The sequence below is a fragment of the Balaenoptera borealis genome (genome assembly GCF_965194805.1).
Source record: "Balaenoptera borealis genome assembly, chromosome: 5".
Taxonomy (NCBI): Eukaryota; Metazoa; Chordata; class Mammalia; order Artiodactyla; family Balaenopteridae; genus Balaenoptera; species Balaenoptera borealis.
In genome coordinates, this window is record NC_138862.1 from 94,304,978 (window position 1) to 94,871,089 (window position 566,112).

The 566,112-nt window shown below is 39.5% G+C and overlaps 2 protein-coding genes across 5 annotated transcripts; one reads left to right on the forward strand and one right to left on the reverse strand.

Moving 5' to 3' along the window:
* The first annotated feature begins 21,469 nt into the window (after window positions 1-21,469).
* On the forward strand, window positions 21,470-31,543 carry GHSR (growth hormone secretagogue receptor). The gene is made up of 2 exons (XM_082394183.1): window positions 21,470-22,660; window positions 24,846-31,543. Exons 1-2 carry the CDS (start codon window positions 21,865-21,867, stop codon window positions 25,148-25,150), a joined length of 1,101 nt encoding a protein of 366 aa, XP_082250309.1. The 5' UTR covers window positions 21,470-21,864; the 3' UTR covers window positions 25,151-31,543.
* Window positions 31,544-90,257: 58,714 nt separating this feature from the next.
* On the reverse strand, window positions 90,258-441,083 carry FNDC3B (fibronectin type III domain containing 3B). Of its 4 annotated transcripts, XM_082393896.1 has the most exons (27): window positions 440,885-441,081; window positions 391,315-391,455; window positions 374,444-374,582; window positions 336,859-336,934; window positions 254,561-254,637; window positions 234,549-234,792; window positions 231,099-231,386; window positions 195,340-195,398; window positions 187,294-187,445; window positions 182,729-182,788; window positions 167,797-167,935; window positions 164,704-164,757; window positions 151,718-151,842; window positions 150,267-150,441; window positions 148,326-148,412; window positions 146,992-147,130; window positions 145,092-145,163; window positions 142,881-142,999; window positions 140,859-140,964; window positions 139,787-139,959; window positions 137,474-137,587; window positions 137,005-137,154; window positions 131,005-131,285; window positions 118,332-118,544; window positions 106,474-106,640; window positions 103,790-103,917; window positions 90,258-93,790 (listed from the first exon to the last, which is right to left on the reverse strand). In XM_082393896.1, the coding sequence occupies exons 3-27, from the start codon at window positions 374,552-374,554 to the stop codon at window positions 93,479-93,481; spliced, it is 3,621 nt and encodes a 1,206-aa protein (XP_082250022.1). In that variant the 5' UTR covers window positions 374,555-374,582; window positions 391,315-391,455; window positions 440,885-441,081; the 3' UTR covers window positions 90,258-93,478. The 4 variants fall into 4 exon arrangements, with proteins under 4 accessions (XP_082250022.1, XP_082250024.1, XP_082250021.1 ...); XM_082393898.1 differs by lacking the exon at window positions 391,315-391,455 and having other exon boundaries at window positions 440,885-441,083; XM_082393895.1 differs by lacking the exons at window positions 391,315-391,455; window positions 440,885-441,081 and adding an exon at window positions 439,979-440,261.
* Window positions 441,084-566,112: the final 125,029 nt, after the last annotated feature.

Here is a 566,112-nt window from a genome sequence, read left to right on the forward strand (position 1 = left end):
CAGAAGACCACAGAGAGGATGAGGTTACTGCAGAGAGCCCCTGCCAGGGCAGTGCCCAATGGAGCCATGAGAGTGTGGCTGTTCCCATGACCGCCGATGAGCAGAGCCACTGGTATGCAATTCCAGACAGGGAGAGCTGCAAGCATGCAAATCAGGCCAGTGAGAATTGCCCCCCGGACGGCCCCCAGCAGAGCTGTGGGGCAGGGATGCCCCAGTGTGCACAAAAGGTCATTCCCATATCCCAGGGGCTCTGGCAGGCAGAGTATCGGGTGAAAGATTATTCTCAAGCCTTAAGATTTGATGGTTTGCCTCGTTGGGTTTGGACTTGCTTGGGACCTGCCACCCCCTTCTTTCCTATTTCTCCATTTAGGACTGGGAGAGTTTACCCTATTGCCTCTCCTGCCATTGTATTTTGGAAGCACATAACTTGTTTTATTTCATGGGTTCACAGCTGGAGAGCAATTTACCTCAGAATGAATCGTACCTTGAGTCTCATGCACATCTGATTCAGGGGATATGTATATGAGACTTTAAACTTGGACTTTTGAGTTAATGTTAGAAGACATTAAGACTTTGGGGACTGTTGAGATGGAATGAGCATATTTTGCAAGCACAATGGACATGAATTTTGGGGAGCCAGATACATAATGCTGTGGTCTGAATGTTTATTTCCCTCCAAAATTCATATGTTGAAATCCTAATGCCTTATGTGATGGTATTAGAGCTGGGGCTTTTGGAAAGTGATTAGGTCACGATGGGTCCACCCTCATGAATGAGATTAATGTCCTTATAAAAAAAAGCCTGAGATAGGTACCTTATCCCTTCTGTCATGTGAGGATACAACGAGAAGTCTGCCACCCAGAAGAGGGTCCCCACATGACCATGCTGGCACCCTGATCTTAACTTCTAGCCTCCAGAACTGTGAGAAATTAATTTCTTTTGTTTATAAACGACCCAGTCTGTGGCATTTTGTTATAGCAGACCAGATGGACTAAGACATTCTCCAGTCAGAAAACAAAAAGTGGTTGAATGAATTAAAAAATAAATCCAGCAATATGCTCTCTACATGGGACTCACTTTAGATTTAAAGATATACGTAGGCTGAAAGTGAAGGAACGGAAAAAGATATCCTATGCAAATGCTGACCAAAAACAGCAGGGTTGGCTACACTTATATTAGGCAAAATAGACTTTAAGTCAAAAACTGTCTCTAGAGACAAAGAAGGTCATTATACAATGATAGAAGTTCAATTTAACAGGAAGACATAGCAATTATAGGTACATATCCAACATCAGAACACCTAAATGTATAAAGCAAATACCAACAGATCTGAAGGGGGAAATTGACAACAATACCATAATAGTAGAGACGTCAATATCCCACTTACAATAATGGACAGAACACCTAGACAGAAAATCAATAAAGAAACAACTGACTTTGTTGTTTGTCAAAACACTGATGAAGGAAATTGAAGATGATACAAAGAAATGGAAAGTTGTCCCGTGTTCTTGGATTGGAGAATTAATATTGATAAAATGTCCATACTACCCAAAGCAATCTATAGATTTAATGCAATCCCTATCAAAATACCCATGACATTTTTCACAGAACTAGAACAAATAATCCTAAAATGTAAATGTCCACAAAAGACCCCAAATTGCCAAAAAGATCTTGAGAAAAAGAAGAAAGCTGTCAGTATCACACTCCTGACTTTAGACTCTACTACAAAGCCACAAATCAAAACAGTATGGTACTGGCACAAAAGCAGAAACATAGATCAATGGAACAGAATAGAGAGCCCAGAAAAAAACCCACACATCTATGGGCAATTAATATATAATAAAGGAGGCAAGAATATATAACAGAGAAAAGACAGTCTCTTCAATAAAAGGTGCTGGGAAAATTGGACATCTACATATAAAAGAACAAAATTAGAGTATTTCCTCATACCATATACAAAAGTAAACTCAAAATGGATTAAAGACCTAAATGTAAGACCTGAAACCATAAAACTCCTAGAGGAGAACATAGGCAGAACACTCTTTGACAAAAATCACAGCAATATTTTTTTGGATCTGTCTCTTAAGGCAAAGAAACAAAAGCAAAAATAAACAAATGGAACCTAATTCAATTTAAAAGCTTTTGCACAGCAAAGGAAACCATGATGAAACGAAAAGACAGCCTACTGAATGGGAGAAAATATTTGCAAATGATATGACCAAAAAAGGGTTAATATCCAAAATTATATAAACAACTCATACAACTCAATATTTTTAAAAAACCAAACAACCTGGTTAAAAATGGGCAGAAGACCTGAATAGATGTTTTTCCAAAGAAGATATACAGATGGCCAACAGGTACATGGGAAAATGTTCAACATTGCTAATCATCAGACATGCAAATCAAAACCACAATGAGATAGCACCTCACACCTGTCAATGCTTCTATTCAACATAGTACAGGAAGTCCTATCCAGAGCAATTAAACAAGAAAAAGAAACATTAAAAAGCATCCAAACTGGAAAGGAAGAAGTAAAATTTTCTCTGTTTGCAGATGACATGGTCATATACGTAGAAAATCCTAAATACTCAACCACAACAAAACTTTTAGAACTAATAAATGAGTTCAGCAAATTTGCAGAATACAAAATCAACATACAAAAGTAAGTCACATTTCTATACAAAACAACAAACTATCCAAAGAGGAAATTTAGAAAACAATTACATTCGCAATAGTAACAAAAAGAATAAAATACTTAGGAATTAACTTAACCAAAGAGGTGAAAGATTTAATATTGTTAAAATGTCACTTTTATGCTAAGTGATCTACAGGTTCAGTGTAATCTCTATCAAAATCCTAATATTTTTTACAGAAATAGAAAAATATTTTTTAAATTTTATGCAGAACCATAAAAGACCCTGAAGAGCCAAAGCAATCTTGAGCAAGAAGATGCTGGAGGCATCACACTTCCTGATTTCAAAATATATTACAATAATCAAGAACAGTGTGGTACTGGCATAAGGATAGACAAGTGGACCAATAGAATAAAACTGAGAGTCCAGTAATAAATGCATACATCTTTGTCCAGTTGATTTTTGACAAGGGTGCCAGTGCCCTTCAATGGGGGAAAGAATAACCTCTTTAATAAATGGTACTAGAACAACTGAATATCCATATGCAAAAGGATGAACCTGGACTTCTACCTTACCCCATATAAAAAATTAACTCAAAAATGATTACAGACCTAAGTATAAGACCAAAAACTATAAAATTCTAGAAAACATAGAGGTAAATCTTCTCTTGTATTTGTATTTGGCAATGGATTTCAGATATGACACCAAAAGTAAGAGCAACAGAAGAAAAAAATAGACAAACTGGACTTCATCAAATTAAAAACTTTTGTAAATAAAAACATTATCGGGCTTCCCTGGTGGCACAGTGGTTGAGAATCTGCCTGCTAATGCAGGGGACACGGGTTCGAGCCCTGGTCTGGGAAGATCCCACATGCCACGGAGCATCTAGGCCCATGAGCCACAATTACTGAGCCTGCGCGTCTGGAGCCTGTGCTCCGCAACAAGAGAGGCCGCGATAATGAGAGGCCCGCGCACCGCGATGAAGAGTTGCCCCCACTTGCCGCAACTAGAGAAAGTCCTCGCACAGAAACGAAGACCCAATACAGCCATAAATAAATAAATAAATACATAAATAAACCCAAAGTTTAAAAAAAAAAAAAAGCTAAACTTTAAAAAAAAAAAAAAGAACATCATTAAGAAAGTGAAAAGCCAACCCATAGAATGTGAGAAAATATTTGCAAATCACATATCTGATAGGGGGCTTACAGCCGGACCACTTAAAGAACTCTTACAACTTAACAACAAAAAGACAAACAACACAATTAAAAATTGGACAAAGATCAAAACCACAATGAGACATCAATGTATACCCATTAGGATGGCTACTATTAAAAAACAACAACAGATAATAACAAGTGTTGGTGAGGATATGGTTGTGTTGGTGGTTTCTCAGAAAGTTAAACATAAAATTACCATATTACCCAGCAATTCCACACCTAAGTGTATTTCCAGGAGAAATGAAAACAGATACTTAAACGAACACTTGGACGTGAATGTTCATAGAAGCACTGTTTACAATAGATCAAAGGAAGAAAAAAATCCAGAAATACATTTTTATTTAGATAATGAATAAACAAAATATGATATATACATACAATGAAATGTTACTCAGCCAGATATATATTGTTTAAGGTGCATATGTATGAATCCATAAAGAAAATTACCAGTATGAAAAAGACATAATTTCAGAGTGAAGGGAGGGGATGGAAGTGCGGAGGATCTCAAGGGAGCATCAGAGGTGACAGTAATGCTCTGTTTCTTAATCTCGACGTGGGTTCACTGTGTTGGTTCTCTTTAGCATAATTTTTCATACCTTATGCATACATTACTAATATTTTATAATTTAAATATAATTTACCTGAATGGTGTTGGCAATCATGCCAAACCAGAGATTTGGGAGGAGAATACACTACTCTTTGATCCACCAATGTGTTTTTAAAAAACACACTTTATTGGGTCTTTTGAATTGCAAAAACAAAAAAAACCATGTTGGTTGTGATGAGTGAAACATAGAAATGTGTGAAGGAGAACTTAAAAATCTTCCCTCTCTCCTCCCACCATGAAGATTCCAATGATAAAATGATGTGTCCTTTTACATCTTTCTGCTGACACAAGCATATGTAGTCAATATTCCAGCTTTATTAATTTTTTCTTTTATTTTATAAATGGGAATATATATATATAATTATATATATATGCATACGTGTGTGTGTGTGTATAAAACTCAGCGACTCATTGATTTAACAGTATTTGGACCCCTTTCTATGTAAAAACATTCAGGTCTAGTTGATTCTTCTTAAATACTGCATAATACCTCATTGAATGACTAGATCCTAATTTAGTTCACCATCAGTTTGTTCCCAGTTGTTTGTCACTACACCTAATGGTACAATGAACTTCTTTGTCCTTGGTCCTTATATTCTGGGTCCTAGGCCGATGTAACATTTTAGATGTTAAAAATAACTGTCTGATTACTTTCTTAATCTTTTGCTGCAGTTCGCAGTCTGGGCAGCAGGAACGAGAATGCTCTCTTCCCCACGTCATCATTAGAAGGGGATATTTACTACTTCTCCTCTTGTTTGCCGACCTGGTGAGTGAAAACTATCTAATTTGTGTGTAAAGCACCAACACTCTTTACTATGGTCAGCGAAGCTCAGCTCATGGCTTATCAGTACTTCCTGGGGAGCATTTAGAAATGCTGATGCCTGGGCTTCACCACAGACCTACTGAATCAGCATCTTTGGAGAGGAGCCCAGGAATCTTTTTGTATTTGTGTTTTAATTTCCCCAAGTGACTCTGATATAGCTGGGCACATATCCATCGACAGGCAATTGGAAATCATGAATAGAGCCTCTCTCTAGAATTGAGAAACCTAAACTTCAAAAGCTGCAATTTATTAGTTAAGTGTTTAAGAAAACAATGTACCCAGGTAATCATTATGGTTAGAAATTCAAAAATTCAATTTACATACAACATTTTAATTCCATGAATTGTTTAAAACAAGGGATACCTACATGTACCTTTCTTTGCTTTAGAGATTAAAGCCCAAGATAGGAGGCAGCTATGAAGTGGATATTTTAGAATGACAATTTCCTGGCCAACTGTGAATCCCTTCTTAAAGAGCATGAATACTGAATGTCTGATCTTTTTGAAAATGAAATAAAATTAGGGGCGTTCTGGCCCATCATTGCTGGACTCTGTCTCATGAAACGTCCTCACTAGAAGAATAGAGAAAAAAAACCCTGCTGCTTCAGTTTTTATTAGGATGTATCTGGGCAGAGCAAGGCAAGGGATTGTTAAAGACAGTGACTCTGAAGGAGAGGCCAGCACAGGTGTTTGAGAGGTGCCTTGAGGGACTAGAGCAGCAAAGGCGGAGTCATTCTCTCCTCTCTCCTTGAGACCAGAAAGGGGCTGCCTTATTACCACATACCGGGAGCAGCCACCAGGTGGCGAGGTTCTCTTATTTTCCTCAAAGCCCAAAGTGTTTAAAGGTGGGAGAGAATAAATGACTTCGAATTCTCAACTTGGATAAAACCAAAAGTGAAGGGGTCAAGGATGCAAATGGCAGACTCTCAGGGTCTCAGATAAGAGCACCCACCTTGCAGGGAGAGTTGTGAGGAAATGCTTAATACATGTGAAGTGCTGAGACCCTGCCTAGCTGGTTTTAAGGACTCAGTAAGCTCCTTTTAAAATGTGAAAAGTTAAAGAAAACCTCTAGTATTATAACCTCATTTTAATTGTTTTTATGCTGAGTTCCGTTTCAGTTTCCTGTTTATTCTTAACATCCTCTACAAAGTCATATCTATGTCAAAATTTAAAATGACCTAGTTAAAATAGATATGTAACTAGAAAACAAGGTTCAAATACTTCCTCTTTTGAGTGAAAATCAATGTACAAAACCCCCAAATTCATGAAATGGATAAATTCAAGAGATTGCAAAATAGTCTTTATTTTAAAAAGAGATCCATCACAAACTTCCTTAAAAGATAAGTTTCCTTTCTACCTTGAGAATTTGATTCAATTTCTAAATTTAGTTTGCTCCTGACTGCTCTGTGAACTGAAGGTATCCTCAGAATAAATTGTGAAGTTGATCATTTGCCTTCTGCATCCTTTGCTTCCCCTTTTGTAGATTTTCTCCTTTCCCGTAAGCTTCCCATGCTTCTGTCTCCCGATTCCCTCAGGAGAGGTGCAGACAGTGAATGAAGATTGGGAGGAAATACAGTACAAAAGCCCTGGAGGAAATACAGTACAAAAGCCCTGGAGGAAATACAGTACAAAAGCAAAAGCTGTTTGCACTTGGGCAGCCTTCTCAATGGGGGCAGCTTTCACTCTAGGGAGATAATAATAATGTGGAAGAGGAAGAGGAACCATTTATTGAACATTTTCTCTATTCTGGGTACTCTTGTTTGCATGTTCACTTATTTCCCACAGAAACCTTGTGATGGAAGGATGGGGATAATTATCCATTTACATATGAAGAAACTGAGGGCACAGGACTAGTACGTGGAAGAGCCAAGTCTTGACCTTAGGTTGGTCTAATTCCGCAGCTCAAGTGTTGAACTGCCACTGGGCTGGAATATGTTAGAACAGAAGCAAGGGGTTAGGTGAAGATGAGCATTTCAATGTAATTCTGGGAAACAAACAAAAAGCAGTGTTAGCAAAGCTCCACCAACTTGTCAATGAGCATAACCTACTTCTGTGACACTTGCCCCCAATCAAAAACAAAGTCCTTTAATATTATCTCTTAGAAAATAGGTTGTTTAGTGCAATGTGCTAGCATATACATTGGCATCAGATAGATCTGATTTTCCATATTCTTTATACTAATGAGATAATAATTATTTTTACTATTCTTTGTGACAATGCAATATGAAGTCATAATCACCACATTCTAGGGACTCTAAAATGTGTCCAAACAAAAAAGAATAAAAGCAAGTAATTGACATATACAGCATTAGGGAAGAGGCTCTGTAACAAACTGAAAACATTTCCTGCTGGTAAAGATGGGACAATAAGAACAAAACTGCTTTATCGAAAACTGGTTCTCATATTTTGCTTTGACAGTTAAGGAATGCTGAATTAAGTAACAACAAATCACCTGAAAATGTGAGTGAAGCAATGACAAAAAATTATCTCATAATAAATTTTCTAAATTTATTAAGAGACTTCATTATTTTAATATAATCTCTGGTGCAAATTTTAAAGTGATTGATTTAACAGCCTGTACTCTAAAGTATATACAACTGTGGATTTGTCCTGGAAGTATAAAACATTCTGGCTTATTTATTAGGCTGGCCTAATATTTTATTTAATTAATTAATTAATTTATTTATGGCTGGGTTGGGTCTTCATTGCAGTGCGTGGGCTTCTCATTGCGGTGGCTTCTCCTGTTGTGGAGCACGGGCTATAGGCGCTTGGGCTTCAGTTGTGGTGTGCAGGCTAGATAGTTGTGGCGCACGGGCTTTGTTGTTCTGCAGCATGTGGGATCTTCCCGGACCAGGGCTCGAACACATGTCCCCTGCTTTGGCAGGTGGATTCTTAACCACTGCGCCACCAGGGAAGTCCCTAGCCTAATATTTTAATATAAGTCTGCAGCCATACAGTCTTCATAGATTCCCTAAAATCACTTGCCAGTGCATCTCTCAGAGAGAGATCAGTGCAGAAGAAACATCATGCTCTTCCTTCTTAAACTGTTTAGGCAAGTGGAAGAAACCAGATGAAATCTGCCCAAAGCAACTTTTTAGTGAGTGTTCCAGTTGGTGTGTTTTCAGTAGCTTTTAACAGAAGATCAACTCAGTTGGCACCAATAGCACAAAAAGCCTGAGGTAGGGTGATTCCAGGCGTGGTTAAGTCAGTGGCTCATTGCCATCACTGAGGAGCCAGGTCTCTTCATTCTTCTGCTGTGCTTTGCTCATCATGTTGACTTTTGACCACGGGCTTGCAGGATGACTGTAGCAGGTTTAAGGAAGTACTTCACAACATTAAAGGCTCCCTTGTATCCCTTTTTAAGAATAAGAAAAACTCTTCCACACTCACTGTTCAGAATTATAAACATGCCCATTCCTAAATCATCCGCTGGCAAGGAAAATGGGATTTCCATGATTGGCTGAGATAAATTAAGATTATCCTCCCAGAGGTGGGGAAAGGTCCAGCCTTTTCTAAAGTATGCAGTCTCCCGACAACTGAACAATGTCAAGGTTTTGATCTCAGGGAGGGTGAGTGTGTGGAACTGCTGCAAAGTAAGTGGTCGACAGTGTCTGCAATGTTGAGTCAGGAAGACCCTAGAAGGAATGGCTCCCAAAGCAGGGCTGGGACCTTCAAGGTATTTGCCGTGTGGAAAGAGAATACATACTGAAGAATAACTGGATAATATTATCCCTTTTTTTTCTGATTTGATATGGCAGTCTCAATCCCTGATGACTTTCAGGGAAAGAGAAAATATTGTGATTATGCCTTTTAAAAGAGACAAGAAATTCCCTACATGGAGGAGTCCATGGTTCAGTATTACATTTGTAACTAAAAGAAATTTGGGGGGAAAGGGGAACAGAATTGAATCTTTTAGTTCAATTTACAGAAACCCATGTGTGACAGACCTACGCAATAGGAAACTTCATCTTTCATCACAGGAAGTCCAGAGGTAAGGAAGGCTCCAGGGTCAGCTGATCTGGCTCTTTCCACCTCTTGGCCCTGTCTTCCCCAGTGTTGGCTTCATCCTCAGGTTGGTGGTTGGAGTGATTCCAGGTGTCACAGCTAGTCAAGATAAAGTCCAAAAGGGGCAGAATGACCGCTGCCCATGAGGAACGGGAAGACTTTCCCCAGATGCCCCTCAGCATACTTCCTCTCCCGTTTCACTGGCCAGAGTTAGGTCACATGTGCATTCCTGAGTCCATTACTGCTTGGAGAGCTGACTAAATAAACATCTAGGCTGTGAGAATTCCAACTGCAAGTTGGTTTTCACTGTAATTGGAATAATCAATATCCCTTACCTCTATAACTCTAATTAATCTAATTAATCTACATCAGCGGTCAGCAAACTAATCGGCCCACCACATATTTAAAGTTTTTTTTTTTTCACACACACACACTGTATTTTATTTTTACAAGAGATAAATAGACTGACACCAAGCATTGTACATGGATGACCACAACAAAAGCAACAATGATTGCAATTACCAAACATGAAACATACTCATACTATGTCATAATATTGACATTCAGTCCAGTAATCCTCCACTGTAACAGCTCCTTTACTTTGCAGTGAAAATCGATTTGTATATTCTTTGCCTCTGAGTCCTTGTGGGATTTTTTTTTTTTTAATTCAGACAGAAAGTCACAAAAATTATACTCATCCTCATCAGTTCACTCAGTCCCATGTAATTAATTTTTTTTTCATCTTGATCTTTTGTTAGCACTTTTATGAGTTCATCAGTTTTTCATTAGAGTTCTGAAAATGCTTATTCATTCAGTTCAGCAGTACAGTCAGTTACCAGAAACCTGTACTTGTCAGAGTCTTTTCCATGACTTTCTTGAGGATGAAACCCTTTTATAGGAACATATTTGCAAAATCATCAGAGTACACCCAGAACTGTCTGTAAATGACAAAAGACTTAAAAATGACCACGGTTAAAGATTTGATGAAAGTTCATAATAATGCAGTAGACAAGAAAATTAGTTATTTCTGAGATATACATTTTAAAGTAATAACTAGGATTATTACTTATAACATTATACCAGAACATATATAAAGTTTTAAAGTTTTATTGGAACACAGCCCCATCCATTGTTTTCAATGTATTGTTGACGGCTGCTTTTATGCCACAATGACATTTTAGTTGTGACAGAGACCGTATGACTTACAAAGCCTAAAATATTTTCTATGTGATTCTTTGCAGAAGAAGTTTGCCTACCCTGATCTAAAGTTAACTGCAGTACTTTCTTTTATTTGCTTTATCCTACCTTCTGGAAGTGGCAACTTTTAATTTTATTATTCTAGGAAGGAGTGTGTGATGGTTAATTTTATGTCAACTTGACTGGCTATGGAGTGCCCAGATTAAACACTATTTCTGAGGGTGTCTGTGATGGTGTTCCCACATGAGCTTAGCATTTGTATTGGTGGTATCAGTAAAGAAGATTGCCCTCCCCAATGTTGGTGGGCATCATCCAATCCATTGAGGGAGGGTGTGAACAGAACAAAAGGCAGAGGAAGGGGGAATTTACCCCCTTTTCCTGCCTCACTGTTGAGCTGGGACATCTCATCTCATCCTTTCCTTCCACTCAAACTGAGGTTCATACCACTGATGCCCCTGGTTCCCAGGTCTTCAGACTCAGACTGAATTATACCACTGACTTTCCTGGGTCTCCAGCTTGCAGATGGCAGACTGTGGGACTTCTCAGCCTCCATAATTACACAAGCCACTTCCTCATAATAAGTCTCTCTCTCTCTCTCTCATTTATATATACTGTACCTATCTATCTATTTGTCTATCTATCTATCCCTATCGGTTCTGTTTCTCTGAAGAACCCTATTACGGAGTGAAACCTGTGTTCATCTTATCCGTAGTTGTATGATTAGATATATTTTATCGATTTCCTTTGTGAGTTTTTAAATTGAAGACACCTAGTCTACATAAGATACCTACATAAAGTCAAGTCAATGACTCTCCCAACAGGTTTATGCTGTTTATACAGGATCCAGTCAGTGGTGTGCTGGACCCAGTTTGTACTGACTTGTAAGAGCTATTCGCTAGCATGGCTTTCAAACTCTGCCTTCAGCGACCTTGGTGGTGTAAAATTGACCATGGTGGGGAGTAGGTACACCACAGAAATTGGCAGACACTTAAATTGAGATTGTTCGTTGTTGTTGTTGTTTTTTTTCCTGAAGATCTGGTTGTTAAATATTTACCAGCACACTACGGCTCCAGCCATTATACACACCTATCTCTGCTCTATAACTGCGTAACAGAGAATGCCAATGGTGATCGGGGCTTTACCAATACATTCAGTTTCAAATGAATTTGTAATCTGAAATAGTCAGTTAAATCCCTCTTGCAATGAAGTAATGTAGCCTGTGTTTTAAGTGTTACATAGCTTTTGATTTGTATATGTTTTTTTCTAAGTAAATATTTCTCTTAGATAAAACACACAGATGAAATAAATGAAAGCAAAATATCTTCCCCTTAAACTATCTGAAACTACAAGCATATTTATATTTTATAATTTATGTAAACCATCTGTGTGTGAATAAAGCAGAATATAGCTATCAGTGTACAAGGATCAAGTGTTCTGAATTCTCACTTTGTTCTGGAGTGAGTGTAGTGTTCACTGGGATCCGAAGGGAAGCCCTAGGTTTGGAGAGACTTGCCTTAATGAAAAGTGCACTCATTCATTTAAACAAGCATTTATTAAGCATCTATTAAATCCCAGGCAACAATGACTTCCAAAAGACCTGGGCCCTGCTCACATAAGCCTTACAATCTAATGAGGAAGATAAATGTTAAACAAATAATCACATAAATGAGTACAAAATTAACAGTGGAACAGTAGGAAAGAAATGTAAATCTTTGTAAGCGTGGGGAACTGACCCATCTGGGTTGCAGAGAGTAAGAGGGAAAGAGTTCCAAGTTGAAATCTATATTCCAGGGAAATCTACTGGGTTGGCCAAAAAGTTCGCTTGGGTTTTTGGAAAAACCTGAATGAGCTTTTTGGCCAACCTAATATTTTCCAAGAGATCCTGGAAAAACTTGCCAGCCATTGTGGGCTCAAGAACAATGGGGGACCATTTGAAGCGTTTTAAGCACAGCAGTGTCAGGATTAAATATGTATTTTGGAAAGATCTCTGGCTGCAGAGGGCACAGGGATCTTGGCATGGGAAGAATAAGCAGAGGGAGAGCAGTCCTTTGGCTATCACAGCAGTTCTGGTGGGGATTAGGGAGGCTCGGACCAGGGCATTAATGGAGGATGTGGTGAGAAGTGGCTGAAACACATCTGAACTCACTGAGCTCCCCACGAAACACTTCAGCTGCCTTCAAGGAGCTTATAATGTAGTTGAAGAGGCAACTCATGGGTATAAAGTCACAGAAACAGTGTATAATTAGGAAGTAAACTGAGGAGATCAACTGAGGGACATAGGAATTGAGAGCAAGAAATGGGCCAGGACTCCAATGGTTAGGATTTGGAGAGAGAGAGGCCAGAGGAAAAAGGTGGCAAGAGGCAGGGCAGTGACGGGAGGAGCAGAGATGGCACAAAGGGATGAAGAACAAATTTTGCTGGATATGCAGGGTAAGGCCAAATTATGAGAACTTGAGAAGGTCAGAGTTTGAAAGACTTGATGTGAGATGAGAATGAGCCACTAAAATTATTTTACATAAGAAGGATACCAAACGAAAGTAAGCTTTAAAGAAGTTTAGTTTTACCAAATTCTTGTGGTTAATGAGACTGAGAAGAACTTGCTGCCTGCGTGGTTGTTGAGTGGGGGACTGGACTTAGCTGTTGACAATTAAGAAAGGAGGTGAGGCCTAGAGGAAAACATGGGCAGAACACTCTTTGACGTAAATCGCAGAAATATTTCTTTGGATCTGTCTCCTATAGTAAAGAAAGTAAAAGCAAATATAAACAAATGAGACCTAATTAAACTTAAAGCTTTTGCACAGCAAAGGAAACCATCGACAAAATGAAAAGACAACCCACAGAATGGGAGAAAATATTTGCAAATGACATGACCGAAAAGGGATTAATATCCAACATATATCAACAGCTCATGCAACTCAACATCAAAAAAAACAAGCAACCCAGTTGAAAAATGGGCAGAAGAACTGAATAAGCATTTTTCCAAAGAGGAAATGCAGATGGCCAACAGGCACATGAAAAGATGCTCAGCATCGCTAATCATCAGGGAAATGCAAATCAAAACCACAATGAGGTATCACCTCACACCTGTCAGAATGGCTATCATGAAAAAGAATACAAGAAACAAATGTTGGAGAGGATGTGGAGAAAAGGGAACCCTTGTACACTGTTGGTGGGAATGTAAATTGGTGCAGCCACTGTGGAAAACAGTATGGATGTTTCCCAAAAAACTAAAAATAGAACTATCATATGACTCAGCAATTCCACTCCAGGGTATCTAACTGAAATAAAACGAAAATACTAACTCAAAAAGATACAGGCACCCCAAAGTTTATAGCAGCATTACTTACAATTGCCAAGATATGGAAGAAATGTAAGTGTTCATCAACAGATGAATGGATAAAGATGTGGTATATATATACAATGGAATACTACTCACCCGTAAAAAAGAATGAAATTTTCCCATTTGCTGCAACATGGATGGCCTAGGGGAGCATTATGCTAAGTGAAATAAATCAGAGAAAGATAAATACTGTATGATATCACTTATTTGTAGAATCTAAAAAATACAGCAAACTAGTGAATATAAGAAGAAAGAAGCAGACTCACAGATACAGAGAACAAACTAGTGGTCACCAGGAGGGTGGGGGGGGGCAGTATAGGGGTGGGAGAGTGGGAGGTTCAAACTATTAGGTGTAAGATAGGCTCAAGGATGTATTGTACCACCCCAGGGAATATAGCCAATATTTTGTAATAACTGTAAAGGGAAAGTAACCTTTAAAAATTGTATTAAAATTAAAAAATAAAGAATGGAGATGCGGGACAGATATTAGGATCATTCAGTGGGTTGGAGATGATGAATTTGCTTTAGACATAAAATGAGCTTGAAATGGTGATGAGCTCTCCAGTAATAAATGTCCAGTAGGCAATACAGACTGGGTGGTTTTATTTGTATTCTTCTGCACTTCTTACAATCCCAGGTTGTCTTTCCCCATTAGCGTTCTCAAAAAGAATGTTCCATGATTTGTACAAAGGAAAAGTTCTCCTTTCTAAAGCACTTGGCAAGACTTTACAAAATGAAATATTTTGATACATTATCTTAATTGCATATTAAATAATATCTTGCCATAATAAAATTGAATTGCCCAAACGGTCATAGATTTTTCTGTATTCTTTACCAGTTTTAATAAGTAATTATGGATTTTTAGGAAATTAGAACCAGAGGTAGACTCCTGTTTTAGTGAGCTTCGTGAGATAAATAATTTATAGTGCTTAACTTCCATTAAAAATTTTTTTAAATTTATTTATTTATTTTTGGCTGCATTGGGTCTTCGTTGTGGTGTGCGGGCTTCTCCTTGCAGTGGCTTCTCTTGTCGCAGAGCACGGGCTCTAGGCACGTGGGCTTCAGTAGTTGTGGCACACGGGTTCAGTAGTTGTGGTTTATGGGCTTAGTTGCTCCGCGGCATGTGGGATCTTACCGGACCAGGCCTCAAACCCATGTCCCCTGCATTGGCAGGTGGATTCTTAACCACTGTGCCACCAGGGAAGTCCCTCCATTAAAATTAATATACACTGCAATCTATAGCAAAACAGGTTCAGGATATACTCATGTCTCATTTACAAATCTTCTCTAGTTTATTAATAACCCACATTTTCATCAGAGATTAAAGTCCTCTTTATCCCTCCATCCTCCTACCCCTCAACACTCCTAAAGTAAACTACCACCTAAATACTAATAGAGTATTTTTTAGAAAATTTAGAATTTCAAAGGTCCAAACACACTACAAATAACAAACAACAACAAAAAAATGTCTTTGCTTCAGAGATTAGCTTCAGAGAGAACAACAACTGTTGAAGGCATCTGCTAAGTGGGATTTTTAATTTAATGGAATGTGTTTTAACTCTATCAGTAAAGCACAATTGCTGTGCACCATCTGTTGAAGCTTTGAAACTGCCTTGGATGTTACAATCATATCCATTAAAATGGGATACTACTTTTTACTAACTTTTCTTCTTCCTATTTATTTTCCAATGCTTTCAGAATCATTAGAAGATGAATTGACAAGAAAACAAACAAACAATCTCAAGAGTCAAAAGGACAACTCAACAGCAAAAAAAAAACCCACCAAAAAAACCCAAAAAAACTGATTTTTAAATGGGCAAAGGACTTGAATAGACATTTCTCCAAAGAATATATACAAATGGCCAATAACCATGTGAAAAGGTACTCAGCATCACTAATCATTAGGGACATGCAAATCAAAACCACAATGATATACCACTGCACACCCATTACGATGACTATTACAAAACAGAAGAACAAACAACAGGGAAAAAAACAGAGGATAGGGGGCTCCCCTGGTGGCACAGTGGTTGAGAGTCTGCCTGCTAATGCAGGGGACACGGGTTCGAGCCCTGGTCTGGGAGGATCCCACATGCCGCGGAGCAACTAGGCCCGTGAGCCACAACTGCTGAGCCTGCGCGTCTGGAGCCTGTGCTCCGCAACAAGAGAGGCCACGATGGTGAGAGGCCCGCGCACCGCGATGAAGAGTGGCCCCCGCTCGCCACAACTGGAGAAAGCCCTTGCACAGAAACGAAGACCCAGTGCAGACAAAAATTAATTAATTAATTAATTAATTAATTAATTTTAAAAAAAAACAGAGGATAGGTGTTGGCAAGGATGTAAAGAAATTGGAACCCTGTGCACTGCTGGTGGGAATGTAAATGGTGCAGCTGCTGTGGAAAACCATATGGCAGTTTCTCAAAAAATTAAATATAGAATTACCATATGACCCAGCAATTCCAATTCTGGGTATATACATAAAAGAATTGAAAGCAGGGACACAAACAGATGTTTGTGTACCAATGTTCATAGCAGCATTATTCACAATAGCCAAAAGGTGGAAGTAACTCGTGTCTATTGACTGATGAACAGATAAGCAAAGTGTGGTCTATATACATACAATGAAATATTACTCAGCCTTAAAAAGGAAGAAACTTCTGGCACATGCTACAACATAGACGAATCTTGAGGACATTATGCTAAATGAAATAAACCAGTCATAAAAGAACAAATACTGATATGGGATAGCTACAGTAGTCAAATTCATAGAGACAGAAAGTAGATGGTGGTTGCCAGGGCTGGGAAGAGGACATTCTTCTTTTATTAAACTGTAATTTTATTTTTATGTTATTCTGTAATATACCTGTAGGCACATAAAATGCAGCATTATTTATAACAGTAAAAGATTATTAAACATACAAAGAAATAAAAACAGTAAAACATTGGTTGAATAAAACTAAGGTACATCTCTAAAACTATATAACTTTCTCAAGATGGAGTACTACAGAAACATTTAAGAAAAGAATATTGATATAAGAGAATTCCAGGATACAGTGTTACATTAAAAAATCAAGATAGTGAACAGTGTATATAGTATATTACCCTTTATGTAGGCTGCGCGCACACACACACACACACACACACACACACACGTATTTACAGAAACACACACAGGATAGGGAAACCAGAGGCTAAATTTTTTTTTAATGATGTCATTTGAGGAATATAAAAAAGGTGTAACATTTTCCTGAATATTCTTTGGTTTCTCATTTTAAATTTAAGACCATACTTTGTTTTAAAGTTTTAACTGTCAAATCACATGAATGATTTATATATTCAAAAATAAAATTTAAATTTTAAAATAATTCCTAAAATCTAAGGTAACTGAAACAAATCTAACCATATCAAATTAGTAACATAACCACACATAAAAAAGCATTATTTCAATTAATTTTAGAACACATAGTTGTACACACTTAGTGGGGTATATTTTAAGGACAAAGAGAATGGCAAGAAAATCTCAAGCTTTACTTGTCAGGTTTACTATTAATGGTAATGCCATTATTAGTTTGAAATTATTTAATGCATATTACAACATAAATAATTATCTTTATGTTGTTAGAAGCCAGGATGTTCAGCAGGAATGTAAAATCAAGTACAGGGACTTCCCTGGTGACACAGTGGTTAAGAATCCACCTGCCAATGCAGGGGACATGGGTTTGATCCCTGGTTCGGAAAGATCCCACATGCCGTGGAGCAACTAAGCCCGTGCACCACAACTACTGAGCCTGCGGTCTAGAGCTTGCAAGCCGCAACTACTGAGGCCACGTGCCACAACTACTGAAACCCATGTGCGTAGAGCCCGTGCTCTGCAACAAGAGAAGCCACTGTGGTGAGAACCCATGCACTGCAATGAAGAGTAGCCCCCGCTCACTGCAACTGGAGAAAGCCCGGGTGCAGCAATGAAGACCCAATGCAACCACAAATAAATAAATAAAATAAATTTCTAAAAAAAAAAAAAAAAAGAAATTTAAAAAGGAATAAATAAATAAATAAATCAAATCAAGTACATTAAGTAAATAATTGGAAGTTGAATTGAAATACCTCTATAAACTTATGACTTCTAATTTTTTGTATGGGAATAATTTCAAACAAAGAAAAGTTGCAAGAATAGTACAAAGGAAATTGTTCTACCTCTTTCTTAGATTCATTCATTATTAATATTTTGCCCCATTTGCTTTGTCGTTGGCTCTGTTTATCTACACACACATAATTATTTTTCTGAAACAGATGCATAAATCATGATTAAGTGTGTATTTTTAAGAATAATATTTTCTTTCACACAGTTATCAACTGCAGTAAACTTAACATTGATTCAATACTTCTATCTAATCTACCATCCATATTCTAAGTTTGTCACTTAACCCAATATTGTCCTTTATAGAAGTCTTTTTCCTCCAGTTTAGGATCCAGTCTAGGACTAGGAATTACAGTTAGCTGTTACATCTCTTTGGTTTCCTTTAGTCTGGAACATTTTCCCAGTCTTTGTCTTATATAGCATCGACATTTTGGGGAAGAATTTTAAAAATAGAATGTTCCTCATTTTGAGTCTGTCTGATGTTTCCTGCAATTAGATTGAGGTTTTGCATTCCTAGCTGGAATAACATGTAAATAAGTGACTTTGTGTCCTTCCCAGAGTATCACACTGGTGATGTTAATTTTGATCATTTGCTAAGGGTGTGTCTGATTTATCTACTGTATCATCATCATTATCTCATGACTTTTTCAAAAAACATATACCCTAGCTCTGTCCACTGACAGGGTCTAGTCCATAATACTACAGGGGCAATAAACACCCCTACTTCCCAAATTTAAGTTTCTAAATGCCATTCCCCACTATAAGGTACCAGGGATTATTGGAGAAATGGCTGCTCCCAGGTATAGAGTAGGGAACTTCCAAGGTGAGCAAGGGGTATATTACGCTGCCACAAATTCTGGCAAGGAAGTTCTCAAAATCTAAGCAAGTCTGGGTCTTCCCTGGTGGTGCAGTGGTTAAGACTCCACGCTCCCAGTGCAGGGGGCCTGGGTTTGATCCCTGGCCAGGGAACTAGATCCCAAATGCATGCTGCAACTAAGAGTTCACATGCCACAACTAAGGAGCCAGCAAGCCGCAACAAAGAAGCCCTCCTGCTGCAACTAAGGAGCCCATGTGCTGCAACTAAGACCCGGCACAACCAAAAAAAAAAAAAAAAAATCTAAGTAAGTCATGTCAAAAGACTCTGGAGCCAGCTTGGAGGGGATCTCATTGGACAAAGATAGGATAATTTAAGCATCAAAAAGAAAAAATAACCATAATTTTGGTTGGTACTCATTGAATATATAAAAATCCATGAATCCATAATAATACTCCTCTTACCATTCATAGGACAAGGCATGCTGGGCTTTTATGCTCCAGTGTGGTTTTGTGCCCATCTGAACAGCTTAGCATGTTCTGCTTCACCTTTTGGAACTCAACTTTGAAGATCCAACTCAGGTGGCAGAACCTCTATGCAATTCATTGTTTCTCCATATTTCAACAGAGCTCATTGTACATGCCTCTTTAAATGCACGTATCAAACTGTACTGGAATTGCAATACAGGACCTTTCTGACTTTTATTTATTTTGTTATTCCCAGTGCCTAACACATACTAATAGACAGTTTTATATATTTTTATAATATTATGGGTTGTAAATGAATGAATCAATATCAATACTATCCCCTGTTTTTTCTTCATGACACAATACAGATTTGTCTTTATTTTGGAAAATAATTGAATGCAGTTAAATATCTGGCTATTTTAGCCAACATGCCAACTTTTTATCATGATAGATTTTTTAGAAGATTTTTCCCATTTATCAGCTTTAGCTTATCGCTAAATCTTATTTATTGCTTTAGCACTCAGTAGACTAGAAATATGTCCCACAATATTTTCCTGATTCTTATCCTTAAACAATAGCTTCCTACGGTATTTTTATTTATCCCAGTCTGTTTTCTCCCCCTAGAGACTTGTCTGCACACATAAATCTATTGATAATGTAGGGTGGGAAGTGTTAAAGTCAAATAATTGATTTAAAAAAAAACTTGTTAGCGACTGGTGGCTTGACTTAGTTGTAATCTTTTTTTTTAAAGTAGTTGAAACAGATTTTTGGTACACTTTCTGTCACACAGCCCTGGTAACCTCTGTAGCGTGTTTTCCAGTAAGTTGCCTGTATTAAACTTCCTCATTCAGTCTCCCACTATGTGTGGAATCTTTCATGCACGTGTGCATATATTCATCCTTAGGTTTTTGTGGACTTCTAAGCATTAACAATTTAGTTGGCAGAGGTGACATAAACCGTCTGGCAAAGGCATGTGTCCCGGGCTCCCTCGTGGAGAGGGACCGTGGTGCTGAGGCACGAACTGAAAAAGGTGCGGGCGTGCAGCCTCAGCTAGGGAGAGCTGCGGGGCGAGGTAGAAAGGGCCGGTCGCTGGCCGCGGTGCTGAACGCGCTCCCGGGCTGCCCCCAGGGTGGCCCGCGGGAAGAGGCCCGGCGGGTTGGTGAGTGTGTTAGCGGGTAACCGCGAGTCTCGCGCCTTCGGTTGTCGATTCCTGGCTCCGGGCAGGGGATGCACAGGCCGTGTCCAGGAGAGTCACCTCGCGAGCGTAGGGGCAGCCTCCGACCCATTCCCTCAATAGCCCCTCAATAGCAACCCCAATAACAGCAACGCCGCCTATATTTATTTCTGGAGCTCCAACTCTGTCCCCAGCATTTGGCATCCCTTCCCAGGGGTCATCACAACATCCTCGAAATTTAAAACAAAAAGGTTGATGACTTGCCCAAGTGAACACAGCTACCCAAAGGCTGATCTCTCTCGTCCATGCCTCAGAAAATGTTTACTGTGCGCCCTCGACGTGCTAGCCTTACAGCCTCTGCTGCTCCCCCTTTGACAGCTACCCCCCCACCACGCCCCGCCGTGCTAACACGCCCCTTAGCCCTTCCTCTTCCCCCGAGGTTTGCAGCAGGCAAAAGTAATCTCCTACACAACATATCCCCATATCACCGCCGAGCTGGGGAACTGTACAAAGGGCTGGAAAACCGAACACGATTTATTCACACATCTTGCCCCTTCGCTCTCAGTAGTCCACCGGGTGGGATAGCCAAGTCTAGCTCTTGAGCCTCCAACTCGCTGTGTGACCTTGGACAAGTGGCCACACCTCTCTGAACCTGCTTCTCCTCGCTATACGGCGAGGAGGGTCTAGGACTGCGTCAGGCTCTTCCCAGGGGCGCACTGGTCTCCCTTCAGGTCGGAACACTCCCTACCTCCCTTTTTCAAGCCCGGTTGTGCACGCTCACTTCTCCCCACCAGGTCCGTAGCCAACTCTAGCCCTTGTTGAGGAAGAACTCAGGTCCCGGGAACTGAAGGTGTTCTCCCCACCGTGCCCGGCCCCATCCCCGGGTGTGATATGCCCTTCTGGGCCACCCTAGCCAGGCAGCACCCAAGGCTAGGGAGAGGCTCCTCGCGCTCCAGCTTCGCAGTGCCGGGTCTCCTCTGTGCCCACGCGCCGGGACGCTTTGGGAAGTGCGAGATGCATCTGGAGACAGAACGCAAAGGCGAGGCAGGGCTGGCGGGGCTGCCCCGGTGACAGGTACTTGTGTGGAGGCCGGCCAAAGGCTGGGCTGGGAGAGAAGGACTTTGGGGGAGAGCACGGGGGAAAGGGGAGGTGCCAGAAAGAGCGGTGGGTCAACTCGGTCCATCTCTCCACCAGTGTGTGTGTGTGTGTGTGTGTGTGTGTCTTCCCGCCTCCCTCACTTCCCCTCCTCCCCGCCCAGGCTCTCAGTCTCACCTTTTCCCTCGGCCGCTGCCTCTCCCCTCTCTTTCCTCTCCAAGCATCCTCCCTGAGAGCCCGCGCCTGCTCTTCCCTCGCACTCTCTTGCGCCTAAGGAGAGCTTCTCCGGGACCGGCGCCTGATCCAGCCTCTCAGTGCAGCCGCATCCCAAAGCCAGTTAAGCAGGGCCGGCAGCATGTGGAACGCGACGCCGAGCGAGGAGCCGGGGCCCAACCTCACGCTGCCAGACCTGGGCTGGGACGCTGCCCCTGACAACGACTCGCTGGTCGACGAGCTGCTGCCGCTCTTCCCCGCGCCGCTGCTGGCGGGCGTCACAGCCACCTGCGTGGCGCTCTTCGTGGTGGGCATCGCGGGCAACCTGCTCACCATGCTGGTGGTGTCGCGCTTCCGCGAGCTGCGTACCACCACCAACCTCTACCTGTCCAGCATGGCCTTCTCCGACCTACTCATCTTCCTCTGCATGCCCCTCGACCTCGTCCGCCTCTGGCATTACCGGCCCTGGAACTTGGGTGACCTGCTCTGCAAACTCTTCCAGTTCGTCAGCGAGAGCTGCACCTACGCCACGGTGCTCACCATCACCGCGCTGAGCGTCGAACGCTACTTCGCCATCTGCTTCCCGCTGCGGGCCAAGGTGGTGGTCACCAAGGGCCGGGTGAAGCTGGTCATCCTGGTCATCTGGGCCGTGGCCTTCTGCAGCGCCGGGCCCATCTTCGTGCTGGTCGGGGTGGAGCATGAGAACGGCACCGACCCTCGGGACACCAACGAGTGCCGCGCCACGGAGTTCGCGGTGCGCTCGGGACTGCTCACCGTCATGGTGTGGGTGTCCAGCGTCTTCTTCTTCCTCCCTGTTTTCTGCCTTACTGTGCTCTACAGCCTCATCGGCAGGAAGCTGTGGAGGAGGAGACGCGGCGAGGCAGCGGTGGGAGCCTCGCTCAGGGACCAGAACCACAAACAAACCGTGAAGATGCTGGGTGGGTCTCGGTGCGCCCTCGAGCTCTCTCTCCCGGGTCCCCTCCTCTTCCCCTGCCTTCCCCCTTCTTCCTGAGTCTGCCTTTCTCCCCAGTTTCTCTAGGTCTCTGTTTCCCTGTAAGTTTCTCAATTATTCTCTCCTTTTTCCGTCTTGAGCTCTGTCTTTGGTCTCTAGTTTCACTGTCTTGTCTCTCTCTCTATTTTTGTTTGTTTTTTGTTTTACATTTTTGCTCTATCTCTCTATATATCTATGTTTTGCTCTCTCCCTTCCTTTCTCCCTTCCTCCTCCCGCCCCTTGACTATCTCTTTGGTCTCTTTCTATCTCTTTGTGTCTCTTTCTCCGGATCTCACCTTTCTCTCTTTCATGGAAAATTGTCCCACCTTTGTATTTCTCTAAAATGTGTTTTATATTGGCCCAGAAACTTTGCTTCAGAACGAGATCTTTCATTAAAGAGTATATTGTGGTGTTAAAATGTGTTAAGGGTGATGTTAAGCTTCCTGCCTCAATTTGTAGATATCTAAGTTGCATTAAGAAAAGCAGGTGTTAAGGGTGAAAAAGAGCAGGCATTGATTCTAGAAAGTATTCATTGGTAAATGTAACCAAAGATGTGATCATCGTGGATAATTCTATCAGAGAAGATTCATTTTTCTTTCAACATTGTGATTTGCTTTCTGACTTGCATTTTTTTTTTCCCAGATAATTGCATCAATTCTGTTTACCCTGATGCTGTTTATACGGCTTTGTAAGGAAGTCAGTGACAAATCAGTGCTGGGGTCTCTGTTTTCATGATTACTTTTCTCTCCAAGTAGGATAGGCTAGATAAGCTAGGATAGGCAGGCTTCCAAAATGAGAAAAGGAGAATTTGTGGGAGCTGACAGAACTTACTATCCCTCCCCAAATGGTCCTTCAGAGAACATCTGGGTGCAGTGTCACACTGGAGTATGCTGAATCGTTATTGCATAAATTCAACTTCTTTAAGTATATGTGTTTGGTACAAGTGAAGTAATACAAAGTGTGTTCACATCCAAGCAAAATATTAATTCTCCTTGCTTTTTTCAAAACCAGAATCTGCACATTTTATTATTTGGACATTGTAGTCAACAGTTTGTACTTATCTGCATATATAGTACTTCTTAGAAGTTATTCTAGGATGATTTTGATTTGTAATTTTACAATTCTTGAAATCCTGTATATTAAAGTGATAGAGTTTATTTAAAGAATGTCAAGTTTTTAAAATTTTTTAGACCAGTGATTCTCACAATATGACTAATAGATTGTAAACCTGCTAGTGCCCCCCAGGGTACTCTAATATTCGTGTTGCTGCTGGGGCAGTCAGTTGCTACTATGCAAATTAGTTTTGAGAATACGTTTAATAATTTCCTCTAATTTTATTTTTAAGCTGTTTATTATCCTCACTGGTGACTCTCTTTTGCCTTGACAGTTGGAAGGGAATCACTAATGTGGTACAAGTACTAAAATATTATTTTCTGTTATTTTTCCTCTGATTTCTGAATTTTAAAAACTTAATCTAAAAATGCAGAGGTCTTGAAGAAAGCAACCTTACATGGGCAAAATTAAGGCCTGGATGGATGATAATTAATGTTAGTTGGTTTTATGGCCTTTTCTACCTTATTTATGTCTATTTTAGGTGGAAAAGCTCATTCATCTCAGTGATTCTCAATCCTGACTGCATATTCAGTCTTCTGTAAAACTTTAAAAAGAAAAAAGAGAACAGGTGTCCTGGTCTCCTTCCTAGAGATTTTAATTTAGTGAGTCTGTATTATATCCAAGGAATCTGTGCCCCAGGAAACTCTGATACCTAACTATGGTTGAGTAAAACTATGTTGTCTCATATAGGTTTGATCTAACACATATAAAATTGTGGCCTATTGTGACTAGATTGTCTAGTTACTTGAGTCAATATGTCAACTCAAGCACAAAATCACTCAAATCGTTGTTAATTAGAAATGACTGGGAAGCTCAGTAAAAATGGTTGAATTGTTGATCCAGACAGACTCAATCTTGGTTAAAATATAGGAAAGAGCAGAAAATGATATTTCTCTGAAGTCAGTGGTCATACCGCACATAATCAAAACAAAACCATGCCTTCAAAATTGATTGTGATTTGCTATATTTCTTGAACTTTGCTATATTTCTTGACATTCTCTTTCTCGTTGTCCTTTCAGCTGTAGTGGTTTTTGCTTTCATCCTCTGCTGGCTGCCCTTCCATGTAGGGCGATATTTATTTTCCAAATCCTTCGAGCCTGGCTCCTTGGAGATTGCTCAGATCAGCCAATACTGCAACCTCGTCTCCTTTGTCCTCTTCTACCTCAGCGCCGCCATCAACCCCATTCTGTACAACATCATGTCCAAGAAGTACCGGGTGGCAGTGTTCAAACTTCTGGGATTTGAACCCTTCTCCCAGAGGAAGCTCTCCACTCTGAAGGATGAAAGTTCTAGGGCCTGGACAGAATCTAGTATTAATACATGACCAAGCACATTGCTCAGCAAAGTCATTGCTTATTATTCTAAACCGGAAGCCATAGCACAGCAGAACTTGGGAGGAAGTTGAAGGTTAATTTTGGAATTAGGGACACATAGGTCTGGAAACAATTGGGGGGAAAGAAAAGACAGAATTTGTAATGTGTGAGCAGTTTGATTTGATTGCACACTCATCAGTGCTCTCATACACGATTTCTGCATATTCACTGCCTATGATTTTTGCATTCTGCTGTTGGTGCTAGCAAGGGCTCTGCAATTCAGAGAAGGGAAGTGGTGTAGAGAGGGCAATTAGGTCACTTCTTACTAGACAAATTCTAACTCTGATTTCTGTTTCATAATGATAAAATTTTTTTGATTAAAAGAATGACATTAAAATAAAAAATTTAAAACATGACTTTCAAAAACTAGCAATTTTCATAGAGTACCAGATCAGTGCTGTCCAGGAGAAATATAGTACAAGGTACTTAAGTAATTAATATAAAAATTATTAATGAGAATTTTACATTCTTTTTTTATACAAAGTTTTTGAAATCTGGTTTGTCTCAGATTTTCAGCTCATCTTAATTTGGACATTGAGCGTTCATCAGTAATACTTGATTTATTGCGATTCCATAAATTTTGCAGAAGAAAAAGTAGATTCAGTAACCTAAGCTGTCCAAACACACTTAAAAGTTTTCTAATAAATAAAACAACTGTGAGTTCTTAACTTTAAAATTAATTGAAATTAAAAATTCACTTCTTCAAGTTGTACTAGTCGCATTTCAAGTGTTCAATAGCCAACTGTAGCTAGTGGTTACCATATTGGACAATGCAGCTCTAGAGTATACGTAAAATTATTGTTAATCTTAAAAAAAATTTAAAAATAAATACTCATTCCCTGAAATCTTTTTATAGTGACATTAGCATAGCAGAGTGTTAGAGTGATTAATTCTAAAAATTACACCTAAATGCCCTATAATTTCTGGTTGGAAGAAAATGGATATGAACTATAATATGTATGCATTTTTAATTAGGTTGGATTACATGTGTTAATATTCAGGAAATGAGGCTATAAAAATTATAGAAAATCACAAATTACTTATTTGGCTTATCAAAAATACTTAAGCCAGTCATAAGTCTTTGATTTGCAAATAAAGAAATAATTTATAACTTACCCTGGAAAGCTTACAGAAACTTAGTGAACATAGTAATTTTTCAAATGATGAAAAATTCAGAATCCCTTCAATGCTACTGTTTGTTGACATTCAAAACTTTAAAAAATCTTACAGCCATTTTTTCAAAATGCCTATGCCATGTCCCATCTCCAAATTAGTCATGCTATTTACATCCCACTGCTTATCTGATAGATATGTTTACTTGGATTTCCAGTCTGCCTCGTAATCATAATTATGAATGATTAGACACCTTCAACTAAATATTGTACATTTTGGTTATAAATCTAAAACTTTCATTTATATTCACATTACTCCTTTATAGTCAACTCTTTACATATTAAATATAATCAAAAATGATTTTTTTTGTACTTCCTTGTAATAATAAGTCATATAAGCAATTCCTTCATGAAATTATTGGTCCACCTATGGAACCGATTGAACTAGTTAGGGAAATTATTGCCATGATTGATTTTCCCCTGCCAAAAGTAAAGATTATTATGCAGAAATAATTGATTGACTATTCATTTTTAAAAAATGAAAACATAATCATAATTAGAATAATTTCTGCAGAGAAATACTTCTAAAATCCTTCCTGACACTAAAACTGTAGTATCAATTTAGTCTAAATGCAGAACTTCAGCAAACTGATTATTCAGTTAATTCTTGGGAGTGCATAAATATTTCTTTAAAAATACTGATTCATTTAAGCCCATTGAATACTAATTAGGTCATTCAGCCTTATTGTCCTAAATAGGCCCCAGTAAATCTCAAAGACATAATTTAATTTCCTGAAACCTTAGAGTTTTTGTCTACAAATACATCCTATTTGAGAGGAAACAAGCAAAAAAGGCTTGACTTCCGTCACATAGTCGATTGATTTGGAGAAAAACAAATCTAACTTTTAATTATTTAATGCGCCCACCCACCAATTTCTTGTGGGTTCATGTCCACGGTCTCAGCATAACTCACTCAAAGGGAATAGTTTCCATAGCACGGACCACCATTGTCCTTCACTGGATCTCAGAGAATAGGTTTAGAGAAAGGGATCTTTGACTGCACTCTTATACGATTGCCTTTTTATTGTTTGTAACTCCTTCGTTTCATCCTGCTCCATAAATTGTATAAAGCTCAGGGAAAAGAGGAACTTGTATGAGGAAAAATATTCCTAAAAGTCTATCATTTCACATTTAGTATGTGCCTGTTGTGTTCTAAGCTCTAGAGAGTCATAAGCCCAGGATTTTATCCTTAATGAGTTCATGACCACTTGCATGTTATGTCATAGTATATGCACTGTAGTATATGTATATGTCATAGTACTAATATCTTTAAATTATGAAGTAAACATCTCCAGTTGACACTGTGCTGTGCATCTCCCTGTATTGTTGTGTATTTGACTCAAAATAAATTCAAAATGGACTGTTCTTACACAAACCAGTCAAATTTGTAGATGTAGCTAATATGTCTGCCAGTGCATTCTTCATCAATGTAAGAAAAGTAAAGAAATTGGTTTCAGTTATAATCTGTGTTTCCATTTTTCTGGTTATCTGGAAGTGAGGTTTCTATCACCACACCTCACACTGTGTCACAAAATCAAGGGTTGGATTATTTTCATTATAGGAAGTGACTGTTGTATGAGAAAGAACTTTCGAATAATTGCTTTTAGGAAAACATCCATTGCCGTGAATTATTTAAAATTGTAAGTTTTGTGGCAATGAGAATGAGAAACACTTCTAATGTCTGGACAGACCTTGGAACCCATTTCTTTATAATCAACTTTTTATTGCAATGAAGGTTGTTGTGATGGGATTTGACTTGAATTTCCAGCTTTTTCACTCTAATGCTTTTATTAAGAACCTGAAATCATTACAATTTACAATTGCTAGTCCAACGTTGACAATTTTAGCTATAATTTATTTTGCTGTTTTTCATTTATTGATGTACTTGAATTCAAGATTTTTAAAAAAACTGTGAGACTTTTTGCAAGACTGGTGCCTGAAAATACTCCCATCTTTTAAAAAAGTGTGTACATCTTTAAAATGTGACATACATGTATACATATATCAAAATTTCTTATCACAGTGTCTAAGTGAATAGAATAAAGCATTCTGCTTTCAGAAGCACTGTAGTTAGTGTAAATAATGCCATTAAAAGATAAAGACACTGTCATTCATGATTCATTATCTAATGATCCTCCTATGATTTCTTTACAATTTAAATTACAACACTATCCAGGATATATACGATTGGAACTTAACTAGATGATTAGTGACCAATGTTAATTTGATGAATTGATAACACAAATATTTTTTATCCAGAGAGTAAACTCCATGTCAAAACCAACAGAAAGCAATGTGCTGGTGGCAAACGCTAACTGCTCTAAGTTCATGTCACTTATTTATTCACGTTAAGTGAATTCAGTCATGTTAATTCTTGACAATAATCTGTTTGAAGGAGGTGATGGGGAGGGTTTGGATGAGGATCATCCTTAAAAAAAAAAAAAAAAAAGCTGCCATGCCTATGCCCCTCCCAATTGCCTGGTTATTTGCTGGAATTCCAATTAATAATTTATGCTGTGACACATATCCTCAAAGGACTACCGACTACCCTCAGAACTGGCAAACCATTAAGACCCGCAAAAAGCATGCCTCATGTAAACAGAAAATTCTACCAAAATGTTTACAGATATTCTTTCCAGAAGAGCTATTCTGCCTCCCAGTCCCAGAGAAAGTGTTTGGGAAGAATAGTTTGAAAGACTTTCTGTGATTTAAACATCTCAAACCTAAACATTTCTCTGGCTCAAGTAACAAAAACATTTATATTTTTCACTTTTAGCTCTGTAGATTTAGGACACTAAGGAGCCCTTGCTCGTATAAATATATTCAAACAGCATAATCTCCTGGTTCACTGATACCTGCTGTATTCTAGGTCTGTGCAGAATCTACAACTTGGTCGATTTATGTTGTTTCAATATGTTCTAAATGTCATTAATGATACTTCGTTTTTGTGATTCTTTTTATTTAAGGTTTTTGTGAATGTTAAAGAGTTTACTAGAGCTCTCCATGTACCTGTCTTATGAAATTAGGCATTGGTTTTCCTTCCTTCGGGTGTCCTTAACCAAACAATTGCTTAATAAATATCTTTTGAAAGACTACAGCTAATTTCTTCGACTTACAGGGATAAATCTTGGTGTCTGGGTTATTTTACCTCTGCTCTCCTAGATTCAGTCCTATTTTGTCCTTTTACTTTCTGAAATATGTATTTTGCAACTCTGAGGAGGTGTTTGTTGTAGTGAGTTTTATTTCTCCAGGGGCTCCAACAGTTAATAATGAGGTAAGAGAATCCTGTAAGTATGAAGAAGACTTGGGGACCCTGTGAGGCACTGTGACCCCCGTGCTCCCCCAGCTCTCTGTCACTTACAGCCTGTTACCCCCAGATCCAAGGGTATTTTAGCCCCCATGGTGTTATGCTAACGTGTGACCCAGAGATTCCTGTTCATCTTGCACTCAGCAGCCACTCACTGAATGTTGGCTGGACAAATGAAAGTTTAAAGACCAGATTATGTGTCACCTGGTCATTAGCTTCCAGACATATTGATTCCAGGTGCCAATAAAATTTACGACTAAAAATTAGAAGACCAATAAAGGTGGCCAACTTTTATTTGCTAATGAAAAGACTTTAGAATACCCTACTACCCATTGTTACCATCATTTCCATTTTAAAAGCACATTAAACTAAAAAGTAAAAAGGACATAATCTCAGAATAAGGAACCATCACAGTGTGAAAATTCAATATGTTCAACATCCCACAAAAGTATATATGTATGCTGTTCTTATGAGTTAATTATGATTTGGAAGCAGTATCTTAAAATGTAGAAGTAGTACTTGGCAATAATTAGTAACACGCTCAAGTAATCCAAAGAAGCAAATCATGGGATTTGTTTTTATTGATGTGCTAAGGCTTTTCCCAGTATCTTCTAATCTCCTCTGTCTACCTCTCCTTCAATTCAGTGCCATTCAGTGCCTGTCACGTTCTTTCAGGCCCTCTCTGTGGCAGACCCTGGGCCTGACTCTAAGGTGGAAGAGGAGAGACCAGCAGGCCTGCCCAGGACTTGGTAGGTCTCACATTCTGGGGTCAATCTACAAATGCTGGCTGCTTCTTGCTTCCCCAATCATAACTCAACATCAGTTTCTGATTTCATAGCCAGCTTTTTCAAGGGGCCATCAAATTAATTAGAAAGCAATACACATCTCCTGAAGAACAGTTTGACACTATGTATCAAATGCGTACAAACTTTGCATACCATTTGATCCAGTAATTTCATACCAAGACGTAATTATGGAGGCCCACAAAGATTTGTATGTAATAGTGTTCATTACGTCTTATTTATAATTGTGAAAACCTGAAAAACCTAACTGTTGGAGAATAGGGAATCTGTAAAGTAAATTCCAGAAATGATAACAGTTAGTTTGCATATAAGCAGCACTGCAGTAAGGGCTTTCAATTCCTTTTCTCATATAATCGTGCCAACATACCTAGGAGGAGGGTCTGTTGTTCTCCCTGTGGGGTAGAGGGGTAACTGACACCAGAGTTTTGTCACATGGTCAGGAAACGGCAGAGCTAGAATTAGATCCCAGACCACGTTAGGTGTTAGTGCTCTCATTTCCACTATTCTAGGGCATTATGCACTATTGTGGGAGAATTTTAATAATGTGGGAAAATGTTTACCCAATATTAGTAAGTGAAAAAGCATATTGTCCCATCTTGAAAAAAAAAAATGCATGTTCACAGAGCAAGAAAACTGAAAAGATACAGCATACTAAAGTCCTAACGGTATTTCTCTGGTTCATGGAACTATTTTATTCCTATTTTCCTGTGGTTTCCAATATTTCTACAAAGAATGTGTATTACTCTTGTAATAATGGCAAATGGTAAACTGAGTTACTATAATTCAGAGACTGGCTTCCTTCTCAGCCCTGCTCTGGGTTTCACCCTCTGCTCTTTGCCTCCATCAGCTTGGGTTTGCCCGGCTTCTGTGCGGAGCTCCAGCCTCAGGGCGAAGTCTTCTCACCCAGCACTAACTCTGACCCCTGGACCTGTGCAGCTCCTCATTGGGACACCTGCTCTTCCACAGGGGTAAGTTTCAGAGAAGTGGTGGGAGAGGGAAGCCAGCCCACATTGGGCTTGCATTCCAGTCCTGCCCTTGGAGCTGTGTGGCCCCGGGCAAGTTCTTTCCCCTCCCTCCCATGGAAACTACCAGAAGCTGGTAAATGCTCACGAAATGGCCACTATTATCATTGGTCACTTGGCAAAGCATGAGACAACCCCTATTTAGGCCTCCCTCCCTAGGTGCTCTGCGGCCTAGAACCCTTCTCCTGACTTCTCTATCTGCCCTGGCCCCAGCCAGGTAGAGGTCTCCCAGCAACTTCATGGATCATTTACAGAAATTAGAGAGGCTGGTAAAACAGCTGCAACTTTAGCAACACTGGATAATGGCTGTGGCCAGGGTGTTGACAAGGTTCTGTCAGGTTTTTCAATATGCAGCAGACATATTTTGGAGTGACCCCTTGGACCCTCTCCTGGGGGACATTTGCACCTCTGTTTGGAGAATGAAAAAATAATTTCAGCTCAGTCAACAGGAGGCAATATAGATGGGGCAAGAGCTTCTGGTTTCCTGAAAGGAGGGCTCTAGTCATGGCCACATGTTCAGTACCTAGGCCTGCTTAGCTACATCAGAATCTTTACTGAACAAGGTTTTTCTTTCAAAATTTATCCTCCAGGAACAAAGCACACAAGGTGGTGTAGCAAGGCTTGGAGCCCAAACGTTCCAGGATTTACTCGTGGCTTCATCACCAACCAGCCGTGTGACACTGGGCAATCACTTAGCATTAACCTCTCTGGGTCCCATCACCATGATCCTCATTCAACCCATGACCCTCACAGCAGCCACTTTTCAGAAAATGTCCTCCTTCTCTGCTTCACAGTCCGGATGGTGAGCGACGTAGAGAAACATCTCATAGTGCCAAGCGCTCGGTGCCTCCAAACCTTCAAGGTGAGCAAACTCTCCTAATCCATCAGCACTCCGCGGTGGCGTGTCAGAAGTCGGCTCGTTTATTCTCTACAGAACCTATTTCAGACCCTCTCTGTTCTCCTCAAACTATGCCAGCTCCTCAGCAGACACCCTAGCATGTGGTTTCAGAAAGGAAATAAGAAGCCATTCGGCAGGAACTGCCTTAGCTCGTTGTCACCACGTGGAAAAGATCACATGGAGGGACCCGTGCTCTTTGCCCCTCCTCTGTGTCACAGTGGGAGCAGCGCCCTCCTAAACAAAGCCCTTTTCTCCTCTGTACCCCCTCTCTCCTGAAGCTTCATCCCTCCCCTCTCTGCTGGCATCTACCATCAGCACTTAAGCAAGCTCTGGACCTTCTGTCATAAAAAGTCTTCACTTAACTCCTGCTATGGTCCATATTGTGTTCCCCTCAAATCTGTATGTAGAATCTCTAACCCCCAACATGATGGTGTTTGGAGATGGGGCCCAGATGATGGCATTAGTGCCCATATAAGAAGAGACACCAGAGAGCTTGTTCTCTCTCTCTCTCTCCCCACCACGTGAGGACACAGAAAGAAGAAAGCCTCCTACAAGCCAGGAAGAGAGGTCTTACCAGAAACCAACTATGCTGGCACCTTGATCTTGGACTTCCAGCTTCCAGAACTGTGAGAAATAAATTTCTGTGGTTTAAGCGCCCCCAGTCTATGGTATTTGGTTACCCAGGGCAAGCAGACTACCACCACCATGCAATGCCCTCCAGCTGCCACCCTAGCTCTCTCCTCCCCTTTACAGCCAAACCTGTTGAAATGTGCATTCTCCACTTTCTCTCATTCCACACATTTATTGACCCACTCACATCAGAGGGTGATACTAGTCCTGAAAAAAAGAAAATTTCAGTAGGGTCACACAGGCCAACACTGTGCCAGGACCGACTTGGTCTGTCCAATGGGGAAAACAAATGTGGAACAAATAGCTCCCTAATAACTGCTTAACCCTAATTGAGTTGTGTGCTCTGGTGGGGAAGTGCCGGGATGGGAGTTGCTGTGCAAGCCCCCTACATTCACCCAGCCTGGTCTGGGGCACGAGACTAATGAGGGCATCCTGGGGTAATGACGTTTCTACCATAATATGGAGGATAAATGGGAGCTGATCAGGTTGCTAGAGGGGAGAGTATAACTCCAAGCATAAAAATAGTATGGAAATGGTCCGAGTTGGGAAGGAGTATGTCAGATCTGAGGAGGTGAGAGGTCACAGGACTGGAGCGTCATGGGCGAGGGAAAGAGTGGCCTAGGGTGGACACTGCCCAAGAGATACGGCTTCAAAGGCCATGCCAGGGAATTGATAGTTATTCTAAGAGCAATGTAGAACAAGTGAAGGGTTTGGAGTGAGAGAGTGGTGGGTAGCATTTGCATTTAAAGAAGACCACTTGTCTCCTGGTGGAGTGGGGTTGGAGAGGAAGGAGTGAATATCAGGAAACTTTTCCCAAAGGGAGAAAAGTCTTTGAGACAATGTGCAGTATTTTTTCCACACATGTTGAGATCAAAGTGTGGATCAGTGCAACCAATGCAGTGGCCTGTGCTTGCCTACGCAAGGCCTCAGTGTAACAAGTGAAAGGTCCTAGCATTGCTGAAGACAAACTATCAGAAAGAAGCTTCCTCTTGACCTCAGGGCCGTGGGTCTGTCTTGCGTTGGCATGGATGAGTCGCTGGTTTCCTGAGCCATCCATATTCTGTCCCCACTGAGGCAGCTACCCTGGGAAACATCACAGCAGATGGTGGTGCGCAGATTGGAATGGGGAAATGGAAGCATTTTCACTTTGTTTTCAAGGCCTCTGTCAACCAGCAAGTGAACGTCAAGCCCCTAGAGCCTTAGCTGTCTCGAAATCCTCCATCAATTAGGAGCCCCAAAGAAGATGTAGGAATATCTTGTTTATTCATGGAGAGTATTTTCTTTTCCTTCCTTCCTTTCTTCCTTTCTTGTTTCTTCCTTTCTTGTTTTTCTTTCCTTCCTTCCTTTCTCTCTCTCTCTCCTTCTTTCTTTCTTTCTCTCTTTCTTTCTTTCTTTCTTTCTTTCTCTCTTTCTTTCTTTCTTTCTTTCTTCCTTTTCTTTCTTTATTTCTTCCTTTCTTTGTAGCATAGCCTGAGTCTTTGTAGAAAAGATTCAGTCTATGGGCTGGTGCTAAATCACACACTATTCATCCTTTACCCCTTCATCTCAATGAGCAAGGACTACCCATTTCCTGAAGAATGAAGTCTAGATTTTTATGCTGGGTTTCAAGGCTCTGCCAGTCAGATCTGCTCAGCTGTCTTTTGCATCTTCATTGCTGCCCTGCGTGCCCCTAAACTCCAGCAATCTGAACTATTATTTTGGTCCCTGCTTGGGCTCTGCATTTCCTTGTTTCTGTCCTTTCATTCAACAAATAGTTATGGAGCACCTACTATGTACCTAGATAATAGTGATAAAGTAGTGAAGAAAACAAGGTTCCTGCTTCACAGAGTTCACATTCTGGTGAGAGAGATAGGTCATAAATATCATTTGATCATCTTTATTTTTCTGTATGTCTGAGAAAAAGATTTAATTCACCGTAAGTTGTACCATTTGAGAAACCATGACAGTGAACATTTGTGACCATTTTTCTAGACATTTCTCTCTCTATATTATACACGCACCTCCCCTGCCACACACACACACACACACACACACACACACTTTTTCATCAATAGGATAAACTATACTTTGTTTACAACTCAAGAAATTATTAAGGAAATCTTTCCATGCCACTGAGTACTAATAGGGATCGTCATATCTGTATAGTATTCTATTAATTGTATTGACTATAATTTACTTAACCTTCTCTAATGGCATTTATGTTATTTTCCTTCCTTCTCTATTTTTCCGGCCTGAAATGCTCTTTCATTCATTAACAGATATTCACATGACTCAAACTCTCAGTTACTTCAGCCATCTGCCCAAATATCAGAAAAGCTTCCCTGGGTAGCCTACGTAAGAGACTACCTCTCCCTGTCCCTCTGTTTTATTTTCCTTCAAAGCACAGACCTGAAGGAACTGAGGGACCAAGCCATATGACTATTTGCTAATGAATGAAAAGGCATTTCAGACTGGAAAAATATAAACGAACACGACTCCCTGTCCCCAGTAGGATAATGTCTGAGTCCTCAATAAAGTGTAGTCTCCCATGACCTGAAGACCTCTGAATCAATTCTTGTGCTCATTTTCTCCACTCCAGCCTCCTGTTCGGCATCTTCAAAATGGAATGCTGGTAATTACTCTATGAAGCATCTCCCTCTTTCCTCATTGCCTTGCTAGGCTCTGCCTTCCAGGAACTTTAATACCAAGTAGAATGGCATAAGCACCATTCATCCATTCAGTGTTTGCTGAATGTTTACTTATTCTTTAAGACACATGTCAGGTATTACTTCCCGGTCTCCATCACAGACACCACCTCCCCAGCACCAGTAAAGGGCACTTCTCAAGGCCACTAGAGTACAAGGGTCCTTGACCATTCCTCTCTCGTTCTATTTATCTCACAGAGGTAAATATCTGTTCACATGTCTGGCTCCACCACTAGAATGTAAACCCACACGATCAGGAGTTTTCCTCCCTAATTTTTCTCTGTACTTAAAACAGTGCTTGACATAAGCAAACCTCTCCATATGTATTTGTGGAACGATTGAGGGAACAATACTAAAGAAACCATAATTTTTAAATTGTGCAGTAGTGCTAGAAATCTCTCTGTTGAGGTCTGTGTAGCACAATCTTACACAAGGCTGACTGACTTGTGATGGCTTGTCATGACTATTATATACTCCAAATCTCATAGAGAAACGAGTCTCTTGTTTCATCTCTTAATTAAAAAAACTGAGCATTGCTACCTACGTCATCCTTTTCACAGGGCCTTCACACTCCCTCTCTCATCTGTCCCACAATGACCCTGCCAACTAGGATTCCTCCTCAGAATGAGCATGAAGCCCAGCACAGCTCTACAAGGTGATGTGACTTGCTGAGGGTGATGTATGTTGGTTACAGAGGAATCAGAATTAGAATCTGGGATTAGTGCATGATTGTTTTGAAAGATGCCCGTCATCTAGGGATCAGTTTTATTGACTTTGAAGGCTCAGCAGGGTACTCAGGAAGAAAAGATCTAGGCTCTACCTCTCAGGGGCAAAATCCAAGAAGAAAAGAGCCAGAGGCAAGGAGAGAGTTGATGTCACTCTGCCATACCATCATCTTCTCTTGATCCCCTGTAACCCCTCTTCTGTCCACCAGGAAGGAATAGGAAGAGACTTCGATTATGCAGTGATGTGTTTCAATTCAAATGCCCTCAAATTCATCAATGTTCATGGATACTTCAGTCCAAAACCCTGGGTTAAGTGCTGTGGGGAACCAAAAGATGAGTGGGGCATCCACTGCCATAGTGGATAATTGTAGGAACAAAAAGAATTCCTATGTAAGCAGTATTCATACATTCATATATAAACTTACTTACTGAAAACATATTTACTAAATGCCCACTGTGTTCCAGGCAAGGTACTAGGTGTTAGGAACACCGTGGTGAAAAGACAAGGTTTATGCTCTTGTGGTACTTCCATTTTACTGAAGAAGAATCAGGATAGATAAACATTTATCTGCCTTAAGGAATTTGCCCAAATAACAGCCAGTGATTCAAGCTTCAGCAGGGTGACTCTAGATCCTTGTTCTTAGTCAGCATCCTATTCTACCTAAAACCCCAAATTCCTGAAACAAAATAGGAAACCTCGTGTATGGTCAGGTCATTCACAGTGGTTGTTCCCCTGTTTTCTGTATACCCCCTGCTCAACCAGGCCCTGCTTCACTCACAGGACTAGCCAATTCTCTTAATTATAGGGCTTAATCAGTAACTGCCTGCGTGCTTGCCCCCTGCCCCAGCGCCTGGTTTCCCTGGTAACTGATGAGCCCACCTGACGTCAATTCCGCCTATAAATGGTAGCCTCCTTCTCCCCCGGGCAGGGGGGATTGTTGCTGCCATGACCTGCCTGCTGCCGGCCATCCATGGTGGGGGTGTCGCTCCAGGACCTTTTGCTTCAGACGTGTAATAGCCCCTGTCCAGTATAAACCGTTGATGTCTCTGTCGCTGTATGTGGGCTCTTTATTTAGTGTCGAAGCTGAGCAACTACAAGGTTTGCAGGCGTGCGGTGGGCAGCCCAACAACTGAGCCAGCCAGGGGGGCGAGGAACCTCCCGTGAGCACAGAAATGTCAGGAAATGAGGTCGGGGAATGGACGGTTGCAGAGGTGATCCTGGGGTGCCCGCCCACCAGCCTGTGAGGCCCTGTGGCAGCTGTCTACCACGACAGATGTCTTTCTCTTCCATTACAGTGACGGTATCCTGTTAACCTCAGCGTCTCTTTCCACCTTAAAAGTAGCAGCCCCGCGCTCGTGGCTCATCTAACTGCACGGGGATGGCGGGTGAATGCAGACAGAACACAAGGACCTGGATTATCTACAAAATGCCAGCATACCCCCGAGCCACCCCCGCCCAACGACTACAGGCACAGGCTTTAGGGATGTTAACTGAGGGACAGGATTGGGAACTGGGGTGGCCAGTTACCCAGAGGGTCTGGCTGGGCCCGTGGCAACGGCGTAATCATAAGGGTGCCCTTGGGCTTCTGGTCCCACCTGAGGAAGGAGGCAGAGCCCTGATACAGTGTGATGGAACAGCAGCGACATGTGTCTACAATGCCGCACAACAGGCGGAGGGCGATACCAAAAGGCCTACCCGAGTCAGGGAGCAATGCGAAACACCACTCTTCGGGGTCTAGAACAGCTGTGTGTGTGACCTACGGGACCCACGGACGTCGATAGTGACCAAGGAACCCACGTTACTGGCCGTGAAGTTCAGGAAAGGGCCGATGCAGATGAAACGTGCTGGCATTTCCACGTGCCGTACAGGCCCACTGCTGCCGGGCTAATGCAGAGGATGAGTGAGCTGCGTCAGCAACAGGTGAGACGGGAAACCCGCTCTCGACGTGCGGACACACCCCAGGAGCCATGGGCCCAGTGCCCACGCCACGTGAACCCAGAGGCCGCGAGGCCGCGACATCCGAGTTCAGCTGTTGACCACCAAGGGGTGTTGCCAGCTATCGGCCAGGACGATAAGTCGCTTTCGCCCTGGCCACGGCATCTACCCCCAGGGAACACATTATACAACTGGCCCTGAGACTGGCAGGTAAGTCCCCGGGGGTTTGGGTTTGCTGCCTCGTGGGGAATAGGATTAGAAAGGGATTTACAGATCTCACCTGTCTCCTGCCCGGCCCCACCTTAGACCACTGAGGTAATTAATCCAGGCCCTGACTGAAGGAAGGCACCAGCGTATTCACCCCGTGGGCCCCTCCAGGACTCGGCACTGGCTGTAGGGACTGAGGGTGGAGAGGCGGGATGGTACTGCCCCCCAGGACAGGAGCCACAGGCAGGCGTGGCACCATCTCAGGATGCTGTTACTGCTTGTATTTTGTTTAATGGTCGTGATCTTCCCCGCACTGTGCCTGTTATGAACATCTCACATTTTGTCCCTAATCTCAGTGGAGGGAATCTGTTCACGAACTGGGTGACAATGGTGGCCTCGCTGGAGTCTGATTGCTGGGTCTATAGCAGGATGCCATTGTCATTCTCCTCTGGACTTTCATGAAAAACTGACCTTATAAGCAGCTGGCTCCAAAGTTTGCCCACTTTTTGGACTCCTGATACTCCTTAGCTGCTATTGCCTGTATCGCGTTTGTGATATTTGTTTGCAGTGCCCTCTCTGTACCTGACCCCAGGCATATCACGGAGGAGAGGTGGACCAAGATTGTAAGGGTGGTGCAGGGTCTGTAGGGGTGGAGGGTATGGTCAGGCCACTCAAGATGGCTGTTCTCTTGCTCTCCGCCCATCCCCTGCTCGACCAGGCCTTGCTTCACTCACATGACTATCCAATCCTCTTAATTACTGGGCTTCATCAGTAACTGCCTGTGTGCTTGCCCCCTGCCCAAGCCCCTGGTTTCCCTGGCAACTGATGAGCGCACCTGACATCAATTCCCCCTATAAATGGTAGCCTCTTTCTCCACCACGTAGCAAAGACTGCTGCTGTGGCCTGCCTGCTGCCGGCCATCCACAGTGGGAGTGTTTCTCCAGGAACTTTTGCTTCAGACATGTAAGTTCCCTTGTCCAATAAACCACTGATGTCCCTGTTGCTGTATCTGGGCTCTTTCTTCAGTCTCGAGACTGGGCAGCTACAGGGTTTGCAGACCTCTGTAGGGTGCGGCCCAACACCTGGTATGCAGGACCCAGGAACATCTTTGCAGAATTGGAAGCAAAACAAGACTGACTTTGTCATATTCAAAATAGCTAAATTGGAACTTACCTCCAGAATTCCCATCATTTGTTATAGCCTGTCCCCAAATCTCCAGGAGGCAAAGTAATAAACATAAAGCTAATAAAACATGAGACATGGAATGGTGTGGGACTGTTCCCCAAGACCTACTCTGCTTATGATTATCAAATGATGTATGCTTGCTGTTTCCCAATAATATCTCACTACTCTTAACAGCCTTTTTAGAAGTCTGCCGTTATCTTAGCAGGGGCAGGGGACAAATCAAAGCAGAAAAAAGGAGGATGTGGGAATGTGACGAAGAACTGGATGCTACTTCTGACACTGAAGCCATTATCCTGGTCTCAGGTGGCTCATGTGGGCTCCAGACCTTCAACTCTCCTGGTGTAGTTCATGCACGAGGGAGAACACAGCATCACTCTCAGGTGAGGCTCCCACTGAGAATGACCAACCTTGGTTGATGAGAAAGGCATCTTCTATGAAGGAGTGCCAGTGGCTCCTGTCAACATTAGGGGCATAGCTCTGGAATATTAGAGAAGAAATCTAGCGATGGAACAGTAATGAAGTAGGGAAGGGAGTGAAGTGTTTGAGCAAAAGATTCTGTTCCCTTTGAACATGAAGACAAGCTGCCCATGTAGACCCTGGAAACAAGGGAGTACTGGGAGGGAGGTACTGAACAAATGACACTTAAAAAGGCACTGTTGACTCAAGGAGAGTCTTGTTTCTAAGTTCAGTAGTAACAACTCAGCCCTTTAAAATTCAAGAGGAAAACAGATACGGGCACAGGCCCCATGATCTTGGTGTGGCTTAGATTTCAATTCAGGCAGGATTTGTGACTTCACTGGGTGGTGCTAATGAAACACAGGGCATGTTGACTCATTTCTGCTTGACATTTAATTTGCTGCATGATTTCTAGCATGTTCTATCTGATACAGGTGTTTTCAGGATGGATAGATCATTCAAAAAGATGCCTTATTTTTTAAAGAGGTGGTAATACTAAAAAGAAAGCAAAAAAGGGTAAGATCTAAGTGCTGTACAAGTTTAAACTTTCAACCCTATCTAATTCATGATTCTTTCAATCGTAATAGGTCATTTATGGACTGTCTACTGTGGTTTTGGCCTCAAGTTTAATATGCCTGGCAGAAGTCCAGAGGGGAAAGATGAAGACTCAGGTAATTCTGATTAATATGTGTAAAAGGAAGACATAGTCATCTTAAAGCCTAAAAAATGGAAAGCTTTTTGACTTGCCAAAGCATAAAAATAATAGGATGTGATTGACTGAATTGAAGATTTACTTGGCAATAATGTGGTAAAAGTTTTAATAACCATTGCTGTGTTTTAAAAGTGGTGGGCAATGACACATTATATCGTATAAACTTGCTAGGAAGTGGAGGAGAAAACGGAGGTAAGAACGCATCTATCTAAGAAGTAGCTCAAATGTTTGTCCGGCATATGCTCTGAAAGAGAACCTGTGCTAGAGATGGGAGATAAACAAAGAAGAGTATCAAGAAGGAAGCCGGCAAGAGCTGGGCTCCAGAGCCAGGCAGGCAGGCTTGCAGGTAATTCCTAGCTTTGTTGCTCCGTGATGTTGAGGCTATTTTGACTACAGTTGCTGCATAACAAATTACCCTAGAACTTGTAAAGTGAAAACCATTTCATTTTTGCTCCTGATCTTATGGGGCAGAACTTCAGGAAGGGCTGCGCTGGGTAGTTCTTGCTTGGGGTCTCATGAGGCTGCAGTTAGACGTTGGCTAGATCTGCCATCATCTGAAAGCTCGAGGTTGAGCCACATATGGGAGCAAGATGGGGGCTGTCGGTTGGGAGTTCAGCCATGTTCAGGTGATGCTCCAGCATAGCAGCCTTTGGGATGGCAAACTTCTTACCTGTTGGTTGTTCTTTGCCAGAGCAAGTGCTCTAATGGAAGCTGGTGGTAGATGCATGGCATTTATAATGAAGCCTTGGAAGTCAGTCATTTCAGTCATACTCTGTTGGTGGAAGCAGTCACAACCCCAGGGGTAGGGGGAATTAGACTCTGCCCTTTGACTGGAGTGGCAAGGCCACATTTTAGAGGATGGGCGATATGGTTGTAGCCATCTTTCTAAAAATCTGCCACAGTGGCCTTGAGAAAAATAACCTCTAAACTTAGTTTACCTGTCTGTAAAGTGAAAATAACAATATTTTATGAAAGATTATGATAACTAAGATCATCTATACCATTTTTCTAGATTCCACATATATGCGTTAATATACGATATTTGTTTTTCTCTTTCTGACTTACTTCACTCTGTATAAAACAGGTAACTAATGAGAACCTACTGTATAGCTCAGGGAACTCTACTCAGTGCTCTGTGGTGACCTAAATGGGAAGGAAATCCAAAAAAAGGGGATATATGTATACATATAGCTGATTCACTTTGCTGTACCATAGAAACTAACACAACACTGTAAAGCAACTATACTCCAATAAAAATTAATTTTAAAAAAGATTATAACTAAAAGAATAATGCTTATAAGAGACTTAGCCTGGTGCTGGAAACCCAGTGAATCTTTCATCAATGTTTGCTGTTAACAGTCCTGGAACTCAGGGTGCTTACTCTAGCTCCCACTTTTACAAGACTAGGGTACAAAATCATGCCATATATCTTTGTAATCTTCAAATTATAAGTACTTCTAACTCTCTTCTTACATATCCTTGAGGAGATTCTTTTCTCCTCCCTAGGGTCTGACCTCCTGTGACAATATCAAAATACTCATTAAGTCCTGGTCATTCACTTTCTTGACACTGCTCCTTGGGTCTCATCTTTGCCAGAGAAGTTTACTTACTGTGGTAGGCATTCCCACAAAGGCTGCTCAGCCTCTTCTGCTCTAAACCCTGTCTTCTCTGCCCAAGATCCAAACTATTCCTCCAGGCCTTTCACTCCCTGAAGAGAATTCATTGCCTCACTAAGAGTAGAGGTCCCTCCAAATAGGAGTTTTCTCATCACCATCTCCTCCACTTCCACATGTAGCCCCACCTGCACCCATCCTTTTCTTCTCACCTTAGGTCTCAAAATATAGACACACATCTCTGGTTTCTAAGGCTGAGTACCTCAGTCTTGCAGTCTGTTCCCATCCTTTCTCTCTTCTATGGAACATCGCTACACTGACGGCGCCTTCTCTTATAGCTTCAACTGCCTCCTTGAGATTGTCACCTTCCCTTGAGTCTGTCAAATGCCAAAGCCTTTCCAAGTTTCTAAAGCAAAATCAACCAGCTATACCCTTTCTTCAGTCTTGCTTCCTGTCAAGCTGCTGTACTCTCCTCTCCTTCACCACCGGCCTCACTGCCTCCAAGTCCTCGTCACCATTCATTCTTTACTCCCTGTAATCTGTCTCCTGCTCTGTCTTTCTAGAAGCTGTTCTTGCAAAGGACTCTTGGGGCTTCCTGATTTAAGCTGCTGTTTTGAGGTGGCTTGTTGGACAATAGTAGTTAACTAACACAGTGATCAATCCAGAATCTTGACCCACGTGATGCTTGCAAAGCCCAGTCCTTCCACATCAGGTCATGGAGAGTAAGGCTAATGCATTCTTGTGGGGACTTTGACTTTCAAGTGAAGGAGTCATAGGAAATATTTAGAATTTTTTTTTTTGCCTTTTTAAATCTGAAAGTCTTACATTAAGGAGTATTGTATATAGAGGGAATGGGGGACAGAGTTTTAAAGGAATCACTTAGGAAGCTTTTTCAAAACATGTGCCTGTCTTCTACTTTCTCACAGCTCTTTTGTAATTTGCTCCCTGGCATAAAGGTAGTTGGGGATGTTTGGCGTCTGTTTCTACATCCTTGTTGAGATCCAGACCAACACATTCTTTCACAGGGAGAAACTGAGGCCTAGAGTAGCCAAATGACTTCCTTAAAGTGTCAAACATGCTAAAATGCCAGGAATTTTGTACTCAGTTTTTAGGTACATATGGGTTTATTTTTATGTGTTTTTTTAAAAAAATGATTGGATACATGTTTATAGCAAGTCAAGCCATACAGAGGTCTATTTAAAAAAAAAAAATTCTCAACCTCCTTTTCTACTTTATTACTGAGGTAATTAATTGTAACAGTTTGTTAAATCTTCCATACTTCTTTATGCTAACATTTATTTTATCTTATCAGTGATATATTTCCAGGTAAGTAAAAATGGTCTAATTTTTCCCATTTTTAAATTGATAGTTGATATATCGTAAAAGGTACCACTTTAAAGTATACAATTCAGTGGTTAACATAACATATTGAACAAGGTTATGCAACCATCATCATTACCTAATTTAGAACATTTTCATCACCCCAAAAGGAGACTGACCCATTAGTAGTCACTTCTTAGTCTTCTCTTCAGTCCTGGTAACTACTAATCTTCTTTGTCTTTATAGATTGCCCATTCTAGACATTTCATATAAATGGAATCATACAATATGTAGCCTCCTGTGCCTGGATTCTTTCACTCAGCATAATGTTTTCAAGCCTCATCTTTGTAGCATGTATCAGTACATTTTATGGCCAAATACTTTCATCATAAGGATAAGCCACATTTGTTTACCCATTCATCAGTTGGACATCTGGCTATTATGAATAATAGTTCTATGAGCATTTGTGTATACAAGTCTTGTGTGTACACAAGTCTTAACTATTATTTCTCTTGGGTATGTGTACCTAGGAGTAGAATTGCTGGGTCATATGGTAATTTCATGTTTAACTTTCTGAAGAATTGTCAAACTGTGTTTCAAAGCACCTACACCATTTTACATTCCCAGCAGTGTATGAGGGTTCCAATTTCTCCATATCCGTGACCATATTTGTTGTCATCTTGATTATAACTGTTCCAGTGTGTGTAGTGTGATATTTCATTATGGTTTTGATTTACGCTTCCCAAATGAGTAATGATGTCTAGTGTCTTTTCATGTGCTTACTGGCCACTTGCACATTTTCTTTGGAGAAATGTCTATTCAATTTTTTTTATTCTGATTTTTAAAAAATTTTTAAATTTTATTTTGGCAACGTTGGGTCTTTGTTGCTGCGCGCAGGCTTTCTCTAGTTGCGGCGAGCGGGGGTTACTCTTCGTTGCAGTGCGCGGGCTTCTCATTGCAGTGGCTTCTTGTTGCAGAGCACGGGCTCTAGGCGCAGGGGCTTCAGTAGTTGTGGCTCATGGGCCCTAGAGCGCAGGCTCAGTAGTTGTGGCATATGGGCTTAGTTGCTCTGTGGCATGTGGGATCTTCCTGGACCAGGGCTCGAACCCATGTCCCCTGCATTGGCAGGTGGATGCTTAACCACTGTGCCACCAGGGAAGCCCTAGTCTGATTTTATTTTTGAATTGCAATAGTTCTTTGTATATTCTGGAAACAAGTCCCTGATTGAATATATAATTTGCAAATGTTTTCTCCCATTCTTTTTACATTCTTGATAGTGTCCTTGATGCACACAAGGCTCAAAATTTTAATAAACTCTCATTTATCATATGTGTATGTTTGTCATATCTAAGAAATTGTTGCTTAATCCAAGGTCATGAAACTTGTACGTTCTAGACATTTTGTAGCATTAGTTCTTACACTTGGTCATTCCATTTTGAGTTTATTTTTCTACGTGGTATAAAGTAAGGGTTTAGATTTATTCTTTTGCATATGGATTTTCATTTATCCCAGCATCATTTGTCAAGACTGTCCTTTCTCCATTAAATGGTCTTAACACCCTTCCTGAAAATCAATTGACCGTAGTTCTATGGGTTTATTTCTGGACTCTTCAATTCTATCACATGTATCTGTGTTTATCCTTATGTTATTACCAGATTATCTTGATTATTATAGCTTTGTAATAAGTTCTGAAATTGGGAAGTGTGAGACCACCAACTTTTGTTCTTTTTCAAGATTGTTTTGGCTAATCTGAACTTCCTGAACTTCCACAGGGATTTTAAACTCAGATTGTCAATTTCATTAATGCATCTGGAGTTTCGATGAAGATTGTGTTGAATCTGTAGGTCAATTTGTGAGGTTTTGGCACCTCAATTTTGAGACTTTCAATCCATGAACATGAGATATCCTTCCGTTTGTTTAGGTCTTTACTTTCTTTTAATGATGTTTTCTGGTTTCCGGTGTACAAGTCTTGTACTCTTTCATTAAACTTATTCCTAAGAATTCTTGGTACTGTCATAAGTAGAATTATCAATTTTATTTCTTTGGATGGTTCATTACTAGTATATAGACATACAATTGACTGTAACTGTATCCTGCAGTCTTGCTGAACTAGTTTATTAGCATTTAATTTTTTGCTTGGATTGTTTAGCATTTCAATATATAAGATAAATGACAACTGCAAATAGGGTTTTATTTCTTTGCAATTTGGATTCTTTTATTTTTTCTTTAATAATTCTAGTTAAAACCTTCAGTACAGTGTTAAAGATGTAACAAGAGTGAACATTCCTGATTTGTTCCTGATCTTTAGGGGATCCTGATCTTTAGCTTTCAGTTTTTCACCATTAAGTATGAAGTTTACTGTAGGTTTTTCATAGATCCTCTCTATCAGGTTGAAGAAGTCCCTGTCTATGCCTGTTTTGAGTCTTTCTATGATGAAAGACTGGATTTTTGTCTAGTACTTTATGTGTCTATTGAGATCATATTTGTCATTTATTTTATTAATATGGTGTATTAGATTAATTTATCATATGTTGAACCCCCTTTGTATTCCTCTGAAATCATTTGTCAATGTTTATATTCATTTTTATGTTACTGGATTCTATTTGCCAGTACTTTATACATTTTTTGCAACTATAGTCATAAGGAATATTGATCTTATGATAACTCATTTTTAATACACCTAAGAACAATGCATTCATATTATGGACTATGTATTGAGAAATACTTAAATTGCTTTTTCTCTCTAATAAGCAATGCTAAAATAAACATCCTTTCACCTACTTACATACAAATTCATTTTATTTCTGTACACTTCTAAATATAAGTCTGCTTAGTCGAAGTGTATGTTCATTTTAAATTTTAATAAATATTTCCAAAAATGCAGCAACCTACATATTCCCAGAGATGTGATTATAATATACTTTCTCCAGTATAAGATACTGATATTTTAAATTTTTGCCAAAGGGTCAAATATTTCTCATTACTTCAATTTTCCTAATATGTGCCAAAGTTGAACATTGTTCCCTAAGATAGTTGCAATTTACATTTCTTCTCTAAACTGCTCATTGATTTCCTTTGTCCATTTTTAATTGGGTTTTTGTTCTTATTAATGTATAGGAGCTTTTGCATATTTAGGATTTTTAACCTTTTGTCAGTGGTGTTTGCAGTTTTCTATATTTTTAATTAGTTCATATGTCAACTTTTTACTTGCTAGCTTTTTAGGTTTCGTTTTACCCATACCACCTCACCCTTCCCAAAGTTATACAAATATTGTCTATACTCTTTAAAAAAAAAATACTGTATTCACTTTCTATTGCTGCTATAACAAACGACCACAGTCCCTCTCTCATCCATATAGATGCTTAGAAGGTGCTTGTGAAAATCTGCTTTGACAGAGGGAAAGAAAATCCCAGGGCTTGATTGTGAAGGACTTGACATTGCTGCAAGATGGAAGACCTTAGGAAGGGCAGGCACATGGGTGAACAGGTCCATTTCTTGAAGATCAGGGCTTCTCTGGGAAAACCTAGCAAGAACTTGTGTGATGCTTCAGCAAACTCCCTTGGCCTTCCAACACTAGGGACTTCAGAATCTTCAGAACTCATCCCTGCATTTCCTTTCCCTTTACATGCTAAGTTTCACATTTTTACTCTTTTCTTTACTATTTCTTTACTGAAGTATAGTTGACTTACAATATTGTTTCACATGTACAGCAGAGTGATTCAGTTATTTATATTTCAGGTTATTTTCAATTATAGGTTATTGTAAGACATATAGTTCCCTGTGATGTATAGTAAATCCTTGTTGCTTATATATTCCATGTATAATAGTTTGTATCTGTTAATCTCATGCTCCTAGTTTATCCCTCCCCACCCTCCCTTTCCCCTTTGATAACCATAAGTTTGTTTTCTATGTCTGAGTGATTCTGTTTTGTATACAGGTTTATTAGTATCTTTTAGATTCTACATATAAGTGATACTATGAAGTTTGTTTGACTCACTAAGTATAATATTTTCTAGGTCAATCCATGTTGCTGCAAATGGCAGTATTTCATTCTTTTTTATGGCTGAGTAATACTCCATTGTTTATATACTGCATCTTAAGCCAGTAATCTGTTGATGGGCACTTGCATTGTTTCCACGTATTGGCTATTATAAATAGTGCTACTATGAGCATTGGGGTGCATGTGTCTTTTTGAATTAGAGTTTTCATCTTTTCTGGATATATGCCCAGGACTGGGATTGCTGGATCATATGATAGCACTGTTTTTAATTTTTTAAGGGACCTCCATACTGTTTTCCATAGTGGCTGCACAAATCTACACTACAATGAACAGTATAGAAGGGTTCCTTTTTTTCTACACCCTCTCCAACATTTATTATTTGTAGACTTCTTGATAATGGCCATACTGACCGGTGTGAGTTGATACCTCATTGTGATTTTGATTTGCATTTCTCTAGTAATTACCGATGTTGAACACATTTTCATGTGCCTGTTGGCCATCTGTATGTCTTCTCTGAAGAAATGTCTGCTTAGGTCTTCTCATTTTTTTATCGGGTTTTTCCAATACTGAGTTGTATGAGCTGTTTGTATACTTTGGATATTAACCACGTGTCCGTCGCATTGTTGGCAAATATTTTCTCCCATTCCATAGGTTTTCTTTTCATTTTGTTTATGGTTTCCTTTGCTGTGCAACAGCTTTTAAGTTTGATTAGATCCCATTTGTTTTTTGCATTTTTTGCTTTTGCCTTGAGACTGATCTAAGAAAATATTGTTACAACTTAAGTCAGAATGTTTTGCTTATGTTCTCTTCTAGGAGTTTTATGGCGTTATGTTTTATGTTTAAGTCTTTAAGCCAATTTGAGTTTATTTTTGTGTATGGTGTGAGAGAGTATTCTAACTTCACTGATTTACATGCAGCTGCCAACACTTCCTGAAGAGACTCTCTCTCTTCTCCATTGTATTTTCTTCCTTCCTTTGACAAAGATTAACTGACCATAGGTGTTTGGGTTTATTTCTGGGCTCTGTATTCTGTTCCACTGATCCATATGTCTGTTTGGGGGCCAATAAGACACTGTTTTCATTACTGTAGCTTAGTAGTATAGTCTGAAGTCTGGGAGGGTTATGCTTCCTGCTTTGTTCTTTTCCTCAGGATTTCTTTTGCAGTTGTGTGTCTTCTGTGGTTCCATGTAAATTTTCGGATTATTTGTTCTAGTTCTATGAAATGTTATGGGTATTTTAGTAGGGATCACATTATATTTGTAGATTGCTCTAGGTAGTATGGCCATTTTAACAATATTAACTCTTCTAATCCAAGAGCACAGGATATGTTTCCATTTCTTTGAATCATCTTCTATTTCCTTTATCAATGTTCTATAGTTCTCAGCGTATAAGTCTTTCACCTCTTTGGTTAAGTTTATTTGTATGTACTTTTTTTTCAGTTTTGATTTTTTAACTTTTTTATTGGAGTATAGTTGATTTACAGTGTGTTTCTGGTGTACAGCAAAGTGATTCAGTTATACATAGATATATATTTTTTTCATATTCTTTTCCATTATGGTTTATTACAGGATATTGAATATAGTTCCCTGTACTATACAGTAGGACATTGCCTATTTTTTTTTAATTAATTAATTAATTTATTTATGGCTGTGTTGGGTCTTAGTTTCTGTGCGAGGGCTTTCTCCAGTTGCGGCGAGCGGGGGCCACTCTTCATTGCAGTGCGCGGGCCTCTCACCATCGCGGCCTCTCTTGTTGCGGAGCACAGCTTCCAGACGTGCAGGCTCAGTAGTTGTGGCTCACGGGCCCAGTTGCTCCGCGGCATGCGGGATCCTCCCAGACCAGGGTCCGAACCCGTGTCCCCTACATTGGCAGGCAGACTCTCAACCACTGCGCCACCAGGGAAGCCCCCATTGCTTATTTTATATATAGTAGTTTGTATCTGCTAATCGCAAACTCCTAATTATCCCTCCCCCACCCCATTTTCCCTTTGGTAGCCATGAATTTGTTTTGTATGTCTGTGAGTCTGTTTCTGTTCTGTAAATAAGTTCATTTGTATCATATTTTAGATTCCACATATAAGTGATATCCTATGGTATTTGTCTTTTTATGACTTCACTTAGTATGATCATCTCTAGGTCCATCCATGTTGCTGCAAATGGCATTATTTCATTCTTTTTTATGGCTGAGTAGTATTCCTTTGTGTATATATACCACATCTTCTTTATCCATTCATCTGTCTATGGACATGGTTGCTTCCATGTTTTGGCTTTTGTAAATAATGTTGCTATGAACATTGGTGTGCATGTATCTTTTCAAATTAAAGTCTTCTCTGGATATATGCCCAGGAGTAGGATTGTTTTCTAGGAACCTCCATACTGTTTTCCATAGTGACTGCACCAATTTACATTCCCATGAACAATGTAGGAAGGTTCCCTTTTTCTTCACACCCTCTCCAGCATTTATTTGTAGACATTTTAATGATGGCCATTCTGACCAGTGTGAGGTGACACTTCATTGTAGTTTTTTAAAAAATTTTTATTGGAGTATAGTTGATTTGCAATGTTGTGTTAGTTTCAGATGTACAGCAAAGTGAATCAATTATACGTATATCCATTTTTGTTTTAGATTCTTTTCCCTTATAGACCACTACAGAGTATTGAGTAGAGTTCCCTGTGCTTTACAGCAGGTTCTTATTAGTTATTTATTTTATATAGAGTAGTGTGTTTATGTCAATCCCAATCTCCCAGTTTATTCCTCCCCCCACCCCATCCCCTGGTAACCATAAGTTTGTTTTCTACATCCGTGACTCTACTTCTGTTTTGTAAGTAAGTTCATTTGTACCCTTCTTTTTAGATTCCACATATAAGTGATATCATATGATATTTGTCTTTTTCTGTCTGACTTACTTCACTCAGTATGGCAATCTCTAGTTCCATCCATGTTGCTGCAAATGGCATTATTTTTTTTATGGCTGAGTAATATTCCATTGTATATATATACCACATTTTCTTTATCCATTCCTCTGTTGATGGACATTTAGGTTGCTTCCATGTCCTGGCTATTGTAAATAGTGCTGCAATGAACATTGGGGTGCAGGTATCCTTTCAAATTATGGTTTTCTCCAGATATATGCCCAGGAGTGTGATTATTGGATCATATGGCAACTCTATTTTAAGTTTTTTAAGGAACCTCCATACTGTTTTCCATAGTGGCTGCACCAGTTTACATTCCCATGAACAATGTAGGAAGGTTCCATTTTCTCCACACCCTCTCCAGCATTTATTGTTTATAGAATTTTTGATGATGGTCATTCTGACCTGTGTGAGAATGTAGTTTTGATTTGCATATCTCTAATAATTAGTGATATTAAACATCTTTTCATGTTCCTCTTGGCCATCTGTATGTCTTCTTTGGAGAAATGTCTATTTAGATCTTCTGCCCATTTTTGGATTGGGTTCTTTGTTTTTTTTGATATTGAGCTGCATGAGTTCTTTGTATATTTTGGAGATTAATCTCTTGTCGGTTGCTTCGTTCACAAATAATTTCTCCCATTTTGAGGGTTGTCTTTTTGTCTTGTTTATAGTTTCCTTTGCTGTGCAAAAGATTTTAAGTTTAATTAGATCCCATTTGTTTATTTTTGTTTTTATTTTTATTACTCCAGGAGGTGGATCGAAAAAGATCTTGCTGTGATTTATGTCAAAGAGTGTTCGGCCTATGTTTTCCTCTAAGAGTTTTATAGTGTCTGGTCTTACATTCAGGTCTTTACTCATTGTAGTTTTGATTTGCATTTCTCTAATTAACAATGTTGAGCATCTTTTCATTGCCTGTTGGCCATCTGTATCTTCTCTGGAGAAATGTCTATTTAGGTCTTCTGCCCAGTTTTTTGATTAGGTTGTCTTTTTGTTATTGAGTTGTATGAGCTGTTTGTATATGTTGGAAATTAAGCCATTTAAACAATGTTAATTCTTCCAGTCAAGAGCATGAGTTCATTTCTTTGAATCATCTTCAACTTCCTTTATCAATGTTTTATAGTTCTCAGCATATAAAACTTTCACCTCCTTGGTCAGGTTTACTTCTAAGAATTTTATTTTATTTTTTGATGCGATTTTAAAGGGATTGTTTGTTTGCATTCCCTTTCTAATATTTCATTGTTAGTGTAAAGAAATGCAACAGATTTCTATATGTGTAATCTTGTATCCCACTACCTTGTTGAATTTGTTTATCAGTCTGGTAGGTTTTGTGTGGAGTCTTTAGGATTTTCTATATAGAGTATCATATCATCTGTGTATAATGACAATTTTACATCTTTTTTTCCAATTAGGATACTTTTATTTCTTTTTCTTGTGTGATTGCTGTGGTTAGGACTTCCAATAATATGTTGATTAGAAGTGGTGAGAGTGAGCATACTTGTCTTGTTCCATATTTTAGTGGGAAGGCTTTCAACTTTTTTTTTTAAATAAATTTATTTATTTTATTTTTATTTTCGGCTGCATCGGGTCTTTGTTGCTGCTCGTGGACTTTCTCTAGCTGTGGTGAGCAGGGGCTATTCTTCACTGTGGTGCATGGGCTTCTCATTTTGGTGGCTTCTCTTGTTGCAGAGCACAGGCTCTAGGACCATGGGCTTCAGTAGTTGTGGCTCATGGGCTTAGTTGCTCCACGGCATGTGGGATCTTCCTGGACCAGGGCTTGAACCCGTGTCCCTGGCAGTGGCAGGTAGATTCTTAACCACTGAGCCACCAGGGAAGCCCAAGGCTTTCAGGTTTTCACCACTGAGTGTTAGATTGGCTGTGGGTTTGTCATAAATAGCTTTTATGTTAAGAAGTGTTCCATCTGCACCCACTTTGGTAAGGGTTTTTATCATAAATGGATGTTGAATTTTTTCTGCATCTGTTGAGATCATGTGGTTTTTGTCTTGTCTTTAGCTGATGTGGTGTAGCATGTTGATTTTTTGCATATTTTGAACCATGCTTGTGAACCTGGGATGAATCCAACTTGGTTGTGGTGTATGATCTTCTTTATGTGGTGCTAGATTCGATTTGTTAATATTTTATTGAATTTTTGCATCTATGTTCATCAAAGATATTGGCCTGTAATTTTCTTTTCTGGTAGTGTCTTTGTCTAGTTTTGGTATCGGAGTGATGGTGGCTTCCTAGAATGACTTTGGGAGTGTTCCCTCCTCTTCACTCTTTTGGAAGAGTTTGAGAAGGATCAGTATAAGTTCTTCTTTGTATGTTTGGTAGAATTCCCCAGTGAAGCCATCTAGTCCTGGACTTTTGTTTGCAGGGAGGTTTTTAAATTAAAGATTCTATTTCACTTCTAATGATCAGTCTATTCAAGTTATCTATTTCTTGATTCAGTTTTGGTGGGCTGTATATTTCTAGAAACTTGTCCATTTCTTCTAGGTTGTCCAATTTGTTGGCATATAATTATTAGTAGTGTTCTCTTATAACTGGTACCACAGAAATACAAAAACAATTTCTCCTCTTCCACTCCCTTTATTTGGGTCCTCTCTCTTCTTGTTGGTGAGCCTGGCCAGAGGTCTGTCTATTTTATTTACCTTCTCAAAGAACCAGCTCATGGTTTTTGACTATTTTTTAACCTCTTTTGTATTTCCTCTCTGATCTTTATTTCCTTCTTTCTGCTGACTTTAGGTTTTGCTTGTTATTTTTCTAATTATTTGAGGTGGTAAGTTAGGTTGTTTAATATTTTTCTTGTTTTTTTTTTTTTTTTGAGGAAGGCCTGTATCTCTATGAACTTCTAAGGACTGTTTTTGCTACATCCCATAGATTTTGTATGGTTGTTTTGTTGCATTTCATAGATTTTGTATGGTTATGTGTTCATTGTCATTTGTCTCAAAGTATTTTTAAATTTCTTCTTTGATTTCATTGTTGACACACTGGTTTTTTAGTAGCATATTTTTTAGTCTCTGTAATCATTTTTTCTCATTTCTCTTTCTGTGGTTATTTTCCTAGTTTCATGTCATTGTGGTCTGAAAAGGTGCTTGAAGTAATTTCTATCCTCTAAAATTTGAGGCTTGTTTTGTGCCCTAGTATGTGGTCTAGCCTATAGAATGTTCCACGTGCACTTAAAGAATGCATATTTGGGTTTTTTTGGATGTAATGTCCTGAAAATATCAATTAAATCTAACTGTTCTGTTGTGTCATTCAGGATCTCTGTTGCCTTACTGATTTTTCTTTTTTCTGTCCAGAAGATCTATCCATTGATGTGATTAGTGTTAAAGTCTCCTACTATTATTGTATTCCTGTCAATTTCTCCTTTTATGTCTGTTAGTACTTGTTTTATGTATTTAGGTGCTCCTATATTTGGTGCATAACGTTAACAAGTATAATATCCTCTTGTATTGTGTAATATGCTCTTGTATTAATCCTTCTATCATTATATAGTGTCCTTTTTTTGTCTTTATTTATGGCCTTCATTTTAAAGTTTATTTTGTCTGAGTATTGCTACCCCCACCTTCTTTCTGTTTATATTTTCTTTCCCATCCCCTCACTTTCAATCTATGTGTGTCCTTTATTTTATGGCAAGTCTCTTGTAGGCAGCATATTGTAGGCTCTTACAGAGTGGCAGATTGGATAATAAAATCTTTTGAATTTAGTCCATTGACATTTAATGTAATTATTAATATGTATTTATTGCCATTTTAAACTTTGTTTTCCCATTGATTTTATATTTCTTTGTTTCTTTTTTTTTTTTTTTACTTTCATGGTTTGATGGTTTTCTTTTGTACTATACTTGTGTTCTTTTTGTTTTCTGTGAGTCTATTGTATGTTTTTGATTTGTGGTTATCCTGCTTTTCAAGTGTGTTAACCCACTATGTATTTTTTGACCTGACACTAAACGGGACTTTTTTGACTTTCTCTTTCTGGTATTTCATTGTTAGTGTAAAGAAATGCAACCGATTTCTGTATATTAATCTTGTATCCTGCTACCTTGCTGAATTCACTTATTAGTCCTAATAGTTTTTATGTGGAGACTTTAAAGTTCTCTAGAGTGTCATGTCATCTGCAGATAGTAACAGTTTTACCTCTTCCTTCTGATTTGGAGGTCTTTTACTTTTTCTTGTCTGACTTTTGTATCTATATTAAAGATACTGGCCTGTAATCTTTTTTGTAGTGTCTTTATCTGGTTTTGGCATCAGGGTGATGGTGGCTTCATAGAATAAATTTCAGAGTGTTCCCTCCTTTCAATTCTTGAATAGTTTGAGAAAGATAGGTATAAGTTCTTTGTATGTTTGGAATTCCCCAGTGAAGCCACCTGGTCCTAGACTTTCGTTTGCAGGGAATTTGCTTATTAGATTTGATTTCACTTCAAATGATCAGTCTGTTCAAGTTATCTGTTTCTTCTTGACTCAGCTTTTGTAGCCTGTTTCTAGAAATTTGTCCATTTCTTCTACATTGTTCAATTTGTTGCCATGTAACTGCTCATAGTAATCTCTTATTTTTGATATTTCTGTTGCATCAATTATTTCTCCTTTAATTTCTTTTGTTTATTTGGGTCTTCTTTTCTTGGTGAGCCTGGCTAGAGGTTTGTCATTTTTCTTTCTTTCTTTTTTGTTTGTTTTTCTTTCTTTTTTAATCTGTTCAAGAAACGAGGTCTTGGTTTTATTGATCTGTCTCTGTTCTCTCTTTTATTTCCTCTTTGATCTTTATTTCCTTTCCTCTGCTGACAGGGTTTTGTTTTCTTCTAGGTGGTAGGTTAGGTTGTTTTGAAATTTTTCTTCTTTCTTGGGGAAGGGCTGTATGGCTGTGAACTTCCCTCTTAGAACTGCTTTTGTAGCATCCAATAGATTTGGTATGGTAGTGTTTTTATTGTCATTTGTCTCGGTATCTTCCGATTTTCTCTTTGATTTAATCATTGACCCACTGTTGTTGTTGTTGTTGTTGTTGTTGTTGTTTTTCAGTAGAATGTTTAGTCTCCAACTGTTCATTCTTTTCCCGTTTTTCTTTCTATGGTTGATTTCTAATTTCATACTGTCGTGGTCAAAACATGTTTGAAATAATTTCTATTCTCAAATTTCTTGAGGCTTGTTTTGTGATCTATTATGTGGTCTACCCTAGAGAATGTTCCATGTGCACTAGAAAAGAATGTATATTCTGGTTTTAGATGTACTGTCCTGTAGATGGCCATTAAATTCAACTGGTCTATTGTGTCATTTAGGACCTCTGTTGCTTTACTTTCTGTTCGATGATGTGTCCTCTGATGTCAGTGGAATATTAAAGCCTCCTATTATATCTCTGTCAATTTGTTAGTATTTGTTTTATATTTAGGTGCTCCTAAATTGGATGCATATATGTTAATGAGTATATTTTCATCTTGTATTAATCCCTTTATCACTATATAATGAATAATGTCCTTCTTTGTCTCTATGGCCTCTCTTTTAAAGTATTTTGTCTGAGGATCATGTTCTCTTTTTCAGTGAAGATGTTTTGTTTTCTCAAGTCTCTACTTGATTAGATGAGATGGAATTAAGAAGGGAGACCTGACCACAGGCCCCTGATTACATGTATTTTCTCCTGTCTCATTTTCAGTTTAGTTTACTTCAAGCATAGAATGTTAAGAAAATACATCTTAGTAGAATTTGGCCAAGATGGCAGAATAGAAAGACCCTGAGCTCACCTCCTCTCACAAGCACACCAAAATCACAACTAAAATCACAGCTATCTGCAGAATAACCATAGATGAAAAAGACCCGGACCTACAAGCAAAGATCTTCTATGACTAAAGACATAAGGAACCACAATGAGATGGCTAGGAGGGGTGGATTTGCGAAATAGTCAAGTCCTATACCCCTGGGGTAAGTGACACACACTGGAAAATAATTACATTGTAGTGGTTCTTTCACAGGAAATGTCTGAGCCCAATTTTGGGCTCCCCAGCCCAGAGGCCCTGCACCAGGAAGATGAGCACCTAGAGCATTTGGCTTTGAAGGCCAGCAGGAATTAAATTTGGGAGAAACAAAACCACAAACCTGTAGTCTCCAGACAAATCTTGCCCACCAGCAGGTCAGACCCTGCCCCAGAACCAGCTGGGCCCTAGCCCTGCCAACTAGCAGGCCATCACAAGTTTTGGGACACCCAAGATGACATACCCAACTGTGTCAGGAACTATCCCCAGTCCACAAGCAATCTGACACCAGCTCTGGGACCCTTGAGCCTTGCAACCAGACTCCAGGATCCATCTCTGCCTACTGGTAGTCCAGCACTAACCCCAGGACCTGGCTTCACTCACCAATGGGCAGATAACAGCCCTGGAGTCTTCTGGACCCTGACTCTGCCCACCAGTGAGCCAGTACTAGTCCCAGGGTCCCCTGGGGCTCTGCAGTCAGCCAACTTGTGACCTGGCCCTGCCAACCAGCAGCCACAGCCATTTCACAAGGAAAGGCCTAGCAACCAACTGGACTGGGGACCAACCACACCTACCAGACTACCCACTTAATCTGCCACAATAGAAGGACCCATGCAGCCCTCATGGGGGAAACCCTAGAGCATATAGAGGGGAGTACACTGCTAGGACATATGGGATGTTTCCTATAGAGAGGAAATTCTCTAAGCTTGGTAAATGTAACTAGCCTATTAGACACATAAAAATACGAATAGCAACTTATGTAAAACAAGGTGAAAGAGGAACATGTTCCAGACAAAGGAATAAGAGAAAACCCCAGAAGAAATAAATGAAGTATAGATAGGCAATCCACCTGAGGAAGAGTTCAGGGTAGTGACTGATGATATATAAAGATGATCAAAGAACTGGGGAGAAGAATGGATATACAGAGCAGGATGTACAGAGCAAGAAGTTAGAAGTCTTTAAAAAAGAGTTAGAAAATATAAAGAACAGTAGATGAAGAATACAATAACTTAAAGGAAAAATGCATCAGAAGGCATCAACTGTAGAGGAAAAGATTCAGAAGAATGGATCTGTGAACTGGAAGACAGTAGTGGAAATCACTGATATTGAACAGGAAGAAAAAAGTGAAAATGAGGACAGTTAGGAGGCCTCTGGGACAACACCAAGAGCACTAATATTTACATTATAGGGAGAAGAGAAAGGGGCTGAGAACATATTTGAAGACGTAATAGCTGAAAATGTCCCTAACCTGGGAGAGGAAACAGTCACCCAAGTCCAGGAAGTGTGGAAGCTCCCATAGAGGATCAACCCAAAGAGGACCACATCAAGACACACTACCTTTAATTTTTTGCCATTTTAATCACAAAGAATATTTTTAAAATTTTTATTTTATATTGGAGCATAGTTGATTAAAAATGTTGTGTTAGTAAAGTGATTCAGTTATACATATACATGTATCCTTTATTAAAAGCAGCAAGGGAAAAGCAACAAGTAACATACAAGGGAACTTCCATAAGCCTATCAGCTGACTTTTCAGCAGAAATTCTGCAGGCCAGAAGGGAATAGCACAATATATATGCACCCAATATAGGAGCACTTAAAAACATAAAGCAAATATTAAGTAATAAGTGGAGAAATCAATAGTAACACAATAATAATGGGGTGTTACAGAAAATCAATAAGGAAACATGGGTCTTAAATGACACATTAGACCAATGGACTTAATTGATATATATACAACATTCCATCCAAAAGCAGCAGAAATCTGTTGTATTTCTATACATTAACAATGAACTATCAGTGAAATTAAGGGAACCATCGCATTTATCATCACATCAGAAAGAATAAAATATCTAGGAATAAACCTACCTAAGGAGGTAAAATATCTATACACAAATTATAAGACCCTGATGAAAGAATTGAAGATGGCACAAAAAGATGGAAAGATATACTGTGTTCTTGGATTGGAAAAAGTAATATTGTTAACATGACCATACTACTCCAGGCAATCTACAGATTCTGTGCAATCCCTATCAAAATACCAATGACATTTTTCACAGAACTAGAATAAATACTTTTAAAATCTGTATGGTGACTGACACAAAAGACCCTGAATAGCCAAAACAATCTTAAGAAGAACAGAGATAAAGGAACCATGCACCCTGACTTCAGACTGTACTACAAAGCTACAGTAATCAAAACAGAATGCTACTGGCACAAAAACAGACACATAGAACAATGGAACATAATAGAGAGCCCAGAACTAAACCCACACACTTATGATCAATTAATCTATGACAAAGGAGGCAAGAATGTACAATGGACAAGAGACAGTCTTTTCAATAAGTGGTGCTGGGAAAGCTGAACATCTACATGTAAAAGAGTGAAATTAGAATATTCTCTAACACCATATATAAAAATAAGCTCAAAATGGATTGAAGATCTAAATATAAGACCAGATACCATAAACCTCCAAAGGAAAACAGGCAGAAAACACTCTTTGACAGAAATTGTAGAAATATTGTTTTTGCTCTGTCTCCTAAAGCAAAGGAAATAAAAGCAAAAATTAACAAATGGGACCTAATTAAACTTAAAAGCTTTTGCACAGTAAAGGAAACCACTGACAAAATGAAAAGACAACCTACTGAATGGGAAAAAATATTTGCAAATAATGACCAACAAAGGGTTAATATCCAAAATATATAAACAGCTCATGTAACTCAACATCAAAAAAAAAAAAAAAAAAAAAGACAACCCAACTTAAAAATGGGCAGAACTAAATAGATATTTTTCCAAAGAGGAAATGCAGATAGTCAACAGAGACACGAAAAGATGCTCAACATTGCCAATCATCAGGGAAATGCAAATCAAAACCACAATGAATATCACCTCACACCTGTCAGAATGGCTATCATCAAAAAGACCACAAATAACATGTTGGTAAGGATGTGGAGAAAAGGGACTCCTCATACACTGTTGATGGGAATGTAAATTGGTGCAGTCACTGTGGACACAGTATGGAGGTTTCTCAAAAGACTAAAATTAGAAATACCATAAGACCCAGCAATTCCAATCCTGGATATATATCCCCCCCAAAACCCAGAAACACTAATTTGAAAAGATACATGCACCCCAATGTTTATAGCAACATTATTTACAATTGCCAAAATGTAAAAGCAACCTAAGTATCCATCAGTAGATGGATAAAGAAGACGTGGTATGTGTGTATATATATATACGTATGTGTATATATATGTGTGTACATATATATGTGTATATATAATGGAATACTACTCAGCCATAGAAAAGAATGGAATTTTGCCATTTGCAGCAACATAGATGGACTTGGAGGGTGTCATGCTAAGTGAAATAAGTAAGACAGAGACAGACAAATACTGTATGATATCATTTATACATGGAATCTGAAAAATAAAACTAGTGAATACAACAAAAAAGTAGACTTGGATATAGAGAACAAACTAGTGGCTACTACTGGGGAGAGGCAAGAGGGGAGGGGCAATTTAGGGGTGTAGGGCATTAAGAGGTACAAAGTAATAGGTATAAAGTAAGCTACAAGGAAATACTGTACAACATGGGGAATATAGCCAATATTTTACAATAAGTACAAATGGAGTATAACCTTTAAAAATTGTGAATCACTATATTGTACATCTGTAACTTACATAATATTGTACATCACCTATACTTCGATTAAAAAAGACATGTTAAAAGTCTACTTTGTCTGATACGAGTATTGCTATCCCTGTTTTCTTGTCATTTTCATTTGCATTAAATATATTTTTCCAACCCTTTACTTTCAGTCTGTGTGTGTTTTTTGCCTGAGGTGAGTCTCTTGTAGGCAGCATACTGTAGGTTCTTTTTTTAAATCTAATCTGCCACTGTCTTCTGATCGGAGCATTTAGTCCATTGACATTTAAAGTAATTATCGATAGGTACATATTTATTGCCATTTTAAATCTTGTTTTCCAGTTTTTGCAGTTCTTCTTTGTTCATTTCTTTTTGTGTGTGTGTGTGGTTTGATGGTTTTCTTTTGTAGTATGCTTGAGTTACTTTCTTTTTGGTTTTTGTGAATCTATTATATGTTTCTGTTTTGTGGTTACCCTGGTTTTCAAGTATGTTGACCCATAGCTATAGCTACTTGCTTAAACTGATAGTCATACAAGTTCAAACACATTCTAAAAGATCTGCATTTTAACACTCCCCTTCCTCACATTTGTGATTTTGATGTCCTGTTTTACATCTTCATGTTAATCCTTTTGCTGTTAATTGTAGTCATAATCACTTTTATAAAATTTGATTGTTTTTAGTCTATGTAGTTGTTTATTTAAGTGATCTTCAATCCTTTTGTATATTTGCCTCTCCTACTGTGATTTGCCCTCTCCTATAGATTCTTGCTTCTTTTCTATTTAGAGAAAACCTTTCAATATTTCTTTTAGGGTAGGTTTAGTATTGCTGAATTCTTTTAGTTTTTGCTTGTCTGAAAAATTCTTTATCTCTCCTTCTATTCTTAATGATAGTCTTGCTGGGTAGAGTATCCTATGTTGCAGGTTTTTCCCTTTCAGGACTTTGAATATATCTTGTCACTCCCTTCTGGCCCTCAAAGTTTCTGCAGAAAAATTAGCTGATAGCCTTATGGGGGTTCCCTTTTAACTGACATTTTGCTTTTCTCTTGTTGCCTTTAGAATCCTCCCCTTAACTTTTGTCATTTAAATTGTGATATGGCTTGGTGTGGGTCTGTTTGGGTTTATCTTGTTTGGGACCCTCTGTGCTTCCTGTACCTGGATATCTGTTTCCTTCTTTAGATTTGAGAAGTTTTCAGCCATAATTTCTTCAGATACATTTTCAATCCCTTTCTATCTTCTCCTCCTGGAACCCCTATTACATATAGGTTGGCATGCTTTATATTATCCCATAAATCTCATATGTTGCTTTCATTTTTTTTTTTTTTATTTGTCTGTCTGCTGTTCTGATTGGGTGACTTCCAGTATTCTTTCTTCTAGATCATTCATTCATTCTTCTGTGTCTTTTAGTCTGCTATTCATTGCTTCTAGATTGGTTTTTATCTTGGCAATTGAATTGTCTAATTTTGTTTGGTTCATCTTTATAGTTTCTCGCTCCTTGTTACAGTGAACTTCATTTCTGCTGATAATCTTTCTTAATTCCTTTAGCATTTTTATTATCTCCTTTTGGACTTGGAGTCTAGTAGGCTGATGAGGCCTGATCATCATTTGTTCTTTCAGGGGATTTCTCTTGTTCTTTTAGTTGGGAGTAGTTCCTCTGCTTTTTATTTTACCTAACTTTCTTTGTCTCTATGAATTTAGGAGAAACAGTTACCTACTGTGGTCTTGAAGGTTTTTGTTTTATTTTGTTTTTTTGTTTTTCTTTAGTGTGGGAGCATCCCTCTGTAGACTGTTGTCCGATATTTTTAGTGTGAGGGCTTGATTTGGTATGGATCCAGCCACATCTTTCCTTAGAGTGTGCTCGCCATTATCCCCTTGATGGGGAGTGTGAGTGGTGGTATACTGTCCAGAGCCTGTGCTGGATGTGGGGTGGGGCCTCCTCTTTGCTCCAAGGCTGTCTGTCACTGCCCTGTCAGGGGCGGGGTCTCCTCCCCAGATGTTGGAGTAGAAGCCCTGAGGGTCGGGTTTGATCAGGCTCTGTTGCCCTTGAGTGCATGCCTTGCCCCAGAGTTGGCGTTCACTAAAGCAAGTGAGGCTCGTGTGGTCACAGTGAACCTATGCATCAGCTGTGTAGGTGTCTGCAGTTCCTCCCAGAAGCAGCCCAAAGTCGCATCACTTTCTCCATTTTGTTCAACCGAGACTTAGTGCTAGGCTCTGGTGTGGAGTAGGCGGGGTTTGGTGGGCTGTGGCTACAGGAATGGAGATGGCTGTGCTGCCACCTGGGACCTGGGCTGCCTCTGTGGTAGACCTCTCCCAGGATCTGTCTGCCCCAGATGTGGTGTAAAGTGGGTGGAGCTGGAGCACCCCCACTGGGAAATGAACAGTCATGTATTCCTGCCCAGGGCCTGCCCACCCAAGACTCAGCACCCAGTGCCTGCCTGTTCCTGTGGTGCCACCTGGTGTGCACCGACAGTGAGCACTGCAGCCACACCTGTGCCACGCACACATGGACAATGGGCTCCACGGCTTGGCCCAGATCACACCCCAGGTGCCCTGTCTGTCTCTGCGCAGCTAGACCAGATCTGTGCCATGATCTCACGCCATGCTGCAGTGTGGAGTGAAGGGGTCCTGGGTGTTTGCCCCTTCCGATTGGGAAGTTTGGCAAGTCAGCAGCCAGCCGTTGGTGCATGTCTCTCTCCATCCCGATGTTAGGAAGCCCACACAGGCATGCTTCTCCAGCTCCTCTATCTGTTCCAGAAGATTTCTCAGCAGGCAAGGGGGCTTCCCCAGGGTGAAGGTCTGCCCACGTGGACCTTCTCTTCCTTACAGATCACTCCCAGGGGCAGAGTCCCATCCTGATGACTTTTTTTTTCCCCATCCTACTCTGGTAATATAGAGATCTTTCTTGCAGCTTTGGCTGTGTAGGAGATCTCTTGCCAGTTTCTAGTTGGTTTTCTGTGAGAATTGTTCCACATGTAGATGCATTTTTGATGTGTTTGTGGGGGGAGGTGAGCTTCACATCCTCCTCTGCTGTCTTGATCTCCCTCCCTGTATCGCTTTCAATTTCCTAACTGCTGTGTGGTAGCATCTGAAATAAGCTTTGTAGAAATGTAGTGTGTTCCCTGAGCAGTGAGAGTACTGGTGTTGGCTGGGCATTCTTCCTGACTGGCAGTTTTGCAATCCAAATTGCAGATGTTTACAGTTGGCTTGGTGCCAATTTTCTCAAAGTCTGAGGTTGTACATGTGTGGAGGACCTTGCAAGGGGACCTCGTCCCCTGATTATATCAGTCAAGGAATTGTAGTTTGGGCAGAAGCCCACCTACCTCAGAAGAGTCCAGTCTTCATAGAATCATAAAGTTAAGGACTTTAGATTATGTAGTTCAAAATTTGCCTTACATTGGAGGAAACCAAAGCTCAGAACCCAGAGTTTTTACTCCTTGTTTCAGAGGAGTCTCAGTCTGTCTTTTAGAAGTACGATCACCCCTTAGTCAAATATCTGACTCTTGGTTGAGTACCCCTGGTGCCTTTCATCTGGAGGGGAGAGGATGGCAGTGAAGGGATGGACTCAAGCCTGAAGGTCAAAACTACAGCTGCTTCTCCTTTAATACTTTTTTAAACCTTGTTTTAACACCACATTATTTATGAGATTGAAGTTCAATGCTGGTACCTTTGTTGTTCACATCAGTTAAAATTAACCACAAGAGGAGAGGTCCTGAAGGGTTCTGGCAGGCAGCATGGCACAGGGTTAGAGTATACTGGCCTCAGAAATTATTTAGAGCCAGGCTTGAATCCTCCATCAACACTTATATGCTCAAATTACTTGAGCACCCTGTGCTTCAAGGGGAGATAGCTATAATTGCCTCAAAGGGTTGTTATGAAGCATAAATGAGATGATGCATGTCAAGTGCTCACCAATTAGTGCTCCAATTCAGCATCATTTTGTTAAATAAAAAAATATAGGTTTCCTAAGTTCAGCATGTATAACTTGAAAAGTAAAAACAAAATGAAAACACACAAAGGAAAAGGCCAAATCTGAATAAATTCCCAGCACAGAAATCTTTGAGGTTGTGCATTTGGTACATTGTGTATCCTAATTTATTTATTGTATTTATTTTTATTTTTTTATTGAAGTATAGTTGATTTACAACGTTGTGATATTTCTGCTGTACAGCAAAGTGATTCAGTTATACATATACACATTCTTTTTCATATTCTTTTCCATTATGGTTTATCACAGGATATTGAATATAATTCCCTGTGCTATACAGTAGGACCTTGTTGTTTACCTATTCTTCTTTTGTTTTTTAAATTATTAGCACCTTTAATTTTTATTTATTTATTTATTTATTTATTTATTTTGGCTGTGTTGGGTCTTCGTTTCTGTGCAAGGGCTTCCTCTAGCTGGGGCAAGCGGGGGCCACTCTTCATCACGGTGCATGGGCTTCTCACTATCGCGGCCTCTCTTGTTGTGGAGCACAGGCTCCAGACGTGCAGGCTCAGTAGTTGTGGCTCACAGGCCTAATTGTTCCGCGGCATGTGGGATCTTCCCAGACCAGGGCTTGAACCCGTGTCCCCTGCATTAGCAGGCAGATTCTCAACCACTGCGCCACCAGGGAAGCCCTACCTATTCTATATATACCAGTTTGCATCTGCTAATCCCAAACTCTCAATCCATCCCTCTCCCGCCCCCCTCCCCCTTGGCAACCACCAGTCTATTCTCTATGTCTGTGATTCTGTTTCTGTTTCATAGATAGGTTCATTTGTGTCATATTTTGGATTCCACTGTAAGTGATATCATATGGTATTTGTCTTTCTCTTTCTGACTTACTTAACTTAGTGTGATAATTTCTGGTTGTATCCATGTTGTTGCAAATGGCATTATTTCATTCTTTGTTTATGGCTGAGTAATATTTCATTGTATATATGTACCACATCTTTATCCATTCCTCTCTTGATGGACATTTAGATTGTTTCCATGTCTTGGCTATTGTGAATAGTGCTGTGATGAACATACGGGTGCATGTGCCTTTTTGAATTATAGTTTTGTCTGGACATATGCCCAGGAGTGGGATTGCTGGAGCATATGGTAATTCTGTTTTTAGTTTTCTGAGGAACCTCCATACTGTTTTCCACAGTGGCTGTACCAACTTATATTCCCACCAGTAGTGTAGGAGTGTTCCCTTTTCTCCACACCCTCTCCAGCATTTGTTATTTCTAGCCTTTTTAATGATGGCCATTCTGACTGGTGTGAGGTGGTACCTCATTGTAGTTTTGATTTGCATTTTTCTAATAATTAGCGATGTTGAGCATCTTTTCATGTGCCTATTGGCCATTTGTATTTCTTCCTTGGAGAAATGTCTCTTTAGGTCTTCTGCCCATTTTTTTGATTGGGCTGTTTGTTTTTTTGTTGTTGTTGAGTTGTATGAGCTGTTTGTATATTTTGGAAATTAAGCCCTTGCTTGTTGCATTGTTTGCAAGTATTTTCTCCCATTTGTAGGCTGTCTTTTCTTATGGTTTCCTTTGCTGTGCAAAAGCTTGTAAGTTTGTTTAGGTCCCATTGGCTTAATTTTGTTTTTATTTCTATTGCCTTGGAAGACTGACCTAAGAAAACATTGGTAAAATTTATGTCAGAGAATGTTTTGCCTATGTTCTCTTCTAGGAGTTTTATGGTGTCATGTCTTATGTTTAAGTCCTTAAGTCATTTTGAGTTTATTTTTGTGTATGGTGAGAGGGTGTGTTCTAACTTCACTGATTTACATGCAGCTGTCCAACTTTCCCAACACCACTTGCTGAAGAGACTGCCTTTTTCCCTTTGTATATTCTTACCTCTTTTTTTCAAAGATTAATTGATTGTAGGTGTGTGGGTTTATTTCAGGCTCTCTATTCTGTTCCATTGATCCATATGACTGTTTTTGTGCCAATACCATGCCGTTTTGATTACTGTAGCTTTGTAGTATTGTATGAAGTCTGGGAAGGTTAAGCCTCCTGCTTTGTTTTTTTTCCTCAGGATTGCCTGGGAAATTTTGGGTCTTTTACGGTTCCATATGAATTTTAGGATTATTTGTTCTAGTTATGTGAAAAATGTCATGGTCATTTGATAGGGATTACGTTAAACCTGTAGATTGTTTGGGGTACTATGGCCATTTTAACAATATTAATTCTTCCAATCCAACAGCATGAGATATATTTCCATTTCTTTGAATCATCTTCAGTTTCCTTTATTAATGTTTTATAGTTCTCTTTCACTTCCTTGGTGAGGTTTATTCCTAAGTATTTTATTTTCTGGGTTGCTTTTCCTTTATGACATTTCATTTTTGGTGTAAAGAAATTCAACCAGTTTCTGTATGTTAATCTTGTATCCTACTACCTTGCTGAATTTATCAGTTCTAGTAGTGTTTGTGTGGAGTTTTTAGGGTTTTCTATATGTAGTATCATGTTATCTGCATATAATGACAATTTTACCTCTTGCCTTCCAATTTGGATATAACTTATTTCTTTTTCTTCTGTGATTGCTGTGGCTAGGACTGCCAATACTGTGTTGAATAGAAGTCATGGGAGTTGGCATCTTTGTCTTGTTCCAGATTTTAGCAGTGAGTATTATATTGGCTGTGGGTTTGTCATAAATAGCTTTTACTATTTTGAGATATGTTCCCTCTATACCCACTTTGGTAAGAGTTTTTATCATGGATGTATGCTGAATTTTATCAAAGGCTTTTTCTGCATCTACTGAGATGATCATGTGGTTTTTGTCTTTTGTTTATGTGGTGTATCACATTGATTGATTTGCATATGTTGAATCATCCTTGTGAACTTGGGATGAATCCCACTTGTTCATGGTGTATGATCTTTTTTATGTGCTGTTGGATTTGGTTTCTTAATATTTTGTTGAGAATTTTTGCATCTATATTCATCAAAGATATTGGCCTGTAATTTTCTTTTTTGGTGGTATCTTTGGTTTCGGTATCAGGGTGATGGTGGCTTCATAGAATGTCCTTGGGTGTGTTCTTTCCTCTTCAATTTTTTGGAAGAGTTTGAGAAGGATTGGTATAAGTTCTTCTTTGTATGTTTGGTAGAATTTGCCTGTGAAGCTATCTGGTCCTGGATTTTTGTTTGTAGGGAGTTTTTTTTTTTTGTTTTTTTTTTTCAACATCTTTATTGAAGTATAATTGCCTTACAATGGTGTGTTAGCTTCTGCTTTATAACAAAGTGAATCAGTTATACATATACAATATGTTCCCATTTCTCTTCCCTCTTGCATCTCCCTCCCTCCCATCCTCCCCATCCCACCCCTCTAGGTGGTCACAAAGCACCGAGCTGATCTCCCTGTGCTATGCGGCTGCTTCCCACTAGTTATCTATTTTACATTTGGTAGTGTATATATGTCCATGACACTCTCTTACCCTGTCACATCTCACCCCACCCCCTCCCCATATCCTCAAGTCCATTCTCTAGTAGGTCTGTGTCTTTATTCCCGTCTTGCCACTAGGTTCTTCATGGCCTTTTTTTTTTTTTTTTCCTTAGATTCCGTATATATGTGTTAGCATACTGTATTTGTTTTTCTCTTTCTGACTTACTTCACTCTGTATGACAGACTCTAACTCCATCCACCTCATTACAAATACCTCCATTTCATTTCTTTTTATGGCTGAGTAATATTCCATTGTATATATGTGCCACATCTTCTTTATCCATTCATCTGTCGATGGACATTTAGGTTGCTTCCATGTCCTGGCTATTGGAAATAGAGCTGCAATGAACATTTTGATACATGACTCTTTTTGACCTATGGTTTTCTCAGGGTATATGCCCAGTAGTGGGATTGCTGGGTCGTATGGTAGTTCTATTTGTAGTTTTTTAAGGAACCTCCATACTGTTCTCCATAGTGGCTGTATCAATTTACATTCCCACCAACAGTGCAAGAGTGTTCCCTTTCCTCCACACCCTCTCCAGCATTTATTGTTGCTAGATTTTTTGATGATGGCCATTCTGACCAGTGTGAGATGATATCTCATTGTAGTTTTGATTTGCATTTCTCTAATGATTAATGATGTTGAGCATCCTTTCATGTGTCTGTAGGCCATCTGTATATCTTCTTTGGAGAAATGTCTGTTTAGGTCTTCTGCCCATTTTTGGATTGGGTTGTTCGTTTTTTTGTTATTGAGCTGCATGAGCTGCTTGTAAATCTTGGAGATTAATCCTTTGTCAGTTGCTTCATTTGCAAATATTTTCTCCCATTCTGATGGTTGTCTTTTGGTCTTGTTTATGGTTTCCTTTGCTGTGCAAAAGCTTTTAAGTTTCATTAGGTCCCATTTGTTTATTTGTGTTCTTATTTCCATTTCTCTGGGAGCTGGGTCAAAAAGAATCTTGCTGTGATGTATGTCATAGAGTGTTCTGCCTATGTTTTCCTCTAAGAGTTTGATAGTGTCTGCCCTTACACTTAGGTCTTTAATCCATTTTGAGTTTATTTTTGTGCATGGTGTCAGGGAGTGTTCTAATTTCATACTTTTACATGTACCTGTCCAATTTTCCCAGCACCACTTATTGAAGAGGCTGTCTTTTCTCCACTGTATATGCTTGCCTCCTTTATCAAAGATAAGGTGACCATATGTGTGTGGGTTTATCTCTGGGCTTTCTATCCTGTTCCATTGATCTATATTTCTGTTTTTGTGCCAGTACCAAACTGTCTTGATTACTGAAGCTTTGTAATATAGTCTGAAGTCAGGGAGCCTGATTCCCCCAGCTCCATTTTTCGTTCTCAAGATTGCTTTGGCTATTCGGGGTCTTTTGTGTTTCCATACAAATTGTGAAATTTTTTGTTCTAGTTCTGTGAAAAATGCCAGTGGTAGTTTGATAGGGATTGCATTGAATCTGTAGATTGCTTTGGGTAGTAGAGTCATTTTCACATTGTTGATTCTTCCAATCCAGGAACATGGTATATCTCTCCATCTATTTGTATCATCTTTAATTTCTTTCATCAGTGTCTTATAATTTTCTGCATACAGGTCTTTTGTCTCCTTAGGTAGGTTTATTCCTAGATATTTTATTCTTTTTGTTGCAATGGTAAACGGGAGTGTTTTCTTAATTTCACTTTCAGATTTTTTGTCATTAGTGTATAGAAATGCAAGAGATTTCTGTGCATTAATTTTGTATCCTGCTACTTTACCAAATTCATTGATTAGCTCTAGGAGTTTTCTGGTAGCATCTTTAGGATTCTCTATGTATAGTATCATGTCATCTGCAAATAGTGACAGCTTTACTTCTTCTTTTCCGATTTGGATTCCCTTTATTTCTTTGTCTTCTCTGATTGCTGTGGCTAACACTTCCAAAACTATGTTGAATAATAGTGGTGAGAGTGGGCAACCTTGTCTTGTTCCTGATCTTAGTGGAAATGGTTTCAGTTTTTCACTATTGAGGACAATGTTGGCTGTGGCTTTGTCATATATGGCCTTTATTATGTTGAGGAAAGTTCCCTCTATGCCTACTTTCTGCAGGGCTTTTATCATAAATGGGTGCTGAATTTTGTCAAAAGCTTTCTCTGCATCTATTGAGATGATCATATGGTTTTTCTCCTTCAGTTTGTTAATATGGTGTATCACATTGATTGATTTGCGTATGTTGAAGAATCCTTGCATTCCTGGGATAAACCCCACTTGATCATGGTGTATGATCCTTTTAATGTGCTGTTGGATTCTGTTTGCTAGTATTTTGTTGAGGATTTTTGCATCTATGTTCATCAGTGATATTGGCCTGTAGTTTTCTTTCTTTGTGAAATCTTCGTCTGGTTTTGGTATCAGGGTGATGGTGGCCTCGTAGAATGAGTTTGGGAGTGTTCCTCCCTCTGCAATATTTTGGAAGAGTTTGAGAAGGATAGGTGTTAGCTCTTCTCTAAATGTTTGATAGAATTCGCCTGTGAAGCCATCTGGTCCTGGGCTTTTGTTTGTTGGAAGGTTTTAAATCACAGTTTCAATTTCAGTACTTGTGATTGGTCTGTTCATATTTTCTATTTCTTCCTGGTTCAGTCCCGGCAGTTTGTGCATTTCTAAGAATCTGTCCATTTCTTCCAGGTTGTCCATTTTATTGGCATAGAGTTGCTTGTAGTAATCTCTCATGATCTTTTGTATTTCTGCAGTCTCAGTGGTTACTTCTCCTTTTTCATTTCTAATTCTATTGATTTGACTCTTCTCCCTTTTTCTCTTGATGAGTCTGGCTAATGGTTTATCAATTTTGTTTATCTTCTCAGAGAACCAGCTTTTAGTTTCATTGATTTTTGCTATTGTTTCCTTCATTTCTTTTTCATTTATTTCTGACCTAATCTTTATGATTTCTTTCCTTCTGCTGGCTTTGGGGTTTTTTTGTTCTTCTTTCTCTAATTGCTTTAGGTGCAAGGTTAGGTTGTTTATTCGAGATGTTTCCTGTTTCTTGAGGTAGGCTTGTATTGCTATAAACTTCCCTCTTAGCACTGCTTTTGCTGCGTCCCATAGGTTTTGGGTCGTCGTATCTCCATTGTCATTTGTTTCTAGGTATTTTTTGATTTCCCCTTTGATTTCTTTAGTGATCACTTCGTTATTAAGTAGTGTATTGTGTAGCCTCCATGTGTTTGTATTTTTTACAGATCTTTTCCTGTAATTGATATCTAGTCTCATAGCATTGTGGTCGGAAAAGATACTTGATACGATTTCAGTTTTATTAAATTTACCAAGGCTTGATTTGTGACCCAAGAGATGATCTATCCTGGAGAATGTTCCATGAGCACTTGAGAAAAATGTGTATTCTGTTGTTTTTGGGTGGAATGTCCTATAAATATCAATTAAGTCCATCTTGTTTAATGTATCATTTAAAGCTTGTGTTTCCTTATTTATTTTCATTTTGGATGATCTGTCCATTGGTGAAAGTGGGGTGTTAAAGTCCCCTACTACGATTGTGTTATTGTCTATTTCCCCTTTTATGGCTGTTAGTATTTGCCTTATGTATTGAGGTGCTCCTATGTTGGGTGCATAAATATTTACAATTGTTATACCTTCCTCTTGGATCGATCCCTTGATCATTATATAGTGTCCTTCTTTGTCTCTTGTAATAGTCTTTATTTTAAAGTCTATTTTGTCTGATATGAGAATTGTTACTCCAGCTTTCTTTTGATTTCCATTTGCATGGAATATCTTTTTCCATCCCCTCACTTTCAGTCTGTATGTGTCTCTAGGTCTGAAGTGGGTCTCTTGTAGACAGCATATATATGGGTCTTGTTTTTGTATCCATTCAGCCAGCCTGTGTCTTTTGGTGGGAGCATTTAATCCATTTACATTCAAGGTAATTATCGATATGTATGTTCCTATTCCCATTTTCTTAAATGTTTTGGGTTTGTTATTGTAGGTGTTTTCCTTCTCTTGTGTTTCTTGCCTAGAGAAGTTCCTTTAACATTTGTTGTAAAGCTGGTTTGGTGGTGCTGAACTCTCTCAGCTTTTGCTTGTCTGTAAAGGTTTTAATTTCTCCATCGAATCTGAATGAGATCCTTGCTGGGTAGAGTAATCTTGGTTGTAGGTTTTTCTCCTTCATCACTTTAAGTATATCCTGCCACTCCCTTCTGGCTTGCAGAGTTTCTGCTGAAAGATCAGAAATTAACCTTATGGGGATTCCCTTGTGTGTTATTTGTTGTTTTTCCCTTGCTGCCTTTAATATGTTTTCCTTATATTTAATTTTTGACAGTTTGATTAATATGTGTCTTGGCGTGTTTCTCCTTGGGTTTATCCTGTATGGGACTCTCTGTGCTTCCAGGACTTGATTAACTATTTCCTTTCCCATATTAGGGAAGTTTTCAACTATAATCTCTTCAAATATTTTCTCAGTCCCTTTCTTTTTCTCTTCTTCTTCTGGGACCCCTGTAATTCGAATGTTGGTGCGTTTAATGTTGTCCCAGAGGTCTCTGAGACTGTCCTCAGTTCTTTTCATTCTTTTTTCTTTATCCTGCTCTGCAGTAGTTATTTCCACCATTTTATCTTCCAGGTCACTTATACTTTCTTCTGCCTCAGTTATTCTGCTATTGATCCCATCTAGAGTATTTTTAATTTCGTTTATTGTGTTTTTCATCATTGCTTGGTTCCTCTTTAGTTCTTCTACGTCCTTGTTAAATGTTTCTTGCATTTTGTCTATTCTATTTCCAAGATTTTGGATCATCCTTACTATCATTATTCTGAATTCTTTTTCAGGTAGACTACCTATTTCCTCTTCATTTGTTAAGTCTGGTGTGTTTTGACTCTGCTCCTTCATCTGCTGTGTGTTTTTCTGTCATCTCATTTTGCTTATCTTACTGTGTTTGGTGTCTCCTTTTCACAGGCTGCAGGTTCGTAGTTCCCGTTGTTTTTGGTATCTGTCCCCAGTGGCTAAGGTTGGTTCAGTGGGTTGTGTAGGCTTCCTGGTGGAGGGAACTAGTGCCTGAGTTCTGGTGGATGAGGCTGGATCTTGTCTTTCTGGTGGGCAGGTCCACGTCTGGTGGTGTATTTTGGGGTGTCTGTGGCCTTATTATGATTTTAGGCAGCCTCTCTGCTAATGGATGGGGCTGTGTTCCTGTCTTGCTAGTTGTTTGGCATAGGGTGTTCAGCACTGTAGCTTGCTGGTCATTGAGTGATGCTGGGTCTTGATGTTGAGATGGAGATCTCTGAGAGATTTTTGCCGTTTGGTATTACATGGAGCTGGGAGGTCTCTTGTGGACCAGTATCCTGAAGTTGGCTCTCCCACCTCAGAGGTACGGCCCTGATGCCTGGCTGGAGCACCAAGAGCCTTTCGTCCACACGGCTCAGAGTAAAAGGGAGAAAAAATAGAAAGAAAGAAAGAAAGAGGCTATAATATAGTGAAGTAAAATAAAGCTATTATAAAGCAAAGCTATACAGACAAAATCTCACCCAGAAGCATATACATATACTCTCACAAAAAAAGGAAAAGGGGAAAAATTAATATATCCTGCTCCCAAAGTCCACCTCCTGAATTTGGGATGATTCGTTGTCTATTCAGGTATTCAACAGATGCAGGCACATCAAGTTGTTTGTGGAGTTTTAATCTGCTGCTTCTGAGGCTGCTGGGAGAGATTTCCCCTTCTCTTCTCTGTTTGCACAGCTCCTGGGGATCAGCTTTGGATTTGGACCCGCCTCTGAGTGTAGGTCGCCTGAGGGCGTCTGTTCCCCGCCCAGACAGGACGGGGTTAAAGGAGCAGCTGCTTGGGGGCTCTGGCTCACTCAGGCCGGGGGAGGGAGCGGTACGGAGGAGGCGGGGCGAGCCTGCGGCGTCAGAGGCCGGCGTGACGTTGCACCAGCCTGAGGTGTGCCGTGCGTGCTCCCAGGGAAGTTGTCCCTGGATCACGGGACCCTGGCAGTGGCGGGCTGCACAGGCTCCCGGGAGGGGCGGTGTGGAGAGTGACCTGTGCTCGCACACAGGATTTTTGGAGGTGGCAGCAGCAGCCCCAGCGTCTCACGCCCGTCTCTGGGGTCCGCGCTGATAGCCGCGGCTCGCGCCCGTCTCTGGAGTTCGTTTAGGCGGCGCTCTGAATCCCCTCTCCTTGCGCACTGCGAAACAAAGAGGCAAGAAAACGTCTCTTGACTCTTCAGCAGCTGCAGACTTTTTCCCGGTCTCCCTCTCAGCCAGCTGTGGTGCGCTAACCCCTTCAGGGCTGTGTTCACGATGCCAGCCCCAGTCCTCTCCCTGCGATCCGACCAAAGCTGAGCCTCAGCTCCCAGCCCCGCCCACCCCGGCTGGGGAGCAGACAAGCCTCTTGGGCTGGTGAGCGCTGCTCGGCACCGAGCCTCTGTGCGGGAATCTCTCCGTTTTTTCCTCTGCGCCCCTGTTGCTGTGGGATCTGCGCTGATAGCCGCGGCTCGCGCCCGTCTCTGAAGTTCGTTTAGGCGACGCTCTGAATCCCCTCTCCTCGCGCACCAGGAAACAAAGAGGGAAGAAAAAGTCTCTTGCCTCTTCGGCAGCTGCAGACTTTTTCCCGGACTCCCTCCCGGCTAGCTGTGGTGCACTAACCCCTTCAGGCTGTGTTCACGCCGCCAACCCCAGTCCTCTCCCTGCGATCCGACCGAAGCCCGAGCCTCAGCTCCCAACCCCGCCCGCCCCGGCGGGTGAGCAGACAAGCCTCTCGGGCTGGTGAGTGCTGGTCGGCGCCGAGCCTCCGTGAGGGAACCTCTCCGCTTTGCCCTCCGTACCCCTGTGGCTGTGCTCTCCTCCGTGGTTCCGAAGCTTCCCCCCTCTGCCACCCACAGTCTCTGCCTGCGAAGGAGCTTCCTAGTGTGTGGAAACCTTTCCTCCTTCACAGCTCCCTCCCACTGGTGCAGGTGCCGTCCCTATTCTTTTGTCTCTGTTATTTCTTTTTTCTTTTGCCCTACCCAAGTACGGGGGGAGTTTCTTGCCTTTTGGGAGGTCTGACGTTTTCTGCCAGCGTTCAGTGGGTGTTCTGTAGGAGCAGTTCCACATGTAGCTGTATTTCTACTGTATCTGTGGGAAGGAAGGTGATCTCCGCGTCTTACTCTTCCGCCATCTTCTCCTATCCCGGGAGTTTTTAAATTACAGATTCTATTTCACTTCAAATGATTGGTCTGTTCAAGTTATCTATTTCTTCTTGATTCAGTTTTGGTGGGCTGTGTGTTTCTAGAAACTTGTCCATTTCTTCTAGGTTGTTGAATTTGTTGGCATATAATTGTTCATAGTAGTCCCTTACAGTTTTTTTTGTATTTCTGCGGTATCAGTTGTTATGTCTCCTTTTTCACTTCTTATTTTGTTTATTTGTGTTCTCTCTTTTCTTCTTGGTGAGCTTGGCCAGAGATTTGTAAATCTCGTTTATCCTTTCAAAGAACCAGCTCTTGGTTTTATTGATTTTCTCTATTATTTTTTTAATCTCTGATTTATTTATTTCCTCTCTGATCTTTATGATTTCCTTCCTTCTGCTGACTTTAGGTTTTGTTTGTTCTTCTTTTTCTAATTCTTTTAAGTGGTAAGTTATGTTGTTTATTTGAGATTTTTCTTGTTTTTTGAGGAAGGCTTGTATTGCTGTGAACTTCCCTCTAAGGACTGCTTTTGCTGCATCCCATAGATTTTGTATGGTTGTGTTTTCATTGTCATTTTTCTCAAAGTATTTTTAAATTTCCTTTTTGATTTCATCGTTGACCCATTGGTTTTTTTACTAGCATGTTGTTTAGTTTCTATGTAATCATTTTTTTCTCATTTTTCTTTCTGTGGTGGATTTCTAGTTTCATACTGTTGTGGTCAGAAAAGATGCTTGAAATAACTTCTATCCTCTTAAATTTGTTAAGGCTTGTTTTGTGCCCTAGTATGTGGTCAATCCTAGGTAATGTTCCATATGCACTTGAAAAGAATGTGTATTCTGATTTTTTTGGATGTAATGTCCTGAAAATATCAATTAAGTCTAACTGTTCTATTGCATCATTTTGTATCTCTGTAGCCTTATTGATTCTTTTTTTTTTTTTTTTTTAGTTTCAAACTTCATTTCCATTTAATTTAAACTAGAATTATAAACAAATACAGCTAGCTGCAAATTTATCTACTTTCCTTTGAAAATGCAGTTTTTATTAATATTTGCATACTTCGTAAAAAGTGTGGTAGGAAGAAATACTACAATAACAATTTTGCATTATGCTAACTGGAGATAGTGACTTAGGAGAGCAAAGTATTTTTTTTTAATCAGTCATCAATTTTATACACATCAGTGTATACATGTCAATCCCAATCACCCAATTCAGCACAACACCATCCCCATCCCACCGTGGTTTTCCCCCCTTGGTGTCCATATGTTTGTTCTCTACATCTGTGTCTCAACTTCTGCCCTGCAAACCGGATCATCTGTACCATTTTTCTAGGTTCCACGTACATGCATTAATATACGATATTTGTTTTTCTCTTTCTGACTTACTTCACTCTGTATGACAGTCTCTAGATCCATCCACGTCTCAACAAATGACTCAATTTCGTTCCTTTTTATGGCTGAGTAATATTCCATTGTATATATGTACCACTTCTTCTTTATCCATTCGTCTGTCGATGGGCATTTAGGTTGCTTCCATGACCTGGCTATTGTAAATAGTGCTGTAATGAATATTGGGGTGCATGTGTCTTTTTGAACTATGGTTTTCTCTGGGTATATGCCCAGTAGTGGGATTGCTGGATCATATGGTAATTCTATTTTTAGTTTTTTAAGGAACCTCCATATTGTTCTCCATAGTGGCTGTATCCATTTACATTCCCACCAACAGTGCAAGAGGGTTCCCTTTTCTCCACACCCTCTCCAGCATTTGTTGTTTGTAGATTTTCTGATGATGCCCATTCTAACTGGTGTGAGGTGATACCTCATTGTAGTTTTGATTTGCATTTCTCTAATAATTAGTGATGTTGAGCATCTTTTCATGTGCTTCTTGGCCATCTGTATGTCTTCTTTGGAGAAATGTCTATTTAGGTCTTCTGCCCATTTTTGGATTGGGGTGTTTGTTTCTTTAATATTGAGCTGAATGAGCTGTTTATATATTTTGGAGATTAATCCTTTGTCCGTTGATTCGTTTGCAAATATTTTCTCCCATTCTGAGGGTTGTCTTTTCGTCTTGTTTATGGTTTCCTTTGCTGTGCAAAAGCTTTGAAGTTTCATTAGGTCCCATTTGTTTATTTTTGTTTTTATTTCCATTACTCTAGGAGGTGGATCAAAAAAGATCTTGCTGTGATTTATGTCAAAGAGTGTTCTTCCTATGTTTTCCTCTAAGAGTTTTATAGTGTCCGGTCTTACATTTAGGTCCCTAATCCATTTTGAGTTTATTTTTGTGTATGGTGCTAGGGACTATTCTAATTTCATTCTTTTACATGCAGCTGTCCAGTTTTCCCAGCACCACTTATTGAAGAGACTGTCTTTTCTCCATTATATATCTTTACCTCCTTTGTCATAGATTAGTTGACTATAGGTGCGTGGGTTTATCTCTGGGCTTTCTATCTTGTTCCATTGATCTATGTTTCTGTTTTTGTGCCAGTACCATATTGTCTTGATTACTGTAGCTTTGTAGTATAGTCTGAAGTCAGGGAGTCTGATTCCTCCAGCTTCGTTTTTTTCCCTCAAGACTGCTTTGGCTATTCGGGGTCTTTTGTGTCTCCATACAAATTTTAAGATGATTTGTTCTAGCTCCGTAAAAAATGCCATTGGTAATTTGATAGGGATTGCATTGAAACTGTAGATTGCTTTGGGTAGTATAGTCATTTTCACAATATTGATTCTTCCAATCCAAGAACATGGTATATCTCTCCATCTGTTGGTATCATCTTTAATTTCTTTCATCAGTGTCTTATAGTTTTCTGCATACAGGTCTTTTGTCTCCTTAGGTAGGTTTATTCCTAGGTATTTTATTCTTTTTGTTGCAATGGTAAATGGGAGTGTTTACATAATTTCTCTTTCAGATTTTTCATCATTAGTGTATAGGAATGCAAGAGATTTCTGTGTATTAATTTTGTATCCTGCAACTTTACCAAATTCATTGATTAGCTCTAGTAGTTTTCTGGTGGCATTTTAAGGATTCTCTATGTATAGTATCATGTCATCTGCAAACAGTGACAGCTTTACTTCTTCTTTTCCAGTTTGTATTCCTTTTATTTCTTTTTCTTCTCTGATTGCTGTGGCTAGGACTTCCAAAACTATGTTGAATAATAGTGGTGAAAGTGGACATCCTTGTCTCGTTCCTGATCTTAGAGGAAATGCTTTCAGTTTTTCACCATTGAGAATGATGTTTGCTGTGGGTTTGTCATATATGGCTTTTATTATGTTGAGGTAGGTTCCCTCTACGCCCCCTTTCTGGAGAGTTTTTATCATAAATGGGTGTTGAATTTTGTCAAAAGCTTTTTCTGCATCTATTGAGATGATCATATGATTTTTATCCTTCAATTTGTTAATATGGTGTATCACATTGATTGATTTGCGTATATTGAAGAATCCTTGCATCCCTGGGATAAATCCCACTTGATTGTGGTGTATGATCCTTTTAATGTGTTGTTGGATTCTGTTTGCTAGTATTTTGTTGAGGATTTTTGCATCTATATTCATCAGTGATATTGGTCTGTAATTTTCTTTTTTTGTGGTATCTTTGTCTGGTTTTGGTATCAGGGTGATGGTGGCCTCATAGAATGAGTTTGGGAGTGTTCCTTCCTCTGCAATTTTTTGGAAGAGTTTGAGAAGGATGGGTGTTAGCTCTTCTCTAAATGTTTGATAGAATTCAACTGTGAAGCCATCTGGTCCTGGACTTTTGTTTGTTGGAAGATTTTTAATCACAATTTCAATTTCATTACTTGTGATTGGTCTGTTCATATTTTCTGTTTCTTCCTGGTTCAGTCTTGGAAGGTTATACGTTTCTAAGAATTTGTCCATTTCTTCCAGGTTGTCCATTTTATTGGCATAGAGTTGCTTGTAGTAGTCTCTTAGGATGCTTTGTATTTCTGCGGTGTCTGTTGTAACTTCTCCTTTTTCATTTCTAATTTTATTGATTTGAGTCCTCTCCCTCTTTTTCTTGATGAGTCTGGCTAATGGCTTATCAATTTTCTTTACCTTCTCAAAGAACCAGCTTTTAGTTTTATTGATCTTTGCTATTGTTTCCTTCATTTCTTTTTCATTTGTTTCCAATCTGATCTTTATGATTTCTTTCCTTCTGCTAACTTTGGGTTTTGTTTGTTCTTCTTTCTCTAGTTCCTTTAGGGTGTAAGGTTAGATTGTTTACTTGAGATTTTTCTTGTTTCTTTAGGTAGGCTTGTATAGCTATAAACTTCCCTCTTAGAACTGATTTTGCTGCATCCCATAGGTTTTGGATCGTTGTGTTTTCATTGTCATTTATCTCTAAGTATTTTTTGACTTCCTCTTTGATTTCTTCAGTGATCTCTTGGTTATTTAGTAACATATTGTTTAGCTTCCACGTGTTTGTGCTTTTCACGTTTTTTTTCCTTGTAATTCATTTCTAATCTCATAGCGTTGTGGTCAGAAAAGATGTTTGATATGAGTTCAATTTTCTTAAATTTACTGAGGCTTGATTTGTGACCCAAGATGTGATCTATCCTGGAGAATGTTCCGTGCGCACTTGAGAAGAAAGTGTAATTTGCTGTTTTTGGATGGAATGTCCTATAAATATCAACTAAATCTATCTGGTCTATTGTGTCATTTAAAACTTCTGTTTCCTTATTTATTTTCATTTTGGATGATCTGTCCATTGGTGTAAGTGAGGTGTTAAAGTCCCCCACTATTATTGTGTTACTGTCAATTTCCTCTTTTATAGCTGTTAGCAGTTGCCTTATGTATTGAGGTGCTCCTATGTTGGGTGCATATATATTTATAATTGTTATATCTTCTTCTTGGATTGATCCCTTGATCATTATGTAGTGTCCTTCCTTGTCTCTTGTAACATTCTTTATTTTAAAGTCTAATTTATCTGATATGAATATAGCTACTCCAGCTTTCTTTTGATTTCCGTTTGCTTGGAATATCTTTTTCCATCCCCTCACTTTGAGTCTGTATGTGTCCCTAGGTCTGAAGTGGGTCTCTTGTAGACAGCATATATATGGGTCTTGTTTTTGTATCCTTTCAGCAAGCCTGTGTCTTTTGGTTGGAGCATTTAATCTGTTCACATTTAAGGTAATTATCAATATGTATGTTCCTATTACCATTTTCTTAATTGTTTTGGGTTTGTTTTTGTAGGTCCTCTTCTTCTCTTGTGTTTCCCACTTAGAGAAGTACCCTTAGCATTTGCTGTAGAGGTGGTATGGTGGTGCTGAATTCTCTTAGCTTTTGCTTGTCTGTAAAGCTTTTGATTTCTCCGTTTTATCTGAATGAGATCCTTGCCGGCTAGAGTAATCTTGGTTGTAGGTTCTTCCCTTTCATCACTTTAAGTATATCATGCCACTCCCTTCTGGCTTGTAGAGTTTCTGCTGAGAAATCATCTGTTAACCTTATGGGAGTTCCCTTGTATGTTATTTGTCATTTTTCCCTTGCTGCTTTCAATAATTTTTCCTTGTCTTTAATTATTGCCAATTTGATTACTATGTGTTTCGGCGTGTTTCTCCTTGGGTTTATCCTGTATGGGTCTCTCTGCACTTCCTGGACTTGGGTGGCTATTTCCTTTCCCATGTTAGGGAAGTTTTCGACTATAATCTCTTCAAATATTTTCTCTGGTCCTTCTGGGACCCGTATAATGCGAATGTTGTTGTGTTTAGTGTTGTCCCAGAGGTCTCTTAGGCTGTCTTCATTGCTTTTCATTCTTTTATCTTTAGTCTGTTCCGTGGCAGTGAAGTCCACCATTCTGTCTTCCAGGTCACTTATCCATTCTTCTGCCTCAGTTATTCTGCTATTGTTTCCTTCTAGTGTAGTTTTCTTTTCAGTTATTGTATTGTTCATCTCTGCTTGTTTGTTCTTTAATTCTTCTAGTTCTTTGTTAAACATTTCTTGCATCTTCTCGATCTTTGCCTCCATTCTTATTCTGAGGTCCTGGATCATCTTCACTATCATTATTCTGAATTCTTTTTCTGGAAGGTTGCCTATCTCCACTTCATTTAGTTGCTTTTCTGGGGTTTTATCTTGTTCCCTCATCTGGTGAATAGCCCTCTGCCTTTTCATCTTGTCTATCTTTCTGTCGCCTTATTGATTCTTTATCTGGAAGATCTGTCCGTTGATGTGAGTGGGGTGTTAAAGTCTCCTACTGTTATTGTATCCCTGTATATTTCTCCATTTATGTCTGTTAGTATTTGTTTTATGTATTTGGGTGCTCCTATATTAGGTGCATGTATGTTGGTGAGTGTAAAATCCTCTTCTTGTTTTGATCCTTTTATCATTATATAGTGTCCTTCTTTATCTTTCTTTATAGCCTTTGTTTTAAAGTCTATTTTGTCTGATATGAGTATCATGACCCCCGCTTTCTTGTCATTTCCATTTGCATGAACTATCTTTTTCCATGCCCTCACTTTCAATCTGTGTGTCCTTTGCCCTAAAGCGTGTCTTTTGTAGACAGCATATTGTAGGCTCTTGTTTTTTTAATCCAATCTGCCACTCCGTGTCTTTTGATTGGAGCATTTATTCCATTGACATTTAAGGTAATTATTGATAGATATGTATTTATTGCCATCTTCAACCTTGCTTTCCCATTGATTTTATATTTCTTCTTTGTCCCTTTCATTTTGTTTTTCCTTTTGTGGCTTGATGATTTTCTTTTGTATTATACCTATGTTCTCTTCTTTTTGGTTTCTGTGACTCTATTGTATGTTTTTGATTTGTGGTTACTCTGTTTTTGAAGTTTGTTAACCCCCTCCTATATCTATTTACCTTAGACTGGTAGTCATATAGCCTCAAACACATTCTAGGAAAAACAAAAACAAAAACAAAAACAAAAAACTACATTTTTTTACTCTCCTCCCCCACATTTTATGATTTTGATGTCATCTTTTACATCTTCAGGTTCATCCTTCTGCTGTTCATTGCGGCTATCATCACTTTCACAGAAAATTTTTTGATTTAAAAAATCTGTGTACTGGCTTATTTAAGTGATTTCCAATTGTGATTTTCTCTTTCCTATAGATTCTTACTTCTTTTCTCTTTGGAGAAGAGTTTTTAATATTTCCTTTAGGATAGGTTTAGTATTGCTGTATTCATTTAGTTTTTGCTTGTCTGAGAAATTTTTTTTATCTCTCCTTCTATCCTAAGTGATAATCTTGCTGGGTAGAGTATCCTAGGTTGCAGATTTTTCCCTTTCAGGACTTTGAATATATCTTGCCACTCCCTTCTGGCCTGCAGTGTTTCTGTAGAGAAATCAGCTGATAGCTTTATGGGGGTTCCCTTGTAATTAACTGTGTTTTTCTCTTGCTACCTTTAAAATCCTCTCTTTATATTAACTTTTGCCATTTTTATTATAATATGTTTTGTTGTAGGTCTGTTTTGGGTTTATCTTGTTTGGGACCCTCTATGCTTCCTGTACCTGGATATCTGTTTCCTTTTTTAGGTTTGGGAAATTTTCAGCTATAATTTCTTAAGATACATTTTGGATCCTTTTTTCTCTTTCTTCCCCTTCTGGAATTGCTATTATGTGTAGGTTGGCATGCTTTATATTATCCCATAGGTGTCTTATATTGCTTTCATTTTTTTTTTAATTTGGCTTTCTGTCTGCTGTCCTGATTGGGTGATTTCCATTATTCTATCTTCCAGGTCACTTATTTGTTCTTCAGCATTATTCATTTTGCTATTCATTGCCTTTAGCTCAGCTTTCATCTCTGCAAATGAGTTTTCTAATTTTTCTTGGTTCCTCTTTATAGTTTCTAGTTCCTTTTTACAGTACTCTGCATTTCTGTTGATAGCCTTTCTTAATTCCTTCAGTATTCTCATTATCTCCTTTTTGAATTTGTTGTCTATTAGACTGAAGAGGTCTGCTTCATTGTCAGTTCTTTCAGGGGAGTGCTCTTGGTCTTTTAACTGGGAGTGGTTCCTCTGTTTCTTCATTTTACTTATATTTCTCTTACTCTGTGAATTTAGGAGAAAGATTTATCTACTGTGGTCTTGGAGGGCTATTTATATGTGGGGTCATCCCTGTGTAGCTTGTGTGAGTTCAATATATTTGATGTGAGGGCTGTTTTTAGTATGGATGCCTGTCACCTCTTTCCTCAGTGTGCGCTGGTCATTATCCCCTTGATAAGGGGTGTGCAGATGCGGTGGCTGGTGCCCAGTCTTGGGGTTCTTGGCAGTGGCAGGCAGCTCAGGCATGCCCCCGGGACACGCTATGCATGTGGACATGGCTTGCAACCACTCCTGAAGTCTGGGAGGGAGGTGGCAGGGGCCTGTGACCACTCCTGGCATCCAGGGGGGCAGTGTCAGTGGCCTGAGACTGCTCCCGGGGTTTGGGAGGGAGGTGGCAGGGGTCTGCCATTGCCCCTGGAGCCTGTGCAACCAGAGTCCTCCTCTCTGTGAGTGCACGCACAGGGAAAAAGGCTACAATCCAGGTCCCGCCACTCCCCTCGGGCACCCCCCCAAACAATGGCGCCTGGCCTCTAAGGTGTCCCAAGCTTCCTCTATGTACACCCCCTCCTGAAGTCGCACTGAATTCCAGCCCCCCGCATCTGTCTCCACACAGCCACCCCCAGCCCTCTCCTTGGTTCTGATCTCCGAAGCCTGAGTTCCAGCACCCAGCCCCTGCCAGCACTGGTGGACACGTGCATCAGCCTGGGGAGTGCAGGGTGGCGGCACTGACTGTGCAGTTCTCCCTCTGCTCTGGCTGCCACAAATCGGCTTCTGTGCTTTCCTTTGAGGCTCTGAAGCTACCCCTCTGTCCTGGCTGATCTCCCCGCCAGTGAGGGGGCTTCCCAGGGTGCAGGAACCTTTCCTCTTTCACAGCTTCCTCCCGGGGGTGCGGGTCCCATCCCGATTTCTCTCGCCTTTTTTTTTTCTTGTTTCCTACCCAGTTATGTGGATATTTTCTTGCCCTTTACGTAGTCTGAGGTCTTCTGCCAGAGTTCAGTAGGTATTCTGTGAGAATTGTTCCACATGTAGATGTATTTTTGTTGTGTTTGTGGGAGGCGGTGAGCTTCACGTCCTACTATTCTGCCATCTTGATCACTCTCTTGTATATAATAATTTAAATAAACCCATTTTGCAATACAAGATAGGTCTTACATGCTTTCTATCCTAGTTGGGAACCTTCCGGTCTCTGGTGTCAGAAACCCAAGTCCAAGTAGCTTAAACACAAAGGGGCATAAGGAAACCGGGGAAGAGGTCTCAGAGAAACTAAGGACAGAATAAATGAGGCCTTAACTAGGGATCTCCTATCACATCTTTGCCCCTCTTTTTTGCTTCTCTTTTCCTGCCAGCATATTTTCTCTTACCGACCACTGGCTTGCTCTACACCAAGAAAACCAGTTGCTCAAAATTTTCAAGGTTTTCATCTTGCAGTTCTGGCATTAGAGCAAGACTAACTTGATTCTTAATCCCAAATGGTTAGGGACCCATTCCTAGAATAATGTCCTTAAGTCTGGGCAAGGGATTTTTTGAAAAACACAACAACTTGTGGAGAACCAAGTGGATGGAGTTGGAGGTGCGACAGGATGCCCCTAGCTCACTGCCCAGAGGAGGGGGTGGCAGACAACTCAATAGAGACCCATTATTTTTTCCTTCTCTCCCACATGACTATTGCAAAACCAAAATCTATTATATCTTGTCTCAGGCTCTGCAAAAATAACATTATTGAACCTTCAGGGTTCGGGCAAAAGCACCGTCACCTTAGAAAAGCTAATTCTTACTGCGAACGTGGCGCTGCAAGTGGCGCGGAGCGTGCAGGCCGCGGTCTGTAGGCTGCGGGCCATCTCTGTGCCCAATGAGCCCCTGACCGCTGCGGCCCTGGGGACTGTGGGCGGGCGCCCTCCGGGCTTGGCGCACCGGCCCTGCTCTGGTGTCGATGCATAAATTCACAGACAAACATGAATGGGTACCAACAGAAAACAGTGTTGGAACAGTGGGAATCAGAAATTTTTCACAGGAAGCTTTGGGAGTTGTTGTTTACTGTAGTCTGCCTGAAGTTGAGACAAAATTGAAGAAACAAGAGGAATTTGGTGCTTTGGAAAGTGTGAAAGCTAGTAGTGAACCCTATTCTCCTCTATCAGAAGTAACTGAAATTAATGAACTAGATGAACTAGATGAACTAATGAGTGAAGAAGCATATGAGAAATACATAAAATCTATTGAGGAGTGAAAATGGAACCCCTAAATAAACTAGTTTGAAACAACTTAATCTAGCATAGTTGTCTTAAATTAGTGGTGGATAGATTTTTAAAAGGCAATTTTTAGCGAAAGAAACTACTTGCAACAATGTTTCCTGAAGAAAATACCCCTTAACCTCCTAATGACTTCAGATAAACACTATGCATCTTTTTCACAACACCCTATGATTTTTAGGCTAGTCTCCAGTTACAATATTCAGAATTCCTGAAATTATCTGTGGTAAAACTAGTTATAAAAATTATGTAATTCAAGGATAACATTGCTATCTTAAGCCTTATATGATATTGTAACTTGCTCACAGCCATCCCCGGATTTGGGTCAAAATACTCAACGATCTTCCCACTGGAAATAACTGGCAGTGGAGAAAAGTTTGTTAGTTGTAGAGTGTCCAATGAAGAACATTACTATCTTAATTTTGCAATATACTGTGTTTGCAGGTGCTATTTTCATACAGTGAAGCAACAGCTTTGCAGGAAAATAAGAAACAGTTTAATAATAAAATATTCAACTTCTTAATTAAAAAAAAAAAGGAAAGCTAATTCTTAGTCTTGTGAATATTCCTAAGTATCAAATGTGAAGATATGCCCAGTAAGACAGGAAGGTATAAGCAGGTTATTGAGGCTGGTAGGGATCAGCGATATGAACTTTCTAGTTCAGTTCAATTTCCAACTCCATGTGGATTGTGATTTTTATTCCCATTTCTTTTCCCCTAAAATAACTCTTTTTACCTGAGGAAAAAAAGAATATATTTGCAGCCGCTAACTTAAAACATGTGTTGTGTTGCATAGACCCATTTGTATTTTTAGGAGGCAGGGTTCCACAGTGCATTGTTCTCAAACTTTAGTCATTTGCTTATCAGCCCTATGATTTCTGCCATATCTGAGTAGCACCTGCACTATTTACTTGTTCTGTTTCTTTTGTAAACTTAAATATCCACTTTAATCTTATGTTTCTCTTTGATATGCTAGTTACAATTTTCCCTAGCCCAGATGACAAAAACTACATAATTTAAAAGGTGTTGACAGTAACCACTTAGCTATCTTCTATGCCTCCTCACTTTGGGAAACAATTATAGTGGAAAATCATAAGCATTCAATGGCTCATGACTGCAAGAAATTGTGTTCATCCAAATTGAACACATTTCTCTTATAACTTGTTCAGATAGAAAACAAAATCTGTACCTTTGTCCTAGGGGAAAAAATTAAGGAGCATCTTTATTTATCCTTTGGCTCAGAAAAGGGGGAGGAATTTTATTTCTTCTGTATGGTTTTGTTTACCATAAAACTAATTTTTATTACACAATACATAAATTCATCTTTCATCTAAAAGGCAAACATATTACAGTTAAGACTAAAATTCTCTTTGATCATCACCTCCCCACTCCTCACTAGGGTTAATCCAAGTTATGAATTCAGATTGTATCCTTCCAGACTTCTTTCTTTGCATCTGGCCACTAGAATATCTGTTGTGTTTAATGGTCAGTTAAAGAATGCTCACAGATTTCCTTAAATGCCTTGAGCCAGTCAGTCTCTCTTGACAAAGTCAAGGGGCTCTGTATGCTGGAGCGCACCTTCAATGCACAGGGAATTTACAATTCTGCCTTAACCTTCGCTCCCTGGCTGCACAAGGCCTGAAGATCAGTCAGAAGTGAAATCGGGGCCTTCTCAGGTCTTTGCTGAGCGTGCACACAGCCCTGCACATGCACGTGGCCTTCTAGACCCCAAGAACTATGTTGCAAGCTTTTAAAAGCCCCCGAGGACATCTCATTCCCCAGATCTTGCAGTTTTGGGCCAGCTCTTGTTTACCCCCGCTGGTATTGCAGCCTCAAGCAGCTGCAGGGTTAAACAATTGCACTGACTATCTTTCAACAAATGCCCTGGGTATAAGGCTTTCCCACAGAGCGAGCTCTGAGGCAGGTTAAGTACAACCACCCTGCCAGTGGGGCTTTTCCAGAGAGCCTGTGAGACGGGTTAGATGGTGACAATGCGCTGGGATGAGCCATTTTGAGGTGCTCCAAACCCAGTGTGCCCCCTCTAGTGGTCGCAGGGCTGCTGTTTTTCAAGACTAGTGTGGAGCTGGGGTGGGGTAGGGTGTAGGGTGTAGACTGAGTTAAAATACCACAAAAGCTGCAGTTCTTACCAAGGTTCAGATTGTTATAAGCATTTGGTTAATTTCTGGAGCTCTGAAAAAAGTTTTCAGAACGTTCGGGACAATTTTATTTTGCCAGTATTTTTGTTGCTTCTGTGGAAGAGCAGATGTACAGACACCCTCACTCCATCATTCTTGGAAGTCCCGCCCCCCGTTTTCTCACTGTTGATGGAAACAAGGCCAAGAATTTTTCTTCTGTTAGACGAGACATCATCATCCATATTCATGTCTGGGATTTGGTGGGAAATGTGGTCAGGTGCAGAGCAAATGCCAACCAACAAGGACAGCTACTATTCACCCCTGTCCATAAGCACGATTCCAGAACAAGACCTAGAGTTGCTGGGTCTCTCAAACTTCAGTGGAATCTGGAATCCCAGTATTTTGTGGGAAATTGCCACATTTTAATTTATTGACTATAATTTTTAAAAAATCAAAATACTGCACCCAAAATAACACACCGTGGCAAAAGACTACAGTTTGGAGCAGCGAGTATCTTATGGCTCTCATCCCTGCTATGTGAACTTTTCCGACCAAATCAGTCAACTGAATTCCACAAACCTTTTTTTAGCTTCTATTACGTGCCAGAGAATATGCTGTGTGCTGCAGAGCTGAATGAGACATGCTGCCCTGAGTACATGTTCCCTTCCCCCAGCTTTTGAGGCACTTAGAGTCTAGCAGTGGAGGTGGGAACTTTTTTTAAGTTACCACCCTGAATAAAGGGTACCAGTACCGGTACACAGATTTAATTGTTAGTTTAATTAGCCCAAGGCAAAGTGTTTAAAAGGGTCATTCTGTCTTCTCTCTGTAGAGGGAAGTGTGTGCGAGTGTGTGTGCGTGTGCTCGCCCACCATGACTGGGGGGTAGGGAAGGGATAAAATGAAAGCTGCATAAATCCTTCTGAGGCAAAGCTGTGAGGGCTCCAATTTCTAAAAATGGCTTCATGATACTTTACCCTTGACTGAGAGTAAGCAGGTGGGAAACCTTTCTCTTTCAAAATCTTGACATACCTGCCTGACGGATTCCTTGTTTCCAGTGTTGCTACTGAGAAGCACACATCTACTCTGACATCTAGCCCTTCCATGTGACCGGTTTTTCAGCGTGTTGGGGAGCTTCTCTTGGTCCCACTGTTTGGAAATTTCAAGATGGTGTGCCTTGACAGAGGCTCTAGTCCCATCCGCTGTGGTGAGCTCCCTCGTGCCCTTTCACTCTGGAAACTCAGATGTTTGAAGACTTCATCCCCTACACTTTCTATTCTTTCTGAAGTCCCTATTATTTAGATATTGAATGTCCTGGTCTGATCCTGATCTTATCTTTCCATTTTTTTGCTCTATTTTTAGGTTAGTCTCAATTCCAGCTTCCAACCCTTCTGCTGAGTTTCTAATTTCCAAGAACGTTTCCAGGTTCTTCACGTGTCCCTCTTCCACAGCATCTTACCCTTAGTCTACAGATGACTGTTTTCTTCTCATCTCTCTGGGGATAGGGTCATTTTCTGAAGGTTCTTCTCCCTTAGCCTCTGATTCTTCCAAGTTGTTGGCTTTGGACTTTTCATTCATGTTAGCAGCTTTCATCAGATGTCAGGTTACCTTTGGCTAAGCTGGAGGACTAAAAAGCTGATAGAGGATTGTTGACCAGGAGTTTCACCTTAGGACAGTGGTTCTCGATCTTGGCTGTACAGTGGAATCACCTGGGGATCTTTAAAAAACGTTGATACTCCAGAAATATTCGTTTTATTGGTGTAGGGTCTGAACATAGGGATTTTGAAAAGCTTCCCAGTGGTGTTACTGTGTAGCCAAGGCTGAGAAGGATCACCAAAGGGTGCTCTGGCTGAACCACTTCATCTTCCGGTAAGACTAACATTCTCTAAGTCCAGGTCTCTAAGGTCTCTAAGTCCAAGTCTATTTTACCTTCTCCTGTGGATAAACTTTTGGTTTCTGCAAGGGTGGAGGAGCAGTTGTCCAGCTGAAAGAAAGTAGGGAGGGATTTTATAGATGTAATAGCACTTTTAACAGCTTTCTACCAATACTATTTTAGGTTCCTCTCCCTCTTCACCCTCCCTTTAAAGGGACACGCTTCTGTCCGTTTTAGAGCCTGCAGTGTATTCTGCATATAAATTGAGTTGGTGCTCATTTTCTCCCCCACTAAATGAGAATTCAGCTTTCTTCAGTCAGGTTTCCAAAATTCTGGTGCTAACAATTCTCATTCTTCTGTGTTGAGAGCAGTTATGACTTTAAAAAAAAATCCTTTACTGTATTTTCAGGAGTGGAGTGTCAGGAGCATGCAAAATTTGATGTGTTCAACTTGTCACTTTTACCCAAAAGAATGATTATCGGTATTCTTTATGAGAAAGAAAGCTTTTCGTTATAAACGATCGGTTCCCCCATTCATTTTTCCCTCAGGGGAAAAAAAAGATAGTGGGGATTCCTAGCAAAACAATCTAAACATCAGGGTGAAACCATGACTGTAGTAGGAACACTACACTTTATTGCCATTGTTGTTGTTGAATGAGACCCGGAGGAGGGAAGGAGGTCAAAACTGTGCGAGTCTGTCATGGAGAAGGTGCACCCCAGGTGTTAAGTGAAAAGAGCTAGGCCTGGTTTCCTAAGTCTGGCATATAGATAAAATGTTAAAAAAGACACACTCTTTATCCCCACAGACTCTGACAAAGAACAGACAGCACATGGGCCTTTACGGTCCGCAATCCCATGTTAGTTGGCCCATTTAGGGAGATCTGGATTTGTAGCTGCTGCTGCTCTTTTTTTTTTTAAATTGGCGTGTAGTTGCTTTACTTCTGAAACATCAGCCTACATGGTTGTGGGTGGCAGCCGCCCCTTTAGATGGTACAGCCAGCACCGTGCGCTATGCCACTTGCCTGGCCTATGAACGCATTTGAATTTACAACTTCTGGGGTGTGGTTTAAGTTTTTAAAAAGTAACAACAACAAAAGCAATCCTATTCATGGCAGAAGAACCCTACTTAAGTCAGAAAGAATTAAAACATTTATTGGGCATAAATATATTACATATACACTACAGATACAGTTAGGTATTACATATAGCATAGTATTTGCAAAATCTATACATTAAAATTGATATGGCAGTTTTAATACAATGTATATGAAATAGTCTAAAATTTACAGGAAAACATATGATTATTTTTTTTTTTCTCCTAAAGTTGAAAAGCTTGGAATGTATGTCCAACAGTGAGGTAAAACATTTTGTCTTTCAATTTAAAGAATTGTGCAAGGATAACATTCAAACACATTCAGTTAGGGCACTTTTCAATTTTGACAGGAATACTGAATTACTGTAGCCAACAAAACACGGTTAGAAAATGCCAACATTTCAAGTTGATAAGAACAAGGCAGGTAATATGCAAAAAATCTTTTTAAAAAGTTGTTTTCTTTTTAAACAATTTCTTTGAGGACAAAGGGCATTTTGCTTCACATGACTGGAATTTCTTGTGTCAGGGAGGAGTTTGACATATAGAGCATCAGAAAGCCACTCACTCGTTCCTACATATTGCAAAAGGGCAAAGAGAGAAGGTTAACATAACACTTTATTTTATTGTTCATGTGTAATGGCAATATATATATAGTTATATATCAATATCACATATACATATTTGTGATAGAAAACAGTGCCAGATAGTGTAATAACTTTTTGACTGAAGGGATTATAATGACACCGAATAACGGAGAGCAATAAAATAAAGTGCCGTCAGCTAGTGTTTCACACACAACAGCTTTCTGGTGGTTAAACAGATAGATAGTATGAAAATCTCAAAGATCAAATATTCATAGCAATTTTGGCTTAAAGTATTATTTCATTAAAAAAATTCCAACCAATTCAGAGAATTTCTTTATAGCAGCAGTTCTGAAGTGTTTCCAAAAAAGGGACTTTTTTTTTTTTCTCCTGAAGACAGGGTTCTCGTACTCAGTTGAATCTTCATTGCTTATGAAATGCCTTTTCCCCAAAACACCTGCATGAGATTGTTTCAGAAAATGCAGATGCAGTGTTACAGTGGATCATAATACACATTTAAATAGAGGGATGAGTTTTGGAAGGCCAGAACTTTGGCAAAAAAATTTCACCTTGATGCCAGCAGTTTGCAAGGCTAATAATTAAACTAATTATTCTAGTCAATAACAAAATACAGAACTTTCTAGTAGTACTTATTACATCAACGTAGGCACACAGAATAATTCATTGATCTTAGCACTTTCTTTCAAGAGATGATTATGTTTTTCTTGGGTACATGTAAACGTTTCAGTCGCTGACAATGGATTTTTTTTGGCATTTAATGCACTAGATGCTCTTTATCTTTAAAAACACAAGAAAATGTCAGAAGAATGACAATACTACAGATGTTGCCAAGGAACGAGACTGACCTAAAATTACAAAAGTATAAAACACAAAAAAATAACATGCTACAAGGGAAAATTAGTACATAAGTACATTTAAAAAATTTTACAATAAATAAAGATTGCACTGTAATTGGCATTTAAAGTACTGTATGCAGAATATAGTATAAATAAACCAAAAACAAAATAATGTTGGTTTCCCCATGACTTTGGTATGGGAATATTATAAGCTAGTACAGGATACTGCATTTTAAGACAACACAGACCAAGCACAAAATAGCTATGATCAAGAAAAACCAAGTAGCAAAAATATACAAAAACAGAAGCAGGGGGATACACTGTGTCTGTTGCACCCTTTTGGAATATATTTGCACCTCCAACTCTTAAATGTCCCTGAGGTACGTGAACATTATGGACTTCATATAAATAATCCAATGACTTTGGGTTAAAATTGATTATCTCATGACTCAGAATAAACATGCAAGAGTAACACTTTGCACTCCAATAGCACCTATAGATCAAGGATCTCAAAGCACTTACGAACATTAGAATCCCCATTTTATTTTTTATTTTTAATGCATGGGAAAACTGAGGCACAGAGAGGTAAAGTGACGTGTTCAGATCACGCAGCAAGTTAGTGACAGATCCAGGGAGATAATCTAGGCTCCTTGACCCCCCAAACACCCTGTGCTTATTACCACCAAATACCATTCCCTCTCCACACATGGCCAGGTCAACCCCACAAAAATAGGAACTACAAATTTAGATGACTCTTTTGGGCTTTATCAATTTTCACCTGCTGTTAGATTAGTATTATGTGCACTGAATTAAGCTACTGAAATTCAATCACTTCATTGATACTTCATTGAATAGCCTAAAGGCAAATCTTCCAAAAATAATGAGCTGATGTGTAAGAAGATTGATCACAATTAGTGTAAGTCATGGACAATGGGCAGAGGCACTAAACTGTCACCAGTTCTCGTCATATAATTCTGGTCAAACATAACAGAATATAATAACTCTAGTGATTAGATCAGAAGTAGTTATATACAAAGACAGACAAACAAGTTAAAGCAGCTTTTAAAATAGCTGAACAAGGAAACAACTAACTATTGCACAATGCCCTCGAAAAGTTACTGCTATGAATTGATGTGGTAAAATCTACAATGCTCCATAATTTATAGATGCATTTTGGTTACTTGATTTCTTAGACAGGCAGCTCATAGTGTTAAAATCATAAGAAATACAGATTATTAAAACATTTTAAAGTACACATTTTGATCTCAATGAGCTAAACACAGTTAAATAACTGAGTGACAAAATGGTTGTTTAGGGCAGCCTTATCTGAGTGAACACATCTTCTGTGTGTGGTTGCTGTGTGGTGATACTCTGACAACACTGAAATCCTAGCCCTGTAACTACACACACTGTGATTCATGTTCACAGGTACAGATGATCAAGACATAAGAAGTGACAGGTGAATATAAATTACTAAATGGTGACATGGAAAAAAAAAATCAAAGGCTTGCAAAAGACATCAGTGAAAACAGAATAGAGGCAAATCTGAAAATTTTAAAAGAAAACGTAAGCTAGCTTTTGGTATCTGGTTTGCTTCTTTTTTTTTTTTTTCTTTTTTTTTAAATCCAGTTTAACCTCTTCCTAGTTTTGCATTTCAAAAAGGTGCACCAAAACACTGATATTTTTTTCCTAGCTAAATCTGTAAAACAAGTATATAAATCAAAGAACAAAAGGGCTTAAAAAGGGGAGTATCTGAATAAATGTGTGTATTAAAATGTGTAGCATTAATTAAATTCATACCTCTAGTTTTGTTGGGTTTGTTTACTTCATTAAGAAGTACTGTAATATAAAGGCAAATAAAATGGACAAAGTTGCAAAGCCAACCACAATGAGGGCTGCAAACTGTTCATCAGTAGGCATCATGCTCTTCATTTTGGGATCATCTAAGCTCCCCATGTCCCCTGTAAGCATGACCTCACTTCGTTGTAGTACAAAAGCCGCAGAGGGGCTGAAAGCTCCGCTTAGCTCCTGAGAGGTGTCTAAACAGCGACGACACGCACACACGCGGAACCTGTAGTCTGTGTTGGTCTGGAGGCCTGAGATTTGGAATGTGGCTTCTTCTCCCTTGTACACCTTCAAGAAAAAGAAAAGTCCTGGTCAATAAATTTATAACAACATTGTGGTCCCTAAAGTAATAACTGTATAACATTGGGGGCCTTGTAGACCTGGCGTGGTTTATGCGAACTCTGCAACAACAAAAAGTACATGGAGAGGCATTTGTCCCCGTCTATATTTCATCTGTAAAGTATTCTGACCCACTCTGAATAAAATAAAATAAATTCAGTGACTCTGCTATTGACAGGAGATCAGGCACTGACCAGAAATGCAGCTGATACAAGTAATGATGATGCATCTAGCTAAATTTTAATAATTTAGGCTATAAATCAGCAGACGACTTAATTCATACAAAGGGCTCTCTGATCTTGCTGCAAAGAATTAATATTTTTTAATGCAGACAATTAAAAACAAATTATAGAAATAAAGTGCAAAGTCTCAGTTGAATGATTCTTTGACTACTGACTACACCATCTAACACTACTCCATCAAGATAGCCCACCTCCACCCCTAAGAGGTAAACACTATTCTGACTTCTCATTCTGTAATTTGTTTTGCCTACTCTAGAAGTTCATGCAAATGCAATCAAACACTACGCACTCTCTTGTGCCTACGAGATTCATCCGTGTAATCGATTCAGTAGTTGTTCCTTTTACTGAAGAATAAGTACTCTATCATAGGCCTATACTTTGATGTATCCATTTGCTTTTTGACAAGTATTTGCACTGTTTCCAGTTTGGAGTTTTTATATAGGAAGAGTACTGTGAACATTTTTGTACAGATCTTGAGGACTTAAGTTTCTCTTTTTCTTGCGTGAATACCTAGGAGCAGAAGGGCTGGGTATAAGTCTACATCTAACTGCATGAGGAAGCTGTCCCAAGCACATCCCTCTGCACTCCTGCCAGCTAAGCATGAGAGTTCCAGTTGTTCCACACCCTCATCAACATTTGTTACTGTCAGTCATTCAAATGGGTGAGTATGGTACCTCAGCTGCACCTCCCTGATGCCTGAGAGTGTTTCCCCCCTTTTCATGTGCTCATTTGGTCACTCACATACCTTCCTTTATGGGGAGTGCGTTCAACTGTCTTGCCTGTTTTCAGTTTGTTTGCTTTTGTTTGTGGTGGCTCTTTAATGTGGATGTAAGTCCTCTGTCGGGATGTGTTGTGAATGTTCTCTCCCAGTTTTGTGTCCTGTCTAATCATTTCTTAAGATATTTAGTGATGCAGTCCTATTTATCACAAATTAATATTTAATTAATTTAATGGTCTGTCTTAAGTGTTTCCTGTCTGTTTGACCGACCGGTCCTTTTTCCATTAAGAATCTAGGATATTTTCTTCCCCTTTGTTAACACTGACATAATCACCATGAGGCTTACTGCTATGAGGACTTGCAATCTACCAGTTTACTTAGAGATTATCAACCTCGGAGTTGACTGAAGAAAACAGGTATCTTTGAGGGAGGGTGGTAGAGGGAGATCTCACGTGGTTCTTCAATCAAAGTGGTACTGATCCTCGAAACACTCAGAGGAAATGATAACCACCTTAAAATTACATAAAAATCCACGTCTTATATGAAATAGAGATAGGAAAAAACTAGCTGGAACTCAACCAAATCAGTAAAGAGATTTGGCTGATGAAATAAACACGAAAGTAAAATTAACTGAACACTTTGTAGCTGAGTGGCACCGAGTTAGCCTCTGTAAAGCGTTTAAAACATGCCCGGTACATGGGTAAGTGCAGAGAAAAAGTTAGCTATTATTACTACTACTACTATTTAGAACTTAAAAGCAACTCCAAATATATTCTTAAAATACAGTGATTAAAAGTGGACAGGGGGGGCTTCCCTGGTGGCGCAGTGGTTGAGAATCCGCCTGCCAATGCAGGGCACACAGGTTCGAGCCCTGGTCTGGGAAGATCCCACATGCCGCGGAGCAACTAGGCCCGTGAGCCACAACTACTGAGCCTGCGCGTCTGGAGCCTGTGCTCCGCAACAAGAGAGGCCGCGATAGTGAGAGGCCCGCGCACCGCGATGAAGAGTGGCCCCCACTTGCCGCAACTAGAGAAAGCCCTCGCACAGAAGTGAAGACCCAACACAGCCATAAATAAATAAATAAATAAATAAATAATTAAAAAAAAAAAAAGGGAAATGAGACTTTAAAAAAAAAAAAAAGTGGACAGGGGCATTTTCAACCTACTGACAGGCCACCTTAAGTAAAGCTGTGAATTTTGCCCATTAATACAAATTCCCTAGAAAACAGAGTATTTCCAACAATTTCAACTTTGTCTGAAATACTCTCCAGCTAAAGAGAGTTAGTGGGAATCTACAAACATTCAGTGTTTCTAAAGCCTGGCACGTAAACTTCTACAAGAAGCAGGACGTGGTACCAGAGAACCTAAGTGCACTGGCCACTCACTTAGTGTTGAGCAAACTGAAAGACAGCAAGAGGATCACAGTTTAGAAAAGGGACCGGACTTCCAGCGTTCACCTGATATTCAGCCTTTTTAAGATTTTTCCTCCCCCATTTTCAAACTTTAGAAGTAGACTTTAAGAGTCTTACTGTACTTTTGTTTAGTGATTAAGCCCCAGAAAACCAATTCTGTTTCTCATATTTTCCTTTATAAGATTTGAAGCACGTTCCTCCTGGTGAGTTACTCTGTTTCTTTAAAGATTGTGGCATGTGTCTTAGCAACTGGGGTTACAGACAGAACTGGGCCGGAGCAACCAAGAACAAAAGAGCTGTAAGAAAACCCCCAGCGATCCTGAGAGGCCACTCCTTTCTCATAGGTCACTGTTCCAACGATGTGTTAGTTAAATGGATATTTTAAGATGAGCTCGTTGTCATGGTGACTGCCCCAAGCCATTCAGGAGTTCAGACTACACCATGAGAGCACTGTCTATGAATTATCTCCCAACATGTGGGTGGTCTCAGGAAAACAATAGTGTACACTTTTTTTTTCTTTAAAGAGAACTTTTCATTGTGAATGTTCTTAATTTCCCAAATTTAGATGCTCAAGTTGGTATTTTCCAAGACAAGTCTTTTCTTCGAAACTGTTGGGACCATTCACGAAGGGAATGACTTGCAACCTTTGGGACCAGCATACTACCAATCCCTTTGCCATCTGAGCTTTGGGTTCCTATCTGCAATGGCCCAGGTATACAATCTGTTCCGTCTCTATGGTGGTGATAAGTTAATGTCAGGCTGTTTATGGAGTTGGAGAAAAGCTGCCATCTAAGACTTAGCTGCAAGGTTTCTTGATACACCTCTTTCATCAATTCTTTTGGAGGCCTCACCTCCTGAATGTTTACCCTTATCGAAGGGTGAAATATTGTAGCTGCTGGAGCTCTTCTGTGCAACCCCGGGGAACTGGGTCTAATCTGCTTGGCCACTGGGAGGCACTGGGCAGATTCTTCTCAAGTGCAGGACCAGGAACTGGCATCAGGATTCCAGGTCTAAGTCCTTGCTCTGGCCCTTTCTAGGTCTGTCACCTCGGGCAAGTAACAGCTTTGAACCTTATTTTTTTTCATCTTTAACATGGGGACAGTTACAGTACCTAACTTAACCCCAAGGGGGATTGAGTATTAAATGAGAAACTATGTGAAAAATGCTTTGTGAAAGGAATATACTGGAGATAAGTCATCTTTATCAAATTTAATCCTCCTGATTACTCTGGCAGGTGAGTATTACTCTCATTTTAGAGATGATAAAACTGAGGATCAGAAAGCTGTTCATTTCTCAAGGTCTCAGGTGAGTAAGGGTAGTGGTAGACCCCAGACGAGATCCCACATCTAACTCAAACACCCCTGGCTCACCACTGGAACTGCTCCAGCTCCACTGGTTCCACGTCTTTGGTGGAACCCATCCTCCCCACCTCAGTCCTCATCGAATGACTATGGTGTGATACCAGGTCCACTTCTCTTGACCTTCTGACTTTGTCTTCCCAGGGAGTCCCACAGCCTCCCTGGTGTTTCCATGGAACACTTCCAGATCACCCCACCCTGAGTCCCACTGCCCCAGAAGGAAAGCACTGCCTTTCCTATATGATGTATGGAAAGCAGCTCCCCAGCCCAGTCTGTGCCAAGGAAAGGCCTGGGCAGCATTTCTGTGACGTGGCCTCTTAATTTATGCCAAACAATGACCTCATGGCTGAAAATCACTTAATAACCTATCCCTACAGATGTTTGAGAGACTTTTGGAAAGTAGATATAAATGTTCATTTATATCTAGTATTAAATGATTTCTATGGTTTCCAGAATTTGCATGGCTAGCTCCTTCTAAGAAAGTTGGCTCAGAAGTATATTTAATTTCCCAGAAACCCAATTCATGGAATCTTGAACATAGACTTTATATATTAATTTTGATGGTACGTCCCAACTCTAACTCCTTAAAGAAGATCCCTAAAAATGTATTGATATTTTGAAAGCAAAGGAGTGCTACTTTTCTCATAACCATTAAGCAAAAAGCTTAGTGAAGGAAAAATGAATATCTAATGGAAGGGAACTTCCTCAATGACAAGTCCAATTGAAAGTTGGGCTATAATTTGTAAATATGTTTTTCTTTTAGCTATTCTTATTGTTTTAATTAGAAGAGCTCCCCCTTTTCACAAGCACTGTCAACACAATGTTAACATTATCTTTAAAAGTATATATATGATAAATATATTGAGTATGGGACTGTGTTCTGTTATCTCCAGAGCAACCAGCACAATGGCTATTAACAAAGCAGATGCTCAGTGAATGTTCTCTCTCTAATTAGAACCCGTAAATACTTGAGAGTAGATACGCTTATACCACACTGTTTGAAAAGAGAGGAAAATTACCAGAAGCAAGTACATGTGAACATTAAGTATCAGAACCCGCACACAAACCACAGAGTTTAGAACAGGTGCAGCCATGATTATACAAAATGGAATCGTTAACGAGGATTGAGTTGTTTTCAGTGTATTGACAGTAGTCAACAATGCTTATTAAGCCTTTTGGATCTTAGTTAAGGAAAAATTAAAACAATCCCGATACTCCATTTCCTGAGGATTCTGGTTCCTGAGGTTTGCGATAACTGATTTGTTTTTGTGGACATAATCACAGCCACGCGATCGCAAAATCAGTAAGGTCATCAGGCCTGCAGCACAGCTGAGGTGACTTTTCATGGGACTGTGCCTCTCGCCATGGCAGGGCGGCAGGCCGTGCCTCTTATCCCTTTGTTTTCATTCATTTTGACAGGGGCACCATTACAGGCTCTTCCTCCTGCCTCAACCCAATTTAAAAGGCATAGTTCCATTTAAGATTATCTTTATTGAAGTAACCAATCATAATATCACAGTAAGTATACAAACAATATTATTTTTACAAAGACTATTTCTGTCCTTGATTTGATGTGCAATATATTTTAAAGTAATTCTGACATGTTTGTTCCAAATGAGAGGATTTAAAGTAATACCCAGATAATCGAAATGAAGAATCAGTGACCCTTAATTCAGAGTAACATGCTGTGTAGTTGAAACCTTTGAAATAGAGAGCCTTTGGGGGAGGTTGCTGGAGGCTGGGATCTGGGCCAACGCCTGCACCTCTTTACTAATGCCATCCTTCTCCCAGGAACTGGAGAGGGAGACACAACTGCCCAGCATTGCCATCTACACAGCGCCCTCTCATGACTGAACAGATCTGACGCTCACAGTAACCCTGAGGCAGAGAATTAGCATCTCCACTTTGACACAACAGCTGAGGCTCAGAGAGGTGAATTAATTCCTCCAGTATCACATGACTACAGAAGGCAGATTTCACCTCCCTTGCCCCCCAGCTGCAGTGGGAATTCACTAACCTGCAGACTTCCTCTGTAGAGGGTGCAATGCTGGGCAGGAATTGTTGCTCCTGAGCCAAAGAGGACAGGCAAAGGTACTGTTACTGAACTGCTTCTCGGGGGCACGCTGTTTCCACCCCAACGGGCCCAGAAGCTCTGAGAGCACAGACTATGCTGTTCTGTTATACGCCAGGCAGCTCTCACAGTGCACAGCACCTAACAGTTTCTCAATGAACCAGGGGCCCTACACCTGAACGCCGTGAAACTGAATATAAATTTGTTTCATATGCAATTTAAAATGGATGTGTGCATGAATATTTTTCTGACAGAACGGGTCATATCCTTCATCAGATACTTAAACGCACCTATAAACCTAAAAAATTTAAGAATCAGCAAGACAAATGATAGCTTTTAAATATTCCCTCCTTGATCTATTCTTATTTTGCTTTGGATTTGACCCTTTATTTACACAAAGATGAAGAAAATGTGCAATAAGACAGTCACAGCCTATTTAACTTCGGTGTTAGGGAATTACATCACAAACTATTAAAAAAATATGTAGGCTCCAAGTCTTTAAAATAGTTCTCTCAACGTCAAGAGAAGATCTTTCTTCACAGTAACTTGTGTGATACCACAAAGAATCAATACACATCCCAATACTATATTCTAAAAATGATACAAAATAAAAATAAATTTATACAGAGATGCCGTCAAGTTAAAGGTGGAGCTCTATAAATTTTCAGAGGTTTCAAAGGTTTTCATAATGCAACAAATCTGAGCACCAACAATATTAATAATTTGTCACAAATTTTGACTTCCAATAGGTAATAATTTCTTGCAGTTTGTTACCCTTTTCTCATCTTCAGTGTTTATATTTAAATACTTTATGTAAAAATCATTGCTGTCTGAACAGGGGTATGAATGTGAATCATTTCGCTTTACATTCTTATGTATATATTAAACTGTTTATGTTCTGTCTTGTGAGGCAAAAAAAATCAGTCACCTGCCTATACATACAATTTTCATTCTTTTTAAGAATGCTTTACAATTAATACTGTTTCTTTGAAAAGAAGTTTTAAGTTTCTTGAAAAAAGCTTGTGCTTGAAAGGTTTTTTAAATGGCAGAAAAGCCAAATCAATATATGCATGCATTCTAATACAGAGTAAAACTTTAGGTGAGGACTTAATACTTTAAGTTAATAGACTGTCTCATAATTAGAACCAGATGCTCGCCCCACATCATGATAGCTCAACGAAAGAAAGCTAATTACAGAGTTAAAGTCAATGTTTCCAGCAAAATATCAGAAAAAGACTTGGCCCTTGCCATATGTCGCCTGTAAAACTGAGCTAGGGGAACAGAAGGACACTGTTCTATTATGGGTGATGTTTTTCACCTCAGTTACAAACATCACTTCTAAATCCCCCCTATGGTGAAGTTTACTGATTCTCACCACTGCAAGTATAAATCACCCTGTTCCTGTGAAACTGCCTCTTTCACACACACAAGAAACATTTACTGAGTGCCTAGCTATGTGCCAGTCCTGGGAAAATAAAAATGAATAACACAAGCCCACACATTAGTGGATCCTGCCTGATTAGCGCTGTAACTGAAGTATACACAGTGCTTCCTCTAAGCCCATAGCTCTGCCGTGGTGTATGCTCTGCACTGATGACCTCTCATTTTCTTTTGCTTTGCCTCTATGAATTCAAAGCCTGTTATCTCTGGACTATAATTATTTTAACCATTACTCTGCACACATAAGATAAATAGATTTCATTCCCTATCTCGTGTCCAGAACAACTGAATGAAGTACTCAAAACATCATGTTTAAGTTAATGTTTATTGAATAGGGAGAAGCAAAAAACTCAGTACAAATTGTCCCTGACTCAACTCTGGCTTTTCAAGTACCACTACCTGCCTTAATCATTTCTTGGTAAATGCAGGAAACACACGGTTACGAGAAGAATGCTAATTCCCCAGCTACTGAGCCCGCCCTGGTGTACTGTGTTTTCACCTACTTTCAACAAGAAACTCTTATTTATAGCTGTTTACAATAAGAAATATATTTTGAAGCATATATGTAATTGTGTATTAGTATTTGTATGTTCGTGAGACAAAATATATAACATTAAACAAATAGCAAGATTCAAAATAGCCAATCTGCCAGTGAAATCTAATTTATGAATGGATTAACCTATATTCTGGCAATGCCTAATGTACAGATATTGGGTAAACAATGCTTTTTCAATGTAAATCAACACTCAGTGTGCTTTGAGAAGCAGAACATTTTTTCCAAGAACAGGTTGGAAAAGCATGGTGGTGGAATAAAAGGTTTATAAAATACGACGATGAACACGCAATGAATGTACTGCTGGGAAGTGAATATTGTTAAGTGTCAAGTGATATGTTGTAAAATTTGGTAACATTTCATCTTTAGCCATTTGTTACATTGCTATGCGACAGGACAATGCTACTGGTGTTAAAGATGACTGAATCTAGCAGGGAAAATCCTCTGCTCTTCATGTGCGCTGAGACTCTGAAACCAGTAATATATTGGTGGTAAGGTGAAACAACTGCACACGTAAAATTACTGACTGTGAAGTGAAATATGCTGTATAAAACGAGATTGTAAGGTGAAAGGAAACAAGAGTGGTTTTGCTCTTATTTCAGAGGAATGATGGAAACTGGTGAAATCACCCAAAGTGTTAATCAATACTGGTGGTGCCTGTCATGTTTAAAACAAGTTTTTGCAAAATGTGCTTAAAGCAATTCATTCTTTTATCTGGCACTTCATATTAACAAAGTACAGTAAAATTTACTAAAATTTTCTTTGATTCTTTTTACTCATTTTTATTTACAAGTATTCTTTATTATTATAATACGAGGAATATTAACCAGCAAATTAACAAAAACTCTGAATCAAATTATTTTCTACTTGTTTTGTGTATCTGGAGCCTCAATAGTTGAATACAAAGAAGTGTTCGCAAATTATGTTAATGATTCGGAAGGCAGGTGGCATTTCTCTTCACCTTCTTGAGTTTGACATAAATGCACTCCCCTATTAAAAGTGCTGGTAAGGGGGGCTTCCCTGGTGGCACAGTGGTTGAGAATCTGCCTGCCAATGCAGGGGACACGGGTTCGAGCCCTGGTCTGGGAAGATCCCACATGCCACGGAGCAACTAGGCCCGTGAGCCACAACTACTGAGCCTGCACATCTGGAGCCTGTGCTCCGCAACAAGAGACGCCGCGACAGTGAGAGGCCCGCGCACCACGATGAAGAGTGGCCCCCGCTTGCCGCAACTAGAGAAAGCCCTCGCACAGAAACGAAGACCCAACACAGCCAAAAATAAATAAATAAATTAAAAAAAAAAAAAAAAGTGCTGGTAAGGAATGGGTCCTCAGCTTTTCTAATGGAGTAACAGTGTTATATTCTGATTTCACATAATTATTAAGCTCCTGGGAACGTTATGGAAAGCCACAGAGTATCTGAATCTTTCACATCCAGTGACAAGATAATGTGTGGCTTTGGAAGAATTAGGATCAAAAAGGGTGTCAAGAATGATAAACCCAAATTCTTTATCGGGTTATATTCCAATCACATTCTTTCTTGCATGGGTTTATCATGTGAACCGTACAGCCTTGCTACTCAAACCATGATCCATGGACCAGCAACATCAATGTCACCTGGGAGCTTGAACCTCGACCCCAGACCTACTGAATCGGAATCTGAATTTTTAACAGATTCTCAGGTGATCCTATGCACCTTAAAGGGTGACAAGTAGTGACCCAGAGCTTCTGAATCACAGGCCTCAAGGGCTGATAGGTCATTTTCCTTATCCTTCAATTATAACTTCCATAAAAAAGGCAAACAGACATGGGCTTTAGTAATTAGGTTGACACTACTTCCCTATAAAGTAAAACCACTGGCACTTTAGTTTTCAATACATACGAATATCAAATACAAATATAGAACTTAAAACCCTTCACAAGATTATGCTTGTGGAACTGAAAATTTAAGAATACCACCACATACAAAATAAAATGTAAGCCAGAGCTATTGTACCCTAAAGAATTAGGTAATGGGTACATGTGAGGCAGTTTCTATGACCGATTTTGAGAAAAATGTAGTTCACTGGCTACTAAATTATTCACCGCAAAGGCAGAGGCAAGGAGCCAGCCTGACCCTGAGAGGCCACACACGTGCCACGCACGCTGGTTCTTACCTGTTTGTACTCAGATTCTCTTCCAACCAATACCTGCAGAATGTAGTTGACAGGGTCGCCTTTCATGGGTGGTACCGTCTCCCATAAAATTTCACATGAATTTCCTTCTAACTGTGTTACTCGAGGTGCTGAAATACAAATCCACACATCCAAGCTCAAAATTCAAAGTATCATACGAATAGTCAACATTTTAGTAATATTAGTGAGAACCCAGAGAGAGAGAGAGAATGCTTGTGCCCGCCCTGAGAGGGGAGTTTATTTGCCCAGCCTCCTAGAAAACTAGCAGGGTACCCTTTACACAGAGAAGACATTCCGTGCCTAGCAAGCCATTGGCGAAGAACCCTTTGCTCACTATCCTATTAATAACTGTTTGGCCTGGGTTGCATTTTTGTTATTTTTTTGATGGCTAATGAGCACCTTCTATGATTAAGCCCTGTGTTAGGTTCTTTGGGGGATGCAAAAATAGGTACCATAAATACTGCTTTCAAGGAAATGAAGATCTAGTTGAGGGAAGGGGAGAGAAAGGTATGAAACAAGTACAAACCAACATAAATGTAAGGCAGATTAAAACGAGAGGTACAAACAAAATGTTGGGGAGTTCCAGGGGAAGGAAGTCACATCCGTGTGAGAGTCTAAGAAAGGTTTGAGGAGCAGGTGGCATTTGAGGTTAGCCTTTAAAAGTTATCTTACATTTATATTTGTTAGTTTATTTTTTACCTACTGGACTCATCATTCCAGATTAAAGTGAAATTATGTTAGTTTGCAGCAAAGCACTTACATGTTGTAGAATTTTAAAATTATTTTCTTACAGCTTATACTGTATCTCTACAGCTTAATTCAACATCTGATATTTTTCCATTTTGTAACTAGCATGTGTAACTGCTCTTGCTGAATGCCCTTATTTTTATTTTCTAATTACATGAATTCTTTAGAGGCAGTTGTTTCTACTTTCAATTCTGTACAATGCTGTTTCAGAAAAATAAAAGCTGTCTTAAAAAAAAGGTTTGTCTTAGTTGGCCAAAACTGCAATTTATGGAAAACTAAATAATCTCATCAGACTAAACAGTCCTCCGGCTAAGACAATCTCCTGAACCTAAGCGTGAGCGGAGAAGACCTGACGTGTGGCAGTGGAGGACACTGTCCTCCGGAAGAAAACGTACCACGACCTGCATGGGCTATCAGGTTGGTGGTGTGTTTTCCACAAAATGCATCTCCCCCAATAATCATTTCCAGAGGCAAAGGTAGTGCTGGGAAGACCCCTGAAGTTATTTAGCTAATTGGTAAACGTGGCAAACCTTCCTGTTACAACAACAAACCTATCAGCCACAGCGTGCTCAGGAATCTCCTCCGTTAGAGCCGAAAGGCGAAGCTACACCAAAGGGCCAGGGCATTTACCGCCCAAGTGACCCAGCAAGTGTACATCCATTTATACCAGTTATCTTCGTCACATGAAGAAGCCAGAGAGCTTCTGGACCGCTGAGGGGTAGGGGAGCAGGGGGAAGGTATTTACCATAAAGCGCCCTGAAAGGAACTATGGGAAACCTTCACAGAATGGAACCAGACCGTGGTCAGACCCTGACCCAGGCCCTGGAGGCCCCGCACCCTCCTGTAACGCACTCCGTGCCCTGGTGTAGCTGATGCAGCGCCTCTGTGCGGAAGCAGTGGGTCAAATGGCCTTTCTCCTGGGGCCAGACACAGACAGAACCTTCTTAACAAATTGTGCTCACTGCCTAGCCACCCAAATAATACAGCCAACCCTCACTTTACCCCATGTAAAACCTGGTTCAGGTGGGCTGCTTATCTGTCAGCCTCAGTCATTTCGGGCAGCAGCTGGATAAAGCAAAGACAGACAGCAGGGACCTTCACAAGAATCACACTACTCTGGGGAGGGGAGGGCGCAGGCTCAGGAGTCCATGAGGGGCTGGGACTGGGCCCAGCGCTAGGTGGGAAGGGCTGAGCCAGCTTTGCCCTGTTGCTGTCTGCCCGGCTTGGCCAGTCGGCTGTGCAGTGGCTGAAAATGGGAGATGAGGGCTCAGCAGAGCCGGTGGAGGGAGAGCCTTGGGGGAGTGGCTTTCACTCGCTCCCTGATCCCATGAAGGGGGCAGAGGGTAAACCAGTCATTCACAAACCTCAAGACAAATACTCCAGGAGGTGAGAACAGGCCACTGCTACAGCTTTGCAGTGAGAGCTGCGGGCTGGAGGAAAGGCTGTGGACGCTGCCTCCACCAGCCTCTCATCTACTGACGCACCACAGTCATCCAAAGACGCGTGCGGACCGCTGAAGAGAGACACTCAGGCCTCTCCTGGTAAACTGCCATGAGCGCTGCATCACCGGGAATTCACCCTCGTTCCCAACCCCACATCTGTCACTCAGCTCGGCTTCTTTTCTTTGTCCACCTATCCCCCGTGGGGAAGAGGCTGTCTCACCATTAAATTATTTGTGATAATAATTTACACATACTTGAGAAAAGGCATTACCGGTAAGCCCTCTCCCTTAAGGCCTCTCATTTCCCCTAGAGAACCCATTTCTCAACCTTCTCTTTCAGAAAGTTCTTTTGATTCTATCTTGCTGATATGAGAAATATTGAGAGCATCTTCAAGGTCAGAATCGAGCCTCCTCCTCTTAAATCCCAACATTTCCTCACTCTCACAGAAGAGCATGACTGAATACACGGTCCACAAACCTTTGATGCTGGGGGGCACACTCTTGGTTGTGCTGAAGGTGTAGGTTTCCGAGAAAGGCCCTTCCCCAGCCTCGCTGGCTGCCTGGATTCTGAAGGAGTAGCATGTGAATTCTGTCAGCCTCTGGACCTTATAGGTGTGGCTGGGTCCTCTGTAGATTGAAATAAACCTAGAGAAAGGAGCAGAATCCATTAGCCACTTGAACTTTTATTAGTGACAAGAAATTATGATACAAATGTGGAACAGATTAGACCAGCTTGGTAAATGCTTTCCATACCATCTGAATTAATAATCAACCAGTTGCTATGTTACTGTTAAGTTTAATGTCTAATATATGCTTACATAAAAGAAAAACACAAATTTAAGAACATATAAAGCTTAGAATGAGATTCCTTTAATTATGTTATAGATTCTAGAGACATCAGTTGTTCATGCTTTTGTTTACTGATAAAGAAATTTCAAATTTTTCATAATGGTAGTATCTATATAATCTGATATGTTACCTTACCTTCTACTATGTACTAGGCAATGACGTTAATGTTAATTGGGCACCGGAGAAATACAATGTCCTCTTTACCAGAATTTTCTAAATAACTGAGGTTTAGCTAGAAAATTCTTTAAATTTTAACCTTTATCTTTCCAAGAGCTTTCAAAGCCCCTTTCTCAAACTAGTAAGATGACATTTACGATTATAGATCTTTGAGAAAATATGTAAAAAGAAAAAGTATATTTTGCTCAGAATCATCCGTCAGGTTAATCAAGATAACAGAAAAACAGCACAGGTGGGCTGGACAGTTTAGACTGGCAGCTTCTGGATCCTTCTCCCTCCCATCAGGACTATTTTGTACTTCTCTGCTAAATAATATTTCCATGAGACACAGGCATAAGAGGCATGAGGATAAAAAAAACAGGCCTTACATTTTGAGTGTTTCCCCTCAGGTCTTGGAAAATTAATATTTTCACAGTGAAACGGGATTACTTAGAACTGCAATATAATGTTACCGTTTGTCTTTTTATAGTTAACTGTAAAATTTTGGAAATAATGTAACTTCCCATAAGTTATCCAGGATCTTTAGTAGATTCAGGATCTGAATCTGCTGGCCCGGGGACACTTTGAGAACTTCTATATGAGTTAATCCAACCACACTGCCTTGTTCCTACACAGGCCAACTGTTTCTCTTAGTTTCCGGTGCTTCGTCCCAGCATCTGAGGACAATCCGCTGTCTTCAAATACTGCTTGAAGTCAGGCAGTGATAGAATCACACACAATTCAAAATGTCTCTTAGGCTGATTTGGCCTAAGGGTAAGCAGAATTTATGCACTCACTTAGCAAACATTTTTTGAACATCTGCTGTGTGCTAGACTCTGCGTATTCAGAGATGAATTAGACCTAACCTGTGGGTTAGTTGGTCCTGTGTGTGGGCAGGGTTTTCTGAAGGAGAGCAGCAGCTTTTCCATGTGCTAGAGAACATTCCCTCCAGATGGATGGATGGATACAGAGATTAAACAGCTTTTTTACAAAACCTGTCAGAGTCAATACTTATCTTAAAGTACCCATGCATTAATCAGCCTTTGCGGGTGAGTTCCTGAGCCCCAGTCATTTCACCTATTTAATGTTCCTCTGCTTTGCTGTGTAAGGAAGCACCTTTTACTGAAGAATGAACATTTTTAATTTCAGGAAAAGACAGAGTCCAGGCTGAAACCCAAATACCATGGTAACCTACTTAGCACTGCTGACACATTACCGCCTTAATGAAGATACCCCTTGCTAATGCCAGAGGCTATTTATTAACTCAGCCTCACCCCGGCTAGAATCTCTAACCAGAGTAACTGCCCTTACTTATACCACAAAATGGAAGTCTTGGCTTAAGAAGTAAAAGTGTTACATCTTCATTACAAACTTGCAGTGAAGCCGGGTTTTTAAAGGAGTTTGGAGAGGAATACTAGCAATAGTACTGCTTCCTTGTCCGTGCCCTGCTCTGAGAAGAGTATTTCCTTTTGAAATAAGTTCACTATATCTATGTAGGCAGCAGCACTCACATTCACAAAGAAATTTACTGAAGCAGATTCAGTACTCCAATTTTGTAGTATAATCTAAACTGAGCAAATGGCATATTTTCAAATATTTCAATTTTCAAGTTCATCAAAACCTGCTGTTTTTGGAATAGCTATTTTGTTCCTTTTTCTTGGTTTCCTCTTGTACCACAGCATTTTATTAATCGTTTAAAGTTGCATTCCTATTTAGAAAAAGCACTGTGGAACAGGTGATTGAAAAACTTTACAATGTTGCCATTAGAGGTTTGTTTGCTTGGAGGGACAGTGCAATAAAGCTAGTGACAGAGCCCACCCCAGGTGTAAATGGGTTAATACAAGTGCTTAGAATCGTCTTGACATGTAATAATCACTCGATATGTGTTAGTTATAATCATTTCATAAGGCTGAGAAGACAGCTGACACTGAGGTCATTTTCTTTCCTCCCGGGGGGAGGGTCGGCCGCGTGGTGAGAGGTTGCCCTGCGCACACTGGCTGTTTACCCTCCCCCACGGGACCTGTCAGTGCAGTGCAGGCAAGAGCCCCTCCCTTGCAGGACTGGTGGGATTCAGTGTGAAAGCTCACGTAAAAGCCCCAGTTCCTACACAGAGTAGGCCTCAAATACGTATCTGTTGATCCTAAGCTGCTTTCTGTACATGCTGACAGTGACTTCTCTTTCAAACAATAAAGACCAACCAAAACGAAATAAAAGCACACAAGCCAACACAAAAAATATAATCCCTCTTTCACCCCAATTCTGTAATTATTTTCCACCACTCCAAGAGGCAGGAGAAGAAAGAACCTTCTTTCTTCGGTGCCAGTGATTTACAGCCAGTCGCATGACGGCCTCTCTGGGAGGCTCCATAGGTTAACACCCTGTGGCTAGAACCACTCGGGCAGGGATTAAAAATATTCATCAAATATTTGTTTTAAAAAGACCAACTTAATTTTAAAATTCATTAATAATAAGCCAGACGCCTTTGGTGATAGAATTAAACATGCTACACGCCCCAAGACACAATGATTGAAGACTCCACGTTTTAAAACCACCAAGGACTCAGAGCTTGGAGCAAGGCTTTGCCATGAAGAGGAGGAGAACAGTGGCCATCCAGCCGTCCCGACGGCTCTTCCCCCCCCTTACGTCATTCCCTCGACTGCTCAGTCCCACGGGGGTGGCCCAGGTGACAAGGGACGCACTACGTGGGGAGTCTGCGCTCCCCTGGGCCACCCCTTGTCTATGCTGCCTGGTAAACACTGGGCCACCCTTCACTTCTCCCCCTGCCTCCTCCACACTGTTGGTGTCAAGGGGTGGGGCATGGGGACTTGGACCCAGGAAGACTGGCCATGAATCTCAGCTCCGCCCGTGAGGCTGCCAAGTCGCTCGCCCCTGCTAATCATTTCTCCATCTGCAAAACAGGGACAGTATCCACTTCATAGATCGTTTTGATGAGCCAAATGCAGAAATGCGGGGAAAAAGCTTAGCACTGAGCCCGACACGTACTTAAGAGTTCAATACAGGGTACCCATGGCTCCAGACCCTGCACCATGAGCGCCACCAACCATCCTGATCAGGCCCAGGTGCCCTGAGGATCACTGTGGCTCTCAGCTCCCACCGCGCAGGCCTTTCTCCAGGCTGCTGGGGCCACAACCAGTTCACGCTCCAGCAGGAAGAGGTCCATCTGAATTCGTCCTGCCACATCTGTTATGGCCCGTGCTAGACATATAGCTCTCCCCCAAATAAGTTAATCTGATCTGGTGACCAAGGAGTGTACATGAAATGCTCACTGTTATTTTTATTACATGAATGCTCCTATGCTATAGAAACATAATGAAATTATATCAATATACAGGTATGGTTCCTAGAATGTAGTTCATGCTCAATAAAGTCGCTGAGTAATTTTAGTATCAGTTCAGGCTGAGGCATGGGTAGCCACAGGGACCCTCTGTGGTATCACAGCCCCTTACAGGTCTCCCTGGAGCCCTGGGCCCACACCGGCAGTGCCTCTGAGAGGCCTTGTACTCCACCCTCGACCCCTGCTGCCCATAGCCACGTACATCTGGAGGCATCAGCCCCATGACCTAGGGCTCTTGTGAAGGCCAAGTGAGAGGACAGGTGTGGAAACACCTTGGGGCTCCACTATGGTGCTGCCCCACTGGTGCAGGGGCTGAAGGTACAGCGGGTAATAATGATCATTGCAGACAGCAGACTTGAGTTTGAGTTCAGCTTCAACAGCCTGGTGGTCTTCACCTCTATAGCCAAGTAAGCTGTTTCCTCCTGTGTGAAATGGGCACGATACCAGTGCTGACGCCCTCAGAGAGCTGTTGTGAGGATTAAATGGGATAATGCAGAGAGAACCCATTACAAAATGCCTAGCACTTGTGAGTGCTAGATAAGTATTAGTGGTTATTGTTTATAATAACAAAGCACCAAGGTTCATGAATGATTTACCTCGTTTCTCAACACTGGAGAAACCTGAGGATGTCCCCGGACGGCATCCCTCTCACTTACATTCCCTTGGACTTTCCGGAGCTGGAGGGAAAGCTGTGCATGTGAATACCATCACCCTGTCCTGGAAAACCCAGGCGGAGAGCCGCTGTGGAAAACAGATGAAGATGGAGCAGCAGGGGCTATAGAAATGCTGGTCATTAACGGGAATTTGGGCCTTTTTACTTAGGGAGAGGAAAAACGGAGAGAAATGCTCTCATGTACTAAAACAAATGTTTACTTGCAAGGGGAAGCATAAACAAGGCGGAACATTCGGTGGGTCACTGAAAGTTTACGGTCTAAATGAATTCTTTATGGCTCTGCCCCCAACTGGCTTTAGCTTTGACTATAATGTCTTCTTGAAACTGAACACTTTGAAGGTAACAAAAACACGTGGGCTTTAATTTGGTAATTTGGCAGTGGTTTAAAAAAATATTTTACATATCTATGAATACAAAATGAATATGCTTATTCTGCTGCTTGCCTGTCAGAGTACTCCATGGTGGGTACAAAGAGGTACAAAGACCTTGACCACAATGCACAGTCTGTTACCTTCATGATGAGCAAGTTGATAACTCTCCAGGCTGTTTCTGGACACTTGGGATAATAACTGTCTTATTCACCTGGCAGGAATTTTTCTGAGAGCCAAATGAAAGGACCAAGTAAATTCTATGATTTGTCATTAAATATACACTAGGAAGGCAAAACAACAGATTTTTGACATTTTCAAGAAATTCTTTTACCCTCAGTATTTTAGGCTTTAATATTGTGAAAGATGACTTTTTTGCACTTAAGTGCAACTGAAGGAAGAAATTCAGACATGTTACATCTTTAAATGTTTTTTTAAATCATTTTAGGGGAAAATGATGATATACAAAGAATTAATTTTAAAAAGTTTCCTTAAAACAGTTTTGTTTCAGAAGAAACATCCAAGAATTCTCTGGATGGAGTATAATAAATTCACAGTAGAAAGTAAGAGCTAATGCTGAGGTTTGTATGTTTATTTCCTTGTTGCTATCTACCCACTGCAGGCTAACAGAAGCCCATTAATATTTACTCCTCAAAGTGATCTAACCTGCTGACCTAAAATGGCCTGTGGTCCACAAATGGCTGCAAATGGCACAGTTCAAAACATCACAAATTAACACTCTTAGTAAGCTCAGTGTGGCTATATTCCTTAGCAATGACATGTCATTGCCTTTATTTTTTCCTAGTTTCCCTGGGCTCCATGGATTGTGTGTGTGTGAATTTCCTACATGACTCAAGTGATGTTTGGGAATGGGGGATGTTCAAAACAGGAATGAATAGTATGTGCCCTCACTCCACAAAGAACACTGAGTCCCGCCATGTCTATGCAGAAGCAGATGGCAGCAGATGGTGTCACGTGGGGACACCTGAGGCAAAGGAGGTGCTTTTCCAAAACTGGTTCTGATGCTGCTGAAAGTCCCAGCTTGGAGACTGAATGCTCAAGTGTCAAGAGCGATTTCCAAAAGACCAATGAGAAAAGGAGTTAATTTCCTAACCCCCATGTCCCCAGCTCCACATGGGCCTTTGGCTTGTGAGTAATCAGGCTGCAAGATGCTTTGGTTATGATCCTTTTTATGCTCCTTTTCTAAGAAATAAAATGTCACTATAGCTACTGATGAAAATCTGTACACAGAATAAAATTCCTATTTTTGATTCTTTTTGTCTGCACTGCACTTATTGATATACATCAAAAAAGAAATTTATTTATATTCAAAGAAAGGATGACTAGACTCTCTAAAGACCACCTGAGAACCTTGAAACTTTCCATTCTTCTACTTGGCTTTCAAATACGTGCAGTGAATCTCATCTTTAGGCATATTCTTCGCAGAGTCTTCCAAATTTCTGTTAGCCTACTTTTATTTTAGTGGCCTTACCTCAATCTTACCTCATTTAGGAAAAATGGAGAGGAAAATGCTATCCATTTCCATTCTGTTACTTATTTATTTTTAAATAGAAGAAAAAACTGTAGTCTGAATTCTACTTCTGGTCTAATTAAGATCTCAGATAGTTCGTTTACCACTCCTCACCTTGGGCTGTCCTTAGAACATTTTAGCCTGAAACTGAATAAGCTAGCGATACTCTTTATTTTGCAGGATGAATCTTTATGCCCCTTTTTAAAAAAATAAAAATGCTTTTTTCCCATCAACCAGGGACTGAAGACAGGTATCACTAGCTTCATTTTGTAAAGGGAGAAACTAAGGCAAAAAGAAGTTAAGGGACATGCCTCTAGTCATCCAGAAACTCAGTAACAGATCTGGGATTACAACAGAGAATTAACACCCCTGTCGAGAAGCATAACTGCCTTCTGGTGACTGAAAGCAATATAAAAATGCCATTTATCCAACAAGGGTGGTCATGCGAATTGGGGACTGCTCCAGAGAAGCAAAGGAAGCTAATACCGAGGGTCTTTTGTGGGCCCTGAGGTAGTCGTGTTACATCTATTTCATTTAATTCAGCAGTATGCTCTGAGAAATAAAGCAGGAGTTTGTTCTATAACAGTCATCCATTAAGAAAGTTCACTCCTGTAGTGCTCATATACCCCGGCCACTTTTGTTAGTTGCCTGGTGTATAGTTTTTTAGGGTTTCTTTATGCAGATTCTTTTCCATCCCTCTCTAATAGCAAACAGGCAGTCATACTGTACACATTACAAAGCCCCTCCAATTTTGCTGGCTAAAGGTAAAAGTGTCACGGGCACAAGGGCTGAGTTAAAAGGAGAGCAAGTGGCAATTATCCATCCTATTAGAGCCCTCTACCCCATCCCCATTTTGCTGGAGCCTTGCTTTAAAATACATTGGCTCTCTGAATAACCTGAACAACAGATTAACCATAAATGTATTCCTGGAACTTAAGTTCCTCTTGCCTCAGTGCTGTGTACAATTATCAGGAACAGGGACCCACAGGGTCAGGACAAGAATCAGCATCAATTCAAATTCTGTTAGGGCAGCACAACATTTCATTTCAATAACACAGACAAATGCATCTTCAAAATCATCATTACACATTATAATCTTAAAATGCATGAGCTGATCTTTATTCTAATCCCTGTATTCGGTTAGCACAGCATTATGAAAATGTTTACTTTTGGGTATATATTTTTCTTGCATACATAGGAACCAAAGACATTTGGATCTATGCTAGATCTGTTAAGAATAATAGACTTATTCACTCTATAGCCAAACTAACATAATTTTTGTTTTTCTGTTGAAATTAAATAAAAACTCTTGTACTGTCTGCTCATTTTTTCACATTAATTTCTCAGCAAGATAAGCTCCTTATAGACAGGCAACATACTTCACAAGACCTAGCACACTGCGGTAATTTAAAAAAAAATTGACTGAACAATCATAATATAACTGCTACAGATAAACTCAGTCCTGCTTTGAGGTTGCTAAGTAAATATGTAGTCAGTGACCTTGGACTGGGAATCTTGTGGGTCAAAATCTTGAATACATGGGAAACAAATGTCCTGATCAAGGGGGAAAACTTTCTACACAGCAATTCCAGGTGATCGGGATGAATTCTAGGTTGACTTACCTTGCGGCAAGGATTTGGGCAAGGTGCTCTTCTGGTATCCCTTTTATTTACATGAAGTAGCCCCAAACTTAAGAAAAAAAAAAAAAATCCAAGTGTAAAAGTACCAGAATAGAAAGGCATTTACATGGAGAAAGACCCAGGGCATGTTTCTGTTCTCTGGAGATTGTATCCTCGGTTTCTGCCCAATCCTGAGTCCTTATCACTGGTCTCCATCCTAAGGCTCTCCAGCATGAGGTTATTAAGATTGATTCCCTTTTAAGACTCACCCAACTTGTTACCTTTTCTAATAAGCCTTCTCTGTTCAATTTTAAGCCTAAAGTACATGCCATTCTTCTACCTTTCCTCAACATTCTGTGCACGTGTCAATCTTTAAGCCCGCCACACCAGGTCTCTTCTACCTATCCCCGACCAGACTGTGATCTATTCAAGAACTAAATAATGTAGATAAAGCTCTCAATGCCTGGCACTTTGTAGGTGCTCAGTAAATGGTAGTGTCCTTTAGAAAGTTTGAAAATATATTTATGGCCAAACGGTATACTTAGAAATCTCTGGGTCATTTCAGATATTTTTGATTGTGAGGTATATAAATTAAACATAATAAACCAGCAGATCACAGATGCAAAACCTTAGCGGTTTTGCCCATTAAGTGGTCACTCTTAAGGAAAGTTAGTATCTTTCTTATTTTCTTATTTGTCAAAAGCAGAAATTAAACATGAAGAAAAAAAGAGATAACATTCTCTAATCATTTACAAAAGACATCTTTTTATATAGGATTTAGCTCACAAATAATCTACAAAGATTCACTGCTTTAAGGTGAAAAGGTGGCAAGGATCTCAGAGTTCAGCTTCTAGTTCAATCCCTTTGTATTTCATGGATGCGGAAAACGCAGGAGCAATAGTTTAGCAGCTGAAATCAACTCAACTCTTTAATCTGACAATTACCAAGCATGGAGTTATTCATTTTCATTGTGCTTCTGTTGCAAAGCATGTTTAAAGACTCAGATTTCTTGCATTGGCTGGCTAGGACAGCGACAAGACTCAAGACACCGCAGCCCTCCTTCCAAATGCCCACAGTGACTGGTGAGACAAGCGTACATGGCCAAAGAAATATTTTGAGGGCTGACAGCTAAGAAAGTACATTAAAACCACAATCAGACCTAACTCGGATTCTCACCTTGGCCACAGCAGTATATATAATATTTTTGCCACATCCATAATAGGAACTTATTAGTGCTTAATGAAATCAATACACACGCTAAAGAATGTGTACACTTTTCTCCAAAGCCACAACTAGAAACCACTCTAGCAACCACAAGTTCAATGAAAAAGACAGCTGTCACTTTGGAAGAAAACACTGGACAGGCCAGATCCAAGTCCTAAAGAACCTCCAGGGGACGAGAATTGACAAAGAGCTCGTTAAGAACAAGTATTATGATCTATCCAACTCAAAGTGTTTCTCCCTCATCTTCACTACTCAAGAGCCAAAGTTAAAAGGCTTGGATTCATGGGGCCATTCACTACAAGAGCTCAGTTTCAAGACACTAAGGAAGGTCATCTTCAAACTCAAATTAGGTCAATTGCATCCTTTTAAATCCCAGGAAAATAATTCCACAAATGGAATGAGAATTTATTATGCTCTATATTCCTATTACTTTAATAACTTCTGGGAGCATTGACAAATCTAATTTAGAAAAAGATAAATTTGGACTCTAGGTCATAAAATTAAGAAAAATACTGTTCCTAATGGTAAGTTTTCTTAAAATGCCATTTAAATTTAGGCAAGTCATTTATTTGATTAACAAGCCAGCCCCCTCCCCCTTTTTTTTCTTTTCTTTTTTTTTTTATGAGGAAGGAGCCTGTATTGATTACTAGACTCTGCACTATTTTCTGTCTGGCATATTTAAATGTCTCACAAGAGCATTCTTATTTGGACCAGCATTCTTATTTGCTCATGGAGATTTTGTCCTAAGCATCTGTTCAGTTCTCTGTACAAGGCAGAGTCCTGCCCGGCAGAGGGCAGGACTGCAGCACGTTGGGGATGGCAGGTGTGGTGCAGAGCTGTCATTCTTCCCATATTCTTGGAGGTAATAGTAGAGGCAGCTGCATGGGGAAGTCAGGAGGTGCTGGCTCTGATCCCAATTCTGCCACCAGGTTCAAAAATGTTCCTGGGATTCACTTCTTCTAAACAGTACAACTAGAAGGTATTTTCTAAGGAAGGATCTCCCTGCCAACAATGTAAGCCAAAAGCCCAGGAAAAAAGAGACTCATGTACAAATTTCCCCAAATGCTAGCTTTATATATTTATCATGATTTCTGTTAGTCCATAATTCCTGTTCTTGCCAGTAAGGTCAAGGAGTCTCCAACCAGTAAAATAATGAGTCCGTGAAAAATGCATCCAAAAGCACACAGCACAGTAAGATAAATGGTCTTGTCTGTGAATGAGTATGAATTTAATCTCTAATGAACCTCCCCAAGAGAAGCCTTACCTTCTCTGTCCTTTCTACACTAAGACTCATTTCCAAAAGGACGATCACTTTTTTTCTTCTAAGTCAAACTACTGTGTTTTCCAGGTCCTCCAATGTCAAGTTCAAATGTTATGTTTCAAAAAGCTGTTCCTGATCTTTGCAACCAACCAGTCTCTGCACTTTGTTCCCTATGTCTGCCCCCTTCAAACTCCCAGAGCGCTTTTCTCCAATGGCACTAGTGTTCTATGACTATCTGTAGGTTGATATTATGCTTCTGAAGGGGGAAGCAGGGCCTTGCTTTCATTCTTGAGCTTGGTGTCCCCGAGGACCCACCTCAAACAGTGCCTTCCACACAGCAGGACTCCACTGAGCTCACATGAATCCGAGTACTCGAGTACAGAGCAGAGGCAGAGGTTGGACGGGGTCTCTGTGCTAATGAGAACCAGGTCCCCATAGAAAAGAGCAGGATACTATGATGCATTAAGGGGAAATAACAGAAGTACTTCCACATACACTGGCTTGTGCCTTGGCAGGTATGCACAGGAAGGGGCAGCATGTCTGCTCCATCAGGCTGTCCTGGTTTTATGGTCAGCTCCTACCTCCTTCAGCCGATTCTCTCATTTGAACTTTTGGTAACAGAACTTTCTGTCATTAACTTTTGCTACGCATCTGAATTATTCCTAAATACAGTTCAGCTGCCCATCTTCTGATCGGCCATTTTCAGAGGAAATAAAGTTAGATTCAATAAATACTATGTGAAAGGCTGTATTTCATTTCTGTAGCCAAGAGTGTTCCTGAGCATGGAGTTTTATAAAGAAATCTCCTATTTGCTCTACTTAATTTGATATTATATTGCATTGCCCACAGTTACAGAGCACAATCCCCATCTGTACATCACCACAGCTATTTCAGACTGGTAAACATGTTTGTCCGGATGGTTACTGAATATTTAAAGAGGTTAACATCTTTTCCTGAGTCTTATTTCCCTCTGCACTCGTGACTAATATAACACTATTAAACGGCATGGACTTGAATTTGACCATTTTCTTTTTGGATAATTTCTCTCCATTTTCTGGCTTTATGAAAGAAAAAACACATATATTATCACATGTAGGGAAATCAGGATCACTAGAATGTTAATTTAGAAAATTCCAAATGGAGAATGGAGGGTGCAACTTTGGGTATAAAATGCAGGACCCAAATACCTAGGGAGTCTTTCAACAAGGAGGAAGAGTGCTTCAGAGGACAAATGAACAAGGAAGATTCCATCCCACAACCCAAAGCCATCGAATTTTTGGATGAAGCCTCAGACCCTCACCTCTTGTTTCTGTCCTCCAGCTGCAGTGTGTACACCGTGCCATCAGCCGCGTGCGTCCTGGCGTTACCGTCTCCCCATTTCAGCTTCAGGCTCTGGGGCCCGGCAGCGGCACATTCGAGCCTAGGAGGCAACGGTGGTAACGGCCGAGTTTTTGCTTTAATGAACTGACTAAATGGTCCAGCTCCAATTTCATTTATGGCCTGAATTCTGATCCTGGAAAAAGGAAAAAAAAAAATCACAAAGACTGTTGGTTTAAGAAGCAGTGATTCCTCATTTGAAATAAACATTGTGTGGTGTATTTCTTACTTGCCCCTATAAGCAGTGTCATGGAATAAAGGAAAACAAGTTAAAAATAATTCAAGACAAATAGAGAAATGGGCAGGTCGGAAGACAGATTATCCTCTCCATTCCAAAAAATAGCCCAAAAAACCACATTAGCAAGATATCCCTTAGTTCTTTAATTAAAAGAAAGAAAGAAAGAAAGAAAGAGAAAGAAAGAAAGAAAGAAAGAAAGAAAAAGAATGGCAGAAAAGGGAAGACATACTAAAGACTTTCATATTTTGTTCTAGCCACCCTTCAGCTGCCTCAAAGTCAGTTTTGGAAGTGAGCTATAAAGAATAAATGAAATAGGAAAACAAGAAAGTCTCCTTCAAAGTTCAAAACAAAGGATAACAGCTCTTCAACAGCACATTTTCCCCCCCTTTCTCCAGCCTCACCCAACAACCTCTGCTAGTCCTTAACCAGTGCCATGTGTGCAGGCACTGCTGGTAACAGAGTGTCATTCAGATGTGCAATTATCTTAACTGGATGTTTACTATGTGCAGTGTTATGGGTAATAAAGACATACTAACACTGCTCTCATGGTCTAGGAACTGAAAATCAAACAGTTAAAATGTATATAGAAAAAATTTCCTATTATCATTCCTATTTTTCTTGTTCCTCTACTTCCTTACTAGTTGACTGAAAAACTTCTCCGAGGTCATCACACAACACATTGATGGCACTGCTCCACCTTCATCCTCAACACTCCTTCCCGCAGTGACTGCATGTTATTGAAGCTTGTTTCCTCCTGGCACGGAGTGGCCTGCAGGCCCCTGCAGAGGCCTTTCTCCTCTGCTTCTTGGACCAAAGGTCTCACAGTAGCTCCCACCCCATCCTCTGCTCTTCCTCTCTTCTTCTGTACAATATGGACAGTCCTCTCAATACCCTCAGCATTCCACAGCTTCATCCACTTAAGATCTTCCCCAGGTCTGCCTCTCCTCCATCTCTTCATGCCTCATTACTAGGCCTCTAGTCGAAACTTTCACCCAGATCCCTTGCTAGGTACATAGGCATCTTACTGGGCTGAATGTGCAGTGTGGTGTCACTAGTTCTAAAAATTTCAACATTTAAACTTGATTAGAGTTTTAAACAGTCTTTCAAAACACATGATAATAAAAAATACAGTCAAAGAGAAATTCTCAGGAAACAGATCAGTTTAAAATATTCTTATAATTTAGTTTTATGTACTTCTCACTTACAGCAATTATTGCTTATACCTAAATAGAAAATATCATTTAGGTATTACAATACCTTAATCCATCATATGACCTCAAATTAACCTTAATTCTTCAAATTTAAAATTACATAGTTCAGCAAGTCAATCTAATGACACATCTGTAAGTTGTTAAGGAGAAAAAACAACAATAGATTAATTCCAGGTGAGGTGGAGTAAGCGCACTGCACCCTGTCTCTCCCACTGAATGCAGCTATTAAACCTGGACAAAATAAACAGAGCAGCTATGTAAGAAGTCCAAAAAGGAAATAGTAGCTGAAGGATCTGGGGAAGAATCTGAACTATCACCAAACCAGCAGTGAATTTACCATTTTTCCCCTTCATTACTCACTGGATTAGACTCAACGCAGCCTGAAATCCAGGAACAGACATTTGCATGGGCAGAGAGCGGCCTGGCTCAAAAGAAAGCAAAGAGTCTCTGAATGGTCAGAGTGAATGGGGGAAAATTCCCCCATTCCTCTTTTTTTTTTTTTCTTTTCTACACTGTCTCATTCTCCAATCCTTAGCCAGTTCCATCATATTAACAGCCTAAAGAAGAAAAACCACATGATCATACTCATTGATACAGAAAAAGCATCTAATGAAATCCAACATATATTCATAATAAAAATTCCCAGCAAATTAGGGATAGAAGGGAAATTTCTCAACCCAAAAGGGGCATCTATAGAAATACCTGCAGCTAACATTACACTTAATGGTGAAAGACTAAATGAAAGATCAGAACAAAGCAAGGATGTCTACTCTTACCACTCCTATTTAACGTCAGGTACCAGTCCCAGCCATTGGGGGGGGGGGGGGGCGGAAAAGGCACAGAGATAGGAAATAAAGAAATATACTGCAAGACACTGCTGAGACTATTGAAGACCACCTAAATAGTGAGAGATATACTGTGATCATGAATTGGAAGACTCTACACAGAAAAAATGTCAATTCTTCCAAAATTGGATCTATAGATACAATGCAATTCTAATAAAATTCCAGCAGGATTCTTCTTAGTAGATATAGATAAGTTGATTCTAAAAGTTACGTGGCAAAACAAAGGAACTTAAAATTGCTAACACAAATCTGAAAAATAAGAATAAAGTTGGAAGAATCACACTATCTGATTTAGAACTTACTATAAAGCTTACTATAAAGTAATCAAGATAGTGTGGTATCAGACAGACACAAAGACCAACAGAACCAACACATATATGGCCAACTGATTTTCAAAAATGTGCAGAATTAATTCAACGAAGAAAGAACAGTCTTCTAAGTGGTATTGGAACAACTGGATATCAAAAGGAAAAATAAATCTCAATCTACACCTCAGATCTTATTAAAAAGTTAACTCATGGATCACAGATCTAAGTGTAGAATGTAAAATATAAAACTCTTAAGAAGAAAACAGGAGGAAATATTTCGTACCTAGAATTAAAGACTTTTTAGATATGATGTGAAAAGAATGTATCCAGAATGTATCTAAGACCTTTCAAAACTCAGCAGCAAAACAACACAAAACCACCCAACTAATAAAAAAATGGGCAAAAGACTGGAACAAACATTCCACCAAAGAGGATATACACATGGCAAATATGCACACAAAAAGATGTTTAACATCATTAGCCACTAGGAAAATGCAAATTAAAACTACAATGGGGTAATACTATATCCCTATTAAAATGGCCAAAATAAAAAATGCTTATTAATACCATTCTGGCAAGTATAAGGAACAACTGAAACTCTCCTATTTTGCTGGTGAGAATGCAAAATGGTATAGTTACATTGCAAAACAATTTGCTTACAAAGTTTCTTATAAACTTTAACATACATTTATCATATGACCCAGCAATCACACTTCTTGGACTTTACTCTAGAGGAATTAAAGTTTACATTCACACAAAAACCTGCACATACACGTTTATACCAGCTCTATTCATAATCACCCAAAACTGGATGAATATCTGCCTCACAGTTTGGAATGTAGCAAACACTTATCGCTGATAAAGTACAGCAAAAGTTCCATTACAAAGAGCCTTACTTTTCCCAGATTCTATTAAACTAGGGCTACATCAGGTCTCTTGTAGATAATGCAATGTCAGTCTCTCAACATAGCATTGAAAGACTACAGTAAACTCTTCTTTGCTTCCCAGCATGAGTCTTGTAAAATAGCTGTATGGTATTAAGAGTTTTTTCCCTATGATTTGAAAGGTAAGAAATTTTTCTGCAACTGGAGAGGAAAAATCTTTTTAAAAAGGTGGCCATCATTGTGGTAGAAATTACTACCTTTTTTCCCTACTCAGGAAAAGGGAATTAAGCCAGACTTTAAGTCTCAGTCTTCTTTCAATGGTGTACAAATTTCCTCACCTACAAGGTTTATATCAATGTCTTTCCACTGTCCAGACTGCCATTCCTTCCCTTTATTCTGGGCAGAGGTATACCTAGAGCCCAGAGGCCAAGATGCTTCCTTCCATCTGCTTGCCCATATTCCTCCAGAGCCAAGCTCACCTGTATTCAAGGTGATCCTACTGTTTTGCTCCATGCAGCCTCAACGGCCCTTAGCTACATTAATAAGTAAAAGGAAGGGAGGTAATGGGTTGCTTCAGATTGTTGTTCTGCTCAAGACAAAAAATTATAAGAGATCTGAATCATTTATAAGAATTAGAAATAGTTTATAATACACAAGTATCAAGATGCAGAAAGAAATGTAGATTTAATATTTACTTTCTTTTGTAAATTCATTTTCTTCACAAGGCCTCCCCAGTATTTTGATAGGTACTAGGTTCCTAATATCTGTAGCTCTAGGGTTCTCTGACCTTTTAACTGGGAAGTATTTGGTAGGGCATATCGAATGTTAGCCATACATACATACACATACACACACACATACACACACCAAGAACAAGAATATCATGGTAGCATTTTAACTCTCTTTAGCGGTGAAGCCTTTCTGGCTACTCTGCTCATCACTTTGGTGACCTTGGGGAAAGTATCTTAACACCTTTAAGTAACAGTTTCCTCCTCTATGAAATCGGGTAGTAATATCTTCGCTGCATTTACAAATAGGATTACTTAATTAAGATAAGGAATATGGGAAGTACTTTCTATTTTTAATATTTTATACTTTGCCATACAATCAGAAAAGGATTCAAGGTGGCTAAAAGCACTTTGGTGAACTTTAAAGTGCTACTTTATAGAGTTACTATTTTTATGACTTCTTTTAAGACCGTATTCCTCCCTAGAGCACTGAAGAAAATGCGTTGGGCATCTATAGGAGGGGCACTGTACTGGGCACACAAACGTATATCTTCGTTTTAGTTGTATTACTACCACCACTTCACTTTATTACTTGAGGAATTTGCTGATACGATCTATGTTTTTCCCTCCTCTAAATTATGGTCAAGGACCCAGCAATAGCTAAAAGGACTGCCTTCTCAGAAGGTGAGATAACAGCTTAGAAACAGAAGAAAATGTTAATAACCACTGCAGCAAACAGCACTGAGAACTTGCTCTGTTCAAAGGACTATGCTATGGAGTAGGAACTAGTCCAGTTGTCCCTCAGTACCTGCAGAGGATTGTTCCCAGGACTCCTGTGGACACTAAAATCCATGGATGCTCAAGTCCCATATATAAAATGGCACAGTTCAGTCGGCCCTCTGGACCCGTGGATGCGGTGAGATGAGTGTTTTCTCTTCTATCTATCTATCTATCTATCTATCTATCTATCTATCTATCTATCTATCTATCTAATCTATCATCTATCTATCTAATCTATCATCTATCTATCTATCTAATCTATCTATCATCTATCTAATCTATCATCTATCTATCTATCTATCTATCTATCTATCTATCTATCTATCTATCTATCTAATCTATCATCTATCTATCTAATCTATCATCTATCTATCTATCTAATCTATCATCTATCTAATCTATCATCTATCTATCTATCTATCTATCTATCTATCTATCTATCTAGGCCACACCACGTGCCTCTCGGGATCTTAGTTCCCCGACCAGGGATTGATCCTATGCCCCCTGCAGTGGAAGTGCGGAGCCCTAACCACTGGACTGCCAGGGAAGTCCCTTCTCTTGCTTTTAGAGATGAGGAAACTGCAGTTAAACTCAGGTTAAATAACTCCATCTAACTGATACAGTGGCTACTAGATGCTGAAGTCTAGATTTGATACTGTCTCTAATTTCTACCCCAACCCCACGAGGAAGGAATTACTCTGTTTCACAAGTGCAGGAACTGAGGCCGGCTAGGTTCAGTCATTTGCACTAATCTTCACAGCGGATATAGGTCAGATCTGGGTGTGAACCTGGTCTTTCTAGGCTCAAAGTCTGTGCATTCTGACACACCATTCCCTCCAAGCATAACTTGAGCCAAACACAGCTTCTAATACAACCAAAAGATAATTTTAATTCAAACCACACTTTCAGTTCAACAACTGCCTTTTGCCAATGAAACAGACATTTAGAACAGTCAAATTTATTTGCACATTATTAAAACAACTTTTGGCCTTGGAATGAACTGCCTAGGTTTTAAAACACTTGCTTCAATTTATTCAAATAACAAAATGTGTTTCAGTAAAAATGCATGGAAAACATTTTTCCTTGTAGCTGATGTACTGAACTAATGTTAATCAGTTTTAATGATAAAGTAGCACTCAAAACTGAAATAGAACTGAGGAACTGATCAAATGAGGCCATGTCTTCTAAAAATATTAAGAACTCTTAGTCTAGGAGGCTGAGAAAACTGAACAAGGACTAAGGTAGTTAACATTTCTTTTGTCTTGGGATGAAAAATGCAGTGTGTGAAAATAATTTCCTAATCCCAGTGAGAGCTCACCCAGAACTGATAAAAAAAACAAACAAACTGGGGCTTCCCTGGTGGTGTAGTGGTTGAGAATCCGCCTGCCACTGCAGGGGACACAGGTTCAAGCCCTGGTCTGGGAAGATCCCACATGCCGCGAGGCAACTGGGCCCGTGAGCCACAACTACTGAGCCTGCGCGTCTGGAGCCTGTGCTCCGCAACAAGAGAGGCCGCGATAGTGAGAGGCCCGCGCACCGCGATGAAGAGTGGCCCCAGCTCTCCACAACTAGAGAAAGCCCTCGCACAGAAACAAACACCCAACACAGCCAAAAATAAATAAATAAATTTATAAAAAAACAAAAAAAAACCAAACAACAAACACTAACCTGAGGAACAATTCTAAAAATTCCCCTCAGAAAAAAATGATTTTCAAGTTTTATTAGTCTATCCCAAACCCAAACTTGAGACATTTTCTCTTTAACTGAAGTAACATGTTAATCTTGACATTTAGATAGGATCTGCATTTTTTTTTTTTTTAACATGCAATGTATATCATTTTCTGAAATCTTCAGCTCTGCAAAGTACAAGGGAAATGGAATTTTGCTTTCCAATTCAGGGAAATGACTTAACTCTGAGAAGCTTTATCTTGGCCGGACTAATGTGAAAAATCTCTTTAAGTATCTAGAAGTCTGCAATATCCATCAATACACTGATAATACTGATTAAATAAATTAAGAAGTATATTCTTTATAAATTTTGATTGAAAATCCACTATTAAAATATCTTCTAATTTTAGATGCCAAATACATTACTGCTTCAGAAGATCATAGCCTAACATAATGCACTTTACACACTCTCTCTCTCAAATGACACTATGTATGCTAAAAGAAGAATGACTTTGAAAACTGGGGAAGGTGACTTCTCAATCACAATTAGCCGTCCCAGTACTCGGGAGGCCTCGAGTGAGGGGACAGTGAGGACAGCACCCCCCTTCCTCCATGAAGAGTTGGGGTAAGAGAGGCCTAAGAAGCAAAAGGTGGGCTTTTTACCCCACCAATCTACCTAATCATCCAATTAAGAAGAGAAAAATATGAAGGAGTAGTATCATCTTCAGATAACTTCTGAGGAAATAATAAATAGTAGCTTAAATACAGAAAACCTCTTTAGGGGAAAAGACGTGTTCAGAGTAAAGTTACTCGGAGAAGGGTCCCTGGAAGGGTAACCTTAGCTAGCTCAGGGTCATCCCTCCCTTCAACCAAGCTACTTCTGACTGCTCCTCAGAGACCAGTGCCACATTCCGTCTCCAGGCACTTAGACTTGCTTTTCTTTGTGCCCTGTCTTGACAGGAAAGAAACCTTAAATGTCTCCTGTGGCTTAAAGGATAATGCCAGATTCCCACACACATTTCTACCTGTAATCTGGTCATAACCCACCTGCCAGCTCCTTTCTTCTCTACCCTACCAGGCATTAGCAACAGATAATTTATTGAGTGCTTACTTACCAGGTGTCAGGTCCCACAGAAGGTGCCTGAAGTCTAAAACATGACAACCCTATTATGTAAAGTAATTATCCCCATTTTACAGATCAGAAAACTGAGGTACAGAGAGCCTAAATAGCTTGCCAGAGGTCACAGAGGCACCAAGTGAGAGACTCAGGATTGATGTCAAGGCTATCTGACTCCAGTCCACTACTTTTGAACTACTTAGAACTTGTCTCTTTATAAAGCCCACTTCATCTTGTTAGAATGAAATGATTTATGATTCACTTCTTGACAGGTTTATGTAGTGCTTGACATATACTAAGGACTCAACAAATGTTATTTTCATCCCCATTTTACCTAGCAAAAACAGCACAGCAAACAAATCTACCTTAAGTTTTAGTTATTTGACAGCTCAATATGAGTCAGACATATAATGAGGTTGCCAAAAAAAGTAATCTTAGGCAACCTTACTAACTGCTCAATATGGAGAACAAGGAAGGTGACAGTCTTGCTCTGCTCTGAGCCAGCCAGACAGTTCCTGGAGGTCAGGGTACTACTCATTCAAGAGGCCATCAAGAAACAGAAATCACCCGATGAAGAGGATTGAGGGGGTTATAGAAAACCCATGCCAGTGAAGACAGATCTGAATGAAGTGAAGATGGTTAAGTAGGAGACAGCTGAAATAATAAGATAATGATGTCTAGGCCCTAGGAGTGGGGCTCAGACTTCTTTTGCAAAACCTCTCCAGGTGATTCCTAAATACATTAGCATTCCAGAATCATTGCTCTAGGGTAGAGTTCTCAAACTTTTAACATGCATCAGAATTTCCTGCAGGGCTAATTAAAGCAAGGAGTGCTGGGCCCCAACCCGAGGGTTTCTGATTTGCAGGCCTCCAGTAGGGCCTGATACATTGCATTTTAATAAGTTTCTAGGTCATGCTGATGCTGCTGGCCCAGGAACCATGCTGTGAATATCACTGCTCTAGGGGAGAGCCCTGGATCAACTGAGTAGATTTCAGCTATAGAGAGGTTTTGACAAAATATAAGGGAAACTCTGTAGAAACAGAGTTGTCCACGGCTGGAATGCACTGCCTGGCGAGTAGAAGCTGAAAGCACTGCTCCATCACTGGAGATGCGCACGCCAGGGTGCTGGGAGGGGGTGACACCAGGCAATCTTGTCTCAGCTCACAAAGCCTATGGGTCCCTGTGGCAGGAAGCATGCAAAGGAAAGCTACGTCTCTGTTTTCAATAACATTTTTTTCTCTGCAAACCAAAACACAAACTCAGTTCTAAGCTTAAAAGTAATGTCTTTAAAAATATCATTGTAATTCCAACCAAATTCCATACAGGGTGTCAGCAAGCCAGTGGATAGTTTGGCAAGCACCAGTGGAGAAGGGATGGATCCATTTTTCTGTCAGTAGGTTTGCTGGAGAGGTGCACATTTCTGTCCCAGCAAGACAGAGAAAGAATAAACTCCGTGTGAGAACAACGTGTAACTGCTAAAGGTTAAAAACAACAACAACAACAACAACAAAAAAAACCCAAAAGAAACAAGCCCCGTTGCCGCTTAAAATGTTTCATTCCACATTTTTATCTAGAACATCATGATCTGTTCACTTATATTTTAACCAATTTATGGGACAAAAAAAGGTGAGGTAAAAGTTGATTGGACTAAAATTATACCCTTAGTTCCCTGAAATACTCATTTTGTATTTCACCACAATTACTGCAATTGTGTTTTTGAAACATAAAAGAACAAGACTATGGGTTGACTGGAGTTCTACTATAGAGAATCCAATTAGGTACTATAGAAATAAAATTCCTTAAGTTGGACAAAGATGACCTTAAATATGAAACATCCAATTTATTTACTGATTGGCCAGCAAATACTCTGGCTAAATCTTTTTTTTTTTTTTTTTTTTTGCCAAGAACACAATATGACTTAGGGCCAAAGATCTGTCTTTTCTAAAGCTGTACATTTTTCATGCAATCTGTCTAAAATGGTGTCTTCCAAGCTACCCTGGAAGGTTAAGAGGTGACATCCTCCCAATGTGACTTTCCACGTTCAGCTCAATATAGCTAGCCTTGCATATTAACACTGAAATGAATTATTTATGCTACATCCATTAAATGCTTTTAAAATAGATTCTTGAGGTTTCACTATCCAAATCTAAGCTCTGTACATTACTAAACCATTTCATCTTCTCCAAAACAGAATTAATCTCTGAGGTACTTTTTAACATGTCTTTAATCAACCACTTATGTGGAAGATATTCTTGATAATTTCCACTGTAACTGGCATTTCATCAATAAGCAAAGATCCCCTACGTCAGTTCCTTCATTTGAGCTTTTGACCTCTAGATTTCTTTCTTGAAGTCATTCAACTATATGTTGACTAATAAACATCAGCGTTCCTCCAATATCAACCTTCTAAAACCCGTAAAGTTTTATAATCATTTAAGCCACCTTTAAGGTATGCATAATGGCAGGAAGAAGCAAAATTCTCAGCCTGACACCTTGCCCTAAAAGCCCTTTTGTGATTTCTGACCCGAATGTTCAGAGGACTGACCTGAGGATCTGAGTCCAGTCTGCGTAGACATGGGGTGGATCACACTGGACAAAAGACCTTTCAGTGAGCCCTGAGCCACTGGCTTCTTCATAGGTTTTCTGGCCTGAGGAATCCAAGTCAGGCAATGTTCTGGACATGCAGTCTCTTAGAAACAGCTAGGGGATGACATTCACTTGGTCATTTTCCCCCAGAGATACACCTCATGGTCAGGTCTCCTTAAAGCATCATCACTGGGGAATGTCCCTGAGGTCAAGTTCTGGGTTTAATTCATCTCTGGATTTCCTCAGCACCTGATTAGAGTGCTCTGGACACAATGGTCAGTCAGTATTTGGTTAGCAATCAAAGGTGGTGGCTGGTTTTCTGAGACTGGCTACAATGCTAAAAATGAAAAAATGCCCTTGGCCTGCCTCTTCATCTATATTAAGTCATACCGCCTTTATTCAGTTTCTAACTTGATTCCCACTTCAAACCATCCTGACCATTCTGAACCCTGGGTCTTCCTCTTTGAAATGCCAACAGGATTCTGTACAGTGTTATTTTCAGCCTGGGAGGTCACAAACATCTGCTATCTTAGGTTGCTGTTAAGTGTCCCCCAACTCCCTGAGTGCTCTGAGGGCAAGGATAGTGTTTATCACTATTTCATAGACCCTCAGTGCATAAGTACTGCGCCCCAGAGATTTCTTAAAAGAAGGAAAGACTAAACAAAAAACTGTCACTGTTTTGAAAAGCAAAATGAATACACTTATATGCATCATTCACAAAAGACTTGGTAAGAGAGGGAAAGTAGAAATAACATGCTTAGGCAGGATGGAACTTTAGTATCTTACAGCTGTTAAGCTGGTTTCTTTCTTCAGTTTCTGGGGATAAAAAAAGGTAGTCTATTAGATTATAACATTAGAAAACACTGCAGAAAAAAAATAAGTGAAATGATAAACCCTTTTCTAGCAGTGAGTTTACCTGCCTGCCCTTCATTCCCCCTGCCCTACCCCAAGAAGAACTAGTTTTCCAGGGTGAAGATCTTGGTGATGATGAAAATTACAATACATGTTTACTGTGCGCTTGCTATCTACTGCTGGGCTCTATACAAGCATTTAATATTTGTTTGCTTACTCCTTACAACATGCTTTTGAGGTAAGTAATCTTGTTCTCCTCACCCTGTGGAAGCAGCTGGGACACTGAGAGGTTAAGTAACTTGCCCAAAGACACAGCTAAGGACCTGTATCTGAATCTGTGCTCTACTTCACCTCCTTGAGAAGCCGTTTAATCTGACAAAGGGCACTGGACTAACCAGATGGTTCCTGCACTCCTCTAACACTAATCCTAAACTTCTGTTTTGGTCTCCCAGCTATGGCACCCTGGGGACAGAGTTAAATGACTTGAAATCTTAAGAGGCTATGTTGAGAAAAAGGTGTGTGAGAAGAGGAAGGTAAGGTGCTGGCTCCCTGACAGGAACTCTGGGGAAAAGGAAGAATGCAAGTGGTAACTGAGTTTTGCTGGGTGGAGTGTGATGTGATGTCTTTTCTCTGGCCCCTCGTGAAATCCTGGGTAAAAGCTCCATCACAAACGCTCTGTAACAGTGTGTCTGCTTTGGGGGATCAGAAGAATGGCAGAGCCCTGCTTCAGAGGTGGACCAAGTACATGCTGGGGACAGAAGGTGTCCACAGCGTGATGAGTCACAGTAAAAACACGAAGAAAAGTAGTTTATCAAAAAACCAACAAGGGGCTTCCCTGGTGGTGCAGTGGTTGAGAATCCGCCTGCCAATGCAGGGGACACGGGTTCGAGCCCTGGTCTGGGAAGATCCCACATGCCGCGGAGCAACTGGGCCCGTGAGCCACAACTACTGAGCCTGCGCGTCTGGAGCCTGTGCTCCGCAACAAGAGAGGCCGCGATAGTGGGAGGCACGTGCACCGCGATGAAGAGTGGCCCCCACTTGCCGCAACTAGAGGAAGCCCTCGCACAGAAACGAAGACCCAACACACCCAAAAATAAATAAATAAATAAGTAAATTTATTTAAAAAAAAAAAAACCAACAAGGAGGAATTGATTTGAAATGGTAGGTGAAATTCCCCCTCAAGGGTTAGGATTTGTATCAATTTATAACCGACTCATAAAGTAAAAAGTAGTACAAGTTTTTAAGCTATATTAGCATTTAGTACTCAAATATATTAAGAGTGACTAGAATTCACCCATTTGGCCTTTAGGACCTGAAGGGTCTGTAGCCCCAAGTGCTGAGGTGTCCATGCAGCTTTATTTCAACTTTCCTGCACTCACCGGTAGGTGGTTTCCGGAAGGAGATCTTTCATAACGTGGGTGGTGGTATTGCCCACGGTGATGCTAGTGTCCCCAAGATCAATATTATAAGCAAGGATTTCAGATCCATTATTGCACGGTTCTTCCCAGTTCAGTACAAGGCACACAGAAGGCGGATCAGGATAGGCATTGAGGGTCTCCTCCTCCAGGACACACAGAGTGGAGACAGGGTCAGGGGCAGATGCTGGTGTCTGGCAAAGGACAAGCTCACTGTACGGTCCTGCTCCAGCTTGATTAACAGCCTGAAAAACAGAATAGCGAGACAAAGTCCACATTACCCCATGAGCACATTCTAATGCCTCCACATTAGGCGTTAAATAAATCTAAAGTAACATACGATTACTGCTAGAAATGTAGGTAGAAATAAATCCTCCACAATGTTCATGTTAATACCACTTTCTAAAAAATACCAATCATATCTTCTCTGCTAATAAGAGAGAACATCGCCATCACCGTTTCTTATGAAAAATAGCTTTAAAATAACACTTTATATTTGCATAGCCCACTTCAGTTTATGTATTGTCTTATGCAATCTTCACAATAACCATCTGAGGTAGATAATATATGGCAGGTATTCTTATCTGCCTTTCACAGAGGAGGGAACTCAAAGTCAAATTAAGAACTCAGGCCCCAGATTTAGATGCCAAGCTGGGACCAAAATTCAGTAATCTGACTTTCAACTCAAGTGCTGCTCTGGAAGAGCTATAGGAATTTTAGAAAAGATACCTACTGTTTTCCATGTGAATGCTAAATTCATATCTGGAGTCATTGCTCAGCCCTCATCTGACTTTACCTGAGCGTCACCGCTGACAACTGATCACTCACTGCTTTCAAATCCTCACTCACTCGGTCTCTGGGACCGTCTTCTTGTTTCTATTTTGCTGCTGCCGCTGCTTCTCAATCACCTCTCCTGGCTGCTACTCATTACCGGGATCTTTCAGCACTGGAGGGCACCAGGCCTTGGGCCTTGCACACCTCTGTCATCTCTGCTTAAACTCCGGGATATCTCATCTTGTCGCAGGGAAATATAATGCCATTTATATCCTACTCCCAAATTTATTTGTGTAGCTCAGACCTCTGCCCTGAATGCGAGGCGAGTGTATTCAACTGCCTACTGAATAGTTCCACTTAAATGTCAAATAGGCATCTCAAACCTAAGTGTCTGTACAGCTCTAAGACTCCACCCCATCCCTGCTCGTCAAAAACCCCACTGTACCTCCTGTGGTTTTCCCCATCCTTCAGGCTGTTCAAGTCATATCTCTGAGTCAGTGCTGGACATCTTTCTTCCTCTCATACCCCTGCAAAAAGCATCAGCACATCCTTTCCCAACCTAGTCCAACTACACTCTTTCATATCTGGTTGCTGTAATGACCTCCTAACTGGTACCTGTGTCAGCCCTTGCCCCACAGTCTGTATTCACTGTCCCTTCAATGGCCTCTCACCGGATACAGAATAACCTCTGAAGTCCTCACAACTGCCTATAAGACCCTATCTAATCTGCTCACCGCCACCACCTTCCCAAAGAGCCCAGGACCACTCTGCCTTCATCGTCTACTACCCTCCCTCTCACTCCCTCTGCTCCAGCTACACTGGCCTCCTTGCTGTTCCACAGGGACACTAAATTTGCTCTCACCTCAGGGTCTTTGCAACTTGCTGCCCTTTCTGTCCACAGAGCTTTTCCCCAGACATCTACACAGCCCATTCAATCGTATTCTCAGGCTTCTCTCGAGTGTTGCCTTTTCAGGGAGACCTCTTTGAACACCATATTAAAACTTATAGTCACCCCTACCCCAACTCCCGTGACCCTCCTCATTTCTTATTTCTCTTCTCTGCTTTTATTTTCATCATAGCGTTTGTCACCAGAATAGTATATATTTCATTTAATTACTCCCTTGATTAGAATGTAAGTTCCACAAGGGCAAGGCTCTCGGGTTCACTGCTGTAGCCCTGGCAACTAGAACAGTACCTGACACAGAGTGTGTGATCAATAAATGTTATTAACAATATTTTTTTCCTTATAAGAACATTTGGGGACTTCCCTGGTGACGCAGTGGTTAAGAACCCGCCTGCCAATGAAGGGGACACGGGTTCGATCCCTGGTCCGGGAAGATCCCACATGCCATGGAGCAACTAAGTCTGTGAGCCACAACTACTGAGCCTGTGCTCTAAAGCCCGCGAGCCACAACTACTGAGCCCACGTGCCACAACTATTGAAGCCCGCGCGCCTAGAGCCCGAGCTCTGCAACAAGAGAAGCCACTGCACCACAACAAAGAGTAGCCCCCGCTCGCCCCACGCGCAGCAACAAAGACCCAACGCAGCCAAAAAAAAAAAAAAATTGGCAACCTCCTTACAAAAAAATGAAGGTGAAGTACTCTAAAATCTCGTTTACTTCATGGGAGAGCTGATGAGGACAAATTATAATACAAAAGGAAAGTAGTCTGATCTCTTAAATCAAAGGTTCACTATAATGCCTGTGTATCAGTTAATTTCAAAGAAGCAAGCTAAGAGCATTCATTTGCTATCAAATCACTTTTGAAACCTTTCTGTAATATTTTTTTACATCAAGTCCCATTTCATGACAACACCAACTTTCTTTCTGGTAAAATTTTTATGTCACAAATTAAGAGTACAGTAAGTCCCCTACATATGAATGAGTTCTGTTCCGAGAGTGCGTTCATAAGTCCAATTTGTTCGTAAGTCCAACAAAGTTAGCCTAGGTACCCAACTAACACAATTGGCTATATAGTACTGTACTGTAATAGCTTTATAATACTTTTCACACAAATAATACATAGAAAACAAACAAACACAAAAAATAAAGAAAACATTTTTAATCTTACAGTACAGTACCTTGAAAAGTACAGTAGTACAGTACAACAGCTGGCATACAGGGGCTGGCATCGAGTGAACAGGCAAGAGGAGTTACTGACTGGAGGAGGGAGAGGAGGTGGGAGATGGTAGAGCTGAAGGATCGTCAGCAACAGGAGACGGAGGGCAAGCTGCAATTTCACGTGAACTAACTTACGTGACTGGACATGGGAACGCACGTTCGCAACTTTGAAAGTTAGCAACTTGAAGTTTCGTATGTAGGGGACTTACTGTATATATTTAGAGATTTTATTTTTGGATACAAATTTATCACAGGGGCAGAAAAATAAGACACTGTGGAGCCAACTTTCATATCAACTAAGGCTTTAATCACCATGTAACAGAAGGAAAAGAACATGGCTTTTAGAGTTGGAGCTTTGTTCACATCTGGATTCCATTATTTACTAACTGTGTGATCTTAGGCAAATTAACATCTCTGTTTCCTCAGATGTAGAATGGGGATAGTAACATATAATTCATAGAGTTATTGTAAAGATTAAATTTGTTAACATGTCAAATCCTGGCAGAGTATATCAGGCCAGCTATCAGTGCTTCACTTCCCTCCTTCTCCCTGGGAAAATCAAGAACAAAATAGCAATAGCAATTTTCCTAAATCTTCCTAAACCTATTTTCTTAAAACAAAACAACAACGAAATACTTTATTTTGAACTAATTTTAGACTTACAGAAAAGTTGCAAAAATAGTGCAGAGAAATTTCCATATAATCTCTCACCTTGTTTCCCCTAATATTAATACCTTACATAAGTATAAAACAATGATCAAAACCAGAAGATTAACATTGGTACAACGGTATTAACGCTGTACAGACCTTATGTAGTTAGATTCAAATCTTACCAATTTCCGATAATGTTCTTTCTCTATTCCAGGATCCTGCCTAGTTTTGTTCTATGGAAAATGCTTTCTAGAGTTATACCACTTATTATATTACCAGTTTACAAAGGAAACAATTCAAAAGAATCTTAGTAAAATATAAGAGTATGTCTATAATATACAATATGCTTCATGTGAATAGAATTACTTGGGTACATGGTAATTAAAATATTCAAACAAGAAATGTTCCACCCAATTTTTATAAAACACAGTATAGGTATCACAGTGATTTAATTTTTAAGGCACCAAATAGTCAAAAGAATATTCATCTTTGGGCTTCCCTGGTGGCGCAGTGGTTGAGAATCTGCCTGCTAATGTAGCGGACACGGGTTAGAGCCCTGGTCTGGGAAGATCCCACATGCCGCAGAGCAACTAAGCCCATGTGCCACAATTACTGAGCCTGCGCGTCTGGAGCCTGTGCTCTGCAACAAGAGAGCCCGTGATAGTGAGAGGCCCGCGCACCGCGATGAAGAGTGGCCCCCACTTGCCGCAACTAGAGGAAGCCCTCGCACAGAAATGAAGACCCAATACAGCCCAATAAATTAAAAAAAAAAAAAAAAAAAAGAATATTCATCTTTAACCTGACTTTGTAGTAATGTCAAATGAAAATAATTCAGATTTGGTCTATAGGTATCAAGAAATCAATACAGGTTGGGGAGACCCCTTTCCTGGCAATACTTCTTTAGCATAGCAATGGCCTTGAAAGTGCTATCCCCTTCATAGGGTCTGACTCATTTTATGACAATTAAGTATAGACACTTGAAAATATTTACTATTGTTGACAGGGAGGCAAGATTATTATGCAGGCTCTATTCTTACCAATGTATCTTTTAAAATGCAGTTTGGGGAAGTTAATGCTAAGTGACAACATATACCCGGAAAGGAAGAAAAGGAAGTAGAATATTTTAAAGAGACACCAAAACTCGTAAAGCAGATTGAAGTTGTTTCCTGTGATGGCAGACAGTTTTTATTTATATGCTGCCTTGTTCTGAAAACAGGAGCGTAGCTCATAATTTAACCTCTTCCCAATGACTCAGCATCGCTGTTAGAAAGGTCAGATAACGTGCTATGACCCTGACTCACTGATGAATGGTTAATTACATCCCAGGCCCTCCGTTCTAGAAGGAAGGTGTGTATAATGAAAGAGTTTAGCCAGAAATGTTTATGACAAAACAGACTTCAGAATTCAACAGAACAGCTTCAGTTGATCTGGAAAGTTAACTTAAGAAGGGAATATTTTCTCCAAAGAGGCCCGAGGCCAGAGACACTGAGAGTAGATGGGCTTGTAATAAGCAATATGATCCATGACTTAAATCAGGTGGAAACCTAAATCTGGCATCTTTGCTTCTTTATCTATTTAAATCTAAACATGTATGAAGAAAGAATTCTTCAAGGTCAAGAACCACAACTGATTAATCTTTGTATCTCTCCTTTTGATCATCGGGATCATCCTTTGATTCTGGCACAAAGTGGTGCTCAAGAAATGTTACCGAACAAATGGAAAGAAATGAACAAAGAACCCTGTTTTCTCAGGACAATATGGTTTTTCAAAGGAAAAAAAAATATTTACCCAAATCAATAAAATGAAAGTAAACCCATGATTATTGTCACTCTTAGGGGTTAGGCTAGGAGCCAATTATTCTTCATGTTATTCTATTTGGACACCCAAGCGTAAGCTTACCGATAAACCAGCCTTGTTAATGGTCACTGGGAAGTGGGAGGTGGGTCCTAACGATTGAATGCAGACTGGTTCTAACTACCCTAGTGTTTGTTTTTGGCTCCATTTAACATCTGGAATGGGAAGTTTTAAGTGTTTTTTGCCTTTTGTCTAAGTGGCTTTCCCACCGAAATGTGCATCTCAGAAAATTCAGACAGAAGGCATCTTCCCTAAGGAGCTGTGCCACCTTTGCCTTGGACTCGGTCCTTTATTCAGTGAATTAACCAGCAAGCAAGATGCAAGCGTGGTGAGAAGTACAGTGGAGATGATTCTGGTTTTGTTCCTACTTTTTAGGACCTCTTAGAGAAGCAAAAATTAACTGTAAAATACCAAAACAATTACATTTATTTTTATTTAAAAGAACTCTTTTTTTCCATATCGCCCCTCCTGATGGCCTCCATCACGAACGTCTGAGTAAGTTTCCCAAAGAGTCTATCATGGAACACCAGTATTTGTGAGAAATGTCCGGACGGTGTCAGCCTACCTGTAACCTACAGCAATACTGCGCAGCAGGCAACAGATCCCTCATTTCAAAGCCGGCGTCTGTCCCATGATAAATGAGTTCTAAGGATTCTTCATCTTCTCCCCACTCCAACCTGTACTCTGAGATATCAGCACCAGAGCTTTCAGGACTCTGGAAAACAGAAATTTAAGTGGTTAATTTCACTGAGAGGAAAATCCTATGATGTTTGTGTTCAATTAACGAAACTGAGAAAGAGAGCAACATGCCTTAGGATATTTCAAATACATGAAAAGAAAAGCATGAAAAAGATACTCAATTTCCTCTCAATTCTGACAAGTGGTAAAATTTCCATAACTCTTGGCAAGCGCCAAGGCAGATGACTGTGTAAAACCTATATGTGAACTTAAGCTTTGTGGGTCCCTCATAACTTGCACTGGGGGGCAGATAAAGTAGAAGAAACAAACTGATGCAGAACACGTGCCTGACTTACCTCCCAACTCACTAGGACACATCCATCAGGCGTAAAAGAGATACAAGGTGCTTTGCACTGTCCAGGAGGCCCTGCGGCAGTGGTAATTTCTGAGACATCAGAATAGGGACCATACTGAAAGAGAAAGACACATGCGTGCTTGCAGGGGTGTGTGTGTGCGCGCGCGCGTGTGCATACAACACAAGCTTATAACCAAACAAGGGCTAGGCTAATGCCATCATCAATACAACTGATTAAAAGTATTACCTAATGGTGTTCACTTTCAGTTGAATATGTAGGTTTTCTTCTAACATACATTCCCTAAGTAGTAAATGTCTATTTTATATATATATATATATATTTATTTTTTTTAATTCAAAAGGATTAGAAAGTTGGTTTACTAAACATTTTTGCTGTGACCTAAGAAACAAAAAATGCTGACTTTTGCTACATCACAGCATTCTGCTTTAATTTCTCGGAAGGCTTCAAAGAAAACTAAGTCAGATGCACACTGAAGTTTAATTTTTAATGCATAAAAATCTTCGTGGAATTGTTGGTTATCAAATTTTGAGTATTTCTTCTAGTTACTGGTATTTTCCATTTGAAAACCAATGGCCCTGTTAATGTTTTCTCAGCACGTCTCCCACCATCTCAACTACTTTAAGGTTTACACTGCACTCCTCTCTTCCACCACCATCAGTGACCACACTGCTCAGAGCCAACCACCGCTACAGATTTAAAACACGTCGAGAGAACCATCACCACCATGTTAACAGTGGGATATGTGATACTTCAATGAGTTGGGGCAAAGAGTAAAGTAATTTTCAGGTTAATGAAGTATGTGACTATGTTTTTCAAAATGGAAAAAAAAGATTAAAAAAAAAACCTAAAAACCTTTCACATTTTCTAACAATATAACCTGCAAATATACTGGGGGTGGGGGAGAAGCTCTCTGAAGTGGACCACAGAAGGTGATTATGAGTCAAATATAAGGTTAACTTCCAATACAACAGAATTTAAAAACAAGGCTGAAGATACTTTCTTTATATGATAAATTAGTGAAAGGAGAGAGAAAGTAAAACTCAAGTCAGCCCAGTTGCACGTTTATCTTTATCATGGCAGAAATCCTCTGAAAAATTGATGGGGAGAAGCACCAGATCAACAGTAAAATCGGATTTCTTCTGCAGCATCAGTGATCATCACCATCCATCCTCTTTTTACTTATAAAAGTTTGGGTGCATAGGCTTTCTTATCTTCTCACCAATACATTTTTATTGTCTAGTTTTGTTTGCGTGTGTGTGTGTGTGTGTGTGTGTTTTAATTTAAATACCTGTATCTGAAATTCTTTCCTAATGGGCAATTAGAAGAAATCCAGCTCCTGTTAAAGGTCTGTGATCATACTTCAGACCAAATGTTTTCATAGTCAGCGTGGCTAACACGAAACGGACTAAAGACAAACATACTTTGCTTCTGAAAGGCGTGAACAGGACCACCGAGAACTAGAAGAGTCATTGTCAACTTCTTGTCACTGTCAGTGGGCTTTCTTACTTGTAAAAATCTCATCAATTAATTACATCTATTTATCTGCATGGAGTGCATCTATACACACCACTGGCACTCTGTGGGGCTTTAGCAGTGGTTTGCTCTACCCACACCCTTCTACCTTCTTTTATGTTTCTGCCCATCTTTGACACACCAAAAAGCCCTGTAGTTTCTGGGTCACTTCACTCTCATTATGAATTGCCCCCCAATCCATATCACTCTGCGATTAAAAAAAACAAAAACCAATCACCTTTGTGGATATAATATAGACATACTCTTCCAATCTCTAACAGCCCACCTCGACAACTTCAGATGGAGTAGTAAGAAGGACCAGAGTGTTCTACAGTTTTCACTTGAAATAAACAAAAAAAAAATATACTGGCCTCCCTAGCCTCTACCCCAGTCCAGTTTTAAAAACTGACCTAAGACATTGCTGGGTAATTTAGACAATATGATAAAGAAATATTATGTAGTCCTAGTTTCCCATAACTGATTTATACAGTCGATGAGAAAATAGGAAATTATTTTAAAAACTACCAAAAGCATCTAAAGGGTGATGTCGTTATTAACCTTGAACTCTACCTTAATAGAATGATATGAGGACAAAAGAAACAAAATTTCCAATGTTGGGTCTACATGAAATCAAAACAGTATATCTTCAGAAATTAGATTTTACATACACTTCTTTAATGGTTGTCAAGGTTGGACAGATACTGCTAAGGATTTTAGGAGGGTAGAAACGGAAGTGCCGGGACCCTACATTTCCGTTACGGTGTATAAGCGTGTACTCACCCCTCCATCATTCAGAGCTCTCACCCTGAAGCGATACATGGTTCCGGGAAGCAGGTTGCCAACGGTGCACTCAAGCTCGGGCCCGTGGTACACCTCCGAAGCTACATCCTCAGGTTCCGTCATCTCCACGCTGTACTCCGAGACCTCACAGCCACTTTCAGAGGCAGGAACATCTGGGAAAGGAGAATGTTTTTCATATCAGAACACTTTTGTGTTTCCAGTTGACCCTATCACACCTCACTTTCCACAAGGTTTGCAAAATATCATGTAGGTGGCCTGTCCTCGATATTTACAGAAGAACCCCATTCCAAAAAAAAGATATACAGAAGAAAGTTTCTGAATGACGTTACCCATACTTTCCAAAGCAAGTACGTTTAATGATATTAACAAAATTCCAAAACCGTAGAACTTTTAGGCAATTCCTTTCTATTCTAATGCCAGGTAAACACAAGAGATAGAGGGGAGAAAATCTTCTCCTTAACTTGAAACCAAAGGACACATTAAATCAAGTTAGAGGACCCAAAACCGGCACAATATTTTATTTTAGGCATAAGTGATGGGGAACAAGAGTCTGACAGCATTTTGCAGGTTTATATTTGCAGTTTTACAGGCTTGTAAATTGTTGACCCGACAGGAAATGCTAATACAGTTTGAGTCGATACAGTAAAACACCAGGACCCACACATAACAAGGCAGCAAAGATGAGGAGGAATTAGATGTTACCTGATGAACTATTTCTTGGTTTAACCTCTAAATTAAGCACAACTTTTATTTTATGAATAAAGCTGAAAAATTCCTGAAAAGACTGGCTGCTCTGAAACATCTTCTAGAAAAGTGCCCTCTGAGGGTAGAGGATGAACAGCACGTGTGGCACCATCAGGAATAGGAGGGTGAGTGACAACGCGGGGAGAATACAAACCCAAGCCCATGTACATTGAACAGAATATGGGCATTTTCAATAGAAACAAATATGGTTTTCAGAAGGAAGTCCTGGAACTTGATTACAAAGCATTAAGTCTTAAACTCAATCTCCACTTGTCCAAACTGGCAACGTGAAGACGTGTTCACTCACCCCACTCTAAGTGGACTTCTTTGTGTTTTGGTCTACCCAAAACCCTCGGTGGGCGACACTGACCTGGTGCAATGCTTAGTGTGCGAACAGGGAGACTTTCAGAACACTGCAGGAGAAATACAGGAGAGAATCATCTCTTAGTTACTTCGAATTTATTAGAGCTCTATATACCAAGCAAATTCCACCCCATACCTGCAAATGCTACCAAAGAGGGTTACACATTGAATGTTTACACTTTTTATGCAATAAGATCTTCGTCTCTGTGTGTGTGGTGTGTGTATGTGTTTGTTTTAAGTATGGACATATACCTCATACAGCACTGGTAAAAATAATTATTTCTGATGTCAGATTTGTAGGCTGACTTTCCGAGTGTTGTGTATCCTAAGCACACGGTTATTTTCCTTTAAACAAAAATTAGAGACCCTTCATGAGGACAGAAGAGAACACAAAACAACAGCTGGATGAAGTTTTTAAATGGTGCCATAAATGGCCAACCATCCACATACAGAGCAGAAAAGCAAATAAAGTCAATATTAATCAACTGAGTCTGACATTAACCAGCAGGTTCTGTTAATACTAAAATCAGCAGGCCTTCTTTTTTGCAGGATCTGGTTGCGTAAGGCTGGTGGTATGGAAGCTGACCCCTTTTTGAGACAGGAGGAACATGGTAGACCTATGCAGCTCAACCAAATTCAGCCTCCTTCCTGAGGAGACGAGGTGCAGAGGAGATGTACTTAAGCATTCAAGGAGCGCTGCCGCTTCTGTGTACCTTGGTGCAGCACCTCGCATGTAAGAGGAGCTCGCTGATCATCTGTAGCTTTGATGTGGACATCCCCACCCTGGAAGGCACTGCATAAACGTCGTCTAGGTGGACCTTTTTTTTTTTTTTTTTTACCTCAGAAGTCTGTCTATATGGACAGTCTAGATATCACAGTACCACTATCCTTGGTGGGAAAAGAAAATAAACACAAGATGACATCAGAGGTGGGCTGAGTGGCAAAATTCGGCACCTGATGGCAGGTGTTCTCTTGAAAAGTCAACCCAGTACAGGGTAACAGGGTCATAAGCCACCACTGCGCGTGCGCTCTCTCTCAATACTAATTGTTTCAAAACCACAATGTTAAATATCTCTACAATGGAAACATCTTTTACCATATTGCCTCCCACTCACTTTCTGAATGTTAACATCATTTAGATAATAACTATTGATATCTCATTTCTAGAGCACTTCATGTGTACTTGTTACGTTGTTTTGAGCCTATGAGAACACTGTGAGGTTGAAACCAAGTTTCCTGACGTGTTGAATGGTTGGTCTAAGGTCATATAAATTGTAGACAATGGTGGTGATCCTTTTGTGATGTATAAAAATATTGTCACTATGTCGTGGACCTGAAACTTATGTAATACTGTAAGTCAATTATACTTCAATTTAAAAAAAAAAAAAGGAGACAGCAAGAGAACTGCTGCTGCCTACAGATGTGTAGGTTGGGCACTGCGTAATCACAGGAGGTGCCTTTCAGCTCAGTCATCATAGATTTATGTGGCTTTTACAATAATTTTCCAGCAGATGGCAGTAAAGTATCTCAAGGAAGGTGTGTCTCTCATTTTCACAAAACTGCCAGATGTGGTAAAAGCAAAGCTGTGCTGGAGGCCATATCTTTTTTGCTCTAAATTCTACGCTTTTCTATCATTGCAATAGCTGAGGTTCACCCCCTTATTTATTGGCTAATGCAAATTGCAGACCACCCTCAATTTTCAACTGTCAGGTGATCATGCCAAAGTCTTCTGAGAAATTAAGTGAGGGATGTACTTGGAAAGCAGCACAATTCAGGTGAGAATCATTTGGGTCTCTCTTTTTATTCCCACTAAAACACAATTTGGAAAACTCTAAATTCATGATGTGATACCATGGCAGGCTGCATTACCAAGATACATTTTTAAACAGCAGTTTATTCTGATGTTATAGTTAGGTTGTCTGAGTGTGACCAAAGATGTTTACTTTTATACTGAAACAAAACCAACCTGACTGTGTCCACCAGTACTTATGCAGCATGCTCGGAGTTTGTACAAAGCGCCTGGTTTCAAGTGGGTGAACGTGTGCTCTGTAGCCGACCCACTGTAGGCCACTTCCCACTGACTTGCTGCAAAACAAGATCCGAGTATGAGATTCTGCCTTTTGTAAAAACGTAACAGTACCAACCATTCCTGATAAGAAACAGCTCTAAGTGGTTTCCATGAAAACCAGCATCTCCTATTCTTTTTTTTTTTTTTTCCTAAACAGCCACAGTGCTCTCTTTCCATCTCCTTTACGAAGTTAAATACTAAAATAACATGGAGTCATTTTTAATACTTAGTACTGCTGGCTAGGCTACTTAATATCACCATGATTACATTTGCTGACTGTGAGGTTGGGATGCTGGAAAGCACACGAAATCTGTAGTTTGCCCCGCAGCAGGAGCCAGCGGACGGTGTGGTGTTGAGCAAGCTAGGAAGTGGTAATGGTGTGAGAAGCCCCTGAGGCCAACTGGGCAGGGGGAAGGCTGCTCGGCCACAAGGTTCCTGGTCAGACCAGGTCACCACTGAAGAGTTTCTCCCGGCTCTTATCTGCCTGGAGGTCACAGTGAGTGATAATCCCCATATAGACCGAGTCCTTTGGGTAAAGGCCTGCTGTCTCCATGGAGCCCCACTTAAAAGACAAAAACACCTGAGGGAGTGACATTAAAAATGAAAACACTCAGTGTGGCCCAGGTTATCTGACCACTTCTCGGGAATAAAGCAAGCAAGCACAGCCACTGGAGGGCCCTGGGTGAAGCTGATGCCACCAGGTGAAGAGCACTGGGGATGCTCCGACTGACTGCCTGCCCGCCCCACAACTCGGGGATGTTTACCCTCCTCTGTTTTGCTCCCACTAACACAATGTTTCCAGCAGACTATTTTAAAGGAGGCTTTTACTCCATGCAGTTGTTTTAGGGAAAACACTTTTGCCCTGTTCCAAGATAGTTACTAACTTCCACAAATGCCCTCAGCTGCTTATTAGGTCAGATTTACAATGAAGCCACATGCACTAGGGCCATATGACAAGGGGGAATATTAAAGACAGTCATCCTGACACTACCGATCAAACAACCTGCACTGAAAAGGCAACTGGGAACAAGGACTACCGAGGAGATTCAATTAATCGTTAATGTCACGAACTGGCAAAGTTGTTAACTTTTAAGTACAGATGGCATCTACTTTTGATCTGTCACCAGTGGTCAAGAGAGCCACAAAAATTCAAAATATATTTAGGTTTTCATGATGAGCCACTGCACATCCCTGACTTCTCTCCTAGGTCAGATTTTTAGCATAGAATGTGATTTTATGTTAAGAACAGCTGTGCCCATCTCAAAGCATTTTCATGTTTTTCAAGCTTAAAATAGGGCCCAACTGACATGAGAAACAAAACACTCCAGGTGGCTATCGTGGCACAGAATAAAAAGCAAGCCACACACCCGCATTGCTTGTTTGTAAAAGTTGCTGTTAACTCTTTCCTTTTTTCCCATATGCATCACTTTTTTTTAAAAAAAATTTAAGTTACAGGGATTATTAGAGTGGTGAGATGGGTGTCATTTTTAAAGTTCGGATGATCATACTTTTTTCTATTAAAGCCTAATAAATTTTATCAGAAAGAAGATCTAAGAATGTTTTAAAAGACACTATAAAGGGAATCTCATCTCTAACACTGTCCCACTTTAATTCACCTCGTGTGACTAGTAATGAAGAAATAATCTGACTCAGAAATCACAACAAAAATGAAGACATTTTCTGAACGTGTTACAAAGTGTGACACTTGTCAGGAGCCCACAGCAATACTATATTTTGTCATCCTTTGTGCACCAAACTCATTTGCTGTCTCCAATTTATCCTTCCTGCTGATTGCTTCTGACACTTTCTCTGCTTATAAGAATTTCTAGAGAAAGCGTGCCAAGAGAGATGAAAAACACATTTATTCTATTAATTGGGACCTCTGGTTTAAAGAAATGACAGAAAATTTTAAAAACGACAAAAACATACATTTCAAGCAGACTCTGATCCCTGATGCTGTGTTTGAAAGAAAAAACTGTCAATATGTGATTAAGGCTTGTTTATTGTAGTACCTCTATCAACAGAATTAATGATTGCCCGCTATTATTATACAAATGTTTATCTTATTAGAAAACAGGACTTGAACAAAACAATTTCTACAAACTTCACCTTCAGAATTTCCATCAGTAATCTCCAGCAAGTACTTGAGTATTTCTGAACCACCGTTGTCCTTTGGAGGATCTGGAAAGTAAGCAAATGCCTTATTAGTTATAAAAGTATATTGATTTTTGTTAGTAAATATTATTAGAACACATAGAATCATATAATATACTGTCTAAATTCTGGATTCAACCAAAGGGCACAATAATTAATATATTATTTCACCCAACTCCTTTCTCGAAAAAAACAAAAGAAACAAAAACACTACAAAACCTTCTGATTATCAAAGTTCGTAGAGCTAGAAATGTCAAAAAGTTAGCATTTATTTAGTGAAACATGAACAAAACTCAAAATATGGATTGATTTTTCTAAGAGTTATGTTCATTTATTTATTTTGAGATTCTGAAGCCTGCTCTTCAATATCTGATGGTTTTTATATAAGACAAAATATACATATATTTCTTTTTAAAAATTACTTTATTCTTTTTTTTATTTCACTTATATCATCAGTGAGAGATGGAGAGGGAAGAAAAGGGAGGTGCAAAACTTATTGACAAAATAAATAAAAGATAAGAATATAACAAATCTGTTCCATCACAGTTTGCTACTAAGCAAACTTTGTATCCCACATGAACCTAATATAAAACCAGAGCTGTGGATCGATGAGAACCTGTACCAAAGAGCCGGTTTGAGGAGGAGGTTCCGGCCTGTAACTAGAGCCCCGTGCACCTTAGGTATCATATCTGTCTACTGCTAACTCGGTGCCTGCAAGAGTTTTCTTTTCTGAGCAGGAAAATACCTTTTTGCAAGACTACACAGAATTTGCCTCTACTATCAATTGGCCACCTCTGTATTTTAGATATACCCTCAGGTTACTCATATAGATTTAGAAACTTTAATTCCCGTCTCCTCTCACCTGTTATTTCCATTAATGTATGCAAACTTCGGTAATAGATATTTACAGAAATAATTAAAAAGTTAAATATAGCATATGGCTAATGAAAGTAAATACTCAGTGCTGACAGAACTTTCTAGGATATTCTGAGAAAAAAAGCTTTAGATCTGGCAAAAAGCACATCTAGATTTTTTGTTTCTCTTAATCGTATCCATCTTCTAGGGAATAATTCTGCCTCAAAATTACCACATAACTTGAAGCAGTTATATGTCTCAGTGGTTGGTCTCCAATAACAATTTAATAATATTTTAAATTCCCTTTACATTACTTGACTGCCAGGTAAAATCTTATTTTAGATTTCTATTTTTTTTTTTTTTTTTTTGCCTGTTTGGTAGTTACTATTATTATATGACATTAGTGATAATCATACATATTATGTTTCACATACAGCTGCAAATGTTTATCAACATTCTAATGGCATTCATTTCACTGAAATAATCCATGCAGCAGGTGAGCCACAAAATCCTCTACCAGATCCCCACAAACACCATATGATGAACTTCAATATGAAAACTTCCTGAAGTCCAAGACTTCCGATGACATACAAACAACAAAAACTAGTCTTCCTAATTCACTGTAACTTAAACATTCTGTAAAATTTAATATGACTTACCTAAATTTTGAAATTATATTAAATATTGGTACATTTTTAAGGGCAAGCTATTGAAGAATGAAATATATTCAGAGATTACCACATTCAAATCAATAATACGTTAAAACTATAGGAGAAAAAAATGTGTCTTACAGGAAAATCATAAAGTAAATGAAATGCTCTTACAACTGTCAATTTTACCAGTTTGTAGAATTCTCAGGATGTTTCTCATACATATATTCCAAACGTGTAAAACTCCCTCAAATAATATGATTTGTTTATTGGTGTGTCACTACTGAAATTAATCAAGTTTTTAAAAAACCTGTCAAAAAAGCAGCAGCAGCAACAGCAACATAACATACCCCATTTAACACTAAAACCATGAGATGTAACTGGTCCTTTAATGAGGGGTCTTGTAGGAGGTCCAGGCCTGTCAGGACTCGTCGTACAAACCAAAACTTCACTTGGGCAGCTTTTCCCTTCCATATTAGAAGCAGTCAGCTATAACACAACCGAGAAAACATTAATATGCTTTAGGTATCAGTTCTTAAACCAGTAGTGACTTTCAATATGGCAAGATCAAGGTATCCATAAACTCACATAGACACACTCACATATTCTCTTTCTCTCTCTCTCTCTCACAATCTCAAACTACTAATTTATAAGTGTTTCTTTAATGGAGTACTTATTTTCTATATAGTTTAGCTATTAACAATTAGAAATAAAACAACAAGGTAGGTTTTAGCCAAAGACATTTTTACCCTTTCAAGAAGACAAAACAAAACTAGTATGTCACCACCCAGTTCACAGTGTTTTGTGGAAGGAAACTATGGGGGAAAAGCAGATAAAAATAACCTTGCTTATTTAGGAGTAGGGCAATGCCACCTTGTGGAGAAATGCTAGCAGTATACCTATGATCTCACAGCCAGCATGGAGTAACAAGGAGTTTTAAAAATATCAAAAACTATCATTTTCCTTCAATAGTCACACCTGCCACTGGATAATCCGACAACTATTTACTAAGTGACTACTCCGTGTTAAGTAACATGATTTGGCTCACAAATTAAGAGAAGGAAAGGGGGAATCAGAAGACAACCACATCTCTCCAGAAGGCACACTGTCACACTAGAAAACACCGTGCTGTGCTAGAATCAACAAACAGTGGGCAGCACAGACGGCAGCCTGCTGTTCCCTTTTCTCCTAATGAGGTCGCAAAGAGTTCGCAAAGCTGTCTTCCGATTCACCGCATCGTCGCCCAACACGGAGCCCAAGTGGGGAGGGGGTGGGTAATAGAAGAGCAAAAGGAAAACGGCTGAGAAAAAGAAAATGGGCAAAAGAGCAAAGGGCAACGGAGAAAAGGGAAATCTGATTAAAAGAAGAAACTCCGAATAGAAAGGTGTGAAGTGCAGGTGAGAGACAGGTGCGCTGGGCACCTGGTTTGGGTCTTCCCAGGCAAGGGCATCTGGCCACGCTGTGATGCAATTTATTACAGCACATTACGGCAACAGGTTTCTTTCTCAAAAGTGGGTTTTAAAATTAAAGTTGGGTGTGTATTTCATAGATGTTACCTTAAAAGTGTAAAGTGCAGCGAACTTAAAAATCTTTTAACCTGTACAGTAGATTTAAAATGGTAAAGGGATGAAACATGAAACAGCTTCATTTTTAAGCAGTTCAGGTACCAAAATGACTGACTTACCCTGAACTTATACTGTGTGCTTCTTTTGAGATTTTTCACAGTACAGGTTAAATCCTCTCCAGTGTATTTTGGGTGGAAAAGGTTATCCTGAAAAGGCAAAGCCAGAAAGAAACATCAGTATCATAAAATCTGGGCATTAAATACCTCGTCTGTAGGATTTTTATATTGCCTCCTTCCATCATCACCAGTGGGCCAGAAGTCTGGCAGCTACACCAAAAAGAGGGCCAGAATCCCACGGTGCTTTAAGAAAAATTCAACTCTATCACATGATAATTTGTCCTGGATCTGGGTACTTTTATTGCAAGACTAACACTAATTTGAATGGGAACAATGCCCTCTCTTTGAGAGAGTGTAGATTTGCTTTGGAATAGACGTCACCATATACTTTTCTCACAGAGCAAACTTTTCTCGTTACTCAATAAGCATTTTAAACAATGAATTTAACCACCAAATTAACGAAGCTTATGTAGTTAAAAAAATTATCTAACAATGTTGTCATGAAAAAACGTTCTTGTACGGAGATCCTTACTGTCAAGCTGCAATGTGCTATGCAATCCACTGGCTGGGGTTTCTCACACAGTGTCCTCTTCTGGCCAAGGGGGAAAGCAGAGCTTGGATGGGGAAGATATAACCCTTCAACGGGATAAATATCCTACTGAAAGCTGACTGTACAGAATTCATTCAATAATATTCTCAGTCATGCACACATCCATCCGTCCACCCACCCATTCATCTTGGAGCACCTTCTATGCATCAGGCTCTCTTCCACGCTCTAGGGGTTTAGCACCGCCCAAGAACAGACTAAGTCTTGCCCATCAGAAACTGATATAATAGCCAGAGAAAGCAATTAACAAAAAAACCTACAGACAAATATGAAGCACGTTGTGTGGTGTTAAGTGCTATGAGACGAAAAATAAAGCCGGGTAAGAGGACAGAGTGGTGGAGCTAGGAAGCACTGCTTCCTACAGCTCTGCAGGCTCCTTAAGGCAGCCACATATGGCTCCTCCAATTTAAATGAAATACAATTAAAAATTCAGTTCCTTGGGCTTACAGCCACATTTCAAGGGCTCAGCAGCCACGTGTGGCTAGGCACTATCTTACTGGACAGCACACAATACAGAACATTTCCATCATCACAGAAAGTTCTCCTGGACAGTGCTGTTTTACAGGGTGGTCAGGAAAGGGTCATCCAAAGAGGTGACATGTGAGAAGGGACCTGAAGGAAATGAGGGAAGTAACTCAAAGATATCGGAAGGGGCGTGAGAGCCAGAGGGCACCGGAACTGCAAAGGTGGGGCGGGACGGCGCAGCTGGTACGCTCAGTGAGACTACAGTGGCAGGAACAAGGGCAGGAATGAAGACCCTGAATGTGGAGGACCTGGAAAGCACTGCAAGAGCACTGGTTTTTCCTCTGGAAGAGAAGGGAAGGCACTGAGATGGGAAGGCTTCTGAGCAGAGCACTGACATGACTGTATTTGTATTTAACAGGATCACTCTGGCTTCGTGTGGAGAACAGACTGTAGTGTAGTAAGGATGAAAGTAGGGAAAATACTTAAGAGGCCACTGCAATAACCCAGGGGCGAGATGACGGTGGTTCAAGAAGTGTAGTAGCTGTGCAGATGCTGAGAAACGGTCAGATTTCTGGATACCTTTTGAAGGGAGATTTAAAAGGATTTGCTGACTGACATATATAGACTGACATATATGAGGTCAAGGAAGAGCCCACGGGTTTCTGGCTTCCCCAGATGAAAGCATGGGGATGCCACCTACTTGGATGGGGAAGACTGGGAAGGCCAGGCTTCTGCTAGTGGCTACAGTGGTAGAAATTAAGAGCTTGGCTTCAAATTTAGGCAGCGAATCTAATTTCACCAGTGCATCCTGTAGTTATGATAAAACTGACTTTACAGAACACACACAAGGGTATAAAATGTGCCAGACTTACATTTTCGTCCTCCTGGATTTCCAAGGTGTAGGTGACTACTTCCTCAGGTGAACAGCCTTCTGGTTTATTCCACTGCAATGTGACCCATGTGACCCCAGCTCGAACAAGTCTTGGTGCAGAGGGCATCTGAGGAATGTTTCCTAATGTGTAGCACACCACCTCTTGGCTATACCCACTGGAGAGAAACAGACCCGGTGAGACACGTTTAGAAGCACGGGAGGAGTCTCGGCATTTCAAAAGAGCAGGGACAAGCCTACCTGCTGCGCAACTTGCTTGGGTGGGAAAGTGTGGGGCCTGACAGGTTCATTGAGCAAAGGAAGGCAAGGATCCTTTATGTGATATTCCCTACCACAACTTCAATTTGCCCCAATCCACCACCCCGCCCCCCGCCCCCTGCACTGTTCTGCTTAGGTCTGCTACTAGAAAAGCATGCCATGCTACAGGACAATAGATTTAAAAATTTATTTCCCCCCAAAAGCACCCAGCAGAAAGCACAGCACAGTGTGATGGTGACAAGCTATGAGCCACAGCTACCAAGGAGCCTTCAAATCAATGTGAGAGCAAATAACCGTCTATTGATAAAATAAATGTTTTACAAATACATATGGTGCTATTTTCCAAAAGTTTGTAGATGCTTCTAATTCATTTACAAATTCTTGAACTGTAGAAGCCTTTATCATTATGACTGTTCAACCAGTGCACTCTAAAAATACAATGGCTATCATGGGTAGGGAAGGAGGGCTGTAAACCTTGTGGTCTTAAGAAGTTCTTCAGGCTGGAAAAAAGGTTGGGACCAATGATGTGCTGAACCTTTAAGAAGATTTTCAACAAGCAGTGATGAAAGAAAAAGATTTTTTCCTTAATCAACAGTTACCCAAGAAGTGCAACTGAAATACGGTCTTTTCAAAGCACCTTTAATCCATTGATGCTTCACCATAAACCTGTTCTTGCCTTTCTCTAGCAGCCTGGAGGCAAGCCGTGTGTCCTACCCAGTCCAGATTTTCTCCAGTCCTGTGAGTATCTGCCCGGGCTTGACAACAATGGATGGCCCAGCAACTCTTTCTTTGTATCAGGAAACACTCAGACATAATTGAAAAAAGGCAACTGAATGAGTAGCTTGCTAAAGTGATGAAAGAAAAAGGCACAGAATCTGAAAAAAATAAAGCCCCCAGAGGATTCCTTTCAAAATCTGTAGTTACCTTCCTCCTGATTCTCAGAGACCCCTAGTGGGCCTTTGCATTACAGCCTGCAAGGCTGCAAAGAGGCCACACAGTGGCATTTATCACTTCAGAAGGGGCTTTCTAGCCTCTGATTAGGATTCCCTTTCAGAAAATCTCTAACTGGTTCGGTGTGGAGGCAGCAGGCGACCTTGCGCCTTTCGGCAACGTGACAGGAAGACTCAGAAACACCACACAGACGCTTAAAGGCACGAGGACCAGGAAACGCCATACCTGGTGCCAATGTCATTCCGAGCAGCCAGCCTGAATGTGTACCCCATTGCCGGACACAGCTTTGTCAATTTGCAGTGTTTTTGGCTCCCAAAGAAGCACTGTCTGAAACCACTGTTTCTTTTTCCCTAAAACAGTGAAACAATGCAAAGAAGTTTAAAAAAACATAATAAGAGAATGAAGGAGCATGTTGAACAACTGTTTAATTTCCTAGTTTGGATGAACAAAACCAAGAGAAGGAAAGTGCTCTACAATGAAATGCCGTCCCTAACACAAAGGCACTACAGAAAGTTGTGTCACTGAGATGGATAATGCACGGTCCTTGTGGTATTTCGTCAACAAAATAAAAAAGGCCCTTTCAGGCACAAGGCAGCGCTCAAGTTAAGGATCACAGTTTCTCAGATCTTCTTCCTCACTTGGTCAAACTGCCTGAGCTGACCCACAGGAGTGAGTCTGCAGCGTCACAGGATTGCTAACTCTGGAGCTGCACAGCCACCCCCAGATGGCCCGGCACCTGAGGACCAGTCTACGCAGCTCTGCAAGCCACAGAAAGTCCTCCCTGGTCTTCTCTCTCCTCTCCCGCCTCGTGGCGGCCCCCAAGCCCACACGTGCGCATTCTGGCTGGTGAGCTGTTTGTCTGCTCATCCCTAGATACTGAGCGCATGCCTTTGACTCATCCTGTCCACGTCTGGTCTCCTCAAGGCAGTGTTCTGGACAATCTGGGAGTTCTACCAAGGCTTGCAGAGTTGAACTGAATGTCTGACAAGCACTTTATCTATACGTATTACAGCCATTCTTAAGTTTCTTATGAGGCTGGAAACATGTTTTTAATGCATTCCTAGCCTTACACGATGCTTCAAATTCCTCGAAGGAAAAAGAAAACACTCCATTGGGTTCTCTTAATAGAAGTAAGAAAACAAAAACATAACTTAACTACGCTGTGCCATGCTCAGAGGCATGGAATACTCACATCGGCAGTTTTCTAGAATATTTCATACCCATAATCCACAGAATTTTATCTATGTTTATGCAAAAGAAAACCACATGCTAACAGTGGATGAATTAGCATTTTAATCAGACAGCTGGGCCCAGGACTTCCAGGAATGTTTGAAATTCTCAATTTATTACATAAAGAACAAAGAAAGCACATTTTTCTCCTAAGCAAATTTAAGCACTTCCTTCCTTAAAGCAGGCCTCCAAATGCTTACTACTGAAAGAAACATTCTAGGTGAAGTTTAGTTGAAAATAAATATACAACTAGCTTGAACAGATTAAAAACCACCATGCCACATTCATCCTCAAACTCTTCCCAACTCTCCCCTCACAAGCAAGGTGGTACCCTTTCCAAGGAAGGGAGTAGAAGCCCTAACAGTCCTTAAGATCCAAAGTTCATTTTATCAAGGGTTCAAAGGACATTCAGGTGCAACTATGGAAAATGGGGAGTGGGGTGGGCAGGCAGTCAAACATAATGTCTTTCAGCGGCTACTTTAGCAAAGTCACCCTGTGACTCGCAAATCACGCCCTTATGCTTACTTTAACCTTGAGTGTTAAGGTTGCTGCAGACAATTTATTCATAGAAAACCCATTTACGCATACATTTGCATAATTACATCCAGTGTCTGATTACACTCTATGCGCTGCACGCCCTGGTATGTAGTATCCATTTCAGGCAGTAGCGTGATCTACCTTCTTTCCTCCTCTATTTCTGAGCTCAGAGTAAACAGTGCAAGAAAGGCACATCCTGCTGCCACGGAAGCCTCATCCCTTCCAAACCCAATGTTGGCTCCCCTTCAATGCCTCATTTTTCCTATTTCTTTGTTTGGTCTCCTTTGCCCATTTCTCGTGCTTAGAACTACAACCAGTAAATAAAAGCAGTCTGTTCCTTACTAGGTTGATTTGCTTTACTTTGGTGAAAACCAGGCTGTGGTTTAAATGAGAAAAAAAGAGGGGGGAGGCATCAATGATGGAAACTAGACTTTTATTTTAACGGGCCAGGGCACTGGGGCTCACTAAAGAATGGGGACAGAGGCATTCTGTGACCTTCAAGATGTTTTCCTATATTGCTAACATTAAAAAAAATTTTTTTCTACTTCAGTATCAAGAACAATTACTAAATGAACTCCAACTGGCTTAGATAAATCATGCCAAATTTTCCATCTTAACACCTTCCAAGATATGCAACTATGTGCATGGACCTCAGGAACACAGAGAATGACCCAGAGTTGTCGGAACTACAGAATCAAGTTTTAGAAACAGTATTTGTAGAATCTGAAGGGGGTAAGAGTACAACTATTTCACAGAGTTAAAAAAGTAAAGCTTATTGGTGAATTTTTAGAAGTCACTGAGTATAAAACAAAAAAAGGGGGGTGGGAGTAGGTTAAAAAAATATTTCGGACATGAGAAGCTTCTGAATAAAAGAAAATACTCGTGTATGACATGGAGTTTAATATAAAAGGGATATAAAAGGGATTTAATATAAAAGAAAGAAATTAATATTCACAAGAGTCACTGCAGTGCAGAGGTAATCTACGGCTGAGAGGTTAGCAGGTGAAGATGGAGAACGCCAGTGTGGGATGGCTCCCGCGTCCCCCTGGTCGTCCGTGAAAGCCCATGCCAGGCTCTCAAATGGCTTCAGTCTTAGGCATTAGAGTAAGTACACGTTCAAAGGTACAGGCGATGTGAAGAATCTGTTTGTAAACCAAGCGTGATCCCAGGTTGCAAATAGCATTTATAAATAAAATATTATGCAGCTCTTCTTGTTGACAGAAATGGATAGGGTTTAAAAAAAAAAAAAAAGATAATGCTTCAGAAGATTAGAAGATTGAGAGAAATGGACAGGAGTGATAATGTGAATGTTTATCGCTATTTATCAGAAATTAAATATGTCCAAGCCACTACTGTCTGAAGCTTTACAAATGGTAAATCACAACTTCCATGTTTGGTAGGTAGCGTGGCATCAAATGATTTTGAGATATTATAATTTATGGCATGTTCCCTCTTTTAATAAAATCTAATTTAAAGTACACAGGATTACTGAGACATAACCGCTTTACTTGGAAAGCCAACTTACTTTTTAATAATTTAAAGTTAGCTTCATGCAAAATCTCCTACTAAAACATGGTCCTAATGGAAATGGATAATCTCTCTCGACACTTTGTAGGCCTACTGTCATCAGTAATCTGGTCAAACACAGGCAGCAGGGACACCTGTGGCCAAGGCCTCGTCCTGGTCAGCTACTGCTGCCAGGCTACTTGTGGGGTGCTACACAGAGCGGGGTTCAAAAGGTCTAGGAGTTGGCTGGTCTACAAGATCTGAGGTATGGTGCCCAGGAGCACCCTGACTCTGCATCCTGGGGGGTGACCGACGGGCAGCATGGGAGCAGTCGGGAGCAGAACCTCCCTAAGGTGAGCACTTGAGCTCCTGTTCTCCCGGGGAAGCAACAAAAACTTCACCCCAACTAGAGAAAGAGGTGAGAGGAGGCTGGAAGCCCACACCCTTGATCATCCTGGAGCAGCCCTAGCCACTGGACGACTGACCTCATTGGACATGAAGCCCCAGCGTGTTCTGGACTAACTTGCTACTGCCAGTGTCCACAAGCCAAAAAGGGCAGATTTTCAGGGTTCCCCGACTTGTTTCCATTTCATAATCTTGGGCACGCCCAAATGATTTTTTCTACCACACACACTGAGTTCATTCAAGGACAAGGTTAATCTTTACTAGAATGTGAAGAAATCTTGGAATACAAACCGACTGTGTGTTAACAGAGCTCAAGGTGCTCACTTTGGCAGGGAGTGAGGCATTACAAACCCAGCTGCTTCCTTTTTCAGCTGTGCCCCTCTTCTCGCTCAAATGAGTTCACAGTTCTCGCTGATCTGCCATCATCTTGCACCTAAGACCTAGCCTGAGAGCACCCATTCACCACCGTGGGCACTGAGACAAATGGAACTGTTTTCCACCCAGGGTCCAGGGTGCTTGTCCTCCGAGTCTGGTTAAAAGCGCTCGATTTGCCAGCAGCTGAATCATGTACACAGCGTATATCAGATTCCTTCCCCAGTCCTGAGGTCCCCTGCTTCGCCTCTATCACCTCTCTTACCACTGAACAAAAATACACTGCATATTATCTACATCCGGGACCCACTGGGTCAGCTTAACTTCCATCCCTCCAGGCAGCCCTCTCCCTGATGCCTCTGCAACTCTATTCACCACAGAGTTCACCAGGCCTAGTCTGGATGTGTCATTTATCCGATCCTTGGTGAACAAGTGCTTCTTTTCAGTTCTAGATTCACACAGTGAAGCGGGGGCACCACCTTCGGGGGCGAATCGCAGCCTTACCACACTCAGAAGGCTACACACTCCACCCACATCTGTCCCTGCTCCATCCTCATCCTCACTCCCTTTGTAGAAGGGTCATACATTTGGTTACCACTCCTAATAATAATCAGAGTCTGAATGTTCTTTTAGGTCCTACAAAGTTCCTGCTACACTCTGAAGAATGTCAGCTTTTTGCCAGACTGTGAAAGGACCCAACCTTAGAAAGGCAGGGGTGAGAGAAGGAAGCGTGGGGGAGTGTGTAAAATGCAACCCATGTGGCTACACAGCAGACAGTGACTCACCCTTGGAAACATTTTTCATGATGAGTTAATATAAACTTCAGGGACAAAGATACTCTCAAACATTATTTCACTCTTTAAAATGAAATTTGGGGATAAATGATAAATAAAAGGTTGAAAATACTTTAAGGAATATATTCTCTATTTTCTCATTTTATCTTCTGCCCTTTTACTACCTACTTGAATATTTTTCTTTCTCATCTAGTTTAAAATTTTAAATCAGCTCTTAAATAAGATTATAAATATATTAATTATCCCCTCAAAAAAGGGGGGAGGGAGCACTTTGCTGACCTCCTGTGAGTCACCCAAAGGAAGAGGACACATGTAGCGCAACAATGAGGCAGAGACATTAATTGGCAGGAAAGCAGTTTTTCTCATGGGTTCCCTTTCCTTATCACTGAGGGAACAGGCAGTAATCTCTCCCATCTGTTTAGTGAGAAGGGCCGGGTTTGTGCACCGCTGAGTCACACCCCGTCGGCTAGCGAGCCGCGCTGGCCACAGGGCCTGAGTCCCATCCTACCACTGCATCTCTGGGGCACATCTGTCTTCCTTCCCCTCTTCCCAGAACACTCAGAGGAGAGCAAGGGTAGGAAAAGAGTTATGTTGTACTTTCAAAGTCCATGCCCTTGCATATAACAGTCTTAGGGCATAGTACCTAAAACACTGTATGTGCTACACAAAGATAAAGGGAAAACGATGAATGGACTAGGAGAGTCAGGAGAACCTTTTATGTCACATGGTGACGATTCTAAAGATGTCCAAACATTCTTTGATTCTCCATCCAGTGAGGAGCAAAGCCTACGACCCTTTCCCTTGAATGTGCATGGGCTCGTGACTCTCTTGTAACTGACAGATGGAGTGGAAATGAAGTTGTGTGACTACCAGGGTGAGGTCTGAAAAGATGACGAAGTTTCTGTCTTTTCCCCGGAATGCTCACTTTTGCAATTCTGACTCCCCTGAGGCTGCCATGCTGTGAGGGAGCCTGAGACGAGGTCCCACCGAAGCCAGCGGTGACCACTAGATTTGTGAGTGAGGGCCCCACCAGAAGGTTCCAGCTCCCAGCCAACGAGCCCTCCCAGCTGAACCGCCAGAAATTGTGGAACACAGGCTAGCTACTCCTCCAGTGCCCTGTCCAAATTCCCAACCCAGAATCCATGAGATAAGAAAGTGACTGTTTTCAGGCATTAAGTTTTGAGGTAATTTGTTATGCAATATTACAGTCATCTATTTTGATGTCCATAGATGTCTATAATATGAAGTTTTTCAGTAAACTTTTATAAATTCCTCCTGTACTATAAACAGCCAGGAGGCAAGGGAGCAGAAGTGTGCATGCTCGTACTCAAAACCAATGTTTAAAGTATGCCTGGATAAAGGCTTCTATTTTCTACATGCACTTAGCACATGCTTTTTCCCTCAAAGCGTCCAACAAAGTAAGGCCTCTCTGAATAGATCTTAAAAATTATTTCTGTAGAAGCTAAAAATGTAACAAGATTCCTATATGATAAAGATCAACCAAAATTGTTAATCAATGGCAATGCAGTTACTTCATTTTACAGAGTGACATTTTAGAGAATTAAGATTTTTAATAATGCTAACCCCAAAGTTGTAGAGAACCCTGGGAATATTTTTAAATACAGACATGCAAAAGTCTTTGGGGCACAGTTTAGGTGTTCCATAGCCTAAAGCCTCAGGAGTGAGCAAATTAAATAACCTTTCAAAGAACCTTCGCATATAATCGTGTTTCTACCTCTGTTTGGTATCTGTTTATGACACATAATGGAATAAAGTTCCAGTGGACAAATCAATTTACAGATAGGTCTGCTTATTTGAAAAATGGAATCTAAGTATATAAAAAGTATTTATTTCATAACATGCCAACTAATTTTTAAAGTTAAAATATGTTTAAAAGTAGTTGTTAATTTGTAAAACTATGTAACTGAAAACAAACAAAAAAATTTTTTTCAAATCTGTTTTCCTTCTTTATAAACTTAGTATCTTCATAACGTTGTCCTCACCACTTGGGAAGATGAATCCTTAAAATGGGTTTGTTTCCTGCTAAGGAACTTAACACATCTATGGCCAATTCTATACATACAACTCACACATACTCCAACTAATTCAGGCCACAGTATTTTCTTGCCAGGAGTAATTCTGTAGACTGAGGTTGCTGTGGTTTCTCTGGCTGACATTTCCAATTCCCCTGGACTGCACTAACAATCTTGGAAGCTGGTATTTCCAACATTGGTACTACGAGATGAAGTTGGCTGATATTTTCAACTGCCTTCAGATTAATAGATTGGAAGTGATCCTTCCTGCTCCTCTTCCTGGCACAAGAAAATGAGAACGGCCAACACCAGGGTGCCCTGTGGTCATGGGACATGTACTCTTCCTGATGTTTTCTTGATCTATTGACCTCCTTCTCCTACAGGTTCTTTCACAGCCATGCCTGTTGCCTTCCCAAGCTGCTCTTACCATGTGTGATAACTGCCTGCTAAATAAATAACATGCATTTGGTTGTCAGCTGTCATGTGCTCGTGGCCCATGGCTGCTGGATCCAGACATGGCCGAGCGATTCTGGGCTAGGCACTCTCTGTAACAGCATAGTTCAACCTGTCAGAAACATCAACAATAAATCAAATAAAAAATAAGGCTGCACTGGCCAACTGAACTACTGCCAGGCTCGAAGATTTAGTCTGCTAGTACATCTATATTTAGAAGTTGTACCAGCGTTGGCCGACCCTAGGCAACATCAAAGATAAATGTTGGCTTGAGATATAAAAGCATGTATGTGTTCAGCATAGCCATATATAAGAAGGGGTTCAAAACAGGGAGGTGGGGACACTCCACATCTGGGTGGGTTCCAAAGTTCTTTGCACCAAACCTCACTCTCCCCTCAGTGATGCCTCTTTCATTTAACTGACCACTCTGGCACAGAGGAATTTTCAAAGGTAAGAAAAGGGGGTAGCGTAGTTTGTGGCTGCATGTTACTAAATAAATACTGCATGCATTTTATCCCCTGGCACACTAGTTTTTTATATTAGTGGGAGAGGCTTGGCTATCTGAAATAGCCAAGGATGTTCCTCTGGTTTAAAACAAACAAACATAATGTTCTTATATATCTCTCCATATACGGAGGTTCACCTGAGGTCGAGTGCTCTGATAGGATCAATGTGTTGAGACTATCCCAGTGAAGGGAAGGGGGTGATTTTAGAGCAGGCTGCCTATAGAAGGGATGAACCAAGGGACGGATGGGCTCAGTTCACCCACCTAGCCAAGGCCCAAGGCGGCCATCCTCTAGCTGGCAACCAACAAGCAGGACAAATGAGTTGATAAATTAGGCGCCAAGGACCAAGATGCGCATATGTAATATAGCCTCAGCTGGAAGCTCCCCACAAAGTCTGCTGCCCTAATACATAATAACCCCCATTTGTCATAACACACGACAAATGGTAAAAAGCACGGAGAATCTGCTTCCGGTGTGCAGATGTCTGGGGTCCCTAAAAGAGAGGGCTCCTTTTAACTCAGCTCTGTCTTTGATACCTGTGGACTTCTCTGAGTTATTAAATCCTTCCTTGCCTAGTTTCCTTCCATAGGGGCTAGAGTGGAGGAAGCTGCTCCCTGGGACCTCAGAAACCATCCTGTGACGTGGGGTGGTAAAGATCTGTGATGTGGCAAAACACTGTCGTTCTGCCAGGTCACTGATTTAGCCCTTATGTAAAATACGGCTTTTGATGGACAAATGACAGACGAACCTGGGACCCCACTCTCCAATCTCCAAGAGGGCACTCCCCGAGAATGGGCAAAGAGCTCGTGGGCCTGGGCAAGCGGCACCATCCCCTGACTTTCAACCAGGCATCGGCGAGGGGCTGGGGAGTAGGCACTGGCCTTCCCAGTCTTCTCCACTGAACAACAGGCTCTGCAGCCTCGGGCAGCAGGGCTCCTCAGAGACGGCGTCAGCTGCACTCTCGGCGAGGCTCTCCTCACCCGCTCCATGAGGCCAGGAAGTCACTCTGCTTGCCAATGCTACGGTTCTTCCAAGAAGGGCTGTCTAACCAGAAAAGCCACGTGCAAATTCACTCGTGCCAAGGAGCCTTTTGAAAGATTATCAATCTAACTAACGCCTAAGTGAAACAGGAATCTGATTAATAAAGCAGGAGCCAAGCACCTCCTACGGGGCAAGCTCTTTCCCTGCATGAGCTAGGCTGGCTGCTCCGGAACTAGATGCCCACAAAGTGACAGTCTGGGGCCTGCCGCCTACTCTAGGTTCCTGCAGTGGAGCTGCTGAGCCCAGGCCAGGCTGCCTGATGGTTCCCCACGGGCTTCTGGGCGCTACCTGCTGCCGGCCTTTTCTGTTCAAGTTCAAAACATACTCCCCTTGATTTCTGCAGTATTTATGTCATTCTTGGTCTGCTGTGCTCTACAGTTGTGTTCACTCATTAGTCACCGGGAAAGTCAAAGGTGACATCCCTTTTTGGGCTAGCTGAGTCACATGTGAGGGAGAGTCTCGGGAACTCCACTAGTCACATTCCCACAAAGCGATTTTTCTGGTTCTTTCGTATATTCCCAACATGTCATGTCTGGAAGCAAAGCTAATGGCAAATTAGCATCTATATATAGCACTAACATCCGTCTTTATTTAGTTCAAACCAGAGCTATTAACCTCAGGGCTCCTGCATAAGTTCCTGACAGAAAAATGTCATATTCCTTTCATACACTCCTTCTGTATTGTTGACTTTTCCTACCCCAGATCTTAACATCAATGTGCTTAGGTGGTCTGAAATACTCATTACACAGGATCTGTCATTGTCCAAGTTGTCTCATTCAATTTTAACCTACCTGTGAGATAACAGACGTTATTTTTCAAGTGGAGAAGCTGAGACTTGGGGGTTAAATTATTTGTTTGACTAGTTAGAGACAAAGCAGAAACAATCCAGTTCTCTTTGGGTGAACACCATGTCACTGAACACATCAGCATGAATCCACGCCACGTGTTCACAGTGAGATCTTAAGAGACCTGCGTTTGTGCTGAGGAACTAGCTGCTAATAGCACCAGTTAGCATTTCTGTAGAGCACGCGTTAAAACAATATCTAAGAGTAGAACTCACACTACCACTTATCTGAGTCACCCCAACAAAGGGACGTGGCCAGGAAAGCCCACACCTTTCCAAGTTATGAAAACTGATCTGTCTCAGGAGAAAACTGAAACTGATGGCTATAGCTGAAAAGCCAGTGACACCTGTGTGTTCCATTTTTAGTCGCTCATTACCATCTCGTAGTCACAGTTACTTCCTGCAGTGATGGAAAAATTAAGGGAGTGGCTAGGCACAATTACTCACGGAGAAAAGTAGGCATCCAGCCCTCTTGCAGAACTATTAGTGAGTTAATTCCCAAGTGAAGTCTGTGAACAGTGATGTGACATTATTGACAATGAATTTAGGAGAGAGGCTGTATCAGCTTCCCCCCCATGCTTCACGGTTCTGTTTTCTGTTCCCCATTAGGGCCACACCTGCCTTCAGAGACCAGCAGGCGGTTAGCTCTTGATTTTAAGGTCAAATCAGCACAGCATCCCCAGTCGTAGGAGAAATAAAGGCCAGGTACTCACTGGCCTCTCTGCTTCTGCTCCTTCATTCGTGAAGTTCTTTTTCTAGAAACTTGACAGTAGGACTTGAGGTCCTGTGCTCTTAGTTTACTAACACCTTCAGAATTTTACACTAATTATTTTATTGGAATGGTGATTAAAAATTTGAGCAAAAGAGGGACTGTCCTGGTGGTCCAGTGGTAAAGAATCCGCCGCCTTCCAATGCAGGCGACGCAGGTTCGACCCCTGGTCGGGGAACTAAGATCCCGCATGCCACAGGGTGACTAAGACCGCGCGCCACAACTACTGAGCCCGCGCCTCAACTAGAGAAAGCAAACCTGCACGCTACAACTAGAGAGAAGCCTGCACGCCACAACGAAGAGCCCGCGTGCCCAATGAAGATCCCGTGTACCGCAACTAAGACCTGACGCAGCCAAAAAAATAAAAAATAAATGAAATAAATGTTTTAAAAAAAATTGAGCAAAAGAATAAATTCTGGGAACTCTAGCCAGGGCTGATATAATAAAAATATGGGATGAGACATTCGTGGTGGCATGTATGTAGATGGGGTCACCTCACCCCAAGCTGTGATTCTCAGACCAGGTGCCACAGCAGGAATGGGGCAGGGTGAGACTCCTGAACAAAAGCTTCTTCGAGACTGAACAATACCTGCTTCCCTCTCAGGCGGGGATCTGCTCCTTTGTGCACCCACCCACCTTTCTGCCCTTTAAGCTTGTTTCTACAGCCCCCTGGGTGCCATAGAGGCCGTGAGGGCATGGCTGGGAGAGGCGAGCTCTGGCTTTGGAGAGGGTTGGGCGTGGGGGAACTCCAGCTGAACCCCCCTCCTGTTCTCCTGCCCCACCGTACTCCACCAGGGCATGGTCTGGAAAGAGACGTGTACCAGGTGCACCTGGCTCAGACACCACCAGCAGAAGGTTTTGGAGGGAGAGCCAGAGCCTCACGTGCTCTCACTTTCTGCAGGTCAGATGTTGTTCTCTGTACATTTGATTTTCTTCCTTGAAGAATATTAAGCCACAGGACATAAAAGGATTCCTGTGTTGGCAAAAGGCCTATAGTCAATTAGCCTGGAATTTCCAGGAAAGCTCACCAGAGCTGACACCAGCAGGAAGGGAATATAAAGAGGAAAGGGGAAGACAGAAGAATTAGGATGGAAGTGAGGGCAAGATGGAAGGAGAGCAAGGACGGGAAAGGCAGGAGAAGGCCCAAAATAAACAACTTCACATTCTGTGGTCATTCGTCCATAGTGGGTCCTACTGAGTACAAATGATCATCAGAGGAGCTTCTCCATTTCATGTGAGGCTGTAGCATGTTTCCTCCCAGCATCATGCCAGCACACTTTCAAGTCAAATTCAAAGGTAAGGTGGCCAACAATTGAGTCACCATTACCATTTCCTGCAGCACCTGGGTTTTTCTTGAGGTTTCCCACTGACCTTACTTAACTTATGAAGCCATGGTCCAAGGCAGAGAAGCAGCAAAAAACACAGGGCACACACACACACACACACACACACACACACACACACACACACACACACACTCACCAGTGCGCTGAGAAGATATGGAGAGGAAAAAAGCTCTTTACTGGGTAAACTCTATCTCGATAATAAAACCTCAACCACAAGGACCATAGGGGGTGGTTTCACTTTCCAATCAAGCCGCCTTAACATGAAATCCACCTAATCTGTAAAATATACTGGTTAAGTCTGAGATTTCACCAATCTGTACATAGGAACTACTCACAAGGATCCTAAGAACAATAGATCATTGTCTTTGGTAACTTGGAACTCTAGCTGTTCAGATGCAACCCAGATGGGAAAATATGCTTCTGCAAAAAGCAGAAGATAAAGAGCCCCCTTTCCACATCAAAATTTCATCATGAGAATTTCATCCATTTTCATTTTACATTTGGTTAAAATATTTTTCCCACACTTGACAAGTGGCTTTTTGCCTAAGCCTGTGTTCTGAATCTTTCAGTGCCCCTAAATTTAAGTCACAAAGACTAGTTAACTTGCATTACTCTCCAAAGTCAACATTTCCTATTCTTAAAATCCTTAGTCTGTTTCCTTGATCACAGAAAGAGAATAAAACACAGGTAAATGAATGAACGGAATTAAGATATACAAGAATAGTATCATTGCTTTTTAGAAACAGAAGATTTCTGCATCCCGTGTTCCTGCCTGAGATTCTGTGCAGTGTTAGTGAGGCCAGGAAAGCATTGGGTCACCATTCAGCAGAGAGTGGCCTACAGTGTAAGAAGACTTCACCATGGATACCATCCAAGGCCTCTGGTGACAGAAACAGCAAAGGGGGCACCCCTTCTAGGATGGTCTAGCAGGTAGGGTGCTCGCAGGTGGGTGAGACCTCCAGGTGCTGTCATCTCCCCTGCCCTGCTCCCACAGAGAAACAAACTAGGCTTCCCAGGCTGCAGTGCGTTTTACCTTATGGAAACCATCTATGCAGGCTGGCCCTGGGCAGTCAAGATAACAAAGAAGTCAATTCTTGGTCAGATACTAGGGTCTCCACAATAGATAAGATCCTATCTTTTCTTTCAGTAGCATTCCTTGCAAATAAGTCAAATAAATATATTTTAATGCACAATTCACTACACTTCAGTCCGTCTTCATTTTCCACAGTCAATAACTATTGGTTTAAATTTTTCTCTACTTACATTATTTTTTCCATGTGTTTAGCATATCTTCAAAAAAGAATAAAATGGCATTTGTTCAGCAATTTCATTTTTAAAAGGTGTTTTAGATGGATGAACATAAAAATATGATTACCTCATCCCATTCTAAAAGGTAGTTGGTGATTTTTGAACCGTTGTCAATTGGTGCCTAAAAAAATAAATAAATAAAATGAGATTAGAGAAAGTTGTTCACAGACAAAAGTTATAAGCTCTCCACTTGGTTCAAATACAATGTCCATCCTAGTACTGTACTCTCCCTGCAGGGGGATAACCCTGGATACCTCCTGCATTTGCTTCTTCAAACATTATCACAAAACCAATTTTAATACAACTCAACTAGTAGAGAGAGCCCCACTATTAATAAATCGTACCCCACAAACAGCCAAGCCTGCCTTCCCCACCACCTCTACCTTTACACCCACATGGTGCCTTACTTCCTCCTCCGGGGATAAAACTTTTAAGAGGCATGTTAAGTTCAAGGCTGGAGGAGAAAAAAGACAGGGGAGAAACAGAGGCACTGCTTGGGGTCTGATAAGGTAAAGCTGACCCACCTAGGTTCAAGAGTCTAAAGTCCATATTTTTGTAACTTCCCCCATACAGTTTTTGTTGTTGTTTTAAGAGTTTAAGATTAGAAAGCCTTCTGTGGCATTAAGGTTGCCCTTTTTTTAAAAATGAGAAAAACCGGGATCTCCTGGATAGATTACCAGGGGCAATTAGCCCTCAGCATATTAGCAAAAAGCAAATCATCATTTGCTTTCCTCCTAAAAGCATACTGAGATCTGCTTTACTGAGAAAGCAGGCTTTGGACAATGGGAAGAGAAGTAAAGAACTCTGGAGAAAAGAGTGCTTTGTAGGGTCAGAGCTGCCAGAAGGGGGTGCTACTGTGGAGTCCCTCACAGCACTAAGATAGTAAGACCATGTCTCCCAAGCACAAACGCACCTGGGCCTGGCTCTTCGCAGGAGAGAGCCAGGGCCCCATAGAATGTGGTGACCTGCCCCCAGCAAAGGCAGCCAGGTCACCAGAGCTACACTGAAGCCCCTCTCGGCTGTTTGTCACGAGTGGTCTGATGTAAGTTGCTTAATATCAATGCTTGGTTTCTTATTCCAAGAATGGATGGGTGTGATAAGGAATTGGGAGAATATATGTAAATCACTTACTAAACTGCCCCGGTGTTACAGGAAGCAGTCAGTAAACAGTAGCTGTTGCATTATTAGTGTTAATAATAAATGTATTAACATCGAGGGCTCAGTAAATATTAGTTAATTAATAAAGAAACTCTTCGCCCTGGCCTTTCCTTCCTTCCTTCTTCTGAGTCATATAATCTTAGAGTTCCAAGCCCCAATTACGGGTGAGTGCTGTATGTTCTACTAAACTGCAATTTCAGGCTTTTGTGGGCTCGATTTGGGAGAAAGGATAGGGTTACATTTAAAGTTCTAAATAACGGACAAAATCAAGGTTTTAGCTGAGAACCCATTTCTAAGGTAAGAACTACATTTATGATGCTCATATATTCCTTTCTGATGTCCTGCCCCACCACCGAGTCCCTGATTCCTTGAGGGTGGGGACACAGCCCCTGGTGTTTGTGTTGCCCTATCTCCTGGCGCTAACAGGATGACGTTAGAGGGCCCTGAGCTCTCTCAGTGTCTTGGTGGCTTCAAGGACAGATGGGCAGCCAGAGCATGGTCGCCCTCTCCTTGTACCCCCAACTGGAGCACCGTTATTGGAAAATCTGTTCTAAGAACACGAAAACTGAACTGAATCCAGAACTTTCAAGTTTGCGCGTAACTGAATGGAACAATAATATGCTTCTGATTTACAATCAAATAAAGGGAGAAAGAAATTGTGAAACATTTTCCTCCTAGTAAGAAATCTTTTTCTTGAAGTTGCTGGTCTGCCTGAGGCCTGAATTTCATCCAGGTTTTAAGCAGAGTATGTATCAGTGATTCCCAACTTTAGGTTTATAAGACCCCAGGGTCCCTCTGGTAATCTTTAAGATTTCTTATACTTTTCCAAACAAAATGGATTTTAATTCTTTCCTTAAGATATATTTATATACGTATATGTATAAATACAGAACACATTTTAAAATGGACGTATATGCTCCAAGGACTTAAAACAATGATGACCAGTTGGGTGTTAAAACTCTGAAAAGGTGGGGAATCACTGACCTGGATTATCCCTGGAAGCCAGGAAGGAAAATAAAATAGTTCAGATTCTACAACTTTGCCTTTGTCCAAATAACACACTCAATGTTGGCCACTGGCTATGAGAGGGGTCTACAGAAGCCCATGCTTTGTTGCTAACCACTGCTCTCAACTGCTTTCATCAACTTCCAAGATAAATTTGACCCTCTGGTCTAAGAACAAAAGGACAAAGTATTTGTTCACCAATAAGGAATCTCCCTAGTCATCTTATTTGAACATCAGTGTTTCCCCCCAATACCACAAATCTTTATTATCTCTACCTCTATAAATTTTACATTTTGAACTATATTTTAAAGTATGAATATACAGAAATAATTACTATAGAGATTGATAACATAATCTACTATTTTCTTACAAACACACAACTGTGACTGATAAGCCAATGATATACTAGTTTAAGGACCTCTCTTTGACAAGAGTTATTTGTAGCCAAAAAGTTGTATTTCATGAGAACTACTACCTGATTCAGATGTTAAAAAAAATAATTAGTAATCCTAACTGACCTACGGCCTAATTAGTCAAAATTAATGAAACCTTAATGTAGTTTAGAACACTAAACATTCTAGGCAGTTTTAAATATTAAACATTGCAGAGTCACCACTGAAAGAAGCCAACGGACCCCATAAACCTACTTTATCTCTAAATCTTTCTTCACAAAAACTTTTTACTCAAGTCCTCAAATGTCTGTTGAAATGAATTAAACCATTAGAAAGTGATGACATTTAGGTATCTTAAGTATTCATATCACTTATAAAGTATTGCTCATGACCCTGCAAAGAAAGCTAACACTTGATTTCACAGTTCCCTCTCCCATTGTTTTGCCCAATTTTTATAGAGATGGCAACTTTTGATATCATTATAATTTGTTTCACATAGTCACTATGCAGAAAATGAAACACCACCACCAAACTGGAATACTGCTAAATAAATGTTTCAAATGGCTACAGACTTCAGAATATTCCCGCCACTTGGCGCTACCCACCTTCCACTGCAAGGTTAGTGAACTTTTGCTCCTGTGTGCCAGCTTAGGTGGGAAAGGACACTCGGGTGCACAGCTGTGGGTGGTGAAGCTAACCGGCTCAGAGCAGGATCCCTTTACGGAATTGTACATAGCATATACCCTGAAAACAGACAGACAAATACAGTCAGTGGCAGAGGCCCATCACAGAAGACCGGGGTTTTTATCTCAGCTTTGCCCCAGGACTTTCCACAGAGGAACAGAATTTCTTATGTAGTACACACCATGACCCTTATTCTTATTTACTGGTCTTGTCCTGACCTAACTATGGTCAGCATTTTCAGGGGAAAATCATCCCAGCAGGCGATGTGACTCAATGCATTCTCTCCTCCCACTAACTGTCAGAGCCACCCAGCCCCATGTAAGACGGGCAGAGTCTACTGACTGGAGAAGAATATGCTCAACGAGGAAATACCCTTTTTCCCCAAAATGGCCTCCAAATATGTATTCTAAAATCCATCAAGCCACTCTCTGGTTGACTTTGTCTGGAAAAAGGCTAAAAGTACAGATGAGGGTTGGGTCAAAGGAGACAAGAAGCAGTGATGAGTCCACAAACCGAGAGGGAGAGGTAGAAGTACAAACAACAAAGTAGATATCATCTTTGAACTGTTTATAATACTGCAGATATTTAGGTAGAGATAAGCACATTTCACACACAGAAACAGGCTTGCTGCTGCCAAATGCATCTCTCTTCTAATTCATTAAAAACACGGTTCAGGTACAGTTTACCCATGTGAACATCTAACTCTTACACCTGGAGCCAAGATTAAGGATGGGCATTCTGCACATTAAAATGCCTGGCTCGATACTCAACATATGGACCTGATTTCTCCAAAGAAGCTGTGAAAAAAAAGCATATAACACACTATTATAAAACTACATTCCTTTCAAATAGCATAAAATAGGATTATGCTGATTTTTACCATCTTCTTTTCTACTTTTTCATTTTTTAAATATTGGGCATTAAAAAAAAAAACGTGAAAACATACTCTTTTAAAAAGACAACAAAGAATCCTTTGCTGCCTAAAAAAGATGCATGGATTAAGCTATTCAGAATTTGTAAATACATCAAGTCCTTAACTCTTAACAACTCTTTATGAGCTGCCATTAAAGACAGAAGAACACTCAGACTAGAGAGGTGAAGTAAATTTCCCAAAGCTACACAGCTAGAAAGTCGGATCAATTGTACTCAGTCATGGAGATCTAACTGCTATACTGTATTCCCTACTGTCCTATTCATCCTGCAATCCACTTCCCCTCACTCTGCCCAATGAATAAATAACAGCTACAGATAACATTATGGAAAATAGGACCTAACTGAGGAGAAAGGATTTTAAAAATCATACACCTAAAGTCCACCACAAAAAATTTATAGAGGCCATGCAAGTCAAAAGTACTAACAGACATGCCTACCTTCCATTCTAACAGGTAAAATACATATTTACTGGATATTTGACTTGTTTGCCTTAGGGGAGGACACCATGATATTTGATCCAAACAAAAGATACCTCTCATTAGGATGCTCTTCACACAACCTGATGACAGAAATGCTCCTTTTTGCATTCACTGTAAGTAGGCACATGATAACAGAAAATGAAACAGGAGACTTGGCAAAATCATTTCCATGTATCAGGACAGGTTTACTGGGAGTAAGTTACTTAAAAATGAATCACAGAATGTTCCAGACATGGGCAGGGTTCCAGCCTGAACTTTAACAGATCAGCTGAATTCTCTAACTGATGGCTTATCGATTGTATTTTGCCCAAAATACGTGTGGGGGGAGGGAAGGAATACAGTGTTTTAAAATATTACCGCCACCTACGAATTAAAGGATGTAGGCAACAATCACCAAAAAAGAGACAAGCAGACATTATGCACTCCTAATGAGAGACCATGCCACTATCTATAAAATCCCTGCCAGAAAAATTGAACCTGTATCTGATTAAGCCTCTTCACTGCTTTATAGGAAACATGGAGAGAACATTATTAAGCAACACTACAGGATGCAATCAGGCTAATTCACAGTGTGGAAAAGTCTACAGGACAACAACAAAAAAATTTATTCCAACAAATAAATTGCAAGAAGAGAAAAAAAGGATAGAGGGAAAACCTATAGCTTAAAAGAAATTTAAGAGCTATAAGCCAAACACAATACTCAAACCACGTCTGAATTCCAATTACAACAAACTGAAGAAATAAACCCTTCATTTTTAGGACAGTTGAGGAAATGGGAACAGTGTCTGGATTTTAAAGACATGAAGGAATTTACCATTTTTGTTTATTTTGGATGGGCACGGGGTGTGTGATGACGGTAATGTGGTTCACAGGTGAAATAATATGATGTCTGGACTTTACTTCAAAATAACTGTTGGGGGAGGGGTAGGAGAAGGCACCAAGGGAATAAAAAGTTGGGTGGTGGGTATATGAGAGTTCATTAAATTACTGTCTACTTTTGACTATAACTGAAATCTTCAGAAACAAAAAGTTAAAAATTAAGCCAATGCTGAAAAAAATGGAGATCTCTCGTTTAAAAAAATGAACCTCTGGCTTCTCTTAAAAACCAGAAGTTGTAGCAACACTGAGCTGCAGACCTGAATGACAGGAATTAAATGAAACTGAGAGCAGCTCCCCCTTTAGATGGGCAGGTGCTGTCCAGTTCAGAGCCCCCACCACTCCCTACTGCTCCCCGGAACTGAGATTGCTTTTTCGCTGCCTTTTACCCAATCCTCTTTACCCACTTCCGTTCCCAGGAGGTATCTCATGTTGCGGTCACTAGGCATTTGCTTATGAATTCAGACTATACTCAGATAGACCAAGTCCTAAACATCCACAAAAACAGTCAGCACCTAAGATCCATGTGGGTAATAGAGCAGAGGAAAGGAGGGAGGGGAAGAGCCTGCCAAGGACAAGCAGACCGCAGTTAGTTATCCGGGGGGAGCTGGACTCAGCCAAGTTCGTTCTTTCTTTTCAATGAGATTCTTGGAGTCACAAATCCATACTTATCGGGCTAGAGAAACACGAGAGAAGGAGGCTCCTGACAGCCAGGTTGGGAGGATGACAGTAGGAATGAAGGAACCTGATGGCACAAGTAAAAATGTGAGGTACTTGAGGATGGACAGTTGTACGGGCTGGCAGGAGTTAGTTCCCTTGTCTTTAAACTCAGAGAATGTTATAGTTTGTCTAAATGAGGAGTCAACGCTCTGCACTTGTAAAAAGTCTGTCTGCAAAGGAAACAAGATCTATTTTACGCGGCAATATAAATGTGCTGCACTCAGTACCTAAAACTTGACATGACATCTAAGTACCTCATGATTACATCTGTCAATTCAAATTGTTCAGTAAATAGATAGCAACTAATAACTGTAGTAACTACCTGCTCCGCTTTTACCAGTAATTTTCACAGAAAAGTCTCTGTAAATGACATTACATTTTCAAGAATGTTGCAATCATGTTTCTCACATGATGGTGATGTGTTTTCTCTAAATACCACAATGTGACAGGAAGATCTGTGGAGTAGGACCAGTGTCCTAAGTTAAATATATCAGCAAACAATTCAGTTCTTTTAGCATTTATACCAGCAACGAGGAATACACTTTTCTAAGGATATAACTAATCTTGTGTTGGGTTTGCACATTTGTTTCAGTTTAAGTACCAACTAAATGTGTATGGAACAGGTGCTCCAAAAATTTCAGAAATCTGCCTCCCCCTTCCTCCAGCACGTCTGTAACATACCAGGAGCTGCAATTTCTAGTCAATAACACCTATTTCGTGGATGGACTTAGAGTCTGTCATGCAGAGTGAAATAAGTCAGAAAGAGAAAAACAAATACCATATGCTAACACATATATATGGAATCAAAAAAAAAAAAAATGGTTCTGAGGAACCTAGGGGCAGGACAGGAATAAAGACGCAGACGTAGAGAATGGACTTGAGGACACGGGGAGGGAGAAGGGTAAGCTGGGATGAAGTGAGAGAGTAGCATTGAAATATACACACTACCAAATGTAAAATAGATAGCTAGTGGGAAGCAGCCGCATAGCACAGGGAGATCAGCTCTGTGCTTTGTGACCACCTAGAGGGGTGGGATAGGCAGGGTGGGAGGGAGACACAAGAGGGAGGATATATGGGGATAGATGTATATGTATACCTGATTCACTTTGTTATACAGCAGAAACTAACACACCATTGTAAAGCAATTATACTCCAATAAAGATTTTAAAAAAAATAAATTAAATAACACCTACTTCATAACCCCACACTGAGCTGGTCAACCACATATTTTTGGAAATGCTTCATCACATAATTTTTCTGGGAAATGTTATTACATGGTATCATCTCTGGGCAACCTCTTTGCCAAATTGTTTATGACAATGACTGCAAAACGGCCTCAAATTCTGCATCGAAATTGCTATCCATTCCAACACTCAAATTCCTGATTATCCTATCATTGATAAAAATATAAATTCTTGACTCCCACAGTAAAATGATTGTTTCAATGTCACTATTAATTATAAAACTACCAATTAAAAGAGGAATATGCTTTTCTTTGTATATGTATAAATAAATGAATATATAAATGTTTGTGATTGTAAAGTTACATACTTATGCATAAGTATTACAAAATAGAATGTTATTTATTTGTATGTATGTATGTATTGGATTTTTCTCATTCCTCTTTCTTCCTCAACACACACACACACAGGGGAGATTCTGCATTGGTGGCGTCATTCCATAACACAATACCCTATATGGAAACACTGAATAAATACACTTTGACAGTTACAAATTGATTCCTTTTAAACATTCAACCAACATTAAACCAAAAAAAGCAATCTGTGTAAGAAATGGGTAACTAATATAAAAGTGATGACTTTAATAAAAGTAACCCAGGACCCAACACCTAAATTTTTTACATCAACATAATAGAGGAATTACTGAGGAATTACTTTCTTCAATCACTAGGAGAAAAAATAAGAAAGTGGTCAGATAGATGTGGAGCAATGACACGAAAATACATAGCAAAAAGTGAGGAAAATAATCTTTAAAACCTGAAATGTCTCAGGATACAATTTTCAATGTGGAATTTGGACTAAAGGGCATAGCACGCGCCAATCTGAACAGCTACAGACACATAACCTCTAGCACCATCTCAAGGATGCCACTGGTCTCTTAATAAATTATTCCCAGTAACAGTGAGGTGATGGCAAGTAGAATTCAAGAGCTCTTCTTGCCTAGGAACTGCTGCCAAGCACTACAGTTCAATAACAGAACTCCGCGACTGAGAGGCTGCTACTTTAAAAAATGGTTGTGTATCTGACTGGTGAACGCAGACAATACTCACTAACATGAGGGAGGAAAAAACTGAAAATGAGAAAAAGAATTCCATAAAGATATCAAGCAAGCAATGTGAAGGGGATGCAATCAGAACAGCAAAACCAAAAGCAACAAGAAAGGAGCCCTAGGTGAGATGCCAGTACCTGACCTGAGAAAGAAACCTTTCACTCTACGGAAGAGTGATTTGAACAGAGACTTCTGCAGGCCTTTGTCAAAAGGTGCACTATTAACAACTAGAAGGAGAATACAGCCTGCTTGGCACTGCTAAAAGAAACATCTGTTTTCATCATTGGCTCTCCAGACTTCCTATAAGGCGACACTTTCTAAATTGGTAATGTACAAATAAATGAAAATGGTAATAAATATAATTGTTCATTTTGCAGCTGTACAGTAATGGAATCCTTTTGGAGCTTCTGTTGTGGAAAAGTGAGGAAATATTTCCATGTAGCTTTTTGAGGCCTTATAGGTGACTATTAAATTTAAAATTATATTTGAGGCTACTGTGTTGATAAAAGCTTACATTCCTGGAACTAAGATTTTGGGAATGTTAACTGCATCATAAAAAGAGATTTTTGCTCTGCTTTTTTCAGCTCCAATTATGATATATCTTTATCTCAATAAAATAACGAGTGGTATGGTCAAACTTCATCATGAAGTCCTTTTTATTTTTAGTGTGGAAAATCTGCAACCACTTTGGAAAAACAAAACAAACAAAACAACATTTATAGGTGTTACAGATTTATAATAGATTTGCACATATATTTCATTTGCTCTCATACCATCTTTCTAAGGCTGGTATCGTTATTATCCTCATTTTACGAATAAGAAAACAAGAACATTGAAGCTTACATGGCTTGCCTAATCACATACCCTAAGTAAGTGCCTGAGTCATTAATTCCAAATTCCAAGCTCTGCCTACTATGTCGTCAAGCTGCCTCCCAAAGCAATTCAAGGCAGAAGAGACTGACTCTACGTAGGGGCTGGAAGTGTTAAGAGTATTCTCTAGCTTGAAAAATGAAACGCTGTATAAGGAAAGAGAATGAATGATCTATATGGACTGTGGAATAGCCAGAGCAAAGTAACTAAAATTGGGACTGTAGACATTTTTTTTAGGAAATAATTTTTTAAAAATACTAAAAGAGATGTGTTCTGGAAGATGGCAGAGTAGAAGGACATGCGCTCACTCCCTCTTGAGAGAGCACCGGAGTCACAAGTAACTGCTGAACAATCATTGACAGGAAGACGCTGGAACTCACCAAAAAAGATACCCCACATACAAAGACAAAGGAGAAGCCACAATGAGATTGTAGAAGGGGTGCAATCACAATGAAATCAAATCCCATAACCGCTGGGTGGGTGACTCACAAACTGGAGAACACTTATACCACAGAAGTCCACCCACTAGAGTGAAGGTTCTGAGCCCCATGTCAGGCTTCCCAACCTGGGGGTCTGGCAATGGGAGGAGGAATTCCCAGAGAATCAGACTTTGAAGGCTATAGGGATTTCATTACAGGACTTCAACAGGACTGGGGGAAAGAGAGACTCCACTCGTGGAGGGCACACACAAAGTAGCGTGCGCATCGGGATCCAGGGGGAAGGAGTAGTGATTCCACAGGTGACTGAACAAGACTTACCTGCTAGTATTGGAGGGCACCCTGCGGAGGCAGGGGGCTGCTGTGGCTCACCATGGGGACAAGGACACCCGCAGCAGAAGTTCTGGGAAGTACTCCTTGGCATAAGCCCACCCAGAGTCCACCATTAGCCCCACCAAAGGGCCTGAAGACTCCAGTGCTGGGTCGCCTCAGGCCAAACAACCAACAGGAGGGAACTTAGCCCCACCCATCAGCAGACAAGTGGGTTAAAGTTTTACTGAGCTCTGCCCACCAGAGAAACATCCAGCTCTACCCACCACCAGTCCCTCCCAGCAGGAAGCTTGTACAAGCCTCTTAGATAGCCTCATCCACCAGAGGGCAGACAGCAGAAGCAAGAAGAACTACAATCCTGCAGCCTGTGGAACAAAACCCACATTGAAAGATAGACAAAATGAAAAGGCAGGGGACTATGTACCAGATGAAGGAACAAGATAAAACCCAGAAAAACAATTAAATGAAGTGTAGATACGGAACCTTCCAGAAAAAAGAATTCAGAATAATGATAGTGAAGATGATCCAGGACCTCGGAAAAAGAATGGAGGCAAAGATTGAGAAGATGTAAGAAATGCTTAACAAAGACCTAGAAGAATTAAAGAACAAACAAACAGAGATGAACAATACAATAACTGAAATGAAAAATACACTAGAAGGAATCAATAGCAGAATAACTGAGGCAGAAGAACGGATAAGTGACCAGGAAGACAGAATGGTGGAATTCACTGCTGCGGAACAGAATAAAGAAAAAAGAATGAAGAGAAACGAACAGAGCCTAAGAGACCTCTAGGACAACATTAAACACACCAACATTCGCATGTATAATGCGTCCCAAAAGGAGAAAAGAGAAAGGACCTGAGAAAATATTTGAAGAGATTATAGTCAAAAACATCCCTAACATGGGAAAGGAAATAGCCACCCAAGTCCAGGAAGCGCAGAGAGTCCCATACAGGATAAACCCAAGAAGAAACACGCCGAGAAACAAAGTAATCAAACTGACAAAAATTAAAGACAAAGAAAAATTATTAAAAGAAACAAGGGAAAAATGACAAATAACATACAAGGGAACTCCCATAAGGTTAACAGCTGATTTCTCAGCAGAAACTCTACAAGCCAGAAGGGAGTGGCATGATATATTTAAAGTGATGAAAGGGAAGAACCTATATCCAAGATTACTCTACCCAGCAAGGATCTCATTCAGATAAAACGGAGAAATCAAAAACTTTACAGACAAGCAAAAGCTAAGAGAATTCAGCACCACCAAACCAGCTCTACAACAAATGCTAAAGGAACTTCTCTAAGTGGGAAACACAAGAGAAGAAAAGGACCTACAAAAACAAACCCAAAACAACTAAGAAAATGGTCATAGGAACATACATATTGATAATTACCTTAAACGTGAATGGATTAAATGTTCCAACCGAAAGACACAGGCTTGCTGAATGGATACAAAAACAAGACCCATACATGTGCTGTCTACAAGAGACCCACTTCAGACCTGGGGACACATACAGACTGAAAGTGAGGGGATGGAAAAAGATATTCAATGCAAATGGAAATCAAAAGAAAGCTGGAGTAGCAATACTCATATCAGATAAAATAGACTTTAAAATAAAGAATGTTACAAGAGACAAGGAAGGACACGACATAATGATCAAGGGATCAATCCAAGAAGAAGATATAACAATTATAAATACATACACACCCAACATAGGAGTACCTCAATACATAAGGCAACTGCTAACAGCTATAAAAGAGGAAATCGACAGTAACACAGTAACAGTGAGGGAATTTAACACCTCACTTACACCAATGGACAGATCATCAAGACAGAAAATTAATAAGGAAACACAAGCTTTAAATGACACAAGAGACCAGGATAGATTTAATTGATATTTATAGGACAGTCCATCCGAAAACAACAAAACACTTTCTTCTCAAGTGCACACAGAACATTCTCCAGGATAGATCACATCTTGGGTCACAAATCAAGCCTCGGTAAATTTAAGAAAATTGAAATCGTATCAAGCATCTTTTCCGACCACAATGCTGTGAGATTAGAAATAAATTACAGGGGAAAAAAATGTAAAGAACACAAACACATGGAGGCTAAACAATATGTTACTAAATAACCGAGAGATCACTGAAGAAATCAAAGAGGAAATCAAAAAATACCTAGAGACAAATGACAATGAAAACACGACGGTCTAAAACCTATGGGATGCAGCAAAAGCAGTTCTAAGAGGGAAGTTTATAGCTATACAAGCCTACCTAAAGAAACAAGAAAAATCTCAAATAAACAATCTAACGTTACACCTAAAGGAACTAGAGAAAGAAGAACAAACAAAACCCAAAGTTAGCAGAGGGAAAGAAATCATAAAGATCAGAGCAGAAATAAATGAAAAAGAAACAAAGAAAACAATAGCAAAGATCAATAAAACTAAAAGCTGCCTCTTTGAGAAGATAAACAAAATTGATAAACCTTCAGACAGACTCATCAAGAAAAAGAGGGAGAGGACTCAAATCAATAAAATTAGAAATGAAAAAAGAGAAGTTACAACAGACACCGCAGAAATACAAAGCATCCTGAGAGACTACTACAAGCAACTCTGTGCCAATAAAATGGACAACCTGGAAGAAATGGACAAATTCTTAGAAAGGTATAACCTTCCAAGACTGAACCAGGAAGAAATAGAAAATATGAACAGACCAATCACAAGTAATAAAATTGAAACTGTGATTAAAAATCTTCCAACAAACAAAAGTCCAGGACCAGATAGCTTCACGGGTGAATTCTGAATTTTACCAAACATTTAGAGAAGAGCTAACACCCACCCTTCTCAAACTCTTCCAAAAAATTGCAGAGGAAGGAACACTCCCAAATTCATTCTACGAGGCCACCATCACCCTGATACCAAAACCAGCCAAAGATACTACAAAAAAAGAAAATTACAGACCAATATCACTGATGAATATAGATGCAAAAGTCCTCAACAAAATACTAGCAAACAGAATCCAACAACACATTAAAAGGATCATACACCCTGATTAACTGGGATTTATCCTAGGGATGCAAGGAATCTTCAATATATGCAAATCAATGTGATACACCATATTAACAAATTGAAGAATAAAAACCATATGATCATCTCAATAGATGCAGAAAAAGCTTTTGACAAAATTCAACACCCATTTATGATAAAAACTCTCCAGAAAGTGGTCACTGAGGGAACCTACCTCAACATAATAAAGGCTGTATACGACAAACCCACAGCAAACATCATTCTCAATGGTGAAAACCTGAAAGCATTTCCTCTAAGATCAGGAACAAGACAAGGATGTCCACTCTCACCACTATTAATCAATATAGTTCTGGAAGTTTTAGCCATGGCAATCAGAGAAGGAAAAGAAATAAAAGGAATCCAAATTGGAAAAGAAGAAGTAAAACTGTTACTGTTTGCAGATGACATGATACTATACACAGAGAATCCTAACGATGCCACCAGGAAACTACTAGAGCTAATCAATAAATCTGGTAAAGTAGCAGGATACAAAATTACTGCACAGAAATCTCTTGCATTCCTATACACTAACAATGAAAGATCAGAAAGAAATTAAGGAAACAATCCCATTCACCACTGCAACAAAAAGAATAAAATACCTAGGAATAAACCTACTTAAGGGGGTAAAAGACCTGTACTAAGAAAACTATAAGACACTGGTGAAAGACATCAAAGATGACACAAACAGATGGAGAGATACACCATGTTAGTGGATTGGAAGAATCAATATTGTGAAAATGACTATACTACACAAAGCAATCTACAGGTTCAATGCAATCCCTATCAAATTACCAATGGTATTTTTTCCAGAACTAGAAAAAAAAACCTTAAAATTTGTATGGAGACACAAAACACCCCGAATAGCCAAAGTAATCTTGAGGGAAAAAAATGGAAGTGTAGGAATCAGACTCCCTGACTTCAGACTATACTACAAAGCTACAGTAATCAAGACAATATGGTACTGGCACAAAAACAGAAATACAGATCAAGGGAACAGGATAGAAAGCCCAGAGATAAACCCACACAGCTATGGTCAACTAATCTATGACAACGGAGGCAAGGATATACAATGGAGAAAAGACAGTCTCTTCAATAAACGGTGCTGGGAAAACTGGACAGCTACATGTAAAAGAATGAAATTAGAACACTCCCTAATACCATATACAAAAATAAACCCAAAATGGATTAAAGACCTAAATGTAAGACCGGACACTATAAAACTTTTAGAGGTAAACATAGGAAGAACACTCTTTGACATAAATCACAGCAAGATCTTTTATGACCCACCCCCTAGAGTAACGGAAATAAAAACAAAAATAAACAAATGGGACGTAATGAAACTTAAAAGCTTTTGCACAGCAAAGGAAACTACAGGAAACTCAGAATGGGAGAAAATATTTGCAAACAAATCAATGGACAAAGGATTAATGTCCAAAATACATAAACAGCTCATGCAGCTCAATATAAAAAAAACCAAACAACCCAATCAAGAAATGGGCAGAAGACCTAAATAGACATTTCTCCAAAGAAGACATACAGATGGCCAAGAGGCACATGAAAACTGCTCAATATCACTAATTATTAGAGAAATGCAAATCAAAACTACAATGAGATATCACCTCACACCGGTTAGAATGGGTATCATCAGAAACTTTACAAACAACAAATGCTGGAGAGAGTGTGGAGAAAAGGGAACCCTCTTGCACCGTTGGTGGGAATGTAAATTGATACAGCCACTATGGAGAACAGTATGGAGATTTCTTAAAAAACTAAAAATAGAATTACCGTATGACCTAGCAATCCCACTACTGGGCATATACGCTGAGAAAACTGTAATTCAAAAAGAAACACATACAACAATGTTCATTGCAGCACTATTTACAAGAGCCAGACATGGAAGCAACCTAAATATCCATCAACAGATGACTAGATAAAGAAGATGTGGCACATATATACAATGGAATATTACTCAGCCATAAAAAGGAACGAAATTGAGTTATTTGTAGTCAGGTGGATGGACCTAGAATCTGTCATACAGAGTGAAGTCAGAAAGAGAAAAACAAATACTGTTGGCTAATGCATATATATATGGCATTTAAAAAAGTGGTACTGATAAACCTAGTGGCAGGGCAGTAATAAAGACGCAGACGTGGAAAACGGAGTTGAGGGCACAGGGGTGAAGGGGAAGCTTGGATGAAGTGAGAGAAGAGCACTGACATATATACACTACTAAATGTCAAATGGATGGCTAGTGGGAAGCAGCCGCATAGCACAGGGAGATCAGCTTGGTGCTTTGTGACGACCTAGAGGGGTGGGATAGGGAGGGTGGGGGGAGGGAGGCTCAAGAGGGAGGGGATATGGGGATATATGTATACATATAGCTGATTCACTTTGTTGTACAGTAGAAACTAACACAACATTGTAAAGCATTTATACTCCAATAAAGATGTGGAAAAAACAAAAAACAAAAAGACACATGCACCCCAATGTTCACTGCAGCACTATTTATGATAGCCAGGTCATGGAAGCAACCTAAATGCCCATCAACAGACGAAAGGATAAAGAAGATGTGGTGCATATATACAATGGAGTATTACTCAGCCATAAAAAGGAACGAAACTGGGTCATTTGTAGAGACGTGGATGGACCTAGAGACTGTCATACAGGGTGAAGTAAGTCAGAAAGAGAAAAACAAATATATTAATTCATATATGTGGAATCTAGAAAAATGGCACAGATGAACAGGTTTGCAAGGCAGAAATAGACACACATGTAGAGAACAAACGTATGGACACCAAGGGGGGAAAGCGGCAGGGGGGTGGTGGTGGTGGTGGGATGAACTGGGAGATTGGGATTGACATGTATACACTGATGTGTATAAAATAGATAACTAATGAGAACCTGCTGTATAAAAAAATAAAGAGATCACGATCAAAGAGAGGGAGAATTTTCCATCTCTCTGGCCAGCAGAGCACTAGACCAAATAACAGCTGGTGGTGCCTTAGGCTGTTTATGTGTGGTGTCACACAAGTGTCAAATATGTCACAAGGGTGGGATCCCCGATGTGTTAGGAGGAAGTCTTGGATCCAAGGCCTCTAGATGGTAACTACTACCTCATGCTCCTATGTCTTTTGGGGAATCCATTAATTATTCCTTCTATCTGCCCAGAAGTTTAAGGTGTTCATAAGATACGTAAAAAGAATTAATGAGCAAGTATTCTCAAGTTTACCCTTTGTAAGAGGCGTTAAAAAGATACAAAGGGCCACACAACAGATAGGACAGTAAATAAAGGGCAGACTGTGACATTTAAAATTTTTTTAAAAGTTATTGTCAACTCACGGATGAGCAGAAAATTAATAAAGTAAACCTTTAGTAAAGCAATGACAATGAACATTAAAAGAGAAAAAAGGAAACACATGTTAACAATGTCTAATGGAGAACATTTACAGGACTCCCTATATGGTGTTACATTTTCTGGTTTGTTGTTAAATCAACCATTTCAAAGAATGGTTAAACTATTACCATCTCAGCTTCACAAGTTATACAAATCTTTTTGTTTATATAGACGGTGTGAAAAGTTCAATATGTTTGGGCTAAAGCTAATTCACTCAAAATCCAAAAGTTTTGATTCAAATAGGAAAAGATGGTTGCAACAGAGTTCATCTAAACAAAACAATAGCTAAGCAGATGTACACTTTATGACTGAATGTAAAAACCTTGCTCTTTAATGTATTACTTTAAACATAGTTTTAAACACTTGTGCAGCTAATAAGATATTATAATCTGAACACAGCCCTACTTTCCTTACTTTTGTTACCGAGAAAATTGTGGCATGGATTCTCTGTGATTGACCAAAGTTAAAACAGTCAATTGATGGGCAGAACCAGATTAGATCTCAAGCGTCCTAATAATTAACATATGCTCTTCCTGCTAGGCTACCCTGCCTCTACTCCACCACAAAGGGAACGTGTGGTGTGAATTAACCTTTGGAAAGTGTAATAAAGGGTGTGTGCTTGATGCTTGCAATTTTATTACATAATCTTGGTATAAAGGAGAATTTGTTGTTGTTCACCCTATTAGATAAAATGAGAATTTCTGATCAAATTAAAAATTAAATAAAATGAAAGTTTAAATTAAAATGAAAATTTAAACGATATGATGGATCACATTCAGATTAAAAAATCTGCCTGTTTGCAGATGGATGTATGGATGTATCTCTGAGTAATCAGATGGGCTCTGTTAACATTTAGATGATACTTTCGCCCTCGCAGGTCTGTGGTTGGCTGGGTCTCTCCCTGAGATCAGCTAGCCCTGCCTTCCAGAGCAGTCATGGTAGAGAGTTCAGACTCGGTAGCAAACTATGTGAGTTGTTTTGGCAAACTGCATTAGCTCTTGCTAGAGATAATTTTGATATTTGCATTACTTATTTCAAAACGTATTGCCTTTTAGGTCCAAACTTGAAACATGGGAAGGACTTTATTTAGTCATTTGGGCTGAACATATAGTTTACATGGAAGGTCTATAATAACTGATATACCCATGGTAAAAAATGATTGCTTTATAGAAAAAAATATTATACATTAAACCATGCATTCCAACGGATCTTAGAAGACTACGTAAAATAAAAATTACTTCGTAAAAATAATTTTAAAATTCTGTTCATGGTATCATCTACTTTTCTATTACCAGAAGCACTTCTATGGACTCCCAATCTCTATGCTCTCAAGTGTAGGACATCAAGGAATGGCCGATGAGCAAAGCTACTGACACTTTTAGTTAGGCAAGTGCTGTTAACCAAACACTTAAAAAGGAGCATATTATTTATCTTAGCAATCTGAATTCCCCAATACTCACCTCACATGATAATCAGTTGCTGGTCTAAGATCTTTCAGGTTACATTCTAATTCTTCTCCGCTGCAAAGAAAAATCATTTCTTAGTCAATGATACAAGTTTCAAAAATAAAACAGGTTTTGGATTTGGGTCTCATAGTCAGGTACCAACAGCGATTCAAGAACTATTATTTCTACTTCCACCTTAAGTCAGAAATAAACTCTCCTGCTTGGTATTATCATTTTTCTGGACTAGAAAATTAGATTCCTTGAAATGGTGTCATTCTGGATCTGGAAAACGGCAAGGCTAACTTATGAATAAAATTCCAAAATATCTTACCACTTCTTCAAAATGACTACATAAAAATAAGTAAATAAGGAAGCAAGCTGAACAGAAAGATACCTAGATAAACGTAAGTGTAAATAACAGCACCAGCTGTCAACTGAAGGTGGCTCCCAGACTTGTCCTGGCAAGAACCCCAATAGCTTCAACTTCTCAACTCTCTTCAAGAAACCTCAATCTACTTCCCTCACATATCAATACTAATAAACAGCTCTCTTACAGATGCATGCCAATAAATAGCTCTCTTACACAAAATAAAACCATTTATTTGACCAGAAGCTGCAACAGAACCTTGACTTAATCAAGAGGAAACCACCAACATTCCAAAAAATAAGTAATGTTCCCATTAAAAAATTTTTTAAAGGTGAGAGGGGTGTGTGTGGGCATAACTGTATTCTTCACAAATGTCAGTATCTACCCAGCCACAAAAAAGAATGAAATTCTGCCATGTGTAACAACACGGATGGACCTGGAGGGTGTTATGCTTAGTGAAATAAGTCAGACAAAGACAAACACTGTATGCTATCACTTACATGTGGAATCTAAAAAACAAAACAGACAAATGAATATAACAAAACAGAAACAGTCTCACAGATATAGAGAACAAACTAGTGGGTACCAGTGGGGAGAGCAAAGTGGGGAGGGGCAAGATACGGGTAGGGGATTGAGAAGTACAAACTACTATGTATAAAGTAAATAAGCTACAAGGATGTAATGCACAGCACAGGGAATACAGCCAATATTTTATAATAACTTTATTTATATTTTAAAATTAATTAAGTAATTAATTTTTGACTGCGTTGGGTCTTGGTTGCTGCACGCGGGCTTCCTCTAGTTGCGGCGAGCGGGGGCTACTCTTCGTTGTGGTGTGCGGTTTTCTCACTGCGGTGGCTTCTCTTGTTGAAGAGCATGGGCTCTAGGCGCACGGGCTTCAGTAGTTGTGGCATGTGGGCTCAGTAGTTGTGGCATGTGGGCTCTAGAGCGCAGGCTCAGTAGCTGTGGCGCACGGGCTTAGCTGCCCCGTGGCATGTGGGATCTTCCCCTACCAGGGTTCAAACCGGTGTCCCCTGCATTGGCAGGTGGATTCTTAACCACTGCGCCACCAGGGAAGGCCTATAATAACTTTAAATGGAGTGTAATCTATAAAGATTTTGAATCACTATGTAGCATACCTGAAACTAATACTGTATGTCAACTATATTTCAAATAAATAAATAAGATTAAAAAAAAAAAGCACTGGATAATTCCCAAACGATTTAATCACAGTGAGGCCAACGAACATTGTTGTTTCCCAATGTGCTGGAAGAGGAAGTACACAGAACTACCTTGATGAAAGCCTCCCACAAATGTTAAATCTGCATCTGATCAAGCTCCGGAACTAACTATCTACTTATAAGAAATATGGGGGAGGAAGATTAAGTTAAAGGATACCACAAATTCAGATAGGTAAAAAAAGTGATTCACTTTTTGCAACTGATCAAGAATTTTTAAAAAGGTGGGAGATACACCTGAAAACTATATTGTATGCCAACTATACGTCAATAAAAAATTTTTTTAATTAAATTTTAAAATATAAAGTAGCTATTCCATTTCCAAAAAAAAAAACAAAAAAGGATGAAAGGGAGACTATTCTAGATTTAAATAGATTTATGAGCCCTAACAATCCCATGCAATGAGTAAACTTCATTCGGATTCCCAGAAGAAATCAATATTAAAACACATTTTTGAGACAATTGGGAAAATTTGAATATGACCAAGGTATTAAATGATGCCAGGTATTATTGTCAGTTTTCCTAGATGTTAATGACATAGCAGTTACGTAAAAAAATATCTATGTTGATCTATATTTAACTATGTAGGAGTAACTGATGTGTTATCTGTGAGTTGCTACCAAACGCTACAATAACAACAACAACAATAATAGTAATAAAGGGGATATGATGCAAATGTGGCAAAATCTTGGTAATTGTTAAATCTGAGTGATGGTTATCTGGGGGTTCATTGCAGTATTTTCTCTATGTTTCTGTATGTTTGAAATTTAGTCATAATTTTTAAAAAATTTTAAACTTATTGCCCTGCTAGTGATATTTAACACTTTTGTTTTTGAAAAAGTATGTATACATGTCAGTTTTCATTATTAAAGCAGAAGATTGGGGAAAAAAAAAGTCAGTGTCATAAAGGACAATGAAATACTGTGGAAGTGTTCCAAATTAAAGAAGGCTACAGAGACATGACAACTAACTGCTGTATCTGACCCTAGAATGGATCTTGTCCTACAAGAGGAAGAAAAATGCTACCGCAGACATTATTTAATCAGCTGACAAAACTGGAATGTGGACGACAGACTGGATAAAAGTATGGTATTGATGTAAAGTCACGAAGTAACGGCATTGTAGCTATTTAAGAAAATATCTTAGGAAACACACTGCAGTATTTAGCAGTAAAGGACCATGATGTATAAAACTAATAGGAAAAAAATACAGATTAAGAGGAGAGAAAAGGCAAGAGATAAAATCAAATAGTAAAGCAAATAGGGTAAAAAGTTAATAATATGTGAATCTGGGTAAAGGATATGCACGTATTCGTTGATCTCTTTATTTTTGCAACATTTTATAAGTTTGAAATTATTCAAATAAAAATACTTTTTTTAAAGTTGCAAACTGGAGGCCAATGTCCACACCCTGCATGCAGTTCTGTTGTTTGACTTGCACTTTATCTTTGAAGTTTCTTGAATTTGCTGAATTAGTTTAACATTAGGAAGGTTTATATAATAATTCAGATTTTTAGCATTTCCTTTAAAAAAAATTCCGAGGAATCAGCAAATCTAGGCCTACATTCCCTTATGCAACAACCTACTTTAGGCGACTGGCAGCTGCTCCTTTCTCGATGAAGACAGGAGTGTTCCCGTTCACCGTTCACCTCATTCCCAAGCTTCGAACTTTCTCACTTATGTTACCTGCCTGCCTCACTGGGCACTTGGGACTCTAGCTCCTGCCACCAATGATCATCATGCATTGATAGAATCTAACTGTTTCTTGGTGGGCTGGGGGAAATGGTGCTCTATATTTTGCTAAGGTCACTACCAATTCTGACTTTTCAAAATAGAACCCAATGGTTGTGAGCCAGAGCAAGGGGTTAGGACTACATTCTAAGTACAGTGAAAAAGCACCGCAGTGTTCTCACAGCGGGGTGACTTGGCCTGACTTCTGTTTTTGCAGCGTGGAGGCTGGATGGGAGGAGAGCAAGAGTGGATGCTGGAGGAGCCTGAGGAGACTCTTGCAGGAGTCCAGGAAGAGAGGACAGAGCCCTAACGGGGCAGCAACAGGAGAGAGTGACTAAAGGGCTTCCCTCTGTCTCTCTTTCCCCCTTTTCTTTGTCCAGAAAAAGACAAGTCCCTGGAGCAAGTTAAGAATTAGGAATGGGGGCTAGGGAGATGTGAGGTCTGCAGCAGGGAAACAGAAGAGAAAAGCAGCTTCTCTGGCAGAGGAAGAGGTGGGCTTTGTGTGACCATGTTACACTGGGCTTGGGCAGTAGTCCCCAGGGCCAGTCACAGAGAGGTCAAACAAGTAGTTAGAACAAGATGGCCTCTGATTTCCCACTCTGCAAATCTGAGCAGTGCCAGCAATTACAAAAGAGAAAAGATTTGACCCTAAAAATTTTTTTATCACATTTAGAACACAGCTATAAATCACTTAAATGGTTACTATCTGGGAGTCCATAAAGTGGAAGGGGATAATCCCTTATTCGGTGTGCTAAACTTTTGACGATTTAAGATAGCCTCTGAATGAAAAGCTTTACTGCAGACTGGAAAACTACTGTAGAGGATAAGAAGGAGGGTGAAATGGAAACCACATTGTAGAATTTTGAAAAACAAGACTAGCGCAAGGTCTGGGCCTAAAAAGAGGTGATCATAGAAGTGCATGATATATGTAAAAACTAGAAGGCATACTCACTTTTTGCTCTGACAACATTAATGGAAAATTTTCTTTAGTACTACACTGGCAAGCTAACACAACCAAGTGACATATTTGACCAACACCAAATAGCTGTATAAAAGTCATTTCTGATTAGCAGTTACTCTGGACAAAATTAACTCTTGACATTACAACTATCACTAATTCTTAAAAAGAACTATTTAAAGGAAAATTTGCAAAGCCATTAATTTTTTCCTTTGTTTTTTATTCTCCTTAGTAACACCAATTTCACAGTTTCGCAGCTGAGAAAAACACATGCATATATACGCTACCTGTAAATTATCTTGTATTTTCCATCTCGTCCTTTGTCTGACAGAGCAACCTCGTAGCTGTAGGGGAAGGAAAGACCACTGTGGGGTCCGCACGAAAGTCCAACAGGGGGAGCCCAGGACAACACAACTGTTCTTGCCTGAATATTAGAAACCTGAGGAAGAAAAACACGAATCAGACACTACACTTCTCCCCAGAACATTTTGTGATTATTAGTAGTAGCATTAAAATGGCTCAGATTTAACTCAAGAAAAACAAATTTATTTTAATTACCAAAAAAAAACACCCATCCTATATGGCATTCTTTTGTCAAAAGTCCTGATGTCCAAACTACAGCTCCTAAAACATCTGTCCTTATTATGCAAACTTATATCCAAGTCTGACGCAATTCACACTTGGTCCTCCAGAAAGTAAAAATAATGTCACGTTTGAGAATTTTTTTAAGGTAAAAAGTTGAACATGATATTTCAATAATCTCCATGATGGCCATCGTATTATGCTGAAGGAACCCACATCCACAGGTACTTTCCAGCGGCCTCCAAGCTTTGCTTGACGTTGAATTCTCCTGCAAAGCCAAGACCTTTCAAACCACGCTCCTCGAAGTCCTGCAGGTTCCCGGGAAAACCCAGTACGGGGCGGGGGGTGGTGGAAATGGAACCATGGCCCAGGCTGACAGGTGGCAGAAATATGTGTGGAGATGTTTCACCTCTCTAGGCTCTGCTTTTATCTTTTGCTTTAGCCTCCGCTCAAGGCTTCATTTGAACAAAGGAGTCTGGGACTCTAAACGCCTCAACTTTTCCCTCTTATTTAGGGCTTCTCTGAAGCACGTTCTTACCCTATGTCCCAGGCGTCCTCGGCAGGACTGAGCCCCAGCTGCCCGCAGCTGTAACCTGCTCATTAACAGACCCTGCACTGGCTTCTCCTCTGCAATCTCACGTCTCTACTCTAACCGTGCTTCCTGGGGCACCTCCCCACTTAACACCATTTGCCTTCCAATCTTTGTTTCAGAGTCTGTTTCTGGAGGAACCTAATCTAATGCACAGTCTAATTCTTTAAAATAAATCTGTCAATGCATTTTAATGTTCTAATTCTCTAAAGTTTATTTTGTTGCTCTCTAGATATTGGTCTGGATAACATTAAAACAAAATAAGAGTTAAAACATACATTAAAGCTTAATGTTCATACAAGACTTTATAGCTGTAGGTTAGAGGTGGTTGTGGATGGAGATGTCTAAACTACTAAGTCTCTATCTTTTTTTCTTCTATTTTTGTCACTATCTGATCTAAATAAAGGGTATTAAAATATAAAATAATTTAAAAGCATGAATAATAAATAAGGAAATGAATACTGAGTTTCCCTCTTCAGTCTATCATGCATTCCATTTTGAGCAGAGATCCCTTCATATCATTTCTGTTCCATATAGATACAGCACCATTATATATTTAACCAATTATTTAGTCAAGCTCCTACTCATCCTTCAAGACCCTAGGCTGGCCTCACTACCCCCAAGTAGGCTTCCCTGAAATATCCTATCATCTCTCTGTTCCACAGCACCTTGCTGCTATCTCTACTCATTGCTAATCATGTTAATAGCATTTGCCTACCTTCCCCACTGGACCGTGGGACTCCCTAAGGAGAAGGCCTGAGTCATATTCAACTGTGAGTGGTGGCTGCTTAGTAAATGTTGAATGAAAAATAAAAATCAAAGGGAATAAGACAGTCTGAGTTTCTGATACAGGTAACACAGTGGATGGCAGACTAGCATTACACATTTTTTAAAAAAACCTGGAGAGACGCTGTTACAGAATTGAACTCGACCCTTCTTGCTACGGCTCCAGACTAGCAGCAACTCTTCTGCCTGCTCCTCCTGTGACGGCCGTGACCCCCCTTCAGCACGCCGTCCCCTCTCACGCCCCTGAGACTTAGCTCTGGACTTTCCCACTTTCCTGCCTTTAACAAACTTCCTTTAGACCCAGTTCAAATGCTGCCTTTGCTTATTCATTTAATCATCATACCTTAACTTGCGAGGGGCTGTGGACACAAAGATGATTAAGATATGACCTCTGCCTGATGAAGAGATGCGAGCGGGGCCTCATGGCAGATACACTGAGCACAGGGGGGCCCATGGCAGCTTGAGGCCAATGCAGGAAAAGTTTCTGTACGGTGCTGCCTGAGTCCCTGCTCAGGATCAGCAACTGTTTTCTTTGTGCTCCAACCACACTGCGCGGGCACCTATATTTGACACTCATTTCATTATACTCTGCTTTACCTGGTTATCTGTGTGTTGTTCCCCTGATTAGATTTTACGGCAGCATTTCTACCACATACACCATTGTATTTGCGGAATTCCTTCACACACCATTAATGAGTAATCTTGAGATACTGGATATTATATTTGATTTTTAACTTAAAACAAGATATTTTGCTATGAAGAGTTCAGTTTATAACTTAAAAAGATGCTGATTAGGTACAGAGGAACATTCAACTGAGGTGATAAGTGGCCCAATTCCAAGAGCACAGTGTGTAGTAACACTGATTCTATGAATGGTGGTGTGAAATAACACCACATCTCAAAAGAGCTCAGTCAAATGCTAGCACTTTAGATACTGGACAGGTATCCATAAATTCACATCCTTTTAAACTCTACTTTTTTCATCAGCTATTAAGAATTTACTCCTAAGAGTTCTTATCACAAGAAGAAATTTTTTTCTTTCTTTCTTTCTTTATATTGCATCTATATGAGATGACGGATGTTAGCTGAACCTGTCGTGATAATCATTTTATGATATCAAACCAAAAACAAACAAAAACAAAAACAAAAGAATTTACTGTCTCTCCTTTAGGACTTGGTTAAATTATTACTTAACTCAACAGCGATGTACAACACCTGAAGCAGCAACTAAAATCACGCTCGCCTTTCCCGAGGTTCCCTGAGCAAGCCGTAGGAAGGCCAACTGCCATCTGAACACAGAACTCTGTGCAAGTGCATCCTTCCCATCAGCCAGCCTATGAGAAGCGCACCTGGAGAACTCAGCATCATTTTCAAAGGACGGCGGCTTCCGGGAATTCTTTCCTGGCTCTGAGCAGCCTGCCACCTAGATTACTACCAGAGTTGAGAGACCCGTTCCCTCCTGTGCTCCCCCCCCACCTCCCTCTCACTGACTCCAGGGCCTCAGGTTTCCTTTCTTCAGGCATTGGAATCCTGAGAGAAAGAGTGCTTTGTCTCTGTTAGAACTTGGAACTCACTTCCACTCCAAGGTTGATGCCAGGAAATTACACGGTGCCTTTCAAGAGAATGTCACGTAAAGGGGAATCCTCAGCAGTGGATGCCTTTACTCCAAGCATCCGGGGAGGTGATAACTTTAATGAGAGATTCAGAACTCTGGGAACTAGGCTGGGTTCAAGCCTACTTCAGAGCGACAGCATTCGTACACAAGCTTCACCTTCATTCATTCAGTCTCTCTCTCTCTGGTGAAACTTTCTCACCAGCGGTGACCACTGAACTGAACTGGGGCATGGCTAACCTGATCATCACAATGATTGTCATGGCTGTGATCCAAAAAAAGAAGTTTAGAAGCCATAAAACTGACTTGCTGATGCTTAACGATTCTACCATAAACAGAAATCAATCTCCTTTGTAATGGTGATAAAAGTGGTGATTTTTAGTTACAAAGTTATTGGACAAGATCCAACGTGACATTTGTTTCAGCACTAGTGATATAAAAGTCTGCTGTGAAGGTTACTAGTGTTAAGTCTGCACAGAAATTACTTAAACTGCTTTGAAGTATCTTTGAAGGACTCATAAAACCATCTACTTCCAAATGATTACACACTGATTAGAAGTCATTTTTGTCTGTGTATTGATTAAATATAGATTTGAACTTGAGAACAGCTGCTAGTTAAAAGCATATGCATACACATATTTGCAAATGATAAACTGCATTATCTTGTACCTATTTCATATGTAATCCTTAGCTCTCTTTCTCCTTTCCCCTTTCTCTCCTGTTCATCCCAGTATTTTAATACTATTCTGTGAAATTTTACTGTCTTAATTTTCAGACTATCTTATATGCAAATGATATTCATTATTTGGATCAAAAACACCATTTACTCTCATAAAGTTACTAAATTGTTACTCCCGTGTTCAAAAATATTTCTATGTAAGTTAGTAGCTTCTAAATTTGGTCTGTCCTTGGATTTAACTATGTGGGAGGTCTGCTGATCCAATTTAGGGAGTATGTAAGGAAAATATTACCATAGAAATATTGGCTTCACTTCTAAAGTACCAACATGAAAAATAATAAGATAAAGGAAAATTTAAAAGGAAAAGGTCAAAGAGATCATTATTCAAAGAAATGGATGCTCAAATCTAGGAATTTCAGAATCATCTGTTACTATAATTCCTTTAGTGCTAAGAACCTCAAATCTGTTTCCAGATCTACTGCTGTTTATGTTTCAAGGGATTGCTTCTTGCAGGGACAGTTGTTCTTCTCAGGTCAGTTTACTCACTTCTGGAACCAACAAATCAATTGTTTCTACAAGCTGAACATTAGCGGATAGAAACAATGCAGAACCACAATTCCAAGTTACATTTATTTACATCCTGAAAATAAACGGCCCAGTATGTGGGAGACTTCATCTAGCACCACCATCAGAGCAGATTAAACCACATTAGGTTGGAGCTGGCTGGTACTAGCAGAGGTTAAGCCGTAGACCACTTAGAATCCTATCAGCTCAGTTCTCAGGTACAGCAGTGGCTGTATGAGCACTGTCCCCAAGGCACCTAATTGTTACAGTCTCGGGACAAACACCTTGTATATTTGTACCCTGTTTTATTTAATGGCTAAGAATTTGGATATTTATAGCATCTGGGTTTCTGAAGAGTAAATGACTTGCTTAATTCAGGGTGCCCAAAGTTCTAGAAAGATGACTGGAATCTACAAGTCCTCAGTAATGTTTCTAACACCTAAAACAAATCATCCGTAAAACCTTGAAGAAAAATATATGTGTTTTATTTGGAGGTGTTACCAGATGCAGCTGAAAGAAAAAAAAAATTGAGAACAGCAATCCTTTAGACAATTGTGTGCCGAACTTTCTGCAGCTGTTTCTTTTCCTAGAAGGTGAACAGCCCCCTTCCCATTTCAGAGTATAGCAGGGAGTTTCACTTTTGCCTAATGATATGCTAAAAACTCTAGGAAAAGACTCCATTCCAAGGACTCTATAAATAGCATACAATTTACTTTTCAGATAGTCCCACATGGTATTTATTATCCGACCTTTCAAAGGTAAGGAAACTGCGGCTCAGGGTCACAGGGCCAGTTAATGGCCACGCTGGGCTCCAACTCACAGGACCCTCCTCTGCGTGCTGCTGCCTCGCACTCTGGCTCCCAGCCGTGCCCACATCCCACCAGGCTGGCTGAGCCTCGCGTGATGCTGGCCAGCCGTCAGGTGTCTGTCTCACCTGGCAGAACCTCACTACAGCCACTGCAGGCTGCCACGCATCTATTTACCAAATACATGTTAAGGGTTCACAACGTGCCAAGGACAGTGCTAGGTCCTCGGGGCACAAAGATAAGTAAGGCACAACCACGAGTAAGAGTTCCAGGCAGAGCCGGGAGGAGAGGAAAGAAGGGAGAATAATGGCGTGAAGAACTAACAGGGCTGGGAAGGATGGGTGGACTGTCATCCAGCAGAGAAGGTCTTTGTGGGGACCAGGGGTTGGTGTGGTGGGCAGAATAATGACCAACCCCCAAGATGTCCACATCCTAATCCCTGGAACCTACAAGGTGAAAAGAGACTCTGCAGATGTGATTAAGTGAAGGATCTTGTGAAGTAGGGACTACCCTGGATTATCCGGGTGGGCCTGATGTAGTAACAAGTATGAGTAACAAGTCTTTGTAAGTAAAAGAGGGAGGCAGGAAAGTCAGAGAAGGAGATACGAGAATGGAAGGGGTCGTGGGCCAAGGAATGCAGGCAGCCTCTAGAAGCTGGAAAGGGCGAGAAAACAGATTTGCCCCCCCAGAGCCTCCAGAAAGGAATGTAGCCCAGCCGATACCTTGATTTTAGCCAAGTGAGACTCATTTTGGACTTTCTGATCTCTCAGATGACAATCTGACTATATTACACCTAACATCATGACTATTTACACAAAACCCTGTCTACCCTGCTCTAAAACCTGTAAAGAGTTAAGCACTTAATAAATGCTGAATCAGGAGGAAAGGACCAATGCATATAAATACTGCTTTTATCTTTCTAGAGCCACATGATCCTCAGAAACAGACTTTATCACTTCTGCAGTAAAGAAATGATCAGGTATAGCTTAAGAAAAACACTGTGCGTGTGTACACGGGACAGAGACCAGACGATGAAGTTGTCTGACTACATCCAGGATAGTCAACTAACCTGTTGCTCTGCCTTCTCACGCTGACTATGACTTCTGTGTGTCCCTCATGCGTTCTTCTTTCTGCTGCACTATAAATGTAAGCCTGTTTCATGATTCTGCCCTCAAGCCTTCTCTAAGCTCTCCCTATGCTCTACCCCATCCCCAAAGCTATCATACACTCCTACGACTCCAATGGTCACTCCGATGCATGTGCTCTCCCCAGGTGTATCCTGTTGCCCTCTCTCCACAGCACTGATCTACCAGACACACTCAACCACCCACTTATTCGTCTTCCTGGATACCCTGCTAGTAAAACAAATTCCACATGTCTAAGAATGGCACTGAAGATACCAAGAGGACACAGACACGAACCTATTCTAGAGGAACTCACAGATTACCGGGAAAGACACAAACACAAGTAAATGGAGTACAATGTATTAAATACATGCAGAGCACAGTGAAGTTGTAGTACCACATGTAGTACCAGTGGTACCAAGTACCATGGGGAGTATCCCAGTTGATGGTACAGAAATCAAGGCAGCCTGCCCAGAGGAAGCAACTCCTGAAAGGCGTCATCTGAGCCTGAAAGCCCAGTTACCCGGGACACCTGATAGCCAGTAGGCTGTAATGCCTGACTGATTTCACTCTAGAATGGCTCTAGTATCCATCCTCTCCTTGCCACACCTGATGCCACCGCCCTAACTCTGATTCCCGCAGCCTCTCGCCAGCCCTACAATAACAGATGCCAGACACTTGTCTCCCTGGGTCCATGCCCTTCTCACTGCAATGCACCTGCCGGTTGTTTGATCCTCCTGAAAGTACAGTCCTGATTATAAGAAACATAACTTCTTTGCTCATAAACTCTCAATGGCAACCCACTCCTTACCGGATCAAGTGCAGACTCCCCAACCCAGCATCAACACCCTATGCTTCTACAAGTGCCCTACTGCGCCCGTAGTCCAGCACACCTCATGTTTTTAGGTTTAGTCAAACTCAACTATGTGCCCTGAGGCATGTTTGGACCCTTCTGTTAAAAAGCCTCAGTATTTGAAACACATGAAGAATCAAGGTTTTCCAATTCAGCTAGAAAACACTCCAAAGAACTTTGGCTCTCTAAACTCAGATGAATGGCTGAATCAACATTTTGAATTTTTCATTTGAATTTCAAAGCATCTGGCAAAATCAAACTTAAAACCTCACAATATCACTACTCCCACCAACTTTTTTCCTTGCCATTACACTTTGGACTTATTTTTACTCAGCTAATATTTACGTACCTTTTTGAAATTTACCCGGAAAAATACTTGGAATTACTGAGGTTTTCAAAAATTATTATTATTACATTTGCACAGGTAAAGGGAAATTACCAAAAGAAAACTGTTCTGTAGCCTTAGAGGGTGAGGGTAGGGGTACCCCTGGAAATTGGGATGAATACTTAATTGCATCCAGAATATCTAAATGAAGAAGACATTTTGGTGGGTGATGACTAAACAGAAGACTGCTGTTTTATATTTTCATGCTCCATTAATAACAACACTATTTCACAGTTTATGAGTAATCCGTAACGGAAAGGGGCCCTTTTGCTTACCTACTGTGTGGTAAAAGAAAAGCATGTTTGAAATACTTTAAAAAGCGCCATTTATGCTGAGAAATCCAGAAGACATACCTGTGGCTTCTCTATCCCCGAAAGAATGTCTTGCACCCTCTTTACTTCCAACTCATACTCTGCGTGGCAAAAAGAGGAAAAAAGAAAAACAGTTAATGCCAGTAGAAGTCAGTAAGGTTGTCAAGTTCCTCTCCCAAGCCTTTAACAAGGGTTATCATGAAGTCAGTTGTCTGTTACCATGAACTTTTGGTACCACAAACATGATAATGAAAATCAGGAATGGGGATGTCTTTGGGGTAGGGATTTCACTGTGGTTGTGTTAACTTGCCACTATTATTGGTTTACATAGTCACAACGCTGACCAGATTAACACTGAATTCTACCTAATAATTCAGCAGGCAACAGGGAACAGAGAACCCTAAGGAGGTGACAGGGGAGACCAGTGCAACGAGAAGCTGAGAGCAATGAAGAGGTGAGGTTGAAGACAGAGGCCGGTTCATGAAGGGCTGTGAGTTCAGATTTTTTTAATTCAAGTTTTATTCTAAGTTTGATGAGCAACCACTGGAGTGTTAAGTGGAGGGACTGACATACTATTGAGTTTGAAAAGATCTGTTTGGTGTCTGCATGAATAATGGATAATGGAAGCTAAGAGTGGCAGCAGAAAGACCAGTCAGCACATTGCTACACTGGTCCAGGTGAAGGATGGAGCTAGCTGGCCTGGGCTGGGGGTGGTAGTAAAGATGCTAAAAACAGGTCTGGTTTTGGAGGTATAGGCGCTGAAGGGTTGGATATGACGGGCAAGGATGAGGGAATGAGAAGAATCAAGGCTAATTCCTCGTTTGGGGCTTAATCAACTGAAAGGATGATGGTGTTTTTTAATAAGATGGGGAGATGGGTAAGTTTTGGGGTGCAGCAAGAATTGTTTTTGAGATGAAACAGGAAAAGTACTTGGAGCAGGGAGCATGGGGTGGGAAGGATGTGTAAAAATAGGATAAATTTATTCTGTTTTGCTAAAAGAAACATTTGACTTTCACGACCTGCTTGATGGAATCTAATTTTGAGTCTACAGATTTATTTAACTCTTCAACCAGTTTATGAGCTGTATACCTAGAGATATTATGATTACTAAGACATGTCCTTGACCTCAAGATATTTCAAGTCTGGGGGGGTGAGGGTGGGGGGAGGAATGGAAGCAAACAGGAGATTACAAAGTGACAGGCGCTGTGGTAAAGGCCCTCTAAGAGAGACCGCTCTAGAAGCTTCCTAGGAACCAACACCCAGCTGAGTCCTGTGGGCAAGCAAGCATTTGGAGGTGAAGGGGGAAGTGGACTAGGGGTGAGAGCAGGTTAGTAAGCCCAGCTCTTCACAGGCCGTTCATTCACAATGTTCAGGTCTAATTTCCAAGAATCCGACCTCAGCCCTCACCCCCTTGTCCCGGCCTCCCTCCCGTCATTGTCGCATCCTACTTAGCTCCTTCCCAGCAGTCATGAGAATTGGACATTAATTCTCCTAACTGTTCACTCATTTATTACTTTTCTTTCCTACTAAAATATAAGCTTCAGGAAGGCAGAGACACTAGAGGTCCAGAGCAGATACATTTTCTGTCAATAACCAGATAGTAAATATTTTAAGTTTTGTGGGTCACGTAAGGCCGCTGTCACACAGTCTTCTTTGTTCCTCTAGCCACTTAAAAGTGCAAGCCCCAGCTTAGTGTGTGAGGGACACAAAAAGAGGCCACAGGGCAGGCTGCAGCTCCTGGCCCCACTTCAGGACGTGCTCAACGCTCAGCCCAGAGCGCCTCGCACAGTTCCTGCAGACTCACAGATCCATACGTACTTGTTGACTCAGTCAATAAACCAAGCGTGCGTAAAAAATAACAAGAACTTCTAGTTGGCTCCACCCTGAACTTCAAAAGGATCGGTTCTTCGTTCTTTCCCACTGCATTCTGCTTAGTAGAACATGTTTACTTTTATTTTGGTGAGAAAAAGAAAGGGGCTGGTGGCAATATCATATTTTTAAAAACTGCAACTAAAAGAAAACTCACATTCAAAAGACTAAATGTCCCAAGCTCATTTATAATCATGTATTCATGTTAAGATACAGATAACGGACTATACTCCTAAGTCAAAACATACCCTCACATTTTCTGGGAACTCCTAAGTCAACTGTAAATACTGTGTATCTCAGAAGTTAGTTGCCAGTAAAAAACACATAAGCACAGATGCAATAAATGAACTGGTTCACTTGTTAAAAACAATACTTTCTGAATCACTGGTTATTCCAGAGTTTGAAGCACTCTATGGTTTCAAACACTCACAGAGATACATTCAAACACTAGATACATTCAAACTGCTAGCTGAAGGAGGTCTTTATTGCCTTCTGCCATGACTGACATTTAAAGTGTCTTAGAAGGACAAGAAGCCAGACCCTATCCTTGAGGTAATAAAAGTTTAGACTAGAACAGAGATGATCGCCTATCCAACAAAGAAAGAAGAGAAGAACTGAAGAGCTCTCCAAAGGAAGATCCTCCAGACTATTACTAGACATACGGAATGAAAGAAAGGAGAGTTAAAAAAAAAAATTTGAAGACCTCCTCCCCACAGCCAGCTTTCAAACACATACGGATGATAGAAGGAATGGTTATGCTTTTGACAGAAAAAGGAAAAATGGGAAAGGAGGTTGAATTAGAAGGGGTGGGGGGGAGGGAATCTGCTTAAAACTGAAAAAAATGGGTTTCAGGTAAGAGCCAGACATACAAGTGAAAGGCTCTGACTGAGATTAAAAACAACTAAACAGGGCTTCCCTGGTGGCACAGTGGTTAAGAACCCGCCTGCCAATGCAGGGGACACGGCCTCAATCCCTGGTCCAGGAAGATCCCACATGCCGCACAGCAACTAAGCCCGTGTGCCACAATTACTGAGCCTGCGCTCTAGAGCCTGCGAGCCGCAACTACTGAGCCCACATGCCACAACTACTGAGCCCATGCGCCTAGAGCCCGTGCTCCGCAACAAGAGGAGCCACCGCAGTGAGAAGCCCGCGCACCGCAACGAAGAGTAGCCCCCGCTCTCCGCAACTAGAGAAAGCCCGCGTGCAGCAACGAAGACCCAACGCAGCCAAAAATCAATAAATAAAAATAAATAAAATTAAAACAAAAAACAAAAAAAACCCAACGAAACAACTTCCAAACAGAGGTCAGGATTTGCCTTGTCTGTCTCACTGTAATAACGAAAGCTGCTATTTTCTGAGCACCTAGATATGTGCTGGTCAGGCACCATCACCTTGCTGATTTTTACAGCCTCCTTGGCAAGATGGACATTCTCTGCTCCATTTTACAGCAGGAGGCAGGGCTGCAGTCTATTCTGCACATCACAGTTTCGTCTCCAGTTCGGAGCACAATATCTGCAAGGTGTCTGTCGACCGAGGAATGAGGTTGAGGGACAAACGAGGAGGTTTCCCCAGGATCACGAGTCTAGTACATGTCCCAAAGCAAGTAGAGCCTCTGGCTGCATCGTGACGAACTAGGAGTCATGAGGGAGAGGGAGAGCAGAGGGCTGGGACTGGCGGGGTGTGTGCACCGAGGTGGGCGGGAGAAAGGAGGTGGCAGCAGGGACCCCCTAAGTCCCATGAGAGGGTTTGTGTTGTTGGGTTTCTTTCTTAAACTCTGAAAAAGCTGTCAAATGAATACAGCAGAGGCATTTGGATCTGGGGACAAGGCATGTGAGGAAAGGAAGAACAAGAAAAAGTAGGCCATGAATGGAGCCAAACAGACAAAGGATTCTGCGAAGATCAAAAATAAAAAGGGCAGGGCCTGAGGAGGAAAGGCAGTGACAGGACAGTCACTACCCTATTATATCAAGAGAAATGTGGTATCAAAGCCAGACTGGATTCCTTCTTTCTTTCAAGGTTCTGAATTGTGAATACGGAAAAAGAAGAGGAAAATGCATTCACACCACATTTATTTAACGCTTTTCCATTTGTGCTACCGCAGACTAAGAGAAAAAAAGCAAATAAATGCCAGGCACACAATTTGCACAAACAAGAGCGAAAACAAAATTTGTTTAACTGAGCTAAAGTGACAGTTACTTACCACATATAAAATAAACTCTTGTGTGAAAGCTCACTTTCTGGTAAGAAAATGCCAAAATTCACAGTTCTACTACCTAAATAACTGAGTTAAGTCAGACCTTGGCCTACCTCTCCCTAAGCCAGATTTAACTGCACCTCAGAGTAGTCTATGAATTATGACCCTTTCCATAAAACCGAGAGCAGCTCTACAGAGTACGTTTCGGAGTTGGATCAGGCTTCTGCCTGCTCACGTGCTTTCTTTTTCTCAGTCTCTGTCTCTGTCCCTCTCTCACAGACACACCATGAGTGTGTGCAAAGGAGAAAAAAATCAGACAGCTAACTAATCCCCTCACAAAAATCAACAAAACAAGAAAGAACAGTTCTGGTGATTTGCCGTTAGGATACCTTTTATATCAAGTTTAAAAAGAAACTACGTCTTGTTTGTTTTTGTCCTCCCCTGACCCCCAAGAATTTGGTGTGTGCCAACTGAACAAGAGATTGTCCAGAAGAGGAAGAAATGCAAGGCTGTAGGGCAAGGTGCTCTTTCTTCACTATCAGGGCTGCCTTCCTCCCTCTGGTTATGCAGCAAGTAAATTTATCCAGAGGCAAATCTTATAAGCCAACTTTCTTTCTTTCCACATTGAAGCTGCCATGAGGTGAGCAATCAAATTAAAACCACTTTTCCACCTGCTTCAATTTTGTTTGTGACCGTGGCTGAAGTGGACAGACATGACAACCCACCTTTTACATCACCACCTCCTTAATATTTGAAAGTCTTTTCCCTGCGGTGAAGACTCTTCATCAGTAAAAAAGGATTACAGGGTGCTCTCAGACAGCTTTCCAAACAGAGGGGGGCAGGGAGCATTTTATTTTGTAGATATACACACATTGGGGGTAGGGAATTTCTTGAAAAGGGATTAAGATGGAAGCCTCTTGTTTAAACATGTCCCAATTGAGGTGAAAACTACCCTATTTGGACATGCCAAAAAAAAAAGGAAGGAGAGATTCAGTTCAGCAACTTATACCCTTCTTCCCTCCTAAACGCACATCTCCACCCAAGAAAATAGAGCATTTTTAGCACAGGGAAGGTTAAAATAAAAATACACTAGCAAAGCAAATACATTTTTTTGAAAAAGGACAAAAAAACCCACAAAAACCCCACGCACGTAGAGGGAATATGTGTCACGTGAAATTTAAACCTTCCACAAATAATGGTTTTCATGTATGCTCCAAAAAGAACTGTAAGTTCACACTGTCTGTAGAACTGTAGGGCCTAAACTAATTAAAATATCTCACTTTATAAACACAACTTACTTCTTTGGCTTGTTTCACTGTTTTCCTTCTTAGAAAAGAAACAGAGCTAGACACTTAGCTGCTAGCTATAGAATGTATTTACGGTTGTGACAGCAGCCCCTTCATTCCAATGAAATGACATCAGCATTATTTCTCTGTAACCCTTCTGTCTAGTTCTCATCCACAGGGTTCGTTTACAGATATGCCCAGCATAACATAATATGCTTTCTCAGATTTGCCAAGGAGCTGACTTAGCTACTCTCTTTAAAAATTATATATAATAAACTAAGGGCGTGGAAAATATGCGACTTCTGGTCGTGCCCATTTTTAAGGCAAGAGGCTTAAAATCAATAGCAAACCCTCAATATAAGAACTAAATGAACAGAAATAAACAGTACTTTTGGATGAAAAAGAAAAAAAGCGGCTCAATAATAGGGACAAACTGGATATCTAGACAATGCCTACTAATGCTGATGAGAATAAATGAAGGTAAAGGAAAGACAGTTTACGAATGCTTGCTGAATTGCTTTTCCAATCAGAAAAATAAATCTGCTGTCTTCATTTTTAAAATATTACTTATCCTGGGGAAAAAAAGAGGAATCAATAATTGCATACGAAAGTTAGATTAACTACCTAACAATCTCCATTTAGTGATTATGATCCACAGTTAGCGGTGTTAAAGACAAACATTAAAAATGTATAAAATCACTAGGAATAAATTCGCATAATATAAAGACAATGCAGTTAATCCCCAAAGACAAATTTGCCAGAAATACTTTCAGATATCAATCATCCTGATGCTAAAAATGCAAAGACAAACATCTTTCTAGCCATTTAGCTGGTTAAGTGGTTACACTATTTGAAATCCTGAAAGACAGACAAGGGAATACCAGACTCCCAACAGTGAAAAGAAAGCAGCAGGTAGGCGAACATACATTGTGGGAAGTTGCCTTCCAGTCTAGGAAAATATTTTCAAGAGCAACATGGGTTCCAGACAGACTCTGGAACCTTAGAGAAAGCAGAAGAGGAGAGATGAATTCCTTTTGCAGCTGGAGTGGCCAGCTGGATAGGAGGGAAGGCCAGAGAATGTAAATGGGACAAGGGAGGCTGATTTCCTCTGAGCTTTTGTTGCTATTTCTGGAATTCAGAAGAAAGAGTGATCTTCTGTCCTAGCCCAAGATCTGAGCAAAGCCCTACTAGGAACATTCATATTAGTTTATCCATAGGCAAAATGGGTCCCATTCGGGCAAAAGCTGTACTACACTTTAGTTAATAAGATACTAAAGTGCGAGGTCTGGGCTGTAATGAAAAGCGAAAGCACCAGATCCGTTACCCTTGCTGAACCCCAGGTCTCAGTTTCTCTCTCAACCTCCTCCTGTGATGCCAACTAAATTGGATTCTACCTAAAATACTAGGAGAGTCTATGCTCACTTCTGTCAAATTCTCTAAGAAAAATTCTCCTGTTTACTTCACAAGGCAAAAATCATATAGACACATGGAACTGGACAGAAGCAGCTAGCATTTTTAAGAACAGCAAATTATATAGGGATGAAAAACCCACAAAAATGGATAAAGTATGAGGTAGATATGCTTGCCTGGCAAGCCTGACTCTAGTACTAGACCTATTCTTTCCTTCCCTCTCCACATGTTTGAACTGTGTCACTGGCTAACTGAACCCTAACCTGTGCCAGATATAGCTCTTTTATTTTGGGGGAAGGCTCAGCTCCATGATTACCCAGAAAGACCCGGTACCCTCCCTGGGTGTGTAACAGGAAAGCAATCGCTTAAACACAGGATAGAACGACTTACAAAGGTAATTAAAGTTTATACCCTACTTTCTGCACTGGCATCTATAAACGTTTCCACAAAATGTTTTTTCATTAAGGTTTGGCATGTCACATTGAAAATTTTTCAAGTAGCTTATTCAATACTTTTGCAAGACTGTTCAACTGATTTTGCAAGGCAGAATCCAGACAGCACAATTTTGTAACACATTAAATCTGAAAGAGAATTTTAATATTTATACCACCTATCGAGCAAGTTCTGAACAGTTTTTACACCCACATTTTTAAATTTGATGTCTCACATGATGAAATTATATGCATTTGGGGATGAGGACAGAATTCAGTCTATGGCCAAAGAACCCAGTGAAGCTCATCAGCTTATATAGGAATCAAATCCAGTACTAACTTCATGTGCTAGGGCTCTAAATAACTCACCAGAGTTCTGACATATGCAAATAGCATTACTATTCATGGTACAACCTACCTCAGCCAGGAAATCAACAAATGCATATAGTCACCTGGCAGGTAATGTCAATGAGTAAAAAGATGGTGGACATATCAGGCAAAAGGGAAGGGTAAAGACTGTGGAAAACAGAAAATGCCTTCACCCTATCTAAAGGAGGCAGCTGCTCTGTAGCCAATCAATTATTGCCAAGCAGGATCTAAGGAGTCTCAGGTTGACAGACTGCCATTTTTCCAGAGAATGTGGAAATGAAAAATTTTCTGTGAAATTTCCTGATTTGTAAAAATATATATTTTGAAACATTTTTAATCTATAGAAAAGTGAAGGAACAGTATTATGAGCAGCCATATGCCCTTCACCTACACTGACCAATTATTAACATTTTGCTATACTTGTACGTTCACATTTTCTCTCTCTATACACACACACATGTACACACATTTTTTTTCAGAACTATTTGAAGTTATTGATCTTATGATAGTTCACCCCAAAAACTTCAGCATGTATTTCCTAAAGACAAGGACCTTCTTGTTGGTGTGATGATGTAACCACAACATCACACCAAGAGATTTAACACTGACAGAATAAAATCTAATCTATATTACATGTTCGAATTTCCCCAGTCATTCCAATATGTCTTTAATGTTCCCCCCCAACCCCCAATCCAGGGTCCAATCAAGGAACATGTGTTGCATTAGTCTCCTCTAATCTAGAACAAAAATCTCCTATATTTTTTGTCTTGCTAAAGTTAATATTTTTGAAGTGTCCAGACCAGTTTTCTTTTTCTTTTTTTTTTTAAATTATTTTTATTTTTGGCTGCGTTGGGTCTTGGATGCTGCACATGGGCTTTCTCTAGTTGCAGCAAGCGGGCTCCTCATTGCGGTGGCTTCTCTTTGTTGCAGAGCACGGGCTCTAGGTGCACGGGCTTCAGTAGTTGCAGCATGCGGGCTCTAGAGCGCAGGCTCAGTAGTTGTGGTGCTCGGGCTTAGCTGCTCCGAGGCATGTGGGATCTTCCCGGACCAGGGATCGAACCCGTGTCCCCCGCGCTGGCAGGCGGATTCTTAACCACTGCGCCACCGGGGAAGTCCCCAGACCAGTTTTCTTATAACGTATACAACTATCTGGATTGTGTGACTATTTCCTCATAATTAGATTCAGGCTAAAAATGTTTATCAAGAGCTCTGTATGGATGTACTTCCCATTCCATCACTTAAGGAAGCACACAGTGCCAGTTTGAACCTTCTGGTGATACTCAGCACTTTGATCACTTAGTTCTAGTATTATGTGACATACTTCCCTGTTGTTAAGGCACCCTCTTCCCCTTTCACCTGATGGTTAGAGTAAACACTAATATCTCTGCCAGAAGATATTACTATATTGATACTTGTAAGATGGTGATATTCCTAATTCTATCATTCCTTCTATGTTAATTAGTTCCCTCTCCCACATTAATTATCTATGAAGTCATGGATTATTTTTTCCACTCAATAAAACTTGTCATACTCTTTGCCATCATTCTTTTGAATGCTAAAACTGTCTCAAATATAGCCAGTAGGAGACCCTTCAAGCTGTTTTCTGTGCCCCTTTGTTCATTTCCTTGAGACTTCTGTTTGGAACACCTGTTAAATACTCTGGTTTAAGATCACTTGGCCAACTGTGCGAAAATGTGCAGACTGCAGGTGACAGATTTTATTAGCATTAAGTAGAATTTATCCAAAAGTTTTGGATTTGTCAAAAGCCACTACTACTCAAGAACTTTCTTATTTAAATGTGACTAGGAAGGAAAAAAACCCATCTATTTCTCGTTTCTGTATCTTCTAGAGATTAAAGTTAAAACAAACCAATAACCCAAAGAACCATCCTAAATGACATTTTAAAATACAGCAAACTTGAACTCTAGAAACTCAAACATGAATCATGGTAAACTTTGAGTAGAAAAACATAGAATACATTTGGTTCTTCTTGGATTATATAATTTCTGCTCTCAATTTCATCTGGCCATGTTTTATTTCTTGTTCTTCCTAATCAACATTTCCTTTAAAACACAGATAATCAAAAGAGACAGCACCATCTTCCCCAATCCAGAAAAGAAAATGGACTGTATTCTAAACGCATCAAACTGAGAAAAAAAACTAAAATGAAAAGTTAGATTGGGCCAGCGAGCAGGAAACATCTACATGGAGAATGCTATCTATGAGAAATTTTTCTCTAGAATTGGGATCAATTTGAGGGCCAGAAGCCCTCTGCTCTTAAAGGTTTTCCTTTTATTCTCCGAAACATGTATAATAGAGCAGACATCCTACAAATCTAAGGTCAATGCGAAAGAAGTCTTAAGTTGTTTACAAGCAAACTGAAGTCATATGGCACTGATCTTGCTATCTCATTCTAAGTCTTTTATAAAATGAAATTATTTGGAATTAAAAATTTTCAGTTTTCTGTATAAAATAAAGGACTCTCTTGAGCCACGCAGATGACATCTCTGTTGTCCAAATGGGCTGCCCTTGTTGTTCAAAACAGGAAACTCATGGGCCTATTAATAATGTGTGCTGCATGTATATTTAAAAATCAGTTAAAAGGTCTGAGAACTGGAATATTACATTTATACCCCAAACCAGCTCAATAAATGGCACACTTTACCAGCCACGTTTTAAAGTCTGCAGATGATAAATCATGCTCACCTGGGCTCCATATCCTAACAGCTGAGGTATATAACTCCTGGACTACAGTGAGCTCATCAGGCTCCCGGGGAAAACCCATGAGCAAAAGTAGCCATTTGGGTCATGTATCAAACTGGACAAGAAATAAAAATGCTCAATATGAAAATATAAAAGATAGCACAGAAGAAAAAAAAAACAGAAGAGGTGACAAAAAAGAGAAAAGAAAAAGAGGGGCAGCAAAAGAGGAATGAGTGACAGAGATAAAAAGATTTCAAATATGGCTCTCAGCAATTACACTGACAATTTTTTATCCAGCTAATTGATTTTAAAATAATTTCCTAGAGCTTATAGTGATAAAATTTCTATTACAAGACATCAAAATGTAAAAGGTTAATTTGTGAGAAACCTTTTAGTTACCCAAGGGTGAAAGGACAGTACAGAGTCTATTCCTTCCCTCCTGGTCCAGCTCTCTCTTCTCATCCTTCATGCCTCTGCTGAGCGATCAATTCTTCCAGGCAGTGTTGCCTTTATCACCCACCACCTGCAATGGTCCTCTTTGTAGGATCTCCCCTAACATCCCATCCTCCTCTCCATATTTAAGTATATATCCCACTGCATGTTCTTGTTCACAGTACAGTTGACCCTTGAATAACGTGGGGATTAGCAGGGCCGACCTTTCCTTTAGTTGAAAATGCATGTATAACTTATAGTCATCACTCCATAAATGCAGTTCCTCCATCAACGCAGATTCAAGCAACCACAGATCGTGTAGTACTATAGTATTTATAGTATTTACTACTGAAAAAAATCCGGACCTGAGAAGTTCAAACCTTGTTCAAGGGTCAACTGTATAGCCTCCGCTTCTCCAAAAATGGCAAGGGTAAGCTTCATGAGTACAGGAATCACATCACTGCTATGTGTCATTGATCCCCCAGTACCTAGTACCTGCGCAGGAGTATGTCTTGAATGTATGACTGAATAAATGGTCAGAGACCACTTACGCACAAATGCACCTACTGTGCTTTTATCCTCTGAATATTTAGAAACAAGCACATGACAGACGTCATGGTGGAGATAGTTAAAAGGGATGACATCTTGATAGATCACGATATTACATCAAATAACACATTATGATAAACCTGTGTCAAAGATCTATACACATCTCCATTTTTGTACAGGAATTCAGTATGCACATATTAATTAATTCAGTAAGAATTCTAAATTTGATGCAGATTAGAAATATTTCTACAGCCAAAGCTAACCGTCTGCCTGGCAAAAAAAACCCTCAGTAAAGCCATCAGGCTTGCTGTGATGATAAAAATGCAACTGAGCATGTTAACTAATTAAGCAATTGAGAATTCCTGGATCTCGCTCTGGATAGTATCCTGAAGAATGGAGCATTTTACCTACTAGTGGTAACCTTTTAATCTGCTACATACTAATCTCATTTCAGAAAATTAAATCAGAATGCACAAAGTTGTTTTTAGAGGCTAAAATGCCTTGGTTTTCTTTAGCCAAGTTAGTTGTTTTCCAGCTTCCCTGTTCCACAATAGTTTTTTTGTGTGTACAAATCATGCATCTCTAAAGAACCATTTGAGATGACTCTATTATGCCTATTTACTGATTAATTACTCAGCCAAATAGTAAAGTCTGACCTGTAAAAGTATTTGCAAGTCTCCCTTTTTGCAATCTTAATGCATGCTTCCAACTGTCCTGACTACCCTTTCTCCTTTCTGCCTTGGAGTATGTGACTGTCTGGTTGCCTTTCTTCCCATAATTAACAGTCTTTCAATTGCAATCCCAGTGAATGAAAAACTTGGCATTTTCCATTGAGTGATCTCCTTCTTTGCATTGCCCTCTATCCCAGGCCCACAAAGTCACACTTGGAGTTTACTGTGGACTCGGTCTTTATGGCTTACTACCTATAGTAAGCAGTCTAGCAGTTAGAAACTTTGAGTAAAACACTGCCATTGACTCAAAACTTCCAAGCAAGAGTCTATTTACCCTCTAGCAAAAGACTAATTTAGAATGCTTTGACCCTGCTGGCAACAGCAATTCAACTCACCCATTCCTTCGAAGCTTTCCTAATAACTTCCCAAACAACACTCTACAACTAAGAGTCAAACAAAAAGATGCCCTAAGAGATAGTAACCGGAATGGTGTATACGGTGTATACAACAGTTCCATCTTATTCCTCCAAAGCAAAAGATGTCTCTTTTCACTTGCAAATTCACCATATGGAATGAAAACACAGTTGGGTATTAAGTTTTAGGTTTTAAAGAAGGAAAGTGTGGTTTTTTTCCTATCAATGTGCCCACCAGAATAAAATTGTACTAAAATATTTTGAATACACGGAGCAATTTGAAGAATTATAAACTACAGTATATCACTTATAATTAGATAGCCCTCTGTAATGTATTGTTATGGGCTGAATTGTATTCCCCTCAAAATCCATATATTAAAGTCTTAACCCCAAGTACCTCAGATTTGACTGTATTTGGAGATAGTGTCTTTATGAGGTAATTAAGTTAAAATAAGGTCATTATGGTGGACCCTATGTGACTAATGTCTTTATAAGAAGAAGAAACTTAGACACAGACACATATAGAGGGAAGATGATGTGAAGACAAAGGGAAAAATCAGCCATCCACAAGCCAAGGAGAGAAACCTGGAACAAATCCTTCCCTCATGGTCCTCAGAAGGAATCAACCTTGCAGACACTTTGATCTCAGATTTCTAGCCTTCAGAAACTATGAGAAAGTTAAGTATCTGTTACTTAAGCCACCCAGTTTGTGGTACTTTGTTATGGCAGCCCTAGTAATCTAATAAGTGTATCATATATGAAAATATTCAGTATTATTATACCCATTTACTAGATATGGATCCTACAAACTAGGAATTTTCAGAATTTGGTCAAGATCACACAAGGCAAATCTAGAAGAACCCAGTATTAACCCCAGGTCTTCTAATTCTTGGCCTAATTCTTTTTCTTCTTAGGGAGACTCCAAAACCTCCTTTCACCCTGCCATCCCCTCCACCTAAGGGAACAAGGGAAGGGTAGGGAGAACAATTTTACTTATGATAGATGCATAAACCTATCAGCTTGAAGGGATTGCTAAACTACTTGGTTCAGTAAAAAATAATTACAGTGGAAGTTAAAATGTGTTTATACTACTTGCTTTATAAGAGGTCATATCCAATTACAGAAGGCCAATTTAGAAGTCCAAAAAAGAAGCGACTGAAAATCATTTGAAAAGTTGATCCAAAAAAAGACCACTTCCTATGACAATTCTACTATTTCGTGCCAATGCATCAGTAACACAATATGCTCTCCCCTTTCTCCCCACGTATAGAAATATATCATTCAGGATGTTTTGAGGCTAGAATACTATTATGCAGTAATTGCTTCCAAAACACATGTTACAATATTTTTGCAGCTGACTGTGGCTTTACAGAAGCAGCGCATACTGGCTCCAAAAGAACAGAGACTATGACGGACCATAAACTACAGCTGTTTGCTGTGCGGCACCACCTGAAATATCTGTGTGTTGTTTTCTTCCCAACCAGCTAGTACAGAGTGTATCCAGACGACTCACTTATTTATGGCTCCAGCTGTTTTTCTGTATTTTCAGACATTCTGCAATGGCTTGAGTAAAGCAGCCATTTTTCTGAAGTCTTTCAGTAAGGATAAAGAACTGCTAAGAGTATAGTGGGTACTAATTCTGTCCTTAGATAAAGTAACAGCCATTAAGGCATAAATTAATATCTTTAAATTAGTAGAATAAAGGTCCTAGTTTGACCTTCTTAACAGTTACTGAGCAGAAGCCTCACAAACACTTTCCTTTGTGTAGGAGACACCAATCTACCAGGAAGTGCAGGAAAGTGAGTTTCTGGGGAGCTTACAGTTGCTCTACGCACATACAAGACGCCCATATAACAATGAGCCAGAACAAAGAGGGAGGAGGACATGGGGAAAGCGGGGCAGTGGGCTGTGATTAGGCGGTACAGCAGTTGAAGGCGGCTGGTCCAGGTGACTTGTCTGACTGCAAAACAAAAGAATTTCTAACGAAAGGGACACAGAAAAAGAGCTGCGGAAACTGACTGGCAAGTTTCTTTAAGCCGCAAGCGGATGAACTGTTTAGCTCTAATTACTGTGAACTAGTCTTCATCATAATGTAATTATACTACATTATTGTGTTATTGTGAACTAGTCTTCATGTCTACATTTTGAATGAAATTTACAAGTCTTATTCTCTCCTATCTACTGAGCTTCTCATAGTACATTATTAAATAGTGGTTACTGAAATGCAATTGAGTAAGAAATTGCACGACCACAATTATAAATGCTTCCATCTAAGTGAGTGACCTATTAAGGCTCATCATTTACAACAATTAAAGTATCACACTGACTAGGGTTATATTCCAGCAGGATAAAGCGAAATGAACTAGAGAAAAAGCAAATAGGTTCTGTGCAGATTTGGCTTTAAAGCTACCTAAGATTGTGAAATTATAAGCATTCCATCTGCTCACCAGCTGTGGTCTCTAATCCTCTTTAATAACTTCAGCTTGCACGACTCCATGAGAACCCAGGCGTCTTCCAAATTTCACTTTACATTAGTTGCCAGGATTGATTTTTAGACACCAGCCTCCAGTGAAAGCAGCATAAAGTTGATTTCGCTGGCAGGTGTTAATTTTCAGAAGAGTGAAAGGAAGTGGGAAGAGAGACTGAGAATGGAAAGAGAGAAATTAGGGAGGTTCCAAGATCATCACATTGAGTTCTGAGGGTCCTATGCTCTCTAGCAAAGCCCAAAAGCTCAAATTAAGAATATTCACCTGAAATGTGAAATTAAAAATTCCCTAAAACTTGTCAAAGGCAACATCTAAAATAAAGATTATATCCAGCTGTCCCTAGAATGAGGTTATATCTTCTGGAGAAGTCAGTCCTTTTCCCCACTGCAATCCGTGACTTCTGCCTTTTGGTCACTGTAGAGATAGGGTCACAGCACTGTGAACTGTTCCCCACTGTAACAAAGCTCAGCTACTTTTTCCGTAAGGTATCTTTTTTGTTTTCACTAAAGTTGATTTACAATATTATATTAATTTCAGGCGTATAGCATAGTGATTCAGTATTTTTACAGATTATACTCCATTAAAAGTTATTACAAGATAATGGCTATAACTCCCTGTGCTATACATAATATCCTTGTTGCTTATCTATTTTATACATAGAAGTTTGTATCTCTCAATCCCATACCCCTGTCTTGCCCCTCCCCCCTCCTCACTGGTAGCCATTAGTTTGTTTTCTCTATAAGGTACATAGGGCAGTTTCCAGCCAGGCTCCATGCAGGTGGTCACCATCGCTTAATTCAGGAATAGTAAAGGTGTGTTATTAAAGAAAATACCCAAATGTTACTAAAGTTGCAAGCAGGTCTCACAGTAATATGTTTTATTACTTTTATAGTCAAATATCTTTCCGACTCCCACCCTCACACAGTCACTGTAGAGAAAGTAAGAGAAGAAATGATTCCTTTCTAACTCAAGCTTGGCAACAACCTGATTTCCAGGCAAACACAGGTTTACAACATCTCCTGCATCATTAGCTCAGACTGCTGAAATTTTTTGAGAAAAGCTGGAATTAGGGGTCTATGCTTAAGCCCAGTAGTGATCTGCACCCCAGTGACAATATCACAAGCACTAGGATTTGTTTCCTACTCAGATGTGTTCTACCAGAACAAGCTTATCTTCTAGGCTACAAATCACAGAGGCTTCCTTTCTTAGAATGCAATCTTTAAGGGGCTCTCTAAACCAAGATGACAGAATCCATCCTTGTTCCAAAATGTCAATGTATTAATATCGTCTGGTAGAGAATGCTTTCATATGTGGATAGAATCTCCATTAATAATTCTCAAAGAAGAATCTGTTGTTCTGTGTCTCATTCTATTAACATTTAGAAGGTGATGGAGCCCCATTTTTATTTCTGGCACAGACCTGAAGTTTACTTAAGAACTCCCTCCTAAGAGCATGGTGACCAGTCGAGTTAGCCCTGGCTGGAAGAGCCAAGTGGGAGCAAATAGGCAAACAGTCCCTAGTACTAGTACAAAGTGGCCAAAAAGTCAGGTTTCACGACGTTTCCCAACAATCAGAAGAGAATATTTTCATCTCATCTTTCAACAGAATAAGAGCATACAAAACCATTCTGAGTGCCAAAGGTAATGAGTAATACAAAAGTTATTATATCGTTTTTTAAAATGCTCTAATATAAAAGCACTAAGAGAATCAGACTACTAGGGGCTGTTGTCTGAAAAACATCCCCAAGCTATGGGAGAAATCAATAGTTTAAAACTAAAGATTGAATCAGATTCCATGTTAAAACCTGTTCTAATATTCCAAAATGCCTTTATTGCCATGCAGTCAAGAGTATCCAAGTGAAGTTTTAATTCCATGAAATTTATATTTATTCAATGTAAATTGGATAGGGGAAAACACAAAGTCCAGATTCTGCCTAAGGGTAAACAAGCTAATGGTAACAGAAATAATACTGGACTGCCAAAAGTGACTCTGCAACCACCAAAAAAGGCTAATTCCTACTGAACACAAATGGGGGAAACAGTGGTCAAAGTTTATAACATTTATTCGGTGGGAAGGAAATATAAGACTTCATTTATAGGGAAGTCCTTCATCTGTGAGGATGAAATGAGCTCAGCAAAAAATTCTTACCTGGCAGTTCAGTTCCTCAAAAAAACCTTTTGTGCTCCGTACTGCGCAATTCTGGCATACAAACATGCGTGATAACTATCTGGTAACTCTTTCCAACTGCAATGGAATTCTGTATTTTAACCCAAGCCTTATAAAATGAAATTTTTTTAATAAAAAAATAAATTCAGCAATTCATATTGTCTATAAAAACGTTTGGAAGTCCCTTTGAATGAGCTCTGCACTTGAACCTCTGACAAGCCTAATCTGTTTCCAATACATTCAAGGGGTGAACTCTGGTGGGACGATACAGACAGCACACATATCCAAGAACAAACAGGATGAGGTCAGTTAGTGCCACGAAGAACACATTTTAAAGGGTGATATGATGGAGTAGTCTCAGAAGGCCTCTGACTGAAGCATTTGGGCTGCTCCAGGAAAGATGAGGAGGACCCTACCATACAAAGAGCGAGAGAACTTTGGAGGCAGAGGTAACAGAAAGAGTGAAGGCAGGAAGGGCCTGGCATCGTAGAGGACTGGAAAGGAAGCCTGCGTCCAGAGCACAGGGAGCTGGAGCAGGGCTGGGAGGAGCTGAGGCAGCAGTCAGCTGACACAGACTGTGTCACCGGGGGAAAGAGTCTGTACTGTAGGCTAAGTTCGAAAGAAAAACGTGGCGAGTTTTAACAAGATCACCTGGCTGCTGTGTGGAGAATGAATTGTGAGGGAACAAAGGTTAAAGGAGAGAGACTAGCTAAGGGGACATAATCTCTATGAAAGTATACATGCACACACACATTAAAAAGTAAGCACTGATAAGGGAAATCTCTATACCTTCTCAATTTTGCCATGAACCTAGAACTGCTCTAAAAAAAACTGTCTTAAAAACAAGCGCTACAATAATACTGGAAATTAGGAGGAGAGTCACATTTAATGAGATATGTTTTGGATATACAGAAATTCATCACAATAATTTTCTAGATCTAGGTTTTAGTACATGATATTAATATCCAAGAAGAGTTGCAACTGAAGTGACCAAGAACATGTATTTGATGAAATGTCTAATGGAAAAGCATAGGTTTGTACCATGCTTGCTCTACAATCTAAAGAATCCAGAACATGAGGTTGTGGATCATGATATGCACTCTTCCCTGTAGTCTGAAGCTATCCTTGTTTCAAACACTGCTAATCAGAGATATATTGTAATGTAGACCGCAACATCATTCTAGACAGCAAGTAATACCAAAAGCAGTAAGTCATAGTCTCTACATTTAAGATTTCAATGTATTTCCATGAATGTTGTGACTCACAAAAAAAGCGAAATTCTACTAAATGGAAAACGTATTGCAGTCTCTAGAGCTGTTCTCAAACAGTAAAACAATTTACCAGACATACTTAAACAGTTCTTCCCAAAGCCCTTTATTTTCCTCATTTAAATTGGTTCCAAAATGAACTGGCAAGGGCATAGTATACGCTGTAAGTGATTGATACTCTTATGGAAAAAACACGTAAATAGCTAAAACTAAAGGCTCATGACTATGGGTACAGTTAAATGGCTTAAATGAGACAGAGTTAATGTTTTAAATTCATTGAAAATAAGACCGGGGAAGCTATTCAAGAAAGGTAACATGATGTGATCCCCTCAGTTTCTTTCTCCCCTCATTAAGGTCCTAGCAATATCACAAGAGTTGATTATATGGCTAAACTAGCACATCTAGTGGCTCGAACATAAGGAAGACTGTGATCCGCATGATTAGTACTTTATCCTCCATATCATGGCATCTGTACCTGCTGTCTTTTTTTTTTTTTTAATAAATTTATTTATTTATTTTTGGCTGCGCTGGGCCTTTGTTGCCGCACGTGGGCTTTCTTTTTTTTTTTTTTTTTTTAAATTATTAGCACCTTTAATTATTATTTATTTATTTATTTGGCTGTGTTGGGTCTTCGTTTCTGCGCGAGGGCTTCCTCTAGTTGCGGCAAGCGGGGGCCACTCTTCATCGCGGTGCGCCGGCCTCTCACTATCGTGGCCTCTCTTGTTGCGGAGCACAGGCTCCAGACGCGCAGGCTCCAGACGCGCAGGCTCAGTAGTTGTGGCTCACGGGCCTAGTTGCTCCGCGGCATGTGGGATCTTCCCAGACCAGGGCTCGAACCCATGTCCCCTGCATTAGCAGGCAGACTCTCAACCACTGCGCCACCAGGGAAGCCCGCGTGGGCTTTCTTTAGTTGCGGTGAGTGGGGGCTACTCTTCCTTGCGGTGTGCGGGCTTTCTCATTGCGGTGGCTTCTCTTGTTGCAGAGCAGGGGCTGTAGGCACGTGGGCTTCAGTACTTGTGGCATGCAGCCTCAGTACTTGTGGCTGGCGGGCTCTAGAGCGCAGGCTCAGTAGTTGTGGTGCACAGGCTTAGCTGCTCCGCAGCATGTGAGATCTTCCCGGACCAGGGCTCGAACCCGCGTCCCCCGCATTGGCAGGCGGAGCGCCACCAGGGAAGTCCCCCTGCTCCCTGCTGTCTTTTTTTCATTTACCATCTTGGCTGATACTATATAATCCAGCTGAGTTCTCACGTTTGGCTAAAACTTTTTTTTCCCTACTTTTTCTTTCATCTTCACTTACACAACCTGGGCTCTGTACCTCAACTTTATTACTCTCATCAATGAGATATAAACAGATACAGTTCTGACTAATTTGTTCATCCAAGCAATAATTTGCTGATGTTCATACACTGATATAAACTTAACTTTGATATATATTTCCTACCAAGTTTCACAGAATCACAGAATTCTGTTAGAGGAAAGAATCTTAACTGATTTCAAGTACTATCTCGTATTGTATGTACTTAAAATCTTCTGTGTCTATTTTAGGCATAACACCCACACGAGGGTAAAAAAGGAAATCTGTAAGACACAAGTTTCATTACACAGGCAATAATTATTAAAAACATGGCAAGGCAGATAAGAGGGTTTAGAATTTATCGCTCATATGATACCTTGGGGTCCTTATAACTCTTCTTCAAAATTAAACTAATTATTAGACCTCACCTAGATATAACCATCAAGGAAAGGACACGTAACCAATCCATAGCATTAGCAATCCAGTCAATATCTAACAAGCATCAGCTTTTATGGAATTTTCTTGGGGGAGTTTTATAATGATTGTTAATCATTATAGAATCATTAGATTCATAAAGAATTAATTATTCTGACAGCCTTCTTAGTCTTACCTCATGCTAGCTGAAAACTACCTCAGTTTCCTTTTTGAAGAAAATATATGTTCCAAATTAAGATAGGTTCCTTTCACTTCTTTTTGGAAAATGCTATTAACTCTAAAAGGAATTATACAGATCCTTATATTTAACTTCCATTTATATGTCCTGAAAATACATATCCACCATTTACATGCATATACACACACATATCCACGTGACAACTCATTCCAATTTCCAGAGTTAATATGAACAATTACAGCATTCAACTTTCTGACTTGCCTCAACTAGCTTAATTAACTGTGCAGAGACTTCCCTGATGCAAACTGCTACCATGAAGAGAAGACGCAGCTCTGGTAAGTGATTCTTGGCCTACGTTATCAGAGACAGATACTCAGAGCTGCTCTTAGACATTTATACTAAACCGTAACACACTGAAAAAGTTGTGGCGGATGCTGAGGGAGGTGAACGAATACTTCAATCAGACCTAAACGCCATGAAGGGTAATGAGCTGGTTCTGACCAGGTTACTACAATGCGGACACTGGAAGTAGCATGGGTTAGGCTGAAAATGGCCCCCAAAGGATATCCATATCCTAATCTCTGGAACCTGTGAATGTTACCTTTCATGGCAAAGTCTTCAGACATGCGATTAAGTTAAGGATTCTGAGACGGGAAGACTGTCCTGAATTATCTGAGTGGGCCTTAAATGAAATCACATGTATTCTTATAAGAAGGAAGCAAAGTAAGATTTGACATGCACAGAGGACAAAGCAATGTGAAGATGGAGCAGAGAGAGATTTGAAGACACTGGTCTTCAAGATGGGAGTGATGCAGCCACAAGCAAAGGGAATGATGGCATCCCCTGGCTGGAAGAGATTAAAAAAAAAACAGATTCTTCCCTAGAGCCTCTGGAGGGAGCATTACCCTGCCAACACCTTGAATTCAACCCAGTGACACCTGATTTCAGACTTCTGACCTCTGAAATCGTTATCTTCAGATTTCCTCCAGAGCCACGAGAGAATAAATTTCTGTTGTTTTAAATCACTGACTTCGTGGTAATTTGTTAGTTACAGCCCGTCAGAGGTGTGCTCCATTGAGCTAACCTCTTCATGGACAACAGTAACTTCAATACGAACAGAGAGAGCAAAGAAAATAAAACCAAATTAAATGAACTGAGTTCATACTACATGCCAGGACTGTGTCGGAGTTTATCACAAACTTTTATTTTTAATCCATTCTCCTACTAATATGGAACTGAAATTTGCTGAATTGGGGGGGGGGGGTCTGACAACAACAGATTAGGTATTACCCCAAATTTAGCACAGGGACAAAAAAAAGATTGACTGTATTGGCATTTATCCCTGCTCAGATGCCGTTTCCTGGTCAAATAAATTAATGTCAATCTTTCGATTTCCCGTTTTTCCCATCTTGTGCATGAAAATGATTTAAAAAATGCTGAGGGAACACCTGCTCACAACAGTGTAGCAGGAAGACAGACAATATGCTTTCCAATACGCCTGGTGGGAGAATGGTAGCTGACGCCATATACAATGTCCATAAATCTAGGCCTGAAAATATTCCCTGAAGACTTATGAAATTGAATAAAACTGAAAAACTACACACAAGAGCTTCCACAGAACATCCAATTCTCAAATGCCTCAAATTTCTCTTGAAAAAAAGCAATTTTCCAGTAAGAAAAACACCACCTAAATAAAGAATAATTAACATAATTGTCACCTATGATTACCACTTGTCTAGGGATGGTTTATTTTCAATTTTGGTGTCTCATTCACCAGCATTAATCAATAGGACTCTAGCCACCATTTTGAGTAAACATCTTGGATACTGTAACCTTATTCCATTTTAATCCTTGGTATCTTTATAAAATCCAATACATCCTGCCTTAAAGAGTTAACTGATTCACTGCTCCCCCAAAATACCACTTTTGATATGCTGCCTGCAAAAATAACCTATCAGTGGATAAATCGTTTACATTCCTTGGTGTTCACTGTTTTCTCTTTTTTCTTAACACTGAAAAAGGGGAAAAAATTAACTCTGACATAGCAACAAGTGAAAATAGAACAGATATACACTGTATAGATTCTTATCAATTATCAATCACATTAGCGGTCTGGAATATTAGACTGAATCATATAAAATTTCTACTACTCAACTGTTTTTGACCTGAAGAAAACAGCAGTTTTCTATGGACCTACCCAATATGATGAATCAACCCTACAGGTAATTTCTGAGCATCATTTTAAGTTTCAGGTTCTCCTCACACACCAAAGCTTTACCAGCTATTAACAGCAGTAACCTGGACACACTCTCCCTTATTTTCTTATTTAGAACTGGTTACCGCTAGTGAGGAGCTCACTGAAGATAAACATATACAAGGGTGGTGAGCAGGAAGGAAATGGAAATAAAGGGACACAGATAACCTACCAAGTGGATCATGCTCCTTTAAAGAAGGGCCATGAACTTATCTCAAGTGCTATCCTTTTCCTCAGATGTGCTCAATGAGCTTGTAACATAGTCTTAAAATAAGAGCATGTCTTGAACCTTTCTTCTTCAAAAGTAAATGGGTTGAGAGCTATGATAAAAATCTAGTACTAAAAGCATTCTTCTGATCTATCATTTCCTGCTTCTTCCCACTCCAAAAGCAAAACAAAAATACCCCAGTAGTAAATAAGTGAACAGATGAATGAATAAAGAAATAATTCTAAATTTTAAAGGTCCATTCATAGTATTAGTGATGACAAATATGGCAGATCATGAAAGCCAGGTATTCAAAGTGGGGGAGGCAGGGGAGAGAATTCGCAGAATTTTAAAACACAAGGGATAAAGAAAAGTATAAAACAGAAGAAAAAGAGAAGAACGAATGAGAATCCTAATTTCTGGGTACAAAACATCCCACAGATTACCAAGTTCAGACAACCAAAGTTCTGAAAGCTTAAGTAATAAAGCCTAATATATAAAAGATTACTAGTATCTCCCATTCCAACTAAAAGTAGCATGACTGCAGAATGGTAACCAACTGGCCCTGAAATTATTTAAAATAAATGGTGCAGAAAACAGGCATTTATCCAACTGCAGAATCAGGCAAAGCAGTAGAAAGTCTTACTGATTCTACAACGCATGTATCCTTACTACCAAAAAGATAACCTTTCTTCTATAAAATACTAATATAGTAGAGACTTATCAAACATTAATAGAGACATTTTTGCCCTTATGCATGATATTTGAGATGCGTTGAGTTCACTAAATCCAGAGACTGAAATCTGTGGAGAATAATACTTCACAGACACGGAATCTTCAATAAAAAGGAAACACAGTTTCAAATCGAATACTGTCTGCCATCGAATTTGAGCTACCCTCTTGTGGACAACAGTGTGAATAGTAAATATTAATAGTGTCAGTGTGTTTCAAAAAATAAAATAACGTGATAGCTGAAGAATTAAAGCACCAACAACCATTTTAATTTAAGTAACACATGATTCTAAACCCGAGTTTTCAAAAGACAGTGATATCTTATGGAGTTCCTTGGGGCAACATTCCAGCAAAAAAAAGAAAAAAAAAAATCTTCCTGAAAGACTAAATATTATTCTTTTTAATGTGCTTGGCAATATACTTAAATAGTTTTGAGGAACTCAGTGAACCTAAAATATGGCAGTTTCTCCATCCCTCTTCATTTTAAGGAGCTTACTGTTCCATATAATAATTTGTGTCTTTTCAAATAATAGGGAAAAAGAGGTCAATGTAAGTTCACCATGTGAATTAAGCACAGCAGTAACAAATGCATTTATGAAAATCTTTTAAAAATTGTTTGTAGACCTAGTTCTTCCCTCTCACTTCCTCATGTTGCTCTCTTGGGGTAGATCTAATAAGCCTAGGAAGCAAGATCTGAGCATTTACTAGAAATGCCATCAATATTCTTTTTTATTATATATAAATGTAAAGTTAAGAGTGAACTTCCTTTTTTGACTTCGGAAAGAGCTGACTGCATTTTAAAGTAACCTCAGTGAATAGACTTGAGGACACGGGGAGGGGGAAGGGTAAGCTGGGACGAAGTGAGAGAGTGGCATGGACGTATATACACTACCAAATGTAGAACAGATAGCTAGTGGGAAGCAGCTGCATAGCACAGGGAGATCAGCTCAGGGCTTTGTGACCACCTAGAGGGGTGGGAGGGAGAAGCAAGAGGGAGGGGATATGGGGATATATGTATATGTATAGCTGATTCACTTTGTTATACAACAGAAACTAACAAAACATTGTAAAGAAATTATACTCCAATAAAGATGTTAAAAAAAATAAAAATAAAAATAAAAGGATGCAAACTACTTCAAAGGATGTGGAAAGATACAAACTATTTCCGAGGGAGTAGACTTTGAGACGGCTAAAGGGAGAGAGACTACCTTTCTACATGTCTGTATTTTTTTCATTGTCAAAATAAGTAAATATTACTTCTATAATTTAAATAAATCTAAACTAAAAACAAACAAACAAACAAAAAGTAACCTCAGTTTGTTAGAGGACCTAAAAATAATCATGACATTTGATTAAAGCAGGCTGCTTTTAACAAAGGCACACTAACCCAAGGGTAGAGGTAAACCCCTTTCTTGTTCTCAACTTCCAAGTTAAAGTTTGAAAAGGAAATTTTTTTTTTCTAAATTTCCAGTTTTTAAGCATACCAAAACTCTAAAACATCACTTTAACAACTGCAGAGCACTATTCAAAAACCCAATACTTCAATCTAGTGTATTGCTAATGCTACTGAAGTTCTGTGTAAGGCTTCATTTTTAATTTGCTTATCAAATCTACACTGGCAGTGAATGTTCTAACTCAGCACAGGAGGAAGACATAAGCTTCAGGAAAGCCCGAAGGGGAAAGAGTAAGAGTTTTATTTACATGGAGATTTGGTCAAAGTGGAGCTGCCCAAAGTGGAGCCACCAATAAAAGGGCTCATGGACCACAACAGGGCAAAAGGGTTGTGCCCTACTCCTCAGGAAAATGCTGACTGAGTGGGTGGAATGCAATCTATGAAAATGGAACCATGAAACCTCTCTGCTTTTCTTCCTCTTGTTTTTGCCAAATTATCTTTATTCCACATTCCATCGAATCTTCCCTGTCCACCACATTTCCTCCTTTCATTCTACTTGTTTTCCTTTTTGCCACTTCCTTTTGTTTCAATGTGCCATTCCTCTGAGGTCCTTCTCCTCTCACTCCCACCTCCTCATTTTTCAGTTTTCCGGATATCACAATTCCCTTCTGTGCCTGGAGCAAATCATCCCCACCACTATCACCTGCTCTTTCCTGCCCCTTTTCTGAGCTCAACACCTGCGTGGAAAGCTCCATTCTTCTGATGCAGCTGGGAAGTAGCAGCTACAATCGGGGGTGGTGGGGCACGAGGCACATATAAGAATGCAAACTCAGCACCAGAAGACAATAAGAGGAGATTTCATGGTCAACTACAGCGACATTTACACTCTTTACTTTGTAAATCCTAAATCGCAAGCAATGAGCTAGTATCACTGCTGTCTCTCATGGACCTTACCCATTTTACCCTTGTGTTCTCTACTCAATCCTTAATAGAATTTCAAGGTCTCATTATAGTACCAAAGATTGGAACAGCGTGATATAATCGGCTGCACTGTGGTGTGTATGGTTGGGCAAATTAAGTTGAAAATAAAAGCCAATGTTGGTCAGAGCAGAAAGGATGGCCTGTAATTAGCATATCTGCAATACTGCCTATAATCATCACGTTACAAGAAACTGGTCCTGTAAAACCAGAAATTCGATACCCTGCCTCTTCATACAGCACTTACATACAGGAATCCTAGAGGACCATTCCACAGGAGATGTAGCGACAAAATCAATGTTGACATAACAGCTGGAAAGTTGCCAAAATTCCATCACAAATGCCGAGACTATTTCAGATGGAGTATTAATAGGCATGGTCCCCGACTCCACACACCATGTGGTGGCCAGCCTCTGAGATAACCCCTCCCCTACCTCACCCTACCATCATCCCACCTCGGGGTAGACGCATTCCACACCGTATCAGTAGGTACAATATGCGACCAACAGAATGTGGACGTGTATGACTTCTGAGGTATAAGGAAGAACTGTGAAAGAGCTTGAAATTTAGTGGCTTTCCTAGCAAGCTTATCCGTCTGGGTTAACTTACGGCCCTATGGCAAGTAATATGAGTGTTAGCAAAATACAGAGAAGTAGTGGCTTGCCCAAGTCATCTCCAGCTACTCCTCCTTTTGCAGCACTTCTAACACCTAGCAAAGTAATTTAAAGCCGTGTGTTGAGAAGGTTCAGACACAGAATCAAGCTGGCCCACTAGGCTCTACTCCTCAGCCTCACAAGAGAATCCAGCCCAGAGAAGAGGCAGAGGAGAGGTAAGGAGGGAACTGAATTTTATTCTTGCCCAGGATTTACCAGGCTGTTGGTGGTAAACGGTCACGGTCTTTTCTTGGGACTGGATGCCCCTCTGACTCCCCTCTTATCTCAAATCCTTGGCACTGAAAGTTACTCAGCATCGACTCAGAACACAGGAGGCCCTGTCCTGCAGCACTCCAGGGGGTGCGCTCCCAGGCCGGGGGTTCTGTTAACATGACCCACATGAGGCAGTTCTCTTAAGCAGAAAAATGCCATGGTCTTTCTTTACCCATATTCTTTAACATTTCTGAAGCACTTAGTGCCTCTAAAATTGTATTAAGAACTCATGACAGCCTTCTGAAATAGGTGCTATTAATGGTCCCCATTTTATACAGACATGAAGAAACTGAAGCTTCGAGAGATTAACTATCTTGCCCAAAGGCCCAAGGTTCACAAGGGGCAGAGGTGGGACTAAACCCAGATCTGCAAGGTCCTGACTAGTATGTTATTTTGCTTCTAAGTATGGCACATTTGTGATGATGCCCTTTGGCCCAGTTAAATTCAGAATTCAACTTAGCTAAATGAGAGAATAACATGTAGAAGTTTCAATTCAATAAAATTGAAGGTTATATATGTACCAGAAACAAACCATGTCATCACTTATACCTGCTGTTTAAAGGGTTCTTTGGGATGACATGTATTTTACCCACATGGGTTCTGATGTCATCTAAATGCCTCTATGATCAGTTCCCAAGAAAGCAAAAAAGGCAGAGAAAATAATATGGGTTCACAGAGTTAAGTACTACATATGGTAGAAACTAATCAAAATTCTGCCCTCAATCTTCTGGTGAACACTCACTGCAAGAGAAAACTCAAAAAGATTTTTGCATGTTGTTTGTCTTTTTATACGTAAGTGAAAAATGGGAAGCTTCAAGTATGATTTAATGGGTTACGACTTCTTAAACTGACATGACAAAAATATCTCATCCTGTCTGTTGAAAGAAACATGTAGTTAACATCTTTAAAACGTTCCAGATTGCAACAGAAATACAGGGGGGAAGGGCAAAAGGCAAAAAGATAAGCGATGGAACTTGATAAAGACAACTATACACTCTACTCATTAGCAAAAATTTGGGCCACCACATTTTCCTCTTTGTCGAGCCGCAGATTTTGCCTTTGTATCAGGAAAGTCAATGCCTCTGGAAGGAAAAAAAATATCAGCACACTGGGGTCTCACTGAAAAAGCTATTCACTGCTGGCTTTCTCCAGCTCTGGCCCGCAGAGGATAGTGCCCAGGTCAGAAAGCACATGTCAGCGAGCAGCACCCTCCTCCTGAGAACAGCCTTCTGTCCCCAGGCCTCCCTCCCTTCCAGCCCACACGGAGGCAGTTGTTGCAAGGCCTGGAAACCTGCTCAGACCTCTCCCAGCATCACTCAGGGGCCTTCGAGACTAGGGGATGGATCTGGCAATCTACGTCTGAAATGGAAGTAAGGGTGTTAATTGCCCAGTTTCCTGCCAAAATGAGTGTATCTTGCATTTTGATCCAGGGGTCCACATTGTCTCTTTAAAAAAATAAAAGTCATTTGGGTTTGTTTGGACTATTTTCACTTTTCAGACTGTACTTGGCAGAAGAATGGGTAAATTCCACTGACTTGAGCTCATTTTTTTTTTTCATGTTTTCTTGATATTTTTGTCATGCACAGGATTCATATGCAGCTGCAGACAGGTGAAAACACATGGGATTTATCATCAGCAAAGACTTGAGATGAAGCAATAATGAAAATCCAACTACAAACTGTACATTTTCAAATGCAGTGTGGAAAGCACCCACACCGGGAGAAAGGACCCCTGCCCCCCTGCACAAGTAAACTCTCTTCCAAAACACCCAGTCTGAGTATGCCTAGGAGGTATGTGCTCACGAGAGAAAAAGGCTGCAGGTGAAAGAAGAAATGAGCCACTTATGAAGTGTGAAAGCCCCACTAAACACCTTATTTTAAACAGAAAAGCACCAGGGTTATCTCTTATGGGGAGCCAGGACCAAAAGAGATTCCAAAAGAAAATCGGCCTCGACTCCTCACATTCCAGACCTTATTAACATGAGGCTTGTCCTTCCAAACAAAGGAAACGACTGTCAGCCCTCCACAGGTGGATGCAGCCACCCCTCCCAGAGCCAAGCCACCCAGCCAGAGGTAGCCTCCAAGAACCCACAACTGCTCACAATCTCAGACCTCCGGAGGAAAAGGCCCACCCTCACTACAGCAATTCTTACCTGCAGCATGAATAAACTTTCATGCTAATTTCAGTAAACAGATATTGGGGTCAGATTCTGGTTTCTGACCAGTAATAGCAAAATGTAGAAAGAGAAAAAATGTCAGGGGGGGCCATCTGAGAAGACATCAGAACACAAAAACCTGGTAATAAGGAATACTACTACTGGGGGTCAGAAGGAGAAAAGCACAAGAATAACGCTTTTGTCACTGGCTTTCAATGTTACAATCAGAAACTATCATTCTATGTGATGGAATTTTATCAACAGTGTAACTGAATCTCTGGATTGTCAACAATTCCAAAGGTCAAATGCCAAAAGTATGCTGTATCTTCATCTTCTTCTATATTTGGAATTCTTACCATTTTGTCCCAATGTTTTCCCATACGGCACTGTAAGTTCTAGAGGTCTTCACATAAACTACTACTTACACGTTAGCAACATAAAAGGGACTCTCCCACCTCCCGTATATGCTTATCATGATACAGGTACTACAAAAGGAATAAGCTTCAACTTAAAACGAGTGTTTTAACTGAACACCTCCCATACCCCTCATTTAAAAATCTTCCTTCAAAATTGCTTGGCATTCACGGGGCCAGTGGTTTTCAAATGTTACTGTGCCTGATTACCACCTGGAGAGCTCAACAAAACACAGGTTGCTGGGTCCCACCTCCACCAACTGCAATCCAGCAGGTGTGGGGCAGGCCAGGAGGGCACATGTCTTACAAGCTCCTAGATGGCGATGAAGCTGTGGCCTGGGACTGAAGAGCCAGAGTCCAGGTGAGGGTGAGGAAAGCTTTGTGGATGACAGGTGCCCATATCTCCCGCCCCAAGCACAGCAGCACCAACTCTATCTGCTGTTACAACGCCTGCATGCATGTGTGCGTGCGTAGGTGTGTGTGAGAGAGAGAAAGAGAGAGAGAGGTGGTGGTAGGGGAGGAAGGATACTGTATTTCATTGGGGATCCACATGAGATTTTTTGAAAAAGGAAGATCTGCTCATTGATAAGATTTTGAAAATCACTAACTTTAACTCACCTGTTCATTTTACTGAAAGGGAAACTGAGGCCTAGTGAAATGACTTGTTATGTATCACATAATCTAAAACACAAACAACTGTTATCTTACAAATCCATTAAGGTTTTAAAATGTTCAAGTAATGAGTGAAAAAGATAAACCCAGAGATGAGGTAAAGGTCAGCAGTATCAACTGCACACACAAAATACTTTCACACACACACACACACAAAAGGTGTTTGGAGATTGTGACTTATAAACACTCTTGATGTTCTTTCTTTCTCTCCTTCCCCCACCCAACCCAACCCAATATGAAGTCTTTTCATATTATCAGACAGTGGATCCTCACCAAAGTTTTCATTTTTCACTCTGGCTTCACATAATTATTTCTAAAACAGTACTAGCAGATAACCTAACTCTCCTTTCTGAGGATATATCAATATGACACAGGGACTACAGCGCTGGTTGAAAACTAGGGGATTTCAGTTACAAAACTGTATCCTCTGAATAACTTCCTTGACATCATATGCTTCGGTTTTTACCAAGGATAAAATGGAAGGATGAAACTTCCCTCTCACTCAGTGAAGAGCAACAGAAACTTCTGTAGCCTCTGTGATAAAAGGAACATGACAATCTTAACTTGGTTTGGGCCACAGAAGAGGCTCAAGGCCCAGCTCTTCTTGCACAACATTCTGCACACAAGGACAAATTCTGTCATCCTGTCCTTGAACAACTATGAACATGGTGCTCAGGCACTGATCTAAAATCAAATGCTAGTTAAGGGAAAGAAAGAGAAGGGAAATTTTCTTGAAATATTTTCCCCTAATCAATCTGCCATTATTATGCCTTGGCGAGACAGACAGGCTTCACAGAAAGAGATGGCATTTGAGCTGGCTCCTGAGGGACTGAGTTGGAGTGTGCAAGGCAGAGGAACTGGAAGGAAAAGCCAAGAAGAGAAGATGAGGCGTATTCTTGAAATAGGGCAAAACTTTGGGCAGCTGGTGGGGAAATCTAAAGTACTTGGGAAGGTGAGCATCAAGCAGCTTAGACTTTATACTCTGGACAATGGGGACCACCATGGAGGTTCCTTAAGGAGGGGAACAGCATGTTCAGATCTGGTGTAGCTGCGGCCGTAATCAGAGGATGGGATGGAGAGGAAGATGGATAATCCCATTTCTTAAAACATAAGGTGGTCCTTCTCAGACTGAGCTTAGGGAATCCTAACTCAGGTTTCTAAAAAATGTATGAGGAGATGCCAAAGACAGAGTTCATTAGAAAGGATGCCCCAAGAGGGTATCCAGAGTTCTTGCTCACTGGGAACTTTAAGTGTCCCTGATGGGGTGATGAGAAGATGTGTGAAATCTGGCACCTCTGGGTAGGCAGCATATTTTTACCTCAGTAGCAATCTCTCTCAGAGAGCCTGGATGCAACTTTCAGAGGTAGAGGTCCAGGAATACAGGGTTGAGCTTTCAAAATGAAGACGGGTTTAAGCAGAAGGAAGCCACTGCTGGCTTACAGGGGAAGGAGTTGCAGGGCGAGGGCATGAAGGCAAGAGAGACGGCATCGGATGGGGGGGAGGGGGAGAAGGGGGCGCAGGGGCATATAGAGATACTTGTTTTGAGAAGGGCATATATCTTGATGAGAGTTGATCCTAAGATTACAGGGGGGAGATGATAAGAATATTCAAGTAACAAGGGTGACCATTATACTGAGGTGTTAAGAACCGAGATAGACTACTTTTAATATTTAATATTGGGAATTAAAATATCCATTTTACAGATGAGGATACAGAGATTCAGGGAATACTAAAAGCAAATAGTCAGCAAGTGACAAAACCTGCTTCTAAGCCAAGTGTGTCTGATACCAAAGCCCCAACTGTTCTCTGCCCACATCACACCATCAACTCCAAGGAGTACAAGAAAACTGGAATCCTACATTTCCCTGATGGTACTATAGACTTTGTCCTGCCTAAGCTGTTTTCCTGAAGGTACCAGCAGTAAATGAAAGGAGGGGTTGGCTGCAGAGCAGATGGCTTGTTTTCGAGAACAGGGCAGTTAAGAACACAGGGTTCATCCCACAAATATTTACTAAGTACACACTATGTGCCACACACAGTCCTAGGAGGTGGGGAGAGGGTGGTGAGCTAAAGTTCCTACCTCACATCGTATACAAACTAGCAAACCACACCTTCTGTGACCATCCTTCATATCAGAACAGTAGTTCTCTATCTTGCTGGCCATCATTCTCAGTGGAAGTTTAATAAAAAACATGAAGCCAGATCAAGTGAAGAGATTCTGGTTTAGCAGGTCTGAAATGAGGGTTAGGGGTCTGCATTTTTTGGAAGTTCCACCAGTGTTTCTGAAGTACAAACAAGAGAACCAAGATTCCAGAGAGTAATTAATCAATCTCCATCTTTTTAATATATTTATTTGTTTAGATTAACATAATTTGTTTGCTTATCACAGGACCAGGTACAAATTTGAAGTTTGCCCTTTTCCTTTTACATTTGTATTTTCTAAGTGGTAGAAAGGCAGTAAGTAATTCAAGTAGATTCCCTCAAAAACTAGGGAATTCTGAGATTAAAAGTTGGCCTCCTCTGGCAAATGTGGGCATCTTAAGTAGAATGTAGAAAAATACCACAACCTGTACGTCATGGTTAAGTATAAACCCTAATCTTGTGCGAACGACATATGAATGTAAACAGATCAACATACTAGAATTAACTGTAGCTTCATATTAATCAGATGGCACTGTAAACTCAAGAATTATTTGAGAAACTTACTTCCTGGGTACAGAAGTCAGTTGCAGTACATTCAAGCAAAAAGATACCCTGGGAGAATGTTGCCATTTACGTACGAGAAGGCAGAAGAAGCCTTCTGGGATCCTTTCAGCCAACAATCACATTCTGAGGCAGACGGGGCTGAACCATTATGAACAACATAATGGACTCCAGGAACAAGAGGTGCTTTTGTTCACCTATTCCACCTGATTCAGGTTTTCCTCTTTGCTTCGACAACCTGGAGGCTCAAAGCCAAATAGATGGCCTACATCAAGCAACTCTTCGGGATTCTTTACGTACAAACTTACTCGTGTCTTCATCTTATTTGTCCTCAGTTTCCTCAGATATTTATTTTTTTATAGATTACTTTTCAGAGCAGTTTTAATTGCAGAGCAAAACTGAGCAGATGCAAAGAAGGCCCTTATATACACCCCACCCACCACATGCACGGAGCCTGCCCCACCTATCATGTCCATGCCAGAGCAGTACATTTGTTACAACTGATGAACCTACACTGACATGCCACCATTATAAGTCCATAGTTTACGTTAGGGTGTATGTAACTCTTGGTGTTGTACACTGTATGGGTTTTGACCAATGTATGTGATATGTACCAACCATTACAGTATCAGACAGAGTAGTTTCACTGCCCTAAAAACCCTCTGTGCTCTGCCTGTTCACTCCTCACTCCCCCAACCCCTGACATCTATGAATCTTTTCACTGCCTCCATAGTTTTGCCTTTTCCTATTGGATAGCTGGAATCATACAGTATGTAGCCTTTTCAGACTGGCTTGTTTCACTTAGTAACATGTATTTAAGGTGGCTCCATGTCTTTTATAGCTAGATAGCTCAATTCTTTTTAGTGCTGAGTAATACTCCATGTGTGGATGAACCAGTTTATTTATCCATTTACTTACTGAAGGACATCTTCGTTGCTTCCAAGTTTTGGTGATTATGAATAAAGCTGCTCCAAACATCCATGTGTATTTTTTTGTCAGGATGTAAGTTTTCAATTCATGTCAGCAAATGGTTATTTTTTTATCCAACATGTAAACCCCCTCAGATCCTTATTGGAATGTGCTAGAGTACATAAAATAATACTCCATCTGATTCTATATTTCATGGCTAAACCATGTGGAGAAGAGCACTTGGAGTGATTTTGAGTAGGCAAATACTGTGATGAGAAAAGGAACAATACACCAAGTTTGAACTGAAGGTGAAATAAAAATATTTTCTAAATCTTTTCATTGTGAAACACACACTTCCAGAAGCCCATAGCGAAAAAAGATCTCACTGTTACCAACACAATAACATGTTTTCTACACAACAGCAAAGAGCTTAAGGTGTTCAGAATAATTATACTCTCTGTCATAATGTAAAATGCCAAAATGCTTGTAAACATACGTACATTAGCAAACATTTCAGCGTTGATTTCAATGCAAATCCATTTCTTCTCTTACAGCTATGAGAGAATATTAAAATATAGGGCAGCTTACACATTTAGGTATATGTAAAAGGAAATAATTGCATATATAAGGAAGGTTTACTTTTGCCAGGTAATTCATAACTACACTAATTTTGTATGCTAATTTCAACCCTGCTTCATCTTATTTCCCTTCTCTTATTGTCTCTCTGCCTCTTAGATCTTACTCAAATTTATTTTATCTGCCTCTATTATATTTATCTATTTCATCTGCCTTAAATCTTTTTTGATGCAAGGCAGAACAAAAAGTATTAAAGAATGAATCAAGTAATCAAGGTAGTTCAAACTTCATAAGCTCTCTGAAGACAGCTTATACATTCTTTTTCTCTTTTCTGTAGACTAAAATTCTCCTTAGGAAAACCTATTTCTAATTTTTTTGTGTGTGAATTCTCTCTTAAATGCCCATGATTTAAAATTAAAACTTGCTAATAACTGAATTTCAAACTTAGAAATTATAGTATTATTTGACTAAAAATCATTTTATGTGGCAGACACAGCACTTTCCACTAGGAGCTGTTTAAAAGCCTCTTAAATCTTGGGTCACTCTTATATACTTGTTTATGTTTTGTTTAATAATTATAATAATAATGCATGGTAATTAAATAAAACTTGGAAAATACAGAAAAGAATAAATAACAAAATTAAAAGCACCTATAATATATCTCAGAGAAATTACTGTTCACTTTTCACTGTATCTTACTATTACTCTTTTTCGCGCTACAGTTCACTCATGTGAACAACACGGGAGGAAATGTTGATGCCAGTGTCTCGTTTTACCTAATTTTCCTCTGCCCTGACAGAGGCCAGTCTTCCCTACACAATCAACCATACACTAATTCTGTCTTTTTCATTCACAAACACAATGCCGGTTTCTACCTGGATGAGGTCCAATAAGGAAGGAGTGTATTTAATAGTGTTATAATCCGTTCTTACCTTGTCTTTCACATGTCTTTGTTTATTTCTATCTGTTATCTCACCTAGCTTATCAAAATGTTCTTCTTTTGCTTCCCTTAAGTCAGCCTTCTACATATGCCTATATAAAAAGCTTCTGTTTTTAACTCCTGTGGCATAAGAACAGGTTGTGTCTAAGTCTTACCTAAAAGCTTCATTTAAAGCACATGCACCTTCTTCCCAAATTAATTGATCTACAGCCACAAGACTAATCTACAAAGAAACAAATGCCCTTTTGAATTGATGTCTCTCTATCTATGTGGTACCCCTAATTCTTCCTTCTCATCCTTGGTCTATGAATACTTCATTCAGGATGCCAAAGGTGGCATTGAAAACAATAACTGATGAGGGAGACAGAAATATATTCCATTACATGATGATAAATTTCACTACAGTATGGAAGTAATTACATCTGGTTTGATCAGGTATAATTATTTTGAGATTTAAACTAGCCCTACACGTCTTAGAAAGTTTACCTGTTTTACTTAGGATCTCTTCCACATTTGTCTACTTAGAATGAAACAACGGAAGTAAGCTAACGTGAAAACACTTTCAGGTACTTGTTACTGAGATTAAGTAGAACATGACACAGTACGTGTGACCGAAGAAGTAACACTTCTGCCATGAAGTAGTAATAGAAAAGAGCTGATATAATATCCTGTCCTTGCTAAGCAAAAGATAAGAGAAGGTCTACCCTATCACTCCTAGCAGAAAGACCAAGTGCCATGCAACACCTTGACATAAAACTCGGCGTTTCACGGCAAACGTCTTCGGACATTACCTTGCAAGTCTGCGTCACTTGACTTCGGACTGCTTCTTGCTCGCCGCTCTGTTTTCTTAACGCCCGGCCCACCGCCGCCACCTCCCCCGCCTCCGCTGCCACCACCACTGTGGCCCTTCCCGTAGCCATTGTACACGGTTGTGCAGTTGCTCTTGTAGATCGAAGAAGGAGGGCTGTTGAGGCGATTCTGGCGGTCAATCTGGCGGTCTTTCAGCTTTTTGTGCGGAGGCTTGCTGTACTGGTCTTCTCGGGTGATATAACTCGACATTCCATAGAGTGGTATAATTTCTAAAATGATGATTATGACAAATGCAAGCTCAGTCTACGTTTCCAATAACAAATTATTACAGGGTCAAATGACCTGACGCCTGAAGGAAGAAGTTTAACATATTACTAAATACAGTATAAAAGCGATACACATAGTATACATGTTTAAAATATTCCCATTCATTTCTAACCAATAAAGGAATAATTAATCATTAAAAAACTATACTGTATGTTCAGAAATGTTCCAGAAATTATGGGAAATACTGAAGAAGGGTAACTGTCCACCAAGAGTTCATATTTCAGTTGAATAGATAACTAAGCTTGATTTTGCCTGTCGGTTGTTTTTAGTAGTTGCAACATACAAAAAAAGTTAGAATTAACAAATAAAATACCCCCTTAAGTAATGTGTTCTTAGAATCAAGATACTTGAAAGTATGCTTATCCTTACAGACAGAATAGCATTTCTATCAGAAAGTATATAGCAACTAGAATATAAGGAGTTATTTGTGCCATCTAGAAGAGCCAACATTTGAACAAAACCTACTAAAATGAAGAGATGAGAAATTTCCATTAAAAATAATCAAAGCTCACAGAATCAGGGGAAATGTTCAAGGAGATCTTGTAGTGATAAATATAAGCCACCTCTGCAACCTGGTGGCAAGCATAATAATCTACAGTCATAAACTAGTATTTTGGGGTAATCAGGAGGCAAGACAAACTGACTAGTAGAATGTCACCTGGCTTCACTATCCATATTTTTACATGGCTCAAAAGAAAATGGGAGCCTGCAAAATAATCTCATGATCTTAGGGGAAAACATTTATTTTAAATTTAAATTTTTTAAGCAATTAAAAGTTCTATTTAGACATTAATAAAAATGGTAATGTATAACACAGACACTGGGTCCTTACATGTTTATAAGAAAAAAGGCCCCACATGCACAGAGTGACCATATAAATTACCATCCAAATCTGAGTATTTCTGAGAGTGATTAGGGAGCATTTCTAATTATTTCTCTTGACACGAGACCTAAACCAGTACTGTCCTAGGCACACCAGGAATGTATGGTCACCCTATATAACTTAATGACTAATGTTCCAATTGTTCAATGGTAAAGCTCCACTTTTCATTTTCTTTCTGTTCACATAGCTTGAGGAAGACCTTTAAAAAGCAAATCTTTACAAGATAACCAATCTGCACTAGAGAAACACAATCCTATTCAAAAAGTGCATGCCCAAATAAATTATGTCTAAACATACAAAAAGAATGGTAAAAAGGCTTTAAATATCACAATGCATTACACTTGAGACTTAAAATATTCACCATGGGTACTGATAGAATAATATTTTAAAATGTCAAGAACTTTTTAAACTCACATGGTTTGGGAAATTAAATGTTTAAATTGCTTTTAGGTGTATGCACACTGAGAACTAAGGTAAGACAATATATAAAAGGCTTTTTATTTATAAAGCAAAGGATTTTTGTTTTCTGCTTTCTTTAATTTGGAATCAATGAAGGCACTTTTATTTTACATTATTGCTCTGTGTTATTTTAATGAAATTAAACCAAAATACCCTATTCAATGAAGACAGTATAATTTCTCTTTTTGCTTAATTCTAATGATGACTTCAATCGTACTGTTGTGTAAAATTACAGAGGACACCATTCACAAAACAGTAACTGCGTGGCATCCTACTAAAAGACTGCTGAAATAAGGCTGGTCAGACACTCTTCATCAAGCAATGAGTCAGTAGGCAAGGTTTTTCACACTGTCATTAAGCTCAGACCCAACCAGAAAACTCTGACAAATGCTCAAATACTTAATGTGTACTGTGTCAGAGTACTGAATACTTTTTAAAAAACTATACTTAATTAACTGAAGTTTTTCAGTTTTTATCAAAATGTTTTCATGGAACATGCCCAGCCAGTCTCTGATGTTTTGGAGTGTTATGCTACTAGGCAAAAAGACTTTAGCAATAGGAAGTTATTGATGCCTCCATGCAATTAGAGTATTGATTTCGTCTTTTGCTATCATCTCTCCATACCCCATTATAATAGCACCTGATCCTTTTGAATTATATTAAATTTCTTTCTAACTACTACTACTACAACTACAAAAAATCAAATGCTATCCCTAAGTTACAACAGGATACAGGGTATTTCACTTAAAATACCCATCTCAAATTTTTCTTTTGTTAATAAGAAAATATTCCAGTGTGATATAAACATACAAGGGGAAGCATACACACACACACACACACACACACACACACACACACACACACACATATATATAATTGATGAGAGAAAGTAAGGTGATAACTTCCTCCAAAACTAACAGGCATTTCTCATACAATTTATCTGTAAACCAATGTAATAAGTGTTTGAAACAATAAAACACTTCAATTCATAGTCAGACACAGAAGAAAATCCCTTTGCAAAGTCCTAGAGGTTGAAGTCTAATTTTATCCTCACTTATCTGGTTTCTTAGTATCCATTTTGATAGAGAAGGGCTTTAGACTAAACCAACACCAAGGCCAAAACTAAAAAGAAATAATGTCGGTATCTCTGAGACTCTTATTCATTTCAAGGTAAATATTTGCCTAACAACCAGTGAAACTGTGGCTGCACTGATGGCTATTCTTAAACTAAAAACAGCGTTCAGGAAGACCACATCAACAGTCAGGGGATTTTGAGTTCGCCAAGATTGCAACAGAGCGTCCAAGAAACCTAAAGTTTACCAAGACCTCGCAGTCTTCTATCACTGGAAAAGGGGCACAAAACCCTTTGTAAGTTCCCTTCTACTGCTAGACCATATGGATGCCTAAGAAATAATGTGCTGCAGTTCTGTCTTGGGCCACGCTCACATAAAAATATGTTATCAGGACATGGGAACATATGATAGGTTACTGCCTCTTTTCTGAAATAAGAAGTGGCTCTCCCACTACCTGCTCTCTGTGGGGTGGGATGAGGGCAGAATTTGAAAACATATAAAGAAAGAAAGAGTTGCAAGACACAATTCAGGACAAAGAAAGTTGGGAATTTCCCATGAGCTTTATACAGCAGATAGAACCTCCTCTACCATGTTCATTACAGAGGAAACAAAGCTGCTCACTGGCTCTCTTAAGCTACTTAAATGTTGTAACCAGTTCCAACAGCTCTCGATGCCAGCAATCTACTCACCTTGTTCGCCGTATATTGTAGGGGGAAGATGATGCTGAGGAAAAAACTGAGGCGGCATATCTCCAGGTCCAGTAACAGGTGGGTAGTAAGCTGTGTGTGAGTTATGAATAAAATGCGGGTGGTGAGTCAGGTAGGGGGGTAGGTGATGGGTTGGAGACATGGCCGAGGGGTAGCTTGGGGGGTAGCACTCAGGAGACTGGGGTGTGACCACCACCCGGCGGACTCCAGTATTGTCTTCAATCACCTGAAGAAAACAGCAGAAAGAATGTAGTATGTATTATTAGTAAATATCCTGTGAATGTATATGGTATTTAATTACTTCCCTCCTTAACTTTAATCTTCTCTCCTCCATAGGAAAAAAAAAAAAAATTAGTGCATGTTGAATTCTGATTCTCTAATTCAACTAGTTCAATGAATTTTAGCTGGTGGTTTTCCAGAAAGAAGAGACTTTCTGGGCCACGTAAATACGCCTTAGAGGGCTGAGCTTCCACGTCTGCCCCGTAACACCCAACCCCATTCCTGCTTTAGCAAGCACAGTTCCATGACACTGGGGCTTTAGGAAACCAAGGTAACATTAACTTCAGAACCCATAATAGTACCTAAAGGCCATTTAATCTGGAACCAAGGTTGTGGATGAAATGAGGGATCCCAACCCTTCAAACACTTGAACAATCCTGAATCGAGGACACCTTTGCTCCCAAGATGTCCTGACGATGTACCGAATGTTGTGAAGGAGACATTACGACCGGGGACCTGCTGTGCGCAGAGTGAGCGAATCAACATTCTATCTATACTTTCTTCAAATGATTTTTTAAAAATTCAACCAAGAAAGGTAACATAAGGCAGTGCAAAGCCAATATTTATTGCCTCTGTGGCCAACTGCATGCTACCTGCTCTAGGAGCAAACAATTTTGTTGAGACACAAGATAAGAAAAAATACAACAGAAACCATAATCCAAAGGTAAAGCTGTGGGGTACAGAGAACAAGAGCATGAAATGGCAGAATCAGAGCAGGCTTTAGGGACCTCAAAGAACTGGTAGGGCTGGGACAGGTGAGAGCATGGCCCCTGCATTAGGGCCCTGCAAAGAAGGGGACAATGATGCCACAAGAGTAAACTCGGAAGCCGGAACCAGGCTTCCAAAGAGACCAGATGGCCTAATCTAGCTTAAGACAATCAGGTACATACATTAATAGGAAATTTTGTTTAAAAAAAAAAAAAACAAAACTGAAAATTAAACTTGTGTATTGAAATAGACTTCTCATTACATCTCAGGAGGCTGATTATAGGCCAAAATAAAATGACTTAATCATGTCTAAAGCATTCTAATAAAAAAATTATACTAAGCTTTGTTTTTTAAAATAGTGTTTGAGACAAAATGGCAAGTTTATCAACATTAGTCTGTACTTCAGTGAACAAGATAGGTTTAATTTTACTTAATAGCCATTAATCTTTATGTTAAGAAAAAAATCTTTATTAATGAACCTACTAATATAATAGCTTCAGAATTAACTACTATGTTAATAGTTTATTAATAAAGCAATATTAACTCCTTAAAATTAAGATTCTGAGTCATACTCCCTACTAAAGCTCAGGATGTAGCTTTTTACATATTCTTTATTAAATGTAACCTCTTCCCGGCCTTGGCAAGTTAATCACATTAGCCTCATTTAGGCTGCTAAGTTACAGGTATATGTTAAATGGTGCTTAAACCATGACACTAGAAATTCTAACGTATACACTAATAATTATCATCAAAGCATCTTCTGCTTTTTTTCTTTATCGAATTATAGTTGATTTGCAATGTTGTGTTAGTTTCTGTTGTACAGCAGTGATTCAGTTATACATATGCGCATATATGTATTCTTTCCATTATAGTTTATTACAGGATATTGAATATAGTTCCCAGTTCTATACAGTAGGACCTTGTTGTTTACCTATTTTAGATATAGCATTGGGTTGGCCAAGAAGTTCCTTTGGTTTTTAAGTAAAAATAAAAGACATTTTTCATTTTCACCAAGAACTTTATTGAACAACGTATTCACTGTTTTGTTTCACTACCTTCTGCCATTTTTCAGGCAACTTCATAATTCCATCTTCCCAAAACTTTTTATTTTTTGAGCAAAGAACTTTTCCAGGTGCCTTTTACAGTCTTCCAGGGAACTGAAATTTTTTCCATTAAGAGAATTTTGTAAAGACCGAAATAAATGGAAATCCGAAGGTGCAATGTCGGGTGAATACGGAGGATGAATCAGAACTTCCCAGCCAAGCTGTAACAGTTTTTGCCTGGTCATCAAAGAAACATGCAGTCTTGCATTATCCTGATGGAAGATTCTGCATTTTCTCTTGACTAATTCCAGATGCTTTTCATCAGGTGCTGCTTTCAGTTGGTCTATTTGGGAGCAGTTCTTATTGGAATTAATCCTTTGGTTCTCTGGAAGGACCTCATAATAGAGGACTCCCTTCCAATCCCACCATATATACAACATCCCCTTCTTTGGATGAAGACCGGCCTTTGGTGCGGTTGGTGGTGGCTCATTTCGCTTGCCCCACCATCTCTTCTGCTCCACATTATTGTACAGTATCCACTTTTCACTGCCTGTCACAATTTGTTTTAAAAACAGAACATTTTCGTTACGTTTCAGTAGAGAATCCCATGAGGAAATATGGTCAAGAAGGTTTTTTGCACTTAATTTATGTGGAACCCAAACATCAAGGCGATTCACATAGCCAAGCTGGTGCAAATGATTTTCAATGCTTGATTTAGATATTTTGAGTATGTCAGCTATTTCCTACGTGGTATAACGTTGATTGTTTTCAATTAATGTCTCTATTTGATCGATTTCAACTTCAACTGGTCTACCCGACAGTGGAACACCGTCCAGCGAGAAATCTCCAGCACGAAACTTCGCAAACCACTTTTGACACGTTCGATCAGTCACAGTACCTTCTCCATACACTGCACAAATTTTCTGCGTTTAAGTTGCATCTTTACCTTTCTTGAAATAATAAAGCATAATATGCTGACAATGTTGCTTTTTCTTCCATCTTCAATATTAAAATGGCTATGCAAAAATTCACCAATTTTGATAAGTTTTTTTTTTTTTAATGCACGCTGATATGACAGCCGTCACAATACAATCTAACATTATTTTGAATGAAGTTAAAGACAACTAAGTGCTACTCGAGCCAGCTTATGGGAAAACCGGACGAACTTTTTGGTCAACACAATAGTTTGTATCTGCTAATCCCAAAGCCCTAATTTATCCCTCCTCCACCACCCCCTCTTTCCCCTTTGGTAACCACAAGTTTGTTTTCTATGCCTGAGTCTGCTTCTGTTCTGTAAGTAAGTTTATTTGTATCCTATTTTAGATTTCACATATAAGAGATATCATGCGATATTTGTCTTTGTCTGGCTTACTTCACTTAGTATGATAATCTCTAGGTCCAGGCATGTTGCTGCAAATGGCATTATTTCAATCCTTTTTTCTGGGGGGGCTGACTAGTATTCCACTGTAATATATACCACATCATCTTTATCCATTCATCTGTCGATGGACATTTAGGTTGATTTCATGTTTTGGCTGCTGTATATAGTGCTACTATGAACACTGGGGCCCATGTATCTTTTCGAATTACAGTTTTCTCCAGATATATGCCCAGCAGTGGGATTGCTGGATCATATGGCAACTCTATTTTTAGTTTCTTAAGGAACCTCCATACTGTTTTCCATAGTGGCTGCACCAATTTACATTCCCACCAACCGTGTAGGAGGGTTCCCTTTTCTCCACACCCTCTCCAGCATTTGTTATTTAGACTTTTTAATGATGGCCATTCTGACCAGTGTGAGGTGATACCTCTTTGTAGTTTTGATTTGCATTTCTCTAACAATTAGTGATGTTGAACATCTTTTCATGTGCCTATTGGCCATCTGTATGTCTTCTTTGGAGAAATGTCTATTTAGGTCTTCTGCCCATTTTTTGATTGGGTTTTTGTTTGTTTTTTGTTGTTGTTATTGTTATTGAGTTGTATGAGCTGTGTGTATATTTTGGAAATCGAGCCCTTATAGGTTGCGTCATTTACAAATATTTTCTCCCCTTCCAGAGGTTGTCTTTTTGTTTTGTTTATGGTTTCCTTTGCTGTGCAAAAGCTTATAAGTTTGATTAGGTCCCATTTGTTTATTTCAAGCATCTTCTATCTTGTCTAACATGCAGAGCATGAATATGGTAGCACATTTTTTATAATTTTAGTATAAATATGGGTTTTTCTTACCATCTGATATAAACATGCATTATTCTATAGTGTCTTCTTTCCCTCCGCCCTACCACTAGCTATTAAGAAAAAAGTAAGGCATATTCCAGATGTCCCTCTTTCATACAACCTTCTTTCAATCCTGTGCTAGACAATGGAAGGGCCACAGAAGCAAAGTGTTTGTTTTCTAGAAGCTTACAACCTTCATTATTTCAGTCAACGTAAAACTTCCAGTGATCAAGCAGCTTATACAGACTTGACTGAGGTAGTACAAGAAGAACAGGGCTCTCACTAAATAAGAAGAACAACCCTGGGCTTGTAAACAGCGGTAGTTAACAATGAAGAGAAATCACTTTCATTTCATCATATAGTTTCTGACTTGTTAAAGTGCTTAAAAAAAAAAGTTGGGCAAAAAGCACTAACAAAAGTTAAGAATTCCAGTCAAGGGGAAAAAAAAAAAACAAAAATAAAAGAGATACAGAGCTGAAACATTATCTTTTTACTCCTACATTTTATAAGAATAAATATTTCCACTAATTACAAAAATTAATAAATCTGAAGTATAAATTACTATTCACCAAAAATGGATTTCCAGTTAGAGAACTAAGTAGCTTCTTGAAACCACAGACTGCCTGCATATATGAAAACTGTTTGATAGTCCCATGTTTAATTATCTTAAATTACTCTGTGTTATTTGTGAAAGAAGTCTATTTACATGTACATGTGTGATGGGGTACTTTTGGAAACCTGCTCCTTAGCCAATCAAAGCCTACCTTATGACTAAAAATATTTTTACGAAATGAAATATTCTGAAATAATCAGAAACAAAAATCAAAAAATTTGTACTGAGGGGCTTCCCTGGTGGCGCAGTGGTTGAGAGTCTGCCTGCCAGTGCAGGGGACACGGGTTCGAGCCCTGGTCTGGGAAGATCCCACATGCCGCGGAGCAACTAGGCCCGCGAACCACAACTACTGAGCCTGCGCGTCTGGAGCCTGTGCTCCGCAACAAGAGAGGCCGCGACAGTGAGAGGCCCGCGCACCACGATGAAGAGTGGCCCCCACTTGCCGCAACTAGAGAAAGCCCTCGCACAGAAACGAAGACCCAACTCAGCCATAAATAAATAAATAAATAAAATTAAAAAAAAAAAATTTGTACTGAGTATTTTGTTTATTGTTCTTCCATAACACAAACTGTAGCATATTTAATTGTCAAATGCAGTTTTGATCTATGTCTAAGGAAATTATGCCTATGATCCTCCAAAGAATAAGAAAGTCTGAGGAGCGATAATAATGCACAAAATAATAAGCAACTCAGGAAACGGTGGCAATAACATTCTTTGTTTAAAAAATACGGTTCATAAAGAAATATATTACTGTAGCAGAAGAATTCAGACATCAGAAAGAGTTCAGTCTAAAAATACTGAGACAATAAAAATGTGCCTTTAGTCTTCATAAATGACCATGGAAAAGACAATTCATTTCCTTTTGGGGTGAATGAAATTGGGACAATGTCCAGAGGCAGACAAATCACCTGTATTCAATTCAACAACTATTTCCTGATACATACTATGAGCCAAGCACTGGATATTCAAAAGTGGGGAAAAATTAGGTGGTAAACATTAAGATTTGTCTAGTTAGCCTAAAAATAAAGAGAAAAATTAGATTGAGTCCTAGTGAGTTCCATTCAGAAATCAGAACAAAGTACTGTTTTTTCAGAAATGAAAACCAAGTATTCTTCATCTAGATTTTTTTCTAGCCCTGTGACTCAACGGAACACTCACCTTCTCCAGAGAGCACAGATCCTTGGAAAACATCATTGTGCTAGGTCCTCAAGGTTGCCACCTGTTATGGACTGAATTATGTGTCCTCCTCCCTGCCCCGCACCAATTCATATATTTATGTCCTAACCCCCAGTACCTCAGCATGTGACTGTATTTGGAGATAGGGCCCTTAATGAAGTAATTATGGTAAAATGAGGTCATATGGGTGGGTCCTAATCAGACATGACTGATATCCATATAAGAAAAGGAAATTAGGACACAGACAGGCAGAGGGAAGACCACGTGAGGACAGCAAAGGAAGAAGGCCATCAACAAGCCAGTGAGAGAGGCCTTAAAAGAAACCAAACTGACAGCCTGAGGAACTGTGAGGAAATAATTTCTGTTGTTTAAGCCGCCCAGTCTGTGACACTTTGTTATGGTGGCCTTAGCAAATTAAAATGCCACCTATCAGAGCCTCCTATCTTAAGTTCTACCATTCTTGTCTGCTTAAAACAAAAACAAAAAACAAAGCAAACAAGCCCCCCCGCACCGCAAAAAACAAAAAAAAACCTCTCTTCAAAAAGTAATGCATTTATTCTCCTGGTCTAAAACCCAGCCACCTTCCTCTAGCTAAGGAAGAAAGCTTGATGGCAAACAGCAGCTAGTTTGAATCTTTATCATGTCCTTTTATTCTACTCGATAAGTATTTACTGAGGAACCTCTATGTGCCTAGTATCCTTTGTTATCCTGTGGCTTATACACATGGATGAGAGGCTAGAAAATGAGGCACAAAAGGTTAAACCGAGAGAATGTATGCCTTCCTTACACCAGTGTTTTTAGAAGTATGACCAAGAGAACCGTTAAAACAAAATGAGACAGCCTGGGGACAAGAGCAAGAGGGAGAGCTAATGGGAGCAGCAGGGAGGGAGAGGAGAAAGCAAGGCACAGCCAGTGCCTGTGGTCCGCCAGCTGCTTGTCACCTGTTATCTCATGTGACTTCCTTAACTACTGGAGAACTAGATATTAGCATCCCGTTGTACATGAGAAAACCAAGGCACAGCATGATTAAAACGTACAACTAGTTCAACTGCAGAACCAGATTTTCATTCTGGTCTATACTCCCAAGTTTTCATTATGTAAAGAATCATACAGGAGTTAGGTATGCTGCGAAATAAATATGTAAATAATGAACTGTTAGAAATAGGTTATTAAGAGATGTGAAAGGAGTCAAGATACAAACAATATTTATTGAATACCTGCTGCTCTGCTTTAATATCTTCTACCTGAAATAAGGCAACAACATGTTAAGGTCCTGGAACAGTAACTGATACATAATAGATAAACCTTACCTAGCAATTACTACTATTAATATTACCACCTCACTAAATCTTCCCAACAACCCTGGGAGGCAAATACAATTATCCCCATTTGAGAGAGAAAAGGAATGAAGCTCAGTAAAGTTAAGCTAATGCACACAAGGTCAGAGAGCTATGGGGGGAAGTGGTGGGGGAGGGAGGTGGGGTGCAATTTTGAGTCCAAGAACTAAAATGGACATCTTAAAAACACTTATGTTTTGATGATCCTTTCTCGTGGTTAACAGAGAAGGTAGTTCTTCTCCTTACTGAACTGAAATGCTCCACAGGAATTTTAACAAACTCCTCAGTTCCTAAAACTCTCTCCTTCTACGTCTTCTGGGCTGCAAACAACAAGAATCAAAAGAGCTTCAATGGTAGGAGGCAAAAGAAAAATTTTAACAGGCTGCCCCAATGGCCAGTGATGACCCCAGATGCGGGCAGAACAGACTGCATGTGGACACACGTGAGCCCGCGTGCATGCAGGTAGCGTGCAAATCTGGATTACCTGAGTGAGCTGCTGCACACAGAAAACTGGGACCTAATGTGTTTGTGAAAGTTGGGCTCAGACTCACTTCCTAACTGTGGCCCACATACTTAAAAGAGGGCTCCCAGGCCATTCTGGTAAGGGAAGAAGTCTCAGCTAAAACTGAGCAGTGAACAAGGAGAAGAAAAGGCTGGGCAACATGAAACAGCTGCATGGACAGAGGGACGGGCAGGCAAACAGCCCAGGCTTCTGCCAGCCAGACTGCTGCTCACCTCTCCACCAGCATCTCTGTCCTGTAACGCAGATGACAGATCTGTCTCTCCCACCAACTCCAAGTCCCTCAACACACCCGGGCACACAGGAGGCTCTCAATATATGTTAGCTAACCAACAAATGAATGAAAAAGCAAGCAAAAAAAAAAAAAAAATTTCTCTCTTAGATTTGATGTCTAGCAACAAGTTATTAACACATTCTTTATCAAATTCAACCCACCCCATAACTCAGGTATATATCTGAGTTTAGACATCATACTCTAAAGTTTCAGATAATCTAAACTAAATTAATTCCAGATCTGTTATCCCTGACACTCTTATTTTAAATAAGTATGATTTTACTATAAGAAAGACACACAAAATTTACACATTTCCTATATAAGTTCTACTTCAAATCCAAATGCAGCTGAGTGATTTTACTTTATTCATCACCAACCAGGAATAAAAAAGCATTATTTCTCACCTTTCCTTTCTGCACTGACTCCTCACTCTGCATTTTCTAATATAGTAAACAATACAAAAGAGGAAAAGCAAGTTTGTCCTTCATGGAGGGTAGAGACTTAAAACATATGGACTCTACTTTCCCCAGCCCAACCCCCTTTTTGCTGCTATGGATGGATGAAACTCCTACCACCATCACCAAGTACCTTAGAAGAAAGAGAAAATTAGGATAAAGGAATATTCAAAGGGCAACCAAAGAATTACAGGAGCCAAGTAGTGATTCTATTTTACAGATGAAGTTAAGTTACTTGACTTAAAAACGTGGCAGAATTCAATGTATTTCTCAAATCTCCTGACTTACTTTTCTGTCTTTTCGAATTTAATAATCACAACTGTGGCTGAAAACATCAAATGTTACTTCTCAATCTCCTTTCTCTTCACATCTGTTACAGCCCAACACTGATGAAATACTATCTGCTCTTTCCAGTGTAACATTATCATGAATGTTCTGAGACAATAAACCCCCTAGGTTTAGGACCAGCTCCTCTTGCCACATAGCATGGTTATTTTTGCAGCAGAATGGAAAAATAAATTATTGGTGATATTTCTGGGTTTCTAAAAGCCCTTTATATAGTATCAAAGGATTATCCTGCAGAGTAGTTGCAGATTGATAATCAACATCCTCTCTGAATCAAGAAAAAAAAAGTTCCTTGAAAATTCCAGCTACTTTTCTGAAACAGTTCTTGCCAATGATTAAGTAAACAACTAATTTCATATGCTTCACAGGTAACCAAACTTAAGGATTTAAGTAATAAGGTGATTCATGAATGAAGAAAAATTCCCCAAACATTTTACCCACACACTCATTTATACCTAGAAACCTTAAATTTTCCATTGGTGCACAATTTTTGATGCACATGCCAACTTCAGGCAATGGCTAAGGTACAGAGTGACAGGGGAACTGTTAGATCCAGATAACAAATCTGAGGTTGCTGAATGGGGAATCACAAGTTGAAGGTATTGATACGGCACTTGTCTTCAGTAGTTTAGAGCATGAATCTTACAGACAAGCTTGTACAGAGGTGACCATACGACCCAGCAATCCCACTACTGGGCGTATACCCTGAGAAAACCATAATTCAAAAAGAGTCATGTACCACAATATTCATTGCAGCGCTATTTACAACAGCCAGGACATGGAAGCAACCTAAGTGTCCATCGACAGACGAATGGATAAAGAAGATATAGCACATATATACAATGGAATATTACTCAGCCATAAAAAAGAAATGAAATTGAGTTATTTGTAATGAGGTGGATGGAGTTAGAGTCTGTCATACAGAGTGAAGGGAGTCAGAAAGAGAAAAACAAATACCGTATGCTAACACATATATATGGAATCTAAAAAAAAAAAAAAAAAAAAGGTCCTGAAGAACCTAGGGGCAGGACAGGAATAAAGACACAGATGTAGAGAATGGACTTGAGGACATGGGGAGGGGGAAGGGTAAGCTGGGACGAAATGAGAGAGTGGCATGGACATATATTTACTACCAAATGTAAAATAGATAGCTAGTGGGAAGCAGCCGCATAGCACAGGGAGATCGGTGCTTTGTGACCACCTAGAGGGGTGGGATAGGGAGGGTGGGAGGGAGGGAGATGCAAGAGGGAAGAGATATGGGGACATATGTATATGTATAACTGATTCACTTTGTTATAAAGCAGAAACTAACACACCATTGTAAAGCAATTATACTCCAATAAAGATGTTAAAAAATAAATAAATAAAAAGAGGTGACCAATATAAGGAGATACCCTCATAAATGGCAAGCCTCACTCTGGTGGCTTTATATGTACTAACACTTTTATACACAGAAAAACCACTCACACTTACATAAATCTTTAATCTGGAAAAAGGAGCACAACTAGGGCATATATAAATCAAATCAACTTTTAGTACTTTACTAAACAGACAGGGCTCTTTCCAGGTGACTGTCGAGTGATTTATAACTAAAACCACTGAAGGCTGGAGAGGAGTATGGAAACAAGTACATCTTCTGTGGTATCTCTTTTAATCCAACTTCTTCAGTAAAGTATGTAATGCTATATAGCTGAGGGGACATTAAGAAGGAAGCCCAGCAAGGTTTGAGACACATCTTATGAACCACAGAACTGGTGTTGGGTCCTCAGCTGGTGCCAGCTCCATTACCATATCTTGGCTACCCTAGCTTGAGGGGCAGTTGCCCCCAACTTGAGGGACAGAGAGGCCCTATTTAGAGACAGCTAAGCAACTTAATAACGTATAAAGTGCTCGCATAATAAGTCACATAAGTCGCATAATACTCAGAAGATCCTCTAACATAGGCAACATCATAGTCCTAAATTCTGGATTACGAATCTTCAGGAGCAATTAAGTAATTAACCTAAGGCCAGCTAAATGGGTGACAAGATTCATACCCAAGTACTCTCACTAGAAATTCTGTGCCTTTTGTCATATTTTATTGTATATTACCAACCTAAATACCAAAAAGAACCACATTTGAAGATCAAAAATCAAATCTAGTACTCCCCAGTATCTGTACGGAGCATGAGAACATTGGACAAGTGAAAAGAGTTACATCCATAGAGTTTCAATTAATAAAATGGACCAAACAATTATTTCAGACTAGATGGAAATGCTGTTTTAAGGAACAGAATATTTGTTAGAAGATAAACAGTAAGTAGCAATCTGATGGTTTAATTTGTGCCAAACTGAGCTGCCTTTAAGATATTAATAATAAACAACAAGGTCCTACTGTATAGCACAGGGAACTATATTCAATATCCTGAGATAAATCATAATGGAAAAGAATGTTTTAAAAATGTATATATATAGGTATAACGGAATCACTCTGCTGTACAGCAGAGATTAACACAACATTGTAAGTCAACTGTTCTTCAATTTTTAAAAAAGATATTCATAAAGCTATTAACAGCAGGAATCAACGAGAATAACTGTTCCTGTTCCTCCAGCATCTCTCCATTGACCAGCACAGAAGACACAGCCAATAACATCTTTTCAGTCCAGCTTCTCAGACACATTTACATCCATGGAAACACAGGCAGGTTGTTCTAGACTGTGTCTATGAATTTTATATTTTACACTTAAAAATGCTCATCAGTCTGGCAGTGGGTTCCATGGCACGAGAAAGGATTAAGAATCTGTGCTGTTGATAATCAGATATTTATTACAAAGCAAAACAACTGTAAGTCCAAGTTTGTAAATCTGATGAGTTTCAAGGAGTGTGTAGGAATATAACCACTTAACCTTGTTTAAGTTTTGTGCCCAAAGGTTGTGCAAATGTGATTTTCTAAGAAAAGTTGTTACACATGACAAAAGTGGGTTACTAATTTAGAAAGACAGACTACAATAATTGTGTGATAAAATCATATATAATGTAATGTGCATAATTGAATCCTTATCAATGATTCAGAAGTCATTTCCAGATGTGACATCTTCTCAGTATTATTACTATGAAAATCAACTATCAAATCAACTATCATTTTTCTGTAGAAGTGAAGAATAGCATTCTACTCAATAGAATGCTAAATCCCAAAAAAGTGTGCCCCACTGTTTTGGTGATGATTGCTTATGGAAACTTACTTATATTCTCTCTTGGTCTCCTTCTTAAGGAGCAGTATGAACAGTACAGGAGAATCCTCTAATTTTAGATTAGAAAAGAACCTCAGAGATCCTCAAACACTTTCCTTTGCCCTCCTCCCTCCACAAGATAAAAATGACTCCAAAAGTCAGCCAAATTTTGATAAATGCCTAGTATGTACTTGACACCTTTCAAGGAACTAGAGATACAGTGATGAACAGGACACATATTTCACCCTGCTAATCCTGTGTTCTATTAGGTCACAATGCCAGGATCGTAGAAACAAAGGAAAGAAATCCAAGAGGAAATGCAGAACAGGGAGACAGAGGACTCAGAAAGAGAAAACTTGCACAATGCTTTGAGGGGGGGGGGGGTACATCTCTTTAATTTAGCATCGCCAACCTTGTCTGTAATCGCTCCTCGGACAAAATAAGCCATAAAATGGAAAATAAAGTTATTGTAAATCTGATGATGATAGAAACAAAAACAGAATGGGTACGTAAGTCCTCCGCTCTTTTCCACAGAAGCTCCCAACACCCATGTACACACTGTGTGCACACACACTGTTCACTGCGAAATATCTTCCTAACTTCCTATAGAAAAGTCCATTTTTCCAGAGGATTTAAAGTTTTGAAAGAGATTCCAATTTTCTTATTATTGGCCGCCAAATGGGTCTGACTCTTGGTCTACCCAGGCACAGGGCAATGCCCCATGTTCCTTCCTGCTCATCATTTTTACAACGTTGAAGGTGAAGCACAGCATTAGTTTAACACCAGGTTGTAAATAATTACCAAAGGAAAGCAGTTGAGGCTAATGCTCATAGCTCAGCCGACTTGGCTGAACAAAATGGAGAAAAGCATTCCATGGCTTCCACCTAACAGGCCCCATTGTTTCTCCACAGGGCTCTGATTTCTGGCCAACTCTTAAAACAAGCCTCACTGGAGAATGATCAACCAAACCAAAATTTAAACGTGTTTTTAAATAGATTTCTTGTCTCTCCCCGGTCAAGAGAAATGGAATATAATTATTATTATATTATTAAATATTATAAATATTATTATATTATAATTATTATTAATGGAATATAATTTCAACAGGTATTTACCCATTAACTAATCCCCAAAACAATGGAATGGGTTAAAGCGTGTACTTCTGCTATAACAACAGCAACACTTATTTTGACTACTCTTTGAAGTTTTTAGGTTACATCAATTAACCTGGAAAAAGAAGAGTGGTTTCTCAAATGATGGAACATTAATTTGGATGTTTCACTTTGTCTCTTCATATGCTTTTTAAATCTGGGGGTCTACATGAAACCTTTCCCTGTAACTTTTGAAAATGTTTCATAAATTACTATGGAAGCATGGAACATAAAACTCAAGGCATCTGCTTAAGAAATTTTTATATATAAATTCTTCAAAAGTTAATGATGAGGTTAAAAAAATTTAAGAAAAACCAGGGAAGTATACAATGAAAGGAAAAATTTGCTTCATATGGCATGATCTCAATATGTATTGAGGAAGGCAAATTCTGCCAAACTTTCACTGAAATTGTTCTAACAGGCTTCTTCATTCTAATAGCTACCACTTAGTGAATGCCACTGTGGACTACACACCTGACATAGCATTTCTCTTAATTCTTCCCTCTGCCACATCGGGTAGGCATTCACCTATGTGGCAAAAGAGTTTGTAAAAGCTACACGGAAGTAGCCATGGTGGAATACGAAGGCAGGCCTTTTCAAGTAATGTCCATGTTCTTCCTAGCTCGCCCTCTTTTCCCATAGCTTCAACCCTAATCGCACTAATAAATGCTTTTACATAATGGAAATAATGGTGATAAGTGGATAAGGCTAAATTAAATTCCCTCTCACCTAAATCCACTTTCTCACAGGTGGAAAAAAAAAAAACAAAAAAAACTTAGCCTGCATTTTCTCTCAAGTTGAAAATGTCAGATCACATTTTCCTCAAACCTCCCCCAGCCTCCCACCAAAAAGTAAAGCACAAAACACACACTCACACTGCAACAAAGAAAAGCTTACTATCTCAGATAAGATTCCACTGTTCTCCTGCCCCAGTCCACACTATCTCTATAGCCCACAGGGTCAGTCCTTCCCAACCTAAGAAAACACAGGCTGTGCTGTTGACTGTGCGTCAGAGCAGAGCTGTCTCAACTCCACATGTTTGTCTTTCTATAAGATCATCTGCTCATTACTGACACTGGTATTTTGTCAACTTGATCAAGTTTATCAATTTATCTTTAAAGCACTTTTAAAAAAAATTTATTTATTATGTTTGTTTATTTATTTTTGGCTGTGTTGGGTCTTTGTTGCTGCGCGTGGTCTTTCTCTAGTTGTGGCGAGCAGGAGCTACTCTTCGTTGCAGTGCGTGGGTTTCTCGTTACAGTGGCTTCTCTCATTGTTGAGCATGGGCTCTAGGCACGTGGGCTTCAGTAGTTGCAGCACATGGGCTCAGTAGTTGTGGCTCACGGGCTCTAGAGCACAGGCTCAGTAGTTGTGACGCACGGGCTTAGTTGCTCCGTGGCATGTGGGATCTTCCCAGACCAGGGATTGAACCCTTGTCTGCTGCACTGGCAGGCAGATTCTCAACCACTGTACCACCAGGGAAGCCCTTTAAAGCACTTTTAGCTACTGAAGTATGGAATGAATGCTACAACCAAGAAATTCCCCATTGACTCAGTTTAGAGTGACTACTGTAATGTCTTTAATCATTTACTTACCTCTCTCTTCAATTTTCTTACAATAATGTACCATCTCATATATGAGTAGCTGGGGTTTAAGTATTAGAGATGCACAAGTAGACACACCACACACCCACACTCACACTGTCAAAAAGCAATGTAACATGAAGCAAATACAGTTAATCCTTGAACAAGGTGGGCGTTAGGGGCACCGACCCGCCTCATAGTCAGAAGTCCACAAATAACTTATAATCAGCTCTCCTTATCTGTAGCTCCTCATCCATGGCATCAACCAACCATGGATCGTGTAGTACTGAGGATTTAGTACTGAAAAAAATCCACATATAAGTGGACCTGCACAGTTTCAACTCATGTTCTTCACGGGTCAAATGTATATCCATCAAAGTAGGCTCTGTCACTGACTTAGAGACCACATCATAGTGGGGAAAAGGTCAGTGAGTTCAGAAATGCCTGGGTTGCAATCCTGGTTCAACTCAGGGCCTTAGCTCCCTTGTATGTAAAGTTAGGATGGTGAAAACTAGAAACGTAAATAAGGCATTTAGCAGAGTGCACAGCATACACAGTAGTTATTACCACCATCAACACAGGCACCAAGACAGGCTGGGCCATTTTTCCCAGCTGTGCCACTGTTTGCTGATTAATAATTAGGACTAGTCACTATCTTTCCCTCCCCCCTCTTTTGTAATAGCTTTATTGAGGTGTAATTTACATACCACAAAATCCATTCTTTTAAAGTGTGTGATTCAGTTGGTTTTTAGTATATTCAGGGTTGAGTGACCACTACCACTATTTATTTCCAGAACACTGTCATCACCCCAAAAAGAATACCATACCCATTAGCAGCAACTCCCTAATACTCTCTCCCTCAGCCCCTGGCAACAACTAATATGTTATCAGTGTCTATGGATTTGCCTATTCTGAACATTATATATAAATGGCGTGATACTGTATATGGCTTTTGTGTCTGGCTTCTTTCACTTAGCACAATATTTTCAAGGTTCATCCACTTTTTAGCATGTGTAAGTACTTCATTACTTCTTATGGCTGAATAATAGTCCATTTTATGGCTATATCACAACATGTTTATCCATTCATAAGCTGATGGACATTTGGGTTGTTTCCACATTGGGGTTATTATGAATAGTACTGCTATGAATATTCATGTACAAGCTTTTTTGTGTATAAACATATGTTTTCTCTCCTCTTGGGTATTTACCCAGGAGTGGAACAGCAGAGTCACATAGTAACTCTATATTTAACCATTTGAGGAAATGCCAGACTATCTTCCAAAGCAGCTGTACCATTTTACATTACCACAGGCAGTGTATGAGGGTTCCAATTGTTCCACATCCTTGCCAACACTTGTTCCTACTTGTCTCTTTGACTAAAGCCATCCTAGTGTGTGTGAAGTATATTGCACTGTGGTTTTGATTTCATTTCCCTGATGGTTAAATGATGTTCACCATCTTTTCATGTACTATTTGGCCATTTGTACATTGTTTTTGGAGAATGTCTATTCTGATCCTTTGCCCATATTTAAACTGGGTTTTTTGTCTTTTTATTCTTGAGCTGTTAAGATTTCCTTATATATTCTAGATACAAGTCCCTTCTAAAATATATGATTTGCATATATTTTCTCCCAATCTATGAGTTCTCTTTTCATTTTGTCGATGGTAACCTTGGAAGCACAAAAAGTTGTAATTTGGATGAAGTCAAATTTATCTGTTTTCTTCTTTTGCTGCTTGTGCTTTTGGTGTCATATCTAAGATTCCATTGCCTAATCCAAGGTTACAAAATTATACTCCTAGAGTTATACAGTTTTAGCTCTTACATATATGATCCATTTTGAGTTAATTTTTGTATATGGTGTGAGGTAGAGGTCCAACTTCATTCTGTTGCATCTGGGTAACCAGTCGTCAATGCACTATTTGTTGAAGAGACTACTCCTTCCTCTACTGAACTATCTTGGCACTCCTCTCTCTTAAATCCACATTCAGAGCATTTCATTCCTTGCAGGTATACATCACTCTGACCTTGCCAATTTTCCAGCTATCAGGCGTATTACTACTCTACTTGAACCTGCAAATCTTTGAACCAAACCTATGAATCTATCCTGTATTTACTTTATTTCAGGTTGGCGAATCACTTACATTTAAAAGCACTTATCAAGTACCTACTATGTACCAGGCAGTATTCTAAATTCTCAGATATAATCCCAATGAAGCATTAAGATTCTTGAGGATGGTTATAAAATGTATTGTGTTTCATGACAGAGATGGGGACAAAGTACCAAAGATGCTGGAAAAAAACAAAAAACAAAAACAAAAACAACCATCTCTGTGTTAGAGGTTCTAAAGTGGTCACATTGAGGAGGGGTATTTGAGTAGAAGAATTATTGAACTGTCAGACAAAGAAGGGCTCTAGAGTTCTCCAAGAAGAGAGAAATAATGGGCACAAAAGTATGAAGTTGAGAAAAAGCCAGGGGACAGAGGTTTAAGGTGGTAGCAATGTGGGGCAACAGGAAAAGGTGACTCTCAAAAGGAGGACAGGGTTGAATATTAAGAATCCATATACTACAACAGAGACCTTTAACTGTACCGCTACGCAATGTACACCCAACTCTAGATCTGAACAAGGAAGCCACATGTATTTGAGGAAAACAACTGTGGGGTTGAGGTGTAGACTGTACTGCATAGGGACAGACTAGTATTGGGCATTCTCACGTATGTCTAGCCAGGAGGGGGATTTTTTTTTAAGTGATTATTTCTTCCCACAACTGCATAGCAAAAATGTATTTTGCTCCCTCACAAGTCTCCTAAGACATTTTGTACTTGGTTCCAACCTTCTCCATTCCTTTCAAGTGTGTATACGGTCAGCCTTAAAGAAGATGTTGTACCTCTTCAGGTTCTCAATTTTCTTCATTATAATTATCACTTTTACTTAAGACACTTCACTGTCAAATATCATTAAAGTTATAATGCTACCACTGAAGGCTATTTAACTCTGGGCCCATCTTCTGAGCAGAGAGCCCAGTCTAAAAAGAGTTGAATATGTGCCTTACAGACTGCTTCTTGTTCTTTTTCAATTCGGAATCCAAATTATTCCATTTTTACTATTCTTCAAATATCTCCTAGCACTTTCTGCCATAATTCTGAGTTCAGAAAGTGTTTCACTATGCTTCCATCATCAGCTTTATGAAAGTAAGTTTACAGTTCTGCTTTTCCTCTTTCTACTTAGATTTTCTATAGAAGTTTTTCAGAATCAGAAATACACCACGGTCTAAAAGTTTCTATGTTTCCTAGGAATCCTAATAAATGTTTGGCAGTTAATACAATCACAGCAACACCACTAGCAAGAAAAAGCACATTACAGCTTCTCTCCACTAGAATGTTCAATTTTTAACTGGTATTCCTTAAATGGGCATTTAGCATAAAAGGAGGTGTTATTTCAGCCATCACAATGGTGGGAACTGTACTCTGGTTCAAGGGAATGAAACACTTCCTCAAATAAATGAGTGGTAGACATAATGGAATTCTACATTCCTTGTTCTTTTCTGTTAATTGACTGGTGACGTGAATGTGATCCACCATCGTGTGTCCTGGCTGGAAGGGCTTGCTCTGCACCCTTTTCTCCTTCAGTTATCCTTATTTACAAAGACTTGTGTAAAACAAGTCATTTACTTGCAACAGGGGGAAGATGGGCCAACGTTCTGGCTCCTCCAAAAAAAAAAAAGATGTCAAACTGGCTCACATAAAAGAAGTAGGGATGGAAAAAATGAAATTATAGTGGCTGCACTATGGCTTAGACAGTGAAGAAATGGATAAGTTTTTACATCAGAGAAGGATAAATCTTTGATTCCTGCCTGCACTTCAGCAATTTTCCTATGCAGCTGCCAATTTTTTCACCCCAGCAAAATCACTGAAAATGAAAATTACAGATTTTTAAACCATTTTAAAAGCAGACAGAGAGAGAAAGAAAAAAAAATCTGGAAGACTATAATCCAAAAAATGTTAACACAAAGATTATTGTCTTCTGTGGGTAGTAAAATTACAAATATTTTCTTTTTTTCTACTCTTCTGCCTTCTCAGATTTTTTCCATTGAATATAAGATGCCATTATAATCAGAAAAGTACAATAGTGGCAGAAAGAGAGAAAAACAGTTGGTTAGTTAGGTATTTGGGGAGGAAATAGTGCAGGGAGAGTTCAAGTTGTCTTAGGAGCTGAGGACAAAAAACAAAAGTATATACAGATGCCCATGTTCCAGGCATCCTGAAGACTTTAAACCTTATCCAGGAATAGGAGTACAACTTTATCCTTTAACTTTTTTTTTTTTTAATCTTTCCAACACACCTATGAAATTGCTGCTACTGCTTTTTTCTTTTTTTCTTTTTTTTTTGGGGGGGCCGAACTGAGAGGCTTGTGGGATCTTAGGTCCCTGACCAGGGATTGAACCCACACCCTCGGCAGTGAAAGCGCCGAGTCCTACCCACTGGACCACCAGGGAAGTCCTGCTACTACTTTTTAAACAGCTATTGCTTTTTTTTTTTTTTTACTTAAGAAATAATCCAATTTCAGAGAAATTTAAGTACAAACAGCAAAGTTCTCACATTATATTCAGTAATTTATCAAGCCCAAGTCGTGCCACATTACAGAAAAATGGGACTCCTATAACAGAGGGCAGACCCTATTTATGTTAACTATATGTCTCCTTTGATATTTTTTACTAATTAAGTCTACAAGTTTTTTTTTTTCTAGCAAATTGTGGTACAGGGAGAAGGAAGTCTCTAAGGCAGTAGACTCAATGAAGGAACCACCATCAAATGGTCAAGTGTGAAACCCACCTCAGAGGAGGGCAGCCTGGTAACCCTGCTGTGTTTCCCTCCCGCTGACTTTCTGGCACGTCATTCGGGAAGGACCATGTGGTGCCACACACACAAAAATCAAAAACAAAAACAAAAAAAGGAAAACAAAAATACCCCACAACTCTAGCATTATCCTAACTAAATTAATCCTGGAATAAGTTTTTGAGGCCATATATTGTTTTGGAATAATGACAGTGCCCAGAGTGAGTAGAGAAGTCTATTAAATGGTTTACCTGTGAAATATAACCTGGAGGCACGTGGATGGGAGGAATGGATCCATTGGGTGACATCATGGGAACTTCAGCAGGCCCTAAAAGAGGCAAGAGTAAGATATTAACAGCTGAAGAAATATACATTATTCAAACTAATCATTGGTATTTTAAAATATTATCAAAACTAAAGAGAATCACTGACTATTTTCTCTTCAGTAAATGGTACCTCGTGCCTTAGACCTGAAATCACAAATGAAAAGGAATTCTCCAGCTGCATAAGTCAAGGGGTTTTTTTTTTAATATTTTTTTTTTTTTGGCTGCACTGGGTCTTTGTTGCTGCGTGCAGGCTTTCTCTAGTTGCGGCAAGCGGGGGCTACTCTTTGTTGTGGTGCACGGGCTTCTCATTGCGGTGGCTTCTCTTGTTGCAGAGCACAGGCTCTAGGCACACGGGCTTCAGTAGTTGCGGCACGCGGGCTCAGTAGTTGTGGCACGCGGGCTCTAGGGTGCAGAGGCTTCAGAGGTTGTGGCGCTCGGGCTCAGTAGTTGTGGTGCTCGGGCTCAGCAGTCGTGGCTCGCGGGCTCTAGAGCACAGGCTCGTTAGTTGTAGCGCACGGGCTTAGTTGCTCCATGGCATGTGGGATCTTCCCTGACCAGGGTTCAAACCTGTGTCCCCTGCACTGGCAGGCGGATTCGTAACCACTGCGCCACCAGGGAAGTCCCTATGAGCATCTTTATAAATACTTAATGATTCCCAAAGCCTCAAGTTCCATAAACTAAGGCTGCTCAGTTAAGAGTAGTCTAACAAAGTAGGGCAAAAAGTTTCCTTTTTTCCCTTTAAAATAATGTATTATCAATATATGCTTAAGTAAATAAAATTTTAATGAGTTTACCTCCTCTGGTTTAAAAAGCTCCTATAGACTTTGGGTTTATAGTTTTCATTTTGATTATTATTTTCAATAAGTTACTGTAACATGCCATTAATTTGACATAGACGAAACCTTTAAAATACTCCAAACCAACTGAATTTGACAAGTCTCTTATAAGGCAGGGGGTAAAAACAGATTATATTTTAAAACTAGACACTATTAGGAATACTCATACCAAATTTACTTGGATTATTTCAAAGTAAAGCATTCAATTAACAAGAGGTTAGTTTCAAAATATTAAATTCAACAAATGTTAATCGCATGTCTAAGGAAACAAAGAAAGGCAAGGCAAAGCTCAGTTACCTAAAGCACAGTTTGAGTTAATATTTAATTACAAGGAAACTGATTGTCATAACATCAAAATCAACTTCTGACACCCTTCCAAAGATCCTATGACTAAATGGTTTCCCTGGAAGTTTAAGAACCTCAGGTCACTGGTTTTCAGTTTGACAGGTGGCTCCCCTATTTAGCAACCCATGTCCCAAATGTCAATCCAAAGGTGTGTTTCTAGTCTTGAGATGCGACTTCCTGGCTCCAAGTGCCCTGTGTTGTTTATTTGCTTTCTCCTAATGTGTGTTGTGCTGCCGGCAATGAAAATTGCTCCACTGTAACAAAAACCAAGAAAAATACAACACTTTTCTTGGCAAAAGAAGACAGACCCTGCCACCCAGTGCTGCACTTACATATAAGCACAATGCACCTTTCACCTCACAGTACAATCCACTGTTACAACTACTTCTCAGGAAAAGTCATGGACAATATGCCAAAGTACTAAACTCTCTGATAATCTCTGAATACATACAAAATACCACAGTAGTCTCTCACATAGTAACACACTGGTAGTCAGTTAAAGAAAAGGATGACAATGGCATAAGAATGGAGAATTCCACGACCCCACTGTATTTTTAAGTACCATTCCAACTAATACATCCAGCAATCACTGAAGGCACTTTCCAAATTCATCTTCCAAATCCATCTTTCTCATCAGCTTTAGCATTTTTGCCACAGCCATTAAGACATTTAGGTATTTACTAAATATTTTCATTTGAATTGATTCACTTAAAAATCATAGACAACTATTTCACTCTTAGCCTGAGTACTACCTTTGAAATCCAAGGGGCAATGCACTCAGCTCTATAAGCAGGCATTAAGAGCGTGGCCTCCGCCTGGTTTCATTTCCCAGCTCACTATTCACACTGGTTGTGTGACATTGGACAATTCACTTAGCCCTTCTATGCCTCAGTTGTCAATGAGAATAACAATTCCTACCTCACAGGTTTGGGTTTAAAGACTAAATTCAATAATACATGTAAAAGCATTTAGGGCAGTGCATGGCATAATAACCACTCATCAAAATGTTAGCAATCTTTACAATTTTTCTCTTTTTTTATTTATAGTTTTTTGTTTTTTCCTGTTCTTTCATTACAATTACATTTTAAGCACTATTTTTTTAACAGTACATGTCCCTGTAACACATAAAGTCAACACGCATACTCTGTGTACAATACTGACTTACGAGGCAAACCTTCCTCATCAGACAAATATCAAATATTTCACAGTGCAGAGTGTGAACAGAAATGCTACCACTTCAATAAAGTATTACTTTTTAATCACCAAAATGTATACCAGGCAAACAGTCTCTTAACCCCAGGCATGACCCCTAAAACTGTTAAAGTCATTTGTATAAAACGCTTTAAAGAATGTAGGACAAGTAAATGATTTACAGCCAGAAAATGTTTTCTTCCTGGCCTTGGTTTCAAAAGTAGCCAAATGACTTTAACATGCTTGTTCCCCCTTCCTCTTGTCACTGTCATCAAAACCCTTTCAAAAATCCTTGCGAAATATACAGTAATGGTTTCCGAAACTCAGCTCTGCCCTAGAACCCTAAGGTTTCTCTCCTTTCTGAAATAAACCATTGCATACACAGGCATTCAGGAGTTTAAAAGCTAGGAAAATAAAATCCCTTTCACAATGGTGGTATGAGAAAAGTTACTGTCTCCCTAAATAATTATCTCCCAATCAGTGACTTTATTGCCTCTGCTCAACAGTTTGTGTTTGAGAACCTCCTGATACTATTATAATTCTTCCCTAATTAAAGCACAAACTTCTCTTCCTAAACTTTTAGGACTACCAGATTCCTTTTGATTTTTAGTCGATAATCTCGTGACACAGAAGACTGAAAGGATACAGCCCTGAGAATATGTGGAAAATGGTTCCCTTCTTGTTCAAACCACCAACGCCGGATATGTGAGGGGTAAAAAAGGGACCCAATCTCCCCAAACTAACTTCCTTTCTGACTGTATTGGGAAATCATTGATTAAACTTTTTGGAAAAAAACTTTTTAAATCTCTTAGGATATCTGGAACCCTCTTTAATTAAACAGTCTTGTTACATAAAGGTAGGTCTACACAAATATACATACACGTAGATTAAATAATTTGAACACAAACATACACTTCCAAACTACTTCAGATTTTTTTTTTTTTTTTTGAGAAACTAATTAAGAAGCTCAGCTAAAGACCACATGAACTCTTCCACAGATGAAAGATGTCACACGTACAATTTCTAGAACTGGAACTAGAATGTTTGCTAAAAGCCAAGTAATTCCATGAAAAAAATGCCTTGGGAAATTTGATCAATTTCAGGCTGTGACTTCAACAGTCAAGAATCCCCCCCCTTTTTTCTTTTTTTTTTAAACATCTTTATTGGAGTATAATTGCTTTACAATGGTTGTGTTAGTTTCTGCTGTATAACAAAGTGAATCAGCTATACGCATACATATATCCCCATATCCCCTCCCTCTCATCTCCCTCCCACCCTCCCTATCCCACCCCTCTAGGTGGTCACAAAGCACGGAGCTGATCTCCCTGTGCTATGCTGCTGCTTCCCACTAGCTATTTTACATTTGGTAGTGTATATAAGTCCATGCCACTCTCTCACTTCGTCCCAGCTTACCGTTCCCCCTTCCCCCTCCCCGTGTCCTCAAGTCCGTTCTCTAAGTCTGTGTCTTTATCCCTGTCCTGCCCCTAGGTTCATCAGAACCTTTTTTTTTTAAGATTCCATATATATGTGTTAACATATGGTATTTGTTTTTCTCTTTCTGACTTACTTCACTCTGTATGACAGACTCTAGGTCCATCCACCTCACTACAAATAACTCAATTTCGTTTCTTTTTATGGCTGAGTAATATTCCATTGTATACATGTGCCACATCTTCTTTATCCATTCATCTGTCGATGGACACTTAGGTTGCTTCCATCTCCTGGCTACTGTAAATAGTGCTGCAATGAACATTCCCTTTTTTTTCACTGAACAAGATGTGAGACACAAACAAGAACTATGATCAGTTTATAGTCATTAAAAAATTTAACTGCAATATGCAAGCACATGGTCTAACATCTTAAAAGTCTGCTAGCATTTGTTAATAAATTGATTTTTCATTTACTTACAGAAAACTGTGAACAAGAAAGGTTGGAGAGTGGCTTAATTATTCAACCAACAGTAATTCATGCAATGATCCTACAACTTTATTCTCACATCAAAGAGACAGAAGGAAAGTCCAGCAATGTTGTATTTCTAGGGACACATAGCTCATGGAGAGCTTCTAAGCCCCTGCCATGGCTGTACAACCATTCTGCTTCACTCTGTGCTTCTTCCCTGCTACCAGGGATCCCCCCAGAGCCCACACATGTAGATACCCCTTGCTCTGATACTATATTCAGAATATTCACCCGTCCTGGGAGAAGAGTTAACTAGACTGACTCGAGGAGAATGTACAAATGAGGTTTAGACATCTGAAAGTGGTGGAAAATGGGAATCCAGGGTATATATTATCATTTAAATTAGTCTCAGAAATAGATTAGCTATAAATAATTAATTATACCACAATTTTGACATTTTGAAATGGTATTTTTTATAAACTGAATGTTCGCCAGTAGGTAAACAAGTAGTGAATAAGTAGAATGTTATGATTGTAATTGTCTATAAACTGGTACTTGTGTGTCCAAATGGCTACTTTCAACAACAGCCATTAGTAGTAATAAATCACATTCTTAGCTTATTAACTTAAATATTTTCTTGTTCAAAAAGGATGAAAGGGGTGGCGGGGGGGAAGGATGTAAGAGGACTGAGATCACAACACAGCAAGATAAAGGAAAACTAATGAGAAAAATAAAGCAAGGGCAAAACATTGATGTGATAAAATCCAATGAACCCTATTTAAAAAAAAAAAAAAAGACACCTGAGTCTTTCCAAATAGCCAAAATATAATTTCTTGCTCATTGAAGTAGTCATATGGATAAGGCCACAGCTAATAGGTAACCAGATAATTATGGTGAAAGCACTTATCAAAACAAATGGTCTAAATAAAAGTACACTTGCAGGCTTCCCTGGTGGCGCAGTGGTTAAGAATCTGCTTGCCAATGCAGAGGACACAGGTTTGAGCCCTGGTCCAGGAAGATCCCACATGCCACGGAGCACCTAAGCCCGTGCGCCACAACTACTGAGCCTGCGCTCTAGAGCCTGTGAGCCACCTGAGCTCGCGTGCCACAACTACTGAAGCCCGTGCTCTGCAACAAGAGAAGCCACCACAATGAGGAGCCTGCACACAGCAATGAAGACCCAACGTAGCCAAAAATAAATATATTAAAAAAAAAAAGTACACTTGCGCTGTTTGCTAAGGGTCTAAGACTTAATGCAAAATGTGAGGTCTTCTGGTGAACCTTGTGAATGTCTAATAATGAATCTCCAGTTATTCATGGTGATTCAAGACATGTAGACGAGCGAAGAGATTATGTAGGCACTTTGAGGAACACTGATTTTTTTTTAAAGCTATTCAACACTAATTAATCCCACAAGAGAACTAAAAGGAATACAAAGATAATAAAATAAAGCACAGGTTCTAACCTAAGCTTAAACTCTAGTGCAGTGGTTCTTAAACTTTAGTGTGCATCAAAATCATCCAGAGGGTTTCTGAAAATCCAGATTGCTAAACTCCACTTCCCATAGTTTCAGAATCAGAAGATTGGGGGTGGGTCTTAAGAGCTAGCATTTCTAACCAGTTCTCAGGTGACAACCTCTGACTTAGTAGGTTAAAAGACAATAAGCATACACAGCAAACATTACACTCAATGGTTAAGAAACTGAAAGCTTTCCCTCTACCATGAGGAACAAGACAAGGATGCCCACTTTCACCACCACTATTGACATTGTACCAGAAGTCTTAGCTAGAACAACTGGGCAAAAAAAAAAAAGAAAAAGAAAAAGAAAAAGAAAAAGAAAAGGCATCCAAATTGGAAAGGAAGAAGTAAAATTATATTCGCAGAAGACATAATCCTATATATAGAAAATCCCAAAGATTCCATAGACAAAAAACTATTAGAGCTAAAAAACGAATTCAGTAAATTTACAGGGTACAAGAACAACGCATAAGTCAATTGTGTTTCTATGTATCAGCAATGAACAATCTGAAAAGTAAATTAAGAACACAATTCTATTTATGACAGTATCCAAAAGAATAAAATACCTAGGAAAAAATCTAATCAAGGGGGTGAAAGATTTATGCACTTAAACTACAAAACACTGCTGAAAGAAATTAAAGAAGACCTAAATAAATGGAACTTAAGAACACCTAAACAAAGACATGGAATGGAAGACTTAATATTGTTAAGATGGCAATACCGCTCAAAGCGATCTACTGAGTCAATGTAATCTCTACCAAAATTCCAACGGTCTTTTTGGCAGAAATGGAAAAGCCAACCCTCAAATTCATATGAAATTGCAAGAGGCCCCAAACAGACAAAAAGAATCGACTTGGACCCCAGCCTGACATCATATACAAAAATTAACTCATCATAGATCTAAATATAAAAGCTAAAACCATAAAACTCTTAGAAGAAAACATGGGCATATATTTCATGGGCATTTGTCAATGGATTCTTAAATGTGACACCAAAACCACCAGCAACAAAAGAAAAAAAATAGAGTGGACTTCATAAAAATTAAAAACTTTTGTGCAAAGGACATTATTAACAAAGTGAAAAGACAACCTATAAAATAGGGAAAAAATATTTACAAATTCAGTATCTGATAAGGAACTAGTATCCCAAATATATATATATATTGATAATTGTCACAACTCAACAAAAAGACAAACAACCTAATTTTTAAAATGGGTAAATGGTTTAAATAGACATTTTACCAAAGAAAATATACAAACAGCCAACAAACATATGAGAAGATGCTCACAACATCATTAGTCATTAGGGAAACACAAATCAAAACCACAGTGAGGTACCACTTCACACCCCCTACAATGGCTATTCTCAGAAAAATGGAAAATAAATGTTGGTGAGGATGTGGAAAAACTGGAACCCTTGTACAATTGCTGGTAGTGATGTAAAATGATACAGCTGTTGTGGAAAAACAGTTTGGCTCTTCCTCAGAAAGCTAATCAGGAAAGTACCATATGACCCATCAATATCACTCCTAGGTATAACATACCCAGAAGGATTGAAAACTGGAACGCAAACAAATACATGTGCACACACGTTCACAGCATCACTATCCACAATGGCCAAAAGGTGCAAACAGCCAAAATGTCTATTAGGGGATGAATGGGTAAATACAAGGTGACATAATACACACAGGGAATATTACTCAGCCATAAAAAGAAATGAAGTACTGATATATGCTACAAGGTTGAAAACATTGTGCCAAGTGAAAGAAGCCAGACACAAAAGGTCACATATTGCGTAATTCCATGTATATGAAATATCCAGAATAAATAAATCAACAGAAATGAAACTCAGATTTGTGGTTTCCAAGGGCTGAGGGATGGGAGGGATTTGGGAAGCAATTGCTTAATAGATGCAGGGTTTCCTTCTGGGGTGATGAAAATGTTTTAGAACTAGAAAGAAGTAGTGATTGCATAACACCGTAAATATACTAAATTGCCAATGAATTAAAATAGTTAATTTTATCTAATTAATAATGTTAATAGTTAATGTTATGTGTATTTCACCTCAATAAAAATATTTTTAAAAAAAAAATGATGAGCACATAACCAAAGAACTACAAGATAGTAAAACTGGGGTTACTAATAAACTACCAAAAAGCAACTGAACATAAACTTCCTAGAGCACATCTTCATTCCTCATACATTAATTTCTGGGAGGATGCTATTTCTAGACACTGTGCTATGCAAAAAACCAGTAAGGTGCATTCTCTGTCCTCAAAGGACTCATACTCTAATTACGGGGAACAGATAAATAAACACACACACACAAGGATGCACTTCAGGCACTGTCTAAATTTAGCAAGATTGTAAATGATTATCATCCTATGGACACATTAGTAATTACAGAAATGAGCTGTTAGAGGGCCCTTAGGATTTAGTAGAGGGCTCACTGTTTTACAACTAAAGAAACTGAGGCCCAGAAGCAAACTGAGAAGCTGGCAGGTGATGAAACAACAGGGTCTAGAAGTCAGTTTTTCTAGTTTTCAGCCCAATGTGATTTCCTTCAGGAGTAAGTTTTGTTGTTTCTTAAAATGCTGCTGCAAAGTCATTTTCTCTCAGGGTGTAATTTTCATATAGAGCCAGGTATAGATGGCACGTTTCTCTGGCTCAGATATATTGGTCTCTCCAAACTGTAACTACTTCTTCCCAAAGGCATCCTGCCAGAGAGGAAACAAACTGGGAAGAGCAGAATCTGAGCAGTGCAAAGAACAAAAGCTTTGGAGCTAGTGAGGCCTGGGTTTGAATGTGAGCTCTACCACTTTCTAGCATGACCTTGGGCTAGTTACTTAAACTCTCTCTGACTGATCAGCACTTTTCTGACCTACAGAAAAGGATGACAAGAGCTAATTTCAAGGGTTGTTCTGAGGACTGGAAGTTGTAATAATGCATATAGTGTCCAGCACAGTACCTTGTCAAATAATGGTATTTAAAAAACAACTCTAACGTTGTGCCACGAAGAAAAATACTGTATGAACAAAGAGGTTAATAGAGACTAAGCATTTATCAGAGAGGCAAATGAAGAGTTATATGCTTTCTCAAATGAGCAAGTCAGTTGTTTTGTCCTTCACATTTTTTCCGTCTAAAAATGTGTTTCCATCTTGTAGCTTCAAAATAATATTCTCCTTTTAAAAATATAATGCATTCAAGATATATAAATTATGATTAAAAAACAAGGAACAAATTTTTAAAAGAGAAAAAGATGGCTGCTTTCCCATAGTTGTCTACTTTCCCATATCTAATACTAGCCCTCTACCTCTTCCAAAACCACCTGTTATCTTTTCCTAATTTCTAGGAAACCTTAGAAAATTGGGTATGCCTAACTTTCTAAATGTCTGGACAACTCTAAATCAAAGGATCAGCCCTTGTTTTCTGAAAGTCAATCCTCTACATCTCTCTGACATTGGCTTTATTACAAGAATTTCTAGTCTGGCTCAGCTATTGTCCTTAAAAGTAGCAAGTGACCGTAACAACAAATTGCCCAGTGATGACTAAAATATTCCTGTTGAAGTCTTCCTGAAGTAAACCACTACCAAGAACCAAAACTGAGCTGCTGATAGAACTCATAAATAATGGGTCACCACCATCTTATCATTTAACCATTTCAAAACACAAGAAGGTGCTACTTTAGTTAAATATGTTTTACCATTTTTGAAATGCAAGTCTTTCCAAATATTCCTCTTCGAACTTGTTCTTCTACTTAGCTGTTATAAGGGCATCAGGAGTAGAGAAAGAGTTTAATTCTCACATAAGACTAAACTTCATCAATCCCAATTTTCCTTAATTTCAATAAAATTGAGATATCTACCCACTTTATCAAGTTGCTTTTAGGCTTAAATGTTAATAAAATCTGTATACTTACTGAGTGATTATAGAGCACTTTTCTTATATTAGTTAATATTTTATTGCATTCAATTCAATAAACATTTATTGTACAAGATGCTGTAAGGTATTAAAAGCCACACAGAAGATTCTACAACAGAAACATTACTAACAAACTACTACATAAAATAAGCAGCAATTGTTTTATTAGTGGCCAAGAGCTCTGGAGCTGGACAATAAAAATCATCCACAGGGTGGGTAGAAGGAGCATATTTAACACTTCCAGCGACTGGCAATGAATGGTAAAGGAAGTCGGTGAATCCATTCACAACAGGCATGATGGCTAACACAGTTTTAAAAAGAACTTGATTTAAATTCAGGCCTACAGAAATACAAGCTCTAAGACTGTCAAAGATATTAGGTACCATGAGAGGGGCCAGTAATACAGCCTTCGACTCCTGATTTTAGAGCTCTTGGTTGTTGCTTTGTTCAGTTCAGCAAACCTTTGCTGAACCCGGTCTAGCTGCCAGACCCGGGCACAGGATGCCAAGGACACAATGACATTGAAGAGAACAAGCATTTCTGCTCTTAATTATGGAGAGAATGGCATGCAGGATGAGTAATGCACAGGTGCACAGAGTGCGGGGCGGAGGGGGAAACCCAGCTCTGTGTCCTCCTTTGGGCCTGAGGTTTCTGCGACAGACACTGTGTATCTCGGCATGGAGTCAGGCACATAGTCCAGACATCTCAAGCAGCATGAGCATTTGGTAGGAGTCTAGTCTAGCAATAGAAGTGATTAAACAATTAGGTAGGAGGCCTATGAAAAATGGTTCCAAAAGTTCATCTTTGGAAAAAACAAAACACAAGACAGTGAGTTCACAGATCCAGCCTGATGTTGAAGCTGGACCTCCCTAGGTCTCAGGGCCCTGCTCTTCATGTTAAACTTTATCACCCTCTCCAAATTTGGACCGTAACTTAACCAGTCCACAAATGAAAAACATTCAGTGTCACCCTTCCAGTTAAACTTATCTAAATGAACACTAAGACTCAGTCTGTCTTTGTTTGATTTTTAATGTCAGGTTTTAATGGCAGATAATCCATGGATTTGCTTATTTATACTTAATCTAGGACCTTATAAACTTCAAAGCTCTGAGGAATGATACAAATACAACTCAGTAATACTGAGAATGAGCTTCTGATATTTTACCAAAAAAAGTCCCTGCAAATATTAGCAGCAAAATTAAAATAAAGTCATCAAAAGGGCATTCACTTCAAAGCCTTTTAAAGCAAATCTTTCCTAGCATGCTTTCTCTATGCCCATCAAGGGCATCAGAGAGCCCCTCACACTTTCTTATACAGGGTAATGAGGACCATTTTGCCAACTACTGGTATTAGCTAATAACAAATTCAAGAGGAAGTTGCCCAAAAAACTGAGTCAGAATGGGTGAGCATAACTTCAGTGGAACCCTCCAAGAGAGTCTTGTTGAGGGTAAAAATTTATTAGAGCAGACTATTTTAATTTCATTTTAAATGTCCTGAGATAAAACAAACTGATATTTTTAAGAAATAAGTCTATTAATTTTGTAGAGAAAAAATCAGAAAGAAAAATTATTCATTAAAAAGCAATGGCAGAGACAGCAACTAAGCAACGTGCCAGCAGGACTGGGGCAGAACTTATTCACTGTGGCACTGAGTATTTTAAAAGGGTTGCCTTCATTCTCTCACCAGCTTTCTCTGCTCTCAGAAAGGGTTATGAAAGGGAACAGGGATGAATAAAACCCTGTCTACTCTTCTTCTCCAGACCTCAACTCCCACCCCATTTGGCTGCCCCAGAAGCCTGTTTTCTCCCAGGGAGGAAAGAACAGCAAACAAAAGATAGGACAGCAAATAGATATTTTCATAACAACTCTGTGAAGAACTCAGGGGCAAATGGGCACTTCCTAAATAAAATAATTTGTGCTCCTCTTTACAACTCCAAGGTCATGCTGTAGAGGGGCAAGTTTGAAAATAGTACTGAAATTATTAACCCGACAACAATATGTGATTTGCATTCCTCTCAAGATCTGTTTTACATGATTCATCTGTTAGAAATGAAAGACTATTAAAACATCACCCACCTGAAAGCTGAATTACAGATAATAATAAGGTATAGCTTTACCAACATATCATTACACAATACATTGGGGGAGTTCAATTATCCATTGCTCTGATGAGGTTTACAAAGCCAACCACAGAGGATACCTTTTAATTGCCCTCAAGGCTGGTTCTTCTGCTCCCTGCCCTCCCACCATGAGCATGCTTCCCATAAAGGAAAGCCTCTGACAACATTCTAAAGGCATTTTATTGACAACATCCCAACATGGTTTACTACCTTGGTTCTTTTAACTCATGCACCTCAAAAAAACAAAGGCAAGCGAAAAATGTCTGGGATCCATGGCATAGAACTGCTAAAGAAAACCAACAGTTATTATGGAAATGGAAAAAAAAATAATCTAAATGTTCCACAGAACACAAATCACAGTTTATCTAACTGGTACCATTTTTCCTCCAACTATAAGGTTATTCTTTTCACTCACTCATAATCACACAATGTCAGGTTGGAAGCTGCTTCTCAACAGAAGACCAGCAATCTTCTGAAATTAATTTAATTTTACAAAAATGTTTTGATTGCTAATAAAAATTCTCTAAATTGTCCAGTGGTTCGGACCTAATAATGGGCTTTGAGATGACTAACTCAGCTTATAGTTCTAATCTCTGCCTTACCTAAACCATGTAGAGGAGACCAAGAGAGTAAGTGAGAGTTCCTATAGACCAGCCACGTTTACACAGCTTGTTGCTTTTACTCTTTTTTTTTGTATGTGAAAAACAAAGGGCAGGCTGAGACTGACAGTAAACAACAACTACAAATAGGTTAGACTCTCCCATTTGAAGTCTGATCAAAGGCAGTCAGTAAACACCTCCAAGTAACTGCAGGAAGGTTGGATCACCCTGGCCAGTTATTTTCTCGGCTATAAAAATGAGCTGACACAGTTACTGTTTGAGGGGTAGACAACTGCTTTATGGCATAGATGCTTTCTCATCCTGGCACACTGGTTCAACAGAAACAAAAAATTTTACTAAGCAGGCTACAATTTCAGTTTCAAGTATCAACCCTCCATTTACAAAGGGGACTGAGACAAATGAAAATGGAGGGTCTAAGCTTGGGGAATACGTTACCAAAAAGATCTCCTAGCTGATTAACTGCTGTGTTTCCCTAGCTTAAAAAAAAAAAAAAAAAAAAGCAAGCTTTTCAAGAGAATGATGAATTTTAAAGTCACCCCATCCAGACAACTACCAGCCAGTCAGGAATATCCAAGACTAGGCCATACTGGGATAGGTAAGAAAAGGAAAATGCAAAATTATCAATATGTTCAATGAAAAAAAAAATCAAAACAGTAATTTCACTTATACTACCATCAGTGGTTAAACAACATAACCAAAGCCAGATATACACAATATACAAACATGAGCAACTCCTAAATCCCTTCAAGGCAAAACATTCATATTAACACCCCTTCCAGTCCAGACATCCCTATCATATTAAACTGTAAGCATCAGAAGTTGTGAATATTTTTCAACTCCTTATCTCCATCACTGCCTTTGAGAAACCATTGTGTTTTGTGACTTCTCTTCCCTCTGACATCACCTATGAAATAATCCACATGTGCACAAGTCCTGAAGTCCATACCTTAAGCCTCATACTTACCAAGTGATCACCTTCACTTTTAGAAGAGTAAAACAGTGTCAAAATATTTGATTAAAAATTTCCTGGTCACAGATATGAGGTCAGGTCTGTTAGGTAATGTGTTGCTAGAACAAAGTGAAGATCTGATAATAAGGAGAAAGAAGGGTTTGGGGCAGCAAGATGACATTCTCTTTGAAAAGAGAGGAGGAACTAGACATATACCGAATATGCAAGAAGGAAAAAGAAAAAAGAAAAACAAAAAACAAAACACAGAAGGAGGAAATAATCTGGTGGACTGGGGAGAAAACCTCAAACCAGGCAGAAAAATCACACCCAGAAAATATATGGCCCCAATTAATCTCTACTGAATTGTTTTCCAATTCAGTGTGATACATTAAAAGGTCTGTGGTGAGAGCATGCGCATGATATTCAAAATAGCAACTCAAAAAAAGCATCATAGGAATCTAGAGGCTGGTCAATGATCCATTTCAGCTTTCAAGTGGTATTTTTAAAAACTCTTCTCTTCAACCTACCCTATGGAAACCAACTGAAGCTCAGTGGAGATATGGGATCCAGTCCACAAGGCCTTGGGTAAGTCACTTAACTGTGCATGTTAATAACTGCCTCAAGTGCAATGTAAAAGAAAAGGAACATGATGATTTCCATGCTTCCTTCTAGAGCAGTAGCATTGGTGTCATTTAGGCCTATGCTTGCAGATTCTAGAAAAGAGCTGTTAGTTGACAATCTCTAAAATCCTTCCAGCTGTGAGCCTCAAATGTGAGTTACATTAGAATCTCTGGGGCCTTTTGAAAATGTAGATTTCCAGGACCTCTGGAACCTGCTTTCTTTCACAGGCTGACCAAGTTCTCCCTTCCTTACCCCTCAACTATACACCCCATTGATTTTGATGTAAATGTTCTATGGATCAGTCAGGGGAATAATGACCTAGAAAGAACGCAATAAAATAAATAAAAGGGAGAAAAAAATAATCACATTCAACATCCTTGAGGCACATCTCATTTGTACTTACTTCAAGCCAAATTAGCTGAGTCTTAGTTTCAGCACAATGCTTAAAAGTGAAGAGGGAAAAGAGACAGCCAAGTTCCATAAATTTTATCCAATTGATGGGTATTTAATTAAATATATATCAACAAAGATGACTATAATTTGGCTAAAAATAGTCCTCCAGCTTTAGTCATAATAAAGCTACTATTATTATACTTCCGTGGCAACAACAAAATAATCACAGAATTTTATACAATACAAAATAATCACAGAATTTTATATAATATAAAATAATAAGCATTCTATTAAGAAGCAGTCTATACAAGTATTGCATTTATTTATATGATTACTGGACATCAGTGACAGTTTAATACGAAACTCTATGCATCTAAAAATAAATAAACAGGGAGAACATTTGATAAAATCTTTGTAACTGTTTTTAGTTGACAGCCAAGATCACAGAATCAAAATTCCCTTAGAGGTGGCAAGCATCTTAAAGGTCATTCAGTCCAATTCCCTACTTAAGGCTTGAACTGCTGATCAAAATCTCTAGCAAGTGGCCAGAATATTTCAAGTAATACAGAGTTCACCTTCTGAAAATGCAGCAAATTCCATTTTTTAGGAATCTTAATTGATAATGGGTTCTCTAACCTTTTAATAAGCAGAAATCTGAATTCTATTCCTAAAAGTCATACAGACTAAACGTAATCTCAATCCCATAAAACAATACTTCAGATACTTGGAGAGTTAAATCTCATCAGGCCTCCTCCTAAAGACAAAACTACTTGGGATTTCTTTACCCTCCCCTTCTTTGTCATGGCTTCTAACTGCATCCCCATTGGTCATCCTAACAATCTACCTGGTCTATAGCCCTTTTTAAACTTCTTAGGTTCTAAAAACATTACACTAGGGACGTCCCTGGTGGTCCAGTGGTTAAGAACCGCCTTCCAAGGCAGGGGACGCAGGTTTGATCCTTGGTCGGGGAACTAAGATCCCACATGCCGCGGCACAACTAGGCCCGCATACCACAACTACTGAACCCGCATGCTCTAGAGCCTGTGCGCCACAACTAGAGAGCCCGCGTGCCACAACTAAGACCCGATGCAGCCAAATAAATAAATATTTTTAAAAATAAAATAAAAACATTACACTCCATCACTCTGTAAGCACAAGGTGTGGAGAATCATCACTGCCCTGGTCTATTCACAGTCAAGCTCAGACAGAAATAAGACCACTGGCCTCTCCTCCACACCAAGGCCAGCTGACCAATGAGGGTGAATCCCTGAGTGCTCCATGCCTTTGGTGACCCATGGGCCTCTGCAGTTGAGAACTCAACCCACTGCAGGCGTTAGGCAAAGCCCAAACAACAGGGAACTGCTAAGTTCAAACGTGAGAGAGATCATGATTTCACTGTTTTTGCATTCTGGATACTAGGTTATTGAGAACATTGGTATCAGAATCAGCACTACAGTCATTACTTAAATATGTATATCTTCACATGTATATGCTATGAGTAACTTTTATGTGGAATTATATGAAATCATTTAGATATTATAGTTTATATGTTTTTAGGTGTATGTGAGTGTATTGTCAAATGAAATCATAATATAAAGTTCACTTCATATGAAGTAATCTCATTATCATTAATCCAAAGGTTTTTGTAACAGAATAGTTAGGCATTAAATGACATGGCTGATCATCAAGATACTTTCTCGTTTTCAATCTCAACTTTTGCAAATGTGTCGGTGGCAAAATTTCTACACGAGGGTAAAACATCTAGAAAGAAGGTAACTTCTCAGCTGAGATTTCTCTCACTTGAGCCAGATCAAAGAACGTTTTCTTCCCTAAAACTTTAGTTTATTCTTCTCAACATTTACACCCATTTGGATATTCATAAGCAAATCTTTTCATTTTTTGCATGTGGCTACAAAGTTTTTTAAAGAGGACTACAAAAATGCAGAATCTTACGAAAAATTAATACTTAGGTTTTCTTAAATCCTAAAGCAACCTAATAATACTGATTCATTGTACTGAAACATGTCAATAACTTTGATGGCCTTTATTCCATCACTCCCTACCCAGCTCCTCTCACCAAGGAAAAGAATGAAAATAACAGTTTGTACCCACCTTCCAGCTTAGCTAAATCTCATTAATTTTTTCGAAAGTGCCAATATAATCTGTGAAATATTCTGGAAAGGGTTTCTCACAGATTCTTGATTCTATTTGAATTTATTATTTTAAAAAACACAATTTTCCTTTTTTGAGAAGAACTCAGTTTCTCATTTTACCCCACTCTTCAGGTTTTTCATGAGGACTGTAGCAGTATAACCATATTGCTATGGGCTTATAACAACTTACAGAACTCTCAACTAAAGAGGTTCCCAGAGGGATCACCCATTCAAAACATTAAATTTAAATTCATCTACGTTTATTAGTGGTCCAAAGTCTAGAATCCCTACTGTGGCTCAACAGAGTAAGAAGAAAAACAAATGATGCATCTTATTATGTGTAGCATAGGGGCATATTTTTATAAATATCATATTTTACCAAGTCAAAGATACCATCTATAAGACAACATAATTTCATATGCTACTAAAAAAGAAAAAAATGTTGCCTTCAATTGACATTCAATCAAGTATAAGATGCATGACAATTCAAAAGATGTTTAAATGAGAGTAGAAATGTGTTTTTTAAAATTCATGAAATATGGGATAGTCTGAGAAGAAACTGAAAGAAATCAGAGAGTTCACAATCCCAATCTGTAGACCTATCCAATGGCTCAGTGAATGATTAAGAGGTTTGTGAACACAATCACAAAATTCCCATTAACAACACGATTTGGAACAATAATTAAGAGCCAGTTTTACAGAGTGAAGCCAGTGTCATATAGAGTGAAGTAAGTCAGAAAGAGAAAAACAAATACCGCATGGTAACACATATATGGAATCTAAAGGGAAAAAAATGGTTATGAAGAACATAGGGGCAGGACAGGAATAAAGACGCAGATGTAGAAAATGGACTTGAGGACAAGGGGAGAGGGAAGGGTAAGCTGGGACGAAGTGAGAGAGTGGCATGCACATATATACACTACCAAATGTAAAACAGATAGCTAGTGGGAAGCAGCCGCATAGCACAGGGAGATCAGCTCAGTGCTTTGTGACCACCTAGAGGGGTGGGATAGGGAGGGTGGGAGGGAGACACAAGAGGAAGGAGATATGGGGATATATGTATATGTATAGCTAAAAAATTTAAAGAAGAAAAAAAAAAAAAAAAAAAAAGAGCCAGCTTTAAGTCTAATGTCCCAGAAACTACCAAAATTCATTTCTTGCACAAAAACTTCCAACTTGGAATTACAGAGTAGTTCACTGAAATAAATGTATCCTACCCCCTCCTTTCTCCTTTAAATTCAAATTCACTGAATGTTAGTTGAACTCAGTATTCCTGTAACTAATGCATTTGCTTTACTTCAATTAAACATAAACCAAGTTTTAGTCTTTAAATGTTCAAAATTCACAAAAAAAGGCAGGTCACTGGTCACTGTCCCCTTGAAGTCTCACTACGCATTAAACCTAAGACTGAAGACAATTTCTGATAACAGCCATGAACCTCTAGCTTCCTCATATCCTGAAAGCATACAACCACTGGTTCAGAACTCTTAGGGCAAGTGTTTAGCAAAGTAAAAAAATTTACTTTAAAAAAGTTTGAGGGACTTCCCTGGTGGTCCAGTGGTTAAGAATCCACCTTCCAATGCAGGGGACACGGCCTCGACCCCTGGTTAGGGAACTAAGATCCCACATGCCGTGGGGCAACTAAGTCCTCACGCACAACTACTGAGCCCGCACGCCACAACTAGAGAGACGCTCACGCGCCACAAATAGAGAAAAGCCTGCACGCCGCAACGAAAGATCCCACGCATGGCAACTAAGACCCAATGCGGCCAAAAACAAACAAACGAAAAAAGTTTGATACCTCTGGAAAGACTGAGCGTAAACAGTGCTAGGAAGGTTTGGTCATCCCATGGACTTGGCAATACATCTGATTTGCATTAAAATGCAATGTCTTACAAATATATGTGTTTTCTAAAACTCATTGTCAATGTAACGAAAAATACTGCTTTATCCCATGTTTTAAGGAGTTCTACGTTCCCCTTAGTCTCATTAATTCTTGTAATGGAATAACCAATAAACAATGAACACTTTCCGCTTAAAAGAATAAATTATACTCTGTCTCCTCCGTCTTGCTTCCCACCTTCCCTGCACCCCAGCCCCACACCTCCGGAAGAAAGCTACATGGGGAGGGGCTTAAGACAAATTCACCTATTATTATCCATGTTTTGAAAAAGCCACTTCTGACAGTGGACAGTATGTCAAGCTAAACTATGACTGCATAGTAATTAAAGTTCTAACTACTGTTGTTCTCCAGCAGTTCGGAGAAACGCCAGATTCCTTTAATTTGTGCTTCATCACTCCCTCTGTTTTCTTCATCCCAGAGGGTCACCTCACAATATTCTTATCAAAGTCAGCCAAAGGAAAGGAAGAAATAAAGGTTAAGATCTTAAATGCCAGTGTATGGTCCTAACCTGGGCTTTACAGGATGAGATTTACCAGGAAGTTAAAAAAGCAAATCTTCTCTCTAAAGACCCTGGAAAAAGAATCAGTGTTATTGATAATGTTTTATTTAGTTATCTTTTAATGCCCTAATTTTACTAAATCCACTACTCACAAAATGATTGAATGCATCTGCAAGAGTCTAGCCTATCAAAACTTATCAAACAGAAACCTAACAATCTGAAGTGTATGTATACAAAAGTAGAAAGTGGCCAAACGTGATCCACAGGGTGCTTTAGTCACCTTTTTCCCCCTGTAGATTCTATTTTTGATATTCATTGTTTCTTAATGATTTACTCTTAATGACTGGGAAACAAGTGCTAAAATGTTATAAGTTACTTCTACTTTTACATTTAAGTGGATATTAAACAAAAGTAACACCAAACAAGTTTTCCAATTTCTCCAGGTTTTCACACAAATTAATATCTTAGCCAAAATTTACAGACTAATCCTAAACCAGGCAGAAAAGACTGCTGAAAACTACCGGATGGCAGTTGCCAGAATATTAAGGTGGTGATCATAGGTGTCATTCAGAAAGGTGGGGCTGGGAATTCTCTGGATGTGAAGTCACCACTCTCTAATGAGCTCTTTAGTAGGGAGTTTGTGAGCCCCTCAAAAACAGGTCCCAAACAGGCAAAATAGTCCCAAGACATACAAAATAAACAAAACTAGCAAAGGCAACGAAGGCCAAAACAAAGAGTCCTATAAGTAATCAGGAGAGGTGGAAAGCTAAGCTACTCTTTTCTGTCATAATTTCTCTCTCAAAAGAAGAAAAACTTGAACACGTTCTCATTTTAGAGCAAACTCAATTCTAAAACTTCTGGATAGGTTTATAAACTACATAAAACATCACAGTGCAGTATGATCTACTTTTTTTTTAAATAACTGATTTTTCTGGAATATACTCTCTAGAATATACTTCTAAACGAACTTTCTTTTTGATGGACTCATAGAAATGAACGACAAAACCTGCCTTATGTTATTCATGCACTATTTTGACTCCTATTCAGGAGCCATATGACCTCCTCTTCACTTGGTGCACCATTTCAGATGACCAGTAACTACTAAACATAGCATTCATGAGCTGCAATAAATATAACTCCTAAAAAAATCATCTTAAACTGGCCAATTTCAATCAGCCCTACAGTCCCTTGAGAAAAACTATGCTGTCAATCGTCATATTACCTTACAGTAGTAAAAATTAGCCTAAAAACATTCTTTCCAAGCCTTATCCTTATTCTTTTTCTTTCCCTCATCACATTATAAGAAATAAATGGTTGAATAATTTATATATCTACTTTTCATTTTTCATATACAGTATACAAGAATATATAAATACCCTGATTTTACATTAAGATACTTGGTAACCATTCATTACCTTCAAATTTAAAATAAAAATGCCAATTAAGGGCTGAACAAAATTTATTACCCACCTACCTATTAAACCACAGTGTAATTCAATCAATGTATAGTAACTACCAAGGAACAAATTAAATATGGAACTTTTCTCTGTGATAAAAACAGTTATCAGAGAAGGGCAAATTCCTTTACCTATAGAACATATTATCTTTCTGAAGTGATCTTACTTCCTAGAATTTGGATTTTGAGTAACTTTAAACACTTCTCCAAAACACACTGCAAGAAATAAAGAAAAGATAAATTGAAACTCTGCAAGGAGAATGCAGATTTATTTACCGGCTAACCACAGAGGAGTAGCTGTGGCATAGATACTGGGCCTTACTCTTCCGGATTCAATTCCCAGCTCTACCAGTTACTAGTTGTGTGATCCTAGGCATATTACTAAACCTCTCTCTATGCCTGTTTCCTCATCTGCAAAACAAAGAAGGTAATAGTACCAATCTCACAAGATTACCAGAGGAAGAAGTGAGTTAGTAGATGTAAAATGCTTCTTGGAAGAATGCCTGACACGTGCTTAGCTCCCTGATGGGTCAGCTGGGATTATTACTATTATACCACAGCCACAGCTGCCATTTCCTCTCCATCCCAACGGTCCCTATTACTCCTGTTATACTACAGTTTTAACCAAATAAGGTAATAGACTCAGATTTTTCTATGAGTATAGGTAATCACAAATAAAATTATCCAGACAACAAAAATGATTAATACCAATATCCAGACAATAAAAATGATTAATACCTATCCATCAACAAAAATGGTTAATACCATAGCTTGGGATGGGGTGATGATCCTGGTTTTAAACCTTCTATCAGGTTAAGCCAAAAAATCATTCACTCCAACTAGGCAAATCAATACTGGTTTCTCATTGGCTGAGGGAAAGCAACATAGATTTATTGCTGCATGGGATCTACATTTCCACTCATAAAAGCACTGTCCTTCCCATCAGATACAAGAAACCCTCTTCATTTCCCCCACAATACCAAGCAAAGTTGGCCCAGTGTTTAACAGGCACTTGACGAATAACTTAGGCCAAAATGGATGTTTCCTGTATGTGCCATGTACTCGTTTAGTTGCATTGCCAGACAATGTTGTTGGTTCTCTCCCACCACCACTCATCCAAGGTTTCTAAACCTTAAAACATAGAACAACAGGTAATTTGCAAAGAATAGCTAACCTTGTCCTATGAGCTGTGTCCTCAATTCATGCAGCTAATACTAGATCTTGCCCAAAAAGCAGACTTCGGTGCAGAAAATGACTCAATAAAGGGACTAAAATGACAACAAAAATTCCATTTTATTTTATAGAATAAGTTTGGAACTCTAAAAAAAGTTTATAAAGTAATTAAAACTCCTATATATCAATTAACCTTTTCTTAAGGAATTATTCAGGTACAATGAAACTCTATTACCCATTTAGTAACATATTATGAATGCATTATATGCTTTGGGAGGTGTGTATGTGTAGAAGTGAACAGAAATGAGTCATGAGTTGGAAACTTAGTACTGCAAGTTTTATTTTGCTCAGGGGAAATCAGGAATATTCTCACAATTCTTTTTGTTTACCAAGGCAGCCTGCTTTATTTACAAAAACTTGGCCACAAGTGGCCAGAATCAAGGCATTTCAATAGGGCTGTCTTTTGCTTTCTTCCTTTTTTCTCTACCGCCTTTCTCCTTCTCCTTAAGAAGCATCTCTGGTGCATGCTTGGTTTCTAAGGGTCTGATGAGACTATGGGTGCTACAGTGAATGCTGGAGTCTGAAAGAAATATTTTTCTCTCCGTCTCTCTGAGTCAGAAAATTCGGAACACAAGAGGACCCATTCAAGGCATGATGGAGTGCCCCACAGAGGCAGCAATATGTTCACAGTTGGCAAACAGAGATCTGTTTGGACAGTGAGCACAGCCATCCACTCAGCAAACATCAGCTTCCCTATTAGTTCACAGCAGAAACAACCAGACGCTGGCGGCCCTTCTTTCAGACTCCAACACCACTTTGGGACAAGCCTTCTAAACAAAATGCCTTTGTCCAACAGTCACAATTCAGTGCGTCCCAACGGCTTTCCTAGAAGCTATGCCTGTCTATTCACAACTGCATTTGGGCCCAAAAATCATTTGTAAAGGTCTAGAGGAAAAAAGTGATGGGAAAAAAACCAATTTCTATTTATAATAATAGACAAGGAGTGACTGAATGGCTTTATACAATCAGCAAGAACAGCGGCAGGAAAGGTATGAAGTGTATGATGAATCTAAAGGGCTGTCAATCCCCTTAAGGTGCTTTTGGGATCACGGATGTTGTTAGCACTGCAATCTGGAAGAACACCAAATATAACCTTTCACAGGAAGTCAGAGAAAAGGTAGAGCAAATCAAATAGCAACTTCCCGTGGAATGTATGTGAATATGATACCCCTCCCCATGAGGTTTCAAAATAATACACAGTTTCAAACTTGTCATTTCAGAAAGACAGCAAGACTGGTTAGGACATCTGGTTCTACCCAAACTTTCACCAAATCCTCTCTGTCATGGGTAAAACAAACGAACAAACAAACAAACAAACAACCCCACAAAGACAAACATATGGCCTATCTTGCTTTCTCCCACTGTGGGCATAAACTTGCTGTTTGACCAGTTGTTCCTACAGACCTGCTAACAGAATTCTGCCATCTTTCTTAGTATAAGTATGAAATCAAATAAAAATATGAGTATGACATAAAAACATGTCACGGGGAAGGTTGGGGGAAGAGGGGGCAGGGTCCTCCAGGATACGACATTTCCCACAGCTTATAACACTAACATATTCTTATTACTAAGTATTCATTTGTTACCTTATCTCCCCACCAACATCACTTCTATATAAGTTGGAAATGGAGGGTAAATCTCAGAACCCAGAGAACTCTCCATGTAACATACTTCTGAGAGCAAACAGTCTTAGGAAAACTACTGCCGGCCCATAGCCGGGTTCTGAACAGCCTAGGAGCTAAAAATGGTTTTCACATTTTTAAAGGTTGTGAAAGAAATAAAGAATACGCATCAAATACCATATGTCTGCAGAGCAAAATATTTACTATCTTGTCCTTTACAGAAAAAGTTTGCCAACCCTGCACTAAAGCAGTAAAAAGCCTCAAGTAACTCCTGATTCTATTTAAGCCAAATCATGAATGTGGAGCCAACTCATGAACGTGCTTTCAAATAATCTCTTCCAGGGGTCATGGACCAGACTCAGGGGAAGATGAAAATGCCAGAGCTGAGGATAGAAGGGTGCCACCAGGACTCTGCTCATTCAACAGCAAAGGGTTAATAAGGCAATCTTAAGATGTCATAATAAGACAAACTCTTTATCTGGGAAAGGTATCTGGGAAGGTACCTAATAAATCGTTCAATTTGGGAGAATTCCTTAATAACCACTTGCCCTCACAGAGGGTGGGAGAGAACTTTATTTGTATTGCACAGGGCTCTCCTGTCTTCTTGTAGAATATGCCAAAGGAAATACTGACCAAATAAAAGACAAAGCAAGGTGGAAGACATTATAAAACTCTTTCTTTTTCCTACAAGCACAAAGACAACCTCAGATAGCTATCTTTTTAAATGAATAAAGAAAAGGGGCTTTTTATGAAGGGAAGGTGTTGCTGAAATTTCTAACCTATAAGCTGAAAAGTCATTAAAGAGAAGGAGGGAAAAATGAGGTAATCAGAAATTCTGGATGCTGTAACTTCAAATTCCTACCTCAAGCTGGCTGATTTAACTTAGTCTGAGAACCTGACAAATGTGATTTGCCAGCTCAATTGCAATTCAGTTGCCTTTTAAGGAGGGGTAAGATCAATCCTCAAATTTTCATCCACTCAAGGGTTTATTTGTGAAGACTGCCAATTTTTTAGAAATTGATCATGCATACATACATATTATTCTAAGTATAATATGTATCCAAGTTATTGCATCATGAAAGAACTCATGAAGTAGGGTTGCCAGGTAAAAGACACACTCAGGTCACACTCAGTTAAATTTGAATTTCAGATACACAATAATTTGTTCCAAATACTGCAAGGAACATGTTCACACTAAAAAATTATTTGTTGTACATCTGAAGTCCAACTTTGGGCGCTATGAAGACGTGAAGGTTAAACAGCTGCCATTTTGTAATACTCCATAGGCTGGGGGGGTGAGAAACTGATATGAATGACTTTGTCTCTCAATATGTCAGCAATCTGTACAAAGAATGCTACAGAAAAGAGGTTAAAGACCCAGCAGGAGATTCCCATTGCCTTACTCAGACAACCACAGGGAAATAAAATGCCCATGACAGGGAAATCCTCTAGAGGTACAGACTTACCTTATAGTACTGCCACTACTTCTCATGAGGTCACTTCTCACCAGAAAGCCAGTGGTAGGAGAGCTCTGCTGGGGAGCTAACTAAAAGGCCCACCTCTAGCCCTCCAACCCCACCCTCTCTCTCTCTCTCTCTCTCACTCTCTCTCTCTCTCTCACACACACACACACACACACACACACACACACGCAGCCTACATCCCAAATATGTCCAAGTAGTAGTGTTACAGTATTTTCTAAAGTAAGAAAGGAAAGAGAAGAAACCTCACAGACAGTAAAGCCTCTGGAGAGCGGCCAGAATCCGAGTGGAAAAACTCCACCCTGTGCTTTCCCCGCTGGGGTTGTGGCTTTCTTGAGAAGGGCACTCGGCCAGAACCCGGCCCTGTGATAGGTTTCCAATGGAAGCGCTAACAGAACTTCACTGTAGGAGCCCTTAGAGAGGCTGGCTGGAACAGGGAGCTCTGAAAACATGGCTGGCCCGAACATCCACACAGGGATAAGATCATAAGCATAAAAATTATGAATCGTTGTTCAAATAAATTCACTAAGAAGTTGGTTTTAGCTAGCAAATGCTATTCAACTTCTTTCTGCCCACATATGCATATGGCAGCAATTATATTGGCAACAATTGCCACAAAGACAGCCCTTTCACTCAAAATTAAATAAAGGCCAAGGTACTTAGATGCACTTTTGAGAAAAAGAAAATTCACTTCTTCAAATGTTTCTCTCTCCTCTCTCCAAACTACAAGATCATTTTACTCAGTTTCATGCTCCATACTAAGCCAGTGAATTGTGGGCACATACACCACTGCATTCATTTGTTTAAACGTAACCCAAAGGACAAAAATAATTATATATGTAACTTTTTCCTTGATGTGATTAGGACAATAGTGTTATCATAAATAAATATTCCTAACAGCTACCACTCCTTCACTAGGCATGTGAAAGACATGAAAATAGTTCTTCATTTACTTCTTTCTCTTCCTGTTCTCCCTCCACAAGGTAGGCATCCCAGGGTTAGAGGGTCAGTTGGACATGGGGAGTGATAGTTGGAGTGGGGTGAAGAGGATGTCCAGGTGTGGAGGCAGCCCAGCATGGAGAGGTCACTTAAAAGGGTGGCCTAGCATGGGGATCTGGAGACAGGTCAGGTGCAAGAAGATATCACTCATGGTGGCAACCTGGCATTGGGCAAGAAGGGTGTCCATGCAGTGAGGCCGTCTGACACGCGGTATCAGCCAAAGGGGTAAAGCAGGGGAAACACTGTGAGGCTGGTTATACATCCAGGGAGTCAGACTTCTCACTATAATAGAAGGGAGATGCACAAACATGGTGAGGAAAATGAGAACCCTTGTGTTGGACTGGAATTACAAGTATCCGTGTAAACTCACAGATTTCAATATATACAGCAAGATGTAGAAATACATATAAAATGTGTACTTATGTGTGTTTTTATGCATATGTATATCTATATGAGTGTGTTAAGTATGTACATATATACAATTCAAGTATTCTCCAGCTCTGTCCACTGAAAGTCTTGGAGAGGTACAACCCCAATAGTAATGGACCCACATACTACCCAGATCTTGGATTCTAAATATCATTCTCTACTAAAAGAAACCAGGGTTTCCTAAGGAAATGGTTAATTGAGGACTAAGGCAGGAAAACTTCAAGAAGAGCCTGGAACATCTTTTTGTACCAGAAAAGAAGTACTCAAAGAATGATGGGGATGTATTAAAAGGATATATAAGATGGCTGGAAGAGATTTTATTTGAGCACCAAAATAATATTAGTAATGGATTATAACCCACTAAATTGAAACAAAACCAAAGCATGCGTGTGTATTAGTATAAATAAATTAATGAATAAATTGACATTTTGATATTGATTTATTTCCATCACTTTAAAATATCTCTCCCTACAAAATATATTTATTAGTTACATAGGGAAAATGAGAAAGTCTACAATGGAGAAGACTGGCAGATACCACCTTAATCAAGTGATCAAAATGATCATCATCAGTATGGGACAAATCAAAATCATGACCTCCTGACAGGACATAATAAAAACACAACCATCAAAATTCCTAATTTTGATGCTTCTGTTGTTGTTATGCAGGAGAATGTCCTTGTTTGTAAGGAAAATACAACTAAGGTATTCAGGAGTGATGGACATCAGGAGACCAATTTACTCTCCAGTGATGTTTTTTTTTTTAGTATTCAAGCTATATTTGTACTATTTAAATACAAAGTTTTTGTACCATTCAAATTATTTCCCAAAAATAAATTGGTTTTGGCCAACTAGTGCCATAAGATATTTTGTGGCACTGTATCTGCAACAATTCTGTAAGTTTGATGCTGTTTCAAAATTTTAAGCAATTATTTTTTTTAAAAGAGTAAAATGATAGTTTAAAGCATATATTTAACCCAAACATAAAGAATGTCCACTTACTTACTGCCTCCGAGAGCTCTTGCTGCTATCATTCGTGTGGCCCATTCCGATTTTCAGATTTTCAGGCTGTCCTCAAACTCTAGACCTCCTTCTGTTCAAAATGGAACCTCTCACTATGCACACCCAGAGCTCAGATCACAGAGCTAGGCATGACTTGAGACAACCAAATCCCACCCCCACCCCTCCATTTTACAGATGAGAAAACTGAAGCCCCAGAGAGAACAAGAGTTGGTGCCAACACCTAGAATGCCCAACTCCAAACTCAAGGAAAAAGAATAAATGGAAATAAGCTATAAAAAGTGTAACATAAAATAAAAATGTTTAAATCTGAAAACTCTTCCCGGCAATTAAAAGCTTTTCTGGGGGAGGCCTTGTCAAATGTCAACTCCCTAAATTTTTAAGATTTGAAGAAACTCTCATAGTCCCCCCAAAATATCCTCTATAATAATTAACATTGTACATTTTCGAAGGTTCACAATAAGTGCCAGAAATCATCCTAAGCATTTCACATAATCTCATTTAATCCTCACAACTCTTTGAGATAGAAACTGTTATCTTCCCTCTTTTACTGTTGAGGAAATCTAGGATCACAGTCATTATCTAACTCATTTAAGGTCAGAAAGTTTGAGGCAGAAGACTCAGAAATGAACCCAGACAGTCTGACATCCAAGCCTGGGCTCTTAACTGCTTGTACCCAACTCCTGTATGCCCTGAACTGCTCCCCCCAGCTCTGCAGGCCGGCTTGTGATTTAACTGGTACTATTCTAAGAAAACTGATGTCAAATGGGCAAGAACCCCTTCTGTTTTCTCCATATAGACAACAGTCAAGAAAGGGTTTATCAAACCCTGATTTGCTGAAAACCAAGCACCTCAAAATGTAGGTGGATATTAGAAGAAAATAATATGGAAGAAACCTAAGTTACCCAAAATGATAAACAGTTTACAGCACAACTTCTCAGATTCTTCACTACTATGTTGACTTACACGTGGAGCTCTAAGAATCTGCAATGATGCCAAACTTATCTAAGATGGAAACCTTTTACCATGAAGCAAAGCTAGCAAAAGCCAGGTTTCTGCCCTGAATGAAATTCTTAACCTAGTAACAAGTCTTAGTTCATTAAAAAAAAATGCTACATAGTGTAGCTTTTTTTTAAAATAAAATGTTGAATCATTTCATAGCAAAGAGCAATTTATATCAAGTGAAAAATTTTAAACATATTTTTCTCTCACAATCTCAATTCAAACATTCATCTATATATTATAAATGCGCTTCCAAGAATCTAAGAAAACTAAAATGGAAGGCAAAGTTAAGGAGGGGGAGAAATACATACCATTCAATACACAAATTTTTCTAATTAATTATTACAAAAATAGCTTTTTATCTTGGATCACAACTATTTTTGTCAATAACTAAAGATCATAATTTAATTTAAAATAACTTGGACTTTCTTTTATGTCAGTTTTTACAGACCCAGTTTTGTTTCCTTTCCTGATGAAAAATTAGGAACCTGGGAAACAAATTCTCTAAGATCCTTCATAGCTCTGATTAACCACCTCCCAGCAGGGCTGAGGAGGCCCAAGAAGCCATTGCTTCACCAAGGCAACTTGATAACATAACAGGTTTCTTAGCAACATGGTAGTCACAGTAACCATTCACCATGGTATTAGAATTAGGCTAACCACCCGGGTTGAGGCCAAAGAAATAATTTAAACTCATTAAATCTTTAGGCCCAAGATAACAAGAAAAACACAAAATTTTTTAAAGCTATTTGTGATTCACCTATGAAATTAAGTTCTTATGTGACTCTTCAGTGCTGGACTAGATGAGTAGATACTTACAAACATAATTACAAATTCTAAATCAATCCTTAATGCTCTTAATACTTCTTTTTCATTTTTTGAAAGAAATTTGGAGCTAGGTATATGACCTATGCCACAATTAGATTCTTTTCAATAGAAAAGTACCATGTATAATTTTAACCATGATAAGAAGATCATTATATAGAAGCAGTAAGTTATAATTCAAATATGGAAAACAAAACTTTGAAGTGTGTATGAAAGCATTCTTAAAGTCCATTTAACAAACAAATGACAAAGAAATGACAATAATTTTCAATTTATTAAAATGCCTATTAAACAAAAGAATGCTAATTTGCTTTTAAAGTCAAATTTTTATATAACTATTTGCTCACATATTATAGAAGGTTAATAAATGTTCTATATACGAAGAGAAACAAATTCAGAATTTACATAAATTCCACTTTCCAAATCTACAGCACGCAGACACTGTTTGTGATGGGGACAATATACTTAAATTTGCAACCAAGAGCAACATGAGCTATAAAATTAAAATTAATTACAGTAAAATTACAGTAAATGTTAATTAAAATTAATTACAATTACAATTAATTACAGTAAAATTAATTACAGTACTTGCAATGCTAGTCATCTCCCTTGTACTGAAGATTACTTAGCACTCATACAAACAGAATGTTTTCCACAAATGCTATACCTTCATCTTAGGAGTGTCTCAGTCTCCCTCCCTGTTTTTTTTGGCCACGCCACGTGGCTTGGGGATCTTAGTTCCCCAACTAGGAATTGAACCCAGACCCCTGGCAATGAAAGCGCTGAGTCTAACCACTGGACCGCGAAGGAATTCTCTCACCCTTCCCATTGAAAGAATATTCCAAAAGAAACACAGGTTTGATGATCAAATGTGACTATTATCTACAAGAGTGACATATCATCTCATTCCTAATTGTACAGTACCATTCCTGTCCGTGTCTTATTTCGCATGACAGGTAAGGTCATACAAGACAAGAGTCACGTATTTACATTTCTGTAGCTCTCAGGGTATCTACCGGAGTGCGTGGCAAACAGCAGGACCTCACTAATGGCTGCTGGTTGAACAAATGCGTGAATCAGTACTACGCTACAATGGGATAACTTGTTAACATGGTTTTGAAATTTTGCTTGCTCACCCATAATTAACCTTTTTTTTTTTTTGTACTCACACTTCAGTGTGAGCACTTCCACTAGTATAAAGTTGATACAATTTTTGAAAACTTTTACTGGTCTTCCTTCTGTGGTGATACCTTGAGTTGTTAGTTTCCTCACAAGGTCCCATTTCTAGACATCAAAAACACCTCCCTTTCCTCACAGAGTGCCAGCACGAGAAGAAAGAAAGATGCCACGCCAAGCAAACCCAGCCAAACCCAGGCTTCCCTAATTCTAGACAAAGTGCCACCAGCCAGCAACCAAAATGCGATGGAGCACATGGAGCAGAAAACAACACAAAGCCCAAGATTTCAAATCAACAATGAATTACGGGGTACAAGACAAAATAAAAAGCGATGCAAAATAGTTAGTTGATGAAAAATTTAGTAATATGACCTCATTCCCTGCATTGGGATAGTATTTTGCAATACCTTTTCATATACTTGAGATTACCAACCCAAATATGGAAAAAAATGATAGTGCAAGTCAAAAAGAAGTGAGACAGCAAAAATAGAAAGAGGACAGAGAAAAGAGAGACTGGGGCCTAGCATTTAACACAGTTAACACAAGACTACAGATTTAGAGAGAGGGGCAGAAGGACAGAAATGAGGAATTAATAGACAATCACAAGCAGACACTTAAGACATTCAGTTATTTGCAAATTAACTGCATTTTTCTTGATACTGAAATTCCAAATAATGAATTCTTTCAGATAATTATCTGAGTTTATATTTTAAAGACATTGTTCTTTCCAGTCTGAAATGAATCGCATTTGATACAGCCAACCCGGATGAATAATAATTTATAGTTCCAGACCGCTGTAATTAAGTCCTTGTTACAAAAGTAAGTGCACCAGAGGCTACAGGCTCCTTATGGGAAAAATCTCCAAAATTAAAATGAGATCAAAAATCTTCATGCCCTGTAACTGGAAGTCGAGATAGTCAAAATAAAATAGGAAATAAGTTATCTATAGAATCAATCCTCCCTGAATAAATACATGTAAGTATACCAAGCAACAGAAAGCAAATTACTGAATTGGTATTAGTGCTTATAAAAGTCTTCTGTGATGTAAAATAGTTGGCTGGTGGGAAGCAGCAGCACAGCACAGGGAGATCAGCTCGGTGCTTTGCGATGACCTAGAGGGGTGGGGTAGGGAGGGTGGAAGGGAGGCTCAAGAGGGAGGGGATATGGGGACATGTGTATGCATATGGCTGATTCGCTTTGTTCTACAACAGAAACTAACACAGTATTGTGAAGCAATTATACTCCAATAAAGAGCTATTAAATAAATAAATAAAATAAAGCAGAAGGAAAAAAAAAAAAGTCTGTGAATTCGGTTAATATGAGCTGGTTTTCCAGAGTCTGATCACCAACCCTAACTCCATTTTCCCATGTAAACTTAAAACTGTGTTCCCTATCCTGTGAAACTAAGAATCAGCTTGCTACGTTTAGGAGAAACAGGTCTGACAGTTTATGTCACATATGCCATCTCCAAACCCATTCCAAGGCTGGGGTAAACATCACCGAGCACTACACCTTTCTCACTGGGCCCAGAGGTCATTTCTGGATCCTGCACACAGCACTCCAGCGAGCCACAATCAACTGGTTGGCAGGAGAGCTGAAACCTCATTTTCCTTGCTGCAAAATAGACAGTACTTGAAAGTTAAACAAGAATTTGAAACCTAGACCTACCACTTGAATACCCTGCTTAAGCACTGAGAAACTCAGGCCTTCCAGCCTCTAGAATGGGGATGATGATGAGGACAAAAATGACAATAATAACATCATTTCTTGTGGCATTAACAGTGATGATTATTTGAGATTAAAAGTATAACTTGCCACGCACAAAGCAAATATAATGTTAATTTCTTCTAAGACACTTCCACAGCCCACAGACTACGCCAACGTATTCATATCAACAATAGTATATATACAAAATACTGACATAAAAGTGATTTTGTGAGAACAAGGATTAAATTAAAAACAATAAACACACACACACACACACAAAGACTCAGTGATATGAGGCTGACAGGACCTGGGCTCCAGTCAGCTCTGTGCTGTGTGATCTTGGGCAAATTATGTGGCTTCTCTGAGCCTTAGTCTCTTCGTCTGGAAAATAAGGGAGGGTTGGTCACGTTCTGTGGTCTCATTTAATTCTTTTTTTTATTATTATTGAAGTATAGTTGATTTATAATATTTATTAGTTTCTGGTGTACAGCAAACTGACTCAGTTATACATATATATATACTTTTTCATATTCTTTTCCATCATTGTTTATTACAGGATATTGAATATAGTTCCCTGCACTGTACAGCAGGGCCTTGTTGTTTATCTGTTTTATATATAGCAATTTGTATCTGCTAATCCCAAACTCCTAATTTATCCCTCCCCCACTCTCTTTCCCCTTTGGTAACCATAAATTTGTTTTCTATGTCTGTGAGTCTGTTTCTCTTTTGTAAATAAGTTCATTTGTATCATATTTTAGATTCCACATAAAAGTGATATAAGATATTTGTATTTGTCTTTGTCTAACTTCACTTAGTATGGCAATCTCTAGGTCCACCCATGTTGCTGCAAATGGCAGTATTTCCTTCTTTTTAATGGCGAGAGTATTCCATTGTGTGTGCGTGTGTGTGTATGTATATATACATATATATATGTATATATACACATACACACACGCCACATCTTTAGCCATTCAGATGCTAATTTTAGAAATACTTTATCACAACGCTCAAATCCCAAATTTGGAGTATTTTTACAAAAATATTATCATGGAGGTGAGGAGAAAAGCATATGTAATCCTAAATCTTATTTAGACAACAAAAAAAACCAGATGACAGTATATGAACTCAATTATTTACTTTTTCCAGGTTCCATAAATTAAAAAGCTATAGTATACAAAGCATCACAGAAAAAGTTCCACTGCTGGAAAAGGAGAGAGATGAAAGTAACTCTAAGAATGCTTAATTCATGGAAATTCTTTAAGCTTCGCAACTTTTAAAAGCCTAACTGCAGCTTTCAACACCCTCTTCCACTTCTGGCCTATCTCCAGAGACTTGTAACATCTACAATCACTTTTTGTCAATTATATTCACTCTCCTCTTTATTGCCTGTCTTTTAAAATCTTAGACACTAAGTAAAATAGAAGATATGGTCTCCAAAAGCAGTGATAGCTCCCAAGAGCTAGCAATTCAGTGAGAATTTGATATACACTTACTGCATTGAATTTTTTAAAGAGAGGTAACAAACAAACAAACAAACAAACAAAACCTATATTAAATTAGTGCAGTATAGGGCTTCCCTGGTGGCACAGTGATTAAGAATCCGCCTGCCAATGCAGGGGACACGGGTTTCAGCCCTGGTCTGGGAAGATCGCACGTGCCGCGGAGCAACTAAGCCCGTGCGCCACAACTACCGAGCCTGTGCTCTAGAGCCCGCGTGCCACAACTACTGAAACCCACGCACCTAGAGCCCATGTTCCGCAACAAGAGAAGCCACGGCAATGAGAAGCCCACACACCACAATGAAGAGTAGCCCCCGCTTGCCGCAACTAGAGAAAGCCCGCGCGCAGCAACAAAGACCCCAATGCAGCCAAAAATAAATAAATAAAATAAATTTATAAAAAATAATTAGAAAACACAGTGACTACATTAGACAAATTATTTTTTGTAGGGAACTAAATTAACAATACAAAGTTCACAGAATCCATTGGCCTGTTTTCTGGCAACAGCAGTTAAACTTTCCTGCAACTCTGATAAACATATTCTAAATAAAATGATACAGAGTAACATGACATATTGAAAACAGAAAGAAATTAACTTTTGTTCATAAGTTTTTAAATCAAAACATTCTCTTTCAAATCTCAGTAAGAAATAAGATTGCTTCGAAAGAACTAATTCAATCTTTAAACACTTGAAAATAGAGTAAACGCATTCTGTAGAAGAACTGAATGTCTCAACCTTTCCCAAAATAAGAATGAAAGGAAGGAAAATAGAAATGCTTGGGTTTATAGCACAAAGAATTCTTCAGACAGGATTGCACAGGACTAGGGTCTTCCATGTCTATCTGGATTGCTTGATTCTAATCAATTTCTAGGCTATCAGGACAATCGGTGGGTATAATGGAAGAAAGATAATGAACCAGAAAGAGGCCAGGACATTTTTTAAGTCCACCTGGTAGGAAGAAATGGGAAGTCCTTTCTCCAACCTTTTATAAGTGAAAAGGTTATGTGTCATGTGAAAGACATTATGAACTTGACAAGAACCTACTAGAGAGGAGCCAAACAGTGGGTTCTTCTGAGCTGTTATGGTCTTTGGTGCTAGATCAAAGTCCGTGACAGTAGTCATTCATAAAAACACACAACTTCAAAGTGGCAAATAGTAATAGCTTTTATCTACTCTCCTGAAAAAAATTTTATAGATAATTTTTCAGTGCTTGGACACTGGCTTCCAAACAGTCACAACATTCTTAATGTTTGAGTTCTTAGTCTACTTTTTCCCTTGCTTCTGAATCTTTAAAAGCTCATTTGCGGGGATTATCAAAAGGGATATAAGAAAAGACCTTTGCGCTAATTAGCATTTCTTGGTGATACAGTTTTAAAACAGTATTTCCTACAGAAAAGGAAAGCCCCAGAAGATAATTCCTCACAACCCTTATCTGAAAGACTGGTATTGTAACTCTGGAATAACTGGAATGTTGGTGCTCCCACATTTAAACCCAACCTCCTTCACATTCACCTCCTGCCTGGCCACACTCCCCTGTGAGGTATACAAACAATTAGGCTTTCCAGTGCACAGGCTGACAAGCCATCTGTCAGTAAGATGTGAAACTTTATAGAAAGTCTGATTTACTTTTTTCTTGCCTTTTCGTCATACTGTCCTAGGCTTTAAGCAGAACCAGTGACTAGAACAACATATCACATATTTTGAAAGTTTTGCCAGAAAGCATACTCCTTCCATTACTCTTACCCAGTATTTTCTTCATAGCCATCACCACCACCTCTGGTGATGTTATATGTGTATTTAATCTTTTGTTGTCAATTTACTCCCAACTCTGGTTGTTCCACTCTTCCGTCCTCTCAACATGCAGAAAGAACCAGGCACGGTCAGTGCTCATTAATACAAGCTGAATACAAAGAACAGTGCAAGAGGCAGCAGAGCAGAAATTAAAAGTCAGGGTTTGAGGTTAATAAAGACCTGGGTTCGGGCTTCCCTGGTGGCGCAGTGGTTGAGAATCTGCCTGCCAATGCAGGGGACACGGGTTCGAGCCCTGGTCTGGGAAGATCCCACATGCCGCGGAGCAACTAAGCCTGTGAGCCACAATTACTGCGCATCTGGAGCCTGTGCTCCGCAACAAGAGAGGCCCCGATAATGAGAGGCCCGCGCACCGCGATGAAGAGTGGCCCCCGCTCGCCGCAACTAGAGAAAGCCCTCTCACAGAAACGAAGACCCAACACAGCAAAAATAAATAAATAAATAAATTTATTTTAAAAATTAAAAAAAAAAAAATAAAGACCTGGGTTCAAATCTCCACTCCATCTCTTAACAGCTACTTGACTTTGGATAAATTAAATTTTCTATCCCTCTATTTCTATTTTAAATAATAGCACCTATCTCTTAAAGTAATTATGGAGATCAGAAGCAGGTTATACACCTAGCCATGTGCCTAGCATACAGTAAGAATGAATAAAAGTGTAATAATTTTACAATATACTTGGATTCAGTAAAACTTAAAAGGGTTATCTAGTCAAAAAGACTAACAGACCAGGCACATAAACTGCTATCTAAGAGTAGCAAAACTTGGATAAGTGAAAGCACAAAATGCCACTACAGCCTGAAAGAAATGTAATGTCATTCAAAGACAAAACATAGATTGCATTTTCTTATAATGCAAACAGTCAGTAAGACCAAAAAGCAACTTAATTATATTTGAACAACCAGAAGGTTAAAATGACACACATTCTGACAAAGTTCCCTCTCTAATAACCATACTGGACATATAATTAATTGAAACAAATGCTTTAATGACACAGAGCAAAAGAGAAATAAAAATCAGAGTCTTTTAATGCATCTGTAAAGTGGAGGAGAAATTCTAGGCTTTAGTACATGGTAATTGTAAACCTCTAATAATGAAATTGAGAGTAAGAGTACAATTTTCATTACCTTTTTTATTGGAAATTATAAATTTAAATTTTGTGTAACAAATCTTGTTTTTAAATCATCAAACTTAAAAGCTATCAGACAGAAATTCTGACTCACTCATCAGAAAGTCTCACTTCTTAAAAAGCACAAAGAAGTACAAGGATGACCTGCATCTGTCCACACAAATTCCAAAAAGCAATCACCCAGGGGCTTCTTATTTCTTATATTTAGAACCTTCATGTCACAGAAAGTGAAAGCAATCTAGAATACTCATCTTTTAGCTTGCTATATCTTGCTTTGACTTGCCAAACAGACAACACAATCAGCTTTCTGTAATTTCTCTGCCACTAGCGTGGCAAAGGGGTGGAGCTTTGGAGCAGAAAGCTTTGTGTAACACTCAGAGTTCCTTTTTAACCCTTTTTTAAACAAACAAACAAACAAAATACTTCATCTTTATTTCTCATTCGCATACCCAAAGTTAATTACATCCTGTCACCAAATTAAACGGATTCTACTATAAGAACCCTTAAAATTTACTCCAAATAATCACTACATTTTTACTTCCATTGGCATTAAAAACATGCACAATACTCTCAAAGTACAGTAGAGAAACTGCCTCAAGACGCCATGTTAGAGCCCCTGGCCCTTAACAGGTTCTTACAATTTGCATTAGGCGGCAGCTGATGAGCACTGCTGATCATGCCAAACGCAAATCACACCATGACCACACATCCCGCAAGGGCCTCTGGCAAAAGTGCACCCAGTACTGCCTCCAGGGCCGTGCCAGGGCTGACGCTCTGCAAACGGGGTGGGGCAAGGAGCAAGGTGCTGATCACTGGCTCCCACACAACAGGAAGAGCCCAGGAAGCTCTGAGCCTAAGGAAGTCCTCTTGGTGTCTGGCACACCGCAGCCACTCTGTTGCCCAGACCTCCGGCCAGGCAGCTCTGACTCAGCACTTGGCCCCATACCTCCAGCTGTTGCTGCTGTGAGAAGACCACGGACAGCCACCAGCCTGACTCATGCTTCTTCCTGACTCTATCCTTCCTGTGACCACATCAGCTCCTTGAATTGTTCTCCTCCCCTGAGCCCAGCCTTCACTTGCTACTTCCGGTCCTGCTGGCAAAGGATTTCTCTCCCAACTTACCATGCTGATTCTGGTGGGACAAAGGGAACTCACAGCCACAAGTGCAAAAACAATTCAATGCTGAAGCCACTACTGTTAAGAAGGGCACACACACACTTAAAACTACTGCTGGTGTGGAATTCCAAGACCCTTAGAAACTCAACAAGCCACTCTGCCTCACCCTCAGGCCAAAGTAAGGAAAAAGAAATAATGTAAACTTTCATTTGTCAAGCAGTCTGGGGAAACTCTACGAGACGACCCAAGGAAATCCACTCAATGGGTGAGAACAGCAGTCTGTGCTCCCCACTCTTAGCCTAAGGAGTGAGAGGGGTAGCTTGTGGCTATCTTTAAAGATGACACACCAACACTCTACTTGACCAAGGAAAGTAAATTCTAAAGGCATTTTTTAAACACCAAGTGAATCTACCTGCATAAAATGCCTGTATCATTTCAAATCTTATTTCTAGGGGTCATTCTGGTAGAGATTCAAAATCAATTAGAGATTATTAATAAAACCAGCTTCTCTCAAGTTTGAGAGGAAAGGTCACCTTTATACATAATGGCTTGCCTCACTGTATTTTTCCTCCGACCTAAGCCACAGCCTCCAAATGATATCAGTTTTTCCTGCCTCTGAAGAGACTGAAACAGCATCTAAAAGATCCCCGCCAACTCTAAAATATTATGAATCTGTAAGTGGTACCAGTCTTAAAACTGGTTCCAGAAAATCAGGCACATTTTATCATCACTCTGTAGGTTCCCATTCACATCTTCTCTCCCGAAGCTGTTGCCTGCTCTACCTGGGTGCCCACTTCTCCTAATGGCACAACTAGATTCCCACACCCGGCCATAAACCTGGCTGTAAAAGCAAGTCCCTTGTGTCCCATCAGTCACTGAGATCTGTCTGTTCTGCCCCCATTCCGACAACAACTAGCACAGGGCTTTGTATACTGTAAGCATACAAATATCTGTTACATGAATGAACAAACCAGATGATTACAACTTATTCTCAGAAGTTTTATTCACACACACATATACACACATACAGCATGGCCCCTGCCTTCAGAGAACCAGGGCTATATCTAACGACCACAGCACATACTGAAAGCTGAATCATTCAGGCTCTCAATTTGTACTGAGCCCAAAAATCACTCTGGAGGCTTGTTAAAATACAGATTCCAGAGCCTTACGTCCAGCGATTCCTGCTCAGTAGATGTGTCAGGAGGTCCAGAAATCTGCATTTCTACCTAACACTCAGGAGAGCCACACTCCACACTGGAGAAATGCCATCCAGCTGGATGGACAGCAGAGGCACAGCTGGAGACTAGGGACAGCATGCCTGTCCATACCCACTTCTATGCGCTTCAGAGGAAGACACGCTTGCTTTGCCTGTGGCTCCACTAAGTACAAGGAATAGTGCAATCAAAACATGCTAATGCGGGACTTCCCTGGTGGCACAGCGGTTAAGAATCCGCCTGCACATGCAGGGGACACGGGTTCGATCCCTGGTCCAGGAAGATCCCACATGCCGCGGAGCAACTAAGCCCGTGCGCCACAACTACCGAGCCTGTGCTCTAGAGACCACAAGCCACAACTACTGAAGCCCGTGTGCCTAGAGCCCGTGCTCTGCAACGAGAAGCCACAGCAGTGAGAAGCCCGCGAAGCCCGTGCACCGCAATGAAGAGTAGCTCCCACTCGCCGGAACTAGAGAAAAAGCCCACACGCAGCAACAAAGACCCAACGCAGCCAAAAATTAATTAATTAATTAATTAATTTTTTTAAAAAACATGCTAATGTGAAGAGAGGAGGAAGAAGAGAAATGTTTCCATGAGTCACTGTCAGAATGGGGCTAGTCAGGGCCACCACAAACTATGGTTGATGACTGTGGAATGTAAAACCCAAAAGAGGTCATCCAGTAACGCCTCTCATCAGACAGGTGAGGAAACCTAAGGCCCAAGAGATAAAAATCAGCTGTCTAAACTCTTACAGCTGGGGAGTGTGTGCATGTATGTTGTTGCCAGGGAGGATGGGACACAAAAACCCAGATGTCCCAGTTCATACCATCTCCCCCGTATCTATGGAATGAACGTTTTAACATAGATGTTTTAATTGCCTCAAAGTACTTTCTGCAACTTACATCCTATATTTCTCTTGATCACAGTTGTTATTTTTATGAGACTCCACGGTCCACTGGCCATGCAGTAAACCTTTTCAAACCCATACCTTCCAAAGACAAACCAATTTCCTGGTCAGATGCTAATGTTTATGGTATTCATGTTTAATCACAAGGCAGAAATATGAAGATCAGAAATACTAGAGCTTACCCATTGGGTATGTGAGGGAGCTGAACTGAACGGGGCAATGTGGAAATAAAAGACTCTGAGGCTCTCAGAAGGTGGCACAGGTTTTTCACCCCCAAACTACCTTAAGCTTCTTCCAACTGTCCTTATCTGTGGACTTCTATTATAACTCACATTTTTATCACTCTTACCATCACTCTCTCCAGTTATCTTTTGTTCTAAGACATAATAAAATAACAAGAACGTGGGATTACAGGAACATCCTGGCTCACTAGGTCTCCACACATCGAGCTTTTGGTGCTTTCTCCCCTCCCTTTTCCCCTGTTCTTCCGGCAATTGTAGCCTTGATTCCCTGCAAATCTTTACACCGGCCCCTTAATTCTTACCGGTCTGCAACTTACCATCTGTCAAGAAAAAGCATCTGCGTATTGATTTGCAGAGTCTTATGAAAAGTTCACAGGCAGTTATAAGTAGAACTTGTGATCTTCTCTTCCACCTTGCTTTAGAAGAGCTTTCAGGTGACAAAGCAGGTAGCTTCCTACAAACGTCTCTCCTGGGCCTTGAATTCACACAGCAGTATATCGTGCCTCCTGGGTTTTCTGGGTTTTCAGTCTGTCTGACTTCCATGGAAGTCAGCATCCTGAGCATGCCAATCCACTGCTGCAGTGATGTCTTAGCCGCCCCCTGCCTCCCCCTCACGCTACCGGCTGTAACCATCTGCACCTGGCAATCCAGAATGGCTAGAGGCTGAGAAGTTCAGCTTCAGGCTCATACAGATACGAGTTCAAGTTCAGCTCCTTGGTGCCTAGTTGTGTAGTCCTAAGCAAGTTACCTAGCTCTTCTGACCCTTGATTCGCCCCTGGGTAAAAAACAGGGGTGATAAAAATTATACCTTCATCCGGGCTATTGGGAGAATTGTATCAATTAAGTGTAGCAGATAATAAATGTTCAAGACATGAGCCTTTCACCCTTATTTCCAAGACAGTAGAGATGTTTGGGAACCACTTCTCTTAGTAACACTGCTGTCAGCTCTGACTGAGCCACCACATTAACACTCCCCTGCTACCCAAAAGCAAAGTTTCTCAACTGGCAACTTCAAACTTCAAAAGGCTGCAACTTCTAGTGTAAGTAGCTCTAGGGTAAAGGGCAGTAGAAATGCCCAAGGAGGCTGTTAAAACGCAGATTCTCAGATCCTTGCTCTCAGAGAATCTGATTCAGTAGGCCTACGATTAGGCCCAGGAATCTGAATATTTAACAGGCACTGCAGGTCATTCAGAAAAGTATTATCAGCGTCACTTTAATAAACGTCAAGCTACAGTTTCAGATGAACTCATGGTTCCTACAGCACTCTCCAACCATAAAGCAGTCTCACATGATCTCATTTGACCATCATCATCTTGGGGAAGAACTCTAAAGAGAAGCTCCAGAATCATCTCTAATCATCGGCCCCTCCTTCATCCTCCCCACGAAATCTGCAGCTACAGCAGGAACTGAGTTTTCAAACCCAATTCAGAGCTCATTTTTATTTGACTCTTATTTAAGGGCAACTAACAAAAAACATCACATGAATATAAAGAATGAGTTGAGGTATCCCATGGAAGGTTAAGCCTCTTAAAGTACCAACACTTTAAACAGAAATCTCACTGAAAACTACCATGCTCTAGGCATTCTTGTGTCCACTTCTTATAGTTTCAGCCTTGTTACTATTATACCTCTCTCTCTCTCTGATAGCTCCCCTTCCTTAAAATTTGCTGACTTTAATCTCAGTTGGTCTGAGAAACCAAAAGCTTCACTGGAACCAGAAATAAATAACATCAGCCGCTGGTGAGAGAATAAAGGGCTCTTCCAAGAATCTAGTGCACACATGCTTTAGAGTTGATTTATCTGAAGTCTGATTGGCTAATCAAAGGCCTTCCTTTTTAACCAATTGCCTGGCTTGGGGTTGGTTTGGGAATTGAACACAGAATCACATTCCTCTAACCAATATTTCTGCCTAGTAGGGCCTGAATACCTATATTAAGCTCTCACCTGATAAGGGAAAATTATATTCTATGCAGACATTTAATATTCAAAAAAGAAACAAAAACAGGTTTATAAAAATTGTATAGATAAAACTATTCCATCCCCTCAGTGAAGGCAAGGAATATCAGGGGAGAGTTTTTACATCTCTACTAACTCTGGTCCCTCCCCTGGAGAAACAATAACCTTCTGGGAGAGCCCCGACATTTCATCTACATCTACAAGTTTCTCACATTTGTTAATCATGTGTTTATGTATCGGCTTTAGATTTATGGTTTTCTGTGTAGACTCCTCTCCTAAATTTATGTAAATCTCTTTAAAGGCAGAATCTCAGTCAAATTTATTTTATATCTTCCACAATATTCAAAATGTAAGAACTCAATAAATCAGATATTTGCTAAATGAAGAGCCATTCAAGGTCATTCTTAACCACTGTAGCTCCAACTCCATCCCAAAGTTAAACTTTCCTCAGATACACATCCTCTAAGGGGCCCTTGTCTAATGATCTGCAATGGGAAGAAACGTCTAAGTTGAGAACAAAAAAGGAAAAAGAAGGATGAAAAGACTATTTAAGCGTTTAACTCTAACACCTCCCCCACAGAACTGTAAAATCCTGAAGAAACCACTTAAAAGAAAAGCTTGGAAACGTTTTTAGGGAAAACCCTTTCTCTACTTATCTCCACTCCTTCATTCCACAAAAGCCCAAAGATGACAGAAGAAAAGCAAGGAGCAGCAGACATCATCTTCCACAGAGTTTTTCCCCAACAGGTAACTAGTTTCTCTCTCACTCATCTGAGATAACTAAGAAAAGCAGTATCAGACAAGAATCCTGGGCTGTCAGGGAACACAGCAGAGAGCGCAAAGCGGCAGGGGCCTGATAAGGAGACAGAAATGGAAATGAGGGGAGCAGCTGGGAACCCCTCTGAGAAAGCCTGGCGAAAGAGGAAATCAGGCCATGGGACCGGATGGACAACAAATGGGGCGGGGCAGAGGAAAGGTCTCCAAAGTCCATAGAGAATCAGCAATGTGGCCCAAGCATGTATGAATAATTGGGAATTAACCGTATACGCAAAAGACTTCATTTACCACGGCAGCTAGATAAACACCATACTAAATCCAATAAGAGGCTCTTCACCCACAGCCTAATAACCAAGACCATTTGTCTTCATTCTCCTCTACAATTTTATAGAAATTTCACCATGACTTTGCAGTCACCCTCTCAATCTGTGTAAGGCTTCTGTTTGTTTGTTTTGAAGAGGCTGATTCCACTTCTCAAGATTGAGGTTTGAACAGGACGTTAATCCAGATGCTCTTTCTAAAAATCTTTCAAATCTGCCAATTCAAAACATTAACATAAAGATGCTCAGGGAACAGCTGCTGCAATTAACAAATTGCTTACATTTTCCCTTCTGTTGGCTTAAAAGTACTAGAAAGAATTTTAAGCAAGATAAGACAACCCTTCAGATTTGGGATTTTTAAACAGATGCTTTTCAGGCTAAAAATAATAGTCTGTAGGTTAGACTTCACGTTGCAAAAACTAGTTTCAAATCACAAGACTAAAAACTAAGTGGGAGTCCCAACATGGAGTAGAAAACAAAGCAGGCAGAAAAAACTACCTCTGGAGTAATTAAGGTTCAGTATTTGGAAACTTCTGATCTTTTAGCATTTTCCCACTAGGGAACGAGAATGGTCTTTCCCAAATATTCTCAAATTCTTTTGTTCATAACAAGTTGAATGATGAAGTCACCTGGTGGTCAGGGAAATGGGAGTCATTCTGCACCTAGAGGTGTGAAAATGGCAGTTTTCACAGCCCCTACCAAGGGCGGCCCGAATTCCCCCAGTCTGAGGAGGTGCCCACAGAGCTCAGAAACATTCCCCCAATGGGCATCTTTTGCTGCACCCATGAACGGATTCGCAGTTTGCTGACGGACTCACAGTTCCCCTGTAAATAACCCATCCCTGAGCCACGCTATATACCAACACCGATGAGTCTCACGGGCAGCGACCACCATCCCCATTTCTCTGCCACAGCCTTCTCTTCCGAGCGCACCTAAGGCTTCAAATGTCTTCAGCATGATTCACACGGCAGCTCAGAAACCACACATCAAGACTCCTCCTTGAAGCAGTGGGTTTGAAGAACACATCAGAATTGTCTACCCCTTGTATCTTAATAGAGAAATCTCTGTTAAGGTGTTTGGTAACCTTAAGCTTTATTTTAAAATAGTTAGAGTCAAGTTTAGGACCCTTGTGATAAAAGAATCTGTGATACAAAGCTTGGGGCCACCACCAGGAAGAAATCCAAAAGAAGAAACAGATTACCTTCTGTCAAGCAGAAAAAGGAATTCTACAAATTGGCTTGTCATTTACCCCAGAGCAAAATTCTCATAATATTCCCCTCCTTCACTTTAGTGTATTTTTAACACTATACACTAATTCCAGTTTCCTTTTCTCTGACTTACGAAATGGGGAAAGGAAAATTCCCTCAAGAAACTCCTTAGGAAAAGTTAATAATTTAACTTTAAAAGTTTTCTATAAAGGATTTTACTGGGATTTTCTCACAACAAACTACAGAACCTTTTCAATGCCCATATTACATGGATAAGAGGCATTAAAATATAAGATTAAATAAAGCTGTGGTAAAACTAACATCACTCAGAATATTAAAAACCCTTAGCAACCCACTTCTGAGCTCTCATCTTTCATTGAAGAATTTTTTAAATGAAAGGAAGGAAAAGAAATAGGCTCCTTATATTTAAATTGTGACTGTTTTGAAAACCATGACTTGATAGAACAAGTGGAAAACAGAAGACCTAGATGATAAAACTACTTATTAAAAATAGGTATTAAAACATCAAACCAATATGTCTAAGCCTGTATTTATATTAAGCTATTTGACATGTAAAGGTTTAAAAGAATCTGGGAATTCCCCAGGCAAGTTCTTGGAAATGTATTTTTGCTGTGTTCCCATAGAGAAAGACCTCTTCAATACCAGTTCTACTTCATTTCTTCCCCAGGACCAGTCAGGAATTTTCCTTCCCCCAAGAAACATACTGTTTTGGAACAAAAAATTGATAGGATCTTTGAATTTTCCCTCTGACTTGTAATCTTAGACATTCCTTACTTTGTCACACAAAAAAATCCAGAAACTGAGATCTAGGTAATTCCAGATATTCCTCCTCCTAGTCTTAGACATTCCTTACTTGATCACTATTTTTGAAAAAAATCCAGAAAGTGAGATCTAGGTAATTTTTGGTCATGGGTTAAAGGTACTCCAAAAAAAGTACAGAAATTCCCACAGGCAACAAAAACAAAATGTCCATCTCCAGAGATGCTTCAGAAGACATATATCAAATAGTAAACCCCTTACACTACCATTTACCTATTGAAGGCACTCAAAGCCCCTAAAGATTTAGACCATTGTGTGTCTGAAGCCTGATAATGGAGCATACGTTTGCAGGCACACAATGTTTTCTTTTTATAAGAGGCAAAGGAGGAGGAATGCAATGACTGGCCGGGGCAGCAATGACTCTCTTAAAATAATAAACCTGAAAATGTTTCTAGTCAACCACAACATACCTTATTTTGCTACAAACATATCTACTTTCACCACATGTCCAACCTCTCAAATGCTGGCTTCCATTTATTTCCCTGAAAAATGGTGCTAAAATACAGGGCAGACACAGGGCAAAACCACTGTACACATCTGGTGTTTATAGGGGAAATCCCACTATTGGATTTTTTATTTCAAAGTACTTTCATTAGTAATGTATACAGCTGTCTTCTGTTGGCTAATAATCAGAACTGTAACACACGCACACTGACTCCAGGCCTAACTATGCCAAGCTGTTTGTGCTCAGCTGTAAAATGCTGAAATCCTGAGTGTTGGGGAGATGCCCCTGTACTGCCCCCTCCCACCCCACCCCCCCAAAAAATGGTTAATGCAGCTGTTTTCCTCTCAGGAATGCCAAAAGAATGCAATTCCTCCCTCTAAACCTCCCCCAAGCCCATCTCCACCAGTATTATGTTACCTACTCATACTAATAGATGAAGAGAGTTTTAAAAAGATATCCCATTCTTTAATAAAATGAATAGAGGGGGAAAAAGTGCTGGACATCCAAGTTTCCAGTAGTAATATGTGCCACCTCTACAACAAGGAAAAAACAGAAATCCAGCAAAATTTTCTACCAAATAAGACGTATGAGTTACTAGATCATACATAAAACAGCAGTTTTGGAGAGGGTGAATATATGCTTTTAAACCATGTGTTTTTAAAGTATGTTCTTAGCCTGTCTTAATATAATCATATGAAATGTTTGTGACTTGCTGGTGTGTCACTTTGTTTTGTAAATAAAGGAGCAACTTCATTTTGAAATAATGAACACAGGAGCTTCAGCTTTGCATTTCCGTAGACTTCCCTCTGGGCTCGGCTTACCACCTTTGTAGGGCCACAGAGACACAGCACAGAAGGCCTTTGTGCACAGGTCCCAGCCGCCTATCTTCATACAGCCACTGGCAAGGGCCTCCAAGGAGTCCCTTTCTTTTCCAACCAAACACAAAGGTTTTATCTTACAGTAAACAGAGAAGACTTTTAACATTAGAGCAATACTAAGACAGTGATGCTATAAAAGTGGCTCAAAGATTTGCATAATGAAATTCTACTGTCTTGGTTTGAACTCAAAACTGTTTAAAAAAAAAAAAAAGGTCAATCACGGGAAGGGCATGTTTCATTAGCTGAAAGTTATATTTACAGAATGTGTTTCATCTGAGCTCTCCTAGTCTACCTAGGAAGCTCGGAGAAGATCAAGTGAAAGGAGTAGTAACAATATACAGCCCTGTTTCTTTTTTTTCTTTTTTTTAAATTTATTTTTGGCTGTGTTGGGTCTTCGCTTCTGTGCGAGGGCCCTCCCCAGCCGCGGCAAGCGGGGGCCACTCCCCATCGCGGTGCGCGGGCCTCTCACCGTCGCGGCCTCTCCCGTTGCGGAGCACAGGCTCCAGACGCGCAGGCTCAGCAGTTGTGGCTCACGGGCCTAGTTGCTCCGCGGCACGTGGGATCTTCCCAGACCAGGGCTCGAACCCGTGTCCCCCGCATTGGCAGGCAGACTCCCAACTACTGCGCCACCAGGGAAGCCCTACAGCCCTGTTTCTGTGTAACATTCTCAACAGTCTCCAGCCACTGGAGGCTTGCCTTCTTCACCTTCTCCACCAAGCCAGCCTAGCAGGCTTCTGGAGCAAGGAGGAGGGGAACACGTCATTATTTCCTTCCTTCCTCTCTCCCTATCACCATGGGAGCTATACTGGAGTGGAGACCGGGGGCAACTCCGTGCAGGTAAGAAAGGATTCACTTGTAAGCAATGAATCATAACCTCGCTTGCCTCCAACCCCAAACGTTATCACAGCAAAGGTGAAGTGTGGCATCTACCCTGACCAACCAAAGTCTTCTGTGTGGTACCTGTGATTTGTTATTTGCGAGGCAGGGGAAGGGGACATGACTTGTCCACAATCCTAAATATTCTGCACTCAAGAGTGACAAGCAAGGTACAGCCAGCTCCTTGGGAGGAAAATGCTGCAGGAATCTACGGAATTGGGAAATAATTACCCCCTCTAGACTTGCATTTCTACTTTTAATAAAAGTAGGGGAAGGAGGAGGAGAACTTGGCTAATATTCTTAAACATATCAACTAAATAACAAAGATAATAAAATTTAAACCAAAAACTGAGATTTGAGTGTTAAAAATTCTACTTGAAGGAAGGTAAATAGCAAACCTTGATAGGAAGCCAGTTTTGTGTAAAACATCAGGGGCAGGATGGAAACTGACCGCAGTGGCTTACATTGGTGTGCGGAAGTCAGCCTTTTAGGGTCGCCTAGTTTTTAAAAATTCTGTTTTTAAGTTTAATGAAGCAATGAATTTCCCTCTTTGTGGTACACATAAAATGTGAAGATACTATGAGAATTTTCATAAAGTGCTATTTAAATGGAAATATTAACAGTGAGCTTTCAGCACAAAGTAACTCGCCCAGTAGAAGTGAATGGACCAGAGCAATCTACTTGCACATGAGCTACTTTCATCATTGTTACATGGCATGTTTCCTAATGAGGACAAGTTAAACTCAGCCAGTTCTTTTCTAAAAGTGGGTATCATCAAGTCAGTCCCTGTAGGTTTTTCTGGCTGCATGGCCCTATCCATGAAATGGTTTTTAATCATTTGATATTGGCTAAGTGGCTAGGAAATGTATGATTCATCTCCACTGTACTTCAATGCTGTTTCCAACAAATGCGCAATCCCTGCAGTAAACAAAACCATCCGGCTTGAAAAACATCTTTTTAGGAAGCATTTAACCCTTGCATCTATTTTAATATTTAGTAACTACTTTGTGAGCACACACAAGCACCAGGTCCCACCCCTCCATTCCCAAACGCACCTACTGGCTTGGTTCTACAGGCAGGCCTCAATCTCAGCAATGTGCATTCAGCAGAAGGATGCACAACAACCCAGAGCCCTGCTCAGGCAACCCCTTTGGTTACTCCTCTAAAGGGCACCTCTGACAGAATGGATGCAGCTCTCAGTGTTCCGCAAGTGCTCAAGGTATCTTTGGAACAGAAATGTCGATGAGTGCCGACATGCGCTTGCTGGTGAAGATCAGTAACGCATTCTGGGGTGTCACTCAAGAAAACTGACAGCTTGGCACAAGTAAAACTTTTACATCAAGGTAGGAGGTGGGGGAAACCTTGAGCAATCTAGTTTAGCTGTTGGACTGCAAGGTCTATGTGTAAGTATCCACAAGTGGGCCTAAATTATGAAATGCTGAATTATTCGTTATACACACACACACAAATATAGATCACCACCACCATGTGATTAAAAATGAATGAAAGTTTGTGCATCTGAAATTCATTTCACACCAAGTTTACCTCAATTTTAAAAAAACGAGTGAAGGCACCTCAAAAAATTTTTGTCTCAAAAGCAAACCCCACTCTCTGAGCTCTAAAAATGTATGACATTATTCTAGAACAGCTTATATGCAATAACATTTACACACACACAAAATTAAATAATTATTATAAAAGGTTTTTAGCTGAGAATAAGATGTTGGGTAATTGTTTTATAAAGCTGTATCTTTTTAAAAGGAAATTTTCTAAAAATAACCTGCAATCCCAGTAAGTAAATCAGTATAGTTTTACCATACACATTATCTGAGTTAGTCCTATGTTTGCTTCTAGGCTAAGGCACGCCTCTGTACCTCAACTTTCTTCCTCACTGCTGTCTCTCTATCTCCTAGCTATTTCTTTCCCTCACTGTGACTAAATATTACAAAGATAACCAAACAAATAACACAAAAGATAGCAGTATCAATCTCCTTGTTTCTAGGCATCCCACAGAGTGTGTGGTTGTAAATATTTAACAACAAATCGTTCTCCAGGAAAAAAAGGGGGGAGGTATGTCCTGGATTGTAGTGTTTGCCAGTTTCCGTGGTATAAATATTCCCGCCATGGCCAAGATCAACCCAGCAACACGACATACCTGAACTTGGACTTGGAAAGATAGCAACACTCTGCTATGCAGCATTTCCATCATGTAGACACAAGAGACCTAAAGAACCTCAAGAGTATAGGTAACAGCAACATGTACTAAAAGACCAGGAAAGGAGGAATTTCAAGTATCTATTACCTTTGTTATTAAATACAGTTTAAATTGTAAGCTTGTATATCTTACTGTTTAATAATGGCTGTGCTTAAGAACCAGGGCCCAAGATGTCTGAAAATTTGACAATCGGCTCTTGAGAGATGGAACAAGCCATCTCCAGCATTCCACTGACATGGTCTGCTCAGTTCCATTACATCATCCTGGGCAAAGGTGCAGTAGAATGGCAGAAAAACAGCAACACCTTCCCTGATTCCCACAACTTCAAAATAACAAAAATCAAAGAGTAAAAGAAGAGAGAGCTAACCTGTAGAGTCCTTTTATAAGATCAGTAGGAGAGTAGTAGAGGCAGTATGTAATTACTGGGCTCATAGAAGCAAATCATGCTAAAATTCGGCAATGTGTATAATAATGGCCAGTTAGTTACACTTTTTTCTAGTTATTTTCACTTGCTATAACAATTTGAATATATAACAATCTGAAAAAACTTATAAAAATTTGAAAATTGAGGGTAAGCAGTACATTATATAAGATTAGTAAACATACTATGAGCAGCCAATGATAGTCATTAGCACGTTCCGTGTAGAGAAAAGACCTCCACCTCCCTGTAGTATTACGACAGGTGCCAGGCCACAATCCTGCCCAGGCTGGGAAGCCTAAGATAAGCATGCCACTGGACTATCACCACTTTTTCTGAGAGATGTGTAACTCACGATCACCTCTTAGAGAACTAAAAGAAATACAGGGAAAAGAGCTCAAAGGCTGTGGAATGAGTGAAAACCGCACGTAAGCTCAGTTGCTTCCACTAACTAGTCATGGGATCCCCAGGAAGTAAAGCCAATCAGTACTTACGCATTATGTGCCAGGCACTGTACTACATAATGAAAACACAATGGTGAACAAAACAGACACAACTGCAGCCTTCATGGAGTACATATTCTAGGCAGCAAATGTAGACTTGAGAGCCTTGGTTTCTTCATCTATAAAGTGGGCTAATCACTATTCCAACCTTGCAGGCCTATTAGGATAATTAAATGAGACAATGCAAATGGCACAAAGGACACTCTTCTCCTTTCTGTCACCATCTAAATGCGTTCCTTTTGTAGAAAAGTAAATGGCATCAACATTTTCAATCTCTTTTTATTGTCATCTCTGGGGAAGATCTGAAGAGGAACAGAGATGAATGGGCCTCCAAAATTCTAAGCCGTTTGAATGGGTATAGAAAGAAATGACTGTCGGGACTACCAAGAGTTCTTACAGATTCTGATTCTTTAGGCATTAGACAGTCATAATTACTCTTAAAGGAAAAATGAACACATAGGAGACTTAGGATCTAGATTCCAGAGTGTCTGGAACAAGCAGACCATGACAAGAGCACATGCATTCTTCAACTGAATTACTTCTGACTGTAATTTGTAAGAACCATTTCAATCGGGAGAGATCAGACTCAACGTAGCTTATATGCTATGCTCTCAAACAATCAACAAAAGGCCAATAATTACTCATTCATTCATTCATTTCATGAAGTCATTCAACAAAAATTTAGAGTGCTACCCTGCAGCAGGTATTGATTGAGGCACAAGAAACACAGCAGTGATCAAAACAGTCCAATATATACTGGAAAAAGGTAAAGATTCACAAACTTTGCTGAATTACAATCCTAATTCAGAACGAAATGGGTAGCCTTGAAATGCTGACTATCTTTCCCCCAACGTCAATGCGCACACACACACTCTGATCTAGATTAATAAATCTGGGACATAAAATCTGAAATAAACTTCATATAAATGCTAACTCTGAAATGTACGTATTTTAAAGTCTCTTGATTCCATACAATTTAACCTCTTTGGTTTCTACTTCAAGAGTCTGAAATGTGTCTAGCAACGCTTGGCCCTGGCAAAATGCAATATATCCTAAATAAATTCTTTGTTGAAATGAATTAAATATAGTTTCCTAAAGTGTCCATATATGTATTAACATAAATCAGTGCACTTTAGGCCCTTTGTGTATAAAGGAAGACTGAGAAGACTTCCTCCAGCCTCGAACACCCACCGTGCTCGCGTATTCACCTAGGAAACAGAAATACCTCCAAAGCATAAAAACACGTGTTTCTAAAAAGAACAGAATGAAATAATCTCTCCTGATAACCAAGTTATATTACAAATATATATATCCCGGACTCCTCAACCTAATGTGATTCATGAAGATTACAGCACAATTCAAGGCGGTGAACACCCCCAGCATTAAGTAAACAATTTCTGGCAGCTTCTCTTTTTCGTACCTCCCACCACCACTTGTAAACATGGTTGTATGATGTGGACATCTTTATGAGACAATTTATAAAATGGGATTTTACTTGTACAAAACAAAATAAAGATTTATGACTTTAGAACTGAAATTTAGTGTACTAAAAAACAAAACAAAAAAATAAGACTCACTTCCAGTCTGCATGGTACAGTATGAAAATTCAATTTAGAGTAAGTTTATAAGATACTGCAATTGTATACAGGGGGAAACAAACTGTTACTTGGTCTGAAGTATATTCAATTATAAAAACAAAACAAAAAATGTAAAGCGATTCAACACTCCTATTTCGATTTCCAGTATCAATGGGAGAAACTGCTTGCTTTGCTCTTCCTTGAAACCACCCCTCCTTCCCCCCCAAATTCACTGAAACACAGAATTCACCCATAAGGGGTGCAAATATTCCTGTGACATCTAGAAAAATATATAATACTCAAGAGTATGTAAATAATTATGCTACTAACTCATAAGATAACAACATAGTAAGATACTTGATGTGATGAGACAAAATATCTTTGCCCTAAATAACAACCTAAATTCATCTATATTCAAGAACTGGGAATAAAGGCAGTGATTCGTTAATTTTTGTCTCCTAAGCACTATACAAATCACCCGACAGGATGATACATCACCTGAACCTGTAGCTATGTTTTAAAGTTTACAAAAAACAAAAACAAAAACAAAAAAACCTCCAAGTAGTGTGTGCTACAACGAGACTTTCCTCTTACAGGAGTCATACAATAAGTATTCATAAATACATTTTTTTAAATTTCATACCAAAAGTCCTGCTTTTAGCCCATTTCCTCGTACCTGAAGTGACAGTCTTACTTTTTCTCAGTAAATTAAGCAAGATTTGCTTTTAGGTTAATGTTAAGTTTTCAAAATACTAGCTTACCCTTTAAAAACAGTAACTTTGGGACTTCCCTGGTGGCACAGTGGTTAAGAATCTGCCTGCCAATGCAAGTGACACGGGTTCGAGCCCTGGTCTGGGAAGATCCCACATGCCGTGGAGCAACTAAACCCGTGCACCACAACTACTGAGCCCGTGAGCCCAGAGCCCGTGCTCCACAACAAGAGAAGCCACCGCAATGAGAAGTCTGTGCGCAGCAACTAGAGAAAGCCCGTGCTCAGAAACGAAGACCCAATGCAGCCATAAATAAATAAACAAACAAACAAACCAATAGTAACTTTCTTTCTCCGACACAAAAAAATAGTCAAAAAGATCAAAATGGCATGTCTTTCAGCACTTCTTTCCACACATACACACACAGACACACACTGACACATAAGCATGCACACACTAAAAAGATACTACTTCCTAATATCTAGAATCTTTTAAACTAGATGTTGTGAATTCCTCTGAAGTACTCTATTCACCATAAGCAAGTGACAATTTATATAAACTGGGCTCAGAGAATCAATATTAGCAAACCACAAACTTACTGCTTGTAGTTGCCTATATATCAAGTAAAAGGTATCAAGTTGGTAACCTAAATAAGCAATTCCATACATTTTTAACTTTATTATACAAAAATTTACACGGCAAGAGAAAAATCTTTGGATTGAAAAAAATCTGATAGTATTCATGTAAGAGATCTAGTTCTCAGTTATAATAATCTAAGGAATATACCATCTCAATGATTTTTCAATAGCACATAGGATTTTCAGGTAACCCAATGTCCACCTTTCTACAAAGAAATAAAAAATATAACTGCACATGGGTTGGGTGAAACTTTAAAAGTAATGAGACACTTAACAGAAATGCAAATTAAAACCATGATGAGACACCATTACAAGAACCACCCACCAGACAGGCAAAATGTTTAAAGGCTGAAAATATTAAACATTGATAAGGTTGTAGAAAAAAGCATTACAGCATTTTGAAAGAGTTTGGCATTATCTAGTAACCTACAATTCTATTATTCGCTAAATATTCCAGAGAAACTCCCACAGACCTGGAGACACAGATGAGAATATTCGTAGCAGCACTTCTCAAAATATCCCCAAACCGGGAACAACCCAAATGTTCATCAAGAAACGAGTATAGACCGGTCAGAATGGTCATCATCAAAAAATCTACAAACAATAAATGCTGGAGAGGGTGTGGAGAAAAGGGAACCCTCTTGCACTGTTAGTGGGAATGTAAATTGATCCAGCCTCGATGGAGAACAGTATGGAGGTTCCTTAAAAAACTAAAAACAGAACTACCATACGAACCAGCAATCCCACTACTGGGCATATACCCTGAGAAAACCATAATTCAAAAAGAGTCATGTACCACAATGTTCATTGCAGCTCTATTTACAATAGCCAGGACATGGAAGCAACCTAAGTGTCCATCGACAGATGAATGGATAAAGAAGATGTGGCACGTGTATACAATGGAATCTTACTCAGCCATAAAAAGCAGCGAAATTGAGTTATTTGTAGTGAGGTGGATGGACCTAGAGTCTGTCATACAGAGTGAAGTCAGTCAGAAAGAGAAAAACAAATACCATATGCTAACACATATATATGGAATCTAAAAAAAAAAAAAAAAAAAAAAAAAGGTTCTGAAGAACCTAGGGGCAGGACAGGAATAAAGACGCAGACATAGAGAATGGACTTGAGGACATGGGGAGGGGGAAGGGTAAGCTGGGACGAAGTGAGAGAGTGGCATGGATATATACACACTACCAAATGTAAAATAGATAGCTAGTGGGAAGCAGCTGCATGGCACAGGGAGATCAGCTCCATGCTTTGTGACCACCTAGAGGTGGGAGATTGGGAGGGTGGGAGGGAGACGCAAGAGGGAGGAGATATGGGGATATATGTATACATATAGCTGATTCACTTTGTTATACAGCAGAAACTAACACACCATTGTAAAGCAATTATTCTCCAATAAAGATGTTAAAAAAAAAAAAAAGCGAGTGTAGGAATAAGGAATTTGAACACTATCTGGTAACAAAAACATGAACAGCTACACACAATATCTTTGAAACTCATAAATTAATGTTTCACAGAAGTAGTCAGGAGAGAATGCATATAGTATGGTTTCATTTATATAAAGTTTGAAAACAAGCAAACTAACCTACACTTGTTTGTCTGTGTGTGTGTGTGTGTGTGTGTGTGTATGTGTACATGTGTGTGCACACTCATATGCATGCAGTAAAACTACAAGGAAAAACATGAAAAATTACTATCCTAAAAGGTTAGTGATTCAGGGGCTGGGAGTGAGGGGTGGGTAGGGGGATGTTAAAAGGAAAGGCACAGAGGAAATTTGTTAATGATTATTCGTGTTAATAATATTTATATACCCTGTCAGCCGTCTTCATTATTAACAGTTACCTAGAATTATAAATTTTTACTTTACAATCTAGGTGGGTTTACTGTTTGCTTTATAATTGTTCTTTAACTATACATATATTTTATGCATTCTCATATATATCTGATATATTTCAGATTAAATCAAAAGATCAGATGTGAGCTTCTGAAAAGAATTATTTTTTGTGGTACGTATGTGGTTTGGTTAATGCTGTGACTTGGGGTCAAGGTCAAAAACAAGGAAGCATGCTGGTTCTAGCAAGGAGCTTCATTATAGCTCACAGCCATAGCAGAACTAACCACATCCTACTTCCTTAGGTATATAAATACCAATCCCCTGAAGGAACAAATGCAAAAAATGCAAAGAAAAGAAAAGAAAGAAAAACAAAAACCTAAAATTGCATTAAAGACCAAAAAAACCAGATAATAACCAAGTGTTGGTGAGGATGTGGGAAAATTGAGAAAAGCTCATACACTGCCAGCAGGAATGCAGAATGGTGCAGCAACTTTGGAAAACAGTCTGGCAGTTCCTCAGAAAGTTAAACATAGAGTTACTATATGACCCAGCAATTCCACTCCTAGGTATACACCCAAGAGGAATAAAAACATATGTCCACACAAAAACTTGTACACAGATAGTCCTGATAGCATTATTAATAACAACTGAAAAGTGGAAACAACTCAAATGTCCATCAGTTGATGAACAGATTAATAAAATGTGGTATATCCACAGAATGGAATATTTTATCTGGCAATAAAAAGAAACGAAGTACTGATACAAGCTACAAAGTGGATAAACCTTAAAAATTATGCTAAGTGGAAAAAGCCAAGCACAAAAGACCGCATAGTATATGATTCCATTTATATGAAATACCCAGAATAAGCTACTCAACAGAGATAGAAAGTAGATTAGTGGTTGCCTAGGGCCAGGGAAGTGGGGAAATTGGGGGTGAATGCTAATGGGTTAGGGTTTTTCCAAGTGATGGAAATGTTTCAAAACTGATTACAGTGATGGCTGCACAACTGTGAATATACCGAACCACCAAATTGTACGCTTTAAATAGGCGGATTGCAGGGTATGTGAATTACATCGCAATTAAACTGTTACTATAAAAAAATTGCATTACAGGTGATCCCTGCCATAAATAATACACAACAGTCCTCAGAAATTGTCAGACTTCAGTAAACACATGCATGTGTCAAATAAACTTTTACATTCAGCCCCGAAGTCTGGGAGAAATCTGACTAGTCATAAACCTAAATCCTGCACAAAATGGCTTTGTTTCCAATTCTTAGTACAGTAATCAATAGGTTTTGATTTTATCCATCAGAGGTTAGGCAAGAATCCATGGTAGCCTGCAGAATGTGCTAAGTCTTGCATGCAAAGCAGTATCTTCTATAAGTGACCCATAACCTCTTTACTGAAGTGATTTTCCAGGACTCTCCATGAGAGGAAAATCTGAAACTCACGAAATTCCTTAACCAGAAGTGTGCTTTCTTGACTTCATATGTAGAGAATTTTTTTCCAAACCACACTGGAAAATAACAGGATTGGAAAAGTCATCAGTTAGTTCACATTCCAGCCCACCAATGTCCAACAGCATGCCCAAATGCAGACGTGAAAGTAAAACACTTCCAATGTCATTCAATCCTATTTCTAATGAGAGAGAGTTCTACGTAAATCAAAAAACACAACTGAAAAATTATAGAAATACTGTATCAAGAATAATGATTGACAAAAACAAGAATGAGACCTATTTTAAGGGCCTTATAAAAGTCAGAATCACTCCTGGCTCCCTCTTATTGTGGTGACCTTATTTTCTTTGCATCATTATTTTCACTTTTTAAACTTATTTTATCTCAATATGTAGTATACATATCTGTATGCTGCCAACAATCTTTTCAACAGTAAGTTGGGGTAAAAAAAAATCCAAAAATGAAAATAGGGATTCCTTCTATTGTTCTGGATTTATAATATTTATAACAGTTATAGCCAAGATAAAAGTTTAGGAACAGTTTACAATTACGTGGCTTCTTTATTTTAAAAACCTAATAAAAAATCAAAAGCCAACATTATAAAAGTTTTTTCTCATCTTTACAGACAGTGAGCATACTTTAAAATATAGTTATATAGACTTTTCCATTAATCTTGCTCCACTACTGGATCACGCCTCCCTAGCACAAACTGAGATTTCTGATTTATAGTTGATTTTTTCATTTCTCTGTTCCATGACAACTCTGAAAAGAGAAGACCGATATTACTTAGAAGGCAGTCTTGAATTCAATGTCTTGAATTTTAGCAGCTCTTCCATAAGATTTAATATGCCTTCTGCGGAACGGGGGGGTAATAAATTAGGCATTTGGGATTAACATATACACACTACTATACATAAAATAGATAACCAACAAGGACCTACTGTATAGCACAGGGAATTATACTCAATCTTGTAATAACCTATAATGGAAAAGAATCTAAAAAAGAATAAATAAATAAATATATATATATACACATACACAACACATATATATAAAACTCACTTTGCTCTACACCTGAAACTAACACAACATGTAAATCAACTATATTTCAACAAAATTTTTTTTTAAAAATTTAACATCACTTCTTATAGTTGGGGTCTAAACTCTAGAAGATGCAAACATAGACCACATCAAGGACCAGACTAAGTGGCAGAGTGGTGAGCATAAAGAACAAAGCCACAGAGAAGAAACCTGAGGAAATAAAAAGGCAAGCCCTGGGGGGCACAAAAGGCAGCTCCTCGCCAGCAGGTGGGATGCCAAATCCACAACAGGCAAGGCTCAGGGAGCACAACCAAACTTCAGTCTCACTCCAGACACAGGTCTAGGAACAGGGCATGCCATTCAAGGGAGCTTGTATAATACTGTAGTACGCTCACTGCTGCCCTCAGCTTCAGGACCATGTCAGATGAAAAACAGCAGCTTACAGTGAGGCAGAAGACTGACATACTCCACCTGCAAGGTAAGAGCTGCCCACCTCCCTCTCTCCTCCCTCCCACCTCCCACACACATACACACACCCTGCAAGAGATCCAGGACACAAAAGAGCCCAAGTCAGGAGAAGACCCAGATATGCAGACTGGACCCCAATATGCATTCTGTAAATGGAGGAACATGGATCCAAAAAGGCACTCACCTTCATGCAGAGTTGACCAATGAAGCTGTTCTCCTAGCCTTTGACCCTGAGGTTTAGAGCCATAGAACACTATTTCAAATCTTCAAGTTCATGAGGCTGAGGCTCCTGAACAGTTTCCACACCAACAGTTAGGTTATGACTCAAGATAGATGGAATGGTGCTGGGATACAGCAGGCAATGATGGGGCTTCCCACAACTTTTAGTGAATATCAGTTAACTTGAGCTGGGCCCAAAGGATCTGCTTCCCTATGTAAAAGCTGATGAAGTGAAAGTGATTGACTGCCCTGGATCAAGATGCTCTCTCACATGGACAGGCTGTCTGCCATGCTGCAGATGGACCAGCCCATTTACAAAAGAACCCTATTTCCTACCTGTAAAATATGAAGGTTAAATTAATTGACTTCTACCTCCTCTCCAAGTCTGAAATGTTGTAGTATCTTTGCTAAAGACTACAAAACATACAGAAGGCTTCAGTGAGCGTAAGGTGCCTTAAAATACACAAATGAGTGGTAAAATCTTTTTTTTAATGGATCTGGATCCTAACTTCTTTTTTTTTTTTTTTAACTTTCTGCTCATGTGGCTCCTTTTTTGATTATCGATAGCTGTTATTTCAGGCCAAACAGACCCAAAGATCTAGACTTTATGATCATTCTAGCCTTAAAGTCCTTGGGGACCTCGGTGACAGCTGTATAGAACTTCACACTTACAAACCAATTAATATGTCTTTTTTTTTTTTTGCATACTTACTTTGTGTTTTTTCTACTGATTTTCTCAAATTAAGTCAAAGCTGAACTAACACTTCTAAATGAAAACTCTTATTTACAAGTACCCATTTAAGGAGAACTGACATATCTCTATTGGGTCCTTTATTTACCCTAAATATCTACAGTAAAATTCATTTTAAAAAATACTAGGGCCCAATGTTAAGGCTTACTTTATATAGCTACAGTAACCAAGACTGTGTGGTACTGGAGAAGGGCTAGATACACAGATCAATGGAACAGAAACAGAGGACCCAGAAATAGACACACACGAGTATACCCAAATGATTTTTAACAGAGGGGCAAAAGCAATGCAATGGAAAAAGGTAAGTCTTTTCAACAAATGGTGCTGAAGCAATGGGACGTTAATAGGAAAAAGAAAGAAGAAGAGGAGCTTAGTGATAAGACCAAATGCTGGCAAAGATGAGGAGACTCTGGATCACTCATACATTGCTAGAAGGAATGTAAAATGGTATAGCCACTCTGGAAAAGTTTGGCAGTTTCTTACAAAACTAAATATGCAATTATAATACAATGTAGCACTGTACTCTTAGGCATTTATCCCAGGGAAATGAAAAGGCATGTTCACACAAAAATTCGTACACATATGTTCACAGAGGTTTTATGTGTAACTGCCAAAAACTAGAACCAAATGTCTTTCAATAGGTGAACTGTTAAACTGTGATTTGTCCATATCATGGAATACTACTCAGCAATAAAAAGGAACTGTTAGTACACACAAGTTGGATGGATCTCAAATTATGCTCAGAGGAAAAAAAAAAAAGCCAGTCTCAAAAAATTAAATATTATATGAGTCCATTTATATGATATTCTTTAAGCAACAAAACCATAGAGATGTAGAACAGTTTAGTGGCTGCTAAGGCTTAAGAGATGGTGGGAGAACAGGGGAGCGGCTATAATGGGATAACAGAGGGAAGCCTTTTGGCAAAAGCACAGTTCTTGATTGTGGCAGTGACTACACAAATCTACCCCACACACACAAAAACATGTACAGCTGGTGAAACCTGAATAAACTCTGTGGATTGTACCAATGTTAATTCCTGGTTTTGATATTGTACTATAGTTACGCAAGATGTTACTACATTACACAGGACTGGGTCAAAGATACATGGGATCTCCCCGTACATTTTTTCCAACTTCCTGTGAATTTACAATTATTTCAGAATAAAAAGTTTTTTGTGTTTTTAATACCAGGAGCTTTGGAATCTTGAGATCAAAATCTGGTTCTGCTACTTACACTACTGTGGATAAGTTATTTAGCCATTCTGAACTTTTGTTTCTTCATGTTTTAGGGATAATAATATTAGCTGGTGGCTTAATGAGAATTAAAATGAGCAAAAAAAAAAAAAAAAAAGAAAAAGAAAAAAAAGCAGTTTTTTTCATCTGAGATAAACAAGACCAGATGGCAAAGTATTTTTCAAGAATAGTGCCGTATATGGGACTTCTTGTATGATTAAGCTACAAACTGTACCTACAACTTTTTATAATCCATTTGTAAATGTGACTTTTCTTATTTGTAGACAAAATTAGGTTTAGATTTAAGAGCATTATTAGAATAATAGCCATGTCACCATATAGATTAGAAAACTGAGGACAAATAAACTTCCTATAGTCCATAATCTGATGAAATATACTTCAAAAGGTTAAACAAACATTCTACAAAGGAAAGCGATGTGACCTGGAATTTGATACGGTTCATTTCCACATCAAGATCAAACAGATTAATTAGCTGCTTTTAACCAAAGAAACTCCCGTTGCTTTGGAGAATGATCTCTGAAAAATACTTCAAAAATCATAATGGCCACCTTTCACTGTAGATCCCTCCACAATAAGGCTTTCCAGGTTCCATCAACAACCAATACAAAGAACTGCTCAAGATCCTGGCTGGCACTGTGACACCCTCAGGCCTACCCTGTTCCCTCTTGCAGTGCAACGGAAATTCCTGTGCCCGTCCCTTGCTGGCAGCCCCAGTGAAGGCCCGCCTGCTGTCAGCCGCCCAGCCCCTGGCAATAGTTCTGCAGTCAACCCTGGACACTTCCTCTTGACTTCTCATCCAATACCAGGATGAACTGACACTTGGCACTTACCACTCTGAGTGGGTAGCTGGTCGGGGGGAACAGCGGCAGCTTAACTTGCCTCAGTCAAATTATGTTTGGGAGAGAGAGGGAGAAAAGACAAGGCACCAAACAAATGATGGCCTGAATTCTTTCATTCAAAACAACTGTAATAGTTTGTGCAACTGATGACAGCAAAACATACAAAATTAATAAAGGCTTTTTTTTAATGAAGCAAAGAGACTTGGTAAAGTGGCTTTGCAAAGACTCTGAACTTTCATTTAAACAAAGAGTGTGCTGAAAATTTGTAATGCAGAAATTATCTCATTAACATCACACAAAAGAACAATCACTCCCACTGCCCTGGCTTCCTACTCACAGTTGTATTTGAAGAATAGATCTATCAAGAACTGTGGAAAAACGTCTCTTGGTATTTTTTTTTCCAGTATGAACTGAGGAGGGGAATGCATATAATTAATTATACATACAGTACCTCTGCCACTGAAACAAGATTGACAGATGAAACTGTTTCTCCCCTTCTGGTCTTCATGAAGTGTAAACCCAGCCTACAGCAGCAACAGCAGAGCACCACAAATGATTTGAATAACCTCCTAGTTCCACCCATGCATGGCCTATGAAAATCAAAGCCTCTTTAAAGGAAGTCAGAAGACTTTACTGAAAATGTAAGTAGATCTATTATACTTTTACTATCCCATCCTCTCCATTCCATTCCTATCTTGCTTGTTTTTCTGAGAATTCATTTGCTATGGGCAGAGGCTTCTGTTTACCCTGATGGGCTGAGGGTAGTAATTTGGGGAGCAACAGAAGAAAGTGGCTTGCAGGAAAGAGGAAACACTGGATTATATGGCCAATGTAAATAACTTACAAAACGTTTAAGTCCAAGTCCACCCACCTACTGGCCTTGGGCGCTATGTAGGAAAGCCAGCGCTGAACCAGGAATGAGATCCATACGAGACCTGAATCTGCCTCAGCTTTGTCCCATAATCTAGAGTAAACAACCCACCAAACAAATTCAAGTGAATTATATAAATAAATGATACACCAGGAATTAAGGGTTACACCATATGTCAAAAGCCACCCAAAAGAAAAAAAAAAAAAGCCACCCAGCAATCACATAGGGATGCTGAAACAGTAAAGAAAATCAGGGCTCAAACTGTCGGCCACCGTCAGAGAATTAGTCCTGGACGAGAAGGGCTTGCTGGATCTTAAAGAAGTTTAAACGGCCCAGAGAACTGAAAAGTAAGTATGTTTTCCTAATATCTATGGCAGACGGGCTCCACATTCTTCCTATTGCCTTGGCTGGGTATTTGAAAATCATTTTGACTAAGTTCTCTTGGTTAATTTTCCACATCCAATTTCTGTAATTTAAACCATACTTTAAACCTTAACCATGCTTAAAAAGTACTGATGGCTCTTCCTTTCAAATGGTTCCCCTTCATCTTCAGTCTTACTGCCACCTCCAATTCGTCTCACACCTACACTAGTGCCACCATCTGGGTCGTAGTCATACCATCTGGGTCACACTCAGTGACTTCTAGCTCTCCAGCCTGCAGACACACACAGTGCACTACTACACCACCTGCCCTAAAGCTGTGCTAGAGGTAGGGAGGTGTGGAAGGCTACAATAGCTAACTAAGAGATTATGAAGGCTCAAAAGCAAGAGACAGATCAAAGAACTTTTACTCTAAGGTACTTTGAAAGTCATGACAATATTACCTAACAAACTGACCTACCTGAGGCAAAATTTCCTCACCTATAAAATGGAAACCGTGGATTACATCAGTGGTTTTTCAACATACGCAAGCTAGGAGGGCAGGGCGGTCAGGAGAAAAGAGGAGCAGGTGTGCCTCAGGCCTCTCCACCCTCAATCAGCTCCATTTGTTTTGTATAGGGGACGTCCATGTAAGATTAACTGAATAAAAGGTTCTACAACAACCTTCCGAAACAGACGAACCCACTGAAGGCCTAGATCAGAACTGAAGTCCCATCTCACTCTAAAATTCCATGACAGCTTGACTTTTCTGGCCCCATTAGAAGGTAACAAGGAGCTATACTTGAACCTTTTCAAATAAGCGAATTTAAAGTACCAAGCAGTGGTTGAAACACAAGCCAATACTGAGCATCCAATGGGATGGTGACACCACTGATGGGAAAACCATTCAACAGGATTTGCTCCTAAAACAGTTTCTCCAAAGAGTCCCATTCTTCAGTTCCTACCAAGCTGCGAGAGCTTTTTCCACCAAGACACAAACTACAGCTTTGTTTTGTTTTCTGGAATGTCTGTCTGCAGGATATGACTGGGAGCTCGCACTCCCACCGACCTCTGCAGGAGTGTGGCCCGAGCAGGCTGCAGGATGCAGCCTTGTCCGGCCTTCTAAAGCCTCCTCTCAGATGTCTGCTGCAGACTGGGTCTCACCCCAGAAGTTAACTCCCGCTGATAAGAAACCCTTCCTATGGCCAAACAAATCACTGTTTGATTCTTGTAGCATTCTTCACTCCTGTTTTTCTTCCTCCTCCTCCCTTCCTATAAAAAAGGTGTCTTTTAAGTATATCTAGAAGGAAACCTGAACAGCTAGGCGCTTTCCCCTCTTAATTTGTTCCTTATCCCGCTGGTGATTCATGCCCTGGGCCGCTCCTTCCTCAGCACACTGAGGCGGCTCTGTTCGGCTCAGCTGTGGGAGGCCACGTCAGCAGGAAACAGCGCTGGCTGCCAGGTCACATTCAAGACTGTCTGGAGCAAGGCAGCATGCAGCACCCGCAGGACAGAGGCTGCTCTATGGTTTCCCCCAGTGAAGGGAGCACTCAGCCTGGACAGAAAGACCAGCCTCTGTGCACCACAGCGACACAAGCTTACGGGAGACTCCAAATACTACAGGTTAGAGTTTCCCCGTTTTGAAATGTTCCCCAAATATTTCCAGTTATAGAGTTATTGGTTTCTCCTCCTTTTCTTAGAGGACGTACTGTACTGCATCCAAATTCATATTTGGAAAAGGCTGCCACAAGCCAAATCAAACTTCGTCGTGGCTTTCTGGCTCCTGGGTCCAACAGAGGAAATTCTGCACACCCAACCCACCAATCTCCGCAGCCCTGACACACACGTTGAGTCAGGATGGAAAACCTGACCTAAAGGGCTGACACACAAAAGTGATCACTATGGGCCTTTTTTTCTTCTAAACACACACGCTAAAAACAGTAAACAAATAAGGCCTGCCATATGTTATCATGGTATCTCGCAGGATGGATTCCCGACAAGAAGCAAACAATTCACCCTATACAAAGAGATACGCTGCATGAGTGACAATGCCATACTGTATGCAGCTGGTTCAGTAAAGTCCAAAACCAATCCTGCTCATGTAAACCAACATGATTAAGGTTACATGCTAAAATAGCAGGGCTCCTATGCACCCAGGATACCTAGGAGCTTCTTAACTTGCTGCAAATTTAGACCAGAAATACTGTAAAAAGAAAAACAAACAAACAAAAAAAGTGATTTTTCTCAGAAATCTCCTAAGTTCAGGGCTTTCCCCTACACTCTTGGAGAAAGGTCTTCTTAGGTGGACAGCCCAAAGGTCGAATCTTTCTCTCCAAAAATACCAGGTTTGCTAAAGAAAATATCCCGTCCCATGGAGAGTATTAGTAAAAGAAACAGGAAAGAAAGGAGGTGAAGACAGAGTGAGTAGTTCACGACATGGAGAAGGGTGTTATGAGAGAAGAGGCACAGGATGGAGAGCAGACAGTGTAACACACAAACACTGCAGACACAGCAAAGGCAGTCTGACCCTAACAGTTCTGGAAGGTGACTGAGCTACTATGTAGAAAGAAGGCGTTAACTACCCCAAGCACAGGCGTGCACACACAAACCCAAGTGCAAAAGAGACGATGTAGCTTCTGAAAGGAGTCTATAGCAAGAGAGGCCTTAGGAGCAAACTAGAAAAGGAAGAACACACAAAGCCAGGAGACTACACGTGGCTGCAAAACTAACGTTCTAATGAAAAGGAACTAGAGGACAAAACAAAATCAAATATTATAGGTACTTAGAGATTTAGTGACGTAAAAGGTACTCTTTTTCTATTTCTACCATTTGTGAAAATGAATACCAACAGCACATCTAATCTAAGGGGCCACTTCATAAAGCCTGGTCTTCAGACAGGGACTGAGTATCACCAGCACCTCGTTATGGGAGAAAAAGAAAATATTAGATTTGGCTACCTACTAATTTATTGAAAACCAAACAAATATTCCAAATTTAACTGGCTACCACAGGCTTCAAATAAATCCATAGCATTTTGACCAAAGAAAATACCCTAGTGCCCTGATAAACTATAATAAAGCTTTAAAATCATCTCAAAAATAAAAACTATCAAATCATATATGCTGCTTATACATCTGGAATAAATTTGAATTCGTTATTATACCAGGGAAGTTTTTAGAGGTAGATGGTCTAGATCCAAAAGTAATAATATGTCTTGGGTAACACTGTAGGGAAGGAAGGAAGGGAGGAAGGAAGGAAGGGAGGAAGGAAGGGAGGGAAGGAAGGGAGGGAAGGAAGGGAGGAAGGAAGGGAGGGAGGGAAGGGAGGGAGGGAAGGGGAGGGGAGGGGAGGGAGGAAAGGAGGGAACCTAAAAGGAGGGAGGGAGGAAAAGAAAAGAAAAGGAAAAGGAAAAAGAGAGGGGGGGAATAGGTGGAGAAAATGAAGTATTTTTCATATAAATATTAGAAGTACATGATAAGATGGCTGAACTTGGCTATACTGTTTTTAATAAGGTAATGCTACAACAACCAGCACAGAGATGAAGAATAGAAGAGCCTTGAAATTTTTTAAAACCCAAAGTGTAGCTTTTACCAAAAGGTTAGACAAAACAGAGAAGACACAAGTGATAACACTGGCAAACACATACATTCATATACATTGCATGTGTGTGCATATGTATGCATACATATACACACATTAGAAAAAATAACCCTTTTGCCAAGTAAAACAGAGACATTTGGTGAGACGCTAAAACTAACAAAGAGCATCACAAGATTATGACTTGTATATGAAAATCCTCCAGGGTGCACTTAGAGGATATAATGTTTAAACAAATGAGTCATATTTCTACAACTGAGAAGTACATAGAATAGTAAGCTATTTCAATTTTTACATACACGCACACACAAAATGATTATGCAAACACAAAATTAGGACAAACCCGTATCAATTTGTGATTTTTAAAGACCTAATTAAATCTGGAAGAGAAACTGAAAACTAAATAAATGTATTTCATTGATTCCAAGTAATTTTTTTTCTCATTTTAACATCTCGAGAAAAGGAAAGCATCTTACAGTTAACGGCAAGTCAGTTTAATTGATGGTATTTTCTCATGTAGAGATATGTAAAATGCTGGTGTATCTCAAAATCAATCACATCATAGATTCAATAAAATGATAGGAAGTAACCTATGAAACCAATGCAAAAAGGACAACCATGTGTGCTGTTTCAGAGATAAGAGACAGGCAGCAAGGTGATCTTAGCCAGCTCATGGATAAGCAGTGGGCACAAGGTGGGGAGCAAAGGCACATACAGACCCTTCAGCTGAGGCAGTACACCTAGGAGGAGAAAGTATCACTTCTTATGTTTTTAGGATTTTTTCCATTCACAAATAATTTAATGCCCTAAATATCAGATGACATAAAAATAAAATCCACCGATTGTTTTGCTGAAAACAATGTTAACTAAATACTTATGACAACTCTATTTTTAAAAATATACTGGGGGGATTTCCCTGGTGGTCTAGTGGTTAGGACTTAGCGATTTCACTGCCAGGGCCTGGGTTCAATCCCTGGTCGGGGAACTAAGACTGGCAAGCCACGCAGCACGGCCAAAAACAAAACAAACAAAAATAAAAAAAATAAAACTGGATACTAACTATATCCAAACCTCTGGAGGTGGGAACTCAAGCATTTTTTTTAAAAATCCTAGGTGATTCAACTGTGCAGCCAGGGTTGACAAGTGATGCAAAGTACCTGGCATACAATAGGTGAGCATATTTTTTAACGTGGCAATTATTAAAACAAGGAAAAAAATACACCCTGGGTAATTTTCTTTCCTTTTTTTGGTTACTAGTCAAGATAAATTTATGCTAATAAGATTTTAGAGAAATTAATGTAGTACCTAAAGTAAGAGTCCTAAATGATATATTAACATCTCACTTTCAAAAAGAAAATTCTAGATAATTAAGCACTTGAGATCTACCCACACTTGAACCTATTTAGGTAAAGTTATAGTCTTCTCATGAAATTAGGAAGATCTAAATGGCAGAAAACTCTAGGGGAATAAAAGTGACAGAGGAAAGAGAAATTGGGAGGTAAGAAGAATTTTAGAAACCATCTGGTCCAATCCTCTTATTCTGAGGTGAGGAAAGTGAAGTCTTGATCAAAGAAACCATATTGAATGGAAAGGTTGTTAAACTGTATCGGGGCATTCTCTGCCTTTAATCAGGGGCAGAAGGTTTTATCAGTTTCTTCATTTAAAGGGGAAGAGAAAAATTAACAATATAATCAACTGATTTTTACTGAATGAGTTCAAGTCCAATGACCTTTGATGTGAACTTAAACCAATTTTTTTTTTAAAGCTGCACAAAATACTGGGTCTATGGAAGGTGCATAGTAAAGAAGATTTGTATCAAGGAAGGGGAATAGGCTTGAAATAAGTTTAAAGAGGCCAGATTAGCAAGGCTATTTCACCCTTCCTGTTGAGCCATTTCCTATGTCCCCTAAATACATTACCCAGAGCTACTTTTCAGCACTCTGGCTCAATTTCTAAAGAATCTCATTTTCTCCAAAGTCTGTTCTATGGTTAATTACGTGCCTTCTCACTACCCTGGGTATAGCCAAGAAATAGGTAGAATGCACCTGTTGTTCTCGAGTTCCATCTGAGATGGAGGCTGGCATTCTATTCACCTCTGAGGAATGTTAATTGCTGATACCAGCATGACAGGTGCAATGAGTAGAAAAATGATCAATGAACTCAACTCACAGAACAGTGGCAGAACTCATCTAGAGACCATGAGAAAACTCCTCAAGAGTTGTAACTTTAATTACTAACAATTGGTCTGGAATTCAACTTGACCCTTGAAACAGATTTTTAAAACACAGCACAATGTTCTAATTTCTACAATGGTGCCCTGTCCACAGGGGAAAAAAAGGCAATATGTATAATCTTGTTTTTCATGTTACTATGGAGTCGTTCACTAACCCCAGCTGCTTCTCATGGGTTGCTTCTCCTCACGTTCCTCCCATTCCAGATCTTTACTGCTGTTATCCTATCTATTTTGAATTCTGAGTCACTTCCTTTTCCCCTAGTTTGATACTTTAAAAATCATACTGTTTCTTTAGAATACTTCATAGAGTGAAGCCAACTTCCATATCGGTTCCCTGACTTTTTATCCTCCCCTTTTGGTTTTTTCTTTTACTACCACCCAGCTGTCTAGGGGGAGGGATGTACTAGCTTATTACTTGAATACAGTTATCAGATATTGTGTATCTGTTTAGAATATTTTTCATATTTGCATAAGTTTCCTAACTCAGTGATCCCCATATACTACATAATACTATTCATTAAACTCTAAAATATTCCTGGAATATCTTTGGCAATCGTATTTATTCTCACTATGTCGGAACTGAGGCATAGAGAAGAAAAAGGAATTCCTGATAAAATGGCAATTGAATTAGGAGGTGTAAATGGAAAGATTATACGAACAAATCCTTTGAAAAGAGTCCCTGATTCAAACCTCAGTTCATTAAACCTATAGTGGAGGAAGGGGAAAAAATTTCAGACCAAGAAAAAATTCTATCTTTGAGCTTGCAACTGAAGAATTTAAGCCAATCATTCTTCTTTATTTTTCTTCATTTACATGGACTTTCTCCCTTTTGTCCACTTTGTGACCAAACTTAATCCTGAGAGTTTTCTCTTTTGTTTAAGGGCACTTCTCTAAAAATCCCCTCTTACACGTGCCCCTCTTCCAGAAAGCCTCCTACCTCAGCTGTTCTCAAAGCCTGGACCCAGAATCACCAACATCAGTATCACCCGGGAACTCCTTATAAATACAAATTCTCAGGACCCATCTCACCTACCCCAGACCTAAATCAGAAACCCTGGGGGTGGTACCAGCAATCTGTGTTTGAACAAGCCCTCCAGGTGATTCTAATCCATGCTAAAGTTACTGGTAACTGTCAGCATCTGAAACAGGATGTAATACCCTGGATTCAGGTATGCTGGGGGGACAACTTGAGCCAAATACCAACCTGTTTCCTGGGCACCTACATCATTCAAAGTATGAGGCAAGATCTATGAAGGGAGCAAAGAGGGAAGCAATAGTTTCAGCCCAATTCGTCCACAGAGCCAAGTGGAAAGAGTGCTAAAAGCAGCTTCTGCAAGCAGCAAGTTGTAAGATGGTTATTTTCTCATCCCACTTTTTCAGCTTCATCCACCCTGTACAATCTTTACCTATTCTAATCAACTTTGAATTTTAATAGTTTATAATAGGTGAGCTGTTGTGTTTACATCTAAGTAAAGGTAAAATAGATCTGTTCTCTGCTGAAAGGAGTAAACTCAAATTTCTGTTTGATGACCCTTATTTACTACTTACAGAAGTTTATAACAAAAAGAGCAATTTCAATTAATAGGTTCAATAAAGACAACCACCACATACAGTTTACTTATTAAGTATATGATTACAAGATAAACGATCTTTAAGCACTTTGCAAACCTTCTTAAAGAAGACTAACCTGGATGAACAGACAGGTACACAGCATGTGCAGTGTGATGTACTTGCGAAAACACACCATGAGAATTTCTTAAACTATCCTGAGGGTTAGGTTAACCAGAAATTCTCAGTCTCCACTGCGTATTAAATTACCTATGAAGCTTTTCAAAACTAATGCCAAGGTCTTGCCCCCAAAACAAACAATCTGACAGTTCCCCTTGGCTTAGACAATCTGACAATTCCCTACAATTAGCCTGGAGGTCAACTTGTGCATTTTTTTTTTTAAAGTTCCCCAGGTAATTCTGATGTGCAAAAGTTACAAACCACTAATGTTAATGCAACCAGCCTTAAAATCCTGAGGTGTTAGAGATGTTCTTTACCTTAAGCATATGATGCAAGAACTATGTCACTCAAAATGTGAATGCTTAAAAAAAAAAAATGTGAATGCTTGACCCACAAAATAAGAAATGTCTTGATCATTGAGAATAAATTAACCAATTAATCTCAGATCTTGATTTCTAATTTATGGGATAACAAGCCACACTTTTGCTGTACTTTAACATTTTGTGACTATTTCATGCTTACACTCAGGCAATTTAAGTATAATGGTTTGATTATACTGCCTGCAAAGACTGTTCTTCCTCAACTGGAGGAGACAAGTTCTAGCTGTGCCAAAGTACTCGTGTTGTCTCCACTGCTTGTATCCTGGTACAGCAGGCACAGGAAATTGACACTGCTGGATCTAGCATAAGACACACGGACCAATGTTAAAAGATCCAATCCCAGATAACCAAAATAATCCATTAAAGACTTGGCACTTCAAGCAACGAACAGGCAGAGTTTAATTTGACATCTACATGAGATAACTGTGTGACAGTGTATATCCACTTTACTGAGAACTGCAGAACAAAACAAAATTCATCTAGTCGGTCCTCTAACAGAATAACACTTTCACTCAAAAACACACTAAGAATAATGCTTATATTTATCTTTTTAAGTTTCTACTTCTGTTCCCAAAGACTTTTCTTCCCCTGATGTTTTGCCTCCTCTTCTTATCAGTTTAGAACAGAAATTTTAATTTGCTAATAACTGGAAGCTTTTTAAATTAAGTGAAAATGTGGAAACTCCTATAGCCAGAAAGATACCACAAAGCCTGTTAATTCTGGCTCTGCTGCACTGCCATATATAAAGTGTCCATAAAGATGTTATATCTGAATTATGGAACACTTCCATTTTAACTCAGACACAAAAAGACCTGAAGAGTTTTCAACACTTCAACTTTTCTCTCCAATTGCTGAAGGGGGTTGGGGAGTTATATCCAGCCACACAAGAAATGTGGGTATATGCAAAGAGCCCCGAACCAGGAGTCATAAGGGAAAGTCGCTGATGTGGGCAGTTTTTTTGTTTTGTTTTAAATAAATTTATTTATTTATTTATTTTTGGCTGCGTTGGGTCTTTGTTGCTGAGCGCGGGCTTTCTCTAGTTGCGGCGAGTGGGCGCTACTCTGTTGCGGTGCGCGGGCTTCTCATTGCGGTGGCTTCTCTTTGTTGCAGAGCATGGGCTCTAGGCACGCAGGCTTCAGTAGTTGTGGCTCACGGGCTCTAGAGCGCAGGCTCAGTAGTTGTGGCGCACGGGCTTAGTTGCTCCGCCGCATGTGGGATCTTGCTGGACCAGGACTCGAACCTGTGTCCCCTGCATTGGCAGGCGGATTCTTAACCACTGAGCCACCAGGGAAGTCCCTGTGGGCAGTTTTGAGGCCAGTTTTCTCCATATTTAGATGAGTCCAGAAAGAAGTATTAAAACACACTCCCCTTTTACCCAACTGTCTTCATATCCTCAAAAACTAGTGTGCAAAATACCTTCCAAGTCACTGAAAACTCTCCTCCAAGAAGCAGTACCCAAGCTGATGAGCGGAAAAAACGCGCTTACTTAAAGGAAAAAAAAAGTTTGCTTTTTTTTTAATCCTTTTTTGTTAATCCTAATGCTTGTCCAATTAGGACAGAGTGAATACAAAATGTTTAGTTTGTAAACTATTGTTTACACTGTAGGACAAACATTTTTCTAAAGGACCGGATTCCACCTATTTTAGGGAAACATACAACATCTAGTGCATAGCTCACTCCCTCTCTTCAGTGTGTGTCCCACTGGTCAGCAAGTCATGACTATCTCCTAAACATCTCAAATTTCTGTTCCTGCTTCCACACCCACCACCAATGCCCTCACCCACGCTCTCTTCGCCTCCTGCCTGCCAACTCCATTTACTTCGGTAACCAGACTCGTTTACAATTTAAAGTGTACTCTGTCTATGCCTGGGTCTGACATGGAGTTTACTGAGAGTTTACTGCTATAGATAAATGCTATAATTTTTAACTGCACGAAAACAATAAAATACTAATGAACAATCTAAATTACTTGCTAATAACATAAAAGATAAAGCTGGTCTTTCACTATTAAATAGCCTTAAAAATATTTTGCAAGGTGTTCCCAGCCTACTCCTCACAAAAGAAAAAAATTATCAAAAGAAGGGATATAATGATCACTCCCTCATGCTTTTTACAAGTAAGGGAGCTAACCAATATACTGGACTTCTTCAGAATTACTGTATGTTTTTGGAAACAAACTCACACCTGCATTCATTATCTTAATTTGAGGAACGGAGAGTAAAAATAACCAAACTTAATTACTTAAGTACAATAACAAAAACAAAAAATTACCTCTGTGAATTAACTATGAGACTTTTCCATGATTTTGACATGATTTTTTTAGCAGTAAATCAGGAAATGACTTTCCTCTTTTCTGAGCATCTAGGAGGTGCTGGATAGGCACTGGGATACAAAGATCACTAAGATTTGACCCCTGCCCTTGAAGAACCCTTTACAGACTTCTTTAAAGACACCTCTAACATGAAATTTTCCATTTCAAATTGTAAGTGTAAAACGCAAAGGTAAAAAATACAGAAAGAATAAAGCAAGAACTAAAAGATTATACGCTGTGAAATAAAATGTGGTGGACAATCGAGGTAATGTGACAATTAGCTCTTTGGAATTATCTGTCATGCAAAGATCTGTGACATTTAAGGAACGCCAAGCAGTGGTACCCTCAGAAGTGACATTTTAACCACTGCTGAACAAGCGTGCAAGACAAAAATGGCACAGAAGCTAAACTCCCACTGCATAATTTTTAAACATATTATGAAGCAGTACAACTAAAATGTGAAGACATCTGAAAACTCCTAACCAATACCTCAAGTTCACAGAGTCTTTCCTGAAATGCTTTAAACTGACAATTAACAAAAATAAAGGTGGTTCAATGTCTAGCCATAATGGAGACTGGGAGCCTAATAATGGTTCCTATTTATTGGACCCTTACATTGCCTTAGAAACTGTTCTAAGGGCTTTCTACCCAATATGCCATTTAATCCCCATAGCAATTCTTTAAGACCGATATTATTATTCCAATTCTACAGATTAGGTGTAGGTGTAGAGAAGTAACTGCTTTTACGATACACATCTAACATGCAGGGGACTTCTAGGCCAGCCAATCTTACTCAAAAACCCATAATGATCTTACCAATATGCCTTACTGCCTCTTCAGTACTGCCTAAGAGCAGGACACATTAAATAAAGATTAAAAGAAGTATGGAATTTAATTGAAAAGTGAACGACAAGGCCTAAAGGAGGGAAGGCATACCCATAGGCACTACTTTATAGGCCTGTCTGAATATGGCCTCTCAGGCATAGTGTGAGAGTTAACAGCTTATCATCCAAAATAAAAGCAACAACTGAAGCTTCACTACAACAAAACTAACTTTAAATGCATGAAACAGTGGAACCACTGTTTTATCCACAATCCTTTATCTGAACAATACATACATCCCCATAAACCTTCATCTGAAATGTCTGAAATGTTGCTATCGCCATCAACCCATGAAAGCAAGCTTATTGTTAAGTAGGCAATGAAATGGAGGCTCGAACTTTGACTGATAACCAAGTCATTGCCCACAACCGGTCATGGCATCTCTTTAGAACAAAAATAATCAGCAAAGCTGTGTACATTACTAGATGATGATGATGATGAGGCTAGTACTTACAATGGAATGTCTCACAACCTTACTGGATAGGTATTCCCACTATCCCCATTTTAAGAGAGGAAAGAAACTGAGGCTAAGAGTTTAACCATTATCTAGCAAACAACCAGGGATTCTCACTACAGAGCCTTTACTCTTAGAACATAACCTTTATAACTTCTAACAATTAAATCACTCAAGCTTTACTTGAAGGAAAAGGCCAAAGAAAGTCTGACAATATAATTTTGTGTACAGTTTTTGTCCTAATTATGGATATGTAACAATAGCGAAAAACAATCGAGATAAATGGGAAGGGTAGAAAGCAGCAGACACACTGGATATTTTCCCTTGAGAGGGCCTTCACACCACCTCCTGGGAAGCAGCATGGTTTCACACTGATGTAACCCAGTCTCAGGACATTACTCAGTCCCAGCACGATGACAGCCACACTTACAATCACAGACTTTCCTCCCACCCCCTCCATAAACTGGACTTTCTGCTCTGGGCCCATCAGTACTCACTGACCCTCATGGAGACTACTCTGGCGGTAAACTTCCAGTTACTCGGCAGCAAGCTATTGTCTGAAAGGAGGCCTGTCAGGTCCGCATACAGAACTCCTGTTTGCACAAACAACTATGCATGTCCATGTATGAGAAAAAAGGCAAATCATCATGCCCAAAATAAGGCTCTCAAACATTTCAGAGATCAGGTATTCTCCAAAATGCTAAAAGTGATTTTTCACCAACATTTAATCAATATTACACACACACAGGTAAGAGACTGATTTGTCCCAAATCTAATATTTAAGTTATAAAATGAGCTGGCAAGTTGGTGGAATAATTCAGATATTCCTAGAAACTCAGATTCTCTCAGCCTAGAGCCTCACTGGAAACTTATGTACTAAGTCTTACCAAATACAGCTTTGGATCAGTCAGAAAGATGGGCAGGACACTGGGGCTAGCCTGGGCAAAAGACTTGGTATTTTCAATTCTAAAAGATTTTCTCAAGTGAGGCCTTAACTGTTCACAGTAACATTTCAGATTAACGATCCCTCACAAACCCCCAAATGCAAAAGGAATTGACTTTCAAAGCAGTTTCTTGTGTAGAAAAAGAAGCTCTAAAAATAAGAAAATTGTAACAGGAAAAAATCTTTTGCCTTATAATACAGACTTTCCGTAAGTAATTACATACAGTCAAATAACAATCAATTACATATTCAATGTAATGAAAGTTTGCAAAGATTCTAAACTATTTAAAGGCAGTCATAGGACAGTAAGTTCACTTTCAAATCACCCAAATAGTTTGGATAAAAGACTTGTTTGCAAATTTAAGCCAGGGCAAGGGTTCAATCACTCTTAGGAGACAGACTTCATTTGCAACAGGTCCTCTTCCTTAGTTGTAAGCCAGTAAAACAGGAATTTCTCACTTATATGCAGAGTTTTCTTTAAAGGCATAGACCATATAGAAGCTTTGCTTGTGAAATGATAGTCTACCTCAGCTTGCAAGCCCTACCTATGACATCACTCAAGTCACTTCTCAATCAACAAAGCAAGAGACAACGAGAGTCCACTAGGACCTCTCATAAAATTCTTAGAAAGACAGACAGGTCGGTGTTTTAATGTGCCAAACAAGTCTAATACATGCACTTAAAGTACCCAATGAGAAAAAAAAGTAACTTTAAGGTCCCAGTGACAGTCTGGATTCTGAATGTGGCGGGGAGCGGGGTGGGAGACAAACGAGGAGATTCAAAAATGCGGACCGGCCCTCAATGGCGTCACTCACAGGGGCCTGTGAGCAGAGCATGCTGTTTGTTCATCAATGATACGGTTCCCACACTCAGTGGGGCAGGGGGACTCAGACACAGAGCTGACGAAGGCTTAAGCAGAGCAAGCAGGAGAGGGAGAAAGCTTCACACTCTAACAGAACCCAAACTACAGCCACCTCAGAGTAAGGCTCTCCTCAAGTTTCCCTCCTGCCATACATTCTGCTGTCATTTCAAGGTCTCTACTCACTTACCACAAATTAGCCGAGTAAATAATCTTTTTAAAGATGTCTAGATTATTCTGGACAAAAAAAACATTAGTAATCAAATATCTTTAAATATTATTCTTTATTAGGGTAATGGTGATTCCCAAGCATTTCACTTTAACCTGTTTTTTGCTGTTATCACCAGGACATTCACCTGTTTTCTTCAGGCTCATGATTTGAAATACGTCTTGAAAGACAAAAACTGTGGCATTAATACTGGTCAAAATGAAAGTTCTTTAGACTTACACATGTTTTTTTTAAAGGAAACTGATTAGCTTTAATTGTAATGTGATTTGAAATTTGAAAGTTCTTCTATAGAGATTTTAAAGGCCCCTAAAAGCACTTAACTAAATATCTTCAAGTTCCCGGCACAATAGTAAAAGTTAAAAGAAAAATCATCACATCTGATGTAACGCCAGAGCTAGTCAAGGGCCTAGTGGTCAGTAATTATTGTCAGGCTGTGTGGCTGGAGGTATTGGTAGGGTGGAGGATACACTGTTTCCTGTCACAACTGAACTCACAGTCTAATTCAAGGGCTAAGGAAAGGTTTACACATATAACCAGATAGTTACATGCAGTTCTACCTCCACCTGCTCCTCCAGGAACGCAGAGAAAGGTCAGAATGGACTGAAATGGTCCGGGGGGAAGGGGGGGGACCCCTGCTGAAGGAGAGAGCCCTAGAGCTTAAAGGAAGAGTGGTATTTGTTTTGGCTGAAGCGTTTTACAGGGAGCAGAGAACTGGCCCGGATAAAAAGATGGCACGCGTGGGCAGGAAGGAAGGCTGCACTGCCAGCACCTCAGCCCAGACACGGATATGAAAATAACGGGAGAGACCTGCAGCTGCCCTCTATTAATTCCTGAATTTCACCAGAGGAAAAAATTCAGATTGATCGCTAAGATTCTTTTTTCCCTAACAATTAGCTCTTTATACACTTTCACCTGGCCTAGGAAAGAAAAATCTTTTGTCTAGGATGCCATAGGTATAGTGCTGCCTCCAAGTAAGAATAAACTATGACCTTCTGTGGCCCCTTCAAGACCTATGATTCATGTTTCATGGAAATATTGAGAAATATTCCATTAGAAATGAATCTGCTTTCACAGCATATTGTATGTTTCCTGTGTTTTTCTTCCTTCATTATCACCAAGGACATTCCCATGAAAACAAAATCTTGTTTTTTCCCCAGAGTAACCATATGCTTTACATTGATTTGCTCTGAATTTCCAGACTGCCTTTTCATGGCACCACAATGAGCTTCTGGGGTCTTTCTAGTGACGTCATAAATGTCCTATAGAGAAAATTATTAGGCTGACAAATTCGACTACAAGCAGAGGGGGTTGACCTCACATGGTGTAATTTCAAAGTTTCCAGGAAGGCCTGCAACCAGCTCCACTCCCTCCCCCTAACCCCACCCCCCAGCCCCCAACAATTCTTACTGTGCTGGCTAGTGCTGAAATAGCAAAGCTATCAAGCTGACAGTTTCAACCACGGTGTAAGCAATGGGGATGACTTCAAACTTTCCCGAAGGCCACAACCACCAATCGCCGCGCTCTCCTTCCCCGCCGAAAAAAACACCTCCCCATCTGCTGGCTGGTGTTGAAAAAGCACAACTAGAGCTTCATTCTCTTAACTTTAATCTTTAGTAAAATACAAATGCATCTTTTACAAGTTGCCATTACAATATGACTCAATTTCAGATCCTTTCCTAACCAGTCCTCTACCATTGTACCCATCCTCTTCCAGCAACTGAAGCTGGAAGCCCCACCTAGAAGCTCAGCCCACCCCAACTCTGGGCCCAATCCTGACTCTGGACAGAGATAATTTAAGGACTTCTAAATCAATACTCCCTGTATCAAACTATCCTCCTCTCACTTCTGTGAACAGGGTACCTGTCTTATTCCAAAGACCCCGTCTCCACCATCCACTTTTGCTCTGCAAACCATCTCTATCTCATTCTGGTCACCTGAGTACTCACCTAGCATCCTTCCCAGAATCCTGTTACTCCAGGAATAGGAACCCATCTTGCTCTTGTCACGTGCCCAAGAAAATGGAGTCGATTTGAGTTCATGATTCCCTGACGTAAAGCCACGGAGCAAGGCAATAAAGAGCTCTGCTGTTTCTCACTAGATGACTTTATTTATTTTTTTTTAACATCTTTATTGGCGTATAATTGCTTTACAATGCTGTGTTAGTTTCTGCTGTATAACAAAGTGAATCAGCTATACATATACATATATCCCCATATCCCCTCCCTCTTGTGACTCCCTCCTACTCACCCTATCCCACCCCTCTAGGTGGTCAGAAAGCACTGAGCTGATCTCCCTGTGCTATGCGGCTGCTTCCCACTAGCTATCTATTTTACATTTGGTAGTATATATAAGTCCATGCCATGCTCTCACTTTGTCCCAGCTTACCCTTCCCCCTCCCCATGTCCTCGAGTCCATTCTCTACGTCTGCATCTTTATTCCTGTCCTGCCCCCAGGTTCTTCATAACCATTTATTTTTTTAGATTCCGTATATATGTGTTAGCATACGGTATTTGTTTTTCTCTTTCTGACTTACTTCACTCTGTATGACAGACTCTAGGTCCATCCACCTCACTACAAATGACTCAATTTCATTTCTTTTTATGGCTGAGTAATATTCCATTGTATATGTGTGCCACATCTTCTTTATCCATTCATCTGTCGATGGACACTTAGGTTGCTTCCATGTCCTGGCAATTGTAAATAGAGCTCCAATGAACACTGTGGTACATGACTCTTTTTGAATTATGCTTTTCTCCAGGTATATGCCCAACAGTGGGATTGCTGGGTCATATGGTAATTCTATTTTTAGTTTTTTAAGGAACCTCCATACTGTTCTACATAGTGGCTGTATCAATTTACATTCCCACCAACAGTGCAAGAGGGTTGGTTCCCTTTTCTCCACACCCTCTCCAGCACTTATTGTTTGTAGATTTTTTGGTGATGGCCATTCTGACCAGTGTGAGGTGATACCTAATTGTAGTTTTGATTTGCATTTCTCTAGTGATTAGTGATGTTGAGCATTCTTTCATGTGTTTGTTGGCAATCTATATATCTTCTTTGGAGAAATGTCTATTTAGGTCTTCGGCCCATTTTTGGATTGGGTTGTTTTTTTGATATTGAGCTTCATGAGCTGCTTGTAAATTTTGGAGATTAATCCTTTGTCCCTTGATTCATTTGCAAATATTTTCTCCCATTCTGAGGGTTGTCTTTTTGTCTTGTTTATGGTTTCCTTTGCTGTGCAAAAGCTTTTAAGTTTCATTAGGTCCCATTTGTTTATTTTTGTTTTTATTTCCATTTCTCTAGGAGGTGGGTCAAAAAGGATCTTGCTGTGATTTACATCATAAAGTGTTCTGCCTGTCTTTTCCTCTAAGAGTTTTATAGTGTCTGGCCTTACACTGAGGTCTTTAATCCATTTTGAGTTTATTTTTGTGTATGGTGTTAGGGAGTGTTCTAATTTCATTCTTTTACATGTAGCTGCACTATATGACTTTAGATGTGTGAATTAGCCTCTACAGGTCTCAGCTTCCTCATGTGTATCTGTCATACCCATTCAATGAGAGAATACATAAGGCTAAGAGTTGAATAAATATTAGCAATGATAGGGATGTTAATCACAGTGAAAGGATAGTAACAACTTGTGTTGGAATTTATAAACATATTGCCTATTCCCACATTCTACGTTGATATGCTTTACCTACCTGGAGTGAAGCATTCACTAACTCACACTGGAACTCAGATGAAGGGGGGGATGAGAGCACCTGGGCTGAGTGGCTGTCTGTTATGCATGAGTGGCCAACAATGGGTCTGGACTGGGGTTCCTTCCAGTTCCTGCAGTTGATCCTGTTGTCCCAGGGCCTCCCAAGCCCTAGCAAACCACTTGGGGTTCCAGGTCACCCTCATCCTGTCCTGTGTCATTTCAATTAGTTGGGCCAGGTACCAACATGTCCAAATAAAGATAACCACAGTACCTGAGTGTTCAGAAGAGAACAAAGAATAGGAAGGCTCAGTAAGCCAAAGATAAATGGCTCTACAATTCTTCTTTAGTCAATGGCATTTTTTTAAATCACTGAAAGGGGTGTTAGTGTCACTTATCTCCAAGTACCATCATGAATAAATACAAAGTTTCCACTGTGGACAGAGCAATATACTTGCTAAATTCCCTGCAGAGTATACCAGTTACGAATTGGACCCACAAAAAGTGAGGAAGAGGCTAACTAGACGAACACACACACACACTCTTCAGACACCAAAAGTAGGAGCAGTTGGCATTGAAAAAGTGGATTTTATATATGTTGATCCATTCAGCAATTTGCTTTTATAGATTCTATTACACACACTCAGTTGTAGAGGGACACAGTCTTCTAGCCAATGCATAGGGTTCCAATGTTACCATGACCAGAAGCTCAACTATTCTCTTACTGAACTGGAAATATCAGCTTCATTCTATGTAGGTAAAATAACTTTTCATCTAGTTTTACTAGTGTGTTTTTTTTTTTTTAAGATACAGAGTGAATTTTGAGGTTTTATGTGTTGATAATATCTGTTACAGTTCTACAAGTAGGTAGAAGATTCTGTAACCCATACTATTTTAAAATATTTTTCTCTCTTCTTTTACCTGAAGTTCCTTTGTGTGATCTATCACCGAAGACTAGGTTTGGTTTTTAAATGGTTTAGAACACCAAGATCAATTTCAGGGACACAATGAATGCAATCAGAAAAAATCATTAATGAAATGGTTAAATCATTTCAGATTAACTGCAATTAAAACCCACTAGGATTCTAGCCTAATGAGTTTTAATTTTTTTTCCTAAATTTTTGTTCTTATAGTTTCAAAAACAAGTAACGAAACGACACAGCAGCACACTCTGCTATTATGCAAAACAATAGGAAGATCAACTTTTTCCATGCAACTCATTATGGAAAACTAAAACTAAAGGGCATTTTCCTTCATTTTCTTTATATATTGGTGAGCAAGCCCAAGTATTAAAATAAGACCTCTGGTCAGATTCCAGTCTAATCAATAACCTAGTACTGAACTCAATTACAGGCCAATTTACCATTTGCCCCATAATCCCAATCACTGCCAAAAAGAGCTGTCACACAGTGCCCTCCAACACAGCAGTATTTATAGACTAACTCCATATCTGGATTGATCTTCCTACACAGAACCCCACATGGATCAGAGTACCTAAGCGTCTTTCTTTCCTTAGAGAACTATAGAGAAGAGGCACCAGTGTTACACAAACTAGAAATTCACTGAAATGCCGTAGGAGCAGTACTTAAAGAACTACACCCAAGGAGCCTCACCTGCTCCTGGAGCTTATTGAGATAAGCAGATTCTGGACTCTGAGCTGATGCTGTACTGGAATAAGGCTTATGCAGACCTTAGGAGGGGGTACCTTGCATGTGAGAGAGACACGGATTACTGAGGGCCGAGGGTGGACTGCGGTGGGCAGCTTTCTGAAAGTTGGCTGCTGGTATTCATACTGTGTGTCATCCCCTTTCTGGAGCGGGCTGGACATACCACTCCCTCTTGCCCTTTAGTTGCTGCTCCGATGACGCTGCCATAACGTAAGCGCCCCCATGGAGAGGCCACTTCGCAAGGAACAGAGGGAAGCCGCCTGCCACTAGCCCACAAAAAAAACGAAATCCTGCCAACAACCACTTAGGCGAGCCTGGAAACAGACTGACACTCAGACATGCCTTACGGTGACTGTAGCTCTATCTAGCCCACACCTGGAGTTTAGCATTTTGAGAGGCCCAGAGCCACAGGACACAGCTAAGCTGTGCCTAAATTCCTGACCCACAGAAACTGTAGACAAGAACTGTTTTAAGCTACTAAATTTGAGTAATTTGTTACTCAGTAATAAATAACAGATATTTAATACATATTTTTACCTCTAAAAGCATCATTTGGATAGCATCACAATATGTATTTGAAACTTTTACCTAATTTGAAAAAGTACTTGCTGTTCTCATCTGGAATTTTAAGCTCTCTTAAAAATCTCTGCATTTTTCAGGACTACCAAATTCCGAAATATATGAATACAATGCAAGCTTTCCCAAGTTAATTTAATTCACTTAAAAGTCAATAGAATACTCAAGATATTTAACTTTGTCACTTATATATCACAGGCCCACATCAGCATTAAGGAGCCCCTAATAAAAGCAAAAAAAAAAAAAAAAAATCCAAGATAAATTTTACTTCTAGAAAATCACATGCAGACTCAGAGATAAACTCTACTTCCATAAAATAATAAATAAAGGAAAACTTCTTTGATTAGAAAGCTTACAAAAAACTTCCTTACCTTGAATGCACTGAAGTGTTCCATCCTCCGCTCTTATTGTAAAAGTCTCACCTGGATTAACTTGAACGAGAATAACCTGCCAAAATAACACAGTAATTTCAATTTAATACTAGAACATCTGGGGATTTCTCTTCAACGGTTTTATTACCTAAATTTATGTACTAGACAAGAAGTATGTGGCACAGAATCTTGTATAAACACAAAACTTAGGATATGTCTTAGATCTAGTTCAAATTTGAGGAGGGTAAGTTCACGCATTTGAATTTAGCTAAGTGAATTCTCCTGTGTTGCTTATGCTATGTAACTAAAAAAAAAAAAAAAAAAACCCCAATGTTAAGATACTTTTTCTTTCAGACAATTCCTTTTTTTCTTTCACTAAATCAGAAACAACAATTAAAGAAGAAAAAAGACCAGAAACTATAACTTGCAAAGGAAAACTGAACAGAGAAATGAGTTTCTGATCTAACACTGTTGCATACCATTCCCAAGTATCTATTACTGACCTGAGTCTACGGTGTAACAATAGAAAGCAATTTATAAGAAAAATGTTTGGGGGGAAAAAAAAAGCGTGTATAGAACCTGGAAATAACAATGAACAGTATAAAATAAATATTACAAATAAGACCCATCAAACACTCAAATTTTCGAATCTATTACCTAAATGTCAGTGTTTTAGTCATATAACATAGATATTTAGTTATCAGAAGACAACTTCCGAAAAGACTAAACCACGGATGCCACGGCAAAGTATGTTCTTTTTTTAACTAGGGCTTAGGTTTTTTTTTTTAATTAATTAATTATTTATTTATTTTTGCTGTGTTGGGTCTTCGTTTCTGTGAGAGGGCTTTCTCCAGTTGCGGCAAGTGGGGGCCACTCTTCATCGCGGTGCGCGGGCCTCTCACTATCGCGGCCTCTCTGGCTGCGGAGCACAGGCTCCAGATGCGCAGGCTCAGTAGTTGTGGCTCACGGGTCTAGCCGCTCCGCGGCATGTGGGATCTTCCCAGACCAGGGCTCAAACCCATGTCCTCTGCATTGGCAGGCAGATTCTCAACCACTGCGCCACCTGGGAAGCCCCCAAAGTATGTTCTTTTAAGAACCTCAGTTTTAAGTTCTAATCTCATTTAGTTCCTTTAGATAACAAAAGTAAAAAAAATCACTAATTTATATCTAAATATAAATTAAAGGACATAACAAAGCTTAAAAAACTGTAGTTAAAAATTACCATGTGCGAGACTAACACTATTAAAATAATGACTATATATTTCTAGAAATTGGAAGGATGTCAGTGTCACATTCATCTTATAGTTCTTAGAGCAAGCCTTGTTCCTCCCTGCCTCAAAACCATCAAGCATACTGTTCCCTCTGTCTGCAATGCTCTCTCTGCACTCCTTCACCTCTGCCCAACTTATTCCTTCCTCAACCAGCTAACGCCCATTCATCCTTGCCAGATTAAGAAGTGTTATTTGACTCTCAGGACAGGCCAGGTCTTGCACAGGCCAGGTCTTGCACTATGTGTTCTCAAAAAACAAACGAACAAAACTCTAATCCTTCCTAAAATTTACAATTGCAATTAATTAACTAAGGAATTATTTTTGTGTCTGTCTTTCCTTTAATCTAGGCTCTCTAAGGGCAAGATCTGACACAGAATAAGTGCTCAAGAAATACATTTACTGGGCAGATTGGTTCAAGATGGCAGAATAGAAGGACATGATCTCACTCCCTCTTGCGAGAACAATGGAATCACAACTAACTGCTGAACAATCATCGACAGGAAGACACTGGAACTCACCAAAAAAGATACCCCACATCCAAAGACAAAGGAGAAGCCAAAATGAGATGGTAGGAGGGGCACATTCACAATAAACTCAAATCCCATAACTGCTAGATGGGTGACCCACAAACTGGAGAACACTTATACCACAGAAGTCCACCCACTGGAGTGAAGGTTCTGAGCCCCACGTCAGGCTTCCCAACTTGGGGGTCCAGCAATGGGAGGAGGAATTCCTAGAGAATCAGACTTTGAAGGCTAGGGGGATTTGACTGCAAAACTTCGACAGGACTGGGGGAAACAGAGACTCCACTCTTGGAGGGCACACACAAAGTAGTGTGCACATCAGGACCCAGGTGAAGGATCAGTGACCCCTTGGAAGACTGAACCAGACCTACCTGCTACTGTAGGAGGGTCTCCTGTAGAGGTGGAGGGTGGCTCTGGTTCACTGCGGGGGCAAGGACACTGGAAACAGAAGTTCTGGGAAGTACTCCTTGGCATGAGCCCTCCCAGAGTCCGCCATTAGCCCCACCAAAGAGCCCGGGTAGGCTCCAGTGTTGGGTCGCCTCAGACAAAACAACCAACAGGGAGGAGACCCAGCCCCACCCATCAGCAGGCAAGCGGATTAAAGTTTTACTGAGCTCTGCCCACTAGAGCAACACGCAGCTCTACCCACCACCAATCCCTCCCATCAGGAAACTTGCACAAGCCTCTTAGATAGGCTCAACCACCAGAGGGCAGACAGCAGAAGCAAGACCTACACTTCTGCAGCCTGTGGAACAAAAACCACGTTCATAGAAAGATAGACAAGATGAAAATGCAGAAGGCTATGTAACAGATGAAGGAACAAGATAAAACCACAGAAAAACAACTAAATGGAGATAGGCAACCTTCCAGAAAAAGAATTCAGAATAATGATAGTGAAGATGATCCAGGACCTCGGAAAAAGAATGGAGGCAAAGATCGAGAAGATGCAAGAAATGTTTAACAAAGACCTAGAAGAATTAAAGAACAAACAGAGATGAACAATACAAGAATTGAAATGAAAAATACACTAGAAGGAATCAACAGCAGAATAACTGAGGCAGAAGAACGGATAAGTAACCTGGAAGACAGAATGGTGGAATTCACTGCTGCAGAAGAGAATAAAGAAAAAAGAATGAAAAGAAATGAAGTCAGCCTAAGAGACCACTGGGACAACATTAAACGCAACAACATTCGCGTTATAGGGGTCCCAGAAGGAGAAGAGAGAGAGAGAAAGGACCAGAGAAAATACTTGAAGAGATTATAGTCGAAAACATCCCTAACATGGGAAAGGAAACAGCCATCCAAGTCCAGGAAGCACAGAGTGTCCCATACAGAATAAACCCAAGGAGAAACACGGCGAGACACATACTAATCAAATGGGCAAAACTTAAAGACAAAGAAAAATTACTGAAAGCAGCAAGAGAAAAACGACAAACAACATACAAGCGAACTCCCATAAGGTTAACACCTGATTTCTCAGCAGAAACTCTACAAGCCAGAAGGGAGTGGCATGATATTCTTAACGTGATGAAAAGGAAAAACCTACAACCAAGATTACTCTACCAAGCAAGGATCTGATTCAGATTTGATGAAGAAATCAAAAGCTTTACAGACAAAAGCTAAGAGAATTCAGCACCACCAAACCAGCTCTACAACAAATGCTAAAGGAACTTCTCTAAGTGGGAAACACAAGAGAAGAAAAGGACCTACAAAAACAAACCCAAAACGATTAAGAAAATGGTAATAGGAACATACATATCAATAATTGCCTTAAACGTGAATGGATTAAATGCTCCAACCAAAAGACACAGGCTTGCTGAATGGATACAAAAACAAGACCCATATATATGCTGTCTACAAGAGACCCACTTCAGACCTAGGGACACATACAGACTGAAAGTGAGGGGATGGAAAAAGATATTCCATGCAAATGGAAATCAAACGAAAGCTGAAGTAGCAATACTCGTATCAGATAAAATAGACTTTAAAATAAAGAATGTTATAAGAGACAAGGAAGGACACTACATAATGATCAAGAGATCAATCCAAGAAGAAGAAATAACAATTATAAATATATGCACCCAACATAGGAGCACCTCAATACATAACACAACTGCTAACAGCTATAAAAGAGGACATCGACAGTAACACAGTAATAGTGGGGGACTTTAACACCTCACTTACACCAACGGACAGATCATCCAGACAAAAAATACAGAGGAAACAAAAACTTTAAATGACACAGTAGACCACATAGATTTAATTGATATTTATAGGACATTCCACCCAAAAACAGCAGATTACACCTTCTTCTCAAGTGCGCATGGAACATTCTCCAGGATAGATCACATCTTGGGTCACAAGTCAAGCCTCAGTAAATTTAAGAAAATTGAAATCATATCAAGCATCTTTTCTGACCACAACGCTATGAGATTAGAAATGAATCTCAGGGGGAAAAACGTAAAAAGCACAAACACATGTAGGCTAAACAATACGTTACTAAATAACCAAGAGATCCCTGCAGAAATCAAAGAGGAAGTCAAAAAATACCTAGAGACAAATGACAATGAAAACACAACGATCCCAAACCTATGGGATGCAGCAAAAGCAATTCTAAGACAGAAGTTTATAGCTATACAAGCCTACCTCAAGAAACAAGAAAAATCTCAAATAAACAATCTAACCTTACACCTAAAGGAACTAGAGAAAGAAGAACAAACAAAACCCAAAGTTAGCAGAAGGAAAGAAATCATAAAGATCAGAGCAGAAATAAATGAAATAGAAACAAAGAAAACAATAGCAAAGATCAATAAAACTAAAAGCTGGTTCTTTGAGAAGATAAACAAAACTGATAAAGCGTTAGCCAGATTCATCAAGAAAAAGAGGGAGAGGACTCAAATCAATAAAATTAGAAATGAAAAAGGAGAAGTTACAACAGACACCACAGAAATACAAAGCATCCTAAGAGACTACTACAAGCTACTCAATGCCAATGAAATGGACAACCTGGAAGAAATGGACAAATTCTTAGAAAGGTATAACCTCCCAAGACTGAACCAGGAAGAAATAGAAAATATGAACAGACCAATCACAAGCACTGAAATTAAAACTGTGATTAAAAATCTTCCAACAAACGAAAGTCCAGGACCAAATGAATTCACAGGCGAATTCTATCAAACATTTAGAGAAGAGCTAACACCCATCCTTCTCAAACTCTTCCAAAAAATTGCAGAGGAAGGAACACTCCCAAACTCATTCTATGAGGCCACCATCACCCTGATACCAAAACCAGACAAAGATACTACAAAAAAAGAAAATTACAGACCAATATCACTGATGAATATAGATGCAAAAATCCTCAACAACATACTAGCAAACAGAATCCAACAACACATTAAAAGGAACATACACCATGATCAAGTGGGATTTATCACAGGGATGCAAGGATTCTTCAATATGCACAAATCAATCAATGTGATACACCACATTAAAAAACTGAAGAATAAAAACCATATGATCATCTCAATAGACGCAGAGAAAGCTTCTGACAAACTTCAACACCCATTTATGATAAAAACTCTCCAGAAAGTGGGCATAGAGGGAACCTACCTCAACATAATAAAGGCCATATATGACAAACCCACAGCAAACATCATTCTCAATGGTGAAAAACTGAAAGCATTTCCTCTAAGATCAGGAACAAGACAAGGATGTCCACTCCCACCACTCTTATTCAACATAGTTTTGGAAGTCCTAGCCACGGATATCAGAGAAGAAAAAGAAATAAAAGGAATACAAATTGGAAAAGAAGAAGTAAAGCTGTCACTGTTTGCAGATGACATGATACTATACATAGAGAATCCTAAAGATGCCTCCAGAAAACTACTAGAGCTAATAAATGAACCTGGTAAAGTTGCAGAATACAAAATTAATGCACAGAAATCTCTTGCATTCCTATACACTAATGATGAAAAATCTGAAAGAGATATTAAGGAAACACTCCCATTTACCACTGCAATGAAAAGAATAAAATACCTAGGAATAAACCTACCTAGGAAGACAAAAGACACGTATGTAGAAAACTATAAGACACTGATGAAAGAAATTAAAGGTGATACAAGCAGATGGAGAGATATACCATGTTCTTGGATTAGAAGAATCAATACTGTCAAAATGACTATACTACACAAAGCAATCTACAGATTCAATTCAATCCCTATCGAATTACCAATGGCATTTTTTACAGACCTAGAACAAAAAACCTTAAAATTTGCATGGAGACACAAAAGACCCCAAATAGCCAAAGCAGTCTTGAGGGAAAAAAATGGAGCTGGAGGAATCAGACTCCCTGACTTCAGACTATACTACAAAGCTACAGTAGTCAAGACAATATGGTACTGGCACAAAAACAGAAATATAGATCAACGGAACAGGATAGAAAGCCCAGAGATACACCCACGTACCTATGGTCAACTAATCTATGACAAAGGAGGCAAAGATGTACAATGGAGAAGAGAAGGTCTCTTCAATAAGTGGTGCTGGGAAAACTGGACAGCTACATGTAAAAGAATGAAATTAGAACACTCCCTAACACCAAACACAAAAATAAACTCAAAATGGATTAGAGACCTAAATGGATTAGAGACTGGACACCATAAAACTCTTAGAGGAAAACATAGGAAGAACACTCTTTGACATAAATCACAGCAAGGTATTTTTTGATCCACCTCCTAGAGTAATGGAAATAAAAAGAAAAATAAACAAATGGGACTTAATGAAACTTAAAAGCTTTTGCACAGCAAAGGAAACCATAAACAAGATGAAAAGACAACCCTCAACATGGGAGAAAATATTTGCAAATGAATTAACAGACAAAGGATTAATCTCCAAAATATATAAACAACTCTTGCAGCTCAATATTAAAAAAACAAACAACCCAAAGAAAAATGGGCAGAAGACCTAAATAGACATTTCTCCAAAGAAGACATACAGATGGCCTAGAAGCATATGAAAAGCTGCTCAACATCACTAATCGTTAGAGAAATGCAAATCAAAACTACAATGAGGTATCACCTCACACCAGGTAGAATGGGCATCATCAGAAAATCTACAAGCAGGGGAGGAGCTTCAAGATGGCAGAAGAGTAAGACGTGGAGATCACCTTCCTCCCCACAAATACATCAGAAATACATCTGCATGTGGAACAACTCCTACAGAGCACCTACTGAACACTGGCAGAAGACCTCAGACCTCCCAAAAGGCAAGAAACTCCCCACGTACCTGGGTAGAGCAAAAGAAAAAAGAAAAAATAGGGACGGGACCTGCACCAGTGGGAGGGAGCTGTGAAGGAGGAAAGGTTTCCATACACTAGGAAGCCCCTTCACAGGCGGAGACTGCAGGTAGCGGAAGGGGGAAGCTTCGGAGCCACGGAGGAGAGCGCAGCCACAGGGGTGCGGAGGGCAAAGCGGAGACAGTGTGGAGGGCAAAGCGGAGAGATTCCCGCACAGAGGCTCGGTGCCAACCAGCACTCACCAGCCCAAGAGGCTTGTCTGCTCACCTGCAGGGATGGGTTGGGGCTGGGAGCTGAGGCTCGGGCTTTGGAGGTCGGATCCCAGGGAGAGGACTGGGGTTGGCTGCATGAACACAGCCTGAAGGGACTAGTGCACCACAGCTAGCCGGTAGGGAGTCCGGGAAAAGGTCTGGAGCTGCTGAAGAGGCAAGAGACTTTTTCTTGCCTCTTTGTTTCCTGGTGCACGAGGAGAGGAGTTTAAGAGCGCTGCTTAAAGGAGCTCCAGAGACGGGCGCGAGCCGTGGCTATCAGCGTGGACCCCAGAGACGGGCATGAGACGCTAAGGCTGCTGCAGACGGGCATGAGACGCTAAGGCTGCTGCTGCCGCCACCAAGAAGCCTGTGTGCAAGCACAGGTCACTACCCACACCGCCCCTCCCAGGAGCCTGTGCAGCCCACCACTGCCAGGGTCCTATGATCCAGCAACAACTTCCCCGGGAGAACGCACGGCGCTCCTCAGGCTGCTGCAACATCACGCCAGCCTCTGCTGCCGTAGGCTCGCCCCACATCCGTACCCCTCCCTCACCCAGGCCTGAGTGAGCCAGAGCCCCCGAATCAGCGGCTCCTTTAACCACGTCCTGTCTGAGCAAACAACAGACGCCCTCAGGCAACCTACACGCAGAGGTGGGTCCAAATCCAAAGCTTAACCCCAGGAGCTGTGTGAACAAAGAAGAGAAAGGGAAATCTCTCCCAGCAGCCTCAGAAGCAGCGGATTAAAGCTCCACAAACAACTTGATGTACCTGCATCTGTGGAATACCTGAATAGACAACGAATCATTCCAAATTGAGGAGGTGGACTTCGGGAGCAACGATATATATATATTTTTTTCCCTTTTTCTCTTTTTGTGAGTGTGTATGTGTATGCTTGTGTGTGTGATTTTGTCGGTATAGCTTTGCTTTTACCATTTATCCTAGAGTTCTGTCTGTCCGTTTTTTTTTTCTTTTTTTATTACTTAAAAAATTTTTTTTCTTCATAATTATTTTTATTTTAATAACTTTTATTTTACTTTACTATTTTATTTTATTTCATTTTATCTTCTTCTTTCTTTTTTTTTCCCTTTTATCCTGAGCCGTGTTGAGGACAGGCTCTTGGTGCTCCAGCCAGGTGTGAGGGCTGTGCCACTGGGGTGGGAGAGCCAAGTTCAGGACATTGGTCCACAAGAGACCTCCCAGCTCCACGTAATATCAAACGGCAAAAATCTCCCAGAGATCTCCATCTCAACGCCAAGACCCAGCTCCACTCAACAACCAGCAAGCTACAGTGCTGGACACACTATGCCAAACAACTAGCAAGACAGGAACACAGCCCCATCCAGTAGCACAGAGGCTGCCTAAGATCATAATAAGGCCACAGACACCCCAAAACACACCACCAGACGTGGACCTACCCACCTGAAAGACAATATCCAGCCTCATCCACCAGAACACAGGCACTAATCCCCTCCACCAGGAAGCCTACACAACCCACTGAACCAACCTTAGCCACTGGGGACAGACACCAAAAACAACGGAAACTATGAACCTGCAGCCTGCGAAAAGGAGACCCCAAACACAGAAAGGTAAGCAAAATGAGAAGACAGAAAAACACACAGCAGATGAAGGAGCAAGGCAAAAACCCAACAGACCTAACAAATGAAGGGGAAATAGGCAGTCTACCTGAAAAAGAATTCAGAATAATGATAGTAAAGATGATCCAAAATCTTGGAAACAGAATGAAAAAAATACAAGAAACGTTTAACAAGGACCTAGAAGAACCAAAGAGCAAACAAACAGTGATGAACAACACAATAAATGAAATTTAAAATTCTCTACAAGGGATCAATAGCAGAATAACTGAGGCAGAAGAACGGATAAGTGACCTGGAAGATAAAATAGTGGAAATAACTACTGCAGAGCAGAAAAAAGAAAAAAGAATGAAAAGAATTGAGGACAGTCTCAGAGACCTCTGGGACAACATTAAACGCACCAACATTTGAATTATAGGGGTCCCAGAAGAAGAAGAGAAAAAGAGAGGGACTGAGAAAATATTTGAAGAGATTCTAGCCGAAAACTTCCCTAATATGGGAAAGGAAATAGTTAATGAAGTCCAGGAAGCACAGAGAGTTCCATACAGGATAAATCCAAGGAGAAACACACCAAAACACATATTAATCAAACTATCAAAAGTTAAATACAAAGAAAAAATATTAAAAGCAGCAAGGGAAAAACAACAAATAACACACAAGGGAATCCCCATAAGGTTAACAGCTGATCTTTCAGCAGAAACGGTGCAAGCCAGAACGGAGTGGCAGGACATATTTAAAGTGATGAAGGAGAAAAACCTACAACCAAGATTACTCTACCCAGCAAGGATCTCATTCAGATTTGATGGAGAAATTAAAACCTTTACAGACAAGCAAAAGCTAAGAGAATTGAGCACCACCAAACCAGCTTTACAACAAATGCTAAAGGAACTTCTCTAGGCAGGAAGCAGAAGAAAAGGAAAATACCTACAATAATAAACCCAGAACAATTAAGAAAATGGTAATAGGAACATACATATCGATAATTACCTTAAATGTAAATGGATTAAATGCTCCCACCAAAAGACACAGACTGGCTGAATGGATACAAAAACAAGACCCATATATGTGCTGTCTACAAGAGACCCACTTCAGACCTAGAGACACATACAGACAGAAAGTGAGGGGATGGAAAAAGATATTCCATGCAAATGGAAATCAAAAGAAAGCTGGAGTAGCAATTCTCATATCAGACAAAATAGACTTTAAAACAAAGACTATTACAAGAGACAAAAAAGGACACTACATAATGATCAAGGGATCAATCCAAGAAGAAGATATAACAATTGTAAATATTTATGCACCCAACATAGGAGCACCTCAATACATAAGGCAAATGCTAACAGCCAGAAAAGGGGAAATTGACAGTAACACAATCATAGTAGGGGACTTTAACACCCCACTTTCACCAATGGACAGATCATCCAAAATGAAAATAAATAAGGAAACACAAGCTTTAAATGATACATTAAACAAGATGGACTTAACTGATATCTACAGGACATTCCATCCAAAAACAACAGAATACACATTTTTCTCAAGTGCTCATGGAACATTCTCCAGGATAGATCATCTCTTGGGTCACAAATCAAGCCTTGGTAAATTTAAGAAAACTGAAATCGTATCAAGTATCTTTTCCGACCACAATGCTATGAGACTAGATATCAATTACAGGAAAAAATCTGTAAGAAATACAAACACATGGAGGCTAACCAACACACTACTTAATAACCAAGAGATCACTGAAGAAATCAAAGAGGAAATCAAAAAATACCTAGAAACAAATGCCAATGAAAACACTACGACGCAAAACCTATGGGATGCAGCAAAAGCAGTCCTAAGAGGGAAGTTTATAGCAATACAATCCCTACCTTAAGAAACAAGAAACATCTCAAATAAACAACCTAACATTACACCTAAAGCAATTAGAGAAAGAAGAACAAAAAAACCCCAAAGTTAGCAGAAGGAAAGAAAGCATAAAGATCAGATTGGAAACAAATGAAAAAGAAATGAAGGAAACCATAGCAAAGCTCAATAAAACTAAAAGCTTGTTCTTTGAGAAGATAAACAAAATTGATAAACCATTAGCCAGACTTATCAAGAAAAAAGGGAGAAGACACAAATCAATAGAAGTAGAAATGAAAAAGGAGAAGTAACAACTGACACTGCAGAAATACAAAGGATCATGAGAGATTACTACAAGCAACTATATGCCAATAAAATGGACAACCTAGAAGAAATGGACAAATTCTTAGAAACGCACAACCTTCCGAGACTGAACCAGGAAGAAATAGAAAATATGAACAGACCAATCACAAGCACTGAAATTAAAACTGTGATTAAAAATCTTCCAACAAACGAAAGTCCAGGACCAAATGGATTCACAGGTGAATTCTATCAAACATTTAGAGAAGAGCTAACACCCATCCTTCTCAAACTCTTCCAAAAAATTGCAGAGGAAGGAACACTCCCAAACTCATTCTATGAGGCCACCATCACCCTGATACCAAAACCAGACAAAGATACTACAAAAAAAGAAAATTACAGACCAATATCACTGATGAATATAGATGCAAAAATCCCCAACAAAATACTAGCAAACAGAATCCAGCAACACATTAAAAGGATCATACACTATGATCAAGTGGGGTTTATCCCAGGAATGCAAGGATTCTTCCATATATGCAAATCAACCAATGTTATACACCATATTAACAAACTGAAGAAGAAAAACCATAAGATCATCTCAATAGATGCAGAGAAAGATTTCGACAAAATTCAACACCCATTTATGATAAAAACCCTCCAGAAAGTAGGCATAGAGGGAACTTTCCTCAACATAATAAAAACCATATATGACAAACCCACATCCAACATCGTCCTCAATGGTGAAAAACTGATACCATTTCCACTAAGATCAGGAACAAGACAAGGTTGCCCACTCTCACCGTTATTATTCAACATACTTTTGGAAGTTTTAGCCACAGCAATCAGAGAAGACAAAGAAACAAAAGGAATACAAATTGGAAAAGAAGAAGTAAAGCTGTCACTGTTTGCAGATGACATGATACTATACATAGAGAATCCTAAAGATGCTACCAGAAAACTACTAGAGCTAATCAATGAATTTGGTAAAGTAGCAGGATACAAAATTAATGCACAGAAATCTCTTGCATTCCTATACACTAATGATGAAAAATCTGAAAGTGAAATTAAGAAAACACTCCCATTTACCACTGCAACAAAAAGAATAAAATATCTAGGAATAAACCTACCTAAGGAGACAAAAGACCTGTATGCAGAAAATTATAAGACACTGATGAAAGAAATTAAAGATGATACAAATAGATGGAGAGATATACCATGTTCTTGGATTGGAAGAATCAACATTGTGAAAATGACTCTACTACCCAAAGCAATCTACAGATTCAATGCAATCCCTATCAAACTACACTGGCATTTTTCACAGAACTAGAAGAAAAAATGTCACAATTTGTATGGAAACACAAAAGACCCCGAATACCCAAAGCAATCTTGAGAAAGAAAAACGGAGCTGGAGGAATCAGGCTCCCTGACTTCAGACTATACTACAAAGCTACAGTAATCAAGACAGTACGGTACTGGCACAGAAACAGAAATATAGATCAATGGAACAGGATAGAAAGCCCAGAGATAAACCCATGCACATATGGTCACCTTATCTTTGATAAAGGAGGCATGAACATACAGTGGAGAAAAGACAGCCTCTTCAATAAGTGGTTCTGGGAAAAGCGGGCAGCTACATGTAAAAGAATGAAATTAGAACACTCCCTAACACCATACACAAAAATGAACTCCAAATGGATTAAAGACCTAAATGTAAGGCCAGACACTATCAAACTCTTAAGAGGAAAACATAGGCAGAACTCTCTATGACATAAATCACAGTAAGATCCTTTTTGACCCAGCTCCTAGAGAAATGGAAATAAAAACAAAAATAAACAAATGGGACCTAATGAAACTTAAAAGCTTTTGCACAGCAAAGGAAAACATAAACAAGATGAAAAGACAACCCTCAGAATGGGAGAAAATATGTGCAAATGAAGCAACTGACAAAGGATTAATCTCCAGAATTTACAAGCAGCTCATGCAGCTCAATATCAAAAACACAAACAACCCATTCCAAAAATGGGCAGAAGACCTAAATAGACATTTCGCCAAAGAAGATATACCGATTGCCAACAGACACATGAAAGAATGCTCAACATCATTATCATTAGAGAAATGCAAATCAAAACTACAATGAGATATCATCTCACACCAGTCAGAATGGCCATCATCAAAAAATCTACAAACAGTAAATGCTGGAGAGGGTGTGGAGCAAAGGGAACCCTCTTGCACTGTTGGTGGGAAAGTAAACTGATACAGCCACTGTGGAGAACAGTATGGAGGTTCCCTAAAAAAACTAAAAATAGAACTACCATACGACCCAGCAATCCCACTACTGGGCATATACCCTGAGAAAACCATAATTCAAAAAGAGTCATGTACCAAAATGTTCATTACAGCTCTATTTACAATAGCCAGGACATGGAAGCCACCTAAGTGTCCATCGACAGATGAATGGATAAAGAAGATGTGGCACATGTATACAATGGAATATTACTCAGCCATAAAAAGAAACGAAATTGAGCTATTTGTCATGAGGTGGATGGACCTAGAGTCTGTCATACAGAGTGAAGGAAGTCAGAGAGAGAAAAACAAATATCGTATGCTAACAAATATATATGGAATCTAAAAAAAAAAAAAAAATGGTCATGAAGAACCTAGGGGCAGGACGGGAATAAAAACATGGATCTACTAGAGAATGGACTTGAGGACACGGGGAGGGGGAAGGGTATGCTGGGAAAAAGTGAGAGAGTGGCATGGACATATATACACTACCAAATGTAAAACCGATAACTAGTGCGAAGCAGCTGCATAGCACAGGGAGATCAGCTCCGTGCATTGCGACCACCTAAATGGGTGGGATAGGGAGGGTGGGAGGGAGGAAGACGCAAGAGGGAAGAGATATGGGGATATATGTATATGTATAGCTGATTCACTTTGTTATAAAGCAGAAACTAGCACACCAGTGTAAAGCAATTATACTCCAATAAAGATGTTAAAAAAAAAAAAAGAAAAGAAAATCTGCAAGCAACAAATGCTGGAGAGGGTGTGGAGAAAAGGGAACCCTCTTGCACTGTTGGTGGGAATGTAAATTGATACAGCCACTATGGAGAACAGTATGGAGGTTCCTTAAAAAACTAAAAATAGAATTACCATATGACCCAGCAATCCCACTACTGGGCATATACCCAGAGAAAACCATAATTCAAAAAGACACATGCACCCCAATGTTCATTGCAGCACTATTTACAATAGCCAGGTCATGGAAGTGACCTAAATGCCCATCGACAGACGAACGGATAAAGAAGATGTGGTGCATATATACAATGGAATATTACTCAGCCATAAAAAGGAACAAAACTGGGTCATTTGTAGAGACGTGGATGGATCTAGAGACTGTCATACAGAGTGAAGTAAGTCAGAAAGAGAAAAACAAATATCGTATGTTAGCGCATATATGTGGATCCTAGAAAATGGTACAGATGAACCGGTTTGCAGGGCAGAAATTGAGACACAGATGTAGAGAACAAACGTATGGACACCAAGGGGGAAAAGTGGCGGGATGGATTGGGAGATTGAGATTGACATGTATACACTGAAGTGTATAAAATGGATGACTAATAAGAACCTGCTGTATAAAAAAATAAATAAAATTAAATTCCAAAAAAAAGGGGGAAAAATAAGAAATATATTTACTGAATGAATGAAGTCATAAAACATAGGGAAAAACCACTGCAACAATTATTTTAACTTGGATATTAAGCTTTCATAATATGCAACTTTAAAAGTCAACTTTATTTACTGTATGGACCATAATTTATCTGCGTTTTAAAACTATTTATTAAGATCAAAACCATTTCATCTTTAAAAACTAAACCTTTAATTTCTATGTACTTTGCTTCTATTAATAATTCACCACAGGAAAAACACTGCTGGGATATTAAAATTTTTTAATCTGGAAATACATTAACTAGAGAAAACAGGATTATTCAGGGAAAAGCAGTACAAGCTTCATCCCTAGTGCTTCTTGTTATCTTGAAATATAATGATTATTTCAAGGCAATTTATTTTTCCTGTACAGTAACTGTGTCAATAATCTTTCAGTCTTAAGTATTCAAATTCTCCCCAATGTAAACACACTTTGTCATTTTAAGAACTCAAAAGGAAATCCTTTCAGATCTCTATGGAGTGATTAAGACATTTCAATTGCTTTCTTGAAACTGAGTTTTTAAAGTCATTCCTAACATGAAAATATTTTTGATTTAACTTTATTTTTATGTACACATAGAACACAACTCGACTACAATGGAATCAAGCACTCCAATAAAGAAAATTATCCATGTTTTTTTTAAAAGTCCTTAAACCAATTCTAACATCACTGTAATAGTGCAGAAACCACCTGCTTTGTTAAGCCTGTAGGGATGGGCCTCTAATATATGCCTGCAGAATTATTTAGTCAGAAAAAAAAAAAAAATCAGTGGACACTAAGACTATGACCCAGATATTCTTTGACAATCCCAGATTTATATACTCTCTTCCACTACACTCATAATTGTCAGACAATGTGTCCTAAATGCTGGTTCTAAAAGTGCAATTCACCAGTATTAGGGAAAATCCCAGGCAAGAAAAGGGATTTCTGAATTGGAGTATGTTCCAGGTTCTGTCACATCATCTGCTTATCATATTGCATGAAAACTGTCTGCAGCAGTTCCTCAGCAGTCACTGACACTAGGTCACAATTCAAAGAATGGCCGGCCTGGAGGCATCCAGCCTCCAAAAACCATTTATGCCTTCCCCTCTCTGCTCACAGGAGGCCCATTCCTGACCCCTACCCCATTTCTTCAGGGAGAAAGATGATAGGTAAAGGGCTTGTACACATCCTATTAAAATACCTCTCTTCAAATGTTTAGTTCCTGTAATTTTCCCTGCTGCTGTGTTGCTATGGCAACCAGATTATAATCTACCAAGTTACCTCAGAAACCAGGCAAATCTCCTGTGTCCCAATATCAATTTTTCTTAGTAAGAGCAAAAGTCATTATTTGAGCAAACCGTATTCATCTTGGCACCGAGATATTTTAAAAGAAAGTATTTTATTATACTGAAGCAGACTGACTACCTTGCTGTTTTCACTGTCAATAAAGGAGAGATAAAAATAAAATTTTGACACACACCAGCCCAATGATCTGTCCCTGACCAGAGACATGAATGAGATGGCGGCAGCAAGGCACGCATCACACAGCCTTGAGGAGCATAAGTCACACCCAAAGGCACCCTGGCACTTAACCTTCTGTATCATACAGGTCAATCAGTCTGTCTGTCTGTCTCTCTCTCTCTCTCTCTCTGAATATCTCTCTCTCAATCTGTCTCTCCCCCCTCCCCCACCCCTCTTTCCCCCTCTCCTTCTTTCTCTCTTTAGCCACAAAGCAGACACTACAGTTACAATTTCTCTTAAATACAGAACGTAAAACATAACGTCACTGTCCAAACCTCATTTTTTGTCCACTCAGTAAGCATTTCCTGCTTTTCTGAAGTCAGCATTAAAACAAGTCATGCTGTATTCTGTGTCTTGTCAGAGGAGAAAAAAAAAAAAAGACAGAACAAAGATTTTAACCACTGATAGATTTTTTTTTCCCCAGAGATGTTAAAATAGAACCCTGTTAATCAAATCATAAGAGCATACTTCAGTCTACTATTGCTTCATCAGATTTCTTTCAAATCTGTTAGTGCTATACGAACCAAGCAGCCCAAAATAACCAAAGGTAGTTCATTAAGTCTTAAAGAAAAATAAGTGACCATTCTTCCAAAGTCTAAAGAAACAATGAAACAAGAGGTAGAATTAACATAATTGAGCAAAAGGCTAAACACAGCATCCTGGGAAAGCTTTACCCAACAAGACAACTGAAACAGGTATAACACATCTTTCCTTAAAGGTATAAGTCTAAATCTAACTTTGTTTCTAACTCATTAGAAGAGCAAAAGGAAAGCTACATTTGCAATTTAAATTTTGGGTGGCTGATTAACCAGAAGATGGTTAGCATCTAAGACCTCTAGAGGCAAATTCCTAATTTATGCCTCAAATAAAATACTACCAGCCACCCGACTAAATCATCACTGCCACGTATGAGTCCATCACAAAAGCTTCTGCTAGGAGAGCAGTACCGACTGACCAAAGATGAAATGTTACATTTGCAGTATTCTTAAAAGTTAAATCCCATACCCAGACAATCGAGATATAAGCTGTGCTAGAAGAGGAGATCCCATTTCACTTTCAGAGCTTTTCCCACTTGCCACATTCTGTGAGGCTTGTCTTACTCTTAGCTGTTTCATGTATGAATGAACATTCTCATTTAGAGCCAGCATTTATGAATATCCAACAGATATCTTCAGGGGAAAAAAAATAATACAACCTAAAAGCTGCATAAGAGTTCCATGTAAAGACAGATTCTATCCAGGAAGATCTAATAAGTTAAAAAGTGACCTTTGACTCCATGAAAGGAATAGTAGCACCTTCCTTCTGGACACACACACACACATACACACACTCTCACTCCAGATTCCCAAACTCCAGAAAAATCCTGGCAAGATCTGCCCAGGCCCTGAAGGGCCCAAACCACCCATCAAGACACACCTTCGAGACCCTGGTCTCTGTGCCAAGACCACAGCTGGCCTCAAGCAAAACTGAAAAGTAGCATCATTTGTTTTTTAAGCTCTGTTTCTTTTCTCCAAATCAGGAAAAGGGAGATGATGAGCTGCAAATGAACGATAATTACCTTTGTGGTAGTAACATACACAAAGAAAATGTCCCAAGATTTAAAATGTAAGCAGTTAGGGCTTCCCTGGTGGCACAGCGGTTAAGAATCCACCTGCCAATTCAGGGGACACGGGTTCGAGCCCTGGTCCGGGAAGATCCCACATGCTGCGGAGCAACTAAGGCCGTGAGCCATGACTACTGAACCTGCGCTCTAGAGCACACGAGCCACAACTACTGAAGCCCGCACGCCTAGAGCCTGTGCTCCACAACAAGAGAAGCCAACGCACCGCAATGAAGAGTAGCCCCCTCTCGCCACAACTAGAGAAAGCCAGCGTGCAGCAGCGAAGACCCAACACAGCCAAAAATAAGTAAAATAAGTAAATTTTTGTAAAAAAGCAGCTTAGAAATTTCAAAAAAAAAAAAAAAATGTGAGCAGTTAAACAGGAAGGTCCTAGAAGATAATGGGAAAGCACTGACTGACTCACCTGTTCACATGTCCAACCTGAAGCCTGAATCCAAAGCTGGCAGGAAAAGAACACATAAGACCAGGGAGCCTCCAAGGGTACTTATACACTAGGTCAAGGCAAAAGGACATCCAGATTTTAGAGATGGGGAAAAACTGAGGCTTAAAGAGGATCAGTAACTTGTCTAAAGTCACAAAACTACAAAATGACTGAGCCAGCACTAGAATCCAGCCCTGCCTGACCAAAACGCATGCTTTTCTCTTCTACCGCACATGGTCCCTTCCCCGCCTCCCCAGTAGGTGTGGGTTTCGCAGAGTCAGTTCTCTATGGAGAAACTTCAATGAATGGTTACAAGGAGAGAATGCATTTAACTGGGTCAAAGGCATGTCCCCCAAACTGAGGACAAGTTCTCTTCTAGGAAATCTGTGCTCACTCCCTGAGGCAGAGCCCCTTACACCCAATATGGCAGTTGGGTGGTAAGGAATTCATCCCTTAACTAACAACAAACAGTTGTTTTTATATTGGGCAGGATTTATTCTCATAAATTCATTGTCAAGTCCTTGAATTCCCCTAGAAACCTCACACAAACCAATAAGCTAACCACTTGATTATCACAATCACTAGATGCCATTTCTCATGGCCTAATAACAGGCATAAGAAAAATAAAAGACTACTCCTGAAAAGACTGGGTCTTAGGCATCTATGCTTCCCGAAAGTCACCTGTCATCAATAAAAACGATAGGAATGAATTAACAGGTAACCAAGGAAAGAGAAATAAGATAAACCAAAAAGAACATTTTTATGCACTGAAATCACACCAGTGTCTGCTGAAAAATATATACATTTGACCTTGAACCCTCTGCACAGTTGGAAATCTGCATATAACTTTACAGTTGGCCCTCCACATCCTCCGATTCAACCAACTGCAGATGGTGTAGTACTGTGATACATATTTAGTGAAAAAAAATCTGCATATAAGTGGACCCACGCAGTTCAAACCTGTGCTGTTCAAGGGTAAACTGTACATTCAAATGAGTTCAATAACTGCATTTCAAATAAGTGTCCTTAGAAGAATTACTACTCTGCTCAGTTATAATGCAGCAAATATTAATGCTTGCCCAGAAAGGGTGAGGCATTCCTCCAGGCCACAAAATAGAGTCTTAAACAACACAAAGTTCTCCCTACCACAGGCTGACAAATGGAACTTGCATGGGATGGGAGTGGGGAATCACTTAAATAAAAATAAAACATTTACAGATAGTGGTAAGGGCTATAAAGAAAATACAATGGCAGCTTGTAAGAAGTTATATATTTCTACTCCCTCTAATTGTATTCTGCCCTGAATAAAGAGATTCTATTACAAAAAGAGCTGTTTGCTAAGAATAAAAATATAGCATTAACTTAAATGGAAAAAATGCAAAATGTAATATAGATGGTCCAAACTAGGTTAAAAACCTCTTTTAAGAGAGCCACAAATGGCCAAGTCTAAAGTTTCAACTACTTGTACTCTCAAGATAAAAACCAAAAACATTAAAGACCAAAATTCCATACAAGCGTAAGTGTAGTTTTTTCCCTGGCTAAGAGTAACGGCTACTGAATATCCTTGTGCATTTGGAGCAGCATTACGTGTATTTAAATGAATTTTTTTTCATTTTATTAAATATATTTTCACAGAGTTGTTGAGTATCAAAAAGATACTTCCTCCTTTAGTTGAAAATTATATTCACTGAGAACAAATTTTCGTTCCTGTCATCAGTGTTTCAGGATCAATCCTTATTAAAAATCTCCACAATTTGAGGTAAAACCCCTTTCTACCCCTCAATTCCATCCACACACCCCATACCTCCAAGCTGGGCTCTGGCCACACTGATGGGGAATCAGCAACTTGGGCCACTTTTCACCTAATCAGCCCTACCTTGAATGTGTTTTGCACACTTGCAAAATCTTGCAAGTCTGCAAAAATCTTGCATATCTTCCTTCATTTAGATCCAGCTATCTCATGTCTGGTTTTGATTGGCTGGGACATGATCCACACTGATGTGCTTATTAATGTCACACATCTCTGGTAAGCTGTGCAATAAAAACCTAAATATACAACTCTACTGTGGGAATCTCAAAGGCCAGTGAAGAAACATATTTAACTGCCTACATTCCCAATATTCTACTATTTTTAAAACCCATTTCAACATTGGCCATGTCATTCATTGAACAGTTCTTCCCCACCTAAGACATAATCAAGAAATAATGTTCACGTGTTGGGCAAAAATTGTATTCCATATTTTTTTTTATTGGAGTATAATTGCTTTACAATGTTGTGTTAGTGTATGCTATACAATGAAGTGAATCAGCTATATGTATACACCCCACCCATCTAGGTCATCACAGAGCACCGAGCTGAACTCCCTGTGTTTGTTTTAATTCACTCTTTATTCCTCGAGAAATGTAAGCTTTTCCTATAAACGTATTAACCATTTTGATAAACGTAAAAGGCCTCTTATGGTTTTCCAGCTTTTCTTTGCTCTTCTGATTGTGTTTATATTAACACATATTCAGGGATACATTTTTAAAAAATATTCATATGAGTCTGTTGCTGAACTTCTTATTCCATTTCTGTGTTGATCTACTGCTATACTAGTACTATTCAAAAATAATTATTATGGATTATGATATGCTTTGGCATCTGGAAAGGCTTAGATATATTTATTGTTCTTCTTTAAGGTTTGATTATTCATATGCATTTTCTCTTTTAGATTATTTTAGAACACCCTGTCAAAGTCCATAAAAATCCTTTTGAGAAAAGAAAAAAGAAAAAAAAGAAACAATGTGTCCATGAAGAATGTTCTCATCCCTATAACTGACAGAAAATCAGTTCCCAATATTTTGTCATTAAACATTCTAGAGTTAACTTTTCTTACTACTATACTGTCTTAATTGCTTAAAATTAACACTACTATTGCCTTATATTCTCACTAACATAAAATTAGAAATGAATACAAATATGAAATGTTCTACGGTTTTGGAAGGATTTTGTGAAAGAGACCCCAGCCCTTCCCCACCACTTCACAGTATATTATCATCACTTATTCAGGCCTTGCCTTTGCATTGATTATATTAAACTTATTTAAATCAATACCTAAAGCAATTATTGAAACCCTGATCATTCAACAAACATTTGCTGAGCAGTTACTATTGGCCAGGCACTTTATTAAGCACTGATGATTCTAAGATGAGAAAGATTTTGAAATCCTACCCGTTTATTGATGCACTAGTAGAAAATACAATGAACTATAATAAAAAATGATTATTTGCTATCAAGTGCTAAGGAAACTGAAGAAATCATCAAGAAATCAGGAAAAGTTACAGTTGGGGGTGACAATTAAAAGGGGAATGAGAGGATAAGCAAAAGAACAATGACACAGCACATGCATGGAGGCCTGACCGGTATGGTACGTTTAGAATTCCAATGTGCTAGAGAATTCCAGTGTGGCCGTAATGGCATAAGCACGCAACAGAGGGGTAAAGGTGATACTGCAGAGGCAGGCCGTGCCCACCTCAGAAAAGCCGTTGTTTGCCCCACTTGGAAGTCTGGACTTTATCCTGTGAGCAGAGTTTTCCAGTAGGAAAGCAACATTATTAAGATAACTCTGATAGTAGCGAGAAACTCAAACTGAGATGGGAGATACTGAACACATAGACACCAGCAAAGATATTAGTGAAACATCCACCTGTGACATAATTCAGGGGTTACACTGTTCTAAGAGTTTTCAAAAATAACTGATGGTTTAACCTTTAAATATGACCATCCAGGTCACAGGGTTTGCTGCTGAAGAGTTCTGCCCTCCCTCTCTATGAACACTGGGGCATCTCGGATTGCAGAGGTGTAGTAGTGTATGGCTCTCCCAGACATAATTACTTAACTTTTCCTACTTCCTGTCACTCTCTCTAATTCTGTTATCCAACTGTGATTCTGTCATTTCCATTTCCGCCCCTCCTATCACTGACAACTGATAGGCCTTCACAGTCAGTCCCTCTCTTGAATTTCCACCTTTTCCTAGACCTTTTCTGTCCCTTATTTCTTCTCTTTGGTTTCTTGCTCTAAAAAGCTAACCCCCAAAGCACTCAGCAGCCAACCTAGCAGTCTTTTCCTTTACTTCTAGTCAACTCATCAATCCAACAGGGGACTATGTTGTCCACCTACTATGCTGTAGGTTGGTTTGCTGATCAAAAGGAAAGGAGGACTAACAGTAGGATTATTGGGAAACAAATATAATTATGAGTCAAAAGAGAATCTTTACTTATTTTCAAGGGTCCCAAGTTAATCATATCCCCAAAACATCTACTTTCTGATTCTGAGGTAATCCCATTTCAGACTAATTAATTCATTTTTTATATCTTTAAGTTATAGTTTGCCTTTTAGCATATCATACATACACCAAAAAAGTTTGAAAAAATAATTTAAGGACTCAGAATTGCAGATAAGAAAACAGCACAACCTACAACTTAATCATTAAATTTAAGATGAATCTTAACTACTTTTTAAGATTTCAAAAAATAACTACATAATAGCACGTATTTCTTCTACATGTTTGTCTTCCTGCCACACTATACGTTGCGGTAAAATTAGATGGCGTTCAGGCCAGAGATGTCTTCTAAGTAACATCATATACAGTATGTAAATACTGAGTAATTAAGTCACTTTGTGCTAATCTCATTTTACTTGCAATTCTTTTTTAACTAACAGTTTAAAAATCAACTAAGATACCAAAGATACACAGTGAGAAGAGCAAATCAGACACATCACAGTTAAGTCCCGGCTCTGCCAGACAGGGCACTTAACCTTTCTAACCCTGCACTTCCTCCTCTGAAAAGAGAGAGAAACACCTACCTTATGTGTGTGCTCTGAGGAAGAGAGCAACCCCAGTGCAGCCCTGGTAGAAGGCCTTATACATAGTATGTGATGAGTAAATAATTGTTATTAATACTTCTTTTTCTTCAAATTTCTACCAGTGACAAGTCTCTCAGTTAAGGAAAAATATGGCCTCTAATAAGAAAGTCTAAAGAAAAAATTTTACCAAAACTACCACGTTTCATGTTCTCAGTAAAATCTAAAACCAGCCAATTCTCACCTCTGACCAGATTTTCTGTTTGAGAAACATTCTGGCTTTCCTTAAAGGATCACCTCCCAACTCATTCACATTCTGGTGTCTGTTCAGCTTCCGTGGATCCCGGCAACAATAGTGACTTTGGAATCCATTCACAGAAGTTCTGAAATCTAAGCCTTTTATATCCACAAAATGGTTTGAATTACTTGGACCGCTTCTAATTAAGATTATCATAATGAAAGTCAGCAATAAAATGTAACAAAGTAACACCACGGTATGTGGAGATTTCCTATTAAGCACCCAGAACTCCAGAAGAGGATCCTTTTCCGACCTATAAGTTGCCTTCTCAAAGCACACAGGAAAAATTAAACCTGGCCAGATTCTCTAAGAAGCATCAGGCAACGGCCTTTTTAAACACTTAAGCAACTAGTTTGAAAAGTTATCCACCATTCAATCCAGGAAAACATAATTATACAGCTGGATACTTAAGACCATTAAAAAATTTAAAGAAACTATCCAGATTGAAGATTTCAAGGCAAACAGACTGAAAATGCTCTTCAAAAATGTAGTACTTTAAGATTTTCCTTTCTAGATTTTAGTACCAGAGCATCGTAAGCAGCTGTTGGAAAGCCTGATGCACTTACACTCAGTCTTGGAAGAAGGACATCCCTGAGTGCATCACATACCGACTTGCACAAATGAACAGATTATTCCGATTCTTCCCTCATCCTGCACCAAGTCCAAATTCAGGACTGACACTAGGCTCTGCAGACAGCAAAGGAAAAATGTGACAACAATTTTCCAGCCAGCCCCTCCCTCCTCCTCACACGCCCTCAGCACACACAAGCACACAGCAGATTCTATGCACGTCTCTAACTCGGGCCAGTTTATGCACCATGACATCAGTGCAGTACAATGAGCCAAGTTTAAACTCCATCTGGGACAAATAATGTCCAGGCACACTGTGACTTCTTTTGTTTATATACACTGACTAAATATGTCTTGGTGGTAAATGAACTTAAGATTTATTTCCCAAGGCCTCCAAACAATATTCTGCACCCCTGAAGCACCTCCCTGCTTCCAGTTCTCTTTCCAAGGCTACGCGTAAGTGATCTTTAACAGAACACATGATTTTGAAACATATAATTAACATCTTGTGGAGAGTCAAAGTCCAAGCAGCCCTTCATCAATCTAAAACAAAGAAAATGAGGAACTCACTAGCAAAGGGGTGTGGCCTCATGGCACAAATACTGCATGACACCTAATTTTGTATTCCCCCTGAGAACAGGAATGAGCAGAGGTGAGACACTTCAGAAATGCTCATGGAATTATTTCTCTTCGACGGATAAACTTAGACTTTTTTTTTTTTTTTGGCATTACTTAAGAGAAATAATTATAAATTCAGAAATGAAAAAAAAAATCTAATAGCTTTAAGTCTTACAATAAGTTTTTAGATTTCTTAAAACACAAAAACTGTGCCTCTGGGGTGATGTAAGTTTTGAATGGAAATGAAAGGTGGGGTTTGGGAGGAAAAGAAGGCAGACAAAAGCCCCCCTCCTTACCCCCAGACTCCCAAGGACGAGGAAGCCCTGATGCCCTTCTCTAGTCACCACCATCTCTCAGCAGCTGCTGGCCCCAAAGGGAACTGCTCCCCTACGGCTAACCTCAGGGAAAGAACCATTCCCTAGGGAAAGAAAGGGAGCTACTCTGATGGCCTGGGCCTGAAACCCAACCTCTCCTCCAAACTCAGCCAGTGCCTCGAGGCTTCAGGCACGGTCACTACAGCTTGGTCCATAATTCTGAGAAGCTGCAGAGCCAGAATCGCTGCCATCTTCCAGAGTTGATATGAAGATCATATAAGGTAACAGTAGGAATACTCTTCTTTGAAAACTTTACAATTTACTACTGTGCAAAACCCAGTCCCATGTCTCTCCTGACTGTTTACCTGAACAAAACAATAGATATATGCCTAATCCAAGCAACTCCACCCTTCCTGGAAGGTAGGACATAAGTGCATTCAAATCCCAGTCCTGGGATTGCCAGCTGTAAAGTACTTAACCTTTCTCACCTGTGGTTCTGTCTGTAAAAATGATCACTACCTTACAAGGTGTATGTTCACTGGAAGAAATGATGTATAGAAGTGCTTAGTACCATTCTTAGCACATCATAAGCCCTCAAATAGTTACTATTCATTCCTTCCATCACACAGGGAACAAAGAAATGAAAATATCAAATAAAAGCCATTCTTGGGGACTTCCCTGGCAGTCCAGTGGTTAGGACTCAGCGCCGTAGCCTAGGTTCAGTCCCTGGTCAAGGAACTAAGATCTGCAAGCCATGAGGCGCAGCCAAAAAAAGAGAGAGAGAGAGAAAAAAAGCCATTCTTTCCAATAATTTAACAAATAACCACTCAACTAAAAGTTGAGCATAAAATTGAAACTAAAAGCCTTCTGGTGATCAGCAAGCTTAAAAAGTAACTTTTATTTTGGTTGTGTTGGGTCTTCGTTGCTGCGCGTGGGCCTTCTCTAGTTGTGGCGAGCGGGGGCTACTCTTCGTTGTAGAGCACGGGCTCTAGGCACGCGGGCTTCAGTAGTTGTGGCTCGCGGGCTCTAGAGCGCAGGCTCAGTAGTTGCAGTGCACGGGCTCAGTTGCTCCGCGGCATGTGGGATCTTCCCAGACCAGGGATCAAACCCGTGTCCCCTGCACTGGCAGGCGGATTCTTAACCACTGCGCCACCAGAGAAGTCCAAAAGTAACATTTAAGTCTGAGGCAAATGCCAAAAATTAGGTTAGACACTTGGCATTCTTTCAATGTCCAAAAACCTGACCTTTAATATATCATTTACATTGTTACGACACTAGAACCTCTGGAATATTACACAACGTTTTAGCCTACACTTTCCCCGTGATTTTAGAATAACTGTTCGAAAATGAGCCACTGCCTCCCTCCAAAGAAAAAGCATACACCAGTTGTGATGTCTATCTTCAAGTCTCTCTAATGGAGGCTCTTTAAAGTTCCAAGGCAACTTGAAGCAGCATGGTGTACAGAGGCAGTCAATAAAAAGTGGGAAGATTCTCAGGGCCTTACTGGGAGTAACCACTTGAAAAATAAGAAAACAAGAAAACAGAAAGTCTGAGAAGTAAATGGGATGTGAACACCCATCTATTAAAGGATTATGTGCTCTATCACCCAACTCCATCCTCAATTGATTCCCTGGGTCTTTAAAACAGATATTATTCACAGACAGGGTATATATAAGCCTAAGGTCTGACTTCTCAATGCAAACCTTATAAGAAAAATACAGATGCCATTCCTCTGTAATTCATATAATATATATTTGTATTTAAATTACACTTATTTTCAGTCATGACTAAAGTCACCAAATAAATTATACAGAAACAGCCATTCTATAAGGATGCTTTTTATATAGCCTTTTGCCAAGGTGATGAGAATTAAGATGAGTTATAAATAGATGCATGCTGCCAATGCAAAACAAGTCAGAAAAGATAAATGAGCTGCAAAACTCTGGCCAATTTAGCTACCAAACAACATCACTAACTAAAGCACATGCTTCAATGTGTCACAGGTTCCCTCATGAACTAGACGGACAACTCAATATTCCAATATACATAAAGACCAAAGAAACTTCTACCCAAGTAACATGCCTCAGTGTGGAATTTTTCTAACTACTTAGAAAAACACAAGAATATTTTAACAACTCCTTCTAAAAATTAGAAGTCGTGAAACACAGCTAGATAACAACACAAGTCCATTTCTCTACACAGCTAAGGTTTATTAGCTCAGAAGAATTGATTTCCACTTTTAAAAAACACAAATGACCCTTGAAAAATGCAGGGCTAAGGGGCACCGACCCTCCACGCAGTCAAAAATCCGTCTGTAACTTATAGTCGGCCCTCTGCATTAGCAGGTCCTTGGTATCCTCAGTTGCACATCTGTGGACTCAACCAATGGTGGATGGTGTAGTTCTATAATACTTATTACTGAAAAATATAAGTTAGTGTATAAGTGGACCTATGCAGTCAAATCCGTGTTGTTCAAGGGTCAACTGTGATAGGAATGGAACCTTTTGCTGATATAAATACTCTCTAGTCAACCTGCCCCCCAACACTAGTCCAAGTACCCCCAACTTTCTGCTATCTCCACTTAACTAGTTGCCTAGTTATTTGCAAAGCAGAAATCCTTGGCAAAGAAATTTTCTAAATGCAGACTGTCCATTTTATCCAAATGCACATCTACTATACCGCAAGGGGCAGGGAATGGGCAATAAAGAATGGATCCAGGTCAAATTATTCTAGTTAATGGTTGTACTAAACACATGCTGCACATAAAACAGGCTTCCTCTCAGCAATGATCTATCTGACGGTCACCTGCTAAAGAAAAAGGCCCAGGGCTGAGAAGCAATACCAATGTAGGCATGAACACTAAAGTGGCACTGAACTGTTTCTTCTGGAGGTCCACCAGAGTACAGCTTCAATTTAGTGTAACAGCAGAGCTGGCTGGAAAATTACTAGGCCGCTTCAGCAGCGGGCTCCTCAGCAGGCTGTTTATTTTTTGCATCTGCATTTGGAACTTAGAGATTAATGTTACTAATTTTATGCAGCTTGCTCACTACTATCCTGTTTGGGATGTAACGTATCTAACTGCTATATAGTCATATTTTTAAGTCAATCATTTGGACAAAAAAAAAAAAAAAAGTCTGCCAACATGAAAACAATTATGTATAAGCAAAACATATGTCTTAACACATTCTGGATGGAGAATAGTCCCATCTTTTCTTCCTGTGTGTGTGTGTGTGCATATATATTATTTTTACTGCACTATAAGACACATCAATGGCTATCATATCACATTCAAGATGACAAATATACATTTTCAAAAAAAAAAATTGAGAATTCGAGATTGGAAATCTACTATTAAATTTAATCTTATTCAAAGAGAAAATCAATATAGAAATGACTTAAATAAAAACATCTTGTCTAGGTAGTACCAGGGAAATTTTACTGAAATAGAATAAAAAAATTCTGTTTCAATAAGTACCTAACGGAAACTCAATTCTTGGAGACTGTAAAAAAGATTGTAAATGCAAGTATTTGCATCTCTATCCCCTGGAACGCTGATACCTTGCATCTCTGTTTAATGTCCCCTAACTAGTGTATAAACAGTAAAACCAAGGCGCCTGGTCGTTTCTTCTGCCCTTCTTACGCTTTGAGGAGTGCTCAGTGTGGCACTGACTGGGGATTCAAATACTGTTCACTGAAAAGCAGACGCCAAAACAACCAATACCTGGGTCCTAAGTTGTAAGACATATAATTGAAACCCTTCTACAAAGCTATACAAACCACAGCCCACACTAGTTCATTTTACAAGTCATAAGTAGAAAAGTAAGAGACTTAAAATCACTTCATCAGTATGATACACAATGAATGTGCCTGAGAAATCTTAAATATTTTTGCTATATTTAAAACCCAGTATGTGTAAGCACAGGAAGAAATTTCAAAGGTAAAAAAAGTTAACAATCCCCAGGTTGCAAGTTCAGATGACCCCAGAGCCCAGGCAGGTCTGGAAATTGAGTGACGTGGACAGGGTGGGGCCTGGGGACGACACTCCCCATCCAAAGCGGGCAGCTGCTGCTTTGTGCCAGTCAACTGCTGCCAGCCCAGTTATCAGATCTTCTGGGTTTTCAACATAAAGATCCAGAATTTTGTGTCAATCTTCCCATTTTTAAAGGTTGGCACCTAATTATTTTTTGTTAACTATAAAGATTTTTTTTTTTTAATGCCTGTATGACAAATGCAATAGGTAGCCAGTTTTCAAGCCCTGGTTTAGATGAATTAGATTTGTTCATTTCATTCATCCTTCATCCACTGTGAAGCACTTACTGAATGCTACCCTCAGACGCCAGGCACAGTGTGAACAAGAGACACATAGCCCCTGCTGCCCTGGAGTTTAGAGTGCAACCAGACAGTCAAACATTGCAATAAGTTGAAAACAATCATAATGTGAAAACCACCATAGCGTTTTAAATTGCTGTTATTTTGCAGTGCAACCTTGCCACGCCTGTGTTTTTCCTTAATCCTCTCCTTTTTGAAGGCAGCTCCCATTTGAAGGATACTGACTGCGTCTTGTATCTTATTATTATTGCCTTTGGCTAATTAAATTCTGAAGTGTCCCTCAACCCAGACAGCTCAGAGCTGTCATAATTATATGTCATGTGTCATAATTATTGTGGGTGCCACATATAACACCACCCTCTGCACGGCATCAACATTTTCCTTTATGAGACAGAGATTATGCGTAGGCTATGCCTTTTAGGAAGCCTGTGTAGGGAGTAGAATTGGCAAACCTAAGGCAGAGAGGTAAAATCAGACCACAGACCTGGATAAACTCACTTCACTTTTTTACAGTTAAAAGGAAGCCCTCAGAAACGGGGCTGGCTGCCTGTGCTGCTGGAAAGCAGCTTTGGTGGAGGGGTACTCAGGATCTGCACTTCTGCAGAATCGGTAATTGTGAGGAATAGACATCAAGAGGCCACGGGTGGGTCGCCAGGCTGGATGCATCACAGGACAGACAGATTCTCTAGAAAGAATACTGAAGAGCAAAGTTTCCAGAAAAGAGATTTAGATACGGTCTGCTTGGGGTGCCACTAATATTAGCTCCTCATTGACTATACTATCCCTACACAGTATTTACATTTCATAAAACAGAAACTGATTATATGATATGCAAAGCTTGAATAACTTCCAGCAAGGTCTCAGTTCAGGCTCAGCCTCCCCACAGACACCTTTCCCTGCCTGGTCTCTGTTTTCCTGCCCGCCTATCCCGTTCCCTGATCCACCCCTCCTCTGTGCTCCCAAGGCACTGATACATTCTGCAATCCAAGCACCTCTCCTGTGGTTCTACACATGTATAAATACAGCCTTTTTTCTTTCTTTTTTTTTTTTTTTTGGTAAACCACATTTTGCTCCCTAACTACACTGCTCATTCCTTTAGGGCAAAAACAGTGTCTTATTCAGGTCTGTGTCACCAACACCTAATACAGTCCTGCACAGAAGACGTATGACAAATGCTTATTAAAATGAACAAAGTCACTCCTTAATTCAGTCATAAATCTTACCCTCTCACTCCTTCTTTCCACCCCAATCTCAAAGAAGAGAGCTGACAATCTTTACACAACAGGCCTTATAAGTTTGAGTAGTAGAGAGAACGCGGACAGCAGTTTGCAATAATAATTTTCTTTAAATATTTGCACAAGTTACACATCTCTCATATACTGTGATGCTGAAGAGTCTGACCAAAACTGAGCTTCCCCATACTTGGTTTCCCAAACCCAACATTTGACCAGCCTAACTTTTTCTACTTTCTAGCTCAAGCCCCAGCTTCTAAATAGGATTCTATCATAAAGGGAGATGTTATCTAATATTATTCAGCAATAATATTTTAACAGCCAGTCCCATTCTCATTTGAATATCCTTCTTTTTCCTGGACAAGGCCCCTAAGAGCCGTTTATTCATTTTTCTACACTATACTGATTGTAAACCTCTTTCTGGGTCCCCCTGACACAGTGGCCCGTCAGTATGTTTGAAGAGTAAACCTGTGTGGTGAGAGGATTTGAACTACTGAATGCAAGAAGGGAGCCGTCAGGGGAAAAGTTATTAAGAAGATATCAACCAGAACAGAAAAGGTCACTGGATTAGGAGGAGAAGTACATTTGCTGTAAAAGACGTGCTGATGACGAGCACCATCTGAACGTGGAAAGTTTTAATGTGTTTAATGTGCTGTCTGGAAATGTGTACTCAAAAGAATGATCCAGGAAAACTCTGGCTGTGTATTCTGTCTAGGGAAACAAAGGCTTTCAGAAAGAAGAAACAAAAGGGAAAAAAAAAACCTCACTCCCAATAAAATGACGTGCTAAATGCTGATCAACCGAAACAGGCTAAAGTTAAGACAATTGGACACAACTGAGGTAACTTTAACCTCCTGTCTTCCAGGGCACACATGTTACCAGGCTATGCCAGAAACAGTTTTCTATTTACATTTAAGGAGATCTACTTCCTGAAGAAGAGGCATTAAGAATACTCATTAGCAATTAATATTCAGGAAGCTTAAAAGAAAAAAGAAAAGCAAGACATAAGAAATAAAAAATGACAAAACATTTGCTAGGGGCTCTCTGTGTGCTAAATGCTAGTCAGAACAAAGAGGCGCCTAGCTCTCTCCCCACCCCACTGACCTAATGAATACGTATGTTAGAAGTGTCACTAAGAATATAAAGTGGCATACCACCATCGCGTAGGTTATAAGTGTCACAGATTAAATTAGCAAATCAGTAAATTCTAGGTGAACACTCTGTTCTTAACCTAATAGTTTCTTTAACTGGTGGCTGCTCTAATTCCTCTTCAGAGATTATTGAAATATTAAGCCAATAGAACAAGTTGGAAATTGGGCTGATGCTTACTCTCTCATGCTCAAAACCAGCTGCTACTTCTTAAAATCTCTAAGATGTGCTAAAAGTACTTAACAAAGATAGTTCAATTAATACACCATTAGGTTCTAAAATGTTTCAGAACATTAGGTTCTGAAACGTAACGTATGAAATGCCAATATTTTGATTACTGAAGGGCATTCACTGTAATTTATACAGCCACACACAAAAGCTCAGGTGGAAACATGACTTTTATAACTCAAGAATAGTATGTGGTTAGGCATATTAAGGGAAGCAAACTTTATTTAGCTATGCTGATCTATTTAAAGGTAGAAGAAATTATAGTGAAAGAAGCAGATGTACTTTATTTAGAAAACAATAGTTAAAAATAAAGGTGTTCAACTTCACTCCTAGGTATATATGAGAGAAACGAAAACACACATCAACACAAAAATCTGCACACAAACATTCATAGTAGCATTGTTCATAATAGCCAAAAAGAGTAGAAACAATCCAAATGTCCATCAACTGATGAATGGATAAATAAAATGTAGTATTATTCATACACTAGAATATTATTTGGCAATAAAAAAGGTATGAAGTACAAGCATACCTTGTTTCATTGAGCTTTTTTGCTTTACTGTGCTTTGCAGATAATTGTGTGTTTTACATATTGGTTTAACATGGCAACTCTGTGTGGAGTAAGTCTATCAGCGCCATTTTTCCAATAGTATTTGCTCACTTCCTGTCTCTGTGTCACATTTTGGTAGTTCTTGCAAAATTTCAAACTTTTTCATTATTATTATATTTGTTATGGTGATCTGCAATCAGTGATCTTTGATGTTACTATTACAAAAAGATTACGACTCACTGTAGGCTCAGATGGTTAGCATTTTTTAGCAATAAAATATTTTTAAATTAAGGTATGTACAATTTTTTAGACACACTATTGCACACTTAAGAGACTACAGTATAGTGTAAACAGAACTTTTACATGCACTGAGAAACCAAAAAATTCACATGACTCACTGTATTGCAATATTCACTTTACTGCAGTGGCTTGGAACTGACCCCACAATATCTCCGAGGTATGCCTGTACTGATACATGCTACAACATGGGCGAACCTTAAAAACATTATGCTGAGTGAGAGAAGGCAGACACAGAAGACCACATATTGTATGATTTCATTTACATGAATGTCCATAATGGGCAAATTATCTACGGAGACAGAAAGTAGATGAGTGGTTGCCTAGGAATAGGGGAAAGAAGGGAATGGAGAGTGACTGCTAAAGGGTTTCTTTTCAGGGTGATAAAAATGTTCTAAGATTAATGGTAGTCTTGGTTGCACAATTCTGTGAATATAATCAATTTCGTCGAATTGTAAACTTTAAATAAGTGAATTACATGGCATGTGGATTATATCTCAATAAAGCTGTTAAGTAAGTTCCTTCTATCCACCTTGTGTATTTGTTATTGTTATTCTTGTTCATTTTTTAGTTGATAATATACTTTAAATCTTCATTCATTCATAATGAGGACGGCTTTTCATTTTAAGAAAAGAATCATCCTTTTCCTGCTACCTACATAAAATGACAAAACAAGGTTTCAAACTTAACATGACTTCGGATAATGAAAATTAACAGTGTTTCTTATTTAGGGAGCCAGAACGGAGCAGAGAATCTTGCCAAGAACTCGTCCTAATTAAATCCAGAAACCAACAGGACAGAAATCAGGAGGATGAAGGCTGTGGGGACTGAAGAGCTTTCTCCTAACTGTGGTGGTTCTTTTGCATATATAGAAATAATTAGAATGCCCTCGGCACAGCTGCAATGTATTAAGAGTTGTAAACACATACAAGGTAAGCTTCACCTACACACTCCTAACAGAAATGTAGAGGCGGACCCTATAGCCAGAGGGCCGCTCTCTTCAACGGTATAATTTGGGAAGTGGCTCACCACTTTTTTGGCCTCACCATAAGTGCCTCTCCCTTAAAACGTCACCCCAGGGGTCTGCCGGGACAGTGCCTGCAATGTCCATCATTGAAGTCAGCCCTGTGCCTCCAAATGGTCCTTGTTGAAAAGTACTGCCTCAAGGGACAGCATGGTCAAAGCCTCCTGATCCTTTCACACAAACCCACCTGAGCATCACACCGCACGTGCTCTTAAGAGCAAGCAGCAAACAACAGCAGGCACCCCAGACAAGCACTCAAAACTCTTGCAGCCCGACTCTCGGATCCTCACTCCTGGTCCTTGTTCTTTTTGGTGACCCCCCCTATCCCTCCCCCTCCCCCACCTCCTCTCTGGTATTTCTCCATTATTTTGGTTTTGCTTGCTCCTTAGCCCAGGTTCCACACACAGGCCCTGGGGACTCTACCACACTTAACTCTGCCAAAACTAAACGTTAGGACCCAAAGGAAAAAGTGAAGGCTTGAGTGAATGAGGGAGACACAGAATGGGGACTCTGGGGGCAGAAAGAGGCAAAAAGAAATGTCAGGCACATAGGCCACTGCCTCAGCTAAGCCACAGTGACGACATCAAGGCATGATAAATCCTGGGCCATTCCTGCTGAGAGGAATATTTCAAACACACTCTGCCCAGTTAACAACTGTGCCCCATTAAGGGAAACTTAGGGTTAATGCCAGTCAACAGCTTGGCCCACATAACCTAAATGCCTAAATGTCAATGCTTCTAGCACAATCAAACATATTTGCGAATTAGAAAAACTGAAACATTCCCTTCCGATGAGATTTGTTTAGAGTAAGTGTACCCTAGTCTGAGAAACCTCGATGTTTGTGACTGTTTATAAAACAGATTAACAAATCTTCCCATTTCTTGGCTTTATAGAAACCTTCTCAGGCGAAATCAAAATGTGATTTTATCAACCAAAATTATTAAGCAGCTTCTACTTAAGAGCTGAGGTAGATCTACAGAGTAGGAAACACCACAAGGCCTTCTGAGGAAATCCAGTCTTTTCAGTCACTGGTCATTTCTGGGAGCAAAGGAGTTTATTCCTGAAGAAAAAACTGGAAAATTCTAAGGGCTCTGTATGCTGGCTTATAAAAGTACAAAAGGCTACTCTATGCAAAATGAATTATAGAAATGAGGGAGAAATCAAAACACAAAAATGGTGCACAGCTACATGGATGGGTAGTCTCAGGTCTCCCAGGTACATATGCAAAATGGAACCAGGTGACAACATCTGAAAGACCTGCATTGTTTTCCAAGTTTAGTCATATTTGAATACCTTGTCCCTGCTTTTTTTTTTTTTTTTTTTTGGCCTCACCATGAGGCATGCGGGATCTTAGTTCCCCAACCAGTGATCGAACCCGTACCCCCTGCAGTGGAAGCGCCAAGTCTTAACCACTGGACCGCCAGGGAAGTCCCAACTTGCCCTTTTTTTTTTTATTGTTTTAATTAGTGAAAATAAAGGAGACCAAACACCGCATCCTGAAACTATTCATGGCACTTTGAGACCTCCCCATGAGTGGCCGGAGCAGAGCAGTGGCAGAATGATGGAGAGAGGCAAGCACTAACCACAGAAGGTGGACTGGCCATAGTACTGCGCTCAGAGTTTATCTCGGGCAAACAGGACAGCTCTGAGCAGGGCAGTGACATGGTACGTTTATGTTTTTAGCAGACTGCTGTGTGGCAAATGCTTTCTGGTAGAGCAAAAGTAAAAGCAGCGAGACCAGTGAGAAGAACTGTCCTACCCTGGTGAGAGGTGTTGACTTAGAGTCCAGGAGTGGTCACGGAAATGAAGTGGACACGGCAAAGTATGGTTTCAGCAATGTTCCTGAGGTAAGGCCAACAGGACTTGCTGACAGATTGGAATAGAAAGATGACAAGAAACAAGTGGAGACTCTGGAGATGAAGAGTAATAGAGGCAAGGAAGCAGAGGCTCTATTTAGAGAAGTACTGCTGTAAAGGGGAGCAGAGATACAAGATGGTAACTGGGAGAATGTGGAGTCAAGGGAGGGGGCTTGTTTCTGTTGGGTGGATGAGAGGTATAGCTATTTGTGTGTTTAAGATAAAAGATACTACAGTAGATGGGTGGAAATGAGCCAAGAGAGAGAGAATCAGGAGTCAGGAAGAGAGATACTTGCATCAGTGGCAAGAAGGGAGGAAATTTATTCAACTGACAAACATTTATTGAGCACCTATTAGATATTCTTTGTTCTTAAGAGGTTCACAGTCTAATGCAGGAGAAAGTGATATATATAAACTATTAAGCAGCAAAGCAATATCCAACAGAAGTATATACAAAGTATTAATGTACTATGATGGATAAAGAGTGTTAATGTACTATGACAGATGGGGGGTGGGGAAGATGTCATAATGTACTATGACATCAAATAAATGGCCAATTAACTTCTCTGAATTATTAATATATTTTGCATAAATATTTTTCAAGCGATTGCTCCCAATTCTACTTTTGATAAAACGAAGTCTTCTACTTTTGTGCTTCTAAAGAGCTACACAAGTATAAAAAAATGGCATTTATTTAGTATAAGACTGAGGGAACCCAGTTTTAGTAGTCAATTAAAAATTTAAATAATGTTATCAGCGACAATACTTGTCTCTAATAATTTTTAAAGTTTTACTTACCATTTAAATTTTTTCCCAAGTGCTACAGGAATGCGCTCAGGAATAACTTTTCAACTCTGTAATGTTAAGTAACTAGTGGCAAAGGAGTTTTTATAGAAAACAAGTACCATCATTTTCTGGGCAGCAGGCTCTACATTTGGAAGGACTGCTCCAGGAGCCAGGGTGGGTTCACACAGACCTGTGCCTCTTGTCGGGGCCAGTCACCCGCTGTGTGAGATAAAAACCCGATCCACCCTCTGAGCATCCTGCTCGGGCCATCCTGCTCTGACCAATCAGGCAAACCAGTCAAGCAAAATATATGACATGAGCAAACTGTATTTTATTCCAAAGACTTGTACATATTTTCAAAATGATCCATTTCAAAAATCAGACATTTGTTTTTGATGCTTCAGGAATACCAACTGGATTAGGTAAAGTTTGCTGTTCTCAAAAACTACAACTTCTGATATTTTAAATCATATAGTAATTCTACAACAAAAACACTTGACCTCTAGAGAACTACAAAGGTTCAAAATCACAGATCTTAAATCTCAAAATAAAACAATTTCTGGGTTAGCGGACTTCCCTGGCAGTCCTGTGGTTAAGACTTCGCCTTCCAAGGCAAGGGGTGTGGGTTCAATCCCCGGTTGGGGAGCTATGACCCCCACATGCCTTTTAGCCAAAAAACCAAAACAGAAAACAGAAGCAGTATTGTAACAAATTCAATAAAGACTTTAAAAATGGTCCACATTGGGCTTCCCTGGTGGCGCAGTGGTTGAGAGTCTGCCTGCCAATGCAGGGGATGCGGGTTCGAGCCCTGGTCTGGGAGGATCCCACGTGCCGCGGAGCAGCTGGGCCCGTGAGCCACAACTACTGAGCCTGCGCGTCTGGAGCCTGTGCTCCGCAACAAGAGAGGCCGTGATAGTGAGAGGCCTGCGCACCGCGATGAAGAGTGGCCCCCGCTTGCCGCAACTGGAGAAAGCCCTCGCACAGAAACGAAGACCCAACACAGACAAAAATAATAAAAAATAAATAAATTAATAAACACTTGACATATTAAAAAAAAAAAAATGGTCTACATCAAAAAAAACTTAAAAAAAAAAAAAAACAATTTCTGGGTTAATGTTTCTCACTTAGACAAGTTGACTTAAATTCCCTTCTTACTGCACCTACCTGCTGAGCTGCATCTCCATTCACCAAGTGAGGCATCATGGCTACCTCTCCGTTCAGCAATGGTGGCAGTTCCAGAGGGATCTGGTCGGTCATCATCATTGTGACATACATTCATGGAGAATTTCCCTCAACTGGCTTCCTGCAAGAAAATCACCATTTTTTTGAAAAGGACTCAAGACCACAAAAATTCACCTGTAACAAGTCAGCAATTTAAGTGCACCGTCATGAGGTCAGTCGAAACTCAAATTCTTCTAATCACAGTATTGTATTAAAAGGGGTGAAGCAAAACCCAGGAAATAGCCTGAATTAGGAGACCACAAACCTGAGTCTCTAAGAAGCCAAGTGAACACAACCTCTAGTTCCTCAGTTTCATTATTTAGCTATAAATTTTAAAAACTTATGAAAAATAGTAAGTCCCCTAACCCCAGGGACCTTCCTCAGAATAAAATGAGATAACAATTTGAGAGGCTAAAAGTGTCAAACGAACACTGATCATATCATTATCTTTAAGGTAATTACAGAAAATAAGGCCAAAGAGAATGAGCTATAAGAAGTTTTTCTCAAAAAAAAAAAAAAGCAGTTAACAAAGCAAGTAAACAAAGGTTAACTGCCTACACTGCAGTTGTTGTGATTTCTGACCTTGCCATTAAATTGGTAATTAATCATGTTCTAATTATCTCTCTCCCGTCACCTCCTTGAATTGGATTTAACCTGTTGCATATTTACAGCTTTATCACTTCTGCATGTCTTGAGCTTTCCTGTACCTGAGTACCCATGGCACCTTGTACGGAATAAGGCTTAACGGCACATTCCATTGTTTCCACAGAATAAATGATTTTCATACAGGTATTCAAAACAACACCAAGCCCACTTTCATTCCATAATGGTACTTGCCACCGACATCTAGCTTTTCAATATAACAGCAGGAAAACAATGAATTCCTATTCAGAATTATAATGTTCTTTAAGAAGTATTTACATATCCTTCAATAATGCCTAAAACTTTTTGTCACAAAAAGTTTAATAGCATGGACAAAGAAGAATAAACAAACACACACGCACACTATTTTAAGTCAGTTCAGAAAGAAACTGCCATGTGGTTCATTCTAAATTTTTTCTCATTCATAATAAAGTCCCCCAAAATTTCAAATTCAAGAGGATTTGGTAAATGAATCCTTTAATACTCAATACCCAAATCAGGCAAAACAGTGGGGCAAATCCTTTAATGATTATCTCTAATTTGTCTCAGGTGTGACAAATAAAATATTTCTTCTCATTCTTAAAACCTCCATTCTGAATGTTAAATATATCTCCCTCCCCCAAATTCCACCCCAAAGAAACTCCTTCCCTGGAAGTATCAAATGATGCATAAAAGCCACCCAAGAGATTATAAACTTTATTTTAAATCAGTAAAATTTTACACTATTCATTATAACCCCATTTGGAGAAGCTAATTATTTTAAGCACCAAACAACAAAGTCTTGTCCCAACTAGGGAAGCACATTCTATAATAACAGGTCTTATAATGCAGTGTTACCAGTACCATCATGCTGTTTTATGAGGCAATTACTCAGTTCCTAAGCAAATAAAAGTACAAAACTCAAAGCCCAGTAGTTTATCCTAATGTAGGAAACAGATTCTTCCACAATAGAATTAACCAAAATAACTTCCACTGACACTATCATGACATGTTTGATTTTGAGTAGTACTACTAATGGAGTACTAATGTCCATTTCAATTTTATTTCAAATATACTTAACCCTACTAGTGCATGAAGAAAGAATGGCTAGTTCTCCTCAGATTGATATTACACAGGCCTATTTCTTAAGCGTAATGTTTTATTTAATGTTTCTTCAACGTGCAGGTTGGATAACCAGGGCACTAATTTACATTAAGGGTCTGAGGATAAAGCATCTGGGGGAAAGAAGCACTCCACACTCACTTCCACCTTTTCCTCACCCCTCCGCAGGGAAGAGCCCCAAGGCACTTGCTGGTGAGGTTATGGAGGTTGCGGCTCTGTCCCCTCCCCTCTCCTCTGCTAAAGTAGTGAGCACCAAAGCCCTCTCCCACTGCGGGAAAGTCCTGGTCATCTCACAGACAAGCATAAGGATAGAACCCGCTCTTTTTTCATCCTGTGCACGCAGGTACTGGTAGGAGGACATAATTGTGATCTAGTGTAAAATTTAGGCATTCCTGGCCACCCATCCCTTATACCAAAGAATGTCTCAACTCCCAACATCATGTCTAACACTGACAATTCCAACTTAAGAAACCTTCTGGTTGGCGTCGTAATAAACAATGGGACTTGCTATCATCAAAACACAGCAATCCAGCCCCACTAGCTGGCACTCTTAAGCACAGGTGTCAAGTCCAAACTGGGCAGTTAAACTCCAGGTTCTGCAAGTGTGGGATAAAAGGACAGAGCCCCTCCCCAGTTCCATGAAAGTCTTATAAATCTACGATGAGGGAGGGTGGGAGCCAACAGAGAGCTGCAGAAACCCCCAAAGAAACCAAGTCCACTGGCACAAAGAGATAATTGTATCTGCTTTTGAAAATCGTACAGGCAACTTTGGGCAATGCAGCTATTCAATACAGAGAAAGATGCCTGAATCCTGTACTTCTTTTCTACTGGATGATGGATTATTCGCCTCACAGATGTGCAGTGGTTGTTGCAGATTACTGAGAGGGGAACAAGGGAGGGGAAGATGGAGAACTGTGCATAAAAAAATCAACTACTTGTACAATCAACTCAGCATACAGTGGGAACATATAAACGTCATACACTCCTAGTGCTTCAACTCAATCATGCAACAACCGTACCTTTAATCATGGAGAAAAATGGAAGAATAAAGTGAAGCCACAGAGCCACACTGCTCATAAGCAAAGTTGTTAACCCTCTTTACCCTAGGCCACCAGCTGGCTAAAATCCAAGGCCTACTTTCTAATGCCCAAGAGTTTCACCAAAGGTAAACCAGACTTTATCCTGCCTGCAATACAAGGTAAGAGACTGATCTAGAAGGGGTGGTTCATGCAGCCAACAATGTTTAAAAACCCCTTTCTACACTCCATGCACATACACAGGATATGTTCATTTGCCTGGAATTCAAGGGACATGTAGAAAAAGCAATAAATTACCTCTAGGCAACATAATGCCCAGCTACTTAACAAGGCAATTGCCTGCCAACCAGTCCTTAAATTATCATGGAACACCAACAATTTAGTGCCGTGGACCGGGACAAGAGAAAAGGCAGGAGAAGAATTATAAAAGAACGAAAACCATAGACGCAAAACATAAAACAGGGTACAAAGTAGTATTTACTAGGGTTGTTACCATATTTCTGGTTATTCCCTGGTGATGGGGACGGGTGTCGGGTGGCAGGAGGTAATGACTTTTCCAAATACAAATGGAAAGTCAAACGTTCAAGTTGTAAATTGGGAAAACCACCCAGCCCTAACCATTGACAGCTGAAGAAGGTTACGTCAGGCCAAGAGACTTGGGAAGGCTTGCCATGCATCAGTCATTTAATGGTGACAGCTCCCCCAAAAGTGAGTCTCCTCTATTTTGGCCGATAACCAAGACAAAACTACACATGTACTCAACTTAAACACCTTAAGAGGTGCTTAAGCCTCAGCACCACTGCCTTGAGGAGACCTGGAGAATGTGACATGCCTAAGAAAGCTGACCGAACTTGAACTTTTCAAATGGAATTTTAAAAATGAAGCCATGAATGTGGAAGGCTTACTATTCAAACAGTTAACTTTAAGGACCAAAAACTGTATTTGCAATAATTGTGGATGGAAATTATACATTTTCTTACTTCATTATAGGGCAGTCTGGCCATAACTTTATTTTTTCTTAGGGATGTAGGGTCATTGTTTACAAGACTGTGTTCAGTCACAAGGTGATGTACTAGGGAGTTACTAAGCATTCTGACCTTACATACTCAGAGAAATTCACCCTTACTTTGAGTTCTTATGTTTAAATTCTATGGTATATTTTTTCCTCTCTCTTCCTCATTAGGCTGCACCACAAACCACACCTCCTCAAATCTGAGAAACATATCCTAAATTGGCTGTCTTACATCTTCCTTGGGCTGGGAAGCCAGGTTGTTAGTTATACACACACAGAGGAGTGGTCTCTGGGGTCTCAGAAGCTCTCCTCTGTGCCCTGCACCGTCCTCCTTGACCACGTGCTGATTATCAGCTCTGAGGGAAGCTGCGTGAGCCAGATGTGTGATCTCTGGATAACTGAGCTGTACCTGTTTTCCGTGTCAGTCAGAAAGTCTCATGAGAAATCACCCTGACAAAACCCGCATTGTCCTGGTCTGGGTTCCTTCTCCCTCGGACAGATGTGTATCTGAGCTGGCCAGAGCTTTCACAGAACTCATGTACTTCATTCAAGGCTCTACCACAACCACACTGTCCTCCTCACACACAACTGAGCTCTTGCAATAAATCCATTCTTTAGACCACTACCATTTACAAATAAAGAATAAATAAATGTGCTGCAAAACTAATCCGACTAAACCAATAGAAAATAGATGACCTCTACTACAATGCTTTTTTCTAATTCTCTGAACTTTTTTTTTTTTTTTTTCACATAGAGCTCCAAGGTTTCACTCCTATTCTTTTTATTCTTACCCATACTTCTATTTCAAAGAATTCGGTGACAACCACAGGCCCTCACAACCTCTCCCCCTAACCACACATCCTAACACTAAAACCACAAGTGCTTCATGCCCGGCCAGTTCTATTCTTTTGATTGACAGGGAAGGGATGCCACGTGAGCACTTGTGGTTAACCTCCCTCTCTCCTGAAAGCAAGTCGTTTGTTACCGTCCTTACCTGCTAGCAAGGTCCAGAACCAAAGAACTTCTAGGCTAATGGCGGGGGGGCAGGGGGGCTGCATACTCTGAAAAACAGATCCTCACTGCTGGTAAGACGTTTAATTCTGTCCAAATATGCCCCCAAAGCTTTTACAAAACACCTTATTTTAAAATAATATTGCAAAGGGTCTTCAGTTTTTACATTACTCTAGGCAACTGGGTTATTACTTTTTCCCTTTATTTTGCTTCCCTCACTCCAAGTCCAAAAAGGTTTTCCATGGTATTTTGGCCCCAGCCTATCCTAAGAAACACACAGCCAATTTCATAAAAACCTGATTCTCAGGAGAGAACCACAGATCCATTTCCAAAGGCCAGAAAAAGCAATCATATACTAGGAAGAATTTCTAACTTGAAAAAAACCAAAGCCCTGATCACCGCTGGAGAAGGTTTAAGTCTGTGGACCTGGCCTTCATATTAGTAACAGAATGTCCTGGTCCTCACTCCATAGGCTGATGACCTGAATTTCCTTACATTAATTCAAGATGTGAGTTAGCAGTACAGTACACAAATGGGTTTCAGATGACAAGAGAAAAGGAAACCTAACGGCACCAAAAAGAGCAAAGCATCACCAGCAGCGCCAAACGGGGTGGTCCTGCTGGGTGAGAGGAGACGGGCTCCCCGAGTCAAGTCTCAGGCCAGCGCCAAGGCGCAGGCTCCCAGGCTCACTTCACCTACACCCTGATGTGGCTTCTGACCTATCCTAAACTATCACGGGGAAGTGTGTAAAAAATAAAAGCAGTATGAGAACCGATAAGAAGAATGTATGTGTGCCAATTACACCTCAATTTAAAAAAAAAAAAAAAATGCACATCAGCAGTTTTGACTTTTTGCTTCCATTCTGCAATTCAAGTGCACTTTCAGAAATGAAATGGGTTCCTTGATGAATGGGAAATGGATGGAAACCCACCAATTAAGACCTATGAAGCAATTAGGAAAATAAATAATCTAATAAATAATAATAAAATAATTTTCAGAATTCATACCACTAAAGTTAATTGTGATTCCATAAAGCTTGTATCTTTTCCAATAAAATATACATTAACCAATCACCTTCACATAATATAAACAGCATGTAAACATTTTGCTTGCTACATGCTTGTTCTGCAGCCTGGGAAAAATACTCTCAGGGGCACATTAGTAAAATCATAGCTTGATTCATACTTCAACAAAAGTTCCTTCTCTACTAAAAATACTAAATGACTTCCAATAGTAAGAATCTATTGTGGACCAGGTGTCAGAAAATCGTCACAAACATACCAGAGAAATGTTCTAGCCATTTTTTTAAATAGTAATAAGGAAAAGAACTTTTTTTCCTGATTCAACATGGCAAGAAAAACCCCATTAGTAGTCAAAATGACAACAGGATAAACTTACTGAATCACAAAAAAAACTCGGGCTTTGTTGTGCTGTGTCGTGTTTGAGGCAGATGGGTTTGAGAGGTTACCAACAAATTACTGTCTCTCTTTTCAAAGAATATAATTATCAGATAGCTAATGTTTTATGAGTGATTACAAGTTTCTTAATGGCTTCCAATGTAAAACCTAAGCCTAATAAAACCTAATTTATTACAACAAACGTTTGTGCAGCTGATTTACACTTTTTATGCCATGACTGTAGTAAAAAAGAAAAATCTTAAAAAGTCAAAATTTGACAGAGAATCATGTAGCACAGAAAAAAGAAAGAAAAACTGCTTTCATGAACTTCCTTCTCATACAGGTGGCCGTTATGTACATATGCCCTCAGTCACAAGGACTGACAGCTTCTTAGTGTGTAGTCTTCCACTCTAAGTTTTATTAGCAAGATTTAGAAAAACAAAGAGGGAGAGAGGAGGAAGGGAAAGAGGAACGCTGAGAGAGGAAGAGAGAGAAGAAAAAAAGTTTTTAAAAAGTTATACACATTCTTACAACTAACGAGATATCGAAGTATCATTTGCTATTTTATTTTCATCAGAAAAACCTCTTACCTTCCTGCTCCATTCTGGTTTTGAAAGGTAAACCCCTGATGATATTTCAAGACCTAGAAACTCTCAAAACGGTTCTAGCCTTTGGAGCAAAACTAGGAACAGCTTTCTGATGATAACTGTGGAAACACCAACAGCGTCAATAGAAAGAAAAAAAATGAGGAAAACAAGACAGAAACACTGTGCAACCTCCTTTGCCTCTGAAATTGCGAAAAACCTGCTCAACACACATCGGCCTGTTTTTACTATGCTCCTGCTACTGTGAAAGCAGGACTTTTCTTGCCCTTCTGGTAACACTAAAGCAGGGGCCGTGGCACTGGCTCTGACCGTGTGGAATTACCATGTGGCCATTTAGGAACCTGATGGGGGGCGCTGCCACTGGACAGGAAAAGGCTGCAGGTGGTTTCAGTGCTTCTCTGTACCATCTCTCCTGTACACTGTGGGCAACCATGAGGAAAGGTACTTGTACAGGCAAACACTCTCCTTCACTTTTCTGAAAATTAAATTAAATTGTGCCCAAAAAAAGGATATGGAGAGAAACTAAAGATATTTATTAGAATTTTTCACAGCCCTTCCACTAAAAACTGTTCAAAGGACCAGTATGTTATGGCAAAAAAGCACTAGAGCAGAGAGACCCCAAGACTAAGTATTGGAAAATATGAGTTCTAATTTGAGGTTTGCCAATAATTAGCTTTAAATTTGGGCAATTAATTTCTTCTTTTACAAAATGACAAGATTATAGATTCGCCTTTAAGGTTTCTTTTTGCTCTTAATAGACTATGTTTCAAAACACCATTGCCTACTGTGCTCACTTCATACAGATTAAACAAAAGCTAAAAAGAGAGGTTTACTCAAACTCTAAGAACCTGTTAGTTTCTCTTACTTGTATGAGTATAATCTGAGCCTTCTGCATAAGAGAGGAAGAATCTAAGTAAAATGTTGAAAAAGAACGTATTGAGTAAATAGTGATAGCAATCACTGTGTTTTTATGCCAATGAAATCTAATTTTACAGCTGAGTTCTACACAGCTGTGAAAGAAAGACTCTTGCCATGGCTTGCCACTTGAATGAAAGGAGTGGTGATAACTGTTCATGCAGAAAAACCTCTTGAGACATGAGCAGTACCTGGAGGTATGCACCCAGCTGGTTGGTTGAGGCACAAATAGTCTGGAATTTGTCTTCTTGTCTGACATGGGTTCATTAGTGAAGTTAAATCACAGTTGTCTGAAAAAGTTCCTAACCTTAAAGACACTCTCGCTTTTTGCATCCAATTATAAACACAGGAGAATTAGGTGGCAAAGTTTAAATTCACAGAGAAATCCCGTGAAACTGAGTTAGATTAAAAGCACCGCTGCCACCACTGCCACAGATTAAATAACAATAAATGATTCAAGCAATAAATAAAAAAAAGAATTGTCTACTGTGCTCCAGAGGCCAAGGAGGGATGCCAAATAGTCTAATGTATAGGCCCTGCCTTTGAGAATCCATAGATGCTTTCTTTTCTTTTTTAATTTGGCAAAGCATAGTCATGTCTGAACTCAAAACTACCATATAGGAAAGGCACTATTTTCTGAGAAGGAAAAAAAAAAAACCCCACATATCTAAGGGTCATATGTAAGCATTATATGCATCCTGAGGCTACTTTTATCAATGTAATTCTCCATGAATATACAGAGGCTGGTTGCTTCCATAGCCCTTCAATATACTCCAAATATTTAAGGAAACACAAAAACTTAAAAAAAAATTCTATCACTACATATACACAATCTCTGGACCTCTGATCCACATCCACACATAAACAGCTCAGTTCTGCAAATATTAACTAAAAGGGAAAGGGGGCCCAACTACAAAAGAGGTTTACGAACCAAAGGCCTGTTTGTTTTGTTCATTGTTTTTAAACGGTGTTTAAAGAAGTTTGCAGACATAATTAGACATTTTTATTAGAACACCTAGACTCAAGGCACACTCAGCACAGTAAATCTCACATCCCTCTCTCACATCCCAAGGATGACAGTCTAGCATCTAACAAGAAACATTCCAAAGCTATGAGCCCTTATTTTCACACATATCCAAGCTAACTTTGTCACATACTTTATCCAAAGATGAGAAGAACTGAAAATATTTCTTTTCAATGAGATTCGGAATTGTGTGGTTGTTTATATCTTTTTCTATAGGATGTTGAAAACAAGTCCAAGAACAGAAGAGGTCACTCCTAAAACCCTCTCCAGCTCCAGGTCTCGGCACCTCCCCACCAGTCAACCTGCAAGCTGCAAGGGCGGGGCAGATATAGAAAGAGATGAGATGGGAAATCAGAAGACACGCTCTCCTCTCCATCCCAGCACCAGAAGCTCACTCCTCACCCAGCCCTTGGGCTACTTACTACCACCTGCCTGGAAGCCCCACGGCACTGTGACAGGTCCCACTGCTCGTCAGGGCTGTGACTCAAGGTGGGCCTGCACAGGCCCTCTGGGTCTCAGTCTCTTCATCTGTAATGTGGGTTCTTTAACACAACTTCTAGAGTCTCCTCTAATGAAATCCAAAATGTATTTTATTACTCTGCTTTTAGAGATCTATTATGAATTAAATTCACATTTCTACAACCACTTGGGTACCTAACAGCCACGTGTAACACCCTTTATTGGTGTGTGGGTGGGATGTGTTGCAGACACCCAACAACTGACTGTTTCTGGGAAAGGATGAGAGAAAGAGCCCCAAAGCAAAGAAAGGCACGGCTTGCAGCCCCTGCACACTAATTCTTACCTAGCCTCTCAACCTTCGCGTGAAGGAGGCAGTATTCCCCTCTTAAAAGGTATTGCAGCTAAGGCTGAGAGAGGTTAAGTAAGGTGCCCAAAGAGACTCAGAAAGTGATGGTTAAGAGTCAATGCTCTCTGAGCGAGCTGATTATAACATCTAAGAATCTAGCAACAAAACATGGAAGTGGAAGGACTGATGAAAAATTCATAGGTTAGTGAATTTTAAAATTAGATAAAACAAGCACACAGTACAAAATTCAAAAGATAACTTTCGAAGACATCCAATCAAAGTACATTTCTCTCCTATCCAGTCCCCAGTTCCCCATACACAAAGGCAACAACTGTGAGTTTTGGGTGTATCCTTACCAAGATGCAGACTTAATGATTTTTTAAAACACTTTCTAAAGTAGCTTAAGGAAGGTTGAACAAATCCACTGTACTATCATGTAGTCCAGATGGTTAAAAATTAGGGAGAAAAAGAAACCAAACTATAAACTACTAAACTTACACCCTCTGTGTTGATTTTCAAAGAGATATGCCATGATTAAACACAAAAGTAAAATTACTTCACAAAGGAGGGCAGCTTAGCAAGTCATCGATGAGAAGAGTGTCAGAACAAGGTATTTGGTACAAAGGGTTTCAAGATTCTATTATTTTCAATATCCCAAAAGGACTCAGCTGAAAGGAATCTTCTAAAATAGCATCAAACAAAAGGCCATGAACAGAGATAATCATTCATTCTTTTAACAAATACTTATTGAGCATCCACTATGTACCAGGGACTGGACTGGACTAGAATTCTAGGATTCTAGAAATAAAGTCATGATGTTAAATAGCATTACACTGAAATGTTATATTCGATTAACCCAAATCCACATTGGATACTTCTGACAAAACCGAAGTCAACAGACCGCCCTGCTCTATGAAACCTTTCATCTGAGATAAGCTCCAATGTCTAAATTTGGTTTCCCAGCTGTGGCATCTTTCCTACTCTTAAGAGTGTGCCAGAAGATGAATTTGTCTTCAAAACATGCCCCCTGCCTCAACCTTCATTTCTGATTAGCCAGGAGGATACTAAAATTGTTTCTTTAATCAGCTCATATAGAATTCAATCATGTTTATTTAACAAACTCAGTTTTGTTGAACTGAATAGATGTTATAAAACACTCATTACAAGGAAGAGCTCTGAAGCTGTTACTTCAGCCCGGTAGAAACATCACTGATGTTTTCTCCAATTTATACTTAAATATGTATTTCAAAGATTTCTAACATTTTATTACTAATTTTAGATGTTGGTTCAAATATTTCTTCCTCCCCTATGTGGGGGAGGGTAGAGAAATCAATGAGAATAGTATAGGATACACTGAAAATCAGTTTACAAACATGTTTTTTAAAACAAACTATTTCTTAAAGAATCATTACAACTGATGACATTCTCATAAGCAGCTCTGTATTTCACCTAATGTGACTAAACACAAAGCAAATGCCAGGTGTTCCTTAGAACTTACAAGGTACTGAAACAGAAAATTCACATGAAATGACACTTATAAAGAAACAAATTAGCAGGTGCAAAGACACACTGTGTAAGGGAACATCTATTTACTGTATCAGATTTTAGCCCATTACAACAAAATTTTAACATGAGCAACCACTTTACTAATTCAGACTAATATTTTTGAAAACACAAAACTGTGGAATTCTTCAGAAAAAACATTTTCTTTCTTTTACGGTGGGGGGGGGGGGGGGACACAACAACTGTCCCGTACCATAGAGCATCAAAGAGCTTTAATAAATGAAATGGCAATTGGTGTATACATACTTATATGCAAACAGACGAATCTAAATGTTTGAAAGCACGATGCTTGCCTATATTCTAAATACTCCCTGTGAATAATGACGACATCATTAATTACACTAATATAATTGGTTAAGAAAATGTAAGGGGGCTGCATTCATTTATTTAATAAATACTCACTTAGGTTCTGCTCTGTGTAAGACACTCTTTTGTTCTAAAATCATTCAAATTCTAAATTTAAGGAGTCCACTAATAGGCTTTAAAATCTTTCCAGAAAAATAATTTTAAATTTCAACTCTGCTACAAAATGCATGTTCTCCAATTCAATTTTCATATTTCTCCTCAAGTGAAAGCATGAAAGACACAAGATACTTTTCAGTTAACATTATTGAAGAACTCAGAAGCATAAGATTGAAAAAGACAAATAACATTTTAGGATTATTAATAGTTATGACCTCATGAACCCCATTAAAAGAATCTCAGGAACACCCAAGGGTCCCCCATACCACACTTTGACAAACACTGCTCCATGCCAAGCACCTTAGATGTAAAAATATAAGAAAAATTTAAACTCACTTTCTAGTAGACAAAGATTGCTGTCCGTATTTTATACTCTATACATCCACAATTCACCCGGCAGGGTCTGAACAGAGAATAATTAATCCAAATGAAAAGGTATCCAAATTCCACCATGGATTTTTCTCGACAGGACTTTATGTTACACTCTTTAAAGTACTTTGGTGAAACAAATTCATTTGGTAAAATCTTGAGAAAAGAGCAACAGGCTGGGGGGATAGGAAATGGATGTTGGGGACCAGGTACTCCGCTGCTGGGAATGTCAGCAAACATTCAGGGACCGGGTGGGACCTGACTCCAATAAATCCAGGCCCATTACACGGGGACCCCGTTCAATCTCTCGAGTAATCATACCCATGCCCTGGATTCAAAGCAAACGATCAACTCCAAGGAAATAAAGACAAATAATTTTGTGTTGCCATTACCAAGTAAGAATCTTATCTGCTCTGATCTCTAGACCTTCATTTACTGCTCAATAGAGCCCATTCGAAATCCCAAGATGACTTGATCTAGTATTTTCTAGGGTCACTACTTTATTTTCTTTAGCCACAGCCTATTGTGTCTTTCATCAGAGAACCCAAAAGGAGTTTTCTGAGGCATAAGGATAACTCTTAAAACAAGAACCTCAAGTTTTAAATATAGACAGAACAGTTAGTAAGAAGGTGACATTCATTTCCTAGAGCAGGAGAATTAGCAAGATCAAAATATGCCACAGCTAATTGATTTACATTCAGCAAACACTCTTAGATAAGTGGCTTCCCTTTTATTTTTAAAAATAGATTTAACAAGCATATTAATTTTCCACCAGCCATTATAAATAAATGGAACTACAAAATATCATTCTTTGCAAGGGAGTTCTGGCCAGTCGCTGTGAGCCTGACCCTGAGTGGAATGTGTATTTACATTGCCGAGAGGGTGCATTGTGTACTGGTGGGAAAGCACTTCTCACAAACCTCCCATTCAAGGGAGGCCTCCACAATAGGTACTCACACAGGAAGCAGGCCTCGCTAACAGCACCTCCAACTGTTCCAGAGAGAACTTTCCAAGGCAGGGGACGGTGAACCACTGTAAATGCCATGTTCACAGGCCCCCACTGCCTACACTTCAGGGTTAACAAAGCTGGTGTTGTCCACAATCATTCCCCCGAGTTCTTCCCGAGGTAAAAGGGACACAGTCAACAACTGCATTTCATTTTTCTAGCTAATCTCTTAGGGTATCACTTTGTTTAAAAAAAAAAAAACAATCACAAGGCCATGACATTTGTCTCTCAAATAAACTGGAAAATACTCCCAGGAAGTCATTGCTTTTCAAAACTAATGAAAGGTGTTAGTATTGAATATGCAATTTTTAAAAAATCAAAACTTCAACACTCACTTCATTATCTCTACTGAAAATTAGGGTTCCTTAAATACTGACCATTTTGCTTAACTGCAAAGCAAAAAAAATAATTATTTTAACTCCTCAAATAGGAAAGTGGGCATTGTCAGCATCATATCAATGACTTTTGCACAAATACGTGAGGAAATAAAGATAATGGTGACACATGCCATCAAATTAACCAACTGCTGATGGAAAATGCAATTAACAAATAGGTTTTACCAATTTACTACTACACTATATAACTACCAGTTTGACTTTTTCCTCCCTACCTGAGCTTTTTTAAAAAAACACAACCAGGTTCTTTCAAAAATGTTGATTAAATTCTCAATACCCAAGTTTCTCAACCTGCAAAAGAGAGGAATATTCTTAGGCCATTAAATAACTTAATGACATTGGGCAAGGGGCAACTCCTCTGGCTTATTTTTCTCATTTCTCTAATTAGAGGACTAAACTCCATCACCAAGGTCCCTGCCAGCTCTAATAATCTATCGATTTGGGGACAGCAACAAAGAACATCACATTTAATACATACATCTCAAGGGTTTATTGGAAGTCTAATACTTAAGGCAGCCACCATAAAATAAAAGGCATCTGCACCCATGCCAACCATAAATAACAGCACTTACTAGCTTCAGGAAGTCACTATTGCAATACAGAAAAAGTAAACCAGAAATCACATGGAAACGCTCATAACACAATATTCAGTGAAAGGTACACAGAGTATATATGTACATGTAATTGTTTATGAGACTGAAATGAAATAAAACCACAATGTTAACAATGGTTAACCTATGGATAATGAAATGAGTTATATTTTTTCCTTTGTACTTAACTATTTTTGAGCATCTATAATTTTTATAATCATAAAAGTTAACTTTTAAAAACCCATATAATTCAATCTACGTTGCACCATGTGACTGTTCAAATTTTCGCGATGAAATATTTCCAAACCACTGTACAACATAAGGTAAAGACCTAAAAGATTCGGATTTAGCCAAGTCTCCCAGAACGAACTTTCACCATTCAGCTGGGGACTATGTGGAAGGCAACAATGGAAGCACATCTGTGGTTAAGTAATAGATTTGGTAACATTTACAAAACCAGCCCTCGGGTCATGCTTGCAGAGTAATCCCTAGATTAGGCATGTTCACTAGGACCAACCCAAACAGTTTTTTTAAAGGGAGGAGGAGAAAGCAGGTTTCTCAGCCTTACTTTTTTTAGATAACAAGCACTCCAACATATCCTCTTTGAACTGCCAAAATAAATCGAACTTTCTGGGTGGAGAACTCTCCGTCAATCAAACGAGGCTCAGCAAAGATAAACTAATAATAGAAATCTGTTACATACTTACTTAGCTGTGCTAACTATGCTAGTCCCTAACTAGCACAAAGGACTTCAAAAACTCTAGCTATGAAAAGTACAGGGTGGGACCAGAGAGTTCCCTTAGGGTTGGCAGGCCTCATTCTCAGTGGAAAAGTAACTACCCACTCTTATCTTTATGGTTTCTCTCCACCCCACCTTCCCTCATCTGAAGCCTAAAAATATTTGTTCCATAGTTTAATTCCCAAATCCCCATATATTAGAACATATAACACACGTTCACTCTAGGAATCTGGAAATACAGAAAAGTAGGAAGAAAGTTTCGATTATTCATAATCACATCACCCAGAAACATCCACTGTTAAAACAGTGATGTGTTTCATTTCAATTTTTTTCTAGCCATATGAAATCTATAAAGTTAGAGGGCTACAGTTGACACAGTATAGACCTATTTTTTATTTTTGATATTTCATGATTATAACACTGACAACTTTAAAAAAATAAAGAACTGGTTCCTAAGTGACATTTTCAGAGAAGGTGGCAAAATCTTCTTCAGGTCCTTGACCTTGGCACAAAGCTAGGGAATACATGGTATTCAACTGAGATGACCAATGTGTACCCAAAGGCATAATCTATTCTTATATGATATCAGGTTATAATGACATAACACACTTAGATTGTGTGCAAATATTTAAATAGAATTATGAAGTGAATGGTTCCCACAAATTACTGTAAATTCAATTTTTTGTTTCTATATTTCCATATATATGTTTCTAAAAAGTAAAGGTTTACTGTCTGTTTCTCAAGAGCTATAGGATGTTTTCTGTTAACTGTTCAGAACACTTTCTTCACAACTATAAACCTACCCTATCTTCTCAGCAGAAGAGACGTATCATGAATCCAGGTCGATGGCACTTTGACCCAAAACACTTAACCCTGAGCATCTAGGTGTACTGCTGCCAGTAAAGTTATTAACAGAAAACCAGACTGGCAAAGTGTATGATGTGACCTAAAATATCTTAGTATAAAGTATATCTCAACATAAAATAGTGAAAAGTTAGAAGCTATCTCATCCATACAATGGAAGACTATGCTGCCAATTTTAAACGCTGTAAGTGAAGAGAGATGCGCACAACACACTGTTTATAGGGAAATAACAACATAGAGGAATAATAGGTTAACAAATAGAAGGTCTACGCTGTGGTCTTATTTCTGCAAAACTAGGAATATGTTTATTTTTCACAAGAGAACAGAAATAAAAGAATATACACCGAAGTGTTCACAGTGATTATGGTTAAGTAGGTAGGATGAAGAATTTTTCATCAACATGTTCTGACTTTTTTTTTTAGTGGTGCTTTTGCTAGGGAAAAAAAAAATGTACTGAATATATAGAACACAGAGCATCTTAAGGGCAATCTCATCATATTTGTCAAATCATCCAACAGAAAAATGAGAAACAGATAATGGATATCTGATCAATGAGAATCCTATGATACAAAACACACCTCTATGACTTCCTGAAAAGGGTCACTGATGGTGGCAGCCCCACCTTCTAAATCGGTGCAGCAGCTCACAGGTGTGGTTTCCCCTTCACCTTAGGCACAGTGGGCCAACCCACAGTGATGGTGAGGGCTCCACTCCTAGAAACGATTTTCAGTTTCAAGACGTATCATAGAATCCTGAATCTAAAAAGGAACCTTGAAAAGTTCAGTCTGACACAGGCTTGTACAATATCTAAACATCCCTAATTGACCAGAGGCTTCAAAATATCATAACCCAGCATTTTTTTTATTATATCCTTCAGTTAGTTTTCCCGGATTTCCTCTCTCAAACAGTTGGTAAAAACACATTTATTTGGAATAACAGGATGATAGGAATAGATAAGGTCAGAATTAGACATAACCATGTCTGAGTCAGTTAAAAATATAAACTGTTGAATATTTTAAAATCACCACTAGTGAAAGGATTCTTCCTTTAAGAAAAGTCTGTTCCTCTGACGCTTCCTTTCCATTACCAGCAGCAGGAGGAGCAGTGCCCTAGTTCAGGAATTAAATCAAATCACTTCTAGATTCTGGAACAGTCTGGAACCAACTTATCCTGCCTACCATCTCTCTCTCTCATCTCCCTCTTCTGTCCACTCTACCCTGCACATGCAGACCATGTAATTCACTGTGAGACGTCACTTCCACTAGGCCACCACTCACTCTCACAAACCAGGGACTCTCCACGCAGAGGCCAGAGCAGCTCTCAGGAGATGCGGAATGAGGGACTTCGCATGTGGAAGTGGGAGTTCTACTGAGCTAACTGCTCCGGTTAGTGTTTCTTCAGGTGTGACGCAGGAACTACTGCAACAGAATCAGGTGGGGTGCTTGTTTAGAAACACAGATTCCTCATAAATGTTCACAGCAGCATTATTCATAAATGTCAAAAAAGGAGAAACAACCCAAACATCTATCAACTTTAGAATAAATAAATAAGATATGGTATACCCACACAATGGAAAAGAACTTGGCAATAAAAAGGAATGAAGTACTGACACATGACAGAACATGGATAAACCTTGAAAATATTATGCTAAGTGCTGAAAAAGCTAGCCACAGAAGGCCACATATTGTATGACTTCCTTTTTATGAAATGTCCAGAACAGGTGAATTTTTAGAGACAGAAAGGTGTTTGCCTGGAGCTTGGGGCGGAGGTGGAGGGGTAGAGGGATGGCAGGGCAGAGTAACTGCTAATAGGTACTACAAGGTTTCTTTTAGAAGGTACAAAATGTTCTAGAATTTGATATTGGCGATGGTTGTACAACCTTGCCAAAATGCTAAAAATATATATATTGCATTTTACATCTTAAATGAGTAAACTGTATGACGTGAATTATTTCTCAATAAAACTGTTTAAAAATACGGATCCCTCAATTCCACCTCAGAACTACCAAATCAAAATCTCTGGAGGGAGGCCTGGATATCTTTCCTCTGAACAAGGGCAGGTGATGGGAATTTTCAGAAAAGCTGTAAAATATACTAAACACTGTCTTAGATCTTTCCTAATATGACATATATAGGCAAGATAGTATATTCTGTAGCTCAGAAACATTTCTCCGGACAAACAGATCCTCCACAGTCCCCTGCCTATATAAATGTATTTCCTACTCTGCCCACACGACTCTCCCTCCTACCAGTGTCACGACTCTCCCTCTTACCAGTGTCACGACTCTCCCTCCTACCAGTGTCACGACTCTCCCTCTTACCAGTGTCACGACTCGCCCTCCTACCAGTGTCACGACTCTCCCTCCTACCAGTGTCACAACTCTCCCTCTTACCAGTGTCACGACTCTCCCTCCTACTACCAGTGTCACGACTCTCCAGAAGCATGTGTCCGCTGAAACTCTGCTCCTGGTACTCCCCCCTCCTCTTTCCTAGGACAGCCACCTTCTGTCTAAGCCTTATCTGTTGCTTAAAGCTACCTCAAGATTACTCCAGTTTACAATGACCTCCACTAAGAGCCCTTTGGGCCTTCCTGTCCTCAAGTGTGAAAGGAGGGTGATGGACGGCTCGACTTTCTTCCATATCTGATAGTCTGAGCCTCTCTGAAGACTCAAGAGACACTCCAGGCAAGCAAACTTTCCTCCATTCAATTCACTTATTACATCCAAATAATGCCTCTTGGGCAACTTTCTCCCCTACTTGATGTATGGGGAAGTTAAATAACTTGAGGAAGAATTTTTTTTAAGGCTGGAGAATATGCACCTGTTAAAAAGGTCCTCAGGATACTGCTACAGGGCCCTGGCATGTGGTAGTGGCTCAGCTATTTGATGAATTCCTTGATACTTCAGAAGTCACTCCTTTAGCTACAGTCTATTCAGACTTCTAGGTTTGCTGAGGTTATCTACAGAGATCTTTTGCATGGGGGAGACCTGTCACTTCTGTACTGCTTCTGTTTGACATATGAAGGTTGATGTTCTTCTTTTCCAAGAAGACACTACCAACCTCTATCAAAGAGACCTGTAATATATGTTGTTTTTTTCTGCCAGTGATGATGGCTTTATGAAAGTATTTGAAAGAAGAGTTGTTAAGGTTAGAGGTGCATTTCATGGTCATGAAATGAACAAAATACCGGGCCAATCTTGTGATCAATATGCAATATCCTTTTCTGAAGCAGTCTAAAGCCATTCATCACTGCCCCCCATCACGTACACAACGCAAGGTCAGTGAAACACCAGAGCACTCCAGATGATGTTCCTAGAAGCAACACAGTTTTCAAAATTGCTCTTCGGTGACTACTCGTGTCAAGATGAATAAACAAAAATTCCACGTGTGTTAAAATAAAAGCCAATTTTTTGAAGAAGCTAATAACTTTTGCATCACAATTTATAGGTACAAAATGCATTCTTATATTTCCAGCAACTTGTAATGACAAAGCTTCATAAAGCTGAAATTAAGATGCTCCAAAACACATATACATAAACACACATATGCATAGATATACACTCCTTAGAAAAAACACTAGGAAATTACACAGCCCTTGACACTATAATGCCCATTTCTAAATCTATAAAATATCAGACTCCTGTAATTTCTAATAGTTTTTTTCAGATGTTTGCAAATTAAGGGAAAATGTGCATCTCATCTTCAAACTGTACTGTTCTTTTCACATGTTAATATTATGTAGATTAAAACCTTGGTAATTCAAAATTATTGAGGAAAATCCCATCTATATATATGAAAAGAAGCAACTGCAACAACAAATATAAATGCAGCTAAAACTGTCAATAGCATTGCCAAGTGTAACTCCTACCTGCTCTACTTAACAGATAAGACATACTTGTACCTCTAACAATTGCTACTTCAAAAAAATATTTTCCCATGGATGGACCCAGAGATTGTCATAGTGAGTGAAGTAAATCAGACAGAGAAAGACAAACATCATATGACATCGCTTATACGTAGAATCTAAAAAAAGGGTACAAATGAACTTATCTACAAAACAGAAATGGAGTTACAGATGTAGAAAACAAACTTATGGTTACCAGGCGGTTGGGAGAGGAGATAAATTGGAAGATTGGGATTGACATATACACACTACTCTATATAAAATAAATAACTAACAAGGACCTACTGTATAGCATAGGGAACTCTACTCAATACTCTGTTATGGCCCATATGGGAAAAGAATCTAACAAAGAGTGAATACATGCATATGTATAACAGATTCACTTTGCTGTACACCTGAAACTAACAAAACATTGTAAAACTATACTCTAGTAAAAATTTTTTAAATATATATTTTCCCAAGTACTTCAGAAGAGTTTTATTTTATTCTACTCCCTCTCCCTAGGTCCTCCACCTCAGTCTTATTTTAGTAAATTATTTCCCAACTTCTTCATAGCCACTGAAGAGATTACTAGGATGAAAACTTAAATTAGCTATATTATCTTCAGTACCCAGATAAAACAAGGTAAATAATTTAGTTTTGGTTTTGTGATCTGGACCCTAAGTAAGGATATCATTTCAGTTTATTTTCACAATCCTATCCTGTTACACGGGAAAGCAAAGTGATAAGGAATACTACACTGGAGAATCAGGAAACCTGGGTTATTCTGACTGCACCAAGAACTCTTTCTGTGTTCTAAGCACAAATCCCTCTCCAGCTCCTTAACATGTGCTGCTTGGTGAGGGTCCTGGCTTTTTTCTCACACGCCCACTCAAACTGGTTTGGTACCTGCCTGGATTACAGTCTTGAGAAAGATTCACTGCCCTGGTTCAGTGATAGAGAGGTCTGCCAAGGTAGTGAGATTAAGGATTGAGGAGATCCATGTCACATATTTGCCATCCATTAGTTAGAAAAAGCACCAAGGACCCCTCTACTCAATCATTCTCAGTCAATCAAGAACTGCAAGTAGCAGAAAAGAGGAGATACATCTGATGCTGGACAAGTTGTACAGACAAAACCTCTGGTCTCCACCTCTAATTTGTTTAGCATTTCAGAGACAATATTAATGTCTGAGAATTTAAAATTGACTAATTGCTAAAAAATTTAATCAACACCTAATAATTAAGATATTAGAATTTAAGCACACCTACTCAAATCATTTAACAGACAACCACATCTGACAGATCACCACAACCAGAGCACTACTACAAATGAATAATACATGTTGAAATCATATGTGTGACTGAAGTCAGATAAAGTTGAGTAGACAGATCTGGAAATTTATTCCCTCGGTTTTTCAAACATTTATTGGGTATCTTACGTGCCTAGAACTGTGCAGACACTGGAAATCCAGTTATGCACATTTGGCTAACTTTGCAATTGAGCTAAGATTTCAAAAGACCTTCAAATAATGAACAGAGAGTGAGATTTTTCAAATCTCCATGTCCTTGATCTTTACAAGGCAGTCTTATTGGAATCTTTTTTTTTTAATGTTCCAAGATTCTTCTGTCAAAGGTATTAAGATATTGCTGTGACTGAAATTATAATCTAAAATCATCATACTGCTGAGGGCTTAGTAAATCCGACATTCAACTTGTGTGTGGTGTGTGTTGCCACCTACCCCCTACCTTCAATCAACTGATGATTCAGTACTGACTGTCACAGGGGAGTCCTCCAAACCTCTGCAGACAGCTGTGCCCCATAGCTTCCTGTTTCCAACACTCACTAATGAATTCGTACGGTTTTTTTCCAGGGTCTAAGAAAATCCTGTAGTAAAACATCTTGTCCCAATCTTATATTGTACTCCTGTTAACATACATTCTAAAAGATGTTTTCGTACATTCTTGATTCATAGATTTAATTCAGAAACGAGAATCAGTAAAAGAAATAATCTGTTCTGAACTAATTTTTACTTTGCAAAGTTCTACGGGTATTAGTTACTCACTGTGAGTTTTAAAAAGCTCACAGCACACTGAAAATCCTATTTATTCAAAGCTAATTCTGTGAAATTCAACACCATGACAAGTCAGTTCTCTCTCAATGCCTTTTCTGTCCATAAGAAAGCTAATTTCCCTATCACTTAAACCAGAAGACTGAATATTATTTGGCCATTGTCTATGTATCTTAAAAGTCTTACTGCTGGATAAGTGAATAAAAATACAACTCTTTTTTATACCTTCCATACAAGCTAATCATTTTAAGCAACACATACTTTTTAGGAGAATGCTGTCAGCACAAATAATGAGATTGTACTTGTACTTCTACATTGTAGATTTATTTTTAAAACGATTTCTAAATGATCAATTACACTTCAAAATATACTTGTGAAGATTCAGATTTGTTAAATTTGCTGTATGTAAACTATATTTCAATTTTTAAAACATCTCACAAGGAATTCTAGCACTGCACACATCGCCTGAAATCCACATGACGTGAGGAAAGAGGATCTCGGTGGCAATCCAGAGACTTGGTTTAATTTGTTTTATTACAAATACCAGCTGTGTGACTTAGGTTTCTCCGAGCCTCCATTTATCTGCAACATGATGTGGTTGGACTAGATTACCCACAAATTTCCTTCCAATTCTAAATTCTGTGATCCTAATACAGCAATTTCACTAATTTGGGATCAGAGTCATAAACAAAGTTCTACTTAAAAGATATTTTCCCTAGAAAGTACTTCGTTTAGCCGCATATCTTTAAAGAAAAATTACAATAGCCATATAACACTCATTCATGTCACACGTTGAATGATAAGCATTTTTAGGCTGCAGGCGTCTCAGGAACAAGACGTGGCAAGCACTTCCCTGGTTCTAAGCTTCCCATTACTTACTCTGAAAATGTGAATGGCAGAGGTGATGCATGGTAAAAGGTTCAAGATCTAAAGGCAGAAGTAGTATATATATATATATATACTATGCTACTCTTCCTGCTATCGGGGACTGTGTCCCACAGAGCTCTCAAAGAGGTCAGCCCAGGGCTCTCAAATTCTCCTGCAGCCCTCATGTGGTACAAGATTGCAAATGGAGAGCCATTTAATTCTTGTAGCCCCTGGCAAATACCAAAGATTCCAAATCATATTTTTACATCAGCATAAACTTTTCCACCATGAGGGTTTCATTTCCTTTCCAGCATGTTACAACCTATACTAATTTCAAAAACACAACCTCAGCATTTAAAATTTGCAATGAAATTTTTAAAGTTTTTTTTTTTTTTAAATCAGCAGCACTTTCAAGATTATCTAATCCATCCCTTAATTTTTAGAGGTCACACCACTGATTAATGGAAGAGTAAGGTCTCTTGCCTCTCAAATCACTTCAAATTTCTAAGCATATTTTCTACCTAAGTTTATAAAGGAAAACTAACCAGGTTGTATGCTCTTTACAACACCCACACACATATACACCCACTCTTATCAAATTCCAAAATGTTAATTATCCCACTGCCTTTCCCCTAGTCTATCAGGTTCTCTGCAAAGTCCCAAACCAGGCAACTACTGAGGCTCTCAGAGGAGACAAGTTTTATCTACATTAGTAACACTAAGTCTCCAAAAGAACGGCAGCACAATGAAAAGATGTCCACACCTAATATGGTCATTTACAATACAGCCATGGTGAGTTATGTGTCTTAATTAGAAGCATATGACCTAAAAAACAGGAAATCAATGTAGATATATTTGTTTTCTAAACAAAAGAAAGACCACTCAAAACTATCCTCTACGTTCCATCTGGGTTCTACACTAAGTTTCAACCATGTCACTGCCTGACACCCCTGGGAGTGGCCTGGAAGAACTGTAATTGCAAACTCAGGTAAAAGTGAGGGGAAACAGAAAAACCCATCCAGAAACAGGAACCAACTACATGCGGTATCTTTGTTTTTTCTAAATCCATCCAGGTGATAACTTCCAAAGTATATGTCATGGAACAAATATTCTGCTTCATGCTAATATGTCTTATATGAAAAAAGAATTCTAATATCAAGTAAACCTGAAAACTCTGGACTGAATAGCTAGAGGTTCTTTAATGCTGGACTTCAAAGAACGAATATGTACCGAGAATCTCTCCAGGGTCAAACTTTTCTGAACACAAACTTTTCCCAAGGGCTGGTGTTCATCAGATAATGCTCTTTTGATAACACTGCTCTAGCTACTCAATTATTTTCAACACTCCTAATGAAATCATGTGAAATTCTACTTTATAGAGATTATCTAATGATATGTTAGTAGCACTTCACCTAGTTTCTTCACATGAGAACTTAGCCCAATCTTTAGGTAAAAAGTCAAAGAAAATTGCATCCAACGGTTAACCCTACGCAATTTATGAGTCTAAAGGACTGCACAATCTTATTCACCCATATAACGTCAAAATATAAGCCACATTTCCACATTAAACATGGCTTGAAATTGTCTAGTTATTCAAATTTCCTCTAGGAAGGGTATGCCATTTCTTCTTCCTATTAAAAGGAATCCAAAGCTCAATTTTTAAAGTCTTTAAGGCAACAACAAATCTAAAACATTCACTTTTCCTGGATGAAAGACCACTTTTTCCAAACAACAAAATGTTTTCTAATCTTTCGCATTTCCTGCCACTATTACAAGTAGAAAGAAAAATACAATCTCCTTAGTAGACAGGAAACAGTACAAATAGCGAACACACACCTTTAGGGCCCTTCTAATGCTGTACCTGAGCACTCAGCAACGTGGCCATGCACTTTCAACATCTGAACCAATTAGGCATTAACAGTTCAACAAAGAAAGCATTTTTCCCCCAGACTCACATTCCATGCTGTCACTTCCACAGTCAAAAGGACTGAAGTTCATTCCTCTAAGTCTGAGCCGCTATCTCTTCCCCGTTGCATACTGTCAGCACTCATAACTAAAATCATAAAAACTCTAGACCCGAAAGAGGTAGAGGTTTTAAATAATCATCACATCAAGGGGCTGTGATGTCTAAATGCCTACAAGAGCCAAGAAGGGAATGTCAATGAGTAAAGTAGTCTACCTTCCTTGCTTCCTGTTTTAGAAACATGGCCACAGAGAAATATTTCATATTTAAATTTTTTTCATATTTTAAAAATTAAAGTACGCACATGATGGCAAAAAACAACTGACAGGCAGCCTCAGTATCTAGGAGTCAACAGAGAGCGGTGGAGACCGCTGCAGACAGAGCAGACACCCCTTCTAAACTGGGAGCTGACACTCAGCTTACGACCTTCACTACCTTGCAGAAACGTCAGTCCATACTGCCAGGTTTTCAAGAGAAACCAGAAATCTTGTTTTATGTGAAATCCCTTCATTTTCAAAAGTTGCTTCCAAACTTTAAAAAACACTGTGCAAAGCCAAAAACAAAATCTACAGGCCACATCCCCCAGCCCAGTTTACAAATTCAATCTCATCCTATCAGATGAGGCAATCGGTGCTATCTGGAGATGCCCAATCACTTGCCCAAAGCTGGAGATATCTAAAATCTGAGTCTCATCAATTTATAGTACCAGGTATATAATATACCACATGTTGATTCACTTAATCACCAAATTTACCGAGGACCTACTAGGGGTTAGATACTGTTCCAGAGACTGGTAATTCACTGGTGCACAAGAGAAACAACAACAACAAAAAACCCTTGTTTGGTGGCGTTTACATTCCAGTAAGGGGAAACAAGCCATGAACGTAAGAAGTTATGTAGTATGTAAGAAAGTGATAATTAATGTTAAAAAAAAAAACCATGAAAAAAAGAACAGGATAAGTAGAATTAAGAGTACTACAGAGTTAGTCTCATGTCTTATGAAGGTTTTAGTTGCAGCCAAAATCTTTTCTAAGTAGTAAGAAGCCCAACACAGCTCACATATAACCAATGGGCAAATTTTTATGCCTCAGTTTCCTTATCCATAAAACAAAGATATTGTTACGTGACCTACCTAATGCCCATTATTGTAAGACAATCTTTCGTTACTATTTGAGAAAAGTGAACTTATAATATTTTAGTGTTAGGTTTATGATGCAGTATTATGATCATTTCTAGATATTCAGAATACTTCTTAAATGTTCTAAGCACTTATTAGATTCTGATCCTTCAAAAGGAAAAAGTAGCCACTAAAATCATTAACATTTCTTCTCCCTTCTAATGCTGACTGATCCAAAGGCCACAGAACTATGGCAACCTCTATGAACTTTGACTGGGCTACAATGCAGTGAAAAGGAGAAAGATTTTACTTTTTTTTTTTTTTTTTTTTTTTTACTTTTTTTTTAAATTTATTTATTTATTTTTGGCTGTGTTGGGTCTTCGTTTCTGTGCGAGGGCCTTCTCTAGTTGTGGCAAGCAGGGGCCACTCTTCATCGCGGTGCGCGGGCCTCTCACTATCGCGGCCTCTCCCGTTGCGGAGCACAGGCTCCAGACGCGCAGGCTCAGTAGCTGTGGCTCACGGGCCCAGTTGCTCCGTGGCATGTGGGATCTTCCCAGACCAGGGCTCGAACCCGTGTCCCCTGCATTGGCAGGCGGATTCCCAACCACTGCGCCACCAGGGAAGCCCCCAAGATTTTACTTTTTTATACCACCCTATCTTTTGAGGGGAAAACAGTTTTTTTTAAACAAACAACACGAATAACGTTTCTAATAATAATAATTTTTTTTTAACCCTTAAGGCTACAATGCACTGAAGAAACAGAGTTAAATCTAGGCCTGGGTCCACATGGCTACCACTTTCATGTCACAAAAGATGTACAGATTTAACAGTGTAGAAACAAGATTTATAATCCCTGATGTTTTGGCTGTGATAATATTTAATATGAATTGACCACATCCCTAAGTTTCATAATCAAATGTCAATTTACAGAAGAAATAAAGTTCTGCATATTTTCCTCCCATTTTCATTCTCCTGATTATCCAGCACTTACCATTTTCTCTTATTATGAATTTGCTTCCTAACAGCTACATAATGTCTTTTACTCTCTCTGAAGTTGCCAGTAATGCATTTTAGTTGATCATCTCTTCCTTACGGCACATAAATGGACAGCAATTACAGGACATTATGGCTGTGAGACACCCTCCGTCAGTCTCTTGTGCTCTTACACGCCCTGCCAGGTATGCTAAAAAGGCAAGGCCTTGACCGTTTTGTGTCCAGGCTATCTCTCAGAGTTCTGTTTACAGTGAACTACCTTGACAGATGGGGTAAGACTCTCCTCTGGACAAAGAGAAAGTTCCCTCACTGCATGCTACAAAAGCAGTGGATTCCCCGAGTTTAGTGTCCCTCAGCAGAAACACAATCCCACTGTGTACACAGTTCCATCTGGACGCTCCGAATCACCCCTGTGGGACTTGGGGGCGAGGAGGAGCTGATACAAGTGCTGGTGCTCACACTGTTTGGTGTGCCCCTGTCTGTGGTGCCAGAGCCCCTTGTCTCCTGCCAGCACTGATGAAACAGTAACAGGGTCACTATTAGCTTAGGGCAAAATCAAACCCCAGACTCAACAATGTCAAATGGAGTTGAAGAATCACATATTTATTCAGATATGTCATTCTTGGTAAGCTTATATACAAAACTTGCAAATCCTCAGGCCCTAAAAACGCATGTCTAATTTCCTTTGTTCTTTAATCACTAATATACACAAAACATATACACATACTACAATAGAATATCTCACCCCACATTAGGTTTCAGAAATAGTTAATAAACTCCAATGGAATCCAGCTGTCACTAATTCATTACCTCTTACTTCTAAATGAAGGAACTAGAGAGCTACATCTGGATGTGAACCTGGCGTTTCCAATCAAGTCTTCCACCTTCTCTCCCTCAGCACAGGCCACTTCAGAAGAAAGCAGAGTAAGTTTTAGGCAAAGAGTCCTAAAAGTCCAGATTATGTCGAACTTCTCTGGGCCTGAATCTGTTTACCCATAAAGCAAGAGGGCTGGACTAGAGGGGCTCATCTCTTTTTCCAGTTGTAATTCTGATGATTCTACTTTCAGCCTATACACGGGTGGAACATTCTTTGCTGCTTTGTTCAGTGCTGGAGTGGTTTATGAAGTGCGGTCCTGCTGAAAAGCTGGAGAATGAACTAGATGTCCTCGCAAGATGCCTCCTGGCTCTATAATCCCATGATGTGCTTATAATGGAATTTGGCTATCCTTATAATTAGAAATGTAGCCTGCTGGTCACACATCTGGATCAGATAAATCTGCACAAATAGCATTTCACCAGAAGCAGAAATGCCAAGCATATAACAGCTGTGTTGTTACATCAGCCTTGCAAATAACAAGGAATACTATTTATCCATAGAAAGAAATGACTACGGCAGACAGGAATAAAGCTGATTTCATTCAAATTATTTTGGGGTGGGAGAAATGTTTATAAAAGAAAAAATATATGTTGGTCAGACTTTCATATTAATTTACAAGACCAGTACAGAAAAGAATTCTCATACATAAAAGACCGCAAATGCCAAAACACTATTTCCTTATTTCCTGCAGTCCTAGTTAATGATGAGCTTCTTGTTACTGAACTTCTGTAAATGTAATAGGCTCCTCCGACTTGCATGTCAACATATCACTGGAACCATGAACCTAATCCACAATTAAGTATTATCAAAGTGTCAAAGGTACTATGGGAATATTCACAACCATAGAAAATAAATGTGTTTCAAGTTAACAATTAATTTCACTCAACCAATGTGCTGGATAATATGAAACAAGAGGAAATTATTTTCCTAAAAAGAAATAAACACTTTTCCTAGCCAATTAGGTAAGCATTAACCACCTTACCCTTTGAAGCTCATTTCTTAAACCCAAAAACTTAATGTGCTAATCTAATTGCTCTGAGGAACAACTGACAAAAGGCATGACTAATGGCAAACAGGTATGAATACAAAATCTGTCACCTATTACTGACCTTGCCAACACAGCCAGTCTTCTAATTTATAATACTGTTCATAATTTTATTTTCCGAATTCAAAAATGTATTCAGATTTTGGGTGATAATGATGTGTCAGTGGAGGTTCGTCAGTTAAGACAAATGCACCACTCTCGTGGGGGGAAGCTGATAACGGAGGAGGCTGTGCACTGTGGAGGCAAAGGGCTAGAAGGGAAGTCTCTTTACCTTCCTCTCAATTTTGCTGTGAACCTAAAACTGCTCCAATAAAAATAAAGTCTTTAAAAATGTACTCGATACAGTATATAGGTTTTAAAAGATAGAAAGTAACTTTCATAGCAAGTAAATGCCCTACGTTGAAATGTATATATGGAATTAGATCCTTAGATTTTTAACCTATAAAATGTAAGACTCAGGAAGTCACTTTACGTATAGTCACTTTGCATATACAAATATAAAGAACCCCACAATATTAGTATAATTACCATTACCTCAAAAGTCCAGACTAAAGTCGGTAAGTTTTGCTCCACGTAAAGAAAAAACAAAGAGAGCAAAGAAAGCAAGCTAAAGAGACAAAAGGAATACCACAGAAACTGGGGTTACATTTCTGCTTAACGGAGAAAACGGTGATGACTGGAGAGGTAAAGTAAGACAGAAGCAAACTTACGTGGTTCCTAAATGGGAGAATCCAAAAGGTAAGCTGATTCTTACTCCACATTTTCTAATATTAACTGAAAACTACTAGTAACAACCAGTGTCTTTGAATCAGTTGTGAAAGGAGTACAGGGATTAAAAAAAAAAAAACTGACTGATTAGACAGACGAATCTTCGGCAAAATATAATAAATCACAACTTTCAATCTTTACATATCAATTTTTAAACTAAAACCTTAGATTAAAATGACACCCTGATGGCCACTTAATCGATTTTCAGAAGAATGTTAATCAACTATTTCCAAACACTGGGAGTCAACTTAAGCAACTGAAGTTCTCAACGGATTCTAATTCCTAAGGAAATCACTGTAAGAAAAGTGAGTTAGCACTTCAAAACACCTAGCAGAGAATCTAACAGATGCATACATTTTATGTGTAACCGTGGGGTGTCCTTAATAAACACAATCAACAGGAGATTCATAGTGTAAACCCTCTTTGGGGCCTAGGCGGCTCTAAGTAAACATCAACTTTGAAATTGTGATGGGCCTATCAGTGAACCATCATCAAATTACAGATGAGAGCCAGGCCTTCTGGCTTTATGCCAAAGTGAAACATCAGATGGGCAGGTTCCATCCCTTCAAGGGTACAGCCAAAACTTCTAAGATTCTAAAAGATGTCTTCAACCTGAAGGGTGGGAACTCTCAGCCTAACAGGCTGAACCACACTCAACTTCAACTTCTATGGTCAACTCAGGAAATGTCGAATCTTCCAAAGCCCTAGATGCAAGGCAATTAGTGAATGTGGGTAGCCCCTCCCCCTTTTTAAATAATTCTTTCAGGTAATTGAATGTCATTAGCAACTAGGCCTAAGAGTGAAGTATGAACGTTTTATAAGATAAACCTTATTTTTCTGTTTTGAATCTTTCCATAGCTCTGTTTTCTTGATTTAGGGGTTTAAACAGATTCCTAATACATGTTTTTAAAAAATAATAACTGACCTATTTATTAATATCAGTCTTTTTCTCTACCCTCTATCATTTTAATGTTCTTCTTTCCTTTTAGGATCTGTTTGTGATTTCAGATTTAAAGCCAGGCATCTGAGATTTTGCACAGGCACACAGACAGGATTTCGATTACCAAGGCTGCCAAATCAACAGCTAGTCCAGCAGTGCAAAAATCCACTCGCTATCTTTTTTTTTAAAGAAATAGATTTTTTGCCTCCATGCTTTTCATTTCCAGGAACAATACTTCTCTCATGACAAGCAGAGACCCGAAAAACAAGGGGCAGCATTGATCAGAACTGAGCCTCGCTCCCTTCCCTCACCTAACACCTCACTTTCAAAAATGCTCTAGGTCGTATCTTTCCTTACTAGCAATTGAATTTCCTCATCTTAAAGGATACTGACAATTTCCCCGATTCTGGCTGTCTAGGCATTATTTACCATCTCCACAAATTTCAGTGTTTACATAACTGAGTGCTAAAGTTAAGACCTTGACAATGGCAACACAGGAATACTCCCAAGATGCCTATGTTTGGGTGGTAAAAATGTCCTGACTGCAAAATTTCTTTCCAACTATCTGAAGTCTTTTCTATCACTGTCTGCCCAAATCCCTTGCCAGTATGTTCTTCCTGGTCTCTCCTCCGATAAAACTAGCAGGAGCACCTGGAGTTGTAGCTCCCCACACAAAACCCCACCAAAGGCGAACGGAAGCTTTAGAGGAAGGCAGAGACCTGCTCTGGACTTAACAGGTGTGAGGGCCTTGCAGACGCCTACAACTCAATACACATTTAGTCTTTTACCCCAATCAGCATAGGACAGAGGATACTGAGGCCTCATCTCAAATTCTAACTGTGTAGTTTAACAGCATGACATTCATAGTACTTAACATAAGAAATTATGAATTCATATTTTTGATGTCATGTCTTCCTAATTCTGGAGATACTGATTTATACAAATGTCAATCCCAGCCAAGAGCCTACCACACACAATTTCTATAGGTTATCTCAAAGGTTGCTAAAAATACCTACATCAGAGCTTAACCAGAAAGGGGGGGAAGGGTGGTCTGTGCGTTCTTTATCTCCTGCATCAGTGTGTCAAGAGACAGTCAGGTAAACACATTCCCAAGGCAATCATATGACGCTCACCACCAGGAGAACTCCCTATAAAAGGCTGCCTTGGGCAGGAACCTCCAGAACTTTTATGTGAACTGCCTCCCTCATTTTCGGGAATGTTCCTCAAACCAATGAGCAAAAGAAGGACACCTGGGTGGCAGCCAGCAGAAAGCTATCATTAAAGTCAAAAGCATTTTGTACAGATTGCCTTCAACCAAAGGCGCCAGTGTTTTCACCTGCCACAATCCAAATGCTCCTGTATATTTAAATATTTACTTCAGTCAACCTATTGCTTGTTTCAAAGAAGGCAGGATGAAGAGAGGAGGTGGACTTCTTCACAATCTGAAATTTACCATTTCCAAACAAATGACAATGAATACTTTCTACAGACACTGTCATACTGGTCAAATGGCTCCTCCTGCCTTCTTCTCATGCACGGGGACCTGCATTCCATTAGACGTGGACACCTGTGCTCGTCCTCCCAAACCCCAAGATTCCATTTGCATAGCAATGTTACAAAATAGCTACTTTCACATATCTTAAATACACGGGGAGGGTGCATTTTAAGAATCAGTATAAAGTGTCACTTCATGCTAAAGAATGTCAAATGGAAGTTCACAGAAAAAGAGTTTAAAATAGATCTAATTTGCATGTTTGCCTGAAATCATCTAATTGGACATGTTCTTTTCTGTGTATTTTATTTAGGTTAGTATTTTTCATTTTGAGGCATCATTCTACTCTGAAGACAAAAATCTGACTCTTTTTTTAAGGTGACTTTAATACAAGTTGTCCAAATACTTTTTCAGTCCACCTTTGTGAACTCAAACTACTAGGCAACTTAAAAAGTATTCCAGTTTTCTTCTTGGGGGGAAAAAAAAAATCAAATATTTCTATAGTGAGAGTCTTTCTACATGAGATCACAGAAAAGAATTCATTAATTCTCTCTCAGACAAGCACACAGGAGGCCAAAACCTTTGTTCAGAGAAGGGAGAGAGCATTCATCAATTAAGTGTAGTATTGTTCTAGGGCTTTGTTTATAAATCCAGCATACATCGCCATCTGTTAACTTGGACTAGAAAGCTTTAGTTGATATTTATGTAGTTCAGAATAAAGTAAACGAAGAGGCCTCTGTGAAAACACCAACCCCGTAAACATTTTCTCACCCCTGGATCAATACAATCCTATTCTGACTGAATAACGTCATATTGAAGGCTTGCATCCCTGCTCTTTCTCTAAATATTAGTTTCTCATGTTAGAAATGTATTTACATTTTCTACGAAAATTCCTAATTTGTTAAGTTTTCATATAGAGAGAAGAAATTCTGACTTTTTAAAAAAAGGTAAATAAATTGCAACTTCACTAAGCAGTTTTTTTAATGCTCCTGATTCCTTAAGTTACATTCAACTTAGAACAGACATGATCTTTTTTACCAATCCATTCCCATCTACTTCAAATTCTAGGTCTCCAGTTAATCGTTCTTGATTAATTCTACTTACCTATAATCATATTCAAGTTGTACTTATGTGGCTTGATCACTGGTTTATATAACTTCATGTATGTAGATTTTCTAACTCGAATACAAACTCTGAAGATAGGAACCACATTTTTTATTCATTTCATCCACTCAAAGCTTTCCCCTGCCAACCCCCCGATATATTACTTTATATACAACAGACATTTTAGTTAAGTGAATTAACTTTTTAACTATAAACTAAAACTATTAACATTGGTCCAAATTTATCCATGCCAAAGTCACTCTAGAAACAGTTATAATTTTATTTAAAAAGTATACTTCGTTGTCCCCCCAAATTAAAGACCCCTCTTGATGCCCTTGTGATCTGAATGGAATTGACAGACTTTCATCAATATTAAAGAAACTTTCAACCTTCCCTTAACCACTCTGAAACTCATGAAAAATCATTTAATGTCTTTGTACTCTGATACTTTTTTAAACTCTCTAATTTACACCTAATTTTTTTTAGAGGATTAACATTTTTTAAAGCTGCATACATATACTGTCTCCCTAGAAGTTGACATTTCGACTTTGCCGAGATGTGCGCTCAAGTGGAAAGGCAGGAAGAGCTCACAATTCAGAGGGGAAATACCTAACAAGCAGGCAACACAGAGCCATAAAAGACCACGTGCAGCTGGGCGCTGAAGGAGAGCTCTATGGGCAAGCGCCTGGCTGTGATTCATCCTTACACTCCTAGCAGCCAGCGTAATTCTCCACAACCTACACTCTCTGAAAGCAGAGACTGGGGTTTTGCTCTCTGCTGTATCCCCAAGCCCCAAGAACAGTACTAATACATAGCAGTGCTCAGTAAACACGTGTGAAATCATATCTGTAGAAAAAATGTGTAACACATAGTAGACATTAGCAGGAAAGGAAGTAGAAGAAAGGGCTGGGATGAGCTAAATTTCATTTTTAGATTGTACTTCCTCTGCTCTCCACTACTTTAAGAGTGTCACAAACTCCAAGTATCTAAGGGGCAATTGACCAGGATGGTGATGAATCAACATGTCAAATCATACAAGGAAAAGCTTTGAACACTGGGGACCTGCAGCCTGTAGAAGAGAAGGACTAAAGGCAAACAAGCTGGCTAGAGTTGAGTTTGAGGGGTTGTCACGTGAAAGAAGAAACAAACTTGTTCTAGGTTGCTGTGGAGTAGTATTTTTTGAACTATGGGTCATATAATCAATTTAGTGGGTCACTGACTGGCATTCCTTTAGATAAAATAGAATAGCATAGAATTGGATCACAAAGAATAAAGGCAAGTACTGATTTATTCTGATCCAGGTATACATATTTAAAATTCTCGTATATGTGTATTTACTGGACTACAAGGTAAAATATGTGTCTCAATGTGCGTGCCAGTCAAAATTTGTGGAAAAACAGTGCTATAGAAAGCCCATCTTTCACCATGACAATTTGGGCTCAATATAAAAATGAGAGCTGTCAAAAAAAAAAAAAAAGAATTAACTGATTACTTCTTAAAGAAACTTTGTTAGTGAATATTCAAAGAAATCAAGAACTGAAAGAAACCTTAGTGATCACCTGGTCTAATTCTTTCATTTCATTAATCATAATGGTAAAGATACCCAAAACCAAACTGGTAGTTAGAGGCAGAGCCAAGCCTGGAAGCCAGTCTCCAGAGCCCCCTAGTTCAATTGCCTTGTAGTGGATCACAATGACTCTAGCATAGGCTGTGACCGTGTGTCAAGATGTCACATAGGGGGGTCTTGGCACTGGTTGGAATGGAGAACTAGAGGGCCTCCTCGGTGCCTATAGATTAAAAACCTTTGATATAAAACTATAAGTACTGTACTTATCATTTGACAATCAGATGCACAAATTTTCAGGATAAAGAGATAATGGGGACTTTATTTACATATACGTCATTATTTATAGAGCTCAGGACTTGAAACATGATAAAAATCATTAAGGAAAAATTAAAACAAAGGCCTCTTCTTTTGAAGTTTTAGAAGACACAAAGATAAGAAAAAGCACCATTTTAACAAAAAAGTAGTAGATAACCCTTAACTAAAAGGAAGAAATTCCACCTTGAGATGTTACAAAACTTAAAATAAAAATCTCTGAAATTGGAATGCTCCTTGCCATGTTTTCGCCCATAAAGAAAACTGAACTCCTAATCTTTAAGTATCGGTAGCAAAGCAGAAAGGATGCACTAACGAGAAATGCTCATACAGCTCCCCACCAGTCCAGCCCCACCCATGTGTTCACCACCCTCCACCCTCCTTTCATAAGAGAACGAAATGACTCCTTATAGCAAACTCCTCAGAAAACAACCCACTAACTTCCATAAAAGACCAGCAATGAACATTTCAAATATATATTAATTCATGTTTTTAAGTCACTATCCAAGTTTGGAGGCCTATCTGTCCCTGTATTTCTTTCAGGCACTAGGTATATACAATAACATGGTTTGGGGCAATCTTTCCCTCTTCCTCTTAACTAACTTGGTAAGAAGAAACCCACAGGTTTCCCAAAGAGAGAGAGTGGGGAAGTAATGGAATCATCAGCTTTTCTAATGTTTTATTAAAATTAAGAAGTTCAAATAGTTGTGACTGGATCATGGTTAAAACTCTCTAATTCTAAACACATACCTAGAGTCACAAAAACTTTCACACATGCAAAGCAAGAAACTTTTGTTATTGGAAGAAAGTTGGCAAAACAGGGTGAGTAGTTTAATACTGATGACAACATCAATTATGCCAGATGTAGGTCTGCAATAAGCTAACTGTAGGTCCCCAACCAGTAATCAATCATGTGACTGTGGCCACTAATGGACTTGAGTCCTGCCAAGTTTCACATGCCCCATAGTTAGTTACGAAATAGCTTCCTTTCCACGTGTCTCGAAACAGACTTAAATTACCTAATTTTTTCTCCCAGCCCTTAAAGCATACCTCACGCTATAAAGCAGCAAACTAAGATATCTGCGACATCCTCTACCATGAAATCATCCTTTATAGCCAGAAGGCAAGATTCCATAGTCACAAGCAACAAATCTCACCGACTCTAAGACAAGTTACTCACAAGCAAAAGCATAAAGGGCTGCTCTTAAACAGAACTAATATGACATCTTTAAATTAGTAAAGTTTTAACTCTGTGCTAATTTTTCCTTTTTAAGAAGAGTTCAAGACTCGATTGTCACTCCAAGTCCTTGGTACAGGCTGCTCTGTGTGTACACAAGACTTATTTGATGTATGTGAGCACACGCACGCGTTTCTAAGTTATGGGATCCGCAGCATTTGTAAATAGAGAACTAGACCTGAATACTGGCCCAGTGGACTTCTGGAACCGCTGCTACTTCTTGCACAGCAGGAGGGCCACCTCAGTGCCAGTCACAACAGTCACAAGCCATAGTTCAGCACCAGTACATTATCAAACATATAGAGGCATCTCTCAGGATAGAGGCATACTTTCAATTAAGTCACCAGAAAAACAGGGTCCAATGTATGTCAAAATTGGAGACAACTGTATTTCAATACAACGTCTGTAAGGTCCTAAGCAGAGAAAGTTTTCATGCAGAGTCATCATCCTGTGCTACAACCCTTGCTTGAAGACGCAGTGCAGCATCACCCTAAATTCACGACAGAAGGCCTGGCGTCCAGTTCATGTGGGTCATGTGGAAAGGAAAGAGGCCAGGGGGAAAAAGCACAAAGGAAAGGTAATTCTACTTTTCTGGCTAAATTAGTAAGAGTTTCTCAGTGAAGAAGACACAAAGCAAAGTCAGTTAGCAAACTTACTTAAGCTATAGAAGTACTGACCCATCAAAAGGCCGACTCAGTTCTAAAGCTTCGGTGAAAAAGGTAACTACAGAACATATTGTACAGTCACCTGCATGAGAAAAGCTCATCACAAATGCCTTTAAGTAATGTTCAACTGCTCCTTAAATCATCACTGAAAGTGTAAATGGAGAATTTACTGGCAGTGAGGCAGGTAAACAGGGGAACTCACTCATCATAGCTACCTTTCATTCTACAATTAAATCCTAATTCTCCTTTCAAGAAGTCAAATCACTCTCTAGTGATACGTGGTTTCCCAACCCGAAAGCAGCGTACCAAGTGGAGAAGTCAAAGTCCACAGCAACTAAATGATTTGCCCAACTTCAGTTAGAAGCTAAAGCCGGGAACCCGGTATGTTTCACCTGTCATTCAATACTTTTTACCTTAAGTCCCAATCCAGTTTTCACATCCAGTCTGGGTTCTCTACATCCTAACTTTGCTACATTTGAGAATTACAAATAAGAACTGAGCCAACAGGACCTGTTGAAAACACCCCATGGCCATGCTAATTCCCAATGTTTGGTGGAAACTTCTCTCCATACAAACCTTTCAAAGCAGACTTCCAGATCCATGTCTAACAGTGGCTGACTTTTAGCACCTGGTTATAGTACTTCAAGTCCTTCACTTAAATGCTAATGATAACAGTTCATTCCCATAAACAAAGAAGATGTCTGTTTTAGAACTGCTAAATGAGGGGACTGCAGACATGTTTAATTAAGTCTGCCAGGTGGCGAAGGTCCAAAACCCGCCACCATGTGGAGACTCCGCTTGCCTGCGTTTCAGATCCCCACCATTGCTGATGGAAACAACCACTCTGGCCCTTTTCATCAACATAAAGAAAAGATTAAAACAATTAGGTTTAAGTGCCTCATAAAGGCTTAGATGAAAGCACATTATAGGAGGCATGATTTATCAACTAACTCATAGTTTATGTGGTCTCATTTGAAATGAAACCTGGCTTAATTACCACTGGGTTTTCTTGCTATATTTTCATAGATGGGAGCTCTGTCAACACAATTCTACTGAGGCAGGCCGGAGGAGAAAGATGAGCTGAATGCTTGCTTCTTAAGGGCTGCTTTTGGCCCAGAAAGGCCATTTTACCATTTTATCATCACTCCTTGATGCTAAGCTTGACCAAGGAGCTGGACTCACTACGAAGCAAAAACTCCCCTCCAAAGCTAAGAAGCAAAGGGAAATGTCAAAGCAATTTTTGCTCAGCTACAAAGCAATTCACAAGGGGATGCCTCCAGATGGGGTAGGCTGAGGATCTCTCATGTTGGTGATCAAACAGTATTTTGTTGTTAGGCATTAAGGTTTTAAACATTCAATTATCTCATTTGTAAAAATATTTTCACTCTCATTAAAATCGTTACTATTGAATGATACAACCACTGACAACCCTAAAGAGGTGGAGATACTTACAGTCATCAAGTGTCAAGATGTTGTCATTACCCCAGGAAAACTCAACCTATAAATTCTCCCAGGTCTCTTGGACTCTAAAACTGCAATGTCCAATACTGAAGCTACATGTGACTATTTAAATTTAAATTAATTAAACACATAGAATTTAAAATTTTGTTCCTTAGTCACATTAGCCACATTTCAAGTGTTCAATGTGATTAGTTGTTATCCTACTGGATAATGTAGGTAGAATATTTCCATCATTTCACAAAATTCTATTGGGCAGCACTTCTCTAAAATGCCATATTCTCACTGATGAAAAGGCGAGCAACAGTTTTTTGCATAGAACTAATATTTCCCCTTATACACCAAGTGAAGCACTTGAGCAGAGTTGTTAAGAGCCAACACTCTGGAGCCCAACTACTGAATTCTAACCCAGGCTCAACCACTTACTGGCTCTGGGATTGGGACCAGTTACTTAGCCTCTCCATGCCTCAGTTTCCTAGCTATAAAACAAGGATAATTACAACACATATCCTTATAGGACTGTGGTAAGGATTAAATGAGTTAGTTAAGTGCCCAGAACAGCAAGCACTAAGCAAATATTTGCTGTTATTAAGCCCGAAGCATGCTTCAAGGCCTTAAAAATGTTCATAGCCTTTTCCAGTTAAGGAGTATTTTGTTCCTTTTAGTATGTGTGACTGCCTGTAACAGCCGGGCGCCATGCTAAAAGATTAGATTCATTAGCCAAAATTTGCCTTTTATGTTTGACCACCTTTCATAAAGTAGGATCTTCACCTTGAAAGAAGATTAATTCTGATTTTATTACTTATATTAAATTTAATCAATTAACTGATTATATGTATAAATAAACCAGGTTAGTTTTTCCAAATAAGGTTAAATCCATAACATTATGGTATATAAATATATATACTTAAAAATAATTGAGCCCATAAATCCACTCACTTAAACTACAAGACCTTGAGAATTCTCTTTGACAACCATCTACAATTAGCAAATATGTTCCATGAATAGAAACCTGCTATTAAAGTTATATCCAATTTTTTGAAAATTCCAAATCAGTAGAGTCTAAATTAATGATTGCATAAGTTTATGGTACACTACAATTTAGGCTGTTTGAAATAGCTGGGAAATATAAACATTGAAAACACATAAAACTGAAGAACATTATGGTCCCCCACTAAAGTTTGAAAGTTTCTGAAACATACTAAATTTTCTTGAATTAAATTAAAAAGTTAAGTCTGAAAAATAAGCTAATTTTTAACACTACCAAAACACTCATTTGTCTGTTATTATAAGTATCTTCTTCCCTGTTTCAGGAAAAAAAAAGGTTTGCGAGTCCAAACCAAAGTCAACTTGAAAAGTGCTAATTAGTTAGAAACTGTACAATACCAATCGCCAATTTATATAGCAAAAATTCCAATAGTTCAATTGGAAAACTTTAAACTAGAAGAAAATATACTTCTGAAAGAACCTACCTGAAAAAAAAATACTGAAATATTTAGAGATTAAATGATAAGAGGTCTGGAGTTTGCTTCAAAACAGTACAGCAGGAAGTGGGAAATGGGGTAAAGACTAAATAAGTCTGACCATGAGTTGATGGATGTTGAGGATGGTTGACAAGAACACGGGTACCCATTACTATTCTCTACTTTTGTAGTATATGTTTGAAATTTTTCATATTTACCATATTTAAAAAACAAACTCACCTAAGTATAATGTTTTTTGGCTTAAAGTAAAAGGGAAAAGTTAAAAGTCTTAACAAACATGCACCCGTTTCACAGACCATAGCCAGAGTGCTACAATTCTGCTCTTCCCCCACCTTACCAGTCACTACAGGCAGCACAATTTATGATTATCCCAAACAACTGTATGCCCAGAGGAGTATTAATTTTTTCATGTGACTTGTTTTTGGATTTTGTTTGTCTCTTTCTTCCCCAATTCCATGGAAAGAAAACCAAGAGGCTGATTAGCCAACACACTCCAGAAATGGCCAAGGGTCTTATTTTAACATCACTATTCTTGATTCCAAGATGTGCCTCTTTTTTTTTTTTTTTTTAAGGCTATCAAGAGGCTGCATTCTGTTGATGGATCCCAGTTTAGTACTAGAACATCTAAAATTACACAATTATGGTAATTGAGTTATTTCTAACTCTGTTCTCCATTTATAAAAATGAATGTCAAAATACTCTAATAAGAGCCTGGGAAGATGTTAGCACGATGAAAATATTTTAATGTTCATATCATTATAAGTGAAGAAGATGTGTACCTACAGATTTTCAGTTAGAGGTTAGCCAATTTTGAGACAATAAAATGCAATGGAAAAAAAAAAAAGCAGAGGGAGATCTGGAATCAAGAAATTAGAATTGTTGCCTGATTTTTCCCTTTATTAGCTGAGGCACCCTTAGGAAAGGTGCACACTTTCAGATTAGGTTTTCTTATCTCTGAGACAATCCTCACTTTGTTTACGTCAGTGTCCTGTGGGAATGACTCTGTAATACATAGAAAACTGCTTTTAAAATAAAGTGTTATTTAAATAAAAGGCATCAGCTTGTGAACTACTTTAGCAGCCCCTCTAAAAATGGTTTCTGGCTATTCCCCTACTTAGAATGGGAAAGGAAAAAACAGCCAGTTAAATGAAAAGGAGTAAATGGAACTGTCAGCCAGATTCCACAACTTCCTTCCAGTAAAGATGAAACATGAACCACCTGGCCAGAGCATCTAGGCACAACTGGGTGAGGCTGCCAAGGTACTATGAATGGGAGTCTGAAGATCAGAAACTAAGGCAGGTCAATCAGATCAAAGGCACATAACAATGACTTATTAAAATTCACTAATTCTTTGAAGGTATCAACCTTTGCCTAATAGTGTTAACCCTGTATTTGCTTGTGCTAGCCACATAAAAGCCAGCAAACATTTTGAAAAACATTTTGCTTAGTAAAATAAAATGAACAAATAAATACCAAGGAAATTTCGATTCAATGTCATTAAGATATACAAAACTGTATACTTCAAATGGAAAGAGCAGCCAACAGCAAGGCCAGCGTTACCCTCCCGCAATGGCAAATCATAACAGGCCGTTACCAAGGCAAGGACGCCGACAGGGATGCTTCTCAGCAAAAGCACAAGAAGTTGACCCAAATAACTGTAAGAGGAACAACGTAATATGTAACACAGAAAAGATTTACAAAGCAATACGCGGTTTCAGGGAGAAACTCTCCTGAAACCTATCCTACACACTTTACCACAACTGCCTGGGTTCACATCCTGACTCCACAACTTACTAGTTTTTAACCTCAAGCCAAGTTGCTTGCTCTCTCTGTGCCTCAGTTTCTTCCTTTACAAAATGGAGATGCTAATAAAGTATCTACCTCATGAAGCTGTGAGGATTAAGTCAAGAAATGCACTAAAGCACTTAAAAGAGTGCACATAGTAGGCATTCAATATTATTATTATTATTAAATTTCCTCACAAAACATTTCTACTCTTGCTATAAATGAGTACTCCTCAGAAAACGTTGTCGCCCAAACACTGGATCGGTGGTTCGAAAGGACAGAGTCACGTACTAATTCAAGCAAAGAGTTTGAGGAAACAGAAGGGATGAGCACGCAAGCATGGGAGCTGTGCTCAGGCCAGTCAGTTACTAATCTCTTATTTTCTTCTTCCGGGTGCTTCCTTACTCAGCCAGCACAGCATCAGCCCTGACACTGGAGATGTAAGAGGTGAATCGACAATCCCTCCAGAAGGGCCCAGAGTCTGAGTCCAGTGGGGGAAGAGACAGGAAAGAGCAACGGGGACTGCGGGATGGGTTCCAACAAGATGGGTCCGAGTATTAAGAAAGGTAGAGCTAACACCTAAGCAGTCGCCCTATACCTGAGGAGCAGAGGAAGAGTAGGGGAGGCACTCCAGGCAATGGGAACACAGGTAGGCGCGTAGCCTGAGCAGCATGCTTTCTGGTGTTCCTGGAGCACGTGGGCACAAAGGCAGTGGGAGAAGATGCCCTGTACATTCTCTGCTCTCAGGAGCCTTCGGGTAATACCACAAAGCACAACCTGAAACAGCGGCAATACCACACCCTCTGCGTGAAGATCTTTTCAATTAATGATCTTTCTATCATTAATTCTCAGAGGAAGACTCTTCAAAACAAACAGGAGAGGGGAAACCCCTAAAATGTATTTAGTAAGTCATGAGGGTAAGTAGTAGGGAAAACTACTGGTATCCCAGGACTGAAAGAGCCTGTTCTGCAGTACTAACTCTGGGACCATAAGTCCCCAAGAAGATATAAACTTCTTCAAGCTCTTAATCAGTCTGAAGAAGTTTTTTTCAAGGGTGATGACATTTCACTCCCCTGATACAGGGGCAAAGACTGCACCAAAAATCCACCAGAGACTCTTTCATATAAGAAACTCTTGATGTAATTGTAGCTTTACGACTCATGGTGATTGTCCTTTTTTTTAAACACAGAAAACACTAAGAAATGTACCTTCATTTTATGATCTTTTATAAAATAATAGCATTAAAGTTTCATTCATAATTGTAATAAAGTAACAAGAGCAGCCCTACTCTGGTGCCTTTGTGAATATGGAAAAGCCTCAGAGATCAGATTTATATTAAGCCAGACTAACCACTTCCACTCCACTTTCATCAAAAAGGTAGCAAGACTTCAAAAAGCACATCAACCAGAACAAGGTGTTCTGCAGTTTAGGATGCAATCCCAAAATAACTCATGAAGTAATTACAGCGCCATATAATATATACAGAAAAATAATACTGTCTGAACACTATCTAAACAGTGGAGATTTTAAAAGAAGACAAAATAATGAAGCAGAATAACAGCCTAGAGGAGGATTCTGGTAGTTTGTGGAAGACTGTCTGGGGAGGAGACTGCTGACCAAGTCTTAGGTCTGCAGAGGGAAGCACCAATTTGTGAAGAACACAAGTCTTTACACTTTTCAATAAAAGTGCTTCAAAACAGCCACCTGTGTCAAGTACCCAGACAATCAACGAAGAGTACAAGAGTCAAAATTATGGATTTTTTCACTGTTTTCAATTTATATACCAATATGTCAAAACAGATAAAAACTCCTTTTTTGTGGTATGCAACTTAATGTCACTTCCCCATGTGCTGGATTTTCTTCAAAGATATAAAACTTTGTTAATGTTCTTCAAACTCACCAAGTTACTCAATAACCACAAGAGTAACCGAAAGCAGTGTGGGAGCAGCAGCCTGTAGATTTAGGTCTTCATCTGAGCCTTGTGACCAAGCTTTACTAAAAGGCTCAATTTGAACAAGGCCCAAGTTTCCCAGAGGAAAATGAGCTTTATTTCCTGAAGCCTGCAGTCACCTCTAACCTGAAGGGGCAGGAAACTTGTAATAAATTTCTCGAAAATTGTATGTGAGCAGGCGGCAAAAGAGCGTTACCTAGTTATTACCTTGGGCAGATGACTATCACTCTGAATCTCAGCTTTCTTATCTAGAAAATAGGAATCACATCATTCCCCTTCCAAGGTTGACCTAAGGTCATGTGTGGAACTTAAGCACTAGTGCCCAGAAGAGCAAAGTCTTGGAATTGTTGGTGAATACCATGACCTCCTCCCTGCTCATCTCCCTGAGCCCCACCTCCCACCCATACTGGACACCTACACTTCATCGTTACCCTATCGACCACAAAAACATGGGGAAACACGAGGAAAGATGCTGTAATGCCTAGCGCCCATGAGAGATGGGCCAACTGACAAAGGAAAGCCACTAAATAACAGTTGTGGGCTAACAGCCAGTTTATCAGACAAGCACCTGCAACCCAAATGAAGCTTCTGACCCCCATTTCCAAATCAGCTAGAATGGTCTTGGTGTATCTCTACATTCCAATTCATCATGAGTCCTTTGCAAATACTGAGTACCAGGGGTACTGAGATTAACAAAGCAACTCTATGGGCCACATACCATACCTCTACATCACTATCACCAAGAACAAAGGTATTCCAAATATTAGATTCCATAACTCTAAAGCAGCATTTTCTTCCCCTTACTCCCTCAGGAGGGGAAAAAAAAAAAAAGAAAGGAAAAACTCTGCAGAGGGATGAAGTGGGAAGTCCCTGTTCTAATACAAACATGGCAAGCTCAATTCTATCACTGCAATATACTCTTTGACTTCAGTACAAAAATCTTTTCTGACCATCTGGAGCTACTCCAGGCAGGAGGCCAAAACTTTGTAATTCCTTTTCAAAGTAAATGACAGATCAGTAACTGCCACGTTGCTAATGCACAGCCAAAAGGGAGCACCTCATCTCTTATTCAGAGTTCCCTGGAGTTTTACACATGTAGTAAAAACAAAGTGCTTCCAAATAAATCTGCCCACTTATCAATATTCCAAACTGAACAGAGATCATGTCACTTCTGAACAAGGCAGCATTTTTTTCGGGTGTGATCCTATTACCCTATTTCTCAGGCAGGAAGTAGGGCCTTCTGCAAGTTTCACTAAAAAGAGCCATTTCTGAACTAGAGTGAAATCTATATATGTTGATTTATACTTCAGTTTGCCAAGAATGAGACATGGGACTCCACCAGAAATTTTAAGAGTCTGTCGCCTGCAGTGACTGAGATGTCTGTAAGGTTGCAATGAACTTGGGGTCTCATAATACACAGGGCAACAGGGGCAATCAACGGTGATCTTGGTAGAGACTTTTTATATCCCACTGACCAGCAGAATCACTTTCTTTATTCATCCAATAAACCAAATGGAGTGCCTACTATGTGCCAGGTATATACGATGACAGTGAATGAAAATCAAAGTTCTCATTATCTCTGCCAAAAATAATGAATCTTAGAAGTTCCAACTTCGTGTAATACGACCCTGATAATAAGAGCAACTTGAAAGCTCACAGGCTTAAATTTGCTGATCTTGCTCTGGAGCACAAGTAGAAAGGTATCTGTCAGCAATGGCTATAGACTTCCTACAAATATTCAATCTTTTTTTAATTTAATAAATTTTTTTTCTAGATTTCAAAGACATGAAAGTTATCTCTGAAATCACACTTTCCAATGGAGAACTATCTTATCCTTTTAAGTAAAACATTTTAAAACTGAACAATCTGAAATTTTATCTGGTAGCAGACTGGTTCTTACAAAGATAAGTTAAAAGGAATTTTACAAATGAGTAAACAGTAGCTAAGTACTGATTACAAAATTAAACTGCAGGACTTCCCTGGTGGTGCAGTGGTTAGTAGTCCGCCTGCCAATGCAGGGGACACGGGTTCGAGCCCTGGTCCGGGAAGATCCCACATGCCGCGGAGCAACTAAGCCCGTGCGCCACAACTACTGAGCCTGCGCTTTAGAGCCCGCGAGCCACAACTACTGAAGCCTGTGCACCTAGAGCCCGTGCTCCACAACAAGAGAAGCCCATGCACCGCAATGAAGAGCAGCCCCTGCTCGCAGCAACTAGAGAAAGCCCGTGCGCAGCAACAAAGACCCAAAACAGCCAAAAATAAATAAATTAAATAAATTTAAAAATAATAATAATAAAAATTAAAAAAAATTAAACTGCAGCTAGATTACAAATAAAAAATATATAAAATGGGGAATGATGGTTCTCTCCTTCTGATGAACTCTTCCTTGAGGATAAATTCACAGATTGGTAATAAGCGAGCAAGAAAAGTCATTAGAGATCATCCCATTCTGATTTTACCCAGCTCACCTCTTAGAGAAGCTCTTTTGTTAGTTTGCCTTCAAAGGATCATGTAATCATTACTAAATTCATGGTATCTGAGTGTCTGGAGCCAATTCCAAATGCAACCCTTGTGTCCTGCCCTGAGACCAGGGAAGAGATGGGAGGTCTTATCGGGCACCTTCGCAGAGAATCCAGACCCTGATAAGAAAATGATAGCAGAAACCTTAGAGCAGATTCCTCAGCTCTTACAGGAATGTGTAAGAAGGATTCCTTGTCCTTAGCCTTTTGGAATAGAAGAGAAAGAAAAGTGAATGCTGACAAAATTACCTTTCCCGAAGGGTTTAAGAGGCTCAAGTAGAAATTCCAAGGCAAGTATCACCATCAAAGGAAATTGCTGAGAGGAATGAAGTAGGAGGAGAGGAATCAACTGCAAGATTCTGAACAAGAGGAAAAGGTACAAGGAAAAGCAGGACTTTGTGAAGACATTTTGAGGTGACAGAGGTGATTGGTGAATGGTGAAAAAACAGACCACAAGAAAACACTAAGTTTTAAGGAACTATGGAACCTTTGAAGAAAAATGGGGAAAATACACAAAAATCAAGGCTTTCTTCCAAAGTGTTTAACAAGAAAGTATTTAACAAGGAAGAGAGCAAAAGATACAAGCAAACAAGGAATGGCAATGGGTCATTCAAAAGAGGGATCTGTAGGAGCTAGGAGACCAAACGTGACGGCGAAACAGCAGCTCCTACAGCAAAACTGCGTTTCTTTTAGAGGAGCCACAGACGGCTCGTGTTTTAAAGAGGGAAACTCTTTTCTGACTCTGCCTAAATTCACTTAATTCTCCATTCATTCTCCTTCCAATCTGACCTCTATTAGTGACTCCCTTACTTAAGACTGTATTTTCTCTCAGTGATATACAGGCTTCAGGAAAGTCAAAATGAGAGGAAGATGAATGAATGAATGAACAGTTAGGCAAAGTCAGAAAAGTACTTAGAAGTACTATATAGAAAATCAGCTCTGCTCAAATTGCAAATTATCAATCATAATGCTTAAAGAATCATCAAATGGTGATAAAGAGAAAAATCCCACTTTCAGGAAAGAGAAAAGTAGGAGATGACTGGGGTACTAAGAGACAGGTAACAGGCATGGACAAGGGAGTGGGAGAATGAGGCAACTTGCCAACCCCAGAAAAGAAAAAGAACAAATTTACAAACAGCCTGCAAGGGAGAATGTGGAAGAGAGAGAACAGAGGCTGGCTCTTCCTGGTAATGCCAACAGGTCACCAGCTTCAGGACACCTCCTTTTTTTTTGCATGCATAAGAAACTGTTAAAGGAAGTAAAACTGCACAGACTAAATCTCGACTACCAGCCTGATGACCTCATGCACCCACTTTTCTCAGTATCCCTAACAGGCAGCCATTCTGATAAGTAAAATAAATTATGATTTTCTACTACCTATACCTTCAATTCATTACTAAAGAGTAATGTGTAGACTGGCATTTTGGAAGGAAAAATAAAAACTGATAAAAACTTTATGAGTTTAGAAGCATCCAGCATTTATAGAAGATGGACTCTACAGAAGAAGAAGTATCAAAGAAAAAAAGAAGGGAAAGAGGAAGAAAAGCAGCCTTGGCTCCCAGTGACTTCCCAGAGCGGGTGCCAAGACCTCACAAGGTCCAGGGACACTGCCCTCATTTCCACTGATTCCAACCTTTTTTTGCTTAAGCTGGTTTGAGTGTTTCTGTTACTTTCAAGACAAATAGTTCTTCACTATCTTTGAACACCCAAAATTTTTCAGTCTTCACTTATTTTCAGGTATCAGTTATTTTAAATTGAAAATCCCGTATTTCTTCCAAGAATTAGAACAGAGCTTTAAAACTGGTATCAAACAAGTTTTCTTGTGGTTCAAACACACGTTACCTCAGTATCAAAACAACATTATGCTTTGCTCAGTCATTAAGTCATGTACTCAATAAACACTTACTGAGCACTTACTGTTTGCCACCGTATAAAGAGAAAAGGAAAGACATGGTCCCTGCCCTCATGGAATTTCTATACTAGTGGAGAAGATGAAGAGGAATTAGAAGTCTCCCTGTTCCATTCCTTGCTACACCGTTACAGTTAGACACAAACAAAAACTAGTTCTGATTGAATTGAAGGCTCCCTAAGCTTCAGGTACTGGTTCATACAACTCACTGGTTCCTACAACCTTCTACTTCTAAAGGAGAAATGAAAAGTGTGGAGTGGGCCGTTAGGGTTTTCTCTCACCAAAGTAGGAAATCAGCCTCATCACCTGGGGGACTCAGGGGAAAGCCTGGGTGTGGATCCAACTCATAAGTATGCCTGATCCTCTGCCTGTCCTTCACCACCACTAACTCTCATCTGAAGGCACCTACAACTGTGAACATAGCACTACCACCCCCTACCCCCGGGCAAGGGGACCGACCAACATCTAAAAGAAGAATCTATCATTTCAAACTAAAACCTACCATCTTCCATTACTTATACTTATTCAGAGGTTCATGACAAGATTGAGTCATGAGAATCCTGAGAGAACATTAGAGAATTTAGTGCAACTGGTTCACTATAAGGGTTCATTATGAGAGTCTTCTCTTCATGATGGAAGAACATTCTGCAAAAAAACAAGTATTTAATAAACACCAGTCAGTTGAGGCCTAAGCCCTCTCACAGCTAATAGGAACTGACTACCTAGCTAAATCTTCACATTCTTGCAAATCCAAGTATGTATTCCTTAAAGCTGAAGGCTGGAAGATCTAGGTCAAAAGATGCCTAACTGGTTTGAAACATTTCAAAATGAAGGCTCTCACTAACCAAATCATTCAAAAGAACAACGCTAGGAATAAACGATACATGCCCTCTATTTCTCTAAAGGTTTTAATTCACTGGACTATAGATAAACATCCTTATACGCAATCATCCGGTCAGCATCCTGGAAAAAATATCGTTATGCTAAATAAAGGTTAAGCAAGTTTATACAGGCTATCAGGTGTAGTGTTTTCAATGATTACTTTTCCATGGCAAAACGTGAATCGCGTTACTGACTTAGAAAAATAAACAGTAACACCTAAATTGTATCTTTGCCCTGATTTCTTGTCAAACTTAAATACACCAGATATATTTCAAATAGGTTAGCCAGTCTATAACAGATTCCAGCCAGCCAGTTAACAATCCGTACAAACATTTCAAGCTTAAATTCCCAATCAAGCAAACAATTTTTTAGATCAAAACATCTGACTCCCAATATCACATGAAATTTTCCAAAGCCCTTTAACTGTTTTTATATGTAAGTTTCAAATTCCCCACACCATGGGGTGCAATTACTGTCAGGAGTCTTAAGGAGGACTAACCTCAGAGGTGTCAAAAAAATCCACTGGGACCCTTACTACAGAAAAGGCTGCTAGAAAGTACCATTTCTTTTATAAATGAAATATAAATTTGGATTTTAAAAAGTCCCCCCAAGTACGTACCATGTCACGTGCAATCGCCAAAATGTATTTTACAAAACACACACATAATTATAATACTACGGTTACTATAAAAATCAAGAATCCCATGCTTTGATTCTTCTTGTACTTATGGTGATGAATAAATGAGGAAAATAGACATTATGAAAAATGTTCGCAATGATGACAACCAGAAGCAAAATGTCAGAGACAAAATGGTCACTAGTAGAAGCAAACTGCTAAAGGTTTTAAGAATTAAGACAAAAAGAAAGGACAATACTCCTAAAAACTCCCTTGATTCACTGGGCTTTCCTATGAAGATGTTAGAAACTTCTTTCCAGTACAGCATTTCAAGAAACAAAGATAAAAATCCAAGTGTATAGTCAATGCAAAACGAACACAATGACCTGAAAGTAACACAAGAGGTCCTATTCGATATGAATTACAGATCCATTAAAATAGAATGGTTTCTTTTTCCTCCTCTGGACACAAAGACTGAAACATTTGCTTCTTCTAGCATTGGCTACTCCTATGATTTTAAGCAAGTCCCTTCAACTTAAGATCCTTCTCTCATTACGTGTTTCATGGGAAAACCTGATATTGTCCCAGAAAAATGAATTATATACCAACTGAGAATCTGTAACAGAACATCCCAATAAATCAAACATCAAAATAGCAATAAAGATCTTTTGACTCGTTAAAAAAATGTAAAGATGTAAGAAGAACATCAACCTGCTTTTAAAAAAAAACATTTTTTAAAAGATTTCATTCTGGAATAAAAGGACACAAAGTAGTGGAAACCAAGTGAGCCGAGATTAACCAATGTAACTCTGAAAGGCAAAGACAGGTTCACATACTTTCTCTGTAACATTAATTAATACTAATTTTTTCTTCTTGCTATTGAAACTACAAAGTAATTGACTGCCCTAATGAATACACAAATTTCTCCAAAATGAATGCTGCTTTTGAAAAGCAAATTAATCTTCTAAAAAAAAACAAAAACAAAAACCCTGTGACAAAGCCTTCCTTCAAGCAAGTTTCCAGCAGCCAGTGGGATATGTGAGGAATTAGGCAGTTTGCAAACATGAAGTACAAAGTCCAGAATTGAGCCAGTTCTGACAATATTCAGAAAGGTTTCCTACACACATAACTTGCATATAAGTCCATTCATGATTTCAATGTGGATAAGGGCCAAACATCCCTATCATCGAGATTAATAACATCAAGTTTTTTTAAATGACACTTCTTATTCCAGCCCCCAAATCAACCTCTATGCAGCACTGCATGATTTTTTTTTCCTCCTAGCAAGTTAGAAAATTAAATTTTCTTCATTTCCAGCCAGGGGCCACTCAAACAAATCTAATGGGTGTAGACAGCATTTCCTGCCTACTGCAAGAAAATAATAGGATTGCCATTATTAACACGGCCCGGGGCATGCACTGAGGTGCGGCACTGAAGAAACTGACCTTTAATTTTCATTGGTTAGCCTGCAATGACTGCCTAATTTTTGTTTTTGTTTTTTAAAACAGTAAATGTTGTTTTTTTTTCTCCAATGTTAAGGTTTAACACTGGCTCATTCACTCTCATGGAGCAAGACAGGCTCCAATTCCTACTATCCTTTCCATTCAACTGTGTTTATGTCTAGAACAACCCTGCCAGTAAACAACCAGCTAAAATTCAGTTTTGTTTTTCTTTTACTTTTTTGGAGCTAGCCTTCCAATTTATAAGAAGTTGGTAAGACTCAGGCACTGCCAAAGCAGAGAAAACTACTCTAGTCATGGCATCTCTGCCAAATAGTATATGTTATCCTAAAGAAATGAGCATCGTAACAGTGAGCAGCAAAGGTAGCTAAGATTTCCAGAAAGACAGCAAGGTCTTAGCCTGCAGTGCGCTGTTCCCCAGCAGTGGTGTCTTTATGCCATTACTACAGAGACGAAGAACATCATCCGAGGTGATGACCCAGAGATGAAAGGCAGGTCTTGGAGCCCCCATGGTTTCGCCCACTAAAGTCAAGGTCTGATCTTCCCTCTTAAAAACGGTTAGAACAACATCCACAAAAAAGGGAGAGGGAATGGGAGCAAGTGACTCTCCTTTATTACAACTTTCCTTTGATCCTAGACTTGGGAGAGGAAGCAGAGCTGTCATATACCTACTTAAAAAGAGACAACCTTTCTTTGAGGGGGCAGGGAAGAAGAAAAATACTGGTAGAAGTAGCACTTGTTTAATTAAGTACTTCTTGGCATTCAGATATGCTTCCCCACCCTCACCCTGCTCAAAGTGCCTCTTACATATATTATCATTTTATGCCCACACTACCTTACTAAGGTAAACAGCTCAAGTGTGACTTTGGAGATGAGCTACAAAGATGTCACTTGAACAAGAACACTCAAGGAGTTGGTGGCAAGGCTTGTATTCATATACACTTTTAAAGTAACAGGGGAATGCTTTTAAATAACTATCACCCCATTAAGAAGTATGTCCAGCGATTAAATGTCTGTCATCAGTGAATAAAATAAAATAATAAAACAGCAGCTCTCATTTGCTAAGCACTTGACAAAGCACCATACCGAGCTAAACAGTCCTAACAATTCCTTTTAACAGACAAAGCCACCAAGATTCAGTAATTAACCAAAGTCAGAGTTTCAAATCTGCAGAGTTACAAATCTGGGTTCTCAAACTTAGGGCTCAGTTTCCAGAGCACACGGGCTCAGTCATCCCACTATAAATGATGACTAAAGATTTACCTTCTTACCAAAAATATTAGTTCCAAGTTAAGTGAGTAGTTTCCCATGCCCCCCAAATATGAAAACCATATGTGATAATCTGCTATTATTTACAGACAAGGACTAAAGAATTCCCAAGAAGAATGGTTTCTCTAAAAAGATGTTTCCTTTTTTGCAATTAAACTTTTTGCAATTAAACTTTCTAGAAAATTATTTATGCTTTTTCATGAAAAATGGTATGAAAAAGTTACCTCTTGGCCAAAATGCACACTTATTAAAGATATACAAATACAGCAATCTGTGTTAAAAAAAAAAAAACTTTAAAAAAGAGGTTCTTCGTTAATCTGTCAAGCAGAACATCTGACAGCAGACTAGAACTGCCCCTCTATTGAACTCACAGGTAACTTAGTGGAAACTAGAATCTGGAAAACTTATCATCCCATGTAAAACATAATAGGAACAAACTCACTCACCTCTGTTGGTACTATATCCTTCCCAAACCCTGGCCTACTATCCTCTACTCCCTCCTACAACCCCTGTTTCTCACAAAAGCAAGAAAGGAAAACTTGCAAAACTGGAACGTTAATGGCAAACACTTGGAGCCTAAAATTACTCCAAACAAAATGAAGCTAATGTAATCTAGTGAAAAATTTATTTGTATTCTCAATTTTCTCTTACTAGCCAACTGCTATGCCTTAATAGGTTTGAACTCCTGAGAAAACTGAACTAAGAGAATTGGAAAGTAAAACATAAATAGGAAGTGACATTGTTTCCATGCTTAAATTTAATATAACGAGCAAATGGCAAAATCTAAAAGGCTATGTTTTAAAATTATCAGTGTCACCAGTATCATTAAGATATAGTTAAAGCTACAGCACAGTAACCACATAGCAAGATTAGAATATGTCAAAATCAAATAAACCTGGAAATAACTCTTTCATTAATAAAGAAATTTTATGGTAAATTAAAGATATCTGTTGTTAATTAAAGCCTGAAATAAAATACAAGCCTTAAAAATTATTATCCATTTCTTCTCCCTCCTCCCATAACTCTCTTTAAAAAAAAAAGACAGCAGGCAGATTGAGTCTGAAATGCCTGTGGGAAAGTAAGGTAAAGATATCTGTAGTTGATGGGCTTCCCTGGTGGCGCAGTGGTTAAGAATCTGTCTGCCAATGCAGGGGACACGGGTTTGAGCCCTGGTCCGGGAAGATCCCACATGCCGCAGAGCAACTAAGCCCGTGCACCACAACTACTGAGCCTGCGCTCTACAGCCCATGAGCCACAACTACTGAGCCCTTGTGCCAGAACAACTGAAGCCTGGGCACCTAGAGTCCATGCTCCGCAACAAGAGAAGGCACTGCAATGAGAAGCCCGTGGACAGCAACGAAGACCCAACGCAGCCATAAATAAATAAATAAATAAATAAAAATAAAGTTCCCTTTAAAAAAAAACAGATATCTATAGTTGAATATACAGGTCTACAACTCAGGGATATAGCTAGGGGTTTGGAAATTACCAGTCTTTACCTGTGGCACAACAACAAGGATACCCATTTCCAGTATTTTCATGCACTAAGTATAAATAATGAGGAATATTCATTAAATAAATATATAATTTTAAAAGGACAGTATTTTAAAAATTGAACTTACTTCCTTTCTAGGAGGCTCAAAACTACTGATTTCATAATTTCCTTGAAAATGAGTGTACACATGGGCAATTTTAGTATCTCTTATCCAAAGTTAAGTAAATCTCTACCTTCAGGTGATAATGGTAAAAATGTATGAAGGGTTAGATAGAAGAGGATCCAAGCAATTTAAACCAAACTTAAGCAAATTAAAACGATCAAATCCTAAAATTAAAACATATTCCTTTTTTATAGTGCTTACAAAAAAAAAAAAACTAGTTTCTTTACATCTTAAGGTATAAAATAGATGTCTTAAAAGTTAGTTTGATCATATACACACCCCTATACATAAAATAGATAACCAACAAGGACCTACTGTATAGCACAGGGAACTATACTCAATATTTTGTAGTAACTTATAAGGGAAAAGAATCTGAAAAAGAATAGATATATATACATATGTATAACTGAATCACTGTGCTGTATACCTGAAACTAACACAACATTGTAAATCAACTATACTTCAATAAAAAAATTTAAAAACTTTTTTTAAAGTTAGTTAGATCCTATGGTACTCTGTGTCATGAAGATCACCGCCAGCAAGCTCTGAAAGCCAGGTTATAAGGCAAAGACAAAGGCTTCCCGGCCCCCAGCTGTAAGGAGGGGAGGGCCATGGGCACAGCCCAGTGTCGGGGAGCCTTTCTCTGGGGTGGCAACCAGTCGTGAACATTTTACCATGTATAGCCTCCCTCCTGGGCAGAAGTTTTGAGAAACAAGAGAAGGTTGTTCTAACAGTCCTCACCACTCTGTGGAAACACAATCCCCAGGGAGGCACACAGCTCCTCTGGACCATGAGCAGCATTTTTGTGAAGCAGTAAGAAACAGTGTTTAGGTAATACCGCCTTGGGCGCTGCACCTTCATTGGTGTCTTCATTCACACCGCCCCACACAAACACAGCGAGAGAAAGCAAGTCAGGTCCCACTTCAAAGCCTTGTCCTTAACTCACCTTCAGTGAACTCACTCTCTAAAGATGGAGCAGGGAACTCAATAATTTCTAACAAAGGAAGCATTTAGGGCTGCCAGCTCCCCAGGTTTAGCCCGGGCCGTCTGGGAAAGCACAGTGCTCCTGTGAATCCTGAGGTCACCTTTTATTCACCACAGGAGCTGCTCTTTGCGCATGCAGAGATGAGACACGTTCTAGTCAGTTCTGGGCTCATCCTGTCCCCGTGGCTGCCTTCGGTGCAACCCAAACACCACAAACTATTAGCCTTAAAAGGACAGAAAGGATTAGTATCAGGCATGGGAGGCCTTGCTTTTCCAGGTGCAAATTATAAGTACAGGATCTTACCCTATATAAATGAACTTAAATGAAAGGCACGGAGGAGAGGGAATGCGAGATGAACAAAACTGTATTGCCACTGAGTGAAAAGAACTCTCTTTCATAGAATTTTTCAAATGTCTCAGTCAGGTAAAACTTCATTACCATTTCTTAGCCAACTGCTCTAGATTTTTCCCATTCACTATACTGAGTTTCTTATATATTACTGTCTATGAAGTATACTTTTATTCTCTGGTTTCTCTCATTCCAAGGTTAAGTTGCTTTTACAGAAAACAATCTAGGAAAATCTCCCTCTTGGGAGATGTCCAGATTATTATTATTGTTTCGAAAGTAAATTTTAGGTTTCTGGACCATAGACAGGTTGAACACATGGAAAGCATTCAACGAATACTTAGCCTTAGCATTCAGCTACTTGGGAACACAAATAGACACTGTTCCAAGTCTGGATATACAATTAAGACATTTAATGTGAACTATTAAAGCAGCAGTGTGATACAGCTGGAAACAAGTTTTGGAGTCAATCTAGGTGATCTTTTTAACCTTTTGGAGCATGTCTTCTAGTCTTAGTTCACTCAACAACCATTTATAGGGCAGCAGGTATGTTCTGGCTTCTGCGGTAGATGGTGGAAACACATAGAAAAACAGAAATAATATCTACCTTTCATAGTTTAATGAATATGGAAGAATGAATGAATATATATATATATATATATATATATGCAAGTGCCTGGCACACGGTAGGTGCTCAACAATTGCTGGTCACTGTTATATTTTACATCCGACTTGTAGTTAGAATGTTTGGAAGTTTAGTGCACAAATGACAAGTGTCTTTTTTTCTATATTGAACTGCTAAGAGCTGGTTATCACTTTATCCTAAAGAATACGACGTTAAATTCTTCTGAGGAGCCCTTCGATTCTGCCCTAGGTCCTAACTAGAGTCCTCTGGTGTCCTAAGTACTCCTCTCACCTCAGTTCTTTCCAGCCATCAGGTCAAAAACCTTAAAAGGACAGATTACCAAGAGGGCTGAGTCCCCAAGACTGGGTTTCCCAAACTTGTCTGATCATATCACTCACCTGAAGCACCTAATAAAGATTTCTGATCCCACCCCAGACATAATAAATAACAGCACGTGCACCCTCCACCCCATACACATAGCCCTATAATGCTCCAAGAGATTCTTCTCTTCTCAGGCGTGCTTTACTTCCACTTTCAAGTGGCTGAGGTCATTCTCCTCAGGTTTCCATGACATGCCCTCTGACCCTTTCTCCAGGGCTCAGTTTAGCACTGAACACTCTGGCCACCAGTGCAGCAGAATCAGCTCTCTCTGCTGGACCCCCACCATCTCAGCAAGACATATGTTGTTGTTATTGTTGTTGTTGTTTTTCTGTCCCTTAATGCCTCCCTTCTAGAATTTCCCTACAAAAGATCATTTTAAACTACCACAGATCTCTGAAAAGTCACCTTTTTCAAAAAATAATTTTCTTAATTTATAATTCCCAAACTGACTCCAATAGACAAGCAAAACATACATAATCGAAGTCCACATTTTTAGGGAATAGAAATATAAGCTATTTATTCTATTTGTATTTTCAAAATCAATTAGTGATCTGATACAGACCTGAAAAAAGTCCACGTATTCTCTGGAGAACTTTGTTTCTTTAAAATAGCAGTAAATGAAAGGCTAGGTTTGCACTGAAGGTGACTCATGACTTTGTTTTGTTTAATATTTATTAGATCCCTACCATGAGAAAAAAAAACTTTTCAGGAAAACTGTGGAAACACAAAAATGCCTATAACATGGCCCACGCTTCAAAGAGATCAACTTCAGCAGAAGAAATGACTTGAGCACCTGGGAAGAGGTACTAAGTTTAAATGGCACATTCAACCTAGGAATTCATCTATCTCTCCATCCATCCATCCAATGAGCATTTACTATGCACTCACCATCAAAGACATTAAGTTAAATCAGTAATTATCCTTACACTCAAGTAAGAGTGACAAGGAGACAATCAGACAACACTGAAAAGGACAAGTGTTCTGAAAAGTATAGAAACAGTGCCAGAAGAAATTAAAGAAAATGATAAATTACCTGAAATCATGGCTCTGGAACAAAATGAGGATATGCAAAATAGAATGAGACACTCTTTTCTTTTGAGTAGGTCAAAAATCAATGAAGACCGCTCTGTGAACATGGTGTTGTAATTCCTCATATCTCTACCAGATATAAAGAGACTGTGACTCTCTCTACCTTTTGAAATCAGTTCGTAATGATCCTATCTCTAGAGTAATTTCTAAGCCACAAAAATGACCTGCTATGGTATGAAAGCCATTTATACATACAGCAAAGAAAATATACCTTACAGATGGCAAAACACGCATACACACTAGCATCATACTCTTGCGACTTTCTACTGTTTTCTGGGAGTTCAGGAATTAATGAACTATTATGGATGGCAAATATTTCACAGTATACAGTATAATTTTTCCTTGAACTTGTTATTTGTATGTAAACTTATATCTTTCTATCTGAATTCTTACCTGATATTTTCAGGATTCCTAACATGCACTTTACATCTGACGTTTAAGCTTTATATCCAATCACTTAACAAAAATCCTGCCCCATCTTTTCATAAGTGATCTGCACAAACTCAACATCAATACCTCAGAAGCAAAAAAAGAAACAAAACACCGACACTCAGAGAAAAGTCACCACTATGAAATTATTAGGTGCTAGAGACAAGTTCAGATGAATAAAACAATACTACATGCTTGCTTGCTTTCACTCTATCCCCTCCCAATAAGTTTTGGTCTAACAAATTGAAGAATGTTAGCACCTAATGCTTTTCCAACACTAGTACTGAGATGACTTAGACCCTTTCTCTAAGTGGATTTCAAAGTTTTCCCTAAAGTACTGAAGATGACAAAATTGGGGAAAAAAAAAAGGTTTAAAGGTTAGAAAATATGACAGGTCTAATTGTACATCCTACTCTCTGGTTTTTGGATGACTCACAGTGAAATGCAGGATAGATTACCTTTGTGTGCCTATGTGGTCTGTGGATACTAATAAACTACCTGGCTCATCTAAATGTTAAAATATCTTTTTTTTCCCTCCAGAGATCTCCTACTTTTAAATAGTCTCCTCTTAAATTCAAGTCAGTTAATAAAATAAGGAAACTCTGACCTCCAAAACTGGCCTAGGAGAATCTCCGTTTACTCTGCAATAGGAGGTGGGGAGGGCGGGGAAACATCTACACATCAGCAAGGAGCAGACCAAGGGGGAGCAAACAGAGGCAAGCTGAAATCCTGTGGAATAAATCTCCTTCAATTTTTTTCAATTTTTTATTGTGATAAAATATACATACATTTGCCATTTTAACCATTTTTAGCCGTACAGTTCAGTGGCATTAAGTACATTCACAATATTGTATAACCATCGCCACTATTCATTTCCAGAACTTTTTCACTATCCCAAGCAGAAACTCAGTACCCATTAAACTATAACACCTATTCCTCTTTCCCCAGCTCCTGGTAATCTCGATTCTACTTTCTTCTCTATGAATTTGCCTATTCCAGGTACCTCACATAAGTAGAAACAGGCAATATTTGTCCTTTTGTGTCTGGCTTATTTTGCTCAGCATGTTTTCAAGGTTCATCCATCTTGTAGCAGGTATTGGAATTTCATTCCTTTTTATGGTTGAATAATAATCCACTGTATGTACAGACCGTATTTTGTTTATCCATTCATCTGTGAATGGACACCTGGGTTATTTCTACCTTTTAGATATCTAAATTATGCTGCTATAAACACTGGTGTACAAGTATCTGAGTCCATGCTTTCAATTATTTTGGGTACATACTTAGCAATGGAATTGCTAGATGATTGTATATTTAACTTTCTGAGAAACCGCAAAACTGTTTTCCACAGCAGCTGTACCTTTTTACATTCCCAACAACAATACACTAGTGTTCCAATTCAAAATACTCTTAAGTATTCTCTGATTCACTAATTCAGAATAATGTTTACCTTTATTACCCTAAATTAAATTTCTTTTTCCTGATACAAGAAAAACCACAACAGAAAAATCAGGAACAGTAATATCTGAAGACATTTAGTATTTTCCTCTTAAATGACTTAATAGAAAATATAAAATGTGTTTAAAAATAACACTTTAAAATATAAGAGAAAAAGGAGCATAATACTCTAAAAATATAGAAAGGATCCTACACTTAAAACTTGTACCATAAAAACTTGTCAATCTGAACCCTAAAAGGTCATATACTTGAAAACCTCATGTCTGAGTAAGTGGATGTAAATACTTGAGATATTTTAAAAGAAATTTACCTTTCTTATGGGTCAGTTCACACAGTACCTGGAACTAAACTGTCCAAGAAGGTCTTGCTTTAGTAAATGCAGAAGAGGAGGATGTGTAACAAGCTTACCTAAATACCACTGGCAGTAGTTTCCACAACTTTGCCCAAACTCATATGGAGGAGGAGATGGGCGGCTAAAAGCAATAATGATGTTCTTAAACCTTCAACACCTGCTCTCACCAATCTGCCATCAAGTGCTTACAGGAGACAGCAAGTAGCAAAACAAATGGCAACAGAAAACCTTCAAAACAAATCAACAGGCATATTTGGGCGTCTATTGGTGGGAGTGGGGTGAGATAGGGGAGGTGGATATTTGTTTATTGTTGTGATTTATTTTGCATACAAAAATATAGTTCTAACTTTTGCTGGTAAACTGTTCCTAGTTCATGTGATAGCACTGAATAAACTGGCATTTATTTCATGGCAGTCCTGCACCTCTATGAAAAAGCCCACTAGGAGAACTAGCTTCAACCCATGCTGCAGTTTTACATTGCTTTTAAGTAAATTGATTTTTCCAAGGTGCTTAAAGTGGTCTGTCCTCCTAATTAGGTAAATATTCCCTCTATGATCTATTTAAACTTCTGTTATGGTAAAACCTTTTCATATAGAGTAGGAAGCCAAACTTTATCCTAGACTTGCCTGGATAATTGCAAATTCCTAATTAGTTACATCCAGAACAATGGAGTTATTTTTAACAGAGACCCTCTTCCACCAGCTGTGGAGAATCTGACTGAGCTCCTTAAGAATAAATTAAATCATGTTATTTCCTGGGATTTTAGAACCTACCATTATTTCTCAAACATACTACATTTGCTCATGTATGAAGACAATTATCTGGATAATTATTTCAACAGAAAGCTTTTCATAATTGAACACTATGAGTTTGTATTACATCAACTTAGTTTAAGCAAATTTTTCTAACTGGTTGCCATTATAAAAACCTTCATCTTCCAGAGTCAAAACAAGGATGTATCGGAAGCCTAAAATTCTAACATAAATTTAGTTTTAAACATAGCCTATAGGTGCTCCAATTTTAACATTTCTCAAATTTCAGAAAGGAGTGAAGGACTGAAGTTACCACCATCCTGCTCTAGGAGTTTGGTGGTAGACACAGCTCTCTATACTACATTCCAAAAATATGAGCAAAATACCCCTATAAGTAAACAGAAAAATGTCTTGCATTTGCCAAAAAAAAAGTCAGGACAGCACAAGAATACTCCATTAAGAACCTAGTTTAGAACTCAGTAAGTGCCTCCTGAGTCAATAAACAAGTGAATGAAATAAAATTAATTTTAAAATCAATCATTTAACACAAGGGACATTTTAAAAGGATACTTACTAGAATCTCAAATAATGCTAGCTTTTGCTGAACACCATCTCACTAAAATCTCCTCCCTCCAGTTATTTAAAAACTGACAAGCAGTTGTAATATTATAGAAACAAAAGATATTAGGAGCCAGTGACTGAACCGACAGGGAGTATTGCCAAAGACATCTCATCAGCCAATGAAATTACAATCCAGGTGTTTCAGAATGCTAAACTTGCATATCTCAACTAGGGACAAAAAGAGTTTCAAGGACTGATCCATTTTTAAACTGAGAAACCTCCCCACCTGTAATAGCTGATCACTATAGTCTATCTTACCTGATTTATACCTGGTGGTTTAAAAACCTCCCAACCCCCGATTCCAACCCCACATACCTCCGGTCTCCAAGGGCTGATCCTTGACACTAAACCTGCACCATGAACAATTCCCCTCTGGGTAAGCTTGTGACTAGGCATCAGCCTCTCATTGGCTGTACCTTGCAAAGAGTTCAAGTACCAACATCAAGTCATCCTCCCAAGTGAGCCTATATTTGGCTTCTACAGAAACCTGCCTCTGTCTAGCCACAGTGATTGAAGCATTCTCTGCCGTTTAAAAAACACATTAATACTGTACCATACTGTGTATTTTAAGGTCAAAAAAAAAAAGTGTGGGCTTATGAATATTTTCCTATATTCAAAGGCATTCAGTGTCAACTAAAGAATAAAGCTTTTCCTCAACCACCTAAGTGCATTCCCAACAGCTGTTAAGGATGAGAATTAAGGTTTACTTGAAAATAATGTCTTAACACAAAAAACTCTCATTGAATGGATTAACCTTGTTAAAGTGAAGAAAAGGCAATTGTGATTTCTAAAGTGAAAACAGAGGTAGGGTGCAAAGATACCCCTACACAGAAAATGATTCTTTTCTCCCATTCTCAGCTATAATTATTGAAAGCTCAAATAACAGGCTTACTAAGATAATATACAGGAACTAAAGCTTATGCCTCTATCATTGTTTTGGAAGTTCCTCTAATAAGAGATTGCACTTTGTCCCCTCCACCTCAAGAATGACCCTGAATCAAGCAGACTGCCTTGTCCACTTCAGCAATGCTAACCAGCTACGGACCACACGTAAGGAAATACAACTTTTGAGAGGTCACAAATCAACTATTACATTAGGAGTAGGGAGAAAATGAAACTGCAATCTAAAGATTGAAACTTTATTTACTCGTCACAAAGGAAAAAATAAAACACTTTTCAAAGTGTCCAAACACAATTTGGAGGTCTCTGAAAACATACAAAGTAATACTGTAAGAACAGCTCAGTTTTTAAACTTTGGAATATAATGAACTATGGAGTTTGTATAAGGCTTTGCTAAACACTTTTCAATACACTTGACTCATTAACGCCTTGTGACAACCACCTGAAAAATGGTACAGGTGAGATGTTTTCTCCTTATACTAAAATGAGGAAACCCAGACTGAGAGGTTCAGTAGTCTAACAGGGACACACAGCCAAGAAGTAAACTAAGTCCTTGACAGATTAGATATTCTGATTTCAAACCGATACTCAGATGTGGCCTGCACCAGGGTGTATAAGATTTCTAATCTTTGCCAATCATTTCGATACCTTTATCTTTTAAATTATGTCTCATTTGTACTAAGTACCTTGATGTCCTAAAAATGGAACCATACATCCTGAGTTAAATCATGTTTCCAATGTTTGTCACACTCACAAGAACACTATAATCCAATAACATCGTTCTTATGTTGGTTCCTTGAAAATAACTATGATCCCAATAGTCAGGAATGGGTATGAAAGGGTTTTTCAGCTGATAGTCTAACTGATGCCTCACCTTTAGTTGAATTTACAATTTTCAGAGCTGGAGGCCATGCAATTCACATAACACTAAAATAATATAGAACAATTTAAAGCTGATTTACTTGTGTAGGTCTTTCAGGATCATATAATGCTCTAGGGTCAGGATTATGAGCTGCAATTATCCCTGAGCAGTACAGCAACTATGAAAGATACAGCAGACTCAGATATATTTATAATGAATCTGGAAGTTACTGCTCTTAAAATTCTAATAAAAAGAGATTATTTTATCATCTGTCTTTTCCTGAAAGCAGTATGCAAAAAAAAAAAAAGGAAAGAAAAAGGTATTGGGTTACTGGATATTTATGGATGAAATCCACATAAATGAATGCTTACTTTAACATGAGTTGGAATTTTCACTATTTCATATAAAATCAAAAAGTTGTTGAAATTCCTTCTACCAAATAAATTCTAAAATGTAACAGATTTAAATTAAATCCACTAATCAGAAAACTATTTGACCATATGCCACCTAAAGAATCTTTCTTGCTGTTTGTTTCAATTTTAAACATATTCTTCCCAATTCACAGACAGATCTAGTGCTTTATATTTGAATTTCATTCTCTGGTAGTAAAGCAATGATTTTAATTCTTCAGATTAATTGTGCAGCTAGATAAGGAAAAGTGAGTGACAGTTTGGCTATATTATTTACCTGAATGAAGACATTTGAAAAGAATCACCGAATGAACAGGTAACCATGGATATCAGGGGTAATTTTTTTTCAACTCCCCATCAGTGATTTTTCATGCTGCCCCCTACTTATACTTTTATTACATGGAAATAAACAAGAAGCTCTGACTACCTTCTCAGCAATTCCTATAGGCAGTTATTTCAATCAAACAGAAAATGTCACAAAGTTTTTTTCTATCAGTTTTTACCATGACATCCAAGTATTTTTAAAAAACCATTTTTTGCTTGTTTTTGAGCTATAGGTAATCCAGTATTTAAATTCCACCTAAGAGTTGAATATAATCTTCCTCTGGTGGTATGGAAGAAAGAAAACTGAATTACAAGATCTTAAAAGCAATAGGACCCAGTTAAACATGAATAGATTTGAGAGTCAGAAAGTTCTACGTTGCAATCCCCAATATGGTACCTCACCACTAGCCACAAGGAGCAGTTTAAAATAATTAAAAGTAAATACAATTTAAAATGCAGTTCCTCCATCGAACTAGCCACATTTTAAACGGTACAACAGCTACACGTGCCTGGTGGCTGCCATACTGGACAGCACAAATATAAAACCATTTGCATCACGGAAGAAAATTCTATGTAATCTTGCACAAGTTACTAAATTTCTGTGAACCTCAATGCCTTGTCTATAAAATGTCCTTAACATCACCTAAATTGAAAGATTAGAATTGTAATGAGATAATATATAAAAAACACAATACACAGTACTTAGTACACATTAGATAGCCAGAAAAGAGTAGCTATTAATACAATCCTATATTGGATTTTAATCTCTGATCGCCAACACCAAACAAGTCACTTCCCCTCCCTGGGCCTCATTTTCCTAAAACTGAAAAGCTGGGAAGTTCTTCAGGTTTTCAGTTCTAAGGACGCTATCAAATTTTACCACATAAAATGAAGTGTTAAGCAAAAGGGGCACAAACTCCTACTGAGTAAACTACTACTTAGGCTGCTCCTACAGCCAGCTTCCTAACGGATCCCAAGCATTCCTCCAGAAACCCCGCAAGAGTGGCTCTCCAATACAGCCAGCCCATGGTCTGATGTGAGCTATTTATAAGGTCTGTCTTAAAAGGTTACTGGAATATCTTTCTGAAATTGTACATACTGTAATTAGAAGCTACAACCTCCTATTCCACGATGGTATCTTGCAGTTTTAAGATCTCTTTTAAAATGAATGCTATCTTCACGTAGAATTTTTTTCTCTTAGAAGCATTTAAACCAAAACACTTTAAAAACACATACGAGTCTAAGTACCATTTTTTAGAGACTTTTTCTTTCTACCAGCTATGCCTCATTCTTAGCCAGCTTGCGGGTGACCCTCTAACGTCTAAACAAAGTGAGAATTACACCCTTATAGGGGGGATCCCCTTGCAGGACCACAAGCATGCCCAAAGACTTTACCCTCGTTAACAGCTGCTCCCCGGGAGCCAAGAAATTTACTGAACGCTGGTTCCACAGAGGCCGCTTCCAATCAGGGGGAACCACGGGCCCCCATGCAAGGCACAAAACCAGGGCCACGGGCTGCTCTTGGCTGTGGCTGCGGGTCTCTTCCCCCGGGCGTTGTCCAGGGCCCCAGAGTCACAGCGTTAACTTGAGAGTGAAGAGCAACTCAGGCAGTAGAAATGAGAACAGAGCGGTGCATTTTTGCCCGAGGCCAGAAGCCTCCAAAAAAAAAAAAAAAGTGTTATTCCAGAGCAGATTCCTTTTCTTCCGGGTCTGTCTGCTCCCTCTCACTCTCTGCCTACAACCACCGTGCCTCCCCTTTTCCAATGCCCCACCTCTCTCCACATTAAAAAAAAAAGGTGGCGTATTCCCTCTTCCTTAGCTTTCCCCACCAGGGCCTGGAAACTGGAGGAAGTTCAAATCAAATTAACTGCACATTAAAAAATAAACAGACAAGCAATCAAGGGGTGCCCACCGAACAAACGACCTCGCCTGTCCCAAAATATGATTAACCCTGGATGGAAGATGAGGAGGAAGACTAGAAACCAAAAGGGATGGAGAGATAAACGTGTAGATCTGGGGCCCCAGCGTTGGCCCGTCGCGGCCAAATTCCACATTTTGTTTCAAGAATATGCTGGACTGATCAGAAAATAAAAAATAAAAAGTTTTAACTTTTAAGTAAGTCCGCAAACGGCACTGTCTGGATAAAATGCCATTGCTTCCCTTCGTCAGGGATAGAAGGGTGGGAATTGAGGTTCGAAAAGCTCCAACTCCAACCGCGCCATCCTGGAAGCCTCCCGGCCAACGGCGCCGCCGGGCGGCCCAACCCAGTCTCCAGAGACACCCGGCCCGGGTGCTCGGGCTCCCACGGGGCGCCGGGACCGGGCCTTTGGGAAAGTTCGCGGGAACAGCCCGAGGCCCCACTTTCCGCCCAGAGTGACAGGCCCTTCCCACGCCGCCGGCCCCCGCCCCGCCACGGGCACCAGACGGTCCGCGCGGCCCCTCCCGGCCGCCTCTGGGCGCGGATTCCGCCCGCCGGCCCCACCCCGGCCCGGGCGCCCCTCGGGGTGACCGACTGACCGGAGCTACGCTGGCCCACACACCCGGTCGCCCGCTCCTTCCCGCCGCGCCCCACTCCCCCGCCCGAGCTTCCAGCCGCCTGCTCGCCGAGTCCGGCCGCAGCCGCCGGTTACCGCCCCCAGCCCGGGGGGAGCCCGGGGGGCAGGACGGGGAGGGAGGACGTGGCGCGCACGGAGGTGGCCAGAGGCGAGGCGGGGAGTGTCCCTGAGAGGCCTGGCCTGGGCTGGGGGCCGGCGCGGTCTCGGGACCCTCCCCGCGAGCATCCCCGGGTCGGAGGTCCCGGCCCGCCCCCGCCTGGCGCGGAGAGGCGGCCCCAACTTCCAGCCCCACTTCGCACACCCGCCCTCCTTCCTCCACCATATGGAAATCTACAGCCTCAGAAAGTGACACGTCGAAGATTCCTCGGCCCCTCCGCCCGCCCTCCCCCTCCCGGGCAGCGTTCCTGCCGCGGAGATTCCGGGAGGAGGAGCGGATTCCTCGGACAAAATCTGCTGGGAAGGCCGGGGAGGACGAGGGGGGAGGGCGAGGGGGGGAGGGAGAACCCGGGAACCACTGCCCAGATTTTTTTTTTTCCATCAAGAATCTACCCGTTTCTTTCCCTCCTCCAAGCCCTGGCCAGCTGGGGGGACGAGCGGGGGCCCGGAGCCCAGTAAGACACGGCCCCAAAGCGTTGGCCGACCCCCGCTCCCGGGCCCCGTGTTCCCGGGGTGCCCAGACGAGCGCGGGGCGCCCCAGCACTCTGGCGCCAAGTTTTCCTCGGGAAGCCCGGCGCGCCCGGAGCGCTCCGGGACAGGCACGCACTTTGGCGGACTCGGCGTCCGGTCGGGGCTTTCCAGCGCGCCCTGACCCGGCGGCTGAGATTCGGGGTCCGGGTCCCCTCCATTCTCCCGCTCCTGCATGCCTTACCTTCCCTCGGGCTGAAACGCGGGGCTCCGGGCGCGCCACACACCGGGTCTCCCACGCCTTCCCAGCCGCCAGCCCCGAGAATCCCTGCCGCCCCTTCGCAGCTCCCGCCACCGCCGCAGCCGCCGCTCTCCTTGTCCTCCGGCCGCCGCCGCCGCTCAAATAACTACCAGTAGGATTAGATGGGGGATTCCGCCATGTCAATGATGTCGGGACCACATGGGGATTTGGGGCCCGCCCACTGCCGTAATCTGCCGAGTATAACCGCCTCCACAAGCTCAGATTCGCAGGCGCTGTGGTATCCTCCTTTCCCCCCAGACCTGCATAACTATCCGGAAACTCTTTTTGGTTCAGCCGGACTAAAGAAGTCTTAGGCTTAGGGGAACTAGCAATTCCTGAAAGGCTAGGGCTGCATAGTCTGCAAACGATCGCCAACACCAATATAAATGCGGGGTTTGCTGAGTAATAATCAGAGCTAAGACTATGACATTATTTTTCATTTACACATATATTAACTTTTTTTTTAAATTCCCACAACAACCTTGTGAGCTATTTTGTCACCTCCTTTCTCTATTTCCCACAGCAGTTTGTTCATATGGTTAACATAGCGTGAACAGATTTTATTACACCGAAGTTAAAATGTCTATTTCCCCTTACAGTACCCAATATGAGCTCACAAGAGCAGAGTGTTCCTTACTCATATCTGTATTTCCGCATCAAACATAGCATAATGCATAGGCCACAGTAGGACTCATTAGATAATTGCTGAGTTATATTAATCAAGTCAAATGTAATGTATCCTGTTGTACAGACTCAAAATGGTTAGCCAACTGCATCCCATCCCACCCCTCAAATTATCCAGGGAGACAAGAAAGTAGAAATTATCCCAGAGAGGCCACTTCTCTTTTTAGCTTCCCAGGTATTCTAAATAATTACGTTAGCCTCAATTATTAGGCTACAAAGCAGTACTAGGTAGCAACCAGAGGCAATGTATTACTTTCATTGACCCAAAAAATACATAACAACCATTTGTCAGATAAAGTTATTGTACATAGTACTGTATTAAAGCTCGAAGAACATAAAAGAATATAAAGAAGAACATAAAAGAAATAGCTCCTTTTTTTGTAGAATTTGCAATTCTTTTTTGGAGATGAGGGGAATAATGGTGAATCCAGGCAAATAGGGCCCTCCCTCCTAACTGGCTTCTTTCCCCAAACGCCCAAACGTTCCCAGAGTCTCAGCCATCTTTCTAGAACATGGTTCCAATCCTAGGCCATAGTTCTGTATTGGAAGGGAAAAAAGATAAAGCAGAGGTTCCCCAGCTCCTGCCTCAGCTTCCCTAGCTTGCCCCTGAGCCATGGCCTCCAACCCAGCTGAACTCTCATGACTTCCAAGCACCTCTCTCCCTCTGCACATCCTTTCACTCTGTCTGGAGCATACTTCTTCCTCTACGCTATCTAAAGATCATTTCCTCATCTTTGATCACACCCTCCCTTCCCATAGCCTCACAGCTCTTTTCCCCGCAATCTCATAATTCTTTTCAGTTCTTCTCACATTGCTCTGAAGTTACTGTATATCTCTTCCACTTGGCTGGTCTTGTTCATTTTTGTATCCCCAGCATTAACCTAGCATTGTGCTTTGAATATAATACCCCCCTTATAAATGTTTGTTGAATAAATTAATTTTAAAGTATGTTTTAAGAATCTGGTGGCACAGTGGTTGAGAATCTGCCTGCCAGTGCAGGGGACACGGGTTCGAGCCCTGGTCTGGGAAGATCCCAGATGCCGCGAAGCAACTAGGCCCGTGAGCCACAACTACTGAGCCTGCGCGTCTGGAGCCTGTGCTCCGCAACAAGAGAGGCCGCGATAGTGAGAGGCCCGCGCACCGCGATGAAGAGTGGCCCCCGCTTGCCGCAACTGAAGAAAGCCCTCGCACAGAAACGAAGACCCAACACAGCCATAAATTAATTAATTAATTAATTTTTTTAAAAAAATTATGATTGTTTCAAAAAAAAAAAAAAAGAATCTGAATGACTAGATAGATGGGCAAACTTCAGAGGGTGGAAGTTTGAATTCCAGTGTAGTAAGACAGGCTTGGCAAAGGAGGTAAAAGTAGGCAAAAAAATCAGAAGACAGAATTATTTCTTCCAGTTTCTTCCACTAGGCTGAATTTGTTCCAATTAAGAAGAAGAATCGTTACTTCCCTGGTCGTCCAGTGGTTAAGACTTGGCCTTCTAATGCAGGGGGTGCAGGTTCGATGCCTGGTCAGGGAGCTAAGATCCCACATGCCTTGAGGCCAAAAACCCAAAACATAAAACAGAAGCAATATTGTAACAAATTCAATAAAGACAAAAGAAAATGGTCCACGTTAAAAAAAAATTTTTTTAAATCAATGATACAAAATGCCTTAAAATTCTAAATGCATTTTCATATATATAATCTCAGCGTTTCATTTGTCTTCTTGTCCTAACACCTAACATCAGTTTTGGCACAGAATAGAAACCCAATAAGTGTTTGCAAGATGAGAGGAAGTATGGTGTAGTGGAAGAAGGATGGAAATTATAATCAGACAAAACCCAGTGACACTGGACAAGTTTTTAAAGTTCTCTGAGCCTGGGTCATTTATTTATTAAGTGGTGGTATTACCTTCCTGCTAAGGTTGTTGTGAGGAATAAAAACCTCAAGCACCTGATACTCAATAAATAAATGTTGGTTCCTCCTTGAATGAATGAATGAATAAATGAATGAAGATGCCTTTACTAGAGAGAAACTTTTGAGAGGGCTCCCAACTACATGTTGAGAGATTTAAATTTCATACAATGAGAAATCACTGTAGGATTATAAAGGCATGAAGTGACTGAAGTGGGTTTCAAAGTTGATTATCCTAGCAGCAGGATATAAAGCAAGGTTCATGTCAGAGAGGCATGCCCTGAACCTATGTGGGAGATGATGTCTTAGCCCAGAGAGGTAGTTCTGCAAATGGGAAGGAGGGCTTCAACTTAAGGCAATGAGTATTATTGTCTTGTGTTGACAACAACCCAAGTCATCTGCCACCCTAGGTCCTAAGTCATAGAACCACAGTCATAACTTTGCTCCAAAAGCAACTTAGGACTTGCTCTAGTACAGAAATTAACATCCAAATGAGATGCCTAGAAGTTAAGGCCTATAACAAAATATACAGACTTGCAAACCCTTCCATCGCCCATGCAATGTAAGCTGAGTTGTATTAAAAATTTTAAATAAATAAAAGGTTCAAAGTTATACTTCCTGACTTTAGATAACTTACTTTATAACAAAAGAAATGCAAATTTAACATATTTGAAACTAGCATTGAAAAGGTCTCAAACCATTAAACCTGTAATACTTCTCAGCCTAAGATTTGTAAATTCAAACCTCTTTCTCAAAGATCACTATAGCTAGTAATACCTAATATCTAGAAGACCCAGCCAGGTTCTCAGTCTCCATATCCTACCTCTGCCTGCAGCTGGGGTTGCTAGATTCTCACAGGCAGGCTCAGTCTTGCCTCTAATCTTGAAACACAATCTTGACCTTAGAGGACATTAACTCTTTGCATCTACTTCTTGTTCTAATGTACTGAGCCAGATCTGATACCAGCTTCAATACGAATATTGATGAAAAACGAATTAATCCTGTTTTGAAGAGTGTTCAGAATTCACTAGAGTACGAACTAGAGTAAAGGTTAGCCAGCTCAGTCAACAATAAAATCTAAGAGCAACATTGCAACTTCACTTTTCTCCAGAACAGTTCAACCAGTCAAGCTATAGTTTCACCTTCCTTACTATTGTTCAATGCAAGACAAAAGCAAATTGTAGCTATATATATATATATATATATATATATATTTAAAGTCATTTCCAAAAGAATATCTCTCCCACAGTTATCAGAACTATTCAGGTAGAAGCTGAATAAGCTGTCAGGGCTCATAAAATCACAGGGTTGATAGAGAGCTAAAGTTTTTCGGCCTGTTCTCTCCCAAAGCAGAATCTTTGCCCCATGTCAATGACAGCTAAGCACCCAGCCTCAGCCTGAGCACCACCAGGAAAAGGGAAAATGCTTCTTTCCAAGACAGCCTTTTACCAACAACTCTAGACCTAAACCAAGTCTTCTGAAAACCGCCTCCTTGCAACTTTCCCCCACCTGTCCTGTTTCTGCCCTCTGGAGGCAGATAAAGTAACAACAGTCACCGTCCACACGACTTCCCTTCCAGTGAATTGACCTTACCAGTCATACCTGTTCTCTTTTCCTGGATAAACATCTCTGACTTGCTGACCTCTTCATCTCATCACATGGCTTCCAGATCTCTCTTCATCCTTTTCTTCCACCACCTCTAGGTACCTACTTGTTCAACCGCTCTGAAAGCTGGCTATTCAGATTCTGTCCATAATATTTCAGGCATGATCAGCACACAGCCAGAGTGGTACCCTTTCCTGCTTTAATTTGGACAAAATGCTTGTATCGTTACAGTTTAATATTGTGTTAATTTTCTTAGCATGCTCTTCATCCTGTTAACTCATGCTTTCTTCTTCCATGAAAAGTTGTCAAGCTGTGCATACATCAGGAAAACAACTGATTTTATTTTAATTGGTTTTAATTACTGTTAAATAGTTGAATATTTCATTTTATTAAATTTCATTTTTAAGTTTCATTCTTACATTCCAGCCTACCTAGTACTTTCTGGACAACCTTTCCCAGCTTTGTGACATTGATAAGTATGACAAGCATGATTTCCATGTTGCCATCCAAGTCACTAATAAACCGCAAAGAAAGACAAGGCCAAGAACTACTAGTAATTTTTCTCCAACTGAAGGTAAATTTGAGGCAAAGTCATTTAAAAAGCTCTGAACTTGTCCATCACACTGACTTACTCTGAACCCCACACAATAGCGGAGCAAGTTGGGTCTGACTTTCTTCATAGTCATTTTTATTATTCTTGCCCACTCTCATACCTGATTTACTCCTATGATCATTTTTTCTTCCTAAGATGTCAAGACTTCTGTATGATACTTGAGTCTCTTAACACCAGGTATGCTAAATATTATCTTCCTCAAACAAATTCAAAATTTGCCCTGGATAGAAATACATGTAGATATATGTGTCCTTCACAGAGAAATGAAGCAAAGAAATGTCTTTAGCTCAGGCTACATGCCTCAGATACAAACCATTTTAGTCAAGGAAAGATTCTGAGATTTGACCAGAAAGCAAGGAGTTGGAAAAAAGTAAACTTATTGCAGAGCCAGCTGGGCCCATTCTGTTTGTGAAGAGTTGGATATCATATTTGAAATTGCTTCTCGTCTTTTGTGTAGTTACCACAGTATGTCTTTTAGTTCTTGGAAGCATACTCACTGGTATTTCACATGCAATCTTGTGTCTCAGAACTCAGTGTAACTCAGGGAGTTAAATCACATATACATTAATACCCTTGCTCTGACTCTGACAGCCACCATTATTGCAGGACATCTCACTACCCTTGTACTCTTCCTGGTTCTTTCTAGAAGTCTCCTGTGAGTTTACAAGCACGTTTTTTCAGAGTGCTTCAGTAACTTATTAACCTAGCCAGAGCAGCTAATATGGCACATCCCACTGTACTGAGCCCCCTACTGTTGGTAAAACCATGGAGAGCCCACCCTGGTTACCCTATAAGGCCAGCACCTCCCTCGGACAGACTCACTTCTCTCTGTCTCTGGACAAACTCTGTGAGATATAATTAACATACAGCACTGTATAAGTTTAGTATACAGCATATACATATAGTATACAGTATACACAGCATATACATATAGTATATATATATAGTATACAGTATACACTGTATACAGCATAATTATTTGACTTACATACATCATGAAGTGATTATCAGGATAAGTTTGGTGGCCATATATCACCTCATATAAATACAAAATTAAAGAAATAGAAAACAAAATTTTTTTCTTGTGATGAGAACTCAGGATTTACTCTCTTAACAACTTTCATGTACAATATTTCATATACAACAGGGTTAATTATATTTATCATGTTGTACATTACATCCCTAGCATTTATCTTACAGCTGCAAGTTTGTCCCTTTTGACTGCCTCCATCCAGTTCCCCCTCCCCCCATCCACCACTCCTGCCTCTGGTTACCATGAATCTGATCTCTTTTTCTATGAGTTAGTTGGTTAGTTTGCTTTGAAAATATAATTGACCTACAATACTATGTTAGTTCTCGTTATACAACATAGTAATTCGATATTTCTATACTGTTTCAAACTGATCACCAGGATAAGTCTAGTTACTATATGTCACCACAAAAAGATATTACTTAGTTATTGACTGTATTCCCCACACTGTACATTTCATACCTGTGACTCATTTATTTCCCTACTGGAAGTTTGTACATTGTAATCTCCCTCACCTATTTCTTTGCTCCCCCTACACCCTTCCCCTCTGGCAAACACCTGTTGGTTCTCTGTATCTATAACTCTGTTTATGTTTTGTTATGTTTGTTCATTTGAGGTTTTTTTAGATTTCACATATAAGTAAAATCATACAGTATCTTTCACTGTTTGACTAATTTCACTTAGCATAATGCCTTCAAGTTCCATCCATGTTGTCAAAAATGGCAGAATTTCCTTCCTTCTCATGACAATAATATTCCATTGTATGTATATATATATATATATATATATATATATATATATACATCACATCTTTTTTTTTTTTTTTTCATCACATCTTCTTTATCAGTTCATCTATAGACAGACAATTAGGTCGTTTCCATATCTTGGTTGTTGTGAATAATGTTGCAATGAATGTGGGAGCACAAATATCTCTTTGAGATTCTGATTTCATTTTTTTAGGCTATATACCCAAAAGTGAGATTGCTGGATCATATGGTAGTCTACCTTTAATTTTTTGAGGAACCTCCATACTGTGTTTCGTAGTGGCTGCACCAATTTACCTCCCCACCAACAGTGCATGAGGATTCCCTTTTCTCCACATACTCGCCAACACTTGTTTTCTGTTGCTTTCTGATAATAGCCAGTCTAACAGGTGTGAGACAATAGCTTGTTGTGGTTTTGATTTGCATTTCCCTGATGATTAATGATGTTGAGCACCTTTTCATGTATCTGTTGGCCATCTGTATGTCTCCTTTGGAAAAATGTCTATTAAGTTCCTTTGTCTATTTTTTAATTAGATTGGTGTTTTTGCTGTGGAGTTGTATGAGTTCCTTATATATTACGACTATTAACTCCTTAACAGATATACGGTTTGCAAGTATTTTCTTCCATTCCATAGGTTAATTTTTCATTTTGTTGATTGTTTCTTCTGTTGTACAGATTTTTAGTTTGATGTTGTGCAGCTTTTTGTTTCTTTTGTTCCTTTAGCTTTTGATGTCATATCCAAAAAATCATTGCCAAGACCAATGGTCAAGGAGTTTTCCCCCACGTTTTCTTCTAGGAGTTTTATGGTTTCAGGTCTTATGTTTCTTTTTTGTCCTTTTAGAGTTAATTTTTAAGAGTGGTGTAAGATAGGGGTCCAATTTTATTTTCCTGCTTGTGATTATCCAGTTTTCCTAACACCATTTGTTGAAGAGACTATCCTTTCCCCATTGAGTATTCTTGGCTACCTTGTCAAATATTAGTTAAACATATAAAAGTAAGTTTACTTCTGGGCTCTCAATCCTGTTCCCTTGGTCTATATATCTACATTTATGCCAGTACCATACTGTTTGATTACTATAGTTTGAAATTAGGAATTGTGATGGTTTCACCTTTGTTCTTCTTTCTCAGGATTGCTTTGGCTATTCAGGGTCTTTTGTGGTTCCAGACAAATTTTAAGATTGTTTTTCCTATTTCTATGAAAAATGTCACTGGAATTTTGATAGGGATTTTATTGAATCTGTAGATTGCTTTGGGTAATATGGACATTTTAACAATATTAATTCTTCCCATCCATGAACAGGGGCTATCTTTCCATTTAATTGTTTCTTCTTCAATTTTTTTAAACCAAGTCTTATAGTTTTCAGTGTACAGATCTTTCACCTCTTTCATTAAATTTATTCTTTGGTATTTTATTGTTTTTGTTGCTATTGTGAATGGGATTGTTTTATTTCTTTTTCAGATGTTTTGTTGTTATTGTATAGAAACACAGTGGATTTCTGTATGTTGATTTTGTATCCTGCAACTTTATTGAATTTGTTCATTAGTTCTAACAGTTTTTTGGTGGTCTTTAGGACTTTCTCTATATGAGATCATGTCATCTGCTAACAGAGACAATTTTCTTCTTCCTTTCTAATTTGGATGTCTTTTACTTCTTTTTCTTGCCTAATTGTTCTGGCTAGGACTTCCTGCACTATGTTGAATAGGAGTGGTGAGAGTGTGCATCTTTGTTTTGTTCCTGATCTTAGAGAAAAAGCTTTCAACCTTTCACCATTATGTATGATGTTAGCTGTGGGCTCGTCATACATGGTCTTTACTATGTTGAGATACATTCCTTCTATACCCAATTTGTTGAGAGTTTTTATCATGAAAGATGTTGAATTTTGTCAAGTGCTTTTTCTGTGTCTATTGATATGATCATATTATTTTTATCTTTCATTCTATGAATGTGGTGTATCACACTCATTGATTTACATATGTTGAACCATCCTTGCATTCCAGGGATAAATCCCACTTGATCATGGTGTATGATCTTTTTAATGTGCTCTTGAATTTAGTTTTCTAATATTTTGTTGAGAATTTTTGTGTCTATATTTATCAGGGATATTGGCCTATAGTTTTCTTTTTTTATCGTGTCTTTACTTGGCTTTCATATCAGGGTAATTCTGGCCTCTCAAAATGAGTTCGGGAATGTTCCCTCCTCTTTAGTTTTTTTGTAGAGTTTGAGAAGGATTGACATTAACTCTTCCTTAAATGTCTGGTAGAATTCACTAGGGAAAACATATGACCCTGGGCTTTTTTGTTGTTGTTGTTCTTGGAAGATTTTGGTGACTGATTCAATTACTTTACTCTTTATTGGTCTGTTCAGATTTTCTATTTCTTCATGATTCAATCTTAGTAAGTTGTATGTTTCTAGGAATTTATTCATTTCTTCTGTGTTATCCAATTTGTTAGTATATAACAGTTCACAGTAGTTATTTCTGTAGTATCAGTTGTAATGTCTCCTCCTTCATTTCTGATTTTATTTATTTGCGTCTTCTCTCTTTTTTTTTTCTTTTAGTTTAGCTAAAGGTTTGTTAATTTTGTTTATTTTTTCCAAAAGACCAGCTCTTAGTTTTCTTGATCTTTTCTATTGTTTTTCTGGTCTCTATTCCATTTATTTCTGTTCTGATCTTTATTTCCTTCCTTCTGCTAACGTTGGGCTTAGTTCATTCTTCTTTTTGTAAGATCTGGTTCACTTCTATGATTTCTCATCCTGCTTTATGGACACTGTGCAAGAAGGAGGACCAGACCACTACAAGTGAGAGATGATGGTGGCCCAAACTACAGTGGTGGCAGTAAAGATGACAAAACCCCACTAATTTGTTATTGGAGGTGAGGGAAAGTTTGGAGTAAAGAAAAAAAGCTTTTTCAATTTTTGCTTTCTTTTCCTCTGTGCCCTTAGAACACAGACACAAATTCCTAAAAGTCACCAGAAGGAAAAATCCAAGTCACAGCCATGGCGTGCTTATAGTCTCTACTCCCCTCTCAGTCTCCTCTACAGATTGAGGCAGTGTTATCAAACTGACTCTTGGCACAGATCCCTTCATTGAGCATAAGATCCTTCCCAGAGTTCCCGAGGACCTGCACACCAACACACCAGAGGGGCTCAGACACAACCCCAACCTTAGACCCATGTCTATATGCCAAACAACTCTCCCTGGAATGAACAAGTTAGTTGCCCTAGGAGTTACCACTTATGACCCACCTTCAGTTGAAGGTAGTATTAAGTAAAAGCTGGTGCTGTTAACCTTATCTATGGGGAAGAGCACTGGTGAACAGTCCAGGTTCCTGACTATTGCTTTGACATGCTGTGTAATATCAGGAAAATAATTTTACCTATTTGGGTTTCAGGCTTCTTAGCTGACATATCTATAGAATAAGATGACATCTAAAGTCATTTTACCTCCAACTTTCTGTGATTCTATGGATGAATCGGATGAATTAACTAGTATAATATTTTTGATAGACCAAACACATTCTTACTTTGTCTAAATCACAGTATTTGTATCTAGACTGCTCTGCTAGTTTGTTAATCATATCAATAAGGTTAACCTGATATATTTTGTTTGAATGAGTTTATGTGGCTCCTGGTGATTCATGCTCATTTCCTCTCACTGCCCAACTGCAAATTATTCAATAGTTTAGAGCTGTAGAGGGGATTGCTGCACTATTTAGTAAGTTAGACTGGGAGACCTCTCTAAATTTCATGACATTATGAAAATAAGGAAGGTTTTTCAAAGGAAATGTTATCATACACCTTATATCAGAATTATACATGGCACCGACAGGGTTAGCCCTATGAGGAGACAGCCATGTATTAGGGATATTACAAATCAAGGGGAGTTAATTTGATTTCCTTTTGATTTGTAACATCCCTATTCAGTCTAACTATGAATCGGGCCATCTTGAGTTATTAGTCATAGGATCACGACATGAAAGTTTAAATGAGAGACAAGTCAAAATAACATTATTATTGGAACATTATACTCAGTATAATAAAAAGGTATTAGTTTATGAATGAATTACACTGATACCTATAAAGTAAAGAGAGGCTGATCTTTAATGGACAAATTGACGTTCTGCCTATAATAGAGATTCAATTAATAATTATACGTTCATTTTCTTCTATTTCAGTGCCCCTTACGTGAAAATCCCTAACAGCTTTCTCTTATTCCAGTAGTTTGGCTCAAGCAAAAATCTATCTTTCTTGATGAAGGAATAGGCTTTCTTTATTTGACAATCAGAATAAGGTAATTTATTGAGATTTCTTTTTGCCCTGGCTGCTCAGAAAGTCCGAGATAAATTTTGTTCCAAATTATAGCAATTATCCTTAGCCTAGGATTTCTAGTAAGACCATTCTTCCTCCCTTTTCATTGCATAATTCATATTCATTTTTTCTTTATTTTAGTGGACCTATTTTATCTCTGCTTTACTATATGCTGTTCTAGCCTTATGGGAGGTAGGTATAAAATTTAGGACTATTTTGGTTTCAAGTGACATGAAACCAATTCAAACTAAATTGAGGGAAAAAATATCAGGGTTAGAGTGAAACAGCTTATGCTAAACCTGGTTTAAAATTCTTAAACTGTAATAACATTTATACAAGTGAAACTAACTGTAATCATTTTTAAAATTCCATAGTTTTTATGTGACGGATCAAACAATACACTGTTTATGCTTATTAGGATTATTCTTTCACTTACTTTTCATACATTAACTAACAACGTTTACTGTTCAGCTTTATATTAATTATTCTAAGTAAGGTAATATAAATTTAAACAACCCTCTCCTTAAGGAATTTGTAATCTAAATGAGATTGTCACACACTGAGAAATAAACGCACAGTTTGATCATGAACTGTATTTTTAAAAATATTTTTAAATTTACAATGTTGTGTTAGTTTCAGGTGTACAGCAAAGTGAATCAGTTATACATATGCATGTATCCACTCTTTGTTAGATTCTTTTCCAATATAGGCCATAACAGAGTATTTTTTTAGTCTGTTTTTTTTCTTAAATACTTATTTATTTTTGGCTGCGTTGGGTCTTCGTTGCTGCACACGGGCTTTCTCTAGTTGCGGCAAGCAGGGGCTACCCTTTGTTGCAGTGCGCGGGCTTCTTCTTGTGGTGGCTTCTCTTTTTGTGGAGCATGGGCTTTGGGTGCATGGGCTTCAGTAGTTGTGGTATGTGGGCTCAGTAGTTGTGGCTCGTGGGCTCTAGAGCACAGGCTCAGTAGTTGTGGCACACGGGCTTAGTTGCTGCTTAGTCCCGCAGCATGTGGGATCTTCCCAGAGCAGGGCTCAGACCCGTGTCCCCTGCATTGGCAGGTAGATTCTTAACAACTGCACCACCAGGGAAGTCCCCATAACAGAGTATTGAGTAGAGTTCTCTGTGCTATACAGCAGGTTCTTATTAGTTATCTATCTTATATATAGTCAGTCCCAATCTCCCAATTTATCCCTCCCCCCCATCCCCTGGTAACCATAAGTTTGCTTTCTACATCCGTGACTCTACTTCTGTTTTTTAAATAAGTTCATTTGTACCGTTTTGTTTTAGATTCCACATATAAGCGATATTACATGATACTTGTCTTGATCATGAACTGTATTTGATTAATCAGAACCAATAGGAGATATACACACACACACATATTGATATATATATTGAGAAAGAGAGATTGATTTTTAAAAATTGGCTCATGTGATTATGGGGGTACAGACTGGAGATCCAGGGAAGAGTTGATGTTGCAGCTTGAGTCTGAGCAGTCTGAAGGCTGACTCTCCCTTCCTTGGGGGATGTCACCTTTTTGGTCTTAAGGTCTTCAACTGATTGGATGAGGCCCACACATTATGAAGAGTAATCTGTTTTGCTCAAAGTCTACTGATTTAAATGTGAGCTCATCTAAAAAATACCTTCGCAACAACATCTAGACTATTGTTTGACCAAATATCTGGGTTTCATGGAATAGCCAAGTTGACAAAATTAATCATCACATGTACTTTAAAGTAAAACTAGACTAAGAGTACAATTGATATCTTATTTATGGGTCTGAGTTTATCCCAAAATGTCTAGCACTGCCTCAAAAATAATAGATGCTCAGTAAATATTTGTTGAATTACCAAATTGGAAATTATATTAACTCTACTATGAGATTTTATCCTACCTTACTGTCTTTATTTTAAAATATATATGGTATTTGAAATCAGAGTTTGCACATTTAGAAAAGTAAATTAAAATTTAGCAATCCAAATATTTCTGAAAGTAGCACAATTTAGATACGTTTCATTTTATGGCATGATTCATAAAATGAGTATAATGTCCACCCAAAGATTATGATTTTTATTAGTACAAGGTAGCATTCTAAGGCTTCGTGCAAACAAAAAGCCATTGTATGCATTTGTCAGTATTTTAAGTATTGTTATCTTTAATTTTAAATAAGGCTGGCACTGTTGATGATCAATGATGCTGAATACATGTGAAAACACCAAGATGTGAACAGTTGTCTCCTCCACGTAAAGACTGCAAATAGAGTGGCAGCTATGTGGAAATCTGGTGCCTTTAAATCTTTCTCAATTCACATTCTACCCAAGGCCCTAGCTTTAAGAAAGTCATCTTGAAGATGATTACTCAGTCAATAATTGTTGTACTTACCTCTCAGCACATCAGAGGTAATGCACATTGTCAGTAGGAGCACTCCAGTAATTACTATTATAAGCAATAATAACCGCTCATATTTCTAGTTATTTATGGCTTATTGTGTGCTTTCATTTACATTACCTTGTAATGCAACTGTTATCATCATTGTCACCATTGCCTCCATTTTATAGATGAGGAAACTAATTTGAATTCAGGCAAGAATGATAATCAAAATATTTAACATTGGGTATGACTTTGAAACCAACAGATCAGAACGAACATCAGCCTTCACACCATGTAGGTATGTCCTGGATGAATATCAACCTGCATCTAGGTATTATCACTCTAAATGGTACTATCTACGCTATATTCCACAGGCTTCTCTTTTTCCACTAAAGCAGTAATCCAACGGCACGGGAGCTCTTTACAAGTCCCTCTGGAGCTTACAGGACAGGAGCTCCAACTCAGACCAACCTCAGAGTTCTGGTGAAGAAAGTTTGTCTCAAGATCATTTCCTTAACAAATCTATCCTTCTACACTAACTTTGGCTCCACAGTGCCAAAGCAATCAAGTGAGTGCTGAAAGTCAGTTATTCTGTTGTTTGCTCTTCTGTTACCCCTAACAGTATTATTGTTTCCTTATTTTTACTAGAATTATTGAGTTGACAAGTTATTTTGACCTCTAACAGACATAACTGCAATGGGGAAGTTGAGAAAAATGGGTAAAGTATCATCATGACAACTAGTTGCTGACTGAACAGTCAAACCACAGGAATATTATGAAGTTAACATTATTAATGAAGGCTCTCCTCCTTCTGCACACTTCCCAGACATTTACCAGCTTCCACTACCCAACAACGATGGATCCATTGTAGCCCTAACCTAAGTCTGTCTGCTCTAAAGCCCATTTCTTCGGGATCTCTTAAGTGACCAACCCTCATTAATTCACACATTCAGTCATTTCACTCAAACACCACTTCTTTACAACTCAACAATGTGCCAGGTTCAGAAGTGTTATAAAATCAAATAAGACATAATTCTTAACCTCTAAGAGTCTGGTGGGAAAGACAGCAAAGTAAATTAAGGATCACATGCAGTGGGACACATGTTAGGCCAGAGGTTAGAGTTTATGCTCTGAGCAAAAAAACGATATGGCTAGGCATGCCCTAAAGAGCAATCTTTCTTCCATGAAGATCTATAACATATGTCTTCAAAGCCTTGACCCAAGGGAGAGAGATTTTCAGGATGGTAGAAATCAAGAGCATAGAAGGTCTTGTGTGCCCCTCAAATTATCCTGTCTACCTAGTGTTTGACTCCTCCCTGTATAGCAGTAATTGCAATGAGCACTTTCCACTCTTTTCCCTCTTACCATTAAAATTCACAAAGAGATAAATGACATGTGTGGTGACCATGAAGAATAAGCCTCTCAGATCTCCTGCTGTAAGGAGCAGAGCTGACTGACAACTCCAGCTTCCATGCCCGTGGATCCACCACCACATTCTATGAGGCCACATTTCCTTCAGACTGATCCAGTGAGTGACTGAATATGGCAGGGGTAGGAAGGCAGGTTATTCCTTCAGGACATGGGGCCCTATAATGGATGGCTTTGGCTCAAAGACTCCTCACTGGGCTGGCCAAAACTTTGTTAGAGTTGAGGTCTAGTCTGAGTCTCCTCTTACCCAGTCCTTCTTCCTTCCTCCCCTCCATTCACAGGTATCAGAACTGTACTGCACTCTGAGGCTTTCCTTACCTACCTGCTTTTTTCCCCTTTATTTTTCACAGGAATCTCCCCCAAAAAATCTCTTGCATGTCTAATCCCGTGTTCACATCTGCCTCTCAGAGGACCCAAATTAACACAACATGGAAAATTAAGAACTTCATTAGCTACTGTCACTGGAATTTTTGAAAATAAACTAGCTGCCCTCCCAGGTATTTTGGTTTTACTGTAAGAAAACAAGAATCAAGCCAATTGAACGTGTTATTTTGAAGAGGATAGCAACTGTATTTCATTTCTTGCTAATGCTTGTGTTGGATATTTCCCTCCAAATTTACTCTCTTCCGCTCTGTGCCTCTGAAGGCCAACCTCATTCACTGGGCTCACATTAACAGGCTTTCTTGCCCTCTAGCTTCTGGTTGGGTTTCACCATAAGAAGTACAAATGGATATGGGAGGACAGGAAGATTGTGTGGCTGTGTATTTATTTTCCAGGCTCCCTCTATGTCAAGCCACAGGCTGGCATTAGCTGTGTTTTTCTATCAAAGGCAACTACTCCAGTCAGGATGCCTGAAGTGGTAACAGATTCTCAAGTATTTCATCATACCCCATTGCTTTTCCTTAACCTTGCCCACACTTTGTAAATATTCCTTTCATTAAACTCTCTTCTGTTTCCTACCTGTTTTCTGCTAGAACTCTAGGTGATATCTAATAATTCCCTCGTCTTTCGTGGGGTATAGAGCAGGTATGAATATTTTTACAAGTCTTTTCCTCTGTTTATTTATTAGATTACATTTTCTGTTTGTATGCTATCTCATCTTTGCTTGCTAGGTTAGTATCTATTCTTAGAAAGTAGAATGCCAATGGTGATAACACGTTGAAAACATAGTTTATTTTTACTGTTGTTGGCATGTAAAATGATGTGGATTATAATCTTAACATTATAAATTTTATTCACATTTGATCTTTTTCCACATAAAATCTATATAGAGATATTTTTGCTTATGGTTTATGAACTTTTCTCTGTGTTGTATTTCAACAAAAAGGGTTTTTTAAAGTCTTTATCTTTATGGTACATCCTAAATTCTTTGCAGAAGTAATGAAAAGGAAAGAAGAAAAGACCTTCTAATTAAATCACTATCTAACATTCATTTAGGCCTATACACTTCCCCATGAGTATTGCTTTAGTTGCATCTAACAAGTTTTGATATGGAGCAATTTTACTGAAATTTAGACCTAATGATTTTCCAATTTTCATTATTATTTATTAATTAATATACAAATTATTAAGAAATATATTTTGAAATTTCCAAATATAGCGATATTTTATCTACTAATGATTTTTAATTTTTTGTGAGCTAGTACTTGATAAACTAACTTTTTTTTTTTTAATATTTCTTTATTTATTTATTTTTGGCTGTGTTGGGTCTTCGTTTCTGTGCGAGGGCTTTCTCTAGTTGTGGCAAGCGGGGGCCACTCTTCATCGCGGTGCGCGGGCCTCTCACTATCGTGGCCTCTCTTGTTGCGGAGCACAGGCTCCAGACGCGCAGGCTCAGTAGTTGTGGCTCACGGGCCCAGTTGCTCCGCGGCATGTGGGATCTTCCCAGACCAGGGCTCGAACCCGTGTACCCTGCATTGGCAGGCAGATTCTCAACCACTGCGCCACCAGGGAAGCCCCCGATAAATTAACTTTTAACAGTGCAGGTATAAGAAAATATATATGTCTAATTACTGGGTACAGGGTTCCAAATATGTATTAGACCAAAAACACTTAAAGTGTGTTTGAAACTTCTATATCCTTATTTATTTTCTTCTATTGGATCTATCAGTTACTGAAAGAGGTACTTTAACATCAACATTTAACCCACTAAAGAATAAAGCCACGTTATTCTTTATTGTTGTTATTGTATTTTAGCCAGTATTTTTCAGTGTTTGTGGTAGATTTTCACCATTAGCTTTGTCTACTGATTTTCTGGAAGTGAAAATCTCTGCAACTAATATGCTTGTATTATTATTCCTGTTTCACAGGTGAGAAAACAGACACATGGAGAATTTAGGGAATTTTCCTCAGGTCATACACCTAGCAAGTGGCTTTTCCAGGATTTACATCTAGTGGCCTGGGACTTTTCTGGTGGCACAGTGATTAAGAATCCACTTGCCAATGCAGGGGACACGGGTTCGAGCCCTGGTCCGGGAAGATCCCACATGCCACGGAGCAAGTAAGCCCGTGCACCACAACTACCGAGCCTGCGCTCTAGAGCCCGCGAGCTACAACTACTGAAGCTTGTACACCTAGAGCCCATGCTCCGAAACAAGAGAAGCCACCTCAATGAGAAGCCCGCGCATCGCAACGAAGAGTAACACTCGCTTGCAGCAACTAGAGAAGCCCACACACAGCAACAAAGACCTAATGCAGCCAAAAAAATAAATTAAAAAAAAAAATCTAGTGACCTTTAGCCATGTGCTTTATTGACATTATTTAGTAGTATCATCATTATAGTATTTATAAATAACTATGCCCATTCTCTAATGATATGATTTAGTACTAAAGTACCCAAGTCTGTGGTAGAGAGACTGAGAGAGAGTGTTAGCTAGTTTCCCTCCAGGCAGCAAAATGCCTACAGCAGTTCTAGACCTCACAGCTTTGCATCACATTGTCCAGGAGAAGATAGAATCTTTTCCAGTAGGCCCTGAGAGAAAGCAAGGAAGTGTCTCTTTTCCAGTATCCCTAGTAAATGCATCCTAGCACTTCGTTGGCTCTGATTAGGGTATGTGTCAATTCTTAAGCCAATCATGGTGGCCTGAGTAAAGGGATATAGTGATTGCTTTAAACCGATTTGGGCCCACCTCTAGAGCTCAGAGTGGAGTCAATCTCACCAAAAACAGGGGAGGAGGCTTCTCAAAGGAAATGTGGTGAAATATTCCCAGAAACAGAGGAATGGATGTTTGGTGGCAACAGACATTAGGTAAGCAGAGAGGATGGGGAGGGTGTTCCAGTAATAGATAAGCAAAGGAAAAGTGTGAAGTGAGCATGATAGAGAGAATGTTAAGAAAGGCCTGCAGTAAATCTTTTATTGTTATAACACAGGAACATTTTCCATGTAGAGAGCCAAGCTAACAATTTTTTCTGATTATTTTTTCTCCTTCTAAAGAGAACATATTTTGCTCTTAGGACAAAGAACATGCTTCAGAGCCACAGTCTCTGGGATCACAATCATTCCTCATCCTCAATTTACTGCAATCAGACTTTCCCCTCAGCACTCCATGGAAATGGTTTCTGATTCCCAAACAAGGCCTCCCAGAGGTCGAGAGAGGTTCAAGCACCAGAGTCTTAACCAGGGGGAGGAAGAGCAATACCCCCTAAAAACATTCTCCCCAAGTGGCATCCTTAGATGAAAGTTCTTGGTAGAAGTAGGGTGAAAGAGGAGCCGGTGAGTTCATTATGTTTACAACATTGCTCAGGCCATAAGCCAAATGGCAAAAAGGGAGGTGGGATGGGGGACCACTTTAGTGCAGCGGTCTCCCCACCAACTAATGGTGCAGCTCTAGTCCTTAGATCAGGCTTGTCTTCAGACTAGTAACATCTGATGGTGGAACCTAGCTAACTATGGGAGTGTTTTCATCTGCTGAGGATCTGGGTATATCAAAAATTAAGGAATAGCAAAACAGGTTACAAAAATTGTGCGTTATTTTACATATTTACACTTAACCAATTAATGCTTTTCATACTCACAAATATGCCTGTGTTACTGGGATATGTGTCACCAGAGACGAGACAAGGACATATAACGACAGCAAGCTGAGGTGACAGCTGTTTCAATGCCACTGACCCAGAGAGTAGGTATCCATTCTCTCCTGGCACCCACTGCCACCACTTCAAAGGGGTGGTTTTTGGTTTATGGTTTAAAGAACTCTTCAAATGATACAAGATTGGTTTGAGGAGAGGTACAACAAGAAAGGTTCAAGTATGAATAAGAATCATGCCAAAGTCCAAAGTCAGGGAAGGACCCACAGTGAAAAGAAAACCAAAAGGTTGATATGGACTCATTGAAAAGTAGCGCTTTGAACAAAGAAGATACCTTAAACATATGTAGAAGAAAAGCATTCCAGGCAGCGGAGAGAGCCAGTGAAAGACCCTAAGGTGGGAATGTGCCTGGATTGTTCAAGGACTAGCAAGGAGATCACTATGTTTAAAGGGCAGCAAGCAAGGGGTAGAGGAGTGGAAGATATGGGAGGCCAAATGGTGGAGGGTTCTGGAGGCACTACATAAATGGGGAGCTATTACAGGATCTGGAACAGAGCACAAGAATAGCATGAACTGATGGCTTTAAAGAGGTCAGTCTGGCTAACTGCTTGAGTATAGCCTGTTGGGAGCACGAGTAGAAGCAAGGAGACCAGTTAGGAGACTATTGCAGTAATCTAGGTGTGAGATGACGGTCAAGTGTGGTAGATGTAGATGGGGGAGGATTCTGTATCTATTTTGAAGGCAGAGCAAACAGGATTTGTTGATAGATTAGATATGGGGGTGTAAAAGAAAGGGTGATAAGAATGATTCCAAGATTTTTGGCTTGAGTAACTGGAAGGATGGTGTTACCATCAACCAAGACTGGGAACAGGATTCAGGGTAAAACAAGAGTTCAGTTTGGGGCATGGTGAGTGTGGGACGCCTGTTAGGTTTCTGGATTTAATGGGTTGTCTGATCTGAGGGAAGCCACTTAACTTCTGTAGGCTTCATCTGTAAAATGAGACATTTGGACCAGGAGAACTTCAAGGTCCCGCCAATATTTTTTGATTCTAAGTTTCACTTAGCTAAGTTGTTTTTGTGCTAATTTACATGTTTACTTGTGTGTGTTGCCACAGATTACATTTTAGTTTTGTAGTTTTAAATAGGGAGGTCAGTGTAAGCCTTGCTGAAAAGATGACTTTTAGACAAAGGAAATACAGTAGCTAACCATGAAAGAATGTTGCATGCAAAGAAAAGCACCCGTGCAAGGATCCGAGGTAAGAGTGAGCCTGTTCATGAACTGGTTCGATTTTGATAAGTATGGGTTAAATACAAGGCACATACTTGACTGATAAAACCCACAGAGAGCAGAAAGTCTGTAACGAGGGGGAAAAAAGACATTAAAAAGTCTTAAAAGGATTCAAAAGCTAGTGGAACATCAAATAGGTTTTAGAAAAACAACAATTTGATGATTCAAGCATAAATGAATCAGAAACATAAGAATTACTTTTCCCCTTACATTGCTCTGAGTAAAAATTCAGACATAAAAGTCTTGGCAAATATGGTTTAGATGGTTTCATAACCCTTTCCTCCTCTTCATAAAAGTCTGAATTTTAAAATTTCAAATTACACTTTTCGTAAACAATCTCAAATTTAGCAATAATGAAACAATTTGGTTTTTAAAGAAATAATGCCAGTCACATCAAAGAATAGGGTAACTACTGAAAAATAATACAAATCATGAAATAATGAACTTTCCAATTATATTAAATCCTTTTTAATACAGTTAGGAGCTTTAACATTTAGTAAAAGCAAGGGAGATTTCCTCATGAAACAGGCAAAACCTTTTTTGGTCCTGGTATTTTCCAGGATTCTTACATTTCTGAAGATTTTGAGTAGATTAAGTATATTCTTGTTTTTTCTGTTCCCCTACTAGAAATCTGTTGATATTTAACACAAACCGGCAAAATTGGGAGAGATACTTTATTAATTTAGATGGAATGTGAGATCCTTCCTGGCTTCCTGGGGCTGGAAAAATTGAAATGTAAGCGGGAAAGAACAGAGAGGAGGATGGGTCAGGTGAGGAGTGGCAGTCGATGGCCTGTGTGGAATGCAGGTGGAAGATAGTTATCACCCAGGAAGGGAGATTTCAAGTCTCAGATCGCGGCCCTGTGTAATAATAGTAACAACAGAAAAGCCTCACAGAGCACTTACTATGTGGCAGGGTGTGCATTTTACACATGTAATAATATCTTTCTTTCATTTTGACAAGTGAAATATATAGCAACTGGTCATAGGATTTTTAATTTGAAAATGCATTCCACTGCCTTCTACCTTCTAGTGATGCAAAGGAGAATTTCACTGCCAGCCTATTTCCCCTCCCCACAACCCTTTACAGATAACTTATTCATTCTGTCTGGAAGCTTGTAAGATTTTCCTCTTTATCCTTGGGCAAACAGTAACAGAAAATACTTAAAGAGTGCTTACTATGCACCAGGAAATATTCAAAGCATCTCACATATTTTAATACATTTAATCATTGTAGTAACACTTTGAAACTATTACAATGGCTATCCTTATACTACAGGTGACAAGACAGAGAAGTTGAATAAGCTGTCCGAGTTAAATAACCTGCACATAGTTGAGCCAAGAGAGCTGATAAATAGAAGGGAACACAGGAGACAAAACAATTGTAAATGCTATTTTAAAGGCACTGTACTTTAGAGTGCAGGAAATCTGAAAGAGAAATTGTATCAAGGATGATGGAGCTACTGAGATTGCTACTACCCTGGAGTGTGCAGCAGAGGAAACTACTTGAAGGAAATTCTCTGGGCCCAACACCTGGAGGCTGCCCTTGGGTGGATCGCCTCTCCTTCCTTTTAAAACCTGCTTAGGAGGAAACAAAATCTTGACCATGGCTTATGTGGCCTTGCATGATTTGGGCCCCTGTACATTTCTCCACTGTAAACACTTATATTTTTGTTTGCTTTGTTTTGGTTGCCCAGCCCTTCAACTATGCTCCTTAGTTTGGGGTATTCATGACCCTTCCAGATCTTGCCTCCCTGCTCAAGCCATACAACTTTTCCAGTTCCACTTTTATCAAGGTTAGAATAGTTTCTAACCTTGATCAAATGTGAATGACTGAAGAACTGGCAATGTTTAACCTGTGGGAGAGGAGACTTCGGTGGGGGTGGGTGGGTAGGTGAAGGAAACCATTGATAGAGACCTCTCCAAATATTTGGAGAGCCGGCAAATGAAAGAAGGCTGTGGCTTAAGAGCAGAAACTGGGGGTGAGAGTGGGGGAGGAGAAGTCAGGGGAGAAAGAGTGAGATAGCCAAGCGGTTGGGAATAGCAACTGCAGAAACGTTCTCCAAAACGACTGCCTTCTGCACAATTTTTTAAAAATCAAATTTCTTGAGGTATCGTTTACATATAATAAAAATGCATCTATTTTAAATGTACATTTTCATGAATTTTGACAAATGAATGCACACATGTAACTACTCTAATCAAGATACAGCACACTTCTATCACCCCACAAAGTTCCCTTTTGCTCCATTCCAATCACCTGCTCCTGCCCCCAGCCCTAGCTTACCACTAATCTGATTTGGGTTACTAAATCTAGAATTTCATATAATGTAATCATACATTTTATATCTGGCTTCTTTCACTCAGCACAATGTTTTTGAGATTCATTACTGTTGTAGCATGTATTTGTTGTTCATTTCTATATACCTCTCGGAAGTAGTCTATTGAACAGATATACCAAATTTGTGCATCCATTCATATGTGGATGGACATTTGGCTTGTTTCCAAATGTTTGTTACCTTGAAGCTGCTATGATCATTCATGTACAAGTGTTTTTGTGGACATCTGTTTTCATTTTTCTTGGGTAAATATTACTTAGGAGTGAAATTTCTAGGTTACATGGTCAGTGCATATTTAACTTTTTAAGAAATTGCAAAGCTCCGCGCCAAAATGGGTGTGCTATTTTACATTCCTACCAGCAATGTATGAGATTTCCAGTTGCTCCACACCCTTGCCAACATTTAGTGTTGTAAGTCTTTAAATCGGAGCCCTCTCATAGGCCTACAGTGTGTATCATCGCAGTTTTAACTTGAACTTCCCTAATGACTAATGATTTTCGATGAGCATTTTTTCATGTGTTCATTTGTTGTTCCCATAGCTTCTTTGGTGAAGTGTCTGTTTAAATCTTTTCCCCATTTTTCATGAGTTGTTCATGAGTTGTAACATTCCTTATATTGTCTGGATAGAAGTCCTATATCAGGATTTTTTTAACATCTTTATTGGAGTATAATTGCTTTACAATGGTGTGTTAGTTTCTGCTTTATAACAAAGTGAATCAGCTATACATATACATATATCCCCATATCTCCTCCCTCTTGTGTCTCCCTCCCACCCTCCCTATCAGGATTATGTTTTGCAAATATTTTATCAAAAACCATGGCTTGAATTTTATTTTCTTATCAGTGTCATTTTAAGAGAAAAAGATTTAATCTTGATGAAGTCCAGTTTAAGCTCTTTCTTTTTTGGTGCATGCTTTTTGCAGCCTATCTAAAAGAATCTTTGTCTAACTAAAGGTCACAAAGATTTTCCTCTAGAAGTCTTATTATTTTACCTCTTACACGTTGAGCTCTATATCTGATTCTTATACTGGCACCATAACCTTGATTAATGTTGCTTTAGAGTAAATCTTGAAACAGGTAGTGTAGCTCCTCCAACTTTTTCTTTTTCAAAATGGTTTTTCCTATCTTAGATTTTTTGCATTTCCATATAAAATTTATAATCACCTTGTCAGTTTCTAAACAAAAAGTCTTCTGCGGATTTGATTGGCGTTGCATGGAATCTATAGGTAAATTTGGGGAAAACTGACATCTTAATATTGATAAAAAGTATTGAACATAGTATATCTCTTTAATTATGGAGCTCTTCCTTAATTTTCTTAGTAGTCGTTTTTAGTTTTCAGTGTTTAAGTCTAGTACATTTTTTGTTTAAACTTTCCTTAAGTATGTTGTTTTTGATGTTGTTGTAAATGGTATTTAAAATTTTCAGTTTCTAATTGTTTGTTGCTAGTATAACAATTGATTATTGTATACTGACATTGTTTCTTGTAATTTTCCTAAGCTTACTTGCAAGATCTTATCATGTTTTTGGAGATTTCATAACCATTTCCATATAATGATCATGTTCTCTCTGAGTAAATCAGTTTTAATTCTTCCTTTACTGATTAGGACTCCCGGTACAATGTTGAATAGAAGTGGAAGGCATAGGCATTCTTGCTTTTTACCCAGTCTTAAGAGAAAGGCATTCGATCTTTCACCATTAAGCATGATGTCAGCTATAGGAAATGTGAGGGATGCCCTCTTCAAGTTGTGGAAGTTTCTACTTGTAGTTTGCTTAGAGTTCCATTTTGTTTTTCTGGGTTTTTTTTTTTCAGTTTTATTTATTTTTGGCTGTGTTGGGTCTTTGTTGCTGCATGCAGGCTTTCTCCAGTTGCAGCGAGCGGGGGCTACTCTTTGTTGCAGTGTGCAGCTTCTCATTGCGGTGGCTTCTCTTGTTGCGGAGCACAGGCTCTAGGTGTGTGGGCTTCAGTAGTTGCAGCACGTGGGCTCAGTAGTTGTGGCACATGGGCTCAAGGGCGCATGGGCTTCAGTAGTCATCGCTTGCGGGCTCTAGAGTGCAAGCTCAGTAGTTGTGGTGCATGGGCTTAGTTGCTCTGCGGCATGTGGGATCTTCCCGGACCAGGGCTCAAACCCGTGTCCCCTGCATTGGCAGGCAGATTCTGAACCACTGCACCACCAGGGAAGTCCCCTTTTGTTTTATTTTTATATAAAGAATGAGTATTGAGTTTTGTCAAATGCTTTTCCTACATCTATTGAGATGATCATCTGGTTTTTCTGTTTAAGTATACTATGATTGATTTTCAGTTGGTAAACCAATCTTATTACCGCGTCTCATTTAATCAAAAAGGGAGACAATGGTAAGAGTCAACGAAGATGTGGAGAAGGTGGAACCCTCTTGCATTGCTGAAGGGAATGTACAAAGGTACAGTCACTTTGGAAAAAAGTTTGGCAGTTCCTCAAAAAGTTAAACACTGTGAGCCAGCAATTCTGTTCTCTGTATTTGCTCAAAACAAATGAAAGCATATGTCCACATGAAAACTTGTATATGAATGATCATAGCAGTGTTAGTCAAAAATTGGACAACTCATATGTCCCTCAACTGATGAATAAATAAGCAGAGTGTGGTACAGCTGACCCTCGAGCAACACGGTTTGAACTGTACGGGCCCACTTACACGCAGATATTTTTCAAGAGTAAATACTACAGTGCTACTTGGTCCATGTTTGGTTAAATCGTGGATATGGACGAACCTCGGATATGGAGGACCAACTATAAATTATATGCAGATTAATCCTTGCGTTGTTCAAGGGCCAATTGTATATCTGTACAATGTAAAAATATTAGGCTGTAAAAAGGAATTAAGAACTGATAGATGCTACAACCTGAATGAGCCTTGAAAGCATTCTGCCAGTTGAAAGAAGCCAGGCATAAAAGGCCATATATTGTATGAATCCATTGATACAAAAAGCCCCAAATAGGGAAATACACAGAGACAGCAGTTTACTGCTTTGCAGGGACAGGAGAGAGAGGATTGGGTAGTGAATATCAATGGACACAATATACATTTTCAGGGTGATAGAAATGTTCTGAAATTAGATGGTGGTGATGGTTACACAATTTTATGTGTATACTAAATTATTAAACACCATTGCACTGTACACTTTAAATGAGTGAATGTCATGGTATGTGAATTATATTTCAGTTCAAAAATAATAAAACAAAATACAACAACTTTACATTCCTGAAATAAACATTGCTTGGATATGATGTATTTTCATTTTTAATTTGATACACTAAAATGTTGTTAAGGGTTTTTGTGTCTATTGATACGTAATCTTTTTTTGCAGTGCCTTTGGTTTTAACCTCAGCATAATACTGGCTTCACAAAAACAATTGTATTGAATTGAAATTATTTCTTTTTTAAATGTTTAGTAAAATTCACTTGTGAAACCATCTGAACCCGGAATTTCTCCGTGGGAAGGTTTTTTAACTACAAATTCAATTTACTTTTTAGATACAGATTATCTAGATACTTCTTCTTGAATGAATATTGGCAGTTTGTGTTTTTCTAAGAATTTTCCCATTTTACTTAAACTGTCAAATTTATTGGCCTGAAGTTGTTTATAATATTCCCTTATTTTCTGTTGTCTGAGGATCTAGATGATATTCCTGATTTCATTCCATATATTGATACTTTATGTCTTCTTTCTTTCTTAGTTATTCAGGCAAGAGATTTACCAATTGCATTGACTCTTTTAAAAGAAACATTTTTTGGTGTCATTGATTTCCTTTTTTATTTCATTGACTCCTGCTCTTAGCTTTATCATTACTTGTGTTCTGCTTACTTTGGGTTTAATTACTTCCTTTTCTAGTTTCTTAAAATAGAAGCTTAGATTATTTATTTAAGCATTTAAAACTATAAATTTCCCTCTGCACACTGCTTTAGCTCTTTCCCATATAATTTTCGATATATCGTGTTTTAATTTTCACTCAGTTAAAAATATATTCTAATTTTCCTTTGTGACTTCTTCTTTGAGTAATTTATTTTTATTTTTTTACTTTTTTTTGGTCGCACCACGTGGCACGTGGGATCTTAGTTCCCCGACCAGGTATCAACCCTGCACCCCCTGCAGGGGAAGTGTGGAGTCTTAAACACTGGACAACCAGGGAAGTCCTTCCTTGAGTAATTTAGAACTGTATTGCTCAATTACTAAATATTTGGCAGCAGGGTGGGGGGGGGTGGTCCAAAAATTTTTTTTCTTATTGATTTCTAATTTAGTTTTATTGTGATTGAGAATATACACTGTATGCTTTCAATGCTTTTAAATTTGTTGAGATTTCTTTTAAGAGCCAAACTATAGTTGATCTTTGTGAATGTTCCATTGGCATTTGAAAGAAAGGTGTATTCTATTATTGTTTGGTGGAGTGTTTAAATAGTATGTTAGTGCTCAAGCTGTTAGTGTTGTCAGTGCTGTCTACTTGTTCTATCAATTACTGGGAGAGGAGTGTTGAACTCCCCAACTACAGGCATGCCTGGTTTTATTCCACTTTGCTTTATTGAGCTTCACAGATATCAGGTCTTTTACAAATTGAAAGTTTGTGGCAATGCTGTGTTGTCAGATGATGATTAGAATTTTTTATTTTTTTAAAATTAAGATATGTACATTTTTTAGACATAATGCTACTGCACATTTGATAGCCTACAGTATAGTATAAACATAACTTTTATATGCACTGGGAAACCAAAAAATCTGTGTGACTAGCTTTATTACAGTATTTACTTTATCGTGGTGGTCTGGAAACAAACCCACAATAACTCCGTAAACCTGTGTAATTATAGATTTGTTTCCTTTTCCCTTCCATTTTATCAATTTTTGCTTCATGTAATTTGAATCTGTTTTAAGGTTCATGAATATTTAAGATTGTTATATCTTCCTAATGAATTGACCCCATTAAAATTATGAAGTAGTCTTCTTTATCCCTTGTTCTGAATTCAAATTTATCAGATAGAAATAGAGCCATTTCAACTATCTTTAGATTAATGGTTGCATGGTATACTGTTTTATTACGATTTTATTTAAAATTATCTGTGTCTTTATATTTAAACTGGGTTTATTATAGGTGGCATATAGTTGGGCCTTTTTTCATTTTTTAAAAAATAAATTTATTTATTTATTTTAATTTTGGTTGTGTTGGGTCCTCATTGCTGCCCGCGGGCTTTCCTTTTTTTTAGTTGTGGCGAGCGGGGGGCCACTCTTCATTGTGCCACGTGGGCCTCTCATTGTGGCGGCTTCTCTCGTTGCAGAGCACGGGCTCTAGTCGTGCAGGTCCCAGTAGTTGTGGCTCACGGGCTCTAGAGCGCAGGCTCAGTAGTTGTGCCACACGGGCTTAGTTGCTCCGCGGCATGTGGGATCTTCCCGGACCAGGGCTCGAACCTATGTCCCCTGCATTGGCAGGCGGATTCGTAACCACTGCGCCACCAGGGAAGTCCGAGCTCTCTCTCTCTTCTGAACTCTGCTCTTAAGATTATAGCTGCCTGGCCTCCCCAAACTGATCTGTTTCCTCGACTCAGCAAGTTGCTGTGTTCCTTTTCCCTCTGCTGTGCCTTTCTCAAGGCAGTAATCTGGGATAATCATAGGGATTCTTTCAGGAATCCAGTTCTACACTGCCAGATGTCTAATGTCTGAAACTTGCTATTTCATATATTTTGCCTGATTTTCTAGTTGTTTATGGTGGGAAGGCAATTCCTGTTAGCAGTTAATCCTTTCTAGGTGGAAATGGAAATTCCCCTCTCAAAAATTTTAAAACCATTAAATTGACATGGCAGATAGGACTGAGGAGAAGACATTAGAGGAAGCAATGTGAAAGATGACACTGAAACACCAGAGGTCAGTTTGTGAGACTTTTAGAAACTGAAGTCAAAATATAGCACCATTTTGAATACCATCCACCCCCACTCCCAATTTTACCCACCAATTGCCCAGGTCCTCTTCCCCTGCCTGCTCTAGAGCACTTCTGAGGCCCCTTTATGGCCTAAAGAATATTTTTTTAAGTGCCTTTGAATCAAAAAAGAAAAAATTTAATGCCTAAATGATATCTTGCTATTCACAAAGATTAGTGGGGTCCTCCAAGTTCATTCATCTTCATTTTTTTCCCCTCTATCGAGAGCTTATGCTGCTATGAACTTAGTGAAGATTTTCTTTTTTGGCCACGCTGTGCGGCATGGGGATCTTAGTTTCCCGACCAGGGATCGAACCTGTGCCCCCTGCAGTGGAAGTGTGGAGTCCTAACCACTGGACCGCCAGGGAAGTCCCTGAAGATATTTTATAACTGCTTTAAAACTCAAGAATCCATAGCTAAAAGCACTTAAAAATTGATCCGAACACCACAATGAGAATAAAATATATGAAGTTTTTGGCTTTCCCCTTAGTGTATTGTATTGTCAAAGTTTTTTTGGAACTCTGGTTCATTTGGACTTGATTTGGTGGAAGATAGTATGCATTAAGCATAAATTCCCTTGTTGTACAAGAGCAGTCGTTCTTCTGTAAGTATAAAACAGCAAAAAGAGATTTTCTTCCCTGTCTTGGGGCTGATGGGAGTGCTGTGGTTTTTGCTATGTGTTCACAAGCTGACAAAATGGACAGTACATTTTTCACGTTGTTTCAGCCCATGTAAATTTTTCGAAATAAATGGTTCCTGCTTGCCAAACCTCAGTGAGTAACACTGACTTCTTCTCAGTCCACGAAGCTTACCACATGGATTACATATATGCATTACTCACACAGCACAATCACTGGCCCATATGCCAGAGTGAAATATGATTTTACAGTTGCCTCTAGAGCACACATTTCCAGCTTTGGTTCCACATACAAGGAGACAGATTTGCAGGTTTTATTTTCTTACACAGATTCAAACACATTTGCCTCAAGCAGAAATGTACACTCCATAGTTAGTTCTTTTGTTGTAGGAAACTCTTGCTTCTTCTCAGACAATCTGTCCCCTATTAAAAAAAAAAGAGCAACATTGCACTGTCCGCATCGTTAAAACTTAAAACAGGTCCAAAGGAAAATGTGCCTTGGAAATTCTTCACTGATTTGTTTTTGTAGAACAGCTGGAGGTGAGGCCCACGGTACTAATCACATCCAGTTGCTACTGGTCAAATTGCACATTCAGGAAATTCATAATTAGGTGGTTATATCCCCTGAGTTTACCCCGAAGCACTCTTTACAACTCTTGATTTGTCTTATTCCTTGTCATTCAAAACAACCAGAGAGAGAGAGAGAGAGAGAGAGAGAGAGAGAGAGAGAGAGAGGAGAGAGAGAGACAGGAGAGGAAAAGGGAAATTGAAATAGAATTTCTAAGAAGTTATGTCTCTAAAATAAACCAAATTGTCTATGAATGCTGGCCCTCTCTTAAAAAGAAAAACAGCCAGAGAATGTGTATATATTAACGTGTGTGTCTTTCTCAAAAACATTCAAAAAGGGTTAAAAACATTTTTAAAAGGTGTTCTCCTTAAAAACTGTGCTCTGAAACGTTCATCTGTTTATGTTTCAAAGAGTGTGGATTTAAAATTAACTGGTACTACCCGGACTTCAAGGATTAAATTTTAATATTTCATGTAAATTGTATATGTTTCCTTATTCTATTTGCTTCTCTACCTGCCAGCCTTGGAATTATTAGGTAATTAATACAATGCCAGAATTTGTAGCTCAAGCGTTTGTCGATCCTTTGCTGGTTATGAGCAAATTTCTCAGTTCTGTATCAGGAGATCTGACTTCTAATCTATACTTTGGAACAGCAGTGTTTCTTAGGATCTTTACTTCTTTATTAGGTAGTTTTAGGGAAAATGGGGAAAGAGAAAATGCTCTAGGAGCCGAACTGTGGTGAGGAATATATTATCATGAGTTTCCTAGTAATCCCATACCACTAACTGTTGATTCATTGATCTAATAGAAATAAACAGAGGTTAAGTGCCACATGCTAGTTAAGCAAATAAAAGCCAAATAGAATTCCTCAAAAAGTCAAATATAGAATTACCACATGATCCATCAACTCCACTTCTGGATACCCGAAAATATGGAAAACAGGTACTCAGACAAGTACTTGTATACCAATTTTCATAGCACCACTGTTTTCAATAGCTCAAAGGTGGAAACAATCCAAATGTTCAGCAATGGATAAATGGATAAAGTGTGCTACACACATACAATGGGATAGTCTCAGCCATAAGAAGGAATAAAGTACTGATACATGCTACAACATGGATGAATCTTGAAAACATGGCAAGTGAAAGAAAGCAGACACAAAAGTCACATATTATATCATTCCATTTATATGAAGTATCCAGAATAGGTAAATCTATAGACACAGAAAGCAGCTTGGTGGTTGCCAGGGGCTGAGGAAAGGAGAGAATTAACAATAACTGCTTAATGGATACAGGGTTTTATTTTCAGGTGATGAAAATATTTTGGAACTAGATGGAGGTGGTAGTTACACAACATTGGGAAGGTACTTAATGCAAATGCCACTGAGCTGTTCACTTTAAAGTGATTAATTTTATGTTGTGAATTTTACCTCAATAAAAAAGTAAAGTAAAAAAAAGAAAAAGAAAAAGAAATAATGCATGTTTCCTCTAAGGACCTAGCACTTCTTGGAGGCTACAGAACTTGATGTTCCTAACAGAGTTGTAGGTAGGACCACAATCTAGCAAAACAGTCTATCTGGGCTTCACTTTTTCCAAAAGCCAATTTAAAATGTTAATTCATTATTCAAAACAAGACTTGTAAACATGGCAATAATCATTTTCATATGTTTTCCTCCAGAAACAGGTCCTTACATAAACTATAGGTTCATTCTGGGCTCCACTTTCAAATTCTGCCCCTGATCTTTCTTTAATGTACATGTTAAACCAATGTATTACTGAAGCTTCATGTAAATTTGACATTTCTCAGTTATTAAATGATAACCCCTCATGTCAAATAGAACCTCCTTCTTCCCCAGGAACTTTTCTTCCCCTCCTTAATTTCACTAAGGAGGGGGGTCGGTAGCAGAGGAGTTCTAGTATAGTCTGTTCTTATCTTAAGGAAGAAGAGAGCTTAGAAGCAGAAAGAAAAGGACAGGAGCATTTCAGATTAAATTACTTTTTCAAAAACATACAAATAAAGTTGTAGCAAAAAGAATACACACAAGCAAAAGGATAAAATGGGCGAAGTTAGGCATGAGAGATTGCTCTCCACCCAGGGAAGTGTGCATGTTCTTCCTGGCTCTCAGGTGTGGCTAGAGAGGTAGTCTGAGTCCTCTCCTGGGAGAGCATGAGAAGATAGGGCACAGACAGCCTGTCTGATGTCACCATATGGGTCCTCAGGGGTAGAGACTTCTGGGCAGGCCACCATTCACTGAACTGTCACTGCTTGACATATACCAGCAGCTGGAGCTGAGCTCTGACGAACAGATCACTCAAGACCAAGCAGCCAGAGAGAGGAACAAGCTGAACATTCAGAACAGGCTATCTATGAATTACAGTTGCTGGAGGGCAGAGAACATAACTTAAACTTGGACAGAAAGGATAATAGAACTACCTAAAGAGATACAAGGGCTACACAAAATAGACTTTCTTGATATAAAAACAACAACAACAACAAAAACATGATTTCTAAACTTAAAATTCATTAGTGAAGAAAATAGTTAACTGTTGAAATTCAACTAGTAGCCTGGAAACTGGATGCAAGAATATTACAAAGCTCAGAGGAAAAAAATGTAAAACATGAGTACAGAGATGGAAGGGAGGTTTAAGGATACTGACATGAGACTGTTTGGAGCTCCAGAAAGAGAAGATGATGCACATAAAGGAGAGGACATATTTAAATAAAACAAAATGAAGCATGCAAACAATAATATTTCCCTGGATTGAAGAAAGGATACCAAGTTTCAGGCAGGAATGATGAGAAAAGATTATATCTATGCCTATATCTATATCTGTATCTATCTTTGTCATCATATATATAGATAGCTATAGATATATACACACATCTATATCTATTTATGCATATATATTTCTTTAAATGTCTATATACACATATATATGGGTAGACATATCCTGCTAAAAATTGTGAGCTCCAAAGATAAAGAGAACAATCTTATTCTTTCTGTGTAAAAGTTTGTAAGTTATTTATTTATTTATTTATTTTTGGCTGCGTTGGGTCTTCATTGCTGCATGCAGGTCTTCTCTAGTTGCAGTAGGCGGGGACTACTCTTCATTGCGGTGCGCGGGCTTCTCATTGCAGTGGCTTCTCTTGCTGTGGAGCCTAGAAGCCGGCTCTAGGCGCACAGACTTCAGTAGTTGCAGCACCTAGGCTCAGTAGTTGTGGCTTGCGGGCTCTAGAGCACAGGCTCAGTAATTGTGGCGCATGGGCTTAGTTGCTCTGAGGCATGTGGGATCTTCCCGGACCAGGGATCGAACCCCTGTCCTCTGCATTGGCAGGCGGATTCTTAACCACTGTGCCACCAGGGAAGTCCCTGTAAGTTACCTATAAAGGAAAAAGATTAGACTGTCATGAAATTCTCCTTTGCAACACTAGGAAGCTAGAAGACAATGGAATACATTTTCAACTTAAAAATGTATTTCACCTGTTAGGGTACAAGAAAGGTGTTTACAGATACATAAGCATTCAGAGAGGTCACACATCTCATTACTCATCTGGGAAAAAGACTTTATTAATTAAAAACAAACAAACTAACAAAACAGAGACTTGAAGAAGACAGAAAGCCATAGTGAGCAACAGACTTGTGATATTTAATTAAAAATAGGTGAACAATGATAGACGGGGAATATGTAACTAAATAAAGATTCTAGAAATAGAGAAGTGTACTAAGAAGGAAACTTCTAATAATAATCTGGAATTTAAAGAACTAAACCACCTCAGGAAAACTAAAGAATTGTGGTGAGGAGGGGCATGAGAAAGAAGGAAGCAAAAATATTCCAAAGGCTTCATCTCTTGGGAGGAGAGTAAGGAGGAAATTGCAACTGAAGTCTTCTTCAAGTTGAATATAATGGGTGAAGAGCGATAGTGGAGTAATGGAAATTCTCATTTGGGGAAAAGTTGGTGTCTTCTTTTCATGAAATACTAGGGAAATATCTGCCTGATTTTATGACAGCTGGGAAAGGACAAGTAACAATTAATGAAATGTAAACGAAGAGCAAAATCTTAAAGCAGGCGTGGTGTTACTAATACCATGGAACATGGAATTTGAGTTTCAAATCTCTAAACAGAAAAAAGAGGGACACTTTGTAATGATAAAAAGCATAATTTATGAAGAAAATAAAACAGTCCTAAGATTTTATACATGAAACAACATAGAAGCTAAACAAATTTTTTAAATTATTAGAAACTCAACTGTTAAATAAAATATTATAGTAAAGGACTTGAATATCAGAATTGGTCAATTCTGATAGATAGGTAGAAAGACAGGTAGAAAAAGACATAGAGGAATTAAATAATACAATCACAAAGCTTGTTTTATATGGATACAGTCATCCTCATTATTTGTAAATTCGGAATTTGTGAATTTGCCCCCTTATGAAAATGTGTTTGTAACCCCCAGATCAATATTTACAGAACTTTTCCATCCCTCACAGACACGTGCAGAGCGGTGAAAAATTTGAGGTCAAATAAGGTGACACTCTGCCTTCTTATTTCAACTCTCATATTATAGAAGTGTCCTCTTCCCAGTCTATTTCGTATCAGAATTTGGGCATTTGGGTGCTTTTTGTTGGTGACTTCACTGTTTAGATTGGTGCCCCAAGTGCCGAAGTGCCGTCTGGGGTCCTACATGCAAGAAGGCCGCGATATGCCTTGCAGAGGCAATACATATGGTAGATAAACTTCATCTAGGCATGAGCTTCTGTGATATTGGCTGTGGAATCAATGTTAATGAGTCACCAGTACACATTAAATAAGGAGTCTTTAAACAGAAACACATAAGGAAGGTTATGTATTGACCAGTTGACAAAGATGTTGCAACCAGAGGTTCACAGGAATCTAGCCCTGTATCTCCCACAGGAGCAAAGGTTCAGTCTTCACAGTGTCTTTATAGGACATAACTACTGTGAATAATGAGAACCAACTGTATTAAGATTTAGAGAGAACTTTAAGTTCCTCAAAGAAATTCCTTTTTTTTTTTTATATATTCCATGGAAGACTTCTAAAAGTTACTTATGTGTTTTTCCTTAAAGAATTCCTCATTATGATTTCCTGATCATAACCCACTAAATTTAAAAATAAATAAAAAGGATACAAAAACTTCAACTACATTGAAATCAAGAAGTATGTATCTATATATTCCCTGAATTTAAAGAAATGTTAAAAACTGTCAAAAAAAGCAATGAAAAAATTAAAATTATCTAGAAAGCAATGAAAATAACATTTCCTACTAAAACTTATGGCATTTGGTAAAAGCCACATTCACAGAAAAAAATTATAACCTTAAATTCTTTGTTATTAAGGAATAAAGATATTAAAATATAGAAGCTCTATAATCACTTACAAAAATTAGAACAACAACTAAAAAACTAAGAAGGGGGAATTAAGAGAGGGAAAACCTGAAACTAAAGAAATAGAAAACAAAAATAGTATAAAAAAATAAAAAGCTCAAAAATCACTTCATGGGGCTTCCCTGGTGGCGCAGTGGTTGAGAATCTGCCTGCCAATGCAGGGGACACGGGTTCGAGCCCTGGTCTGGGAGGATCCCACATGCCGCGGAGCAGCTGGGCCCGTGAGCCACAATTACTGAGCCTGCGCGTCTGAAGCCTGTGCTCCGCAACAAGAGAGGCCGCGATGGTGGGAGGCCCGCGCACCACGATGAGGAGTGACCCCCGCTCGCCGCAGCTGGAGGAAGCCCTCGCAAAGAAACGAAGACCCAACGCAGCCAAAAATAAATAAATAAATCAATTAAAAAAAAATAAAAGAAAATCACTTCATTTGAGTAACACACAAAAAGAGAAACCATTTTTATTTGAGATTAAGGAAAAGAGGGAGAGTAAAAAACATACAAGATTGTGAATGAGAAAGAGTACATAAAGACAAATACCAAAGAGAACAAAAGAAATAAAACATTCTGTGCAACTCTATAATTTGAAATTTGAAACCTACATGATTTCCTAGCAAACAATATGTATAACAATCCAAGTAAAGACAGGAAACTTGAATAAACCACTATATAAGCGTTTTTTTTTTTTTTAAGTGATTTAAGATCTAGCATTTACAAAGGCAGCAGGATCAAATGTCTTCATATCTGAATTCTAACAAAACTCAAAGTAAATAATTGCAAGATCTTAGAAAAAAATAGGAAGCACCCCAATTCATTTGATGAAACCAGGAGAATTTTAATACCAAAACCCAACAAAGAGAATGTCAAATAGTAATCCATGTGACCGAATAGGGTTTATTCCAATAGTACACTCTCAGGAACTCTGACAACATAATTTTTATACTTTGTCATTTGAAATCATGTCAAACTCACAGAACAGTACAAGAACAGTACAAAGAACTCTCATTGTACCCTTTACCCAGAGACATTTTTCAAGTTTTGCCAACTCTCCCAGTAACATTCTTTAGGAAAGGGATCCATCCAGGATCATGTGTTGCAACTAGCTTTGTCTAGTCTCTGGGAACAGGTCCTCAGCCCTCCCTGGACTCTCATGACCTTAATATTTCAAAAGATCACAGGCCAGTTATTTTGTAGACTCCCCCAGTTTGTGCTTGTCTGATGTGTCTTCACAATAACATGAAGATTATGTGTATTGGGCAGGAACCACATATTCATAGAACGATGTGTGATGTTGCATCCCCTTGAGGGGCACTTGAAGTTGATTTGCCCCATGCCTGGTAGTTCGCTCACTAGCGTAAGGTGGCATTGCCCAGATGTCTCCACTATAAAGTCTCTCTTATTCCCTTTGTAATTAGTAAGTATTTTTGTGGGAAGATACTTTGACACTAGTAAATATCCTGTCCCCCGTCCAACCTTCACTCCCTAGTTTCTTGCCGTGCTTTTGCCTAAATTGTTTATTGCTATGCTGGTTGTTAAACGGAGAATTTCCAATTCCATAATTTCTTCTACATTTGTTGGTTGGCATTCTACCATAAGGAAAAACTTTCTTTTTATTTATTTATTTATTTATATCAGTATGGACTAAAGCATTCCATTTTTATTCAATAGGTTGCAATCCTTTACTATTATTATTTATTTTGATGATCAAATTTTTCCATGTTTTGGCCAGTGGGCGCATCTAAAGCTTGTTTCTATGTCTTTCGGTAGATCCCCACCTTTCTGTGATCATGACCTTACTTTCTGTCACAGCAAGATGTTCCAGGCTTATCTTTTACTTTCCCTGCCTTGGCCTTGAAATCAGCCATTTCCAGAAGAAGGCTTGATTCACCTTAAAAGAAAATGTATTTAGAAACCAAGATCTGGGTACTAGGTGTGCTCATTGCTATTGAGATATCACTGCTCCCGGGCTCTCTAAGTGGATAGAGCTAGTTAATACACAAATTAAAACCACAAAAACCACTTTAGGGCCCACTAAAATGACTGTAATTGGGATTTCCCTGGTGGTCCAGTGGTAAAGAATCCGCCTTGCAATGCAGAGGACACGGGTTCGATCCCTGGCCAGGGAACTAAGATCCCACATGCCGCGGGGCAACTAAGCTCGCATGCCATAACTACTGAGCTTGCGCGCCTCAACTACAGAGCCTGCATGCCGCAAACTACAGAGCCCACCCGCCCAGTCTGCATGCCACAACTAGAGAAGAGAAAACCTGCACGCCACAACTAGAGAGAAGCCCACGTGCCACAACGAAAGATCCTGCGTGCCTCAATGAAGATCCCACGTGCCACAACTAAGACCTGACACGGCCAAAAATAAAAAAAATAAATAAATAAGTAATAAATAAATCTTTAAAAAAATGACTGTAATAAAAAAGACAGCTGATAACAAATGTTGGAGAGGTTATGGAGAAACGAACCTTCATACATTGCTGATGGGTGTGTAAAATGGTACAGTCACTTTGAAAACAGTTTGGTAGTATCTAAAAATGGTTAAACACAGAGTAACTATATGATGGCAATTCTACTCTTAGATAAACACCGAAGAGAACTGAAAATACGTTCACACAAAAAAACTTGCATGTGAATGTTCATAGCAGCATTGTTCATAATAGCCAAAAAGTAGAAACAACACAAATATCCATCTGCTGAAGAGTGGATAAAAAAATGTGATATATCCCCATACAGTGGGATGTTATTTGGCAATAAAAAGAAATGAAGCACTGATACATGCTACACCATGGATGAACCTCTGTTGTGGATTGAATGGTGGCTCCAAAAGATTGTTCATGTCTTTATTTCTGGAGCCAAAAAGGGTCTTTACACCTGTAATTCAGTTAAGAATCTTGAGATGAGGAGATCATCCTGATTTATTCAGGTGGGTCCTAAATTCTATGACAACTGTCCTTATAGAAAGGGTAGAAGGAGATCTGAGAGACAGAAGAGGAAAAAACAAAGACACACACAAAAGGCTGTGTAAATACGGAGGCAGAGATTGCGGTGATGTGATCGTAAGCCAAGAATGCCAAGGAATGCTGACAGCCACCAGAAGTTGGAAGAAGTAAGCTAGATTCCCCTCTAGAGCCTTCAAGGGGAATATGTAGCACTGCCAACACCATGATTTTGGACTCTGGCTCCCAGAACTGTGAGGCAATAAATTTCTGTTGTTTTAAGCTACCCATTTTGTGGTAATTTGTTATTACCTCAGGAAACTAATACAACCTCAAAAACATTAAGCTAAGAAAATAAGGCTAGAAACCAAAGGCTACACATTGTAGGATTCCATTTACATACGATTTCATTGATACGAATTTTTCAGAAAAGGCAAATCTATAGTCAGAAATCAGATCAGTGGTTGCCAGGGACTGAGATGGGAGAAAGAACTGACTAAACAGCCATAAGGAAACATTTTGGCATGACGGAAAAGTTCTAAAATCGAATTTTGTGGTGATGGATGCACAACTATATAAATTCATTGAAAACATTAAATTGTACATTTACATTGGGATATTTTATGGTATGTATGTTATACCTCAATAAAACTACTAAAAAATTAAAAACTGAAATATAAAAAATTAGAAATAAATTGGATAAGGAAAGCAAAGAACATATACAAAGAAAACTGGTCAATAATTTTTTCCCTTTATGGGTGTGGGAGGCATTCTTAACTAAGATGAAAAATCTTAAGGTGTATTTCTATATAGAGACATATATTTATGTATAACATTTTAAAACTTGTATGGCCAAAGATGCCATAAGTAAGATCAACTGAGAAAATAACATATTTAAAGAAAAATTTCAGCAGATGACAAACCATGAAAATTTCTAGTAATACAAGGTAATCTTAGATATTAATGAAATGCAAAAAAAATCCTGTAGAAAAATTAGCAAAGAATATGAAGAGCAACGACAAATAATAAATATAGATTTAAAATGCATAAACTGAAGCATGATGAGAGAATGCAAATTAAAGCCCTGATGAAGTATCTCTTTCTACTCCATCAAAGTCGGAAAATTACAGAGCAATAATACCTACTGTTGGTGGGAATAAGATTGAGGAAGAATAATAATCTTATATATTTCTTGTGGAAATACTGTGAACTGTTATCTCATTTGAAAAGTAATTTGGTAATATGTATTAGTACAGATAAAACTTTTAATCTGCTCTTAGATATTAATTTCATTGATTAAAAAGGACCAGCCATATGATATATGCACAAGTATGCTTATTTTATAGCGCTGAGTATAGAGATGGCAAATTGGGGGTGAGAAAGTAAATGCAGCTTGAAGGAGGAATTGGTTCAATAAGTCACACTACATCCACAACCATGGAATGTTTTCCAGTCATTGAAAGAGTTAGAGACAGCAAATTAAGAGCAATACCAGTGGATTTGGAAATTCTACCAGGAACTACTGCCTGAGAGAAGCAAGTTGAAGAGGGGGGAAGGGGGTGGGAAAAATTGGTGAAAGGGGTCAAAAGGTCAAACTTCCAGTTATAAAACAAGTCATGGGGATGTAATCTACAGCATGGCCACTATAGTTAATACTGTATTGCATATTTGAAAGTTGCTAAAAGAGTAGATCTTAAAAGTTCTCATCACAAGAAAAACATTTTGTAACTATGTACTGTGACATGTTAACTAGACTTGTTTTGGTGATCATTGCACAATATATATAAATATCTCATCATTATGTTGTACACCTAAAACTAATTCAACGTTATATGTCAATTTTACCTCAAAAAAAAAGAAAGAAAAAGAAAAGCAAGTTGTAGAGAAGTATGTAAATTTTTAAGAAGTTATGTATTTATACATATATGTGTATAAACATGTACGTGTGTGTCTACAGCATCTTTCCATTATAAAAGTACCGTTTCCCACTGTAATTAATAAGTAATATGTAGGATGCATCTTTGAAGCCAAATGAATGTCTTGTTTTCCAGCTACCTTTAATCCAGTGGATTTTGCATCTTTGCCTAATTCAATTATTACATTGAGTGGGTGCAAATGAATCTTTTTTTATTATTTGAGATAAACTTTGTTGAAGTACAATGAATCATTTAAAAAACCCTGTTTTACTACTGAAGCCCACGCGCCTATAGCCCGTGCTCCACAACAAGAGAAGCCACGGCAATGAGTAGCCCACGCACTGCAACGCAGAGTAGGCCCCGCTCGCCGCAACTAGAGAAAGCCCGCGCGCAGCAACGAAGACCCAACGCAGCCAAAAATAAAAATAAATAAAATAAAATAAAATAAAAACCCTGTTATTGTTCCATAGCAAGTTTTGAAGGCCGAATGATCTACATAATGGCTTCCTTTCTCTTTAACTTGGCCTGGGTAGACCTAAAATAAATAGGCTTACATCATGCTTGCTCATTGTCTCCATGACCAAACTGAATACAGCTGGCATTTTCTGTTTTCTCTTAGACTATCTGACACTTCCAGAAAAAGATATTATAACACATTAGCCAATGAGACAAGTAAATTACACTTTTGATTTTGGCATCAGCATCAGCAGCATTGATTAGTAAAACTTACCAGAATAAAATTTTATTAATCTAATCTCTATTTTTCTGCACTTGACAGTTGCTTTTTGAAGTTTCTGCCAAGGCTGGTTCAGTGATATTAGCCACAACTAGTATTTTTATGAGTACAACATTCAAAATCTCTCTCTATAAAATAAATTAGAAAATTTCACAATATTGCATTTTTTTACTGTCTGGTTTTTGATGTTAAATACTTAGATTATTTGAAAATAAACTAGACTCTTTGGAGTACAAGTGACTAGTACAACATACATTTATCTCAGTTCAAATTGCATCATCCAAAATCATTCTTCAAGAGAATCACCATGTACACAAAAGAGCTTTAAAGTTTGTTCAAATGATAAGGTTTATGCTTTATTGCTCTATTAAAGATTTAACTGAACCGGTTTGCAGGGTAGAAATAGAGACACAGATGTAGAGAACAAACATATGGACACTAAGGGGGGAAAGTAGCAGGGGGGTGGTGGTGGTGGTGGGATGAATTGGGAGATTGGGATTGACATGTACATGCTGATGTGTATAAAATAGATAACTAATAAGAACTTGCTGTATAAAAAATAAATTAAAAAAAAAGATTTAACTGAAAAGAATCAAGCAAGGAAACTTTTTGCTTGGAATGAGGAGAATAAGCCCTAAATCCCATACTGTTGTATTTCAAAGAGTTACTTTTCTAAGTAAAATGGAAACTTTTAGCACAATGTAGACTCCTTAGTATTTTACCAATGAAAACACAGAATTAAAAAGTAAACTATTTTTTTAATTTACTTTTTTATTGAAGTATATTTGATTTACAATGTTGTGTTAATTACTGTTGTAGAGCAAAGTGATTCAGTTATACATATATATATATATATTTTTAAATATTCTTTTCCATTATGGTTTATCATAGGATATTGAACATAGTTCTCTGTGCCATGCAGTAGAACCTTGCTGCTAAAAAGCAAACTTTTAATTAGAAAGTTTCATACAATTTAATCTATTTAGAAGCATTAAGAGATCTCTTTGAGGGATTGGGTGAATAAATATTTGAACATTCTACAAACAATAAATGCTGGAGAGGGTGTGGAGAAAAGGGAACCTTCTTGCACTGTTGGTGGGAATGTAAATTGATACAGCCTCTATGGAGAACAGTATGGAGGTTCCTCAAAAAACTAAAAATAGAACTACCATACGACCCAGCAATCCCACTACTGGGCATATACCCTGAGAAAACCATAATTCAAAAAGAGTCATGTACCACAATGTTCACTGCAGCTCTATTTACAATAGCCAGGACACAGAAGCAACCTAAGTGTCCAACGACAGATGAATGGATAAAGAAGATGTGCGGGCTTCCCTGGTGGCGCAGTGGTTGAGAATCTGCCTGCCAATGCAGAGGACACGGGTTCGAGCCCTGGTCTGGGAAGATCCCACATGCCGCGGAGCAACTGGGCCCGTGAGCCACAATTACTGAGCCTGCGCGTCTGGAGCCTGTGCTCCGCAACAAGAGAGGCCACGACAGTGAGAGGCCCGTGCACCGCGATGAAGAGTGGCCCCCGCTTGCCACAACTAGAGAAAGCCCTCGCGCAGAAATGAAGACCCAACAGTCACAAATAAATAAATTAAAAAAAAAAAAAAAGAAGAAGATGTGGCACATATATATAATGGAATATTACTCAGCCATAAAAAGCAACGAAATTGAGTTATTTGTAGTGAGGTGGATGGACCTAGAGACTGTCCTACAGAGTGAAGTAAGTCAGAAAGAGAGAAACAAATACCGTATGCTAACACATATATATGGAATCTAAAAAAAAAAAAGAAAAGGTTCTGAAGACCCTAGGGGCAGGACAGGAATAAAGACACAGACACAGAGAATGGACTTGAGGACAAAGGGAGGGGGAAGGGTAAACTGGGACGAAGTGAGAGAGTGGCATGGACATATATACACTACCAAATGTAAAATAGATAGCTAGTGGGAAGCAGCTGCATAGCACAGGGAGATCAGCTTAGTGCTCTGTGACCACCTAGAGGGGTGGGATAGGGAGCGTGGGAGGGAGACGCAAGAGGGAGGAGATATGGGGATATATGTATATGTATAGCTGATTCACTTTGTTATAAAGCAGAAACTAATACACCATTGTAAAGCAATTATACTCCAATAAAGATGTTTAAAAATTTTTGAACATTCTGAAAAAACGTTTTGATTTTTCTCAACTTTGAACTGAAGGTGATTTTAGGTCCACAGAGTTACATAAAGCAAATGTTTCATATGCCAGGATGTTGTAGTAGATAAAATGAAGAACTTAACTTTGGAGGTTTGAATTCTGTTCCCACCTTAGTCCATGGCTTGCACGATCGTAAAAAGGGGTAGTTGAATTAAGAGGAAAAATTATAATCTCCTTTTATGCTTAAAATTCTATACCATTAGATCAGTGATGGTGTGTACTCACCAAAAATGGCAGCACATAATTCATCATTCATAAAATATGCATTCAGCATATAACATGTGCCAGGCACTGCTCTAGCCACTGGGAATACAGTTCACCGACCTTCTCAAATACAGAAGTACAGATATATCCTGTTAATATAATAGGCATTTAATAAATCTTGACATATATTATACTCATTCAATGAATTATACTCTTGTTCCCACCATTCCACTGAAACTACAATCAATGACCTCTATGCTGCGAAAACTAATCATCAATTCAGTTTTCATCAGTTAGATCTGTCTGTAGCATTTGACCCAGTTGATCATTCCCTCCTCCTTGAAGCATTTTTCCCTCTTGGTTACCAGGACACCATTCCATGGTCCTGCTATCATAATGGCTGCTTCTTTTCAATTTTCTTCGCTGTTTCTTTCCATCCCTCCTGATCTGTAAATATTGGAGGGCTCCAAAATTCACCCTACTACCTCTTTTATTCTCTATTTTCACTTACTCCCCGGGTGATTTTTATTTTAGCTACCCTGACAACTCCCAAATTCATAGCCTCAGCTTCACTTCTTCCCTGAACTCCAGAATGACATATTAAGTACCTATTTGACAACTGTACTTGGAATAAAATCCAAACGCCGTTTTCCCCTTGCTCACTCTGAGACTCTGCGATTTACATGAGGAGATTTATTGGGGAGTATATATGGGACCAATATGTGTGATGGCTGAGGTTGAAGGAAGCAACATTGAAAAGTGGAAGATGCTGAACTGTTGATGCAGTTACAACAGAGGCCTCAGCTGATCCTATAGTGAGCTCTGGAGCTGAACCCTCACAACTGTTCCAGTTGAGGCAAGAGAGATCTGTACCACCACATGAAGTCATTATCGGATGCAGGCTGCCCCCAGAGAGGAGGGTAACCTTGGGCAAGGCAGCTTCCTCCTATCAGGAGCAGTTCCTAGGGAGGACTCAGCTGTGAACCCTCAGCATCCAACATTCATGGCAGCTGAGGGAATGAGTGTCTCTTCCTGAAGGGAGACCTGGGTGGCACAGCACAGCTTCTACTATAACCACCCCAGTATCTGGTAGCATCTCATTCGCATCACTTTCCATCCTTTATGCAGCTTAATTTTTTTCCTCAGGGTATATACTATGTGTTTTACTTATTTGTTTGCTGGTTATTCCCTACTAGAATATAACACCATAAGAGCAGAAACGTTCTTTTTCTCTTTCTTCTTTAATCCTATAGCCCCAACATCTAGAAACAGTGCCTGGAACACAGTAGGTGCTCAATAAAAATTAGTCAATGAGTAAGTAAATGTATCACATATTTACTCTATGCTAGAAACTATGCTACGTTCCAGGAATACAGAAGCAAGAAGACAGACGCTATCCTTATGGAACTGACAATCTCGTAAAAATGATATACATATATAGCACACATGGATAAAATATGCATATATAACAATATTTTTAAAAGTGCAGTTACAGCCAAATGCTGTTATCTAGTGTTTTACTAATCTATCTAGAGTCAACACATCTGGTGATCTATCATACAAAACTCTTTACTAAATGACAATGTCAGAGACTAAAAAACAGTGGAAATTTTAGTTAGAGAGTTATTTATTGTTCCTGCTAATTTTTGGAAAGAAAAGTTAGATCTCTGGGACACGTATCTTCTGCCCAGTTTGGGAGGAAAGAATGAAGGACAAAATAAGAGAGAGACTAACTCAGAGAAAATGAGTATGTACTAACTTAACTGGAATTTTTATCGACCAGCATCCTGTTTTCTGAAATGATGGAAATCGAGGCTATAACTGTATCTAAATAGATAAGGGATAAAATGCTTGTAATAAATGGATAATTCATAGTCACTTTATACATACAAATATAATTTTTCCATTACTTTAGTTTCAGTGACAGTTAAAATGTAATAAGGACTAGGAAATAACACTTCAGCTTTTATGTCATTGTGGAACCACAGATTCATCTTTTAAAAAGCAGCTTATCTCCCTAAAAGCTATGTTTTCTGCTTTCTATAGAATAGAAATAGTTCCATTCACAACTAACTAAATAACTTTGCCTTATAGAGCTTCAGCAAGATGAATCCTGTTTCCCCCTCTACTTGTTTTATTTGAAACATGAAAGCCTTTCACTCTGAGCTGTCTGTGCAGTAGTGAACATGACAACCTATATTTCAATTCTTGGGCTGTCATAAACAAGATACTTGGCATTTCTAGAATAACTTGTATGAGAAATCTCAAATTGCTCTATATTTATGAACTTGCCAGCCTCTTTGCTTCCTTGCACATTATTCTTACAATGCGTGAAATGTAATCTGGGGGTGAGTAGGTTTATGCACCCATCTTCTATGTGCCACTTCACCCTAGAGCAATGTAAGCCTTGAGAAGATTGTAGCCCATATAAATTTCTACCTTAAGAGTGAAAAAAAAAAAAACCCAAAACAAAAAATGTTTTAATGCTCATGGGATAATAAAACCAATGGGTCCTACTATTCTTCACTCAGACAGTTTGATGTGGTCCTCTATTAAAATAAATTTTAGGTTTCTGAAGAATACCTTAACTGTCAATTTTACATGGATTTACTGAGATGTCACCTCTATTCTTGGATATGTTTTATAAAAGAAAAGGTGATTACTAGTCTGGTATTAGAGTATGCCGATGCAGTCTAATTATATCATTGCTTTGATGACTAATAGTTAGATGACAAGGTCCTTACAGGGGGTCTTTCAGAGCACAATAAATATTAGAACTCTACAAATTATCCTTGTTGACAATTAATTAATCCTCCTCTTATAATTGGAGGTGATACCTGAGTACCTCTAAGCACAAAAGGGCTGCTGCAGCCCCTCAGTTTTAGAGTCAACAATATTTGATAAGATCAGCTGTGGACGGTTACAGAATTTTATAAAAAGAAGTGACAGGAAATGATCTCTTACTCTGAACTCAAATGTATTGATATATCAGGTATCACAGAAGCAGCTCTAACGTGCCTAATACCTCACATACCATTGCACCCGTGTCTGCCTCACTCTACTTATACCTCTGTCTCTCTTCTGTTCATCTCTCACTATCACATTCTTAATCTGCTTTCTTTGAGCCTCCCTGCTTTTTCCCTTGTTTTGTGTATTTTTCTTGTTTTCCTGGTCCCAGGTGTTTCATGTGAACTGACCAGAAAGTGTATTTCAAGTGTATATTTTATGGTTTCTAATATTTTCCATACAGAAAATTTATTTTCCTATTGACTGTGTTAAAAATAGGAGAGTAAAATTTTTTTAATTTCCTTAATTTAAAACTTTTTCAATTATGTGTAGATCTTGACTTTTATGAGTTGTAGTTTAAGTTGGAAAAAAAAGATTACTTACTTCAGGTTTGGTCAGTGTTCTAAGACTAGATCCCTGCCCATAGTACATGTCCAATAAGTGATTTTTGGATGAATGCTCAATATACAAATACTAAATTGTTACTACGGTATTATTTTTTTTTAACATCTTTATTGGAGTATAATTGCTTTATAATGTTGTGTTAGTTTCTGCTGTATAACAAAGTGAATCAGCTATACATATACATATATCCCCATATCCCCTCCCTCTTGCATCTCCCTCCCACCCTCCCTATCCCACCCCCCTAGGTGGTATTTAATAGGTAGTCTTGCAGCATGCAGCATCCCCCAGACACAGGTAGACATTTATTAAAACCTAAATCTCCAGAGGGTGTTGCTTATCTGTTTTTGCTCATCTGCATACCAAAATCTTGACAGTAATGGCCAGGTGAAGTTCACCTGGATGAGATTTCTATGTGTAACCATACCTAGAGGGGTTCTTTAATCAGAAATCTTATGAACACTCAAAAGTGCTGAGAACTGCATGGGCATTATCTTACATGCTTCTGTTCAGTGAACTCCAAAACAACGCTTCTTAAACTGTAATGTGCATATGATTCACCTGTTTGCAGATTCCGGTTCAGCATGTCTGAGGCAGAGCTTGAGATGCGATGTTTCCAACAAGCTCCCAGGTGATGCCGCTATGGATCCCACTCTGTTAGCAAGGGTCTAAAGGGAACGGGGGTTTGTAACAAAAGTTTTGCTGTCACTCTTCAGTTCATTCTCACTAAGGAATTGTTGATAAGCCTTAGCTAGTGGGAGTCTGGCCTGTATTCTCTCCTGTCATCTGATCTGTCCTGGGGGGTGTCTGTATTTGCTGTAGAACTTTGTTACTGATGACATAGAGTCCTTAGTATTGACTTAACCCTGGGAACAGCTGCTGGTTCCTGATTGTAACTCCAAGTCCAGTAGGAAGATGAATTATTCATCTTTTGGGAGCCTCCCTAGGTCCCTACACATCCATAGATTTATTTTTCTTTGGTTGTTCATTGACCCACTTCAATACCTCCCCCCTTCTCTAAAGAGTTGGCACCAAGAACAACTTGAAAATCTTGACAGTCTGTTGACTTCAGTTTGAGAAAGATTATTTCCTTCAAGATAAAGTGGGAGAATATAATATATAAATGAAGAATGAGGGAGCAAAATAAAAATGAGGACAAATGCTAAGAAGTGGAATTATCTTCCTCTCTGGTGTTCCTCTTCTTCTTCCTTCCTTTTTTACATTCTACTATGGAGAGGAAGACAATTGTGTAGGCACTTAGAGCCTCAACTCCCTCCATGCTAGCACATTTATTAATCTTTGAGATCTTTCTCACATTTTATTAAGAAGCAGTTTTCCTAGAGATCCACAATAGTTAATGGTCAAGTTATTTGAAGTCTAGAATATACAATATTGCTCATTTTGCCATTTAGATAATATGCTTTGGGGTGACTGAGTGCACTGGGAATTTGATCTAAAGGCAAGTGAATGGGGTATTTTCATTTAATGCTTCCTTTTTTTTAAATTTCAGTGGAAAAGAATCAGGAAATTGCTGTAATTACTGCACTGATGGTTCAGTGGGGGCAAAAATGAAATCCATTACAAACTGGAAAGTGTAAAAAAAAAAAGCTTTAACAAATTTCTCTATAAACTATTTCCTGTAGCTCTCTAGTCTATTCCCTGAGCAGGTAGGATGGGGCATAAACTTGTCAGTTAAAGAGATTTTAATACCCTTTGCTTTCAAACTGGCTACTTGGCTCCTTGGCCAGGCACCCATAGGCAGCAAACAAGCTGCACACCCACTCAGAGTGGCCCGTGAGGCAGAACCTAGGACCCAAGTGCCTGAATGCTTCCTTTTCTTCTCCTTCCCTTATCTTCTCACCTCCTCCCCCAAAGAGCTGCTACTTCCCCTTTCTCTTTAAGTAGACACAAACTTCCTTTATGTCATATCCTGAGTTACCATTCCCATGACTCACATTAGAACTCTGTGGACTGAATCTACTGTGTCTGACCATCCAGTCTAGTCTCGCCCTGAACTAAATTACTCCCCAGACGTAGCAACTTAAAACAACAAATGTTTAGCATCTCACACGGTTTCTAAGGATCAGGAATCCAGAAATGGCTTAGCTGGGTGGGTTGCCCTCCGGCTCTTGCCCAGGACTACTTTCTGAAAACTTGACTGGAACTAGAGGATATGTTTCCAAGCTCAGTCATGTGGCTGCCAGAAGGAGGCTTCAGTTCCTCACAAGAGGGCCTTTACACGGGGCTGCTCACAACAGGGCTTCCCCCAGAGTGAGTGATACGAGAAAGAGTGACCAAGATAGGAGCTGCAGTCTTTTACAAACTAATCCCAGGAGTGACTCACTTCTGCCATATTCTGTCCGCCACACAGACCGAGCCCGGTACAACGCTGGGAGTGCGGGGACAGGACAAGTGTGTGAGTACCAGGAGGCAGGGATCAACGGGGGCTTGGTTGGAGGCTGGCTACCACATTTTCTCCCGTGGGCTGGCTGCTCAATGGGAGCAGGAGTGCGGGGACAGGACAAGTGTGTGAGTACCAGGAGGCAGGGATCAATGGGGGCTTGGTTGGAGGCTGGCTACCACATTTTCTCCCGTGGGCTGGCTGCTCAATGGGAGCAGGAGTGTGGGGACAGGACAAGTGTGTGAGTACCAGGAGGCAGGGATCAACGGGGGCTTGGTTGGAGGCTGGCTACCACATTTTCCCCCGTGGGCTGGCTGCTCAATGGGAGCAGGAGTGCGGGGACAGGACAAGTGTGTGAGTACCAGGAGGCAGGGATCAACGGGGGCTTGGTTGGAGGCTGGCTACCACATTTTCTGCCAGTGTTCCTCAATGGGAGCAGCACCGCCATATGTGGTAGGACAGTTCTTGGTTGGGTGGGACAGTCCCAGGCATGGTTGGACATTTAACATCCCTGACCTTCACCCAGTAAATGCCAGCAGCACTTCATAATCAGTCACAATCAAAAGTGCCCCCCTCAATATTTTCAACATGGCTAGTATTCATGGCCGGTTGACAGCCTATCTCGTATGTGAGTCAGGAGGACCTACGCTTTGGGAGTTAGAGTAAAAATATATCAGTATATTATTTTCAAAAAATAATGGGCACTGCCCCCACTTCCTGGAAAGCTGGCTCACTCCTGAACTTTGTGCTCCCCCTGAAGCCTTCTCAAGTTGTCTTTCCATCAGGAATTTCAGGCGAAACTCTTCCACTCACAGCTGTCTACCTTCTTCGTGCTCAGGGCTGGGGGCACTGCTGGAGAAGATCACCCAACCCTTGGGAGGGGTGTACTCCCAATTCACTCCCACAGCACCTGGGCCATCAGCACTGCCCCAGGACTCCTGCTTCCCTGGTCAGCTTTGTTCCTTCAGTCTCCACAGCATCTTTATAAGCCTTTTCCTCCATTTACCTGAAACCTTCCACTCCACCCCTTCATACTTCTACCTCACCCAGACTTCAGATAACCTTGCCTGCTACTTCCCGAAAACATGTAAGCACAGACAAGAATGCCCACGCCTTCCTGCCACCCCTCCCTCCACACCACCTGGCTCTATACCTGTGCATACCTTCCCCTAAGACTGACCTCTCTACCTGTACCTAGGTTCTCATCACCTTGGACCTCCTCAGGCACTTCCCTCCAACAATTACCCTGTCTCTGTATTTCAACATTAACATTTTCATTAAATCCTTCCCATTTAAAGACTTCTCAAGTCTCTTTTACCTTAAAAAAAATAAAAAATCCTCCCTCCAACTCTCCTTTCCCTCCCGCCACCCATTTTCCTCTATCCCTCTCTTCCCCCTCACAGTGCAAGCTCTTGAAATAACTCTTCACATTTGCTGCAGCTTCCTCACCTCCCTTCCTTCTCAACTGACTATAGTCTGCTTCTGCCACAACTCTCCTCTGAACCTGCTCTCACTCAAGTCACAAACAGTCTCCTTTTTGCTAAATTTCATGAACATTCTCATTTCTTATCTGACTTGACCTCTCAGCATTTGACACCGTCCATCTCTCCCTTCTCTGTTGGAATGTCCTCTTCCCTTGCCTTCTATTCAACCACATCCTCCTAGTTTCCCTCCTATACCTGTGGCTGCCCCTTCTCTGTCTCCTTTTGGACACTGTTTCCCTGGTCCTTCTTGTAACTCAGTGTCCTCAAGTCTCTGACCTTGATTCTCTTCCCTTCCACTACATACTCTACCTAGGTGATTCCATCCATTCTCATAGCTACAATGAATATTTACATGCTAATGATCCTTGAAACCATGCCAGTGGTCCAGAAGCCTCTCTCGAGCCTCAGATCTGTATTTCACAAGGTCTTCTAGATGTTTACACCTAGAACCCCACAGGCCCTCCACTGGATGCCCCACAGGCATCTCCACTCAATCAGGCCACAGTTGAACTCTTCTCTTCACTTCTCCTCTAAAACCTGCTCCTTCTCCTGGGCATTGTCCTTGACTCCTCCTTCTCCCTGACACCTACATCCAATCAGTAGCCAGATCCTCACCATTCTACCTTCCCCAAACATTTCTCAGCTCAGTGCATTTCCACTTGCACTGTCACTAGCTGAGTTTGGGTGTCCTTTTCTCTTTGGATTACCATGGTAACCTCCCAACAGGTCTCTTGGTTTCCAGTCTTCACATTGAACCCGCAGTGATCTTTCTGAATCTATAATCATGCCCCTTCCCTCAACCCTGTTTAACGTCTTTACTGACTCCCTCTAGTCTGCAGGATATAAAGCTTTTTCATGGTCTGGTCTCTCCCACACTGTGTCTGACCATCACTCCCTGCAATGTATCCTTCAACTACACTGAACTATTTGTAGTTTTACAAGGTTGCTTGCTGTGTCTTGTCTCTGGACTTTTGCACATGCTTTTCTCTGTTCTTTCCCTCTTGTGGGTTTACTCCTATTCATCACTTTTTCCATGATGCTGTCTATGGTCTTCTTGTAACAGAGTTAGATGTTCTTCCCTTCTTCTATCATGTTACTTTGTGTTTGCCTCTATCACAGCACCAGTCATGCTTTAGTTGTTCATCCTTAGACTTTAGGGAAAAGACCCTTTCTTCTTTGTGGTTTTACCCCTAGAGTCTAGATAGGGCATGGTGCATGTTAGGAGCTCAATAAATAACTATTAAATAAAGGAGTAAATCACTCTATTAATATGTATCACATGAATGGCTTATGATGGACACGTAAATATTGATTGAATCTGAACTTTGAGGGAGGGGAATATTAGAGAGATAAGAGATGAACTTAAAGGGGATAAAGAATCAAAGAGATAATCCTCCTGGTATCATGTGTTGGGGCCAAAAAGCCAGATGTTCCTTTTTTTAAATTTTATTTTCTTTATTTATTTGGCTGCGTCGGGTCTTCGTTACGGCATGCGGGATCTTTGTTGCGGCACTCGTTGCAGCATGCGGGCTTCTCTCTAGTTATGGCGTGCGGGTTTTCTCTTCTTTAGTTGGGGTGCATGGGCTTAGTTGCCCTGCGGCATGTGGGATCTTCGTTCCCCGACCAGGGACTGAACCCGCGTCCCCTGCATTGGAAGGTGGATTCTTTACCACTGAACCACCAGGGAAGGCCCCAGATGTTCCTTCATCCTCACCCTTTATCTCCTTTGGCAAGAGGAAATCATCTGCCACTTAGAGAAGCCACTGTTGACCCTGGTATTGCCATTTCAAAGATGGTATTAAAAACAAAGGCTGTGCCAGGATGGGAAAAATAATTGTTTTTTCTTTCTTTTCACAGTTCAGGTGCAAAAGAACTAAGGACTCAAATAGAGAAAATACTCTAAAAATGCAGTGGTTTTCTGGGCTGAAGTTTAAGAAATATTTACTGTTTAGTATTTTTAGTGTTTATTTAGGTGGATATCTTGAAACAAACAGGCTTAGGCTTTATCCTGCAAGTTCAAAAAAAGGCAAATCAATATATTTTCTAATGGCAATGTCCCACCTGCCTTATTTATTGAAGAAAAGAGTGTACAGTTACTAGCAACACCCACACGTAAGTAAATGAAACACTATTATGCAAGAATCTGAGGAACACTAACTAAAGAGCAGCCTGGTATTAAAAAATAAATAGAAGTGACTCCTTCTCTTCATTGTAGCCACATGTACTTTCCCTTGCACCTCAGATCTCCAACAGATTTAATTTCTCTCTGGTTTGTCTTCACAACTGAGGAGGAGAAATCCTGGATTTGGCAGGCGCTGAACTTGGAACCAACACTGACTCAAGCAGTGCTGTTGCTTCAGATCATTCCTGAGGCCAGTAACACTTCCAGCCCCAGGGAAACCTCTGTTCCAAAATTTTCCCTCATTCCTCAAGGGAATTCTTTTTGCAAAAGGCTTTGGCTGTTCTTAAAGCTTTCTCTCATTTTGTCTTTTAAAAAGTTTTGTGGGATTGGAACATTGCAGGTTTTTCCCCTCCCTCTTCACCCAGATGTTTCTGGTTCTCAGGATGTACACCTGTGAAGCTGGGTCACTTGGGACAAATGTTTGAGTTTTATTTACAGCAGAGAAGAATGTGATCTTCACATACAAATGTTCAAAATGGTCATTTTGTTCTCAGGGACCAACTGCAAGACCTACTAGGGTAGAATTTGTAGGGATATAAAAAAAACCCATAAAGGTCAAATTATCTAATTGTTAAATAATTTTTGAGTGCCTACTCTGGTTCCCCAGCACTATTCTATTTAGGTGCTGGGGATACAGAAGTAGGGGGAAAAATAGAAGAAGAAGAAGAAGTAGAAGAAAGAGACAAATCTCTAATTGGGGAAGGAGATAAGTGAAGATGGACAATATTAAAAAAAACAACAACAAACAAGTAAATATAGAATTTGTTAAATGAAATTGTCCTGAATTTTGAAAGATAAATTTGTACACTGAGATGCCTGCTTTTTGCCATGAAGGTGATCTCCTTGCTTCAACGAAGGATGATATATGTGAGGTGTCTAGTATAATATCTGACTCGTAAGTAGGTGATCAATAATATTAGTTCTTGTTCTCTTCCTAACATGAGCTACCAATCCAACAAAAGTGTTTTTGTACACTAAGAGTAAAGTGTTGTAAGACTCACTTTTAGCAAAATGCATCACTAAACTTCAATCTAGAGGGACTAGATGCAACCATGATGGAATAATTCATATCATCAAAAGTTACTGTTAGTCACTCAATTCATTCTAAATCACTTTCATAATAAATATTATCAAGAAGCTACTATTTATCAAGCACAGTGTCAAGCAATAGGAATACAGAAATTATGGAGACACCACCCCTGTTCTCAGGAGTGATTAGATAGGGCAGCAGTAACTCTAAAGATAAAGTCCCATGGACAAATACAATCTTTTGGGAGCCCAAGGAAGGAAAGGATATTTTTTTGTATTTGGGGGGAGAAAGGAAGGGAGAAAGGATATTTTTTGTATTGGCGGGGAAGAAAGGAGGAAGAGCATGAAGACAAGCTTCAACTGGTACATGTCCTCTGGGATGAGCCATAGTTTGCCAGGTCGGGGAGGAAGCCAGGAAAGCCCGTGGAATGTCTAGGCCCCAGGAGTTGTCTAGTTTGCCTAAAACACAGAATGTGCAAGGGGCATGGTGGGAGATGGGCCTGGAAGGGGGTTTGGGATCACAACATGAGTGTCTTCAATGGCAGGGGAAGGGCTAGTATTTCACGTGGACGGTACTGTGGCACATTTTGAGATTTTTGAGCTGAGAAATAACACAATCAGCTATGCATCAGATAGCAAGCAGGGAATGGGAAGACCGGTAAGAGATGACTGTAATCAGCTAGCTAAGAAGGAATGAGGATCTTAAGTAGGGCATAGCTGCAGAAATTTATAAAAGTTTCGATCAAGATGATCCTGCTTTACTGTCTTTGTGGTACCTGCCACAATTTGGAATTACCTTGTTCATGCGTACCTGTGACTATGGTCTTTCTCCCTCACTAGATACAAACTCCACGAGAGCAGGGACCTTGTCTCTTCCCTTCTTTGCTGCCTTCCTGGTGCCTACAATGGTTCCTGGCCCACAGCCGGGATTCGATAAAACATATGTTGAATGAACAGATGACTCAGGTGGAAAATGAATTGATATTGAAAAATGACTGATGAAGAAACAGGTGGGAGGCAGAAGCCTTGAGATGCTTGGAGGAGAGTTTCCAGCTTGGTCCCAGGAAGAATATTTAACACATGGCTGGACTAGCTTCCCATATATCAACCTATTTTCTTTCGCACTTGCACTGTATGTCTTTAAAAGATGACTCTTTCTTTATAACGACTCGTTGTTGTTTTGTTATCATTGTCCATTTGTTGTCTTGTTTGATGGTTTTTGGTTAAAGGCTTGCCAATGAAGTCTGTTTTTCATTTTTCATCAAGAGTGCTTTCAAGGGAGGAGACCCTTTCCCTCTACCATTGGTAAATTATCAGGACCCCTGGAGATGTGTACCATGAGTTGAAAAGGTTTATCTACAATCAGTAAGAAAAGAATCTAGGGCCTGGCTGGTTGCAAATTCCTACATGTAAAGAAACTCTCCAGTTTTGATAAATACTGCTTCCAAGACTTGAAATATATTTTTTTAAAAGAGGTGGTACATTTTCCGAGTTACTATTATACTAAAAGCAGAGAGGAAGCATGGATTCCAAATCTGATATGGAAGGAGAGGGCAGGTCAAAGAAGAAACTGCATCAGAGAACTGGAAAAGATGAAAGGACACGTGACTTGAGGTTGATTTTTGAGAAATGAATTTGTAGCCTCTAGGAAAGTAGGAATACAAGGAATTCTAGGGCCAAGAATTATGGAGCCAGGAATTAGAAAGAAATAATTGGCATCCATTGGCTATGTGAAGTGGCCTTGTTCCACTTGGGGGTTGAGCTAAAAGATTCTCCATGGAAAAAGTGGTACCTGCATTGTGAGGATCCAGGGAAAGGAGATAGTGGAGAAACATTCTCCTGGAGGCATTTCATGAAAAATGGGAATGATGGAGTCAGGAATAGCAGCATTAGGCAGGAAGTTCTAGAGGAAGCTGGCTTACCCAAGGTATGTGGAGAGACTGATGGTGCTGATTGGTACAGCAAGGGGGGTTTATGATTACCTTCATATTTCACACTGCACAACTCCAGGGGGCACCACTCACATGTAGCTTATGTAAATGGGGTTGTGCTCCAGGGAGTGACAGTCACCTAGCCAGTATTCTCCACTGCACCGTTCCAGAATGCCCCTCCAAGCCCCTGAAATAGTACAGTGAGGAATACTGTCTACTTGGGAGACGAACATCTTGGGTTTTGGTGTTAGAATTCTTTTGGTTTCAAACAGAAACTCAACTCAAAGAGCTTAACCAATAGAGGTGATGTACTGGCTCGCTCCGGTGCATTCTGGGGACAGAGCTGGCCTCTGTTTCCCTCTCTGGGCATGGCCTTCCCCTGGGTGTTAGTAACATTATCTCCTATTTCTGGGTTTCCTTTTGCTTTATGTGTGTGACAGGGGTAGGAAGGAGTGTGTGTGTGTTGGGAGTGTGTTTGTGTGAGTGATTATTCTTTGGCAGCCCCCTCGCCCCCCAGAACCACATGAAAAAGTAGAGAAAAGCAGTTTATTCTAGGGAAGGGAATATTGTTATCTTCTGGATCATGAAGGATATGAGGGTTGCTGGTGGGCCATTAATGATCACATCTGTTAAATTGTACATTAAAAATTACTTCCTTAAAACATTATTTCCCTTCCTTGTTGTGAAGTAATTCTATTGTATTCTTAAAGAAAACCGACATGAAAAATTCTGTTTAAAAATCTTCTTTCAAGTTCAATTTATGCCTTAATTAATATGGATTGGTGAGTGATTATACAATTCTCCTAGAAATAAATATTACTGGATTAGGTTATAATGAGTATTTTATAGAGAAAGTCAATATATGGAGTGTGTTTTCAGTCTCTGTCATCTGGTTCTAGTCTCTGTTTGGCAACAGGATTTTATACGTGGCTCTGTTAATGCAGCCAGAAACCTTGCATACTTCACAACTTGCCACTCTTTTCAAAGATTTAGTTAGAGACTGCAGCTTATAACACATGCTGCTGGATTAAGCATCTAAAGTGAGAGTCTCATGGGCCTAAAATATCTCTTGTACCCACACATTTCCTGGTAGGCCAAAATTCACAAAATAAACATAGATGACCTCTCATCCATCCAGTCTTCTGGAAAGTTTAGAAATGATGCAACCTTTTGGCAATATGACATGACACATTGCTTTACTTGCGCAGAGCATGATCTTGCTTCGTTCTGCTCAACGCCAGACAAACAAGCATTTACATTAGCACTGCCCCGGATTCTGAAACAAAATCTCATCGACTTTAACGAAACTAGACATTAAATAAACGGCCGTGCTTGGGAAAGAATGAGTCAACATGTGACAACAGGGGAAGTCTTATGGTTGCTTCATAGTGACATCCAAGACATTTGAGAAAGTAGAAGCTGGTTTTTCTGTCAATACCTTGGTTTCCTTTCCTTTCTTTGTCCCCCCCTGCATGCAGGAATAACAATGTCTGGAATCAATATAGGCTCTTCTTCCGAGGGGTTAAGTATTTTCCCACACGTGGAGCAGGCTGGCTTGGCTCTTTCCCTTTGTGGGAGAGTGTGAGCTGTGAGATTTCCTACCTGTCCTCTGCCTGCCTCATTTGTCTCTCTACCGTTAACCCAGCTCTCAACTCAGTTTCTCTTCCTGGGATGGCTATTCTGGTTTCTCTTATTCCATAAATATAAACAAATCTTTGGGTCTTAATTAGTGTGTTATGTGCCTCTTTTAACCCCTTTTGAGGATTCCATGTACTTTTTGTTGGCTCCAAGCTGGAATAGATGTGCCCTCACTGGTTCCCAGGTGTGTTTGTTTTGTTTTTAAAGATTTTCTTTCCCCTGAAATTGCCTGATTCCTCTATTTTCTCGACTCCTAAGAGATAATCCATGCTTAGAAGTATCACAGTGTCACTCATGGTACATAACTAAACACAACTTGGTTAAAGAATTCTGGACAAATAAGTGATTTCAAACTATTTTACTTATAAGGCTCTTCACACTCGGTTCCCAACCTATGTCTCCAGCCTGTTACTCCTTATAATGCATCCCATATGACAGTACGTCTCAAATTTTACAAAGTGAGGAACCCGCTGTTTTCATTTCCCATCCGTCGAGGTCAGCTATGTGGTCCTACTGTGCAGGACTAGTGTGCAGCTTGGGCGACCTACCTACCACACAAATGTGACCACATTTTGTCTGTATCCTGTCCAAGGACTGGAGGCCACCAACCACGCAATGTCAAGTTGCTAATGTTTCTACAGCATTCTCTTGATTTCTTTGCTTGTATCATCACAGAACATAACAAACAATCCACAGCCCACTGACTGCCTTTGAGTAGCACAGCCATTCTACCAGATTCTTACCATTTTTTGAACAAAGCTTGATTGTTGTTGCTTTTGAACTTTGACCCTAGGAGTTCCCTCAGCCTGGGGGTCCTCATTCCCCTTGCTTTGCCTGGCCTATCCCTACTTGTCTTTGAAGGTCCACCTAAAATTTTTTTTTAATGAGAAATAGTTCATATAACATAACATTCACCACTTTAACGTGTAAAATTCAGTGGTTTTTTAGCACATCCACAATGTTGTGCAACCATCACCACTACCAGAACACTCTTGTCACCCAAAAAAGAAACCCTGTATCCATTAGCGGTTACTTTCTACTCCCCCTTTCTCCCAGCTCCTGACAACCACTACTTTCTGTCTGTATGGATTTCTCTATTCTGGGAATTTCATATCAATGGAATCATATAATACGTAGCCTTTTGTGACTGACCTGTTTCACTTAGTGTAATTTTTCAAGGGTCATCCATGTTGTAGCATTTATCAGTTCTTTATTCCTTTTTATGACTGGATAATATTTTATTATATGGCTATACCACATTTTGTTTTTACTTTCAGCAATTACTGGACATCTGGATTATTTCCACTTTTTCACTATTATGAATAACACTGTTAATTACAGGTACTAGCTTTATTGTAGACATATGTTTTCATTTCTCTTGAGTATATACCTTGAAGTGGAATTGCTGGATCATATGGTACCTCTGTGTTTAACATTGTGAGGAACTGCCAAACTGTTTCCAAAGTGGCTACAACATTTTACATTTTACATTCCCCCCAGAAACATGATTCCAATTTCTCCACATTCTTGTCAACAGCTTGTTATTTTCTTTTTGAAAAAACTGTAGCTGTTCTAGCGGGCACCATAAATATTTTTCTTCTGTGATTTCATCTCTGATTCTTTCTCCTCCCAGGAAGACTCAACCCTTTTTTCTACTCTGCTCTTACAAGAATATATAATACAGTAATTATAAGAATAACTAATTTTGGATACTTTGTGGGTGCTAGATACTATGCTAAGTGCTTTACATGTGTGAGCTCATTAAATCCTCACATGATCTTTTGTGAAGTCAATTTTATTATCTGCATTTTACAGATGAGGGCACAAGCAGAGAGAGAAATTGTCCAAAATCACACACCTACAAGAGTGAAAGCTGGGATCTGAACTCCTGGGCAAATGTGACCCCAGAGCAAATGCTCTTAACTCTTACGCTTTCAATAAATGGAAGCTATTAGTATTACACTCTTTTAGAGCAGGCCCAAGCTGTCCTATTAGAACTAGCAACGTTTCATTTCTAAAGATTTGGTGGAACTTTAGTTTACTCAAGGGAATTTCTGCAAAGTACGGTCAACAGTTCTTTTTCATTCAGGGTCTTATAAGATAAAATATAAATTATCCCACTCATAAAGCTTACATCATACCCAGTATCTAAAGCGCTGCAAAGTGTCATTTGTTTATCCCCAGTCATCTATCAATCCGGTCATACAAATGAAGGCATTTATTGCCATTTGCAGCAACATGGATGGACCTAGAGATTATAATACTAAGTGAAGTCAGTTTGTTAAAGACAAATACCATATGATATCACATATATGTGGAATCTAAAATATGATACAAATGTACTTATTTACAAAACAGAAAAGACTCACAGACATAGAAAACAAACGTATGGTTACCAAATCAAAAGAGGTTGGGGGAGGGATAAATTAGGAGTTTGGGATTAGCAGTTAAAAACTACTATATAGAAAATAGATAAATAACAAGGTCTTACCGTATAGCACAGGGAACTATATTCAATATCCTGGAATAAACCATAATGGAAAAGAATTTGAAAAAGAATATGGAAAAGTATATATATATGTAAAACTGAATCACTTTGCTGTATAGCAGAAACTAACACAACATTGTAAATCAACTATACTTTAATAAAAAAATAAACAAATGAAGGCATTTATTGCTTTCATCTTTGAATTTGATCTTGAAGAAGACTATTTAAAATTCATTAATATATATTAATATATATATTTATATATATATATATATTAATATATATATTAATATGTCTTTGCCAGTTGATATACACCACTAAGATATTCTTTTCTCTCTAGTGATTTTCTCTTTCCCTGTGGAAAATAAGAGAATTCAAGACACCACTTCACTGCTAGGAAAACCTTTGTCATCTTTTGTTCTTGCACTTTGTCATCACACACAAGCCCTAATTATTATGTTACTGGGTGTCTCCTAATGTATGGGCATAGGTTCTACCACTTATTAGAGGGGCGTGTGTGTGTGTATGCACGCGCTGGTACCTATGTCTATAGACACAGCAGTATCCTACAGTTATCACAATAATTATATAAGGTTTGTTTTACTATCACCAGCCTATAAATAAGGGAGTGGAGGTATGGAGAAATTAAGAAACTTGCCTAAAATCACACCTCTAATAGTAAAAGCAAATCTCAAAGTAAAGGACCTATTTAAGTTATCTGATCATGAAAAAGTCTCATTCCCACATTAAAAAAAAAACCAAACAACAACACTTCTATATATAATTCAGGAGTCTGTGTAACACAATCTCCCCTCCCCCCCATCTTTTGTTACCCTCAGTGAAGTCTTCCCAGAAGGAGTTAATCACTTCCTTCTCCTTCCTGCTTTGGTCATAGTATGTCACGGCATTTAGGATGCTGTGTTGTAACTTATTTGTTTATGTCTGCCTTTTCTGAGGGCACGGCCCACATCTTATTTTTCTTTGTATCTCCAAAACTAAAAGGTGCCCAATCAATATTTACTGATCTGAATATCTGTCACTGTCATATCTGACATATGTAAATTACTCAGAACCCCTGGTGAGGACAGTAATGCACATTGCTCTTAAACAGGGAAGAAGGAAAATAAGCTCAGCACTTTTCAGTGATTCTTAAGGTGAAAATCCAACATACATAAATATCTTTAGTTAAAGAGGCCCTATGGGTTAGTGTGGGCTCTCGATTGACATGTGTCCACACCAGATGAATCTGTCAAGATGAAGATTCAACTTACTTGAGTGAGCATGTGTCAATATGGCTTCAAAAAAGATGTTATTATATCATCCTGGTGTGTCCATTAAAAAAAAAATCTTTTCTTTCCAAAAATGCTTTGTTTTCTTCTCATGCTTTGATCCAGCAGCAGAAAAATATTGCTTATTCTGACTCTGGATAAAGGTGGGGCAAATCTGCGCTGGGCTTCCTACCTTTGGTTCTGTGCTGACTGTTCCTTTTATTATCCATACTCTTCTTCTGTTCACTGGTCCACGACCTGATTCACGTCTTCCCCAACCTCTAACTGTTCCTAAGTCCATTTCTGTGTTTGTTATCAAAAAAAATTTTAGGTGACCTTTCTCTTTTTATTACGCATATCAACTATGCATATCCCTATGGATTAATGCAACATCCCCATGAAGAAGGACATTTCACTGAGGTCAAATGATATTCCTCAGGTCCCATAGGAAGGTGAAAACTAAACCCAGAATCCAGATTTCCTGAACTATGTTTCCCACACGTTTTCACTCTCACTGTATTTTTTATTGTTATTGTTAAAGCTTCATGCATTAACACCCTCTCCCCCAACAAAATTTTATATATGAAGACAGAGACATGACAAGTTCTTTCCACAAAACATTGAGGGAATGGAAATTGTGAAGAAAGCTGTGAAGAACCTCCAAGTTATATTTATTATTTGTCCAAAGGGCTAGGTTAAGTACACAGGAAAGGGTAGTCTTCCTACCTCCTGAGGGTGGACACAGTTCATCTGAAGAGGCCTTTCTCTGGCCATCCCTGCAACTCATGCAGGTGGTGATCTCATCTTTCTCTAAGCAACTGTGGCCTTTACTAAAAGGGCAGACACCCCCCAGGGAGGAGGCAGGCGGGCCAGGATGTGCGGAGGGTGATTCAGCAGGTAACAGCAGTTCCTCTCAAGCCACCCTGCAGAAATGCCCAAGAGGCTCACCCTCTCAGACAAGTTTCAGAGGAGAGAGCCCAAACTCCTAGTTGCACATACTATTTTCCTCAAGGTGAATTCTCTGTTTACCCCTCTAGGAGAAAAATTTCATATCCTGATTCACACAAATCAGAAAATTCCTTATGAATTTGATCACTGCAATATGGTTTCCTTTTCTTTTATTTTGAAAAGGATTGGCAGTAAGCCCATTCCAACTTTATTTCAGCTCCTGATAAGATGTTGGGGTGCAGGAAACCATAAACAAGACAAAAAGACAACCCTCAGAATGGGAGAAAATATTTGCAAATGGCACAACAGACAAAGGATTAATCTCCAAAATATACACACAGCTCTCATGGAGCTCAGTATCAAAAAAACAAACAATCCAGTTAAAAAATGGGCAGAAGACCTAAACAGACTTTTCACCAAGGAAGACATACAGATGGCCAAGAGGCACATGAAAAGATGCTCAACATCTCTAATTATTAGAGAAAAACAAATCAAAACTAAAATGAGGTATCATCTCACACCAGTCAGAATGGCCATTATCAAAAAAGCTAGAAACAATAAATGCTGGAAAGGGTGTGGTGAAAAGGGAACCCTCCTACACTGTTGGTGGGAATGTAAATTGATACAACCACTATGGAAAACAGTATGGAGGTTCCTTAAAAAACTAAAAATAGAACTACCATATGACCCAGCAATCCCACTACTAGGCATATACCCTGAGAAAACCATAATTCAAAAAGAGACATGTACCACAATGTTCATTGCAGCACTATTTACAATAGCCAGGACATGGAACCAATCTAAATGTCCATCGACAGATGAATGGATAAAGAAGATGTGACACATATATACAATGGAATATTACTCAGCCCTAAAAAGAAACGAAATTGAGTTATTTGTAGTGAGGTGGATGGACTTAGAGTCTGTCATACAGGGTGAAGTAAGTCAGAAAAAGAAAAACAAATACCGTATGCTAACACATATATATGGAATCTAAAAAAAAATGGTACTGATGAACCTAGTTGCAGGGCAGGAATAAAGAGGTAGACATGGAGAATGGACTTGATGACATGGGATGGAAGGGTGAAGCTGGGGTGAGGTGAGAGTAGCATCGACATATATACACTACAGAATGTAAAATAGTTGGCTGGTGGGAAGCAGCAGCATAGCACAGGGAGATCGGCTCAGAGCTTTGGGATGACCTAGAGGGGTGGAATAGAGAGGATGGGAGGGAGGCTCAAGAAGGAGGGGTACGGGGACATGTGTATGCATATGGCTGATTCGCTTTGCTGTGCAACAGAAACTAACAAGGTATTGTGAAGCAATTTTACTCCAATAAAGATCTATTAGATAAAAAAAAAAGATGTTGGGGAGCTACAGGTTGGGGAACCCCAATATCCAGCACAGTCTGAGGCCCACAGCAAGTGGCTGAGACATGTTTATTGAGGAAGGGAGGAGAAAAACTGAAAACTTTGAATCTCTTCTTGAATTTCCCTTAATCTATTCTGAGTTTAATAAGCATATAAATACAATGTTTTACTGGAACTCTGTAACTACTGACATCTGAAAGCCTGCAATAAATAAAATTAATATGAAATGAATTGATGTCTTTTTACTTACTGCAAGGCACTTGGATCATAATAGTTGAGTGTTGTTCCCTTGAAGCATATTTTAAAGTATGTTTTTTCCTTTCTCAGCGCATATTTTTAGACCAAACATTAACATGCAAATTATATGGATAAACCCTCACCCCCCACAGCCTTCATAATAGCCTGTGAAAAATCAAACCACAAGGGCACAAAGACGGTCTTATTACTTTTAACCTTTGGGGAAAGCGGCTTCATCCACCACTCAGAGCTTGCTTGGGTATCAAACTCAAAACATACCTATGGCTCCAAAGGGCTCCACCGGATAACACTCCCACATACATACCAAGGTGCTCTTTGGACTCTGCTACGGAGACAGCCTGGAAATTAATGACACGGACTGAGAAGGACAAAGAGAGGGGAAAGGGATTTCTGAAATGTCAGGGACTCCTTCCTACTGACTCTTTCCCAATAACTTGTCAGGGGCTTTTCTCCGTGGTAGTGGAGCTGGGTTTTCTCACAGTTAAACTGGGCATTCAGTGTGCACTAGGGGCTCCTGCTTTTCTTGGAGGCCCTAAGGTGAGATCGGAACACAGTTGGAGGTTGGGGGTGTCACCTGATGTCAGTTACTTCAGGCGGAAGGTACTGAGCTGGTGTTAGCCATTGATGAGGGAGGTGAAGTTTGGTGCTTCCAAGGGTTCCTTGGCCCCAGCCACAATTTCTTCCTGTCTTCTGAGACAGAAATCCGATTTCTGTCATTCCCCTGCTTTAAAACCAACTTTGGGCCTTTGCTACCCATGGACAAAGTCTGAATTATTGCATATAGGATGCAATAATCTTAAGAAACTGGCTCCAACCTCCCTATCCTCTCTTCTTTCTTGACTCTTGTCAAGACTTGTTTGTCCCAAGGACCCTACACAGACAGCCACTGCAGACCTTTGCTGGTCTCCAGAACACTAGAAGCCATGGCAGGCTCTCTTCCTGGACACACCAGCTCCACTGATAGTGCCTGGTAAACTCATTCTTGGGAACCATTCAACTGTTAGGCATGGTTGAACTCCCACCCAGACTTGTTTAAAATCTCTATTGTGATGCTTATGCCATTAGAGTGGGATTAATTTCTTAATCTTCTACAAGACTAGGAACTCCTTGAAGGCAGGGGTTGTATCCATTTCTCTCTGAATTCCCATCTTCTACACAGGTCCTGGCAAGGGCAGAGTTATTTTGGTGCAAGACATACATATTATACTCTGGTCATAGGCAATCTGCTCCTGTCCTGAGGGCAAATAACTAGGAAGTGGCATGACCCCAGGGAGAGTTCCAAGCATGGTCTGCCAACCCTCCTATATGCTCTGTTTGGGATTTCATCTCCCTCAAAGGCTAGGAGTTAAATAAGGTTAAATTTATTTCCCCTCTGTAAATAATGTCAAGTCAAATCAGAAGGTAACATTGAAACAGAGACTGCTGGAGTGAGAGTTAATAAAACTGGATTCTAGATGTAGCTCTGACACTAAACAGCTGTGCACCACTGGAGAGATTATTTGGCCTCTCTGACCATCAGTTTCTTCATCTATAAAATTCAGAATTTGGTCTGGGTGATTTCTAACTAATATCCATAGTCTCCTATGGGGCAAAAATTCTCTGGAGGGGTTTGAGGAAAAGGCAAAGTGAAAAGGAACTGAGTGATCCAGCTTTTTAGACACAAGATGGTTGTGAAAGCACCTAACACAGGTCTGTGCACAGAGAGTCCTCAAGAGATGAAAGGTCTATTTCTCCCTGATGCCTTTATTTCTACACCTTGGGGTGCTAAGGAAACCAGACTTACCCTGTTTATCCCACTACCCTGATCTAGAGATTCATTTCCCTTGAGAAGTTCCTCTTCCCTCCTCTACTGCGGTGGGCAACCTTAGAGGAGGTGAGTACAGAGCAGTGGGAGGTGTTATGGGCCGAACTGTGTCACCTAAAAAAAGGTATGTTGCAGTCCTAACCCCAGTACTTCTGAATGTGACCTTATTTGAAAATAGGGCCATTACAGAAGTAATCAATTTTAATTAATTTATTTATTTTTTAACATCTTTATTGGAGTACAATTGCTTTACAATGGTGTGTTAGTTTCTGCTTTATAACAAAGTGAATCAGCTATATATATACATATATCCCCATACCTCCTCCCTCTTGCATCTCCCTCCCACCCTCCCTATCCCACCTCTCTAGGTGGTCACAAAGCACCGAGCTGATCTCCCTGTGCTATGTGGCTGCTTCCCACTAGCTAGCTATTTTAGATTTGGTAGTGCATATAAGTCCATGCCACTCTCTCACTTCATCCCAGCTTACCCTTCACCATCCCCGTGTCCTCAAGTCCATTCTCTATGTCTGCATATTTATTCCTGTCCTGTCCCTAGGTTCTTCAGAACCATCTTTTTGTTTGTTTTTTTAGATTCCATATATATGTGATAACATACGTTATTTGTTTTTCTCTTTCTTACTTTTCTCTGTTGGACAGTCTCTAGGTCCATCCACCTCACTACAAATAACTCAATTTCGTTTCTTTCCATGGCTGAGTAATATTCCATTGTATATATGTGCCATATCTTCTTTATCCATTCGTCTCTCTATGGACGCTTAGGTTGCTTTCATGTCCTGGCTATTGTAAACAGAGCTGCAATGAACATTGTGGTACATGACTCTTTTTGAATTATGGTTTTCTCAGAGTATATGCCCAGTAGTGGGTTGCTGGGTCATATGGTAGTTCTACTTTTAGTTTTTTAAGGAACCTCCATACTGTTCTCCATAGTGGCTGTATCAATGTACGTTCCCACCAACAGTGCAAGAGGGTTCCCTTTTCTCCACACCCTCTCTAGCATTTATTGTTTGTAGTTTTTTTGATGATGGCCATTCTGACTGGTGTGAGGTGATACCTCACTGTAGTTTTGATTTGCATTTCTCTAATGATTAACGATGCTGAGCATCCTTTCATGTGTTTGTTGGCAACCTGTATATCTTCTTTGGAGAAGTGTCTATTTAGGTCTTCTGCCCATTTTTGGATTGGGTTGTTTGTTTTTTGATATTGAGCTGCATGAGCTGCTTGTAAATTTTGGAGATTAATCCTTTGTCAGTTGCTTCATTTGCAAATATTTTCTCCCATTCTGAGGGTTGTCTTTTCATCTTATGTTTTCCTTTGCTGTGCAAAAGCTTTTAAGTTTCATTAGGTCCCATTTGTTTATTTTTGTTTTTATTTCCATTTCTCTAGGAGGTGGGTCAAAAAGGATCTTGCTGTGATTTATGTCATAGAGTGTTCTGCCTATGTTTTCCTTTAAGAGTTTTATAGTGTCTGGCCTTACATTTAGGTCTTTAATCCATTCTGAGTTCATTTTTGTGTATGGTGTTAGGGAGTGTTCTAACTTCATTCTTTTACATGTAGCTGTTCAGTTTTCCCAGCACCACTTATTGAAGAGGCTGTCTTTTCTCCATTGTATATTCTTGCCTCCTTTATCAAAAATAAGGTGACCATATGTGCATGGGTTTATCTCTGGGCTTTCTATCCTGTTCCATTGATGTTTATTTCTGTTTTTGTGCCAGTACCATATTGTCTTGATTACTGTAGCTTTGTAGTATAGTCTGAGGCCAGAGAGCCTGATTCCTCCAGCTCCGTTTTTCTTTCTCAAGAGTGCTTTGGCTATTCGGGTTCTTTTGGGTTTCCACACAAATTGTGAAATTTTTTGTTCTAGTTCTGTGAAAAATGCCATTGGTGATTTGTTAGGGATTGCACTGAATCTGTAGATTGCTTGGGGTAATATAGTCATTTTCACAATGTTGATTCTTCCAATCCAAGAACATGGTATATATCTCCATCTGTTTGTTTTATCTTTAATTTCTTTCATCAATGTCTTATAGTTTTCTGCATACAGGTCTTTTGTCTCCTTAGGTAGGTTTATTCCTAGGTATTTTATTCTTCTTGTTGCAATGGTAAACGGAGATGTTTCCTTAATTTCTCTTTCAGATTTTTCATCATTAGTGTATAGGAATGCAAGAGATTTCTGTGCATTAATTTTGTATCCCGCTACTTTACCAAATCCATTGATTAGCTCTAGTAGTTTTCTGGTAGCATCTTTAGGATTCTCTATGTAGAGTATCATGTCATCTGCAAACAGTGACAGCTTTACTTCTTCTTTTCTGATTTGGATTCCTTTTACATCTTTTTCTTCTTTGATTGCTGTGGCTAAAACTTCCAAAACTATGTTGAATGACAGTGGTGAGAGTGGGCAACCTTGTCTTGTTCCTGATCTTAGAGGAAATGGCTTCAGTTTTTCACCATTGAGAACGATGTTGGCTGTGGGTTTGTCATATATGGCCTTTATTATGTTGAGGTAAGTTCCGTCTATGCCTACTTTGTGGAGGGTTTTTATCATAAATGGGTGTTGAGTTTTGTCGAAAGCTTTTTCTGCATCTATTGAGAAGATCATATGGTTTTTCTCCTTCAATTTGTTATATGGTTTATCAGATTGATTTGCATATATTGAAGAATCCTTGCATTCCTGGGATAAACCCCACTTGATCATGGTGTATGATCCTTTTAATGTGCTGTCGGATTCTCTTTGCTAGTATTTTGCTGAGGATTGTTGCATCTATGTTCATCAGTGATATTGGCCTGTAGTTTTCTTTCTTTGTGACATCTTTGTCTGGTTTTGGTATCAAGGTGATGGTGGCCTCGTAGAATGAGTTGGGGAGTGTTCCTCCCTCTGCTATATTTTGGAAGAGTTTGAGAAAGATAGGTGTTAGCTCTTCCCTAAATGTTTGATAGAATTTGCCTGTGAAGCCATCTGGTCCTGGGCTTTTGTTTGTTGGAAGATTTTTAATCACAGTCTCAATTTCAGTGTTTGTGATTGGTCTGTTTATATTTTCTATTTCTTCCTGGTTCAGTCTCGGAAGGTTGTGCTTTTCTAAGAATTTGTCCATTTCTTCCAGGTTGTCCATTTTATTGGCATATCGTTGTTTGTAGTCATCTCTCATGATCGTTTGTATTTCTGCAGTGTCAGTGGTTACTTCTCCTTTTTCATTTCTAACTCTATTGATTTGAGTCTTCTCCCTTTTTTTCTTGATGAGTCTGGCTAATGGTTTGTCAGTTTTGTTTATCTTCTCAAAGAACAGGGTTTTAGTTTTATTGATCTTTGTTACTGTTTCCTTCATTTCTTTTTCATTTGTTTCTGATCTGATCTTTATGATTTCTTTCCTTCTGCTAACTTTGGGGTTTTTTTGTTCTTCTTTCTCTAATTGCTTTAGGTGTAAGGTTAGGTTGTTTATTTGAGATGTTTCTTGTTTCTTGAGGTAGGACTGTATTGCTATAAACTTCCCTCTTAGAACTGCTTTTGCTACATCCCATAGGTTTTGGGTCGTCGCGTTTTCATTGTCATTTGTTTCTAGGTATATTTTGATTTCCTCTTTTATTTCTTCAGTGATCTCTTGGTTATTTAGTAGTGTATTGTTTAGCCTCCATGTGTTTGTATTTTTTACAGATTTTTTTCCTGTAAGTGGTATCTAGTCTCATAGCGTTGAGGTCAGAAAAGATACCTGATACGATTTCAATTTTCTTAAATTTACCAAGGCTTGATTTGTGACCCACGATATGATCTATCCTGGAGAATGTACTTGAGAAGAAAGTGTATTCTGTTGTTTTTGGATGGAATGTCCTATAAATATCAATTAAGTCCATCTTGTTTAATGTATCATTTAAAACTTATGTTTCCTTATTTATTTTCATTTTGGATGATCTGTCCGTTGGTGAAAGTGGGGTCAGAAGTAATCAATTTAAAATGAGGTCATTAGGATGGTCCATAATCCAATATGACTGGTTTCCTTAGAAAAAGGGGAAATTTGGACACAGAGACAGACACACATAGAGAACATACTGTGAAGATACACGGGGAGAAGACGGTTGTGTGACTGCAGTGATGCACCTATGAGCCAAAGAACGCCAAGGATTGTTGGCAGACACCAGATACTAGAAGCAAGAAAAGATTCTCCCCTAGAGCTGTCAGAGAGAGCCTGGGCTTGCCAGTACCTTGATTTTGGACTTTAAGTCTCCAGAACTGTGAGACAATAAATTTCTGTTGTTTTAAGCCACCCAATTTCTGATACTTTATAATAGCAAGTCCTAGGAAACTAATACAGGATCCAGGCTGAGCTGTGTGGGTGGCACAGAGAAAGAGTGGGGTGTGTGGTGTGTATCTGTGTGTATGTGCAGTGATGGTGTTAGAAGGGAATTTACATCACGGACAGGTAGTGTATGAGTCCTAGGAAATTAAGCAGACACTATTTGTCAAAAATGACTTAAACTCATTGGCAGATTCTACCTATCCTTTCTTCCTCCCCTTTTCACTCTTCGTTCTTTTCTTGCCTGCTGCAACTTCTAAACTCTCCCTTACCGCCTCTCTGCAGCCCTGCATTGGCTCCTTTAAAAGGAACATTTTATTCTGATGTTTACTTAGAAATGTCAGTACTACACAGTCTGGCATGGCTGAAGAGGCCTCAGAGTGAGTGAGAGACTGAGGCCTCCTGCTTGGAGGTTTCAGGAGGCTCAGACCATGGTGGCACCAGTGAAAGGAAGCCAACTAAGGTAAACTTTTTTTTTTTTTCCAGTTCGTAAACCCTCCTTGTGAAACTAGTATAATAGATGCTGTATAAGAACTCTGCTGGATTCTCCCTTCTGGAATCTTCGGGGCGCCTGACATAACCCTCACCCTCCACACAGTGGAGGGCAGAGAGGCCTCCCTCTGTGTGCTCCATCACAGCTTTCCACTGACTCTGGGTTTGGGCTGCCTGATTTGAATGGAGGATTGTTCAGCATAGCCAGTGACCGGCAGAGCTGCCAGTTCCAACACTTGAAAAATACAGTACTGCTTTTAAAGTGGAGTAGAAGGGCGTTGAAGCAAGGATGCCGGGGTTTCTTGTCAAATACACTGCCCATCTGTCCTGGCTCTCCTTGGAGGGGAGGGCTGAGGCTTCCCGAAGGCAGAGAAATGATCCCCCAACCTCCATGTCCAAACCAGCAAAAATGGGGAAGGAGGCCTACTTCATCTCTGTGCTCTGGAACAGACCATCTATTGGGCAGATTCAAAGTGGTAGCTCCTTTCCCATTAGCTCACTCTCAAAGTTGGTATTTACAGATTAACTACAGCCTAGATGTACCAGAAGTACATGGTATATGCTCCAAGTTAAGTGCATGAAAGAAATATCATCTCTGAGATCGCAAAGAATGTTCCATACTCTAAGAATCGGTGAAGAAATTATACACATAATCTCTCTCCTAAGGTGAGATGTAATTATATGGTTAAATATTCATATTTTAATTATTGGAAAGAAATATATTAATGAACTGTTATTGAAATATTTTCCATGTAGAGTCAAGTAGGAAAATCTAAAGAGCCAGTCTTTTCTGTACTTGCAATGAAACAATTTCATTGTTTGCTGTGGCAGGAACATTTTTATACAAGAACTGAAATTACTGCGCTGTTTTAATGATTTGACCATTACTGAATAAAAACCTTGCTAGGAAGCCCAACTGCTACTACTGGTCAGCTTCAAACTTCCATTGGAGGCAGAGAAAAAAAAAATAGAGATTCCCTAAAAAGGACCACTTTTGTTTTGATGGTGCTGGGTGGAGGGCAGAATGGGATGGACCCTGACTATTCTCTGGGATTCAGACAATTCATTTAAAAAACAAACAAAACAAAACAAAACAAATCTAAGACATTTCTCCTTCAAAGTCCTCATGAAGTGCTGGGGAAGGGGTTCTCACATATGCAGAACCTATATTTTCTAGCTATTGGTAACATCATTGCTTTATGAAATAGGTTGAATTAAAGTGTTAGGAATGCCTATTCTGCCAGTTTTCAGAGTAAAAGGAGCAGTATAGAAATAATAACCATGTTGACTTTCTAGATAAACCCCAGTGGGGATAGAAGCAACATTATTATGAGAGAGCTCACCATGAATGGGTCTTGTAAAGGCCAACAAATACACCTCATTGAAAAAGAGGTGCATTTTTCTATTGTTCTAACTATTCTGTACAGCAGGAAGATGGAGAATAATATTCAAGACATTTGCAAAGGAAACGAGCCCCAAAATTGCCTTATTTGGTGCTTTAGTCAAAAATGACACCCGCCTACTTCACCAAATAAACTTTTTTTTTTTTTTCCCAGCCTTTTTACAAGATGAAGCCCTGATCAAGCCCTGCTACTCTGAGGAATGAATCAGAGGTATCACATTTACCTCAAAAATAAATAATTGCAGGAAGTGATTTACCTCTTTCTAATTTTATCACATTAGAAAGAGCAAAGATTACAAGTAAGATCTAATTCTTATTGCCTTATTGATCACATCTGAATGCTGACCATGATTTTACTAAAGAAACAATATTATGTTCTCAAACTCTCAAAATGAGTAGGCCAGAATTACTTAAATCTGTAGTAGGAAGTGCAGAGCTGAACAATGCACTAGCTGGTGTGTTTTGAATTCATGGTCTCCATGGTAACATGCATGAACAAAGTTTTTAAAATATATGAATGGTTTATCTTTAGGGTAGGAATTGGCCAAATATTATTTAGTCTAATTAGTTTTTAAATTAATTATATTTTAGATGGTTAAAATATTTTCCCAGGAATTCTCATGCAAAAAACTATTGTATTGGGAATTCCCTGGTGGTCCCGTGGTAAAGAATCCACCTTACACTGCAGGGGACATGGGTTCGATCCCGGTCAGGGAACTAAGATCCCACATGCCACGGGGCAACTAAGCCTGTGTGCCACAACTACTCAGCTCATGCGCCTCAACTAGAGAGCCTGCATGCCACAAACTACAGAGCCCATGCGCTCTGGAGCCCGCACGCCACAACTACAGAGTCCACACGGCCTGGAGCCTGCGTGCCACAATTAGAGAAAACACGCATGCCACAGCTAGAGAGAAGCCCACACACCGCAACAAAAGATCCTGCATGCCTCAAGGAAGATCCCGCGTGCCACAACTAAGACCTGACGCAGCCAAAAAAATAAATTAAAATAAATAAATAATAAATAAATCTTAAAAAAAAAAAACTATTGTATTTACTGACTTTTGTATAATTAAATGTCCATATTTTTAGAGTAAACCAGTTGTGGATTGAGAGTGACTAACCTGCATAAATTAAAGTGGTAAGAATTTCAGCAAAGGCTGCGTTGGTAAAAAGCCAAAACAACTGTTAAAAAGTGAACATTTCAGTTCTGCTGATTATTTGACATCATGTGAATTCCATTTCTTATCTTAAAATATGGAGATATATTTTAAATTAAATATTTTTCTGTTTTTAGGCAAATCATACTAGTCTATGCAGACTGTGTACTCAGGGAATTAACTGAAGTGCAATGAGGGGCAAAGCCACTGGAATCAAGGGGATGTTAAAAGTGACCCTCAAGAACACTGAAGCCCAAGAACTCTCTCAAACCATGTTCAATCTGGAATATCCAGAAACTGTCTTCTATCAAAGGCCAAAGTGAGGTGTATAACCCTGCCCCTTGCCATAGTGTAAAGATACAAGCAGAACTGCTCGAGAACCAGCTGCTGTTCTGGGGGCCAGAATACCAGTCATTGCCGGGAATTGTACGGAGTGTGCTGGAGGCACAGGGAACCTCCTTTTGCTCTGTAAGATTAACACAAGGTTAGTTAGGGTTATGGAAAAGAGGTTGGTGAGAGTCAAAAAAAAAATTGAAAAACCTGTGCTTTGAGACATGCACACGAACAGCAGGACCCTCTCTGCAATTGGTGTTAAATGACTAAAGACAAAGAAGCAACTGTTCCCGCACCAACTAGCGCGTGATCCTGAGAAAAGGATCAACAGAAAAAGCAGGACTGACATGATGGGAAAGGAAAAAAAATCTGCCTGAGAGAGAATTCCCTGAGATTCTCAAGGGTCTTTCACAATTTGTCAGTGAGGAAGGCTGGAGACCTCACTGAAGAGACGTTCTGTGCATTTTATTGTGAACACACACCCACACTCACACTCACATATGCATGCACTGTTTACTAAACACATTCCATAGTGTAGTGTCATCATTTTCAGTTAACAAAACTTCCATAAGGTTCTGGAAGTTCTTAACTTTAAGACAATATTGTTAAAGATACACAGCTGATCCAGGAGTCTATGAATGACAGTTTTAGTCAAGATTTGAGTTTGCCTCTCAAAGTCGGCAAACTTCACACAGCGCTGTTTACAACACTGGGCCTGAACCCATCCTGTATTTGAGCATACTGCATGAGTGCCCTGGGCATGGTGGCCAATCCAGAAAGGAGTCTGGCTCCTAGTCAGCTCACAAACCAGGAAACATTCATTCAACAGATGGACAAGACCTCAAAATGGATTTTCTCCTGGCATATTGGGAATGAGGATAAACTGCTTCCTTCCTGTCATTTACAACACAACAGTTTGAGTAGCATTTAGAAATGTAAACAAATAGTTCAAGAGAGAAGAAGACTTAAAATTAAGATAATAAAGTTAGCTGTTGGTTCTCACTTTTGTATACTACCAATGCATATATTAGCAGTGTTTTCTGGACTTCAGAAGATGCTTTTAAAATTACTGTGCTAAATATAAAAGCTCAAAATATGAGGCTTCCAGAAGAAAACAGAGAATATCTTTGCGACCTTGGAATTGGAAAAGGTTTCTTAAACACAACGCAAAAATCACTGACCATAAAAACGTAGTAAATTGGATTTCATCAAAATAAAAACTCTGCACATCAAAATACACTGTTCAGAAAGTAAAAAGGCAAGCCACAGACTGGGAGAAAGTATTTAAATATGTATGTCTGACAGAATATGTAAAGAACTCATACAATCCAACAATAAATATACTTAACTTTTTAAATGGGCAAAATACACGAACAAACATTTCACAAAGGAAGATATATGGATGACCAAAAAGAACATAAAAAGATGCTCAATATCATGAGTCATTAAGAAAATGTAAATAAAAAACACAATAGGATACCATTTTGCACCCATTAGGATAGCTAAATTTTAAAAGACTGACTACACCAAGTGTTGGTGAAGATGTGGAGCAAGTGGGACTCATACACTGCTGGTAGGTGTGTAAAATGGAGCAACCACTTTAAACACAGTCTGACAATTTTTTATAAAACTAAGCATAAACCTACCCTATGACCTAGCAATTCCTTTCCTAGGTATTTATCCAAGAGAAAGGAAAACCAAAAAAATGTGTAAGAATTTATAGCAGCTTTATCGATAACAGTCAAAAACTGAAAACAGCCCAGGTGTCCATGAACCCATGAACAGGAGAATGGCTAAACAACAGTGGTATATCTATTCAATGGAATACACTCAGCAAAAAAAAAAAAAAGGAACTACTACTTATACAAACAACAGAAAAAACATGGCAAGTCAAAGAAGCCTTTCACCAAAGAGTGAGTACATACTATATGACTCCATTTACATAAAATTCTAGAACAGGTAAAATTAATTTATGATAAAAAGTTCATAACAATGGTTGCCTATGGTGAGTGGAGGGAGGGATTAACTGGGAACTTTCTGGCATAATGGAAATGTTCCATATCTTGGTATAAGTTTGGGTTACATTCACCTGAATTCATCAAAAGTACACTTAAGACTTATGCACATCACTGTATACAAATTTTACCAAAAAAAACCAAACAAACCAGAAACAAATATTAACTCTAGTTAGTGATATACATGTTAAAGTGTTTAGGAGTAAAGTGTACTAATGTCTGCAACTGACTTTGAAATGCATCCAAAAATATAATGAATTGATGGATGAATGGGAGAATAGATATGTGATAAATCAAATTAGCAAAATTTTACTGGTAGACTTAGGTGCTGGGTACTGGGAAACAGCTGTTCATTGTATTATATTTATACATTGGAGTGCTACTCAGCAATGAGAAGGAACGAACCACTGACACATACAACGAGATAGCTAAATCCGCAAAACTGTAGGTGGAGCCAAAGAAGTCAGAGACAAAATTCAGAAACAGGCAATCAGAACAGGTATTGCCTATGAGCGGTAGGAATTGATTGAAAGTGGCACGATACAACTCTCTGGTGTGATGGAATGTTTTATATTGTGATTAAGTTGGTGTATGTTTAGGTATATACATTGATCAAAATTCACTGAACTGTACACTTAAGATCTGTGCATTTCTGTATGTAAATTTCACCGTGGGTGTTGGGAGGGGAAAGGCTGTGGAAGAAAGATACCAAATTGTAAGCGGAATTGTCTTTGTGTGACTATAGATGGCAATTTAGAGGCAATAGAGAACCCTGAATAGGAGGAGGCAAAGGTAACAGATTTCATGTCAGGAATCCAACTCTGAATAGTAGGACAGGTCTCTTCTTTGAGATGTCCTGAGACAGAAAAAAAGGCACTCAATATTTCAAGGTGTTGTAAGATGAGAGACAATAGTGATATCTTAGTTTGTGGACAATAGAGATCTCAGCCCCAACTTCAGTGGTACAGGATTATGGTCACACGGGTACCTTTTTCCCTCGTTTTAGGAAATGTACAGATGAAGTTCCAGGAGGGAAACGAGATGTCAAAATTGATGGATTGAAATAGTTGCCCTTTAATTTCCCCCAGGCCCTCTCTCCGAGTCTATTTTATTCAAAAGGCAAAGAAGGTGGGCTAGCTGCTTTGCTCCCTAGCCCTCAGCAGGTTAGAAGCAGCAAATTAGAAATGAGGAGGCAGTGAAATAGACAGAGGCCGTCACTCAGACGGCAAGTGACAGCTCACAGCGGGCAGAAATGGATGAAACAAAGGGAGAAATATAAAAAGCCAACCCAAATACTCAAGCACACAACAGTGTGCAGGGGACCCCTGCAGCTCAATTTATTTAAATAACTCCTTACTGCACTGCAGCGCTTCACAGATCAGTCTAAAGTCTTTTTTAATGTCCTAAACGAAGAACTAGGAATGTAATACATTTTCTGGGAAGCCAGAGAATTGCTGTCACTTCGAGTTTTAAGGTAATATGATTAGAGTAATATTCAAACATTTTGATTAGAGGGATAAATTTTAGTTAATTTTCAAAAATTGTGCCTGTAAAATACTTATTCCCTGACAATAACGAATAATATACTTTTTACTTCTTAAGATTTCTAGTGAAGTTTCACCCATCAAAATCATATAACATTAGATGACAATATATTGAAAAAGAAAAATGATAGCATCTACCTCTGCTACCAAAGCTAATGTCTTGAACTTATTTTCCAAATGTCCATGAAATGTCATCCCCATTATTCTAGAAGGACTTTATATATTTAGACATGTCTTGGAATTCCTTTCTTCTGAATGTCAATCATTCTATAAGATTGGATCTGGAGCATTTTTTAAGCAGTTTTGTGAAGAGGTGATCCATTTTGTGCATTTTATACTGAGTAGTGTGAGGGCTGGAGCCATATCCTACAGAGTCCCAAGATCCAATTATGGTATCTCTTCCCACCTCTGAGTTTAATGACTTTACATCATCAGCTTGAAACCGGCCATGGTGGGAGTTTATACCATGAAATTAACAAACACTATAAATCAGGACTATTTTCCTTTCTTTTCTTCTCAGAGAGGTGGTTGTTAAACATTTACCAGCACACCACTGGTTCTATCAGATTCTTTAAATACATTGGATGGTCTTAGATTCAACTGCCACCACATGTGGCTCTTTCCCTACTAAGAAACGTAAATTATTACGTCTGGTCAGTCCTCAACACAATTGGCAAGGCTAAACAGCTTGTTTTGTTACTTACATTTTATTGGGAGCCAGATAATCCAGTTTAATTATTAAATAATTTGAGCAATGGTGACAAAATAGATGGGAAATACGCTGAGCAAAAAAAAAAAAGTTGATAGCGTCAATACTGTTGTAAAGTATGATCCTAACAATACTTGCTTTAAGAAATAATATCATTTGTTAGATCCTTATAGGTCTTAGAAGAAATAGACAATTATCTGAAGCAAATATTGGGCTGCAGGCTTCATATTTAGAATAGAAGTGAATAATAACAAGCTTCCACAGAGACAGTTGTTTTTGTAAGGGAAGATATGCCCTTTCATTTTCTGGATATTTGATGCTCTTGAGCTAGGCAAGTTCATTTAAAGCACTCACTCGACCAATGAGTAATATTTGTGATTGTAGGGAATTCCTAAATGTCATTGTTTCTATAAATCCAGCCTGATGACACATAACCTATTCGGGATTTGAGTTTTGACATGTGCTGACCTGTAGGCACCTACATATTGTTGACCAGGTTTTATTGCTTTGTAACAACCATGAACTATTGACTAGGGCCAGAGATATTATTATTAGGAAAAAAATGTTCAAATAATTTTTTTCTTTCCTCTTTAAATCTAGGAGAAGACTAGTTATATGCTTTCAAAGAGATTGATTGGCCCTTCACCCCAGGTTCATATTTAATCCTGAAAAGCAGCAGAGAATTTAGGATAAAAAATATGTTTATCTAATGAATTACTTAATGCAGTCAGTTCATCAAACTCTCTGGATAGTTCCATCCAAAATCTTGAATTCACAAATGCTTATTGAGTGCCTATTATAAGCAAATCACTCTGCTGGTCATCACAGAAGTATAAAAGCCGAGAAATGGTTCCTGCCTTCAAGGAATTTAATACATAGTGAAGGACAGACATTCACCATGGTGTAATCAATTGCTAATTAAAAATTTTTTTGACTATACCACACTTCTGCCCCTTCAAACCATCTCATTTTGGATTCTTCTTTATATTGTATCTTTAGTTGTGGAAAAGTTTTTCTGCTAGTCTTCAGGTTGTTCTCATTGATAGTTTCTCTGTAAATAGTAATTTTGGTGTGCCCATGGGAGGAGGTGGGCTCAGAGTGTTCCTACTCTGAATCTTCTAAAACAATTTCTTAAAAAAATATAATAAAACATCCAACCCCAAAAAGCTGAACAGAGTATTTCATGATCAGAAAATATTTGAGAAAGTACTGGAATGTCAGCTCCTTGAAGGGCAAGACCTTCTCTATCAGAGTTTTCAACTGTGCCCAGTGAACATTTATCAAGAGTATTTGGTGAATGAATATTGTCCCTTGTCATTTTAATAAACATCTATGACCACTGAGTCTAAAAGTAATGATTAAAGATCTCTGGAGAGTAGGATGCCAAATAAACTAGTTTATCTTCTAGTGGTATATGCTATTAAGTTTCCTAAAGTATTGCTTATACTCTCTTCCAATTTAGTTCATCTTTCAACAGTACACAAATTTCATCTGAAGAAAAAAAGAATCAAAATGACTTGTCATAGTGTACAAAATAGGAATTCTACTTAAAATATAAGGTGCTAATCCCATTACTTATATGTTCATTAAAATAATTTTATGCTTCCCAGGTGTTAATAAATATTGGAATATATACAGGAAAAAGGAAATCTCATCTTCATATAAGTGTTTTAATAATTTGCCAACTTCCTTAAATTGGAATTTTATCAGAAAAAAAAAAAAAATAGAGAAAACAGGAAAAAAACTTGAAGCCAAAAAGAAGGCATATTGAAATCAAGAAAAAAAATTGGGTGAATCCCCAAAACGCGACTTGTAAATTTTCCAAAACATTTTAAAATCTCATGTTTTTAAAATGATTTTGTTCCCTCTTCAATGTGATTTACTTAACTCTAGCCTAATGAATGTCCCTGAGAACACAGGCACTAAATTTTTGAAGACACAGTCACCCAGAGGCAAAGAAGCACTCCACTCCCAGGACCTCTTTGCTGCCCACTGTCCATCCACCCACAACACAAACCTCTAGCCTCTCACTCCCACCTCCCTCCCCACGCTCACCTCCCACTCCTGGCAAAACAAAACAGGATACTCGGAGGTAAGCCACCTAAGCCAGGGCTTTTTGTTACTTAATTTGCAGTAGACTGTGTCAGTCACTTCACCTTTCTGGGTCTCAGTTTCCTTGTTTGTAGACTAGAGGGGAAAATATCTTACCTTCCCAACTCAGTTTTTCTGAGGCTCTAAGTACTTGATGCATGAATAAAAGACACACTAACGCCCTATGCAAGTGTGGTTACTGCTTTATTTCAGATTATCTATTCCCTAGTACATTAAAGAGAGCTTACGTTTATAAAACTTCATTAAGGCCTTTTCCCTTAGCTATACTGGGAAGTTCCAAAATTTCCCATGTTTCACCCATCAATTATGTTACTTCATTAAGGACAAGGTTGAGTGGGTTAGTGGTTAGGTTATGGGACTATGCATAATACTTCCTGTATTCTTATCTGACTTGGTCATTGTTTTGTTATTGCCTCAGGGAAAATCTTAATGCCTTAATTTGCTGTAAAAACAAATACGTATCAGGGATATTTACTTTGAAAAAGGGTCATGAGACTTTGAATGGATTCATACGAGAGGGCTTTTCTAAGTGAATTTTCTTCTTTGGAGCCAAATTTATTTCTAAAGCGACTGTTTATTGTGTATTCAAAATCGATAGATAAGGAAATAATTCTTTTTTTTATTTAATTAATTTATTTATTTTATTGGCTGCGTTGGGTCTTCCGTTGCTGTGCGCTGGCTTTCTCTAGTTACAGTGAGCGGGGGCTACTCTTCGTTGCGGTGCGAGGGCTTTTCATTGCAGTGGCTTCTCTTGTTGTGGAGCACAGGCTCTAGGCACGCAGGCTTCAGTAGTTGTGGCTCACGGGCTCAAGAGCGCAGGCTCAGTAGTTGTGGCACACGGGCCCAGTTGCTCCGTGGCAGGTGGGATCTTCCCGGACCAGGGCTAGAACTCGTGTCCCCTGCATTGGCAGGCGGACTCTCAACCACTGCGCCACCGGGGAAGCCCGAAATAATTCTTTTTTTAAATAAATTTATTTATTTAATTTATTTATTTTTGGCTGTGTTGGGTCTTCGTTGCCGTGCGCAGGCTTCCTCTAGTTGCTGCGAGCGGGGGCTACTCTTCGTTGCAGTGCGTGGGCTTCTCATTGCAGTGGCTTCCCTCATTGCGGATCACGGGCTCTAGGTGCGTGGCTTTCAGCAGTTGCGGCACATGGGCTCAGTAGTTGTGGCTCACAGGTTCTAGAGCACAGGCTCCGTAGTTGTGGCGCATGGGCTTAGTTGCTCTGCGGCATGTGGGATCTTCCCGGACCAAGGATTGAACCCATGTGCCCTGCATTGGCAGGTGGATTCTCAACCACTGCGCCACCAGGGAAGCCCCAAGGAACTAATTTTAAATGAGCTTTTACTTTGTCTTGAGCATTATGCTTATAATCGCATTCAATTTGTACAAGCTGTATGGTATATAACACTATAGCCATTTTACAGAAAGATGAGTCTCAGTAATTTACTGAAAGATCACCAACTACGGAAGACAGGGTTGGTATGAAATCTCACTTTTCTCTGATGCAAAATCCCTACTCATTTTACTAGACCTAGGCTCCTCATGGTGTGCTCTGTGGAACAGGAGCAAGGAACCACCTGGATCTAGTTAGAAATGCAGAATCTCAGGCTCTACCGCCCTGCCTACTAAATCACAGCATGCATTCTAGAAGGACTTCCACATTAAAGAGTGAGAATCTTTCACTAGACCACCTGGCCTCTCCAAGAGACTGCTGACATAAGTGGTTATCTTCACAGCTGACCTGATTCCTGGATGAGCCCCCGACACCCACATACTCCCACACCTCTATACCAGCTCAAGCTCCAGGCAAAATAAATCACTGCTTCTCTTTACATGTGGTACCGGTTTATGCCACCATTATGACCTTTTTCTGTGCTACACTGTGAGAGTAGGATTGATCTTGTCCATCTTTGTATCCTATGTGCCTATGACTTAAATGATGATTGGCTAAATGAATAGATTAAGATGCACTTTCTTAGTGTCTCAAAATTTTCCCTTTGTTATCTCTTCTCCCAAAGTAGCCACAAGGCCTGACATTCCTCATTCTGAGAGACACAACTACTATCAGTTGGAAGAGTTGCTAATAAGTCACACAGGCTGGAGGGTAATCCTTTCCTGGAGAACTGCTGCCACAGTGGGGAAAATCTCAGTACCAGGAGGCTTCCCCTGTCTTTGTCATTAGTAAGCCTCATGACTTTTGGCAAGTCCCTTCATTTCCCTGAATTTCCATTTCCCATCAAAGGCAGATGAAGTTTTGAGTTCTGAAATACAGGAATTTTTCACCTATCATGACCTGCTCTTTGCATTTCTATCGCCCACAAACCTTCAAACCCCAAACCTGTTCTTTATCCAAAGCCCTAAACCTAAAGAGGGAATAAAAGGGGCGGGGAGTGGGGGAGAAGATTGGTATGTTCCATAACTGATCTTAATTCAAAAAAGAAGAGACCCTTGAGGAAAATCATTCACACTGATGAACCTTCAGGAACTTTTAAAATCATGAGCATTCCCTGTTCTGGCAGCTCTTAGGTACTACTTCTTGGGCACGCCACCTTGAGTTTGGTACTTGGATGTCCTCTGCAAAAGATACTGAATTGGCCAGTTGTATGGAAAACTGTGCAGTTCTGGAAAAGTAGAGAGAGAGATAGCTGAATATACTCTCAGCTCTCTACAACAATTCTCTACTACATGGTCTTAACGACACAATTGTGAGGTATGCCTCAAATCTTTGCTATTAATAAGAGCTGTTACAAATTGAAGCTTGTAAATGATTTACTTTCTTCTTTTTAAAAAAGTATTAGAGTGGATTCAAATTTATCCTCACCACCATCACTAATTTCTATCGCCTTGTGCTTTTTTGAATGAGAGAAAGAGATGAAGTAATAGAGAGCTCACAAGGAATTTCCTCTAACCAAGGCCTTATCTTTTCTCTGCTACAGCCCTGAAATCTAGGTATGGCCAAAGGGTTGCATGGTTCAGATGCATGTGAACATCATTTTTCTCTTGTGCTCTAGGGGTAAAAGGGTTGAGACGTGCATTTGGGGATGTTGACATCATGATTTTGTAGACAGAGTTTCCTTGTGAGGTTTTCACGGCCTGTTGAAGAAAGCAAAGTATTGGGAAGGCAATCCAAGGCTGAACAAAGGGAATGGTTGGTATATATTTAAAATGCTTTCCACTGATAAGAGAAGATTTGATGGCTGTGGTTTCCCCCACTGCCATTAGAGCAGTGACTTTTTAATTATTTTGACTGTGACATACAGTAAGAATACATTGCCCAAAAGTAACTGGTGTGTGTGTGTATACATACATACTAGTTTATATATCATGAAATATGTATATATACATACGTAGTGGTTTATATATGAGTGAAAACATACATAAATAAAACTTTAAAATATCACAAAACCATACTTACTTTTACTGTGTTTATACTACTTTTTACTCTATTGCACTTTTAAAAAAATGCCAGATGCAATCCACTAAGTTGATTTCATGACCATTAATGGATTGCAACTCAGAGTTTAAAGATACTGCTTCAGAAGTATCTGCACTTTACAGCCTTGACCAGTTGCTTACTGCCAATTAGCTGAAAATGACCAAGCTAGTGTCCTCTTTCACAGATAAAGGTAGAGTTCTGGCCAACAGACTATGACAGCTGTCTTAGCAACACTAGATGACTGGTTTGGCCATGATAAACAAAATAAAACCACTTCTTTCCATCTAGTGGAACTCAGTGAACCCTGCAAAACATTTAGCCAAGCAGCAGTTGTTAAGCCAGTCATAAATAAATTGTCCTAATTTATCCCAAATTTATAAACCACTATACTAGTGTTGATCAAGTCAGCTGAAAAGAAAGCATCATCAAGGTGGCATTACAATATTATCTCAACATACATTCTTATTAATAAGGCAGTAGCTGGAATTTTAGTGTTGTTTTCCTCTAACAATATCTAAAAATCCAATATAAAAGGATCTCTTCAAACTTTGCTTGTCTATTTTTGCCTCAGTGGGACTCTAAATTGTAAGCTAAAAGTTTTCAAGTTTTAGAAGTTTCAAATTCTACATCACCAAGACCTTTTTTTATGTGTAAAATATTTTGAATTCTACTCTTAAAATATCTCTATATTAAAAAAAACTTTCCGAGATTTTTGTCATTGCTGTTTGTGATTTTCTTAAACAAAAACAAACAAGAAGAAAAAAGAAGTGTTGCTTTTCTTTTATTTGAAATATGTTTCTTTTCTGGAAGTTCATTTAAAATCCATTCTGCGATACAGAATCTATGGCCATGTACCAATTCTGACCAGTGAAATTTAGGAAGCAACCACTGCAGAATGTTACAGAGAACTGGAGGAACTTTACACAAGTGCAACAAGGAGCTCAGAGGGGACAGTAGAGTTCTTGTGTAACTAGGCTGCTGTTTTGGAGATGGCACATGTTTTCTACATTATTGGGTGGAAACTGGATTTTGTGATTCCCTTTACTCAAGCTAACTTTTGCCCTTGGGGAAGAACTGAATGCAGGAGATAACCCCAGTACAGGGCTTGAGCAGGGGCAGTTAAATGTTCTGCTTTGGACTGTAAATTGGGTACATCAGTAAGACTCTATCCCATGTCTTTGAGATTAAATAAAAAAACAAAACTAATATCTGAATGTGGACTCTTTTATGTCTGAAAAATAAATGTTTATTCATAAATTCTTATTTTTGCAATGACTACAGATATGGAAGCAAGATTAGACCATGCTGGGAAGGCTAAGCAGACCTAATCTCATGCTGGGGAAACCAAAACCAAAACCAAAAACATGAAAAAGAATTGAAATGGACTTGGTCCAGCCCACATAGTGGACCTGGAGAAATATCCTGATAACTCTTGTGATTGAGTTACCGGGCCAAGGGGCTAGTCCATACCCAGGAAAACAATGCGCATTCTCCTGAGGAGAGTTACATACCCACTGCCATTCATCCTGGAGTGAGGTCAGTCCTGAAGCAGGACATGGGGCAGGACTTGCAGGGAAGTACCCCCTCTCATGGGGTTGAAAGGCAACTGAGCCTGGATTTCTACTGGTCGGGGTTCAGTTATTCTGCACCACATGGGAATCTCTGGGAGTCACAGACTCTTAGGTAGGATTTGGGTCTCTGAGTTTGAACAGTAGCCGGTTGTTATAAATAATGTACGTGTTATTTGCATTGCATTTCTATGAACCCCAAACCTTCCCCAGGGTCTCTCTGAAAGCCACAGCCTGGTCTCATTTGTGCTACAGGACACTGAAGAGGTAGGATGGGGGCACCTCAGCAGTAATAGGGGGAGAGAGAGAGAGAGATACTGGGAGAGAGAGAGAGCATGAGCTGTGCATGTAACTGAGCAGGGGTTGGTAGTAAGAGGATCGCAGTGTATAGGGGTTTCTTCCGCAGGTCGTTAGCCACAGAGGCAGCAGCATGATGGCAAGAGGGGGAGGCTAGACTGGAAGTATTAGTTAGACTTTGTCAGGAATATACATGGGGTAGTTCTCTGGGAAACCCTCAGAAATAATGTAGAGACCTTCTGAGAGGGGCTAATTTCTGGTCATTTTGGAATAAAAAGATGAAGTCGGGTACATAGAGATGAAACAAGCATGAACGCAACCCCTTTGTGATGTCGCAAAATATTTGCAGAGGCAATTATTTTAATCACATTGGAATAAGACTGATTCTCTGTCTTTGCATAGACACAAAAATTCATTAGCTAAATGTGAACTCACAGAGGAAGTGAGTTTGGTTTAGCAAAATAAGTTATTCTCTGCTTCCATGTTAGAGTGCCTGTTTCTGCTGGTCTCCAGCATGATTATTCCATAGCTTCTTAAAGATGGTGGAGGGTGTGGTAAATGGATAGAACCTAAGGGTGACCTGCTGAAGATATTTAAGGCGAAGTGAAGGTTTCCACCATCTTCTTTCTCCTCCGTAAACCTGATCCTAGGAAGTCTGGGAAACTCCAAGCCACCTTGGTTTCCTGCACACACTGAGCTCTAGTTTAAAAAGTCATCTTGTAGCTGGGCCAGTCAGTGGAGATAAACAATAGCAAAATGAAAAAGAGCAGTGGAGATCTGCTACTTATTTTCAAACAATTTGACCACGAACATTAAAATAAGCTAAATAGGACTTCCCAGGCGGTCCAGTGGTTAAGACTCCATGCTCCCACTGCAGGGCACGTGGGTTTGATCCCTGGTCGGGGAACTGAGATCCCGCATGCCACATGGCACATGGCCCCCACCCCCCGCCAAAATAAGATCAAATAAGCTAAATATATATTTATTGCACATATGTATGTGTGTGTGCCCACACACACAGACACAGAGAGTATGGCAGCATGTTAAGGATAGGTAAATCTAGGTTTAAATTTGTTATTTTAGACTTTCAACGTTTCTGTAAGATTGAAAATTTTCAAAATAAAAAGTGGTGGGAGGGTGGGGATGAAGCAGCAATGGAGAATTTTTTAGTCTTTAAAGAGGTGATAATCAGAGCACAGATGTTAAATTTAATGAGGTCACTGTATTTTTTTTATATAAATTTATTTATTTATGGCTGCGTTGGGTCTTTTTTGCTGTGTGCGGGCTTTCTCTAGTTGCGGCGAGCGGGGGCTACTCTTCATTGCGGTGCACGGACTTATTGCAGTGGCTTCTCTTTTTGTGGATCATGGGCTCTAGGCACGCGGGCTTCAGTAGTTGTGGCAAGTGGGCTCAGTAGTTGTGGCTCGCGGGCTCTAGAGCACAGGCTCAGTAGTTGTGGCACACGGGCTTAGTTGCTCCGCAGCATGTGGGATCTTCCCGAACCAGGGCTCGAACCTGTGTCCCCTGCATTGGCAGGCAGATTCTTAACCACTGCGCCACCAGGGAAGTCCGAGGTCATTGTATTTTATGTTATGCAGTATTATGCGATATTATGTTATATAGCGGCTGGCCTAGGGCTTTGAATTTAGAAGGGCTTCACCTATTTTTTCAATATCATGGATTAAACTACCTTTCACTCTACGGTAAGAAGATACCAAGCGAAGCTCTGGAGGGAGCAGTCCCTCCCCTCGTATTCCTCGGGCTGTATGATGCCAATATCTATGTATGTATCTCACCCTCGAATGGCAGCTTAGGGATAGGAAGATGTACTATACTCAACATCCTCTCTGCGTGGTGTGCTCTGTGGACCTGCTGTCTGCATCTCCTGAGAGCTTGTTAGAGATGTGGAATAGTGCTCTAGCCCCAGACCTACTGAAGCAGAATATGATTCCTAGACACCTTAATTTCATCCTTGTTAGGATAAAAATTGGCTAAAGCCATTTACCTGCATTAAATGTATCCATGATTGCTTATAAGTAAATGTAAGATATATAACCAAAATGATTTCTTAGGACTTAATGTATTCTTTGCCAACACTTAAAAGAGTGATGTTTTTTCTCCTTTCAAACCCCCAATAGGAATAACTCTTGCTGTTTGTCAGATTTGCTGAAAATTTTTCCGCACAAAGAACATTTTTTGTATGTGTAATTGTACATACAGGTTTTGTACTCTAATATACTACAGTTCTGAGGTTGATAGTGATTAAACCAGATAATTTTATAGCAAAAAACTAAAAATGAAAAAAATAAAAGAGAAATCTTTTTCTAATAAAATGTAAGTAGTTTATTTCTTCAAAAACCTTTTTAAAAAATTGTGGGTGGGCTTCCCTGGTGGCGCAGTGGTTAAGAATCCGCCTGCCAATGCAGGGGACACGGGTTTGGTCCCTGGTCTGGGAAGATCCCACATGCCACGGTGCAACTAAGCCCGCATGCCACAACTACTGAGCCTGTGCTCTAGAGCCCGCGAGCAACAACTACTGAGCCCGCATGCCACAACTACTGAAGCCCACGCGCCTAGAGCCCGTGATCCACAACAAGAGAAGCCACCCCAATGAGAAGCTCATGCACCACAATGAAGAGTAGCCCCTGCTCGCCACCAACTAGAGAAAGCTCACGTGCAGCAATCAAGACCCAACACAGCCAAAAATAAATAAATAAATTTTAAAAAGAAAAAAAAGAAAAAAAATTGTGGGTGATAATGATTTTCCACATGTGAGTTAAGTATCTCCCACAATTATTCTGATCATGGAAAGAGAAAAATTTTAGATTATAGGCTAAAAATAGAAAATGATACCAATTAGAATGCTTTAAAAATATAGAAATATGCTACAGATTGTAAAAGTTTGTTGAAAGGTCTACTTGACATTTATAATTTTCTTTTCAGTAACCCTTTAACTAGAGATAATTTAAAAGTAGTTTACTGATGGTTCAAGAGTTTAGAAGTGTTTCCCCCCCCCCCCTTGATTACTCTGCCATCTGTGCCACCAGAACTAAGGAAAATGAGAGGAAAAAGGGGCCTTCTCCTATCTTTTTCAGTCTCTAGACAGGGCTGAAACTCAAGACCTCCGTGGTGACTGCTTTAAGAAAGAGATCAATGGCCTGGAGCCCAAGCAAGGGAGAGGCAGATATATTTGTAACTTGGAGATTTCAGTGAAGTCCCTGTTAGGAAGAAAACTGTGGGCCTTCTTCTGGATAAATATGTCCAGTGTAATTATTAAGCTTAAAAAAAGCGAAAGGAAAAAGGAAAAAAAAAACCCCTCACATTTGGAGTCCTGCATCTGGAAGCTTTTTTCTCCCCTAAGGAAATATTTGTGGCTCTTTTTTCCTGTCAAGGAGGAAAACGTGCTTGTAAATTTCACCCAAGAGAAAGTATATCTGTGCATCCACTGCACCAGGAAGGAATAGATACATCCCCACAAACATATGCAAAATCCCAGAAATTTGACCAAAGGCTAGCTGGGGGGGTGGGGTGAGAGTAAGGGGTGGAATTATGCAAGAAAAGCAACCCAACCTGGCAGAAAATTTCAGTGAGGAAGTGCTCTGTGCCAACCTTGGCCTCAAAAAAAAATACTCCACCCTCTTAAAGCTGCTTAGATGGCAAAAGGGAGGCAGTGCCTGAACTGGCCGTGCAGATATCCCTAGACAGATGCACCCCGCCAAGACCAGCCAACGCACACTTCCCGCTATGCACTATACGTACAGCTGTGTGCACAGAGGCCATCTTGAGTGTCCAGGGGTGGCTTTTCGGTGTGAAGGAGCCAGGGAAATCATCCCAAAGTTTCTCAGACTGCCTGTCTGGGTGCCTAAGATTCAACCATTGCTGGTTCTTTCCACTATAGTCAGGATTATACGCACCCTGAAGGTTCCTGAAAATGTTAACTGATCTGGGAGCAGGGGTGGGGAAGTTGGGTATCGTTTTGTTCAAGGCTTTTTTGTATTAAAACCTGAGGTCTCGCTCCACACACAGGGACCCCTAAGGTAGTGATTCAAATGGAAAAGGGTGACATTCAAGCGTGAGCACTCTTCATTGCTGCTAACCACTCTTCCTTATTCCCACTTCTTAAAGAGGGTGTGAAATGTTTTTCCACAGCACAAAGTAAATTACTCTCCAGGTGAGGCAGGAAGCGAAGGATGAAGATTAGACAGTTTTTCTCTGCATTGTCTCTTTTCCGACTGTGAGAAGTGGCACACCTGGGATTTCTTAAGAGTTACACCACCAGCGAAGGAATTCAAGAAGGTCAGGATGGTTTCCCTCACTTTGGAGGCAAAACCACTTCTCGTACGGGGGCTTCCGGATACCAACTGTTGCCTTATCAGTCAGGGACAGAGTTGTACCCGGAGTTTGAGTGTGTGCCAATCGCTTTGCCCTCTCTTGCAACCTATACAATTAAAATACTTTATACTCTTAAATCCTTCCTGAGGTGAGGCCCAGTGCTTCAGCCAGAAACCTCAACAGAAGCCTTTATTGCATCATCTTAAAGCAACATTCTTATAATTAATGAAATCTGTTACCTTGAATATTCAATTCCTACCAATACATAATTTTAACAATTTGTTTTCATCACCAGGCTTCATGACCATCTCCTCAGACCATTAGCTGGGTCTCTTGCCAGGATCACACTGGCCCTTGAAACAGGAACTTTTTAGTATTACCCCAGCAATACTAACAAGAGCTCAGCAGTTAGAGGTGATTGGAGAGCTTCCACATTGTCAGTTTTGTGCCGCTCGGACTTGGGGTTGAGGCCTGCACCTGTGAGACAGGTGCACACACATGCACACACACCCCACAGAATCTCAGGCTAGAGGTCTGAGTGGCACTGATTCATGTTTCTGGCTTATATTTCAGCTTACAAGTTTCCTGACCTCAGGTTTCTACAGTGTACCCGCAGGAACTACGTCTCAGATCAAGCCAGAGATGGCCATGGACCATTTGTAAGAACATCTAGGACTCTTCGGAAAATCTCAGTCTATAGACCCTTTGGCCCCTTTCACCTCTTTCAGTCTTCTCTCCTGGACTTCTTCCTCTCTCCTGAGGTACCTTCCCAATGCCTGCTACCTCCAAAATCTTTAGAGACCACTCTCCTCATGTCAACCTCCTGCCCTCTTCCCCTTACTCCAGCCTTGCCCCCATCTAAACTTCTGCTCTAGTTCTTCCTTGAAAGCAGTATTATAACAACTAATATTTTTGACACTTACAGTTTAAAAAATATAATTATGTTGAACCCAAACAACCCTGTCAGGATGGTATAATTATCTCCATTTTAGCATAAAAACAAATGTAAGGCTCAGAGGTTCAGTGGCTTACTCAGGTTACAGGGTAATTGATGGACTCATGGCTTCCTGTTCTGCCTGCTGGGGTCAGACCATCAACCCTGCAGGCTCTGTGACTACCTGGGCCATGGTATTCTCTCTACATCAGTCTACTTAGGCTTCCCAAAGGCTCTAACAAGGCATGAGAAAGCTTCTTTCTTGGAGTCCATTTTCTGAATGAGAAAGAGCAACTCTTAAGCAAGTTTGCAAATGGAATTTTATGTGTATGTATATATATCTATACACACACACGTATATGTATGTATTTTATCTCACTTTTCTTTCTCATCTCATCACAGCCTTACTCCCACTAGAGATAATCCAGTATCTTCTCAATAAGTTTTATATGACTGTGTTCATTAGAGAAGGTAGCATGTGGGCCAGTGTTTAGATTGGGTGGTGTGAACTGGTGGGCTGGGTTCCCACTTTGAGCAAGGCCCTGCTTTGGACTAGTTGGTGACCGTGAGGGCAAGAGTCTCCTCAGTGCAGGTACCTGGGAGGGAGAGGGGGAGGAGCAGGATGGGGGAGGAATCCTGGGATCTTTTTCCAGTCTGAGGTCAGTGGAGAAAAAGGGTTGGGGGCAGACGCTGAAAGCATTATTTTCACAAGCAACTTCCTGAGACTCATGACACAAGCAATGCTCGCTCAGGGTCCAGCTGGGAAAGTGTAAGGAAGAGGTGTGGGAAATATATCTCCTAATTTTGATGGAAAAGAGGCAGCCTTCTTGCAGAGGGAAGTTTAAAGGGAGCCCAGCGCATTTGTGCCTTGGAGGGAAGCAGCAAGAAGGGGCATGAAAGCAGCTTTCACCCAGGGGAGCAAAAGTAGTGGCTCTGAATTCTGGAGGCCTGAGTGGAAAAGGACTCATGTGAGACACCCCGGACTCCCACCAAAGTAATCTGAGGCCCCCTTTAGGTGGGGAAAAGACCAGGTCTAATAGTTATACAGGAGGGAGCTGGTGAGATGTGACTATTAACGGACCATGATTAGCCAGCCTTTGGGATGCTGGGGTACAGATACTGAAGAATCTCAACGTAAATTTTTGCTAACCTTCCGGTTTTTCATAAACAATATAACAATTGCACATGTCCAGTTTTTTTTTGGGAAAAAAAGGTATTTATTTGTCCACACAATATAGCAGTTATAGGCAAATGTTCATTGAGAATGACTGCCTGTCAGGGACTGAGGGCTTTCTCAGTACTCTCTGGGCAATGAGGTAGGTAATGGGTGGGGATGAGTTAGCCCCACCTGCCCACTCTCTCCTGCCCCAGGCTTTATAACCTCTGACAGAGTCCCCTGTGGAACCAAGGCATTTAGTCAGGAGGTGGGGCTTGGCTCATCCCTAAGAGAATTGAGACAGAGAAGAAAATGAAGAGAATTTTCTGCACTTTTTAAACTAGTGTACTTCCTCATTCTTTTTCTCGGTAAAGACTATACATTCAGCCTGAAGACAGGGCTATGTAAAAGAGCAGAAACACTGGAGCTCAGCCAGCTGGGTTGAATTCCCCACCTGTACCATGTGGAACGATGGGCAAATCTCTTAAACACTGTGGAGGACTGATCCGTAGACAAAGGGCTCTTACTGTGGAGTGTGGGGCCACATCCCAATTAGAAACTGCGTTCAGACTGCCCAGGTGTGAATCCCAGGTCTACTGCTATCGTGTGACCTGGGGCCAAGTATTTAACCTTTCTGAACCTCAGCTTTTTCACCTGTAAAATGAGGAAAGTATTACTACCTCAGAAGGTTGGTATGAGGATGAACTGAGAAAAAAAAAGTATACAAGACCTATAGCTCCTGGCACATTTCATGCACTCAAAAGTATCGCTTATTAACTATGGATTTTTTTTTTTTTAACTATGGATATTTTTGATGCACTTGTGTTTATTTATACCTGAGCTATTTTTTTTTTTTTAAACACTATTTTTTATTTATTTTATTTATTTATGGCTGTGTTGGGTCTTCGTTTCTGTGCGAGGGCTTTTTCTAGTTGTGGCAAGTGGGGGCCACTCTTCATCGCGGTGCGCGGGGCCTCTTATTATCGCAGCCTCTCTTGTTGCGGAGCACAGGCTCCAGACGCGCAGGCTCAGTAATTGTGACTCACGGGCCTAGTTGCTCCGTGGCATGTGGGATCTTCCCAGACCAGGGTTCGAACCCGTGTCCCCTGCATTGGCAGGCAGATTCTCAACCACTGCGCCACCAGGGAAGCCCCTGAGCTATTATTTTTTAATGGGAATTTATCTTCCTTTAGTTAGAAGTTGTTTTTCTTTTTGAGGAGCCATTCTTATCCCTAACTGATTTAAGACACCCACTCCTAAATTCATCTTTGGCTTAAGGCTCTCTGCTTTGTGCTTTTCATGTGAGTACTTCTATTACAGTACTTATCACAGTGTATTTTAATTGGTTTTCTTTTTGTTTGTCTCCTTCACTAAATTATGGATTGCTTGAGGGCAGGGGCTTTGTTCCCAGAACCTAGCACACTGTAGGCCTTCACCAAATACTTGTTGGAAAAGTGTAGAAGTGAACGGATATCCTTATCTAAAAGGGATTTTGATTAGCAAAGAGAGAGACGCTTTTGATTAGAAGGAGGTAGAAATCCTATCCTACAGTATGTATCAGAATATAAGTGGCTTGGCCTAAAGATAACCTGTAGGCCAAAACGAAGAGTCCTGGTCCATGTTTTCTAGCTCCAGCAGGAATGACTGACCCCTAAGGTTTTCCTCCAGACCACATGGCCATAAGTTTGATCTGGAAGGTGCGTCCCCAGCTTCAGTATAGTCTCCAAAGAATGTGGCTGCAGCCCTTGGGACTGCTTTATAGAAAATAGAGAACTCGACCTGAGGAATTGAACTTGACTCCTCCCTCTGCTATTGATTTACCTCCAAATGGTCTCCCCAAACCTTTCCCTCTGCTCTGTTCCCATAACCCTGGTTTTAGTTCAGTTCCTCATCATTTCTTGCCTGCATTACTGAATCACCTGGCTTACTGGTCTCTTCCATCCCATTCTCTACAATGCTTCAGGTTGAGCATTCCACAAGGCAGGTCTGTCCCTATTGCCTGCCATTGTTCAGGATCTATCTGCTCCCTACCTCCCTCAGGATAAAGGCTGAATGGGGCTCACTAATTCTTTCAGGGTGGGTCCCTGCTTTCTGCCCATTTCTCCTTCTCCATCTCTTCCTCCCACTCTTCATTTCCTTTTATCTTTGGACAGACTAATCTACATGAAATTCCAGATCAGGCCCCTCTCGCAAGTCCATGTTTCCATGTCCTCTAGGAAGTAATCCTTATCTCCTTCTAAGATGATTTACTATCCCCTCATTTGTTTGATACAAGGAGGTACCCAGAACTTTCCTCCACCATAGCAATAATCATATCGGATTGAAATAAGCTAATTACTGCATTCATTCATCCAGCTTCCATTCATTCATTCTCTTATTCAGTGCTGTTATAGTGTGCTTACCAGGCACTCTTCTTGATGCAGACACATATACCCATAAATAAGCCAGGAAATAATCCTGCTCTCATGGAGCTTACATTCTAGTAGAAGGAGAAAAGTAATAAATATATGAACAAATTATTTTCCAATAAAAACGTGATACAAATTTTTGAAGGAAATAAATTGGATGAAATATTGATTATATAGTGTTGGGGTATGTGAGTAGATGGGAATCAGGGAAGGCCCCTCTGAGGGAGGTGATATTTGGGTAGAGCACAAAAGCACAATGAGAGGAAAGCTATGCACAGAACTGGTGATGGATGATGAGCCCCCAGGGAAGGACTGAGCCTGGAGTGATGGAGGAAGGAAAGAGGTCACTTTCCCTGGATCACATCATGACCCCCAAGTAGACTGTAGGCTCTCTGAGACCCTGGGCAGTATCTCATACCTTACTATATTCACAGGGTCTAGACTGGTACCCAGAAACTAATAGGTGTTAATAAGTATTTGTATTTGAGTAAATATGATTTTAAAATTAGATGTTCTTTGGTATCCACTCAAAAAGCTAAAAAGGTCTTATATTTTTGACAGCTTTTATCCTAGGGACTACAGTAAAATATTCTCCCTCCCCCCAGTTTTACTGCGATATAAGTGGCATATAATATTGTATAAATTTAAGGTGGACAATGTGACAATTTGATATATTTATACATTGTGAAATGATTACCACAATAAAATTAGTTAACTTATCCATCACCTCATGTAGTTACCTTGTGTGTGTGTGTATGTGTGTGTGTTGAGAACATTTAAGATCTACCCTCTTAGCAAAGTTCAAGCAAACAACACAGTAGTGTTAACTATAATCACCATGCTGTACATTAGATCCTCAGAACTTATTCATCTTATAATTGAATGTTTGTACCCTCTGACCAACATCTCCCCATTTCCCCCAATTGCCAGCCCCTAACAACCACCATTCTACTCTCTGTTTGCATTTGGCTTTTTTAGATTCCACATATATGAGATCATAGAGTATTTGTCTTTCTCTGTCTGACTTATTTTACTTAGCCTCAAATGCCCTTAAATTTCATTCAGTCATTGCAAATGGCAGGATTTCCTTCTTTTTTGTGGCTGAATAATATTAATTGTATGTGTATATATATACACACACACTCAATATTTTCTTTATCCATTCATCCATTGATGGACACTTAGGTTATTTCCATGCCTTGGCTATTGTAAATAATGCTGCAGTGAACACGGGGGTGCAGACACCTTTTTGAGATAATGATTTAGTGTCTTTTGTATATATACCCAGGAGTGGGATTGCTGGTTCATATGGAAGTTCTATTTTTAATTTTTTGAGAAACCTCCATAATGTTCTCCACAGTGGCTGCACTAATTTACATCCCCACTAGCCGTGCATCACATTTCCTTTTTATCCACATCCTCACCAACATTTGTTATCTCTTATCTTTTTGATAATAGCCATTCTAATAGGTGTGAGGTGATATCTCATTGTAGTTATATAAAATATTCTTGTCTCCATTCTTGGGAGTTGTTTGAGGTCTCCTTTCTGGAATCTATTCTCTGTTGGTTGCCATTCTGGAGAAAATTGCTACCTGGTGTAGTATTGCAAGACCAGCACAGCAGGGGATAAAGTCACACTAGGGTTAAAATGCATTTTAGTAACCTGGCTAGTTAGTTAGTTCTTCTTATCAATATAAGTAGATACAGTACCAAAATAAAGAAACAACCAAAAAACTCCTGGAAAGGGTGAGGGAAGCCCTTGGCTCCCAAACACCTTAAAGAAACAAGGCATTGTGAAGTATGTGGATTTTTAAAAGTAATTGGTTCTATTCTCTCTTAACCTCATCCTTTTTCTGTTGTCTTCTAATTAGTCAAAATCCTTGTGATCTTTCCATATTGCATCATCAGTCACTACGGTATAGAGATCCACAGGATCTCCCTATTCCCATCCTCCAGCCTCACAAGGTCTTGAATATTGGTGGCATGCTTATACCTAAGTTCCTTGGCAGCCAGTGTCTTTATTTCCTGATGGAATCCTCCTTCTGAAGCAAAACTTTTGTAGAAGAAACCAACTTCTCCCTCATTCTGTTATTTTTATTTTAAAAAATTTTCTCTCACTGAGCCTCTTTCTGGAACAGTTTCAAACTTATTCCTCAATAATAATGTTTTCTCCTTGATTCTCAATAGGATTTTCTCCTGAATCACCCTAGTGTAAAAGAGATCTATGATGATATCAATCACCTCAGCTGATTCTACTTAACCTATTAAGACTGATAATGACTGAATCAATGGTTTAATAATGTGCTATTTTTAAAAGACCAGTTTTATCTTTATTCACAGAAAATTCATTAAAACAAACTTAATCCAACACCAAGATTATTAAACATTTCTTTATATACAGTATTTGGCCTATTTGGAGTATGAGTGCAACAGGAGTCCCAGCTTGAGTCTTAGTAGACACGTCTGGCCAGCTTGTAGAAAACCCACCAGAAACCTACTTGAATGTGGGCTAAGAAGCATCCTGTGGAGAGACCTCACCATAAGAGAAGAAGGAGCCAGGCAAAGGACGGGAGGGATGATTCTGAGTTCAGCAAAGTGGTTGTCACTTAGATTTAACTCCAGGCCTAAACGCCACTGGACTTATATCTGAACTCCATAGAGAGAAAGCAGGGCTATCGTAAATAAAAACCAAGAGCAGCTTTACTTAAAAACAAGGTGCTGAGGCAAGAGCAGAACTGGCTGGCTACACAATGGCAAGAGAGGAATGAAACATTCTTGCCCACTTCCCAACACAACACGCTGAAGCTTTAAGCCTTTGACTCAAAGGGCTTTGTTGCCTTCACTACTGCAAAACACAGTGGGACCTTCAGACATGGTGGCATGCAGTGGTTGTCCAGTGGGTGGTGGCACAGCAGGAAATGCAGCTAGCAGAGCCAGGCCTCTCTAGGAGCACACAGTACACATCCAGGGGCATTCAGAAGTACTTGAGAAGCACAGGCAACTGAGGTTCTACAGAAGGATGCCCTGCAAGGTAGGGTAGGAGCCCATGGAATATAGATTTTTATCATTAATGTGACTCCTTTAGTATCCTCAAGCTATGGAAGCCTGGGGAAACATGAATTAAATAAAATTCTGAGATCTATGCTGGGGCAGAAGTAAAGAATGCCTGAAGTGAAATTAAAGAACAACATGACTATGTAGTTTTCTTCATATCAAAACTGGATATTCTGATGGAAAATAAATTTAGACCACAATCAGGCCACAAGTAATATATGCTTTTATATGTTTTGACAGAATAAAAACCAAATCCAAGCTGTCAACTGGTGACCTAACATCTCCAAAAAACTTGTAAAGCAAATTAATTACAGAATTTATAGTTGCAAGCACATATTCCCAAGTTCTTCTGGGTTCATGTTTTTTACTTTCAAATCTTGTTAACTTCTAATATACTTATGATGTGGATTTGTTCTTAATGCAGAACACATTTTAATATTCTTGTTTTTGGCAAGATTTTACACAAACATGTTACTTCCAGAAAGTGCCTTAGTAAGAAATGTTAATAGAAACACCTTTATAGTATTCATAGGCATTTAGTCTTTAATAATATATGGAAATCAGATTTTTAAATCCTATAATTGCTAAAATTAACAAATTAAGAAACTTAACTTCTATTCTTTGTAGTAAATAAGCACTATGGATAGGCATAGAAGATAAAAGAGAAATGAATATTAATTTAAAATTTTACTTTTTATTGATTTTTTAAATTACAAAAAATAGTGTTCTAATTGTAGAATATTTAGAAAATGTTGTAACACTTTAATAAGAAAACAAACCACAAAACCCATAATCTCAATCTGTTGGAGATGGCAACTGTTATAATTTTTTGTATTTTCCTATATTTATTTTATATACATATAGTAAAAAGGGGTTAATATTGTATAGTAGTTTTTATATCCTGTTATATCTTCACCAACTATGTTTTCTTAGCTCATTTCTCTAGTAGTTTGGAAGGTACAATTACATTTTTTTCTATTAGTAATTACTTTTGTTATTAAAATTTTGAAATATTTTTATCTCTGCTTAGCAAGGTTTAGAATGTAACTGTATCTATTAATTGTCATCTGTGTAAAATGAGAAATCTTTTAGGCTTTTACTGTCCTTACTGTCTCTTCCCACTTCACAATTTCGATTGATGTAATCTGGAATTCAGATCTAAATTATTATTATTTTACATTATCAACTTTTCTTTGAAGATATTTTTGAAATTTGTTTTGTCTTATAAATATATTATTGACAGTTTTCAAGATGTTACTCTAGGTTTAAATAGTTTCCTTTGCTTCCTACAATCTCTTTTTATTATGGCACTTTCCTTCTGTTATTTTGATCCACCCCTAGGTTGGCTGGATTGTATCCCTAAACTGTGAGTATAATACCTTCCTAGAACTGGCTAATAGGAGAATACTGGTCTTTCCTACAAATGACCTCTTGACCAAGTACAACATTCTTTTCCTCCCAAGTTTGGAAGCCAGTCTTCGTTTACTGCTGGTATTTGGTTCTCTGGAGGAGAAGTCAATGATTTTTCTTCCCTTGGGGCAGTGGTTCTCAACCCTGGCTGCACATTCAAATCACTGGGGGAGATTTTAAGAAATATCAATGCCAAGGCTCCTCCCAGAATAATGAAATCAGAATGCTTAAGGATGGAGCCCAGACACTAGTATTTTTTAAAGTCTCACCCATGATTTTAATGCACTGCTGCAGTTGAGAACTACTGCTTAAGAAATAAGCTGTTTTTTCTTGCCTCGATGCTTCTAGAGGTTTTTTTCTTCTTCTTAAATTTTGCAACATTCAACAGAATATATCAAGGTGCCTATGTCTCTTTGATACTGCCTGGTAACCTTTAATTCTACAAACTCAGCAATTTCCTCCTATTATTCCTTTGACTATTGCTTCCAACACATCCGTTCTATTTTCTCTTTTTCGTATTCTTAGGACATGTTGATTGGATTTCCTGCATCTCTCCCTTATATTTCCCTTATTTTCTCTCATCATTTTATCACTTTGTCCTTATGGTGTCATTGTGAATTCCATATTTCTCTTTGGTATTTGGCCTGCTATCTATTGCCTTTAACAACATTTGTAATTCTATGGTTTTGTTTCTCATTTCCATACAACCTGCATTGACCAATGTTAGCAAGAACACTGCTAAGTCAGTTTGGCAAGAATCCCCCACCCTCCATATCTGATCCCCCTCCATATCTGATCGGGTTCCTCATCCTACCTCACCCTCCAGGTGATACCTGGTCACCTGGCCTGAGTTCAGCTAGAATCCTGTTAGGTCAGTTCAGCCAGAATCCCCCATTACCCTTGATATTCCCTCTTAGTCATTTTCCATCCACTGACCTCCATCCTGCTTCTTTGACCATAAATCCCCACTTCTCCTTGTATTTTTAAGTTAATTAATTAATTTATTTTTGGCGCATTTGGGTCTTTGTTGCTGTGTGCAGGCTTTCTCTAGTTGCAGCGAGTGGGGGCTACTCTGCTGAGGTGCACGGACTTCTCACTGCAGTGGCTTCTCTTGTTGCGGAGCACGGGCTCTAGGCGTGCGGGCTTCAGTAGCTGTGGCTCACAGGCTCAGTAGTTTTGGCTCACAGGCTCTAGAGCGCAGGCTCAGTAGTTGTGGTGCACAGGCTTAGTTGTTCCGCAGCATGTGGGATCTTCCTGGACCAGAGATTGAACCCGTGTCCTCTGCACTGGCAGGTGGATTCTCAACCACTGCGCCACCAGGGAAGTCGCCCCACTTTTCCTTGTTGTATTCAGACTTGTTGTATTCAATCTCTCTCCTCTACCTCAAAACCCCATTGTAGTAGTCTCCCTGAATAAAGTCTGCTTTTCTATTTTTTAGCAAGTATCAAGAATAATGTTTTTCTTTAACATATTCTCAGTTTAAGTTTACAAAGCAATTAGTACTGGTTCTGGGTCTTTTGGGGTCATAGACACTTTTAAGAACCTGATTCAATTTGGATCCTATTCCCAGAAGAATGGCTACATCATAAAATTTGCAGGTAACTTCACAGACCAACTCTTCAGATCTCTGTGATCCCTACACGAAGGTTCATGAACCCTATGATAGACTCCTGGTCTAGATGAAGTTCTATCTATACTGACTTATAATCAAACAGAAGGTGAAAGAGACTGGCTCAGAAATTGAGTGTGTGTCCCTGTACACATGTTACATCCATATGAAAAGGTGGTACCTCCACTGTTCTAGACTGGGTTTGATGAAACCTCTTTAAAAGGTTTTAGTGGTGTTCTGAAGGGCTGTCTGTCACTTATTTTCCAGTCATTCATTCTTGCCCTTTAGGTGTAATTGGCTGTATAACAGGTAGCAGAAATCACTTGGATTTTCTAGCAAGTACCCTTATAGCCCCATCTTCTAATATTTTACTTAGAAATTTAAAATACAGTGGTTCTAGCAAGAAAAGGAGCATCACTCTTTCTAATACAAGTGTACAGCTGCCACATCCCAGTTCTGATATATCACCGAGTGGATTTGCCCTTTCTGCCCTCTCACCTTTTTCTCTCCATGTATTATGTTTAGCCTTCTAATAGAGCTAAGGAGACACCAAAGAAAACATTATTTTCCTTCCTTTGTGGGTAAACAATATTTTTTCTGCCTGGATTCTGCCTTTATTTTACCTTAAAATTCAGACTTTGACCAGGATATGTCTAGATGAAGATTTCTATTCATTTATTTATTTTTTTCCTGGTATTTAAGAAGCTATGTTGATCTGCAGGTTAAAATTTACCTTCAGCTTATAAATGTTTTCTTTGTTTGTGGTTTTAAATATTGTTCCTCTTCTATTTGTTCAGATCTTTTTTTTTCCAAAACCACCATTATCCACACAATGACTCTTTACTCTTCATGTACCACATCTCTCTCTCTCCAAATGCACATCTTACTTATCTGTTTTCCCTATCTTATTCACTAGGGGAAAATGCATCAAGCTTATCAACTTTATTAATGATTCAGTTTTCTACATTGTCAGTTCTGCTCTCCACTGCTTCTGTTGAAGAACAAAATCTCACAGTGGCATAATTAACTTCAAAATGCTCTTTCTGCTGAGTGCTTTGTGACCACCTGGAGGGGTGGGATTGGAGGGGTGGGATAGGGAGGGTGGGAGGGAGGAGCAAGAGGGAGGGGATATGGGGATATACGTATGCATATAGCTGATTCACTTCGTTATACAGCAGAAACTAACACATTGTAAAGCAATTATACTACAATAAAGATGTTTTAAAAAATGATCTATCTCTCATCTAACTCTCTCCTCAACTCTGTTCAATTTATCTTTTATCCCTCATTTCCAAGCATATATATATTTTTTAAAATTAAGAGCATAATACACATGCATCTAAAAGTTTCTGTTTCTAAACTACATATGTTTCTTTGATCTGATTTTCCTCTACCTTTTGCATGCTCTGTTTTCTTTCCTTTATACTACAAATTCTTTGTGGGGTTATGGCTAAATCTGGTAGTTGTTCCCCAATATCTATTTTCCCTTTGGCCCTAGTAATAGAACTCTGTTTTTTAGCTGGGCACCTGGCACCTGAAATAAAACCTACATCTCCCAGACTCCCTTGTGGCTGGGTGTGCTCATAAAACTAAATTTCACCCAGTGGGAAGTAAGTGGAAGTGCTCTGTGTAACTTCTGGGAAGTGTCTCTAAATGGAATGGAGAATGTCCTTCGTTGTCTTTTCTTGGAGCTGGAATGCAGATATAATGATTATAGCTCAAGTAGCCCTCTTGGACAGTGGGATAAAAACCATGTGCCAAGAATGGCAGAACAGTAAGATAGAAGGAACCCACTGAGCAGCACCAAACCAGGCCTGGAGTGTCTACCTCTGGACTTCTTTTAGGTTATAGTGAAATAAATTCTATCTTATTTAAATTACTATTATTTGGGGTTTTCTGTCACAGCCAAACCTAGTCCTATTTGTTATGGGATTTCTGTTTACTTATATTTAAACAGTGCGATTCTTTATTTCCTCTGGAAACCGGAAGCCAGGTGAGGGGATTCTTTTTTTTTAAGTCTTTTCACTCTTTTTCTTAAAAATACTTTCAGGGACCTCTTAAAAAATTTATTTTTCCTTTTTCTTTCTTTCTTTTTTTTTTGGCTGCATGTCACGGCTTGAGGGATCTTAGTTCCCCTACCAGGTATTGAACTCGAGCCCCGGCAGTGAAAGCGCTGAGTCCTAACCACTGGACCACCAGGGAATTCCCCTCAAATCTTATAAGAAGTCATGTGGCTAGTTCCTTAATCTAACAACCTCAGGGATCCAGGCCATGTGCCGTCTTGGAAAGGAAACTTCATCTCCATCATTCCCTTCCTTTTTTAACAGAAGTGTAACTTACATATCATAATTTGCATAAAATATTTTACATATATATGTAAATATATATGTTATATATATGTGTATGTGTATACACACACACACACACACACACACACACTTACATAACACTGCAGATCTAGAAATAGAGTATTTCCTACCACCTAGCAGACTTCTTCCTGCCCCCTCCGCGTCACAACCCCTTGCTCTTCTGAGCTCTATCAGATTAGATTTTATGGCTTTGGATTTCACACAAGTGCAATCATATAGTATGTAAATGTGGCAGTCATGGAGGTATGTCACTCAGATCTCCCTTTCAGAGAAAACCTGCCGCAAGGAGTCAGTTGACAGTCTCCAGATGTGAGTGCTTCAGGATCTGCCTCAGCTTTTGAGTCAAGATCATGTACTTTCTGGGTAGTGCCAGTTGATGACTGAGCATGGTGGCACAAGGGTTTGCCATTTCTGGCTATGACAGACCCGTCTATGGGTAATCTTGTGTTGAAGCTCCTAACTGAGCTGGCCAAGATTTTCCCAGAGCTGCACTACAGGCTGAGGCTCTTTCTAGACAACTTTCCATCCTTTCTTCACTAAATGTCAGGCCTGAAGGCTTTCCCCGCCCACTCCTATTCCCAGCAAATCTTCTGCACCTCTAACTCAATCTTGGCAACTGCTTCTTGATGGACCCAACCACCATTCTACTCTTTTAAGTCTGTTTTCTTTTGCTTAACGTTAGGTTCAGACTAATCCTTTTTTTTGCATACAGCAGTTTTTTCTTTTTCATATGGATGTGAATATTCTAAAATATATATATTTTTGGCTTCACAAATAAAGCTGCTATGAGCATCCTTGTGCATGTATTTTGATAGATAAAAGTACTTGTTTCAGTAGGGTATATACCTAAAAGTGGAATTCTGGGCCATAGGGTATAGATAGATTTTAGTAGACACTGTCAAACATTTTTCTAAATTGATTTTTTAAAAATCAGTTTACATTCCTACCAACAATTTATGAGAGGTCCGGTTGCTCTTCATCTTTGCCAACACTTCATATTGTTAGCTACTTCCTTTTCCCCTAACTGATAATGTTCACGCATATTGTTTATTTATCTATTAACTTTTCTAAAGTGACTGTTAAAGTATTTTACCCATTTTTAGTTCATTTTTCAGTTTTATTCTTTTATTTGATCTTATTCTTTATGTAGGCTGGATATGAATCCTTTGTCAGTTATATCTACTGCAAATACCTTCTACCAATCTGTAGCTTGCCTTATCACTCTCTTAATATTGTCTTTTAATAAACGTAAATTATTTGTTTTAATAAAGTTCAAATTTTCAATCTTTTATTTTTTGGCTAATGTTTTTGGTATCCTATTTAAGAAATTTTGCTCTAACAAAAATCATGAAGACGTGCTTTCCTCTAGAAGATTTATTGGTTTACTTTTCACATTTACATCAATGATCCATCTCAAATTAATTCTTATGTATTGTGTGAGGGTGAGGTCAACATTTGAAAAAAATAGCCATCCAAACTCCAATTTATAAAGTTTTTTGTTTTTGCTTTTTTTTTTGTATTTTGCGAAAGGGCTGTGCTATTGACAGATTTTGTAGTGTAATTCCTATCTAGGGCTTCTGTAGACACCCCCAGGCTCACTGCTAGTGTGTGATACAGCTGCCCAGATCAAAGTCTCTAGCCAGGTGCCCACTGTATCAGCAAAGATGCTGCTAGTGACAGCCTGCTGCTTGAGGGAGCCACTTAGGCCTCGCTTTCACATTCAGCTCAGCTCCACAGAGGCAGTGAAGGTCTCCAAAGCTCGGGGAAACCATCCAATAACACAACTATTGCCACCATGCATGGGCTTTCTGCTTGAAACATTTACCATTGTTTGCTACCTTTGCTACCCTCAAACTCATTCAATTTTCAAGAGCCAAAAGAACCACTGATGGGTCCTGTAGTCAGCCTCTGGGCCTCGTCCCTCCAGGTCAAGCTGCTCCTTGGTGACTGGCAAATTGGCCCTGGATGTCCTTTAATCTGGTCCCAACTGCACAGGATTTAGAAGAAATTCTTTGAAGTTTCTGGCATTTGTATGGTTTCCTTCTCTAGCTTCCAGTACTGATTTGGGGTTTTACATATAAAATTTTCTAGGTCATTTTGGATGGGACTGGGAGGCAGGTGGTTCAAATATGTGCTCTCAGACTCCCATATTTCCCCTGAAATGTAGTAAGATGTTTTTTACTTTTAGCCGTGTGGGGATTGTGGAGAAAATTCTTTATTTTGAGGAGAAAATAGTATTTATTTTTAATAGTAAACTATTTATTAATATTGGCAATAGGTATTTAATACTCATTTATTCACTTATTTGTCATATATTTCACTCCAGTCTTTTTTTTCTAGGCACTTTTTGAAATGTAATTGGGATCTTGTTGTATATCAAATTTTATATATTACTTATAAAACTTTTTATTGTACTATGAGCATTTCTCCATGTTATTGATAACTTTTCCTTTATATATGTGTTATAATCCAATTTTTCTTTGTTATATGTGAACGCATATCTGTATTTGTTTGTATAGACACAGGAAAAACTGTGGAAAGATATGCACTAGACTGTAAACAGTTAGGGGTGTGGATCTTATAGTAGGAGAGGAAGAGCATTATTTTTACTTTATAAACTTCAATATTGTTTAAAATGTTACCATAAAATGCTTTTTAAAATAAAAATGTTCTTTGTTTCTTTAATTTCTTAATTCAATGAATATATCATATTTTAGTACCCATGTTGCTATTTACGTAGTTTCTATTCTTCTTATAATGTGAATGTCTTTTGTTCTTAAAGCTTCCTACACACACACACACACACACACATACACACTCCTTAGGATTTATTCCTGGAAATAGAATTACTCCATAAGAACATTTACAAATCAAATACTTAATCATTTTCCAAAATACTTTTTCACTTTCTATTTACAAGCAGAATATAAAATGACCCTGTTTCAACTATAATTAGGTTTGGCAGTTTAAAGAACTAACAATGGCAAAAAATAAATAAAGTCACTGTAATAGCCACTTTAAAAAATTAAAAAATTAAAACCTAGCCCTAAAATTAAATTAGCACTAACAGTGGCTAAAATACCTAAGGTTAACAATATTTTTTATATAAGACCCACAAAGCCCTTGTATTTTGTTAAGTCCAGAGGTAGGATGATATGGTGTTTCATGAAATCATTAGGCATCCAGCTTCTCTGTATGTTTCACTGTGGCTGCCATCCTCAAGGTCACAATGATTGCTGGAGCTCCAGCCATTGCATCCCCATTTCAGACAGCAGGAAAGAGGAAGAGGGACACCAAAAGAGGAATAATCACTATCTGAGTCTATTTTCCTAAGGGACCTATTTCGAAGTCCAGCAATGCTTTGACATTTCAATGGCTTTATCTTAGCCATAAGGTCACACTTAACTACAAGGGAGGCTGGAAAATATATCCTTCTGTTAGAGCACATTACTGTCTCAAATAAAGCCAGGATTCTGTTACCGGGTAAAAAGGGGAGATGGACAATGTATAGAAAACTGGCAGGCTCTGCTGAACCACTGTATCTACCATTCTACTTTCATTATAATTAAATGTTTTCTGGTTTAAATTTGAGCTTTTTTGTTGTTATTAGTGAGGTTTTATATTTATATACATACATATACGTTGCACATAAAGTTCTCCAGGATGCAGATCCTGAAATGGAAATTTGTGAACAGAAAAGTTCTTGGGGTCAATACCTGTGGGGGAAGGGAAGAAAGCAAGACTGGCAGGGGGAGAAGCTGGGCTGAGAGGCAGTCTTAACAGATGTTTCAGATAAGCCATAGAGAATTCTGAAGCTGGGACGTCTCTTCAGAATTGTTCCAAGTTGGGGTGATGGGAACAGGCTTTTATACCCTACATCGACCAGTCATTGAATGAAGGGTGACTGAGTAAAGGGAGCATGCCCATGGGTCAGGCAGCTTTTTACAGCCAAGGTAATTCCTAAAGCTGAGAGAGTAAGTCCCTTGGTCCAGAAGGGTAATTTGGGTGGGGCAATTTCATTTCCTCTTTTGTAACTTGTCTTTTCATTTCCTTTGCTCATTATCATAAGCTAGCAATAAATTTAAAAAGCACCATATAAAACTTTAATGTTCCTTTTAGTTAAATATTCCGTTTTGATCTGCGCATCAAAACACTCAAGAACTGCCTATCTAGATTTTACACGTGTTAAGATAAATGCCACATTTGCTTCAAATTTCTGTCTCTCTTTTTAAAAAAGGAAACAAATCTTTATCTACACAACTAAAAAGTCCCACCTCCAATCCCTTCCCATCTTCTCTCTCCAGAAATAACTATTGTCCTGTTTGTATACCTCCCATGCATGTTTTTATACTTTTAGCACAGATATGTAGCCAATGACTAACTTTTACAACTTAATAGATTATTAACATTTTAATAAATAATTTAATATCATTAATGAAGGTTCAAAATAAACAGAACATTATATTTATAAATATTACATCTAAATTTTCTTGCAAATCATAATAGAAAAGTATTTCTTCATGGAGCTACATTTGTTGATTCAATTCTCATTGTTTTTTGTTTTTGGGTTTTTTTTTTGGCTGTGCTGTGCTGCATGCGGGATCTTAATTCCCTGACCAGGTATTGAACCCACGCCCCCTGCAGTGGAAGCACAGAGTCTTAACCACTGGACGGCCAGGGAAGTCCCTCAATTCTCATTGTTATCCACATCCCTGCCTCTATTAGAAAATTCTGAAAAATCTTCACTTGGCAGAAGCACCAAAGAGAGTGAAAGAAATCACTTTAGAGGGCTTCCCTGGTGGCACAGTGGTTAAGAATCCACCTGCCATTGCAGGGGACATGGGTACGAGCCCTGGTCTGGGAAGATCCCACATGCCACAGAGCAACTAAGCCCATGTGCCACAACTACTGGGCCTGCAAGCCACAACTACTGAAGCCCGTGTGCCTAGAGACCGTGCTCTGCAACAAGAGAAGCCACTGCAGTGAGGAGCCCATGGACCACAACAAAGAGTAGCCCCCGCTCGCTGCAACTAGAGAAAGCCCGCGCATAGCAATGAAGACCCAACGCAGCCAAAAATAAATAAATAAAATAAATAAAATTTTTAAAAAGGAAATCACTTTAGAGGTCAATGAACAAATCATACTCAACCTCTTCCACAATGATTCTTCTCCTCAACCTCAGACCAAGAGGAGTTGGAGTGAGGTGAGTAGTGGGGAAGCATGAACCATTCTATATTTGTTAAAAAGCAAGGGTTTATGACCAAGAAAAAAATGAAAAGACTCAAATTACTAAAATTATAAATGAAAGAGGGACCATTACTACTGACCTTATGTAAGTTAAAAAGGATTATAAGGGAATACAATGAATACTCATATGCCAACAAATTAAATAGCCTAAGTGTAATTGACAAATTCATAGAAAGACACAAACTACTAAAACTGACTCAAGAAGAAAATGAAAATTTAAATAGACTTATAACAACAAAGAATTCACCAATGAAGCCATCTTTCAAAACATCATTGGAAGAAATTAAAGAAGATAAAAATAAATGGAAAAATATCTTGTGTTCTTGGATTAGAAAACTTAATGCTGTTATGGCAATAATGTCCAAATTGATCTACAGATTCAATTCAGTCCTTATCAAATTCCCAGCTGTATTTTTTGTTTTTGTTTTTATTTTTATTTTTTTCAGAAAAAGCTGTGTGGTACTAGCATAAGGTAAATATATATAGATCAATTAAACAGAACTGAAAATTCAGAAATAAACCTTTGTATTTATGGTCAATTGATTTTTTGACTAGGATGCCAAGATAATTCAACAGGGAAGGAAAAGTCTTTTCCAAAAATGGTGATGGGATAATTAAAAATTCACATGTAAAAGAATGAAGTTGGATAGGAAATACAAATACAAAAATTGCACCAAATACAAAAATTAACTCAAAATGGATTAAAGAAAAAACAAACAAAGGGACTCAAGGAAACTTCTGGAGGTGATGGACATGTCTATTACCTTGATTGTGGTAACGGTTTCATGGGTGTATGCTTATGTCCAAACTCATAAAATTGTATATATTAAATATGAGCAGTTTTTTGTGTATCAATTACACCTCATTAAAGATTTTTTAAAAAATGGATTGAAAACCCAAATGTAAGAATAATGCTATAAAATTTAGTAGAAATCATAGGTGTAAATCTTTGTGACCTTTGATTAAGCAATGGTGTCTTAGATATGACACTAAAAGGTACAAACTACCTAAAAAAATAGATAAATTGAATTTCATCAAAAGTGGAAATTTTGTGGGTGAAAGAGCATTATCAAGATAGTGAAAAGACAAGACATAGAAGGGGAGGAATTATTTGCAAATGATATATCTGATAAAAGTTTAGTGTCCAGAATATATAAAGGACTCTTACAGCTCAACAATAAAAAGGAACAAATAACCCAATTAAAAAATAAGTACAGTATCTGAGTAGCTAGATCTCCAAAGAAGATATACAAATGGTCAATAAAAGGACGTGGAGAAATTGGAACACTCATGCATAGGACTTTAAAATGGTGTGGCTACTTAGGAAAACAGCTTGGCAATTATTTAAATGGTTAAACGGAGAGTTATAATATGACCCAGTAATTCTACTCGTAGGTGTACACCCACGAGAAATGAAAACATATGTCCACTTGTGCACAAATGTTCATAGCAGCATTATTCATAATAGCCCCAAACTGGAAACAACTCAAATGTTCATCAGCTATTGAATGGATAAACAAAATGTGGCATATCAGCTGAATATTATTCCGTCCTTAAAAGTAATGAAGTACTGATAAATGCCACAATATGATTGGACCTTGAAAATATTATGGCAAGTGAAATAAGCCAGTCATAAAAGGCCACATAGTATATAATTCCACTTATATAAAATGTTCAGAATAGACAAATCCAAAGAGACTGAAAGTAGTTTAGCTGTTGCCAGTGGCTGAGGGTGGAGGGAATGGGGAGTGACTGCTGATGGGTCTGGGATTTCTCTCTGGAGAAGAAACATGTTCTAGAATTAGATAGTGGTGATGGTTGTACAACTTTGTGAATTTACTAAAACCCACTGAATTTTACACTTTAAGAAGGTTAATTTTATGGTATGTGAACTATATCTGAATTAAAATAAAAGTGAGCACCTAGAACGATGTTGTAGAAAGGCATTCAGGAACTTTCTTTCCATAAGAAGCTATCCTGTAATAACCCATGCAATAGAATTCCAATTTTGTTTCAAAATGGTATAGGATATTCATTTGGATTCCTTCAGGTAGTATTTTGTGTTGAAATCTCACCTTAATAAAAGACGAAAATTAGAGTCAATTTGGAGGTAGCTGGCTCCATTACCTGATACAGTGAATCCCCCATTGCATGAGTGTAAATGTGGTTTTGACTTTGAGACCTTTGAGGCATTAAGATAGAAAAAGTAATTCATTATTAAAATTAAGGTCACCCATTCTACTTCAAATCTTTGTGACTAAATTTCTACTTTCCTTGAACTTCATGCTAACTCAAATGTTCATTTTTTTTAAATTTCTTTATCCTCCAGTGTTCTCATAAGGTTTCTTTCAACAGAATAAATCGATTATAAATGATTCTGTGTGCATGTAAAAAAAAAAAAAAAAGGTATAGAAAAAGTAAAAACCAGAAGGATATATTCAGCAATGCTAACCTCTGGACTGTTCATCTTTTAAATTATCTTTTTCATACTTATTCTCGATAATAGGCCCAAGCTTACATTACATTATGTAAAGAAATGGAAAAATAAAAATGAAAAAAAACAAAAAAAAATCCCAAAACATGGTTGCTAGGAGCTTTCTCTGAGTGGTAGGCAGGGTAGAGGTAAGTAATTGTTTTACAGACCCCGTTCCACTTACAGAAAACAGTTGGTATGATAGAAATCTCTGCCTAAAAATTAAAGTTGACCTAAGTATAAATCTGTGAATTCAAAGTGCCTGTCAGTTTTCTATTTGTTTGGTTTTTTTTAAGTAGTTAGGAATAAAGATCAGGGGTGAATGGGTCTTCTGTTTGAGCAATACTGGTAGCAGGCAGTGTCTTTGTCACCTGTAAACCCTTCAGCCACAGCCCAGAAGTTGGAGACTGAAGAAAAGAAAAGAAAAAAATGGCATTGGATAATAACGTAAAGGTCTATTTTCAGGGTTTATTTCAGGATAATCTTTGTAGATTGACAGAGCATTTAGAAAGATTTTTTTCCATTTAATATGATTTAGATTAGACAGAATAATCGCTAAGAATTATTACTTGTCTTTCAGAAGTGTGTGGGTGAGTGTTTTACCCACAGGGCACCAGAGTCAAGATCAGAAGACCACAAAGAGAATGAGGAGTCTTGCCTTCACTTGACCCTGCCAGAGGGACCCTTGAAAATATTGGGAAATAGATTGGCAAAGGTCATCTGGATTACTGTTGTTCTAGACAACAATTCTATAATGATTATTCTAGGTGAGATTATTCAGATTTTGAGAACTAGACTCCTGCCAATTATAGTGCCCCACAGATTGTTCTGGTTGTTGGTCAAGACATACTATGTGGCCAGGAGGTTAGGGTTTCTTTAAATGAATGAAGATTCTTTTTTGTGAAGAACTGAAATTTGACTCTTACTAGGAAAGGGAGGGAGTAGAGTGGTGATCCCAAGACAACAAAGCCAGGCCCAGAACTGAGGCATGCCATGCCCATGAGCAGAGCTCCACAAGACGTTTCCTTTTTTAATTTGTACTCTGAAAACAGTTATATGTAGTATGCATGGCTTTAACTTAGTTTTAATCTTTGAATAGGTAATAAACAATGAGTACAAAATTGAAAAGCTACACAAAGGCTATATAGGGAAAGGAGGTCTTCCCCATTGCCCCTTCAGTCACCAAGAGACATTCGCTCTCATCAACCTAAAACCTTTAATAGAGCATGTTATACCCCCCAGCCCTGTTCAATGGTGCGATGAGGAACTGAGGGTTGAGGCAGTGAAGGAAAAGGTAGCCTTCCAGCTCACCCCCTCCTCTGAAGCCAGCGTGGCAGTGGCAGCATGATTTGGGCCGGGCTGGGGGAGATGGTTGCCCAGGAGTTTGAGATGGTGCCAAGCACCAGAGTGAGCAGAAGACCATGGCATGGTTTGGAGGAACAATGAAGAGCACAGTGAAGACGAAGGTTGCAGTGTTCACTGACACTGATCTGATGTGAGGCTCAAACTCTGTGTCTCCAAATGGACACCTGAAAATGTCCCTGAAGGAGAGGGGCAGGAGGGAAAACCTCATCCTGTTCTTACAAGAATGGCGGAGAGGGCTTCCTTGGTGGCGCAGTGGTTAAGAATCTGCCTGCCAATGCAGGGCACCAGGGTTCGAGCCCTGGCCCGGGAAGATCCCACATGCCGCGGAGCAAGTAAGCCCGTGCGCCACAACTACTGAGCCTGCGCTCTGGAGCCCGTGAGCCACAACTACTGAGCCCACGCGCCTAGAGCCCGTGCTCCGCAACAAGAGAAGCCACCGCAGTGAGAAGCCCGCGCACCGCAACGAAGACCCAATGCAGCCAAAAATAAATAAATAAAATAAATAAATTAAAAAAAAAAAAAAGAATGGAGGAGAGCCAATTGACAAATGTGTGGATCAAAACAGGAGCTGCTCTCCTCTCCCCCTGCGTCCCGCCACACACACACACAAACAAACATTTTTAAGCCATAAGGGTACAAAATATTTTTTTTTCTTCCCCTACAATCTGCGGTTTTTCTTGGCTTGCTCTGTGCTTTTCCACTCTCCTTTCACCTTGTTCTCCCTGCTGTTTTGCCCCCCACCCCCTTATTAGGCCAACATTTGTACTTTATTACAGTATCATTTATTTTTACCCTATGAAGAGTGTAATTTTGATAGGAAAGAGTGTTCTCATTTGACTGTCAAATGATATAATTTTGTGACTATTTAAGGCAACTCATTTAACCTCTCTGAACCTTAATTCCCACATCTGTGAAACTGATGAGTACTTACATATTTCCCAGCCTTGCTGAGTAAAGCAATTATAAAACACTCAGCAATGTAAAAAATAATATACACAGGTTTGTTCATCAGTCTGTTCTCTGCACTTCAGACCTTTGCTGTAAAGAAAACTACCGATTCCTGCTTCGAGCATTATGTGTGCTGCAGACTGGGGGATCCTAGGAAAGATCTCAATGCAGAACTAGCCCTGGAGAAGACACATTTTTGGAGACTCTGCTGGTCTCACGATAAGGGTGGAAGTCTACAAGAACCTGTTTCTTCCAAGAAAGAAAGAAAAGAAAAAGAGGGACTAAGAGCTGTGGCTTGGAGGAGCAGACCACCAAGAGGAAAGGGTGGCAGCAGTTCTATTTAAAAACTGAGATCTGGGCTGGCCTCAGTGTGGGGAAGGAGAGCCTGGGACTTTGTGCTGAGACAAGAGCCTCAACAGGATCAAATGACTTGCAGTAACCTTAGAACACATTTCCTGTATGAGGAATATCCATGTAAGGTCAAATCCTTATAACTGGATAAGTCACCTAACCTTATGAGGCTAAATGAAAAAAGTTGAAACCAAAACTGTACATCGGGCTTCCCTGGTGGCGCAGTGGTTGAGAGTCTGCCTGCCAATGCAGGGGACACGGGTTCGAGCCCTGGTCTGGGAAGATCCCACGTGCCGCGGAGCAACTAGGCCCGTGCACCACAACTACTGAGCCTGCGCGTCTGGAGCCTGTGCTCCGCAACGAGAGGCCGCGACAGTGAGAGGCCCGCGCACCGCGATGAAGAGTGGTCCCCGCTTGCCACAACTAGAGAAAGCCCTCGCACAGAAACGAAGACCCAACACAGCCAAAAATAAATTAATTTAAAAAAAAAACAAAACAAAACTGTACATTTATGATTACAATTTCATGTATAGGGGATTTTTATTATTTTTCCTATATTCCAAATTTTCTATAATTAGTATATTTAATTATATAATCAGGAAAAATGAGTTAAAATCATTTTATAATGGAAGCAATCTAATAGCCCCAAATATAGAAATGGTAATATAATTATGGCACTTTAAGAAACATTTAAAAAGATAAAATAAAGGATATAAAAACCAATAAGACACCTTGACTATTCTCTAACAAATATAACGAAAAGCACGCACAGTATAATTAAAACTATATAAAAATATAAGCACTAGAAGGGAATATACAAAAATATGAAAGTTTTTAGTCACCGGCAAAGCCCATTAATAATTCCCAAGGTAAAAACAGAATGTGGGTAATAAAGTCTAACCTTTTTTTCTTTTCCTCTAGGCTTCGCCTAGTTTCACTTGCTCATAGGGTGTCACGCACAGACGCCTCACACTCGGCTCTTCAGACCAGAGTTCCTTGTGCAAAATGGCCGCAGCCGCCACCTCAGCTGGCAGGGTGGAGGGGGAGCCGTGGGCAGAAGCGCTGAGCAGGACGCCTTAATCCAAGATGGTGGCGGCAGGCCGTGTGCAGAGATGCTGCTCCACGATCCAGTGAACGGCAGGAGCAGCACGGCGCCCCTCCCGCGAGAACTCCCCCGCCTCCAATGAGATCCCTCTAAAGCAGCCCCACCCACTAGAGTGAGAGCTCCCACCTCTCCATTCTGGGATCAAAGAGTAAAGCTTCCCTTTGCTTCTGAGCCAAACGCGGTCTCCTTCTATTGGCTCCAACAACGCTGGGCAGAAGGACCCTTGTTGGGGACCCACTCAGTAGGGTTCAGTAATATTATCTGAAGGTTTTTTTAAAGTATGAGCGATTTGTATTTGTATGGAAATATGTATGGAAATATGTTAATATAAATGTTTCAGACATTATATGAAATTTCTAAAAATCTTGTATTTGTATTTGTATGGAAATATGTTAATATAAGTATGAGCGATTTAAAATTTTTTTCTAAATTTTAAGCATTCTTCAAGGTTGTTTCATTACTTTAAAACTTAAATGTAATACAAAGGAATATAAAAAAATACCTTTTTTTTTTTTCAGTATTCCTGGGCACTGAGGACAGCTATGAACAAAAGTGTAAATCCAGAGTACGAATCGTTCATCCGGAATGCTGTGACGCAGGAGTGGTGGGAGCTAGAGGTGGTGTCGACCAAGAGGAGGGTGTCTGAGGCCAAGGATGGAGGGTGCAGGGGCTTCCTGCTTCTTTCTTGGTGCCCACAAGGATGAGATGGGCTGCGTGATCTAGGAGAGTGGGCTATATCCTATGAAGTTGGGGGGCTCCTGTTGTTCTCCTAATGTATTTACTTTTTGTAATCCCCAAGACTTTAATAAGATCTGGTTCAAACACACTGGCCTCTTTCCGCTTGAGCAAAAAAGATCTCTGTGGCCATTCTTGGGGACAGCCGTGCTCCACGGGCTAGAATGTAATGCAAAGAGAAACTGCAAGAAGATGAATCTCCTGGAAGTGCAGCAAGTGGAGGCAGGAGCTCTTGACTCAGTCTTTCCTTTCTGAGTTGGGAAAGTGTCCCCCACCATGAGGATTTGGAAGCTTCAGTGCTTTATTTTTGCTCTGGTTGCAGGCATTTCCCATCAGCAGGCAGGCAGCTTGGAGGCGGGGTGGGAGGTGGGGGAGGAGTAGGAGACCAAGAGCCCCAGGAGAGCGTACCTGTCGCTGTGGTCTGAAGTTGCTAACTGCAGCTGTTAAGTGACCAGTGTTCCTTAGCAGACTTCAGTTCTGACCACTTTCAAAATAACAGCCAAACGGTTCAACTTCTTCTTCAAAGCCCCACTTCTTCAAGACAAGGTAGAAGAGGTCATATCTCAGTGGCATTCTCAGAGATGATTTTTTCACCTCCAGAACCAGTTGTTCACTAAATTGTTACTTCCTAACTAGCTCTTTCACCTACCCCCAAATCTCCATTCCTGCCACCACTGCCTGAGTTGCTCCATGATTTTTATCTAGATCACTGCAATAGACTGGAAATTGGTTTCCCTGCCTCTGTTCTTAGGAAGCCTACCCCAAAACTACCAGGGTGTTTTTTTTAAACAGATTTGGCCATGTTACTCCCATATTTTAAAACTTTCTTGGCTCTTCATTGATTACAAGACACAATCTAAATGTCTTGGTCTGAGATTTAAGACCCTCTAAAAGTTCTCCCCATCCACATTTCCCACTTCATCTTTTACCACTAGCCCCATGTTCTAGCTACACAAGATTACTTAAAGGTCCTTCTTTCCTTAGTTCTTTTTTTCTTTCCTTCCTTTTCTCTCTCTTCCTCTTCTTTATTTTTTTCTTTTTCTTCTCTTTTTAATTGAAGTACAGTTGATTCACAATATTAGTTTCAGGTGTACAGCACAGTGATTCAGTATTTTTACAGATTATACTTCATTAAAGGTTATTGCAAGATAGTGGTTATAATTCCCTGTGCTGTACAATATATCCTTGTTGCTTATCTATTTTATACACAGTAGCTTGTATCTCTTAATCCCATAACCCTAATTTGCTCCTCTCCCCTTTGGTGACCACTAGCTTGTTTCTGTACCTGTCAGTCTGTTTCTGTTTTGCATATACATTCACATATACTTTCTCTTTTTTTTAATCTCTATTTCTTAAAACAAGAAGAACAACAAACCTCAAAAACATTGAAAATAAAAATGAAAGAAATGAAAAAATCTGCAATCTAACAACCCCAAAACATAATTAGTTTGTATCATTTGATAGTAAATTATTATTTCTTTATGTGCATACTAATTTTAAGGTATAGATGTTTTTATTACCCCCCCTTTGAAGATGAAGAAGCAAAGGTTCAGAAAAATCATAACAAGTTTTCTCATTTTTTATGCTCCTTTCACAGATCTCATTTACAGTTTTTTTTTTTTAATTAATTAATTTATTTATTTATTTTTGGCTGTGTTGGGTCTTCGTTGCTGTGCAAGGGCTTTCTCTAGTTGCAGCGAGCGGGGGTCACTCTTCATCACGGTGCACGGGCCTCTCACTATTGCAGCCTCTCTTGTTGCGGAGCACAGGCTCCAGATGCGCAGGCTCAGTAGTTGTGGCTCACGGGCCTAGCTGCTCCGCAGCATGTGGGATCTTCCCAGACCAGGGCTCGAACCCGTGTCGCCTGCCTTAGCAGGCAGATTCTCAACCACTGCGCCACCAGGGAAGCCCTCATTTACAGTTTTAATCACAGGTTAGAAGGTATGAAATTTAGTCCTTAAATGCAGAAGACACGTAACTTGCTTCACTTTTCTCTGACTCAATATATTAATTTCGGTTTCTAAGCCCATTCTTCTGGGTGCTATGGAAATATAACTTCAGTCAATTTGCTGTACCTCTTCCCTTTTCCCTGGATCGTATGTATGTTCTAGGGGGCTTGCTACGACTCCTTAACGTCATCTAGCCACCTAGCATCTGCCGAGGTGTACATCACCTTGATTGTTCCTTGAGCACCGCTTAATGCCAGCCACTGAAGAGACCTCCACTGTAACAACCCATGTGGACCTATCTGATTTCAGGGCTCCCTCTGTGCCATTTTTGGGTGTGGCAGATCATTGTTCAGCTCACGCCATGGCAGGGCTGGGGAGCTCTGCAGGGCTCTCAGCCATTTACCATGGCACCATTTCTTCTCTGGGGTCTTGCCTCCTTTCCAGAGCTCAGCCTGTGGAGTAAAGACACTCCCTAGCAGAGTCTCTGCTCTCTGCTTCTCCTCCCACTCTCCATTCCTAATCTTTTTCTAATCTGGGTCTTTTCTGTGCTCTGAAGGAACTAGAATCAGAAATCTGAAAAGACTCCTTTTCTCTGCCTGATGTTATCTCGACCTTTTCCTGAGATGAAGAAGGTCTCATCTGGTGTTTAAACAGAGGGAAGGCAGAAAAGGCAGAAAAGGAAATACTGGGGAAAATTGTTAATATTTCAAAAATACTCTTCTGACACAATAGCATAGACAAAATTTTGTTTTCTGCTTTTTAAATTGACCATAAGCATACCAAATATTATCACTTAGTTTTTAAAATTATAACTTTTAATACTTGGGTAATAATGTATTGTTTAAATTTCATGAGGGTGTGGGAATTTGTTGTGTTCTTTTGGTCATGAGGGACAGTTAAGTTAGCTATAATAGGGCAGGCTTCACAGAGAGGGTGACTGGAGAGAGGCTTTGTATCAAAAATGATTTTGGGACCCTCAGCAGATTCTTACTGCTGCTAGCAATAAGACGTTAGAGATATGGACTTAAATTAGACACATTTTATTTGGGTTTCCATCCTTATTTATATTGAACAAAGAAGTTCTATAGTTGCAGGCTTCCCAAGAGCCTGACGCTTTGTGAAAGATTAATTTTGTACCCCATGTCCTAATGCAGTTTGCAGTTGCATAGACGGCATCAAAAAAAAGCCTTTTGGATACACAGAGAACTGGAGAAAATAAGTAAAAATGCTCTGCTGTTTAAAAAAACATAGTTTTCTGGCTGCGATGCAATATCTAGTACACTAGACTTCAAATCCAATGGTTCACATTTAAATTTCCATGGCACTTTATTTTGTTTGCATGTTATAGGACATAATGCAAAGCAATGTTACTTCTAGAATTTCTATGTAGAATGACCTCAGATGTGGCAAACTGGTTGGAAGGGGGATGATGGGATTAAGCAAATTATCCTGAAGCAGGGCCTGCATAGCCAACACAAGATTTTTCTTTCTTTAGACTGTGTATTTGGGCTGATGAAGGTTAGGTGTGTGGGCCAGGACCAAAGTTCTACCCACTGCCACCTTAGGGCACAGCCACTGGTGTTAGGTACAGGCATGGAATGTACCATGGAATGTAAGCTGACAGACCTTACATGCTACATGATCTTGAGCAATATACTTAACTTCTTGAAGTGTTAATTTTCTCATTTGAAATACTGATAACCATGCCTACCTATTGAGGTTGTCATAAGGATTACAAAGTACCTGGCACATAGTAGGCACCTCAGTAAAGGGTAGCTATTAATATTATTATTATAGCCTGTGAAAGGGTCTATGAGCATACACAGGATGATTACGGAGGAAAGATGAGGTTAAAAAAATTAACACCAGTAACAAATCACTTAGCCTGTGATGACTGTCCTTTGGGGAGTTTTAAAAGCTGATCATTGCTTGATTTCATGATATTACTGTTCCTCAGGCCCCACAAAGTATTATGTGACATGTTTATTAGTTTAAATGATTTAGCTTCTTGAGACTTTAGATTTTGTAACACCCTCTGTGCTACTGAAGGTTCTCTGGGGAGTTACAAAACCAGGATTGAGATTTCCTTTAAAATATTAACAGAAAAGTAAATAAATAAAGTATCTTTCTCTTCCTAACATAGAGAGGATCATTGTCTTCCTAACATAAGACACCATTTAATAAATGGCTGGCTTCATACCTAGGCTGACAACAGGATGCTGTTTTACCAACCTGCCCCTTCCTTCCATCATGCTTCCTCCCCGCCCTCCACAAAGAAGCACTGGAAAATAAAAGCTGCAATTCCACTTCAAAGCAATGGTCCTCGTGCACACATAGGACATTCCAAAGGGCAGAGCAGAGCATATGCTAGAAACAAGAAAAGAAGGAAAACCAGAGAGTGGGGGCCAGTAACCATAGCATTTGAGGAGTAGCTCTGGGAGAAGAGACAGGAGGGAAACCCTGTTGTGGGTGTGGGAGGTGATGGGACACGACCAAGGGTAACTGAATATATTATTACCCAGTGCACCCTCCGGACACCCTTAGGGCAGTTGGCTTCACTCAGTCTCCTCCTCAAAACTTCTTCTCTCAAATAATCTCTCTAAAAACATAAATGCCAACTTCTATATAAATGCCAGTGATAAGCCTTAGTTGAGAATGTTCCCACTTACCCTTGGAAACCAGGATTTCTCAGGAAACCTGAGTGCTTGGCCCAGGTCTGCTATGAATGTTTTGGGAGAGCTCCAGGAAATGACCTCTTCGGACTTCAGCACCTTCATTTGTATTCTTTTGTTTAACAAATTTTTGTGTAGCATCTACCAGCCAGATATTGTGATAAATCCTGATGATAAAACAGAGAACACGAGAGACATGGTCTTTGACTTTATGATGCTTGTTGTGTAGTGGATGTAGACCAAAACCAAACGAACAACTAGAAATAATTACAAATGATAGTTGGTCCATCAAAGAGGTAAGGAAGGAGCATTCAGGCCAAAGCAGCGTGGAAGACAAAGACGCTGAGGCTGGCGAGATAGGTGCCCATGAGGACTGATTGCAGAGCTGGTGCTGGGGAGAGCCAGGGAGGCGAGGATGGAGAGGCTGCCCCGTGGGACGATGCTGCAGGGACACGTCGGCATGGGAGGGCCAGGCCATGGGTTTCACTTGAAGAGCAGTGGGAAGCCCCTGATGATTTTAAGCAGAGATGAGATGATCCATGTAAGGTTTATGAATATTTCTATATTCCTGTCAGTTTGAAAATTGTACTTTCTAACTATCCCCTCCAAGTAGTTATGGCCCAAGTAGTCCCTTTAATATGAGAAAATTCTCCAACCTAAAGAATAGTCCTTGGATTAGAATATCCCTTTCTAGGTACCCGCTGAACTTTCCTCCCACTTCTCTTGCATTTGCCTGGAATGTTTACCCCTCTACCATTGTAACAGATCCCCACATCTGAAATTTCTCGGCATCTCCCTACAAATCCCACGTCAAGGAATATCACCTGTACCTTATTGACTTTTGATGAAGTACGTTCCAACTTGCCTTCAATTCCCTGTAACCCAAGACAGTCACCTGACTGAGGTCTCCAGCCTTAGAATTCTAAACCACAATCCACCTTCTCTATGAAATCGTTTACTTTCCCATACAATTTGCTTGAGAACTGTTTGATAAACTTCTTGTCAAGGAAGAGAGAAGGAAGCCAACAAATATTTGCATTGTGTCCTGTCTCCCACAGAGATAAAGCTGTTCTCTCCAAATTATGGCCTCCAAAGACATCCTAAACCCTTTAGGCTTAAGTGTTTTAGGATATCCAGTGAGAACTCAGCAAACACCACATGGCGAGGAACCATAACCACAGTGTCTGCTTTTAAGCAATTTAACTCATGGGATCTGAGCAAAGAACTAGTCTTTCAAGACTCCATTTCTTACAGAAGTACATGTAATTTCTTCCTCATGCCTTAATTTAGTTTGGCAATATATTGCAGTTCTTGTGCAGCTTTTGTGTTTTACAGCTTGATGTGGGAAAAGGAGAAGAGACGGCTCTAATGCCTTCGGATTTTGTATGAATTGTTGGTGCCCAAAGCCGAACTTTTCCAGCAGCTGGTAAACAGCTTTAAGATTCAGAATCTCTTCTCTTGGCTCTCATTTGCCTGGAGAGCTGTAAATGTCAGTTTTGTAACTTCCTCACAAACAAAGCCCGTTGGTAAGTCAGTGAAAGCAGGCGGGATGTGTGCTCATGACGAGCATGTTAAGACACTTCATTACCTTCTCTTCCTGACGGTGGTGCAAGAACAGAGCACGGAAAAGAGCCTGCACAGCTTACAGATGAACTGTGTTTCTAAAGCTTAGTTGAAAGATATACTTAGCATTCAACTGAAACATGCAAGTCAGATGAAAGGGCTATTTTCATCAGGTTTCCCTATAGGTTGAACAATTTGGAATAATTGGATTGGACCATTTGGTCAGAAATGAGGGTAATTACAATACCTAGACCATCTTCTAAGGATAGTTATACTTATTGAATAGGAATTAAAAAACAAAACGGCTTTTCTTACCTTTTACATTTATTCTCATCTTTTCTAAAAACTCCCCCTCTGCCTTTTCCTGTCGAATTATGTCTAAGTTGAGGTTATTTTAAAATTTCAGTCTCTTCAGAATTATCTGTTAGTTTTTTGTTTTTTTTTTTTCTAGAATGTGAAGTCCTCCTGGCAAAGTCTTCCAATCTGTTTTCCTTGAACCTATAAGAACCTTGTTAACTATGTGATATGGAGTAAACCAAACGTTTGTGTAGTGTCTGTCTGCCTAGGAGATAAAGCTGTTCTTGCCATTAAAGTTCTGGAAGACATCAATAACCCCCTTTAGCTCTAGGCATTTTAGAAGTGTTGTATCACCAAAACAAAAAACAAAACAGAAAGAAAAAGAAAAGACTGTTTTACAAACTCTTTGGATGTATAGTGAGTCTCAATCTCTTGTAGTGAGATAATTAGTATACTCTTGGGCAAATAAGCGATATGAAGAAAAGATTGACACAGAAATGAACATGTTGACTATTTTTATTCTTCAGCAGTAACATAACAATAAAAATTCTTCAAAATAAGTTATTTTTGACCAGGTTTTTGAAATAAAAAGAGTTGCTTAATCTTGCTTGATCTAATGCAGCAATCTCTTGGTTTTTCTATTTTAGTGTCATGTGTTGAATTTTTCTAAAAGAACAAAAACTAATTCATTCCAGTAAATTAATAGTTAGAAAGAAATGTTAATTTATAATAATCTCCTTAGTTTTTGCCAAAGGCGTTGGAAATGACCAGACCTACTTGTAGATTTTAATAGGCCATTTTTCCAAATGTCACAGATCCAAATGACCAAAATTCTATTTTAAAGGCTTCTATACATCACTGAGTTTGGTTCAAAACTTTTCTCGAGGGTTATGCCAGTTTGAAAATTGTCCTCAAAACCACAGTGACCTACTCTGAGGATTGAAATGCTTTGCTTAAGGAGCAAAGGATATATTTTGTGAAAAAACTCTTAGATTAAAGAACACCATTATTATAACAGAATGATTACAGAAAGTGACTTATCTATTGTTTGGTGAATTCTAGTTTTCTGTTATTCTAGGAATGAGTCTCAATTTCTTCATTTTCTAAATTAGAATCTCCCATACATATAATGTGTGGTGGTGATAGAGTTGGTGGTGGTGTGGTTTGTGTGTGTGTGTGTGTGTTTATCGGGGGAGATGGTTAGAGAGAATGTGATACGGTCAGTCAAGTTTATGCAATTTGTTTTTATTATTTGAAACGAAAAGAGCACACTACAACTCATGAGGTAGTCAAAACTGGAAAAGCCAAACTACTACCCCTCTTACTTAAATGTCCAGCAAGTTGACTTGGCTGTTACAGGCATACCTTGGAGACATTGGGGGTTCAGTTCCAGACCTCCTCAATAAAGCAGATATCACAATAAAGCGAGTCACACGAATTTCTTGGTTTCCCAGTGCATATACAAGTTATGTTTACACTATACTGTAGTCTATTAACTGTGCAATAGCATTATGTCTAAAAAAAAATGTATGTAGCTTAATTAAAAAATTCTTTATTGCTAAAAATGCTAACCATCATCTGAGACTTCAGTATTGCTGGTAGAGGAGATTGCCTCTATGCTGATGGCTGCTGACTGATCAGGGTGAGGTTATTAATTGGTCTAATTTAAATATTATTGTGTCTGCAGGGTATAGGGAGGCCCAAGGAGAGGGAGAGAGACAGGAGAACTCCTGGTGGGTGGAGCACTCAGAGTACACACATTTATGGATTAAGTTCACTGTCATATGAGTGCAGTTCCAAAACAATGACAATAGTAACATCAAAGATCACTGATCACAGATCACTGTAACACACATATAATAATAATGAGAAGGTCTGAAATACTGCGAGAATTACCAAAATGTGACCCAGACACAAAGTGAGCAAATGTTGTTGGAAAAATGGTACCCATAGACTTGCTGGGCCCAGGGTTGCCACAAACCCTCAATTTGTACAAAACACTATATCTGCGCAGCACAGTTAAGCAAAGTGCAATAAAATAAAGTATGCTTGTATTTGTAAGCATAAGATAGCATGAACCTAAAATAATGCATGTGGACTCTTTGGCACCTTAACTCACTTCTTGGGGAGTTTCCTAGGGGAGTCCTTGATTAAAGGCATTTCCCTCTTTCATTTTCCCCTCCCCTTCCTGTTCTTCCGTGATGTCCAATGGAGATGATGAGGAAGACAGTACAATATGTGCAGCTAGTTTCTGCTGACCTGCAGCCTGCTCTTGAATACGAAATTAGATCTTCAAACTGGTGCTATCTGCATTTTACCAAAATACTTCACTGATGTGTAATAACTCATTTAATATAAACAATGAATGGCAAAAAAAAAAAAATCAATCACAATCAGAGAGACTTAGACCCAATTTCTGAACAGAGTAAGTTGAAGGGTCCCCAGGTGTTTTCTCCTAACAACACCAAAGCCATACAGGAGGGGGCCAGAAAGTCATGCTAGTTGTTTTAAGGGTCCAGTGTTGGGATTGTGTCAGAGGGGTGTGAGCTCCTTTGTTGATAGGATTCTGTGGTTCTGAGACCCGGAAGCCTTGGAATTCCTCTGAAGCAGGGACAAGAATCTCTACATTTTTTCATAGTGTCCCAGGACAATTGAAAGGGACCAAGACTCCAATTCTTAAGGAGACATGGCTAAAGGAAAGAAGGAAGGAACAGAAGAAGAGAGAAAGAAAGGGGAGGGAGGAAGAGAAGAGGGAGGAAAAACAAGGACAACAGAAATTTGGTTAATATTTAAAGGCCAACAAATATGGTGTACTTACTTCTGAGCACTTTCTCCTGTTATATTTTATGTGCATGTGTGTGAGAGAGAGGAGAGAGGAAACACGAAGAGAATGGGTACGATTGGCTTCTATTTTAATCTTCATTTCACTTACTTCACCAGCCATCTTTAAATTAGTTCTTCTCAACCCATCCCCAGCCCCTTACCCGTGTGCCAACCACCACCCGCGCCCACCCCCCCGCCCCTGCCGCCTGCCCCAATACACTAAGATCCAGCACTCATCCTGCTTGTCCTCAGAAGCCTTCCCTGACCACCCAGCCCAGGGCAGTCTGCTCCCTTGGTCTCTCACTTACTATTTGAACTAGCCATTTGGCCCATATCAATGACAGGCTGGTGGTGCCACTTATCTCGATCCATGTGTATGCCTTACCTAGATTCAGGGTTCTCAGGTGCAAGAGCTACTATCTTTTTTTTTTTAAGAGCTACTATCTTGTTTTTTTAATTGTATCATACAGGAGCTTAGCACAGTGCTTTACACATTGTAGTAGGTGACCAACAAATATTTGTTGAGTGAGCAATTAAACAGTTGAGAAAATAACATATTCTTCAAGACCACCTTGTTGGCTAAAAGAACAACAAAGGTTTAATAATCTTCATGAGCAGGAAATTTTTCTTTATGGAGAACTGAGCTCCTTCAAGTTTCAAATTCGAGTGACTTCAGGTTGAGGCTAATTCCATTTCTGCTCTTGTAGTAATGCCTCACATTTAACAGACAAAATATCCACCCAGTTATAGTATCCATTTCAAGTTATATATTTTAACAAAAGAGAAATTTTGAGGAGATCTGTGTTGAACTGGTTAGAAGGAAAGAAAGGAATCAGTTGCTGGAGGAGCATTATTTGTGCTTTCACAACCCCCTCTCAATATATAAAAATTTCCTTCTTCATATTTCTCTCCAGAAGCACCATTTTTCATGGTGGCCAAAGACCTACGTAGGACTAATTTTCCTTCTTACTGTATTTTTGTCCAGATCAAACTGTTCAGCTTAGATTAGAAGTCAGGGGGGTATTTATTTATTGTATCCTGGACAGGTCTGAAAATAGACTTTGTCACAACAAGCAGCAATTACAGAGCATTTAATATTTGTAAAGTGTTTTCCAATCTTTTACCAGTTTGCCTTTGAAATAGTATTGTGGATGTGGGCTGCTTATCTTCTGAATTTCCAGATGGAGAAAGGGCAGAGAGGTTAAGTGGTTTGCCTGAAATTTAATAGTAAGTTACTAGTAGTGCTGCAGTATTAATGCTTCACAATTCCTGAGTGAAAAATGTTATCCACGTTTCCTTTCTAATTTTGAACAGAAATAGAACCCTAGAGCTATCCCTTAGACACTGATTTGTAGGATGGTAGAAGTATTTGTTTCCTGGTTTTTATTTGCTAAGAGATCAGAAAGAGCTTTAACAAAATAAAACTGATTAAAGAACTTTTAAGTAACTTAGTAATGAAGAAAATAATTTTGTGGTATAGAGGTATATATAAAGCTATATAGGACTTTTTTTTTTACTTTGGTAACCAAATAGTTAAAAGCTCCAGCTAAATGCTAACAGTAAAATTCTCCTTTATTAAACATTTAAAATTTTCCTTCTATTTTATTTGAGATAATTTTGCGCATTGAGAGAAGGAGGATGAGGTCAGACTGCTGTCATGGGGTGGAGGTAATTGTTGATGGTGGCTGGCTCTCCGTTGACATCAGTTTCCAGAGGCCTATACCAAGACCCCATCCTATTGACTTATCACTCCTGAATTCAGTGAGTGACCTGGAATGACCTGGTGCCTTAGATTTTTTTTCTTCTCTAGATCCATCTAGGTGAATCATAGACGCTTCTTTGCACACAACCAAAGAAAGCCATTTGGGGATGCTATTTTGT

What these genes read in the sequence shown, in the direction of transcription:
- FNDC3B (XM_082393898.1), bottom strand. Translation starts at nt 374,554, where the DNA reads ATGTATGTCACAATGATGATGACCGACCAGATCCCTCTGGAACTGCCA. An exon ending in CGGGGATAGAGAAGCCACAG is followed by an intron (nt 187,446 to 195,339) that starts GTATGTCTTCTG and finishes TTTCTTCCTCAG; the next exon opens with GTTTCTAATATTCAGGCAAG. An exon ending in AGTATTGCTGTAGGTTACAG is followed by an intron (nt 131,286 to 137,004) that starts GTAGGCTGACAC and finishes TCTGTTTTTCAG; the next exon opens with GCTGTTAATCAAGCTGGAGC.
- GHSR (XM_082394183.1), top strand. Translation starts at nt 21,865, where the DNA reads ATGTGGAACGCGACGCCGAGCGAGGAGCCGGGGCCCAACCTCACGCTG. An exon ending in ACAAACCGTGAAGATGCTGG is followed by an intron (nt 22,661 to 24,845) that starts GTGGGTCTCGGT and finishes TTGTCCTTTCAG; the next exon opens with CTGTAGTGGTTTTTGCTTTC.